This window comes from Patagioenas fasciata, chromosome 1 (genome assembly GCF_037038585.1).
Source record: "Patagioenas fasciata isolate bPatFas1 chromosome 1, bPatFas1.hap1, whole genome shotgun sequence".
In the NCBI taxonomy this organism is placed as follows: domain Eukaryota; kingdom Metazoa; phylum Chordata; class Aves; order Columbiformes; family Columbidae; genus Patagioenas; species Patagioenas fasciata.
This window is the reverse complement of record NC_092520.1, coordinates 92,028,768-92,584,679: the sequence shown is the minus strand read 5'-3', so window position 1 is coordinate 92,584,679 and position 555,912 is coordinate 92,028,768. Positions and strand designations below refer to the sequence as shown.

The window sequence follows — 555,912 nt, the reverse complement described above, 5'->3', positions numbered from 1 at the left end:
CAGTTTATGGCTTGAGTCTACCACACAGCCCTGTGGCGTCTGGCCCAGCCCATACAGACAAACACTACCTGCTGAGCTAAAACCCTCACAGCCCCTTCCATTAGCCCACAGCTGACAAGGAGGTCACCTGGCTGGTTGGATGTCTAGATCACATGGCTAGTTGAGCTCAGAAAAGCTTTTTTTTTCCTTTTTTTTTTTTTTTTTTTTTTAAAGAAAGCCTCAGCAAGTTTGTAGTCCTCCTCCATTCATTTCTACTCACTGTCTGCATTGACCAAGTCAGCCGCAGTCAGTTCCCAGCTAATATCCTAAATTCAGCTAGCTGAAAGCAATCCAAACTCAATTTGTCCCCTGTACCCTCACAGTTCCCACATGCAGTCTATTACAACAAGGAAACATCTTACAATTTCATGCCAGGGAGTGCAGTTTCTGGGAAAGATGCCACCACTTATTCTAATCAATTGTTTTAAGATGACATTACTTCACCATGGCTGAAAGTGCCACTCTTGGGGACATATGAAAATAATTCCTTCATTTTTAGGTCAAACATTGCCCTACAGCACCACACAGCCCACATTATAAGAGAAATTTAAGTGAGAAGGGGCCCATTCTGGCATTGCGACGCCCAGAACACAGCACAGAGCTCCTAGTGTGGTCTCATCTGGAATGTCCTTTAATATCCAAGTCAATGAGGTTTTGAGTCAAGAGGATTAGCTTAATCCAACTAGTCCCCCTCCTTGAGGGTAAGGGAGGGAAGCAGTAGGTTAGGTTTCAACTTGAAGTGATACCTCATTCATTTAGAAAAACCCCCAGCTAAGATAGGGGATGCAAGGCCTGAGATTTCTCACATTAAAAAGAAAAAAATAAATTAAAAAAAATCCAGTATTAGCAAGCCCTAATCTGCTTGCTGTGGTAGCTATTTATCAGGTCGTAAAGAAGCAATGAACAGACCAATTCAATTCTGCCTTAGTAAAGGCTCAGCTGTAAGGGAAACCTGAGCTTGTTATAGTTTCCCTACTGAACAACATGAAAAATTCAGACAAGATAGATGTTTCTGAATCCCTTGGGTCTGAGGAGCAGCTTGCAGTGCCTGAACCAGCACTGCTTCCCTTGGGTACACCCATTTGATTAAGCAGTAAACAAGGCACACCTTATCTGCACTAAATACCCCTGCCTGCCGAGCCTTAATTAGAAGCTGAGCATATTCAAGAAACTTGAGATTTATTATCTCAGACAGCATTCCCAGGAATTAGATCAAAGGACACACTGGCACTTATGAAGGGCCAAGGAAGAACAGCAGGAGCCAAAATTAACACCTTGCCCTGCAGCCCCCACTGTTTGATATACGAATATTCCTACAGCAGTAAGGCTTACCTCTGCCACAAAGCTAAAAAAGCCTTTACCCTGGCATCAGTGAAAAGACAAAGAGGTGGGAAAGCATCTGAGAAAGTTTCTCACCAGTATGAGAAATTGCCAGAGCACATTTGCTCCCAGCCTAAGGGTTTTTTCACTGCAGTACAAATTTACAGAGTCAGGCCAAACCCAGAATTTCATGAACTGTCTTTTTAGTGCCCTGCATCCATGAAAACCAGGCCACGTGCTCAAGAAAATGTTCTCATGCACACATTTAGTTAAACCACTCTAGTAGGCAGGTCCATAACTAAGCAAATTTGATTTGATGTTAAACATGGTTGAATTTGGGAGTAAAAATTTAGGCCTCTTTTAGACAGCTGACATGCTTCTTGGTTTCACAGGCTGCAAAGGCCAACAGGGAAAGTGCCAGAACTAAAAGAGTTTTTCAGTAAGGAATCTAGTTTTTATAATACCTGCCTGCAGTTTCCCAGCTGCTGAGCACAGGCAGTGTAATAATAACTCAGTAAGCTGTTCACATATAATCAGCCATCTAATTGTGCGTGCAACTGCCAGGCTGCAATATGCAAATCCACCTGCAAAGTGAATATGCACATTCTGAAAAGTGAACTTTAAAATCTCTATGATGACAAACAGCCAGCAAGGTCTAGTTCCAAACGTCTTCTACGACCTTATCATGAAAATAAACGACACTCTGTTAAGGAGTTCTCAGTCCATTTCTGACCATTTGACTTTGAGGTGACTTTTCTCAGCTACTAAACTGCCTTCTCTACAATCATCCTTCACAACACTGCGAGACCATATATAAACTTCAGTAAGGTTCTTCATCAAGGTAAAGTGCACCAGCTTTGTTCCATCTCCTGGAATAGTTCAGAAAGCTGGTCCCCTCATTTCAGTCGTAAAGCAGCTGACAGTAATTGCTTGTTCTGTCTTGCTTCCAAGCAAATGAGAACAAGAACCTAAGGAACAATAGAGTAGAAATGACACTTGTGAAACAAGCATGTTGTAACTCCTTGATAGTCAACTATGACAAATGCATTCATAAATATATAATTGTTACATGAATTGGGGGGGTGAGCTGGAGAGGTACTGTGTTCAGGCTCAGAAATCATTGAAATTAGAGAGGGAAAAGGAACAAGACACCTGGGGCCAACACAGAATTATCACCAACAGTAGTTCATTAATAAAAGGCCCCAAGGAAGTAACATAGGGCTAAAGGGGAAAATGCAAGAGGGTATTCAGGATGGACTAGCATGCAGTTGCATGTTTGGAAAACCAGTCATAATGAAGGCAATGATAAATGACTGTGAGCAAAAAAAAACAAGAGAGAAATTAGAAAAGCCAAAATTGAGCTTGAAAAATAAATAGCCCAAGGTATTAAAACAAATCAAATAGAGGTCCTTTCAGGATTTGTCTGCATTAGTGCTTCAGATCAGGAGCACGCTTTCGAAGCAAATCTCATCATCCTCACTGAATATGTTTTGTTCATGTCTCAGAGCAGACAAACTGGATTCGTCTCAGATGAAACTGAACCAGAAGATGCACTCTGGCAAGGCACTGAATGTGCTCCAGTTGCTAAGTGGTGGCCGCTTTATGTGACCAGGTCAGAACAAATTTGAAATAAAAGCCCCTTGAAATTTGTAAAGCATGTGGATCCTGCATCCTCACATGAAATCAACTGTTCTGCTTTGCAGGCCTTCTCCTACTGGCCATCACCATGTGCTTGCATATACACAGCCTCAGTGTCTTGTCTCTGAATCTTGAAATGAAGATCTGGAATTATATTTGAACCAGGAAATGTTTGAAATAACCTGAGCACTCACTAGACTGGTGAGGGAAACAACCAAGGCAGTCACAACATTTCTGAGAAGCTAAAAGATTCCTTTGCACCTACTTTTAGTACTAAAGATGTTGAGGAGATACCTATCCCAAACCTGTATCTTTTAGCTCTAAAACAGTCTGACTAGGAAGTGAATGTGTTGGCAATAGTGGCTTACGTTAGAGCACAGAAATGGGTTTAAAAAGCACTCACTTCCTGGATTTACCTTCATGAGTCTGTGATATACTTGTGTGCAAATAAAGTCAGGTTCTTACAGAAATAAGTAAACTCATTAAAAACAGTCCTTGCTTCGCAACATCTGGGAGGACATCACAGTTTTGTACCTTTTTTTTTTGGAAAGCTGAAGATCTGAGTTACACACCACTAGGTCTCACAGCTCAAAACAGTTTGAGAAGAACAAAACGTCCCCAGAAGATCACTTAGACATGATCTTTTCCAACAAAAATGTGCTTTCTGTCCTACAAAAATCATGTGTCGTCTGTTTTCTAGAGCAAGTTGGTAAAGGCACTGGAGAACCATCTGAAAAGCTGTGCAGACACTCAGAAGACTGCCAGAAAAAGCCCTACAGAAAGCATTACTGGTGTGGGGTGGATGTGACAGTCACTACTGTTCAATGAGGCTGTACTCATCACCTGATCTGCCAAGGCTCCCTATGTCATTGGAACACAATGACTTTCACTCAGGTATCCATGCTCTGAAGACACAAAATGATCCTATATTGTGAGACCAGGTACTCTCACACAGCAAAAATATCTAAAAACCACGAAGTAATGATGCGAAAAATCAATAGTCAATTTTCCTCATGGCCAAAGGCGGCAACAAGACCCTTCCAGTGCCATGCACAGAAGGCACACAGGCACTGATGACCTGAAAAGGGAATTATGCAGAGAGGCAGCAACTTTTCCAAATGATGCACAGTTATTTATGTTAGTCAGGCAATAACATTTTCCAGAGGGATGGACAGTAGCTATATGATGCCGAGCAAAATTTAATGCTCATAAATAATGCATAGGACAGGGAAAACTGTCTCTCATTGTTGCAGAATGCTGCCAGATCTGCATCAGCTCAGCAAAGCACTATGTGTGCCACTTCAGATGAGTCCGGAGTACCCTGACTCAGGGTTTGAGTGCAGTCAAAGAACTAAGATATTTTGGTTGTAGAAGAAATGGCTTGCAGAACAATGCAGAGAGATTATCATTCTTGCGTCCTACAGAAGCAGAGGTGCAGGTGCAGTTGGGAAAAGGCATCGGTCACCTCATTTCAAAGTCAGCATCCTCACAGAAGTCACTGCTGATTACTGACCTCCTGTTGTCCTCTTCCATCTGCCAACTCAGTCAAAATAAGCTAAGTTAATTTAAACAATTTATATAGTAGGGATTTGCTGCCATGGTAGCCTCACTTTGATTGCAACAGGTTAAGCTAATTATGCCATCAAATCAGGGCCAAAATCAGTTCTTTATGGAGTGAGGTGTAAGAAATAGCTTGGTACAAGCCTCAAGCCTGGAGGAGTGTGAAGGGGCAAAGAATCTGACATTTAACCGCAGCACCAGAAATACGATGGATTGACTGTACCCAGAAACTAAAAGGCAATTCTAATGAGGCTATTCAGTTATCTAACACGATTAACTGTAAGTGCATTTAATGTGTTTTAATGTGATGGTAGATAAAATATTTTGAGTACCAGTCTTATGAATCAATCTTTCCAGGCCTAGTGTGGTAAACATTAAGCTGAGAGGATCCAGAAGGGTAAACTGAGAGCATGTTCTCACTGAAATCTCTCCTTGGACATTCTGCAGGGCATTTGTGACTTGTCCCAGCTGTTAGCACCCAAAGATAAAATGCTTGCAGTCACTAGAAACTCCAAAATGCACGCCAGGCTGCTGAGGTAACACTGCAGTCCTCTCACCACTACACAGGCAGGGACAGGTAGTGGCCCCAACACTCAGAGGTGAAGACAAGCAAACTTTTTGGTCACCCTGGCAGCTGCAAGGCTTTATCTGCTTAGATCAGCAGTTCCTTTCCCATGTGTATGGAGGGCTTGAGCTCATCAGAGCTCTCAATTCACTGACACTGCACGGGGCTCTCTCTAATAAACATGAAGGGAGCAGTTTGTATTCATCAGGTGCTGCCAGAGGAGAAGGATGGGGAAAGGGTTAAAAGTAGATAGACTTTGCCTATCACATAGTACTCCCATTTTTGCATTTTCATTGCTCACATTTTTTGGCCACAAAAGGATACATACGTTGGAATTTTTTGTTTGGGGGTAGAAGAAATGGGTGTTACATTTATCTGTAGCCATCGCTCTCACGCGGCATTGTATGTACTTGTTCTGTTAGCCAGGAATCAGCATGCCCAAACAGTCCTATGCACAGAATTAAACAAAGCTTGATGTTACTTAGGCTGTACTTACATGGTTAGTCTAGTGCAACACGAGTCTGTGCTGCCACTGGCTCAGGCTGTTTGGCTCTTACCTTCACAAACCAGCCAGCTCCCGCTCTCTGCCCAGGGCTTTCATGCACCAAGAAATCAAGCAGCCAAACAGCCATCCAGATCCGGGAACCGATTCATCTGCAAACAGACCTTTTTTTTCTTGTTAGGTTGGTTTTCAGACAATCAACCTGGCACAGTGTGCAACTGCAGTGGCATCAATATCATGAGTAATTCAGTGGAAAGGAGACGTGGTGGCCTTTTCAGCACAATCAGCTGCTTGTCTGTAGGCTCATACTTAAGTTCTCTTGCTGCCAAAAGGAACTTAGGCCCAGGTTCCAGTATAGGCTGGGGAATGACCTATTAGAAAGCAGTGTAGGGGAAAGGGACCTGGGGGTCCTGGTGGACAACAGGATGACCATGAGCCAGCACTGTGTCCTTGTGGTCAGGAAGGTCAATGGCATCCTGGGGTGTATTAGAAGCGGGGTGGTTAGTAGGTCGAGAGAGGTTCTCCTTCCCCTCTACTCCGCCCTGGTGAGACCCCATCTGGAGTATTGTGTCCAGTTCTGGGCCCCTCAGTTCAAGAAGGACAGGGAACTGCTGGAGAGGGTCCAGCATAGGGCAACAAAGATGATTAAGGGAGTGGAGCATCTCCCTTATGGAGACAGGCTGAGGGAGCTGGGGCTCTTTAGTTTGGAGAAGACGAGGCTAAGGGGGGACCTTATAAGTATATAAAAGGTGAGTGCCATGAGGATGGAGCCAGGCTCTTCTCGGTGGCAAACAATGATAAGACAAGGGGTAATGGGATCAAGCTGGAACACAAGAGGTTCCACTTAAATTTGAGAAGAAACTTCTTCTCAGTGAGGGTGACAGAGCACTGGAACAGGCTGCCCAGGGGGGTTGTGGAGTCTCCTTCCCTGGAGACATTCAAAACCCACCTGGACATGTTCCTGTGCGACCTCACCTAGGCGTTCCTGCTCCAGCAGGGGGATTGGACTAGATGATCTTTTGAGGTCCCTTCCAATCCCAAACATACTGTGATACATACAACTGATCATGTCTCTCAGATGCTGTATAGAGCTTTTTAGTAGTTTTAAATTCTACAATAAATAGAACTCTATTCTACTCATAAAATCTCTACAAGCAAGTAATGTTCTCCATGTAGGATGATCATTGATATTATGCAATATTTGTATGGCAGCATGAAGTCACAAAATGCAGACAAGGAAAAGAAAATTACCTGAAATCATTTTATGACTGTAGCTCCAAAAGCGTACAGTCATTTCAGAGCTGATTGAAACTCAGGACTTCTTTTGTCACCAAAGTCTGACATTTTGAAATTTGGTTGTGATCCAAGGATAAAACCAAATATTTCAGCAATTTATCAATAAATGGACAATCTGGAGGAAAAACAACAATTAAGAGCTATCTGGTTTCCAGAGTCAATTTTAGGACTTCGAATTTTCATTTTAAAATATATGCTATTTTATGGAAGCTCTCTTACTTCATATTTTCCTGTTATTTCATGATTAATCAATAGAATTATGCACTGACTAATACCGATGTGTCATAATATGACATATCATAATTTAAATATCCTTCTACCAAAAAGTGTTATTTTAAAAACCATTAAGGGCAGTTGCTGCTTAGTACTGATCAAAACATCTTTTTTTCTCTCATAGGATAGTTTGATGCTTTGACACAGAAAAGAAAGGAAGATCAAATATTTCAGTCAGCACTGAGTAGAAGCTACTCTAAATTGTATCTAGAATAAAATATAAAATTTAAGTGATAGAATGTTGGAATTGCATGTCATATACATCAATGCTAACAGTGTATACATCTAGAAATAGTTTAAAACAATGAAAAATAAAAATAAAACAAAATAGAAAATATTTTTAAATAAAAATAACATTACAGTTACGTAAAATTATGTTATTTTCCAAAACAAAATGTGCAGCGGCAGGAATAGAGTAGCAATCCATAAACCATTCAATTCTGCTGCAATTTTTGAGCCCAAATCTGGTTCCATCTTACTGGTGAAAGCATTTTTCTTTGAGTCTGACCTGATCACTTTCGTGAGAATAGAAAAAAAAAAAAAAAAAGGAAGATTGGCTTGGAAAATGTCTTTCTCAAACAGACGCAAGTGATAAAAAATATATTTTACCAAATTCTGTTTCTTTAAACACTTCTGTCTTGCTACTAATTAATAGTCACGCCTGATCTCTGAGTTTTCTCTAATAACCTCCAGGTCACCTGGAATATACCGGGATAATAATTGAATAATTTGCACCAGCACATTTTAAATGCCGAGATAACCAAATTCAATGCACAGTGTCTTCGTGACTTTTTCCATTGTACGGAAACATATTTATCTTCAGCTCTGCCGATGCCTCTGCAACGAAAGGAAAATGTCCGAAACACTGTCTGTCTCTTCCAGCAACCTGACATGGACCCACTGAACTGCCAAGTAAAGATAAAACTGGAATTTGCAGCTGCAAAGTGCAGAAAAGAGGCAAAACACCCTGCAAGCTGCAGTCGCACGGAGACACGTTCCTTCTGGAAGATAAGGGCATGGGCAAGTCCTTAGAGCCAGCAGCAGGCCCATGCCAAAGTAACCTGCTGAAATACTGGCATTTTTCAGAGAGCGCTCAAGCATTTCTGTTGCTTGAACTGCAAGGTAGATTTTACTAAATTATGTTTCAAAAGGAAAAAACAAACAAACAAACAAAAAAGGCTCAGACCTCAACACACCATTTGCAATGTGTGAGGTGGCACATGGTGGCCATTACACGCCCAGGAACCACCAGGCTCCTAGGCCCTTCCAGGACTTACCTAACTGTTTTCCTAACAAACAAATAAACAAACAAACAAAGTAAATAAATAAATTAAAGGTTATTTTAGATTTCAGGTTCAAACAGGCAGACAGCAGCTCCTAAAGCCCGCTCCGTCACCAGGCCACAGGGCAGGCAACACTCACAAGCTGCCCCATGCCCCTGGCCTCCCCCCTGCTACCAGCTGCCACCTCTGCAGCAATGTGGACACGAGGTTTTTTGGGCATGATCCTGGCCATCATTTGCTGTTACACAAAGAATGAACATCCCTGGGCTTATCACTGGGAACAGCACAATGTGTTGGCAGGAGGCAAGTCAGAGTTGGTTGGGTGATTATTTTCTCTTTCCCCACCTCACAGAGTGCCTGAGATGCAAGGAAGCCCATTTACATAAACAGAAGAAATTGTCCTAATGAAGAGTGGAGAAGAGAAAACAGCTTCATCACCAGAAGCAGCCTCCCGCCGTGCTTGATATTGGATTCTGAGAACCTACTTCAGACAGACCCTGCAGTGGGCTGAGGTTGGAGGCAGTGTCTGGCCGTGACAACAAAACCCTGCATTTTCTCAGGGGAAATAAATGTTTGAAGCTGGAGGATGCAAGATCTGCATCTTAATATCATCCCTGATTGAACAGAAAACCATATCATTAAAATGTGGTGGTGTGATGGGGGAAGACCTTGTTCGTGTTGCAACATCTTACAAATCCTACCCTGAGCATGGTTGTCGATGAGGAGAAACAAAGGGGACTTTTCTCACAACCTGAGGATGACAGAGCATTATTTGAGGGGAAACTCTGACACCTGCTTTTAAAATAAGCAGTTGATTTCATTTCTGTGTGTCTATAAAGCTCATATGGGCTACAATGACATGCTCAGATGCAGCCTTTCATCACCAGTGTTTTTCAAAGAGTTTTACAAACTCAGCTGGTTCTGCAAAACTGTATGAGCACACATGCACACTACTGCCTGTTCCTGTGGTGCAGCTGCCCAGAAGAGGAAATAAAACCTCTTTTTAAAGCAGCAGTGCAAGGCAGGAGATAATTTAAGGGAAGTAACAGGATGCCCTCAAGCATCTTCATTGCCCTTGCTGGGACATAGCAGCTCTTGAATATTCATCTACAGAACTATGTGCTATCTAAACATCCATGGCCATACTGGAACTGCACTGACCCAGATTTCATACAGGGACTTACAGGGTGCTCAGGTCCTGGCCCTGTAAGATCTGTAGGTAGTAGTTCCAGCAAAAGCCAAGTACCTGCATGCCTGTGAGGCTCTAAATTCCAGATAACCCAGGCTGAACACCTTATGGACTCAGTTTGGGACAAAATTCCTGCAGCAAAAGCTATCAGGCAAAGAATTACCTGACCCGGGGTTACCATTGCTTGCCTTGCAGTGAGTTCTCTCCAGCCTTAAGACCTCCTCATGCCACACCGATGCCAGTCCCTTCCCAGGTAATTTTCCACACAAGTACAAAGCCAGGTGACCTTTCCAGAAGGACACTCCCTGTTGTAATTAGCTACAAGCCAGAGTGTGATCCTCTGGTCCACTATCTGCTGCAGATAGGGACAGCATCTTCTCCAGCTGGCTGCAGAGAACAGAGCAGAAATGGGGTCTCACAACACAATATGTGAAATGCTAGGCAGGTGTGTGTATGCTAGCAGGCAGAATTGGGCATACAAGCAGTGAATGGGCAGCAAGTATAAAAGGCAGAAAACACAGATCCAGGTTGCTATGGGAAGGCATTAGAAGATTATCAGAACCTGGCTTGTGGGTTTTGGTGCCCAGATTTTGGTTAACTTGTTACTGCTGGGCAAACAGCTGGAAACTCTTTGCTTTACAATGAAAGTGAAGCCACATTATCTATCCTCAGCCAAGTAAGCAAGCCTAAGCTTTCAGAAAAGTGCCAGGAGTTCAGCGTAAGGAAAGATTCACCCATATAAGTGGAAGTGATCTGAGGCAGAAGAGCTTCTTCTAGATTCAGATACCACGTTACTAGATATAAAACAAAGACCCTAGCCTTTTAAGACCATTCTCCTTCCTCTTTACTCCGCCCTGGTGAGACCACATCTGGAATACTGTGTCCAGTTCTGGGCCCCTCAGTTCAAGAAGGACAGGGAACTGCTGGAGAGAGTCCAGTGCAGGGCAACAAAGATGATTAACGGAGTGGAGCATCTCCCATGTGAGGAAAGGCTGAGGGAACTGGGTGTCTTTAGCTTGGAGGAGACTGAGGGGTGACCTCCTTAATGTTTATCAATATGTAAAGGGTGAGTGTCACGAGGATGGAGCCAGGCTCTTCTCTGTGACAACCAATGGTAAGACAAGGGGTAATGGGTTCAAACTGGAACACAAGAGGTTCCACTTAAATTTGAGAAAAAACTTCTTCTCAGTGAGGGTAACAGAGCACTGGAACAGGCTGCCCAGGGAGGTTGTGGAGTCTCCTACTCTGGAGACATTCAAAACCCACCTGGACACCTTCCTGTGTAACCTCATCTAGGTGTTCCTGCTCCGGCAGGGGGATTGGACTAGATGATTTGTTGAGGTCCCTTCCAATCCCTAACATTCTGTGATTCAGGTTCTTGCCATTAGGCCTTGCTCTGTGTTCTTACCTTCTCTAGTCCAGCCTGCAGCAGCCCCATCTGCAGAAGACAGGGGTTTTCTTGGCCACACCAGTCTAATACAGTCCCAAAGGCTGACAAAGTTCTTTGCCAGCAAACTGGAAGGGGTGGGCCACCCAAGGGCCACCTTAGTCTGGTAGATCTCTCAGCTGTAGTAATAAAAAGTCATCTCTGGTACCCTTGACTTCGTCCACACTGTCAAAGCGGCTGGCCTGAAGTCCAGACCTGAGCTTAGAGGTGTAAGTAGTGTGAACTGGTAGTATCGAAAGTGTTCCCTGGAGTAGAGCTTGAGTGTAAGCTGGTCCCCTCCTACATTTACCTGTTCCTGCCTAGAGAGCAAACTGCTGCACTCCAGGTAAGGGCCAGAGAAAACTAACACACAGGGAACGTGAACAGAGACTTCAGGCTGAAGCGTGAACATAGGCTCTAAAGTAACAGAACACTAGACATACATTTTCTGTATTTATACATTTGATCTCAAACAACTTATGGACAACTTAGGAAATCAAATGTAAGAGTGCTGAAGGTCACAATTTGGATCATTTATGTCTATAATCAATTTCTTCCCTCACTTTCTCTTGAAATTTCTTCTTCCTGATTAGACCACTTGGGTTTTTTAGTCAAGTGTTTTCTTGATCTACTTCATTATTTTCCTTTGCTTCAAGTCTCCTGCTTTTTTTTACTGAAAAATATCAAGGTTGCCGTTCCTCTTTCCCTTACTCCAGGTCTGGTACCTTTTATTTCCCTATATTCTATCCCTTTTTCTGTTGTTAAATGAGATATCCTGCCTCCTACTGATCCTCCAGGGAAAGACTCTCAGAACGAATAGGCTTACTTACTGGTAATATATACAAAGCTACAAATAAACATAAGAGCTATATAAATACAGATTATTTTTCCTGCAAAGTGTCTCGTAAGACTGTTCCTACTAATGGGAAGCTGTATATCAGAGAAATATAGTCATGAGCAGTATAAGATTTAGAAACAAGTCTTCTTACAAACCCAGCTTGACAGAAGCTTCTGAAGCTGACAGGCCAGCTGTGCCACCTTTGTTCTGAGCTTACACCTTCCACTTTGTGCTTCTTTCATTCTTCCAGCAGTGGAGGATGCAGAGAAGCTGGTCTACAAAAGCAACATCAGAGATGGTATGAACAGTGGCATAGACTGTGTGGACAGATCTGGAAAAGCCCTGCATCTAAAAAGCACTGCCTTAACAATATTTGACATTAAAAGAGATATGTTAGTTTTATCATGTCATTGTTGGGAGAGTGGAGAACCAGAGATCTCATCCTCCCTTTTAATTTTTTTTTTTTGAGACAAGGAAAAGATGCATTTCAAAAACTAAATCCATGGATTTATCAAACATGAAAGTGGGAACCTGCCTCTCTCAAACACATAGCAAGTTGTAGGACTCCAAGTAGAAACAACATTCGTATTTTACAGTGAGAGCAATTAGCCAGTGGAAGAGGCTCTCCAGAGGAGAGACTAAATGAACTTTCACTTGAAATCTCCATTTGAACTTTGTCTACTACTTAGAGAGAAAATCTATGCCAAACCAAACTTGTGCCCAACTCAAAACAGGTTGGAGTATGGCAATAAGTAGAGTCTGTGGCAGCCAGTAAATTAAACTAAATTATCTAAGGCACCTTCTGGCCCTTAAGGTGTGCATGACTCTATGAAGCCAGGAGAGTGCAGTTCTAAAAATATGCTTTGAAACTTGTAGTACACATCACCTGACCTCCATAATCTCTGCAGAGGACATGACAGAAAGTTCCTCATACAGCTCAGTGGCCATGGACAATCATAGAAGTGTTCAATTAGAAGAACTCAAAAGTGAATAAATGGATTCAGGAATGCATTGAAGAAGAGATGAGAGAAGTGTAGAAGAATATGTGAAAATCTAATTATAGAAAGACACATGAAACATCTTGAAAGTCAAGTAAGCGCAAGTACCTCTGAATTGTAGGGTTTCCTACAATAGAAAGAGGATTGATATATCCTGTTCGAAATGGTTTGTTTTCAGACAATGAGGCTTACATTAAAAAATAAAAATGAACTTCCTTATAGTAAAAAGTACTGCAGAAAACCTAGAAGGAACTGGACAAGGGAAAAAAGAGGATGCAGGCATTTCCATTGAAATTCTGTTCAACCTCCAACGAAAGGACAAAACTTTGAAAGATGTCAGAAACAAACGGCATGTTTATCTCAAGTCAGATAGTCTTTATCTTTCCCTAAAGATGCCACACAAGGCTGGAGAAGGCAGCAGGCTTTCCATAAACTCCAGGAGGCTCTCAGCTGAACGCAACAATGTCTCTTCAAATAAAGTATAGACAGAGCAAAGAGGAGAAAACCCATTGAAGTTAATTGGTCCACCTAGAGAGCCTTCTGTCGGCCAAGAGTTGCTTTTTCTTTTATTTTTTTTCTCTTTTTAATAACTCTGTTGTTAGCACTGATCAAAGCCAAACATTCGAATTCTTAGTAAATCTTCCAAAGTTGTTACTTTCACTCAGGGAAAAATGACATCCAAATGAGGAAATAACCAGTACCTGGGTAACCTGCTAGACTTAATTTTCAGGATTTAAAACAACAACAACAACACAAAATCAAACAAACAAAAAAACTACCCTATTATTTTCAAAGAATGTTTGTTAAAAATATTTTAGGAGAACTCTGCAGAAAGCTCTGGTTTTTGGACCTGGATAACATCAAGCAAGTTGTTGATACTGTAAATTTTCAGGTATGTGCTTAGCTTTGTGCAAGTAAGCAGCCAGATTGAAATCAACAGAGCAAGCTAAAGTAAATACACATTCTCAGGAGTATAACAAAGCTGGAGAGGGGTCTGGAGCACAAGTCTGATGAGGAGCAGCTGATGGAACTAGGGCTGTTCAGCCTGGAGAAAAGGAGGCTGAGGGGAAACCTTATCACCGTCTGCAACTACCTGAAAGAAGGCTGTAGCATGGAGGGTGTTGGTCTCTTCTCCCAAGCAGCAAGTGATAAGACAAGAGAAAATGGCCTCAAGTTGTGCCAGGGGAGGTTTAGATTGGATATTAGGAAACATTTCTTCATGGAAGGTGTTGTCAGGCACTGGAACAGGCTGCCCAGGGAAGTGGTGGAGTCACCATCCCTGAAGGTGTTTAGAAGATGTGTAGATGAGGTTCTTAGGGACATGGTTTAGTGCTAGCGTCAGATTATAGTTGGACTTGATGACCTTGAGGAGGTCTCTTCCAACAAAAAAGATTCTATGATTCTCCACCAGATCCAAGGAGAAATCAATGACATAGGAATAAGACGAAGTATGTGCATCTGTTTCCAGGAATGAGGTACCTTGCTGATCATCTGGACTTCTTAATTTTCATCCTCACAGAAATACCTTAGCAAATACTTTTGGTAAAACCATCTACCATGGACTCCAACTGGCTTCAGTGGGTTTACCACATTTACCATTAAAAGAACCCATAATATTTCTGTGGATTCTCACATGAGGAAGACCACTATTGTACTTTCTTAAATGCCAGCATTTAAGGACCATGTAATTCAAATCATAATAACACTCAGAGGGGGTTCTTGCTCTTCACAGTGCAATTAAGTGATGGTTTTAGACCACAGCTGTTTTTAGAGTTCCCATGGGTCAAGAGGAATGTCACGTGCAAGGAGCAATTATAATGCTGTGATTTACAATCCTCTTCACAGTCATCAGCCCCACTTGTCCCTGAGCGATTACTCAGTGTCAGCAGAGGCTATGGAGAAGCCGGCAGCACAGACCTACAGAAGAAGTGCTGTGCTTCTCAGTAGCGATTCACCCACCGAGCACAAAAAGCCTTCAGAGAAACCTGATGCAGCCTTCTTCAACTGGAAAGATGGGCTGCATCTACGCTGTCTTTTTGGCGTGCTGCCCGGCACCCCTTTCATGACCCTCCGTGCTGCCCTGGTCTCAGACTGCCTGCAGGGATGCTGCTGGAGCCCCTCGCTTGGTATGACGGGCTGGAAACCTCGTGAGTGGCTTTCCCAGAGTTGCCCAAACCCCTTACACACCTGCAGGATGACACAGTGCTGGCCAAACCACTGCACACCCAAACTGCTGCCTGCCCTGCCACACACACCATGTCTCCTCTGAGATCACACATCACTCGGTGCACCAGTGCAGGGAGACCACAGCAAGATCTGGCACCAGGGGCGAGTTCCACTTGCTACTCACCATGCCACCAGGCCCCCAGGCTTCCCTGACCCAGGCAGAGCCTGAGCAGCACCAGTCAGCACAGCAAACCTCTCAGGGCACAGCATGCATGCATGGGCTTGACACCATTTTGCCACATGCAAGGTTATCACTCCATATTCTCCCTGTCTCAGTCAAGTCCCCTCCATTCACCCCAGAACCTAAGCTGCAAAGCTAGGGTGCTGCAGAGGCACAAGCCCACCCTGTGCTGTTTCTAACTCAGGCAGGCACCTGTGATGGACTGCACCTTCTGGCACATAGTAAGAGCAGATGCTACAGGCAATGTAGCTCATCCCCTGAGGACAGAGAAGGAGGCACTTACAAGGATCCATGAAGTGCCTCTGGCTCTGGCCTACCCATTTACCAGCTGTGAAACCACTGATCTCTGTCACAGGCCACCTCCCCACACCTCATTCTGGCTTACCACCAGCATTTAAGCCCAGGTCTCCTGAGAAGTTCAGATGGCTGAGCTGGCAGTCTCTGGGCAGGGGTAGCAGAGGATGGTGTGGGAGTGCTTCTCAGCTGGTAACTAAGGCAGGAGAGGAGGAAGGAGAAAGGCAAGTGCAGGACCGGTACCTGCTGGCCATGTCTCTGTGCACTCCATAATGCCTATAGCATACCCAAGGACCACCAAATGGACATTATGGTCAGCTCTGTCAATCACAGATGACTCCCTGTGGACTGGTATCCAAAGCACAGCCCGAGACACAGTAAGATCTCAGGACAACCACAAGCACCTAAGTGTACATTGAACAAATACACACTCTCTTTTAGAGCAAATCTTGGGCCCATGAATTGACAATGCACAGCCCTTTTGCAGTCCTCTAAACAGAGAATAAAGTTTCCTTCAGATGAATTGCAAATACCTCCCAGCAGCTCTTCCAGTGTATCCAGCCCAGGGAGTGAAACCCTTGACAGCTCTGTCTCTTGATCCACTAAATCACTTTTCAGCAAAGATTAACAAGGATGTCAGTGAAAGCCAGTAGTGATTTCTCAATGCACACAGAGCGTGGAGAGCCACCACATCAAAGTAGGGGAAATCACTACTGACCTGAAGGTCAACGTAGGAACCCTAGGGTGAAAGTTCCCATGAATTAATAGCTGGCCATAACCCAACACACTAATCCCCCACCTTCAGCTCAACCTGCATCCTGACAAACAAAGCCTTGGGGTCTGGAGTTTCTTGAAAATGACTTTTGCAGCCCAAGATTATGCAGATTTTCCTTCCTGATGATAGTCCTCCTTTCTCTGGCGGGAATCCTAAGCTCTCCTAATGCGGCTCAGATGAATCTGACCAGCATCACGAGTGCACTGGTTGATTTTTTCTTTCGTTTATTTTTTCCCTTTGGCTGGGTGTAGCTGTTACGTAATTTTTTTCATCAATATGGGGAGGGCATTATTTATAGGGGATTACAGGGATTACTAAAGCAAACCATTTGCACTTTCCAGTGGTTGGTACAACTTGCAGTATCCTACCCTGCCTCGTAGTTAGCAAATTGAAGGATCAAACAATTTTGGTTTGATTCTCCTCCATCATGCTAACGCAGCACAAGTCTTGTGTCTACACTTCGAACATGCTGGGCACAGACCCATACCCATCAGCTGCTTCCAGTACTCCTCTGTGCAAAGATACACATTGCTTCAGGGCAAGAGGGAGGGATGTGCTTTGTTTTTTCCTCTCCAACATACTTACATGCCTCTACAGCCTGTACTTAGTGCGGGTCCCTTCAGCTTCTCCACACAGACGTTTTACTCCTTTGACACCCTTCTCCATCACACTTTTCACCCAGTGTGGTCCATTATAACCATGGTTGCAGCCACTTACTGTTGAACTAGCTGCTCAGCCTCAATTACCCCTCCACCACAGTGCTATACATCCCAGCACTTCTAAGGTGCCTACCTCATTGACATTTAAGGAGTGAGTGTATTTCTTCCATGACATTCCCACTCACTGAGCAAGAGAATGGGAATAATGCCCATGCATTATTAAGATAATAAACATCCTGCTCTTTACATTTTCCTCAGTCATATATCTCCCAGGTACCAATGCATACAGATGGAAGAGATTACATATGACATTTTCATTCTGCCTGTCACATTAAAAAAAAGGTGATGCACACAGCCTGCGAGAACACTGACTATGCAACAAGCATTCTCCACCCTGCCTCGCCCCACTGATGCTTTCAAGGTGAACTGTGAAGGGGAACTCAAAATTTAATCCTTTTTCACCCTGCATGCAACTTTCACATCAGCCCTCAGCAGAGAACTGAGCTGAACATACCTCATTACCACAATCAGAAGGTCCACGAGAGCCTGGCATGTGTTAGGCTTTCCTCAAGGTGCATCAACCAGCCTTTGTGTGGAAGCATCATGTGAATCTTCATCAACAAAAGTTCAGAGGTCTGCAAACCCTGCTAAGGTGGCTAAAGGATGCCCCTTGGGAGAAAGTGCATCCTAGTGCCAGGGTTCACGTGCTCCTACAGAACTCAGCCAGAAGCCTCTTACTGATTCAGCAGAGCTGCACTTTTCTCCCCAAACCATCCCCAACATAAAGCGTTGAAGATTTTAATAAGCCAGCTTTTCTTACGTGCCAGCATTCTCCAAACAGGGGTGACTTGGCAGCCTAAGCACAATGAAAAAATAACAGCGATGAAAACCCTCACAGGTTTACAGTGAGCATTACCTCCCATTAAAAATGCTTTTAGAAGGCAACCTTGAATACTCCAGAACTGGAATCTGTCAATGCATCACTCCCCCACTTAACCAGCATTCAATAAGCGGTAGTTCTCCCACTCCTCCACAGTACTGCACAAATAGCTGCGCAAAGAGGAGCAGTATTAGCCTAAGGTAGTCCACCAGCTGCAGCCTGTGTGTTTTTAAAGGTCTGTTGAAGCAGCACTAAGCAAGCAACACATTACATAGGTCACAAAGAATAACACATTTTTATCATGGGGAATAACACATTTTTAATCTTCCCTTTGTGCAGCAGTTGGGAAAATGTATGTGTTGGCTTCATATCAATTCTCACTTTCATCGCATCTGAACCTCAGAATTCTAGGAAAGGACACAATAATGATTCTCTTTTTAATTTATCCACTCCCAACAAATTCTCAAGCATCTCATTTGCTATAGCTCATGTTTTTCTGAGAGCTCCTCAGTCAGATGTTATGTGAAAATCATGGCAGCAACAAAGTTTGGAAAGTGAATCATAAAATGTAAAAGGCCAATAAAAAGAATCTCACATTTTAAACAAGACTCACGATTTTTAAGCCCGTGATTACGTGCCACAAGTTCAAAATATCTGGGGGGTTTGCCTTAATGATTCTTAAAGGTTTACACTGGAGACACTGGCAGTGCTGGACAGATCCTAAGAGCTTCTCTGAGCAGAAATACCATGTCACAGACTGGTCACGTCTTAAGCAAAATTTCTATGACTCTAACAGGACTGCTTTAAATTTCCAAGTCTTCCTTCATAACAGAGTGTAGCAGCTTACTGAACAGAAACTGATGTCATTAAGCAACAGGGGATGTGTTTCAGTGATCAAAGCCTAGATTCAACAGCAGGAGCCCATGAGTCACATTGACTGTTGCTGTTCTAACTGCTCCTTGGATGATTTCCAAAGCAACACATCCCTGTGCACTTGTTGTACCCAGCTCAGCCTGTAGCTCCAATAGTTTACTCCTGAGTAGAAATCCAGCTGAAAAATTATTTTCAGAATGCCACTAAAACATTTACTGACAGAAATATTCTGCTGACGCTGAGGATCCTGAAATTCTTTAAGCTCAGACTACAAACAAATAGGATTTTGATGGACTAGTGTGATGTATGAAGATGCACTCTTGCTCCGTGGGAGAAAAACCCTCCATGCACAGGCCTCCTGGGGTCAAGCCAGTGGCCACAGTGAGTGTTTTGCAAGTAGTGATGAGTATTTTGACAGTGCAGAGGCCTCGGTCTGCTGAAGAAACCTCCAGAGTGCAAGATTATGCTGAGAGAAAGAGAAAAATCAGGAAAAAGGAGTGATTGAAGACATACCTAAGATCTCCACCATAAAACCACTTGTGCTCATTTGTTTGCTGAAGGTTAAGATGGAGAAAACATTCCTGAGCCAGGAAAACTGCCAGATGTTATTTTAATACTTACCCAACTCAGTGTTTGTCCACAATCCACAAACAAGAAAACCAGAGTATCTAGGAGCATAAAACTACTTATTTCATACACTTTGGAACTTAATCTAAGGAAGGGTTGAAGAGCTACACTGTTGGATTCTTCAGTAAACAAAATGTAGAGTACTTGTATTCAAACTGTTCAGGCCTTTGGGAATGCCAATGGAGTTTGACATTTTAGGTATCTGGCCATGGTTTGGCTGCATAGACTCTTCTGGTTTTCCAGAGACACCACATAGCGTCCTGAAATTTTATTCTTGGAGATCACGAGTTGCTTACGGCCCAGTGGGACAAACCACCTATCGACAATCAAAAAGGCAACCGCATCGGAAAGATGTGCCAAAGTTTCCCTTCCTCTGTAGGAAGAATTTATGACCACTCACAGTAGAGTTACTCAGTTTCTTCCATGGCACAACTCAAGACTGTTTGCGCAAACCCAAACTGATCAAATCTTGTGATAAACTCCAGCGTCTGTTCCTGCATTTACAGCTACTGCGAGAGAAGGCACACGCTGTTATGCATTAGTTTCCCAAAATAGCTAACTACCAGTCTGGGTGGCTGACTGGGCTAAACAAATTGCAACCCAAGACTCCCTCCTTAGCTTCCCCCACCCCACCCTCTATTAAAAAGAAAAATAAAAAAATGTTCATATTAGAAACTAACAATTATCAAGAAAATAGTATATCCAGTTGAGAGCCAGCTATTCAGCAGACTTTTTATAAATAAATCCTGCTGCTGAGAAAGCACCAGTGCTTGTGTAACCACGCATCAGGTCCAGCAAGCACAGCTCTGTTTGCGGCCACTGGTTTCAGCGGTCAGTGTTTCGATCCCAAAGGCAAAGACAACTTTCAGTACTTTGGAAGACAGTAAAACAGACCTGGTAACATGTCCTTATGCCTGGTTTTATGGCCTCCCAGAGACCACTTTCCCTGAGAACCAGCACTGCTGCATTTCTTTGGGATCAGCTGTGGCCCTGAGAGACGCGCTACTGCTGATCAGCTCTTGGGATGAGCAGGGCTTGGGAGCCCAAGTCTTCTGCTCTTGACATCCATCAGTCTTCTGGTAAGATCAGAAACAGACCCTGCAGAAAACAAGGGCACGAATGCCTACTGAATGCAGGCATCGACGTAGAAATTGGAACAAACTGAATGCAAAATTTAATATCACACTAAAGGAAACTGAATAAAGACAAACTTACAACATTTATATGTGTACAGCCCCTGTTGACAACCTTCTTCATCTTGTGAAGTTGAAAGCTTATATATTCTCCTTTCTACTTAAACTAAATCTTGGGCCCAAAGCCCTAGCCAGAAGCAAAGTGACATTAAAGTATAGGCTTTCTGTTCACTTTCTATTTGAGAAAAGCTTCTGAGAAAGTTTTAAGACACAGTTTTTAAAGCATTCTGTATTTCCCTACTTGTAGTTCGCACTTTCTACACTACAAATCTGAAATTTCAGCAGCCCACCAGAAAGGGCAGCTCAGGGAGTCAAACCCATAGCATAGACTTCCAAAGCTACAGCTTCTCCTGGGTGAGCTCACACCTGCATGAAAGGAAGTTCTGCCCCATAAGCAAAAATTATTGGTAAGAAAAGCTCTGCTGGAAGTAAGCACCAGAGCAGACAGCAACCACACAACTGAAACTGTCAGTAACTACTAAAATAAAAGCCCATCTAATATAGATCCAGCTTCACTAAGTGTGCAGTGCATTCCTTCTATTTTTCCACCATTTTTTCCAGGAAAGAGACAAAATGTGGCAGCCCACTTTTAAAAGAAGGGCAGATTTAAAACCAGGAAAAAAAACCAACCAAACAACAAACACCAACACAACACAAAAAACACACCACACATTCATTTATGGCTCCTAAACCAAGAGACAGAAAGAAAATTTCCTCTTTCATTTCTCTAACGCACTTTTGCCTTTAAAAAAGAAGATACTCAGAAGAAACACTGGCTGTTTCTTGCCCCGAAGTTCTGCATCCAAGGAAAACCAAAAAACTAAAAAATCAGCATCTTCCCCCAAAAATGACCCAGCTACCTCTGTGAAAGAAAGAAAAAAAAAAAACCAAAACACCTCGTGATGAAATAACATGCTAGAAAGTAGTCACACCAATGAAAGCTGTCACAGGTCTCTCTGGGAATCTGACCTCGGCCTCCAGACTGGCCCTCCCTTTGGCAACGCACAACGCTGCAGCGTCAGAGGAGGCAGCTTCTGGACAAAGCTCATTCAGGTAAAGAATAACCTCTTTGCAAAATAACGTGTCACTGTCAATTTACTTTCTTCTACAGAAATATCTATACACACACACACAGTCCTTCAGAAGGAGAAACAGCCAGTGCATTCTCTCAGTAGCACAGGGAGATCCTCTGGGAACTACTGAATTTACATCAGACATGCAGGAGGTTATACACTACATTAATGTCACCTTTTGTGTGTATGGCTTTTTCTCCTGTTTTCACAAGGGCAAAAGAGAGACAAAATATACATTAAGACCTTTGTCCTGACGTTTTTCCCAGTTTCAAATGTCCACCTGGGTCTAGCTAGAGGTAAAACAAAGCATCTTTTATTCTTCTGTTCACAAATAAGCATGGTTATTCTCTAACCTGTCACCTGGAAGTTTCTGGCCTTTTCTATAGAGAATCATTTTTTACCTGTACTTTGAACAGAGTTGAGTTATTACCTTAAAGAAAGTATGACGTGTCTTTTAGCAAAGTTATTTTTTCCTTGTACCTTTTCGGCTTGTAAAAAATGAGTCAAGTTTTATTTTTAATCATACTTTTATTACCTTTTTCCAAAAACAAGGAAAAAAAACCCTCCAACAAATCACATCCTATACCGCTACATTTACACTGCAGACCTCTTAATCTCTCATGTAAATACACATATTCTGAAATAATCTATCTTTGGAAAAGAATGCTATTTTTACCATTCTGATGATGGATAAATCTTCATTATCAACGTAATGCTCTGAGAGAAGAGAAAAATCAATGTTCAGAGTTGTCAAATATCAAGATAAGCATACAGATTAAGTCTATTCAAATTATTTTAAACAAAAAGAAACCTCAAATGTTACAATAACTATACCACACACATAACATGGCCAAAACTGAGTATTTTTGATGGACATGAGTTACCACAATTGTTTTCGATAGCAGGAATAAAAAATTTTTTAGAAGGTTTCAAACGTTATTTGGAATATTCACTTCTTCTTGCCCATTAGTTTATCTTCATGGTTGACTGGGATTATGCCACTGCATTCTTCTGTCTTTGATAGAGGATGCTTTACAAAAGTACGTCTAATTACATCAATATCACGTCCTAAATGATCCATCATGGCTGATACAATCGAAGGTGGGCCCTCTAAGTCTATCAAAAAATACCTGCAATGAGAAACATACACACAATAAAAAAAATACCCATACTGCAACAAGATTAATTCAAGTTACTGTTCTGTGGGATTTCTTAAATGAAGCTTTCTAATTTTTTTTTTACGCCTTGGTACCAGAATTGTTTGAAGTAAAAGCTCAGTATTATCTTGATTTCAAATAAGAAAAGTTCAATTGAAGGAGGCTCAGCCTGAACTTTGTTGCACAGCACTGCCTACCCAAGGAGATTAAAGAGAGCTCACTCTTGTACCTGTTCTATTCATTTCCACACTTTGATTTGAAGAGCCTCAAAAAAGAAAAAAAAAAAGGTAGGGTGGCACATTCATTTCAGTTACAACATGCGTCCTCCTCCCTCAAATTCATGACATTGTTTCTTTGGGGAACAGATGCCGGTGTGAAACATTTCAAGCTTATATACATACAGGCACATTTCTTCCTTTGAAGTCCTATGTTGGAGTTGAACAGAAATTAAAAAAAAAAAAAAAAAAAAAGGCAAGCAAAAGAAACCCAAGGGGATGGACTTCTCCCGAATTAGGCACATCTCTGATGTGAACACAGCTTAAATTTTCAGTCCAAGGGTGGGAGCTGAAGCCACGTACACGCAATGCCCACTTGCGCAGTTGGTACTTGCGTATAATGTCGTGCTGACCTTGGCAGGACTGAAGTGTCTTATGTCCACGCGATCACAGCACGTCTAAAACACACTGCTCCAGGTAAGCACCTCGTGTCCACCACACAGCTATCTTTGACATCTACAAAGAAAAAGCCGACTGCCTACCTACAGAAAAGAGAACATTGCTCCCCAATAATATCTTGGGTCATCAAGGCTACTTCTTCAATAAACCTCTTTGCTGAAGAACTGCTCCTTCTTCAGGAGCTCAGTTATAATTTGGTAAGAGGCTTTTAAAACTTCAGTACATTCAAACAAACAAAGAAGTGTTCTGCACTTTATGAGACCCATTTCTGACAAGGAACACAACTACATGCTGTACACTAATTTAATATCAGGTATGCAAATTCAGATCCCATCTCTTAACATGAAATGTACCTTAATTCAGTAGGAACATTATGTCTGCTTTTCCTGCAAGTTATGAGCAATCTGGTGTTAAACATCATACTAGCGACAAAAAAAAAAAGTGAGCCATGTCACTGGCCACCCCGCCTCCATTTGAACGCTGTGAAGGAACCAGCCTTGTCAACAGAGCTGTAACCAGAACACTTTTTAATCATTTTGCCTGCATTTGGCATGGCACTATCTACAGTACAGTAAAAAGACACTGCAACTGTCTCAGAAATCCTTCTGAAGATAACTAACCACCCACCTCATTTCAAAGACTATCAGTAATGTAAAGGCTACATGTACAGCACAGCACTTCCCACCTAGCTATTTCATTTCAATCTTCACGCACCCTCTCACTAAACCTCCCCTGTCCACCTAGTCCACTCAAGCACACCTCCTCATGAAGCATCAGTATAACTTGAAAGTGATATCCCTGAGATGAAGTCATTTTACCCAAGAACGAATCAAGCATCCTGGTTCGATTTTTAAACTGTACCTAATAGAGAGGACTTTGTCCTGCAAGAGGTCTGGATTCTCACTAAGTCAACTATAGCACGAGCATCACATTTCACAGTCCAACTTCATAAAGGTAATCATGAACAGCAAGTCCACAAGACCAGAAGCTGAACTGGGGAGCCTGGCCAGGAAATACAGGAGATGGGGTCATGAACAACAGACAAATTTGTGTTCTTCACGCCACACAGAGTTAAGTTTCATCCAACTAAATGTGTTACGTCAAAAATACTATGCACAGAGGAGACCCGTTGGGCCAGAAATGACTCAAGCAGCGTGTGCTGGATTACAGCACAGGGGTGGAAACCACCCAGGGAAAACACAGCGAAGAAACTTCTCCTTAGCCAGACATCCTAATCCTGAAAACTTAATAGCCATAATGTGGCTCTGAAGTATTTTTCAGAAACACCAGACTGAGGCACCAAATTATCTTATGTGAGGGGTCTTATGACAAAAAAATATATCTCCCTGCAACCCGTATTGAAGTGAAGAGTCCTCCAGAAGAGGCGCCCAGCTGGTGTGGGCTGCAGCCGAACGTCACTGAAGCCAAGGGACCAGTGTCAGAACATGTCAGCGAAGGTGCTGCTCCTCTGACAGCAACAAGGTTGACTGAGAGCTACAGGAATAATGTGCCTCAAGAAGGATTTGGAGGAGCTCCGGTTGGCTTGGTGCTCCTCATAGGCTTCAACGGGGGAACAGGATTCAGCTTAATACATGTGGAAAACAGAACTGCCTAATGTTTTCCCATATCCAGAAGTAAGAGATGCCACCCAGCTAAAAGTTCAGGGAGAGAAACAATTTTTAAGCTTGTACAATCCATTAAAAATAATCCACAGCAACATCTGAAAGATGTACACCCCTTAAAAAGGGAAAGTCATATTTTCTGTTAAAGCCACTGGTAAATTTAACAGATGACTCTTCTCCCCTCCTCCAAATCCTCACAGTTGCACCTAACAGAAAGGAGGATGGGGGAAGAAATTCTAGCTGGTGATCCACCACCACTTTCAGGCCCCCTTTCCTTGGCAAGACCACTCATTCATATTTCAAATCGTGCTCTTTGCTGCACCATTTTAGTCCCACCATTTCTCAAGAATTTAATCTTGTTTCTGCTTGCAAGACGTATGCTGCTTTTCATTATGCTCCTAAAAAGGCAAGTGTGTGTTATATTTTTTTTTTCCTCCAAAGGCTGCTTTGCAACTTTGTGCTTTCTCTCACATTAGCAAAGGGTGGAAATTTCCAGTGACGCACTGTTGATAACTGAAGGAGAAGGGGGGGGATGGGAGGATGAGCTTTTACAGCATATCTTTATGACTCCTCGCAGAATAGGTATTTTATCTGAGGACACAAAACTGCAGTAACTGGGGACAATGTGAGTTTTTAAAAACAACCACCACTCTTCAATGTTAACAAGCAACAATTGCTTTCCTGTACAAGAAAGGACAGAAGGAAAAGAGGGCCAGTGTGAAAATATATATATTCCTTTATTAAGGAAACAGAAGAAACTAATGGTTGCAAAAGCAACAACCAAACAACTGACAATGCAATCCTTGAGGAGATCTGAAACCCCTTTCCCCCCCAGATATAAACATTTAAATCAGCCATCACAAGGCCATGGGTTTTTTTTAACTCACTCACTCACAATGCAGCAACCTTAATTTGAGGCAGTGATCTATGACCTAATACGCAGTGCTGTAGCTACTCTTTCTGTAGTAAACAAACACAAATCCCAGAGAGGCTTAAAGACAGGGAAAAATACAGGAATGCAAGAGGGAAACCACCTCATTCTTGCAAGCAAAAATGCAAAAGCATTTAGGCTCTCTAGTAGTCAGCCGAGCCACCAGGGGAGAAATGCAGGAAAATTCCACTGATTCACTATGAGAGCAGAGTTATTTTTGTCAGCCTGCTCAACTGTAAATAGAAGGATGATTTAAATACAGGAGAGCAGACTGAAACATACTAAAACAGCGCATGAACTGGAAAAAAAAAAGTCACACAGTCTCAAAGGAGAACATACCTTTGCATATGAAGGGGGAAAAAAGCAAACTTTCATTTATCTTTTTTAACATACTCAAGCCAGAAATTGTTTGAACCTTGAGCCCTAAGGATACTTAAGTATTTTGCTTTCAAATGAACAGTCTTGGACTTCGAAGAACCCTGAAAAGCGCCTGGATCAAAACTCACTTTTAAACCCTCCTAGAACAGGACTCTGTCAGCTTGGGGACCTGAGGACAAAGCACAGGTATGGAGGACTTGGAAGAGGCTGTGTGGTCCCATGGTTGTGCCAAAAAATGTCTGTACGCTTAAATTTCTCCTCTACACAGTGGCGCTTAGTTTATGTAAGCTTCCCCAGTGGAGAGGTAGAAGATAAAAAGAAAGGAAACCATTGTGACAAACAGGTAGAGGTGAAGCATCGGGCAGGGCAACAGCTTGCCTGGAGGAAAACGAGCTGAGCCACTCACATGAGAGCAGCTGGACACTCATTTTCAGAAAGGTAATCCTACATAAATGAAATTGGTTTGCTGCCTGAATGATCCCTTTATCTTCAGGACCACTGCCTTGCTCTGAAGAGAGGTAGTTCGCTTTTCTTCTCAACTCTGGTCATCGCTACCTTTCCTCAGCAGAGCAGGCAGGCAAGTTCCTGCTCAGAAGGACTCTAATTTTGTACCTGGAAGGACTAATACACATGTTACTTTTAGCTTTTTAAAAAAACACATATGGAATAGATGGACCTCCCTTGAAAATGACAAGAACAGCAATGGGGAAGTACAGTTCAAAACCAAAAGCTGGTACCTTAGTAACTAGACTGTGTCACAGCAACAATGCAAAGAACTCATAACAAGCAAGTACTTTGGGGGAAAATACATTTTACCATCCAGTCTTCAGCAACTTCATTTGCCAAATGCTATACATAGACACCTGTTATTAAGCTAACTAAATAATGGAAATACATCTTATAGCATATCAGAAAATTTTTAAAAAAATACCGTTACACTGCAAAAGAGAAACCAGGCTAACATATTTGGAGTATTTGAGAAGTTATGCTCACTGGGCAGCATTTGAAAATGTTATGAGTGGGCCTGAAGTTACACAGCGAATATTCATTCTGCTTGTGTCACTTCTCTGCTTTCTGTATAATTCACAGCTTAAAACCCACCAAAACTGTGACTGATTCCCATCCCACCAAGCCCAATTTTTAAGAGCAGTCATTGCATTTAACTAACACGCTTGCATAAGGTTGCTACAGAATTTAGTGCATCAGAAAATGATACCGGTGCCTCAACATCACCAAGTATTGTACTGTGCAATTTCTTCCAAAAAGCACCAACATTGCAAATTGCAATCCAAATAAGAGAAGGTGAAGGGATTTTTTTTTTAAAAAAAAAAACAAACCCACACACCAACATTTCAGCATTCTGACACCTGAGGCATATGCACACTTACATACATGTACATGTGGATTTTAAGGAAAAGTAATGGTTCAATTCATCAATGAAGAAAGCCCCATCTAGTGGAAGAAGACAATCAATTTAGCAGAAAATACTACAAATGTGTACAATACTCAAATATTCAAACTGGTTTTGATCTCATCCAAGTCCATTACAGACCCAGACCTCCTTTTTGCTGAAAAAGATCAAGATGTTCTAAAATCTGAACAGAAACAAACAGCACAGGCTGTGCATTAGCTATAATTTTAGGTCAGTGGTATTAAGAAAGGAAGTCTTGCAATCCCTTTCATCTGTTTTTCTTTTCTCCTCTTTGGTCTCCAACCACCATGAAGATCCACCTGCGTGAAGCTAAACAGGTCAGTACATTTAACTGCAGGATGCAGTCCTTTATGCAATAGTTTGTATTTTCCTAGGGGGTGCGGACAAGAAAAGGTTGTTAAAATTTGTAAACACTCCAGAGAACAATTCTGATGAATAACTATAATTTTACTCTTACAAATAAAACAAATAAAATTGTATCCAGACAGTGGTGGTTATTGGAAGGCACTTCAGCATCTCCTGTCCGCATGGAATACCATTCTGCAAGAAGCCACTTGTTTAAAAATAAGTTGTGTAAGTACAGTTCCTAAGCTCAGATACTTTATGGAAAAGGGAAAAGTTTGAACATGTAATGTAATTTACATGGACACGTTTCCAAAATATTCAAATCTCTTAACACGATGCACAATTACTGAAATACTCCTCTTAATAATTAACTATTTCTAGTGCGCTGGGCCACCAAGACAATGAAATGAGAGTCATGCCCCCTTGCCTGAGCACCTACTTTGGCAAAGCAATGTTACGTCATGCACCACATAATGAAGGCAAAACACAAGGTGATGCCAAAGGAGGACCAACTGCTTCAGCCCCTAAACCACCCAGAGCACGTGGGAGTGATTCGTGGGAAGGCCAGGGTGGCCTCCTAGCCTTTCCCACCGTAGCAGAGAGGAAGCCAGTACTGAAGTGCTTCTAGCTCCTGGGGAGCAATGGTAGCTCTGCAGGGCCTGGAAGCCAAGTTGAGTTCATCATGCTGCGTTCTTGCCTCCTTACCTTGTCATTTTCATAGAATCATTTAGGTTGGAAGAGACCTCCTCAAGGCCATTGAGTCCAACCATAACCCAACTCTAGCACTAAACTATGTCCCTAAGAACCTCATCTACACATCTTTTAAACACCTTCAGGGATGGTAACTCCACCACTTCCCTGGGCAGCCTGTTTCAATGCTTCAAAACCCTTTCAATGAAGAAATTTTTCCTATCCAATCCTGCCCTGGTGCAACTTGAGGCCATTTGCTCTCATCCTAACACTTGCTACCTGGGAGAAGAGACCAACACCCTCCATGCTACAATCTCCTTTCAGGTAGTTGTAGACAGCGATCAGGTCTCCCCTCAGCCTCCTTTTCTCCAGGCTGAACAGCCCCAGTTCCCTCAGCTGCTCCTCATCAGACTCATTTTCCCCCATCACACAAACAAGTCCACAGCACAACTAACGTTGCAACCTGGATTTTCTGACTCCTGAATGCATCAGATGCTATTGGTATACACCCTGTGCTCCTCAGTGGGTCCTGGCAATCACCAGGGTCCCTGCACACCTCCTACAGAAAATTCCCCCTGCATGTGTGAAGATAAGCTCCCAAAATACAATTCAGCACAAACAAAAGTAAGACCCGAGTTTGCTATTTCAGAGAACAAGTGGGCTGATGAGATATCTGGGAGTGAACAGCCAAACAAAGATTAAGAGACAAACAAGCAAATAACAAAAGAAAATTGCCATTTTTCTAAGTCAGATTTGCAAGGGAAAAAAAACAAGGCAATGAAAAACTCACAAATAGAACATGGAAATTGTTATGATAATCAGAATTGCACACAGTTTAGCTAGAGAACTCACAAATAAGCTAAGTGAAATTATAAAAACATGGGGAGAAAGGTCTAAAAACATTACTGTATTACAGGTAGATTTAATAGGGGAAAGCACATACATACACAAAATGAAGGGGAAGGCCACGGTGCTCTATCAGTTTACAAAACCATACTAAATCTAAGCACTGATCAGGCTGTTGTATATAATCTGGTTCTACAACGGAGATAACAACAATAAGAATGGAAGCAACATTGTGGGGCAGGGAGAAGGGAATAAAATCACTAGTGACAAATCTCTAGGGGATAGCAAGATACCCACTATCCAAAACCCACTTACACCCGGCCACTTTCTACTCCTGAAAGCCTCTGTGTCATCACTCCTTCCAGTTTAACCAGCTCCTGATCTGCAAAAAGTTTGAGCTAACACCTTCCCAAAGGAGTGTCTGGATCTTACTTTCTTAAAGATCTGGTTTGGAGCCATTCTTGTACCATCTCCCCTGAAGTAAAAATAACCTACATACCAACCGCATCCCCCAAACCACCTTCTTTATCTCATGCCCTGAAGCATGAAGTGTCACTAGCATATGATTAAGGGGTAGCCTGGCAAGGCCAAAGAAAACAGGTATGCCACAAAGTGCAAACCCACAGACTGTGCCACTGAGATCTATCATTTCACAAGCAGTTGCAGTATTCTCCAGTTTAGCGCTGACCAAATTCATACAATAGCTCTGCAATGGCATCACCCAGTCCCAGTCTGGACGCTTTATTTGAAAGCTTCTGAATCATCTTAAACAGCAAACAAATTCCATAGTTCAACATTCCTTGAATTCAAATATTAATACACACCTTATTTGAATTAGTTCACTTTTGCTTGTTCCAGAAACAAGCACTTCTGGACGCAAGTAATACAATATTTTTTAAAAATGCACCATGTTAAAAGCAATTTAAATACAACTAATTAAAAATTATAAACAAGTAGTGGCTAGTAAAAGAAATACTTGGCACAAATCTATTGCCCATTAGGAGATAAAAGTTGAGAATCTTTATTTACTTTCTTCCACTGTTTTTTCTGTGACATGGTGGCCATGGGCAAGTCACTCAGGCTCAACACCTCAACTAAACTTACATACCTAAACCATACTGGAACCAATGTGCCTTCGTCACATTTTATTCAGTGATAAGGTGAATAGCATTCGTTACAATTTTGTGAGATGTTACTTGAATCACACACTTAAATACTTTTTAAAAAGTTCTACTATGGCAATTAATAACCGTAAATGTCAATTACTAGCTAATTCAACTTCAGTTTAAAATATCAGTAAACTAGTGATGCGAAAGTTTGATTCTTCAGACATATCCACATAGTTCCCAAAACATACTATTTTCATAATTATTTAAATGCAAAAGCTGTCAATATTAGGTCTCTAAAAAAAGTAGGGTGTTTTCTGCCAAAAGAGATGCATTTTAAAAAAAGATCTAAATTTGTTTTAATATACCCTCCATGCACATACACCACCTGTTCAGTGCATATAATTTCCTGAGAAGAAACAAGTCAATTATATGTATGATTTGAAGTCTTCAAAGCTGGCTGGGAGAGTAAAACTGCTCATTCCAGTGACAGCTGTGGGCCACAATCCCCTACAGCAGGCTTTGAATAAAATCTGAGCTTTACAGATCAATTGCAGTAAAATTCTTTCTCTGTGAAGTCTCCTGGATATTCTTAAATTTATAATGTGCCTATATTGCAGTATATCCAGGACAGATGATGCTGTAGCACTACAGAACTCAGAGGGACAAAACGCTCTATTAAGTAGAGAACTATCCTCTCTACTGACCTATGAGTATGTATTTTCCAGTTTAATTCATTACTGTTCACTAAAGACACCACCAAAACCTACCGAAGTCCAGCAGTAGCTTTGCTGTGCACATCACATTCATGCGTCTTTGCACTGTCTATCACTCCGTTTCATCATACACTGTATACAAAGACTTGAATTGCAGTTTAAAATGGAATTAACTAAATGGGAGAAGGATGGTTACCAGGAGCACATCTTGGTTGGCCTGTGAATAGCCGGCACCACCCTACTGATGGCCCTCAAGGCAAGAGACACAGCCTGCATGACTCTGGGAGTTTTACACGGCAGCAAAACCAGGTCCCCGTGCTGGTCAGAAAGATTGTTTTATTTTTCAGGTAAACACACCACACAGGTGTGGGGATCCCATGCCATTCTGAGTGACAGGAAGATGGCTCATGCAGCAGTCACTAGGACAAGAGCTGTTGCTAAGAGATGCTATTAAGCTGTGACCCATGCTATGACTATTGCATTTCACTAATTTTCATATAATTTACCAGCCAGCAGGTCCAAGTCACTAATGCATTCAGCATACATCCTAAGTCTCCAACCATCTACATACTATTAGAAAATAAACTAGCTGAAGCTCTGCTAAGAATCACCATTTAAAGAAAAAAAAAAATCACCATTTTTTTTTTTAAAAAAAAAAGGAAAGAAAAAAAAAAGCAAACAAATCTCCCCCAAAATTCAAAGTTTTGAAAGATTCAACACTCTCCCCCCAACAGACATAGCATATCATTTGCAGTCTCATAGAAGCCCTTTCAGTACTTCAGAAAAAGCCCAGACTAAGAAAAAGGTGACACACTCTGTACTACTTCATACATCACTGTACATCAGCTTGCTAAGAAAGGGACCATAGAATTAAAAATTGGCTATGAAGGAGAAAAGACCTTAAAATTTCTTAGTAAGGAACAAGTTTAATTCAGCTTAATGAGGTATCTTGAAAAGCCTTTTTTTTTCTTTTTAACTTTGTCCTGTTAAAAAAATATAATGATTTCTTTTTACAGATGCTGAAAAGTAGAACTGACTGATTTTATAAGGTGGATCAAGAACTGACTTTTCACTTCCTATTCCTAGATTATGTTTAATATCCTGAGTAACTTATTCTCCAGCCCATATAAAATATTGGATGGTATACCAGGAATGCACCGTACCCTGAATCTCAATCTCCCCAGCAAATTCTACAGAAATACAATTCCCCCACATTACCAGACACTGAAACTGGCTGCTGCTTCCCCTTGTAATATCTTGTTTCTCCTGAATTTGAGTTCTCCAATTAAAAGCACACAAAAAACTATTTCCTGTAGTACTCTCTTTCAATCACTTCTCCCTTTCAAGCAGCCAAGCAGTTTAGGGGAAGGAACTGTCACGTTCAAATAGAGAGGAACCAAATCCAGTGCAAGCAGAACAACTGCTGAGCATTTAGAAACACTTGAACTGGGAGGTGAAGGAGGAACAGCGACAGTGACATAAATCTGATGGCTTCCTGCGCATGTTTCAAGACACAATCGCAATCATTTGCTACTGAAATCTTGCCTCATTCAGAACACAAAATAGATCTGCTCTGAGAACTAGACAGAGAAGAGAGTTATAGTCTACAGATCCCCTTGTCCTGCTTATTAAGTAGCTAATCTGCTACAGTAAATGAGCTAAGATAGTTTACATGTCTGAAAGACCCCTGGAGAAACGGTTTCTATTCATCTCTGCTACACAGTTCTTGTGATGCTGGTTACTGTCTTCTCCTGTCCTGGTTTCCCTGTTGAAGAACCCAAGACCTGATGTGCAGAAGCACTGCCACCCAATCCAAGAAAAAACTGTCATGTGAAGTGGTGAAGTCTTAGAATGTGCTATGTACTCTAGGGAAAAAAATCTAGAATCTAAAAGTCTCAACTTCAGCATCCAAAACTAGCGGAATTCTGTTCCTCTGCCTTAGCTACCCACCTGTGCAACAAGAGTAGCATCAGCTCCTTGTTCTGCTGAAGCAATTGGACAAGATTTTAAACTTCATAAAAATGCTTATACTCCAACAGAAGGACAAGGTAATTAGTAATTCTGTCTTGAGATAAGGCTTTGATTAGCTCCTGTGTGTAGGCAGCAGGACTTCATCATAAAATGCAAAACTGGCAGGATCAAGCCACAGTTTTGTGCTGATTTTGGCTGGGATAGAGTTAATTTTCTTCATAGTAGCTAGTATGGGGCCATGTTTTAGATCCATGCTGGAAACAGTGTTGATAGCACAGGGATGTTTTAGTTATCACTGAGCAGTGCTCACACAGAGTCAAGGCCTTTTCTGCTTCTCACACCACCCCACCAGCGAGTGGGCTGGGGGTGCACAAGAAGCTGGGAGGGGACACAACTAGGACAGCTGTCCCCAAGGGACCAAAGGGATATTCCACACCATAAGACGTCATGTTCAGCATATAAAGTTGGGGGAAGGAGGAACTTTCAGAGTGACGACATCTTTTTTCCCACGTAACTGTTTCCCATGGTGGAGCTTCACTTTCCTGGAGATGGCTGAACACCTGCTGGCCCACAGGAAGTGGTAAATTAATCCCTTGCTTTGCTTTGCTTTGCTTGTGTGTGCACAGAGGTTTTTTTTACCTATTAAGCTGTCTTTATCTCAACCCACAAGTTTTCTCACTTTTACTCTTCCAATTCTTTCCCCCATCTCACCAGGGGAGAGTGAGCAAGCAGCTGTTTAGGGCTTAGTTGCCGGTTGGGGTTTAACCACAACAGTTTTGAATGACACCATGGAGCAGGAGTGCAAGACAGTGATGGCCACAACACCATTGCTTTCAGTTAAGTAACAGGCACGTGGTGGAGACTTCCTCCCCTACCCTTCCTGTCAGCCTGCTGTAACTGGCAGCTGTCACCACTCCCACTTTGCAGGAGAATTAAGAGGTCCTCAAAAGAGGGAGTTAAAGCATGAGTCACCCCCAAGGAAATTATCCAAGAAGGGCTTCATAGAAGTTACACCTCTAGAATCACCTTTCTTTCCCCAGTGCCAAACGCCCTTCAAGGAAGACAGCAGGTAAGCAGGTTGGCCAACCATCGGATTACACACAGTTGCATTACAGGGATTAGGGGGAACGTGTTGCTAATTGTTACTTTGATTATCGCAGGCAGCCCCAGCACAGCGCAGGTTGCTTAGCAACACTTCTCAGCCCTTACAAGAGCCAGCATCAATTTCGGCGGTAGCCTCGAGGAGCAACACCACACCGGCGTCAGCGAGTGGGGGGCACGACCCACAGCACCTTCCTCCAGCACTGTGGGGGAAGCCTGACATCCAAGATGCCAATTCACAGCTTCATTTACATTTATCATACTTCCCATAAACCACACGGTCATCTTTAACATCCTTTGTTATCAGACACACAAGCAAGTCTTAGGGGGTATACATGGCAATTAACATTTAGTTCAGATGCATTAGAGAAAAAGAATCAATCTTGCCAATTAGCAACCAGCAGATTACGTACAACTGTTATCAGTAAACAGATTGACTGGCTTGAAAAACGGTTACGTAAAAATGACTGAACAAAATAACATTGTTTATGTTGGGGAAAGTAGTTCTGCAGGCCTAGACTAAGGCTACTCATAACACAACGACTAAACACAAACAAAAAGCCAACGCCACACAGAATAAAATACACAAAACACTTGAAGCAGAACACACGCGTGCACGCATAGCCACACACCACCTCTACTGGGATCACAGACATCACAAGCGGGCACAAGGAAGACCAAACAATGAGAGTTACATATGTACATTTATAAAGAAGCACCTAAAGGATTTTAAGTAAAAACATATCCTACATACCCTCCTCTTCTGTGGCGCTCCTTGTGCTTGGAGATTTTGTAAGGTAGAGACTTTTCTCCCAGGTTTTCTAAGTTCCTCACAAGAGCTCCTCTCTCCATAAGAGCCTCAACAGTGCGCTTCAGCACAGCTGCAGTCTCAGGCTTTAAAAGAAAACAAAAATAAAAAAAAAAAGAGAAAGCAGGCAATGTACACAAATCTGGTTATTCTTCTTATGTGATTAGAAGGGAGACCTTTGCTTGCACAGCTCAGCACTGGAAGAGATCGCTCTGTAAGCCAGGAGGGCAAAGAAGCAGCAGACCTCCTCCTAAGGAAGACAGTTTTTAAGAACGAACAGCCAGTTCCTCTGTGAATTATGGCAGCAGCAAAGATTTCAAAGTCAGCCCCCAATAACAGGAAAAAGGAAATACTCAATGGATTTAACTCACCTGGTATCACTTTGGCTGACCCTTGAACAGGTGTAAGTATATGTGGAAGAGGGCAATTATGAACTGCAACAGTTTTAAGGTTCCTGGACCATCAAGGCTCATTACTATTGTCCACTGTAATATTTAAAGTGAACAGTGTGGGGGGAACACTAATCCATGGCTTGCTACAGAGATGACAATTAGCACCACATTAATTTTATATGGTCATTTCAACTGCATGTGCCTAATAGATATTTGGACCCGTGGCTACATGATTGCACAGCCAACATCCAAGCCCTTTTAAGAGTTAAGGAACTGACACACAGTAATTAGTCTAACACGCAGAGATTTCACTGCTTAAAAAACAAGTTTGAGGGACAGGCAGCCAAAAAACAGCAGGTAAAACAGATGCAACTGTTCTTGCTCATTGCATATCAGAGTTCTTTAGAGTGCTGAATCATTTCTGTAATGACGCTCAACAATAACTATGAAAATGTTAATAAAGTACAAATCAGAATGTTTTGAAAACAACTGCAAACTTGTACACTCTCAGCAAGAAGTATTCTAAGAAACAGATCTCCTACAGAAAAAATAAACTAAATGGATGTCCAAGTGAATACAAACCAGACTGTATAGCTTTATCTCCCAACTCTTGTAACATTTCACAATACGGTATATTCCCAAGTCTACTTGCCCACTGAGACAGCAACAGCTGTAAACGGAAAAGTAATGAAAGAGCTGATTCAGTTTTATTCAGATTTTATTTTATTAAATCTGACAACCATAATATTTTCACTGTCTCTTCTCAGCCAGAAAAGAACTTGTGAAATCCATCAAGCACCTTATGTGTGGCTGAAAGTTAATTCCTTAATTCTAAGGTAGAGATGAACATCTTAGCTAAGAAACTGTCCAGATCCCTAAATGGAAATTGGCAAAAAAGGTGGTACCAGAACTTCACAACATGAAATGCAGTTTATACTCTGGCATGTGAAATTTCTCTTTCATTTTCCTGAGGATACAAGGTGATATGAAAGAGCCTCCAAATGCAGAGCAAATTCAACGTACATTTGGCAACGTTGGCTGTTCTTTCAAAGACCTGAAGTACAGATGGCGTGAAACGTTTTCTCGTTTCCACAGGGCAGTCGAGACTCAGTCACAGGTTCACACTCACCGCTCCTCACTATTAATCAGAAATTTTATCTCCCCCTCTTCAGCAGCATAAACTATTTGGGAAACTTATTTTCAACACAAAGAGCCTAAACAGTTATAAGGTCAGCAAAAATGCCTGGACTCTTTTTTATAAATATATATTTAGACTGTATTGTAAAATAATTATGGGGACCACTGTCAAGGTTTAAAGTTTGTTCACATGTAAAGAAATGTCACTACCTTGACAAAGTTCTTCAATGCATTAAAACTATTGTTCCTCACAACAGACAAATATTAAAGGTGTTCTCCTCTCACAATGTGAAAAGTTAGGATGAAAGGATTAAGAGATCTTATGGATTATACCATATTAATTTAAATAATATTTTAGCTCAAAATCAGGAATAGAAGTATTTTTCGGTTGACTTAGGATGGCTGCCTCCATTGTCACTAATTAGATTTTCAAGCAAGCACCTTTTGTGCTTAGGACTGCCTTCCTCAAAATGTTTGCAGAACTGATTTGGTCTCTTTACAAATCTTTTTCACCTCTTGCCACAAAGCACACCATTCCCACAAACATTACAAGAGTCTGGATTTCTGAGACTTCCAAAATTCCTTTACGCTTGCCTGAAACAAAACCAGTGTATTCAAAACTTACAAAGGAGAGACAGAAAGATGGTCAGGCACACCATAACTATATAGTGCTTTGCTAGAAAAACAGCATAAAACCAGTTCTGTAAAATCATGCAGGCACTCACATGTTGATGCTACAGCTGATGATACTGACTAACAGATGATCCTGACCATGTTAACACTTTCATTTCCCCCTTCAAATCTATCTCATCTCTCAAATACTTCTGCATACTATTATAGAATACTTGAATCAAATACTACAGAGCATTCCATCATCACAAGACTGGATTCTTAGTCTTTTATATATGCTTATATTCTCCATCACACCCATGTGTTGTTTTGCCACAGCAGAAAGCGTGCGTTCAAACTTATACTACTGGAGAAACACCAGCAAGAGCCAGAAAAAGGCAACAGATCTGCTTTCCTTGACCCAGACCTCCACACATGCCAAAATACAAAGGGTGAGAGAGGAACATAAGCTCTTCTCTCAAGAAAGACTTTTCCCATGAAGAATTTCTACCCAAGCTCCTTATGACTGTTTTGGCTCAACTTACATGGCACAAAGGTGTGAGAAGTTGGCCCAAACTCTAGACAGGTTTTGTGCTGCTTCCATCACCACACTCAAACCCATCTAAATCTGGAGCTACGGGTGAGACTCCCTCATTTGTTATGAAACAGCAGCTTCACACACATGGGCCAAAAAGCAGGGTAACAGAGCTGCTAGTGATATCCATAGTTTAATGCTGTAAGAAGCATACCAGAAATCTGGGTTCAATAAAGAAGAGAAAAAACAAGAACAAATGTATTTGTGAAGCAGGCACTGAGTTAAGTAATATTATCCGGAAGGTTTTGCCTTTGAAACAAGAATCTGACACTGATCATTAGGATTTTACCTACCCACATTAATAAGCGAGTTAAGCAGTTTTAGAAGAGAAAGGTCAGCTAACCTAACAGCTTAATATTTTCATGCACGGCAGCACACCTGTAGCGCTTCCAACCCCAGGCTGGAAAATACTTTCTTGGAAAGCAATAGGATCTGCCATTCAGGTCTTTTCCCACTGAGTCTGCTGTGTGTGGTTAAGTTGCAGAAGCCTCCACTGTACTCAGGCAATTATTGTGGGAGAAATCCGTCAGGTCAGTGAATAAAAATACTGTTACGTTTACTGTCACTACTTGTCTCCTGCTCACATAAAAAATGCTGACCCAGAAACAACATCTGTTCAAAAGAGATGTTAATTGCTTGTGACCTTTAGACAAACAGCTGCATGTCCACCAGTAGAGTTGTCTGACATACCATTCTTAACCATGCAGATTTAAGTTAAATGTTATTGCATAAGCTGACTCTTTTACATCCCTCATACCCTCAAATGACCCATAAGCTTTTTGTCTCCTTTGTGCATGCCAACAGATCAGCACATTCCCCGAGTGGCTACATGTCCAACATGATCTGCAGTTTCTAAGCACAATGAAGCCTAAGATCAAGTCCCATATATTTAAAAACAAACCAAAATAAAAAGAACAAGAAAAGAAAGCCACAAATTTCTACATTAAAGATTGTAAGATATTACACATTTTTGCAACCTCCCCACTTGTGGATGTACTTTGAAAACATAAACTAATTGTTGGTTTTGAAAGCTTGTCACTGTAATCCCTCTCATTCCTCCTCTCCAAAAAAGATCATGGTTTACCATAGCCTGCCTAAAGCCATCAACCAAACTATATATAGGCTAGCCTTTGCTAACCATAATATCCACAGACACAGGTTCCTTGGTTTGCCTCAGAGCCAGACCAGTTGAGGACGTAGGAAATGGTATCGCCTGGCTCCCAACCCAGGAGCCACAACATTTTTTCCTGAACAGCCAGCAGTAATTTCAGTACCGCAGATGTGGGAAAGCAAAGATGGGGGAGAGAAAAGGAGAAAATGGAAGGTGGTGCCAGGATATCCATGCTGGGGAGCAGGGAGCGCTAACAAGAGCATTTAAGCCCTGGTTTGTAATTCTAGCTCTGGTTCCTCACTCCTGTGTGTACAGTCAAGCCAGAGCCCTTTCAAACTGGCTTCACCCTTAGTGAACTTTGTGAACTTTGTTAGTGAACTTACTTCACTGTCATTCACCCACGAGCAGTTATCTTGTTCTCAGAAACATACAGCCCTTCAGAATCAACCAAGCCATGGAAGGATGAGGAAGGAGGTCACTGCAAATTCTCCAAGGCCTTTCCGTGGAAAACTGCTCCTGGAAGAAGTAATTGCTGTCTACAGATTAAAATTCCTCACTCCTCTACCCCCACACTTCTTAAACTTAATGCTGCCCAGAAGAAATGTGTTAACTAGTGTGCCAATGTTGCACCTGGCTGGCAAAACAATCACAAGGAAGGTAAGCTACAAAACATACTGTCTGCATATTGCTGGCTTTCTCCAGCAATGAGGATCACTGCAGCCACATGTATCAGGCAGCTGCACCACCAGGGAGACCCCACAGGAACTACAGACATCAAGATCGCCAGGCAGCTTTCCACAAAGAGTTCAGTTCACGTTATTTAAAACTCCACTATCCCTTTGAAGTTATACATTGCCACAGGTGTCACACAAACTACCTCTGGCTTCTCCCTGTCTCCTTACCAGTCTTTCAGCTTAGTGTAAAAGTCACCCGAGTGAACAGAAAGCTGTTTAATGCACAGACATCTTCAGCATCTCAGCAGACCGTGCAGATGGAAATGGACAGGGGTGCAAAATCCCTTACCACCCAGGATCAAAACCACAAATACACGGTAATAACCGGCAAGTGCTGCAGCACAGTGCCAACAACCTCTTTTTGAGGGGAATCTATTACATACCACCAGTGTGAGTAAAAACCATAGCACAGCTTGTATCAGTCACACAGAATCCACATGGCAACCAGCAAGTGTATTCAAAATAATGGAACAGGAAAAAAAAGGGGGGGGTGGGTGGGGAGGAGAATACTCTGACAGCAAATTGTCTTCTGTTCTCACAGAATCACAGAATGTTAGGGATTGGAAGGGACCTCGACAGATCATCTAGTCCAATCCCCCTGCTGGAGCAGGAACACCTAGATGAGGTTACACAGGAAGGCGTCCGGGCGGGTTTTGAATGTCTCCAGAGTAGGAGACTCCACAACTCCCCTGGTCAGCCTGTTCCAGTGCTCTGTTACCCTCACTGAGAAGAAGTTTCTTCTCAAATTTAAGTGGAACCTTTTGTGTTCCAGTTTGAACCCATTACCCCTTGTCCTATCATTGGTTGTCACCGAGAAGAGCCTGGCTCCATCCTCGTGACACTCACCCTTTATATATCTATAAACATTAAGGAGGTCACCCTTCAGTCTCCTCCAAGCTAAAGAGACCCAGCTCCCTCAGCCTTTCCTCATAAGGGAGGTGCTCCACTCCCTTAATCATCTTTGTGGCTCTGAGCTGGACTCTCTCCAGCAGTTCCCTGTCCTTCTGGAACTGAGGGGCCCAGAACTGGACACAATATTCCAGATGTGGTCTCACCAGGGCAGAATAGAGGGGAAGGAGAACCTCTCTCGATTTACTAACCACCCCCCTTTCTAATACACCTCAGGATGCCATTGGCCTTCCTGGCCACAAGAGCACAGTGCTGGCTCATGGTCATCCTGCTGTCCACCAGGACCCCCAGGTCCCTTTCCCCTGTGCTGCTCTCTAACAGGTCATTCCCCAACTTCTACCAGAGGCCAAACAATCATGAGCTTGTCAGCCATGAAGCTGCAAAGAGCAGCTTGAAGACAAACCAGAGACGTGGCAAGGGCTTGAAATAAAGCTATTGCAATGCTGATGTCTCTTAAAAAACAAGGAGCCACCCATCCAGTTCTAAAGGGAAGGACAATGCTGTGGCTGGAACTAGAGCCACGTGAAAAGAGTCTGCACCGCCGCTCAATTTTCCACCATGTTGGCTGGCCAGAGGGAGTTCCAGAGAGGACAGGAAGTCATAGGGACAGAAAAAACAAAACTGGCTAAAAAAGCAGCCTTCTCAAGCCACCAAAGCTCCTCCGAAAAGAGTCAGAGAAAGAAAAGGAAGCAGACACCAAATACTTAGTTTTAGGGATAACACTGTACTCTAGTTCTTCTGGTCACTCATTGATTTTAACAGGAAGCATTTAAAGTCAGTGGGCACATCTCCTTAAATTATAAATTGAAAGAGATCCATCATAATTAGCTTGATTATCCCTTCAATGTATCAATAGCAATTATGTCATCTTTTGGTTGTTAAACAGCTACAAAAGGTTGTTCTGCAATTATCTACTGAGGTAAAAATCAAAGCATGCAAAATCTTTAGAAGAAAGCTGCAATTCGAAAGCAGCAAAATGGGGGGAAAAAACAGCTCGTTACTGTCATTGACTACATAATAAACCACTAGAAACTTATTAGTGAAAATGATTTAAAAAACACACATACATTTGTGCACTAGCCAAGATCAACACTGGCATAAAAATGAAGATGAGCTTTGCAATGAGAAACAAGGGAAAGCTGGACAGAGTCATTTAATTGTCACACCCTGTTTTAGGACACAACAAGCCACAGCAAGCAGATGAAATAATAATCAGCAGATTAAGAATAGACTGTAAAGAAAAAAATCAGGGCTAATATTAGTAAAAAGCTAGTGGCAGGGCTGTTCTCTGTTTGCCCAGGGAATACACTTGAACACCTGGTGCAAGATGCAAAGCTGCAATTACTATAAAAGCATGAACAGCACAGAACAGCAGTTCCAAGGAGGGTACAACCACTGAAGGATACCCACTATTCAGAAAAGATAAAAATAAAGATAAAAGCAGTAGATCGAGCACACAGAAGATCTGGGAGCCTTGCTGCACCCCTGCTAACAATGGCCTGCACAGGACCAGTGGGCACAATCGGGATGCATGAAGATTGAGCACCAAAATTGTGAGGACCCTGGACACCTGCCTGGCAGTTCTGACCAGGATAGGGATAGGGAAGGATCAGTCCAAGGAAATCTGTTCACCTGGCAGCACTGTGTAGGGACGGAGGTTTCTGTAACTACAACGGTCAGTTTCTTCAGATGCAGAACAAGAAACAAATAGGAGAAACCCAAGTGCTTCTGAACATGGCAACTATTTCATATTTCCATCAAATGGTGACTGAACAAAAAGGTGTGATAGAAATAGATTCGGCAAATAGTGAGAAAGCTGTAGAAGGCAAGTCACCAAAAATAAGTTTAGGGGAGTGATCAAAATTGACTCAGTCTGAATTAAAAATAACACCCCATCCTCAAAACAGATCTTTAATTAGCATTTTGATGTGGGATAAGCCAAGGAAGTAGCAACTTCACCTGATATGAATATGAAGCCCAGGGACTTGGATGCAGAGGAAGCAGCAAGTCCACATAATGCAAGTATCTCTTCTGTTCTAAAATCCACCTTTCTTCAAAGAATCTAAATTCCACAACATTTTTTTTAACTCAACATTTAAGATCAAATGAAATTGTTAAAGAAACTGAACAAAAAAATCAAGCAACACAAGTACCCTAAAAATATCAAGTCACAGTTAAATTAACACAGCTCAACACCAAACACAGATGAATTTAATTCATCTAGAGAGCTGATACTCTTGATATTCCTTAAGCTTAAATAGGGAAAAGGGAATAGGATGGAGTTATTTTCAACATCTTTTCTCCCTGGCCTTTGAAATGCATGCACACACACTCTCATAAACAATTCCTTTTATTTCCACATTTGTTGCATTTAAGATTAAAACCAGAAGATATTCCAGTGAAGAAAACAAAAAGATAAAAGCAGGAACAGAGAAAGGAGAAGGTGAGAGAAGTCTTCTTCAATTCTTGTAACACAGAAGCTGGGCCCACAGTGAAGAAGCCAGTGCTTCTTCCACCATCTCCATATTTCTCACTGAGAAGCCCCTTCCTGAGCGCATTGCGAGGGAACACGTGGTTGAAGTTTGCCAATTCCTCTCCTCAAAGCAATGAGCTGCCATGTCTTAGGATACCCTGGAACAACCTCTGACTTCTCAAACTCCCTCTTTTATTCTTCAAGCATTTAGGCCGCAATTGCCCAGCCTTACAGATCCACCTTCAGAAGACCCCAAGTAAAGCAAAATGTAAAGGCAGACTTAACTGTGTAGCCTAATACAATCAAGGTCTGCATCAAGTCATCCTTAGACAAGTTTAAAAAAAGAAATCCTGCGCATGACATTATTTTTACAAGCATTCAGAGGATTTTAAGCACCACAGAGAAGAGAAGTTCTGCTCTTTCTTCCTCCCCATCTTCCAAGATTACAGCTGTTACAGTTTCCTACTTTCTTGAGAAAGCTGGTTATGCCTCCTCTGGGTAAGAGGGCTTGTGGTGCAATTTTACCTAGTAAGATGTTTGATATTACAGAATTCCTATGAAAATAGGCTGTGGATGAAAAATAATGCATACAACCCAGGAACAGAATTGTTGGAACTTAAAAGCTTGCAAGCTTAAAGAATGTCACCTACACCATCAAATTTCTCAAGACAAGACTAACTTTAAAGTAAGAAATTTAATTCTGGATAAAATCTCTATTCTCAAATAGGGTCTGTCTTTCAATGTCTCTCCCTTAACTCAGCCTTGTTTCCATCTCCACACACTGTGTGTATGGCTCCCCTACTATTTTATCTTAGGTTTGTCTACTCACCCACATACATAACACCAGCTTGGAAGACTTACAGGTGCTGACAGAATGAGTCCAAAAGCGATGGCTGCTATGCCAAGGTGAGCAGAAGCCCATCATCCCCTTGCCCCAAGCATTCAGAAGGAAAAAGCTGCCTGATCACAGAGCTAAGGGCTCTTTCAGCTGCCTGGCACCTTCATTCACCAGCTTCTGTGCAAGCTGGGGAAAGCACATGAATCAAACCAGTGTACTGTCTGCTCCCCTGTGGATGCTTCAGAGGCAAAAATCAGTGGTATTATCAAGAAGAATGGTTTTGGTGTGTTGGCAACAGCACAGAACATGACCAGACCTCACAACCCAAGCAACATCCCTGCCATATGATGCTCATCCTGGTACTTTTCCCCACAGGCAACAGCTCACTCATGGCACAGGCAGCTCCGAGCTCGCAGAGGTTCTTCCACTGTAATTCTCTAGGCACATTCAGCATCTTTCAAATCAACTTTGACACTTCTGTAACTGGGGGAAACCTGCACGGCAGCAAAGGAAATAGGCACTGCATGGCTTTCAGAAGACAAACACTAGTTTAAGAATCACAGCTGCAAAGGCCAAATACAGTTAATTTTTACATTCTCTGGCTCAAAGGCTGCCAGCCTCAGAGCACCAGCAACAGTCCAGCTTAGAAGAAAACCTACAACTGTCCAAAGTAGTCAAGTGCCAGGATATATTCCAACCAAGTCCCGAACACTCCAGACTTAGGGTGCACCACAAACACCATCCAGACTAGTCTAAGCCACTGAAGAGCTCCCTTCTGAGAGAGAAATCTTTTCAAGGACTAGGACTTGAGATTTGGTTTCTTACACGTAGCTGTTATGCCCATCACTCTCATCCTTAGTGCCACAGATGAACAAACAAACAACAACAGCAAAAAAGAAAGAGTCAGGACTACGAAAAACCTAATGTAGTTAGTTCCCAAAGAACACGTAGGGACTATAGCCATGATTTTAAAATCCTCATGCTTTTGCAGATAAGTAACTATCTTCGGCTCTGAACCAGAATTGCATTTAAGGTGGAAGTCACGTTGCTTTGACCAATTGGCGTGCACAAGGCAAAGTGAACCTTGGCAATTTCTTGGCCAAATTCTCCTGTACATTACAGCATTTACAGAGGAATACTCAAAGCAGATTTTTAAAACTAGTTTCATTTTTCAGGTAAGTATTAAAAGTAGCTGCTGGCAAGTTTAAGGGTTATCAGTATCACAACATAGTGACAAATTATCACCTTTTTCCTATCAGTCTATGAACACCTCAAAAAATACATTGAAAAAGCAAATCACTAAGTACAACTCAATTAAATGTGCTCGCTGAACAGGCAGGAAGAAATCACAGAGCTGAAACCTCCTGGCTTGTTCACTTTCCTGGCATGAGAACAAGCACAGGGCAAATGGGGACAGCCATATCCAAAGAGAAGGAGCTCACTTCAGAGCCAACAGGCAAAGAGTACTCATTACCACCGTCCCCTTGGGTTTTTCCAGTGAATCCTCAAAATAAATGCTGCTGCAGCATTTATTAAGCCTGCCCACAAATCGCCTGGGCCACGACTCCACACCCAAAGAAGTATTAAAGCCTCAGACATCAGTAAATTTGGGATTGACAGGGTCTTTGCCAACACAAATGGAACCAACTCATGACAAAAAGGCTTCCTAAGCCTCTTCTAAAAAATCAATGAAATGGAAAGCTGCTCAGTGAATCACCTAATAAACTAATCAGAAAACCAATTAACTAACAGCTAACTAATAAAAACACAGGAGTCCCATTCCCTCCTGGAAATCACAAGTCCAAACCAAGTCTGCAGGCTGGAAGGTCTGCTTATTTTTCATCCCCAATCCACGGCTTCTTCTCCAAGTTCCTTCAACCAACCAACAGCTTCCACTTTTCTTTTAAAACACAGCAAAAGAGAATACCAAGAACAATTCCGATGAACGCAGCATTTCCTCTGCAGCTGAAAATCTGGTTTTAGTGTCCTTCTCAGTCTTTGTCAACATCTCATCTCTAAAAGGACATCTTCATCTCCAGTCCACAGGTGATTAACCACCAGGCCTACCCCTCTCCTTGCTGAGCTGTCACCACTGGACAACAAAGAAGTCATGATTCACACCACACTTTCCAGAGCTACTGTTTGAAATACATCCTTGTGAGGGAGGGACAGGGTGGAGAAGGAAGTGGAAGACTCATATTTAGTCTCTTCTTCGAAAACTGTATTGGCGTTTTAATCTTTTTCAAATTAGAAAAAAAAATAAAATCATGGGAATGCATCCTTCCCTCCCTAAAGGCAGCTACCTAAGTGCTGACGATCACAAGCTCTTACTGCTTCCTACAATGGAAAACAGCATCGCACACATCATCCTCAGAGCACGATTGCTGGCATGGGCTCCTTGGAGGACCCTGGGCACCAGGACCAACTTCTAAACACAAGACTGACACAGAGGCAGCCAGGCTAGGGCAGTCCCAGAGGAATACTGAAGCACAACTGGAGGTATTTAAGGACAATCCAGAAACAAGTAAGAAGGGGCCTGTCCTGCGCAAGAACTGGTTAAGCAACAGCTGAACAGAGCATTTAAAGGAGGAGAAAAAAACACCATGAAATTTTGCACTATATCCACAGCTGCTCTTGCTAAATGAGGGTTCACCTACATTTTGGTTTACACTCAAGCCACTGCTCTACGGGATGCTTCAGAGGGCTCACCTTGCCCTGCCATCACCTGGAGCTGCAGGCAAGTTGTGGAAAGATCAGCCAAGTCCCAGTCTCACCTCCCACAACATACATCACCATTAAGTTGTGCAGCCAAACTCCACAACCAAGTTTTGGATCCTTAAGTTCTTCTTGAAGTCTTTATGGGTTTGCTCTGGAGGAAAAAAAACACCTACACCACACTAGTCTTTTTCTACTTCTCTAACCAAATGCCCATACTCCACTACAAGAGGTCTGCCTCTTAATAATGGGGACAAAACAAGAAGTGTCTTCACATATATATAGGGATGCAATGCTTACTACAAGTAGGGCTACGTATGACATAATTATAGACAAGTTCTCCAAAATAGCTTCACACATCTATTCTGTTTCAGGGTTTTTTTTCCTCTATTTTTATTGAAACTTTGTACAGAAGTTTTAAACATTTCCATACAATACTTTTAGACAGGACAAAATGCCATGGTAAAGGAATGTAAACTGCAAGAAACACAGTCTGAAGTATCCAAATACTCTCTAATAAGAGTTTTAGTTTGAAGACTAATGCAGTAGGCAAAATAATATGCATACAGTATACAAAGAACAGTATACACCGGGCCAGCAATGCTAACTATGAAAATTTTTCAGATTTACTTCAAAGATTTATAGCAATATGATAGTTCTATACACTAGACCAAAATTAATTTATCATACATCGTTTCTATGACAAAAAGCTTGTCATTATGGACAGTAGCAACTTACAATATAATTAAGCTGTATTAATCTCATTAACACTTCTAAATCTATATTCCTACTACAATATTTTTCAGTATATTGTCTTATAAGATCTTAACAGACCTTTAAATAACACTTTACCAAAAGAGACCTGGATCCATTATAGTGATCTTATCTACATGCCCATTTGGCTTATTTCAAAAAAAAAAAAAAAAAAAAAAAAAGGGACAAGGAAAAGGCAGGTTTCAAATGCTATATGATATCATTTGGTTTTGGTCTGAAATGTATTTAATAGTTAAAAAAACAAAAAGGCAGTCCATTAACTGGTATTTTATATAAAATCTGCAGAAAAATACAACAGCAACAAAAACCAAAAATACTTCACAGATACCTAAAAAAACATTATATCAGAGATACAAGGTAAAGCAGCATCACTTTTGACACTGTGCTTTAAAAATAAGACAAATGAAGAGACTGCTCTAGTGATATTAGAAAATTTGCTTTCTTCTTGAAGAAGACTACTAACATTTTGCACAGCAACTATTTTTATAACCACCTCATTTAAAAACGTGTATTCATAGACACAGAGAATTGTCATATCATTACCATTTTTGCTCAAAGTGTCTGACTTTACACAGTGAAACTGATAATGCTAAGTGTCACCAGATGTCACTATACCATGAATTCAATATTAGAACAGAAGTGAAGCAAATGCCTTTAAACCAACACCATAAAAGAAATCATAGAAAGTGTTTTGTAAACAAAACAAACCACTTCGCAAAACAAGAGAGTTCAGAGATCTCACAGTGAAATCAGAAATCCTAATTATATATGTTTACATTCTAGGACTACTCTTTACCTTAGGCCAGTTAAAGCACATTAAACCATTTAATTATATACAAACATTTTCATTAAAAAAAATAAAACATTGCACACAAGTCAGCTTTTTAACATCACATAACAAGGTTAGTTTTATTTTCAAAACAATTACATTTAAGGGCACAGAACATACAGAATACCAAATGAACAGATGAGTATTTTCGCTTCGCTATACATGCTAAATCCAAAGATTTCCTCAAGAAAGCTAGAGCTTAGCAACTCTAACTTCTCCCGCGTATCCTGTTCTCTGAAAGGGAGCATCTCCCAACACCTCCTTTATCTTAGGATTTAAAAAAATATATATATATAAAAAAAATAAAGCTGTACGTTTTAAAGTTGTAAGCATCTTCTGCTTTAAGCATTTGCGCAGAGATCCTTTGATGGTTCTGCCCACTTCACTGTAACCTCGGGGGAAATCCTTTTCACTCCTCAGTTACAGGACTCTCATGACTTGCATCAGAAGTCTCATGCTGGCCCTTCGGGGATTAGGGTGGGAAGGGGAACACAAAAGCGGAGAAGTAGAAAATACACAAGCGGTATATTGAAGGCCATTTTAATTTCTTACAATCTCTCACCATTTCCTTTCAGCTATTAGTAAAAGCTAACAGGAAAAATAACAAAAAACAACAAACAAAAAAAACTTTGTCAGAGAACAGCATCAAATAGTTCATTAAAAAAAAAATTAAATAAGAACAAACTCCCAGAATGTACTATTAAGCTCTCAAGAAGCCTGTTTGGTTTTGCTTTTTTTTTTTTTTTTTTTTTAAATAAAAGGCTTCTAACAAATTTCTGGGAGAAGATTCAAATACCCTAACAGAAAAATAAGTTAAGGGAAATAACAACAAAAAGGTGTCATTCCAAAATAAAAATAATTTTTCCAAGACTGTCATTCTAAGCTCAAGGCAATAAATAAACCAATCGCTGCGAGACAGAAGCACACGTCCTCCTTGATCTAGCCCTGCATGACTAGCCAGTCCCACCAAGGAGGAGGCCAGGAATCAAAATTTATGGAAGTGGTTGTCCATTATGGGAGACACTCTTGCAGTTTTTACTGCACCAAAAAGTTGGTCTTTAAGCCAAAACGTATTAACCTGGGGTAACACCTCCCATGTAGATCATGATCAGAAAATTAGCAAAGGCATGTTTACGCTATAAAAAAAAAAAAACAAACCTCAAGAAACTTCTTATACTTAGGTCCACAACACAGGGCAAGGTACTCGCTCACCAATAGACAGTTTACTTGAAGCCTTGTAACTCTCTTTTTTTCCTCCAAATAAAGGTCTTTTATTAAGTGGTTATACACCCACCAAAGAACATTAGCAAGTTCTATGACCTCTAAGACATGAAAACAGAATATGACTGAAGAGGCCGGCATTAGGCAGAGAGTAGCATAGAAACGGATTTTTAAACAACTTAAGACGAAAAGCACTGAATAAATAATTTGTTTAAAATCTCCTTCACAATAACAGGTCTACAGATGGGGGGATGCAAAGTATTACTTTATTAAGATCCCGACTGACTGTCAATTACCACAGTGATTTATGTGGCAACTTGTTAGTTTAGTGAAAGTGAAAATATTTTAACTGGGAGAAGGGATTATCTCATATTCAAAGGCTGCATGGTACATTTGCAAAGGATAATGACTTCCTACCACAACCAAAGGATAATTTCACCATGGACCTGACTGCAGTTATGCTGCACAGGACACAGACATCCTCGGTATTAACTCTTTACAGCATTCTCTTTAAATAGTAGATTATTTGGGGAGGAAGAGAGGAGGAATAACAAGGTGGAAAAAGCTATTCTAAGCTAATCACTCCTTAGGTGGCAATAAAAGCCATGCCTTCAGCTTCATAACCGCATGAGGCGCCCTGGGAAGCAAGCAAGCACATATGAAGCAATGGCAGCCAAGCAGAAGGGTCCCTGAGCTAACCCGGCTTCACAGGTCAAGTGGCAACACATTCGTTAATATTAAGAGTAAAGAGGACTGGTCTGGAAAATCCAAGTACCAGTCCCTGATAGAAAGAGACATGCCACGTTACTAAGGGACACTGCCTGGTACATCAGTCTCTCTTTCCCTGTGCCAAATCAGGCTTACTAGCCAGGTCCCAGCTTTTCCGAGAAGGTATTTGATGGACTGAGACTTGTCCTTACCCTCTACAAGTTGTTACTTTTCAGTCCACTAAGATGAAATTTTGCCCTAGATTACTTTATTCTGCATAGAAACAACAAAGTACAATTTACATCTATCTTATTATACTATCCTTCCTAAAGAATTAACTTGAGATGCTGTTAAGATACTTCACACACCATGATTTTACCATTAAAAAGGATTTCAAATATTTTTTTCTGATCAAAGCCAGTCACATAAACTGTAAGTGTGTCTTATCACGTTGGTATTAACATCAAGACTCCAGTACAACAACTCTCCTCTTCTACATATATTGCAAGACTGCTCCTACACTTATTACTCTATTTCCAGTTTGAGTAGTCTGCTTCCAGCAGCAACAACTAAACAAAGTGGAGAAAGGTGGGACACCTCAGCCTCTGTTTAAAAGTCTCAGAATTAACGGGATTCAATTTACTTCAAAAACAAAACACCAAACAAAAATCTAAGTTAATTTTATCTGAAAATATGCATTGTACATACTACTAAAAGCTATATGGATGGCATGCAGCTCACAGCACCACTGTACTGGGAAGCAAACTCCCAGCAGCAGTCAAAGGCAAGATTAACAGAACTATTTCACCCATAGGGATTGGTTCCTGTTTATGTGCCAAAGAAACACTTCTGGACCCTTGAATCGATGCTGTTGAACTGTCACAGCATGGTCCCTTGCACCGTTTTTGGCCTAGCAAGTTCAAGCTCTTTCAAACAAGTCCTGAGACAAGCTTGGGAGCAAAGACAACTGGAGGAATTATTTTCACAGGAAGCCTGGATCTGACCACTCTGTCCTGGACAGTAAGGGAGTTCAATACCACAAGGGCAGCCACATGCTGTTAGCTGGCCTCTGCACCCCAAAACAGGCCCTGACTTGGTTTAGCATAAGGGCAAGAGCACCCAGGATGGCAACACATTCTTCTCTTTTACCAAGGATGAAGCAGACCAAGCTCTGCAACCTTTTGGACTGCAGAGCTCCATCGACTTGCTGCACAGACATGTCCTCCACACCTGGCAACTGTTCATCACTACCTCAGGCATCTGTCCTTCCAGAGGAAGAAACCTCAGCATCTCAAGACAGTCTGTGGTTGCCTGGGAAAAGTTTCACTTTTTTTTTGGAGAATTGTAAGGACAGACCTCAATTGCCGACACAGATTAGGACAGCATGTGCTCCTTCTCTCCTAACACAGAATCCCTCAGGAGTCATTCCTTAAAAAAAAAAAAAAGTCTGACAGGGTGAAAGGCAAAGTGGGAGAAGGTATAAGGCAAAAGGACTCGAATATAAGGACCACTTCCACCTCTTTCCCCCAATTCCCCTTTCTCTTGCCTTCTCACTTCTTTTTCTTCCCTTACAGACTCAGTACACAGCACTGGCAGGGCTGCAAAGTATTTCCTTCAAGATGTACACAGCAGAGGTAAAAAGATGTTTTTTAGTGTGCTTACCAAACTGAAGGCATGCAAAATCTCACACTTCTCTTCTTCCCATGTGGTAGAACCTATGCACAGATTTTTCTCTAGAGAGAGGCTAACCCTAATGTCCTAAATGTTTGGGGACCAAAGCAGCTGAATACATACACTCTTCTATTTCAAAATGCTAGAAGACACAAAGAGCATGGGGGTTTTTTTTCCCTCTTCCCCTCTCCTCACTCGCCAGTTTGTCATCTCCAGGTTGGTTTTTATTATTTTCTCTTTTTTCTTTATAAATAGAGCAACTTTTCAGTAATGGAATTTACAGTGGGTACAATCAAAAAGACGAACATTTTCTTGGAGAAATAAGACAGAAAGCTGCTAATAGCTGTCATGTTTTAAGTGCTACAAGATGTGACAAAATATCATCCTGTTGTTGCCTTAAGAGAAATGAGAAACAAAAAAAGAGAGAAGCAGAGAGCAAAATTTAAAAGTGCTAAATTGGCTAAGGTAATACAGCTATGTTACAAAGAATGACTACACAATGATATGCATCATAGCCTTACACTTAAAAGAAAGGTCTTTTGACAGAGCTTTAATTGCTTAGATTTTACACATCGGTAAATGATTATGTGTTACCATCACCCTAACGCCGACTGAGTTCTGTAACTGCCTGACTTCAAATGCAGCCACCTGCCTGCCTTTGGTATATTTATACATGTATACATGGAAAAACAAAGGGTTAGTGCTGCAAATGGGAAAAAAAAAAGGCCAAAAAGGGAAGAAAAAGACGACACCACATGACACACTCTGCCTTCAGCAGAGACAGGACAACATGTCTCAAATGGTCTCCAAATAGGCTAAAGTTGAGTTGATCTTACAATTATAGCGTAAACAATGCCTGGTTGCAGTTATGTTATTTGAAAAGAATAAAAGAAAAACAATAAAACAACAAACAAAGTCTCCAGAGACCTGTATCAACTTCTGGATGTTTAGCCATACCCTTAAAAGTTCACTATTCACTTACAAAGAGAAATAGACAAACATGAATATTCCAAGTGAACAGACACAGACCAGTCCAGTATTTAGTAATAGTTTAACTTTTGGAGTCTCTTCCAGCATTTGTAAACAAACAGTCTCTTCCTCCATCTCCCGAACAGCTCTCTTGTTCATGGTTTTACTCTTAAAGCCACAGAACCAATCTATGAATTTCAAATGTCTCTCTCTATCATCCGTCTCTTCCTCATGCTTTTTCTCCCCCATCAAAGCCGCTTGTCCATTCGAATAACAATCAACTGGTGTCTCTACTTCAGAGTGACTCACAGAACTCACCGGGTTGCTGTCATCTCTGCAAGTAACCAGAAGATTAATATCCTCTGGTTTAATATTTTTAAGATTTTCTTCTGATTTGCCATTTGGAATGATATGGTTAGTGTTTTCATTGCACTTGAAGATGCTCTTTTCTTGTACTTTGTACAGCTCCCCCTTTGCAGCATTCTCTTTTACATTCCTGTTTTTCACGGCCCAGAAAGTGGTTGTCCGAACCTGCTCCTTGGTAGGTGGAGGTGTGAGGAGGCTCACCACAAAGGTCACAATGCCAGTGATCCAGAACAGAGCTGTTGCAACATACATGTAATGGATGTTTTTGATAAAGCTTGGCCTCGTATCCGGCTGGTTACACTCCGGAGCACGATAGATAAACGCCAGTATCAACCGTATCGCTCCAAGAACAAACCCGGCCATTCCACCATAGAAAGCACCCTGCTCGTTGCAACGCTTCCAAAAGATACCCAAAAGAAACAGAGCAGCCACCGGTGGGGTCAAATAGTCCGCTACCTCTTGAATATAAAGGTACATCTGACCACCTTGCATTTCTACAATTATCGGGACCCAGGCAATGCTTATAACTACCATGAACGCAACAAAGACTCTTCCTACAATCATCAGTTCTCTAGACGTCGCGCTCTTCCGGATGAGTTTGTAGACGTCAAGCGTGAAGATGGTGCTGGCACTGTTGAATATTGAGTCCAAGTCACTCATCAGTGCAGCGATCATCACAGCCATCATCAGTCCCCGCAGACCAACCGGCACCAGTTTCATCACCAAGCGTGGGTAGGCAATGTTAGAGCATCCAGCTCTGCTCCCGCAGACTTGGAAACAGTGCTCTGGATTAATGCAGGCGATATCATCTGCAAACAGTATTCGTGAAATCATGCCCGGGACAACTATAATAAACATCGGCAGCAACTTTAAGAAGCCTGCCATCAGAGTGGATCCTTTGGCATGAGCAATGTTTTTTGCAGCTAAAACTCTCTGAACTATGACTTGATCGGCACACCAGTACCAGACAGAAGCTGGGGTCTGTCCCAACAGAAATCCAGGCCAGGGAATATCTTCATCTGTTGGCTCACGCAACATTTTAAGAGCATCAGGCTTTGGGCTGACATTGCAGGAATTGGTATTGGAAATGTTGTAGGTTAACAAGATAGCCGTAATATTTGGTGACGCTAACATGTACTTTCTTTTAACTTCTTCAAACCCACCAATCTCCGTAATACTTATGATCATAAGTGTGAGGGCACCAATAATCATAAGCAGAGCTTGAAGGGTGTCTGTGTAGATGACAGCCACAAGACCTCCGGTCACAGTCAACAGGGCAGTCATTCCAATAAGGAGGATAACCGACAAATAGAGGTTCCAACCTAGCGATTCTTGAATAAAAAGTGCCCCTGAATACAAGTCAACTGAGAGTTTCGTGAAGATATAAAGAATTAGAGACAACGCTGCAAAATATATTTGAATTCTATGCCCTCCAAAACGCTTGGACAAGTATTCAGGCATGGTGTATACTCCCGACCGGATGTAGACTGGGACGAAGACCCATCCCAAAAGCTGCAAAAGCATTAAGGCGTTGAATTCCCATGCACCTACTGCAAATCCACTCGCCGCTCCAGATCCTGCGAGCCCAATGAAATGTTCACTTCCAATATTGCTCACAAATAAAGATGCACCAATAGCTACCCAGGTCATAGAACGCCCTGCCAAAAAGTAGCCGCTTACGGTGCTCCGATTGTACTTCCACATGGCAAAAAAACCTATGCACATTACAAGCACGAAGTACAGTGCCACAATGGCAATGTCTGCTGTTTCCAAAGAAGCCCTCATTTTTGTAAACAAAATGACTTCGCACAGCTGCCGTCCACTTCTCGCCCCCCAGCCAACGTCTTTTAAGCAACACGTGAACCAGTTAACATATATCAACACTGTGGATCAAATTCTTTGTCCCTTGGTTTGCTGTCCTGATGCTGGTGGTTGTGGTACATTTACTTTCTCCGCTTCTCAAATGGAAATTTGGAACTTAGCACGCACTTTTAATCCACATTCCACAAGAGCATCAGCCTTAACTCAGTTGATGTAGGAGAAATTCTTAGTTGCAGCTAAGTTTAGTGAGGCCTACTGTACCAACCCTGCAAGGCAGCAAAGACAAAAGACAAAGATTGAATTAGAGAGGAATTTCATGAAGTAATGAGAAAAAATTTGAAGTCTAGCAAAACAATGACTGTACACCACAGATTTTGCCCCCTTATATTTCCTGTTGTATTTATGCAATCCATAATACACACAATTAAGTATTTGTAGAACTAAGTAGTAATGCCTTTTTCAAGTCAACTTTAATGTTTACAAGTACCTTAAGGGACACAGCAATTCTGGAGTATTAAAATGATCGAAATTCCCCAGAACAAGGCAAGGAACAGAAATACATTTTATTTTTCTTTACTTCAGAGTCTACTTCTCAGAACACTAATCAGGTCTTCCTCTTTCAAGTAACCTTATGGAGAGAAAAAAAAATAAAATAAAAATAAATGATCCCTAAGGAGCATTAACCTGGCTAGTCAGTCCCTGCATTGCTCTAGCACTGCACCCCAACAATCTTGACAGGTCCTGGCATCACATACATGCACTTCAGACACCAGCTGGCTGCTAAAGCCAAAAATCAAAGTGAAATCACAATGCTGTCAAAAAACAACATAAATTTAAGATCAGCTGAAAAATCAAGGTTATTCCTTAGGTTCTAGGCAAATTTGCACCTGTCTGGGTGCAATCACAGGGTAACATTTCACTCCAAAAGCTCTTCATATATATCCCATGTAATCTAAGTGGAAAAAAAGCTTCCATTCAAGCAAGTGATAAAAGAAAAACTACATCTGCCATTCAACTTTAGGGTATTTCTGTCTACCATGTGCCTTTATATACCCACACCCATGTGGTTTCAGGATTTCGGGGCACAGGAGGGAGAAACGGGTGGATTTTGGCAACAGTCACAGTTGCTTGTATGCCAGGAAACACCGTTCCCTGCACTGCCTCTTTGCATCCAAGCATGGAGAGGACCACTAACATCAGAAGTAGAAGGTTTTGAGGCAGAGCACACCCTGCTGCTCTGTTCCCAAACCCCCAGTCACACCCAGTTCTACCAAAGTACGTCAGGAAACAGGCAGTCATCTAGGCAAGCAGGACTGAAGTGCTCAAAGTGGACAGAAGGGGATAATAAAAGACTTCCTGGCAGACAACCAGGCAGGTGGGAAAGGAAAGGGCACTGAAAAGCTGCACATCAGTTACTACCTCTGCCATGGAGACAGGATGCTCCTAGCTTGTATTTATGCCTTGGGAGGTACCATTTACCTGTACCTACCCAAAACCAGTTAAGGGGTTTAAAGAGTGCTGGACATAAGATTCTTCTGCTTCCTACAACAAATGGGCACAGCAAGAGAAGAGAAGACCACAGCTAAGATCCACTTTAGTTTAAAGATCGAAACAAATCTTGAGCACTGAAGATTATTGCAGAAGAGTAAGGAACAGGGTCTGATTCCATTCCTTTTTCCCACCCACCAGTAAAGGTAATGCAGGCACAAACAAACAAACAAAAAATCACTGCATTTTTTTCTGACCATAAGGTATGAGCCTTAGAAGTCTTAGAAGTATCAACTTCAGGCATTCCCTCTTTGACTTCATTTGCCAAAGTGCTTTGGCACAATGCTGAAGCTTGCATTTCCCTAGTTCCACCTAAGATTACTGTGAACACCCAGATAACATATTTTAATATTTGGGTGGTTTCTGTTTAGCATCCCTGTAGCATATTCATTTTGTTAAAAAAAAGTAAATAAAAACATTACAAATTCTCAGACCCTAATAAAAACTATAATTAAGGTTGAAAATTCACACACTCCCCCCTCTGCTCTAGTTTGTGCAGCACTAAAGGCAGCAATGGTACTGATAAAAGAATGTGCGCTTCTCATTAAGGCAGATGTATTTTAAAAATAGCTAACAGCATACCACAACTACAGCCTTACGGAGAAATTCACAATCATGTTATTTGTATGAGCTGGCTGTTTTTCAAGAGCAGTTCAGAATCAAAAAAAGATAAGGGTTCCCCACCACCACCACAAACCCGCATGAGAAAAGATATTCATTCTGCTGGAGTTATAGCCAATAATGAGACTATGGAGACATGGCACAAAACAGACTGATTACAGTAGTGTGCTAAATTTACCATGCTCATAAGCCTCAAACCACAGATGTATTTTAAATTCTTCCATAGAAGAATTCACATTTATCCCCACCAGCAGATGTGGCAGGAGTTAAATGACATATTAGTTTAACCCAATAGAAAACTATAAGCACTTCAGATTATATGATGCCACCAGATACAAGTATAATGTACCATTCTTAGTTTTAAGAACTTCTGTGTAACACTTCAACAGTGCTGTGTCTTATATGTCACTCAGCTAAATTTTTAAATGCAATTATTTCACAGTGTTTATACCAAAACTATAAGTATTTTCAGGGAAGAGGAAGAAGAGATTTTACCCAGACACACTGAATAGGAGAAAAATTACTACACAAAAAATTAGATGGGCGAGCTAAACAAATAGCAATAACCAATATCTTCCCTCTTCTATTGTCCTACTGTTACTGAAGACAGAGCTGAACTTCGGTTCAGTTCCTACCATCTTCCCTGTAGGTTGATCAATGACCTTACAAAACTATATATAGTAATTTGCATAAATCACAAAAATATTTGTTAAACCTGTGTCTATTTGATACAAGAGATACCCAGCTCCTAATACAACTATTACAAGCATGTTCAACCCTTCTGAGAAGTGTACAAGATGCAGCTGCCCTTGAATTATGACATTTCTCAATTAGGATACTTGCCAAACTATAATGGGCTCATTCTAACCAAAATAATACGTGAAGTTTCATGAGCATTTTCCACTGGAAGGTACAGCCAGACCATGTATTTGAAATAAACAGTCTACAGAGACCTCAATCAGCACCTTTGCCATCAACACCTGAACTTAGCATGGATCAGCTTGCTTGAGAAGGAAGGTGGAAAGTTTTCAGTAGCCGCTACAAATTTGCTGCACTGTCACTAAATTGCTGTACTAAAGTAGCTTCTTGTACCAGTTTCTTATTAGACCTAATTCTAAAATAACCCTGGAACTCTTTTTTTGTTACAAAAATGAGACTCGTCACTCTGAACTTCCAGCAAGTTATGACCTCAAGTCTTAAGAAGGACTTTTGAGATGCCTCATGCGAGTTTAATCTCAAGTTATCAGAGCAGCGTACGTTGTGGCACTGACAGAAGAAAAAGACAGAAAGACAGGGCTGCTGCCAAGGACTGTGAATTTTTTTCCCTAAGGCTGTTTTCTGGCTGGATCATATCAAAGACACAAAACAATGTGCTTCCCTCTTGTCTGAAGACAGAAGGCTACAGCTTTGGTGAAACAATGCATATGTCTCTCCAATGGGCTGCCTGTCCTTTAAGAAAAAAAAAGTGTCAAGCAATTCCCTGAAGAGATATTAGACAATGCAAAGCAGATTTAGGGTGGGACTTTTAAGAGAAATTTGTATGATTGTTTTAAAGGAAAAACTTTCTCCACAGTGCTTTTCTAATGAGACTGGTCTTTAAATACGCCAGAATCAAACCGCTCCAGCCCTAAAGCAACTATTTGTTTTCTGCTCAGTCTATTGCTCTTATTAGCAGAAGGGAAGTTTCTCAGTTGACTTCCTTCTTCTCTTGCAATTAAAGAGTCAGTCCCAACAGCCAATGCTTTAAGGGTTAATTTGAGGATGCAGATGCCTATGTATCACACAGGAGTATCCACTGCTATAATTTGTTAGCAAATTATATACATACATAGCTTTGCTGATAGACTTCAAAGTGGTTTGGAATTTCTTTCTTAGACGCAATGTTTTTCTCCTCTGCTCCCACCTTCTTCAAGCAGGTGTATGTTAATTCAAATCAGCAGCATTTTGCCTGCTGAACAACTCATTTGCATTAAAGAAATGTACCCAGATTGCCAGGCTCAACACCAATAGGGAGAATCATTACAATCTCTCTCCCTGACAAAAAAGAATAGTCTCATGCCCTAAGTAGCCCTGTACAACATCCAACCTCTCGAGTGTGTTGGCTGGCCTACTCACGCTGCTACGGACACGCAAGCGAGTTCCTACCTGTCCACTGCTCCACAGTAAGTCCATGGTTTTCTGAGGTAGCCTATCTCAGGAAAAAAAAAAAAAAAAAAAAAGGAAAAAGCTTTTTCCATTTATTGCAGAACTCTAGAACACAAAGAAAAAAGGAGCACAAATATTCTTTGTGGAATAACTGATACACATCAACTTATCCTTCTGGAGTACATGCCCTTGAGAAGGCAGGGGCTATCCTTGCCAGCTGTTCCACAGAGCCCTAAACATCCAGGTCTGCTGTTTCAGGACTTTGCCTTGAAAACCAGGAGATGGGGCAGAGAAGCCGGGCAGGAATCCCACCTGAGACAAATAGGGTATGTTGCAAGAAGCAGGAAAGCTCGGAGACAGAAGTTGACCTGTAGTATTCTAATAAATAACTTGAGTTAAGATCTGGACTGGCATTCTCAACAGCTCAACAGGCTGGAATAGAAGAGTACCACATTTACAAGTTACCTGAACCAGCAGCGACCTGACTAACCTGTTTGTCACACGTGCTCTGCTTCCCCAAAGTGGTACAGCATTGACACTTCTGCTGGCCTTGGAGAACACAGGTGCCGCAGAGGCAACTCTACAAATCACCACTGTCATAAAAAAAAAAAAAAAAAAAACAAACACACAACAACAATTTGAGGTGCAAGGTTCAAGTCAGTCACTCAAAGGAGTTGTTATGAACACATAATGCTTTTTTATTTTTGCCTGGTTTCATGAATCGCTCCAGTTCTGGTCTTCATTTTATTGCAGCATCAGAAAAAGAAGCTTGCTCCGCAATATATTCTTCTTGATTCTTTTCTACAAGACTTCTGAAGGAGACATGAGAAGAAATAAGTAACCTCACAGCATGCAGTTCAGCAGAAGAAACAGAACTATCCTGCATTTGCCAGTCAGAAAAGTAATGCTACTGTGATTATTACAGAAGTAGTAACTGGAGTACCCTAAGGTCAACAGAAGCTGAAGGGCACTGCGACTGACAGCATTAGAGTAGATCAATTTAGCTGGTTTTGGTTTTAACCATTCTTCCCCACATCCCAAGTGCATATACTTATGTAGGTCTCCCACCAAGTCACAAACCAAGGGGGAAGGGGTGCAAAAGAGGTTGCAGCTTTATTGTAGTGCTCATTCAGCACTGCGTAAACACAAGTACAGTACTATTGAATTGCAAAGCAAGAGGAAGGTGACTTGTTTTCTGAAACCTGCACCACTGTCAGTGCCTCAGCAAGTCAATTCGCACCACTGCCTGGCCTGTGGCATTCACATTCGGATGGTTTCTTTCCTCATGAGTCAGTCCCCAGCAGTCTGTCAGGAATAGTGAATTATTTGCTTCCTTTGAAAACTCCAAATACATAAGAGGAGGAAGTAGACAGAAGGAGGCAAAAAGTTCTTTTATTTGTTAAAACAAAGATACCAGAAAGAAGAACTGTCTTCTCTATGCCTGGCTAGACATACTGTATTGATCTTACTCAGGCCTTCAGAAAGACTAGTCCACCAGCTTAAGTTAAGCTGAGTATTAAAGAAAATGTGTAGGTAGTAATTTCTTTTCCCCTTATCAGTCCAAAGAATTGGCTTATGTTTACATGGATGACAGATGTTAACTGGGCTCTCCAAAGGGAGCAGAAAGCACAGCTGCTGCTCAGCACCCCTGAGGAACCAGGCCACTCTTGCCTTGCAAACAAAGAAAATCATTCATGGCCCTGCTGTAATTCAAGCAGATAACTACCAGAGGCTCAAATGACCAAAGGCAGGTTGTTACGATAGGCAGCTCCATCCCTCAGCAAGGAAACCGTGCTTTTCTTCGCAACTGCAGACAGGTGACATTCTTCCCTCTACAGAGGAACTGGAAGCAGAAGAGGAAGGAGGGTACTAAGGAGGCACGTGGCCAAGAAGGATAGCAAGCCATTTTAATGGAGGTAGGACAGGGTTTCTCCTCCAGGAGATGACAAAAAATAGAAGATTCTGGCATCAAGTAGAATTCTCCTTGCCAGGTAAGTGTGTCAACACATCAGCTGACACACTAAGTTTGAAGCTGCAAAGGGACACTGAGCCTCAAGACTCAAATTCCTTCTTGTCACAAACTAAAGTTCAGAAGCACAAACATTTTTACTGCCACTGGCAAGTACTATTTACCTAAATTAGTTTGATGAAATACTTGGTCACTAAGAACAGCAGCAAGAGAATGGGTTAAAAAAAAGCATCAACATGTACATAATTGCTTTCTGTAGAGGATTTGGGACCACACAACCAAGTTTTCTGGAACGCACCACCAGGTAAGTGTTGTAAAATCTCTACCACTACTGAAGATGACACTTTTCTTTAGCTGCAAGGTACAAAGCTGTGATCCAGTTGGTGGTTATCACCATTCATCAGTAACTGATGTAACTGGCACATTGCTAGCCTAGAAAAATGTGCTGGTTCACCCCATTTGAAGAGGATCTTGGCTAGGAGAGCACACATTTCAGAAGTTACTTGGGGAACGAGAAAGGAGTAGTGTGTCAGTCATCATGCAACAGGGCAAAATACTAGGAAGGAAAAAGAAAAAAGAAAAACACACTACAACAGACTCATTAAGCTTATTTAGGACTTCTGCAAGTCCTCATCACATTTATGGCTGCCTACAGTCTTTCCAGTAACATAAAGCATCACAAGTTTTACTGAAAGGGGAGACAGAAGTCTCCAGGGCACACAAACCTAGAGTTTAAGTTTGAGGACCTCCAAGCTTCCCAGTCTGCCGGGTGCTCTTGTGAGATTTCTGATCCTTCTTGGGGAAAGAAGTCTTAAAGGCATCATTGTTATAAAACAACTAGTTCTATTCTACATCAAGTTTTGTGTTTACCTGTATTAAAAAGCAACCAGACATCAACTTTTTCTTTTAATAGCCTCAAACACATCAGTTCCACTGAACACATTCCCTTCTTGTATCCATGCTCTGTACGCACCTTTGTTTTTAACTCCTATTCCTCGGATGTTTGCACAACTGAAGCACAAAGACTGGCTTGCAGGTGGACAAACCAGAATTTAAAAATACTTGAGAAGTAGCAGAAAAATAGTTCCTGTGTAGTTCTTCCCATTCATATTTATAAAGATCATGACTCTTCCTTTACACCATTTTCTTTCCCTCCCTTCGTCCCACCAGGAGCAATGCATTTCTGCAGTATCTCATTTCCAGCACCAGTGACCCCATAGTACAGGTCGTTCACTTGCCTTATTCTCCATATTTTTACTTCCCATCTTTCTGTCACTCCTCTACATAACTAGTTAAATTTTGCCCATCTGTCCTCCTTTTTACCTTCTTATCAACTCTTCTGCAAAACGCACACCAGAGATATTCCTGCTGGTCCACTGGGCAGGCAGCTTTGACAGGGAACAACCTGGTGCCTGGTGGTTCCTGCTGCCCCTCAGATAGAGCTGCATATACCAGCTTCCATGCTGTTTATCAAGCAACTGCTTCTGCATAAGCAACTCCTATAAAACCACAGGCTTGTAGCAGAGAGGGTCTGGGCAGCTGTGGCTCAAAGAATTAGCAGCCTGCTCTGGCTGGAGTCTTCCAAAAAACAAGTTAAGTTACTTGATCAATAATCAACAACCACCAAAATAATTTTTGGGGTGGAAATTGACAGTGTTACAGCTCTGGAACAAGTGAATTGAAAAAGTCAGCTTCAGAAAGAACATGCGAAGAAAACAAGAATTCCCATCATTACAAATTGTAGTTCGTATGTATTAGAAGAATATGTATGTATTAGAAGAATATGCAAAGAAAGCAAGAACTTCCATCATTATAAATTATGGTATGATGTATTAGAAAACAACAAATATATACACACATTCATACTTGAATTCATTTAACAGCTTATTCTAAGTGATATAACAGACATCTTTAGAAGAGTCAGTCACTTTTGAGGGTTTCTGCAACAACAGAGAACAAAAACACTTTTATCACAACAGGTCCTCCTTTCTTTTTCAACAGTTAAAGGACAATCTGCTCTCATGCTGATGTTTACAAGCATCTCTCTGTACATATACATGATGCATCCACATGTATATATACACACAGCAAACAAACAAGGAGAGATACACAGCAAGTACAGAGGAGCACATTACTAAGCAGGTAAAGGGTGCAAAGAGGAGAAGTATCTTAAAGGTTAAGTCACAACTCTTGCCTGCTGAAGAGGAGCTAGCCAAATCTCACTGGAGTCTGTCAGTTACAACATGGACACCAGAGCCTGCCCACAGTCCTGTGGCTCTACAGCCGAGGGAACCAGAGTAGCTGAGTTAACCAGTTCAACCCCACTACATACGCTCACTCAAGCACATCACGCAATACACTGCAGAAGCCTGTACAAATCAAGAGGCTTTTGAGTACCTTATTCTGGTCATCAGCTTAGTAGTCACTTTGGACAACTTTGCCAAATTCACCTAGCTAACTGCTATCAAAAGGCTTAAACTGTTTTGTAAAAAAGAATTCTCTACCTCCCACCTTACCCAAGCCAGACACATATCCCACACTTAGCGGAAACTTAGGACCACTCTCAAGTCTTAAGACTGAAAAGTGGCAAACATTACCCAAGAAGGTACCATTCTCAAATGCTATCTGTATCATACATTTCGAAATGCAGTTACTCTTACAGAAATGCTTAAGGTCGAAAACAAAAAGCAGACTCCTACAGGACAGTCAATGGCGGATCTTCTGGTTTTCCAATCTTGTCTTCTAGTTCTAATTCTTTGGTCTTCTTTCCAGCACTATCCTAATACAAAAGTCCTTACCCTGCTGGCATTATAGTGTGAAGTGGAGCCTGTTTCAGCCTAAGAAAGTCAAAGGAAACAGAGGGAAACTTTTGTGGAATTTTAACCTGCTAAGGTGAGAGGGGAGGACAGGGAAGATGTACAATTCAACTCTAAGAACAGCCAGAAAGAAAATAAGACCAGTATCTGCCTGCTTATTACCCGCTGCATTCTTCCCTCCTTCTTCCTAGCAACTAAAATACCAAAAGCCCAGTTGATGCAGCTGCCTACACAGCAATCAAGTGTAATAGTCAAAATGTCAAGCAACACTACTGCCCATTACTTTGGCTTTCCTAAAATAGCTCACAATCTCCACAGCAGGTGGGGAATTTTTGAAATGCAGCAACCCACTCCAAAGGCAACAAACAGATGCTGAAGATAAGTTATATTGTGTGAACATGCAAGTCAAACTGAGAGCCCAAATTCACTGTAGTATTAAGTGAGTGGATGAATCTCCTAGTCCAGGTATTTGCTGAAGCAAGGTAATTAGGTGTTAGAATATATCACATACTATGTATTTGTTCCTGTTACAGGTGAAGCAAGAAAAGAGCACACCACTAAAAATACTGACAAACTTCCTTATTTTTAGTGAAATACTGCAATATAAAATTTTTTCAGACTGTCCATTCACTCCAGTTCCAGTTACGAAGTTGTTTTGCTGAAGGCGGATGTCCCAGCTCACAAGAGTCGAGCAGCAGCAAGAACAGCATGGGAACACCAACCACCTCCTCTGTCTGTCTGTCCTAGGTCCCCTAGGCTGCCAGTTTTCCTTGGAGGGTGTCTCGCATTGCCGCCCTGTGGTCAGTCTGCAAAACAGCATCAGAGCAACAGGAAGCCATTTCCAGCTCTTCCTTCCCCTTCCCCCCCCTCCCCCCCCCCAAACTTCCTTCCCCGGGCTCTCAAGGGAGTTTTGGCAGGACCAGGAGGGTAGGAAGAGGAAGCCTCCCTGAAGAGCTCTCCTTTCTCCAGCAAGCAACAGCTCCTGCTAATTCACTAGCGGGTCACTACCCCTTCCTGCCGAAGGTCCTGCTCTGCCATAATCCCGCTGCTGAAAGCTGAAGATGAGTCCCCTGGGAGAAAGTTAGAAATTAGAAATTCATCTTTTGCTATAAATAGTAAGTTTAGAGCATGAACAGCTGTGTCTTCATTTTGCACCTCTACCTTCACCACAACTGTAGGCTTTGACTCAGGCTCTTGAGGGTTGGCAACGTATTGTTTATACACTTCTGTATGGTACTGATAACAGGTCTGCCATCAAATTCCCTGTGCTATTTGTCATTTGCACATTGGAGTGCAGAAAGCCACACACGGGGACAAAATTCATTATTTCCACCTGAAGTTCCAGTCACTTCACTGGCCTCACACCTTTCTTTCCCCAAAGCATCTTCTTCACATACTGACACACAGAGTAGCACAATCCAAGTCCCTCACTGCAGCTACTTTAGCTACTTTTCAAATACAGTGACACTGCAGAGAAGCAGGGGGGGGTATTATTTTGGGGGTGCTTTTATTGTTTTCCTGAGAGTCACTAACTGTGGTCTCTGCTGATCAAGGCATCTATCCACAAGCAATTTACAAATATAGTATTTCTAGTGAAAGTCAATTACCTGATCATACCCTACCTACAAAACAGGACAGAAAATGGCTGCTCAGCTTTGACTTCAGAATAAAGTCACAAGCTTTTGTGAAAAGTACATGCAAACAACTGGTGACAACGCTAGCGAATAAAAGTTTTCCCCTTTTTACACCCCTCTAAGCTCTTGGGTGTAGCACTTTTATACACAAAAGGAAAGCTGAAGAGGCTCTAAGTTAGGTCTGCCAAGAATCAAAGGGACATGGGAGCACCAGGTGGGACTGAGGGGTCATGCTCTCCCTACAACCACATCCAGGCCAGCGGGGTAGGGAAGGGACCAGCTGCACAACAGATTCCATGGTTCACAACAGAAGCCACATGCAAGAAATTAAAGAGGAGGAATCCCCAACTTGAGCGCAAGCAGTGCCAGGGAGCAACAGAGTTTAAGGCAACAAAAATGAATTTGAGGTATTTATTCAGCCCAGATCTACGAAAACGCCAAGGTAACTATTAAAAACAATTGTGAGTGAGGGAAACGCCACAGAATCAAAGTTTGCCTCTGAAGAGAGCTGTGAAAGTCTACTAGACCGTAGCTCCAAGGTTTGTGCTTAAGCTGCCAGGGAGCTCGCAGGAATTGACATCAGCCCTAAAGCACAAGGAAGCCAGGTAGCAGGGGCTTGCTTTTTTTTTTTTCTTCTTTTTTTTTGCAAGGCAGGGGAGCTGTCAGAGATGAGGAAGGATGCGACAGAAACCGAGAGAAGAGTCAGCACTTGTTCAAGCCTCGGTCTACAAGTAGGCACCGGAGCACACAGCCACCACACAGCGGAACTGACATGGCAAGACAGTGAACACCTGCCCAAGGTAGCTCCATTAGGATACGCTGATGTTAAGATGTAATTTATTCCAGACTATATATGATCTCTCCAGCTCCTACAGGAAGGAGTTTAGTCACTCCATAATTTCAGGCTGTTTTATTAGTCCCATATGCAGGTTTTCATGTTTTGAATAATTTAAATTAGCATTATGGTTGAGATTATGCAGTGCTATAGAGGTCATTAGAGCAACCCCTTTGCCAGGATTCATTAGCATCATGTGATCATATAACCACTACAATTTACTTTTTTTTTTTTTAAATTCATTACACAAGAAAGGCAGCAGTAGGAAGATACTGGAACACAAAAACACACCTACATCTGGTGTATTGTCAACAGAAACAAAAAAAAACCACCACACTAACAACACATCATCTAGAGATGAGACTCCCTAAATTTTAGAATTACAACAAGGTTAGAAACAGCAGTACATCTGAACCAAGACATAAGTGTTTTAACATAATCATAAAGCTGAAAACACCTTAAGATACATCTATCAGTAAAAAATATACTAAAGACTCAAACTTCAAAGAGGAAGAGGTTGCACTGATGCTCATTAGAAGCATCCTACAGCTAAAAGCTTATCCCTGTGTCTCTGTGCTCAAATCCTCTGAACCAAAGACCCTTTCCACCAGAACAGTGCTCCATGGCACCCTTTCAGAGTAGTCAGTGTACTTGTGTCTCAGTATTAAGTCAGATTTGCTATGTTTTCTGTCCTGCTCTGCATTTATAGTGCCTGCACAGCATAATGCATCTCCCACATTAACAGCACGTATACAAAAAGCACCTTACCATCACCTTACCTACAGCTTATACACAGGGCAGGGGGGAGGGAATTAAAAAAAAAAAAAAAACAACAAAACACAACCACACATGTTGACAACCCAAGTCCACCAGAAGCAGCTGTGTTTTGTCAGCATGAATGCTGCTCTGTGAGGTGGTGCAGCAGTCACCAAATTTTTTTCCCAGTTGCTCTATTTCTCCACTAGAGGACTCACCTGAGAAGTCTACTACAGCTTCTGCAGTTCAGCCAAGTTAAAAAAAAAAAAAAAAAAACAACCCTGACATGTGGATGCTACATGTAAAATGAATGGAAATGTACTAGTATATGTAGCACACGTAATACATGAAGACATGCTCCCATAACTACAAAAGAAACACAGCAATGCTACCTAGCTTCCAGCTATTCTATGACAAATATACATGTTCATTTAAATGAAGGTTAAAATACAACAGCAAGTGTGTCCACACTGGGTCAGATCATAAGGGTTACAGCCTAGCCGAAGTGCCGCTACATTCCAACACCAGCACTGCATATTAAGCTGGAAAGTAGCAGATAAACAAAGGCTATAGAAGGTAGTAGAGAAGAGCCAGTATCAGCTATTATTTTCCAAATAAAGGGTCCCATCTATGCAGAGATGTTTCTATTTTATTATTATTTTTAGGCATAAGTACACGCACACCCCTCGTCCCCCCACCCCGCACTGATTCAGCTCTTCTAAAACAGAAAGAGCATCATATAACTCACACTCTCGCATCACGGCTTATCATCATGCCACCAAAGACAGCGGCAACGGCTAGTAACCCTTCCTGTGGGCAATACTGCCAGCTGTATCAGCAAAGCTCAACTGGTGTTAGCAACGGCAAGGAAAAAAAAAAAAAATGACATTCTTAAGACTTGCCTGGTAGAGAAGTGGGCTGGAGAAGCAGGGAGCTTGCAGCCCACCAAGAAGAAGCTTGCCAGTGCAAGTCCTTGCTTTCCCCCACCAAGGCTCACTGCGAGGCCTCCCAGAGGCAAGGAGACCTGGTGTGGGGCTGCTCAGACCTTGCAAGGTGCCCAGCAGAGACATCACAGGTTCTGGGAAGGAGGGGGGTGGTGAGGGGTAAAGCAGACGGCAATAGAAAGCGCTGGTGCTGCAGAGGAAAGGGGTGGACGTGCTGGTACCAACGTATAGGGGCAAGGGAAGGGCTAAGTTCACTTGCACCAGGCAGGGCTGAGGGGGGAGGGTAAGAGAAGGAGAAATTGATCTATTTCGCTAACTGTGGCATCTGCTTACCTGCGGACCAAAGGAGAGGGGGGAGAGAAGGGGACTGCGGCTCTAGGGGATCAGCTAAGCAAACTCTCCAAAGGTGCAGGGGGAAAGAAAAAAAGAAAGAAAAAAAAAAAGAGGAAGGGGAGAGAAGAAAGACAGCCAGGAACATGAAGCACGCTGCGCAACTCCGCTTCAGAGCGCGGAGGGGAGGGCGGGAAGGGCAGAGCTCACCCCGGGGACAGGGGCCGGACGGGCCGCCCCCAGCCCCGCCAGGACGTGCAGCGGCGGTGAGAGGAGGCACAGAGGTGACGCTGGGGGTCTGTCAGGTCCCACCTGGCTCCCTCCCTCCCGTCTCCCCTCCCTCACTCACCCTCTGCATGGCTTTCAGGATCAAAGCCAGTTCATAGCGGGGCATCTTAGAGCTGACTGTGGCGGGAAGAGTGGGGATACGGCAGGGCAGAAGGTGGGGAGGAGGGGGGCGGCGGCGATGCCGGAGATAGGGGCGACCGGAGAAGGAAGGTGCGTCCCCGGCAGTCCTAGCGGTGGCTCCTGCCCGCGCGGCTCCCAGGCTGCACAGACACCCGGGCGGGCGGGCGGGCTGCGCGGCTTAAAGGGCGCCGGCAGCTGCGCAGGCTCCGCCGCGCCGCCCCCTGCCCGCGCCAAGCGCCGCCTCCGCCGCGCACACGCCCGCCCGCCGGGGGGCCGCGGGCGCCCGCGGGCTGCCCCGGTCCAGGGAAGGGGGGAAGACAGGGGGTGGGACGGGGACACCCGCCGCCGGGGAGCGGACCCGAGTCGGGCGGGCTGGGCCGCGGCGTGGGCACCGCCTCCCCCCGGGGCGGCTCGGGGCCTGTGCCCGCCTTCCTCTTTCCCGCCGCGGCGGCGGCTGCGGCTGCTGCAGGGAGTGGAAATTTCCACTGTGTCCGCCCCCTCGCTGCCCGCCTCCGTGCACACACACACTCGAGACCGCACATGGCGGGGTGGGGGGAGGGGGGACAGTGCTGGCCGCATGGGGGGCCTCTGCGTCTGGCTCCTGGCCGTCGTAGCCCACGGCCGCGGGGCCGTTGTCCCCACGCAGCGGGCGGCACGGTAGGGGCAGAAGCGCCCGTGTGCCGGACGGCGAGGCGGGAGTGCTGGATGTGGGGTGGGGCTGCACACGTGTGGGGCACCCCATGCTCTTCCAGAACCTTGGGGCACCTCAGAGCCCATCACCCACCGAGGCAAGTGCAGGTGGCTGTGACCCACCCAAGGCCACCGAGGGGTTGGCAGGATGGAGGTAAAACAGCCCAGCTGGAAGATGGCTGGCCTTGGTGTCTGGGTGCTCCTGGCCAGGGAGCTTCTGGGCAAACATTTCCCAGCTGGTGGTGCTTGGTGTGTGCCCTTGGCCTTGTACTCTCAGGCAGCCATCAAGGTCAGCGACACAGATACGTTCTGTCAGCAGCACATCCGACACTGGTGTCCAGCTGTGGCTCTGCTGGAAGCCTACAGCCACCTGCATCCGCCAAGGCAGGGCATTTGGAGAGCATGGGGGTACATCAGCCTTGTTTCAACAGTATTTCTTTCCTCTCCAGCACAGATGCACCCCTTCAGGCGTACACCCTTCCCTCACACGTGAACCCCAGAACACCCAACACATGGGCTTGCTTTAAGGAGAACACACGCTGAGTTTCTGGCCATGGTTTTGAAGCCCTTGTCAACTGGCCCTGTCTGCTTTTAAAAAAGAGGGAGGGAATGAGAGTGCAGAGCCACCATGCCATGGCTCAGGCGGAAGAGGTAACAGGGAAGAAGGCAGATCTCAAGATTAAAAAACTTTAATGAAACATCTATCTATGAAATACCTGCTCCAACCCGTCAAGAGGGGCCTCAGCATCTCACCTGGGAACCCCAGCCGTGCCTTTCCCCACCAACAAGCAGGGTCATGTGCTTTTGCTCTGCTTGCACAGGAGTGATACCATAGCTGGTGAAACAGACCCAAGGTGCAGGTATTTCTAACTGAAAACTTTTCCTGGCACTTCCATCATGATTGGCAGCACAGTCAGCACCAGTAGTGCTGTGGGCATTCCTTGTCTTAAGCAGATGCGAGTTCTAGGTAGTTCCCTACAGGTACTGTGCCTTACCCACGCATCAAAGCCTATGTGGGTGCTAGGAGCTGTTTTGCATCCTGCTACAAGTTACCAGCTGTTGGGGATGAATTGCTTATGCAGAAGTGTTTACACATATTCCCAATCTCCCATCCCCCCTTAGCACTTAGCCAGTAATAGCCATTCTGCCTGGCGGGTATCATTTACAGCCTGTTGGTGCTTAACACATACAAGCCCTCCCTGGGTTACTTTACTTGATTTGGTTTTTTAATACAGTGTTGGCTGGCCTGAGCTTCTCCCTTCTTCTGAACAAGTGCCTGGTCAGTTCCAGAGGAAGTCCAGATAGTTTGTACGTGATGGTTCCCAAGGAAGGCGAGAATGCCCAGGTATCCCTGCTGTACACACACGATGGGACAGCCATTCCAACCCTCACGGTACAGACTGCCCGTGGTAGCACAGTCACACAAGTCACACTGTTCTCTTCCCACAACACGAAACCCGTATGCCCTGCCACTCTACCAACTCTCTACCTGCTTTAAACACTCCTCTGCAAGAAAACAAGAGATGCGTTCAACCCTTGTTCCTGAAGTCTTTCTCACACAGAACTTTATGCAGATCCCCAGGTCTACATGCTGAAATATGTATTGCCATTTTCAAATGCCAATATCTGATTTTTAGTTGGATATACAGATATATTCGCCATTCATACTCACTTTAACTACATTCCACATGCAAGCCCTGCAAATACACATCTGCCTGTGGCTAGCAAACCTTCCTGCCCTTTTTTGTGAATCTCGCCCACACCCATACTTGAACACTGCATCTCAAGATCCGCAAACATGAGCCTGAATGTGCCTGGGATTTGTCCACACATGCAGAAACACTTGTGTGTGACATCTAATAAACACTTGCAGACGGGCATTCCTCTATATATATATATATATTTGCTGAATGAGATCTGTGTGCCTGAGGGTCTCTCATGCATATTAGCAACACAGATACAGTGATTGTCTGATTGTCACTGCATACTTCTGCCATGTCCCATATCTTTATGGGAGTTCCTAATGCTTTCTGACCTTCTCGCTACTCATGTAGTATGTCCACCAGGTATGAGCTATCTTGAATCTCACAAGTTTGTTTTTCCTTCAAAGCACTAACCACAAGTATCCAAAGACTGTAGGAAACTCTCATTTAATATTTGAAAGCACACTGTAATAGAGGAAGGTCTGAAAAGCATTTAGTGGCCGTGCCCTAAATACACTGTAAGGGAATATTAACCTCCCTAATACAGATATATATATTTTTAAAGTAACAAGAGTAACTTTTGACTTTTGAGAGGGTCAAGTCATGACTCTTTCATGCTGGAGGCTGGGCATGCTACAAAGGCAAGCCATCCTCTCTACATTGTAGTGTTTTTACATCCATCCCTATGCCAGAGAGCAGCGCTGAGCATGCTAATGAATAATGTCACTCTTTCTAATAAAGCACGAGATAAAAATATATACTCATGCATTCTATATGCATATGCAAATGCAGAACCTATTCCACAAAAATCCTTTTGGAAATGTTTTAGGGAATTAAAAAATGTCAAGCAATATCTCATAGACTCCTGACAAAACAGCTTGTCCAGCATGGCAGGATTAAGGGAGAAAATGCAAGAAAAAATACTGCCCTTTTAAAACATCAAAATTATCGTTAATAGCCTCTAAGCGCAACTGTATTGCACTTCTGTCTTATGATGGAATATATCTAGTCTTGAAACAAGTACTCTGCACCACAGAAAAGCCAATTCTCTCCTCTTAATCAAAGCTTCAATTTCTAGCTGTGATACATTTCACAATATCAAACAAAAATCAAAATTTATCAGAGGTTTAGGCCTAGGATGTTGGCTGTCTTGAACTTCAAATCAGGACAGATTTTTAGAGGTGTCAGTAGAAAACAGGAATAGCCTGTGGAAAGAGTAATTACACTGCCAAGTGTGTTTTTGTTTGCTTGTACTGGTGTTTGTCTATAGGCTATGGACACAGATACAGATACACGCCTGTTCTCCCTAGTATTTACTCACCACCTTGGTAAGCTTTGTAGCTGAGCTCTACACATTTGAGGTAACAGCAGGTGAAATAGCTAGTACAAATCCAGTGTGGAAGTACCTGCGTGGCAGTGATTGTGGTCCAGACATACTCCAAAGAGGTAACAGGTGGAGCCGGATCAGGACAGTGAAATACCAGAAGTCGTCTGGTCCTAAGGGAGCAGATGAGTGAGCAAAGCTGAAGTGAAGGAAATAATATGAATAGATGGGGCTGTTATAAGTTTGTACGTAGGGCTCCTGAAGTATCTGGCTGGGAATGTGGCTCTTAGACAAATGGGCAGGGTTGCCTGTAGAGGGAAAACTGAAAGGAAACAGCTGAGAAACGAAAAAGTGAGACTGTCAGGGCCAAAGAGACCACAGCAGGGACAAGTGTGAAGGAACGTGGAAGAGATTGTGATGGGGTGCTCTCAAATTGGGACTAGGATCTAATGAGAGGATGTAAAAGAGAGGGTGAGGGGAAAGAGAGGAGTAAGAGTGGATGGAAGACAACTAGGATGGAGACAGGGCAGTATTGAAGAAGGCTAGGACAGGGAAAGATGAGGTAGTAGGAAGCTGAATGAGCTGTCCTAGGAATAATCATGTGTTTCAGAGCTTCTAATAAAACCAAAGATCTCTGGATTACCTACACCCACTCACCCCTACCACCAGTCCTCTTCTGTCAGCAAATACCTGTGAATCCTCCAACAAGGTAAATTTGTCTAATATTCCTCCTGTCGACGCATGGATGAAAGCTCAGGGCTTTTATCAGTTTCCCTGTTAGCTCAGAGTGGCAGGGAGCTCTGCAGCAAAGCTAAAGGCTTCATCCCTAATGGCATTACAACAATTTGATGCTGCATGATGGAAGGAGTTTTGATTTTTTTTACTTTTTTTTTTTACTGTTTGCTTTTTTAAAAGCTAGATAATTGCACACATAAAATTCACTTTAATGAGGACTAGGTTGCAAAATCAATACTACATAACGAGGAGTGTTATTTTCTCCTTCATCTCCTTTGCATATGCATATGCAAAATGTATAATTGCATACTTCTCTTTCCATGGGACCTCTGCCACATTTATTTTTCAGGGTGGAGCTGCTCTGGAGCTGCGTCAGAACTTCATAGTGGAGGAGGCCACAGTCTACAGGAGTTTTGCCATATTTGTTTCAGCAAATGGAAGATATGCAGTAAACGACAGTACAGGATCATGTGAGAAAGGATGAGCTCTTGATTAAAACAGCTGAATTGTGCCATAGGAATGGATTCAGTCCCCCCTTTGCCACATAGTTCTTTTATGATGTTGGATAAGTCAGTTAAACCACACTTCTTGCAGGTGGCCATGAATTTCATGCTCCTAGTTTCTGGGTATCTGAATTGGCATTTTGTGGTCTAATTGCAGAAGTGCTGAATGATCCCAGATGAAACAGAATTCAATTGGTGCTAGACATATAAACTGTTCTGAATGAAGAACATAACAACTTCTTAAAGTGTTCATTTGAAATATTAACTGTCTCAAACTGAGTAACCAGAATCTACAAGCCTTGAACTACAGAGAATTCCAACCCAAGCCCATCCCAAAACCACTGAACCCAAGAGGTAACAAAGTGTATTTATGGCTGGTGATCCTTTTATATGGGAAGGGGTGGAAGAGGCATCCTTCTGACTTTCAGCCTGGTACCCAAGGAGGTATCCCGACCACCAAAACCCCAAATTGAAGATAGTGCAGTAAAGTTTCTGCCCCTCACCTGGCCCTCTCACAGATACCATCTGCTGATCCTTTTCATGTGTGTTCATGGTTCTGCCAGGCAGGACCATAAGCAAGTCAGATACAGTGGTCACGGGAGTGACAGTGGAGGGCTCAGGGGCTCTGCCAGTGCCCAGTTCTTCCAGGCAAAGGCACTGAGTCTCTGAAAATTGTTGTGTGGTTGGGAAGGTGCAGTCACCAGGAGGGCTTGGGTGAGTTTTCAAGATGTGGTGACTGCCAATGGGGCCTACAGAAAAAAAAAAAAAAAAAAGAAAGAAAAAAAAATTAAAAAGTGGGAAGAGAGGGCTAAACTGTGAAAGGAAGGCTTTGAACTAGGACGTAGGCAGGTCAGTGGCACGAGTCCAAAGGTAATTGAAACAAATGGTAGTTTATGGGGAATACAACATGACAAGGAAACATTTATAAATGCATGAGCATGTAGAGGAAGAGCCTGGAAAGAAAGCTGCAGAGCCGTAGCAGCCACACCATCAATTTCTGTGCCCCAGCTTACAGGCAGTAACTTCAAATCTCAGTAAGTGGCTAATTAGCCCTCCAATGTGACCATACACTACAGCAAACTAAGGGCAAGAATAAAAGCATAAAAGGAGCCTGTAAGAATAAAATCAGAAAGGCCAAGGCACAAGAAGTCAATATAATTATTAAAGGAAACAGAGGGTAACAAGAAAGCACTTCTATGCGTTAGAAGTTCAAGCAAGACAATAGCAAAAAAAAAATGACCTACCCTTCCATAAGGATGAAAAGCTAGAAAAAGGTGACACAGAAAAAGCCGAAGTGATTAATGTCTTTTTCCCCTCACCCCTCAGCAAAAAGAATAAACTGTGACCAGTTGACTACTGTTAATGTCTAAGGCTTAATGATAGAAAGAATAGACTACTTCAATTAGTCAGTTATTTTCCAGTCAGCCAGACCTGACAGAAACCGACTGAGAGTACATAGGCTGAAGCAATCCAAGAGCCACGAGTGATCCTTTCTCTCAGCACCTGGGGAATGGAAGACTGGAGACAGGTGATTGCAGTACCCAAGTGTTTGGGGTTTTTTTTGTTTTGCGGTTTTGTTTGGTTGGTTGTTTTTTTTTTTTTTTTTTAAAAAAAAAAAGCTTGAGGAATATAGGCAAACAGCCTAACTTGAATTGCTGGAAATATATTGAAACAAATAACTAAACAAAGTTTTCTTTTGTGTATGGGAAATAATAAAATGATAAGTAGAGGCCAAGAAATATTTGCCAGGAACAAATCATGCCGAACCAAGCTAATTTCCTTCTCTGACAAGTAGCAGGTCATATGGAAAATAGATATTACATATCTTGACTTGAACAAGGCTTTCAAAACAGTCTCTTGTGATTTCTTGTAAGCGAGCTAAAACGAAAGTGTTGTAAGGTAAACTCATAGCCGCTTGAAAAAAAAAATACCAGAAGAGGAATCATCGTCAATTCGTTGTTGAAGTGAAAGGATTTTGGAAAGCAGTTCCACAGATGCCCTTCCCGGGACTCAGACTGCTCACATTTTCATTGTGTTTTGGAAGATGGCATATCGAATATGGCTGCCAAATTTGCAGAGAAAGTTCTACAAGCACCTTGGCAGGATTAGCATCTTGATCAATTGAAGAAATGGTCTGAAAACAATAGGTTTCAGTGCACTAAGGACAGGTGTCAACTATTACATTTAGGTAGGAATAAACCCTCAAATGGAGAGCAGCCAGCAAGGCAAAAGACTTGCAGAAAAATCCCTTGGGGATTTTGAAAGAGTTCAAGCTAAGAATTAACAATGCCGTACTGGTGTGGAAAAACAAGTATTATGCTAAAGCGTATAAACTGACTAGATACATTAAACAGTTTCTCCATTCCTATTCAGCACAGATGAGGTCTCAAACTGGAAAATGAACTGATTCACTTTGGTCACTGAACTCAAGACAGGAATGGGCAATCAGGAAAAGTCCTGAGAGTATCAAGAAATACTAAAAGTCTTAAAAAACTGACCCTGGAGGGAAATCGCAAAGGGATAGATTTGTTTAGTCTAGAGAAAAGAGGACTGAGAAGAAACATGATAACAGTCTTCAAATATGTAAAAGTGGCTGCTCAGTGGAAGGCAGTGGGTAACTCAATGCTTAGAGAGGAGCAGGGAGCTTAAATAGTGTTTGGAGTTACAATTTGTGCTATATATAAGGGAAAATTTCGTAGCTGGGAGGCTAAGAAAGCCTTGGTGCCAGTGAAGGTCGTTGAGTCTTTAGTGCTGTTGGTTTTAAACACAGCTGGAAAAGGCATCATTTAGGTATTGTTGAGTGTGTTTGGGCAGGGGGGTACAAGACCCAAGGGCAACAGCTTGTGAGGCAAGTGCGCATAATAACTTGCAGACACATATTTGAAAGGCGTACGTAGCATCTGGAGCTGGGAGTCATGGCGTCATGAGATTGTCGTCATTGGATAAAATGTCTCTCAGCTCCCAGTAGGTTCTTTCCAGCGCATGTAACCTCAAAGCAGGGAAAAAGAAATCAGATCTAATGTGCAAACTTTGAAAGTTTTCTGACCCCTAGATAATTTCTTGAGGTCTCTTCCTACCTTCTACAGCTGTAAATAGACACAGGCTGTGCCAGAATGGCCAAATTGCTGCTGCAGTAGTTTCCTGTTTACAGGTGAAAAAAACAGACACTAAGCCTTCTTTGGTAACTTATGCAAAAAAAAAAAAAAAAAAAAAATCTAGCTACATCATGTGCATTTCTGGCAAAAGGAGCTTGAAATCCCATCACCTGGGAGACAACCAAGTACTAGCATTTTTCCTTTATGAGAGGACTGAAAGGTTTTGTCATGAACCTGGAAGACTGTTTTTGTTGCGTTGCTTTGCAAATATTTGGGAGGCAACAGTCCTTGTTCGTGTCCTGGCGCCTTGCTGTTCTGAATAGCCAAGCCAAGAAAATGGTGTGAGAAGCATCAAAGGTACAAAGAGGGGGAAATAACATGCATCAGGCGGCACAAAACATGTATGATATGAGTGGGAGTAAAACCCAGGTCTTTCTGGTGTTTACACTAGAACCATCCATCTTCTTGCACTGCTGTCATACTGTAACAGTACTGGTTTCAACAGTTAGGTTTCCTATACAGAGAACTAATGCAAAGGTTGCATTTTGTGTTGGCAATGCCCACAGACTGTGTATATTGCTGAGGCATCTTTCTAGTGCTATGAAAGTGATAATGTAATTCTATGCAATTAAAATGACGCCTCCTCCCTGCGTAATGCCTCTCTCCAGCTTTACAGCTGTTTGCCATGTTCTCTGTGAGGGCATTTGCCGGTAATAAATTGTGTTGTGGAAATATAATAATGTGAACAAGGAAATCTAAACTGATCCAATTGTTTAATCTAGTTTAAACCTACATTTGCTCAGAGGAATCCCTAACCCAGATTAATTTAGAGAAGTGATGAGGTTTGATTTCATCACTCTTACAAAGCACATATGCAAACCCCCTGCTGTCATGTTGTTGTTAATAGTGGTGCTCATAATATTGTAAAAATATGAGAAAAGCAAAAAAATAAATCAGTAAATACAATCCTCCCTTTTTTCAGTGGAGCCCACTTGTCTTCTGCTTCCCGAGAGAAGCCCTGCATCATGGCTTCAGATTATCCTGTTCCCAAATTCTAGTTTATTAAAGCAAAGAATGTTCAGCCAGCCTTTGTCTCTGCTTTTCTTAGGGAGACAGTAACTTCTGTGCTGTGTTACCATATATCCAGGTTTCCTCAGGCATTTATTGTTTCTCCATTAAGAAAATTGTGTCTGGGCAGAGAATGCAGATTTTGTAAATTTCTTCAGAATTTTCAGCTATCAGGCAGTCTGAATGGTGACTTTAAGCATGGTTGATAGATGTCTGACTATCATTGATGCACCTATTTCACACCTGCAGATGCTTCGTATACAGTGAGGGTGATTCTTCTAAGAAGTGTGAGAGCTATCATGCTTATATTGTAGAGCTGATTACCACCTGTGCAGGACTTCAGATGCAACAGGAATGTTTTGGTTTTACTATGCATTTGCAGACCAACGCTACCACCTTGCAGAGCAAGTCTAATGATTTCGAAAGCCTCAGATTTGGTGCATACATGTCATCCAGAACATGCACAAGTATTTTAGTCTGAGAAATCACCATGAAAAAAATAGCCTTTGAAGGTCTTTGTAGAGGTATTAGGAATACTCAATAAACAAGAAATAGTTAAGGCTAAAACCTAACTCACACTGTGCTTTTCCAAAGATGCAGGGGAAAGAGCAGGCGAGAATCTTTTGAGGAGAGGTGGGGGAATATTTGGGAGAAACGGTGAGCTTATGCCAAGCATGCTTAGCAGGTGAGGAGATAAATCTACCCCTCCCCAGGCTGCCTGCCTGGCAAGTAAGCCAGTTGTGACACGCTTTACTCCCACTTTGAAAAGTGTTAGATATCCCACATCATTCATTCCACAAGATTAAGGAATTCTCTCTTGGCATGATATAAAGAGGATTCATCAGCCACCTTCTCTGTTCCCCTCTCATGCTGCCAGCCAGAGAAAGATTGTTGTGGGGAAAAAAGGCCTTGCTAAAGGTCCTGGTTTCATTCATTATGGAGCAACAATTTATAATTGCCCATAACAAACAGGATCCCATGTTTTTCCTGGTATTAACTTCAGTGAACAGAGCTCACTGGAGTTATACTACAAAGGAATTTAGTCCTAGCAGCATTATATTAAGAAAGCCATTCAGTGCAATGTGAATTATTTCAATTAGAGAATTTTAAATCTTTTGGATAATACAGTTATCTGTGTACGTGCAACCTGCAGTAAATGCCTATACTGTTACAATCGGAAGCTTCAAATTCAGTTTTTACAGATGACTAATGCAGTTGTTACTCAATTTCTACAATTAATATTTGTGCAAATGTAATGTCTTTTACAAAGGTCAGACTGCTTACAGGTGTTTAATGTTACTGATATCATCTACCTGAGAAATGAGATCGCCTGGGGATCATGTATACTTTAAGAATTTAATAGGAATGGTTTGTGCTGGTTTGACTGAAAACTAGTTGATTTTCCTTCATGCAGTTAGAAACCTTTCTTATTCGTAGCCAACACGGTCATTGTTTGGACTTACTTTGAGAACAAGAAGATAAAACGCCAGCACAGAGGTAATGTCTTTAATTGCTCTGGTCTGGGAGCCAAGGACAGTTCTGAGCTCTTCCCACAGGTGTGAGGTAGTAAGGGGGACATAGATGGGGCAGAGCTTGACTGACATCCAGACTGATCAATAAGACTATTCCATGCCATTAGTGTCATGCTTCTTATTTAAGGAGAGTCAGCATCTTCCAGTTAGTTCTTTTCCTCATTCAGTTGGAGCCAGGACAGAGACCTGTTGGGGGGAGTTCTGGTAGGGAATTTCTGTAGTTTGGCCTTTTCCCATCCTGCCATTTTGCAGAGGCCTCTGGGCCTTTCTGCCTTTTTCTCTCTTCTCTCCCCAGGATTGGCTGTTGGGACCAGTTGCTGCTGCCTGGGATTGGCTGTTTGGTACAGATGGAGCTCATGAGGAATTGCATTGAGTATCTTTTGGTTTATATTCTATCTTATATATGTAATTACTAATAGTGTATTAGTATTTTGTTATTGTATTAAACTGTGTTTTTCTCAATCCAAATTTCTCCCTTCCCTTTTGATTCTCTTCCCTGTTTGGGGGTGGGAGAGGGTAGCGAGCAAGCGGCTGCGGTGGTTATATTGCTAGCTGGGGTTAAACTAAGACACAGCTTTTCTAAAACTATTACGAAATTTCTGGTAATTTGTATTTCTGTCTGGATGGGAATTCAGTAGCAAAATGTCTTTTTGATAGCGCTTCAAAACCCCACACAACGACAAGACTTCGAAACTGAATGTAAAAGGCAGAACATTTGTCTGAACTCCCACAAGATCTGGAAGATTTGGAGGTTTGGAATAAAATTATAGTTATAATGTCTGAGTCTACCTATTATTTTTCACAAGAGAAAAACCCAAGTCTTGGAAGAGTTATGAGACAGCCTGATATACACGGCACTTGAATTACTTCGAGAATCACTCAGATCTTCTCAACAAACACGGTCAATTTTGTTGCAGAAAAATGATAGATCACTTATAGAAGGTTAGCAGTGGGCTAAGGAAGCATTGGGCAGCTCAGTCTGGTATCAGGCAGTACCAATCAGTCATGGTGGGACAGGAAAACCGTTGTAAGAAGCTGGCAAGCACACCAGCTTCAGCCACTGTTTAGAGCACTGCCATTTAATTTAGCAAGGAAGTATGAAAGAATCACTCAAGATTCCACTAAGTGCAAGAAATGCTTTCCCCAAGCTCCAGCTCAAAAACCATTCCACTTCCTCCTAATGTAAATATGAACTTTTTGACTCACCCACTTACCTCTGCATCATTAGAGCAAACTCACCTAGCAGAATCAAGAGCAGAGAGTGGGGCTACATCCTTGTCTAACTTTGATGTTTCTATACTCCTCAAGTTGCACAAGAAAAAAGTATAACCTTGGCGAAAACACTTAGCTAAAGATCATCTCCAACACAAAGGTATTTCTGAGTATAAAACTAGTGTTTCATCCTAAGGTCTTGCAGTTGTAGGTGCCTAATAAAATGTGCAAACCACAGGGATGCTATCTGGTCATAGACCGGGATCATCCATGGCCTTTAAGAACTAAGACTCCCAGCAGTTTTCTAAACCACTTGCTCTTCCTTTCTCCTCCTTGCAGATTCAGCTCTGCCAAGACAACTCATCCAGATCTTACAAAAATAAAATTGTTCAGGTTTTTGTTTGCATCCGTCACATTAATCAAAAAGAGAAAACACTGTAAATGACCTAGGAAAAAATGTGCCAATGGAAAAAAATGATCACCAGAAATTAAAGTATTACAAGTGCTAAATCATCTCAGTGGATATTGGGGAAAACCACATTGGGGAAATCCACAGTACAGAATATCTTCACAATACAAAAGTACTGATACAATAAAGGAGAGTAAGCCAATGTTCTTTCTGCCGCTGTCATACATTGATTTGGAATGACCTGTCCTGCTCACATAGATCCATTTCTTTATTTAAAAAAAAAAAATTAAAAAAATAAATTTCATAGTAAGTCACCCCAATGAAACTTTCTAGCTAATCAATGAATATATAACACAATGATAGTACCTCTGGTTTTGTTAGCACTTTGTTTTTACCTGTCCAATTCAACTACAAGTTCTCTTAATATAAAATGCATGGTAAATATAATCAGCTATATATCTAATTCCCAGAAAATAAAACCAGTGTGTGGATCTAGTGTATTAACATGATGAGTATATTCAAATCAATCTACACTAAGAACTTAGTGGCTTTTGAAAAGCTAATGAAGCTTGTAACAAATCTTCAGCATAATATACTGCAAGTTCCTTAGTGAATGAAGTGGCAGAACAGTAAAAGTCTGTCTTAGTGACAATTACAGGCCAGTTCTGCATTCGTGAGCATGTAAATTTCAATTAGTCTGAACTTTAAAATGGGATTCTACCATAAAAGAAGGCCTGAAACAGGAATCAGGGCTCCCATATTTTGTCTCAATGATTTTTGCAGGGAAGGTGCTCCACCTAGAAATGAAAGTGTATGCTAACCTCCAGACCTGAAAAAAAGCATGGGCTCTGAGGAGCAGGAACCCAGGAGTATTTTTATAGCATAATATCCTTTCCAGTCCTAACGCTTGTTGGCTTTTTTATGACCTTAGTGGCATCTTAGCTATCCCATTGCCTTCAGTGAATTTGCAGAGTTAACTCTAGTGTAGTACAGTAAAAAGTTCTATTTCATCTCAAAGAGAGAAAAAGCTCCAGCTTGTTCAGTCTTTTTTTTATTATTATTATTATTCATGGTGAAGTAACAAAGCAAAAGCCTTGGAAGAAAATACTGAAAGCAAGAATATCTGAATGTGTAAAACAGGAGGATCAGCTCTTTCTTCTGTACTTTGAATAAAAATTCAGAAATATCTCTCAAGGTTGCTACCTCAAAAAAAAAAAAAAAAAGAGAGACAAAAATTATACAACTAACAGATGAAACCAGTTTGCAGCATCATTTGTTATAGATACCAATCTGTGTCCAAAATCTTGTAACTTCTTATCTTTCGAGAAAATCAGTAGGATATACTTTCTATTTACAACCCTGCTGGGTCTGTTCTGCAATTTAACACACAATTTAGCAACACAGCAAGCTCGATAGGAACAAGAGTATGTTGAACCTGAGTTGCTAAGCACAGCAAGTTCGGGCAAGCACAATGTCTGGCAGCAATGCACACAGCCCTCCCAAGAGCGTGTGTGTGTGTGTACACACATGTGAGTGCACACATTAGTGTCCAGCAAGTGAGAATGAAATGGGACTCTCTTTATGAGGTACCACAGTGATCCTCAACAATGCATCCCATTAAAACAGGCATTTTCAAGCTGGCTTCAGGAGCTACAAGTGTCTGGGAAAGAGTCTTTTTTTTTTTTCTAGTGGAAGGTGATCTAGCTGTGACATTTACTGAGACTTGCAATGTGTGCAGGGCATTTGTGATATTGACAATGCCACCAAAAATAAGGTGACTCGGACCAGAACTTTGATCTCAGAACCGTATATTATATCAGCAAAATAAGAGGATGTATGTACAGAAGTTAGGATTAGATAAGTCACAGAACAATTTCTACAGCAAACGTGTGAAAAACAATATGTGGAAGATACAGCAGAACCGATGACAGCTTCAGGAAAGTAAGAAGTCAAATAGCCCCCTTGCAGAGATGTTATGAATGCTAGGACACACAAAAAAATACTGTAGCAATTCCCATTTCCACTGGTGAAATTGGATACAAAAAATGGACACTATGAAACAATGAACTGTATCATTGCTTTATGGGATGTAGAATTGTTTGTATTGTGTAATAAGATGTTACAAGTTAGTGAGGCAGAACAACTTGTGCTATTCTCAGCAGAATCACTCAGGGCATAACAGCAACTCCTTTGCTTCATTTTTAGCAGTGGAGCCTGTGTAGTTCCCTCCCTGCACAAAATTGTGTGGAGGACATGATAAAATCAGTAATTCTCAAGATCACTTCCTTCAGCTGGCGCTGCTTTAATGTGTCATATTCCCAGTTCTCATGGAAAACCTAGATTATAAGATAGGAGGTACCAAACACCTACCTCATGCTAATAGGGCAGTAATACACATAATTATACCCAGTGCTTTACATCCTCTCCAATATTGGCAATGCAGAAGCTGACAATATTGGCATGTTTCCGTTGGCACCACCAGCTACTCGTGCTCAGTGCTGTGCCAACATCCCCTGATGTAAAATTAGAACAGTAAGACCACATCCTGCCTTCCTTTGTTTGCTCACCTATTTAGGCAGCGGTTTCAGCCGAGCCCGAGCCGTCCACTCCTCTGCACACAGAGGGAAAAGCGCACACAAAGGAGTCGTGCTGCCCAGCACTCCCACGCCGCGCTGCGATAACACAGATGGAGACCAGGGGAGAGAGCAACCTCTCCGCAGTGGTCACAGGCACTGCAGACACTGGTGGTGTTCCGGACAGCATGCAGGCTAGGGATTTTCTTCGCTGACAGAAAGCCCCCTGCGACACTGCCATCATTTCTCTGCTCATACAATATGTACTATAGAGGCTCAAGTCTTAGCTGTAGCCAATGACTAAGTGACAGGATGTTTTCACTTACCTAAAGTACCAATACAGTGATCTTCCAGTGGTTCCTTCGACTTCAGAAGATACAAATACTTGCAATCATCTTTGCTGGCTATGATCATTTCCATGGCAATGCTGTTATTGTCTAGTGCTTTGTGTGTGCCAGGCAGTCTGTGAAGAGGAAACAAGAAAAAAGCCCAAACTGTTTACAGTTTGATGACCTGTGTCTGCAGCCTGTGGTAGCACTTCTGCAGTAATTCTGAAGGCATGCGTGTGCACACACACATACATGTTCATGGAGGAGTGGTGAGGCTCACTTAATTTTCTATTTGCATTGGCAAGTAGAGATGGGAGGAATGAGCATGTGGAGAAGAAAGAGGCAAGGTGAGACCATATTTTTTGTGGCATCATTAGCAGAAACTGTGGAACTGCAATACCAGCATCACTGTAATCTTGTCGTTTTGGTGGCTTGAACTGCTGTGCAACAGTGTTACATCTGCTGCAAAGATGCGAGTAGGACACACATGCAAGCATTACTGCAGGTGAGTCAAGTTGCAGAACCAGGGGACAAAGACACAATACAATAACAATGAAGAAAGGAACACAAACACACACACACACACACACACACAAACAATAACAACAAAAAAAAACAAAAAAAAAAAAAAAACAAAAAACAAAAAAAAACCCAGACAAACAAAATAGAAAGAGAAGTTCACTTGCCTGTCAGAAACAGCAACTCTGCCCTGTGTAACTTCTGTGGTGGAGTTTTAGACAGTCATACTGGAAAGAGGAGTAAAAATTGCACTTAGAAATACATAGAAAGTGACAAATGTCCTTTAGCAGAGTGGTAAGACAAAATTTGCTTTTTTTAACCTTGACTTTCTGGGCTCTAAGCATTTCTAAGTCTTGAAGCTGAACAAGCCCATTATCAGTATGAAAATGCCAAAGAAACTGGAATGCTCTAAGTTTGCTTTCTTTCCTTTCTCAAAAAAAAAAAAAAAAAAAAAAAAAAGCTTTTACTACTTTGTAATTATAGCAAAGTGAATAATTGACAATAATTAAATTGTTCCATATCATATCAACAATGGTCCCACATCTTACTTTTATGCAGACAATTTTTCCTTTCATTTGGCAAAGACAGCAATAGGTCTAGCTGTATCTATACGTAAAAATATAAATCTAGTTATCACACAGCAAATGACTGTCGAAGTTTTGGGCTGAATCTGTTTAAGTTCAGATAGGCCCTATCCCGTATTTTTCCATAATGTCACCAACAACCACTGTTTATTATCCAGAGCAGGGTGTTCTAGTTTAAACAGATTCTCTTTGGTTTCTCAAATTTGGCAGGCTGTGTGCACAATGCCTGTACCCTGAAAGGATCCAAGTTAATAGCTAGACTTTTTCATGTTGTGTCACATCCAAAGATCACTCCTTAGATACCTGATCGCTGAATAACGAAAGTTGTATGCTTTCTAATACGAGGTCTTTGTCAACAGAGCAGCTCATTTGTTTTGCTATCTTGACTGCACGTGAGAGAATGATCCATTTTTTTCTTGCTTTTCAGCTGCCCTTACAGACGACAAACATGTTTCTGTACAGGACCCAGGAACAGAACAAGGAGGACTAATGTATAATATGTAACTTGGCATTGCATGCTTTGAGACTAGTGTTTGGAAACAAGGAGAAAGTGAAAAACAATGTGTTCAGTGGAATTTTCCTTCGTGTATATATTTTATCTGCAGCTGCAATGTATGGAGGCCAAGTTATTAGAGGTGAACTGGAAAAGAAGCAGTAAAATGTCATTAACTTCAGCACTTCAGAAGCGAGGGATGGAAATGACCCATAAAACTTGTACCAGAGAGGGATTGCTCCTTCCAGGACTGCGATAAGCACACCAAATGGGGAAGAGTAGGAAGCACAGGCACCATACTTTAACCCTGCCTGCCTTTCCTCCTGCTTGCCCACACTCTGGGCTTTGCCCCTCTCCCAGGTGGGATGCCGTTCCAGCAGGTGCTGCTCTGGTCGCCTCACTGCCCACCCACAAGCTGCACCAGGGCAGAGACCCATCTGTGTTGGAGGGAGAAAAGAGGGGTGGGAAAGGGGGAAGTGGACCTTCAGAAACACGTTGCTGAGGTTTCGTGGATGCTTTTCAACAAAAAAATGTTATGAGAATACAAGAGGCTCTTCCTCACTGAATGTGGATATGAAATTTAATAAAAAGAAAGCCTACTGTCAGTATATTGCCACAGTATTTTCATGAAGATTCGTCCTTCAGAGATGGATTATACAACTTTTCTTATTAGAGGAATGTGAAGATTAAAGATCCCAAATGCTCTATATTTTTGAGTTGTTGTAATAAATGTGCCAGGGAGAGATTTCCAAAATGCATTTTAATCCATAGTAGGCTGAAAGTTGTGCACTATAAGCAATTTTCATTGTTAGAGGGAAGTAAATATAAATTACTGAAGAATCAGAAAATCCTGTTCCAACTAGCAGCTCACACAGTATTTCAATCGTATGCCTACAGTATTTTGAAAGGAAGGAAGGCAAAAAAAACTGTAATAAACTGCCACTTAATGACATATTTTCAAAATCAAGATGTTGGCTTGCATATAGAAAAGCTTTTCTTACATCTCCTAAACTGCACAAATAGCTTTTCTACATGCAAACGAGCATCTGCAGTACATATGCACCTATATCCAGGATGGTACATACACAAAAATAGATATGAAAACTGAGACTTACAATTGTAGAGGCAAAGGTGGGGTCCCTTTTAAAGTTAGTTTTCAGGTACTAATTTAAATACCTAAAAGGGAAGAAATTGGGAGCTAATCTTTCTTCCCTCCCCACTCTACTTATTTCAGACTTTCCCAACTGTGTTAGATATGAAAGGGTCTAAGAAGAAAGTATTATCATAGCTAATGCAGTGCCCAGGGTATGAGTCATATGCCAGAATGCCCGCTCCTGCCTGTGGACAGAGGGACTTGGAACACAAAAGGCTCCGAGGAGGAGGAATAGCACTTTAGCAGCCCCCAGCTACTGGGAGGCTGGAGGTGGAGCTGGCTGGTGATAACTGGACAAATTGTTTCCATCACATGGTTAATGACTCAGCATCATTATCCCAAAGTATTTATTTTTTCATCTCTACCAGCTTGCCCAGCACACTTGTGTAGAAAAGAATGTGGGGGGACTCAGAGAGGGGAGATAGGCATTAAAGTTTGTAGCCTTTGCTGAGTCAGCATTATGCATATTTTCCGCTGCTGCTTTGCCATCTCTCAGGTTGTAACATTACAACTGTAGCACCATCAGAGAGATTCCCACTGGACTTCAGTGAAGCTTGGATCAGGGCTCAGGCACCTCTCAGTCAATAAATACACGCTGCTCATCCACAGCAGCAAGGAATTCTAACCCTGTGTGCCTGTGTGCATACGTATTTCTTCTGCGTGCACACACGCAGCTGGAAACCCCTCGTCTGGGTTGAGAACAGTGAGGGAGCAAACGCTGACTACTCTCCTCCCACATTCTCCAAAATATCAAGAGTCATATACTTCTTCACAACACTGGCAACTAGTGAGTAGAAATGGCCATGACAAGAGTGGGAGTAATCAGCGTATATGCAGTATATACTGATACGTAGCTGCTGCAGCCCTTGTTCCCTTCAGCTGGTTCCCAGAATAAGAAAGTGATAGTATGTGTAGGTTTATTTTAAGTAGGGCTAGAGCACACATATAGCTGGCTCGTACACAGTCCCCTGCAAACAGTGCTTACTCGATGCAATATGTTATGTCACCATGGCCCTAAATACCTCTGCTTTGCAGAACAAATTCAACACATAACTTTTGAAAAACAGTGACGCTTTCAATACCCTTTCTGTTGTCAGTGGAGTGGAGAAGTGTTAATATGGATTTTGGTACTTATCTGTATTTACTGCTACCCTGCTGGCTCTCTGTCACTAATATTCATAAAAACACCCACAACAATGAACAGTGGAGCCTTGCTAATGCCTCCCACCAGCCACATGGTATGCAGAGCTTAAGGTTGGAAGGTCACATATTCCTTCCCTTTGTTTTTATTCCCCATTTGGTGAAGACCGACCACGGAAGGGCACTCAGTTGCCCATGCTGTTTGGACTAGGCTCCTTTCAGTGGTGCCCAATGATAGGATGAGGGGCAATGGGCACAGACTGAAGCACAGGAGGTCCCATCTAAATATGAGGGAAAACTTCTTTACTTTGAGAGTACCAGAGCACAGGAACAGGCTGCCCAGAGAGGTTGTGGAGTCTCCTCTGGAGACACTCAAGACCCACCTGGACACATTCCTGTGTGATCTGCTCTGGGTGAACCTGCCTTAGCAGGTGGGTTGGACTAGATGATCTCCAGAGATCCCTTCCAATGGTTGGGACCATTCTGTGGTTCTGTGACTGAAAGGCCTTTTTCCAGTAGGAGGTACACTCGCTCCCCAGTCTTCAAAATGAAACCCAAACAGCAAAAAGAAGATGAGCCCAATCCTGCACAGAAGTCTTTAAAACAATTAATTGTTGTCATTAATGTATTAGGGACCATCCTGCCCCAGTTGACAAAGAGCAGAGATACTGGCAACTCCAATTCATAAAGAGCACAGTCACTGAAGGCCAGTTTGTACCAGACAGCCTGGTGCCGTGGGATGCTCTTTGCTCCTCTTTTCCAGCACCAACTGATTGCACATTGTATCAGCAGCTGCTTTTGCCACTGAGGACGATGCGTGCATACGCTAACACAAGAAATAGCCCACTAGCTATTTTCTAGCTACTAAGAGCTGCCTCAGTGTGCAGTCTGCTACATGAGCAATATCTTCTAGTGCAGAGAGCAGATTTGTTGGCTGGGCAGTCATACTGCTTCTAAGGTCGCTACTTTACTTTGAGCTTTTCTACCATCTGTGCTTCTCTGCTCTCTTACTTAGAGGGGGCACCCAAAGGCACAATTCAGCTCTTAATTTAGACCCCCAAATGTTACATAAAAGTTATTCATTCCAGATGGACTCAGAAGTCACTGTTACAAAAGACTTGTTAAACAGTCAATGTTACAAGTGAAGATGAATTAATACCTCCCCATGTTATCTATTTGTGTCTTCTGTTCCCTACTTCTAGGCATATAATCACTTCATAACTCATCCAAGGAATAGGAAGAGCCCCTTTGAATTTAACTAACAGGCTATGTTACCGAATAAGTAAATGCAGTTTGTGCTTAATTTAAATTTGCTTAAGTTTGACACTTTCTGTCACCTTGCGTGTCAGACAAAAACAGCCCAAAGAGACTACAAAGACTATCATCAAATAAAAAATTTAATGAAATATAACAGGGGCAAGTGTAGAGTCAGTCTTGCATCTGGGCAGGAACAACCCCAGGTTCCAGTATAAATTGGGGAATGACCTGTTAGAGAGCAACATAGGGGAAAGGGACCTGGGGGTCCTGGTGGACAGCAGGATGACCATGAGCCAGCACTGTGCCCTTGTGGCCAGGAAGGCCAATGGCATCCTGGGGTGTATTATAAGGGGGATGGTTATTAGGTCGAGAGAGGTTCTCCTTCCCCTCCACTCTGCCCTGGTGAGACCACATCTGGAATATTGTGTCCAGTTCTGGGCCCCTCAGTTCCAGAAGGACAGGGAACTGCTGAAGAGAGTCCAGCATAGGGCAACAAAGACGATTAAGGGAGTGGAGCATCTCCCTTATGAGGAAAGGCTGAGGTAGCTGGGGCTCTTTAGCTTGGAGGAGACTGAGGGGTGACCTCAGTATGTAAAGGGTGAGCGTCACGAGGATGGAGCCAGGCTCTTCTCGGTGACAACCAATGATAGGACAAGGGCTAATTGTTTCAAACTGGAATACAAGAGGTTCCACTTAAATATGAGAAGAAACTTCTTCTCAGTGAGGGTGACAGAACACTGGAACAGGCTGCCCAGGGGGGTTGTGAAGTCTCCTACTCTGGAGGCATTCAAAACCCACCTGGACATCTTCCTGTGTAACCTCATCTAGGTGTTCCTGCTCTGGCAGGGGGATTGGACTAGACGATCTTTTGAGGTCCCTTCCAGTCCCTAGCATTCTGTGATTCTGTGATATCCTCATGAGGGATATTAATATTTGCAGTCTTGTCCAAGAAGAAAAGCAAGATGCAAGCCAGCATTTTCAAAAGCAGCACCCATTCTGCATACCTTCAAACAGGGTTCACTTGAGCCTGAATCTCTGCTTGGCAACCACCAATAGCAGGTGGCACTCAGAGGACTCTTTTGTCCAAAAATAAAATCCCGGGTATCTGAACTCCATAGCTCAGACTTCAGGCATACTAAACCACAGTGCACTCTTGAAAAGATAACCCAAAGTCAGTGTGTAGTTGGGAAGTCTGAGAAACATTTGGAGCGGAAATTTCACCTCCAAGTCCTATCCTGAAGGACGGGACTTACATGCAGAGCTAATGGCATAACACACACTTGTGCTGCCTGGTCATGAGCAAGTTTACCAGCAGTTGTTGAAAACACGTGCATAATGGCCATATCCTCACTTTTATGGATAAAATCTTGGGAAGTGGAAGGATGAACATATCAATTACATGAGCAAGTACAGTATTTGTCCTCCCTTTAACCTAATGTTCTGAAGTGTGTGAAAGATTAGCATTAAGGATTTCCATGGGCCATTTGCTGTAACCCTATCTAGACAACTTCCTGAAATAAAAGAACAGATTTGAGCTCCTAGGTAGAAGCGTTCAGGTACATGAGAATATAACCAAATAATAATTTATCACAAATGTGGGCTGCATGTAGAAATGAGACAAATCAGTGGTTTATTTGATTCAAGAAGAGGTTCTGAAGTCAAAACCCCTCCTAAAGTGCCTACATTTGGTGAGCGTAATCTCACTGAGGCATATGAGATCTGATGATAGTTTCCTACTCTAAACATTAAAAACACTGACATTTTACTGATAACATTACCCAATAAGTGTGTCCAAAAGATCGTTTTTAAATACTAAACACCTTTCCTGGCAATACCCTCTCCTCTCTTTTCAGAAAATTAACCCTGTCCACAGGAAAGTAAAAAAGAAGAAAATCACACATTAAAATTGCTTGGAAAAGTAATCCCAGGGCTGAAGCATACATTAACAAACCTGATGTACCACAGTGAACTGGAAAGCTCACTAATAACCTTACAAAATATCAGACACAGCAGGTTGCTAATTTAACAAGCTTCACTAATACAGGATTTCTTGGCTGCTTCCACCTTAAGTAAGCATTTTTGCCAGTTTTAGTTCCTCACTAATTTGGATTCCTCACACTCATTTTTCTGAATTTTTCAACATGATAATTTCCTAGATATTTCTTTATTTGAGTGTAACAAATCCATTTTCACAGTATACATGATTCTTAATACACTCAGCATGGATTACTTCTCTGAAGACATTGGAACTAGAGGACTCTACCTGGGAAGTCACTGGCTACTATGTAAAATGACTTCAGGTGCCACCTTGATGCAAGGTGTGCCTTCTGTAGAGCCAAGATTTCACCCCATGTGTTTTCAGAGACTAATAAAAAAGTGACTTGGAAGAATCATCACTGCCCTGCAGGCCCATTCACATGATGGCGTGAAAATGTGAGCAGAAACAAGCCAGCTCCTCCACAGCAAGCAGTAAAACTTCCCCTGAACTCAATGAGTCCATTTTGCTTCCTCTGCATCTTGAATCGATGATGTCCCAGTAATCTTGCTGTATGCTACCAGTGGGATAGTGCTACCTTGTCCCAGCTTCTGCAATGGGAAAGTTGGGTGGCAGCAGGTCCTGCTCACACCTCCTGCCTCTGGTGCTGGTTAGCGGGACCCTCTGGCTGGAGAGGCAGGAACACAGACCCCACAGCAGAGAGACTGGCAGGGAGCAAGATCGGGACCCCACTGCAGGACACAGGGAACAGTCTGTGCAGAATCAGGGTGAGGTGTAAGGTGAAAGTGCGAAAGCAGGAGGTGGGAGGCTGGGACTTTCTGTTCCCTGGCACGGTAAAGGGTTGGTTGAAACAAAGAAGTCAGGAGGGATTTAGGCTGGCCAAGAGGGAGAGGAGGAGGAGAACAGCAGTGGGAGGTACAAGTCAACCTAATGGGAATAGAATCTAGGAGGAGATTGTTAATTTGTTCAGCAGGTGATGGTGGGTTAGCCTACATTCACTGCAGTGAAGTACACACAAACTTGCACACCACACACAACAGCACATGGTTTTTTCACTTGCACCAGTAGGCTCAGCTCATGAACAAGAAGTAGTGGGACATTTTTTCTTTCTGTAGTAAGTTCTGGGCCTTCCCTGCTTTGAAGGGGATTGGCGCCTATATTGGCTGTCCAAGCTGAAAGAGTGAGATTCATCTCCAGATAACCATGAGCCAGGTGTTTTGCAACAGGCAGACATCTGAGGGACAACCAGGGTATCACCCAGAATGAGGCAGCTGAGAAAGCCTTTGGCATCTGGGTCTGTCTGAGTATCACATATAGCAGAAGACCTTGTCTCAACTGACCAGGACAAACTCTGGAAAGGAGGGTGAGTGGCCTTCCTAATGGAAGAGAAGTGGGCAGCGTGAGGTCTGTCATCAACCCACCTAGGAAGAACGAGGCCAAACTGATCTGCCTCTGCTTCAACAGTGTCGTTAATGTTGTTGCTATGTCCTCTCCCAACCTCTGAGCTCCCCCATCATCTTGCAGGTCTCCTTTTGCTGGCTCCTGATTCTTGAAGACATGATGTGATGAAGCATATGGGAAGGACATGCCCTACCAATTGGATGCAGGATTTAAGTGACATTTAGCCTGAAAAGGTACAGGGACCTGCTCAGCTACCCCCCAGTGCACCCATGTTCTGCAGAGATGTCTACTGTTGGCAGAGAGTCAGCGAGGTGGGCTCATATCACCCTCCAGAGCTTCCCAAGAGCTGGAAGATCCCAGGGAGACCTCCCTGTGAAGAGGGCCATGTCTCTGTTGGTATTCCTAACCACCACCGCTCACTGCTATTGTGGCTGTGTTGGTAGCCATAGCAGAGTGGACTAAATGCAGACAGAGCATTTAAGGACCTTTTCTTTTCTTTTTAAAGCTGTGTCACAATAGAACCATTTGAGCTCTCATTGCTCCACCATTTCCAGTGTTCCAGTAATGGCTATGAAACGGCAGGCAGAGTTCCTCACTCCAGCTCCTCTCTCCCGTGGGAAAACAGCTACTTGATCCACCACAGAAAGTTGGCTTTGTTTGTGGGTAACCTAGGGAATAATGTATTAGAAGGTCCCCCTCCGGCACATACAGGAGGAGGGAACACAGCCCTTGGGGCAGGGTGTAGCTGCTTTATAGAGATATAATCCTTTCAGGGATTACTTTCTATTTAAATGGTTTATGCCTACATTTTTGTTTGTATGACACGCTTCTAAGCCAGGGGAGGAAGAGCTGGACTTGTAGTCTGAGACACTTCAGAGTCAAAAAAGCCTCAAAGATGCAAAGGTTACAGAGGAGGGTTTCATGAAAAGCGTCCTTTGAGATTTGCAGCTGCCTGGTGATACTGACCCTGAGCCTTCCTGATGGCCAGCAAGGGTGTTTAGGGTTTAGTCAATACTTCGCATTCACATCCAGGACAAGTGGAGTTCAAATTCTTCCCAACGGACTAATTAGGCAAAATATTTAGAAATGCTGTAATTCCATTCATGCTTTTGCCATAACATTTAGAGAAACAACAATGCTTTTCATATTCACTGATACCAAGAGCCTCTGACAGCGTGTCTACTCCAGAAAAACACACGGTCCCCCTAATGTACGTGCACTTATACCCAGGCCTTGGTAGCTTTTACAACAGAAATACCTGCTGCACCAATGCACATGAATCTCAGTATCCAGAATTTGTTCATATAGGCACACCTGAGAAGCCATTACTGGGATTCAGAAGCGCTTGTATCTGTTCAATTAAAGGGCAATATCATTTACAGCAGTAGCAGAAAGATAATCAGACAGGTTTATTTGCTGCCAAAATGGGCAATGTATATTCACAAAGCTTTTCTAGCTCCTTTGTTGTGCCCTTACAGAAAGATCTGTTAACAGCAGTGTCTGCTGCACAGTATTGTATTGCCTTTTTATTTTTCCAAATAATTAAAAAAAAAAAAAAAAAAGGAAATCCTGGAAATGTTAAACAAACTATTCTATTTTCATTAGGCTGTAACAACACCATTAAAAATGCTACTCGTCTCTAGAGTAGGGGAGGCAATACAAACATTCTCCTGCTTTTTTTTTGGATTAGAGTATGTCATGATGAAACAATCACTGCGTCATGATCAGCGTGCTTAAGAGTGCAGCCAGCCAGTTCCAAAAGGGTATAAAAGCCAATGCCCAAGAGTTTATAGAGTGACAGAGCCAATTCTACTACTGATTTATTGAAACTTAAATTGGAGCGCTTAGATTTAATTTCTGCCAAATGATGTCGTTGGAATGCCTAGTTATTTTCTCATGCGAATAACTGAAAAAAAAAAAAAAAAAAAAGAGAGAAGAAAAAAGAAAAAAAAAGTGCCCTGGAACTCTTAAAATTAAAGACCTTCTCTCTTTTTGTCAGGCTGCAACAAAACCAGCACATTTCCTGGTGCTTCCCTTTTGCCAGTGCTTTTAAAATGGTTAAGGTGTTGTTTGTTTGCTTTTTTTAACATGAATTCTGAATGGTTCTTCTGGGTCCAGGTACAAGACACAGCAATCCAGGGAGGCGAGGGCTCCTCCCTTGCCCTGCTCCACTCCTCTTTTCTGGTGCATGCCTAATCCTGTAAACACCTTAAACGAGAACTGGCTTCAAGTGCTACTATTTGTGCTATCAAGTTGGGAGGCATTTTATTTTTCTGAAATGAAAGAGCCAATTTATGCCCTTTTATGGACCATTTGAGAACTCGCTGCAGTGGAAACTTTTCTGCAATAAAGGTTCCCTTGTTTATGAGCCCTTTGTGTTACAAGTTGCAGTACCACTTGTTGCACTTAGAGAGCATCCTGCAGGCTCTGGTCAGGAAATCAGACCTCATTCCTTCTCCCCAGGATTCGGTATGGGTTTTCCAACACTGTCTTTAGCCTGCCATCAAGTTATTACAAAGCTGGTGAAAAATACTCTATCTAAAGGTAGTTTGTTCCACACATGGCATGAAACAGTCTTCCTTAATATGAATAAGTGTATGTTAATGAAGTAAACTATACCATGGGATCCAATACTCTAAACCACCTTTTATTTAAATATGAATACTGAAATGAAACTTGCTGTCACCCAAAGCTTGGTCATGTTCAGCTGAGAATCACTAACCCGAGTGCTGTCCTGTTTATATGGTCCCTGATTTGTTCCTCAAGACTCTGAGGTAAGCAAAAAAACGTATCATTAACAGGAGCAACTCTGCTCACTGCTAAAACCAGTTCCATCAGTATTGATGCTGCAGTAAAAAAATAACTCTTTATGCATAAATTGGTCCTGCCAGAGGTATACTGGTTGCCTTTTCAGTTTTGAAACAGTGCTTTTGTTTCCAATTTACAAAAAGCTTCCTTCACCGCTAAGTGAAAGACCAATCTGACAACCAGGGAAAGAAGAAATGTAACTAAAAGGCTCTATCAGGGTTACAATAAAACTACAGAACATGTTTGCATTGCCATGTAAAGAATGAATGAGAGGGACAAAAGAGACAAAATATCTAGCTATTTTTCTGTCTGTCTATCTATCTAATTCTAAAACCTCAAATACTACTCAATATGTGGTAGGTGTTATTTATTTAACCACAAATGACAGATAATAATCAACTGGAGGAGCTGAGGGTCTCTTAATACCATTAAACTATGAAGTTGTAGAAATGACAGCAAAATAATTACTGTTGTGCTTGTTGAGTTGTAGGATCTAAGCTCCATGTTTCCATGGATATAGAGTTTCTGGTTTTCGGTTTGGTCTTTTCCTATTTAAAGATCAATACCGTGCTAAGGAGAAAGCAGGATTCAATTCAATATTTCTTTTGCTGTCTAAACATCAATACTTCGAAGAGCTGGGCAGCCTGAGCATGTACATACAACCTGGGCTCACTTCAGACCCCCCCATTTGTGTGATGCAAAGTGACTGAAAAAACATCTTATCTACCTTGTGGAAGAGCCTTGCCATGTTTACAAATATCTTGTCCCCGATACCAAACCTTTGGGATGTCTTTACTCCACCTCTGAAACCCTGATATGGCAAGAAGTAGAGGTGACTGAGCCAGGGCCCCTTGGTTTTTATGACTTCCAAGAAGACGTATAGATTCATGCACCATCAGTTGTATGTTCAAATGTCTCTGTGATTGCCACTGAGTCAATCTTTTCCCTCTGGTGCACATTCAAGCCTCCTCCTCCTCTTTGCCCACATGTATATTCCCTGTTGATGTTCCCCTTCTCCTTGACATCCTTGTGGTCACTCTGGTGACCATACAGTGAGGATATCAAGGCAGAGGGGAATGTCGACAGGGAGTACGCATGGAGGATGGTGGTTGCATGGACTGAGATCAGCATAAAACTGTTCACACGGTGGTATCATGAGTGCTTTGACTTACCCAACCAGTCCTAAAGACGGAGTTAAAGAAAAGCCTGACGTTCATTTCTCCTCTGTGCCTACCCCAGACTAAGCCCAGAGAATGGAGAAACTCATATCAGACAAGCAAATACCAAGCTATTGCAGGTTTATGCATTCTAGGCTTACAAAATCATCTGGCATTTGATCAATTAGGTTATTATTTATTACCGTGTTTCACATACAGAGCAACACTCTGCTATTCAGTGTAGAGGTGGCCCCTCCACTAAGTCAACAGGGTGCTGAAGAACAATGTCTACAGAAAACAAATCTCATCTCAGAAATACATGTGCCCCAGATCGAGGAGCTTCCAGGTCTGCAACCATGACACCAGCAAAGACAAACAAGTCAGGCAAGAGCTAATGAGAAATCATTGTGAAAGATGAAAATGGTGAGAATTTGCGGAGCAGGTGGGCAAAACACACTTTCAGACCAGGCACTCAACTGGCAAAAAATGGTAACAAAAGCCGTTTGACGTTTAATGGTGCAATTAACTTGTGTGGGGGCAGAGAGTAGCTCTACCTCGCACGTTTTTAACTAAGACCTAACTCCAGACTCTCAGTAGTGCCATTGGTGTGGTACAGCAAGGCTGTCCAACGCCAGCATCTGTGAGCACAGAGAAGGATCGGGATGTTTCCCAACACTTCCTGGCACCCGCCTGCTGGCAGCCCAGGCTGTCTGTGTCCTTTCCCCGTGTGTGCCCTCCATGCAGCGCTGCCTTCCTTTCCCCACTACGCTCCCGGACAGAGGGAGTCGGGAAAAACAAAAGCTTTGAAGGCAGTAAGTCAGCCAGCTGGACTGGAAGTCCTTGCGAAGAGTGGCTATTTAGATGAAGGGGAGCTGGCAGAGGAGGATTAACATTATCAGTAGCCATCACTTAATCAAGGACATAAGGAAGAGAGAGAGACAGACAGAAATGGGTTTAGCAGTGCAGAAGGAGCTCAACTTGAGCTGTTTAATAGAGAAAGCTCAGAAATACCATGCTTGGAAACTCTGCAGGTGGGGTGACTAGACAGAGGTATTGCCAGCCTAGTTTGCCTTCCACTCTTGATTGGAATACACAAGCCTCTGGGGTAGCAATGGTTTCACTTCAAGCTGCAATGTTGTTTTTCTGAATCCCTTTATCACCCATCCCTACATTTCTGAGCAATTCTTTGCTCAGGCTGAAATTTCTCTGCTTTGTCTCTGCATCAGAAAAGTTGTCGTTGGATTCTTTCAGCCATGGATGAATTTTGCAAGAACCAAAAATACATCTGCAAGACATGCGGGACCTGACAGCCCTTCCCATCTCCTCATCACACCACAGCGGTCTTCAGCAAGGCTGAGTGTCTGCATCTTCCCCCTCCCCTCATCTCAGTAGGATGTGCGTGGTGCTCAGCCACTTCGGAAAAAATCAGGCTATTTCTACAGAAATTAAGTCATTTCTTGGCTAAATTCTATCATGTGCTGTTCAGCAGATGTAGGGGGCCTCTTTTTCCGGCCCATGTAGCTGATCAGGTTCTCCACACTCAAGAAAGCACTAGCACAGAGGACCAGCTCACCATGTGGGCAAGCTCACGCAAGAACTTACCGCGGCCTGTGGTTTTAGGGGGTGGCTAGTTTATTAGGCTTGCTAGCACAACAGCTGCCTTTGGAGAAAGGCCCGGGTGTGTTTCCGATTCTAGAACATACTGCCTCAACCATCCCAAGGAATCTTGGTTTGGCCAGGAGGAGCCCTGCAACTCAGGGCCTTTCAGCAGCATTTTCTCCTCCCTAATTTGGGCAGGATTTAGCTCTGCAAACACAGTGTGGATGAACCTTAAGACCATTCTTTTTATAATTTTTTTCCTTTTTAAAAAATCTTTAAATAAGGTACAATTACACACAGCACGCAGACTCATGAATCAACCTGATTCTGTTGTGACAAGTTTAGCTCTGGGTGTGTGAGATGTCCTAGGAGATCACACAATTTTTCCTTCTTATCCCTTTTAATAGTAAAGTACTCTTGCCTGCCCTCCCTTTCTTCTTATTTAATCATCAACTATTAAAATAACATGGAGAATAACACCTCCATTTGCCCAGACTGTTCAGCCTGTCATTTGACATCTTTATCTCACAATCACAAAACAGTTTCCCTGTTTACTCCCCACCCTGGCATGGACCTTCTGCTTCCTTTTTTGCTTCTTCCTTTCTCTGTGTGTCTAATACCAACTTGTCTACTGCTGTCCTGCTCTGGTGGAAAAAAAAATGAAGGAAAACAACTAAAGGCCATATCAAAAGAGATTTCTGTGGAAAAACAGGAGGCTGAACAACTGTTTATGTCTACAGATCATCTGACATGGGGTAGACAGACAGTACGCCGACATCTATAAACGTGGGGTTGATCGATGTCCTTTCGTATCCTTTGTCTCCTTCCTTTCTTATTGCTCTTTGACACCTGCTTTTTTGTCACATGAGAACATGGCCACCATAAGGTCTTTGTGAAGGGAACTCTTTTTATTATTTGTGGCTATGGTGGCCAGAGAAACAGGATTCTTAAAAGGTAAGCAATAAATCACACTAATTTGTATCACCCTGTGAGATGTTACATGCAGGTCAATTATCATTATACTCCAGATCTAAGATTTACCTTCACTAATAGGACTTGACCTCTCCAGTACCGATGTATACCGCACAATTCAGCATACCATAATTGTCTTACAACCTTGTAATTCTCTTTTCTAAAGATCAATACAGTTATTTTTAAAAGATTTTATGATAGCAGAAATAAACACTGCAAGCTACCAACTGTCTTCATTAGGCAAAATGAAAACCAGTCCCATCATCACAAATACTAAAAGATCAAATGGCAAAGGCTGGATTAGCATTGAAAAGAGAGTAATGGCATATGAACAGCCTTGTCAGTGACCTTCGCAGCTCCTTGGAGCAAAATGCCAATGTTTAAAATGCTGTCAAGACGTACCTTGAAGAAAAAAGGCCACACTCCCGAACTGAAGTGAAAGCAAGTGTCCTCCTTAAGCGCTTTCCACAGTGGAGCTGAAGTATGCCTTGCTATCGCTGCTGGGCTGCAGCCTGTGCTAGTCTGCTACCTAGGAGCTGCAAAGGGTGGAAAATCACCAGGTCCAGAAGCTGTCCCACCATTGATTTATTCTGAGGCATTCATTATTGAGCTAATCTCTGCTCTACAAAGGGACTGTCAATAATGCCCATGGAAACAGAACTCTGCCTGAAGAGCTGTGAAGCAGGATTGGGCCTGTATCACCTCTGGTCATCACAGACAGTCCCTCTGTTTCACTGCCACCAAAAGGAGCAGGGCTCTTTCTCCCTCTCTTCCTTCTCAGTTCCCAACCCCGCCTTAGCATTCACCTGAGCCCTCGACAAACTGGCATGGCCCACTACATCATCATGCTGGATTTGTCCTTTGCTACTGCCTCTTGGTAAGGATGGCTGAGCAACCCTGCCCTGCAGACTGGGTGGTGTGAGCAGGGCAGAGGGAAGGGGCAGGCACAACTGCCGTGCCTGCCCAGGGACAGCCAGCCAGATCAGCCCATCTTGCTGAAAACTACCCTCAAACTGTGGGTCAGGCCTGTCATGACAACCCCTTTGTACAACTGCAACTATCACACCTCCCCAGCCTCTTGCTCACCTTGCACCCCACCTTGCAATAGCCTTTTGCCCAGAGAGGTGGTAAATGCGCCATCCCTGGAGACACTCAAAGCCAGGCTGGACAGGGCTCTGAGCAACCCCATCTAGTTGAAGATGTCTCTGCTCATTGCAGTGGGTTGGACTAGATGACCTTAGAAGATCCCTTCCACCCAAACTGTTCTATGATTCTGCGATTCTATGACTCAGACCCTGACAATCCCACCAGCAGCTTCCACCTTGGCCTCACAGGCAGTGAGAAGCCCTTCCCATCATGCCAGGACACAACCAGGCCCATAGAACACGTGTGGCTGTGCCCTCAGGGGAGAGGGCATGAAAAGAGATTGGCATGCCACAGGTCAGCACTTGAAGCTGGGGGCCTCCTCCTCCACAAAGCTGGCAGCTGGCTCCTACTGCCTGGTCTGTGGCCTGTCTTTGTGCCTTGACATACTTTGTTCTGGCCACCAATATAAATGACAAATGGCTGCAGTAAATTTTCATCATTACCCTCCTATTGCCTGCAGGCTGTTAATTGTACATGACTGAAGTTATAAATCGCTGCAATAAACTGTCATCATCGAGTTATCACCTTTGAATTGTTTGTCAGTTAACAGCATCCAAAGGATAACCAGAGTGACAGGGAGCAGCTTTTACGAATCCTCTGTTAGTGGCTGTAGAGCAGGCAGCATCTCCTCCACCGCAAACACAGGTATATCTGCACACTGGGCCACTCAAGTGGCTCCACAGAGGAAAACCAGAGGCAACAGGGGCAGCAGTGCCGCACGGCAGAGGGAAACAACCATACTGCACCTTTCCTTGCACCCCCATTCACTCAGTGCCACCTACAGATTTCATGAGATCTGCTCTTGTTTCATGAGACCTGCTCTTGTTTGAGAATCGCATGGCCACCTGACTACTGAAAATGGCTAGGCCTCACCTCTCCATTCGTCACTGCCAGTGGTCCTCTGCTCCCCAGGCAAAGGAACTGTCTCCTGCCCAGGGAAGCACCGCTGGGTTTCCCCATTGCATGGAACAGAACAGCTGCCCTCTGGCCAGGGCTGAGCTTTAAAAATAATAGCTACACTACCACAAACTATCATGAGGCAAACAAAGAAGTCACTCAGACATCAAAAAACTGTCAAGGAGCTAGTCTCCTGCTGCTTCTCCAGCACTGAAATAAGGTCCTGCTACTCTGGATTTATACCAGTTATATTTGAGTTTTAGCCTCAGGTTTCCAAATCCTTTTATTGAATTAAGGGCAGAATTCCTGTTTCCAGAGTTTCACATCAACATGACAACACTGAAGCAAACAAGAATAGTCTATTTAAAAGCAGGCAAACATTTCACAGATGAAAGACAAACAGTGTAGGTATTTATTAAGGCCCTAATCCAACCAAATCTGTAATCCACTTAGCAAAAGAAAAAAGCTTCAAACAACCATTTTCAAGATTCTCAAGAACTCCAAGGCATCTGAAATGCTTTACTTTATCTCCTTCCTCAAAGGTATCCCCTCAAGGAAAACTTTGGGGGCTTTCTGGATAGTGCTGTGATGAAAGGCCATAGGACCTTTTTGAGTTTTCACAGCATCGCAGACTGAGACATCCTCTTTGCAGCCTGCTTACTGCATTGTTTTTTTCTTCCCCTCTCAAATCCAGGCTGCTCTTGAAAAGCTCCATAAGTGGCTGAATACAACACCGTATTTTGGAGTACTCCTGCCTCATTTTTTTTCCCCTCCATGGCTTTTTCATACAAAAGACCTGAAAGTTGGTGGCTGAGAACGCCTAGGTAACTTCTGTCCTAAAGGAGCAGTGTTTTTGAAGGCTTCAGACGTCACCACTGCAAAATATTTTCATGTGCAAGTGCTCCCTGTATACATATAACCTATCTGGAGATTCCCTTGAATTTCCCTTTCTTCCTTGGGGTCTTTTTGCTGTTACAGACATGTCACTTCTCTTCTGGGAAAAAATGGTGAATAATGTATACATGTTCCCATCTGACACCTTTTCATTCTTGGTCTAGCTTCCTCCAGGTGCCTTCAGTTTTGTCTTCTTCAGGGCAGGGCAGAGTGATTGTCATGAAATCCAAGTTCTCTTACTGTGACAAAACACCAAAAGTATAATCCTCTGGTGCCTATTCTGAGAGCCTGGAGAAGAATTCTCCACAACATAGCTGGTATGGTTAAGGTGCTTATATACAATTCAAATTTTCTTCATTCCAATGGCTTTCCTCCTAACAAACAACGACATTTAAGTTTTAGGAGAAAAGCTGTTTGAAGAGCTGCCTAAAATATGAAGTTTTCCGGAATTGCCTTGCTTCCAAGAAGAAAAAGAACATCTGCCTGTTTTTAGATTACCAGAGGAATAAATACAGATGATTAAATATATCATGGGTCTGAATTTATTTTTATTTTTCTGATGATCAAATGCTGTGCGACTGGCTTTGTTGTGCAAGGTTTTTCCCATTAGTTATTTTTAGGGGGTTAGGTTGTATTTTCCCCTAACTGGTGACATAATGTCTTGTTAAGACAATTGACCCAGATAAGACTATGCCAACTTCATCAGAATTGGTCTTATGCATCTGGATTTTTGATATTTTGGTGGGTCACAGACCAATAGTCTCTGTGGCATGGAAAATATTTAATTTTTTTTTAGACTGCCAGCTTCAGCAAGACTCCTCCAACTTGACACTAGTTAACAGTGACCTAATTCAAGCTTGATTGGACAAAGATGCCTGGCCCTGAGGGAAACAGTGCAAGGCAACCCACAAAATTCAAGGGTGAGGCAGAAAAGCCTTGTCTTATGGGTCAGCAAGCAACCTGAGGGAATATTGCTGCTTCAGAATATCAACAACTATCATTTGGGGAAAAGCAAGTCATTGCATCAACATTTTAAAAGCTCCTTCAGCAGCTGACTAATCAATCATCTTCCTTCTCCAGACTAAAAAAATCCCTCCTAGTGGAAAGCAGCATGCCAGCAAAACAGTGCCACATCTGCTCTGCACTTCCAGCCCCTGCTACAGAAGCCTTCAGAAGACTCTGAGAACTGAAGAGCTTGCACTGCCCTCATATTTTCAGTCTCTTCTTTCTCAGTTTTCCATTCCTTAGTCTGAGTTCCCAAGGACACAACGCTACAGCAATTACCTTGTTCACCCAGCTATTAGTTCCCACAATAACAGTGCAAACTAGCCATCTATTTTTGCTGAAACTGGCCGAGAAGGGGTGATTTGGTGAGAGGTGAAGTTTCCGTGCTTTCCTTTTAACCTGGCAAGGGAGAGGTGCAAAGGAAGGGAGCAGGTAGAAGCCAGCATCATGTGTATGCCGGGCAGTATACATGGGGCAACGCGCGGGCAGCACGCAGTGGGACGGCCAGTGCACCTATGGGCAGCTGCCTGATGGGACAAACAGAATTTAGGAAACCGAGGGCTGAGAGAGAGAGAGGGCACAAGCCCATAGGAAGCAAAGCTGCTTCCTCATGGGACAATTTCTCTTGTCTTTTTGTGCAGGCAACCTGATCTCTTTCTTAATTTTTAAGGTGCAAAAGTGAATATGTGGCAGTGTGCTTGTCCTGTGTACAACTATAATGTAGATTTTTAAAATATCATCTTCATCAAAACAAAGAAGCACCCAAAATAACACTTTGAACAGAATATGAAACATGCAACAGATTCAGAGCATTAATTTAAGTGTTCAATGCAATAATGTAGGTGAGATTCACAACAAAACTTTGTATTCCACCTTCTAGAGTTGAGCTTAGGATCACTTAGAGTTTGCATTAATTTGGTGACTTAATTCTTACTCAGTATTAAGATTGATTTGCTTTTTATTTGATAGAGTATTTTAATCCTGGATCAGTGTAGTTTTACTAATAATTGCTTCATACTGATCATGCGTCTCTTAGTTTTATTTTGCTTTTAAAAAGCATTTTAATAGCATTTCTAAAATCAAAGCTGGCACTGAGTCAGTTTTATTTCGGTATGTAACACAGGTCCAGAATATTACAGGGCCTGCTATGGAGACCAGGTTTCCGTCTGACTAGGTCTCTCTAGGGAACTAGTGGTTTTATACTGTTGTCACATTTTGCTCCTACATTTAGAGTTGGCAGTAAATTTCTGGGGGCACTGCTCCCCTCCTGCCTGCCACTGACTCACTGGATGACTTGCATTGCTACCCAACCTCAGCCTCCCCCTCCTCCCTGCCTTACTGCTCACCCCCCAAACCAGGTTAGTATCTATTCCTCAATTTGTTAATTGTATTACATGAAGATTCTTCAAGTGGTGACTGCAGTTAGAAGGAACGCAAAGCCACTTTGATACTGACAAGCAACTACCCTTTTAACTTCATTCAGTTTAGTCCCAAAGTAATAGAAGCTGTTGAATTCTTTGGCTTAAAATTCAGCTGCAGAGCAGCAGAGGAATCACTATGTCTTGAGCCTCTAGAATGCTGGCAAAGCCCCTTCCAAATTTTCCAAATCCCTCCCCAGACGAGTCTGCTTAGAGCTTGACTGGTGCAAGGCTATAACGCACTGTGCCCTTTTACAAATAATTGACAATGAGATATTTGATATCTGAACGGGTTTTGGACCTTGCCAATGCAGAATCTGACTGTAGCTACTGAAGGAAATCTGGGCAGGGCCATGGTGTCAATATAGGTAAGTTACGCGTGTCCAATTACTCTAGCAACCCTGATGTTTACTCTAACAGAAGCAGTGTCTCCAGGTATAGAATCCAACCTATTTCTTTTCTGCAGGCAGGAATAGCAATGAATGTAAACTAACTCCTTGGATATTGATGTTCCCAAGAGATAACACTGTTCCTGACTGACCACTAAAGCTAAGAACATGATGCAGAGTACAACTCAAATCCCTCTGAACAACGGATGAAACATTAAAAATGAGAAAAGGTAAAATGCATAAGCAACCTACACATAAGACCTTCAACTAGAACAAGTCAGCAGTACTCCACTAATATCTACAGCTCAGTTCCAGCATTGTGGCATGGGCAGGCTTTGCAACAAGCAGCTTTATTTATGCAACTTTTTTATGGTGATGAGTTTCCAGCTGATCATGAAATGATCACTGTCTGTGCACCTTCTTGTATAAGGATGACTGTGCCACAGTGGGCATCCATAGATCTAGCATGGCATGTGCTTAGGAGCCTTTAAGCATCCTTCGTCACAGTATGTCAGCCAAAATGCTGCTGCAGAGGATGACACGTCCACTGCCTGAAGCACTTTTCCTGCTCACATGTGCGTTGTCACTGCTCTAAAGGCCTCTGCCCTGAACAGATCCTTTGACTTTAGATCATATTGATGCAATTTCAGTAACCTTCAACTTGACAATCTTGTTCCAAGTGTTTTTTATGATGGCTTATGTTGACCACTGGAGCCCAAAATCACAGATTAAAAGCTAGCCCACTAAGGGAAAAGGTCTTACGAGTCAGATCTCATTTTTTGCTCAGGGGGAAGCAATAACCAGAAGACCTTACTGACATGTAACTCAACCATATAATGCTATCTTGAGCTGGTGGAGGAGTATCACAGGAAAGGGGAAAACTATATGTTTGCTTCAAATTCAACTCATTGCACTGTTGCAATGTGCAGCTGAAGAAAAGTACACAAAAACTTTCCTAAATGCCTTGTTGGTATGTCATGAAAATAACTGAAGTGCTCAGGAATGAGTCTAGATTAAATACGTGGAGTACTTACAAAATTTGTATCTTCTTGAAGAAGACAAAAGTTCTAGAGCAACAGAAAGATCCTTCAAACTCAAAGCCAAGAAAAAAGCACTCTGAAAACTCAGCAGCACCTTTGCAATATTGTTTTCCAAGTTTTTTTCCTATATTACAATTCTGTAGTGCATTATCATTCCAATACTGTTAAACTTCATGCTAATACATCCTTTACACAGCCATATTAAGAGCTGTTTATGGTAATGTGGCCATTCCCAGGCTCTAAGTGGGATACTTTCGCCACAAGTGATTTTTGCCCTGATATAACTGCACTCCAACTAAGGACTATACCTTTATCATAATAACAATACAAAACCATAAAAACACACACTTGTAACTGAAACAGTTATGGGGGGGAAGGAAAAAAAAGTAACTGTAGGCCAGTCCTTAGCATTGATAATGTTGAAACTCTGGCAACTTTATGAATGCTCCGTTGAAAAAAACGTGACTAAGAAGACTGAAGACTGAGAGTATGGCTCATTGGGATCTGGCTAGCACCCTGTAAAACAACATCACACTTCCCTTATAAAAATCCTGCCACTGAAATACCACCCAAACATTAGAGTGCTTGGGAATGAGCAATGAAGGAACCAAACTGCTTCCCTCCTGCTGAATATAATCCTTCATCACTCACTCCCACCTCATTATCTCAGTCACTCATGGCCATGCATGAACTGCTCTATCTTAGACCACAGCTAAGTCTTCCAGTACCTTCCGGTTCTTGGGAGGTGTGCTGTTCAACCTGCTGCTCCTCCACTTCCCATCATACCCATTACCTCCTCCTCAAGTCTCCACTGTTCTCTTACCGGTGCTCTTTTTGCCTGCATGTTCATCACTGATATCACCAGTATATGCATGCTCTCTCAGAAAACTCCTTCCTTTTTCACCCTCTGTCAAGGAACAACGCCTCAGCCCATGCTGCCTGCGGTTCAGAAGCTCTCAGGTGTTTCATCTCCTTCAGCTGGCCCAAAGCTGGCTCTCCCTGAGTCTCTATATTCCTCACACCATGTCATGTTCCCACCAGGGCATTCAAGCCCACACAAGACCATGGGCTCCTCCCAACCATTACTCTTGTCTGTGGTAGAGGATTCTGGGACACTCACACATGTAGCAAAAGCTTTGCTTTGGGAGATATGACATATTTGCTGAAACATTAATGAAATGCTTAGAACCATAAAAACATCTGCCAAACATAATTAAAAATTTAACGGAGCTGCTTATGAAAAACATAAATGCTTGTTTGAGGCAATGCTATATACTGTTGAGAAACATCACCATTTCATTGAATTAACTTACCAAGTCTTTTTGAAGCAATGAGCTGTGCTAAGTCACTACCTCTTGCTTTAAATTAGGAAAAGCTAATTCCTCTTTCATTCTAAAGCCTGTTTCTTATGTTTTTATATCCTTATGGTAGGGAGGATCTAATTAACCCTTTACATGAGCTCTGCTAGGCCCATTTCTGCATATCTGCTTATCTTAATGTGAGCAAATAAACTCCAAAGATGACACAGGAGCATTCACATAACTCAGGTTACTAACTCCAGAAAGCCACTGCTGTTTCCAGGATTGAAGCCACAGTGTGAAGATTACTGCATAGTAAAACCATTTGAATATATTTGTACTAGCCTTCTAGATAATATTTAGAAATTATTCAGAAATAGGCTACTCTTAGGATAAAAACTGACAGTAGAAGATTAGGATAATCTACAGTTTATGTAGACTTTGCAGCCCCCCATCAGCCTGTGCTCAGCCCAAGACAAAGCTAAGGATCCCATGATTTACACACACACATACGCAGAGTTCCTGCAGATCTGTTGAATTTAATCCAATCTTTCCAAAGCTCTCATCTGCTACTTTATACACTCCCCACTATGTTAAACAAAATCCTCTTCTCAGTATCATACCACATAAGCCATTAGTCTTTGCAGCTCCTTGTAAGGAGTATGCGATTAAAACAATGCAGAGCCAATCAAAATTATCACTGTCTAAAATGTCTCTCTCTTCCCCATGGGTTCTTGGCTGGTCGCTGCTTCCATCCCAGTTCCCTGACATCCTCCACAGCCGGTCACAGCAGAGGGGCTACAGGAGGAGGAACAAAGGTGGCTCCAAGCCACTTTCATGTCTCATACCCTGTGCCAGCCCTGCTTATGCTGTGCTGGCTTGCAGGCCGTCCCCCCAGGGACCCTGATGTCAGCCCAGAGCAACTGGTTGCAACACATTCGGGTTCCTTCCCGCCAGCTCCCCTTGGCTCCACTCCCATGCCAGGGGCTGCAGCAGGAGGTGGCAGCAAGTCCCTCTGCCAGCCCAGAAAATGTCCCTACTGGTGCTCTCACCCCAAAGGCTGAGAGCAGCCGAGTTCCCTGCTCCTCTGCTCACCTGCAGAAGGCAGAGGGGCCAGGTCCCAGCAAAGGCTGCAGGTGCTGTGTACCTGGGAAGAGGAAGGGACAGAACAAGGTAGTAAGCTTCATTTTCCAGAGAAATTTTCCTCTAAATACTTATCAGTGGCAGATAAAAGTCCTGTTTCCATTACATAAAACATCACCATCCCTTAACAGCACTTGTAAACAGGACACACAGTATTGCAAAATTATTTCCAGGGCTAATGAAGTGGAGGAATCACCAGGGTGAGATAAGAGAAGCACTGTCAGTCTCACTGGTCCCCATATGTAAGCCACTTGATTGCTCCAGCATCACCTCTAAGTGTAGCTTGGGTTAAACTAGAAGACTTCGAGAGATCTCTCGAAGAACTTGAAACATCAAAAAATGTTCAAATACATGGTTTCTTGTCCCTGCCCTTTTCTTACCTCTATTTGTTTGGTTGGTAATGATTACTTCAGGCATTTGTGTTGCAAAAAGTCACCAATTTTGCCTTAAAAAAAAAAAAAATAATAATTGTTTTGTGCAAAATCATGAGATCTACCCTCCCTGCTCTAGCCTGCTGCTTGGAGACACGTGTTCAATTCCCTGTTCTGCCACAGATTGTCAACATCGCCTTGTCCACATCATTTTCTCTACGTGTGGCAATATAAGGGAGGTGGTTGCATTTCCTCTGGGGAAAGAGAACATAAACTGAGAAAGTAAATCCAATAAAGAAAGCACGATATTCCAATACCTTAGACAGATAGAAATATGTGTAAATGTAATGCGATCATTAATTTTCCAGTCACTGGATTAGTACTCTGAATAGGCAGTGATAACATTTGCTACAGCACCCCATTACCTGTATAATCAGTACTGGCACAGGAGGATTACAAAGCCTGTGACTGTGATTACAAAGACTTGTGATTTCTGGAAGCTTTAAATGTCATTGATAATGCAAATCTTTGTTAAACCTTTCTGGTTTATGTGATGACGATGTCGGTGGGGAGAGGAGGAGGGAGATGAGAAGCCAGGGCAGGGAAAGCAGGGAGGGAGTAGAGAGGTGGCAAAGTGTAAGTCTCCTTTCTGTGTTGGTACACAGCCTGATCAGAGTTCATTGGTACAAATGGAAAGACTCCCACTGATTTCAGTGGACTTTGAACACAGCCCCAGAAACTTCAAAATGTAAACAGACAGATATGGGTATGCGCCTGCCAGTGTAATTTCCCCTAAATAAAACCAGTCCAGCATGAGAAGAGCCCCTTGAACACATGTTTGTGGGAGGAGAGATTGGGGAAAAAAAGCACGCCAGCCTGCTGCCACATGTTGGTAACAAAAAATGGCCGGAGAGCCTGGGTCCCCCAGCTCTGAACAGGGACATTGGTACTCAAGGGTGCCACAGCCTGGGCTCCCCTATGCTGCTGGAGCTGTCATGCACTCCCCAGAGGGGTCTGGCTCTCTGGCAGGCAGGTACTACCTGGCTGTGGCCAGCAGGAACACCTCTCCTGTGAGGACAGGCTGAGAGAGTTGGCGTTGTTCAGCCTGGAGAATAGAAGGCTCCAGGGAGACCTTATTGCTGTCTTTCAGTACTTAAAGGGGGTCTATAAGAAGGATGGGGACAGTCTTTTTAGAAGGGTATGTTATAACAGGACAAGGGGTAATGGTTTTAAACTGAAAGAGGGAAGATTCAGGGCAGACATGGGGAAGAAATTTTTTAAAATGAGGGCGGTGAAACACTGGCACAAGTTGCCCAGAGAGGTGATAGATGCCCCATCCCTGGAGACATTCCAGGCCACGCTGGACGGGGCTCTGAGCAACGTGACCTAGTTGAAAATGTCCCTGTTCATTGCAGGGGGTTGGACTAGGTGACCTTTGAAGGTCTCTTCCAACCCAAACTATTCTGTGATTCTCCTGTGTGGCCTTCCTCCTGGCTGCTACCACTGAGCAGCTCCCCTGCTGAACATCAGCACAACCTTGAGCCAAGCAGAGGGGAAGGTCAATAGATGACCTGGCTTGGCTCCAGATTATCACAAGGTACCCTGAAAGGATGAGGACTTTGTAACATCAGCTGTTTAATCAGAGGAGGCCGGTGCAGATGGATCACAGACAGGAAAAGGGTGGATGTTAGGGGAATACCAGGATCAGGCTGCAGCTTCCAGTTCCTTCCAAGCCATAAGAGTGGCCAAAAGCACAGCCCTGAAGTGCAGGCTGCTGCTGGAGAACATTGTAATATGTCCTGATGTTTCCTTTGAGCTAGGTCTAGCTTTCACAAGGCCAAGCAAGAGGCAAATCAGGGAACTGAAATGGCTGAAAATCAGCCCTGCAAAGCAGCCGAGACAGCCCCTGATCACACAAATATTGGTGCCAACACGGTGAAAGGCAGTACAAACCAGCCAGGGCCAGGGCCTAGAGCAGAAGGTATGGTCAAGGGTGGTGGTATTGCCTTTTCAAATGCAAGGAGAGGAGAAGTCAGGAGGCTGAGGATGGCATAGGTTTTCTACAGCTGGACTCAAAGTGCATCCCTCAGACGTGGAACAAAATCAGAGGGAAATTAGGAATTTGATCCTGCTCCTGGTGAGACTGGTTGTGACAGTAACTGCAAGAGCAATGGGATGGGCTTCAGAGAGAGGTTGTCCAAGGACATGTGCAGGACTGAAGAGCTCCAGGCAGAGAAGCCAGCAGTCCAGGCTCCTAGTCAGTGTGGCAACTAAACACTTGCTGGAAGACATGCCACTGCAGTCACCAGGGTTGCACCCATTCACCCAGAGTCCATATTGTCCTTCACAGAGCAAGTATGACTCTGAGAATTCAATTCCGCACCTTGTCCACAACAGATATTGTGAAATCAGTGTCAACACACCTTGTGTTTGTTGCTTCTCTGGCCATTTTGCACCTGTGTCTCATGAAAAGTAAGTAGCAATGGAGACTACCCAAACATTTTGAGAGATCTGAAGCTTTCTGTGCAAATCTAGCTTCAATTTAACAGTTTCTTTAGGAATTTTACACTTGTTCCAGTCAGTCTATTAACTCTAAATATTATAATAATGAGGAGAATATTCACAATAGGAAAATAGTTTTGACCTGGCATTAAAGACATAATGATTAATGTCCATATTTAGCTGTTCATAGTAAACATTTTTCTCCTACTTTCAGAACAGGAAAGTATTTCAACACATACCAGAATTCATTGTAACGTCATTAATCATGATGAATTACCCTAGTATTCATGTGGATGCAAAATATAATTCCTTGGGAATTTCACTATAGTTTAGCATTAATTTGTATTTACTCTATTACAGACTCTCGTTCCCTTTCAATTCTCCTTCTTTGCAGTCCCCTCAGGTTCTCTTGCATAGTTACGTACTGTAACATTTAATTTATTTAATATTGCTTGCTTTAAGTTTGTATTATTTGTTTGTTGTTCTTTGATGCTTTCACCCACTCAGCTATTCAGTCATTCCTGTTAGAAATTAACAGGCTATGGCAAAAGCAATTTGTCCTCAGTGAGAGTCATGAATTCACCACCGCCAATTCACTAAGGATACATGGCCACAATACAACACCAAAGTCTCCTCTCTCTTTCTCAGCTCCCCTGCTTTGATTTTTGATCCCCAGTCCTACAAGTCCATATCGTGCTTAAGCACCCAAAGCTCTCTGTCTCTGGCTGGTTCTTACAGTATCCCACGCTTCTTAAATTCAAGCCCTAAAAGTTACCAATCTTAACAAATTATAGATCTTAAGTGAGGGAATTCCACAGTCTGGGATCAAACAACATCTCATCTTCTCTGGGAACGGCCATAATGTGGAAGTCAATCTTTCCTTCTTCAGTTTTAATGGGGAAACCAGTATAAAAGCCCTTGGAATTTACAAAAAGCATGAGCTCTACATAAGTTTATGCTTAAACAAGCTGTCCTGAGGGCAGCTATTGAAGTAATCTGTCTGGAAAGACCAAAGAGCAGATTTGTTTGAATTAGTGCAAGGAAAAAAGAAAGAAAATTTCCACTGCCCCAGAAAAAGAAGACTGCAAATACACCCAAATACGTCCTCCAATGGTAGCTATTATGTTTAACATGAAAAAAAATATTTATTTGCAGCAGGCTTAGATAATATTTCTCAAAATATTTCCTTGGTGCGTAGATGTGCATTTTGAACATCAGATTAAGACATTCTTAGCCACAGGCACTGTGTATTTTTCTTCATACGTCATCTTTTTTACGCAGTTATGTTGCATGTTGTACATATTTGATGCATGGAATATTTATGTGAGAAGATGCTAGCAGAAACATAAGCTCTGCCATAACAGATGAGGGAGCTTGTCCATCAAGCCCCAACACACAGCCTGTAAGGAAAACATTCGCTATTGGTACAGTAGGAAAAAATTACCATCTGAGAGAGGTCAGAATCAGAACTCTGGATCTGAAAACACTCCAGTTTTGAGAAAGATAGAACCCATCACCAAAGCCCTCATTTGGAGCCCTTCTTAAAGGCTCCAAATGCTAGTCACAGGACCCTCTGCTGTACTGCCTTAAATATACAGAAAGATTGAATACAGATTCAGGAACATATCTTAAGATCATCTTCTTGAAGCCCTTACTTAAATCACTGCATTAAAAAAAATTAAACACAGAGAAGGAAAACATCACATGGGAAAATCCCACACATTACTGTATAACCAGTGGTATGAATAAAGCCAGGTTTTCTGCCATTCGTTGCCCTTTATCCCTTACACAAACCAATTCCCTGCCCTTTTCCCTATGAGATTCCTATCAAACAAGAAACACCATGCAATGCAACTAGTCCAGAGCTACGTATGGCCTGATCAGCCTGCAAAACACTCACTACCGAACAGAAAAACTAATGCCTGAATTCTGTCTGCCTGTCCCCCAGTCATGATGTTGACCTGACCTTCTCTCTCCAGATTCTAATTTTAATGAAACTGGTAGGAATTTAATATCTTTGAAAACCCAGCCCCTCTATCCCATGTAGCTGAAATTAGCCAAAAGCATTCAAGGTGGCAAGGAGGGAAGAGGAGATTGACTGTGACTACACAAACCTCAGTTCCTTAAGAAATCAAGTTACAGATATTAAGGACCAGTATTACTCCCAGCTCATAGAGGCTTCGGCTTTACCAGAGTGCGACAAGGGGTCTTCACCCTCACCTTTCCCTTCCTAGCACAGTCCTTTGTCTCCCTTGGCACGTGACATCACCATGTATCTGCACTCGCTGCTTTGTTAGGGAAGATCTTCCCCAGTGTATACAGACTGTATCATCTAATGGTATTGGATTGCTTTCTGCTATTAAACAATAGATCCTCTGTTATCCATAAATCTTTGGTTACCACTTTTATTACACAGTGAGTAATTACTTAAATTTACCTTATGACTTAGTTATGACTTATGGATTAGTTCATTAAGTGAGTAACCTCTCCTCATTCATTATGAGATAGAAATTCACTCACATACACTGTTTCATTGTATCTATACCCATCTTCTACTACATACATATTAATTTTTATATATGTGAGATAACCTGTGGCATTTATCCATATGAAACTTGCGAAATATCAAGTTGTAAGATATGGTTGTGTGGCTGTGGAATTTACCATTTGCTGACAAGGACTATAGCACTTACTGCAAGACATGGGAGCAAGGCTGGTAAATAAATCCTAAAGGGTTGAGGTTAGAAGGCACCTCTGGAGGGCATCTGATCCAACCCCCCCTGCTCAAGTGGGGCCACCTACAGCAAGTTGCCCATGACTCTGTCTATATGGCTTTTAAATATCTCCAATGATGGACAATCTGCAACCTCCCTGAGCAGCCTGTGCCAGTGCTTGGTCACCCTCACAGTGAGAAAGTGTTTCCTAATGTTCAGGTGGAGCCTTCTGTGTTCCAGGTGGTGCCCGTTGCCTCTAGTCCTGTCAGTGAACACCACTGAGAAGAGCCTGGCTCCATCCTCTTTGCATCCTCCCTTCAGGCATACATTGATGAGATCTCCCTGAGCCTTCTCCAGGCTGAACAGTCCCAGCTCTCCCAGCCTTTCCTCATAGGAGAGATGCTTCAGTCCTTCCATCATCTCCATGGCCCTTTTTGGACTCTCTCCAGTATGTCCATGTCTCTCTTGCACTGGGGAGCCCAGAACTGACACAGCACTCCTGCTGTGGCCTCACCAGTGCTGAGCAGAGGGGCAGGATCACCTCCCTTCACCTGCTGGCAATACTCCTCTGCCCAGGGCACCATTCACCTTCTTTGCTATAATACAAGGGCACATTGCTGACTCATGCTCAGCTTGTTGTCTACCAGGACCCTCAAGTCCTTTTCTGCCAAGCTGCTTTCCAGCCAGTCATTCGCCAGCACGTGCTGGTGCATGACGTTATTCCTTTCTGGGTGCAGGGCTTTGCACTTCCCCTTTTTGAACTGCAAGATGTTCCTGTCAGCCCATTTCTCCAGCCTGTCAAGGTCCGTCTGGATGGTAGCAGGACTCTCTGGCATATCAACCACTCCTCCCAGTTTTGTGTCTTCTGCAGACTTGCTGAGGATACACTCTTCCCCATAATCCAGATCATTAATGAAGATGTTCAAGAGGACTGGATATAGTATTGACCCTTGGGGTACACCGCTAGTCATTGGCCTCCAACTGGACTTTGTGCCCCTGATCACCACCCTCTAAGTCCAGCCCTTTAGCCAGCTTTCAAACTACCTGTCTTTGTTTCTCAGACAAGGGCTATGTAAAACGTTTTTTTCCCGTGTTCCAGATTGGCAAATATGCTAAGACATGGCAAAGGAAGCAAGATACTGACATTAGCCTTCAGACCTCCACACGAGGTAAATGGGGAGACTCTCAGGTCCACTGGAAGAATACACAAACAGATAGTCAATGCTCTCACTGTTGGGGTACAGGCTACTTCAGACCATCCAAAGTTAGAAAAAAGCTGACCAAGATGATCTGGACAGTGCTGAGAAGCAGCACAAAGCTGCACCAGAAGAACCACAGGCACACACAAGTAAAAAACTGAGGTAAGAAAAATATATAGCATTTTGTGCTTTATTGGGTGAGAGGAGGGTGAGTAGGTAAGTGTATTTCCTGTGCTATCAAGGTAAAAATTAGGCCCTTTTAGAGTCTCACTAAAGTCTGGTACCTCTAATACATGCTGCATCTAACACATGACCTTGGAAAACTATGCTGTAACCGTAACACAGGTACACTGCTGCTCTGGAGGAACGTGTGTGTGTGGTACCAGGTGAGGGAGTGCAAAAGAGGTACCAGGTGAGGGTGTGCAAAAGAGGAAGCCTCTGTGCTAAAAATGGGCTAGAGGACTTAAGCCAAGGTGTTAATGATGTCATGGGATATGGAGTGGAAACAAGTGCACAGTATTTTATTCCCTTGACAATTGTTCTTGACTCAGTCAATTGAGTAAGGATGATTTGTGAGATTAAAAATTGGTCCAGCCTTCAAAGTCCACTGAGGACCTAGTAAGAAACACATCTCAGATTGTAGGTTTCCTCTCTGGTCAAAACCAACGGGGCCAGGGCCCATCTCTACTGTCATCAGACAACCTAAAGCCAAGATAAAGGCACATGCCATGTAACTCTGCTAAATTTTGAGTTTCCACATCTCCAAATAAAGGGCATCACGAGACCCCCATCTGATACCACAGTATTGACACGGGGTGAACGTTCTCACAGCAACAGCTGCCAAGGGCAAAGTCTTCCTCCTTAAAGATAACATCACTCAAAACAGGCCTGCTTTTAAAAAAAAAAATAGATTAAAAAGCCACTGTATCTGGGTGGATCACACAGCTATTGTGTGAGTCAGACCTTGAGATTTATTCAGTTATTACTCCATTAAGACAAACTGTCAATGAAGTCAGTGGGAGTTTAATCTGAAAGGCGAAGTGGGGAGTGGAACAAGGGAAACATTTACCCCTGGCCATGTAGATCGTGTTTCAGTCTTATTTTATGGCTGAAAAGCACTTCAGGTGGTCTGTAAAGCTGAAATGTGCTCTTCTTAACAGCAGTCCACTTCTGCGAACTCAGACGATTCTGCCAAGTTCCTCACATGTTTTTATGCATGCTTAATTTTGCTCAGAAGTATCCCAAAACAGTCAGGATTGAGTTTAAAACACGTACGATGACCTGGCCAAATGACAGTGTTTTGTATTTGGACCTATTTTGGCACTGTTTGTTTGGTTCTAAAACATAGTTTAAATCCGCATCACCTTTAGTCTTTAATTTTTAAAGTAATCTTCTCTTGCAGTTGTAAACCAATTATAAACTTTTAAAAGGTCCAGTTCTGCTTGCACAACAGTGACTGGCTTTACTTCACTATGAGAGGAAGAACAGACCTTAATGCCCCACTTGATCAAAAGTGATTGTGTTTTAAAGTAAGTTTTAAAGGTCAGATGAAGTAAGGAGCTGCAAATGATTGCATGGGCAGCTGGCATAATAAACACTTAGCTCACTATATGCTTTCTCCCGCGCACTGTTAAACTGATCAAATTAGCAGAATGCTTAGAAGCTACACCTCTTCAATAACAGTGTCCAAGACAAGCAAACCCTGCATGGCTTGGTTTGTTCTATTCTTGTTTAATCTGGAGCAATCTTGTTTAAAAAATAATTGATCGGTGCCCAGCAAGATTCTGTGATTAAAACCAAAACAAAACAAGTTAGGTAAACTTTCCTCCCAATGTCATTTTACTCATTTCAATAAAACAGCACCAGGAATGCCTATGATCTGTGCTACATACTTGCCAATGAACTCTGATCAGTGTACTACTAAGACAATAAAAATAATAACAAAAAAGCAGAGAGTGAAACTGGCCTCTTTCCTGCTCCCAGTGAAGGCAGAGTAAAGACCTGACATTTGCTTGGAACAGCCAGTATGAATAATGGGAATATGAATGCTAATTAAATCAACCAATTGTTTCCTCTTTAATTTTTGTAGTTTGATGATACAAACGACCACTTTTATCTTTGGTGCTTCTCAACAAAACATTTCCTTATTTTCACTTGAAAAGCAGTGTGGGCTGGATTGTGCTGCTTCTTACCAATTTTATGGTGGTTGTAGTAAAAACTATCCTGTATTTACACTGGCAGAAATGTCAGAGAGCAGTAAATCCCTACCTAGAATCATAGAACCATAGAATCATTTTGGTTGGAAGAGACCAAACATAACCTAACTCTGGCACTAAACCACATCCCTAAGAGCCTCATCTACATGTCTTCTAAATACCTCCACGGGTGGTGACTCCACCACTTCCCCGGGCAGCCTGTTCCAATGCTTCAAAACCCTTTCCGTGAAGAAATATTTCCTAATGTCCAACCAACCTTCTCTAGTGCAACTTGAGGCCATGTAAAGATACACACTGATACTCATTCAATAGTGGATGTGCAAAAGCTAGTTACAACTCTTCTGAAGCATACATCAGTGTTAGAAGATACACTGTCAGCCTCCCCAACAACCCTTTTCTGCTCCTCTGCCATCCCACCCAGTGTGAAGCAGAGTGGAGCAGTGACTGGGACATCACAGTCCATTCCTCAGATCAAGCTCCTAGCTCTACTGAGGACTTAGGGCAAGACCTTTGTCTCAGTTCTGATCTTCTGTAAAACATCCCCTGACAAGTGCTTTGAGAGCTACAAGAGAAAGCCTTGATATGAGAACCGTCTTAGTCAACTAGTAATCTGAATAATTTCAACAGCTACATTCTCACACAGGTATAACTATTTTCAGGGAGGACACAAACCAGATACATTGAGCGAGCTGTGATTTGCTGACCTTGGCAAAGGAACTAAAAGCAATTATCCCATTTCTCTTGGCATTTATGAGAGTCATGTCACCTTCTATAAGAGGGAGACAGAATGAAAGAAAGTGAAGCACTCATGTCATGATTAAAGGTTGACTAGGTTAAAATTGGATAGTTGATTTCTGTGTGATTCAAAGTGGCTCATCCGTTTTGAAATACCAAAGGTCTGTCGCATCATCTTCCAGGAAACAAGGGAACAGTTGAGGTGCAAGACATTTGTGGGGATTACAGACCAGCTGGAAGGAGCTGATGAACTGAGAAACAGTGGAAAACCATTAACCCCAGTGAGCCATTACTTAACAGAAAATTTCTTAAACAGGGGCTGCTATTGTTATTGTAGTCTGAAAGTAAAGAGAATAAAGAAATAAATGAGTAAGAAAGATGGGCAGCAGATTTTGAGGTGATGCTGCTTCAGTCGGTGTCTCCTTAGCCATCTCTTGACAAGCAGTGACCTGCAACCATTTGAATCCCTTGAACCATTGCTCACTGTTCCATCCATGTTTCACAAAAAGAGTAAAATGGCAGGAAAGTAACAGAGGTGCATTTTGAGGTGTGTGTAAGTATGTAAATAAATAAACATACGTAAGTATAGGTATGGGTATATATGTGTGCATATATACATGTGTGTGTATATACAGACTTTGAAGTATATATATGTATATGTAGGTCTATGAAGTATCAATGGCATACATACATATATATGTAACTCTTTTTAGAGTAAACAGAAAACCACATCAAACAACAAATTGTGCCAAAATCCAAATTCTACAAACGGGCACTAAAAATTCTGCCACTTCGGTTCACTCCAGCATTTTACACTTAAACCCCATTCTACCTAACCCGTATTTTCAAGATTTTCCAGTTTCCATTCCTATAAAATTTCCAGTGGAGCTGCAGATCCCTCTGTAGTGACCTGTTTCCCATGCCAGTGGGCTCTCTTCCTTTAAACACCTTTCAATGACTGCATAGGAACAGTCCCAGACCAACAAGAACCTCACAAACTCCAGGCTGAGAGTTGCTGTGTGCATTGATACTGTGTACGTGGATATTCAGTGGTGGTTTTTTCACCTGTTTGCCACTCAGGCTCGTGAAAAGACCCATACAGCCTTTTTTCTACTTGCACATCCACATCAGGCTCCCGTTCTTCCATCTGGAAAATCTCACCACAAGGACATCAGGCAGTGCTGGCACAGCTCTACGCCTACCACGGACACACAGATCAACCCTGCAGCCTCAGAGAAGGGTGCTCAGCACAGCCCCAACACTCTGGACTGGTCACACGTCCTTTGCACAGTTATTCCACAGTAGCCACCTCTGTGGGATGTGGGACATCTGCCCAGCAGCTGGAAGTTCAAGGCAGATGCTTACCTTCTTCCTTTTGTGACAGCACCGAGTTTCCAGGTGAAAGAAGGTATATCTGGGTGTGTGACAGTCCTGCTTTTGGATGAGATGTTGCACACACAGAAACAGTGGCAGATTTTAGCTGCTATGCTTCTGTTGAAAATGAACATATTCTCTTAAATTCCTGTTTAAATCTTTAAAAATCTGACCTATATTTCCTTGTTTTGATCACATGTTAACAGCCATTTTTAAGACCTTTTTCTCTATATCACTTCACATCTAATTAGCACTCGAACTGTTCCAGTTGTTAATCATCATCGCTGTTCCAATATTTTCTACAATTCTGCAGCTCTAGAATTTGTCCATTCAAATTCTTTGAATGATTAAAGAAAAATAAGAAGGAAATTCAGGGAATATTTTTTCCCTCCTAATAGTTAATTATAACTACAAATCTGAAATTTGCAAGCTTTCTTCTGTCCAGGCCGTCAAACACCAGCACCACAAAATATTTAACAAGATTTGGATCCTGAAAAGATTTATTTCTAGACTTAACTTTAAGCAAATAATTACTTGCATTCTTAAATCCAGGGATAGTTTTCTGTGGAAAGAGGTGTCAGAATGCCAATACATATGGCCAGGGACATTTTAGCTGATTGAGAAATAAATGCCTCTTTTTTTGTTTTCTTTTCCTGGAAACAGATACACCCATTCTAGAACTTTCTGTTCCTAAATTAACCCCGTTTAAATTTAAATACTGGAAAAATTTCTCCCAGAAATGGAGTCTTTATCTTCCTTCTCTGCATCAGAAGTTATTCCAAACCTCTGGCCAGCAATTTTACGTGTTCTGTATTGATTTTCCTTCACTGGCACCTTCCAACAAGGCAGCAAAGCCCAGAGAAGACTTGCTGAGCACAAGGGCATTCACAACATTTATTGCAGTAGACATCCCCCTCAACAGGAACCCACATGGGAATGTTTAATCTGGCCAGTCAGAACAGGCCAGTTAAACATCAGCTGGAAAAAGCACTTGACAATATCCTGTGGAGAAGCAGCTAAGCACTGACAAGGGCTGATGAGCAAGTAGATTTTCCCAACCATTTCCTGTGACTTGCTCTTCAGAACTGCTTAGGGGATTACAATATGCAACTCATAAATGTTAAGTTTTACTTGGGATTTATAACGCTGCAGTGGTTTGAGAGATATTTTAAAGATAAATTAAATGAGATTCCTCTGAAGAGGTTGGTCACTGTCCATCAAATATGAACTGAAGCTACAGGAGAAGATGAAAACACCCAGAAGGAAGGACTGAATGGCTGTGTGACTGTCAGATGCAATGAATAGCTCTTCAAACCTGAATATGAGCAGGAGGCCCTCCAACCTGCAGGTAGAACTTAAGATGAATTTTAGTGAACTGTCAAGGCTAGAAACAGGACCACAAAAGTCATCAAGGACAAATTTAGAGAACAGGGAATTCAGTGGGACAAGAGTCAGCAACAAATTTTAGGCTGGCTGTGTGACAGGGAGCCTTAGCAAGGATCTGGAAACTTCGGCCCTCTTGTCTGTCCTCTTTCTGTCCTCCTCACACAAACAAAGTGAATGTAGTTGTAGAAGAACAACTGCTTTAGAAATTAAACCACAGGTTAATCCTTCAAGCCCTTCACCAATTTTAGAACAATGCAGTTCCAATGGTTATAACTAAATTACTTGGAATCTCCACGGGGCATCTCAGCCCCATGAGTCCCAGGAGATTAGAATCAAACTCTATTTTTCCAAACAACAAAGAAAAAAAAAAAACAACATTGTCTACATAACATATATTACAAGGATGTACAATTTGCTGGAGTAAGGAGCACAATGACATGATGACTAAAGCACAGGTTGGCATCACTTTCATTGACACGCTGTCAACGATGGGTTCACGTTACGCCTGAGCACAAACGTTACTAACGCAGAACAACAGTGTAATATCAAAAGCGAGATCACATTACTCACCCAGACTGAAAAACAGATTTATTGACAGAGAGTAAGCTGGCTATGGTAGTGCTGATATTACCCCTAATCAGTACAGCTGCGTTCATGAATCAGAAAGATTTCCGTAGCTGTTTTTCAGTAGCTGAGTTTTTCAGTGAATTCTTAGTTCGTAGCAACAGCATGGTTTTATACTGTGAGATGGCAGCAACATTAACACGATTTTAAGGAACAAACAAAATGGCCCCAGCATCTATAAACCAGCAATCAGCAGCCTCCTGTGTATTGGAAAAATATCCAGGAGGGTGTTACTGTCACTGATCCAGGACCATGGCAAAAAAATGCATGCTTAGATATTTCTGTAATGCACGTTCATCTTCCAAACCAGCTTTTAGGATTCTGGTATTAAAAAATGACTGAATAAAGGAAGCAGTGATACTATTTTTATTTTAATTTTCCCTTCATTTGAAAAAGGAAAAATGTCTTGAAATATCTACATCTACAAAAATTCTGATTTATATTTTCTTCTCTGCTTAGGAGGAATGTTTCTTAAAAAAAAAAAAACACACCATAATTTTGTGTTCGTTTTTCAATTCACTTCAATTTAAAATACAAACGTTAATGTTTAAATAAAATTAAAAGTAAATATGTTTTTAAAAGTGAAAATGTCATGAATGTGAGACAGCTTCTAGTGATATTTAAAATTTAACTTTGCATACAAAGCCTATGTGCCTGTTTCTGTAAGCAAACCTGGGCTGGCTACTCTGCAAGATGAAATCAAAAGTACAAGGCAAAGTGCTAGTAACACATTTAAAATTAACATCCAAAGACTATGACCACAGCAAAGTCGCATATATTATAGTTCTAACAGTGGTCAGAGGGTGAAGAGAGGAACTAGAGTTTGAGGATTGATGGCCTGAATTTTGCAGGAAGTTTGATGAGACAATCATGATGGTTCAAATAGGTCTAACTGGCCTTTTAGTGCATTCCTATTATTATATCTTTTCATTACAAAATCAGATATTCTTTTATCACAGAACACCTATCACATTCAGCGGTCAGGACCAACAGCACCGAGTTGAAAGAACAAGTTGACTTTTTCCTTTTTGCCTTCACCAGTTACCTTGTGACTGCTGCATTACCCTCTGCACGTAAGCTTCCAGTCCTGCACTGGGAGATGTCCCAAAGGCATTTCCATCACTCTGTCACCCGGACAGACAGGCATCTCAGACACACACTATTCACTGGTTGCCACCTGCTTCGAGTCAATGAGGTGGGCATTCTATGAACAAATAGCAGATGACTTTAATTAAAAGCTTGTCCTAAAACACATGTGGGGGAAAAATGATCAGGCTAGTCACCTTCTTTCATTTATCCATTCTCAGGGGTTTGGCTCGGAACTTTAATACTGTTATTTTAAGGATCAGAGAGAGACATGGAGACTGATACCCCTACAAACACATACACATCCTATCTGATTGAACTTAATTTTTATGAAGTGCTCTTTTTCACCATTTTTCCTCCCAATTAACTCTCTGACATGCCACATTTTTGTCCACATTTTTACAGAAGAGCTCTTCTACTTCTGAACATTGCTACGTGTTGTCCCTTACCCACGCAAACAAGACAGATATGATGGAAAGGAAAACATGCAAATAGTTTTTGGAGGAGAGCAGCACTGGATTTGTTTCTTGTATGTTTATCTGTAAAGAGTTTGTTCTGTTAGATTTGTTGACCCTGAGTCATTCAGAGAGAAAGAAAACTGTGACATCTCTTGTAGCATCAAACAAAGAAACAAATCTTATTTCTTGAAAATAAACGGAAAGGAAAAAGTGAAACTGTGATGATCAGTTTAAGGAAGCAGAAGATAAATGTTGTCTCTTCTTTAAAAAAAAAATGCAGTTTCACAGTAACTATAGGAGAGTTTGTAGCAGCCTCCTCCCTTACTTTCTCACAGAAGATGCCTACAAAATCGGATTAATGGATCCTCTCTTCAAGCCAGGTGCTAATGAAATGATGATACAATATTTCCAGCTCCAAGAACAACCTCCAACTTGTAAAATGCCGAGATGTGCCCATAAAATACAGACAAAAGTAGGTGGGGCTACTGCTTAATAGTAGTCATAATAAGTTGTTAATGATACTGAAAACTGAGTGGTATTTACCATGAAACTCAGAGAGAGAAAATGTCCTTTGGCTATTTTCATTTCCAATTTCATTAGCAATTAACTTGTTTCTTTTTTTACTCCTGCCCAACATAGCACTATTCTGCTTTCTGCACAGACTTAAACACTTGCATGTGCTGTACTTGGCACCACTTTGTGGGAAGGTGTAATTTATCTTTTAAATTTTGCTGTGATGACTTTCAGCCCTCGGGAAGGGCTGAGATAGATTGTCATTTGTATTACGACTCCACAGAGGTCTTGCAGCAGGTGTAAAAGACATTTATACTCATAGCAAAGTACCTTTCTGATACTGAAGTCCTCATGTTGGCAGGTACCAAGCACAGCGCCCTGGCTGTCCTAGATGTGCGCTGGGTCTGGCATTCCTTTACCACTCAAGGACGTCTTTCTGAAGCAATTCACATATTTTCTTGAACAACAAGGGGAAGCCTTGGGCCATTCCTTGAGACATCAGGGAATGCACACAGTTACCAGCCTTGCATTTTTTCACTTGGTCTTCATTCACCAAAAGTACAGCAGCTCTGTCCTTGGCAAATTATCAGTGCTGAGAAGTTTTGTGAAGTAACAAAAAGATTTACAAGTTTTTCATACATCTTAAATTTTACTGTGACTGCTGCCAATATTTGTTGAAGTATTTAATGGAAGAAGTATCTTGATAAAAATCAAGCAATAAAACTGGGCAATCATTCAAATCGAAGTCCTTCAGGTTAAAATAAAATAGATGATAAATATTCTTTTTTTATCTCACCAACAAAAATGGCTGCAAAACCAGGACAGGCTTGTAGATAACACTTGTGCCTGAAGCACAGGTACAGGAGGGATGATATTTTCCTTGTCTGTAGCAGTACTTTTCAGTCCAAGGTGTTAGGTACATACCACTCTCAGTGCAAATTTGGAACATCTTCTAGGATTAAATTCGCCTTATGTACAAACCAAGGTTGAGAAGCCTGACACAGGAGCTGAGCCTTGGGCACTGAATTTGCTTCAGTCTGCCATGATTTGGTGAAAAATGTGAAATGGAAGCTCTGTCGCTGTCTTTGTTCTGCTGTTGGACTAATGCCATTGAATGCCACAGGAACGGTTTCTGTATCAAACTGCAGTCCTGCTCCTCCAGGATCTGTAGTGCAAGGACACACTGCTCTATTGTAGAAAAGTGTGATCTATCTGGTTCCACCATACATCCTAAGATGCAGTAAGGTTTGCCTACAAGAAGATGGGTTAAGCTAGAAGTAAATTCCTACTGTCTTGAAATATAATTGTTGGACAAAATGCAGTTTTGCTGACTCCATCAGTGCTGCCATGTCTGCAAGTGAAAACGAAGGGTAATGCAGCTGTTCATCTCACAAACCGTTGTGTACTTTGACAGTGTGGTTTTCCCGTCTTGCTTCCCTCTTTGCTCGGCTCAAACAATGAGTCGGTCCACTGATGTGCAGAAGAAAAACACAGTTTTCAGACGTCTTTTTTCAGCTCTTTTGCATCCATCCCTTCTTGTGACATGCTAACAGTCTCAGTAACAGTATGTCCAAAAAATGAACATTTTAGGTGTGGAAATTTCACAACTATTCAAATTCAATCCTGTGTAGACTCTTTGCAGAGGCCTCTTTTGCCATCAGACAAGACAGCTCCTGGTTCTGGGTCCGCACACCTGAAGTGAGCTGCAGATCCCATCTTCTCTGTAGCTCTGGGTACCAGGTGCTCTTTTGTTTGCCTTCTGTAATAACACCTCAGCTTCTTACAGAGTAGGATTTGTTTTCTCTTTGTGTGTGCATGTGCATGCAACAGCTGGTTATACAATCATTTTGGGGAGGGGGCTTGGCAGGCAGACTTCATGAAATCACACACTCCTCGGTCTAAAAACCCACCACTGGCGTTTGTGATATGAGCTCTCATCCAACAACGCTGTGGTATAAAGGAGCCTCAAAAATATCTCAGAATGTTGAGTAAATGCCCCTCTCTTTGCGTACACAAACGTGCAGTCCACACAAGAGGATTTGCTTCTGTCAGTCAAAGAAAAAAGGGCAGGGGGGTATATGTTACATGTATTATTCTGTCTGTCACATCACCTTCACTGCTTCATTATTTATTTATGTCAAAGCCAACCTGTATTCCATCTCAGGCACGGCAAGTGTTTATATCTCAGGATTCACACCCACGTTTTACATACCAGGAGCTCAGCTCAGCCTGGGGCTCCTTGTGATTCCCATTACAGTCAACAGGAGCTGCACATGTCCACCCGGGAGGGAGCGTCCCTCAACCTCCTGGTGTCACATCTGCTAGCAAGCAGAAAATTAATATTTTATAGCAGGGGAAAAATAACTGGAAGCAGCCCTGCTACACCGTAGTAGCCAGTGCTGTGCATGATGTATAGCACGCTGCCTAGCAATGTTGCTAAGCAACACAGCACCATCCAAGAAAATCCTGCATTAGCTTGTAGTGGCTGGTGGGGTGGGTTAGACGTGACACTTTGCACATGGAGCTGTGTAGAGAGAGGTGTGCTTTGCTCAAGACTATTACAGCCATCCCTGATTGCTGATACGTCTCCCCTATTATTCTCCCTGCACTGATGAACTACAATACGATGAACCATGCGCCACAATAATTTTCCGCTAAAAAATACCTCCCCCCACCCCACCCCCCACGCTTCCTGTTTCTTAATGCTCTTCAAACCTGATTTAGAGAGTAGCAAGTAGTGGAATTTTACAGCTACATCCCATGATGCTCTCGCTCTCAATCCCATGGCCTTGCTCATACCTCAAACTAACCGTAAAGTCAGATCACAATGATGTGACTCACTATTATAACTAAAGATAGATCTTGTCAAAAGCAGTCATAAGCCCCGAGTGCTAGAGGTTGTTTATTCAGCGTTGTGTTTTGGGGTGGAGTTTTTTTTCCTCTCTCCCCTGACTCCCTAACTTTTGACATTCAGAGGTCTGTCCCATGATAGTGAGCATTTGGGTGAGCAGGAAGGTATGGGAAATACTTTTAGTGATCTGAAGGAAACCATAGATGGGCTGCAGAGACATCGAGCTGCAGGTGCAAGTTCAGCCTCACACAGGTCCCAGGTCAGGGCTTCATGGTGGCATGGGCTGAGATCTCCCTAACACCATATGGGCACAAGGCAGGACTGCCACAGAAAGGAGAGAAAAACATTTTTGAGAGAGGTTTCTTCTAAGGCTAACACCCTTTTTTTTTTTTTTTTATATATTTACACACCAGTTGTTTTCAAGTGTGAGCATTCATGTGGAGCATTTAATACCCACACAGAACAAAGCAGCACTGGTGCAGGAGACAAAGAGACGCCAACTGAGACAAGAGGGGCTCTCTCCTCAAGACCAGCAGCTCTTGTTTAGGCCACAGAATGGTTCAGCATTGGAGAGGGGCAGGTAAATAGCAGGACAGGCTACTGCTCTGTTGTCAGCCACCTGCTCTGTTGTCAGCCACCCCAGCTACCCCATGTGGCAGTGACCAGGCAACGGGGACAAGCTCTGGCAAAGCTCCCTGGGCATAACAGCTCTGCAGGGCAAACAGCCGTGACCTGAGGAGATACTGTCCTGAAGTAGAGTAGCTCCTGCTGGTGTAAAGCCATCTGAACTCCCCCCAAACCTCAGCCACCCAAGCACAGGGAACGGAGGATTGACTTTGATTGTGCCATGAACAGAGATACAGAATCTGGCAGGTGAGGGAGCAGGAGATAGTTCTTTGTTTGGACATACTGGATCCATTTCAACCCTGTATAATTCCACTAGTGTCAAAGGCATTACATCAGGGATAAAACCAACCCATTATTTTTAACCTTGCCATTTCCTTTTATGCCCTTCGTTCAGGAAATCCCTATGCATGTGCATGATTTTAGTCATGTGAATATTCTCACTGGAGGCAGTGTGACTGCTCTTGTATTTAGAGTCAAACACATGCATAGACACATGTGGGACTGGGGCCTAAAATAGCATTGGAGGGAAAGAAGAAAGAAAAGCAGTATGGGAACACCTGGACAACAAGGTACCACGAGGGTCTGTGAAAGGTGTCTGCCCACTTCAGAAATAGTAATATTTCCAGCTACGTTTCCCCTTCTAAGCTTGACAATTTCTCTGAGACAAGCAGCATCTTTAGGAAAGCATTTTAAGGTATGACTGCTGTAAATGGGAGGTGGTGCTGTGGAGAACAAAATACTGAAAATGCTCCTAAAGTACTTTTTTAAAAAATAACAAAGAAGCTAGTTATGCAAATGTCCTTTGGGGACTGCAATCTATGTCTGTGACTGTCACAACCTTGCCCTGATTCCTTCCCCTGCACTTGCAGGGAACACCCTAGGGGTCTTCATAGGAAGCCTCAACACGTGTTTTTCTGCATTGCTTCTGGCTTCACATTTCTGCTGTTCCTCAAAAATCATTGCTTCCAAACACCAAGAATTATGACCTCTAACCAGTGTCATATGTCAGCAATGCTCTAAAGAAATCTTCTGAACAGTGACTCTCATATATTTTTATATATATATGTACATCTTGCAGCAATCCAGAAGACAGAACAGGAAAACATCAACTAAAGAAATTTGGTTGATGAATCCCCATTTAGTTTCTGTCTTACAGCCAGACTGTTTAAAAAAAAAAACCCATTTGCAAAAACATTGCTTTCACTACTTTACAAAGACCTTTTTCAAAAAGCCACACGCATAATGGTGCAAAATGAAAAGTAATGACAAATCTTGACCTACCAGGTTTAAGCCTTCAGCATGTGATCCGAACAAGGGTGACTTTCACAGATACCATACCTCAAGATAAGTGATTCAATGAAGTTTCTGAAATCAGCTGAGTTACTCTGGTTTGCAGCAGAGTAAATGAGATCAGGTTTGCCATAATGAGCCCATAGAGAAGGTGCTCACATGCATTGCAAAACAGGTTAACAAGAGTCAGAAGACCTGCTGAATTAATTTGTCACTACTATGGGGTAAGAACTACTGGAAATAATTATGAGTATCACTCCTAGAATAGGCTTTTATTTCTCTTGCTCATCCAAATGAGGGAAAACACCTTCTTTATATTTTCTCAAGTGCCATGCCCACCAAACTTCCCCTTAGTTGCATGTGGACTGTTTAAGTTTGCTAAGAAAACAACCAGCTTATTTTTGCCCCAACCTTCTTTTTTGGGTTTATTTATTTGCCATTCAAACAAGACAGGCAACTCCATGAAATTCATTTCACAGGACATTGAGCAAATGGAATGTGGAATAATGTTCTTTATTTTCTGACATATGATCAAATGCAAGTTTGCTACAAGTAAAGAGAAGCAGACATGCAACAGCCTTGAAATGGATTTCAATGTTTCTTACCTTGCCACAATTAACCCTAGTTAATATACGAATAAATTTCTATTATTAGTATTGGCTTCCCTCTTGTGGTAATGAGTAAACTGTAGCCCTAATATGTAACCAGAATCTGCTGAGGCATCTGTCTAACACAAAATGCTGCAATATGCTCATTGGGCAAGACCCTTGCATCTTTGCACAAGACAGCTAATTTCATTTCAAGGCAGATATGAAGACCCACCTGGGGTGAGTGGGTGGTAGGCTGGGGTCTCAGCTCTGCAGAAATACCTCAGACTTGAGTATATCAGGGATCTACCCAACTGTGACTCAGGCCAGCGTCTGGTCCAAGTTAAAATTGAAGAGAAGTCTTCTGCTTCAAGGTGCACTTTCAGTCCTGGCTGAGAGGGTGGTTCATGTTCTAGACCTGTTCAGTCAATGATCTCTGCTGATTCTGCCTGTTTAGTGGGCATTTCTGGGACAGACCTCAAGAATATAGACCAACACCTCTAATTCACTGTGTTTGTTAGCATTCAGCCTTCAGAGGTGAGTCTAGGTTAATGTTTCATTTTCCAAGGCACTGATGGAGCAGGAGTAATGGTTCTCTTATTTGTTTTCTCCATATCCACTTGTACTTTACCATAATTTAACTGACATTCGTGAATTTACAGATTTTTTTCTAACAGCAGCGTGTGTGAGAGGGTATCATTGCTATTAATAAAGTGTGTTTCATCAACAGAATTTAAAGCTGTTTCTAAAGGATTTTGGTCTCATTCTTGGTTTTTTTACAGATGGGGGAACTGGGGCGCAGAATAATTAGAAGCAAATCAGTAGGCCTAACACGGAGCTGAAAATAGATCCCTGATCTCCTGAGTCTCAGTGCAATGTTCTGCTAATGTGTGAAATGGTAAATCTCAGCTATTTGTACTACCTACACCAAAGCATGTCTATTATTCATGTATTTTCCCAACTCAGTTCTTCTTAACGTTGTTATTTCATAGACAGTCTCTAAAACAGTCACATGTCCAAGTGAACCTACATCACTTTTTCTAGTATAAAGCCTTGCAGATTAGTGCTTATTTCACCAACCTATAAAAAATTGTACCATAGTTCACCCTTAAATTAATTTTTAAGGCTTCTTAGGATATCTTAAAAGTGTGCAGATTTTTATAAGTCTGCTCTTAAAAAGTGTAGGTATTTTGCCAAAAAACTACAAGCACTTTAGTTGTGGTTTTATTCCCCTTTTACAACAGATTACTGTGATAGCATGGAAAACAAACTAGAACACATGAGCACTCCAGAAGTATCATATGCACAATAAAATCATAATGATTAATCTTTTTATCATATAACAATGCTAGAGTGAAACCTCCCTTGGAGGGCAGGAAAACGTAGGCATAGGTGCTTGGTTTTGCAAATATCTCTATGAAGAGCTTTTAGCAGAGCAGCATTCTGATGCTAAGGTCAGTGAGTTCAGTCAACTAACTATTGTTCCTGCTCCTATTCTGAATTCCCCTAATCATTTTTGTGGTTTTACAATCATTCTTTGCAGTTTAGAGAAAAAAAAAAAAAAGTTTCCTGTCACTGAGTGAAAAACCCTTTTCTTAAGGGGAAAATGTGCCAGGTCTTCCCCCAGCAGCAAGATTTCAGTGGGTGGGTCACTCTGCCTTAAAGGCTTAGTCCCCAGGGAGTCAGTGTGACAGAGCACTTGAACTTACCTGCCCGAGCGGAACTGCTCATGGAGCAGAAGTATGGAAAACAACCAGGCGGATTAGATTCAGTGAGAGTACCAACTGTTCCTGTGAAAGATAAAGGGCAGCCCCTGGGAGAGAAGGAAAAAAACTAAACCAAACACAAAAACCACCACCAACAAACCAAAACCTTTCTTCAGCAGCTGCAGGAACAAAAACACTGTAGCAAGGGGGAGGTGAGTTGGGTCATGGCTTCTCTGTGCCACATTCTCTGAGCTTAACTCAAGCACCACAAGAGGAAAACTCCTCCACCTCTTGTAAATAACATAAACTTTTTACAGCAGTCATGAACTTGTTTGCAGCCATGCCCTGGCTCCTCTGGGAGTCTCCCATGCTGAGTCTGGGAATCCCAGCCTCAGCCAAAGGGAAACAGTGGGTTGCAATTACTGACTAGCAGGTGCAGAACAGCATTCAAAACAGGCCGAAAGCTCATGTTTCAGGTGAGTTGCAAGGAGAGGGAAAAGAAGTACTCAGTGTTTTCAGCCTTGCTTAAAAATTTGAGGTCACTAGTATAATTACTTGAGTTTTTTATGAGTGGTAGAGGTTTTTTGTTTGGTTGGGTTTTTTTTAAAGGAGCTGGTCATAGTCTGACGGAGGGTAAGTTTGACACGTTCTGTGGCACTGACCTGATATGCTCTCATCATTGTGAGGACCCCAGATGTGTTGCTGCAAACCTCATCCCCTTGTTACTTCTACATGCTTCAGGTTCTTCATGGGATGGTCTAAGTTTTGCTACAAGTTTTATGACACCTCATGCAGATAAGCCATGATTGAAACACATCCCCACCACTACCACAGTTGACAAATCATCACATTCTTTCTAGAGACATAAAAGTTCTGATTATAGTGTACTGTATGACTGTCACACCTGTGTGAAGCCTGTGTGTCTCCAATATAAGCACAAGGGTGCATCTAAATGTATCTAAACTAAGACCAACTGTTTTCAAGGTTTCTCAAATAAAAGGAAGATAAAATATATTTTGCATTATTTCCGTTCTAGTCTGTCTCAACATGATGAAAAAAAAGTGATGTTTAAAAATCACCGTATTTACTAAGAATGAGTACTTTAGGGTTACAACCCTACAAGCATTAAAGCGGCAGACCCACAAGTGAATGTTCTTCCAGGTGTTTCTCATGGAAGAGTTTGTAAATGTTGAGTGCTCGCTAAGTGATCAAATTGAAGTTGGGGATAGAGGTAAATGTCAAATGTTGAGGGACTGGCAGTATGGGGAGTTTAATTGCTTTGTAGGAGAAAAAAAACTCCTAAGAACTCCCACATAATGATGATGAAGGAATCTATTATGATAACAGATATCCAAATACAAGAACAGGCTTTGTCAGGATTTAAGTATTCCTTCCAGTATAAGGCACAAAGGTACAAACTGTTTATCACCTGTGGGACTTTACTTGTCTAAATTAACCTGTGAGAGGTACTCTGATTTTAATTCTTGAAAGTACTGTCAGGATTTGACCCAGTCCCTTGTTCATTAAAGTGCCTTTAGCTCTCAGTGATTTGACTGGCCTCAATAAGCCAGACTGTCTGTATATTAAAATGCTACAGGATCATAGAGTGTTTCAGAATTACAGTAATAAAATTGGGGATACAGGAGCCCACTTCAATTAAATCCGTTCCCTACACCATTCCAAAATTTCAGTGCATGCGTAGTATTACAGAAAAATAGGCAAAATACTATTGTTTCTAAAGAAAAACAAAGATTTTTGTATATTTTAGGTATGCCTTTCTTACTACTGTAGTTATTAAAATTATCAAGAAGCACATTCTGTCAGGCTTAAACCTGTTGCAGACTGTACTTGTGCCTTTGAGTGTCACCACAGCAAATACAGCCGGGGTAGAAGAGGAAACTAAATTCTGACATCCAGAATAAAGCCTGTTGGTGATACTGTCTTATTTCTGGTGGGACAGGAGACCAGCTCTTTTTTTCAGACTGTATTTCTCCATTCCTGAAGTGTTCGTGGCCAGGCTGGATGGGGCTGTGAGCAACCTGGTCTAGTGGAAGGCATCCCTGCCCATGGCAGAGGGGTTGGAACTAAATGATCTTTAAGGTCCCTCCCAACCCAAACCATCCTGTGATCCTGTGAAAGACCATTATTCCAATTCTCTGGTTTTGACGTAGCTTAAGCGGCCACTTCGCTTTTAAATTTGTAGCAACAGCAACATCTAGTGTTTAAAGTCTGCCCTGCAGACTTCATGCAGCATGCTTTCCGTTAACGCCATGCTTGCTGTGTCAACAGCACCGCCCATCACAGCTACTCACACCACCGAAAATCATTACTCAAACGTGGTTACAGCTCTGCGAAGCAGGCAAGCGTTTTACCTTCTCTTACGGAAAAAATGGAAGAATTAGGAAAAGAGTTTAACTATTCAAGGCACTTCAGTAGTAGGCAGGACCTGAGGGAGTTAGTTGCTCAAGGTCATACTGAGAGACTGGCAAAGTCAGAGCTGCCTATGCTATTCTTTACCTGGAAGACTGTGTGTTTGCCCCAGGAGACGTTTGGATCTAGTTTATCCAAGGGCGGGAAAATGGCTCATTGCGTTTCAGAGGTAGTTTCACTGTGTTAGAGGGCAGCAGAAATGTCCGTGAGGAGAGCACAGCTGGCGTTTTCCCTGCTGAAGAGCTTGTGCAACGCTTGCCCTCCTGGTGCATCTGAACAGAGGGACGCGTGTGGGTGTGTGAGTTACAGGACTCTTACAGGAACATGGGAAAGGGTGGTGGGTCACTGCACCCTGTTACAATTGCAAAGTCCCCAAGCAGCCCCTGTGGCCCAGGCCACTCTTTTCATCCCATGGCCTCTCCATCTGCAAAGCCAAAACCAGCTGCACGGCCAGCTGAGGAGCTGGGTGTAACTCTGCATGTGCAGGACACCCAAAGGCTGGGGTGAGGCCTGCAAGGGAGCCATTGCCCTGGTCACTCTGCTCCTCTTCAGAGCCCCGCGCTGCCAGGCTCTCTCTGCCTGAGGAAGGCCACCGTCAGCACCAGGGTATGGGAAGGGGCAGCGAGGGGGTCATTTCACCCAGAGTTCCAGCCCCTGAAGGGGAGGTATGCCACAGGCACCCCACTCCTGTTTCTTTCACCTGTGGCAGAGCAGCCCACGACAAACACCAGCTTGCTGCAGGAGGAGCACAGGTATGCAGCAGCCCTTGTGGAGCTCAGCCTCACCCCGCGGGCTTGCTGGGCAATAGGAGTGCCTTAGAATTCTAGGAAACAATTATTTTGCAAATATAGTAGGCTTAGGCAGGATCTCTCAGCAAAGCAATTTTTTTTAACAACGATATTGCAAGACCAGGTGTTCTGCCTAGAGGTAGGCACACAGAATAGGGCAAAAAGCCCCTGCTTATATCCCTCCAAAATCCCGGCCACAATTTCCCTCCCCTGTTCCCCACTGATTGGGTACTTCAGGGTTTACAGACTACCCTGATGCATACAATACCCTTCCCCTTATCAATCTATTTAAGATATGGATTCCTGGTATTTTGGCTACCCTTCCCCCTGAAGGATGAGTGTCATGAAGATGGAGCCAGGCTCTTCTCGGTGACAAACAATGACAGGACAAGGGGTAATGGGTTCAAACTGGAACACAAAAGGTTCCACTTAAATTTGAGAAGAAACTTCTCAGTGAGGGTGACAGAACACTGGAACAGGCTGCCCAGGGGGGTTGTGGAGTCTCCTTCTCTGGAGACATTCAAAACCCGCCTGGACACCTTCCTGTGTAACCTCATCTAGGTGTTCCTGCTCTGGCAGGGGGATTGGACTAGATGATCTGTCGAGGTCCTTTCCAATCCCTAACATTCTGTGATTCTGTGAATTAACTTGTAAATGCAAGTATCAGTATGTATACAGATATCAGTATATATTCCTTGGAAGAGATCATGTTTTACATTAAGGATTCATAGTCCGATGTCTCTCGGTCCTTCCCCATTGCTGGGGTCAGGCGCCAGGTCCCCAGTTTGTAAAAACAATAGTTCTTCTTTAAACGTTCCTTGCAGAATCATGGAATGTCCTGAGTGGGAAGGGACCCACAAGGATCATAAGAGTCAAGCTCCTGTCTCTGCATAGAACAAGCCCAAAATTCACACCGTGTGTCTGAGGACATTTTCCAATCACTTCTTGAACGCTGCCAGGTGTGGGGCCATGACTGCCTCCCTGGGCAGCCTGTTCCAGTGCGCTTGGCTTTCGCCCCAGCTGCCAGCAGGGCCTGGCGAGGCTGCTCGGAGGACGCTGGGGTGAGGCACCCCGGGCGGTGCGGCAGGGGGCGGGTATGAGGGGAGGCGGGGGCCGCGTATCCTGCCGGCATTCAGGAACTACAGCCCCCAGCAGGCAGCGCTGCAGGGAAGGGGCGGCCCCGAAGAACTACCTTTCCCACCGCGCCCCGCGGCACAGAAGGGCGGTGGGTGGTGCGGAGCTGGGGCCGGGATCTGCTCCGCGCTTGCGCGCTGCCCCGTCTGGGGGCCGGGCTCAGCTGTGACCTCGAGCGGCGGCCGGGGAAGATGGCGGCGGTGGCGGGGCTGTCCCTCAAGGTGAAGTTGGGGTGGGGGAGAAATGTTGTCTCCTGCGAGGTACTGGGTGGGAGGAGGGAGAGAGCAACGGGTAATGCTGTGTCCCGCGTGCGCCCTCGCCCACCTCTCACGCCCGCGCGGGGTCTCGAACCTTTGACCCAAGCCCCCTAATCGCGACTCCCTGGCGCGCGCCCCCCGTACGTGAGGCGGTTGGGGCGCGGCGGTTGGTGGCGCGAGGCGCTTGCCGATCGGCGACCGTTTTTCGTCCCGCAGGTGCGGCAGCTGAGCACGTCGGCGGCCAGGCCGGTGTCCAAGCTGGTCAAGGTGAGGGGGGCAGGAGGAGAATCACCAGGGTTGGGGGGGGGGGGCGGTCACGGGCGAAGGCCGCCGGTCTGGCCAGCAGCCGCTGGCTCCAGGCCGCTCTCAGCGCCCGCCCGTTCTCTCGCCCCCAGCCCCCCATCCAGGTGTACGGGCTGGAAGGACGCTATGCCACGGCTCTGTACTCTGCCGCCAGCAAGCAGAAGAAGCTGGACCAGATCGAGAAGGAGCTGAGCCGAGTAGCGGTAAAGTGTTCTCTAAGCTCGCGCAGGGTGGTGGGGGCAGTGGGGTTCGCCTACTGTCTGTTGTTAGGAGGGAGGTAGGCAAAGCTTTTGCGTGCTGTGGGGCTCCCACTGACAGCTGGCCTGGAATGCTTGTCATCTGCACTGCGCTCCCGGTGTTAAGCTGCTTGGAAGTGATACAGGAGGAGCATCAGCTCTAAAAGAAACATATTGTAAACGAGCTGTACCTGGATTTGCCATTTCACTTCCCATCTCCTTCTGACCCCTTTATTCTCGCTCAGTGAATGACCATGTTGCCTGCTTTGGGTAGGCCACTTAGGCCTTGTGATGCCTGGAAAACTCCTGGTGTTTGTCATGTTGTTTGTGTATGTTCTTAGACTCTTTTGAAGGACCCCAAGCTATCCAGTGTTGTTATGAACCCTCATACCAAGGGCACAGTTAAACAAAAAGCTGTGAATGATGCCTTAGCAAAAGAGAAGATGTCCCCTATTACTGTCAACTTGATGAGTGAGTAATCATTTGAATTCTGAAAAACATCTGAGGCTACTTGTTTTTACTGGTAGATAAACAAATCTGTGTCTAGTAGGTCCTTTAAACTCTTTCAATATATCTCCCTCCTCTAGATTTGCTTGCTGAAAATGGTCGCTTGCATCACACTCCAGACATTGTTTCTGCCTTTGGGAAGATCATGAGTGCATACCGCGGAGAAGTGCTGTGCTCAGTCACCACCGCACAGGTGAGTTAGGAACCTCTAAATCAAGCTTAACAGGTAGCAATATAAAAACCAAACTTCTTTAGCTTAATTTTGCTCTCTGTAGTTTAAGTATTTGCTATACGAGTAGTAAGGAAATATCTCACGTCTACCAAAACGAAAGTCTTTCTGCAAATAGGTTTTTTATATCCTACAATTATTGGTCAAAAATTAAACCAATTCTTCCCATCTCAGCTTAACAGGGAACATCTTTCCTGTGTGTGAACCCAGTGACTGATAAAAGTCAGCCTGGTCTGCAGATAAAACTGCCCCTGTTTTTATTTCTGTTGTCAGGATCATACAGATGAAGTCAGAGCTAACAAATGAGCTATTAGCTAGAGCAAGGCAGACACCTGACAGGACTGGGAATGCCTGTGGTGCATGGTGCTGTGCTTCACAGGGAGCAGTTGCTTGATTCATCACCTGCAGTAGTGGGGACAATGGCTAAGTACAAAACTCTAAGGAGACTTTTTCAAAAGCAGCAGGTGGCCAGGTCTGGCTGGTGCTCAGGAAGGTAAGAGGGAAGATGTTGTCTCCACGAGCTGTAAACATCAGGCTGGAGGCACGTTGACTCTGGCTCTTCAGTAACTTATTCGTTAATGAATCTATGCCTGGGTCTGTTAGAGCAGGAGGCTGGTCAGATAGGTATGTGATGTAAATCTGTAGTCCTTGGGCAGAGCTACAGTGAACTGCCTACCTGGAATGAATAAAGAGACTGAACCACTTCAGATTCACTGGTTCCCTGTAGGCCATGGGCACAGATTGTCAGTGTGGTTGATAACCTTCAGGGTCATATGGACTCGCCAGAAATTTTCCTAAATATTTCATACATAAAGTTACTTTCCTGCTGCTTTTCTGTTGTTGTTATTAGTTTCTTTTGACTGTCAAAGTGTTAGCTATTAAATAGAAATTATTTAAATTGCCAGTAGCACAAAGGTGCTACTTCTTGATAAAGTGCCTCTTGTTGCTATCTCAGTGGTGTCTGAGCAACTTGTAAGGGAAGCAAGGACACATTCCCAGGGTTTCTCCCACAGGAATGCAGGGTTCTTCATGGTGACAGAGCGAGGTGTACATGGCCAGGAGCAGTTCTGCAACCTGGCAGCAGGGCTGGGAGCTCACTGCCAGTGGCTTCAGTCCCTGCCTAGGGCCTTACATGAAACCATGTTCCTTCTCAACCTGATCTTAATTGTTAAAAGCAGCAAAATTAACCTTTCATTGTACAGCCTGAACACTGCTGTGAAGTTGATCTCAAGGTTTTCCATCAAGTGCTTCCTTTGGCAAGTATGGGTTCCTGATGCTTTGCATCTGAAGGTGTCAGCATCAAACTTTTGCTGGGAGTATGTGCACAAATAACAAAGTCTTATGAAATCAGGAGGGTACAAAGTGACTGCTGTTTCTCTACTGTCCTTTGGTTATTCCTCTTCAATAAGGCTTCTTAATCTGCCTTCCTGGTGAAAGTATCTGTCTTTAGAAGAATCTGGATGGAAAATTTAGGTTCTTGTTATATTGCTTGAATATTTTTAAGTCCTTTGTTTTCCTTGTCTTCTCTTGGTATTTTTCAGCCCTTGGATGATGCCAGCCTCACTGAGCTAAAAAGTGCTCTGAACGGATTCTTGGCTAAGGGAGAGGTCTTGAAGTTGGAGACCAAGGTCTGAATTTTTGATTTGTAAATAAATTTCATCAAGTTATTGTTAAGCTGGGCATCTGTCTCTCTGATCTTTAAAAAAAAACCTACTGAATCCAGTTGCCATATTACATAGTTCTGTGTTTTCTTGTAGACCTGATGATGCTTTAGTTATTAAAATCTTAACTTGGGAATACAGTGACTGCAAAGCTATCTTAAAAAAAAGTTTCTCTTAAAAGCTAGTTTAAAAACTATAGTAGGTGAACAAATTTTTCTAATAGAATTTCTGCTCCATATTTCTTCTTTAGACTGATCCGTCAATCCTCGGTGGCATGATTGTCAATATTGGAGAGAAGTACGTGGACATGTCAACAAGGTCAAAGATCCAGAAACTCACCAAAATCATGAGAGAGACTGTCTAGCAAGCTGTCCTCATCATTCGCAGTGAAACCTGTCAGATGGAAACAATAAAATTACTTATTGAATAGATGATGTGAAGTATTTTTATTGGGAAACAGCACTGAGGCAGGAAGGTGATGATGTTACCATGAGTTTCACTTACTCCTCACTGAACAGTTCCTGATGCAGCTTGAAAATCTAGCTTGTCCCAAATGCAGGTGAACTCTGAAGAAAGTGGAGAATCATCCTCTAGGAGCAGATAAATGGGGTCACTGCTGCTGAGGTTCTGTCAGTCTCCAGAGAAAGCTTTTGCTCAGGATGTGAGCAGGACAGTGAAGCAACACTCCTGCTGCCACATGTGCTGTCCCTGTGTGTGGGAGGTGTGAACGCTGGAACAGTGACTGGTAGATGCTTTCAGAAACGTAACAGTGACTGTTAAAACTGTGTCATTGGTACATTCAGCAGTGAATGCTTTAGCAGGCCCAGTTTACTTCCACATCTCTATCATGAGAGAGAATTTTGCTTATGCGTTCAACTAGAGTCACCCTCTAAAAGCTTACTAGTGAGGGGCTGAGATGCTTGTGACATTAAAGAACATACAAAAATGTTTGGAATGGGACAGGGGCTCACAACTAGCAAGTATTATGGGGGTGTTGTGAGTGGCTGTGCGTGCTTCGTGGTTAGCATTAGGGCATGGGTTTATAAGTGTCTGTTTTCTGTCTTGAAGTGTTACGTCTCTGTTTTCTACTTAGATGATCTTTGATGGGCCTATGAATGTGTGTGAAGTGCCTGTCTCTCCCTGTTGGTCCTTGATCAAGAACTGACATTATTTGACTTAATTTTGATGAATACCATTCTTGCAGGGGTGAGGTGTTCAACCAGTAGCAAGAGCTCATTTCAGTTTTATTATTGAAACCTGTTAAACAGCCACATTTTAATTTCTGTTAGGGTAGAAGTAGTCCCTGCAGGGGAGAGACCATTTATCTTGTGCTTTCCTTGGTACTGGAGGTACACTTGCCCCCAGAGATGCTACCCCTGCATCCTGCCTGGAGGGGACATAGAGAAGCCGCCACTGTGCTCAGCTTCTTGCCAGCCCTCCTGGGGCAGGGGGTGGTGGATGGAAATGGCCCAGGAACCCCTGAGGCAGAGTAAAGTTCTGCTTGTTCTGGTGGCAATAGGAGGGATGGAGTGGGATTGTGCTGGGAAAGGAAAGGGAGTGCTGAAGTTTGAGGGGTCAGTGATGAGGGTGGTTGACACTTGGGACCCACAGGAGGCTCAGAGGCAGGGCACAGGGGCAAGCTGTGTGGGCCATAGAGAAGCAGGTGGCCCAGAGGGGCCTCCTGCACCCCACTTTCCACTCCTGGTGCTGCTATCTAAGAGCAGTGGGGTGCATTGAGCTGTAACTGAGGCAATGTGGTTTTCCAGAGCTCAGCACTGTGCAGTGGGAATGCTGGCCCCTGTATAGCTGGATTAATGTGGACAAAGCAGCCCCAAACATCTGGTGAGCTTCCTGATGCCTCCTGTCTCACCACTGCAGCAGCTCTGGTCCATGAACTGGTGCTCGCCCCTTGTGCCAACCCAGCCCCAAACCAGCTGTGAAAAAAATGTGTGAGCAGATGCTGAGCTAGGCAAAGGGACCCACTGCTTACCAGGATACCGGGATTACGGGAGAGGTGTCTGAGGGCTGGAGGAAAGCTAACATCACCCCAGTCTTCAAAAAGGGCAAGAAGGAAGATGCGGGTAATTATAGACCAGTCAGCCTCACCTCCATCCCTGGGAAAGTAATGGAATGACTTATCCTTGGTGCCATCTCAGGCATATCAAGGATAAGAGGGTCATTAGGGGCAGTCAACGTGGCTTCACCAAGGGGAAGTCATGCTTGACCAACCTCATAGCCTTTTATGAAGATATAACGGGGTGGATAGATGATGGCAGAGCAGTGGATGTGGTCTACCTTGACTTCAGCAAAGCATTTGACACAGTCTCCCACAGCATCCTCACAGCTAAACTGAGGAAGTGTGATCTGGACGATCGGGTAGTGAGGTGGACTGCGAACTGGCTGAAGGAAAGAAGCCAGAGAGTCGTTGTTGATGGGGCAGAGTCCGGTTGGAGGCCTGTATCTAGTGGAGTGCCTCAAGGGCCAGTGCTGGGGCTTGTACTGTTCAACATGTTCATCAATGACTTGGATGAGGGACTAGAGTGCACTATCAGCAAGTTTGCTCATGACACGAAGCTGGGAGGAGTGGCTGACACACCCGAAGGCTGTGCTGCCATCCATCGAGACCTGGACAGGCTGGAGAGCTGGGTGGGGAAAAAATTTAATGAAATATAACAAGGGCAAGTGTAGAGTCGGTCTTGCATCTGGGCAGGAACAACCCCAGGTTCCAGTATAAATTGGGGAATGATCCATTAGAGAACAGTGTAGGGGAAAGGGACCTGGGGATCCTGGTGGACAGCAGGATGACCATGAGCCAGCACTGTGCCCTTGTGGCCAGGAAGGCTGATGGCATCCTGGGGTGTATTAGAAGAGGGGTGGTTGGTAGGTCGAGAGAGGTTCTCCTTCCCCTCTACTCTGCCCTGGTGAGACCACACCTGGAATATTGTGTCCAGTTCTGGGCCCCTCAGTTCAAGAAGGACAGGGAACTGCTGGAGAGAGTCCAGCATAGGGCAACAAAGATGATTAAGGGAGTGGAGCACCTCCCTTATGAGGAAAGGCTGAGGGAGCTGGGTCTCTTTATTTTGGAGGAGACTGAGGAGTGACCTTATTAATGTTTACAGATATACAAAGGGTGAGTGTCACGAGGGTGGAGCCAGGCTCTTCTCAGTGACAACCAATGGTAGGACAAGGGGTAATGGGTTTAAGCTGGAACATAAGAGGTTCCACTTAAGTTTGAAGAGAAACTTCTTCTCAGTGAGGGTGACAGAACACTGGAACAGGCTGCCCAGGGAGGTTGTGGAGTCTCCTACTCTGGAGACATCCAAAACCCACCTGGACACCTTCCTGTGTAACCTCATCTAGGTGTTCCTGCTCCGGCAGGGGGATTGGACTAGATGATCTTCCAAGGTCCCTTCCAATCCCTAACATTCTGTGATTCTGTGATTCTATGATACCGAGGGTATTGCCCTCGGGGCAACTGGGCAAAGAGTTGGTGATTATTAACAAAAATTAGGGGAGAGATGAGCATTGGACTGCTTACATTCTCAGGCAGCAGAGCCACAGGCGGTTGCTGACAAGCTGCGTAAACATTGCTGCGAGCCACAGAGCAGGGCCTGTGTGACATTACAACATGCATGAAGTAATGTCACCCGGCCTGTTCAGCAAGGGTCTTCGGTTGGGTTTTTTTGGGGTGGTGGGTTTTTTTTGGTTGGTTGGTTGGTTTTGGTTGGTTGGTTTCATTTGGGTTTTTTTATAATTTGCTGTCTTACTACACATTGGGTCAACTCTTGATTTTCAAATCTGAAAAAAACGCATACAACACGTTGCAGAGATGAAAAGTGGCATGTGTTAGGCATGAAATGCTGGGAAGTTCTCCCCCTGCTTCTGGGACTATCACTTTGCTTATACCTATGTAGTCCCCATGTCAAAAATACTCTTCTGAAGACTTACAGCAGGTATCTGATGCCGTACCACTCTTCTTGAGGACTTCTCAAGAATGCAACAGTACACAGGTAAACTTTTTTAAAAAATGAATTTATTCTTGCATAATTTCACTTGCACAACCACAGTCTTGTCTGTGTCAAACAAATCGCACAGTCTAAAACCTTATGGGCAGTTTCCACCTCGGTGACTGGAGTCTGGGAAGCGGCACAATTCCTCAAACAGGGGAACATGTTTTAAGGACTTTTGCTTAATTGGACCATGTCTGTAGATGGAATTACTTAACAAAGAGTGGCTGAGGAAACAACACACTGAGGGCAACTGAAGTGCAGTTGAAATTGTCTTATGAGAAACAGTGGTGTCTGAGTCATAATTATCCATTATACCTATTACAAATGCTGTGAAAAAAGAACCAACTTCACGGTATGAACATTTTACTGTAGAATAGTTAAATGCGATGTAAATGAACAATACAAATTAATTCCATTTTATCTGAAAAAAAAAGTCTCCTTTTCTCCTATTCAGCCAGGTCTTAAGACATACGCATAACATTTTATAATGCCTTTGTAATTTTTAGGATCTCATAAGTACTACAGACCGCACAATACTTCCTTTTTTAAGGAGAAAAGAAGGAAACTAATTGATACAATTTTTTTGGCACCAAAAAGTGCACTACAAAGTAACACCACCACCACCAGCAGAGGATTCCACAATTCTAAGTATTACCAATAGAAAAAAAATCCTACAGCTGTCTTTTTTTTCGGACAACTTACCAACATGAAGTATAAAGTACCCATTAGACAGCCTGCAAAGGCGGCTGGAATCTGAATTTGTTTTTGGCAGCTCAAGAACTGAAATAGGGTAATTCTGCACAAGCAGTTAACAAACCCAAAGCCTTCCAGGAAAACCTGCCCCACGAGGGATGGCTTTGCCTTTTCCCCCTGTGTTAAGGGTTGTCTCACCATGGGGGGCATCAAGTACCTGCAGTGGGGGCTTGCGATGCACCTCACCTGGGTGGGATGGGTACACACAGTGCAAGGGGGGGGTCGGTGCTGGTCCCTGCACACTGGTGTGACCTTTCAGGTGACACTATCTGGTCACTCCAAAAGTAGCTCATTGTGGGGTGAGTGTGGTGGTGCAACCTTGGAGACTCTGAAAAATGTGGAAAGAAGAGGCAAGAGGGAGCGAGAGCGGAGGCAGTGAGTTGGTCAAGCACCTGGACCGGTGCTACAGTCCCGCAACCAACCTTCCCTCTTCCTCCTGGCAAGTACGGGTCACACCAATGAGGTTCTTCCCATGACCAGTGAGATTCTTCCCATGGAGCAGCCACCACAGCTGGGAGGGATTTCCCTTCCAATCCATCACCTGACGGTGACCCACCCACATTTTTTGGGGGGAGCAGAGATCTTCCTGCTCACAAAGCTCTTACCTTTTAGCTCTGCCCCTACTTCTTCCTTTTTTCCCCTCCTCCGCTGCAGGCCAGCCCTCCCATTTCACCTGCGCTCACCGCAGTGGGCAGGAGCTGCTGCCTGGGTGTCTGACAGGGGTCTCAGGGGAAGCACCAGCTCCCTTTGCTTGCAGAATACGTTAAGATCCCAGAATCGACTGCTAAATCCAGGGTTAGTGATGCTCCTGCAGCTTTACAAGCAGCACAGGGAATTCACCTACCGCTGCTGCAGAGCCTTTGACAACTTTAGTAAGCAACTAGGCTAGTTTAACACACTGTTACTGCAGTTCTTTGTTCTTTTACATTAGGTCCTAAATATATCCTCCTATGTACAGAAAAATAATTTTCCAAGGACAGTCCTTATTTTAAAATTTAAGTGAACAAACAAAACTGGGTGTCTATAAACACTCTTCTGTTAGATTTACCTAGTATTTGACAACAATAACATAGCCGCATTTGTATATTATATGTACAAATAATCACATATATATAGATATATGCATGTATTTAACTACAGATACATTGATATGTATGTAGGACAATAGTATTAGGGCTAAACAAATGCCAGAATACATATGGAATGTACATACAGAGCAAACCCTTTGAAGCTAAGGTGATTCAACCTAATTCCCAGCTTTTCTGTGTTTCAAGGGTTCTGATTGCTAGATTTGAATAAACTGAAATATCACAGTAGCAGAATCAAACGAGATAGATACCACTGTTGCAGTAAAAGGCTGGATTTGTCACATCTTAGTTTTGAAAATGTATTTAATAATATTACAAAACCTGCATTATCCACAATGTTCCCCCAACCCTACTCACATGTAACAAAAAGTGATTTATTTATTTTTAAAGGGTAAAAAAATTGTAAAATGAACGTTTAAAAAGTTCCCTCATAAAACCTCATGTTGAGAAAAATATATAATAATTAAGTGCATGTAGAAAAAAGTTCTGTAATTTGTCAGTTATTTGGCTTGGTGTCAGCTCAGCAATATACTCTGTCTTTCAAGATGCCCAAGTCAACTCACCAGCTTTGTGCAACCTCTCAGGGTTTTGCAGACTGGCTTTCTACCAGCACTACGCTCGGCAAGGTACTGGGTATTACGGAGGCCAAGGCCAGCCTGGTCTTTTTTTATCTTACAGGGTTTCCAAGTGTGTTACAATCTGTAGGTGTGAGAATTCTGATTTGCCCTGTAAATATAATTCTGGTGAGTTTAGTGGCTAAAACCACTTTCAAAAGATGAGGAAGAAAAGAGACCCAGCTGCAAAGACTACAAGATACTTCTGTATTTCACCTTAATCATGACTTTTTGTTTGCTGCTCTATTGCAATCTTCCAATCCTTACAGAGCTTGGACCAACTTCATCATGTCGGCCTTATATTATCCAAGCCTTTTGAATTTCTCCCTGCGTCCTCAGCAAAGCACACAGGCACCCAGTTGGCTTTACATATGCCTTTGCACTGAACTGGGGCACGAATTAGAGTCAAGGATCTGCTGAAGCGCTTGGTTATGCCAGGGGCTGAGGCAGAGGTGGCAGCTGCCAGATGAGTTGTGAGGGAGAAACCTGGAAAGGAGTCCCTAAAACAGCACTATTCCACACAGCTGAGCTTTGGGAGTTGGGGTTCAAAGGGAAGGAAAGAGTGATGCTTTCCAAAGGATTTAATTAATAACAGAACAGAAGCACCAGTTTACGCCCAAGGTATACACAGGAGAAAGAAAAGCCTAGTGGGACCACAGCAGAGCAAGGCAGTGAGATGTGTTTTCCAGTCACCCGCAGCATTCGTCCACGCAATGCAGCTGGTGTTTGGCTCGGAGGAAACCAAGAGGCCCAGCCGGTGGGGAAAATCATGGCTGGGAGGGGACCTGGGTGATCTCAAACATGAGCCTCAACCCAAATGGCCATGAACCGGAGGCTGCAGTGTGGGCAGCGGGAGCTCACAGTCCGGCACTGCTGGGAAGGGCATCATGGCTGTGACCTCAGGTGCCAGGGGAGCTGAACCTGCCCTGGACATAATGACATAATTCCAGCTACATCTGACCAAGCGCAGAGGAAAGTGAGCTGAGGTGATTTCCCCGAGAGGCACCTCTGAAAGGCTAACTCCTCCTGTGGGGAGAAAAACGCTGGCAGAGGCAGATCAGCAAGACTGGGCTGATTGTTACTGCAATCAGAGAGATAATGGAGTAGTCCTAAATGGGGATACGGGTGAAAGGACAGATATCCATTCTGCCGAGGTATAACGGCATTGCTGGCAAACCGCTCATACAACTATAGGCTGGGAAAACAAGTCTTTTGAGAGACAGAAAACCGGCACGTGGATGCTCGCACAGCCGATTGCCTGTATGGAAAGGGTCTGTACCCATCTGCCTCCTGGGTGGTGGTGAGCACTGCCTGGCTGGCACTAGGGAAGTGAAGAGCCTGATAGCAATGTTTACAAGCCTATGGAGTCCTTGTGAAAGCATCTTAAAACAACACAGTGGCCAAGCACCTCAGAGGTATATCTATCTCAGAAGCTAACTCCTGGAAAGAGGAGTGTAAGGGCTGTTACAAACACTGAAAAAGCTCCACTTCTATAAAGAAGTCCACGCAAACTACATACAGAACTGCATTAAATTCAGTGTGGCTCTCCCAGGGTGAGGACAAACACATGGTTTGTTATTAATCACTGTTGTTATAATATGGGTGCTTGGGGTCCTGGATGATAGAAGTTCTGCTGTGAGACTGTGGCTCTGATTGTAAACTACCTACCTCACCCCACTCCTCTCTCAAAAAAAAAAAAAAAACATTAAAAAAGAAAAAAAGCTTCCTTTAGTATCCTTTCCTGTCTGCAGCCGTAACGATATTGACATTCTGCCTATTCCCAGCTACCAGCATCTGGCAAAAGTCATTTTAATAATTTCGAAAAGAGGTGGTGTTCCTTTCCAGTTTCTGACCCAGTAACTCAGTTCTACTACAAGACGTAAACCCAAGGAAGCATGAGGGAGAAACCCTATTCTCCTCGCTAAAGTTAATGTACCTAACAGAAAAATGCAATTCCCACAATTACAGCTTGGAAACCAAATCACCAGGGCAACTTTTTCCATTGCAAGTTTCCTCATAGCTGCACATTTTGATCTTTCTTCTCTTGGTGTTTTTTCTCCCAGTTTATCCAAAGCAAGAGCACTGATTCAATGAAGGCAGTGAACGCACTAAAAAGTAAATGTAAAGCAAATGCACAGTAAATGCACAGCATTATTTTTAGAAATGCTTCATTGCCAGCCAAGGAGCTTGATGCTGAAGAATAACTTCTAAGCAAAATGTCTTCTCCAAAACAGATCCTGCAAGAAGATGAAAATGAAACCCCTTCTTAAGGGCCAGTCCCAGTGGCCCACGCACCAGTTCAATCTCACCAGTGCCTCATTTTAAGGATGAGTGATGGAAAGACCTTGTACTCAGCTTCTCTTCCAAGGATGAATTTTACCAAAGTAAATGCAGACAGCAAATCCAAGAACTCCACAACACACACGTGTACAACCTCTGCATTTTAGTGGGGATGCTTTTCCACATGAATCTGCTCTCTCAGTCCAAAATGTGACCAAGTGTTATCACCTGGGCTTCAATTTTGTTCTTGTGGTTGTTTTGCATAACAATAGGAAAAAAAATTTACACACATCTTGATGGGGCTGGAAAGGAACGTGTGAGCTAAGGTGTGCTATTCTATGCAGATACTCAGAGATCAATAAGCAGTGTCTGAAAACGAGGGTCTACATAAACATAGGTATTCAATACCAGTAGTACAGACTAGCAGAGTTTGGCCTGACAGCCAGCACATGGCCCTTGTAGGAGGATGGCTCAACCTTCACAAGTCGTGGTAATGCCAGCTGACTTTCTAAATACACTAAGAGATCCCTAACTTCCTAGGTGTTGCTGCGTGCCTCTCCCTTCCCCAAACTCTTCAGAACACAGGTGGCATTTAAACAAGCCTGTGAGAGCTCACAGTTATCTCTATGAAAGTTCTGGTAGGAATGCAGCTGATTAGTCTCTTTTTTTCAGTAAAAGGTCTGAACTTGTACAGTACAAAGTCCTGCATGAGTGGGAGGTCTATGCAGCTATGGTGGGTAAAAAAGCAGAAACACGCAGCCTGCACAATGGCAGAGTTAATGCAAAGCGATGTGCAAAACTGCAGCATTCCTGAAGACAGAGAACCAGGCAGGAGGCAGTGGAATTTCAAAGCAGCTTTGGCTAACCCCGGTGACAAGCAGTTCCATCTGGGAAGCCAACGGTGCCAATCTGCTACAGAGCACTGAGGGCAAGCAAGTGAGAAAACAGCGACATCCCAATGCCCAGTCAGGTGGCTCTAAGGGTATATACGCATTCTGTCCTCGATGCACAGGGATTAGGAAAAGCTTCCCTTTTAGGATTAGACTAATTATGAGAGATGCATTAGCTGTTACTGAGCCAAACCCCAGCCCTTCATCATCGTCATGTTTGCGTAACTCCTATTGACCTTAACAGGAGTTAAACCTTGCTATGCGTGGAGGATAAGTGGGAAATCAGAGGTGATGGTGGTTGAGAAGATCCTCAGTTCTGCTACAGTTCCCCAAACGGTGCAGTCGAACATGCCCTTGATGAGGGCCGCAGTCTGATAGGAGCCCCTGCGGTTACGGGTTCCCTGCTTCCAACACCAGCTGAGTCTCAGAGGAATGCGCAGCTCCTTGAGGCTCCCTTCAAAAACCTGGTCAGGACTTCTGCACTGCACCCACCATCTTTTTGGTCCCGTTTGTCTATTCAGTTGTTATTGTAATTCATGCTGGTGAAATGATACCGTTAAAAAAGTGATGCTACTTTTTAAACGCTGAAATGAACGTTCATCGTAGTTACAGCTACCGAGTAAAATTAGGACAGCGGTAAAAGGTTAGACAATGACATTTAATGTTACTCCATTAATAGATTTTATCACTTTTTTTTTATCCTACCACAACAATGTGTATTTTCATATACGTTATATTTAATAAAATGTATTGATATGGAATTAGGAAAGCATGGGTTTAGTACTATTTACATGTTTTAATTGAAACAATTTTCTTAACAACATTGAAAAATAGAAACTTAAAGTTCTCTTAATTGTGTTTTCAGCCAGTTAGTGGTAAACAAACGCATGCCTAGGAAGTTACACTCCCTCTAAAATGTGGTCAGTTGAAAGTTTCTAACTAAAGTGTGTATCTCTGTTTTGTTTCAAAAAATACATAAGTATGTCTGTCATTTCTGATACAAAATTCTACACTATCTTCAATAAATAAATAATAAAGCGATTCTGAAAAGTATGAAATGTAAACTTTGTTGTCCCTCCAACATACATTTTTTTTCCCCATTGCTTGAAACATTACAGTGGTCTCATAGGAAATTATAATACACAGACACTTCCCAGCACAGTTTACACTTATTACCATACTGTATCTACCTATCCGTTATGAATATATCCTAATTTCCTAATGGAAATCAATAAGACTTGTAGTGCTAGAGAACACCGCCTATACAGGAAAGGTGGAAACCAGTACCGAATGGACATGCAAGGAACACCAAAACCTAACAACAGGCTCCACAAGAACGTTCACATGCTAATGAAACAGGCTGACACCTTCCATTCAGAAATAAAGTCCTTACAAAAATACCAGTGTATGCATGACAGGTCATGAACAAAATGAATCCAAGCAGAACAAAGAGGAATTTTACTCTTAGGGGTCTATTCTTGCTCGAGTCCAGACTCAGCAAAGCACTTATGCATTGTGCTTAGGGGAGACAAGACATAAGTGCACGCTTACAGCTGGGCGCTTTGCCAAACAGGGAAAGTTTGCTGGATGTGGGCCTATACGTGTGTGTTCGTAGAGTTAAATGGATACACAAGCCCTGGCACTCCCCCAGATGACAAGGCTTTTCCTTTGGGGTTACCCACTCTGCACCATCATGAGCGCTCTGTTTCTGGTCACATGCGGTATCGCTGCCACCAAACCTGCCACCACCCCGGCTGAGCCACCAACACCTTCCTGAGCTGCACTGCGCTGCTGCCCTGAATTCAGCAACACGATGGCAAACACAGGCATGGTGCAATGTAATAACAGATCACCACTGATTGCTTTGCAAACTAGGCTCTGCAGGGTGGAAATGAGCTTCCTGAGCTAGAGCTGTGATTTTTTTTTCTTCCCCGCTGCAAGCGACAAATCATCCATCTGTGGTCACGCAATCAGGCAGCAGTAGTAAAGTAGTATTGATGTGGTAGTAGCACAACATTCAGCAGGGCTCTATGTTTAATCCTTCACTTACTGTCCGAGCATTTACAGTCCTATACAAAACAGCAGCTTCCAAAGGTACCGAGTGGGTGAACTCTTCTGGAGTGCAATTCATTTCTGTGCAGAAGGCTTGTACATTTTTTATTTTCAGGGGCAACATGAGTCATGAAGTGGTATGTTAATAGAATCTTCTCTGTTTATAGATATAGACTATTTATTTTCTAAGTCTTTTCAGTACCACCATGAAGATCTTCAAAGATCTTCTTACCGCGTAACTGCTCCTTCCATTCACATTACATTTAGACACCACTTTGCTGAGCAATAGGCACAGAATTCCTTAAGGGGGAAAACCCTGCAGAAAGCCTCCAAAACATACCAACATTGCCTTCTTCATGTAAATTAAAGAGTAGGGTAACTGGAGCAAGTACAGCAACCTATGTGGTTTGCCAGGCTTTCAGACTGGAGCACAACGAACAACCAGGTTATTTTACAAACCCAGGAAACTAACCTCAAGTTCCACATAGAGAAATTGAAGGACATCTCCTCACTAAACTGGGATTAATTTTTCAGTGAGAATTATCAAGGCACAAAGATGCTCCTGTTTGCTTTGATAACCCTCTTACGTGTGAAGGGCAAGCAGTAGTTTCATACCACACCAATAAGGATTTTGTGACAGCTTCTGCAGACACCTATTGCAGCGAACTCAGACAAATAAAACATTGGTCCCTTTCCTTCTAAGGCTCATCGAACAATTGCAGGTCTAGTCGGACGACTATCTCTCCTGTTGGGACTTCATGTAGGAGGAGACACTTTGTAACTGGTCCCTTTGAACCCTGATCCTTCTTAATGTCTGCCACACGGATCTCTGTTCTGCCCAAAAAGTCTGAAATGCAAAAAGACAGCACACTCAGAAATGACAGAACTGTTTTACATTGCAACAAAACGTTAATTTGCAGAAGGAACTATGCTTCCATCTACACACAACAAAAGGAGAAAACAAGTCTTCAGTTCAACTATGTTTTTGCAGTCAGAGAAGGGCAAAGACTGCCAGTCTGCATAGAAGAAGATTTTAGCTGGACTATATTAGTCAGCAGAGGCATTAACAAGTGGTCCCATAAGCAGAAAAATCTACAATGTAATTTACAGCTGCCTTGCTTAAGTAGCTTATTTATTTTATGAGATGTTAGGAAAAAAGGCCAAAGGCCACTGCACAGTTCAAATCGAGCGTGAAGCTCTCTGGAGATGATAGCGCCAAGAAGTGCGACACACTAGTGACAAGGTCAATGGGCCAACTGGTGCTGGCCAGATGAACAACATAATACACTCTTCAATGCTCCATATGTCTATCCCATGTTATTAAATAAGAATGGGCTATGAATCTTGGGTTCATTTTTGCCACTGTTGTCACATATTACAGGAACATGAAGACATTTCCTCCTGGATTAATCTATCCATATGCAAACAGCATCCAGAGTTTTTTTACAGACTTCCCAGAACTGCAAACCACACTTCAGTTGTTGTCAAGTTGCACAAGAAAGGAAACCCCAAAACACCCCAGAGACAGCTTGATATATTTATTTTTTTGCACTGATACTAGCATGACTCCACTGCGGAGCAATGAGAGTACGTTCTCAGTATGCAAAGGGTTTCAATATTGGGGTTGGAACTGGATGATCTTTAAAGGCCCCTTCCAATCCCAACCATTCCCTGATTCTACGATTTACCTTCAAAACGTGAGATTTGAAAATACCCTTGGAAGGGCAGCAGCCCCCTACATACCATCTGGGGAGAACTGGTCCCTCTCAAACACCGTGATGCAGAGCACGTCCTGCTCGAGGTCTTTGATGAAGAACTGGCAGTTGGAGTTCCACTTTGGGTTGAGGGTGTCCTGTATTGTCTTGGTAATGTGGCACTGGGAGCCCATCGTCACCTCACAGTATGGGTTACTCTTTCCTGGGAAAACGGAAACAAATAGAAAGGAGTTAATTGCATTTTTAGGTATGTGACCTTCCTCCTAAATGTCCTTTTAACTCCTAAAGCCAATGGACTGGGGAAAGACTGTGGCCTCACTGCCATTATAATGAACAGGGACACAATTCTGCAAGGCAGGGTGCACCTTCCACTCTATTTCAGGACTTCGTTGCTTAATGATATGGCTTAAGTGGTGGAAACTAAGCTGGTCTGAAACAAATGCTTACATGCAGGACAACTGCATGAGTGCTACTGAACTGCACAAAATCACTTTCATATATTTTAAGTCCATCAAAATGTCCTTGTTAAATAAAATGAGGTTTTGGACAGAATTTCCTCTAAAGTTAGTCTGACAAACAGGAATGACTTCTTCACATAGCATATTATGACAAATCCAAGGCACTTACCATGGGATCTGCAAGGTTTTAGTTCAATGCCTTCAACAATATTCACCATCAACCTCCCAATGCCTGTTGCCCTTTGTGAGCGAACTGTGGTGAAACCAAAGGGGAGAGAGAAAAGCCATTAACGTCTTTTCTTGCCTATGGACTCTTCCACAAAAGATAAGACCGCCCCATATCCCATGCTGTACCTAAGTAGGCTTTTTCCCTCTTCTTCTTTTCGGTCTCTATGTAAAGTTCCGAAGCAGCTTTGATCTTCTGAACCCAGGCAGTCCTACAGAGTGAAAGGAAAAAAAGTTGCAAAATACCATTTTCATTTTTCCTTCCTGGAGCACAGCGGACAGAAGTAAAGCTGTTCCTCCTTCCCAATCACTTGCAGTCTAGGGCTCTGGCTCATCACAGGCTCTGCTACACCGAAGCTGTCTGCCTGGAAGAGACTTTACTGGAAATCACAGCACCTGTAGAATAATTTAACTGTCCCAGGCTAGCAGATCCCACTAGACAAAAAAAGTTTGAAAGAATCATGATCAGGAGGGACCTGGTGAGAAACCAAAAGGTGTAGATGACAGCCTGTCGCTTCACTGTAATACACTAACTTCTTGTAACTAGTAGATACAACCATCCTGCAGAGGTGGTCACTTTTCTTGTTCCCTGAAGTTGCATACCAAAATCCTTCTGAGCCTCGGAACACAGAGAGTACTCCGGGAGTACACAGGTGATGAATGACTGTGGTTCCCTATGGGGTCTTCTGGGAATTCATGTCATACTTAAGAGACTGAGTGGAAAGATCGATAGGAAAAAAGCATGGAAGAAGGGGTACCAAGGGACCTCAAAGTGTTAGAAGAATTGCTGTGACACACGAGGGAGCCTGAGACCTGAGTCAAGGCAAAATGAGAGAATCTGAAAGTTGTGGATCCACTTCTGAAGAGCTGCTGCTCTAGAGGGCACTGCAGCTGCTTACACTGGCCTGGATTTGGGTCTGAACACTCACCTGTATTCTGCACAGAGAGCTGTTCAGGAAAATAAAACACTTAAGAACCATTCTGTCTTCCAGCTCAGCCCTAAGTGGTAAATGGCAGCTTCAGAAGTATACCAAACCTTTGATCATAAAGGTCTTTTAGGATTGAATGGGTAAATTAATCACTCATCGATACTGATGTTTTATTTCTGTTGCTCTTAATTAAAAGCAAGTGAATGATGAAAACCTGAAGGTACATCACCTAAAATGCTGCATTTATTTAGTAAGCAGTTCTAGCATAAAAAAAAGTCAACGCCTCTATCCAATATAAGTAAAGGCAGTTGACTGCAGCACCCAAATTTGGGTTCCAGCTCCTGTGGGTTTTCTGCAGTGAACGGAGAGAGGGCGTTCAGCATGTGAAGATCTGGTTCCTTCCCCTGATGGTTCAGCAGAGTGTGCCTAATCATTTCACTGAAGTTTCTTGACCTAGGTAGGATGAATGTGGTGCAGAGTTTATAGATGGTTCTGACCAACATGGTGAGTGCTCTGATGCAGAACAGATGATTATTGCTGCAGTCTGACTTATGCAACAGATCCTAAGTTGAAAAGGCTGTGCCAGTTTTCATCACCAAGGGTCTAACCACAATGCTCATTCCTTCTGTGGCATACAGGTACAGACAGCAAGCCAAAGGACAAATGGGATCTATAAAAGTATCATCTTCTATAAGAAAAACTATGTGTATAAATAATGATGAATAACACTGTCAGGCAGCCAAGGAGCAAAGATGTTTTATACATTTTTATGCATCAGAATGTTTACGGGCCATATATTTGCAAGTGGGCATAATGCCATGTCTATACTATGGGGGCTTTTTTGCTAGACTTTCAGCTTTCTCTTTTTGACAACAGTTAAGTTTGCCAGAGACGAAAATCCCCAGCTGAGGTTTTGATGTTGCCATTCTTTTGACTGCTTCAGTCTGAACTGAACTAGGTTATAACTAACTGGGTTTTGTTTGGTAGGTCTTTGCTACAAGTTCTGACCTCTTCCTGAACTTCATTCAACATACAGCCATACAAATGTTTGCACTGGCACAAACAAATGGATGTTAATAGAAGACGACAGGATTGCATCTTTTGGCTTCCTTCTGCTAACATGACATGCTGTGAAATATGGCCTATATATCCTTGCATTTCACTGTTGGTCTTACTGTAATTCAGGAAACATTATTTCTCCCTCCTTTTCACATATTGAGTAACACCATATTCTCAAGCAGAGCGAATTCTCCAGTCTTGTAACAAAAAATGCTTGGAAACTGCTATGGGTGTGTAAATCATACACATTTGCACTAGACTTTTCAAGTTCAGTATGAACATGGCCTGTGCAGGTACTTACCTTTCATTAATACTTTCAGCCCGGAGTGTATAGACTCTGTCAATGTGGGAGATATGGAAGATGGGCTCGTCTCCAGAAGGGTCTGTGGGTAATTTTACTAGTACTTCATTTAGAAAAATTGGCTGTAAAACATTAGGCAAAGCTAGAGTTCTACTGTACGATATCTGAACAGATGCATTAAACACAGAGCAATTTATAACAGGTTTATCTTGTGCCTGCAGTATCTTTCCCCTTCTGCCTGCCTCCCATCTTTCTTCAGATATGTCATTTTTGGTATTTTCTAATTATCAAAGATACAGGTGTCTCCAGAGTCTGGGAACACGTCTGAAGAAGGAAAGCAGGCTCATGAAGCATAGCAACCCCTCCTTTCCCACAAAGAGTAGCAAACACTCCATCACTCTCTGATAAACATGACTTTTGTTGTGTTTTGGCAAAACTCCAAAAGCATCTTTTCTTATCTCGCTAAAGCAAACAGCCAGCTTTCTCACCACCAGTCCCTGGAATCCCCAGCATAGGCCAAAGCTTTCAAACCTACAAAGCATATTGCCTGTACATCCAGTACAGGAGCTGCTCCCTGCTATACACACTGTTAACATATAGCCATCTTAGTCATCGTTTAAGAGTGGTACTTACAGTTTTGTACATTTTGTATTGCAGATTAGACTTGGGGCTGAAGACCTTGTCTGTGCCAGAAGAGCCAAGAGGTTTTATGATCTGAGTCAGGAGGAGGAAATCGTTGAACAAAAAGCCATACAGTTCCTTGTTACTCTTGGCTTTATAGAGTTTCCCACTGTGCAGAAACTTGCGTGGTCCCAAGCAGTTTGTAACAGAATTAAATACGAGTTGCTGCGAAAAGTAGAAGAAGAACAACAACGCACTGTATAAAGTAAAACAATCGAGGTTCCCCTGAAAGAGATCAAATATAGTTTTGAGTCCTGACATTGCTTTTAATTTGTGTCACGGGGATGAAGAGCAATGCCTCTGCCTTGCGCATGATGAAAAGCAGTGCAAGTCATACAGAGGCTACGTGAAAATTAACTTTAAGGCAGCCCATCGGCCCATCAGTTGCACAGGGCACGGCCTTGGACAGTCAGAGAAAAGCCAAAAGCATTTGTGCCTCCTTTGGAGTTGCTCTGCCACACACATGCATCTCTGTGAGCAGAACTGAGCTGATGATGACTTGTCCTGGATCAGCAGTAACTATGCAAATGGCCTCTCCAAACGCTGAGCTTTCTAAACAAGGCCTGGGCTTCTGAACTGTGTTTGAATTTCACCCATTGAAACATATCAAAAGAATTCCAGACAGCCTGACTTCATGCACGCATGATTCCTGGAGTAAGAGGACAGCTGCTGCCCAGTGGCTGGAACCGGCAGAATTTAAGACTCATCTGGAGGTTGTTACCAGAGGAGCAGAGGATTCGCCTTTCCTAGAGTTTTCTGGTTTATTTTCACTAGGTGATGATATGGTTCTTGTCATCCTAGCTGCCCAGACAGCTACATCTGGAGTGGTTCCTTTTACAGATTAGAAACTTCTCAGTCAGAAAACTGGGGGAAGGCCAGACCACTCTGTGCCACAGATTCAAGGCTGCTCCTGGCCTGACTGTGTCAGCAAGCATCCAGTTGGTCTTTCAGGTAATATTTTTTGTGTTCTAGGGCTAGACATTATGTACAGAAGATAAAAGCAGCCATCTTCCTTCAGGCAGTAGTTATAAGACAGCTGAACATGACTTTGACTTTTCCAAAATTGTCATACCTGTTTTTCTGAAACAAATTTCATAAGATGAAATGCAATGGTTTCTGGTTTATAAACCAGTGTTCCGTTCCTTTCCTTTCCTTTCCTTTCCTTTCCTTTCCTTTCCTTTCCTTTCCTTTCCTTTCCTTTCCTTTCCTTTCCTTTCCTTTCCTTTCCTTTCCTTTCCTTTCCTTTCCTTTCCTTTCCTTTCCTTTCCTTTCCTTTCCTTTCCTTTCCTTTCCTTTCCTTTCCTTTCCTTTCCTTTCCTTTCCTTTCCTTTCCTTTCGAATTGAAACTCAACGCACACTTTGAAAATCATGTTGTGATCTGTCTGCCCCTAGTATCTTCACCAGTAACAGGGAAGCTACCAAAACATCCTCCACCCTTTTGTAGGACATACTGACACAGTATTTTCTTTACAGTTTCAGTAAAGTGTACCATGTTACCTTAAAAAGTAATATGCAATGGTAGGCAGTGATTTTTTCTGGAAAGTCTTGACAGAGACTTGATCAATATTCTTGAATTTCCCAAACGCATACAAGGTTTTATCTCAAAAAAGATTTTCTGTGATAAAGGACTCCAGGATGGTCAGACATAGCTTCAGGGTGAGATACAGCAGTACAATAACCACTGTATTATAAAGAGCTATGAAACCGGAAAGTTGCGGTTGCAAAATGCAGCACTGAACCTGGCACTAGTCCAGAGGCAGGCAACAAACGCAGCATTTATCATAAAGAAGGCGATAACACAAGCAGCAAAAGGATTACGTGCAGGGGTGAAAGGGAGCCAAAGAAAGAAGAAAACAAAGGACTGAAGATTATATGATTTGATTCATTACACTGTTCGGCCCCTGATGCAGTGCCATAAGTGAGCCATGGTTTCTTCCCGACCGGTGAAGAAGCGCACCCACATTTGCATTACTCTAGATAGGACATTTTTTTTACCTCCGACAGGCCTTCACACTGAACATGAGCCTGGATCCACTCCAGCCTATCTGAATTTTCCTTCTCCCGCACTCCTTCATTTACTTGAGAACATAATTCTTCTGCTTTCTCAAGAGCATGCTTCAAGTGACTGTGGTCTGGGTGGTTTTCAGGAGTGTTTTCTATTATCTACAGATAAATAACATACATTAGCCTTTTCTGTTATCTGCAGTTAAAATGTATTTATATTATCAGCCCTACACTTCTGTTTTATTTTTTTATTTTCATCAGAGCTGGACAGTAGGTTTCAAATTTTTTTTTCCTCCTTGACAAACATGAAAAATAAGAGACAAACTCACAGTCTGCTTGTGAACACCTGAAACGAAATGCCTGTCTGGAGAGCCTTTACATCAGTACACTGCTCACTCTTCTGACATAAGTATGCAAATTCCAGCCACATAAAGAAATATAACCATGACTGTTTAAGCAATCTCTTAAATGCCAACATCCAATTTATCATTTTTTCCGGTGAAAGCCTTGGGCCAAGTTCAATAGCATTATTCAGGATGGTAAGCATTAGGTAACAAATGAAAGTTAGGAAGGGGTTGTAAATCATTCAGCATCATAAGCTGCGCAGGAAGGTAACTTGCAAAAATTTGGCACTCGGGCTTGCACACCGAATGTCATTTACAAGACTATGGGGGGGAATGATGTTGTGGAAAAAGGCAAAGATGAGCATAAATTGACCTGTTACTCCTGCCATCTGAATTTTAAAGTCTTCATTCTGCATTTGCTGCCTTCTGGTTCTTTGTGTGCAAGCTTCACCTCTGTTTCTCAGGGAAATATCAAGTCATTCTGATGAAGCCAAATGAGTTACCGCATTTGCTCTAGTGTGATCAAATATAAAAGGATACCCCACATTCCCTAGTACACGAGATACCTAACAGTGACAGAGCTTGACAAAATAGGAAAACTACCCTGTAATTAAGCTATAAGCAAAGCAGCATCAAAAACAACACCTTTGCAAAAGAACGTACATTTTTAATTATTAGTGGGTATCTTGTTACCCGTTGCATAGGCTTTAGTAGAAAACTTGATAGTGGCATTCCTTTACAGCGAGGATCCATTGCTAACCTCTGAAACATTAGAGAAGTAAAATGGTGTTAGTCAGTTTGTTTAATACCCTGCAAAATGAGCTCCTTCACGAAACAAAGAGGTAAGGTAACATATCAACACCATACCTCAACTAAATCTCTTCTTGGATCACAAACACTGTCAGTGCAGTAGAATTTCTTGTATTTTTACAACATGTTTTTACCTGACTTGCCTGTACAAGAGAAGGGCCTCTTACTTATCCAGTACTCATTGTTTGTTACTGTCCCAGCATTTTACAGCAAAACCATCATTAAACAAAGTATTTAATGGCTCTATAGTTGTTTGAAAAAATGTATTCCTTCAGTGAAAACGTGTACTCCTTCAATGAATGCTTGACTCTGAAGATTCCTCATCCTAGCCCAACACAGAGCACTATTTGAGACTGTTTTGCAAAGCAGCAAAACAATGCACTAAATTTACTGTGTACAAAATTTACGGTGATTGTTTCTTTCCTTACTTTAACAAACTCCTTGAACTCGGGGACTTCATCTGTCTTCTGCTGGATGAGTGCTGCCCCGTTGAGCTGGCAGCTACAGAACCGAATGTAAGGCTGCATGTGTGGCAGCTGAGCTGTCAGTATGTCACCAATCATTTTCACCGGCATCTTCTCTCCAGACATCTTCTTACGCACACGCAGAGCCCTAAACATGAAAAGGTCACGTGTGTTTTATAAGCAGACCACTAAGGAATGACTCCTCATTCATGAAATGAATGGTTTGATTATTATTCATTATTGACACAAAGGGACCCCTGAATAATAAAAAGGTCAGCCTTAAGATTTATTGCATACTGTAAGAATACAATAACCAAGATTGCGCCCTCAGCCAACAATGTTTTTCCCTGTTGTGGCCATCAAACTGTGATCAGGCTTTAACTTAATGCAATCCTGGATTAGACACAACATAAAAAGGAATGTTATTTCCTTTTTTATTAGTTTAGAAAGAGAGTAACAGATATGCTTTTGAATGAGGGATAAAACCCTTACCACCACTTGAAGCCCAGAGCTACTTCTAGTTTTTAGCCTGGTTTCCTAAGGAAAAGAAGCTTATCAGCATCGAGCTGTCTGCCTTTGTCCTATCGCTGTCATAACTTATCAACTTGGGGGCCACTTTCAAACACATTTCACAAAAGAGGAGATCTAAAATCCCCGTAAGTTCAACAAAAATTAGCAGCTCAGTAAGGAGAAAAAGAACTTTTTATTTTTATTTATTAATCTTCTTGCTGATGAAGATGCAGGTTTAATTCAATGCTTGCTCTTTTTTTCTGGCAACAGCCAGATGAGCAATTTGCTTCCAAACCAGCCGCAGCATTTACTGTGTCTTGCTGAAGCAGCAGGGGTGGGTGAGAAGGATACAAGTAGGAAAGATTGGATCCATCAGAGGCCACAGAGAATGAAGAGATAAATATGGGTATTTGCACTGTGTGGAGTTTCATGGTAGAGAGTTGGGCTTGCAGTAGTTGGAGACTTTGGAAGGAAGGGTGCAAGGTACACTGGACACAAATCCATAGGAAGCCAGGCTTTGTCGGGGTCGCTTCTCACAGAACAGCTCATTCAGGTGCTGTAAGCCGACAATAACTAAAAGAATACGGTACCTAATTAAGCGCGAGGGAAGCAGAGCCTGCTGTGCCTTGTTTTGCATTCATGGACAACAAGACTGGAACTGGGTATGGGCTGTGACCAAGGAAGTTAAAGTCTGCGAAAGGACCTTGGGCAGCCCTGGTGGGCACCGCTCTTCAGGAGAGGTTGATCTTTCCTTCTGGAGTGCGTGCACAGCCAGAGCAAAGCAAGTGCAAATACTTACTCAGCAAAGAACTGCTGGATTTTTCTCAACAACAAGTCACAGCAAATGTTAATATTTTGCTTTGGTTACTACTTGCATAAGTGGTAAATATTTTCATGCAGCTAAAAGGAGAGGTGGGGGAGAGGCCCATGATTTTGTTATTGCCAAGTACGGGGAAAAAAACTTACTTCAGTAGTTTTATATTGCACATAATCAGCTCCTTCCAATTAACAAAAATCATAGCAACTTCTTTTTCTGTTAGCAGCTCAGATTCCATTAGTGGTTTCTGGAAGATCTATGGATTCAGAAAATTAAGCAATTCAGAAAGTATATGTAAATATAATTGAAGTGACTAAGACTGATGATGCTCATTTCTTTAGTCTGAAGGTGAGAAAACTACACACCAGAGTAGCACTTGACACTCAGTAGAACAGCCTTCAAACATGTGCTGTGCCCTAGAGAGCCATAGGGTTCTCTGATAATATGTTTGTAAGCAGCAAATGGCTTTAAAAGAGAATACTCTCAATTTGTGTTGGTGGTGTTAACTACCATCTGGATAATCTGTTTGAAACTTGGGATTTCTGGCCAGAGGTCTCCTGCAAAATATCCCAGGATTTACTTTGAAAATACAGCTGAGAATATATTTTACTTTGGATTCAATTATCAAAGTTCTAATTTGTCTCATAGTGTCTCAGGTTTGGATATCTCGACCTCTTTTCCAAAAGAGGGCTTTCCCTCTCTGTCAAAAGAATTGCCAAAGTCAGTTGCCTGTACTCATTCCCTTTTTTTCCCCCACATAATACATTTACCTTGCAACATATAAAGAAAATCAAAGTAAGTGATAACTGAGTGCCACTGTGTGAATGTGGAAAATGTGCTTCAAGCTTTAAGAACTTATACATGAGAAATAACATTCAAAATCAGGAGCAAAAAGGGTTTACCAGAATGAAAGTTTAAACATCAGTGTTTTGGGAATAGTAACACAAGGGTTTAATGTTAGTTGCACCCACACCCATATAAACATGCATATATATCTATATACCTATATAGATACGAAAATTTAATACAGATTATTCCTAGGAAGGCAAACATGGCAGTGATAAAAAATCAGTTTGCAAGGTGAAATTAATGATTCACTTTGAAAAGATGAGTGACTAAAACCTGCCCCTAAAACTGCTGTGTTGTCTTACCTCTGTGACCAACTGCAGGTCATTGACATAGTTCTCTTCTGTGACAATGAGCTCATGGATGTATCCCTGCCTTTTTCTTTCAGTAGGTGTCAACATATCCAGAAGATGCAAGTCTGCACACCCTGGAAAACACAAAAGGATCCTAGATTTTACTTACAGTCATTTGCAAATTGATTCAGATCTGTAGTTCAGGTAACTGAACAGTAACTACTGCCTGTTCAGTTCACTTAATCATTATTCATGCCATGGCACACACCAACAATGCCTAATCTCTAAGTGACTCAAAACATTGTATTTAACACCTTTGATTTTCTAAAAACTCAAGACCATTTCTAAGTGCTAACTTTTCTCCGGTGGCAAAGCTTAAAAGTCCCCCTCACCATCACCTGCCCATTTCCAACCTCACCATGAAGTTCACTGTCACCTTTAGTTGTGTTATTCAACTGCAGCCACACAGAAAACCAAATCCCTAGATGGATTGCTGTCAATAAAAAGGGGGATAAGACTTCATCTGGTATTACTGCAGAAGAAAATTTAGAGATATCCTAAAAGGGAACAGAATTAGGAAACAGTGCTATAGTGACCTTAATCCTCTGATGGGCAGTTAGGAATTCTCTATAAGCTCTCAGCTTATTTATACTCTCAATTCAAGGTTGGCCTTTATCCTCCTAGTCAAAGTAGACATCCTAATCAATAAGGTACTGCAAAGCCTAATTACTTCTTCACACTTCAATTAAAAAGTCCTTCTAAATATTGAAGGGCTTGAGCCAGAACACATGAAGCTCAGCAGAGATTGCTCTGCAGATTTCGCTAACTTATAGGCCAAGCCAAAGTGGTTGATTATTGTTATCCTTTATTTTAAAGGCATAGGGAAAGTTTGTAACTAAGAACTCATCTTCTATCAGTTTTGTTCTCGAGTTTTTGCAACTCACCTCCCTTGTGTTTATCCTCTGTAGATGCAAGAAATTTTGTATAAATTCTAGAATCTCAAATTTTATTTTCTATTCTGAATTAGAACTGAATATTTAATTACAATTTTTTCTGTAAGCCAGTATTTTTGAGTTTAGCTTAAGTAAATTCTTCTGAGACTGTCAAGCAGAATGTTTTATTCCAGTTTCACTTTTAAAATTACTTTTTTTACTTTTCTGCATAAACTAAAATGCATTTCAAAAAGCAAAGGTGATTTCAAACAGGTTGAAAACATTTTGCTTTAAAAACGTACTATTTACAACTATTTCTAAACAATCAAAATTCTTCAGTTTAATTCTTTCCGTCACCCTTCAGGGAAGTACGGACAAATTCACTATATTGCCCATTGAAACAAACTTTTCTTACGGAAAAAGTTCTGCCTGAAAAATATTCGAGCGGACCTTCACTTCATGGTGTTTAAAATGGTCAAGGCTTTGTTTTACGTTGTTCATCAGCATTAACAATAACACCAACCTACTGAGATCTGAGAGGAATGTTTTTAGATCAGATATTCTCATACACTTTCACAAAGGGAACCGCTGCTGCTCCTAATCAAAGCACACCCCGGACAACTCTTTCAGCTCTTTGCATAACAAGTTAATACTTAGTATTTACTGCATTTTCAGCTTCCCGAATGTAACTCAGAAGCTGATTCTGCACTCTGTCATTAGCAGGGTCCACATGTATCACCATTAAGTTTTTAATGGACTGCCTTCAACTGCTGCTTCAAGTAATCTGTGCTCCAGAAAAGGTAATTAGAGAGAAAGAGAGGGAGAGCAAAAGAGGGGCGGGGGGGGAAGGGAGGGAGGAATATAGATACAGACAGTCAAGGTAGTTTCCTCTACAATTAAGAAGCTAAGAACAGATCAGACTGGAAGCATAAACATACTGACAACACTCGTTTGAGACACAGTACATTGGAGTCCTTCAGAAGATGTAGTTGAAACTTTGCTTGAAATAAGAAATAGGTTTTGAGAATTATCAGTGTTATGCCAAAATAATCAAAGCACTAGGCATATTTCAAAAGTCAGCAGTTTAACTTCTCTTTAATAACTGGCTGCTTTCAGGACTTTTTCTTAGTTGCCATATAAATCAGAGGTCTAATAAGCAGAACTAGTTCTCCCCATGCACTGTCAGCTTCATTAAAAGCAAAAAAAGTGTTTAATTACTTTTCTCCAAGGACTGGGGGAAGTTTACTTTTCAAAGATGCTGATGACCTTGGTTTGAAGTGAGGTTTCCAACCACCAACCTTTTAGAGGAAGCATTTAACATTTTGAATCAATGTATTTTAGTGGTCAGCTGGCCAGCCAGCTTGGATGTAAATGGACTACTCTGAACTTCAACAAATGGTCTACTTTTGAACGCTCAATATTTGGGAAAATGGCCTGCTTCAATCCGAGCAGAACACGCATGGGGCACTTTTCTGATACGGGATTTTCTTCATGAGTTGCACAAGTACAAAGATGTTTCTTGTCTTTGTATTAAAAACACCAAAAAAGAACTGGGTTCCTTTCCAAGTGGAAATGTCAGGCCATGGGGCTCTAGCTAGTTTTTCATGGACATCAAAGTACTGTGCAAAGTACTTTTATGAACACCTACATTCCACTTGCAGCTGTAATAACATCATTCATTCATTCATTTCACTAAGGGACTCCTGCTAGGGGCTAGAAACCGCCTTTGATATCAGACATTTCCACCAATAGATAGAAAATCTCTGCTGTGGGTAAAGCATGGGATCTTACCTTGGCGTAGAATTGGTTAATGTTTCTAACTTAAAGCACACGGATAGTCCCTTGTGCATACAGGGATCTGGGCACTTAAAGCACTGGCGCTGGTCTTTTCAGTTACTGAGTGCCCCATCCTTTCATGTTTTCTCTCCTGCTCTGAGAAATTAGAGTGTTTGATTCCATCTGGAAGGTGTCAAATTTGAATCTCAAGCTACGAACAACCCAGTAAACTCAGAAAATAATGGGGAAATTGCAACAGCAAACTTTATACTTTATATTACTGTACATATGTTTATATGTTGTGTATATATATATATAGTATGCATATATGTTTATATTACCGTGAATATGCTAATTTCTGTCCTTTAATTGAATAACCAGTATGATCCCAAGCAGCAGCATTTGCACACGCTCACCAGATTGGTTACTCTGTCTGGACTTACAGAACCAACATACCATAGCTGTAACTAGAAATCCATGCTTTGACCTCCTGCCACCACAGGACCTGTAGGGCTAAGGGATTGTAGAAATGTAAAAAAAAAAAAACCCAAACCAAATATCATTCTAAGGCGAAAACTTGGTGTTCCTTTTCCTTCCAAAGTCAGCCCTGAAAATATGGGTCTTACAAGCTAACCTCTAAGCTTGAAAGCAATATGCGAGAAATGCTGCTTTTTCAGAAGGAAGATTTTGCTGTGGAACTCATTGTTCTATGTACATCAGTGCAACTTCTGATTTCTTCTAATTCAGGGAGATTTTCTTAACAATGTAACTGCCAGATTTCACTGTAAACCTCATGCTGGCCTAGTCCATAATGACATGATCAGAGTAGACAGAAGTCCGTTCTTTAATATGGAACCAAAACCAATAAATATTTATGTCAACTTTTCCTCCAGAACCTTAAGTGGGGAGAAATAGCACTCCTGGCACTATGATAGCATTCCTTCACTCAAACTACAGCATTTCATCATTCACTCTCCTTATCAACGAGCTTCAAACGCAACCACCAATTTCCCATTAATATCTTGTGGGCCGGACCCTCCACTGAGAGACCACTTCAGGCTTTTGCTGAGGACAGCACAGAGTCTGATCAAACACATCTCTCCATCTCAAGCTCCTGTGATGCAAAATTCCGTTTCACAGCCATTTTCAACGATTTCAGCATGCTTAGAATTTCTCAGCTGGACTAGTATGTCCAATTTTGTTAGAGCAGAGCATTTCCCTCTGGGACAGATGGAAGTAGGATCTAGAAACAGGTCTGGAAAGTCCCACTTGTAAAATATCAAGCATTATTTTGTTTTTGCCAAGACCAGTCACCACCAATATATGTGCCTCCTCCCCCTGTTCACACCAGTCAGCTATCATCAGATGGAGGGATTGCCATTGCTGGTCCACACAGCACAAGCAAGAGACTTAAGGACCTTGGGTAACAATTTTAATTTTCCATTTTTTCTTTTTAATTCTAGAATATGCCTGATTACTAAAGGCAGGCTTTGCAGTCCTCAACAACATACACTTGTGATACACTACCTGCATCTTCATTTTGCACTAGCAAAATATTTCTTCAATGTTTTAGGTTAATACCTTCTTTTCTATGAAAAGAAAATGTTTTAGTATTCAACCAAGGGAAGAAGGGGAAGACAACAGGTGAGAGAGTTGAGAAAGAAATCTGATAAATCCTTTCAGAAAAAACCAGAACATATCTATGACTCCCTTTCCAGAACCTGCTTGGGGAGAGGAAAATTCTACACGTGAGGGCATAGCTGCATCTAAATATATAAATTCTCAGAGTTAACCATTTCCTGGTCTGGTTTATCTCACATCAGGTAACTTTAAATCTCACCTCTGAATTATGATCCAGGACCTATCTTGAGCCCCTGACCACTCACTGTACAGTAACAGCAAATCAGTCAAGAGCATCAGCCACAGATGCAAGCAGAAGCAACTGCACAGTCCAATTTTACATTGTCTTCCGCAAAACTAAAGATGCTACAGAGGTACTTCACTTGGAGTCAGAAATGTGGTAACTAAATGTAGTATTCTAAAAGTTAAAATACAATATTTTATTATTTTTTTTACTCTCTTGACCAGACCTCCAGCTATCATCTTTCCCGACTTCAGGTTTTCCTCCAAAAAAGAAAAGAACTAAATCGAAGAAATCAAACCAGATTGATTTTGACACTCATCTGGATCCAGAATTACTCCAACATATGAAACAATTCAGCAAAGAAAACTTCACTTGGCAGAGACGAGCGTGATGGAAAAAACACTAATCGGGTTTCAGCTATCTAGGCCTGGACACAGAAAACCATTATCACAGAACCATAGAACAGTCTGGGTTGGAAGGGACTTTCATAGCCCATCTAGTCCAATCCCCCTGCAACGAGCAGGGACATCTTCAACCAGATCAGATTGCTTAGAGCCCCATCCAGCCTGGTCTTGAATGTCTCCAGGCATGGGGCATCCACCACCTCTCTGGGCAACCTGGGCCAGTGTTTCACCTCCCTCATTGGAAAAAATTTCTTCCCTCATGTCTGGCCTTAATCTCCCCTCTTTTAGTTTAAAAGCATTACTCCTTGTCCTATAACAGGCCCTGCTGAAAGGTCCCTCTCCAGCTTTCCAGTAGGCAACCTTTTAAGTACTGGAAAGCAGCTCTAAGGTCTCCCTGGAGCCTTCTATTCTCCAGGCTGAACAACCCCAACTCTCTCAGCCTGTCCTCACAGGAGAGGTGCTTCAGCCCTCTGATCATCTGTGGCCCTGATCTGAGTCCAGTTCAGCCCAGCACTTTGCTGGCACTGGAATTGCTTCCCAGCTCTGGCGAGTACCAGCTGGGCTGGCAGCACCAGGTCATCACTCTGTGGGTACAAGCCTGTGCCATGACAGACCAAACACACAAGCGAGGAACTGAAAGGCACACACAGGCCCGGAGCTCCCCTCCTGCGGCCAGGGCCAGCTGCAGCTGAGGGGTCAGCCTCAAAAAAGTAGGTAAGGCATGAAGAAACAAATGAGGAGCTCATGTTAGAAAGTGCAGCCAAATCCCGTGATCAAGGAGCACCATAAGGCCACAAGGAATCCAACACGTTCTAAAAGCTCAATGCCCACTTGCTGTAGGACAACTACCTTGAGTATAAACATATTTCCACCTATAGGCACTAACAGCTACCTTTTCCATTAAATGCTTAATTATAAGTATCCTATAGGATTAAACTTGTTCTAAAATCTGACTTCTTACTCTGTGTTGCTCCACAGGATTAATAAAAGTTACAGAAGAGTTATAGGTTTAATCCAAATTAGTTTCTGGCTCTACACAGACATTGTACTCTGAATTTTTTTGCTGAGGGCTACAGGGTTAGTTCTTGGGCTTCATTTTTAAAAAAAAAAGTTTCCAAAGTAAGATGTGTGGAAAGGGAAGAGAAATCAAACAGCTACAAAACTTGCTGTAACAAGCAATAGAAATTCGTTTTACATACCAGAATTAATGTTTACGGATACTATTAATGTTACTAGGTTACACCGGACAGTTAAGATAACTCTCGCAATTTCTCCTCACATGGACAATAATTCAAATTTAATCCTTATTGATGGCAAAGTACTCCTTTGCAAGCTATCAAACAACAAATACAAAAGCCCATAAGGTCTACATGCAGGAAATTAAGTTTTTGTGAAAATAATTTACATTTTTAACTGTATCCAGGGCAATCTTCTGTAAACATTCTCTCAGGGTTTGGAATCAAAAGGTCACCTTAGCCCTGTGGTTTAGGTAACTACCAGCTTGTTATTCAGTTGTCTGTGTGTATGCACTTAGCTTACAATTCAACTGATCAAATAATATTTGAGATTGGTTGTTCCTGGACTTACCAAAGTTGCCTAAAAAAAAAAAAAGAGTTAAAATAAGCCATTTATTGTAAACCGAAGAGGATTCCATATAAGGAGCTATTTAATAAGAAGATAAATAGCTGGAATCAATAATCACAAAGAACTAAAAAGAACTGCTTTAAAAACAGAGAACAAAACCAGAACATGCAGTTCTGTTGCCATGCGCGAAGGTTATGGTAATAGGTAATTTTAAAATGTGTTCAGTGAGCTCACAGGGACTGAAAGAGATGCTACCAAAGCTCCAGAAGAATTGAGATTTAAATAAAATTCATTCTGAATAAAAAGCCAAGTGTTTTCTATAAACCTGCATTTCAGACTCCGAGTTGTCTTGGACACAGTTAAGGTATTGGAATTGATATTAACAAATTCCTGGAAAGAACACCCATGGGAATTCTTTCTGAGCAGCTGAATACAGAGGAAATTCCTCTCAAGGTAAACAGAAAAACTGTGAAGAAAAAAAACCCATCACCACCCGGAGTGGTCTTTAAATCCTGTCTCTTCTATATCCCTCAAGTGACAGTTCCTTTTCCTGAGCTCCTGTGCAAAGGGAAAAAATACCTCACAAATGAAAATTAAGAATGCATTTGATTGACTAGGCAGCAGTCAGACTGCTCTTTTTCTTAGTGTTGACTTATAAGACAAAACGGAAAATAATCTGAACAGCTTCTCAGTTTTGTCTGTGAAAATCTTGTTTCAGCCTTGACAGTGGCTACTGCTTGCTGGCTTTGCAGCCACAAATACAGGGACTGAAGGAGCAAGAGCGTGGGCACATTTCCATCACAAGGTACATTATTTTTTTAAATACGTTCGCCTGTTGCAGTCCAGATCTGCAGCTTTGAGAGGGGACCATGTGCATTAGGAGGTTAAACATCTTTTCAGATGAACAAGGAAGGAGGAGAGAGGGTCAAAACTGGATTGAGACACCACCTTGAAAAACTACTGTTTTGATGGAAATAATCAATTTTCTTTATTAAAGAATCGCTTTCATACTCCTCTTTATCTCATATATATATGTGTATGTATATATATGTATATATAACAAAAATCCAGACAGGTAAGAAAGAATAAGTGCAATATCTTGTTCCCTGCTATTCAAGGGAAATAACTGATTATGAGGAAAACTAAACGCTACCATGCCAAGCTATAGTAATACACTTAAGAACTTAATAATTGAGTAAATAAACATTATAGGTATTTCAACAATTCAAGTCTATATAAGCCCAAATGCTTCAAGTATCTCTGCCTAGGACATTTTAAACATGTTTTGAGGTTTTTGTGAGTTAACTCTTCTCAACAACAGAATGAAAGATAAAGCTGTTGCTCTGTTGAGTAACACACAGTACTCGTCTGTCTGGGGAGTCCTGGCACAACAGACACCACTGTGCATGTGTGTCTGTCTGTCTGTCTGTACATGTGTATCTACAGAGGGACAACTTCAGGCTGTTCTTTTCCTTTCAGTGGAAAACACCCCAAGAACTTTTAGAACACTGTCACTTCGAAAACCTTTTGTGAGACACCACCCTCAGCATTTTTAAAAAGCATGTTAGGAAACATGTAGCCTGCAGATTATAATAATAGCTTTATTTTTCTTCTCATTTGAAGTAATGAAAAAAAAAATCAGCATCTGAATCCCCTATATCCAAAGTATTGCCAGTATTTCAATATGTAGAGAAAGTATGCTTCTGGCCTGAAGTCATAAAAACCAAAATGTCCCTTAGGACAAACACTTCTGGTTAAGTTAGAAATCTTTCAACACAACAGTTCATTATGGGAAATTAGAGATACCCTTTCATTAAAATGACATTTTGATGCATGAAATAGTGGAGAAAAATCTAGCTACATCATTCTCAGTAAGCAAAACAATGGGCACTGAAAATTACAAGTATTACGTTCTGTTCAATTTCTGTCATACTAGGCAGCATTTTTTTTCAGCAACTGGATATGGTGGAGAAGCTTGAGTTTTCTTAAATGGCACAGAGGTAAATGAAAAATTTGTGTGTGTGTGTGTGTGTGTTCAATACTATACTAAAAAGAAAGAAAATCTGTACAACTGTGCACGTTTTAAGACTAGAGCTTCTGGCATAAAACACAGAGTCTAAGCCAAGGTAAACCCATAGTAAATTCTTAATTCATGTACCAGTATAGTGTCAAAAAATATCAACTGATATCTAACACGCAGAAAACACTGAATAAAGAAAGGTGCAAAAGGTTGCAGATAATCATGATCAAGCTGAGTAATTATATTGAAATAATATCCAAAGAAACAAGACAAGTGTCATTCTGAAATAAAACAGGTGGCGTCAGGCTGTTCTGGTGGCAAATTCATTACATGCACTAATGCCACTTGGTGAATTCTGTGTGTACACAGCAACAAGACACACACACACATTTTAGTCTATCTTTTATATGAAGAATTTAATTATCTATACATGTAACTAATTTTAAAGGCTGTATTACAGTTGTTAAAGCTGCAGGTTTTTATATATTTATATAATTTACATTCATATTGATGAAATACTGAAGTGCAATTGAATAAGGAGCTTCACTTGTTCTTTGCACTGCATGACGGGTCAGAAGGAAGGAGATGGGGTAGGATTAGAAACGCTACAACACTGCCAGCATGAAATTTAGAAATATATGAAATACATAAACCAGAACATAACTAAATGTAAAGTAATTAGTAGAACAGCTACATTGTGCTTGAGGCATTGGGAAGGGAGGGTTTCTGCACTAACAGCACCAGGCATTTCATCAAGAGCTTGTAACTAATGCTGGAAAGACAAACATGGCTTAGCTACAGCACACCTACTACATAAACTTCACTGTAAGCTCCATTTAATATTAATTTGTATAAATTCCACAGTCTAGTTTAAAAAATGTAAACATTGGAAATTAATTGCAGGGAGATATTTCTATACATTCTTTCTTGTCAGGAAAATTACTTGTTCAAAATGTGTTGTTCCATAGTCATAAGAAAGTAAAAATGAGAAATCAAACTTCATGTAACCAAGATGAAAATAAAGAAGTTAATGCTCAAATCCCACATGAATGTAGCATTCTATTGATTTCTGATACGAAAACGCAAAAAAAGAAACATCCAAGGCAAACACAAACCAGAGTGTTTTCTAACTGTATGCAGCTACAAGAAATGTGCAAAATAAAATGAACATAACGGGGACAACATTATGCAAGGTAAATATCTCTTGCATTGGAAAGAAGTTAATTTCTTCTCTCCACAATGTGTTACACACTCGATGAGGAACACCTGATACATACAGTACAATAACTACAACAAAATACCTTATCTGTAATTGGGCACATTTAAAGTTCCTTACACTGATTCAACTCCTTCTGTTCTTTTGTAATTAAAAAAAAAAAAAAAAAAAAAAAGACATATTGACAACACTGGACAAGTGAACAATAAAAAAGAAAGATACATAAAGTCTCAAATTTATGGACATTTGGAACAATTTTAATAGCACATGCAGCATTCCTTGATAGTGGGTCTTTTTGCACAAACAAAATTGCAATGAAGAAATTTAACTTCTACTTTTCCTTTAAAAGGCTAAAATACATATTTTAAAATAATTTTTAAACTACTGAAAGCACCTGTGCAAAGGTGAAAAAATTAGTTTGGTAACTATGAAAGCCACAAAAGGACCCACTATCCTCTGATTTTTTTGTGGTTTTTTTGTTTGTTTCATTGTAATTTTGCGTCTATATCTGTAGGTAATTAACTCAAACATTGCGATTACATGCAACTAATGTAAAATGAGGTAAACTGCTCTGCAGTGTGTTCTTCTACTCAGAAGGCAGTAGATGATCATGCTGGAAGCCACATGATCAAGGCTGCATCTCCCATCATCCCTCTGGGCAGTGATATGGGATAGTGGGTCTCTTTGAGGACTTTCAAGCCTGAGTGGGGGATGGACAACATATGATTCCTAGAAAAAGGAGGAAAACAACACATAAGCAAAACAAAACAATGAGCAAATTCAAGCTAGGAAAATGAGTCAGGCATGTAAACAGCATGGTGCAAAAATGATAAAAGGGTAACATGCTACAAAGGGGATGGGAACTAAAAATAAAACAAACATAAAATCAGGTTTGCATTACAGAAGGTCTTCAAAGAGACTTTGACAAGTGCAGCAGTGGCAAGGCTTTGAGTTCTGCAAACCGCAGCAGAATCACAGCAATGCTGCATGTTGCATCTTAAAGTACTACACACAGAGTCACAGCACGGCAGCAGAGAGGGTCACTTACATTGCTGGCTTGGGTCCATGTCTGTTGTCAGCTTCACATAGTTGGACGGAAAGAGACCCACTTGTCCATTCACCTCCCCTTTCCACCAGTCTGGGTCTTCCTTGTTAAGGACGTTTATAATCTGGCCTTTATTGAAGGCCAGCTCATCGTCATTCTGTGCAGTGTAGTCATACATGCCAATGACCTGGCACACTGTAAGATAAAGGGAGAGGTCTGTCGCGCTGGGTACGTTTCAGCAAAACAGAAGCTGCGCATAAACCAACTACGAACCCTACAGATGGCACAGCACAGTTCCGAGACACTGCCCCTTCCTCTGGTGTCCCTTGCCGGTACTTAGCTCAGCCCTCAACAAATGGGCTCAAGGTGATTTAAAAAAAAAAAAAACAAACAACACATTAAAAAAAACCAAAACAAAACAACACCAAGTTTTCCTAGCAGCAGTGCTTTCTCAGTCAGCTTAGCGAGGGGTCAAAATCACCCTCGGGAGGACAGAGTACAGTGGTGCGAACTGAGAACTGTGTAACCTGCCTGGAATTGTACTCCAAGTATTTTTGTTTGGAAGTGCTCAAGAGTAGGAAAAGACTGGAACAATCTGAAATTCTAGCAAGAAGTCAAACACATCAAGGATGTCAGCCTTCTAATGATGCTTTTCTTTCACTTTATTTTTTTTTTTTCCAGAAAAGCACTGAATTTGTTGTACATTTATAAAAATAGGATTTTGCATCCTCACCAACCTGTTCTGAATAGCATCCTTTCCAACAGAAACAGGCAATGGACAGAAAAGTCTGGGAAACTTTAAGTTCCACTACCTGAAGCTTGAAAAAGGCACTTCCAGCACCAGACAGGCTCTACATACCTTTATAATTCAAGAAAAAGGCAACAGTGATATCCTTGTGCTGCCACTGAGACAGTAAGAACACAAAGATCTTGGAAAGTATGAGAAAAACTAAAAAGCATCCTAGGCAACTTAGGCTGTCCCTTTTGCACCACAGGACTGCTTCCAGCAGCCTATTTTCTATTTTCTTAATGTGAAACTCATCAAATCTGACTGGTTCTCAGAATACAGCCATTTCTGTTCAACTATAATAGGGCAGTTACCTTAATTCTCTACAGCAGCAGGACTGTTTATTAAAATACATAATTTATGCTATTTTTTGATGTTTTGTCTATGCCAAGCCACGGGGCTTCTGGTATTATGCCTTTAGACACAAGATTTCTACCTAATTAGCCTTGCTGTCAGGTTCTCTCCATTATATTAATCGTAAAATTTATTTTCATGCTTGTACTCAGCCAGCAACTTATTTAAATTTGTCAAATAGCTCCTATTTTGTTTTTTGTATTTCAGAAATTATTCAACTCCTTTTAGTTAATACATCACGCCTGTTCATAACGATCATAATCAAACTCCACATTTAATGCCACTCTGCCTATGTCTCAATATTTAGCTTTGTTACTTGAAAAAGGGTGAAAGAAAAAAATAAAAAAGGAATTTTAAAAAGGGGCATTCACTGTCATTTGTCACACCTAACACATTATCTAACCAAAGTGTATTTTTCCTTGGCATACCGGAGATACACCAGTATTTCTAATGGGATGTGTATTATGGTGTACTCCTGCTTTAGGTAGTTTTGTGCTAACATAAGTTCAAATGTGTGAACACTACTGATGCTTCACATTTCACTTTAAAGACCTGTGAATCTGTTTTGCAGCATTCTTTTTACAGGTTATTACTAACATTAAGAATGATAAAAAGTTTAAGCTAGACCATACCTGAATAGGTACATTAACAGATTTGTAACCCATTCAAATTTCTTTCAAGAATTTTTCATTTGGATCTTCCTCTTCTACTTCAAAGACTTTTATGGAATTTGGTGCTGTCCAGTAGTATCATCAGAATATTTAAATAGTCCTATTGGATCTCAAGAATCATCTTGAACTTAGGGAGGTAATTTAAAAGATTTCTGGAAGAAACAGGACTCTTCAACTGAATCCAAACCAATGACCTAATCTTTATCTTATTTACAGTTGGCCACAAAGCTTAGAATACACCTTAGTCTTATATAAGCAGCTCTTATAAAATAGTCCCAGCAACAAAGTCATTAATTTATTTTAATTTCCAAAAGCCATTGTTCACTACAGTAGTAAGCTATACCCTACCTTCCCTGAGCTCCAGTGCTTTTCAGCTATTTGTTTCCTTTTAGAAAGATTGTCTATTGATATATACTGGTCTTACTGCAACAGCAGAGGGAATCCAGCGTCTCATGCAACACCCATGATCAGTACAATCTATAACGTCATCTTTCTTTAAACAAGCAGAACGGTTGAAACATGTTTCCCACTATTCCTATATTGTGAAGTTCCTTATGCCTGACTAGCTCCAAGCAGCAGCAATAGTTCTTTTCATTTCTCAACATCAGTAAGGACACATTCGTGACACAAGTTTAGAAGGGAACACACACAAAGCAGTCAGAAATTAAGAAAACCTCGAAGTATAAAGCAAAAGTGTCCATGCAACAGAACTTAAAAGTTGCTGAAGTCATGCAGTTTGCATTACTGTATAGCAGATGGAGAGCATATGCATCAAAACAACATGACAAAAGAAACAGAGGTGCTGACGATCCCAGTTTCTGATGGATCCCCTACCTTCAAAACACAAACAGTAATGGCTCACTCTCAGAACCTTTGTAATGCACCACCCTGGGCATTACTCAACTCTTGTAGATGGTTTCCTTCAGGCTTTCCAGGTTTTTTGATATAGTAAGCCCCCCCCCCAACATACTTGTGTCATGAAGACGTTTCTCAAGCATTAATCTCTTAACCTCTTAGGTTAAACACGTGGTTAGTGAGGCCATCTATCATAATGGAAAGACAAGACTTCTTCTCACCCTCCAAAATGAAAGGTCTACAACAAAGTCTAATTCGATAAAAACGAATGCTGTTAAAATTTTTATGTTCTCTAGGCAATGAAAAAAAGTGCTCAAAAGTTTGTGCTGTAACAGTTTTATTAGCATGTGCAAAAAGTCTCAGACTGTCAAACCTGAAGTAATTAAAAAAAAAAAATCCTATCATATTGCCTTGTAAAAGTATGTCTCAATGCTGAGATACTGTTGTAACTGCAGGGCCCAAACTCATGAGTCTTTATAGAAGTCTGATTTTCTGCATCTTTATGACTAGCAAAGGAGCCAGTTAGCACGATTTTTAACATTTGTGTTCTCCGATTCAGTACTTTTATTATATTTATACCAATGACACATGAAACTAATACCTCAGTATTTTATTCTAGTTCCATAAACTGCATGATAATGCTTCATACACATTTAAAGGAGAAAACTATGCTCATTGACACTTTTTCAGTTTGAAACATTTATTTCATTTTCATGATAGACAGTCAAAAAAATAGCCCAGGGAAGCATCAAGCTTTTGTTCCCTGTCACCCCCAATTAAATGCAAACAGATGACAGACAACCACATCAAGTCTTTGGGTGGCTTATGGAATAAAATACATCCATTCTACATGTTTTTGATTGACAAGAATCCCCTCTAATTAGTACTACATCAACTCACAAGCCCCAAATGGTTTAAGACTGAAACAGTCGCAAGGAACGAACTTTTTGTTCTCAGTCTTCTGTCTGGTTTTATGCCTTGACAGGACTGTTCGATATTGCCTGTGGTGGAGCTGTAACAAATAGCTTTAAAAATATATTGGTCTATTGCTCTTGTATTCTTTCATAAACCTTAAAATAAGCAGCTATTCAGGAGAAAAAGCTACCTCTTCATTTGAGTGGTTTTCTCACACTTCACCTTAGGAAAAATAAAAGGTTGTCTGAGTGAGAGGTGCCTCAACTGCTAAGCCCATGGACCATCCTCAACCTTTACAAATTCCTTTATTGCAGTTAGCGGAAACGAACAAGACTGCTAATTTGAATGTTTTACTCTGCAAGATATAATGTGACAGATGGTTTTTTAACATTAAATAGTTCATACCTGAGGGACCACCAACATAAATATATAGATCAATTGTATGCTTTTTCTTCTTAAACTGGCCCCGCCCACAAACAAAGAGTTTAACTAAAGTGACTAGTATAACAGATACTAAATGTTCTACTGAATATCCATTGTCCTATTGTAAATGACACACATTACAAAAGCAGCTTCGTTAATGCATCCACATCACTTACCTGAAGGTAATGCTGTGGATTTAGGTAGGTCGGTTGGTGTAGTTTTACTGGTACCGGGACTCAAAAGCTTTACGTAATTAGCAGGAAACCATCCTATCTGCCGCTTTTTCCCTCGTGCCTAGTAAAAGAAACAATTCTTTTAAGGGGATTAAGCACATCAATAGATCCTAGGACAAGGTAAATCTGCGAATATTTTAACTACTTGCAGTCACACTATTTTAGAATAAGAAAAATGCATTTCATACGGAAAAAGTCAGTTTTTTTCTGGCAACAGGTTATTATTATAATTCTGTTACGTGAAGTAAGCTTTCATAATAGCTCAACACATCTAAACAGTAGTTATTCTACTACTAGTTTGAGTGATTTTTCACATAATATTGTTCCTACTTCATGTGCTTTATCATTAATACTACAACGCTGATCCTTCTGAAAGATTTCTCCTGATTCTATTTAAAACCTAATTCTAGAATATTAAGCTAGCTATTGCATTGAGTGGCAGGATTTACATGCATTTTCATTATGCAAAGAATTACATTTAAATAGGTACCTTGATTGTGATAGTTTAAATAGAAATTAACAGTTCAAATGACATATTTTATTTTAAAGGAACAGAAATCTAATTTTTTTTATAGTCTCTCCTGCTCAAACAGTATAAACATATGTCACATTAACCAAGTGCTAGAAGAACAGCAAAACATTATGGCAAGAAAAAAAAAGTTGGCAAAGTTTGGATTCGAATACAAAGTACCAAAGCCAGATTCCAATAAAAAAATAAGCTTTGGCAACTACAAATCCATGTGGATAGACACCGTCCAAATGATCCTACTTAACAGATGTTAAAGTTTTGGAAAATACACTAGATGTTCTCATGCCTATCTAACTGGAGAACATAGTACGATAAGGTGGTGCACACATGTCTCAGTGTGCGTGTGGTCCATGTGGATGTGCTGGGAGAGCAGGTGGTCACTGTACACCTGAGAGCCCTGCAGTTTGTAACACAGCTGCAATTAGTCACAGTCAGAGGCAGGATTTTGGAAATGCAGGTCCCATCCAGTGTGACAAAGCTTCTGTCATCCAAGCAGGGCAGGAATTCAACAGAAGTTGCATCCTGTTATTTTGCCAACTGCATTGATCATTGCAAATAGAAGCAGAAGAAAAATCTGTACTTAAGAAAAGTTATTCTAAAACTTTGAATCAAATTTAAGCTTCTACATCTATTAAATCTATGTTAAAATTACTTTTTCTCTTTTTGTGTTGCTAGGATAAGGTTGGAACTTTGGGTATGTAGAATTTTGCCTTTAAAAACAAAATAGATGTTCATTTTAGTGAAAAAAAGGACATCTAACATATATACTATTCTTTAACTACTCTTTCTTCCTCTTTTTCTTTGCTGAAAATGAAAGTACTTGAAAATGAAAATGTATCTAGATAATCCATTTTAAGATATTTTGGAAGACTGCATTAAACATTATAAATGTGTAACGCTTAACACATCCGTCTTCACTCTGATCCGTAAGACAAGTATAATCAAAACTGACTTAAGGTTGAAACTGAACTGTACATATACTTTAAAAAAATCTATCACTTTGAAATTAAATGTATAAAGAGAAGTTAATATTAGTGGCCTTCTCCCAAATCTTGTCATAATTTCACTACTTTGTTCTCTTTTTCTGTTTGTTTGTTTTGGGTTTTTTTGTTTGTTTGTTTGTTTTTGTTTTTTTTTTTTTGTTTGTTTGTTTGTTTGGGGTTTTTTTGGGGGGGTGGGGAGGGGAAAGGGTGGGGTTGGACATTGCAGCTTTTATTTTTAATCAATTCCTTGATCCATTTCACCATACTGCTGCATTAGCCTTTGAGCTCCCACAACAAAGGAACAAGAACTAGTATTAACGGAAGAACTAAAAGAATAAGTAGGGAACTGCTAATGAAGAAAAAAACTACTTGAAAAATCATACACAAGATAATAAGATATTCAAAGCTACAATGAGTATTTACACAACCAAAAATTAATTTTTGAAAAACCTCACATTAGCTGCTAAGTGGTAATAGTGACAGCTCTTGCCCAGTGAAGCTCATTTTCTATTTTGAAATACATTTAATGTGAGACTCTTTTAAAGCTACAAGTTAACATCATCATAAAGGTTAGTGAGAGTGAAAAACCAAAGCAATCCTGGAAGATGATTTCTCAACAAAAGACACGAAAAGTCATCACCAGGAAAGGCAAAAAGGGTAGGTAGTAATGTGGGAAAAACATCTGAGTTAGTTCAAGCACCTGCATAGCAAAACCAAATCAAACATTCTTCATGTAATGTTCCCTGTTTAAAAACAAAAACAAAAACCCAACCCTCATTCAATGGCAGAGAGCATGACTAGAAAAGCCAAAAAAAAAAAAACAAAACAAAACAGAAAAAAGCTTTGCCACTGAAACTCATTGAGAATCAAAACTTCTGAATTGTTAAGTTCTACTCTTAAAAAAAAAAAAAAAAAGGTTAAAATATTTTATTATCTATCATCTTCCAAAACAACATTAAAGCTCTCTCCTATTCAATGCCTGCAACAGACACCCGTCTTTTCACTCTTCTACATTAAACTCAGCTACTGCAGAGATGGAGCCATCAGACTGGTATTCTACACTGTCACATTCAGTAAGCAACCTGAAAAAAAGCAGCCACCACCTTACAAAAACACCGCTGTAAAAGACTTCTTTCAACAAAATGGATAGCCAAACCTTTGGCTGAAGCAATTCAGAAAGCTTCTTAGGAAGATATTCAGGACTGCACACCCCAGTATTTCTTCCACTATGACAATGCGCACCTGTATCAGATGATCTAAATGTGCGTGATACACACGGTCGCTGTTGGAACGGGACACAGGAGCAGACACTGCTGCTCAACCCAGAAGCCCTGTGTGCTCCTGTTGCAGGGCTGCCCTTCCCACCACCTACCAACTGCTTTGTTGTTCACATGAGGATGACTACTGGACACAAGGCTGGGAGGATTCAAAAGCAGCAAAAACAATACACCCTAAAATCCACTCCTTTCTTATATGTGAAGGGCCTCTCCAGGAGAGGGTACAAGGGAGTGGACAGCAGGCTGAGTCTGATCTGTGAGACGGGTGTCCCTTACTTACAATGAGGCAAAATCGCTTCCTCCTGCTGTTCTCCAAAGTTATTTCAGTTTCAGACAACTGGAATGTATGTGTATTTTTGTAAAGGTATTTCATTCATAAATGCTTAAATGCAGAACATTTCCAAAATTATTTATTATTGATGCATTCATAATTTTGAACTATTAAAAAACTACTTTTTAAAATGTGAAATTTTATTTCAAAAAACAGTAACTAACTTGGAGCTCTCCTTCCCACCAGCCACCTGGATTCTTCTTTCTGATAAGAATCAACTGACCAGGAGCAAGAGTAAGCTGTTCTGGACCCGTTGCTGTGTAAGAGGCAATAACTTGGGCAATTTCTGTTGAAGAAGGAGAAGGAAAAAAAAAAAAAAAAAAAAGGTTAATTTGGAAACACCTGAACACATTCTATACAACAGTCTCTGCTATTATTACTGCCATAACATAATCATTTTGAATTTCTTTCTAGAAAATTTTTATCTATTTATGGAGTTCCATGAAAACATGCTGATTATAAAACAAATCAGAAGTTCCCAGTACTACAGGAATCAAACAGATGTGCAGCAGGTCTAAGGCTAGTATATAAAAATATTTGGAATAGAGAAGAAGAATAATGACCATCATTAGAGTTATACAGCTCTTAAAACAAAGTGTTGTTAATACTATTTTCCAAAAAATACATTTTCATAGCCTCAGTTTAGACTAAGCTCCCTAAAAAGAGATACATGTCGCTGACAATATAATGAAGTATAATGAAGTCATTACAGTAATAGAGGTGCAAACTAATGAAAGCCTGCAGAAAAATTCTCACCACTAGACTAGACAAAACAAAACAAAAAAATTTAAAAACATAACAAACAGGATTTCTTTTGAAATCTTATTACATGGTCATTAATACAAAACCAGTGCCTTATTCAATCACCTACAAGGCATGAATCTGATGCGGAGTAACCGTGAGCTCCCTCCATTAAATAAGCCGAAGCAGACAATGCACTTCACTCCATTTTACAGTTGTGGAAAGACAGATGACAACTTAGTCACCCCAAAGTCTGGCAGGGCTAACCCATTTTTGAATCAGTTTGAACTGACCAGAGTTTCTAAGCTGCTGTAGGTATTTTTATGTCCTCCTTATAGATTTTAAGTCAGGTTTAACACGTCATCAAACCACATTTAGAGTGATGGAGAATATATTTAATACTATTATTATTGGGAACTTTTTGTAAACAAAAGTCTGTAGATTTGGGAATTTTTTAGCTTTTGGTAAGCTAAACTTTTCTGGCTGCTACATTTACATAGTCTCTTTTTAGTCAAGAGTTAGGGGGAATCTAGGGGCAATTTTTTTTTAGTCGTAAAGGGTCTCAGACATCCAAAGCAGCACAAAAGTAGTGTTGTTACTGCTGAAAACTCCACTTTAGTATACCAGTACACAGTCATTCATTACTTCAGTATTCTTCTTACACAGAATGATCTAGGGATTGTTTTTTGAAGAGGGATAGGGAATTATTTTTTTAAATTATTTTTTATTATTTTATGAAAAAATCTTTCCTGGAATAGTAAAGTCTGATCCTGTGTTTAAGACAAATGAAGTTTTTATTTGGCAATGCATCAAATAAAATCTGGGACCATCAAAGAGCTGATGTGGGCACTAACTTTGACTAGTTACGGTTGTGGTCTAAGACCACATCCTAGAAAAAGCCCACAGCAGAGCCAGCAGCACGAGGTCACAGAAATGTGTCTCAACTGCTTCAGGGCAAGGACAGCCAGCTTAATTTAACACCTCAGCAATTACCAGATCACAGATCGATATACTGCTTGAGATTTCAACCTTCACTTGAAAATCTTGATTAAAAAGTTATGTGTATCAGTTATTTTCACTCATTATTTTCAATCTAGTCTATCCTACAAACTTCGCAGTGGAAGACTAAGCAGAAAAAGGTCACTCCTGCCATCAGTTTGTCCCTTGACAAAGCATCAGAAAGCAATGCAACAGGGAGTGTGGGGTAAACTAGCAGCCAACACAGCAACAGTCAAAGGGACTGAAGGAGGCTGAAGGGAGCAAGTACACATAAATGGTCTCCAGCTTTCTCAGAGGCAGCTGTACTGAGTGAGTGACACAGTGCTGGGCACAGCTCTACTTGCCCCGCTGTGTCAACAAGCACCAAATATCGTCCCTCAGGGGTCTGTACTGGGACCAGTAGTCAGTACTGTTTAACATCTCAACAATGATATAGACAGTGGGATTGAGTGCACCCTCAGCAAGTTCACCAATGACACCAAGCTGAGTGGTGCAGCTGACATGCCTGAGGGACAGGATGCCATCCAGAGGGACCTGGTAAGCTCAAGAAGCAGGCCCATGCAAATCTCATGAGGTTCAACAATGCCAAGTGCAAGGTCCTGCAACTGGGCTGGGGCAACACCCAGTTTCAATACAGGCTGGGGGATGAATGGACTGAGAGCAGCCCTGCAGAGAAGGATTTGGGGGTACTGGTGGATGAAAGACTGGACATAAGTTGGCAATGCGCACTTATAGCCCAGAGGACAGTTGTATCTTGGGCTGCATCTGAAGGAGCGTGGCCAGCAGGTCAAGGGAGGTGATTCTGCCCCTCTTCTCCACTCTGGTGAGACCCCACCTGGAGTCCTGTGTCCAGCTCTGGAGCCCTCAGTACAGGAAAGACATGGAGCTGCTGGAGAGGGGCCAGAGGAGGCCACCAAGATAATGAGATGACTAGACCACCTCTCCTATGAGAACAGACAGAGAGTTGGGGTTGTTCAGCATGGAGAAGAGAAGGCTCCAGAGAGACCTTATCGTGGCCTTTCAGTTCTTAAAAAGGGCCTATAAGGATGGGGACAGACTTTTTAGAAGGGTATGTTATGACAGGACAAGGGGTTTTAAACTAAAGGAGGGGAGATTCAGGCCAAACATGAGGAAGAAATATTTTACAATGAGGGTGGCACAGGCTGCCCTAAGAAGTGATGGATGCCCCATTCCTGGAGACATTCCAGGTCAGGCTGGATGGGGCTCTGAGCAACCTGATCTAGTTGAAAATGTCCCTCATGGCAGGGGGGTTGGACTAGATGGGCTTTGTAAGTCCCTTCCAACCCAAACTATTCTATGATTCTATGGTTCCTCTGGCCAAAAGAAACAGCAAAGGCGCTCAGTGACAACACATCACTCACGGGCTGGGAAAGGAGGGGGGATCTGCTGGTAAGGAAGAGAAAGGGAGCAATCATTGCAAAGGCAGTGGTAGGCAGAGGAAACCACAAAGCCAACTCCCTTGAAACAGAGGGAGGTTTTGTTGCAGGGAAGAAACAACAAAGTGATGTGAAGACTGCCAGGAAAACCATCAGATGGTTTACTTAAAATTTAGAAGAAAAGGATGATTAGGAAAATTAAAAATGGTCAGAGAAACATTCAAGATATAAATCAACAACATAAAGATGATGAAGAAGCAGTGAGATGCCAAGCAATCTGAAATCAGTGCAAATGATGACACATGCAGGATTAATGACAGCAGAACCTCTCTCAAGATAACTCAGAGAGGGAAGAGGCACACAGAGATGCACAGGCAGGAAAGGGTAGAATCAAACAGGTGATAAAAAAGCCAGTAGCTGAGTGTGAGAGAGATGCTTCAAACCTGGATCTGGAACTCAGCACAAAAAGTGTGAAAGCAGAAGACAGAAGAAAGAATTTCTAAGTAAAATATGCTAAGTGACAAGAGGAGAGCAGCAAGGTTCACGAAGACAAAAGCCAGCAGCAGCACAGGCTGTCCCATGCAAAGGCAAAGCAATGAAACTATTTGGCAGGAAGCACAGTTATACTGCTAGAAAGTCTGCAAGCTCTCTTCATTTGCAGGTTTTTCCACAGAATTACATTAATTCCTCCATCCTGGAGCCGCTCAGGAGGCAAAATGGACACAAGCAAACAAACTAACAGTGTGGGTTTGTAGATTTTTTTTTTTTAAATCAAGCATAAACCTCTCTCACTACCATGGTAATTACAATATTCAGTATACTATTCCAAGAGTGCCAAAATCTTACACTTTGCATCTCTTTCAGAACAAGAAATTTCTCATTTTTCTCTCCAAAAAGGTGATTTACAAGGCTCCAAGCACCAGATATCCTCTTTTACCAACCAGCAGCCTAAAGAATTTTTACTGTGGACTGTGTGTTAAATAAGTTACGGTACGAATTACAAGTTTAAAATTCAGCTCTTGCTTGTCACAGAGAAGCAAGAAGTTAGAGAAAACAACTCAGCAAAAATGTTAGAAAAACTGTAATAGCTTTCCTTCCAGGAAAAACTTTTTGATTTTGATTTACGTATTGAATTACCGAGAAGAGATCCAATTCAATTATAGTCCAGGCCAAAAAATGTGGCCTCTACTAAAACAGGTACATTTAGAGAAAGAAATAAATGCCTTCTCACAGATATAATTGTTATCATATAGCTGCTTAAATTTGTAGAGAGCAGTTTCTTTTCCCTTGCCCTTCAACACACAGTTACCAACTCGTCCTGCTGCTTTTAGAATAAACAGGAATATTTCACGTCATTCATTAGTACATATATTGGCTGAGCACTTGCAGCTCATTTATAGAACAAACGTCGATGAATCTCCTTGCTGAAAACCAGGCAAGATTGTTCCCAAACTGCTCTTAAACTCCCAAAGATTCTGAACACACCTTTCGTCAACACCCCCCCAGTGTCCACTGAAAGTTCAAATACAGGAGAGGGGTGATTATAAGGTTGGTACTGCAGGCTGAAGTCTCACCATCCGCTGTTGTCCCACACATGGAAAAAGCAGCCAGACCTACCAGTACCTTCACACTATTCCTATCAGCTACCACTTCCAGATCTCTATTCTTGTCTGCCTCTCTCTCAAGCTTTGTATCTATTAACACAACTATTTTTAATCATGCAAATGAAAGTTAGAAAAGGCATGAGTAGTTTACTTCTAAGCCCTTCTCTCCATATATGGATCAGTAAGATTTGACAAGAGGAGCCCGTTACTCGTGTGTCAAAGTAAAATAAGACAAATTAAATTGGGGGGTGCTGCAATCTACTCTCTCCCTCTTCTTTTACACACACAGTGAAGCAGTTTAAGGAGACAAAGCAAAACCTCCCCACAAAACAAAATATGCACATGCATATGTATGTGTATAGAAATAAGGCAAGATTTGGTAAATCAGATCCCTGAACCACCTCACTGTGCACTGAACAAGCCTCAGAGAAAGGGACAGAATAGAAGCATGGAGCATCCCCTATTCAGTTTGGTTCAGCTCAATGCAAAGTCATCTCTGTCACAAAAACAAATAAATACACTGAAGGAAAATAGAAGTGTCTTCTGTGAAGTTCACAAATGCCTGATAGTAGCAGAAAATACACTTTTCTAATGATCTTTGGAAATAAAATGGTTGTTTGGAAATACAACCCCATCCACCTCAAGAGCCAGGGGACTTCTCTCTAGGCAAAAAGTAATCTGCACCATGGCCAGGCTTGACATGCCATAATCTACTAATACATCAGATGGATACAAGGTATGTGCTCTTGAAAATGAGAAGTAGGCACAGGAGCTCGCGGAGTCCGTGTACACCATACTGTGTAGCATTCTGGGCAAAATGCTGTAAAACCACAGGGTAAGAATGCGCACTTCCATTTTCAGATGCAATGGCAAACTTGGGCTTTTTGTAGGCTTTCACTGTTCTGTTCAGTAAGCTATCATGAAGTTTACGTACATTTTTGAGCAAGCATATTTTTATTTTCTAGCTCCATGCTATTTAGTGATTGATACATGCTAGATAGAATGATTGACATATTATGCATTGTTTTATTATAGACAACAGTTTTCATCAGTGCAAATTACTACAAAATGACCAATTTATTTTCATGGAGATGTTGCTGCTACTGAACTTAAGTACTTAAGAGCTGATATAAGGTACTGCCATAATATATGACTCACCAGGTTTCTTCCCTAAGCTTCCTGTTTTTCCAGCTGCTCCGGGAGCCTTGAAACAGAAAGTAAGATGAAGTTTAGCATTCATATTTATTTCTCCAATACATGAAAATTATTTACAATGCTTCAGCTTAACACACTGAAAAGGGTGCAAGTAAAAAACTTTCACAGACAGATTCTATTCTTGTAGAAACGCTTAATATTTTAGATTACAATTAATATATAGGAATAAATACCAATCAGCGTATGGAAGTGGATGACTAGCTATATACATGTGCAGACTTCTTTCCTGAACTTTTCTTCTTTTCACAGACAGCAAACACCAATGTAATTCCAAATTACATAACTTTTGAATTGTAAATATGCACATCTACAGAATGTGAATTCTGTCAAGTTAAAACAACAGTAGTAGTTTTCAACTCTACAAAAAGTTGGATTGCAAACATGCCTAAAAACTAACTGGATATAATTATTTCAATACTGTCCATATTAGGGTTCTAAAATTTCTCATATGACAGATTAGCATAATGAGTGTAGTCACTGCAGATGAGTCATCTGAACTTTGTAGGTGGTGTGTGTTGCAGTATTAAAAGTCCCAACACCATTTTTGTGTCCAAGTGAGAGCATACGATACTGGTTAGCAAGGCGATATCTATCTGTAGCTATTTCCTCTGAACCTAGATGGGTTGAGATAAGGGATGAACATCATCATCATCCAGGCCAAGAGATTTGCAAGAAAAGCCTTTGAACAGACACAGGAAATCCAGCAAGCAGTGAAATTAGTTCAGTCACATACAGGAAAACAGCGATACTGAAAGATGAAATTTAACATAAAAAGCCTTCATAATTTACAAATTCAAAGTTGTCTTCCTAGGGGGGAAAAAACCCCTATTTTCCCTTGAGGCCATTGGTAATTTGGGAAGAGTTATCTTTATTTATTTTAATGCACTCACAAGTCTACTAATATATATTCAAAACAGTGTGTGGTCTCAACTCTGCTTCTTACATGCCCCACTTCCTCAGTCATCTTCCAACCCTTTAATTTACCATCCCTGTCTACGACAGCTTCCCCCTGTCCACTAAATAATTATTTTGTTGCTTCCGGTATGTTGCCAGTCTTGTCTTCTGCAATAAAAAGGTTTGATATGGATAAGAACAACGTAACAAACCTAAACTGTACTTTGGTCAGAAATGTTAAATGACCATAAATAGCCTCTTGCCTTCAAGCAAGGGTCACACCACTTCCTCTCAAGTCCCCTCAACTTCTCCTTTAGGATCCTCCTTACAAACCTGAAGCCTACATCAAATGACCTGAAGGTTTCCACAGAATCCTAATTCCTCTATGTTTCATTCTCAATATTCTCCATTTAACTTGATGCTTTGAAAACCTGGAGGTTCTGGCAGAAACTAAGGAGTAACTAAACAAATAGTTAAATAACTGAGAGAAAAGGGTCATTTAAAAACTTGTATTGGTTTTGAATGCTTCTATAAAATAGATTATTAGCTAGATCTTCAATCTGTCTTGAAGATGACATAGCTGCTCTAAGACATCCACGTTCTGAACATCTTTCAGAAAAGCTACTAAAGAAGCCTGATCTTTCAGACTGAACTGCAGCACCCCACAATGCTGTATTAGTCAAGCCAACCCCATCTAATAACAGCAGAAAACCCAGCAGAGTTGACATTGCCCACCTCACCCGCTCTAACTGGTATCCGAACATAAGAATGGGGATGGGAAGAATTTGTTTTGTTTTTTAATTTGGCACTACAGCACCTTACACACACCTGGTATAACATGCTTCTCCTTTACATTCTGCAACTTAAAATTGTGGGAAGGACTGTTGAAAGTGAATGCTTTAAGCTAAATATTTGGATACCGCTGCCTCAGTCCTACTTTCTTGTCGTTGTAAAAGACTGATTATAGTTATTATCTACAAGGCCAAGAAATCTTCTTCCCTATGTTCCTTTCTTTCTCTGCAGTTCTGCACCTTTCTCTACAACCACTATGACCTATATTAACAAAAAAAGTGAACCAGGAAAGCATCACGCTGAGATCAGATACAAAGACGAAGCTCAAGTCTGGGAACAAGAAGAAGATGGTCCAGACAAAGTGACTGCAAGTTCATGAACAGTCCAAAGTAGGGAGGATTAAAAAGTGTGGAACCAAAGGTGACAACTTACATTGATATGTTAATATCAGGAATTAATTCTGCTTTGGAAATCATTTCTGAAACAGAAACACTCTCTCCCCTCTCTATAAAGAACAAGTGCTTGGACCTTCAGAGAACACATTCCTTCAAAATATCACTTGGTCAACATTCATGTTGCCAGATTAGAAGCATAGCAACAGATAAAACAGGGTGTGCCACTGTATCTTTGCCCCCTTCTGTAACCCTTTTGTACACCTTACACACAAACAACGTTTGAGGACATTCTGTGACAAGTCATAAAGTGTCTTGAAACGGGAGAGCAGAACTTGCTTTGTTAATTTACTAAGACACAACAGTAGACTTGCCAATTGTGTTGTACAGTAAGATCCTTAGAATCCAGATTAAATACATTCAGACTGTTGTTATTTTCAGAACATTTATGCAAGGTTTCGTAACTAGAAGCATCTAAATTTTTGTTTTAAAGTCCACAATATGACCTCTATACCTTATGCAGAGGTAATTATCACCAGTCTCAAGAAAGCCAGAGTAGAATAAAAACCTGCTACAGATCTGTATCCATCTACCTCAATCTAATGAAAACTCTGAGAATGGACCATGAACCTGTGTCACTGTTTATTTGAAGAACGAAGACTTTCACCCTGTTAATAGGCTGAAACTTTAAGGAATAGGAAATAGTTTGATTTAGCAACTCTAGATCAATGGGTATACTGAGACTAGGTAAAGAAGGACAGATTAAAAAAAAAATTTCTTCTGATACATAAACCATTGATATTCTGAGGCTTTCAACCACTTCTTAAAACTCTGTGCCTGTTGTTGAAAGATCAGCACTGCCTTATTTTTTCTTTGGGCCTATGTCAATAGTGCAGAACGCATTAAATTAATTCACTCTTTTAGTAATGTTTTCCACAATAAGCCAGCTGTCCAAGCACAGCAGCACATTTGAAAGTCAACAGCCAGCCGCTATTGTGAAATCCTTTGTAAAAATTGGCTCTGTGAACAAGCTGAATAGCAACACACTGTACGTGTAATGGCAATTATCCACTTGGAACAAGAAATATGTCCTGCGGGGTTTATAAATCACTTTATGAAAATAAGTATCCCGGATATCAAGATCTCCACGAACTGTGCTCTTTTCTCCCTCTCTCATCAAGATTTTATCTGAAGATGTGATTTTCACGAGCAAAAAGGGCAGTTGGAGCACTTTTTTTTTTGAGCACTTAGTTTTTTCAATCCCAGAAAGTTGAGATCAGAGAAACATCAAATTGACCTATCTATTGATAAAAAAAAGTAGTTTTCAGTTTTAAATGTCTATTTCTGAGTTCCCTACAAAGAACAACTACCAATATGTGTGCCTATATCTCATTAGGCACGATAACCATCCTGTCCTTAAAGGCACACAAAAGGCAGCACTGTACATCCAAATACAAATTCCCATGTTTTGAGACTAAATTCTGTTACGAATATCTTAAGAGAAAACAAAACCAGTTCCTTCACAAAAGTTCAAAGGAAACTTAACATTAACAATAATGTAGCTAAGATTAACTAATGAGCAACTATTACTATCTGCCTATGAAACAGACCTCACATGGTTTTAGGAGGCTGACAGGGCAAGTTCCCTCTCATCAACTACAATACGAACTTACAGGTAATATACAAATATTTAGGGTACAGTTTCATGATCACAAGATATTCCACAGGTTAGGCAATTATCCATACACTTGCTCCTATACCTGCATGGGGCAAGTAGCCATTTTTTTAATTTATGTGAAGAATTACTGGCAGGGTCAAATGATAATCCGCATCCAGGACAGCAAAAAGGAGCACGCTTTTCTCAACCAGGTAAATTCCCTGATACAAACCTACAAACGCCTCCACTGCCACAACCGAAGGGATGTTGTACCACTCAGCCAAGAATCAAACTGCTGGACTTGAGGACATACAGTTTAGAATTTCATGTCGGGACTTTCATTGAGCTCTGTTGTCAGGGTAAACCTATGCCTTGCCCAACACCACAACTTACTACTGTACAAAATTTACTCTAATTGCCAAAAAGACAAGCTAGCCAGCTGTGATGGGTTCTATAGAGCTACAGCTACAATGCTTTTACCAATTAAGCTATTGAGTACTTCTCTTCTAGTCTGGGACCTGATCTAGCTGTATCTGCTGCTCCACAGTCACTAGATTTGACACAACGGAAAGGTAGGAATGAGGATAGACATATCTAAAACGATATACTAAGCATAAGGTATGCTTTGAATCTAAAATTAAGCATTTAACACAAAAGCCAGCTAAGAATGCAGTTCAAAACCAGCTCAAGCTAATCTAAGCCCATGCTGAGGCAATCTTGCCTCCTTCACTATATTCCTCCCATACTAATTCTGGTGCTACCACTTTTCTAACCCTTGGTGAGCTGATTTAGAGTAGCTTCTTAGAAGTATGTATTTACTTCTGCTAGACTAGATTTCTGCTCTCCTTGGTGTCCTGAAATGGCTTATTAACAGGGTAGATGAAAGACAGCGTAGCAAAAGTGTGGCAGGTAGGACCATATTTGTGCTCCCTTTGAGTTACATATGATCATTTTGTACCATGAATAGTATGGTCAGCAGGACTAGAGAAGTGATCATCCCCGTGTACTGAGCACTGATGAGGCCCCACCTTGAATACTGTGTTCAGTTTTTGGCCCCTCACTACAAGACAGACATTGAGGTGCTGGAGAGAGTTCAGAGAGGGGCAAGGAAGCTGGTGAGGGGTCTGGAGCACAAGTCTGATGAGGAGCAGCTGAGGGAACTGGGGCAAACAGCCTGGAGAAAAGGAGGCTGAGGGGAAACCTTATCACTGTCTGCAACTACCTGAAAGGAGGTTGTAGCATGGAGGGTGTTGGTCTCTTCTGCCAAGCAGCAAGTGTTAGGATGAGAGGAAATGGCCTCAAGTTGTGCCTGGATAGATTAGTGTAGACTGGATATGAGGAAAAATTTCTTCATGGAAAAGGTTGTCAGGCACTAGAACAGGCTGCCCAGGGAAGTGGTGGAGTCACCATCACTGGAGGTACTTCAGACATGTAGATGTGGTTCTTAGGGACATGGTTTAGTGGTGGACGTGGCAGTGTCAGGTTTGCGGTTGGACTTGATGATATGAAGGGTCTTTTCCAATTTAAACAATTCTACTATTCTGTTCTATGAAACTACATTCTTAATGTGCACAGAAAAGTGTACCTCACAACAGAACAGCTAATCAAAACTGGGACAGGACTTCTCCAATATAAAGCTGATAAGTTTTCAAACTAGTAGTGCTAGGAAAATGGTTACATGATGCAAGATACAGATGAGAGAAGTTTCTAAAATATTTCTGAAAGCAATATTACAGAACTATTTCTTCCAAGGACTGCAATACTAAATATCAATTACTTTTTTTTTTTAATTCTGTCTCAAATGATATTATTTAAATTTCTCTACTGTCCAGAAAATTATTATAATAAAGGCTTTTGACAGCTACATAATTCACTGCAGGTTTTATTCTTCGGCTCAAGCTCTGCATTGTAGACACACTCTTTTATCGAGTGGTGTCACACACAGAATTCAAGATTTTTGGAGAAAGCCTTATCACCTGGATTTCTAAAAAATACAGTAATTGTTACTTATTTACTTACTTTTAAAACACCTATTACTGTTAGAGACAAAAACAAGAACTCCTTCTCATCAAAAGCTTAGTATTGTATTCCCCTATGACTGTAAGCTAATTCCTACTAGTAGCTGAATTAACCTCTCAAACAGATGAGGAATGTAAATGAGAAAACACGTTTCTTTAGAATGCCTAAAATGAAAGAAAAAAAAATGTAATGCAGACACGTTATAACAGATCATTCCAGGATAAAAATCAGATGAAACAGAACCTCTATTATTCAGTCAAGAACTTTCAAATAAATACAGTAGTCAGCTGTTTTGTTGCAAAACTTGTTCTCCCTAGTTGTAAGAAAATGATAATGCGGAAAAACAGATAATAGATTGAAATATTACTCTCTATATCTTTGTTTAAAATAATGGCAGTAAGATAAAAGTCAGTCATTAAAAACTTACCTGGGGGACACAGTAGTCATAGTTACTCTGATTTGTTTCTACAAAACTGCTAAGTTAACTATTAACATATGCAAGATTCATTTTAATATATGTTCCACTAAGTTACTCATGACATTATGTTGTAAAATGCAACTATTGTTTTCCCCTTCCAATCTCACATTCAGCAGAATTGCAAAACGTTGTTTTTGTTTGTTTGTTTGTTTTTAATTCCCTTATGAACCACTGACTTACAACGATCACTACAACAGCAAATAAAACATACCCCCCCAGCTCAATTTTACATTTCAATACATCTCTACCTCAGAATCTTTGAGTCTCACATAATTAGATGGGAAAACTCCTGATTTATCACCCAGTGTTCCTGTCCACCAGTCGCCGTCTTTTTTTGTCACAAGAATCATATCACCTTGTTGAAAAGTTAGGTCTCCTTGTTCAGAACTCTCATAAGTATACATAGCAATATACTCTGTAAGAGGGAAATAAATACAGAACATGGGAAAACACTTGAAAAACTGTTCAATTATCTTGTGCAAAACCTAAGAAATGTAATGTAGTCTATCCATGGGTTAGATAAAAGACAATTTTTTAATTGCTATTAATAGAAAACTCAATATTTAATGCATAAAATTATACCTATCAGAACTAAATACAACCTATTAAAATGTTGCTTCTGGGGATTTTCTTTTGGTAAAATAATTTGCTAGTAGAATTAAGATTACTAATTTATATCAGAAAATACTCTGAAAACATGTTTCCCAATGGTTTCTGTTTTGTGCTGTTGACTAGAATTTTCAGTCTTGGGGATGGAAAGTCTTAGTATCCAAATATCTGTAGATACAGTCTTTATTTTACATATGCTGTATGGTTCTCCTTTACAATGAATTCTTTCATTACTTGAAGCTTTGCATGAAGGGCGCACATCTCATTGCATCTTACGCAACAGATGGCTGGGAAATGTTAAGACAAAGCCTGAATGTGTTCTGTTTTGTTAAAACACAGCCAACTACTTAGTATTCAAGTGCAAAAACACTAAAGTAGACTGATATTGAGAAATGTAATGCATAATTCAATCACAGAACTACAGAAAAAGATTCCACATAACTGATTACAAAGAAGAATTTCAGACAATTCAGTAACGTTGTCTAAACAACTTGATACATTCTTATTTAACTGAGCATTTTCACACTTTATATGGGCACAAACCAGATTTCTGAAGATTATATCCTCTGCTTCTAGGACCAGCTTTGGACCTAAGAGCAGTTGACAATATTTCAGGAAAAATTTCATGCATACGTAACAAAAATGTTCAAGTAGTCTACTGCATCTGGCAATTGTTCTCTTTGCTTGAACACCAAATCTGACCAAAAAGCTTAGCTCAGGGAAGTTTAGTAAGCATCCAAACCACAATTACTATCCTTAATGAAAGCCAGAACATGGTTTGTCTGACAACTGCAGATGAAGAACATAAAACACCTATTTGCATGTATGTACACACAAACGCACAAATTAAATTCCATAATGCACGCTCTACACATGGAATTTTTCTTTAATCCTTTAAATGTAACATAAGATGCTAAATCCATGCTTTATTATTTCTTAAAGATAGAGCTTTTTTGAAGTGCTTTATTAAAAAGTTGTGTTCCTTTACAATACAACCATATAACCTGAGGTATCTCATACTTTACAAAAAAACCCCTTAGCATTCATACACTTGCTTTTCCTCAAACATATAGTGAGCAAGACTAGCTGGTATTTTGAAATAACTGATTATCTCACTTCCCTTGTTACATAGATCTTTACCATTCCCTCCTTTTATTATCTGTAGTGCTCATGTCATTGGCAAATTAAATACATCCGTAACCGAAGAGACTCTTTCACTTAAAATTGTATGTAGAACCATAGTTAAAAAACTTAAGGTGTGCTGTGGAGATCGTATACAAATGATCATTTGTAACCTATATTTAGATTCATTGATTTACTTTGACTGGGATTTAAATTAACCCAGCTTATGCTGCACTGAAGTGGATTAAGAGCACCCATACAATCGGTGAACCTCCAGCTGAAGGGTGGTAGCAGCCAGGAACACAAGTGTTTTAAAATCCCTCAGAGGCCTGACAACTACCTGTCTGTGCCCCAGGCTCCATCTTTAAAAATGAGGGGTAGCCTTGACCATAACGATCACAACATTCTATAACTGACTGTAATTTCTTTAACTAGAGCTTTTATGAAACATTGGAAATCAACTTTGGGTGACATTAGGACATTTATTAATAATTCCTGACATCACGAAGTACATGTACAGATGTGCTTATTTGGCCCTCTGCAAAAACCCATGCCAGTTCAGGAACTGTTACCAAAATATTACACAAGAAACAGCACAAACTACAGAAGATGTTTTAATGGCATGCGAAATTATTTCTTCTATATACGCAATGTATATAAATTCTTACTATAGTAATTATAAATCATTCTAGCGATAAATTGATTTGCGCTTCAATTTTAATAGGGCCTATCTTAAAATACTAAGATCTGATCCTAAGCTTGTTTCTGGCAATAAGCAAACTTATTCTATTTAATTACATAGTTAAATACTATTAATGCCATTCAGTTTTAAATGCTTACCTTCACCTGACATAGTTGCTTTTGTTGCTGGTGATGCTACTCTTTTCAGACTAGCAGGACTTTCTGAGGAACCAGAATCCATGCTTTAGAAGAAAATAACGGTTATTTAAGAAATTAAATCTGTTCAGAAAAAATATTGTTATTTTGAAAAACAAAAACAATGCATATGTATCCATAAACAATTCCCTGCATTTTAAAAGAAGTTACAGTAAATGTGCAAATTAAAGCTTTTAAGTACAATGGTCAGTCATGGCTACATTTAGTTAACTATCTTAAATACAAAAGTTTCTGCACTTCCTCTTCTACATCACTAAAAAAAGCAAACCTAAAATAATTCCCATTTGTATTACTAATGTTAATGTTACCTTTACATTACACAGAACCAGATTTTGACTGTTTCATTCTCCAAGTGATTAAGTTTTGAGGTAGACCATTTCATTTTGCAGAAAAATAAGCTATGACTTACATAGCTGTTATTCATAAAACTCAATACACTCATTTTTTAGACGCAAATCACATAAAATTAGAACTGTTCATTAAGCATTAGGTCTTTTTTTGGTGATGCATGACCCAAGTCGAACTGAGGTCACTTTTCTTATTCCTCACACAAATTACAAGGATTGCAAGTCAACCCCCCCACAAGAGAGTAATAAAAAAAGGGGCATTTTTATAGAGTAGATCCTAAACTTGACAATTTAAGTGTGTAACTCTTCATATTTAACTATTACAGTACAGAAGTAAAGTACAGTAAAAGCAAATAAAATACCTCGTTGACTTCCTAATGGGGCCTGAAATAAGCTTCACATATGATTTAGGAAACCACCCCTTTTGTCCTTGAACCTCTCCAAACCACCACATATCTTGCTGCTCCAAAACTGTGATGATATCATTTTTGTTGAAATTCAGGTGGTTGTCTTTTTTTGCTCTCCAAGGATACAAAGCCTGTGCTTGAAGCCCCTCCACTTTTTCACCCTAACGCAATTTGAAAAAAAGAGAGAGAAGTCAGTCATGCACCACCTTCATAAAGAAAGCTGCTTAAGGAATAGCACCAAAACACATAAGACTCTCCCTCAACTGTATAAAGCAAAATAAGTCAATTAACTTACAAAGGAATACCAGAAACATCTACAGTCCTCCTAAATGTCTCTCTGTTAACACATAATCAATACAATGCCAGATTATCAGGGGTTTTGCTTAACAAGTTTAAGTTTTACAATTAAGACATACATATAATAAACCTTCATGAAGCTATTTTGGCAGGACTTAAACTTTAGGGAAGATGATGCTTTGCTGCAAATTATTCCTTGTACGTTCCTTTTTTTTTCTGGAAGATATTTAGCATTTTTCAGAACACATTAGTTTACAAGAACAGTATGTTGTTCAGTTGAGGAAAAGCAAATGCTTTGACAGATGGACGGAATTCATCTGATGTGAAGCTTTGACGTTGCTATTCCACTTAACTACATAATCCACTTTGGAACGAAGGTTACCACCATATGATTCAGGAAAGCCCCACGGAAGTGACCCCAAACTGGCATCCTGCCAAAACATTAAGACTGGACCACTAAAGTCTAAAAAAAACAGCACAGGATAGCAGAACAGAAACTGCTTCATGTTAAATTCTGCTACACATTTTGCAAATGGATGTTCACTCTGAACTGAAATAGTTCACCTCTCTCAGGGGACTGTTTTAATGGATGGCCAATGTTCATACTTTGCTTTCCAAACATTCGTGCTGAGTTAGAACACTTTTAACAAATATAGGTGCTCACCTGACCCAACACAGGAGATGGAGATGACCCTGTAACGGCGGCAGGAGTGAAGGCTGATCGCTGCCGCAGCTGCCCTGCGCTAGGAACAGTCAAAGACGGCTGAGCTGCCCAGGCATCCCAGTTATCAGTCTCCGGTTTCTCACTACTGTTTGCTGGCCATCTGTTAAAAAAAAAAAAAAAAAAATAAAAATAAAAAAAGAGAAAAACATAATTCCTACTGTTTTCAACTGAATAAAAAGATCAATGCAGGAAGACCATGAAGAAAAAAATTTCTACATTCTAGGTTAACTGCTTTTAATTGACTATTCCATGAGCATCATAACTTTCAGGTGGAAGTACTACAATCAAATACAGGCTAACAATAAATTTATCTTTAAAATTCCATCTCTAAATACAGTTGATTGGCCTTATCACTTAAGGCCAGCTGTTCCTGTAATTTAGTTTCATCTTCTTAGCTGTGCCCTAATACAACAGAAGTTCAAGTAGTGCAGTCTATATTATACACAGTGGAAAGAGGTAACTTTAAAAAAAAAAAAAAACAACCCAAAACAAAACAAAAAAAAACACAACAAAAAACAATCATTCTCTTCAAAACTGGTTTGAAATCTTCACACTTGTATGTCACTGACCTTTCACATCCCTTTCCCTTATACATAATGTTGCTGCTACTCACTCAAACCTTTACCTTTCTCCCTTCACTTAAAATTATTTCTGACTTTCCTACTGATTTCTTTCAGCTCTTTAGAGTTTTGGGGAACATCATTTTATGTTCTCTCTTGTCCTTTAAAATGCCTCCTAAATCTCATAATCCATATCTCCGCCTCCAAACACCCACTTAAATGAACAAAATCCCCTTAATTCTAGGAGCGTAAACAAAGCACATCTCTTAAACCTAAGTTTCCTTTGCCTGTTGCTTGTGCTATTAGTTGGAGTAATCAATTGTTGTCCACTTATTATAGATTGTAATAGTGTCCAAAGGCCACAACCATCCCTAAGCCCTACATCATGGCAAGGACAGTGTTATAGTATAAATGCTCTAGGACTCACTTTGTATTGAAACCAAATATTAAATTTTATGAAAAGCATGAAAGCATGCATTATCCAGCTAGAGTATAATAGAAGCAGCCTTGTCAAAAGTATGACTTATTCAAAACAGTAAAATCCACTATGTGCCAGACATCTCCAGGAACCTCAAGATTTAGTCTTACCCTCTTCTCTCAGAAAAATGACTGTAATAAAACAGAAAGAGTTTAAATAACTGGAAAAGCTACTGTGACCTATTTGATGAAAATTTTGAAGTAGAACATCTTATGCACTGTAATATTGTACTAAGATATTTAGATTTTAATTTATAGAAACATGTTACATGAGCAAAAGATAAGACAATTACCCAATCCCATTTACATACGGTTGATAATACTGCACAGAGCATTGAGTTGATCTAACAAGATATCTAAGGAAGGGCACATGTTCTACTTTTATCAGCCTTATTAATGTTGTGGTAAGGAAATAAAAAAATCTTTTCCTGTTAACTCTGTCATATTACCATATTTTGCATAATCCAAGTTGGAAACCTTCAGTGAAGTTTGGTTTTAACTAATTTAAGAGAAGGAAGGTGAACACCTTGGGATTTCCACCATGCCACTATCCTCACTTGGGAATGTCTCCTGTTCATGATGCATCTTTCTACATTGCTTAGGCAGATACGACAGGAACATGGTTAAAGTTCCACAGTGCTGCAATTTTAACTGTTTACTATGGAAAAGATATTTTACTTCAAACAAGCTATTTTTATTTTGCAGTCCTGATATTCTGTGTTAACTGCCACCACAGTGAAATCGATTGAAAAGGACTCCACCACATTTAAGGTGATAATCACTACCCAAACATACGTTGAACTGAAGTCTGCCCAGTTATTGGCGGTTGTAGTGCACTCTGTAGAAGCAGAAGTTCCTAGCGATGTAGTGGTTTCATGCACAGAAACTTTAGGTGCAGCAGCTGCCTCAACTGTTGGCTTTACAGAAGCTGGAACTTCATTTTCAGGTATTTTCTCCGCATAGTTTGCAGGGAACCATCCAGTTTTCCCCTTCAGTTCTCCACCAAGCCACCCTGGTTCTCCAGTCTGGCTTTCATCCACCTGTAGATGGATTAAGTTTGAAAGTTAAGAAACATAGCATACAAATGGAATTTTTACTTAAAACAATCCATCTCATCCATTGTAATATACTTTCTTGAGTTAGAGAGACATGACAACTTCATTACAAAGACAATTTCCACCTATGTAGAATTTTGTTGCTGTTAGTTAATTTACCTTTGGAGGATTGCGTTCACAGCTATTCCTTCTGTGGTGTATTAATAGATAAGGGAACACTTTGCAAGGCAATACTGCTTTGCAATCCTTGGTGCTTTTTTTTTTTTTTTCCCCTCCCCAAACCAAAACCAAAAGGATTTCTTGGTGATGAGGTAAAAAAGTTTTGTTTCAGTCCTAGTGCATAAGCCAAGCATGGGGTTTTAAGCAGTCGCTTGAAAGTCTCTCATAATACGGCACACTTAGAAGTCAGTCGTAGGGAAATCCCTTAAATATTGATATTTCTGGTTTAACTAATACCAAATGCAGTTTTCAACAAGTTTTCCTAGATTTTCTCTTGCAGAAAATACAACAACAACAAAAATCACATCATATTGAAAACAACATCACCCAAACAATTCAAAACAAATCCACAGATTTGTTAATGTATTTATACAAAACAATTTCATGGTAAAGTTTCATACATAAATTTGCAGGCCTGCGTTGTTTCCCCTCACTCTGGTATCTTTGCCAAGCCATAAATGACTGGACGAAACAGGCCTATTTGCAGCTGTATTTTAATTCTTACTTACTGATTATTATAATCACATTAAACTATGATTCTGCAAATTTCACACTTTTCTGTTAACTTTTCTTAAACATTTCACACATTTCCTCTCCAGGCTCTACTGACAGACTACTGTTTTGGTCTGCTGTTTCAACAAAAGTGCTCAGTTCAAATTCTGTGAGCTGCAACTACTGACATTCAGCAAGAATTGCACAAAAAAAGCAACTCACTGTTGCTACCCCTGGTGAATTGCTATGGTGGCTAAATACCTCCAAGGCAATGTCACTTGCAAAAACTTTTTAGAAGAAAAAAAGACAATAATTGCATTTGGTAATAATCTTGTTAAATTGGGTGTTCTAGCTATTTAATCTGTTTGATAGGTCAACAGAACCTCAGTCTTCAAGCAAACTTTTACATATGAATAGGGCTTGCATCTTTGACATGTAAATAAACACCTACTTTGTAAAAGGATCTGCTGTGCACAGCTACAGATTCCCCAGCAATGGTCAAGTCAGCAGTAAAGCCAGGCCAGTAATCAAAAGTCAGATGGCCAACCCTACACATTGGCTGGTTTTTGGCAAGATTTTCTCTCATATATTTAAGCCAGTAGCAATCAGTTTTTCAAAATACATAGGAGTTTCAAACAACAGTGTAACTCGAGGGTTGACTGTGGCAGGTAACATCACAGTAGTCAGAGATGCTTACACTTGTAATTCTAAATCACGTGACATGGTTTCCTAAAAAATTCATTATCCGTGTGAGGTATTTGTTGATAACAGAATGCTTAATGAGCAAAGGAATAATAAATAGCATCCTGTTCAGTCAAAGGACTTTTCAGTATATGACTTTATTCAAAAATAGCATGTATCAGTGTCTTCAGCTAGATGCTTCTACAGTTGGAAACACACCTAGGAATTCACCTTATCAATTTTAACAAAACATAACCCAATCAGCTGCTTGTTTGGAGGAAAAAAAAAAAATACACACACACACAAAAATAAACCCCCCCAAAAAAACAAAAAAAACCAACCCCAAAATAACACCCCACACCACCACCAAAACACCACAACCATTACAGGCCAAAGAAATGTGTTTGTGGCAATGGTGCAAACTAGTTGCTCTGGACTAGAGGTGCGACCATTCTTTTGCATAGAAGTGACAAACCCAAGCAAAACTTCTGCCTCTGATCGTCCCTGGACTACTCATTTGAGCTGCTGATAGATCACATTGTCTTCAGCCAGTTATCGACTCTGTGACTGCCTCCTATTGTAATTTGTATCCCACGTCCCTCGTTTGGTGCAAAACAATCCATTATTTATGCTTTTTGTCGGGTCCATCTTCTGTCTCAGTTCCTATTAACTCAAAGCAAACCCAGAAATAAATGGACTACATGCTTGACCGGTTCAATGTGGTTTTACTGCAGTGCAGAGCAAAATTTCCACTGCAGCACTGAAAAGGATTGTTAAAGCAGCAGTATGAGTGATGGAAGGTCACAGCAGAGGGTACATCTTGGAGAGAGACGGAGAAATGGATTATCAGCACCTGATGCCAAGCTGAATAATCTAAACAATAATAATAGTCACATAGTTTCTGCTCTCATTCAGTCGGTCAGGTATGAACCAGAATCACTACCATACAAAAGAACTGGGACTGAAAAGCCAAAAATCTTTCACAGTAATGTTCTAAAAATAGGCATCTTTGAAATGAATCACAGTCATGCAGAAACCACTGTGATTTTTCAGACAGAAATGCTTTATGCAAGTAAAGAAAAAAAAATAAACTACCAAAGGGTTTAAAAAACAATAGATTTAATGTCTCTTTAGAAAACAGTTTTAGCTAAAATAATTCATAAAGCAGTCTATTAGAATAGTCAAATTTATGCTTATTCAATCCAATTAAGTTTTCTATGTATACTCATGAAAAGGCACTTCGAAGCATGATTTTAACTCTATAATTCATGAAAAATCTGGTTTCTCAGTTATTCATATAAAACATAATTTGCATCTGGTTTTGTAGTACAGTAATGGAACTTAAAATAAATTCATCTGAACCATTTCTAAAGTTCATTTGTTCTTAGCTTCCACACATTTTTACACCTACCATCCACAAGTCCCTACAACACCCTATCCCAGATTATCTTCTTCCAAAATACACCTAGATTTCAAATGTACACCTGAACAGTGAATTACAGTGTGTGTGGTTTTATTTTTTATTTATTCAAATGTACTTTAAAGCCATGGCTTACAACTACTTCTTTCCAGCAACTGAACACAAGTGACAGGAGTAACAGCAACACAACTCTTAGCAGTGAAAGCAACAGGTCCAGTTAGTGCCTCTGTCAACAGAAGGGCTGGCTCTGCAGTGCCCTGCTCCACTTTGGGCTGGCTTGTGTATCACCAGCAGTACACACAGACACCTCACTACAGGAAAGACACTGAGGTGCTGGAGAGAGCTCAGAGAGGGCAATGAAGCTGGTGAGGGGCCTAAAACTCAAGTCTGATGAGGAGCAGCTGAGGGAGAGGAGGCTGTTCAGCCTGGAGAAGAGGAGGCTGAGGGGAGACCTTGTCGCTCTCTACAACTACCTGAAAGCAGGCTGTAGCATGGAGGGTGTTGGTCTCACCTCCCAAGTAACAAGTGATAGGATGAGAGAAAATGGCCTCAAGTTGTGTCGGGGAGGTTTAGATTGGATATTAGGGAAAAATTCTTCACAGAAAGGGTTGTCAGGCCTTGGAACAGGCTGCCCAGGGAAGTGGTGGAGTCATCATCCCTGGAGGTGTTTAAAAGACATATAGATGAGGCTATTAGGGACATGGTTTAGTGACAGAGTTAGGTTACGGTTGTAATTTATGATCTTGAGGGTTTTTTCCAACAAAAATGGTTCTATGATTCTATGAAGAAACACCCTGTTTTACAGTAGACATTCACTCTACATACAAAGCAAAATGCTAATAGTCCCACAAAAAGTATTTCATCAAAGCTAAACAGAGTACCATCGTTTGTTTTGTTCAACCATCTCTCCAATAAAAGAGCATTTTAATTCTATTCAGCTTCTAGGCCTTTGATCTAGATATTTTGAGACTACTGGAATTCCTCTTATAATGTTGACCACAAGTTCTGCAGGCCAGAGGTCATACGCTTATTACGCCTACACAGGATCTAACACAAGGAGGCTGTCTATGTGTCTACTACAAAGAACATTCATTCTAACTCTCACAATCAATTACTAACAAAACTGACGACAAACTATCATTATGAAATTGGTTTAGACTTTCATGGAAGCTTCTTTATGAACTTCCCATTTAACTTTTTTTTTCCTCCTATCAGAGCTAATACAGTTCAGCAATTCAATAATTCACCTGTGTTTCCTTGAATTATGCTTGTTTATTTAAATAAACTGTATTATGTCATGTATTATCAGCAACAACAGAATCCATTCATTTACTTCAAGCTGGAGCCCAACAGCAGCAAATGCCAGTGGGACTTGGTTTTTATGAGAGCTATCCAAAATAAAACACTTCCATACATTGTGTACATATATTCACAGACATAATAGAAACTTCACTTCTTGAACTGACAGAGCCCTGAAAGAGGCATGGCTTTCTTGGCTCAGAATATTTGTTCCCAGACAAAAGCTTAGTTAAATTATAGTTAGGATTATAAATCAATATAGTTTACAGTGAAAAAAATTGCAAGTACATGGAAAGGTAAGAAGCAGAGAAAGCAGAAATCCGAGTTAAGAGAAAATACAAAAATCCTGTAACTAAAAAGTGGAAAAGTTAAAAAAAAAAAAAAAGCAGCTCACACCCTACACATTCTCTAAACCATTACACAAGACACATCAGTGCTACAGGTAACTAACGCGTAGTACTAGAAAGTCAGGCAGAAGCGAGCAAATTTTCAAATACATTTCTTTTCAGAATAAACCCTCATCCTTCGCCCTCACGTCCACCAAGACAGGTCTCAAGATTCATGCCCAGTGTAAAAGTGCATTACACTGTTGTAAAAACTATTTACAAGCCATACATCTATTAAAGCCACAAGTCATTCTGACATAATGAATTCTGCAGTCCTATTCGCAGTCACGATTTAGGCCTGGTTCCCATGTGCGCAGTCTATGGATTTGGGCTTCAGCTGGATTCTTTGCTCGCGGCAGTTACAGTTTGGGTGGGATCTTCCGTACAGCCAGATGAATACAGGACATGATTGCACAAGCCCGCACACACAAAACCATTTACAGTGTTAAAATGGTGAAGCGCTAAATTTGCCTATGCTACAACACAGTTATTCTAAGCAATACTTATTTTGTTGCACAGAGTAAACACCTAACTGTATAGGTCAGCTTAACTACAGAGTTTCATTTATGTCACCAATTAGACACACTTTAACATGTAAGCTTGTAAATTATTACTTTCCAAAAAAACGTACTGACTTGAATCTTTTAGAACCACAGGACAGGACAAACACTTAAGGACAGAGAAGAATCTACAAGTCCCAATGCCCATTATCAAAAGTAAGTTCTGGTCCATTGCACTTAATTACTTTTGACAATGTGAGCAAGTTTGTTAACTTTACCCAAGGTGAATTCAAAAACAAGTAAACTACACAGTAACAAAATCTGTATTTAAAAAAAAAAAAAAATCAACAGACTGCATAGACTTCCTAACACTCACATAGCACACTTACCCATTCCCTTTTAACCTCCATCAGGAAAGCAATGATTTAAAGCAAGGCAGAATTATAACATATTTCACAAAAGTGTCTTACATTAACTTTTCTGAGAGTAGCCCATTTAAGCAATTACTACAGAGCAGGAGATAAATACCACAAGAATCAGTCATCAAGTTTAATTATTGTCAAAAGTAAGTTAAATAAAGAAAATTGAGAGTAGCTACTCCACTTCCATACAGTAACGTAAGTTCAAAAGTAACATAAAGAAAAGACTCCGATTATCTCAATGTCTCCATTTAAAACACGTGAAGTTCTCCTTTAAATCACATATTTTTGGCAAAAATGTTGTTTGCCTGCAAGTCTACCTAATAGTGATCACTCTCCCTTAGGGAAAAAAAACAGTGTACTTACATGCCCAGGCTTCGATCTATTTCCCACAAACGCAAGACAGCATTTTTCAATAGCCTAAGGAGACCCATGTATCTGTATCCTCTCTCATTTAACAGCTGACTGACTAGTACTATTTCTTGCTCCAGAATAACACCACATTGCACTGTTATTCAGAATGGCATTGGGCCTCTTTTGAGTCATTCAGTTGTGCTACTAATCCAGGATTCACCTTTTATTTTCCAAAAGCAGATTCTACTGTCAAAGACTTTAGTGTGACACAGCTGAATCAATTAAAAAAATGCTGAGAGGTGAAGGCTCATCTCCCCAGAACACTTTTTTTAAAAAATAGTTACCATTACAACTTATGAGTCTACTAAGTGTATTTTTTCCAAAAATCCAATCTTACTAAACTGTGCCAAAATGCAACAGCTCTTAAAAGCCTATCTTTTTTGGTAGAATACTATAATTAATATATTTCCCTACAGTGAACAAGGTATGATTTAATAGTTATACTGGGCATTTTCATTATGAGTAGACATACGCATGTTAAGATCATACTTGCAATTTATTAATATTAATATACACATTTAGTCACTGCAGTTATTAACAAAACTATAATTTTAGAGACAGAGACAAAAGCAGAATATCACTTTAGAGTTTAACACAACAGTTATAGGCTGACCATATTTCTATATCTCATCATCTGCTCAAAAAAAAAAAAAAAAGGAAATTATGTTCTGTATCAACACACCTGCAATCAAATTTTTAGGTTTTGAAGTTTCCATTTTTTAGAAATGACATTTTATGTACTGTATATCCTTTTAAAAGTATCCCACAAAAGAGTTAAGTAGATTAAGAACAAAGAACAAAATAAATCATCACACAAATTTTTCCAATTTATAATTGTATTAGATCATGACATCAAAAACTGTCACCAAAAGAGTTGTATAAAAAATTTCCAGTATTACTAAAGAAGTATCACCGCCATATAAAGATTATATTAATGTTTATGTGATCATGACAGAAGTGTAGCCATCTTGTAGCTTAGTGTAATTGTTTCACACAGTATTACACTGGGCATCATGTTCTCTTAATAAAGGCAATTTTCCAAATTAAAAATTTACACTGCTCTTGTACTATTCCTGTAAAAAGGTAAATTTCTTATTAGAAACATACTTCATTTATCAAACCCAGTTTTTCATTCCACACACAACAGCCACTCTCACAGCAGAAAATAACAGTAACTCTGTTCCCCAGGTCCCTTGGAGGACAATAAACCTCTCACTGAAATAACTTCTGTATAGGAACCTTTTCAAACACATTGACAGACACATACGGCTCAGCATACTAAAACTGATACAATCTACTAATAGATTATATGTTTAAACTTTTCACTTACAATGAGCTGTAACAAGCTATCCATTATTATAATAGGGTTAGTATGTCTTATCACATCATAATGCTATTCACTGAAATATTTTTCTAAAGTCTATAAAAAAATCTTGCCATAAATAATTTCAATCACACAAGTGCAAAAGTTTAAGTAAGTTTTTCAAGTAATATCACAATTCCTTCTTACCATGACTATGTCGCCAGGCTGAATAGTGATTTCATCATGGCTTCTTGATTCAAAAGGATACAGTGCTCTATAATAAACTATTTTTACATCCTCTTGAGCAGAAATGGTTAGAGGAGCTTTTTCTGAGCAAAGGAAAGAAACACACAAATACAAATTAAAAAAAAAAATGAAACACTATTTTTAAATATTCGAAAACTGAGGTGACAGTGGAGACAAAAATTAACAAACCTTACATTATCTGTAGGAAGTATATTATCTTTCTTTCACACAACGGGAAATAAGAAAATGAATTCTTACTATTTTCTAAATATCAGGTAAAATATTACTATATTTTAACTTTTATGATATATATACAACTATTTTCATAGAAAGAACTATGTATTTCTGAAGCAACATATTCAACTTCTCAAATACTTGAATGATTTTATAGGTTAAATCTCATTAGCCATAGGTTCAATTCAAACAGGGATGTTTTTGCATATATCATTGGTATCCTAAATACTTTTAGAGCCTGTTGTATAGCAGACTCATTTGCAGCCTGACGGTACTTCCAAAAAACATTTCAAAATGTCCTAGTATGTACAGATTGGTTGAAAAGAGGTCACTTATGGATCTTGTTTTTTTTAAAATCACACACTAAAGATGTATTATTAGAAAAAGAAGAAAAGCCCCAAAGATAGAAGCTAAATTGCTTTTGTATAATGCACCTGGTTTTTTGCCTATTTGGTCATAAAAGTGCCCTCTGCTACCCTGCACAAGTAAAACATAGCAAGAGGACATATTAGACTAAGTCAGTTCTAGATTTGGGCTAAAAAATACAAGGTGATTTATCATTTTTGTAATCCTTTCATCAAATATTTAAACAAATATTATATTACCAATCAGTTGTCTTATGTATGTATCAAAGCCACTTAAGGCGGAACCGTGATTGCCAGTATGAGTAAACACCAGGTTATAATATAGAGAAAAAGCTCTCAACTGAAAGTAATTGTGTGTGTAGCAGAAAAAAAGGGGATTAAATCTTAGACTTTAGGTCATTTGCTCAGTAAACAACAAGCACAGGAAAGGAGGAAGAGGAAAAATGATAACTAAATGCCACATTGCTACAACTCTAGAAAATCCCAAGGCATATATTCCACACTGAAGTAAGAACTGTAAAGAAAAGTACAGGAATAATTTTTGACATCTTGCATCAAGATCTTCCAACAACTTACAGCTAACATGCTCCCTGCAGTTGGCACTGTGAGTCTCATCAACTGTGCTTTACACTCTGCTAAATACGATACTTCTAGGAAGAATAGTGACACCTAAAATAACAACTTTCTGAAGTCTAGAGCTCCATCCACATGACTTACTTTAATAAGACTAGCAATCCAATCTTGAAACGTATTATTCTTCTGTATTAAATGGAAAGACAAAACAGAAAATAATTGTTCAAGAGGCATGTGCAACAGCATTTCTCCATTTTTTTCCTCTACCTGCATTTGACCAAGGAGCCTGGACAGCTGGCTTGATTGGCTCTTGATGTGGTTGGAAAAGCTTGCTCAGTTTCTCTTGCATTTCCTGTTTCCCCTTCTCCTCACTTTCGTTCTTCTTGGTTATTTCTTCCCTTTTTTGCTTTTCATCTTCCTGAATATTTTTTGGCCACTGAAGTTGTTCTTCTGGTTGCACTCGATCAAGCCGCTGTTTATCCCGTTCTTGGATTCGCCTGTTGGACCAATTAAGATGTTTTCTTATGCCAGTCAAACAAAAGACCATAAAAGTGAGTTGTCCCTGTGCATGATCTATCATATAAAGTGTACTCCTTATGGCTTTTATGTACCCTGTAAGAGCTGATAATTTTATTTTAGTGAGTTATCAACCACTCCACAGCATCGTTTTACAGAATGTCTCCTAGAGAAAGGAGAAATATTGAGAAATATTTGCTATGAATCCGTATGTATTCACAGCCGAAGAGCTGTGACTCTTACACAAGTGAGAGAACATTATTTCATGTAACCCACTACTCACTGCAGGCCTCCATTACCTTGAGTTGCTTTGTCTTAGCATTTAAAAAACTACCTCTAACATAATTTTTTAATGTATCAATACTGTTTCTCTAAAATATGATTCCAGAGCGCTGTAAGGGGCATACAGAGCAACCTGAGCATACAGAAATTATAAACTACTTATGTTTCCAAGCTGAATGCAAGATAGGAAAAACATTTAACACTATTTTTTCTTCACAGAGTTCTTCAGAGATTTGTAGATGCTAAACTTTATCTTTTTTATTGAGGTTGTGATTTCTTCTCCTCTACAATGACATGAAAATAAACATATTTACCTGTGGTTTTCTAATTATTGGATTAAACTTTACATGAGTATCTTAAAACAGTCTTCAGATTGCAATGCTCTGAAAATTATAATCTTCCAGTATCTTACACTTTCAGTCTCACCACTTCAACTCAACAACATCTGAGTCTTAACTTGGGAATTCAACAATATCTGTGTATTCTCTTTTCATAGTTTTCCATGGGATCCATAAATCCTACACAGATATTTTAAGTGATGAACCACACGGAAAAAGGAGGAAGAAAATGAAAAACAATCTCTCGTGGCTGAAGAAACAAAACTTCTTGGCATCCAAGAACCCAGACATAAGCCCTTCAGTTCCATGTAACTGTATGGCTGCTTTTCAAAATCTCTTCCCAAGCAGCCTAATTCAAGCAATCTGAGCATCCCATTATATCAGCATTGCAAGTTTCCATTTTCATTTGCCCCACAATTCCTTTTATTTAATCTAGGCCTGTAGATATCAGCTACAGCTATCAGACATTTTCAATAATGAATTATTACCACAAAGTTTTCCCTGAAGCCCAATAAGCAGCAAATTATACACTTCAGTTTTTATCTGCTCAGCACTGAGTTCAGCTCTAAAATGCAGGAAGCAGTCAGGAATACCGATCAAACAAATTGGTTCTGCTTATTATCTCAAAGCCAAACATATCTAGGTGAGACTCAAAATAACCAAATCAGAGGAAAAAAAAAAGGCAGTAGTCAGAAGATATGGTAGTCCTGATGATGATCCTGTTGAGGGGCAAGGAATAAAAACATATGCAAACTTCACACAGCATTCTTGGAGAATTATTCAGAAAATTTCACATTCCCCACTTCTAAAGCCAACAAATCCTCTCCCCGCAACAGAGGACAAGACAACAGAATAATAAATATTCTCTGCTAGAAACAATTTACACGAGTAAAGATAACTTTAAAGGGCTATAACAGATGCACAGTGCACTTTATTTTGTTCCATGATCTATCCCGCTTCTATAGTTTTTTCACGCTTACAAAAATAGTGACAAACACATGACAACAAGCTGGTCATCAAAAATTTGGTCTACTACATAGAACAGATTTTGTCCAAGAGTAACATGAATTCCTTGCCAAAAACTGTGTGTGAAAAAAAATCCTTAAGGGGAAAAATCCGCTTTCCAGACAGCAGGTTGGCACCAGAGGGCAAAAATCTCATCTCTGTCAATGTGAGTTTCAAGTTGACAAGAACATTTTCTGAGAGATGTCAAGGTACCCAGTATCTATTTAAGATGGCAGCTACTAACCTACAAGCTCAAAATAATCTTCAGTGTTAAGTGATCTAACAAGTTAATGAATTCACTGTTGTGATAACCTCCTGTTTTCATCACTGAATTTGTCCTTCGGATGTTCTTTTGCAAAGTATTCAGAGCCAATTACGCAGTAGTTTTGTTGTAACACTGAAGCTGCACCACACAAACACAAAGAGCTCAATTTTCTTTTGACTGGAGTGATGTCTTACCTGGTGAGTTTAGTCAGATGGGCTTAGGTGGGAAATAGAGTTTTTCATTATGTTTCTAGTAGAGTAATTGTCTGCTCATACTTACAAACCAAGTTTGCTCTAACTGCTGGAGCAAGAAGAGCAGACGAAAATATATCTTGGGGGAGTATGGGGTATGTGTTATTTCTTTTCTCCTTCCATAGAAGCTGCAGAATTTTCTTCTTGGATTGTTTCTGAAGCTAATATCACGTGTTGAAGACAAGGAACGGAGTAAGAAGCTGAAGAAATACAAGCCCAGGTGTGAGCTCCACAGCTTGGAGTTAGGAACAAAAAACTTGAAATTCTGCTTTTCTCCTTACTTCACATCTCCTAATGTGCTAATTATTGTGGAATATGACCTGTAATCTGGGGTTTACCTATACTCTTTTAAAAAAATTTCCTTTTTTCTCTTATCAACTGCATTATACCACTCAGGCAGTTCTTATCCCGAACACCAAAAGTAAGCTCTATTCTTTTTACTCAAATGTGGGATTTTTTCCCTCTCTCAACTATATATTACCCCTATAATCATGCAAGTCTGCATGGAATTAGCCTTAAGATAATTAAGACTAATCAGCCTTAAGAGGTCTTCAAAAAGACCTCTATAGTCCCCAAATATGTATGTCTGTATCTCTGTCTGCTCAATTACATAAGTTATGTGCACAATTCAGTGCACAATTACCAACAAAAATTGTTCAGATGGTTCTCAGTATAAAGTAATTGTGGTTATCTATTAGGCCAAAGGCTGAAATGCACATAATTACCTTAGAGTATTGTTTCTTGCTTTGCATTTACAGAGGGATTAAAAGGCCATTATAGGGCAGTATCCAGATTATAAGTATTAATCACTCATCTTTTTCATTTTAGTGTCTGTTGGAAATCAGTAAGACTGCCAGATTGTTGATTATCAAGTGTACCAATTATGACTATATAGAAGCTGGAATATTTGGGCAGCACGAAGTCTTGAATTACGAACAACGTCCCAATGCTCAACTAGCACGAAAAGTCAGAACAAAGTTTTCCATGGCAGAATGTTTCCCTTTTTAAATCTGTTTTTTAAATTTCCATTTTTCTGGTAGGAAATGAAGTATTTTCTTTAATATTCTGAAACAGTATATTTTTAGTGGTACTATACTCCCACTACCTCAGCCTTATTTTCAAGGAAAGTTCCAACATACTTACCATTATCGTAGTAGTTATTTCTTCATGAGAGAAAGCTCTTTTCTCAGAAAGTTTGCTGTTTCTGAAGTTGATCTTTAAGATTTTTAAAGGCATAGGTTTTATGCAAATTATTTAAGAATTAGCTAAACTTAACTGTTTCTATGTACAAGATTTCTGTTTGAAGATACAGTTTTCACTGAGAACTTGGGGTTGTGGTGTTTTTGTGTTTTTTTTTTTTCCTGTTGTTTGGTTTTTTTCCCTGAAATGTAAAAATTAACTCAGCAAGTAATAACACACGTTATCAATTTGCTTTAGGTCATAGTCCACATAACATTATAACTAATAATTTAAAACTCCTTGTTGCCAGGACTTTGTTTTCATCTCTTGACCACCATCTTTCTACATTAAGAGTATTAAAACCCCACGACTGCTAAAAATTAACTCAAGGAGCCACTGATAAATGATGTCAGAATTGGTTGCTAGCCTATATGCCATTCATTTTACATAAATATAGTATAAACACAGGTAGAAAAACAACTTTGCGAGCATGTAGCAAAAATAACATTCACTGTGTATTGCAAGTCAGTACAAAAGACAGAGCAGGTTGGTTATACTGTTCAAGAATCACTCTAGGTGTAGAAGAACACTACGCATTTAAGTAACACTGCTGAAATCTGTGTATGTATCACTGAGTCACAGACATACGTAGAACAGAATAAACCAGAAAAGAATGGAATATTTCAGTTGGAAGTGACTCACAAAGATCACCAAGTCCAACTGCCTGACCAATTCAGGGCTGACCAAAAGATAAAGCATGTTGTTAAGGGCACTGTCCAAATGGCTCTTAAACACTGACAGGCTTGGGGCATCGACCAGCTCTCACTCCACAACCCACTTCTCATTCAAGAATAAATCAAGAGATTCTCCTAACTTTAAAAGGGATCATCTGCACTGAAATTCAATTTGTCTAGGTTTTGGGTATTCTCACCATTTAGTGATATATTATTTGAGATCACATTATGCTCCTGAAAATGCAAAGTTTATTATACTTATTTGCAAAATGTTTTGCACTGTAACACCTCTACAGGAAGGGCTTCATTTAGAGCAGTGTTTTACCTTTGAGCTTCTTTCTGCTTTTCCAGTTCTACTGTCTTCCTTTCTTGTTCCTTCTGCTTCAGCCTGTCAGCTTCCAAGTTCTTCTGCTTCTGTAGTTGCTGTTTGTTATGTATTTCTCTCAGCTCCTAGAGAAAAGGGTCCAATGTGTGTAAATATATACTACGTGAATAATAACTAATGGTCCCATTGATTTCATTGTGAACTAACAAAACTTGCAAATGGTTGGATCTCTCTGTTCAGACTTACAGTACCGCCAAATGCATTGGCAGATATATAAGGCAGATTTTAAAGGTATAGAAACCACTTACTGTTTTCCTATTTTTATCCATATTACCTGAGATGTCAAAGGGTTAGGAAACTAGAAAGCCTTTTTTAAATGGGACTCTAAAAAGCTGACAAAAGTTTGACAAAGCTTAATCTAAAGAGTCACTTATGTTTTCTTTGCTGGTTTGCTGAATTCATTTCTTAAATTCCATTCAAAAAGCTACTCAGAATAGCAACTGTTTCAGACAGTTGATTTTATTTTTAAATTAGTGGTGATTTACTAAAGAATCTTCAGGATTGTTTTTACACCCAGATCAAATTCCTTAAGCAATGACTTTGGGATGAACTGTGGCACAGAGAGCATTCATCCATATACAAGTCAGTTTTCCTCTAATTAACTGGAAAGACATTGCATGACACATTTAGAATATAAATAATAATTAAAATATCATATTTTCCCTCAATATTTGTTTTCTGCATTAACATCTATTAACACAAATATAAATTTTATCGTGAATCTCTTTGCATAACCTGGAATTTTGCATCTGAATCCTCAGAATTAGAAGGAAAAATTGACAACTGAAAAATATGACAACTGAAATGTCATCAAAAATAATTAACTTTAAAAAAAAAAAGGTGTTTTAATGAACATATAGCACAGACAAAAATATGCAGAAAAGGTCTGTAGCACAAAATTGTTTCTAATTCGGTATATTAATAATGTCTTCTTTTATTAAAATATGACTTACATCATGCAGGTTTGTTTAGTTCTTACATCCTTAAAAGGATTATCTTAATTCACTAATCTTGAAAGTATTTGGATAATTTTTCAGAAATTCACAATCTACAAATCAGTCAGATGAAGACTTCGTATAACTATCCTCATGCATTGACCAAAATGTAGAAAATTGCGTAAGAGGAAAAAAAAAAAATTTAAAAAATCAAGTGATTTTAAAAGGGCCAAAATGAGAAAAGCTTCAGTAAGTGAATTTCGCCACATTATTAGTAACTTCTTGGCTACAGTTTCATAGAAGTTGAAAATTAATACTTGTTTATTTACAGACTATGCTTGCACCGTGTCTAAAAATTTCAGTTAGTGAAAGTAATACATGCATTAGTGCTGCACAACTGCACACTGTGCAACATTACATTTTAAGATGTCAGGATTACATTACGAAGAGGAGTAGCACATGACCTTTGCAAGGTATTGAGTACAGCTCTGATATATGGATGGAAATTCAAATAAAAAGGTAAGATGAACCTCATGTCCCACCTCTCCACCTCATTTCATAAATGGATCCTTAGTTTCAAATTCAATGGAAACAGAATTCAGCATCATTAAAGGGATAATAAGTTCTTACACAAGTTTTAATTAAAACTCTGCTAAGGCCATGAAACTCACTGAAATACAGAGATGATAATTTGGGCGATACTATATTTTATTATCATCATTATTTCACATTCAAGCTTAGTAGATAGTTAGGATCTAGAATAGACATTACAGTATGTAAAACTAAACTCCTCTTGCAAAATCGCCAGAATTATTGAGGTAGGATATTGCCTTTAGGAAAACTTTTGAACTCTGAATGCCCATGGTTATAAACATTCATGCATAGCTTTATTTTAGACTAAGGAAAAGGGCTACTAAAAAGGAAATACATTAGCAATATTGAACATAACAATTTTTTTAATAGTTAGCCCATAAAGAACAATGAGAAAATAAAAGGATCAGGAGATTGCAGGGAACACATGCTTGGTCAACTGCACCTGGAACTAGAGGCGGACTCTGACCAGACTATACATTTCTGAAGTGCTAACTAGAGTGAACAGTCATTTCCAATCACTGTATTTTATTAATTCAGCTTCTTTAATGTTGCTACACTTGTAATACATTGAGGTACAAATTATTTGACCCTTGCTTCAAAATTAACTTCTCTGGGGGAAACATAGTCTCTGTCTTCCCAACATGATGACCTGAACCCTTATTTGTATTAAAAAATATGTACAAGTGCAAAGGACAAATATGCAACCATAAGAACACTAGCGAGAGTGATTTATAATCATTAATCTGAAAGGACATAGATCAGAAAATGGCACAGTTGAAAGCAGTTTTCCACCTGGCCAACAGTATTACGAATTTTTGTAGATTGCAGAAATCCATAAAATTAAATATCTACAAAGCACTTGTAGCGTAAAATGTTGCTGTGAAGCAGCAAGTATCTTGATTAGTACTCATGACTTTTAACACGCTGTTTCTCTTCTCTGGGTAAGAGAAAACAAGCTGTTTTTCTTTTCTATCCAAAGCACAAGTTTCTGAGTCTTATGTTTAGTTAGGCTGTAGCCCAGGTTTCCATTTAGAAATCCTTTGCTGCTCTGCTTGCTCTGGCTTTCCTTCACATTCATGTCCCTTCCTGTCACTTAACTTTGTATGTGAAGAAGCTCAAGATTCTGAGTCCTTGCTGATGAGAACTCCTCTTGCTATTCAACAGAGAGCATCATCAGAGCCACACATTTCTAATAAGGCAACACTGAAGACAACCTGTTGTTACTTGCAAAATTTTAAGCCATTTATACAACAGTGCTTTCTAAGGTTTGGTATCCCCCTCTTCTTTTTGTCTTTATCCCAAAACCTGGTGTTTGAGAGGTAAAATAGATATAATTGCTAGGCAAAGAAAGAGGAACTAAAAGTCTTGATGAGTATGAAGGCTAACCTAGTTAAACAAAACCCCCCCCAATAATCTCAAAATCTTTAAGTGAGACAACCCAGATGCAAGGATCTGAGTTCAGTTCGCTTCTTTTAACAAGAAATTTGCAAACTAGAAAGAATGATTCAGTTCATCTATATCTGCAGAATCAGGAGGGATCTCTCTCTCATTCAGAATATTGGTATTTTTCCCCTTCAGAAAAAATTCCCGAATTCACAAATACACAAAAACTGGTCACAACTTGCAAGAAATCTGTGCACCAAACATTATTTACTTCCACTAGATGTTCAACTCTAAGGCTAGCCAAACTTTACATGTCTAAGCTATAATTAAAATATAAGCTTACCTTACCACTAACCTTAGTATACCACTTTTACTGCCAAATAGAAAACTGGGAACTTGGAGCTATGAACCGTGCCTCCACGTCTGTCCAAAGCAAGCAGTTCCACACACTGAGTACATATAGTAGGGTCATTAACTGCTGCATTACAGCAGTTAAATGCTGCTGCCAACTCTGGTCCAAATAATTAAATTATTTTGTTTGCTCATTTTGTCATTTTACCTATATGCTCAGCTACATTAGGATCTCAAGGGACATTTTTATAATTATGTAAGTTTTCCACAGACATTTTAACACATTATTGCTGCCCAGCTAAGCCAATGTGTTCGTTCAGTATTTTGTGAAGAGATCTTTCTGTGACATACCTGTAGCAGTTAAGATAAGCTAACCTAGTTTATACTCCTAACAATGGATGGAATATTTTTGGAGATTAAAAAAATGCAATATATCTCCTTCTTTGCACCAGCTAGGAGGAAAGAAAGATTTGATTGGTATGTCATGCAACAGATAAATGCTCTGTTGCTTTGCCAAGTACCAGTGGGAGGATAAGGGAGAAAGAATCAACATCTCCCATAGTGCTACAGGACACCAGTTGAACAAAATTATAGTAACACTTCAACAGTCAACAGAATGAAACATTTGCCAACTGAATGTTCAACACAGTCCTTCACTCATCTTTTACAGACAAAAGCAACTTAAAAGCTGCACATTTACAAACTGTATATTGTAACTCCAAAGACATAACGATGCTCTGCTTGTTACTGGTGTGCAGGACAAAGCATGTCTTACCTCATATCCAGAAATAAATTGTTACCTTCGCACTTAATTCACAAACAGACTAACAAGTATAATTTTGAGATGTTACAATAGCCACATTTAGGTACCCACATAATATAAAATATGAATTAAAATATGAGTTTCATACAGCAGAGTAGTATTCACTATATACAGACAAGTCATATTGCTATGAAAACTTTAACGTTAGAAATGTAGTTGTATAAACCCAAATTTTGCCTTTTGACAGAAAGACAACAGAACTTAGGATACTTCAGGGACTACAATACAAGGTTTCCACCAAATCTTCTCCCCTTGAGACACACCAGAGCATTTGATCCCAGAGGAAAGAACCCTGCAGTTCTGTGCTCACTGAGCCTTTCCCACAGCAATACTCTTCCACCCCATTCCCCAGCTCCCAAAGCAGCTGATTTGTCCTTGACAGAGACAGTTCCTCCTTCGACCCCATATTATAGCTATGGGTGTTTGAATAAAGGGAACGTATTGCCATCTCTCTCATACCTGGAATCACAAATTACAGTGTTGCATAGGAATACTTTACATAAAAGTGTTTTCTTTTTAGAAATTCTGAACATCATGACCAAAATCAGCAATTAACTTAAAATAATGAAATTTCAGATAAGCAAAAGACAAAATAAACTAACTAGTACCTTGCCCAGGTCGCAATTCAAGGCACACTCCTCATCTAGGCAGTAAGGATTAGATAAAGAATCAAATTATAAATTCTTCTCTTTGGTTAAGTTTTAGTGCTAGCACCTCTTATTAAATCCTAACTTAGTTAAACACTGCACACTCATCTGTTTATGGTAAAGTGAAGCACATAACTGGAGGAGGTTCATCCCTCAGATTGAGATAGTTGTGTACTGCCTGAGTATGGCATGGAGACCTTTAGAAAGGAGTCTAAGTAGTTGACGCAGCCCAGGAGAACTGCCAGGCACTGCAGCATTGCGTCTTCCATTGCCACTGACTGGAAGAAAGAAATGCTCAAATGTAAACAGGCATTCATAGGCACGACTTGTCCAGTGCACACCAACTAGACAGGGACTGACAACAACTGGAACATGACACAAAATGTAAAACATTTTTAAGAACTCGGTTCTACCTATTCACCACTTTCTCCAGGCACTGAGAACAGTTCCTCAGCAAGACTAATGTATTTCAGAAGCACTAATTTAGTTGTCTTCTCCTGTGCAGTAACTCAGATAAGTTCTAAATACTTGATTCCTCTACGCTATATGAAATGTTTATTTAGCCTTTGAAGACAAGAACTGTATTAAGAACCATTTTAATTGCTTCGATTGACAGTGCATAATGACGGACCTTTGTAAAATTTAAATGTAATTTCATGATGAAGGTAGAAAGAATTTATAAAGGTAAATTATAGTAGAACTATACATATACAAACGGGAAATCTAATATAAAGCCTTCTACTCTACAGAGTTATTTTATAAAGGAGAAGAAATAAACAAGTGCCTAGTTACAGCTTATTAATGTGTGTATCAATTTTGATTATTGCATTTCTACGCTAAGATTTTTAAACAAGTAACAGAAGTTAGACTCCTTGAACCACAATTAAGTATATAAATAAGTGACCTGACTTTCAACCTTGCTACAAACTCAGCCACTCTCTAAGCCAAATACAGCACAATCCACAGGACTATTATTATTATCTTGTCTGCTAAAATGCCCCAAATTTGATTTAAAAGGATACCTGACCAGCTACAGGCTTAGGTATCTCTTCCTTTGTCATACAAGTACACTTTTTAAACATTGTGGCTTCAGGCTAAAATGATGTCCTAGAAGTCAAGTAATTCTAAGCACCAACAGTTTTCTGAAACCATACAGTTCTACCTAAATAAGATACTTGAAACTACCTGTTTTAGAATATTAATAATATTTTGCCATCCAGTAAGTTTCTGAAAAAGAAACAAATTCTGTGAACATTTCCAACTGCTGAGACGTTAACTTGAGACAACTCAGAAGAAATTGACATCTGTTGTTTTGGAGGGATGAAAAAAGATCTAAGCAAAAAAAAATTTAATTAATTTTTGTCCCTATGTCATAAATGATATTAAGACACAAAGATAAGGTAATTTAAGATCAGTTTTTAGTATTCACCGCAGAACATAAAAACTACAATGCAGCGGCAAATGCAGTGCAATCAACTGTATACTACTATGATGTTAACAAGTTTACCTTTAACCTAAAATACATTGGAACACCAAATGAATCTTATGGTCTCATGAATGAAAAGGCACACTAGATGCTAGTTAAATTGTTCATTTTATCTTGTATTATCACAGGTATTATCACGAGAATGAATTAGAAATGGAGTTCTGTGAAATTAAAGAATATATTCATGAAGGAGACAATGTAATTGATATTCATAGCCAATGACATAAGGAATAAGTCTCTACAATTATGAAAAGAGGTTATAATTTAATGTTGCTGCCAACTTCACTGTATCTTAGGCATTTCATCAAAACTAGTTTGGCATATACCTTTTATATTAAATTAAGCATTTTGACTAAGTAAAGACATAAGCAAAGATAAGACCATTTAGGAACAACCTCGACTAAAAAATGCCTTTATTAAAAATGGAGTTTAAGGGTTCTTAATGAAAATACATTTTTAAAATAAATATTTCTGTATTTCACATCTTTACATATTTTCCCTGAATTTACAAGATAAGCCGCCTTTATTACATTTAGAGCTCAGTTGTGGTAGAGTTTTTGATACATTATTTGAAAAGGTTTATATTTAAATATAAGTATTATCTATTTGACTGAAAATTATACAAACTGCTAGGTATTTTAGCAGCAAATTAGCCTGCTGTATTTTTACACCCAGTTACTAATATAATAAGTAAACAAAAAGTTCTCTTATAATTGAGGAAAATCTTAATTTGGTGAGTATTTCAAAGCAATTTTCTACCAAATCCAAATTTAACAGTCATCTTTCCAATGGCAGTTCCTAAAAGTTGCCATGGATTTTTGATTGATTAGGTAGAAGTACCTGAGAATTATGCAAGTTCCTAGACTACTTCGTTTTGAGCAATACTATTAACCAAGAGATAGTCATCTTCTGCCTTGGTTTAAGAGCAGAATTCCCACTTCACACAAACCCTAATAAAACCAAGAAAGCTTGAACTTGCTTTGTGCATGAAGTCTCACAGGTGAGGCATTTTGAGTGCTCTTTCCACAAGAGCAACAGCCATTAAATCACTGCTCCACACAGTGCATCTTCTAAGCCAGGTGTGTCAAACTCATTTTCATCAGGGGGCCACATCAGCCTTGCAGTTGCCTTCAAAGGGCCGAATGCAATTTTAAGACCATATCAATGTAACTACTCCTACATTTATCCAGTCCTGATGTGGTCCCCAGTGAAAATGAGTTTGACACCCCTGCTCTAAGTAGTTTCTCTGGCAATGGGAATACTACAACCATTCAATGCCAAGTCCAGGAAAAGGTACATATGCCTTTGTAAATATTTACATCTAGTATAACCATAAAATCACCAAGACTCCCCAAAATACATCTTACACATCTAGTGAAACTACAGAAGGGAGAAGACAACAAGCCTCTCTGAATTAAGCTCCTGCCTCTCAGTTTCAATAGTACAACTGCCCCACTGCCTTGTTTTTGCCTCAAACTCATCTCTTCCAAGAAAGCAAAGAAAGCTGTCAGAAGGCAAAAATACCAACATACAGCATCAAAAAATAGTCTTTCTAATAAACACTGCTTCTACACATTACGAAATGAAGAACAAAATAGCCTCAAGCCAGAGGAAGCTTGCTGAAATCTTCCAAATAACTGTCTACCTAATTAATTTTCAGCATTTAAAGTGATAACTCTAAGACCTGAACACAGAAATCAATTTTCCTATTAAACTACAAAGCAGTTTACAATTAGACATAAGGCAGACATTCTGAAAAAATCAGTGTCTTTATTTAATGTGCATTTTCAATTTCTAGTTACTATAAGCTTGTTACTTGTTGAGCCCTTCATGATTTAAAATATTGAAGTTTGTTTGTTTGTTTTGGAGGGTTTTTTCTACTGTCACAGTACTAATATTATTCACCCCTCTGTCCATTTATAAGCTGTTTACGTCATTTATCATCAAAATGAATGCTGAGACTAATTTTAGAATTAATATTCTTTAACCATATTTATCTGTAAAACACTTCAAAAGGACCCCGTTTAAAAAGAAAAAAAAATCACCCAAAAAGCACAATATGTTATGATATGTCCCAAAAGCATAAGTATACATATAAAAGGTGAGCAAACCATTCTGCTTTCTTTTAAAATGAACTGTGAATATTTTGCTTGTCCTGTGTGTCTTACGACTGCAGAGATTGTCCCCTTTCTACTTCCTTGCCTAAGACTACGAGAGTTGTCTTTGAATTGATATTGAAATAGGTAGCAGTGTGGTCTACTGCTTTTAATTTTTCCTATAACAATGAATAACTCTACTGACTTTTGCCATTTCTGTAGTTTTCTTGTGCAGAAATAAACAATAATCACACAGTTTTAACAAAAGACTGATCAATAAAGCATGAAACCACAAACAACATACAACTACATTCAGGAACGAGTATGAGCTTACGAATAGCAGATAAAAATTCTGCACGTCAGTAGAAAACCAGGTCTCTTTATTACAGATTTCAATTTGAAGTACTGATTCCAGCAGATTTGCTGACCTGCTACAGTCTGGCACTTCTTTTACGCAAAAGGACAGAAACGGGCAATTTCCTATTTACAATCACAGATCTGGAATCAGAGCTCAAATTTAGTCTTAAATAGATCCTGCAGATTAAGTTGATTCAAACTCTCAGTCTGGATGCCAAGCAGTATTTTCTTAAAAAAACAAAAAAAACCAACAAAACAAAAAAAGGATAGATTTGAGAATGTTCCCAAAACTGACACTCTAAATCAGTCATTCTAGTTTCATATTTTTTCCATAATCAAGTTAAAAATAATTAACTGAACATTTAGAAGAAAAGGTTAAAAAGTTTTAGATTACCTTCAGTTGATTATTGAAAATATCGATTTCCTGAAGTTTAGATCTAGTTTCTTTTTCTACTTCATCTAGTTGGTCTCGAAGCTGTTGACGTGCTAGTTCCTTGGCTTCTAAGGCTCTTTTGATAGTAAGAAGAGAATCTCCTGTTTTTAAACATATTGTCAAAATAAGTATTTTCTTACATGGAGAAATTTAGGTCATAGAAAGCAACGTTTTTCAACATGTATCTTGCAACAACAACAACAAAGTAATTACAGAGTACACTGTGCAATGCAGCATCACATCCTGTATGAACTTGGACACAAACAAATATTAATAGATACCTACTATGCAAACTATTCTGTTGAACTTGCTTTAGCTGGTCATTTAGCAATTGCTTTTCTGGAATCAACCTTCCAAGCATCTGCTGAGATTCCTAGATAGAAGACAACAAAGAGAAAGAAAACAAGAAGAGAAACAGACAAAAAGGTGAGTGAAGGATGACCTTAGCCCTAAGACCTCTCATTTCCATTTCTTCTGAAATGACTCTTTACTTTTTCTTTCATTAAATTACATATTATTGCTATTATCCAAGCATGATCTCTGTGGTACTACCACTCAGACACAGTTGTTGGTCAATACCAAAAAGCGAACATATTAAATTGAAGTATATTACTTGAAAATTTGTTCTCATTGAATACATAACTTGGCTTGGAATTACTTGAATTTCAGGGAAAAAAGACAGGAAATGTTAAAACAAGGACTTACATTTAATTTTTCATTTTAATAAATTAATATTAACATTGATCAGGAATAGAAAGACAAATATTTACCATCTATTTAAAGAAGAGAAAATAAAGGCTTTCACCAAAAGCTATACAACACAAGCTCTGTCAGATGAGAATATTTGAGTCCTAGATCTCTCGATTTAGCACTCTTGAAAGAGGATTATGATCTCTCTCAATTTCAACACATGGTTAGAAGATTGTACACCAATATATTACAAGAGACCCTGCAGATGAGAAATTCCTTCTTTGGTGGATCATAGATATCTCCTATATAATCCTTGGTCTTTCTGAAGGATTAAGTCCTGCTTCATACACCTTTCAGAAGCCTTGACCTCCAGCTTCAAGTTGTCAAAACATATTATAGAAGCATGGTGTGAAACAGCTTATTTTATAAAAGCTGCCTGAGTATCAACATGCCATCTTTCAGACAAGCTAAGTAATTTATTTCAGCAGTTGCCTTGAATTGTAGGCTTTTGAGGAATCAGCCATCTGACAATTCCAATTTGTCAAGAAGGACTGCAAATGACATAACACAATCCTAAGAATAAATGTCACCAGATCGCTCAATACAAGGACGAGTGCCATGAAAAGTTTTAGGTTTTGTTACCAGAACACAAGGTTGACTGTACTGCCATGACTTTGTAGTTGTCCCACTTTACTCATGGCAGTCTTTGATGAGGCCCCTGCAGTGTACAGCTCCGATGCTATGATTAGCTGATGACCACAGGCTAATGCAATCTCTTTCTGTTCCAGAAAATATACTTAGACAGCACAGCACAATCAAAGACTTCATCAATTCAGAAAGTATAAAAATTAAGATAAACTATGCATTTGACTATTAGGGGTTAACAGACATCACTCTCTGTTCAGCTGCATTCCCTATAGCATCAGCAGATCTTTTTCAGTCCCTAAAGGATACCATGAAGGCCAGATACTCCTATAACGGGACTATTATTCCCTACCTAAAACCAAATGAGAAACAGCAATATATAATGCAGTATTTTCCAAACCATCTGCCTGAGGGGGCCTGCCTCTTTCCAATCAACAACCATTACCATGTTCTTAAAATACATACAAAACACTGTCCTTTGTGTTCAAACTTTCCCTTCAACCAAGCCCTCCCATACAAATACCTGCATGTCCCATGTCATAGTTTGGGATGAAAAATTTGAACAATATTATTAAATTAGTATAGCACACAGGCATCGCAGAAATGAAACTTTCAAGCAGTAAAATCCTAGAAAGGTGACATCTAGTACACTAAATATATTGACAGATAAACCTCATTCCAATTCAAGAACCATTTAGATAAGCCAAATAGAATGGATGTCTAAATGAAACAGGATTTAAAAATTATCATTCTTCAAGTACAAAAAGTAACATAGGACAACACTTAAGGATGGAATGTATTTCTACCCTAAACTGTTTATTTTTAAAGGGCAGATTACTTCTAAACTCCAGACTACTGAACCTTAATACACAGAATAGTTTGAGAGTACTTAAGAACAAAGAATGCCAAGGGACCATGAGGGTCAAGTTCAGTTTCCTGAAATCACAGGCAATCATGTAATAAGCATCTATTCCAAAAGCATCCCCAACAAGCTTTTCCACAACCTTCAGTTCACTTGTACTGAAGAAAGAGATGAAAGAAATCCAGGCATCACTAACACTGAAGTTTCATGCAACAAGAAATCTCCAAGAATTGCATAATGTCCCACATAGCAGCAGAAGGCAAACAAAACAATGAACAGTTCCTGTCAACCTAATTAAAGTTCTCTTCTGATCCTACACCCTGAGTAAGAGGGCATATAAGAAACTGAGACACCACTATACATCTTAAATCTCTACCACATACTCTGCTTCTGGTGCTTCAGAGGAAAGCCATATTACTTAGGAGCCAAAGTGTTCATCAACGAGGTTATAGAGTCTCCTTCTCTGGAGACATTCAAGACCCAGCTGGACACATTCCTGTGTGATTTGCTCTGGGTGAACCTGCTTTAGCAGGTGGGTTGGACTAGATGATCTACGGAGGTCCCTTCCAACCCCAACCATTCTCTGTGATTCTGAGGCAAATAATCCCTGCAGATAATTAGCAGAAGCCCTGCAGATAGCATAGAAATTATTCAAACACACAGTTAGGTGTTTGGAAGTTGGGATCCTTCTGAACACCCCTGGAAATAACACTCTACCAAATGCCACATTCATCTAACTAGCACAAATTTTCATCACCCAGGATTGTTATACAATTTCTTTCACAGGTTTAATCACACTTCATCTTGAAACTAATTAATAGGCTGATGAATAATTACTCCTTTGAATTAACTCATCTTTCCACAGCAATTGTCAGATGTGTTATCAACTAAAATATTTCCAGATGAAGACAATATCCTACAAAGATATCCAACAATATTGACTTTTTAACCTATTTGAAAGTTTAGAGGATCAAAAATCTCCCTTTAAAATGTTGCTTACTGCTTTAGTCTTCTCTCTACAAATTAGATAGTAAAATGCATAGGATATTTGAGAAACTCATCTTTTTTAAGGAAAAAGCTATCTACTCTTTCAGGTTCTCCCTAGATAAAATTTGTCCTTTTCTGCTAACTAGTGACACTTCTTTCTGGGATCACAATTAGGAAAAACCCCTCAAGTGACTCTAACTGAAATTTTAGTGGTAAAGATCGATGATCACCTGAGAGACAAGAATACAAAGCCAAAGCTATTGCCATCAAATGAAAAACAAAACAAAGCAAACAAAACACTACCACCTCAAAACCAAAAATCAAACAGAACAACCACAAAGAAAGAAAAATGTGATTTTCATTACAGGAGTGCTCTTACAGTCTTTGTGAACAAAGCAATTTAGAAGCAAACAGGCATTAACTAAGCTGCTGGGTACCAACTAGTACCAATTACACTGAACATAGTAGTGATTTAAAAAAAAGGAAAATGTAAACAGATGTGCAAAATTCATTTTGTTTCACCAGGATGTTTCAATAAAAAATTTCAAAGTGGTGTCAAAATGCTGAAGACAAAAAAGAAAAACAATCTGCTTTTTGACCATTGCAATTGGATAATAAGTAGCACAAACTAAATGTCAGGCAGTTGAAGAACTGCTCTGCCCTCCTTAACCTCTCATGGTGACATAGCTAAAACCGACACACAAAAGCTGGAGGTAAGGGAAGCGCATCTGTGATCAGCCAAGACTATGATTAATAATTCAAAATATTTTTAATGAGTCTACAGAGAAAAATGCTCCTTTTTTATCTAGTACTTTTAATAAGCTACTTGACTACATGTAGTTGTAAATAGGTTATCCTTCTCATTGCTTGTTTCCCAACAGTGTCGGTTTCACTGGTTTTTTTTCTTCCCTCTGAACTTTCCTTTTATTATACCCAGCTGTGGAAGCTCGTTCCAAGTTCTTGACAATAATGATATTTTCCTCATATTTTTTTACTGTGTCTGTTATAATGGGACCCTGTCCCAATTGGTCTCTACTATAAAATAAATAACTTAACAGTTTTTTATTGTAACATATCATTTTTTTCTTCTTAATTTTTATATTATGACAAAAGGAAAGAGATACTATATCTTTTCTGACTACAGAGGCTAACTGAACAAAAATTACCAAGTTAAGAGAAATGACATCTGGAAATAGGATATGAATTCCATTCAATTTGTTGAAATAGCATTTCTCTATCAATGGCTATGCAGCTGCCCAGCTTCTTCTGCAAGTACTTAGATAATTTCTGTGGAAAGCTTTTGGACTAGAAGGTTTAGAGGGAAATTCAGGTGGTCGTTGCTTTCACATGAACATTGGCTGTGCACATTAGATCAGTGGTCTTTAACTTATTCAGGTAAATGGGAGCTTTTGCATGCATTTTATCAAGCATAGTTGGCTTTTTGTCTTTTTTGAGCCAGTACTGCTAAGTGTAACAATTTACCACACTTGATTCAACACTGTTTGACACAATTTTCAGTTGCCAATATAGGAGCATTTCATTAAAGAGAAAAGAGCATTTTCAAGTCAAACTATGGCAGTTGTTTACATCACAAGCTTCTCTTAGTAGCGTTTCTTGTTTGTATCAAGTGGACACAAACACTGTGCAAGAATGTGGCTCCTAAATTATATTCTTTACAGCAAGCTGCTGCTAAAAGGAAGATGTCTTGTGAGAGGTGTAATGGTATACATAAAACTTCAACAGAAACGTAAGATATCTTAAGAAAAGAGGAAAAAAAGTCAAAGAAATACCAAGGCATAAAACAGAAAGACTAAACTTTCAAGTTCTGGTTTTCTTCAAATGAATGTACTATCCTAATTATGCTTACAAAGTTTAAATGGAAAAGTAGGAATAGGTTTCAGGATAGGTTTTACATCTAAGCTCTCATAATATAAATGAGAGATCCACTTTGTAGTAGTAGAAAAGCACTGAGAGCCCCCATTACTGGCCAAGAATAATTTCAAGCAATATAAAACATTTAATAAAGAAAAAAAATCCCCAAATCAAATACTACAACTCATCTAGAAACCTTAATAAATTGCAAAGAATGTTCTTTCACACAAAGCAGACACTTCAATCCCATCTTTAGTTTGACAGAGAATTTTAGACAGATAACTTTCAAAAGTGAAATTATTGGTTAAACTGGCTAGTTCTTGGTTTAATCCTGCCATTTGTCTTTCCTAGTTATTTCATAATTTCAAAAAAAGCATAAACAGCAAGTCATTTCACTGAAGTCAATTCCTTCTTTCAGCACACAAACAACAATCACTGCCAACGAAAATACATGCTGTGAAACTTCATTCTCTTCACTCCCTCAAAACCTTTAACGCCTTCAACCAAGCAATTTATTTACTATTCCCCACAACAGGATTCCATGAGAAAGAGGTGATCATCATATAACACATCTTCAACTATAGAAAGCAATTCCTGAAGAACATTTATTGAAATGAATGACAAATTATCTACAGTAATTCCTCACGTAGAACAACCAACACATATTGAGGTAAGTTTCCTTGAGATATTGATACAGCTGAGCATGTCAAAATGCAGGGCTAAGAACAAAATTAGAGAATGTTTTCTCACCTGTAGCTGCTGTTGCAAATGGGTAATTTCTGCAATTCTCAGTTCTCTAGATTTATTTGTACTTTCAATATCTTGTCTTTGGGTAGACAGACGACTTCTGATATCCTGAAGCTTTCCCTCCAACTGATTTTTTTTATCATTCTTTAGCAAAGAAAGAAAAATATGTCTATTTTAGAATGGTTTGTTATGCAAGTCAAAATTTAAAGTGTACTTTTAATCCATATTGAAAAGTCAAAACTTCACAAAACAAGCACAACCATATCACAATCACTACTGTGCTTATGTGTTTTACCTGCATTGCGACCACTTACTAGAGCTTCCAGCTCAAATTCTAAGGTCTTCTTCTTTGCCTTCAGAACAACTATGTCCTCTTGCTCTTTGTTTCTTTGATTTAGTAGCTCCTGACGACGATTACGCTCCCATTCAAGTTGCCGTTGCCTCTCAAGTTCCCGTTTGGCAGCCTGTAGTATTAACATAAATAAATAAATAATACATGAAATAACTATTTTGAGAAATTATTCTAATTGCTGATATTCCTATGCTGAAGTACATTTAAAACATTAATATAAATACACCGCTAAACTGTGGACTAAATATGTGCCTCTGTTTAAGCACAAAAATCACTTAGCTGTTTAAATGCTCACTTGAAAGCACTGGTGCAATGGGGTTTCATTGTATAGCAGACAGGTGCTTAAACAATACCTCTCCATTTTAATCAGCTTCCCAAGATCCAATCAGAAATCATTTAACAAGTTGTTTCACATTAAGACTTCAAGAACTCTCCAGGATAGCATTAAATCTCCCTCCAACCTCCAACATTAGACATTCTGCAGCTTTGCAAAGAATAATCAAATGCTGCAGCACTGAATACATCATTAATTGGTAATGTGAAAAAACAATAGTTTTTTCAAGTTAACCAGTATGTGTTTTCTTTAACAAATTAACCAATCAGAGGAAAACCACAAATGCCACCAATACCCCCAAGTTTTTATTTGTTCATTCTAGCATCTATTTATATCAAAGAAAATAATAATTATTTTTTAGAGAAGTCACAGGTTAGGAGTACTTCATCCTACACCTAAATGTTTCATCCATTTATTTCACATGAAAAATAAACAGATAGCCAACTCTTGCCTCACCTTCGAAAACCTAGAAATTTAAGTTAATTCTTTAAATGTTTGCTTATTAAGAATGATGGCAAAATACCTAGTGTACACATCACATTTTGTTCTAATCAAACGCAGCTGCCAGTGACATAATCACCATACTTTCATCCAGTTGGTTACCTCTCTTCTTTCTATTTCTTTCCTCCTTTCCTCTTCTCTCTGCCGTTCCAATTCCCGTTGTTTTTCCAACTGTTTCTCTAGCTCCAGCTGTCTTTTACGTTCTTGCTCCTGCCGCTCACGTTCTTTCCTTTCCTGCTCCGCCCGTTCCAGTTGTGCCAGACGCTCTTGTTCCTTGCGTTGCTGTTCCAGGAGAGCCTGCCTCCGTTTTTCAAGTTCTAAATTGCCACGTTCAAAGTTCTCACGTTTTTTATCTTCAAATGTAACTTTAATGCGTGGAAACATGGGAAAAAATGAGAAATAAACTTCGCTACTGACTTAAAGAGAAAAAAAGCACACACAAACATACAAAACAATGTATGCTGAATCAAAGTGAAACAACCTCCAATGGTTCTAGATGCAGCTCTCAACTACTAATAATATAACTCTACAGGTAACTCTAAGTTTATCACTACCACCAATGTCGTAGATGTCCTTTGAACCCATACCCTTAGGAAATCAAAGTGTGAATTTCAGTTCCCATTCCCCAGGCTTCTGTATTTCTCCAGAAAGTATGTGTAATTTAGACAACCCCTACGCCATCTAATCTTTTGTGTGAACACAGGATCTGGAGCTCCTCTATATATTTGATAATAGAAGCAGCACAAGAACCAACACCTCAATTACTACAAGTAAGGCAAAGAATCCAGCTGATGATATTACCAAAAAAGCCATTATGCAAATGACTAGAATGCATTTAAACTTTATATTCTCATAAGATTAGTCATTACTGTTAGGAAAAGAAACATCTTGCCTAAGTCCTTGAGCAGCTGAACTCAGGAATACTGGAATTCCTGCAGATTCACATCCTCATCACTCAGTGTCTTAAAAGAATGACCTCAGTTCCAGCACAGGTTCCCTGACATTCTTCCACAATACCAGAGATTGTCCTTCCCCTCTTCCACGTTCCTAGTCCCCTCCCTCATAGTTCCTCCAAGTAATTCCTTCCACTTCACCTTCTGTTTCTTTTCATACCCTGTGTGTCCCAATCCCATAACCCGTATTCTATATTTCTCTCCCCACATCCCCAACATGTACATTTTAGCATGCAAGTCAAGAAATAGCACATATTTACTTCAGAGTGTGCATGCACCAACTGTTTGACACATTGGTCCAATACCTGCTGAACCACTTGAATTTTTGTCTTTTTTTTCTAATTTTCTAAGTTTGGCCCCCTTTTCTATTGCCAATCACCAATCTTCTAAAACCTGAAAAAAATTACCACTTTGATGTCTTTGACTCTGTCAAGTTGGTTCAAAATTAGCAACTGGGTTCAAAGAATATTTATGATACAGACTGATAGAGAATGTGATTTAGGAAGCCAAGCAAAAAGAAAAAAAAATATGTCAAGAAAGTCAGTTAAAAGCAGCAGGTAGAAGGGGAAAATGCTTGCAAGCAGCATGGCCATTAAGAAACCATGTTCAAGGCTCAGAAAACACATAACACCAAGAAGAAACACCAGGTTCTAAGATGTAATATGCTAGTATGGTTATTCAGCAAAACCAAGGTAGCTACCAGAGATAACAAAACAAAGCATATCGAAAGTATGAAAATAGAAGAGAGCAACTTCTAGTGAATTAAATACATAGCTATCTTCTGTTACCTTGCTTAAGAGAAAGTTTCTAAAAGGTTATAAAAGCGAACACGAAAACCTCTTCCGAATGTCTCAAAAGAAAAATCACCACCTAGCCAGATTTAGCAAGGCCAGTGAAGAAATAAGATGACATTCACTATTGTAAGTGATCTTTAAAATGGAAAATCCACACATCAAATACAGTAGAAGGCTTATATTCTAGTTCCTCTTGAACTGAAATGTAGAACAAAAATAAAACCAGAAAATGAAGAGTAACAGGTTGCCAAACCCAGACAATGCTAATCCATAGTTCAAATACAAAATTCATGAACTACTAGCTGTGGTGTGCAATCCGTCCTTTAATCAACATTAGTGCTGTAAGACTAGAAGATGACAAGTGAAACAGTCTTTAAGAAGAGACAGTATAATGATCCTGGAAGCTACAAACAAGGCAGTCTGCTCCCATGACTGGCAAAGCAGCACGGGCTACAACAGAAAGCAAATTAATTACTATACACAACTAAACACGATACCGTGGAAGAAAAGAATGCAGGAGAAAGCTGCCTGTCACATTGAATAGACCCAATTGCATGAATAAGCAAGTCGAAAAAGAAGATCAAGTCAACAGAAGAATACTGTGTGATTTTGAAGTCTAATAAAGAAACTAATCCAAGGTAGTGGTTGACCTTCCTGACTGTACAAACCAAATACTAAAGTCCTCTGATTCCAGAAACACAAGACTTAGGCCTCAAAGAGCCAATACGGGAGAGTAAAATCTCACCTGCGACCAAGTGTTTCATTGTGAGGCCTCAGTGAGGTCTGCTGCAGCAGCCCCTGCTAACTCCCTTCATCCTTCTACAGCCAGGAATCACCCAGCAGACTGCCAGCAGCAATTTGGATTTTATAATACAAAGCAAAGACAAGAGTTTTATCTGAACTGCTGACATGCAGATCTCTGAACTAACCTGGTATGGAAAGAGGCAGAAGGACCTTGGGAATTAACAAACAGTTACAAGATTAGAATTCAGGGGTGAAATAAACTACCAACTACCATGACAGAAAGATTCTCAGTAGCCTCCTTCAAAGATCTCTACCAGCAATTGTGCTGTTCAGTGTGCAACAGTGACCTGGAAGAGACTGAAAAGTAACAAGAGCTTCTGGAGATGCCAGACAGTCACAGAATTAAAATAAAAACCTGATGGTAAAGAGCTTTAGAAGAATCTCACAAAACTGAGTGATCTGGCAATGAAGAAACACAGAAAATTCAAATGTTAATGAATACGGAGTAGTGCACATAGGAAATAAAAATAATCCTAACTAAGCACACACAGTCATGAGCTCTAAAATGGTTAATAAATTTGCAGGAAGATGTTGGCATTACTGTGCAAAGTCTTCTAAAACATCAACTCAGAGCTAAGCTATGATCAAAGATGCAATACAGTGCCAGGAATCAATTTAAATAATTGAAAAATAATTTAGAACAAACCAGAAAAGCTTTATTGTGGCACTGTATCAACATGTCATGTTGATACATCTGCAACTGTGTGATATTCTGGCCATCTTAGAATAAAACAGAGCAAAAGTAAAGGACATACAAAGAAGAGTGAGGGGATGATCTGAAGTGTTAAACTGTTTCCTAACATTCAGCCTCTAGGATGCTTTCTACCCTTTTTTAAAAAAATAGGTGATTTACTTTCCCAAAGGCAGAGATGCTAAAGCTTGTATAAAAAAAAGCATATTGTTACACTGACTGCAATGATCTATTGTGATCTTTTAAAGGGTATGTAAGCCAAACTACACTCCACCTAAGTTAGAAGATGGAGACAATGAAAAGTTCTCATTGTAGTCCTATAACAGGGCTGCAAAGTGTTGCCTCTATTGAGAATACATAAGATAAGCAGCCTGAATGTTGATCATATCCACATTGTCAGTAACACAAAGGATCATGCAACAGTCAGGAATTAGCTGGACCAAGTAATGTCTTGGTTATGCCTCTGGCATGTCTCAACTTGATCTGGAAAGAAAACATTTCTTAGTAAATCTTTTTAATTCCGCAGCATGTAATCTGATGATAACACTTCTCTGATAACAGCACACAATAAATCTCTATTTTTGCTTCCTCACCTGGTAATTTCTTTTCCAGTTGCTGCTGTTCTTCTTCTAATGCTGGTTCTTCTGGTAACCTTTGGTCTACAGATACTGAACTTACAGCAGATATGCCACTACCAGAGCGTACTCTTCTGTCAATAAAACGATAATTCCAAGTTGTTTAAAAGAACCTATGCATAACAAATTTATTTATGATTTCATCAATAAATCATGAATTAAATGCAGTGATGTGATGTTTAATGACATTTAACGTTTCCTCAGTGTTGCCCAGAGGATTTTACTTACTCATTCCCATTAAGATAACAGTATCCTCCCGAGTCCCAACATCACACTCCTGAGAAACCTAGTTCAAAGTTCACAGCACCATGGAACTTACATTCAACCCTGTCCCCAAGATCTCTCACTTGTGATCAGTCCCAAGTTGGGGAAATGTTGACTCAGACTACAGTAAAAGTTACAAAGACAGAGGAAGAGCTCACTAGAGTCAAGCCGAAAACAAGACCCCACACAGAATAAATCAAAACAATTGTAATCTTCAGGAAGGTCCTTAAAAAACACGAAGCTATGACTGCATGCAAACATTTCTTTCCATTACTGTTACTCTCTTCCCACCCATTTCTGCACAAAGACTGAAACAGAGAAACAGAAGTAATGACTCAACTACTATTCACAGATACAACTGTATCAAAACAGGTCTGAATTTGCTACAGTGTCAATTCACGGCATATTTTGAATTCCAGTATCACCTATTTGCTCTACAAAAGTATAAGTTTGAACTAAAGCACTTTAAATTCATATGGTCAGATGGAGTAAGTTTTGAAAGATATGCTAGCATAAAACATTGACAAAACTGTATTCTTACAAGGAATTCTTGCTACTTCCAGCATCCAGTACTTGTAATAAAACCAAAAAGCTAGACAAGCATTTCCCATTGAGAAGGCACTCTGAGCCACAGATGTAGCACAAAAAGGTGGGGGAGTACTTTCCAATCTCTTGTCCTTTACACTCACAGGACAGCTTTCCTAAATGATATAAAAATTTAGGACTGAGACTCAAAAATTATAATCAGTTACCTAAATGAAGGTGGAATAAACTCTGGAGGCAGTACAGGTGGCAGCGGCTGACCAGACATAGCTACATCAATTAAGTGCATTGCCAGAATAAACTCTTCAGCTGTAAGTTTTCCATCTTGATCGATATCTGAAAGATTCCTTTTTAAAGGGAAGGCACAAAGTAAGCAATTTCTTAAAGATAAAATAATCGCTCTTAAGAAAACGTAGTTTTAACATATTTAGTTCCAAATTAATTCAATTTTTCACTGTTTTGTTTTCACTCTACTTTGTTTCTTTAAAACAAATAAAAAGCAAAAACCAAAAGTGTCATTATTTCCCACATTTCTCACACGTGTCTGCCTTGAAACTATCCTTAACAGCCATGGCTTCTACTTCACTTGCTCTTTGAGTGATGCCTGTACCATACACTATATAAGCAACATTAACTGAGTTCTCTTGAACATCTTGTGAACATCCATTACACAAAATCGTTTGGAAAGGAATCCTCTCAGATGTTCAGTAGAACTTTTTGGTTTGGTCTCCTTCTTCCCTGGAAGTTCCTATCTCACATTCCAGAGCACACATTTGCATTAAAATCAAAGCTATTAACATTCTAGTCCTGACAAGCACAAAAACACTTTAGCATTATGTACATATTAAAAATTATGGAGCAACATCTCTGGATGGCTTAAAAACAGTGTTCCAACAGATGCACAAGTACTTACTCATAGTAAGATGGTAGTGGGTAAAATTTAAGAGCCTAAACATCAGCTTTGTTTCTCTAGCATGCTGCACTCTAAACACGCGAGAAAATATCCCGTGATATTGTAAAAATCAAAGGTAAATGACATATACAGGACTTCGCTTATAGGACTTAAATTTGGAAGACAATTATAGCCCCATTTGATCTATGCTTGTTCTACTGAACTCAGGCTGGGGCATAAGAACAAGCCAGTGGAAGGAAAAACTAGCATCCAAGGATACAATCCATCAGCTAATCCTAAAAGTCTGGGTCTGCATCTTTATTATGGAAATACCAAACCAGCTGCTACAGAATAGCTGACAGGCTGCACATGAATGTGTGTGAGACAGTGAATCCACCCCCCATACAGACTGACAAATCTTGCCCCAGAGAACAGTGACAGCACTTCCACTGCCAGAAAGCAAGTTTCAGGAAAGGGAGCAATACTTAGGACAACAAAAGCTGTAAAATCCATTCCTTACCTCAATAGACTTGGCAGTTTTAAATGTCAAAAATTAAAAGAGTTATGTTTAGAATTCCTGGTGTAGGCTGACGTCATTCCCCTGCCCACACAACCTACATAAGTGCTGGCAACAAGCAGAGTATTTTTTGACTAATCATCTGCTGGATGATTTGGTTGATATTTTTTCCTTATAGTAGCTTTGTTAGGAAACAGAGAGAGTGCTCTTTAAAATATAACAAAAACATCAGTGCGTGGCAGAGAAAGCAGGCACAATTGAACCACTAGGTTAGAGTGACACCACAGTGCACCTCATGCAGAAGTTGGATGGGTTAGTGAGCTGACAACGGTTTTCAAGTAAAGATTTCTAAAGTTTAGAAGTTAATTAGAAATAACTTGTAGAGGAAAACTGGAAATTAAAATACACAGAAGCAGAATGAAGGCCATTTGAGAAGGCACCAAAGATAATAATAAATCAACAATAACCAAGTACTACTCAAGTAATAGAGCAGAAGCATTACACAGTATGTAGGAAAGCACTATCTTCCAAAGTACAAGGGATGAGAGAGGCTAATCCATAGGGCAAGGAGAACATAATAAACTTCAGCAAACAAGATGTTGAAAGGAAAATGAGAAGCCAAGACAAATCCTTTTAAAATCTATTGTTTAAAAATTATGTAACTCCAGTCCCTTGGAAATAAGTCTTTAGAAACTCACATTAAAAGCAGACTAGCCCCAAAGAAAGTATGGTCCTGGATTAAGCTTCCTTTTGTAGTACCTGTGTGCAAGGTATGTGTGCAAATGTATAAATTTCACTGATGAACTGTCATGTATGGCTGGGGATGAGGAAGACCTACAAGGCTGAAAATCTGGTCTCCCTAAAAAACCCATTAATTGAAACATCTATATGTGCAGCATAAAAGACACTCTTTTTACTTTTGCAAAGTAATATTAATATAAGCATAGCAGTGCAGGTTTTAGTTTATAAAGTTATACATTATAAAGAGCAACTTATAATGATCTATCAGTGGAGGAAGATTGAAAAGAGAGAAAAAACCCACATCGGGTATAGAGGTTTAAGTAGTTGACAGTTTCGTAGAAATGGATAGATTTTTACCATATTGTAGCCAGCTGTGCCTGGGGTAAACTTGACTGCATAAGAATAGTTCTTGCTTGCGGACCTAACAAAGTGAAACAAGGATTAAAAAACAAGCAACTTTCTCATTTTCTTGCATTACCAAGTACCTACTGCACAAGCAGAGCTTAATTCTGAAATGGTGACACTGAAGAGGTGTTATCAGCACAAACAGGCTACACATAAAATATCCCTAGGCACCCCCAAATGTTTCCCAAAGGAAAATATTACAAAATACATAACCCTTCCCTTCTCTACAACATTCAAAGAAAAATAAAAAAAAGAAAAAAGTGATGAGAGATTAAGATATGCTTCAAGAAATAGTAAAACTATGCCAGTGTACTATTCTACTTTCTTTCTGAAACTGGACAGGCACCATCAGCAGTAGATGAACTGAACACTGTACACAGGTACAGAATTTTTTACATTCCCATTATACCCTTTCCAATAACCATTTCCCAGAGCCAACTTACGTTGCAGAAAATAAAGGAAAGAAGGTGATAAAATTATCCCAGCTACAATGAATATTAGCTCCTAAATAAGATTATTAAGCAGTTGGGAGATTTGAACAGAAAAAATATTGACAGTGACAGAGAGAAATGAGAGTCTCTTACTATCTGAAGAGCATACTAAATGCTACTATAATTGGCCTTTTACAGTTCAAAAAAAGGAGACAACAAAAACTGCTTGAATACCTGTTAAGTGTCCACTCATTGTTTTATCATGGCTATTGAACAGCTGTCTGTACTTCAGTCTTGATGACTGAGGTACAGCCCACTCTGCCACTGGAGGCACACTAGAATTAGAAAAAGGATAATGAGGGAGGGAAATATAATTTTAAACTTAATCACAGGAAGCTAACATGTACAACAGGATGAAGTATCACACAGAAATCCAGTTTTATGCCTCAAATGGTTCTTTTCACAAATACTCCCTTCTGTTCCTGAAACCACAACAGCTTTGACTTCTTGTTTGAAAATATTTAGCATAATTCAGTGTCTTAGATGTTTTCTGGCATGAAAGGGCTAAGACTTTTGCTTTTTTCTTTACTAGCGGAGAATTCAGCAAACTGAGCGTTTTAGAAGAGCTAAAAGCTTTTAACGAAACATATAATAAATAGGAAAGGTCTTACCACAGTCAGTAGACCTGTCTTTACTGGTTGTCTTAGCCAAATAATTCATAAGTTGATTAAGGAAAACAAACATAAAATGTGCTCAAAACATGGAAAGGAGTGTGAAAAAGCTACACCTGAAAGCAATCAAAGTTTCTTGTAATTGAACTCAACTAATAAATATAATATTCCAAGTTCTAATTCATTCACCTAATAGGTTGAGTGCTGTTACTTGTAGCTATAATTTCCTATGCTTGAAGGCTGACAAGTCTTCATACTGAAAAACAATGAGCACAGTTTTTCTGTCCTTAGGCACATTCAAACATTGTCCTTTTTTGTCTAGGTTGAAAAAAAATAAAAGGCAACCAGATTAAATAAGCATTTATTAGATACCAAATCATGGTACGAAAAAATTAACCAAAACCACCAAATATCTTTTCTCTGGTCCACTGAGCAGATAGCGGGTTAAGATCATTCAAAGTTGAGCAGAAAAGGATCCTATGAGTACTCTACTAATTGACCTCATATTCTATTCTTACATAACAAAACCCAAACCAGCTAATATCTCTATTTCTATTTTCTATTTCCAAACTATTGTGCTTTAATACTACTCCTTCAAGGGAGCAAAGCAAAAACAAGCTGCATCTTAAATAATGAAAATAAGAACTGAAATTTTAAGTAAAAAAAAGCTGACAATTTTAGCTTTATTGATGTGCATTCCTCCCTCACTAGTTTTGCTATATTTGGTGTTTCCACACATTAAGTCTACTTTTGTCTTACATATACAGGTACCTTGATCTGTGAAGTAAGGTTGCTGTACTATTACGTAATGAAACTCTCCTTCATGGATACTGAAATGGTGGTTTTGGAAGAAAAAAATGCTGGAGGACATAACAGTTGACTCATGTATGTCAAACACCACGTATGCCAAGAATTCACTGCTGGTGACTTGGCAGAGAGAGCAATAATAGCACCACAAGTGGAATTTTGAATTTCACCCTTCCCAAGATAATTATCAGCTAGGAAGAAAGAAAATCTTCAACTTTACATTCCGATTTAATGAACTTTGCTCTTCTTCCTCCCTTGCCATAAGCTCTGCAAATCAATTACTTTGCTATCTGTTTTCTCCAAAAGAAAACTTGAAGACACACTATAGTTCATCACTCAGCATTAGCAGCAGTCTTTGAAAGAAGACCACCCCTTTAGTCCTGGCAGATGTTTCAGAGTTAATGAAGTAACTGTGATGGAGCTAAGGAAGCTCCAGCAATCAAACAGATTCAGACAACCTTGCAATCTCACCTCAGAAAAGAAGTAATCTCACCTGAGTTTCAGGCCTCTGTTGGCAACAAAAGTGACCAGCAAGATCCAGATACAATTAACCTCAAAACTATGAAAGTCCTCTTACTGAACATCTAGAAGCAATTTCGGCTAAAGTTTCTTGAACTTCGTTCATTATAAATATTAAGTGGTTTCACACAAAGCAGATAACTCCTTGTACCTCTGGAAATTTTATCAGAGAATAGCCACTGTGTTCCAGACAGTACTGGACTTCAAAGAGAAAAAGAACTGGTTTGGAAGATTTTTAATCCTATTTGCCAATAATCAGTAGTGTCACTGATCTAATACCAGGGTACAAGAAAAACCTGCAGAAGAAAAATTAAAATAAAAATAGAAAATTAAATCACACCCAACCCATTTTCTTCTTGCAAAAAAAAAAATTGTAGTATAGGCCTCTGAGAAAGTTTTGATTTATAAACGTGAAATGACTATCTTACCTCCTCTCAGGAAGTTTTATTTTGTTAGATACATGACTTTAGACCATAGTAAAATACATTCTGCCTAACCATACGTCTTCCCGCGTCTTGAAATAATCTAAAAGCCTTTCAGGTGATTTTCTTTTTTGTGCTGAACTTGTAGAATATATAAGAAATAGTTCTATGGAATGCATTAAAAATATGAAAAATATTAAATATTTTGCTTTTAAAAATAATGCTAGAGTTTCTAATTTTTTAAAAAAATATTACTTGCTATGTTTTCACATTAACAGAAGGACTGCCTCTGCAGGATTACACAATGCAGATTATGTTTACAGAAGCAAGAGCTTTTCTAAAAATTAAGTTTCCAAGAGTTTGAAAATAGTCTCAACACATACTGTAATAGTTAATTACTATACTTCAATGATTCATTTCTCATGGAGCATTCCTTGTAAAACCACAGCATCCTGTGAAATCCTGAAGTAGTATCTCAGCAGGAACTGATTTCTGCAAGTAAATATTATTTCTGAGAACAACTTTGTGAAAAAGACATAGTTTTTGTAACTCCGGGGAACCAGATACACACTTACACTCATTCCATACCAACTTACCTAGCCACATCAAACGATTGTGCCTTTTGCAGTTTTGCATTTAGCTGCGATCCTGGACCAGATCTACTAAAGGAAGAACTCTTTGGCAATGTGGCTGTAAATAAGAGAATACATGTATTTATTAGTGTTAATATTTTAAAATCTAGAAATTCAATTACTTTAATCTAGTTCCTAACACAAAACACAAGCATTATGGTATTTTTGATGGCATCCCTTTAAAAAGGTTAAGATAAGTTAACAGGGTATAAAAAATAGATGAAAACAAAGGCATTTTTCTCATGTCTTCTTTAATTTTGCAGTTTTATGCAAACACTGTTGATTTAAAATTATATTGTGATTAATGTTAGAAATCATATTTATTCCAGCATTTTCAAGTAAATCTAACAAATAACAGCACTTCAGTAGTTATAAATATATAGGAGAGGACCAACTCTGAGGCAACAGCTTATTGCCAAGCTAAATTTATCATACTGCTGTTATAACAGGGTTAATATTTTGCTCAATATGACTGACTGTTATGACTATGGTATGTCCATGTTTCTTCTTTTCAATTGTATACGAATATGCTTACCAATTACATTGGGCTAAACCAAAGCACAGTCCTTATCCAAAGTAAGTTAGAATGACTAATTCCATGTCTACTGTTCTTTGGATCCAAAGAAAATGGCAAAACATATTATTAATAGCAAGAGAATAAAGCGACTCAATATGTAGCATACCAGGATGAGCAAAAGCAGGCAGAGGCTGTATAACAGCAGGAGCTCCATTGGCCAGGGGAGGTACTGCTGCTGCAGGAACAGAGGATACTAATGGTGGAGACATTCCTACTACTGGCATAGGTGCCATCGGCACTGGGGCAACAGTTGTAAGAGATGGCATGCTGGCAATGCCCCCAATACCTATGGGCAAGAAAAGGAGATATTTTTTCTAATTTAGAGACTCCTAATATGACATAATTTAACTGCAGCCTGCAACTCAGCAGTAAATGCAGAATTAAAGAGCAAACTGAAATGGAAACTTCCACACACCCCACTGCATCATTAGCATGGCAGGGAAACATAAAACAATGCAGAGGGGAACAACATACCACTTTATTATCTGTGTATGTAAGATCACACTGGATGCAACGCTGACCAAAAAAGCCTATTAGCATTTGCTGAAGAAAAGAATTGGTTGCCTTGAACTAAATGAAGAGCAGCACTGTCAACTTTCAGTGAGTAATGAATCCAAAGCCTACATTTAGCCACAGCTGAAAAGAGCAAGCTTCAGGATAACTGCTTGCAGCCTATTGTCAAGATTAAACAGTGCAAAGCTAATAGGGCGAAGCACAGTAATGAGGTATTTTAGGTGTGAGCACAGTTGCATGGATAACAGGGAGGTTAAGGAGGTCCGGTCATGCCAATGGAAAGAATGAGGCTGTGTGCAAACAGCTGAGATCAAGTCTATAGTGAATGAGGAAAAAAAAGAATCTGCTAGTTTTCTTGGGGGTTTGACTTTATTACGACTTTTCTCACTTAAACCAGTATTTGTTCTTTTCAGTTTCACTGATTCCTTACAGTCAAAAATAAAACTGTTTGTAAAATTTGTAGAAGCAACAACTGATCAAACTCAATTGCACTGTTCCTTTTTCTTAGGACAGCCATGATTCTAAAGCACCAACCAACTTGAGTCACAGCAAGGACTAAACCAGAAAGGTATAGGATCTCTTACTACAGAATACAGCAGAACATCAAGGTGTCAAATATGAGGGGTTCAGTTTCATTTCTTATTTTCCTCTTGCTATTCCATTTTCCCTACCATCTTCTTTGAAATGATGGCAACCTTGGCAGTACTAACCATGAGAACTGAATCAGCAGTTATTCTAGCTAATCCCAGTGCAGCACTGTTCATAAAGTGAAAGCAAAGGGGCATATTACTACCACGACTTGTAAAAAATAAAGAAAAACATAGCTAATCTTGCCACAGCTAGAGATGCCATAATGAAAAATAGTGATAAATAACAACAGCTTAAATAAAAACTCCATCAGTTTGGAATGCACTAGCCCTGCCATCTGATTCACCTTTTTTTCCCTGCAAACACTTTTGTTTTCACTCATGGGAAGCAGTATAAGACCTGAAGCAAATGGGACCTTAAATTACATTACTGAGTATGGTTGGGTGCTAAAAGGTCGTTGAGATTTTTTTCCGGAGCATGTTCATGCATGCGGAAGCGTTTGGTTTTAGCCACGTACTTTTAGAAGTAGTTTTTCCTAAAAGTGTCTTTTGAAAGCTGCAAAACAACTATCAAATTCAACTGAGGTTGCAACAATACAAGCTAACTAGGAGGAAAACCAAGAGCTTACCAAATCCTGGTGCACTAGGCAGAGGAAGAGGTGGCTGCTTCATGACGGGAGGCAGTGCAGATGGGAGTTGATAGCCTTGTAGTTTTAATTTGATAAGTTTCATAGCTATTGAAAACTCCAACTGATCCATCCTCCCATCATTGTTCATGTCAGCTAGAGCCCTACAAAATACATGATTTTCACAGTTAGATGCTTAAATTAGGAACTTCAAGAACTGACCTAGGAGTGTTCATAGGCATGTATATTCAAGCCTAATGTCCACTCAATAACATCAGGCTAAATACAGCCACAAAATAAGCCACTGTTTACGGAGAGCTTCTCGATTTCTTTCTTGGAGTGATTAATAAATATTTTTAAGTCACTTTTCAACTCTTAGAGGAATTACAGTGAAATGTCTACAGAAGAATTAATGTAATTCTACAAAAACTTTTCAAAAATTACACAAATGAAACTACATGGTACTACAACCAGCACCACAGGGAACAAAGTGACTTAGTCTCCAAATTCGTACTTTAGCTACAATTTAAATAAAATGTTATTTAAATCTGTGCACCTCACTAAACACCATTACACCTCCTGTGTACAAATGTGTTTTCAGTTAAACAATAGTATTCAAGATAAAATATCGAGCCTAGACCTGAACAGGCTTTCATGTAAAGTAGTCTGACTTAAACAGTCTTCTTTTTGTTTCTTCATTTGATGGCTAAGAAAACCATGCCCAGCAGGGAATAGGGTTGGGAGGTTGGGGGGAGAGCAGCAGGAAGAAGAATGTTAATTCCTGCAATTGCAAACCATAAAACAGAGCAAACATGTATTAATAATGTAATCAGTTGTAAACTTAGTTTAAAACATTAGGCTTATTTCTTTGCATTCATTTGAAGAATTAAGTACACATTTCAGTATTGGAATAATATATAGTTCTAAGTTCATGCGTACATTTACATTTCACAGTCATGACAACACAAAGGATCCAGGCAGTCTAGTTAAACTAGAGCTTTATTTCTGATCAAATCCCTGTCAAGGAAAGATTTCATGCAAGTACGTGAATAGTTATCAAAAAAGTACTGAAATAAATTGACAGTTATTTATAATTGAAACTTCAGTAAGAAGACAGCCAAGTAAATAAAGTGGAAAAGCATTCACAAAATGAAAACCCTTCCACTCTGAAAAAAAAAAACCTCTAGAAAAACTAAATGAAGAGGTAGATCTCAGTAAGGGCTACCACAGGTCAATCATACCTCATAACAGTTTCCCCTGGTTTGGATCACCAGTAGTATTACTTCAAAAAATGGAGACAACTCCAGCCCTTCCCAATACTTATAAGACCGCATTTTCAGCAGTGTTATCTGTCTCAAACCATTAATTTTGATGTGATGAGGCTAAATAATACTACTGAAAATATGGCAGCAGTATTGAAAGAAGAAAGTCTAGTGAGGAAACTGTAGACTTTGAGGCTTACAGTTGAAAAGTATGCATTGCACCACTCCCTGAAAGATGTTGAATTACTACATATATTTCCCTGAAGAACAAGTTTTGGCTGTGAGAACTTCTATGTGTTGCTTCTTGAAGCTTTGTATCCCAGGGAAGTTTAATTTACAGATAAAACCTGCCTACTTTTCAGTAACTTTAAATCTTCCTCTAATCCCACTACCAGCCTTTGGAAGCCTAAATCTACTGTAGCAGTTGGACTGTATATCTGGCAGTCCCAGCAGCAGAAGGGAGAAAGAAGGTCAGCATGGCAAACCTAGACCAAGAGACACACCAATTTGGCATGGGAATCTCCTCTTCTTTGCAAAACATCACTGCTTTAAAGTCTCAGCTTGTGATCACTCTTCCAAGAACAGCAAGTAACACACTGGTACCTCCTGATATTGTATCAGGCTAAGCTGAAGTGGAAGATGTTATGTTTTTATCTTCACACAACTTGAAGAGATGAGTGGGAAAACCCCAATGAAGGCAAAAAAGCCTCTCTCCTATGAGTGTTAAGCAACAAAGACAGACTGCAATGGCTGTTAATGAAAAATGTATATTTCAAATGAGAGGTATAGTTACTTCTAGAAAATGGTTTAAAACACAGAGTAGGCTTCTCACATTCTTTTATTGAGGTTATCCAGGTTCTGTTTATTCTGACGTGCAATAGCTTTCTCTGGACATAAAAATACTAAGAGTTTGTTAGGTTCCATCATGGCTTTCTGTCCAGTGGCATGTACATGCCACAAGCCACTATATGCAAACCTGCAAACAGACTGCACATATGCAGTATGTAGTGCTTTTCCTCCTATACAAAGAAACAGGTATAAAACTCCAAAGGACATGCCTGCATCTCTCTAAAATTTTCTCTAAATCAGAAATGTTTGTATAAACTTAAAATTCCTGTAAAAAGCCCAAATTCATTTTGAAGGAATTCATCATTTAACTGTGACAACTAAGAAGATCCATTCTGTTTTTCAACAATAGCATGGAAGTGTTCCACAACCTGCTGTAGAATTTTTGCTACCCAAAACCATCACTCAGGCCTACAAGGAACAGCACCAGTCAGTATATTTTCATCTTCTTCCTACACCTTTACTTTGTAAAACCAAAATAGTCCATACAACATCACTAGTCACCACCTACAAACAGTGATGTTAGATTTCTAAAAGTTTCACTTCAGAGAAATACATGCTGCAAGTCTTACTGACCCAAAGCATTTAAGAGAGAAAAGGTATTTGGAGTGTTAGAATGTCAGAAACTTAATGGCTAAATGTATTTCCTGAAGTGCTCCCTTGGGTGGGTTTTGTGCTAGAAAGTAAACTAACATACAGTGAATGAATACCAAGGGTAAGAATACAGAGTATTAAGAACAACGAAAACCAGGAGAGATAATTAGCTTCATTTAATTGGTGCTTACGAGCAGACACCACAGCTTTCTGAAGGCAACTTAAAAAAAAATTCAAAAACAGTCAAGAAGGAAAATGTCTGGGGTTTTAAATGAAAGTTTAGTTCAACACATGTTTAGGCATTCTTCTGTCACATGCACAATGGAAAAAAGCAGTAAAAAACAGGCTTATATAGCTAGGAAGCTGAGGATGTGCAGAGGAACAAAGCAAGAGAAATTGGTGCAGACTAACCTATTCTAACAGATCTTTGACTGCACTCCAAGCAGTCAGTGATCCTCCCAAAGATGACTCCTTCTCCAAGGTACATAGTGACCAACTGGCACCAGCAACTCAAATAAACAGTCACAATGTTCCTTACATCTCTGTATTTAAGCAAAGTAATTACACAAACTGTGTTTATAGTAGTCTTACTTGTTCAACCTAAGTGGCTTCTACCCCTGCAAATACTTTCGATTTAGAAAACGCAAGCCTTTCCAGTACTAAAACACAGGCAGAGTCCCTCATCCTGTCATTTGTATGGCCATGAAAATGCAATAAGAGTAAATATCACACTGTAGACAACCTTGATTCTCCAGGCACTATATACAGAGTGTACTGCTAGAACATGCTAAGTCTTTGCATTCTACACGAGAAAAATACTAATTGTCCAGTAAGAAGAAACTTTGATGTTCAGTCTCACTGTTTTATAATCGAACTCCTAGTCACATAATCAGCAGTAGCATTTAATTTAACGTCTGACCTTCTGTTCAACTCATTTACTCTACATCAACGGCTTTGTTATTTAAATTTACAGCACAAATTTCAGTGAGAAAAATTATGTAGACACTAAAGAATTTATACACATTTTTAAAGCAAGTCAACAAAAATCAGCTTTTGTCTGACAAAATCATCAGTGCAAAACCAGAGTAAATCTCCATTTCTAATTACTGTGTCATGCTGTTAGAGTGCAACTTTTGAATAACCATCAGCTTAAATGCAGCGAGTGGCTGACAGTAAACACTACCTAATTTCACTGTTCTGCTTCTAATGAAATTTGGAAGAATGCAGTGTCCTTGAATTTGTTTCATTTAAGGTCTGACCGGAACCAGTGCAGAGCACTAAATGGATTAAACATTGACAAAATATTTATTATATTTTATAGAACAGGTCTGTGTTTATAACAGGGAGAGAATGCAGTGGACTTCATCACAATGCTAGGTTTCAGGTGCTGACAAAATTCTTTCCCTACAGATCTCTTCATCTTTTCTCTGCTCTTTTCTGCAGAATGCAAACACCATGTGATTATTTCTGCACTTATAAAGTACAGAAACTAAGCATGTACAGGTTTTTTTTCTGTCAAATATGCTTGTGATTATCCTACAAAACATCTATTCCCATGAAAATAGCACCAAGTGTTAAAACAAGGAAACCTCCTCGCAGTTCGAAAATCTGTATTTATTTAGCTTTACATTCCCATATTAGATTATACAATCCCATACTGTGTTATAAAACCCAGCCATAATTGCAGAAATTGGGTCTTTAGCATCAGTCATTTAATTAATGCACGTATAGTAACAGTTACAGCTGACGGAATTGCCGCCCATGAATGTGTCCAAGTGTGGGAGTGAAAGATTGAGAAGGTCGTGAGGGAAGTATATGTCAGAACTAGGTAAGTCAACCAATGGTTTTTGTCCTGAAAAAATAAATAACTCTAAGTGCACAAGAAACAGATGGCATAGATTATTTTAGTTCTCATTTAATTCCAGAGAGACTGGCTACACAGAAGATGCTTTTTGAGGCCACCATTTATGACGGCTTTAGAAGAAAGCCAGATTATTGCCTACTTAAAAGTAGTTATCTTCCAAGCCACTGCACTCTCAATTCAAGCCCTACTTATAGAGGCTTCTTAATAGATAACCAGTTTGGCAGATTCCAAAGCTTTTAAAGGGCAGAACAGTAAAGAAGTTGTCATGACAGACCACAATAATTCTACTAATTTGCTCTACTGAGGTTCCAGAGACTTCTTTTTTCTTAAAGGAATGACAAGTAGAAGGGACACAGGAATTCTCAAAGCTAAAGACCATGGAGCTACTATTTTTAAGGAAAATGAATTCTAGGGAAGTTTTGATTAATAGCAGAAATTAAAATAAGACATACTCCTTAGAGTTTCATCTTAAAAAGCAATTACACTAACTGCAAAATATTCTCAAAGCAGCTCTTGAGGCAGAAGACATTTAACTGGTACTTCAGCTAGCTAGCATTTCTTTAGGTTCTAGTGAAAACCAATACAGTTTTAATTAAACTTAAAATATAAGACAGCGAAAATACTTACACTGCTCACTTCTGCAATCAAAATTCTCTCACTCGTAATATGTTTGGAAACTAACAGAGCTCTTGTTTTTTCTGCACAGAAGTCTGAAAACAGTCTGGCCAGTTACTCATTAGGCCAATCCCCCCTGCAGTTCCTTTCCCAGTTCTTTTTTTCTATACAGAACAGGTGAAACTTTGTATTAGCATGAGATTGTCTACATACAGCTGTAGGTAACCCTTTATGAAACAAACGTTAGGCTCCTATCTTGCAGAAAGATTAACGTAATGAATTGTATTCAAAATAAGCAGAACATTGAGAATAGGAAAACACTACAAAACCACAATATATATACACTTCCATACTTCTAGGATCAGAAAATTAATTTGAAGAGTTTCGCAAGTTGCTCTAACTCAGAATAACAACTTTCCTTCCTTAAAGACTGCTGTACCTTCTTTTCGTTACTTCTAATAATAAAATGCTATCTAAAAGGAAAAATCCACCTATTCAGGAAATAAAGAACACTGATAAAAAAAAGAGGTTTTATGCAGCTTGTATTTCCCACAAAGATTTGAGGTTTATTACTGCAGAACTCCACCCTCTATTTAAGTACTCATGGATCTATATCAATGTTAATAGAAATTTAGACAGACAACATTAGAATACTGCTATTAATCCACAAAGCAAGTATGCCACTTTGAGATCTTACCCCTGGGAGCTAAGGCAAACAATGATTCACATTTTTCAGTATAGTCTTGCAATACTGTGAGGGTCCTTGGAGGCTGCAAAGGACTTCTTGCCACTAAACAGTCTAACCTCTATTGTTTCTGTGGGACAGCAGTAATCTATGGTAGGTTACAAATAAACATTCACTGACAGATCAAGAGTTAGATCATTCAAGTTGTGGGAAAATAGGGGGGGGGGGCATTTTTTCCCCTCTTTTTTATTTTCTTTTCTTCTATTTAAGGAGTTTTACTACCACTATGCAACTGTTTTCCCACTTTATTATTCTAATTCAAACTGGGACTGTATACAAGTGATCTAGATTTTCACTTAAATATTTACTTTGCTTAATTCACAGATGATTGAAAAAAAGCAGGGAGACAGCAAGAAAGGGATGTCTGTATGCTTTTTTATGATTTATAAAGGCAGCATGAATAAATTTTTTGTTCAGCTTTATTTAAAAAAATGCACAAGTTCAGGTCTTGTCTCTATGACAAATACAGAACTAGTGGAATGATTCTCCCCCTCTCAAGAGGCTGAAAAACTGAATAATTTGGAGAGGAAGAGACTTTTAGTCAGACTATTTACAACTGTTTAGTTTTGTTAACACCTATTTAAAGTTAATACCTACAGAACATTTTTGGAGAAAGGATGTCTTGTTTAAGACAAAACTGTCTTTGTTTAATTAAGAGGCAAGGGAAGTTCCAAATGGACATTTAAGCTTCCACTGAATCTTCAACAAATAAGTAGAGACCAGATTTGATGTTTGTAAGATGAAGATAATTTGAAAAGAACATAACCTATTTATTTAAAAGTCACATAAATTTGGGCCCTCTTTTAGGCATGCATATTTCCAAAGCAATTGGTTTTTTTGCAAGAAAATAATTATCTTCTTTCTCCAGTCAGAGCAAGATTCTGCCTTTAAAAGTCCTTAATACAACAAAAAGGTTTTATAACTGCAATAAACTACCCTCTCTTTCAAACAGTTAACAGAGGAAAAGCTAACATATTTTTTGAAAATTACCCATCCCCCTGCTGCTTTTTCCAGTCTACAATGAAAAACCATACTACTTCACTCTGTCTAGTACAAAAAAAAATAGTTTTAGTAGTAATATATTGCATGTAAATTATGAATAATCTATGCAAGTTAGCATGTCTGGGCGTGGTGTGGTCATATAATTTTAAGCAGAAACAATTGCAATTCTGCACGTAAAAACTGGGAGACTGTAGAAAAGTTTGTCATGTGTAACACACAGCAATGGAGATCTGTCTAAACTCACCAAGGAATGGTAAAAATTTCAAGCTTTCAAACTGTATCTCCAACTACACTGGAAACAGTCTATGCCAGTCTTAATTTTTGTAGCAAAGTCTTTCTGTGACAAGTCTTGCACAGGATACCCCATTAGAAGATTTTTAATACTAATTATTGTGCTTAGTGACTGTGTAAGTAGTTTTAATAAAATTTAAAGCATTTAGTAATTTGAAATGAGGTTTGCAAAGTGCCAACTTTGTAAGTGTCATTTGTAGAAGGATGGCTACTTCTGATCACTAAATTAGTAACTTAAAAACTCAGCTAAAACATACTACAAAAGCACATTTGCCTTATAGACTTTTGGAAAGCACACTGAACTAAACAGGTGATTTTAAACTCCATATTGTGAAAGATAGTCACTGTCCAAGTCTGTACAACTAAACTTAGCTCTATGATATAACTGCGATTCTCCCATCCCCTCCCTTGTACTCACCATATCTGTGCTAACACCGGTTGAGGTAACCCAGATTGAAAAAAAAAGTTTCTAGCTTGATCACCTATAAAATGAATAGGACATCATTTCAGAAAATGCTAAAAATATCTGTAAGAGGAAAGAGGAAATTGTGAGTCAAAAATATCTAAACCACAAGCAACAGTAAATCCATAAATACTTAATATTACACCTAAATAACAGGGTATGAGATTTAAACTTACTTTGTCACTTGTACACCTACCAGCTATTTCCAACAAGCACATACTGTTTAAATCTGCAGCAATCAGCACTCCACTAAGTCAACTGGGCATAAACATTCAGGGCAATGGGAAACTCATGGTTCACAGTCCCTTATCTGTGTTAATGGCTCTCTTTGCAGGAATCATATGCCTTATGAGGAGAAGAAAATTTCTTCTTTCACAGAGACTATGTATCAATACAAATCTCGAGATTTTTTTGGAAGTATAATGCTAGTCAGCTTGCACAAACTAGTGGTCTTCACCCTGATGTGAATCTGATAAGCCACACACTATTAAAGAAAGCAACAGCATATTTCAAAGTCATTTTCCTGCTGTCCATTAAAAGCAAAGATAGAAAAGCAATTACAAAAGGATTAGGCACTTGGAAATGTTGTGGTTTGTAGAGGAAAGTTGCAAACAGTAGCACTAAATATCAAAGAAGGTCAATAAAAACAGTAGTATTTTGTATCATATCTGTCATGTAACAGTAGTAGAAAAGTTTTATACTTCGAGGCATGTATGCCTGTGATGAGACTGCTAAGAATCTGATTCCGATTTCACACTCTGGAAATCCTCTTGATGGATCAGACACAGCAAGAAAGGTAAAAGACTTCTATACCTTTCATTTCAATTGAGCATCAGAATGTAGACAGCACCGAAGAAAATTAAATACAACAAAACAAACTATTAATGGCATCCTACTGCCTGTAAAATTAAAGCAAATTAGTGGTGTTCAATGAAAATTTCATAGTGCAACTTCTTTACTTGCAGCTTTGCTTCCCACAACTTCAATAAATTTTGCCATTTATATTTCTAAAAGTAGTCATCCACGCCAATTTTAATAGTTTAAAGAATGCATTCCAGAAACAGATTTCAGTTAAATCGATACATCTTTATTTAAATAAACTTCTTAATCTATTAGTATGTTAGCATGGTGGTTGACCCCAGGCAGAAACTAAGCACTCTGCCAGTTCCTCACTTCCCTCCACTCCCAACAGGATGGGGAAGAGAAAAGCAAAAGTTAGAACACTCAGAAAGCTCATTGGTGACACTGAAGACAGTTTAATAAGTGAAAGAGTAGGAAAAAAACAAAAAACCCAAGTGATGCAAAGCTCATCACTCACCACTGTTTTCAAGCTCAGTCTCTGAGTAATGGCTACCTTGAAAGACAACAGCTTCCACCCGCCCAGTTTTTGCTGAGCGTGGTGGTGTGGGAGATAGGCTTTGCAAATCGTGTTCATCCATAGACAAAAGCTGATGTGTTATCAACATCACTTTAGTCACAAATCTAGTCACAGTGTCATACAGGCTGCTGTGAAGAAAGTTAACTCCATCTCAGCCAGACTCAGCACAGCGAGCTAATTTACTGAGCACATTAAAAGCATTATAAATATTACCAGGTATTAGAGTGATTCCACATCCTGAATTCTAACTCTACAGTTTCTAAGTATCAGCTGGCTCTACACAATAGAACTGTTTTGTTTTATTTTATTTTAGCACAGTTATTTTATTCCTACTTACAGAAAAATCAAGTGGTATAAACCAGATGTATAGCTGGTAAATATCAGAAAAATATCAGAAAATAACAGAAAAGATGGGTTGATGTGGTAAAGCATATGAAAAATGGAACATAAAATGAGTAATATCTGTTCCATTTTTAAAATTCTTATGCCCAAATGTTTCACAGGGAACTCTATACATATTTAGGCTCACTAGTTAAGATTTAATTAAATGAAATTAGAAGTCAAAACTATTTCATTACCAGTGATAAATCCAGATATTGGCTTCAGACTATGGAACTGTTGATCATGTTTAGCTCTCTCCTCCACAGTAATAGCCCAGACATCCAGGTTGCCTAGTTCAAAAAAAAATTGAGAAATAAAATTAAGAAACATTATGTAAAAACTGCACTATTTTTATTTCTGAGTGTAATTTTACCACATCATACTGGATGTCTAAAAACAACATATACACAGAAGCCATTCATCCAAAGCCTATAGTTGAAAGCTCCATTAATCCTTAAATAGTCATTTAGGATGTATGAACTTACCAGGACTGTGTTATCTAATTAAGATGACTGCTGAGCACAGATTCAATTATCTGGCTCATACAAATCTTCAGTTACAATCAGGCTACTCAAAGTGCAATCAAACTTACAAATGCTCTATTAAAAGACAACATCAGCATATTAGAGGATAGAGTGCAGTAGGTTCATAGCACTAGATATTTAGGGGGTAGGAAGTCATTTGCCTCTCAGAGCACATATAGCTGAAATGCAATTCAAGTTCTTTTAACTGAAAAGGTACCTCAAATACTATGTAGTTTTGTACTATTATAAGAGAACTCTTCTCCTTACATGTCTAGGAAAAGTGTGACTCAAACAGATAGTAAACATTTCTCACAGGCAACAATAGCACAGCAAAGTGTGCTCCTCATTCTTCCGAAAATGAGAAATCCGAGTAAGAATGTGTTATACAGACCAGATTCTTCACACCATACTCATGAATTGGAGGCAAATATATAGTTTATATTGAGATTTACCACCCTTCTACAGTGCTGTCCTTCCACAATGCTTTTTCCAGTTTTACCTCCATTTTTGCAGCACTTCTCTTGCAGACATTTCACTTGCATCCACCAAATAATTTATATTCAGAGCAAACATGTATCAGCTTCCACTCAAGACCTCAAATAAACACCCTAACACTGTGTTTCAGGTTTGTCTCAATAATTTCTAACCAGTAAAACATAATTATTTCAACATCCATAGTAGTACATTACACTGGTGCAACTTACAGTAACTCCTATTTGTACAGGAGCATAATGACATGAAGGTATCCAAGTTAATACAGTCACTATTTTATCAAAGTAATATTAGAAGATAAAATGTAGGCTTGTAGAAAAATTAAGAGAAGATCTAGCATTCACTCTGTCTCAGTACTAATGTCTTAGAGATTAAACTTCAAGTAATACAGTACAGAAATATTTACAGCATGTCTTTCAAGCTGCTTGCAGGCTGAGGCAGAATCAGACTCAGCACTTATAAAGAACATGAGAATTTCCTGTCTCCTGAACTTCTTCTATTTAAAAATCTGCTTTCATGTGGCAAGATATACTTTGGAGAGAAAAGGAAACGGACAAGAGAAAAAAAACATTCCTTTAAATGGCAGATTTCATCACTGAAAGAAAAGATACATTCTTGGTAAAAAATTATCATCTCAGTTTTAGGTAGCCTGTGTATTTCTAAAAGCAGACACGCTAATAATATCTAATTCAAAGACAGGACTTTTTAAAATTAGTCCAAAAATCCCAGAATTTTAGTGATTAAGCTCACAGAGGCACCATAAACAGATTTCATAGCTGTGCTCCCTGTGGGGATGAAAAAGAACTCCTCTTTGGGCACGAACATCCCAAAACACAATAGTTCACATATCCAATAATCCCTCCCGTCTTCTCAAGAACTCTTGACAGGATGAAATGAACAGTGTTAAGACTTTATGACCAATATGCAGACTAGACCAACTAGTCTTGGTCAACTAGGGGCAGATGAACATATCCCTGTATTGGAAACGACTACTCCAGCCTAAGATCCTATGGCTATATGTGGTGGCTTACACAAAGAGGGAGAATTTCTTTAACATAATGTGGGGAGAGAAAAACAAACAAACCAAACATTAAATTTGCAATGATTTGCTGGCTTGCTCTCTCTGAATTTGAGGTATGCATGACTATAGTACCAAACAGAAAAAAAAAAAAAAAAAAAAAAAACCACAAACACCAAAAACAAAATGAAACAAAAAAGAAAACCAAACAAAACCCCCTCCCACACACAACAAAACACACCCAAGCCCCAAAAACATAACACACCCCCAGTTCTTCCTAACCTTCCACAAAGAAGGCAATAAAAACCCAGAACTAAAAACTCTTATGGCATAAGGTAACTAAAAAAGTATTCTATTAACTATTTTGAAACAAAATTTGTTGATTTCTTCTCTGGAGTCCCTGTAACTGGTACAAGTGATTGTCAACATTTACTCTTCCAGATGGAGATCTGGTTGATCTGGTTGAAACAGTAGATCTCCTTTGTGGGTTATGAACATCAAAAGAGCCAATGCTAAACCAAGCAAGCTTAGCAGTCTCTTCAGTCAGAAAAGTATGAATGGCATTGACTTGTTTCCATACTTTTTTATTTGAGAAAACTAGAAGATATAAGTGAGGGCATGAAGCAGGATCTTACCCAACACCAAGACATCATTCATGTCTTCAGATCCTGGATGTTAATACAGAAGTTGTGGGGCTTTTCGATATATTTGGATACATATCACCAAACCACAAAATTGACTCATAAACAAACTATTATTGAATGAAGCAGCAAACCCTCTGACCACCTTTTCTTTTACATGGCTTAGCAATCACCTCATCATTAAAAGCAAAGCAGTGGGCTCTCATATATGAAATGGGCATTTCTTCTCCTGGACAAATCAGCAGAAGGTCGAGCATACCGCATTCTTCCTAACAAATACAAAAATCCTGCCATGCTTATTTTTATTTTCATTAATCATCCTTAAAGTAAGCTGCATTCTGAAATATCAATGAGTCACCCCAATTTAAATAGCAGGTGCGGTCCTCTTTCCATACCCATTTCCCAAACTGACTTGAAAGATTCTTTAAAAATAAAGGAAGTGAAATAACATAAACATCATTATTGGTATCCACAAGCAGAGGGATACTAGATACTGCACATTTGGAGTGAGGGCTCTCCAAAGATGGAGACTGCATAAATTTTCTCTTCTGCATTTGGTTGGTGACTACAGGTAACAAAATGCTGCATTCTCAAAAGGATCACAAATTTCCTCATAAAAATTGAGATTTTTCTCTCCACCATTGGTTTCCTCTTACAACAATCTTAGACTTTTGTTGTCATTCTTCTAAGAGGAGATATGATGTTACTTGGTAGACCTGGTTCCAGTGTTAATGTAATAACAAACTTCCCTCACACCACACTACAAATTAAAGACAGTCCAGAAACTACATCAGCCACATGCTTATTTAAACTTCCTCTTTGAAGAGCAGTCAGATGAGAAAAGTTGTTTGAGAAGAAATAGTGAATTCCTTCCTTCCTTCCTAAAGCCATCTACTAGAATTAACAGGATTCTGGACAACAGATGCAAGAACAAATGGTAATGTATAAAGCTGAAAAAAGAAAGCTGCTATCCATCTGTAATGCAATGAAAACTCTCTGAAGACAGCAGAGGAGAATGCTTTGAAGACAAGATTTCCATTAAGAATGCATGTACATGTTTAAATGTGGGTGCATGCAAAGCACAGCCCAAACTCTAAAGAAAAGGAAATACCTCGGTCTGAACAAGCAGATTTCATTCACATTGTGACTTCTCTTAGACTGGAAAAATCATAGTGAAATGAAACTATTCACAACTTTTTACATTATCTGAAAGTGTATCCTACATTAAACTGTCCCGTGAGTTCATTTGATCAAGGTTTTTGGTAGCCAGCTTTACTCCTGAAGTCTGGCACCAAACAAGATTTAATTCCAGGGGCTGGAGCTAAAGATAAACGAGACAATGAATGGCAGCTTCCCATGATACATTTGTTCTAGCTACCACATGCAAAGAGTTGCTCTTTCTGTTGTGCTTCACAGACTTTTTCAGACTGGCAAAGACTGGGTGCAATCAGTTGTATTTAACAAGAACTGGTGTTCCTCTAACAACATACTCTGAACAACACGTGTTGATTGAAGTCTCCCACTGAAACACCAAGTACAAATTTAGTTCCTAGCTATATTCTATTCCAAAGATTTCCATATATATTTATATACAGACACACTTTTTTTTGGTGTGTCTATGCATATTTATATGTGTATATATATATACACACACACACAAACATACACACAAGAATCATATCTGCATCTCCAGAGAAAAACCCTTAACAGATGCAACATTTAAGTGGAACCAAACTAGTTACTACGTGTCAGGAGCAAAATTTATCTTTGTAATCTTACTTCAGATTGGTTGCAAAACTGGGCTCAAAAACATGTCTGATGGGAACAGCAAAAAGTAATGTCTCTGTTGCATTATCACAGCCCTTCCTGGATCTTTCAAAAAGACTGAAGTTCAAGTTGCTATACCTTCCCTTGTCATAAATGGAGAGCTAAAAAAATACAGCACCTTTGTTCTAATCTAAACATGGGTTATGGGACAATAAGGAACATATATTTAAAATGATAGCATCTAAAGGCATCTGCTGTACTTTTTAGCAATTAAAAAGTCCAAGAATCCTCAAAGAAAAAGCATATCCATTTCTCAGCCACAAGTAGTACTTATAAAGTTAGAATTTATAACATTTAAATAGCATTTTAGACTTTCCTCTGAAAAAAGTATATAAAAGTGTATTAAAAAAAAACGCAGGCAGGACTGAATGGGGAAGCTTAAGACAGGCAAACAAAACTGGCTAACTGCAGAATGAGGCTATGCCCTACTGTCAGTGGCTGAGTGGCCTGGATCTGCCCTACGGTTACGAACTATAGGACTGTAATGGATCAATGCACAAAAAGGGATCCAGCACAGCTTTTCTGTTTGACTCTCTTGAGATGTCTCTGCAAAATTTCATGTTCTCTAACAGGTCTGCAAAAGCATCACAAATCAGATAAACTATAATCTCAGAAAGACACGCTATCCACAAACTCTATCCATGCAGAACATATCTTGAAAGCAACACATTTATGCAAAATTTTTGCGTATAAGAATACTTCAGAATACACTATAAACCACCTACCCCCAAAAGGTGTTGGAAACTGAGCCATGGTTCTGTCACTTTTAGCTTGTTAATAGATGCCTGAAAAAGAAAAAAAAATAACACAACAGATAATCAAACAGTTACAGCATCTTCCTTTTTCAACATATTTTCTTACCATCATATAATCAATTAGTACAGCAAAATAAAGGCAATGAAGAAGTATGATCATATAAATACTACCTGCAAGAACTGTTACTTACAAGAGAACTAAATGTCTCATTTTTGCACTATCCTATGCATCCATGAGTGCATTTTCATACTAGCAAACAGCTACATTTCAGTTCTGTTTCAAGACTGTCCACAAAAACTATCTTCATTTATAAATAATCAGTGATGTAGTAAAGAACAGGGTTAAGTAAGCCACAACAAACAAGATCTCAGTGACACTTCTTAAGGCTGTACTACTTTATTGGGTGTTAGGGCTCTGCTCCTGCTTAAGAGCAATATTGGCTCTATTTCCAACTGTTGAAATCATACAACATTGTCAGTGATCTGTTTTTTATACCTGACAGAAAAATTCTTTAAATGAGCTGTCTTGCTTAGAGTTCCTTAATTTCAAACAAAGTATATCAAAAAGCAAAACTAGATTTCAAGACTGCTTTACCCCAAAACTAGCCCACAAATTTAATAAGCATATCTGAATGAAAAAAGTGCTAAAGGCGACATCACAAGCAAAAATACGTTAGCTGATAGTTGATACTCCTAAGTTAGCACTGCTTTCTTTTCAAATAAAAGCTATCTACACAGTTTAGAACTTAATCTTCAAAGAAAAAAGGAAAAACATTTTTCTTACTCCACACAAAGACTGACATGAACTGCCTGAGCCAAGAGGACAATAGCTAGCAACAGAGCCACAAAACAATGAAAAAGTAGCCTCTTGTCCAACTAGATTCCACTCATGTTTTCCAGGCAACAGGAGAAAAGAAAAAGGAAACAGAATCAGAAGGAGAATAATTTAGACTGCTTGAACAGCAGCAGAAATTTATCAATATCACTAAGAAAAGGCATTAACTTGCATCAACAATTTCCTTTTGTCTGAATTTCTTGTTTGCTCCCCTCCCATCCCCCTTTTCACACTTCCCACATACTCTTCTGGCTTCCAACTTGGGAACCTACTATATATACACTCCACAGATGTCACTGCAGAAAAACCCACAGCACTTTTGTAAGCCAGTCTCCCCATCAGTTGTAATTTAGAGAACTATGAAAAAAACTGATTTTTTTTTTTTTTTCTCGTAATTTGGCAGAGCAACCAAGTGTGGTACATGAGTCAGAAACCTTCTTCCAAATGCCAGGTAACACAGCCAATAATAATTTCATGCACAGTAAGGACTACCTCAAAAGTTTTAAATCACATGATACTGATACAGTGTTTTCGGAATAGGCAATCTTAGTAGTACAGCTCTTTCAAAAGCATTTCTTAAGTGCTAGAAGATCAGCACTTCAATCTTTACTTATTTTTTTTTATTGTACTCTGTTGCATGCAATTCCTCTATTATTATGCTTCTATTTTTTACAAATGCAAGCAAATCCTGGAGCGGGGTGGGGGGAAAGAGTTCTCTGAAGTTCCACATATGTACTATTGAATCTTACAGCACAGGTAGCTTTTAAATTCAAGTGTTATAAAGATAATACAAGGGAGATCAGCAGAGCACAGACTATCTTCCTACTTCAGTTTCCTAGAGTATGTAGAAGGACAGGAAAAGCGCTTGGGGCAGCCACTGGAGGACAAGAGACTTGAAAGGGAGAACGAGAGGGTGGGTTGAGGAGGAGTGGTGGTGGTCTTTGTTCTGTATTAGGGTTTTTTTGCAAGTTAAGAAAACTTAAATATTGTAAATACTGGGACAGACAAGTACCTAAAAGGATGGACAGTGTTTAGCCACTTAAGAGACGATATTCCTCCACTAGTACTCCAAAGGAATTGGCAGTTTATTCCTCATTTACCTTGAACACATCAGAAAGAGAGGAGGGGGTGTGAAAAGTCTCAAGTCTAGCCCTGTGTCAAAGAAAGCATAAAAATATTCCCAAATTCCACAACCAGAGGTTCCATTTTACATGCTCAAGGTAATGCCAGGGGCCCCTACTCCACAGGAATTAGACTCTGCAAGTGTGGACAGCTGATTCCAACAGCTCATGAGTTTGTTCAATATGAAAATTAAGGTTAAAAGAGATCAGGAATTCCACAACGTGCCAAGACTCAGGGACTTCACAGGGTTTTTTGTGTATGTAAGGGCTGGAGAACCTGCCCTGTGAGGAACGACTGAAGGAGTTTGGTCTTTTCTCCACAGAGAAGTCTCAGAGGGGCCTCATCACAGTAGTCCAGTACTTAAAGTGAGGCTACAAAAAGGACAAGACTTTCTCTTTACAAGGAGCCACATGTGGGCAATGGGTACAAGTAGCACCATGAGAGGTTTCATCTTGACAGAAGAAACTTTACACAGTGGGAACAATCGGTCACTAGTACAATCTCCCCAAGGATGTGGTAGAGTCCTCATCACTAGAGGTTTTCAGTATGAGATTGGACAAGATGCCAGATAATCTCATCTAAGCTCCCCTTCACACGAAAGGTTGGACCAGATAGTCTTTCAAGGTCTGTTCCAACCCAGGCAGTTCTATAATTCTGGTTTTTGGGTTGAAGACCAGCTAACATTTATCGGAAAAGTATCTGCCATAGTCATTATATTATAAATTTATCATATATTTGTAAATTATTGGAATGGAAATACAAGCACTGACATTTCAATTTGCAACATTATTTAGAAATAGTAACAAGTCGGTTGGATCTGCATTTCTTGTACCCTAATCTCTACCGGTTCCCCAACAGTGTTAACCCCTTTGCCTTCTGTTTTCCTCCCAGTACCCCCTTAACAAGGAAAAAATGTATAGTGGGACAAACAAAAATTATGTAGGAACCAACCGATCAGAAAGCTGACAGAAAAACAGAATGAGTAAACTGAACTCTGTGTCATTCCCTTCAGGAAAGCAGCAGTTTCTCTCTAACTACTGATATTTGTAGGAACTTATTTATCTCAGCAATTTTTTGAACTCTAAAAAATTCAACTGACATTAAACAATGAGTTCAGAAGTTATTCACGCAAGAAGGAGAAACAATAAGAGGAACTACAATTGCACTGTCAGTCAATTGTATGCACTGTTTCCTTAGAATGCCAGCCCAAAACTCTCACAAGCAAAATCATTACAGTAACAAATTGTTAAATAACAGTTCATCAAGTAGTTTTATTTTCCTCAAGAATCTGCAACAGATACTTTATACTGCTTTTAGAAAGAATAAAGAACATTTTGCTACTCACCTTCACTTGCTCACTAAAGAGCTTACGCCATCATTGCACTGAGACTTCACAAAGAGATCCAACATTAAACACTTCTTTGTAACACACATCACTTACGCTATAAACAACATATAAACCACTAAACACTACAATCAACACCCAAGATCTGTACTTTCCCACTCTCCAGGAAAAGCATACACATCAGCTTCTAAGTTCACAGCCTGATACCCACATCAACCATACTGCACACCCTCTCCCCACAGAGGTCTGTGCAGCACCAGAACATGTCTGTGTTCTCAGGTCAGTGAAAGTAGCGTAATGAACAAATGATGTTCCAGGAGATCAATAATTTGCACATGCACACCAGACCCATTACACACCTCTGCTCTCTGCAATTCTTTTCTGTTCATGTTATTGCACTGTGTTGTTATGAGCAGGCAGAAAGGATGCTGGTTGTGAGCACTGTTCCAGTTTCATTCAACATCTATTGTGTTCAAGGGTCTGTCACTTGGGAGGTGGAAAGCTCATAAATTCTGGGAGTGAACTCCTCCAGCCAGGAAAGCGAGGAGAGTATTATCTCTCAGTAATAATGGGGCTGATAAGACCAGATGAGTCTACATTTTTCAGCCTGAGGACCGATGTTATTTCTTAGAGGTAAGGAGATGGACAATACTTGGAGGTAGGTTCTCAGCCCTGATTGTCTTCCACTGTGGCAATCCTACTGGGATAAATGCAGCCTTCCCATCCATGGTGTCCCGTAGCCTTCAGAGCACAATGAGGCTTTCCTCATGCCTGAGCAAGGGGGGGTGATGAAATGTCGTACTGGCACACAGACATGAAATGTAGAACAAACCTGAGGACCAAGGCATTCAGACAGGTATAACTTTTATATTCTGTACAATTAGAACTTTCAAAATCTACACAATTATTTTTATATAGACAGAGAGTGTTAAAACATACATTTAACACACAGAGGTTAGTTTATGATAAGTTTGCTTATCCCAGCTCTGAGCTGCCCAGCCATCTCAGCTGTTTGTGTTCCCTCTTCCATCTTACACTACTGTAGATGAGCCCAGAACTATTTTCTTTCCCATCTGCCACTCCAAATAATTAACTCTCTCCTCATAAACAAATAATCTATATACAAAGTAGTACTCTCTTTATGAAGTCCTCTTTTAACATTCCATTCTTCCAAAGGGCTTTCTAGACTAAAAGTTATTAATATAAAGGTAAAATTTAAACATATACACATACTAACTTCATATGTACATAAGCCCAGATCATACCTAAATTTAAGCACTGATGTCTTATCTGAGTGTTTACCTTGAAAAAAATCAGGTTGAAAACAACTACATTAACAGCACTTACGCATAGAAGTCAGACACGCATGAAAATTCTTTCAACTGCATATTACATATGGTCTTTAACAATGTGGCTCAAAATGTTATTATAGTTTCTGTTTATCTGTGCTCTTCCAAGGATGTGTTTACATATAAAACTGCAATAAAGCCATGGGAGGTAAAAATTAAGAGCAATTTAGCTGTTTCAGTGCTATGTGTCTTTATATGGACAAGTTTAACACTAAATAACATCATATTTTTGTTTTCCTTAAAATGCAGCACAGCATTTGTATTCCTAAACAATCATTCAAAAGATAGTTTGGGCATACAATTCAAGAAGTAATTCCTGAGACAACTTATCAGTCACCTTCCTCCTCCTACAGGAAAAAAAAAAACCAAACCAAACCAACCAACCAAACCAACCAACCCAACCAACCCAACCCAACCAACCCAACCCAACCACAACCAGATTAAAACCCCACATCCTTCTCAAGTGTTCCAAATTATGACAAAATACGCCCAAGCAGGATGTCATATGAGAGCATCACAGACTAACAGCAGGTTTTGTTGTTTTCCCATGTTACATGGGAAAGCATTTAGAACAGTATTAATAAAAAGACTCTGATAATTTTCAGCAAAGCCTGGTAATTTTATGTAGGTGTTGGAAAACCAAAACTGAGAAATTAATGTGAGTTTGATTCTTGCTTTTTGGCGATCTGGTCATTAATATAGTTACCACTTTCAGCCAAACTTTTCAGAGTTTCTGCTTTTTACATGAATGACTTTTAACTATAAAAACCTTCACAAATGTTAAGTTCTACTGTTTATTATATTTTTTTTGCCAAACACTCAAATAAGATTAACAAAGCTAGTCACCACTGAAAATGCTTTTCAATACCTGTGCCAATGAACAAACTGCTGAGAAGGTCACTTCTGTATTCCTGGTACTTATCTTCTACTCTGGGGAAAGGATAACCTGACCACAAAAGAATTAAAATCACAACCCACCAAGCAGGCAACGGGTGTAGCAGCAAGACACACTGCTCTTTTCTCACAAGTAAACAACTCCTCACTTTCTGAAAGCAGGAAAAATTGAGACACTTATCAATGTAATGTTGACATTTATCAACAACTGTGGTGGACACCCCAGGCTAACAACAAAAATGGTATTTCTGTGTACAAGAAACTTGCAGTTACAGACATGGTTTATTTTCTTGCCATGGCCATGTCACTTTATCTTCTTCAGTCACATAAGCTTTAAGTGTTGTTGCAGGAAAGCCCTCCACAACTACTTCCACAGGAACTACCAGGTTTTTGTCTGTTCTTGCCAAAATACTACCTAAAGGACACACTGTCCAAAACACATTTTAATTCCTCGAGACCTTCGAGTCAAAGCTCAAGAGGATGGCTATGATGAACATTCTTGGTGAAATCAGATCTATATCGCTCAAAATTCTCAGACTAGTTTAAGATCCAGACAACAGACTTCTTTTTTTTTTTTTTTTTGCCATACAGGTTAAAGCTGGCTTGCTGCTTTTCACAACTTGTCTTTCATTAAAACAATACTAGTTTTCTTGCTATATTAACTCATACCCTTTTGGGTGAAGGTGTTTATAATTTCTTTAACTGACAACTAAACATTAATATCAATAATTATAAATTTAACATGAGCAAGGTGATCAGAATTTGTCTTTAACAAACGTACAGATTATTTCTTCAGAGAGAGTTAAGAGATTAATTCCTTGACTATTTGGTCCTTTTCTTCTTCCAATACATGAGAAGCAATTAGATACTGGTTATTGGCATTAATATCATCCCTTCCAAAGCAAATTACAATGATAAATCCAGTTTCAAAGCTGGGAAAACTATGGCAGGAAAGTGTTCTAATTCATAGTAAAAGTTAATAGTGTAACTTGGAGCAGAAACATAATTCAGTCTGATCATAAACCACAATAACATATTTTGCACATCGGTATTATAAGCAGCAGAGAAACTAAATGATAAGGTTGGAAATGAGAAGTTGAAGAACCAGACATCTTCTAGTGTCATTACATTCTGCATCTTCATCCACACAAGAAATGTTGCCGATGACTATGTATTTATTATCAGCAGTACTCAAACAGCTCCCAAGCACTACAGTTAAAATACTTCAGGATAGTATGGGCTATATAACCAAAGCAAAAGTCCTTCCCTTAAGGAGTTCCCAGTTTAATCAAATGGAATTAACATTAGGAGGAAAGCAAGCAAAGGCTGCAGTGATAAGATCATTTCTTGTATAGTCTAGCTAGCACAATTTGAATGGCTGTTTCTAATCTGGTACATACATGGGTTGGTTTTAATCTTGACAGCATTTCACCCAGTAATTCCACTACTGAATGAACTGTTACTGAATTACAGTCTCTTTTTAAAGAGATGACTGGCATTCATTAAAGATTTAACATGATGGAAAATTCACTACATCACTCATCTGTTTCTAAAACTCTTACTAAGAAATACAATAAATATCTTGTTTTATTTTTACTTTAATATTTGTTGACTTCATTCTGAACCACCAGAGCTTGTAAAGTATAAATTATTTTCTTTTTTTTTTTTTAGAATGAGATTTCAGTTGTTTCTTAGTACTCACAACTTCCGTTTTTTCTTTTTAGTTGTCTTTACTTATAGAGGTGAAGTAATAAGCTGCTTTTTTTTGTTTGTTTTTGGGTTGGTGTTTTGTTTGTTTGTTTTTTTTTTTTTTTTTTTTGGTTAGAAAACTTCATTAACACACTTGCAGTTGGCAAGTTCTGACACCTACACTTACAAAACAAGTTCTAAAACTTAAAATCTGAAACACAATAATTATGGAGTTAGGAACACATGCTGCAGCTACAAGATGGCCTTACATTCGCCTAGCATTAAGTTCAAGAATGATTCAGTAAGGAGGACAAGGAAATGCATAATATCACTGCTAGATATGAAAGCATTGTGTTCTCTTAGACCCTCAAAGTCTATTTTGTTTAGCAAACATAAACTTGAGCAGTGATCTCAACTGCCAGTAAATAATGGTTTATAGTTATACTGAATGCTAATAGAATTGGATAAAGCAGATTGGTTCTACTATTTACATTACATAAAATGAAGACAGTCATGCTTTATTTCAGAACTGTTAACCTGGCTGTTTCCACTGATACACGGATCTCTAAGCAGTAGCACTTAGAAGATACACTGAGTACAAAAGAGAAAAGTGGCCAAAGCCTGGAGTCCAGCCTCAACCAAATGAAAGCAAAGCCTGAGAGCTCTGTAATACCTAAGTGTTAGTTTCATGTTACTTGTACATTGGTGTATTATTCTAAGATGAGGCTGTCATGTCACACCTTCAACTTAATCACCCTTAACTTTTTAACTCTAGTTTTTCAAGTATAACACAGTTGTTTTGAAAGCCCCGTGTAGCACTGGATCACTTCTGTTTCACTCGGCACTTTTCCCTTCTCTGATTTCTAATCTCTCCCACCAATATAACAATTAACCTTATTACTGACTCATCAAGAAACAGTCTAACTACAGAATAATATGATTACACTTTTTTTTTTCAGATTAACTCTTTCCTCAATCTTCCATCAACTATCGCAGCACAACTGCTTCTGCGACCTCCTATACTGAGGTGGACACTGTGATATTACTTGTAAGCCAAGAAGGTCGTGTAAATATACCAGAGGGTAGCTGACAAATTTCTTCCCCCACTTTCCTATAGATTCCCACTATACAGCTCTGCATGAACTCTCCTGTTTCACCATATTGGTCCAGCATTACTCCAGTGTTCCTGCCCTCTCAGTGCATCATTTTAATCAATCATTGCTGCTTACCTCTACTGCAGCTAAAGCTACCCTAACCGCGAGGATTCTTTTTTCATATCCCTGAATGAGCTCAGAAGTGATAGAGGAGTGGAGATGGTGGACGTATGAGCTGTGTTTTCAGTGACAGGACTGAAAAGCAAAGAAATTATGGACACAGTTTAGATTTGTGCTCCCTCTTTCTGAGTAGGCCAACTAACTGCCTCTAACATTAAACAGATTGGAATCAAAGGACAGCTTGATGTTCTTAGAGGAATGAGGACAGCCAAAGGAATAGGTCAGAACCATCAAGTCTTTCTTGGACAGCAGTGGTGGCCTTCAGTCCCAAGATTTCACTAGTTATAGGCCTAACCTAATACCATGTGGCTCTGCTGTGCAAATCTCCATTCTTGTCTGAACTTGATAGTTGATCATTTAATATGAGGTTAATGAAAAAAGGAAAAGAAATAAAACATCAGATGTTCCAAGTTTTCATTTCACACAATAGTTATGCTGAAGGAAGGGTAAGGAGGAAGAAAAAATCTAGAGTCAGCAAAAGCATAAGTTGAGAGAGTTCAGGATCTGTGTCTCCAGTCCCCTTCCCCTCTCCTAGGCAAAGCTGTAACATAAAAAGGTCTAATAGTGCAGAGGCAGGATAAAGATAGCGATATAGGAGAAGGTGCAGATGGCTCTGTCCTTTGAACTACTCCAGTGTAGGTCAGTTTGTCCTCCATAAACATCTGCTCTTCTGAGTTCTTAGAGAAAATGGGATCACCAGTTAAATAAATGCAGTGGTATGGCAAAAGCACTTTGCTATAGCAGATTTGTCAAGCAGATTTTCAAAACAGTGTTTTAACAGGAGGAATTATTTAGTGTCTACCAAGCCTTATCAGCATTTCAGAAGTTGTGTCAGACCACATCACTATTAACTGAAGTAGTCAACATCTTCCACCCATGTATCTTCTGCTCTGAATCTCTTCAAAGCTTTGTCTTCCAAACTCTTCTGCATGACAGGAAGAGCTCTTTCAGATCCAAGAACAGTTATATTATGTCATTTAGAAAAGTGTTCCTGTTATTTGCCTTCCTTCTGGTCACACTTTACCCTGTTGTTCAGACACAGGCTGATAGCAGTCATTCTCTGCAGCTTTTTTTTTTCTTCTAATTTTGATCTTGGGGCAAAACTCTCTGAAGGACAACTCAGAAAATACATAAGCATTCCATGAACCTGCCCTGAATATGAGTACCATCCCTAACGAATGGCTAACCTCCCTGCACTTCACCAAAAGAAGACCCCAAAGCAATGAAGGTGAATGGCAAAGACTTGCTCATTGCTTTTGTTTTCAAAAAGAAAAAAAATTTCAAAAAGAGATTACTTATCAGTGAATTGCTTAACACCACTGAGCAGCATGTTGTAATTTCTTCTTTACAGCAAGAACAAAACAGGCTTTAAAAAAAAATCCTGAAAATATGGACACTTCCCTAATTTTTTTGGGAATTATTTTTTTCTTCCACAACAGAGCTTCCCAGAGAAAGCAGTCACACAAATGCTCTGTAAAAATTAATAGTTCCAGTTGTCAGATTTATACAGATTTAGCAAGCATTTAACAAAATTCTCAAGATTTAATCATAAGGATTCTCATATTGAGCTAAAAATGTCTTCTCGATCTATAAAGTTTCTGATGCAGCACTCACCAGGAAATTCTCCGCTCTGTGGTACTAACACACAGAGTTCTGGCCCCAGTGCTGTAAGCGACTGAATATATTTGTGTACAACGCAGTGACCTAAGTACTGCACTCAATCCAGTTATCTGACCCTTTTGATTTCATCACAAGCAACACATACAACTTATATGTAATAAAAAGTACACAGCTATAAAATATATACATAGCACAAGCTCCATGTGTGTGGGTATCTACACAGAGTGCCATGTCACTTCGCATCAAACAGTAAGGTTAAATACAAAAACGAGTTTAAAGAGTTATGTGGAGCACAGCTGTCCAGGTGCCGGCAGCGGGGGGACTGCAAGGGCAGCCTCTCTGAGGCTCCAGCAGACCCACCACAGGGCACAGCTGAGCCTCTCAGGCGGGACTGCAGTGCCTCAGGGAAAGCACATGTAAGGAAGGACAAAACACAGCCTGGCAGCGAGGGGGAGAGTGTGAGAAACAGCCTGCAAGCACCAAGGTGAGAGAAGGAGCTCCAGGCATGAACAGACAAAATTGTTCTGACTTCTGAAATTATTTTGGTACTATATAAGTATATACAAGCAATGAAAGTATGCGTAGACTGACTCACACAAAGATTTAAAAGTTTTGGCTTCTACTCATTTGGCCCACAACAGGCTTTAAGAAGACTTCCCCAAAGTTCTCTGAAAACAGTAACACAGTGAATAAATTACCAATGCTATATTTTAGTCAAGGAAATTGCAACAAATTGTGTTTAAAACAGATTAAAGAAGAGGACACAGTCTCTTTTCTACTTCATATATTATACAATAAGCAGTACCTGCCATACAGGATACAATTCAACAATCCTCCTCAGTCTCTATGTAACTGAAAATCACTTAGAGGCAGGGCAGCTTTAGAAGAATATTTAGAAAACTTTAGTAATAAAAGCATACAAATACTAGTTCCCAGGTGAATACAGAGAACATACATGAGTCTAAAGCAGCTGACATATTGCAACGAGACAATTTTATTTAGTTAAAGATTTACTTGTGCTAAGATGCGGAATGCTTTTCCATGAGTAGGATCACCAGTTCTCAGCTTTACAGAAAATGAAATACTTCTTTTAAAACCAACCGAATTAAAGCAATGGCATGCAGTTTGATAAAGGAAAAGACACTTTAGGAAAAAAAATATTCCAAAGATGTACCTGATGTTACCTAAGGATATTAGTATACCATTTAACACAAATATGCTTCCAGCAAACAATGATAAGACAAAACAGCACCTTAAATAGCAGCTTTTTGGGGAAGAAATGCAAATGTTGGATAACAGATTCCAAAACTTCCTGTGCTATTTTTCACATAGTGCTAAGGACAGACCCTTGGGCACTTGTAAAATTAAGGTATTTCCTTACACCAGAAAGGTTGCTTATCAGACAACACTGCACTTGGAGGATAAAGGAAGTTTTATAAAGTTTAAACAACGAATTAAGTATGTTAAAGCTCAATCCATACAGGTAATGTCTCCTATTTAAAATAATGTTTAAGAACACTCTAATGAACTGAAGTAAAAGGGCTGCACTACGCAGGGCAGGGTATATCCCAAAGTAAGGTTTTTCTGGTTCCTTTCTCCATCAGGATACCAATTCCCCTCCAAAATGCCTAGAAGCAATTTTCACAAAAGAGCAAAATCATTTCAGGTGTGTCCACAAGGGTAGGCAACCAATATATTTAATGGGATAAGGGAAAGAAAAATGTTTTGAAAGATGAATGGTAAATGGTAGACACATATACAAAAAAAAATTTAAAAGCATATTCCAACTTATAAATCCTCTTTCTAAATAGGACTGACTGCAAGTGAAGTTGAATGATACAAAAAAAAAAAAAAAAGTATGAGGGCACACGACAAGTTTTTTTTTTTCAGATGACAGATGCACCACATAGGTCAGTCTCCTACAACTCAACAACAATCAGAAAAGTTTCAATCCTTGGTTGGGGTAAAAAGAATCTTCAAAAGCTCAGATACAAGGACAGGAATAATCCCGCTGAATATACTACCAGTGGTAATAACAAGTTCAGAGACAGCAAATAAATGACAAAAACAGGCACACAAAAGGGGAAGGCTTTCCGTATATTTCACTAGGGTCGAACTGCGAGTATTTTTGGAACACTGCCTCCTTCAAACCACAGATACAGTGAAGTTAAGGTTTCCCCCACTACACGAAGAGATAGGTAGAAGCAGGGGTTTATTGGAAGAAATGATAGATTTCCACTTTAGTCATAACAAGCTGGATGTTGCAAACACTATTCCACAGCAGCATTTACTAACTGCTGAGTAGCTGAGGGAGCAACAGGATCACTCAAACACAGTGCCACCAAGTTCCAGGCTACAAACACCGCATTTCTGCCACGGGTTGGGATTTATTTTGAGCCAAGACAGAACCAGGACATACATACAAACAAACCAACTCTAAGAAAAAAAAAACTAGCTATGGAAGATCTGATTATTTTTTTTTAAGAGACACATATCAAGCAGTTAGAAAAGAGGTGCTCATTGTCAGCATACCAATAATTATAGTTGATAAGATGGTTTCTCTTAAGAATGCAGGTTACAAGGGGATGGCACCATGTGCACTGGCATTTTTTCATACTTGATCTGGAAAACAAGTTACATTGTTATGGTCCTTCTGTAAATGACCAAATACGTTTGTATGGCTAATAAAAAGAGTCACTTCCCTGTACTGAAATGTTTTAATACCTCTTTACAGGATAAAAATTCCTTTCCTTAAAGAGGATAAGAACATTAACATTATTGTTAGTGCTAATGGTTTATTTACTGTGAGTTACAAATCTGCAGTATGGTGAGGTTTATTTACTGTAACTTACACATTTCTCCCTATGGGTACTTCAAAAGTCAGCTGTTTTTCAGTATCTAGTAATCAGAAAAATTTCTTACAAGTCACATTATGGTTGTGTGGCTGTCTTCAACTAGGAAAAAATCAAATTGCAAAATTGTAATACAATTCTCTGATTTCCCAATACAATAGATCTAAAAAAACATTACAAATTTGATTCAAGCAGAAAGACAGCTATGAAAACAAGCCTACTGAACTCCTCAAAAACCCTCACATTTGCAAGTTTTTAACATCTTAACTATTAATCAGTGCCCAATTACACACATAAATACAGTTCTGCTGGTATGTAACAATATGATCCTTATTCACTGAAGCTGTGTGGTGGCAGAAGGTTGATTACTATGAAGAGACACCCTGAACTCTGCGTCCTCAAGCGACTTGTTTCCTCAGCAAAGGCAGGGACAGAAAAAAGGGGGAGATGAAACATTTATATGGGGAGTAGTAAAGAAAGATCATAGAGAGGAGGGTAAACAAAGAATGAAGCAAGACAAGCCTGATAAAAGAACAGAAAGGGCATGATGCTACAGTGGACTTTGCAGTTCATCCACCTCATAGTTCAAATACAACTCATCCCCTTTCTCCATCAAATTCCCACAGCTCTTACAGCACTCAGGTAAAATCTCACAAAGATTAAGCTTTCCACGTTTCACATTTCTGAGAAGACATTAAATACAGTCATCACTCAGTAATGACAAAAATCAATGAAGACAGAACTTCATTTTAGGATCTGACTTGCTTAGAAAATTGTGTATTTCTTTTTTAAATTAGTCAATAGGATTCTAAGACCTCTTCTTTTTCATCTTCCCTTGCAATACAAGCCCTGAACAAGGTTCCGATGGGACATAGATGTTAAAGTAGTGAAAGACTCCAGCCATTTTGCTAAATCAGCAAACTGTAAATTCCTACAGAATCATCAGCACTACATCTCACCCAGGAAGTTTTCTCTGGGTATGTTTGTTGCCATGAGCTTTACTTTGTTTGCTGAAATTCAGTGTTTGCCGAAATTTAGTGTCTGTCAAGACAAAGCCACAATTTGCAGGGAACCAGAGATGCCATATCTAGTACAAGCTTAACCAGTTACCAAGTAAAATCCTGAGACCGAATCAAGACATTTACATCATCTTCACTAAAATGATACTTCCATGCCTAAAAATCACATTCTGTAAAATGAGTAAATAATCACATTAACACAAGGAATCTGTAGTGTTTAGGTTACACCATTACAAAGGCCATGAAGCTGCCTAACTTCTCACCATTTTCAGTCTTGCCATCACTAGCAAGGTAAGAGAAATTACAGAATCTTATTTCCCATGCTTTGTTAACAATTACAGCTCAAGCTCTTGAAAAGCTGCTTAAACTTGCACATATTTAGCATATTATTTTCTCTTACGGTTTCAAGAGTGATAGGATGAAATACATACATTGATAGTGACCAACATACTGGTATGCCTCCCAAAATAGAAAAATAAAAGTCTGGTGTCCAAGCTTATCCTGAAGACAGCTCCTTCCTTTCTACGCTGATATCAAGTTCAAGATAAAGCACACAGCCAAAGCTCAGAATGACTGAAATAAACAGCTCACATAAAATATATGTGTACATATATGTAATGAGATTGAAAAAACATTTGACTACATGTAACAGAAGGGATGTTATATGTACGCTACCATAGTGGAGATATTTTAGTGACTATAGTTCTTCTGGTGCAAAGGACATTTCTCAAATCTCAAATTTTAAAAAGTGAATTTAATAAATTCTTCTGCCTCTTTGTGATGTAGTTTTTTGCTGCTTGACCACTTCTGATCTCATCTTAAAACAGACTTTACATAAAGGATTCTCTTTTTTTTTTTTTCTAGCTGTTTCGATGACTGTAATCTACCAATCTGATTTGACTAAGTAGTTCTCATAAAATTACTCAGTTTCCAGCCCGGAGAGCACAGTATCCATGGCAGGCACACAACATACCAAATTCAATTATCACTTCTCACAAATTGAAAACAGTACTCTAGTAAAATTTCTGCTAAAAAATGTGTTAAGAAAGTAACATTAGCTTTTCAAGATTCTCCATTCTTTGGTCATTCAAACAGGCACTTAGTATCAATATAGCAATAAAATAACATTGCTAGGAACCAAAAATTGCTCAGGTTAAGGGGAACCTCTTTTTATTGGAAGAATAGGAAACTAACTCACTTCACTAACTGCATCACATCTGTAGGTCATGAATCAGGTTTATGCATATATATTTATAGACAAGTAGAAGAAAGAACAGAGATTCATACTTCAAGATTCCAAATTACATTTGCTTTCCATTACAAGCATGTTAACATATCTTCATGAGAGAATGATAGATATGAAAACTTTGTACTATTTATAGCACATGAGGAATACATGTTTGCACCATTTATAGCTCACATTTGCAGTAGTGAATTAAAACCCAATAGATAAAATTATTATGGTTCCTATTCAGTCAATCTACTCGAGAAGCTATCACAACTTTTAAGGTGCTTTCACTCTTGAATCAGAATCAGGATTACTTTATTTCTCAATCTGGCTTGTCAAAAATAGGGGCAAGTTTACCTTGAAAACTGAGTCTTATGACTCCAACAGAAGATAGCTTGAGGGCCATTTTCCACAGCACAGACATCATCAGAAGAGGTTTAGGGACAGCTGTGAAGGAAGCTTGAAAGAGCAGAGGCTAGCATAATTGGCAGTACATTCAGCACTGATTTTTCAACTCACAGTGGCTGGCTTCAGTACAGCAGAGCATACTCTAAGAGCTGGCAACTGACAAGATTTTAAAAATAAACTTTGGATTATAAAAATACATTTCTGATTATTTACCTTCTGAGTTAAGACCTCAAAATGAAAACTGGCATTATAATGAAGCAGCCACTCCTTCACTGATATTACAGCTAATGAGTTATCTTCTAAAATAGCAAGATTTTCTTGTAGTCACTTGTCTGTAGAAGTGTAGGCTAAAGGTATTTCACGTTAAAAATTAAGTTGTCAATATTTCAGCTATTCAAAATTCCCTTATACATACATGTTACAATCAAACATTCAGACAGAAAAGCCTTTCCCAAAAATTCAACAGCCTAGTTTTCAACTCTCCTGAAAAATACACATGGCATTTACTGGGGTTTGAAATGCAAGGCAAAAGCCAAAAATGAACTTATTGAAAATTTGGCTACTTGCAGGAGAAAGAATCTGAACTTTTGCTTCAAAATTAACTTGTCGCCATTTGGGGAGAAAAATGTAGTAATACTCAACCACCACTTGACAACAGAATAATGACTATGTGTCTAATCAAGAACCACTAGAGGCACTAAATATACCAAGTACAATACACAGTATTTTCTATTAGATATATTCAGTTTCAAAGCTGTAAACAGCCATAACAGGTCCCATGAAGCAGTAAATTATAATGTGTGAGACACAGTGAGATAGTTAAATTAATTTCCTCTAAAAACCTAGTGACAGTAACTAATTTTCCTAAAGCTACTGTACTACTTTCTATCACTTGTTAAGGTTTCCAGAGCAATGCTAATATAAATCTCATTCATAAGTCAAATCAACTTTCTCACATAAATGAGTAATAAGGTACCCACAGAGATAAAATTACACTAACATGCCTCCATTCTCATCTGCTTAAATACTGCTGCAGTTTCAGAACCCAAGTACTGAAAGTAGTTCTTCAAGCGTACATCTGTTTTAGTGCAACTTTCAAGCAGGAAACCCCAAATTATGCAAGAAAAATTCCAGTAAAAAAATGCCAGTTGATATGCTTAGTGGAGAAAAAAGCAGCAGCAAGTAATTCTCAACAGAGCCTGTCAGCAAGCACAGCCAAGAGATGCACTGACATTCTACACTGACTGGCCATTTACTCACACACTTCTTTTCTTACTCCTTTTTATTTTTAATTCTTCAACAAACAATATCCATGACAACTGTTTCAAGCTACAGTAATTCTACTATATGGCAACAGTTCATGTTCTTAAAACCTGCCGAACAAATCTCACTAATTATTTTTACTACCAGTTCTTAGAGGTTAAATACATTATGACAATTGAGATAATAACACAAGTATCCCTGATATACATTTGTCTATGGCTCATTTAGTCACTGCTTGTATAGCTGAGAATTGGAATGCTTGAGGAGAATGAAAAAATAAACAGCACCTCCAGTTCCTTTGAGTTACTAACAGAAGAGAAAGAATTTTGAATTAGGCCCAGAAGAAAATCAACATCTTCCAATCCCGCAACTATTACTTTAGCCTTTTGAAAAGTTCCTGTTTGTTTAACAGCCCAAAAATGAAGTCTTAATGGAAGCCTCAAGAAATCTAACTGCCAACAGCCAGTATGTTGTCAAAGCATGCAGTGTTAAAGTCCTCAGAGAACTGAAGATACCAAATGGAAGATCCAGGTTGAAAGAGAATCAAAGTATCTGGGTAACAGTCCAGACATTGAAGACCAACAAGAAAACGTAATACGTCAGGAAAACAGGGATCTCTATGTCAGGTGTAAAGCTACAAATTACAGCTGGTAGACAACATCAGGCTACACAAACATAGTAAGTTTTCTGTTTTACTCACCTGTTCCTCTATATTAACCTACTTTGAATTTGGGTAGTCTTCCATAGGTGTTTCTGGGAAATCAGTCTCATTACTGACAATTAAGAAAACTATCAGACTGCTTCTGAACTAAAGCATTTAGAATATTAAGACAGAAGTAAACAGAGACCTGCCTGAACATGCAAGCAATGTACAGGCATTAGAACAATACAAATGGCTTGAGAGGAGGCCATTCTCAAAAAATCTGAAGGGATACAAGATGAAGTGCATGGGCCATCCTGACCAGAGCCTATGTTGATTTATTTCTGAGTAATAAAAAAGCTTTGATTACGTAGACAAATCCTTGAGATCTGACCTCCTAGAGGGCTGCATATGCCAGTATAATTGAATCCTGGAAAATATCCTATCTGTGACAGCAAAATTGGTCTGCTTTGGAAAACAGGAATTTCAGAGTATCAATCCCTAACAATATACCTAAATCATCTGCGAATTATGCACTACAAAAAAAAAAAAAAAAAAAAGGTAAAGTCTGGAGGAGGGGATCATAGTAGTTTCAAGTGGTATCTAACAGTTGCAAGAGAGATCTAATTCTGTGATTGGTTTTAGTGCAAAGTCAGCATTGCAGACCTGTAAGAGATATTCAGTTAAACTTAATTTTTTCAATGCTTATCTCTAGATTGGCATACCAACTGAACAGATAAACAAAGATGCAAAAGAAAAAATGAGCCATAACATTAAAAAGCTATAGCCTGGCCAAAAATATGAGTAACCAGATAAACAGTGCCAGAGGTCACAGCGTCCACCAACAGTACTGCTCATGCAAGCCACTGAAAAACAGTAATAAAGAAGTCTCACAACGAGGCACCAAGCCAGCATCACCCCAAGAGAGAAAGACCTTGACACATTTTTTCCGTTACCTTGCCAATAACCTCCCCACTGTATCCAATCCACTAAACATTAAAATCTGGAAGAGATATAATGATTCTATAGCAACCAGCTGCTGAGATATTTTTCAAACAGAATGAACTCAATACAACTGCCAAATACTTTCCCAACAAATTTAGCCTATTCCTAGTGGGAGGAGGAGAGTATGTTCACTGCTGTGATGCAAGATACAGTGCAAATCTGAGGTCATCACAAAACTAGAGCAATTTAAAACAAATCAGATGATCATGGATAGGTAAATAAACCGACACACAAATTGTAGGTATGTAAGTTGCTATTACTCTGCAAGGACAGACATATCACTCAAGAAGCCTCTCCACTGAAGTAGCACTTCCATGAGACTTTTTTCCATACTCGTTACTTCCACCACCACATCACCAATGGGTCAATTTTAATAATACTTCCACGTCACCTCTAATAGTCAATTAGGGAATCTTCCAGAAATTTAAAACCAACACTCACATGAACATGTCAGCTCCACAGTGGTAGTTCCACATATGTATAATTTGGTTTCTCAAAACAAAGCAGTCGTTTGCTTGTCTCTGTGTTTAGATGCAACCACTTCTGCTATAAGTCTCCTGAAGTGCGTATCTGTAAAAACGTCCAAACTCCCTACTATATGCCTACAAATATATCAGCTAAAGCATTTTTCTCAGTAAAACAAGAATAAGAGACCACGAGAATTCAAAAGCATAGTTCTCCTTAGCTGATATGCATGACAAAGGAAACCTCTAGGTAACTTGCAAAACCAACTAAGAAGAATCAAGCCTAAAGCAGGTTTCCATACCTTGCCCCAAATAAGTGTTCTCAGAAGATATATTTTAGAAGTCTACAAATCAAAAGAAAGGTGGAAGCCACCTAACTAGGTAACCTCTGTCTGTTTCCTTTTATCACAATAACACTTTGTTTCTATTTAAATCTTCACAGAATAAAGTCTTTAATCTTTAATGAAAGACAAAGCTAAGCTAATACAAGATGAAATTATTGGTTGACTCTATTCATTCGGTTCCATAATATAGTACAGGCATAGCAACTGAACTCAATAGGTAGATGTTTAAAATACCTCAGTTGAAACAGGCTCCTGTTTTTCCTTTTTGGCTAGTTTTGTTAAACTGGTGTTTTTCCATCTCTCTTGCACAGCTGTAGAATATGGTTCATTCTAAGTATCTAAGCTACTTCAGAAAAGTACCTGAGGATTGCCAGAAAAGTCAAGAGCTTCCTCTTAAACATGGCCTGGTACAGAACCAGAAACTGCTGCTACCACCTTAAAAACAATAGTCAGAGCAAACTAAGTTTGCAAATCTGCAAACTGCTTTATCTGTGCTATTTCTAGCCTTCTGCCCTTTTCTTGCCCTTTACGGTTACTGTCTTTTTAAACCTCTCTTAGCTACAAAGTATCTCAAGTGGGGAGTAACTGCATGCATTGTTCTCTCTGGAGGAATCTTTTTTTTTTTTTTTTTTTTTTTAATTTATTTCTCCCATCCACCCTTTTTCCTTTTTGAATCTGCGTAAGGATAATAAAGCACAATAAACCTCCACACAAAAGGAAATGAACTTTCACAAGAATTTCAATATGCAAGCTTCCTAGGTTTCATTTCAGTGCACAAAGTTTAGCTGAGTCAGCATTCTTGATTCACAATGCTTGCAACTTTGAGAGTTTGCCTGTTTTGTTTTAAATAAGAGGACTAAATTTCTGTTGCTGTTTTAAACTTTCCAAGCAGAATGCCTAATTTTGATTTTGATGATCGTTTAAGAGATTCAGCATGATTATATTCCCTACATACATTCAGGAAAGGTTTTTTAATGTAGTTGTTGCCCTGCGCCAAGTAGCCTTTACTTTCCTTTTCCTAACAAACCCCAGGTGGTTTAATTTATGATTGCATCAAGGTAATCCAGGAAAAGCAGGAACTTAGCATTGCCATAACAAATTTCAGAAACTCTAGGAATTTAGCAACTCCAGCAGGGAATCCCATTTTCCTTGCAGCTACGGTTAACATTTTCCTACTAGAAGCACATACAACAGGAAAAAAATACAAAATTATTTCTGAAGCTTCATGCATTTTCTAATTACAGAAACTGTATCATCTATCAAAACCAGAGAAAGAATCCTCCTCCTTACTTATACAAAAGTCCTTAAAACTCCACAAAAAAGCCCACAACACACAATAGGCAGAAGGTTTATTATTCAGCTATTAATGGAGCCTAGCAAGTATCTAGAAACAACTAGGAGCTGAAAAGACTCCAGTCTTTCAGTCTGCTGAAGTTTCAGCTAACATGTCATCCCTGGAATACGTTCAATTCCTCAAGCCAACAACTAATAAGAGCCAAGATGCCAAAAGGTCAAGGCTCCATTTCTCTTATCCCTGCCTCCAAGCAAGTGGTGAGACCAGGAAGGAAAAAAGAAAAACAGTTCTACATATTCCTACTCTATTTAGTCCTACAGTTCTCCTTTGTCAGTAAAAACTTCAAAGTCTGTATCAAGACAGGAGCAGAGTGAAACTAGCTCAGACCCTACCACTTTGTCACCTACCCATGAAATTCTGAATTCTAATATTAAAGCCTAAAGATTTCTGCTGCAGTTTGACAAAGGACAAGCAACAGCATAAACAAATGGTGATGCCTAAATACTCAGAGATACCACATGGCGTCAAATGTAGCCTTTGCTGTACAAACACTGTATTTGAATTGAGTTAGACTCCATAGGATCAGACGATGTTCACACTGAAAAGGTTTGCCTTCAGCTTTGTTTGTTTTAGTCTTATTTGATAAAGCCTTTCTTTAAAATAAATATTTTCAAACTTTTCTATTTTTCTCCCACAACACCAGTAGTTCTAATCTGGGGGCACTAAGATGATCTGACACTAAAATGTCTAGTCTCAGACACACACACACAAACCACTATGCTGCTTTTGTTACTTGAATATTCCTTTCTTTCTTATTCACACAGCATGCTAAACAATACCACTTGGTTCTAGACAACAGGCTTTCAATGCAAATTTAGCTTTTAAATTCCATTTAACAACCCATACAAATGCTATCACTAAATAGTCCACAGTCTTCGCCAGGGTATTTCCCATAACATTATCTGAAAAGTCTTAGGTAACACAGAGATAGAGGAAGAACAGGAACAGGTACAAAGCATCAAGGTCTTATATAAGTTTGTAGAACACATCAGCTAAGTTCATGCAGGGTTTGGTGGTTTAGGGGAGTCTGTTTGTTGATTGGTTTCGGTATTTTTGGTTTTGTGTGTGTGTTTGTTTTGCTGGTTTTTGTTTTGTTCGAGGTTTTTTGTTGTTGTTTTTTTTTTTTTTTTTTTTTTTTACTTAGATGACAGCTTTACTTAGGGATGCTTCTAGGTTATTAGATAAGTAGTCATGGTTTTGTTTTTAAGTTCTAAAATAATAGCAGATGAAATACTTCAGCTTAAATTCACCCAACTACTTAATAAAAATAAGCTGATCTTTTAATGTCATACAAGAAAATTTCTCAGCAGTTCAGAATAACATTAAAAGTATGTGACTCAAAAGGATGCATCTTTTTCCCTCCTCCCATCCCCCGCCCCGAAAAAAAACACAAAGCAAAATTGGTTTGCTTGCATCATTGACAGACAGCACAAGTTTTAAGCAACCCTCTCATATTTAGATGTTGAGTTTAAATAGCAGCATCAAATGTACATTTGCGACACATTTAAGGAATCAATCCATTGCTGCATTTGACACATTAAAGTCAGCACTGCATCTGGAGTATTTCGTACTTCTGTTTCACAAGAGTGGATTCAATTTACTGTGCAGAACTATGTGACTTATGGTTCATCCGTAACTTCTGATTGTGCAAAAAGGATGACTAAATAATCAAAAAGCATAAAACCGTTAAAGTAAAAATGCTGCACAAGCTTCAACTCCATTAATATTATTCTGTTCTTAGAAGTGTGGTAATGGAGCATGTTCTGAGCACAGAAAACACCCTTAGCAGCTTTCTACCAGCAAGCCTGGCTCAGCGATCATAAAAGCCTAATAACGGGAGGAACCTACTATCGAAGTGGCACAATCCAACTATTTTAGTTCCATGTCAACTAAAGATCTACTCTTTGTATCACTAATGTCATCTGAAGGGCTCTTGGCAAACAGGAATTTTCAACACTAAGACAGAGTTATTGATACCAACTAAGCCACTGACTCCTGACCACAATCAGTCGTTAAACATCTCCAAAATTCACAATGTCCTGCCATGAATTTAAGCATGTGACCCTAGCATATGCAAACATATTTTAACACTTTTATGTTCCTAACTTTTCCACTGAATTTAAGTTTTACGAACCAAAGTTTAAAAAGAAACAACTATAAGGAATAGCTGTAAAAGAAGAGGAAAACTTTGTAACATGTCTGGGTTTTAAATTCAGTATTTGCCCTAATACCTTCAGCAACTTAATTCCACATTATTCCAAGCAAAAATTCTTCCTTCTTCTCTTTGTTATTATGCTGGTTTGCAATTTCAGCACACACTGAAGAACAGAGGTAGTAATATTGAATGCTTCTTTGCGAGAAAATTTTTAAAGTATTTCATGTAGCTCTACAAACTACTTATAGTAACATAATTCACAGTCTTTCCTTGTTGGGATTAGCTCTTACAAACATCAACAGAACAAAATCAATGAACATGGAAATACAAAGTTTAAGTGCCAGCCTTCAGGTAACACTGAAATATACATGACCATTAAAATAAAGAAACACAGATACAAGAAAAAAAAAAATAAAAACAGAACAGATAAGAATGATAACTGGTGAAGGTAAGGAGCTAGGACAGTAAACATTGCAGCAGCACAGGCAATGGATACACCTTAGGACCAGCTCAGAAAGTTGCTGTCTAAAAAAGCCAATTACACTGGATGCCCACGCAAAAACAAACAAATCAACAACAAATCTGAATATCACAAGAGTCTGTCTGCCTGAGAAAAACAGAGAACCAAGTTTATTCAACAGGGACTCACATGATTCAAAGAGAAAAAAAAAATAACAAACAGTTTAATTTCTTGAAAAAAAAATACTATTGCACCATCCTTTTTGGTACATTATCAGATTACTGGCATTTTATTACAAAACAGAACTCTGAAGCTGTCAGCTTTTGTTTATGATTCTCTGCAAGAAAGAATCTTACTTCCTCAACATATCCTGAAGATTTTTGGAAGCTATTAAAACCTTACACTGGGTAATTGAGCTTCTGTCTAGCAGACACAGGTATCCATACAGACTCTCCATACAACTAAAGGCCACCCACATACCTGCAGGCAACTCTTCATAGGTGTATCTATACATTGTAAAAGATTCTCTTCAGCTGTCGGCTTTGTGTGTGTACAAACACGTGTTAATACAAAACAGCCTGCAGGATGAGGGTTTAACAATGTGAGGCTAATGTCTAAACATAGTGTAATATAACTGGAACTAGGATCTGTTCAGTTTTTATCTTCTTTGGTTATAAGACTGGCAGAAAAGATAACACTGAAATTGTGATGAATCCTGCAATGATCTATTAAAAACCTTACTTAAAAAGCACTAAATATTGCACCTCACAGTTTCCAGGGTAGTCCATATTCCTGTGCTTGTGAATTTGAAATTGTAATATAAAGCTAGAGTACATGAAAAACGTTACCAATATGAGGCTTTTTTTAAAATAAAGAGGTGGTGACCTCAAAACACAAAATTAGCTCAATAGTATCTTCAGTTTACAGATCGGTCATATGAACACTTCATAAACAAGTACCAAGTTTCTAAAACACAACTATAGGTATTAAACTGTAACATAATATGAAGATAGCCACAATTGATAAGCATCCCAGTGTCCTTACATAAACTCACCTTGACCTTTGAAAGTTAGATGTGCAGCTGACTTCACACCACTTCTTCAGCTAAATGGGCACCCAAGACTGTTCTATTCTATGGAGACACACAGCTGAATTACCTTCCTAGCAGTCAATATTGGATTTCTCCTTTACAGTTCAACTGGTAGGGCAACTAACAAAAAGCTGATGTATACTTTGCAGGATAGGCATTATTCAGAAAACAAGAGATAACTTTTTTCTTTCCCCCCCCAAACCAGTGGTTGCTCTTTCTTAAACACACAACTAAGACATCATTTTTGTAATTTTCTCATATACTGTTTCTAGGCACTCACACTGACAGATTAAAAGTACCATCAGAAATGAATAAAAGTTCTTGTTTCTCCAGTGCAACACTGACATGGGTACCTTTGGATCTTAGCAGGCCTGCAGAATCACAGGAAGAATACAACAATTTGATTTGCATATCTGTTAAATTTATTGACAAACCAATCACTTTGTAACATGTTGCAAAACCGTAACTGATGGCTTAAAACAATTACTGTCTCATTTAAGAGTTCGTGGTTTACCTCAAAATCCTAATACAGTTCTACAGATGTCTCTGATCACAAAGCAAGGACAAAGTCAAGGAAAGCTGCCTGCTGGTAAGCTATTATAGCGGTGGTCTTCAAACCCTAATAAAGTTATCACTGCAGAAACTCTGGCTGTCAGATTTTAGAAACCATAAATCTACGTTTTGCATTACTTGCCACTCAGTATCTTCAGTAAGTGCTCAAACATATAGCTTTGATTTTCATGAGTTTTTTATTTTAGTCTGTTAAGTCTCAAAAATTCTGTTGAAGATATCTGTGGGCAGTTAATGAAGGTGATTTAGTTATGCCTAACACACTGTTCAGTAAAATCACATGCAAACCATAACACCAGTCACATAAATTAATATAAACTAGTATATGGATACAAAACATGATGTTATACGACATGATAAAAACTGACATTAACTGTCAAGGATGTTGGAAACTCAGACTACCTGCACACAGCATATGTGATTCTAGCTGGAATTTCTACTATGAAGTATATATTTCATTAAAAACTTCACTTTCCATTGTTTTATTCTCAGTTGTAAAGTTTGGGAATTACTTTTGGAAAACATCTTTAGAAAGTATGGCCAAAAGACAAGTAGAGCAGGTAACTAGTAAACTGGTCCAAAGATTCTACTTTGTGTGGTTTGAGTTAGAAATTTTCTGAATGTTGTACATAATTTCTCATATATAGCTCACAAATTATTCAGGGGTATATTTAATTGTTGTAAATATTTACAATTATATATGAAAGTAAAAAAAACCAATGTGCTACAAAGGAGTTCCATGAGTCCTCCAGAGAAGTCCCAACCATTTCAGGTGGCTCTGCATGAACCCTGTTTCAGAAACCAAAGATTTGAACACAGGTGTTCTGTGTATTTTGGAAGTATATTAATAACTAATATCTACAAATCCTGCATTTATATGAAGCAAGTAAAACTATATCTTGAAACGATGCAAAGATAAACCACTGTCCAGTCATTTATAGTAGATTAGTCACCCTCATGTCCAGATCCTTAAAAGACATTTAGGTAGAGAATCCCTATGGAAATCAGGAGGAGCTACCCATCAAAACATAAGGGAAAACCTCAACTCTAGAGACAACAAGTCTTCAGTGAAATTATTTTAATAGTATTACCAGGGCTTGCTAATATTTATCTATAGCACTAGAACATACCATCAAGCCTATGATTTTCAAGGACTGCCATCACACAAAAACTTATTATTATAAATCCACAGTATTTAAATTTCAGTTGTCAAAACTCTGTTCACCACAAATATCCTGTGGGCACACGCAACTACAAGAGACAGAGCAGGGAAGGGAGATTGAGAACTATGGTGAAACAGAAACATACAGCAGAGATTTAGGTTTCAGGCAATTAATAACATCATTATTTCAAAATCCCAGACACAGATTTTACGCACACAATACTTATGAAAAGTTGACTTTATAGCTACTGAAATGAAAGTAGCACTAATCAATTCAATTACCTCAGAAACAACACAGGAAAAAGGAAAATATAATATCCAACATATGTAACTTCAATACATTCATAATAACAGAAAACCAAACCAAGTATGTACTGTGTCATTTAATGTTTATGCATTTTGACTGATTGCAATGAAGGGAATGTTGTATAAATGTATCTTTCACATCAGAAATAGAAAGAAAAAAAGGCCATTTCTTCCTGGGGAACATAGAAGCTACCTCTGCACTACTCCCCACACCAAATTATTTGATTTCCATTTGTTTTCTATTCTGGTCAAGAAGTTAATCCTCTGACACTCTGAAGTAGACAGACAATTTCCAGTTTCAGTTGTAGAATGCATTTAAGATCAGCAATTAGAAACTAATCTCTCCTATACGAGTGACGTATGGTCTGTCAAGAACTTGACCCCCTCTACCCCTTACACACACACACACACACACAGCGCTATGTAGATTCATTCTAGACACGTAGATTAACTAGACATCTACAGGCACATTCTAAAACTATACAACTTTTGTTTTGTTGTGTGAAAGATTGGCAAATACAGTTACAAATACTGCAATCAAAATATCAAGACATATAACAACAATGCCACCCCAAAATAATCAGTGGAATCTGTTTGGGTTTTTGTTTGTTGTTTTTTTTTGTTTGTTTTGTTTTGTTTTGTTTTTATTTTAGAAAGTGTACTCTAAAAAGAAGTTAACTACTTTTGCTACATATCATACAGAAATTTTAGCATCTCACAGTAAGGTTTTACGTGCACAAGTAAATTATCATCAGATCTCAGACGGGACCAGATTTCTAATACTCTACGACACCACCCAATTTCACACTATGCAAGTAAAAACAAAACCAAGTTACTGTGTACCGGGCATTTCAAGTTCAGCAGCTGTATTAAATACTACAGCAATGAGCCTTCAAAGTTTCTAGCAGACAACAGGAGCAGAAGCAACCCTTGGTTTACCTTCTTCGAAAAAAAAAACCACAACACAAAAATCTGATTTCTTTGGTTCCATGCAGGTTAACTACAGTCACCCCCACCCGAAATATGTATTACAAATAAATATTTCTGCTTGTCATTTATTATAATCCACTACTAAGGACAGCATAAAGAAATGTTCGTAGTTGATCATTACTCTCCATAATTATGTTCTCCACATTCCTCAAGCCATGGCTTACATTTTCCTTAACTTGTTTTTCTTTTTATTCTATACAAAGAGAACTCTCATATTCCTACCTTTCCTAGTGTTATCCTACTAAAAAGTAATATTACAATCCACAATTACAGTACCAAGATCAACCAGAAAAGGCTATTCAACATCATAATTTCAAATTATTTAATCCTAGATTCCCATTCTTTCCTGAATCCAAATCTATCCTAATTACATGATTAGAGGTATTAAGGAAAGGGCATGTAGACTTTCCAGCAAACAGCAGCACAAGACAGAACAGGCACTGCAGGTCATTGATCTATTTTGAGATATCAATTCGTATTTTACTATATTTAAGTAGTTATTCCACTGAACCAGGACATGAAGGAAAATTATCAGGAAAACACAGCTACTCTGAAAAGGATCTTATCTGGAACAAAAGACAGTGGGATATTATAAAGGGAACACTAGAACTGAAAGAATTAAGCGCTGTTTGTAAAGCAGCAAGCGCAAAGAGCAGCTCACTCAGCTGAAATGAAGTTTGAGCCTAATACACTGGAGAAACTGTTCAGAAACAGTTCATCTGTACGAAACATGACCCCTGTAAAGCTGCCAAAATCAGTGAGAGCATACAAGTGCTAATCACGCAAGCTAAAATGGCTCAAGCTGCTTTTACTTATATGCACGCCTGAACATAAATGACTGCATATCCTAAATTATAAGTTACCAAAGAGAATGCAACTGTTTTATTTACCTGTACTTCTGTATGCAATCAGTACACCCCCCCACTCCTGTACTTGGAAATCTGAATACAACTGACATGCAAGACTCCTTCTATACCTCACCCTCTCAAGCAGGGTTTGGAGATGCAGTGTAAACATTTTAAAACAGGAAGAATTTTGTAATCAATTCACTGTTACTTCAAAAAGTATACTGTATAAAAACATCACCTGGTTATACTCATCACAGGAAGTTACTGATGGATAGAACAAAAAGGCAAAAGAAAGAGAGGTTGTCTAAGTGTGGAATAACACTGCACACAGTCTAACACTCTCCAGAGTCATCAGTACCTAAACACAGTGTTTGTCTTTTTGATTTAGGAAAAAATGCACACATTGGAGGTTGACTTCAAATATTTTGTTGAAGTACATAGCTATTACCTTAAATATATATTACCATACAAGTTCTAAACAAAACACATACCTTAGAACTAGGGGGTGGGAAGAGGTAAAGGAAAACAGTGTTTCTTGCTTTAATGAGTATCATATCTGGAATGCTAGTCATTTACCAGCAAGAACTATTTACTAAACAATGCTCTCTTTAATGAAGTGTTCTCCCTATCATGACATCCACACCCCACAGAAAGGTAGAGTTCATAGAAAATATTGTCTTCTAAAAGCAAAAACCACAATTCTTTCAAAATAAAGAAGTAGCTGAATCAGAACAAAAGACGTCCACAGGAAATATTATCCACAAAGTTGTCTGCTAATCCGAGGCAAACAGCAACGAAGGGACAAAAAGCCGACCGTATTCCCGTTTCCATTTCCCTGACACTCTGACAACATTCCCTCGTTCAATTGGTCGTGTGCCCTTTTCAAACCGTAAGGGATGGCATTCTTCCTTCCCTTCGCACCGGGGCGGACCGTACGTGTCGAAGGGGCAGGGAGTAACGAAGACGGAGGCAGCAAGAATAATCGTTATCTAACGCGGCAAAGGGAAACCCGCACACAGCCCACGCTTTGCATTCCACGTCCGAGATGCCCCCCGGGGGACACGGGTGGCCGGGACTCGGCTCCCTCCGGGAGCGATGGCTGTCTTGTGACGGGTGGGGGGGAGCTGCGCTCTCCCCTAGCCAGCGCGCACGAAGCGGGGCGCTCCCCCCGCCGCATTGCCCCGCTTCGCCCTCTACCCACAAAACCGCAGCTGCGAAAACGGCACCCGTGAAACCCGCCCCAGTGAGGTACCGATAAAAATTAAAATCATAATAGTGAAAAAAAAAAAAAAAAAAAAGCCGAGGAAGGCAAGCGGTGGCGTTCGCTCCAGCGCGCAGCGCGCATCCCGCGGGCGCCCACCTCACCGCTCCGTGCCCCCCCTCCGGCCGCCCACACCGGCGACGACCACGGCACTGAGACGAGGAGGAGCGGGGCGCTTCGCTCCGTACCGGGCACCCGGCGCCTGTCAGCGGGTCCGGGCACCGGGACACGCCCGGCCGCCGGTACTGTGCGGAGGTGGGGGACAGCAGAGGCAACGCGGGGCAAAGGCGCCGCTGCCCCCCCGCGGGTGCCCGCCGGGCGCCGTTGGCCTGGGGTGAACCGTCGCCCCTCCCAGTCAGGGTACCCTCCCCACCCCTCTCCTTCCCGTCCCCTTTCGCCGCCGCTGGCCAGTACCTCATATCTGCGCGGGCCGGGGGGCCCCACTCACACCCATGGCGACGGCGGGGGGGATGGAGGAGCCGGAGCGGCGTCCGCCACCGCCTCCGCCAGACGCACCATCCCCTGCCGCTGCCTCCTCAGCCACCGTCTGGCGGGCGGCGGGGGGGGGAGGAGCCCTGGCTCGCGCTCGGCCTCACAGCCGTACTGACGCGCGCCGCGGCCTTCCTCCCGCCCCCACCACGCGACGGGCAGGCGGGAGTCGCCAATCAGAAACCCGGAGCGCCGCAGGGACCCGGCCTCCCCGGCCAATCCGGGGTCTGCCAGGCCTGCTCTCGCGCCAAGAGGGTCAGCGCGCAGTGAGCAGAGCTGGGGGGAGGGGGCGGCCCGGCTCCCTCCTCACCTCCAGCGGGACGCGCCTGTGGGGGTGGGTGGCCCCTTTATTTTACATAAGGGTAATTCAAGCCGGTTTCTCGTCCTTCCCTCCTTCCACGCAGGCTGCCAGCCCTGCTCTCGGGAGGTCACACAGGGCAGTCGCCGGCCACTGCGCTGCGCCCCGGACGCTGTAATGCGACGGGCGGCGCCGCGCAGCCTACTGGGCCGCGTAGTCCTCGAGTCCCGCTGGGTGAGGTGGGGGGAGGGGAGGGGCGCTTGCTCCCTCCTCCTCGCTTGTAGAGAGCGACAGCCGCCCTAGCCAATCTCACCTCCGCTTCTATGCAGAGCGGCAGCCGCCGTGGCCAATCACGAGCTCACATGGGACCTCCCTTGACGTCGGGGCTGGGAGTGCGGCGTGGGGGCGGTGCCTGCGCTTGCCGGCGGGCGTCGAGGTGGGAGAGCGGCGGAAGTAACGGTTTGTCATGGCAACCGCCGGTCGCAGGGTGACGGTACTTACCGGGGGCCGCCGGTGCGCTATGTCGGCTCCTGGGGGCCTCTTCCCGCTGGGGGCCCCGGGAGTGAAGACGCCTGGGTGCTGAGCTGCTTCCCGGTGCGACAGAGTACCGGAGTAAAAGCAACGGCGTGGCCGGTGTTACTAATGGCTAAAGGAGTGGGGTACCGCTTGACAGCTGCCCTCATGGAACATGAGGGTGCTGGGGCCGCGGCGCGCCCAGGGCTGGGGGAAGCGACTGGGCGGCGCCGAGTTCGGGGCTCCCTGCTGAGCCGGTCGGGGGTGTGCCGGGTCCCGGGCGCCGCGCTGCTCTGCGTTTCTGAAGGGAGAGATGCTTCAGGGCGGTCCCTTCAGCCTCGGGCGTCCCTTGGGGTGTCAGCGCTGGCTGACGGAAGCAATCTAATGGCCGCATGGTTTTCTGCCCCTCTGCTCCGTGCTTTTCTTTTTCCTGTAACATAAAGAGATCTCAATTTATTTTTCTTTCTAAAAGGCCCTTGGTTGTTGAGGCCAACATATGCCAAGTTGGGAGAGGAGACCAAAAAACCAAGTTGTGATTTTTAGTGAAGTTATATAAGGTTCCTTATATTCCTGCACTGCTTTTTTATGGCCCTTTGTGCTGACTGAGCTAGTCAAATTGTGTGCCTTCTAGCCTGGGTGGCAAAAACCCCATCTACTGCGTTGGACCAGCAATTGGTAAATCCTGTGTATCGTTCATTTCCTTTTGCTGTACATCTTCAGTCCGTAGTATTTGCTATATGGTGGTCAATGAAACTGTTACCCGTTGCAGGTAACACCATATCTTGCCTTATTTGTTGATCTGTTTCAGAACTTATGTGTTGGAAGGACTCATAGGCTGTATGTTGCTTGCAAACAATTGTTATTCTGCTTATAAAGCTTTAGTTACTTGTTTGCTCTATAGATACTATACATATTACAGTTTGGTTTCTTTGTTTTCTTTTTCAGATCACTATGAAGGCCTTGTATTGCCAGCAGAATTCTCCTGGAGAGGAAATTACATTTGTCTTCCAGGAAAGAGTGAGTTACAGTTATAACAGCATTATTAATCATTCACTGGAAGAAGAGGGTGTGGCTGAATGCCACAAGGGAATTGAAACAGCTAACTCTTCTGTAGACTGAGAGAAGAGCTGGTGTAATCCTTGTAAACAGAGCCAGGTAAAGGAAAGTAGGGGAGGTGTATTTTACCATCATCAAGCAGCACTTGGCAAAAACAGTGCTAGACTTCTCTGTGCAGTTTTGGGGTCCATACTGAAAAACAGGTTTTGCAGGCATAACAAATGAACCCTAGCTTCATGTAGATTCATATCTCTGGTTGGATTTGCTGGTCACTGAAAAAGTAGAAAAATGTCTTGAAAAATTTATTCTGTTTGAAGTGTTCTACTGTTATTTTCTTTCCTTTTGTGAGCTCATTGCTCTCAGTGAGGATTGAGATCATAGTGCAGCCTTTTTATAAGAGGCATTGCTAAGTCTCTTTTGTCTAGCTACCTATTTTCCTACAACATGAAGGAACAACAAGAAGACAGCAGTTTTTTTCTGTCAAATTTAGTTGAAACTGTTGTGCTGAAGAATCTTTGTCAGTTTGATACAAACATTAATTGAATAAGTGTGTACGTATGAGCACATGGCATAAGACTAAAATAGGATGTCAATGAGTATATATCAATGCAGTATGAATGTCTGAACAGTAGAAAATGCTTATGTAATTTTGAGGATGTGAACCTGTGTTCTTAAACCTCTTATTGGTGCAAAATAAATTACTATAGATACCTATGTATACTGGTGTAATATAGATACCTAAATATACCTACGAGTCATAAACCAAAATGAAACAATGTAGTACTGGTAAGAATCTTGCTTGAGCAGCTGCCAAGTCCGAGTAGTGAAGCACATCTAATTAACTGCCTGAAGAGAAGGATTCAATGAGGTGGGTGATTTTGATAAAGCCAAGATGCATATTCATGGAGCAGTCTTAGATCTACTTAAACTAATTGTGAAGTCGTGCTTTTGCTGAAAAGGTTTGCTCACCTTTCAGTAGCACATTTTTGTTCTCTTTTTTGTCATGGTCATGCAGCTATAAGGTAAGATGGATCAGCTTATTTATCAGGTGAAAACTAGTAAATTGTTGCAAGTTAGTTTACATCATTGTGATGGCTCTATGATTACTAAGTCTAACACAAAGGAGGGGATAGGAATATGTAGGTGGCAGCAACAAGTGAGCTAGACAGCTCTGGTACAGATCTTGAAACTGTACTCCTGTGCAAGGACTTTGTCTGCCTGCTTGCTGATTTACATCTCTTTAGACAGGAACTGATTCTGCAGGTGTCTGCGTAATGACCAGCACTATGGGATCCTTATCTTAAATAGAAATAAATATTGAAAAACGTCAGGAAAAGAAAAGCTAATTGGCTGAGGACACCTTACTGGAACAGAAGGTGGATAATGAAAAGTCGGTAGATTTGATGAAGAATTTCCATAGCAAACCTTCCTTATATGGTGCTTGTTCAGTTCCTAATAATGACATATTTAAATTATGAAGGCAGGAGCTAGTTAACAGCACAAACTTTTCATTGTCTATTTTTTGTTCTTAAGACTTGTATTTTTGTATAAAGAAAACCAATTTTATGACATGCATTGCAGCAATACTTAGGTTCATTGAGCTATGCATACCAAAAGGGTAGTTCCAAAAGACAGTACAATCGTAAACTTACATAAATTACACAACTCTCTTAGATTCAAACTTCTGAAAAAAAAAAAAAAAAAGAAAAAAAAGGAAAAAAACCTAGAGATGCAGTATTCATATAGTTAAACAGTTTAATGGCTTTTCTGTTTTGTGGAACAAAGAGTGAGACCCCACTTTGGTTTGTTTGCAGAGCAGGAGGTCAGTCTGACTGGCAACACACCTTGCAATTTTAAAGGAACAGTATGTGTTTAACTCAGCTGGGGTGAGAAAAAGTTCAGCTCAGTATTCTTTGGACAGAGGTTACTCTTCATGTTGATTAGCCTAGGTGAAAAGCAACAGCTTTTTCTTGGGAGGAGTCTAAAAAAACCTCAAAGAAAGCTTAAACACTTAAGAATAAATCTTAATTTCAGAAGTAGAAGCAAAGCTTTTATGACTTTCTGGTGTTTCAATTCTAACAGACATCTCCACTGCAGACTACAATATAACATGGAAATACATGATTTTGCCTTCAGCCTTTGAGGCAGCTCTTCAACAGCTGGGTGGAAATCAGCAGTCCAGAGCTCAACCTGGCTAATTAAATACTTTAAACTAGCAATACTCAACTACTTAAAATCATTTCAGATATCAGTCCCAATCTCAAAAGTTGAAATGATAAGGGGAAGCTTCATTAGTAGAACACTTTTTTATGTGGAATAGCCATCATTCCTGGGCCTTAACACCAATTCTTATCAGTGCTGTTTCTTTGGCGTCATCTGGACTACATGAATATTTACTTCAACAGGTTTGTCAGTAGAGTATGTCAGACATTAATGTAAAAGTCTCCATCACTCTTGCAATATAGTTTTAATAGTAAAAGATCTGCTTCCTTCTGTTTGTTAGAAAGACACTAGGTGGGTGATCACATACTAAAATTATTGCAGATAACGATGTGATATTTACCTTGCAGAGGAAAAAAAAAGTCAGTGTGTGTTGAGGTTTACTAAGGTCTAGTGGTCAGTTTGTAATAGTAATATACATGTACTCAAAATGGTGTTGTAAATCCATTGTGATATCGGTTCCCTTTTCATTGCAAAAAAAAAAAAAAAAAGCTTGTTCTGACTACAAAAGAATATAAAACAAAGACTCTGGAAAAGTGCTTTCAAGAGCTTGAGAAGATCCTACTGGCACATTCATGTTGCATTGTATAATGTAACGTCTGCAAATTTGTCCTAGGAAAACCTTCCTCCTACAAGAGACAATGATGTAAAAGTACAAGTTAGAGCCTGTGCACTGAGCTGGATAGATACAAAGGTATTTGCTTATTTTTCTTATAAAAGCTAGAGTTGTTTACAGTTTCCATTGAAGATCTAAGCCTGGGCCTTAGCTGGCAATTGGCACAATTCCATTTATGGCATCTGAGGATATGGCTTTACTGCTGAGAAAGAGGACATGGGATTGATGTGGTATTCTTGCATATCTCTTTAAATAAAAAAACACCTGTAATTTAGTTCCTAATTTAGGGAGAAAGATCAGTTGTCTTTTGTGAGTTCTTGTACAGTAAATCCCTTTTATCATCCTCTGCATACTGACTTTAAGTCACAGTTTGGCTTGCCTGTTAATAACTCAGTTATTTGGTGTTTGGGGTTTTTTTTAATATCCTTCTAAATTTAAATACAGAAAACCAGTGCAAAGTTTTTAGTATTAGATGAGGAATGTATGTACTTTTTTCCCCTAGATAATATTTTGGTAATGTTGAACTTTCTTACTGTGAATATCAAACACTGTACCATGATAATAAATATGGAAATTTTTAGCCCTAGTAAGAATGTTGTAACCATTATTTTCATTTAGCTTCTGTCAGAAATTAAACTGGAGAAGGAGCTTCTACCTGTTGGTCGAGAAATTTCTGGAGTTGTATTGGAAGGTAAGTTAGTGTAATTGTCTTGTGAGTGTGTGAAGCAAGAATTAAGGTCTGCTAGTCCAGAACAAATAAATACTGTTTGCATGGTACGCCTCTAATAGTAGGATCTATTTGCTTTCTTAATGAGGCTTCCCCTAAGTCAGTAATGATACCAAGATGAAGGTAAAAAAGGATCCAAACTGTAATTCCTGCATATCTGTTCAGACTTAAGAAAAAAAATGCAAAGGAATAAATAAAATACATTGAGATCTTAAGACATTACCTGCACATGCTTATAACAATATTTACTTTATTTGTAAAAATCATTTGTTGGAATAGTAAGACAAAATAACACTCTGGAATTTCAGCAGTGTTTCACTGACATATCCACCTTTGATACGTAGTTTAAAGCCTAGATCTTTCAAATGCATACACATGTGTGTACTTGCATGTAACTGTGGATGGGGTGCCAAAGTTTAGTGAATTAAACCTTTGGGTTTGGTCTGTGCATATTTAATGGGATTTTTTTTTCCCACTACTAGGGTGTATTTTTAGTTTTGTGAACTAAACAGTGCTTTCAAATGCATGTTCAATTCCAGCTATAAACATTAATCCTCATACCTTCTTTCCTCCTTTTTGTATGCTCTTCATGAGTTGGAAGAAAGGTAACCTTTTTTCAGCCAGATGATGAAGTGGTGGGTAAGTTAATGCTTGTTTGTCTGATCAACTAACACAATTAGTAATCTTTTATAGTGAGTGGCTGATTCTATAATAATTGCTAAAGCTACAATTAAACACATATTTTCAAAGATTCAACTAATGTCTTGTGAATAAACTCTTATTTATGAGAATTCTATTCTGAATGTTTTCTCTTAAGGAAGTTTTTTGCTAATAAGTATGGAAGTTCAGGTCCCCATCTGATGTAATCTGCCATAGTCCTACTGCATTCACTGAATCTTTAAAAATATACACCTGGGTCAAATTAGGCATGTGGAGTGAGTGTTCTGAAGGCAACCATCTGAATACATAGTCAGTTATTTGTATTTATAACATTATCTAGATGAAACTAATACATCTTGATTTCTGTGGATGATATAAAGTCTAGGCTTATATTTCGTGCCTTCTTGAGGATGATATAAAATATACCTTTAGCTGATATTGATGAATTTCTTCTTCTAGCATACTGAAGACTATTCAGTTTCTTCTAAGTCATGTGAATTTCTGTTAAAATAAAGAAATCAAGAGTGGTCTTAACTTAAACATGCAAATAGGTTCACCAGTTCTCCTGGATTTCTGAGTTGCCAAAAGCAGCGCACATACTTGGACATTTTGCTGAATACAAGGCCACATTTCAAAAGAAACACTGATTTAAGCTGCTTGTTTTCTAGAATCTTCATTTTTACTGCATATTCTTGAAAGTGGACTTGTTTGCCCCCTTACTTAGCCACAGGGAGTCCATGCCTTCTGATCTTGCTATGACATTATTGTCAGAGAAGCCCATCGGAAAGGCAAGCAGGAATCACTTTACTTTTTTTTGTTTATCATTTAAAACAGAATTCCAGGTCAAAAATCACTTGGAAAGTGTTTGGGGCTTTTCTTTTCCTGGTAAAGCTTTGGCAGACCTTTGTATCATTAGCTTAAATCTAACGGAATAAGATGTGTGATTATTTATTCACCATAGAAGGTGTAATCCTTACAGATGGGAAATAATATTCCATTTTGTAGGGTACAGAAGTGGCTTTGCTTTGTTTGAGAAAGTAGAACTGTTATGACCAAGCATTTTCTGGTCTTACATATGAAATAACTTTGAACTATGCATAATATCATTATTGTGAACAGTATTGTTCATTTGGTTAAATATATCACTGATACATGCTACCACTGTTGAATATTCTAAAATACTATTTTTGTTTCAATCACCCTCTGTTGTAGTTAAAGGAGTACAGATTCAGTAAGTAGCTCAGAAAAAAAAAAAAACCTCTGAAATAATCTCAGTGGACCTGAGTGGTCTAAGTGGTGTTCTAAGTGGCTGTAGGAGGTTGGAGTTTTGTGAATTTGGACTTTGTTCCATTCTTGTTAATCCAAATGTAGAATGGGTAGTTTGAATCAGCTGAGCTACTTCAGAGTAAATCTGACATTAAGGGAATAGAATCTGCGCTTGGGTCATGGAAGAAGCAGGTTTGTTTTGTCAGAGACTTCTGTTGTCTGTGTTTTTATTCTTGAATACTGAATGTTTGTGAATGCAGGTACAGAAAAGTCAGAATTACACATATGGAAAGAGGAAGATGAAGAAAACAGCATTAAATATTTTTAGCCCTAGAAGAAAGAAGACTCACTTCTTTAAATGCTGAAACCTTACAGCATTCTCTTTCGAACAGCTGTTTAACCTTATCCATCCAATATTGATGCTATAAAGACAAAATATAGAAGTGAAATATTTCTCTTACGGTAAATCTTTCCGAACAAGCACACTTCCCAGTTACTTTCTATTGCTGTGACTTTATACATAGTTAGGCATGATTTAAAAGAAAATGGGCTATTGCCAAATGATTTGGTTACCTGTGTGTTTAATAATATCAAACTGTCCCAGAACGTACAATTGCCAGAAAACTATTTCCACTTGAATTTTACAAAAGAGCCTGTCCTTCTGTTGAAGAGTATAGTCTTGGGATATACTCCTTACTGGGTTTAACAGTAATAATACAGTAATACAGTCCTTATTTATGAATCTATTATTTTTAACTGTAAGAATAGTACTGTGCTCACTGGAAGTACTTGGTATGTTAAATCATTAATCTATTTCTAAAATCATATCAAGAATTATTTCTCACTTTTAAAGTTTTTCTGATCCTTCTTTAATCTTCCAGAGGAAATTTATTTGTCTGTATAATGTATTCTCTTAAACATCATCATTTGTTTGGTTAAGAAAAATATAGTAGTAAAGCCTCAGACCAGCCAAAAATCTTTTATTTTGACATACGTTCTTGATTTCCTTTCAAAATTTAACTCCATTTTATTTGTTGCTCTCAGAATCTTTTAGCAATCAGTTATGCCATGTTCCTCATTAAAATAAGTGCAGGGAAATTTATTCTGAGAGTTAAATTGGCCACAAATACTCAGAGACATGAACCTAAATATAAACGTACCTGCAGTTAGCCAGTTTCCGTGTCAGTTCTTACGTATGTCCTGTTACTGAATGTATAAATAATCAATGCACGAAAGCCCTGCGCTATGTGGAGTATTTCTGACAAGTAACGTGAAAAATGTCATTTTGTACTCGTGTCAAATACTTTATGTGTATTGCATACATAAAATAAAGGTCTGTATTTCATGTTGGAGTTTCTGTAAGCATCATGAGGTATACTAGGGGGCACAGTTCTTTAAGATGCCATATGTCTTTCCTTCAGTATAAAGGTCATGGTTTTGTGAATGGTTTTAGAGACTCTGAAATCAATGTGAGTTGATGGCAATGTGTAATGACTCCTTGCAGGCTGTCTTGAGTGTCAGGAGATAATGTGACTCGTTCCTGAACTTTTGCGTCTGTCAAGAAAAGGAATCTATTTATGTATTATTCGTTCTGTGCTTTGCTTTTTCTATAGTAAGATGTTAGAGTGCAAATGGGTTTAAGGCCCAAGGCTACTTCAGCTTACTATAAGAAAGTTTTTCTTAACATTTGAAATATGATAATGTATCAATCATCAAAATCTGAATGATGCTTTAAGATAGAAGTGATATTTCTTCGGGACATTCTTTCATATGTGTTATATTTTGTATGCTAAATGAAAGGATTAGAGGATGACTGAAGTTATGAAAGTAAGACAGAACTTACAGTGATGTTGTAAGACAGTATGTTCTGTTCTGAGATTCCTGCCTTTCTTGCACCATTTCATAATTGCACAATAGCTGCTGTAGATAGCTACTTTAGACTTATTATTCCATAGATAAACCCTTCAGAGATCCACAGATGTATACAAGCATTGTAGGGTAACCAGTTTTTAATGGGAATTGTAAAAGACTGGAAATAGCAGCCAAATTTGCTGAGGATTTTAAACCAAAGCCCTTGCTTTGGTCTAAATGGAGAATAAGTTTAGATGGGAGAGGGGAGAAAATATTGTTTTACCAATCATAGAGGATACATGTATTCAGAAGCCTGATCGGATGTCAGAACCTACTGTTCATCAACTTCCTTCTTTGGCCAGTGGAAGAAAAAAGCACTGTTACAACCAGCGTGGATTTTTTTTTTTCCTCTTCTGCCTGTTCTGTGTTTGCTTTCTCTGTCTTCAATGGGTGGAGTTTTTTTTTTTCCTTCTTTTTTTTTTTTCTCCCTTCCAAGTCTTTAAAACTTACACTCGTGCATTCTTCCTTGTTCTTCCTAGGCTTCTTTCTGTCCCTTTTTTGCTGCCTTTCCTAACAACACATGTACAGGTGTCAGGGTGGAAGAGTAGAGGTATCCATAGTATGGCTTGGTCTGTACCTGTCTGCAATATGAGAGCTCGATTTTCTTCTTTGTTAACCATGGCCCAGACAGAGTAGAAACAGGAGCACTCTGAGAGCAGTGTGAAATGAGTTGAGACATGACCTGACAAAAATTAAGCGTGCCAGTAGCAAAAAGCACTCACTAATGCCCCCATTCTTCCTCTCCCCCGACCCAAGACAGCTCCAAAGGTGCTCCAAACATTGTCTTGTGCACTGTGCCCACAGAAATTACAGACTGTTACCTTGCCAAGTTTTCTTAAGGTGTCATAAACCTGACAAGAGGGCAACAGAACCACAGACCAAGTGGGACTAACAATTTCGTTAGGAACTTGTTTGGTTATAGCGCTTGCTTGTTTGAAATTAAAAAGTCTATGTTCAATTTTTTTCAGGAATTTTGCCTCTTGATTCTGAAGAGTCTGGTCTTTGTGAAGTTATTCTAGTTCATGAGCATTATTTGGGTACGTAGTACATATATTTTGCCAATATTTACATTTACTGTATGTTTAGACTTCAGTTTAGCTTTTCTGGTAGGAAGCTAATTAACTTGGACCTCTGGGCAAACTTGTTCTGTATAGGAACATTCAGACATTCTGTCTACTCCACCTGTTCATGGAAGCTTTGAATAGTACGTACTCTCAAGGGCTTTTTTTTTTTATGCTATTATCATTTAATGAGTTAATGTTTTGCCTAAACCACACAAACTGACTCAGTTTTTTTCTTTTTTTTTTTTTCGCTTCTGACTTCCCGTTTTGTCACTTTGTTGTCTTTCTACTTTTTCCTCACCGCATCTGCCACAAAATTAAATAAGGATAAATTTGCCTTTTTCCTCACTTTGACTTAATCCAGGAATATAACTTGTGACCAGACTAAGCGATGGGACAGCAAACTAGAAGCTGGAGAAAGGAATGTTCAGGGAATGAGGATTAGGGGAAACCTAGTATTGAAACGTTCTTTTCAATGATTGTGAGTTTCCAGTTTCCCCTTTCTGGGCCTAGAGTGCTTTAATGTGTAGAATACCGAATTTCCTAACAGTTTGTTGTGTAACTTTGAGCAAGCTACTGTTTTGCTCAGATTAGTTTATATTGTGTTTCTGTGACTGTCCAACCTGTGTACTTATGAGGTGATTCCTTTAAATTTGTTTATACCAAAACTAAGTCCCTAGTTTTATTGCATAAGATATGGTAAAATATCCCCTCTGTGTTTTTTAAAATATGTGAGAGGTAAACAAGTATTATTTATGGTGATTTGTTTGAAGATGAAATCTTCCTGACTAGCTATGACAGTTTTTGCAAAATAAGTCATGGACTCATGGAGATGAAAAAATAAGGTTTATTCTTTCTAACACTTCAAAGTACAAATCAACAGAAATGAAATCTAGTGGTCTGCCATTGCCTTATCACTATTTACATTAACTACAGGCAGAAGATATTTCTGACTTTATATTACCTCTTGTAGCTTATTTTGTGGTAAGTAATATCGACTGGCAAACAAAGTGATGATGCTGTTGATGATCCCTAGAATTCTTTTCCAGCACACTTGTAAATGCTTCCAGGTGATCACATTGCTTATGTTGTTTTACAGCTTCCCCGATTCAGGCTAAACTATCGATTCTTATGCTTAAAGGGGCAGACTAAACTTTTGCAGTCTTTTTTTCTTTGTAGTTTGCTTCAAGAGGATTGTACTTAGTTCTATGCTAGACTCTCAGCTGGGTTATGATGATTTTCTAGCTTAGTATCAAGGTCTTCCTTAAATCATGTAAATGGCTTACATTAAAAATTGTGTTTGAACTTGTGATTTCTAGTTAACAGAGTCTCCCCAGGCTTTTAAGCATGTAGATAGAATGGGAAAAATCTTAAGCGTCTTGTAGGTAGAAACAACGGAAAACACAGATGACAAATAATGTTACATTGATCTTTATCTCTCTTAGAATGTGTTATAACCTCCAGAAACTGTTTATATCAATAGATTACGAAGTAAAAGATTTTAATCTATATGGAAAAAAAATTGCGAACTCATGAATTGGAGCTTGCATTGTGTATTTTTTGTGTCAGAATTATCTTTGTGAAATGGAGAAGAGACTGCCTCAGATCATTTCTGTCCGGAAGTGGGTCTCTCTCTTTTTTCCCGTTTAAGTACTGTATTTGTCTTTGAACTTGCTCACAAGAGTGCTGCAGAAGCAAACTGATTATTCTTGGAATAACAATTACCTTTTCCATGTAGCTGACCTAACCCTGCCATGAGTCACAGTATAGGAGTATTGCCTTTGTGAAATAGTTCATAATTATACCTGTAGATGATTTGACTTGTATAATTTTCATTAGTGTTACAGAAAAATAATTCTGAATAAAATGTTAGGGACTTGCTGCTTTTTTTTCCCATCTGGTTTTGTTTGTTTGTTTATTTTCTCCAAAATCAGTTCATAAACCAGAAAAAGTTTGTTGGGCTGAAGCAGCTGGGACTGTTCGTGATGGTCTCCGAGCATACACAGCTTTACATTACCTTTCCCAAGCCTCTCCTGGAAAAACTGTTCTCGTAATGGATGGAGCGAGTGTAGGTAACAACTGTCAAATAGTAACAATTTCAGAACAGAAGGATTACCTCTGCTATAAATAACTGTCTAATCACAAGAACAGTTGGATTTCTTACAACATACTGACTTTATCAAGCCTTGTATTTTACTCCTGGCAGTACCCTTAACTGAATGGATTAATAGAAAAGTCCCTCCCACATAAGATACTGAGCCAAGAATACAGTCCTTTACGGGTTGTGTGGGTAGTGAAGAGAGGTAGTTCTTTTGTGGTCTTTTACATTGACATAGTTTTACCTTAAGCCCTCAGGTATAACTGGAGGAAAGTGCCTTAATTTTTTATTCCTTTCCCACCACTGCTTTTTAACTTCTCTTAGATATAAATAATTTCATTTGCATTACTGCAATCTTTACTGCTAATGAAGATGTGGAGCTTGCCTTGGCCAACATTCATTAATGTAAATGTGGCTGGTTCTTTTTCTTTGGTAGTACTTCTTCCTTCAACAAGCAAGCAACCCCAAAGGTAGGAACTGCAAGTGCAGTTATGGTACTTCTCTTACTTATAGTAGAATCTGAGCTGTTTTATTGAAGAGGGAAACTAGTTAACTCCTGAAAGTCTGTTCCAAGCTCCCCAGTCAACTAAAATACTTTTTTGGCCTCACTTGGAACAGAAACAGATCTGTGAATATTCAAATTCTTGGTTCAAATGTGTTTTATTGAAGGAGTAAGTTCATTTCTGGATCCTTAATACATTCTCCTGAATGTCCTTTGCAAGATAATCTTCCTTAAACTGCATCGGATTATTGCTGGAAATAAATAAATCTACCTTATTTCTTCTGCAGCCATTTGGTACAATAGCTATTCAGTTAGCACAACACAGAGGAGCTAAAGTAATCTCTACTGCATACAGTCTTGAAGATAAGCAGTACCTGGAGAGGCTTAGACCTCCTGTGGGTAAGTTATATTCTTCAGTGCTAAAGTTTATGCTAAAGAATGTCTCGATTTTTTTTTTTTTTTATGTTTGTTTTTTGGTTTTGTGTGGGTTGGCTTTGGTTTGGTTTTTTGTTGTGTTTTTTTTGTTTTTTTTTAATATAGGGACTTATTTCAGTAGCTGAAAACTGAATTACAAATTTATAAATAGTCTTAATTAAATACTTTGAAAATTTATTCTGTACTCCATAGGTATTTAATTTATATTTTCGGTGTATTTAATGGCATTTTTAATTCTTCATCTAAGTTGTGATGACTGTCAGTATTTTCCATCTTGCACAATAGCGCTCGAGTGCTGGCTTTTGGCCTAACTACTCAAGAAGTCTTTTCATTTTATAAAATTGTTGCTTGTGAACAAGAAGGCGGCATTACTAAATCACCAGTATCACAGTATGTAATCTAGGTACCTGAGCTAGAGTTCAGATGTAATCATATACTTGAGATACAGTATTCATCAGATTCAAATTACTTCTAATACTATTTTATCAGGCTGTGTGGCAGCTCTCTTTCAAGTACTGTCTTAACTGTAGCTGGACTCTCAAAGACTCTGCGTTTTCCTATATTCCAAATAAGCTTTGCATTAGACATAACACTTGCATTCATCTATGACTTCTTCCATTTCTTCTGATACTTCAGTTTTTGGGAGTTTCCCTCTCAAAATAACAGTGCTATTTGGACCATGGGAAAAAGAATCTAGATAAAAGCTACTAGCATCTTTCCTGATCAAACTTTTTCTTATTTCAATGCTGCAGAATGGAAGAAAGCAGAATATTTCCTTATTCAGACAGTTTGAAAATGGCAGTGCAAAGTCCAATGTGATTGCAATCTGTGAACTTTGCTGTACAGTGACCAAAAGGTTTAAAAAACTAGTGTCTAATAGTTCTTCCTCAAAATGCAAAGATTTGCCCGAGTATAATCACCAAGTTTATTTTTCACTGTACAACTGTTGTTGTCATTCAAAGAAGTAAGAGTAACTGTGTCTCTTGGAAGATTATCTTTGTGGGGAAAGCATTGTGTGGTCAGTTATCATGTCTACAAACATTAGTCGCATCGATCAAAATGTATATGGGTTAAGATGAGATCTGATTAAAAGATAACATCAAGGCTAACTGTCCCTGACTCAGACTCCTTTCTCCTTTGTTGTTTTGCATAGTAATATCGTTAGCAATCTTGGCTTTCCAAATGGAAAATTAGAGCAGTTTTCAAATCTACTTTCTTGTTCCTAGGGACTTACTAAAAACAGTCATTGCTGATTTGCAGGTGCACATAGTATTGTCCTTGTGTTCTCCCTGTTGGCTCAAGAATAGTAAGCTAGTAGAGGGATGAAATAAGCCAGAGAGATGCTCTTTAGACACAGAGAGAACGGAGTTCTTGTCAATTTTAATTCCTTTCTGGCTCCCAAGAACAGAACTGCCAGTGGAAACACAGAGACAACACAGTGTGCATGTGCATTCTGGGGCTGCACATTCACACACATCTGCAGTCTTGGGGAGTGATTCACTTCCAGCCTACCAAGTGAGTCTTCAGCTCTGCCTGGAGTGGCTTTGGAGCACTGAGCATGCAGCAGGAAGCGGCCAGCTGTGCAGAGGCTATTGCACAAGAGCAGGCAGAAAGACATTTTTGCTGTCTGACCTTAATGATCTTCAACAGGAAACAACATTTTGTGTTGGGAATGTAGTAATTTCATCTGAGACCTCACAGACTTATGTCTCTAGATGTATACGTTGCCTCTGTTTTTTTGCAACTTCACAAAAAAAACAAAAAATCTTTTTTTTGCTTTTCTTATTTCAGAAGTCTTTTTAATGTAACAATGGACATTACAGACGTCAGAACGTAAAGCATTTTTGTGAATGCTGTTGATATGCAGAGATTTGTTATGCCACCTGTTACAAGGCAAAAGAGTAAATGCAAGAGACCTGAAGCTTCACTTTGTAATATTTTATGGGTATATTTTACTAATGATATGAGAACTTTGTCAGCTTAGAAGATACTTGGTAATTAATTTTATTATCATAGCCCTGTCAGCACATATGAATATGACTTCAGGTTGCTTGGCATATTTACTTTTCACTGGTATATTTAAGTTATATGAATGTTAATATAAAATAAATGCCTTAAGTAACCCAAACATAGCTACCTATATCTAACCTGACCTTGAATGTCTGTGGGTGGAGGCTTTTTCAGATTTGTGCTTGTGTAGGGCTTTTTTTGTTTAGATTTTAGCAAGAGTCTATCAGTTATCAATGAGCAGCGGTTTATGTTACCAGTGTGTAGCATAACTAGCTGCTTCATCAAAGGGCTGAAATAACCATTTTGTGCAGTGAAAAGGCCATCACTTATATTGTGCATGTATGTGCTTGTTTTGCAACAAAAGGATTTCAACAATAGGAGTTCAGTTTAGCAGGTTTGCAAATAAATGTTTGTGGAATGTAAACATTGTGGGGGGGGAAGGCGGATTTTAATTGCAAGTTTTCTTCAAATAGAGAGAACCTGGCTAAAGCATTAAAAAGAGAAATTATTTTGAGCGTGAAAGCAAAAATCCTCTGTTCTGGTGGGTTTGGTTTTATTCCAGTACCTGTAGTAGAAGTTCCTGTTAATGTTTAAGGATTCATATTTAGACTAACAGGACGGGGTCTTTGCATGTCTTCAGTAATCTTTGAAGTAAATACAGTAATATGATGAAGGAGGAGACTGTAATGAATTTTGATGTTTCAATGCCCGTGTTTCAGACTAGAGACAGAATGACTTTGTCTTGGAGAATGGAAGAAAAAAATATACGCATGTTTTTCTGTTCTATAGGTCACCCCATTTTTGTGTGTGTGATGTAGTGGTGGTGTGTTTTGGTTTTTGGCTTGCTTTGGTTTGGGTTTTTTCCTTAAAACCGATTTTGAGATTTCAGAGGGTACATTTCTGGTAAGAACTCACCAGTGATTTCATGGCTCTCTTGAGCGTGTTCAGTAAACCAGGTAGCAGATCTTTTGTGTGATTCTGTAGCTCAGCTTACTGGCTGAGAGTAAACTCTGGTAGCAGGTTGTGGAAGTATTGGCGTTTCTACTTCTCACCAACAGTGAAAGAGAAACTGAAGCCTTATTGCCAGAGTAATGTTACTTTAGAAGTTGGGCAAGTCACAGAAGAAGAAACTGAACTGATTTACAAATGTTTTGTGAGGAAATTTTGTGGAAATGACAAAGGATTATAGAAAATGATACTGTAATTTGTTGCTCAGCCTTTTCCACACTGGAGAGAAATTGTTATAGCATTTTGCTAGGAAGGAAATTGAACAAGATTTTGATGAGTACTGTTTGAACTATTGTATTTTAAGTAGCAAAACTGGAAATTTTTGCTAAATGGAAATCAGAAAATAGTCACACTAACTAAACTATTGCATTTCTTTTTGATAGTCAGGCTTTGGGTCTATTGAATCAGAACTATTCTCAAAAAGTGAAACGATTTGTAGAAGCTTCATACCATGTGAAATTGCTGTGTTAAGAAAAAGCTTCTTGACTGAAGAAACTTGGAAGAAAAGGATATTATGGGGTGTTATTTGCATATGGGGAATATGACTATCATGATTAAATTAATGTGACACTTTTATTAAATTATGACCATGTGTGTTCTCTGTAACCATATAATTTGACTTCAGTAAAAAATTGAATGATTGACCTAAGAATTTGAATGCATTTTAAGATTTGATTGGAAGGAGTGGGAAAAGGCATTTAACTGAGTATTTGTCTTCTTAGTAACCAGTTTCTTGCAACTTCTCTCTTTCCTTCTCACCCCCGTAATTAAATTGAAGAAGGTATGCGGCAGCTTTTGGTAGGTAAGTACACATTGCAAATTTGAGTTTAGTCAGTTATACTTTGGAAATGTGCCTCCAAGTTTATTTGCTATTATATCAATTGTCATTTCACTGAGAAGTCTTTGGCCTGTTTAGTTTCTAAATGTTAGTTTACCTCATAATTGTGAAACAAAACTAAAAACCTTAGCTGCTACTTCTCTGTCTTCATTATTCATGATGCTGTGGCTTATCTTTATAACCATCTATTCATATGGTATCACAGATATATGAGAAGAAAAAGTATTAGTGACTTTCATTTCAGAAATATTTCAAGAGAAGATGTAAACACTCCCATGACCTAGAAAGCCATTTAGAGGTTAACAACATCGTGCAGAAAGTAAGGTATTAATAAGTTTATCCATCCTGTGAGATAAGGAATGATATTACTAAGCATTATTGTTAGTAAGCATTATTTTAAAGAAGAGATGGATATAATAAGATTAAAAGACTTGCTGGAATCATAAGAAATGTCAAGTCAGTGCCTTGTAAGTGACTGAATTTATTGCATTTTTACATGTTTACTTCTGACTTGCACTGGGCAACAGGGCTCCATGCCAGGGAGGAGAGGGCTTTGTTTCCCACTATGATGTGAAAGCAAGAGAAGGGCCCTGCAAGGGACTGGCAGGAGGTGGTGGGTTTTATGTAGAGTAAGGGAAGAGAGCAAGGCTTGGAAAACTCTCCCAAAGCATTACTGCTGTAGTTATTTGATAGGTAATTTGAAAATTGGGAGATGTGAAATAATATGCCTCCTTGTCTTTGACCACTCTGTTTTGCTTCAATAACATGACTGGTCACTCCAGATCTCAGTATTTTTGAAGGTGCTTTTGGAAAAGAAAAATAGCAAAGAATTAATATACAGAAGGATTTTGAATTCTTCTAGTAGTGTACTTTATACTTTCTGGCCTAAAGATACTTGTGAGTTTTCATTCTGCATTAGGCTAATGCATATTTTTGGTGTTGATCTTGCACTGTATTGTAAATGAAAAAAATATTGGCTATTTTTTTTTTTAACTTAGCTGCAAACTTGCTTGTAACACTTGCAGAAACTAGAAATGTTTTATTCTGTTCTCAGTCTAAACTCTACATTTTTATTGTAATTGACCAAATGTCTTGCTCTTCTAGCTCGAGTGATAGATGTGTCAAATGGAAAGATAGATGTGTCAGAAAGCTGCTTGGAAGAAACGGGTGGCCTGGGAGTGGATATTGTTCTAGATGCTGGAGGTATGTAACTAACGAAAATCTGGTCTTCAGAGCAGCATTAGTGGGGTTTTTTTATTATTATTACTAAGTAGCATAGGTGGAGGCTGCATTACCTCGAACAATTGCATTTAGTTGCTAGTTGCCATGCGATTTTATGTATCTACTCGATAGAGTGCCTTAAGCAAGAGCTCTTTAAGATTTGCTCCTATCGCCCTCTAGTGGAAGCATCTAGTACTGTTAGTCATCTGCTAAATTAGTCTGAAATTTTCCTCTTACTTAAAAGTGAAAAAAAAAATGTTCAAATAGTAGAGCTGTGGCATCATTGTCATCATTTTTATGCTACCTTGTTCTAATACAAAAATTACGCCATTATCGCCAGTACTATCAACTTATATTTTAAAACAATCGTAATAGTTGAAAACTCTGAAATTACTGTTTTAACTGAAATAATTTAAGAACTTCTTAGAGTTCCACTAAAATGTATTTTCAAAAATGTTGTGTTTCCTAAATCATCTACTTTCTCAGATATTCTCATGTGACTAACAGCATAATGTAATTGTAGTGCTGTTCCAGACAGCCATCTTCCATTGTGTATTTTCGTATGCTTATATTGCAACTCATTTGTATCTGAAGACATAGGACTGTAAAGAATCCCAAGATGTATGGTTTTCAGTACAGGAGGAGATGGGCATTTCATTCTGAACAGAATTTTCTGCTGAGCTTGAATGAATTTGTTCTTCCCCCCAGTGAAACAATTTAAAGCTGAAGATGAATCAACATTAAAATCACAGTTGCTGCCTCATAAGCATGATATCATTACCCTTCTTGGTGTTGGGGGACACTGGATAACAACAGAGAAAAATCTTCAGGTAAAGCTACTGTGTCAGTAAGTTAGTTTGTACTAGAGTTTATATATGGATGTATCTGTGAGTTTCTGTCATGGCCAAATGGTTCCCCGCTGTTAAATAACATCAGTTTTCACTTAAGAAGACTTTTACATCCAGAAAATGGGAAGCATACAGTGTTAGTAAATATCTTTATTTTCCTTTGGGACAATTTTGGGGCTGTCTTTTCTGAGACGATAGTAGGTTATATTAATAGTTTGGGTATACTGACAAATTTTAAAGGGCCTATTTTGTTTGGCTCAGGGTGTGAAACTGTTTGACAAGACAGAAAAGTATAATTTAATGCTGTAAATATTACAAGTGTGCTAAGTCTTAAGAATGGGCAAGGAGTGTTTTTTTTTGTTTGGTTTGGTTCTTTTAACCATCAATATAAAATAACCATTTAACCTTATTTTTTTTCTAATGAAAAATAAACTAAATAACATTTCTCTTCATTTTGTTTAAGCTGGATCCTCCAGACAGCCATTCCTTGTTTCTTAAAGGAGCCACAGTCTCCTTTCTGAATGATGAGATATGGAACTTGTCCAATATACAGCAAGGGAAGTATCTCTATATCCTTTCAATGGTCATTTTGAATACTGCCTGGTAATATGAGTGGATGGAAATATAACCAAGAAACCAACTAATAGATTTTCTTCTACTCAGTCACGGAACCATAGGCTTAAAGGTCAGCACAGTTAAGCGTACAGGGTAACTGAAATATAACATACACTCATGTTTTAAACTAGGTTCTGTGTTCCTTCTAAATATGTATTTCTATATGCTTCATTAAAAGCAGTGCTGAAATAGAAAGCAGACCTGGAGAAAATGCAACCTTTTGGTTCAAGATTGAACCTATTAATTGCGGATTTTTTTCTCTAAGTTTTTATATTATGCCTGTGACATTTTGGATTTTTTTTTTGTTGTTCTTCTGGGCAGTAGATCCATGATATATAAATCTTAACGCAATTTTAGATGTAGAAGTTTAAATATTTTTGCTTCATAAACTTTTCTTTATTTGCAACGTTGCATACATAAAATTTATCAAGCAAAGATGTGGGTGTGGGAAGAGGAGTGCCTCCTTCATTTGCATTACCTACATTTGGTCTTCAGCAGCCGGACCCTGAGCTTTCTATGAGCACGGCAGTTGTCAGTTGGACGGCTTGGAAGGTTTGTAATGAAAGGTTTGTCTGTTTATGGCTTTAAGGACCCTCCCTGTTCCGTACTGCACTGCAGATTATGAGATATGCTGAATCACTTTTGCAGTTCAGCAGAACGGCAGAGGTGGGTGAGGATTAAGTCATTATATTTGTGAAAGAACTAACTACACTGCAAGGAAGTCCTCCCCTCCCCCACTGAACTGCAAAGTAGATTAGGCAAGGTCAGGCACACTAAGGAAATATTTATAGGATGGATATCTTGAATTGTTTTATAGTCTGGTATTCTTCTTGAATGCTTACTGAGTAGTTATCACATATAAAAAGTAAGGTGACTAAACAGCAAGATTTCTTCTCTTGTCTCCTGAGGTATCTTTAATAACAACAGCATGTTTTATCACAACAGGCTTAAGAAGTTGAAAGGAAAAATGTGCGCTTTTTTTTTATCTGTAGATCTTGCACAATTCTTGACCATATGGAATTAATATCATCTGAAGAAACTGCCTAGTGATTGCTTTTTAAAGTGTCTTGAGCTTCAAATATTAACCAGATTGCTCTTAAAATGAACGAAGGAAAAATATTTTTTTTTTAGTTTCCTATGAAGACTAAATGCAGCCTTATCTGTTGCATTGTCATGAATGTTAGTCATCAACTCAAAGATCCTTTATGGATGTGCAGTGGTGCTTTAAGAATTTACAGGCTCTGCTATGTCCCAAACTTTATTTTTACCTGAGATGTCTGGCCAGACTCAAAGAATTGTGGAGAATGGAGTCAAATCCAATTGGCAGCCAGTCACAAATGGTGTTCCCCAGAGCTCAGTATTGGGGCCAGTTCTGTTTAATCTCTTCATCAATGATCTGGATGACGGGATTGAGTGTGCCCTTAGTAAGTTTGCAGAAAACACTACATTTGGTGGGAGTGTTGATCTCCTGGAGGGTAGGATGGCCATACAGAGGTATCTGGACCGGCTGGATCATTGGACTGAGGCCAATTGTAGGAGGTTTAACAAGGCCAAGTGCTGGGTCCTGCACTTGGGTCACAACAACCCCAGGCAGTGCTACAGGCTCGGGGAAGAGTGGCTGGAAAAGGACCTTGGGGTGCCAGCAGTATGCCCAGGTGGCCAAAAAGGCCAACAGCATCCTGGCTTGTATCAGGAATAGTGTGGCCAGCAGGACGTGAGCAGTGATCGTCTGCCTGTACTTGGTGCTGGTGAGGCCTCAGCTTGAATACTGTGTTCATTTTTGGGGCCCTCATCATAAGGAAGACATTGAGGTGCTGGAGAGAGTGCAGAGGAGGGTGGTGAAGCTGGTGAGGGGTCTGGAGCACAAGTCTGATGAGGAGTGGGTGAGGGAACTGGGGCTGTTTAGTCTGGAGAAAAGGAGGCTGAGGGGAGACCTTATTGCTGTCTACAGCTACCTGGAAGGAGGTTGTAGCATGGAGGGTGTTGGTCTCTTCTCCCAAGTAGCAAGTGATAGGACAAGAGGAAATGGCCTCAAGTTGTGCCAGGGAAGGTTTAGATTGGATATTAGGAAAAAATTCTTCATGGAAAGGGTTGTCAAGCACTGGAACAGGCTGCCCAGGGAAGTGGTGGAGTCACCATCCCTGGAGGTGTTTAAAAGACATATAGATGAGGTTCTTAGGGACATGGTTTAGTGACAGAGTTAGGTTATGTTTGGACCTGACGATCTTGAAGGTCTCTTCCAGCTGTGATTTTCTGTGACAGCTAACTGGTACCAAAGTCTGTCGTTGTCATTCTGCACAAAAAAAATGCAATTGCCATTCTAATTGATTCATGTTGTACTAGTGCGGGCTGCATTTGTCAGTAGTAACCCTTTTGCTTTATTTTTCAGAATTCTGCTTTCCATATTTCGTTTCTGCATACTATTTCAGGAAAGGAGGTTTCTGATATATAAACAAGTGCATAGATCTTACCTAAAATTGAAATTAAGGTTAATTTTCATTTTGCCTTGATCCTGCTGGTTTTGTATCAATAGAGAGCTCTTGCCAGCAAACGTGATTATGGAAACATTTATCTGTAGGTATGCTGTTACCTTGACAGTCCTCTTAGATACCGATCTTAGAAGATATAATGGAGAAATTATCAAGGAACATTTTCAGGTGAGACAGATGTGATTTATTTTTTAAATTATTTTAATTTTTAAATTCAGCATTTGAACTAGAAAACTTTTGCCAGCACTGTACTGCAAATTTATATTGGGATGCTCAGGAAAAGATGCCTCACATCGTTTACATGGAACAGTTTATGGTCTATTTCTGTTTGTACTCTAGCAGGCTAAACACAAGAACTTGGTAAATCCCTTGATTTTGCTGTGGCATGTACTATGCCAAAATTTAACACAAGCAGTATGTGCTTTTCTTGGTCTAGAAGGAGCATGTGTTGGCTTTAAAAGATAGTAGGTCTGTCTAATACTCTTCTGAGAAGAGTGACAGCTTCACTAGACAAAGAATCCCATAATGAGGTGGGAATGGAAGGTTCTTTCTCTTAATGCAGGGTAACAATATTGCTGTTGAGCAAAAGCCTCACCACCCCCACCAGCACTTCCCCACCACATAAGATAAATATATTTTAATTAACTTCTCTTTCCTGTTTGCTTTAGGGTTCTTCCCTTCTTCTGTGAATCCCAGCAAAGCTATAAACTTTAATTTTGTGTAAGGAGCAAAGTTTACATAGTGAAAGTAAAGTCTATAGCAGTAGTCCTGCAATATTTCTGTTGATCTGAGCATGCTCACCAGACATTTCTGACAGATTCTTTCATTTTAGGCCTCAGCTGGATGAACCAATCCCATTGTATGAAGCCAAAGTTACTATGGAAATAGTTCAGAAGAATCAAGCAAGAAAAAGACAAGTCATCCAGTTCTGACACACAATTTCCTGATTTCAAAGTCTGTGGAAGATAGAGAAATGTAATGTATTTGAGAAGTAAATTAGTGGACACTTTCAAATAATTCTGTAACCAGAATTTAAACATCTTTTGTACGTCAGCAGAAATGGTCTGTGAATCTCCTGTGACTTCAGGGATTTTTTTATTCAGTTGAGAGCAGAATGTTCCCATCAGCAGCTTCTAAAGAGCCCGCCTTGACACACATATCTTGTCTGCTCTACCACAGTTACAATTGTCAATAACATCTACAGGCAAACTCAGTTGCCATGGTTTTTCAACCATAAGAAATTAAAGGGAGAAGAAAAAAAAAAAAAGGTGTTTTTTATTAGTCCTCCATTCTACAGTCCCTACCAATAGTCACCTCTATATTTATCGTTTGTTTTTGACAGCAACTGAGACTGAGCACTCTTTGAGGTACACTTAAAGCCTTTAATCCACATTTTAAATTGTTATTTAATTGAAAGGCAAACCCGTCAGTATTGGCAAGGATGCTAGAGAAGAAGGGTGTTAAACTGACAGTAAGAGTTCCCCCCACAGCTGATATTTTTGTTTGGTTTTGGTGGTGGTGGTGGTGGTGGTGTTGTTAATTCTGGCAATTGGGCAGTAAACCTAGTAAATCTAGAGTCCACAAGCTGATACAATCATGTCATTCAGATGTTTGAGGCACTTTATATATCTCATTACTGTAATGGTTATCTTTGATATCTTTCCAGTAAGGCCTTCCTATGCTGTGAACTTTCACTTCCTCTCATTTAACCTCAGTCCTACGCCTGGCACAGCTCAAATGTGTTTATCCAACATCCTCCATTACCATGCACCCTCTGCAAATCAGCAGCAAGGACAGAGCTGCTGTTTTTCTTTCTTGAAATTGTATGGCTTCCTGCTTGCTCTTATTTCAGCACAAAACTATTTTTCAGCTGTGCTATTCATTTTCACTGTGTGGATTGTTCAAACAGTGGACACTAGCTCTTTGAAGCCGTATAAGAAGTTGAAACATTTAAGTAGATAAAAAAGATTAGCTGGAGCCGTGATGAATCTGTCTTCTAGCATTCACCAGACCTGTAGTGGGCTCTTAATAAGCGATGTAAGGGGAGCATATAAAAGCATGAGTAAATCTTATTTTCTTACTAATGTGATGCAATGCAGCCTTGAAAACAAGTAATGCTTTTACACACGTGTGTGTACACACATCTAAAGCATGTAAATCATCTGTTAGACATTTATTCTGAAGCTTTGTACCCAGCTGCTTTTTTTTCCTGATATTGTTCATTTTAGCTTAAATGTTTGCAAAATAAAGTAGACCAGAGGAAACAAAATAAGAGTTTTAAAATAGGGTTTAATAAAACAGGAACAACCACTGACAAAACTGCAGAAGACAGATTTTAATATTATAGTTTTAATTTTAGTAGATCTTTTGTCAATAGATGTGTTGCTTCTAACTACATATGTAAATGCCTTTTGAACCCCTTGCACAATACACTAAGTCCAGCTGTTGCCAAACATGTCTTAGTGTTTCAGCTGGATCAGGTTATGAAGCAAATAGCATTTTGTACACTGGGTGTGAAGCTGCCTATTGGCACATTTAGTTGATAGAGGTGTGTCTGCAACTTCAAATGCTCTTTAATAATACTTTACAGTCTCGTGAAGAATTGCCTCCTCTTTTGCACATCCCCTGACAGAAGAAAGCAGAAAGTTTTGAGTGCAGGAGCGAGGCTCAGGCTCCCCACCTCCACAGGGAAAGGCTGCCAGGTGCTTGTCTGTTCCTTTGTAGCTTTAACAGGAAAGTATAATGTGCTTCGCTGTTCCCCATACACTGACCTGGCAGCCCCACAAAGGCTGCCAGGGTCTCCTGTCACCAGCTCCAACTCTTGCCAGGTTGTGTGAGGATGCTCTTGCTCTGGGGAGCTCCAGCCCTGTGCAGCCAGGGACATATGGATAATGTGTAGATTGTGGTTAAGGGCAGCTATGTGTCTTCAAAGCTAGTTTTGTGTCTATATTAGTTTTATAGTCCACCATTGTTTTATTTAATGGCCTTCAGAGCTGTATGCTGGAAAGGATCATCTGTCTACGCATCTGCCCCTTTTTGGTGGCAAGGGGATGGGTGTCTTTCTGCAATACAGTCCTTAGTAAAACACCACAGTGTGGGCCACAGCCAGTGCCACAGATCACAGTCAAAACTAGTTTTTTAACCTGAATACACACAGTGTGTGTTTAGACCTACCTCTCACACAACTGCAACCCTGTTCTAGTATCGTCGCAGGTGATTTTTGTCCTGGTGCAGCCATGTGGCAATTTCCTTGACACGTGACTGGAGAAAGGCTGGTTTCAGAATGGATTCAGAAATCAGTAATTTTTTTTAGCGGTAACGCCTTTTTTTTGTTTACCAGCTCAAGCCGCACCGAGGCGGTGTCACCTGGCTCCCCGCAGGCTCCTGCGCGCCCCCGCGAGGCTCGGGGGAAATGGCGGCCGCGGTTCCTCAGCACCGCCTAGGGGCGGAGCTCGCCCGTTTGCGCGCCAAGCGGGGACAGCGGCTCCCGCCAGGCAGCCATGGCAGACCGCGCCGTCCCCGGCTACTCGCCCGGCTTCAAGAAGCCGCCAGCGATGCTGCGGCTGAAGCGAAAAAGGCTGCGGAGAAGCGAGCCCCCCGCCGCCGCTCCGCCGCCCTGCTGCGCGGCCCCGCGGGCCCCCTCCGCGTCCACCCGCCGCAACCCCTTCTCCAGCCTGGACAACGCGCGGCGGGCCGCCGGCAACCCCCAGCCGCAGGAGCGGGAGCGGCCGCCCCCACCGCCCCACGGGTTCCCCTCGGCAGCGCCCTTCTGGCAGGTAGGGATGAGTCCCGGCCCCCCGCGACGAAGTGTGGCCGGAGAGGCGAGGGGAGAAGCGGGGCAGAGAAGCGGTCCCGGCGCTGGCGGCGGCGGCCATCGGTCTCAGCCCCGGACCGGAGCTCGCTGCCCCGGGACAACCGGCCCCCGGGCCTGGGGCTGGCCCTGACATCCTGCTGACACCGAAACCAAGCCGTCGCGCTTCCCTGCCTCCAGTGTGCGGTGCTTGGTACCGCTGCTGAAAATGCACTGCGAGGTTGTGTTGGTTTGGTTTTTTAATTATCAACCTGGTTCTTATTTTGTGCTGCATCTTATGCTCCCTTTCTCTTCAGCTTTTAGAGCCTGTTTGTGAAGATAAGCCCACCAGGAGAGCAGAGCCCTCTGAAAGAACCGACCTCCTCGCCTTAACCAATGTACGAAACTGCACATAGTGCTTCTGAAACATTTTTAGCTGTTCTCAGGTCACAAAAAAAAGCTGAAACTTTAATATTTGGTGGCCCATTTCTGTATAAAATGATGTACAGCGTTCAAGAAAATTTCTTAAATTGCCTTGACGTTTACTGTTACGGTCAATCTTTTAAATGCCTTCTGCCTGACTTCGCTACTGTTGTAGTTCTAGTTGACAGAGGTTTTTGTCTTTTTCCAGTTTTATTATCATGTTAACTGTAATTCTTCTTTTTCTTAGTTTTGTATTTTGTTGAGATGTTTCTCAAAGTGATGTATCTCCTGCAGTCATTTATTCAGCTACAGAAAGGGAAAAAACAACTTGACCAGGCACTGGTCAATAGAGACAATATCTGAAAACCAGTCCTTGAAAGAGCATTTCAAGCAGAGAATGTCTAACGTTGTTATGGTTTCAGAAACTTAAGCTCAAACTAACTTAGCAGAGGAGAAAAATGACGTCTGGGAAGCTTCTGACATTACAATCACCGAGAGAGGATAAAAGGAAATAACTGTTTTAGCATGGAAATTCTTGTCTTCATAAACTTCAGGCTAAGTTTTCTGTTTCATTTTTTTAATTATTCATTCTTTTATCTATTCCTAGTTTATGACTTTTGGAAAGACCCCTGAGAATGAAAACCCTCTTATGCATTTTTATAGGCAATATAATGCCGTATTTTTATTAGAATATGTTAGTGACTAAAATAATCAGTTAAGTGTAAACTTTGACTTTGGTTAGCAATGAACAGTCAAACTCTGTGTAACTTGGAATGCAGAAAATCCGTCTGCAAAAGATTTAAGTATGTCCCTTAATGCGAGTACTTCCTTAGGATCAAAATGAGCTCGGCATTTTTGCTGTTGCACTCACTGAATTGCACAAAAACATGCAGGAGATGACAGGTTCATCTTGTCTTTTCATAGGCTACTAAACTCAAGACGTTTGATGTACTAGCCATAGTCCTGTCTAGTCCTGTGTTCGGTCTGCCTTTTAGGAAGGGTGTATTACATCAACATGAGAGGATACCTAACCATGCTAAAATACGAATGGGTAGCTACATAGTTGTGGGTTTGTTGTTTTTTCTTTTACCATGGGTTAACTGATGCTATTTCTGTTTTCTTAAGGACCTTCATTTACCTGTTGCTGTACCCAAAGTTCCCTCCTCACCAAGACATGAATTTCCTGCAGACTGGAGTATTAAAACACGGCTTCTATTTATGTCTTCCCAACCATTTACCTGGGCAGAGCATTTAAAAGCACAAGAGGAAGCTCAAGGATTTGCTCAGCATTGTAGAGCTACAGAAACAAACTTGCCACAGAGCATCCAGGTAACGCTTCAGAGGGCAGCTCAAAGCTCCAGCTTCCAAAAGGAGAATGTACCTTTGCAGTTTTCCTTAAACATAGCAGTGAAAGTTTGATTGTGTCTTGTTTTGATCTTATTTGCCCTAAGAATAAGGCTAATTTAGACTACTAATCTAATTCCATCTGTGGCTTGTACCCACAGTGGCAAACAGTGATGAGTGGTCATTTAACTTCGACCACAGAGCAGCTGCCAGTTGCTGGCCATCTTTCTTCAGTCTGGCTTATTCACAAGCCCAGGATTCTTTTTAGTATCTAGTGTAATATTTTTTTAATCTATCACTTGCAGAGCTGCCTGAAGTTAAGTCTTACTGTCCTCATAAAATACTTTTTGACATCTAGGAACCAAAACTGTCCACAGAACTGCGTTGTGCCTTTCAGCAAAGCCTCGTTTACTGGCTTCACCCTTCCGTGCCGTGGCTGCAGCTCTTCCCTCGGATTGGTGCAGACAGAAGAATAGCTGGGAAAGCCAGTCCTTGGTCACAGGACGAAGCCTTGCAACAAGTGCTAATGAGTGACTGGTAAGTGGAACCAAATAACTGATGTATTTATTATGATTAAGACAATGGGATTTTAATTAATGCACAAGTTATTTTCATTTGTATGAGAAAGCTTTTTATTTTTTTTTTTTCCAGCTAGAATGTTTGTTATTTTGAGGACCAGGCTAAGGAAATAAGTTTAAGGCTAAGGCTACATTCTCATGTTAAATGCCTCTCTCCATCCCTAGTTATTGGTTTGGGTAGAACTCCATAAATCGTGTTAGCTAGCTACCTTTGATGCTTCGTGTAAAATCACATACTGGAAAGCAAGGATGCTGGCAGAGCACAGCACCTACAGACAGGCTGCGTTTCAGAGGAATGCGGCTTCCTAGACGTGGAGCATGTCTGAAAACTGGAGTAATCATGTGGTGTGCTCTCAAACCTCTGCAGTGTACATGCCACTACCACCCAGCCAAATCCAGTGTGATGTGTCAAAAGCAAAGAATTAGCTTCAGTTAATTACAGAATTGTTTTATTCTGTTTTGCAGGTCTGTCAGCTTTACTTCTCTCTACAATCTGCTCAAAGCCAAACGTTGTCCCTACTTCTATGTATGTACCTACCAGTTTACTGTCCTGTTCCGCGCGGCTGGGCTTGCGGGAAGTGACGTTATCACAGCAGTAATTTCTCCCACTACTAGAGGTTTAAGGGAAGCCATGAGAAATGAAGGTAAGGTGAAACCAGTCCTGCTAGGATTTGAATAAGTGATGCAGTGCATTAGCCATGTTATAAAACCATTCATTGCTTTCTTTCCCCCTCTGTTCAAGGCATAGAGTTTTCTTTACCTTTGGTAGAAGAAGGTAGAACCAGAAAACAGAAAAACTCTGAAGTGAATTTGGAAACTGAGGTTGCTAACAGCCTTGAAGTGGACAACAGCTGGGAAGATGGAGAGTATGTAATGAGTCTTCCACAATGCTAGAATTCAAGAGCACCTACGGACTCCTGCACATTCAATTTAGAATACCTTCTTAGGAACTGTTGCCTTCCTAACACTGATTCTGTTTCCCAGGGAACTGGATCCAAGTGATGATGAGCATGAAAGTTTCTCTTGGCTTGAGGAGATGGGAGTCCAAGACAAGGTTAAGAAACCAGATACTATTTCTATTAAACTGTATCCTGTCCTTGTACATCATGACGCTGGAAAACCCTGCAGATGTTATCTTCTTGTGGTATAGATTGAAGTTTTATAAAAGCTTTTGAGAACTTATTTCCAAATATTAATCCTCACATTACTGCATATTAAGAGACTGTGCATGTCTTTTTGAGTTGCTTTTTTTTAAGTATTTCTCAGTGCTTCTCTTGAAGGAAAAGCTATTGTGAATTGCTAATGTAACTTTGTAAGATGAATCCATTTGGTCACAAACTGATCGTGTCACCTCACATATAGGTTCACTGGAAAGACATTACATTTTTAATGTTTTTTTAAGAAAAGGGGGTGTGTTCATGTAGGCTCAGTTTACACTTGGAAGTAGTGTGGCATAGTAGGGACACAGGTGTAGACCAGAACAGCTGTTCCTGTGGACCTGTACGTGTTTCAGAGGGACCAAATAACTCAGGTCTTCCTCTGGTTCCATTTGCATTTGCACTGTCCAGCACAGCTCCCGTTGGCTTTCACCGCAGAGGAATCTCATTTCAGCTTCCTGAGGCTGCCCTGCAGCAACACACCGAAAGTGGGGACAGTCAGGGGATGCAACTCCTAGTCTGAACTCTGAATGCTTATGGTTTTATGTTTGCTTTGAAGCAAAATTCATAGTAAAACCAGGAGTTGTGAAATTCATAGATATTCAGTAAGCGTGACTTGGACCTGGAAAATGCTTTTCATCTCGCAACTTTAATGAATGAAATCAGAAGTCAGGTTTAAGATGCTGCTTAATAGTTGAAGACCAAATCTGAATCAGTGGTGGGTTTTTTTTGTTTTGCTTGTTCAGAGGCGGCGGGGGGGAACATTTCTTCTGGAGTTGCACTGCTCTTATTCTTCCTTTGGTGCATCGATGCTTTTTGCTTCCTCATGGTTTTCCTTTGACTCCAGTCAATACAGTCGTAAGGAGAAGCAAGAAGTGCAGGTGGATCACAGACCCGAATCCCTTGCATTAGTGAAAGGAACAAACACGTTCACTTTGCTGAACTTCTTGATAAACTGTAAGAGCCTGGTGGCTGCTGCAGGTCCACAAGCAGGGCTTCCACCAACTTTGCTGTCCCCTGTTGCTTTCCGAGGTGGAACAATGCAAACGCTCAAAGTAAGTAACGCAACCATCTCTGTTTTCCAACGAAGAAAGGAATGTTGTTTCTGCATTCAGTAAAATGACTTTGTTTAGTTTTCCTCAGATACAGCAGAGTAATTTTTGTTGCTGCAGCCCGAGTTAGCACTGTGACTAGAATACAGACCATGTCCTAAATCATCTCTATCCGCAGCCATCTGTGCTGCTACACTGACACCCCAGCATTTCCATTCTTCACATCCTGATACAGAAGAGCTTAAGCAGACTTCCCAGATGGTACTAAAATGGTTCTTAAAAGATTCTCCTGTGATCTTGTGGGCTCTCAAAGTATCACAGCTGCTTGTAAGGAGGGCACCTCTGAACCATGGCTCACCATCTGCTAACTGTAAGGAGGTGGTGAATACAAAAGGATGTGCTACTCACAGCCCTCTTCCATCCCAGTTGCTCACACTGTTCTTCTGCAGTTAACTTTCCTAACACTGTGTAGCATTCCTGCATTACCATAGTTAGTACACTTTAGTTGTTGTTACAAAGACAGTAAGACCATCACAATTGAACAGTAAGTTGACAACATTTTAAAGTATTTTGAACTTTCAATAGGACTGTGGCACTGCAGTTTTAAAGTAAATGAAAATTAGGGCTTGATTTGGTGTGTCATTAATTCTGTCTGCTCTTGTCTTCAGGCTCGAAGTATAAATGCCAAAGCCCGGGTTCACTTGGCATACAAGGAGATATTCAGTCTGGAGATTGTAGGCCCTGTCATGCCTCATGCTCTGCATTCGCTGACCATGCTGCTCAAATCTGCACAGAGGGGAGCATTCTCCGCTGTATTATACACCCATGAGCCAACTGCTGTGTTTAACACTCACCTTGATGACACAAGCCCTGCCTTAAATAAGGTAAGGAAACTAGCAGAGACAGTCTTTCCTGTTAGGAATAATATCTTTATTACAAACTATAGGACACTGAGTGACACAAAACTTTCCCTTAATACGATCCAATGACTTGTGATCACCACTGGGCAGTCCTTGTGGCTTGTCATTCCCTCAGAAATGGAATAATCGAGAAAACTAGTTTTGCCAGGGTTCCCCGGAGGTACACAAGCAGACACTGAAAACTACAGGTATTTCAAACAGAATTACCTATTCCACGTCTCTCTTCTTCATGTGAATTTCCACAGGAAGCGGTATGCAAAGATCTTTCTGCGTGTGGACTGCATCCAAAGACTTTGGATCAACTGACTCAGTGTCCAACACTGGGAAAATCTTCCATCCGATTTCTGGAACTGAAGAATTATGGTTACACCTGGAAGTCCTAGGTATGCTGGTTCCATCGGGTGGAAAAGGATGCTCTCTAGTGTGCCGTCACTGTATGTCATTCTGGTCTGCACAGGCAACACCTACGTGGTACCAGGAGGGATACAATCTAGATGAACATCACAGACAATAACTATTGAATGTCACCCATCATAAAACACTTCAAAGGACTTCTGAATGTAATTAAGGAAAAGGCCTTTGACATCTCTGTTTCTATTTTGGAAAGCTTTTTTTTTTAAATAAAACTTTATAAAACAGTATTATGCATTTTATTTGTCTGAATCATTTCTGGAAGGTCTGTATTCTTTATGCACATGCAAATTCTATGCTGAAGTACAGAGTTTCTGTTTTTCTGTGCAGCAACTCAACCATTTTGGACAGGTGGAATTCTTGGCAAAACCCCTTCCAAGACTGCTTGCAGCACCTTGCCAGAAGCTTGATAGAGCTTTAGAGTCAGCTATGAACTCCACAAAGATGCAAGTCAGATGGACAGAAGCACAAGAGTTCTGGCTGCAGCTCAGATTTTAATCTGAGGCTAAACTTTCTCAGAACTGCTCAGCCCACCTGTCTTGTATTCCCATACCCACTTATGTTAAAATGAGATAGACTTTTAAAAAGCAATTTGTACAAATTATAACCTGAACCAGAACAAGTTGCACCCCCTGATCGAGAACAGAAAAATCAGAGGCAGCAGGGGGTGCTGATCCAACTCTGAATGTTCATAGCAATAGCAGGCTCTATTAACAGATTTAACACAGGCTGTTTGACTGCAGGTAGTAAAAGCTGTTGTTTTGGAGGCGTATGTATGTCACTTTTTTTTACACATCCCTCGGGTGATCAGACTCCTGGAGCAGAGAATACTGAAGCAATACGTAGACTACTGTCATGCTTGTGCACTCCAGGAAGATTTCTATTGCAACTGCACACAGAAAATGAAGCGGTGCTCACACCCCAAGGTCAGCTAACCTCACCCTTACTACAGCATGGTCCTGCTCCCCACCTCAGGATCTGTGACCCTGAAACAGTAGACTGCAGCCAGGTTGTACTTCAGGAAACAGCCTGTCGACTTAAAAATGTGGGCACCTAAAGAAGTTTCTGCAGATTGAGGCACAGTAAAGGCTTCCTATGCCTTCCAGTTACTTTACACTGATACTACAAGAAACCTACCCCAGTAATAGAGCATGTGTAGAATTACACAGGAATACTTTGTTTACATTTGTTTCTTTACAGTAACTACCATGACACTGTCATCACAGCAGTACACTGCACAAGACAACCTCTAGAAAACCCAAATAAAGTCCTTCTTGTGATGGAAAAAGGCACCTTAGAATATTAAATACTTTGATAATATCCAATACTCAATTTCTGGTGGAGTTCAGGGCAGTACAATCCAACCTTAATACATCTTTACACGTTTCCATGACAACTCTAGAAGGAGATTACGAAAGTTTTCCCCTTCACTTAGTATCAGATACCAAGAGTGAAAATGCAGTAACAGCGTCATGGGGAATAGAAAACTGGGTTTCTAAAGCGGCTGATGTGTTCACTACACTTCCATCACTTTTAAGAGTCACAGTTATCTCAATGCCCTTTTTTCTGGCCTGTGTGCCTCCATCAGCCACAGCCTCTGCCCCAGGGCTTTTTGCAGTCTGCTGTAAACCAACCTTTATGTCCTTACCAGCGGTTTTCGCAGTGACTGCACACTGACGCACGGAACAGGGTGCAGCTTCCCCTCCTGTCACACGGGTGAGCCCTTCCCAAAGCTACTCCTGAGCTCAGGGCCCACAGCTCCAGGGTGGAAACAGGCTGCATCACCTGAGTGTGCGCTCCAGGAACAGTCCTGCTTACAGAGCACGTGAGCACATGGAACAAGGTGCTGAAAGTAACAGGAAAAAGCAATTCTGTACATGCCTCTACGGTAACGAAATTTTAATCAGGCCAATAACCATTCTGGTAGGTAGACTTGAGCCTGTTTCTAGGAAATACAATAATTACTAATACTTTCAGTTCCACGTGGTGTTTTCACGTCCAGCATGTGAGAGTTATAGAGAGACACCAACACCAATTCATAGCTTGCAGTCATTTAAAAAATTTGAATTGCAATTACATTTCTTGTAGTCTACAACTGTGTAATTTCAAATATTTACCACCACATTCTTTATAGCATGCTTTGCACCATTACCCAAGCTGTCACTCCTCCTATGCACTGCAAACTGTGGGGTTTAAATCACAGCATTGCCTATAATTTCAGCAGCATATTCCAGTTCCTTGCAGCCCTGGGATTCAGTGCTGTTCTTAGCACACACTTGGCTCCAATGAACTTTCCCTATAAAAGTCACAGCATTACACAACATGCTCTGCTGCTCCTTCCACCTAAAGGCATTTCAGTAAATGCTGCTGCCATTCCAGACACCTGTAGAGCAGTAAGACTGATTTATTCAACCTGCCCAAATGTGGGAATTTTCACAACTATGATTTGTTCAGGAGAGTTAGAGACCACAGCAGTTAATACTTCATATTTTTAAGAGGCAATTTCAATTTTTCCAAGGAATAAGATCTTCACTTTCCCACTCCTCCAGCCTTAAGTATTTACAATCTACAAATCAGAAGACTGCCAAGAAATTGGTGGAAGCTGGCTGCAAGTTTTTAGGCACCCGTTTCAAAATGCTTCTCGCCACAGGGAAGTCAAAAGAGCTTTCAGCAAGGTTACTTCTAGGAAAGCAATTCTGCAGCAAGAGGAAACCCAACAGCCAAACAGATCATGTCTTCCATCAGCAGGAGTCACAAACTCTTCACCTTTAAGACAGGTGAAGTGCTGCATAAATAACCAGGTTCCAAGAGAGTGTTTACTAGTTGTTCTTTTTAATATAACACTAATCTATTCCTGCATGCAAAAGACACTCAAACCAATTCAAATGTACAAATTTAACAGAAGCACATCGCTGCACTAGCTTTAGATTCATGTATCATCCTAAACAACAAAGAATGAAACTAAAACAGAAACCTCCAAATCAAGAAGTGTCATAATTAGGGCATTACAGACCTTAACTGTTTTTTCTTTAAGTCTTCATTAAGACCAAAGGTTAAATCCACATACAGTACCACATCTTTAAGGCATGAAATCCAGAATTTGCCTAAGTAGTTATTTTTTAAATTGAGTCTTCAACAGGACTGAACTCCTCTGCTCGTTGCTGCTGCAAGATAACATGTATCTTTACATTACACATGGGTAATATAGACCCAAAAAAGAACAAAATGACAAGTACAAGAGATGGTATGTTCCCAGGTTTGATACTATACAGCTGTGAAACCAGCAGACACCACAGACTAAACAGAACGATCAACATCTGATGTTTCAGCTCAGTTGAACCGGACATTTAAACAGAAGTCAGATTAGGAGCCACTCCCACATCCCAAGTCATAGATCAAAAAAACAGACTTCAGCTAAGAAGGATACAACATCCAGTTCTCCCACAGTACATCTGTCCATTGCTGTACCATCATATTTACTTTTTTTTTCTTTTACACACACCTTCCAACTAATTCAGCAAATGAGGCAAGATCTTCAAATATTTAGTCAGAGACTGAAGGCGAGAAGCCAAAGGGAAAAAAGTTTAATTAAACACAACTACGTCCATGAAAATTAAGATTAACTTGTGCATTTTCAGAGCGCTTTGACAGACTAATAAGGGGCTTTATTTCTTGAAAGCACGTGGCGCAGAACCAAATACCATTTCTCTGCTGTACACAAGACATTGATCCATGTCCCTTTAGGGCAAAGAAAGACACCTTGTTCCATAACAGTTGACAGAATACACACAAATCACCTGACTTGGTGGAAGAAGAGGTACTAGTAATTCTTCAGCTCCATGTCTCTACCACCATTGCAAAGTCATTCACTTTAGGTCTGAGCACAGTCTTACTGCATACAAACTGTATTTTGTTCCTGTCTCAGACAAAGCTCTGGTCAGCAGATGCAATACGAGAAGACCTCAAAAAGACTTTTCCAAAAATAAACATCTGAACTACTGGAGTCTGTAAATCCTGGCAATCTCCTCATAACTCAGATCTGGCAAAAGATGTACAATGCCCTTTCCAATTCAAAGTGCACATAGCTAAAGCACTAATACTTCTTAAATTTAAAAAAAAAAAAAAAGGAAAAGCTTTCCACATCCTCTCCCTTGTCAAACTGCCAAGACTCTGGATCAGGTTGTCTCCTTGAGGGCAGAGTACTATTACGGAAAATTTAAGCCCAAGGAGTTAATTTGGTAATAGTCCAAAGCAATCAAAAACGACTACAACTGATTCTGCAACCTTAACAGCTGTTGATAATCTTCATAAAGCGTACTTCTATACTGTGCGTTTCTTCAAGAAGTTGTTTTGGCATACACTTTAATTACTGTTTACTGACCAATGATTAAGATTATGAACTTGTGCTGCTTTATTGACCAAGTTGGGTACAACAATTTAAGCATTATTCTATCCCCTCCCCGCCCACCAAATCCAGTTGTAGATTTGTTAGAGTTTAAAATTCACATTAACCACGAATTCATACAATCAACATCAGGCAGTGTGTTAATTTGGTTGGAACAGACAACTCCACTGTCTCCCTTCTCAGAACATGCAGGGAGAATCACCTTTACGTGGCAAGTCTCATGGGTTCCATTGCTGGACTTTCTGCCACCCCTTTTAACGTCAAGTCTTTTGCCTAATCACGTCTGTCCCAGAGCACGGGCTGTATGGCCAGGCACGGTGCATCACCGAGTTAAACCCCCCAACAAAACGCAAAGAGAAGCGGCAGCGCTAGCGCTGTACAACAGGGCTACCGCTGTGCGTCTCCTCCCGGGGGTCCCAGTACTGGCCCAGTATCTGTCCAGCAGTACACGCCAGCCTCGACCGGACTCAGGTAATAAGCCGCGTGACCTTTCGCCAGCTGCCGGCAAAAGCGCACGAGTAGCTTTACCGAGACCAGGGAAAACTGCAGCATAGTACAAAACAGTATGAAAGTGTTAACATTCCATATTGAAGAGAAATTGCATGAGTTTTAAAACAAGGGTTTAAGATTACTGATGCCTCCAGAGTCTGTCGTCTGATTTAGTCATTTAAGAAATAATTACATCACTAATGTAAACAATATAAACATACCAAAAACTAAGTATGATTTAAATACATTTTGATGGTACAAAAGAAAAACCTGAAGGTGTCTGTACAGTTTTTACAACGTGGGAATCGCCAATGTATTTACAACATGAAAGGGCAAATACCATTTTTGTGCAGAGTAAAATTATCTGAAATAATGTCAATATAAAAAACAATATCTAGCGGTGTGAGGCACTCCTAAACATGGTGGTATTAACCATGCTTTCCTTTGGTACAAGTCCCATCGCTTGGAGAGCCGCAGTTGCTGCTGTGGCTTTAGCATGCTTCTTATTAAGGCTGGCAAAAGTAGGCCTGTATTCATTTCCATTCACTCTCACCTGTTCGTGAAAGAGGGGGAGGGGGAAAAAAAAAAAAAAGAAGTGTTAGAAAGTGCCTCTTCCCTTCTGTCTTAAGCCAGGACTGTATTGCTCCTTTGAGCACATTCTCTGCGTAATTCTGCTGTACGGGTAGAGAAAATCTGCTTCTGGTCTATAAACACAACCATTTACAAGTAGTAACGGTGCTAATACAAATTACTACATGAAAAAGCAAGCCCATATAAATAACAAATAACAAAAATAACTAAATCTTGCTCACTACCTTTACAACAGTAAGACTTAACATCACACCTGCAAGTAAACAGCAAGAATATGATACCACATAGGCTAGTAATTTTAGTAATAAGTGGAATAGTGTGTTTCTTGACAGACTGACAGGTTAATGTGCTTCAGAGATCTGGTCTGGCATTTACAGAAACAGGACTCTGAAATCTCAGCATCAAGGCACTGCTTAGTAGTACTCAGCCACCTCTGGAATACATAAACATAGACAAGTAATTAAATCACCTTTTAACAGAGAAACCAACAGCAAACAAGGAAACTCAAACGCACCTTAAAGATAAAATGTTTGCGATGATCAGGCCCACTATCATCCACCAACACAAATTCAGGCGGTGTCCATCTTCTTTTGTTACAGATCTCCATCAACGCAGAAACTGGGTGTTTACCTTAAAATGTATTTGAAATTACAATGATGCTATCAAAGCAATCATTTAAAATGAGCTTTTTTATAGACAAGTAAGAATCTTACCTGAAAGATCCTTCATCACAACATAATGTCCAGATCTCTTTTGTGCCTTCTCTCCCACAGCAACAAGCCCTAAACAAAACACGATGAAGTTTACATTTATGATTCCCACACGATTTCTGTATTCTCACCAGTAAAGCAGTAACATGTATCAGAGCTGATGAAACGCAGTGACAACGTACAACTGTCTTTTCAGAATTCTTTCAAACCTCCCTTTCATCCAGCATTTTTTTTTCCCTCCAGACTACACAGAATATTTTTCTCAACTGCTCTAGTAAGACTCTTAACACACCAGCTAGTAGAAAACTGAGTAGTGTTATGCAAATCAAGGAACACCTGGGTTTTCCATGCTCTCTTTAGAAAAACACAGAACAAGAGGTAAACTTAAAAACATACTCCCATTCGGGATCTGTTTTGTGTAAACCAGAAGACATCCACTATCTTGACAGTTTGCCTCTAACACACTAAGCATTTGAAATATTTCCATTAAACAGTAGGCAGTGTACATCGTATGTCCTTTTATGATACGAATAACGCACTGGTGTTCTTACAACATGTGCTCTCTTTATTTAAAGGTATTCAAATATTTACCCTTTATGTGAAAGTTCACAGCCCAATTCCTGTGATTTCAATCACACCTGAATATAAAGTAGCAGAAAAGCAGGCATTTGAGCCCCAAGGCAATACAAAGAGCACAAATTCCAGTGGAAGTCACTGTGAAACAGGGAAGCCAAACATTTTTCTTTTTAAACTCTTACAAGAGTAAGGAATAAAATGTAACAATTGCCAAAAACCTATCAAATGCCAGTAACCATGCCATCCATACTTATGAAGTGACTCAAGTTTCTTTCCATTCATTTTGCCCTTAAATGCATGTAAACAGATTACCTGATCTTTTTTTCAGAATTTCTCTTGACTTCAATCCCTCAATATAACTTCATTTCTTACCTCAATTTGTTCCTGTTCCTGGCTTTGGTGAATAAATACAGGGGGACACTGCAACTGTCTCCAGTTTCTTCCTGCTCCTTCAGCTTTTTTTTGGCTGGCATTTTTTGTTTTGCTTTAGAAGAAAATCCTTCCCTTCTTATCAGATTTTTGTCCTAATATTCATGCAGCTCCTAAGTAGGGACTTTTCAAGTGGCATGAAACCCTCACAGATGACAACCATTGAAACAACATTTCTTCTGTACAGCTGTTTATATCCAAACTAACAAAATATTTCCACCAAAGAAACAACCTCTTTTGGCATTCTCCTCATTACTACTGTGTCTCCCTCACTTTAAGCCACTGACACCTGTCTTCAACATCTTGTCCCTGGTACCTCAAGAGGTATTTTCAAAAAAGCTGCAAGAGATTCCAACAAGCTCTGCTGATGGGCCAAGCTTCTCTGAACACCGACAACCAACAATTTACTGGCTGACAGTAAAGTTTAAGAAGGCTTTGGTTTCAATACTGTCTGTGAGAGAACTACAGATCTCACTCAAGGCCTGGAAAACATAGGGTCTAAGGAAAGCTACGGCAAAAGCAGGCAACCTTCTGGTTCATGTCTTAACGCAGCCTCCTGAGTAACTCCTTAGCAAACTGCTTGTTCCTGTATCTAGAAATAATGTCTTATTTGGGGGATATATTCTAAAATGTGCTAAAAACACCTTATAAAACAAAAATGGGTTACTTAATAACAGAAAGACTACTTTTAAAAATTTCAGACTTTTCTTTAGACATCTACACAAACCTTTAAAAAAAAAAAAAAAAGAGACTTCTTATAAATTTAAACATCAAAGACCACTAATGTCTGAAGATTTTCAGCTACTCATCATAAATGTATAACCACTGTTCAGTTGCTTCTCTGCAAAGCATGACATATGCTGTCTCTTCACAATGCAAGGTGTCATCCCATATTATAGACTTGGTTGGCTCAACATTAGACAGTATTCTTTATCAACACAGAACACCTTTAAATGTTTTTGTGGAAATAATCACATATGATTGCAGACATTATAATAATGAAATATTTTAAAACCACAAAATAAAAGCAAGGCCCAACCATCACTAAGGTTATCAGTATTTTCAGATGAAGCTATCACATGCCAGGAAGAGGCACCCCTAACTTCATCCAGCATTTTAAAATGTTACTGAAGACTGAGCGTTTGGAAGCAGAGAGAGCAAACTATCTGTTACAGAACACCCAGCACCGTGAGGACCTGATCCTGCCTCAGGTCTTAATGCTTGCAACTTCGGTATCAAATTCTGCAGGCATTAAGGAAATTTATATTAGAAATCACCTGAGGATCCTGTGGCATACTTACAGAACTGGAAACTTGAGCTGCACCACAGCTGTGTATCATCAAAATGTTTTTCATGTTCAAAATGTTCACAGGCTGTGCAGCAATACTGCCTCTTTCCTACTGCATAACAAGAAGGAAGCAACGTAACAAACAGAGCTAACTCTTGCCTCCTCACCACAAAAATCCACCACTGTGTTAATGAGGCTGCCTGAGAAAATACCACTGAAACTGACTGTTTGCAATTTCTTCCTTCTGACTGATATTAATCAACCTAAATGGAAGGAACTCTTATCAGCAGTGAGAACTTCACAAGACTACATCTACACAGATCACAGGAACTAAGTAACATTAACAAAATACTTTTCAAATATTTTCTTGGCAATCCCTCTGTCACCACGTATCTTTTTTTTCTCTCCTTTATTTAAAAAGTAAGGATGCGCAGAAGAAAAACAGCTGAAAAGAAAGCTCAGTCATTGTTTGTAGAAAATGAAGATGTCTGGATTATAGTGTTCTGTACTTTTGAGACTGTTGCACTTCTCTATTTATAAAATTGTATTATGCTGCTAGAAGGTCTTTACAATTTAGAAAACAATGGATATTTTCATAATGCAGGCTTGCTTTCTCATTTTCTACCTCTTTGCACTTTTAATTACTAATGTTTAAATTATGTTTTCACAGCAAGCTTGGTCACTTGAGCAGTACTGTACTATCTCTGTATTGAGAACTAGCGATTTTGACACTTCAAGGTTCCTCCAACTCTAACAGCATCTCTGTGAATAAACCTCAAAAGATTTGCATTTATATGCTATTTTTCCTTCGGAACTCAATTATGAGCAATGACAAAAGCTAACACAAACCCATAACTCAAATTATTTCCATGCTTTAGTATTAGATGTGATCTATGTAATATATTAAAGGTTCTCAGTTAAAAAAATACTTAGGAGAACAACAGTAAAGAATTGTTTTCCTGCAGTCAGTGTTACATTGCTTATTTTGGTAACATGCATCATGGAACAACTAAATCATAAATCTTGACTGCTGAAGTTCTGCATCTTACATTTTAAATGGTTACAACTTGTATAGGTATTTCAGACGAAAAATGTTCATAAACATTCACTTCAAAAACAGAACTCTTGCTGAGTATGCTGGGGAGATGGCAAATCACACAAACCACACTACTAGCCAGCTTAAGCAGCCGCACATACTGCCTATAAGTAAAAGGATAGTTCTTTTGAATCCAATGAGGCAAGTTCTCCACCTGTGGCCACGGACTACATAAAGAAGAGAATGAAAGACTGCTAAAGCCATCTTTGAAAACAAGCAGGGAAACATCACTGTAACTAAGCAGAGATGGCTGCAGGAGGATCAGACTAGGGGATGGAACAGGAGATAAATCAGACAGATGAAAATGGAAGCAAAATCCATTTGGACAACCTAAAAACATCAGTATGGACAGTCTACTCATGTCAGGCCTTCAGCTGGAAGGCAGCAGTAACTCAACTCTGTAGCTCTCACCTCTGTCCTTCACCCTCATTTGAAAGTGACCAAACTATACAATCTTCTATCCTGCCCCATTCCTGTGACAGTTGTTTTCTCTGGACCAACCACAATGGTCTTTCTCTGAACAATCACAAGGGCACAATTAATTTTCCTGTCCAAGACTTCTCCATATATCCAACTGAAGCACATCACTAATTTAAGAACACCAGAAAGGCACTTTTTTAAATGGAAGGTCAAGGTTAGGGCAAGTTAAAGAACACCTGGAAGAGTTCACTGGCAGGAGGACACAGCCTATAGATGTAATCTGAGGCCTGAAAAACCAGTACCAAAATCATCCACATAATTCTGTTATTTTACAGTGATGCTGCAGCCAGGAAAAGCTGCCTATTTCAAAGTTAATTTGCCTGTCTCCAAAAGAGAGATGGGAAGTTTACACTGCCGTTTCAGGAAGGGCTTACCTTTTCGATCTGTCTTAAAATCGACCATAATAGGCTCAACGCTGCCTTCTTTGTTTTTTCCAAGCCCTTCTCCTTCTCTCCAGCCCATTTTTCTCATCAGCTGAGCTCCCATTCCTCCAGTTACAGGGGCTGCTCTTAAGAACTGATCCTATCCAGAAAAAGAAAAGTAAAACAAGTCCTGAAGTTAGCACTGGGATTTTAAAAAATAAGTGGAAGCTTCCAAAAAAATGTTTCTAACAACTTTCCACAGACTCAATTCAAAATAATACACCTCAGCTTTATCTTCATTAACATTTCATATAAACCAGAATTCACGCAGACACAAGACACAAATCAGGATTTTCAAAAAGAACAACTTAAGAAAATTCTAACGCAATCCAAAAGTGGCAAGTGACCCGTTTCAGACATATGTATTTAATAAAATGATAACCGTCCAGTTTTAAACACGCTACTTTGGTTCCAATGCATCTCTTCTCATCTTGTGAAAGGAGGCAGTGTTAACTGTTTAACTGGCAACATGTGTGCCAAGTGTACCTAGTTATCGAACAAAATACAAGGACATTTAGTAATGACATTCACATAGTGTTTAGGCATATTTTAAATTAAAAAAAAAAAAGTTTCCCCACTTTATTACACAGCAGTTGCACATTCTACTCTGAAAATCCACATGAAACATTTTTATTTAAAGGAAAAAAAGGCGCTTAGCCACACAGTTTAGCAGCAGTAGTCTTCGCATTCTTTCAAATCATCATTAACATAATAGTTGTTAAATGGTGAAAGCTTACAAACAGAAATTTTTTAAATCTGTTTTGATGTAAAGAACTTTAAAAACTCCTTAAATGTTTACGTACCTAGGCCTCGATGGCCGCAGTGTTGTGAATAGTAGGGCTGGCATTGACCGTGGCAAGAAGGCAGCTACAAGGATTTGACCCTGAAACAAGTTTCCATATAGAGGGGTGAAAGTTCACAGGTTATTCTGTGAACTATCATCTCTCTTCTGCCCCCCCGCTGACCCAAGTAAGTAAGTCAATCATTTCCATCACAGCAAAGAATTGCTTGCCTTTAAAATATACAAGTTTACACACTGGCACTGATAAGTCCATCAGTTATTTCGCATAGTAGGTTAGCTGACACATTGCCTAGTATTTTTGTGAAAATTTTACTCACTATCAGAGCAAACAGAACTTTCTTTTGAGTTGTGTTTGCAAAAGTGTTTCCCAGATTTGGACAAAGGATAGGTCCTTGGTTTTCATTTGTATGTAAACAAAATCAGAAGTCTTACTTTTACAGTGACTAAGGATAATGTATTTTTATGGGGATTTCAAATTGGCAACTGACACACACTAATGATGTGTGCTTGTAAGTCCCACTATATGTGGCGTCAAAAAAAATTTTTAAGAATTGCTGAAGATTGTGGCAGGACTTTTCCAAATATTTATCTACGAAACAGTAAATACCTATCAATCATGCAACTGGATACTGCATTTAATCACAAAGTGCTCTGATGGAAGAGTAGAGAGGCTAAGTGCATCTCTCCTGTTCAAATTTTTTTGACTGGTGCAGACCATGCAGTGTGTGTGTACACAGAGACAATCAGTTTCCTCGATACGAGCTGCCTCCATCTATACACCTAGAATGGCTTTTACTTACTTCCATTTTCATCCTCCCTTCTCTTTCCCAGGAACCTCTCATAAGAAAAGGGCAACCATGCCAAGAATGATACAAACCCCAGTCAATGTCACCCTGGGTTCCGATTCCTCTTTTGTACCTAGTTTGCAATGACAGAATTTCCAATATAAACATCTGTTTCACTATCACCAGTGTATAATCAGTTCACAAATGAGAGAGTGCAATTTCTTGATGAGGTCATTTTAATATCACACAGCTTTCTCATCACACCTGTAAATGTACTAATTTGGGGTTCAGGAATGGTGTAGAAAGAACAGAATCAAAATATTGCTATTCATAGTTAAAAATTAAAGCCTCAAGTTCCTGTATAGAAATTATCAGATCCTGAACAAATTCCAAATACTGGAAATAAAAGAGTTCTCAATTCCAAAGTGCAGCTTATTAGAAACATCTCTTCTAAAGTGTGAATTCAGAATTCTATCTACAGCAGGAATTTTTTGCACTATGCTGACTCTTCAATATTTACAACAGAACCAAGGCAACAAGGGATTAGAAAAAGAAGTTTTGTTTCATTATAGAATAGTTGTACTTGTGCATCACATTAAAGGGTAAATAAAGTAATTTAGGTACCAATATGAAAGTAGTCAGGACACGCTTGTTTTTGATTCAGTTCACTGAAGAAGCAAAGGCCCATAGCAGGAGAAAAAGCTCTTTCAGTTTTTGGGGTTTTGTGTTTGTTTGTTTTTAAATAGTAACCCAAATATAAATCTCTAATGTCACCTCTACAATTATATTCTCTTTAACTATTTTTTTATAATTTAAGGATAGACAACTTCACTCAGCCCATGATTTAGTAGAGTACGGGTAAAAACTAGTGCTGTGTTTTAATTACATTTGAAATGTAAAAATACTATAAACTTTAATGAGAGCAGGCAAGCCATATATGCATTTCTTCTCAATTTTAAAAATCATAAAAGGCCAAGTCATACAAAACTATTTAGCAGCTGTGTACCCTTGCAGATCTGGCTCATAAGGAGGATATCAAATTGAAAAGTATGCAATACAATAAACACCCAGCTTTCTAAGTATTTGGTTACTGTTGGTGAAATTAACTAATTATTTAGAAAACAATTGTTCTTTTTCATTCACTAATCCGAATTTGAATAAGTCTGCATAAAAGTTCAGTATCATTTTTCTCGTCTTTTGATCTCTGAATTCCATGAAAGGTCAGCCAAGTAAAGCACACTTGCATTCTGCCAGCAGATGGAGGCAACTAATAAGCCACATTCCCATGTCAACACTTCTTTGAAAAGATAACTATAGAGTAAAACCTGATCACTTAAGCAGGGTTTTATTTCGTAATTTTAATTAAAAATATTCCTCTTTTAAACCTATGTTGGGACAAAAAATTTTGGGGGACATGAATGCCTGAATTAGCACTTAAGGGCTTAAACAAGCAAACAAAAAAAAAAAAAATCACTTCTGAAATATGGTAGTACACATTGGTGTGGTGTTTTTTCTGAAACACAGGTCAGAGCGTCATTGTCGCTTAACTGAAACAACTGTCTTGGGGAAAAGGACAGCATGCAAGACTGAGCTGAACAATCTATAAAACAATACTTGTAACATCCAAAATACAAAAGCCATAATTGAGAGATCTTAAAATACATCATCAATTTCTGCTCTCTGAAAATACTCATTCCTTCTCACAATGCTTACATGGCACTAAAAACCAAATTCTGTCAGAAGGAAGGTTTATTTCTTTTGAGCAATAACTTATTAAGCAAAGGACAACAAAGCCTTAAAGGTACTCAGTAGACGGTTTCAACTATAGGACAATGGGCTGTCTTAAAGAGCACTTCTAGACTAACTCCAAAGAAAATGTCTCTGTATCAAGTACTAGGAACAAGCATCTGCCTTTGGCAAAACTTTTGCAAGGTAGCTGAGTTTTCCATTAAATAAACTGGCACTTTTAGCAGCAGGCAAATTCCTTCCCCAGCACAAAATGAAGAATATCTTTCTAAAGAATCCCATCAAATGCCTTACAAAAACTACACTCATAATCAGCATCAGGATTTCTATTCTCAGCTTTTGCATAAAATCAGTAGAAAGTAAGCCAAGGATGGCTTGGAAAAACAAACACACACCCACACCATATCTTGAGGACTGAACAAGGAGCCAGTCCAATATAACTAACATGTAGTTGCTTTGCCTTGCTATGTGACATTTCCAAGTAAAGCTTATTGTGTCACATAATGCAATAAGAATACGATAATGGTGGTAAGCAGTCCTGTTAGAAGGTCAGCAGTCCTTGTGCAAGTAATATCACAAAATTTAGTTCCACCTCCATCACTAGTCTGAGTTTGATTCATCTGCTGTGACTGTGGAAGAACAAAAAGAAATGCTTTAACTTTTCAGAACTTCCTACACAAAACAGAGCATTCTAATGGCCACAGTAAAACTGCATCTCATGCTTTAGCAGATCCCAAGCATTAACCTATATGTGTAAAACACTGCAGGAACCTTGCTTTGGAGAGCAAGCTCAGGCTCTAGAATTACACTGATAAACAAGTGGTAAGTCTGGGAAAGTCTGAGTAAGTAGACCTCATTAGAATTTGCTTGGAAAAAAAATATTTGACCACTTCTTCCAATTTAACACTTATTCAGCAACATAATATATTTGTAAGAAAAAGGAAAAAAGAGCAGCAACCTCCAGAACAAGCAAGTCATATTTGTGAACTGATTACACCTATGATGATAAACTGAAACAGAAGCCACTTTTCAAATTAAAAAGATAATATTGCTCATAAAGCTGTTTTAAAGATACAAGAAACCTAACAACATATTATTTGTTTATGAATACTGCTCAGAACCTTATGCATGAACATAATGAATTAGAACATTACTTAGAAAAACAAATGATCCTTCTACTTGGTATGTCAATCATTCAAGTATGCCGTATTAACCACTTCGGTAGCTAATTTCCTCAAAACTTTATTGCGATAAAATTGAAGTTGCAGGCACATTTTGGTTTGAGTACATATTACCTCTCCAGAGTCATTTTTACAGTACAAAAAAAAAAGCTCAAATCCAAGAAATGCAAAGTGAAGACACCATTTATCAAACAAATACCCCAAGTATTTTTTTTCTCCCCTCCTAACACGGCTCTTCTGTTTTGTTACAATCTATCTAGTTTTGAGATTATCTCCCACAAGCACAAACTCTGCAGATGTTGTAAATTCCTTGTTTAATGATACACAAATAACTATCTGACGTAGGCTCTGTTTCTGCTGAAGGGTGCATGTCCACAAGTCCTCTTACAGCAATCACTTACAGCAATCTACCAACCAAAATGCCTCCAGTAAACCACATCTTCAGTCAGAAACGTGCATTAATTTCCACACACGACACACCCCCAGAAATTCCACAGCCCTAGTAGCAGATGAAAAATTTACAAATACTAGGGTTTTTTAATATTAAAATGCATTTTCCTTAGGCCAAAAAAGAGGAGTAGAAGTCTGACTTCCCAGTGCTACACTGCATAATTAACAGGAACTAAGTTACATAATTTCAAGAGCTTAAGTAAAATACGACCCGTACTTTGCATTTCATGGTTGGTTTGCATTCATGTCACTGAGAAAGATAACATGCATTCATAACCTGTTATCCCTACTTCACTTTTTTTCTGTGAAATCATTCTCTAACCACAGATGTAACTCCACATTAAGTTCTTCAAATCTAAGTTTCATGAAGGCTTTCACAGGACCCACCATTCCTAAAACAAAAACCAAGGTGAGTCTTGTGCAGCCCCTAATATATTTTGTACAGGGCGCATGTCTATAACTACTTGTCATCTCATGAGTTGATGGCAACGTGCTTGCAAATATGGAACCTGGAAAGAGCAAAAGAAGTCAAGCTGAGGAATGCCAGAGCAGTAAAGAGGACTGTATCCTCACCTTCTTCACCCAAAAACTCTTCTTGTTTCCAGTAGCAGCCTCCTTTCCAACAAACCACAGGATGCTTGCAAGGGAGGACACCCACTACTGCAAACCACTACATTTTTGCAGCTATGGGAAGGACAGAAGTGCTGCTGCTGACTCGCTCTTTCTAGGTTCAACAAAAGGGTCAAACATGCTTCTACTTCTCACAGCAGTCATGTCCACAAACCAGAGACCAGACTCTCATTTTCTCTCTATAAAGCATTTTGTCGGGTTTTTGTTTTGGTTTTTGAAGTAGGTCACAGAGTGAAAACCAAGGGAAGAAGGCACTTGTCTTCTCCACTTGATTTTTGTTAGCAGACAGCCCTGCTACTGGAAGGCACAGAAGAGCACCACAGAACCTTGAGGAATGACAATGGGATGAGGAGACTTGGGAAAGAGATGATCAGAGATGTTCCCTTTTCCCTTGCCCTGGGAATCCACCCAAGGTGTGCAGACACTTAGAGCCATCCTAGGCTTGCTGATCTCTTTCACAAGCCTTGTGGTGGAGTTCTTTATATTCCTAAATTCCTCTGCCGGGTACAAGTGTAATCAAAGCTGACATTTTGTTACAATCTCAAAAGTTACTAATTGTTGAAGTAAGACTTTATTATCTATGCTCTGTATTAATACTGAGAAGAGCCAAAAGATTCCCATCTAGCAAGTAACCTGTACCTCTTTGTTGTCTGGCTCTTGGTATTGCTTGGCCATATAAAGCAGAAAAACAAATCAGTGAATCTTGGCAAAAATTTCTGGGTTTAGGATGTTGTAATTCCAGATTTCTGTGTTCAGTTTACACCAAGTTTTATGGAAAATTCTACCTAAGCTTCAAATCTAACCTACCAGTTGAAGGTTGTCTTAACACTGCGTTCTCAAAGGATAAGCAGATACAGCATATACTCAACTAAGTGACTTCCAAGACTGATCACCATAATGAGTTATTCTTTCTGCCTGAAAGGTGGATATTACTTGAATTCCTCAGTTCTACTTCTTGAAAGAGAACCAGTTCAGTATTTATTTTCAAAAATGAAGCATGAATTATTAAACTTATAAAACGCATGTATCTATGACGCATTGCACCCCCCAAAAAAGCCAGTGTAACTCTGCAGTAAGAGGTAACTATCACTGCAGGATGACATTAAACTTACTAAACTTCGGGTTTAATGCTCCAAATCTTTGGCTCCCAGAAAGTGCTGGTGACACAAAAAGGAGAGGCAAAGTAGCAGTCAGATAGAACCAAGTCAAACAAAAGAGCAGTTTGGGACTTGGTTCACTGAAGTTGATGCTAAAACATCATTGACTTCAATAACATCAGGATCAAACCTTGCCAGATCTGTCCCAATCCCATAAAAGTAGTGATGGACCTACCAATGCAGCCACACCAATATCATGAAAGTCATTACAGTGTAAGGTAGCAGTATATATGAACCAATCTGACTCAAATACCAGACGCAGACCTTATTGAAGTACTCTATGTCATGAGCAACACCTTAATGCACAACAAAACGGACACAGCAGCAAGTATCTAAACTGACCAAAGACAACGATTTAACTCAACCTGTTGTATTTGACACATGCATTACCATAGGTTTTTAAGGCACATTTTCTGCATTTTTTGATACTTCCACTGCTGTTTAAAATGTGATAGTTAGATAAGTATGTCTGCATAACTTCTACCTTTCTAATCCACGCTTGGGGACCACTGTTGGTCAGCTCATCCGAGGACAGAATCTGTGCTCCAGTACTTCCTGTGAATTGGCCAGGTATGGAGTTTGATTGAGCCCAGGCGTCAATCTACAAAATAAAAATCAACTGTAACACCAAAATAAAAATGTGTTCATTTTTCCTTTGCAATTCTCTAATTTTCCTCTATTTTCATCATGATTCCTCACTTACGTTTAGTGCTGTGTTCATGAACACTCATTTGTAAGAACATGCAAAAAACTAAGCATCTTTAGATGTCTGAGCTCAAAGTCTAGCAGGTTCGTGGTTTGCTTATCCTCAAAATCAGTGTTACAAAATGCAAAATCAAGGCAGAATTTCTAAACGTGTGCCAATAAACTGGGCTTCTAAAAGCCTGTACTTAAATATGTAAGAAATATCAGCTGGTGTGAAGGGTAAACATTTAAGTTCATCAAAATGCTGATAAAACACTGCAACGTACCTGTTCCTGTGCACGATTCAACATGCACATTGCGTCTAAATCAAACGCATTTTCATTAAGTCTTTTCTGAGCCAGCGCTCGATCATTCATAGCTGCAGTTATGTCCACACCCTAGGAAGAAAAGGATTATTTTTAAAAATACATCAGACCACAATAACGTCCACTTGATTTGGAAAAAGCTGTTGTAGAATAAATGCTACAAAAACTACAGCAGCGTTTTACACAATGAACAGTTGGCTTGACATATAAATAGGCAACGTGAAAAAAATCTCAGACTACTTGTTAAGTATATACAATATCAGCTTTCCTAAACAAATATTCCACTTAAGATTTTGTCAACACCATGTACATACAAAATATGACAATAATTATTTTCAGAGACTATGTTGGTGACAAAAAGTCCTGGTGTATGCTACTTAAAGAGAGAAGCACATTATTGTTCAGTGGATTCTTACTAACCAACAGAATTAAATGTAATGTAAATAAGAATTTGAAAAAAGGCATCAAACAGAGCTGTTCACATGAGCACCCTACTATTAAGTCACATTCAAACTTCAAGTTTCATGTATTAAAAAATTAAAGCAACAATCACATGTATTCCATGAACTTGAGGTTTAGTGTTCTAAATCTTAATCTTCAGTGTAAAACAGACTTGCAAAAAAGTAAAACCAGGCTGGTAGCTCATAAAATTGACAGTTTTAGAAAGTATTATTTAGGTCTGTGCTGCTGAACTAAAATAAAATTTTAAGAAAAATGAATCTGAAACTATCTCACACATGGTAATCAGAATTATTTGGCTAAAAATTATGGAGCAAATGAAGAAGTTCAATGCAAACCTCTATGTGCAAAGAAATCAAGAGAAACCCAAAATATTTGGGGATACAAAAATATAACAAAGTATGGTTAGAATACACCTCTTTTGTAAAATTACTTGTGCCTTGTTCTTCAGATGATGGGCATTTTATGGATCATTCTATTTTGAAAGGTGAAAAAGAAGAGTGCTCATAGACAAGTGAAACTTCTTTGGAGCTGAGCACATGAAAGAGACTGAAAGGGTTGGAACTGTTTGAAGTGCAGAGGAAATCCAATAATCGGAACAGCAGGTAACATATAGACATAAATCAGGTTGAGGTTTGGCACTTTTTCCCCTGTGTGATTTTTTTTTTTTTTGGTTTGATTTTTTTTTAGTTTTGGTTTGGGTTTTTGTTTGGATGGTTTGGTTTTAGGCTGTTTTGTTCAGAGTTGTTTTTCTTGTTTTGGTGCATGTTTTTTAATTTGTACTACAGAAGATTTGCACCTTTTGTTAGTCATTATCTCATAATCTTAGCCTCTCATACATTACACTACAATAAAGGGCCAGCAGAAGAAACTGAAACTAATTTAAAATTGACCCTGCTGAAGAGAAAAATACACAAAATCCCTGACACATGGCCCAGGTCGAAAATTTAGTAAATATTAAAAAGCAGGAAGAGCCAGGCACAAATGTCTACAATTGCATAAAACAGCATAATTATTTTTGTCCTCTGGCTATTAAAACTTATTTTAAGATGGGGGATTGTTAAAAATCATTTAGGACAAGAAGAACTTCTGTTGGGAAGATCATTACCGAAACATCTGTCACTGACCAAGACAGACCTAAAATCCGAGAAGTCGTATGTGTCTAATGAAACTGACTTCAATATTTATTTCCCCAGCTGACAAAAACACAGATCATGAACCAGGCACAAGAAGAATTAAAAGATTTTCTAACAATCACCTAGCATGACAGTCATGTATGTAAAAGAATACTTTGTTATGTTAATAAGTTCCCTTTATACAATTAAAATAATTCTTCAATGTTTTGTTTGTGAAACTTGTTCAGGAGAGAAATAAAAGTTATTCTACTCACCAAAAGCTTCAATCCAGCAATACACATAGGCATGCAAGCAGTCCACTGAAACCACATTGGGACCACTCACATACTTAAACATATATGTGTACTTTAGTGCTTTACCGGACTGGGGCCTATTAGTAGATACCCTGGTTAGTTAGAATTCCCACACACTTTCCCCACATGGCCAGTCACCATTTTGGAGACCATCATGGCTTTGTTTTATGTCAACACATTCGATGGCAGCTTTGGATCTTGAAAAAAAAAAAATCTCTGCTTGAAGTATGAAAAGTTATTATTATTTAGGCAAGTAAAACAGTTTCAAGTTCAGCATGCTATTTTCCACAAGAGCTCTGCCTTTCCAATCCTGACTTTTAATCTTAATAACATTTTCCCCATGGACACAAATAACAAATATTGAAGCAAGAAAGAAGAGAGTGACAGTAGAAAGCAAGCATTTTTGACATACTTCATAGGTCCACTGATACAACAAATGCATTTACTACATATTTAGATCACAATGGTTTCTATGCGTAACAGTCACCTGTGTATATTTTCCAAACTAAAATACAACACCTCAGCTCTATTCTTTCAGACTTTCAAATATAGATTCTTTCTCATAGGTTTCTCTGGCTTCTAGATATGCTGATATTTCAGAATACTCAAGACTTTTTCTCCATCTCCATCTCCTGCTACCACAAACAGCTATATTAAAAAAATGATGTTTTATTAAAACAATTTGTAATATATTAGCAGGGACATTTCAAGACTGCTTCTTCCCATAACTAAATCTGTTACTTGAATAAAAACATAACAATAAAACCAATTACATATTTTTTAATGTAAATATAGACTTGCATCAGAATCGTCACAATCAGATTTCAAAATCAGCAACAATGAAGGGAGCTAGATGATATGTCAAACTTCCTGAGGATCCAAGTACACTCCCCCACTACCGTACTCCAACAAGGGAGTTTATCTGGCTTATTGGCTCCAAGGAAGCCATTTCGTCCACAAAGAATCCTTCCAAGTATTTTTCAAAATTAGCAGAAAAACATTCTGTTACCTTTCAGACACCCTGGAGAAACATGCAGGAATTCTGTTACTACAAGAGTATTCCTGTATTTCAAAATTAAGGATTGCCAAACCCAAGGGAATTTTAAGTTCTGCTGTCAGCTAATGACCCCTGAAATCACCCTTAACACAAACCAAGTTAAGGTAAGTGCAAATAAAAATATTTATTTACAAAATATAAAAACAGACAATATTGTTACAAGCATTTATAAAAGATACACATGACAGAAAGGAAATAAAGTTACGTTTAATATATTTACTCCAATGTCAATTTTTACGGTCTTTTCTACACAATCAATACACAAACCATCAGTGCTTAGCTAACGCAATTTGTCAAAGACACAAGCCGAGCATCATTGGCAACCTGATGCAGCTATCGACAAAGCTCGTCTGAAGTATGAGCATATCATTAACCATTTGAAGGACAAGACTTTTTTACCACCTGGTAAAAATACAGCCAAATGTTGGAATAAAATGGTTCTATGCTCTGGACTTTTGATGTATACACTAGTAACTGGGAATGACATTCTGCACAAACATTTCAGAATGTTTGTCTTATTAGTTGTTCATGACAAAGACCAAACAGCAGTTATCGTCTGCACTGAGGGAACAATGAACTGGGTGCGTGACCTTCAAACTCTGAGGTACACCCATGAAAATGTCTGTTGAATTAAGTTATATTCACTGTGCTTCTAGTTCTGTAGAACACACAGAATAAAATACCTTCTGTGCTTCAGGAATTGAATTGTACAACGTTATAAAGTTTTTGAAAAACAAAGTGCACCAAATGGAAAGATTGTTTAATCAGAAACGGATGCCAAGGCTTTTTCGTTTATCTGCTTTAAAAAGTGTGAGGACAAGTCTTCAGATGGAATGAGGTTAACATCGACTTGAAAGAATTTACATCTGTTTTAAATATTTAATTTACTTAATTACAAAGACCCCACGAAATATCATTTTGGAGACATTTCAAGGGGAAAAACATGTCTTTTTTTTTTATTACACATACAATTAGATTTTTTTTGGAAGGCCACGTGGAAGACAACTATGCAAGAAAATGTGACTGTAAAGCTAAAAAATTATTAGATACATTCAGATGAAATGGCAGTTTTAGAAACTACTTTCAAATGTATTTTAATGGATTGCCTGTCAATGTAATGTTATTGCTCTAAGATTGACAGGACAATTTTTTGTTGAATTTATAATTACGGAAGTCTCAACTTAGGGTTATTAACCTCTGCAAGAAACTGGACAAGAAACTTGCTTTTCATCTTCAAGCAAAAGTTTAAATTCTATCGAGACAACTAATTCACTACTTGACAAAAGAGCACAGTATTGGTACAGGTTGCTTTCATCGTTGCACACGTAAGTGACTAAATTTGAAGACCGCAGCTGTTCAGATATTAGCTTATTGAAGTGTTAGATACTACCTAGTTAAGTGGTTTTTGTTTGGTTTTTTGTTTGTTTGGTTTTTTGGTTTTTTTCACAGACTGCGATTTAGCACCAGACTGACCAGGTAATGGCTTTGGTTTTCTTATATGATACGCTTTCCTTCCCTTCCTTACCTCAATGGATGGTTTGGGGAAAACATCATCCTTGCTGTCTTCTTTGCCTTTCTCAACTGGAACCCATTCTCCATAGACACTATCTGCTTCTTTTTTCCTATGTTGAGACCCAGATGACACAGGAAATTCCTTTGACAGGCTGACCTGATTTTTTGGTTGTGGTGGTGGTGCTGGTTTTATGCTGGGAGTCTTAAAGAAATAAAATTAGAAAGAGTTATAACTTGAAAACACACAATACTCACAAAATGTCTTTAAGAAACAATTTAATGCATACACTTGATATAAAGTTTTCATAAAACAGTCATCCTTCTTACCAACATCAAACTGAAAGCTTTTATAACAAATCATATTAGTACAGCCCTAAAAACACAAAAGTGAGCAACAAATTGGAATATAAGACAAAACAGCTAGAAGCTAATTTTGCTTAAATCATCAGCAGCAGCCAAAAATACAGAAAACCTCACTCTTGCAATTAAGCTCCCTGCTTTCCCCACACGCTATCATAAAGAGAACAATCATAATCTGCCACATACACATTTTGTAATAGAAAGCTCCAAAATAAAAATCCTGGGCAGCAAAAAACATTGGCTGTGATATCCACGTGATGATAAAAGCGCTACATTATTATACATAGAGAAAGCAGTTTTCAACATTTTCTACTTTTTAAAAAATTTTTAATAGCTGTAAGAATCCTGAAGTAAACTAAGTCTATAAGCTTGTTTTCCTCAGAAAGTACTGCTAATACATCAAGAATCTACAGAAACCTCTGACAGGTTCCTTTTCCAAGAGGCAAGCAGAGTCCAGACAACACTGAGTAAACTCCTGCTATCAAATGAACACAGATGGGACCAGTAGTAAGACTAGAATCCAGGAAGAATGAAAAGAACGATACTAAAAGTGTCAAAATTGTGGAAAAGAGGCAGAGCAGCCCATAACCACTAAAGAACATTCCTCTTTGGAGCCTGTACACAATCCCAAGCTTTCTTGAGTTCTGTCATAACAATTTCTAGCAGTACAATATAAACTGTAAACCTGTTTCTACCTTACATCTTATGTAAACATGTATTACTGCTTATTTTGTGTCTGCCACAAGCTATATATATTGGTACATAGAAATATCAATGCTATTTATATTTTCACTTGGCATATTGATACTTTTATAGTACTTCATACCCTGCAAGATCAGAGCATACTTTCAAGGGCATAAAAAAACCCCAAAGATACAACTGCTAAAAAAAAAAATCTAGACTAATTCTAATCCACTCTTTAAAGTATATGAATCCCAGATGCATTTGAAGAAATGCTCCCTCATTTTATTCCTTCCAACCTGTTCATACCCAGGAAGTGCCTCTGACAGAGTCAAAAGCAGACCACAAGGAGGGGGCTTAATGGGACATTCAGGCCCTCTTGGTAACAAGCACCATCAGCGACCTTCATTCTTAATACACCATTTACTTCTCTATTGACTAATCTCAAAAGTAACAGAAATTCTTTCTCCTTTAGGGAACACCTGAGATCTACCAAAGAAGTAGACATACAAGATTTGCAGTCTGCACAAAGCTGATGGCATAATCTTATTTAAAACACCTCAAAATGCTTTGAGAATTTTGCTAGGCTTTTTTTTGTTTATCTTTCAAAGAAAAACAACGCTGTTCCAAAAGCACTTCCCAATTCCAATGCTGTTTGTAAATACATATCCATATTTTTGCAATGAAAATGTGAAATAACACTGATCTTCCTTATGTTATTTAAGCTTTAAAAACTATAAAGACCTTAAGGAAAAAAAAAGCCATTTCAATCCTATTATGGGAACTACCACGATTTCATAACTACAGGTAAGATTCTTATTGTAGCAAGAGTACTTTAAACATCCCCATGCAATTTCACCAAGATTATCAATCCCTGTTTTATTTCTGCAAAATTACTGGCATTATTTAAAAATAAACCACAACTTAAATATTGAAAATTAAAGGAATACTCACACTTAAATTGAAAAAAATAGGTTTGGGTTCACTAAGCTTAAAAGGATGATTATAGAAAGGACGTTCTTCCTCCTCTTCATCAGAAACATGGGGTTTGTTCACTATCACATCATCTGTGCTTTGAGCAATCTTCTTGCATTTCTTGAAAAGAGAAAGGGACAGGGGGGAAGATACAAGAGCTCTGAATAAACCCAGACCTTCCAACCAAAACATACAAAAATAACATTTTTACAAAACCGTGTTTTTCTTTTCCAAAGCAGGAGGTAGAATATAAGTAAACCTTTTCGCAATGTCATCAATATCTGTACTTCTGACATTTTACACACATTACCAAACACCTGCCTAGGTGTGCTAGACACTCATGCAGCAAATAATTTCACAGATGTAACATTTCAGCAGCACACTGTAAAACTTGCTACAAAGTGCTAGTTGCAAAATGTGTGTCTAAGGCTGCAACATTCCAGAGTAGCTACTCACTGGTTGGTTGACATCCCACATGACTAGCATATTGCACTCTGATAGGAATTTCAGTAGAACTCAGAAAACTATTACACAGGAAAATCTAAGAATAATTGCTAATTCCAAATTCCACTGGTAGTGCTGGGACCTAGTCAGAAGCAATGGCATCTCAGATTTCTTCTGCAATATTTTGACACTGGCCAGACACGCAAGATATCCCCACTTCATATTCAACAGAAGTTGAATATAAAACATCCAGGTGTAATGGGGATACTGCAGTTAAACCTCTGGGGAGAGAGGGGGAAATGACATTCTAGAGAGGCTAAAATTTTATTATGAAAAACTCTACACAGATTCTGGTTATCTACACTGAGTGTTTACCAGTAGCAACTAACTTATTCAGCACAACATGCGTTTGAGAACATTAGTATCATGCTTCTACTACATCCCCATTCATGAAAAGTATAGTCACAAAACTTACAAGACATTTGAAGACATCATATTTGAGGAAATAATACCAGCAAAATGAAGCCATCATCTGATTTGATTCTAGTTCAAGTTCATGTCATTTTAAATTAGATCTGTTCATGACCTGATTGCTGGCATATAAGAAGCAAATAGGTAGCTCCATCTCTAAAAAGCAGGATGCATTGATGGTTCTGTTCTCATTAGTCTTTATAAGATTCCTGAACTCTTCTGCACTAAGATGCCTCCCAACAACGACTGAAGCACATTCTTTAGGCAACAGGAAAGGCCTGCACTACTTGGAAAGCTAATCAACCAAAAATATTATCTACAGTTATTAACTGGCTCCTAACTAATTAGAAACAGTGTGTACGGTTTGCAGATTACATTGCAGAGAGGGAAGACAAGGCAGCTAGCTTGGCAAGAAGCTGAGCAGGCTTCGGAAGGGTTCTCCACTTGGACACACTACCATGTCATGCAGGCCTGGACTGCTTCTGCGGCCAACTCTGATTCAACAGAACAGGAACGTAGTTCACCAGACTACCACAGTTGGAAAGGGGAAGGAAGGGGCAGGTTTTAGACTTCCAGATTAGCACCAGCTACACTGGATCTTGGTCAGGTTACATGAACAACCACTTAATGTGTCTGCACAGTGTATCTGTACAATCTCAACTTCTTTACTAACAAGTACTTCTGCTTCCATCAACTCACACACAACTAAGAGATTACTTTTCAGCAATTTGACCTTGCCTAATTTCAGATGCTACTTCCATAAACAGATATTTCAGAACCGTCACACTGAATATACAATTAAAAAAAAAAAAAAAGGCAGTACTTTTTTTTTTTCCCAAATTTTCTCTAGTTTCTGGGGAAAAAAAAAAAAAAACATAGATGGAAATTAGCAAATTTAACTAGGTGGCATTACTATAGTAAAAGGACAAGTATCAAGTTTTTCCCCACAATCAGAACAAAACGATCCCATTTGTAGACTTGGAGTGCAACAGGATAGAACTGCAACAATAACTCTCTAAAACTATATTAAAGTGCATATTAAAATATACAGAACTACGTGAAGTGGGCAACAGATTTTTAATCCAGCAATAACATTTGACAATGTGAACTTCACTAAGAAATAACATAAATAACTAACAACACAGAAGCAAAAACTAGAAGTGAAAGCTTTTTTTTAACAGGACTGAAAGGTGAACTACCAATTTGTAGAAAATTATAACAGCATCAAAACCAGAAAAAAAAAGCACAAGAACTAGATTTCATCCATTTCCATGGAATTAAATAGCCTGTTTTCAAGACTTAAACACTTTTGTAGAGAATAAGGCTTCAAACCACAAGACAGCTTACACACAAACCAAGCACAGCTCTCCTTGAAGTCCTAAAATCCCCATTTGCTCATTTTCAGGTTTGATACCATTGATCTCTCTTACCTCAGTGAGCTCTTTTAGTGTATCTCTTGATGACTTCTGATTAGCTTTGTCATCTTTCTTTTGAGATAATAGAGGCATCAGGCTTGGTGGTAAGGGAACACCAGACTTAGCACACATGGCAGCTGCATTAGCTTTGGCTATTTCAAGTAGCTGAGCCTTGTCTAAAAAAAAAAAACATTTTAGAGAAAAATTATTATTTTTACAATTTACTGTTTTAGTAATAAATAAGCATTTCTGGCAGACTAAACAAATTACAAAGAGAAAACACGGGATTTTTACCCACACTGTGCATTTTTATATCCTGTGAAAATAGCTAAAATTGTACTTAGTTGCTCTGGACTTCTTCAAATTTGCTCTACGCAACAGTCAAGTGAAATTGCAACTTCAACACAAAGCACAGGAGTCCAACTTATAGCGCTCAAAATCTTCCAAAGCCCAGAAGTTCTGACGCTTATTTTACTTCACTGATTCATTCTTGTTTTGGAAATACTGGGTTACTTCTAGACACCCTAAATTCCATACCCTACTTCTTCGCTATCTCTGAAAAGCTTTCAAAGATCTTGAGGAAGTCCCCTCAAGTCCTCCAGTACATAGCCTGAAAGCTACTTACAACCAACAGGAAAACATGAGCAAAATGCGCACTTTCGTAAAATACAATTGCACACAAAACTGTTAATGAAACAGTATTTCGCTTTAAGGACAAAAACACATGTGGCCCTATCATAGAAAAAATGAATGAAAATAAGATACATCTTACTTGATCTGCCAGTTTGCAAATAAATGAGTTACCACCACCCTAAGCAAGCATACAGCTTTACAAAAATCCTAAAAGGACAATGTTCCTTTACTACTTAAGCAATTAAGCAACAAAAGTACACAGACACAGACTTGCTGCATAATCAAAGCATGAAGGCAAATTCAGGGATGCTCATTAATTCTTATGTTCTGTACAAAAATACTACTCTGGTAGAGGGGCTTCCATAATGTTATGAGACAGGACTAAAAGGATCAGAACCTGAGGTCCACAACAAGAGGCTTCCTCACACACTGTGCAAGACTTTGTCTCTCAAAAATCTTTTTTCTTCTTTTGTAACTTACTACCTAAGGAAACTTCAAGGCCTCTCTTTCTCCAGTCACAGACAAAAGATATGATTCAGTAGCATTTTTTATTTTCTAAGCAGCCAGGTCTGTGAACATGTTCAGAAACAAGTCTCCCTTTCCATTAAGTTCTTATCATGGCTAAGAGGCAAAACAGAGTAATGGCAACAGATAAACAAGCATTACAGCTAACAACACAGCTAAGAACTCTCCAACTGGCGCTTACTTTCACATGTCCTTTCATGTCCAATTTGTTCTCAGGAAAACTAGAAATTGTTAAGTTTACAGCACTTGGTCTCTACTAACCATTAGAATGAACAGAATTCTTCAAAACTGCAACAGAGTAGCTTTGTATAAAAGCTCTATAACCAAAACGCAACCTGCTGTAAATAGGCTCTCTTCCAAATGGCAAGCATGGATTCATTTCCACCATAGATGTTCCTATTGGAAGTCACTGCTTAAAAGTAACACACAGAACGACTTCCAAGAAATTCCTTATGAACACTAAAGATGTGTTAAAATAATATAACCTAGCCATAGAACTACTGAAAATAAAACCATCACTTACCCAAGTCTGTGAGACGTTTAGGTGACCTGACTGAAAACTCTGATGACCTCGACCTACGACGATCAGGTGATCTGCTGTATCTTCTTCTTCCTGAAGATCTGGATCGCCGTAGTCGAACTGGTGACCTACTAGAGCTCCGTCGTCTTCCTCTTGACCTTGATCGCCTTTGACGAATAGGTGTTCGACTCCTGCTCCGTAATCTGAGTGATATTCTACGATCTCTTGAATCTGATCTCCTCCTTCTTCTGTCAGTAGATCTTGATCTATTTCTCTGTGATCTCTTACGTCTGTCCCTTGATAAAGAACGCCGCCTTCTTGATGCTGACCTTGACCTACTCCTCCTTCTATGCCTTGAACGTGACAAAGAGCTAGAACGAGAGCGACGATTAGATTTTGATCTTGATGCTCTTCTCCGTGTTGCTGATCTGGAGCGATTCCGTCTAGAACGAGATTCTGTATCATATCTCTGTGATCTGCGTTGAGAAGACCTGGAGCGTCTGCTTCTGGACCTCCGTGAAGATTCTTTGTCTGCTGCTTTTTCAATAGATTTTGATCGACTCCTTTGGCGAGCAGTGGACCTCGAGCGTCTACGTCTAGACCTCCGCGAAGACTCTTTGTCCGTCGCTTTTTCAACAGATGTCGATCGACTCCTTTGGTGAGCAGTGGACCTCGAGCGTCTGTGTCTTGACCTCCGCGAACACTCTTTGTCTGCTGTTTTTTCAACAGATATGGATCTACTGGAACGTCTATGTCTAGATCTTCGTGAAGACTCCTTGTCTGCTGCTTTTTCAACAGATGTGGATCGACTTTTTTGGTGAGTAGGAGATTTTGAGTGTCTGCTTATAGACCTTCGTGGAGACTCCTTGTCAGATGCTTTATCAACAGACTTGGATCTAGATTTTTCACGTTCAGAAGACTCAGAACGCCTACTTTCAGCTATAAAGGAAGAATCCTGTTCCTCCGACCTCTCAAGAGGCATAGAATCCTGTTTATCTTCATCTTCCAAAGAGGGCTCTGCATCCTCACCCTCTTCACCACTGGAAGACCCTGACTCATGCTCATCTGATGATGAAGAATCTCTTTGTTCAGCTGTCAAGGAGGGTTCTGCATCATCTGCTTCTTCACCAGTGGTAGACCTTGATTCATGCCCATCAGGGGATGTGGAACCTCTGTGTTCAGTTGTCAAAGACTGCTCCATATCCTCTGCTTCTTCACCAGTGGTAGACCTTGACTCACGCTCATCTGACGATGTGGAATCTCTTCGTTCAGCTGTCAATGGTTCCACATCCTCTGCATCTTCACCAGCGGTAGACCTCGACTCATGTTCATCTGAGGATGTGGAGTGTCTACGTTCAGCTGTCAAAGACAGTTCCTGGTCCTCTGCTTCTTCACCAGTAGTTGACCTTGACTCACGTCCATCAGGAGACACAGACCGTCTATGTTCAGCTGCCAAAGAGTCGTCTAAATCCTCTGCTTCTTCACCAGTTGTAGACCTTGACTCACGGTCATCAGAAGACGTGGAGTGTCTACGTTCAGCTGTGAAAGAGGTCTCCCCATCTTCTACATCTTCACCAGCAGTAGACCTTGACTCATGCTCATCAGAGGACACAGAGTCTCTTCGTTCAGCTGTCAAGGAGGGTTCTGCATCCTCTACCTCTTCCCCAGCAGAAGACCTTGACTCACGCTCATCAGAAGACACAGAGCATCTACGTTCCGTTGTCAAAGGCTGCTCCAGATACTCTCCTTCTTCACCAATGCTAGATCTTGACTCATGTTCATCAGGGGACATGGAGCGCCTGCGTTCAGATGTCAAAGAGGGCTCCACATCATCCATTTCTTCATCTATGGTAGATCTCTGGTCATGGTCCTCAGGGGACACAGATCGTCTGTGTTCAGAAGTCAAAGAGGACTCTAGACCCTCTTCCTCCATGGGAGATTGCAGCTCAGGACCTTCCTGATACGAGGATGTGGAATGTCTACGTTCAGATACCAAAGGGGTCTCTGGATCTCCGGTTTCTTCACCAGGGCCAGATTTCATTCTGTAGCCATCAGGGGACACGAAGCACCCACTTTCAGGAATTAAAGAAGGCATTGCATCATTCATTTTTTCAACAGGAGTCGATTTCAAGTCACTGTCATCTGGGGACATGGAAGCTGTATCATTTAGTGCCAAGGGTTCAAGACTGCCAACTTTTCTCAACTCCTGGTCATCAGGGGATGCTGCATGTTCGTTTTCAGGTGTTGGAGAAAGCTCTTGCTCATCTGCTTTTTGGACAGCGGTGAATCTTACCTCCTGGCTCTCAAAAGACATAACGTGGTCATTTTCAGGTATCAAAGAAGAATCCATATCCTCTGTTTTCTCTGCATGAGGCAATCTTGATTCATACTCTTCAGGAGACAGAGCACGTTCATTTTCAGATGTCAGAGAAGGCTCCCTAGCCTCTACCTTTTCAGCAGGGCTAGACTGCAGCTCCTGACTTTCAGGGGACATGGTACATTCACCTTCAGACAAAGACAGCTCCTGCACCTCTGTTTTTCCAACAACAGTAGACTGCAACTCCTGGCTATCAGTGGACGTTGAACTTTCACTTTCAGACGTTTCAGAAGGTTCCTCCATTTCTTCTTTTTCAAGAGGACTGGATCTCAAATCACGGTCCTCTGGGGATACAGCATATTCATTTTCAGACAGCAAAGAACGCTCCTGCACCTCTGTTTTCTCAGTAACAGCAGAGAGCAACTCCTGACCTTCAGGATATGCAGCATATTGACTGTCCGATATTAGTGAAGGCTCCTGCATGATTGTTTTTTCAGCAATGGTAGACTGTAATCCTTGGCCTTCAGGGAAGATGGTATATTCACTGTCAGATATAAGAGAAGGCTCCTGCACCCCTTTTTCAGCTGGGCTGGCCGTCATCTCCTGGCCCTCAGGAGATACAGCATACTCATTTTCAGACAGCAGAGAATACTCCTGTACCTCTGTTTTTTCAGCACAGGAAGGTGGCAATTCATGACTTTCAGAAGACACAGCATATTCATTGCCAGGCACTACAGAAGCCTCCTGTACCTCTACCTTTTCAGGAGAGCTAGATCTCAACTCATATTCATTTTTGGACATCAGAACAAGCTCTTGCATTTCTACCTTTTCAACAGGGAGTGACCGCAACTCCTGGTTCTCAATAGACAACGAACACGTTCCTTCAGACATCTGATAAAGTTGCCGCATCTCTGTTTTATCAGCAGGCGTTGATGTCAACTCCGGGCCGTCAAGCGCTATTGTGTGTTCGCTTTCAGATATTTGAGAAGTCTCCTCTACCTCAGCTTTTTGAAGAGGAGTGGATGTCAGCTCATGATCATCAGAAGAAACAGAACATCTGCTTTCCAGTATCAGAGGTGGCTCCTGCACCTGTATTTCTTCCTCATAGGCAGATTTCAACTTGTGGCCATCAGGGGATGCAATGCATTTCAGTTCAGAGGGCAAAGATGACTTTCGCACCTCTACTTCTTCAGCAGGGATAGGTCTCAATTCATTACTATCAGACAAGAGGAGAAGTCCACCTTCAGATGTCAGAGAAGTCACTGGGGCCTGTGGCTTTTCAGTAGGTGCACCTACTGGTTCACAAATATCAGCAGACTTGGAGAACTCATTTTGCAGTGGGAGAGGTTTCTGTATTTCAATTTTTTCAACTGCAGTGGATGTCAATTCATAACCTTCAGGAAAGACAGAACACCTAAGCTCAGATGCCAACGACAGTTCTGCACCTTCTGTCTTCTCCAAGTAACCGTGTTCTGATTTATGGTCATCATGGCACACAGAAATTCCACTTTTGGACATCAAGAAAGACCCCGCACCTTCTATTTTTCCAGCAGGCAGGTATCTCAATTCATGCACTTCAGAAGATTCAGAGCCATCAATTTCTTGTGAGTGTGCTGGACCACCTACATCTTTTTCAACAGACAATCTGGACTCAGGAACTTCAGAAGACTTGTGGCTCTGTCCTGCAGTTGTCAATACAACTCCCTGCGTTTTTTCAAAAGCTGACAGTGAATTCAGGTCATCTGAGATCTCAACAGAAACACACACGGATGTCAGGGAAACATCTGGAGCTTTTGCCGTTTCAATAGATAAAGATCTGTGTTCATTTTCATCAGGTGACTTAAAGGAGCCACCTTCAGACATCAACAGAGGCTCCTCTATTTGTCCTGCAAAGCTGGATCCTGATTCATGTCCAACAGGAGACTTGAAGCATTCACTGTCAGAAATCAGAGAAGGCTCCTGCACCTGGCCCTCTTCAACAGGCAAAGAGGCTGACTCACACACATTAGGGAATGCAGAGCATGTAACTTCAGGCACTGGAGATGATTTTTTAGTCTCTACTGTTTCAAAAGACCTTGTCTCAAGGCTGTCAGTCAACTCAGAAGGTTCACTTTCACGTCCTTGCAAAAACTCCTGAAGCTCTGTTTTTTCAGCGGGCATATATCTCAATTCATGACCCTCGGACAAGCCAGAAAGTACACTTTCAGGTACCAGCAAAGATCTCTGAACCTCTGTTTTTCCAGAAGACAAGGAGGTTGTCTTGTAATCATCAGAAGATACAGAGCATCCCCTTTCAAGTGTCAGAAGAGGATCTGGGCCCTCTATTTCTTTGAGAGATCTCAACTCATTTTCATGGGAAGCAGAGAGTTGAAATTCTGTTACCAAAGAAGTTTCTGGATCTCCTCCTTTTTCAACAGACGAGGACCTTGACTTGGGCGTGGAATACGCAAGTTCAGGCAATGATGAAGACTCCAGAGCCGCTGCTTGTGCAGTCGATCCATTTTCAGATGTCAGAGAGAGCTCTGAGACCTGTGTTTTTTCCACAGGCATGGATCTCAATTCCTGGTCATCTGACGTCTTGGAGCTATCAAGTTCAGACATCACAGAAGGCTGCAGACCCATTGTTTCTTCAGATGAGGAGCTTTTCTCAAGACCATCAAAAGTTTTGTAAAATCCACTTTCAGATGCTGGCGGAAGCTCTGGACCATTTACTGTTTCAACAGGCAAAGCTACTGACATGGGACCATTAGAGGATTTGGAGCACCTGCCTTCACTTGCAGAAGATGGTTCAGGAACATTTTTTTCAAGACATATGGTTGACTCCTGAGGTTCAGAAGACTCCACATGCTTGCTACTGCACTTTACTGAAGATAACTTACTCTCTTTTTTTTCTATAGATTTGGACCTGGACTTAACACTATCAGAGGACTTCGAACGTTTCCTTTTGGATTTTTTTGAAGATTCCTTGCGCTTTTTTTCAACAGACCTAGATCTAGACTTGTAACGTTCAGAAGATTTCGAGCGGCGACGCTTAGATTTTCGTGAGGACTCCTTCTTTTTTTCCACCGATTTGGATCTAGACTTGTAACGGTCAGACGACTTTGAGCGCTGACGTTTAGACTTCCGTGATGATTGCTTTCGATCTCTTTTTTCTATTGATCTGGATCTAGACTTGTAACGGTCAGAGGACTTCGAGCGCTGACGTTTAGACCTCCGCAGAGACGTCTTCCGACCTCTCTTCTCAAGAGATCTTGACCTAGATTTTGAACGATCAGAGGAACCAGACCCTCTGTGCCTGAACCTCCACGAGTATTCTTTGCCCCCTCTCTTTTCTGAAGACCTGGATCTAGATTTAGAATGGTCAGAGGACCTGGAACGTCTGCGGCGGGATCTCCAGGGAGACAACCTGCTCCCCCTCTTTTCCACTGACCGTGATTTAGACCTGTAGCAGTCAGATGACCTGGAACGTCTGCGACCAGATCTTCGAGAGGACAGTCGCTTTTCCACTGACCTGGACTTAGACCTGTAGCGGTCAGAGGATCTGGAATGTCTGCGCCCAGATCTTCGAGAGGACAGTCGCTTCTCCACTGACCTGGACTTAGACCTGTAGCGGTCAGAAGACCTGGAACGTCTGCGCCCACACCTTCTAGAGGACAGTCGCTTTTCCACTGACCTGGACTTAGACCTGTAACGGTCAGAAGACCTGGAATGTCTGCGTCCGGATCTTCTAGAGGACAGTCGAATTTCCACCGACCTTGACTTAGATCTGTAGCGGTCAGAAGACCTGGAACGTCTACGTCTGGACCTTCGGGAAGACAGTCGCTTTTCCACTGATCTGGATTTAGACCTGTAGCGGTCAGATGACCTGGAACGTCTGCGTCTGGATCTCCCAGAGGACAATCGGCTCCCTCTCTTTTCTGCTGATCTGGATTTAGACCTGTAGTGATCAGATGACCTGGAACGTCTGCGTCTGGACCTCCGTGAAGACACTCTTCTCTCTCTCTTCTCCACAGATGGGGATCTAGATTTGGAATGCTTTTTTCTGGAATCTGAATAGTTTCTGCTCCTAGAACGTGCTCTTTTAGAGGTCAAACGCCTGGAAGTAGAACGCGACCGTGATTTTTTCTTCCGCTTCCTAGACCTGGACTGAGACTTGGAGCGACTCCTTTTTTGTTTCTTTGCATCATGTTTTTTATCACTGCTTCTATGGCTGCTTTTTTCAATAACCTTCTCAAGTCTCATCAGAGTCTCCTTCATTCGTGCCGCCACATCAGGCTGCACATCAGATGTTTCTGAATCTCTTTTCTCTGACTCCTCTTCTGGAGTTGCTTCTTTGACAGCCTCAGCCTCTGGAATGACTTCAGACTGGCTTGTCTCTGCTGCAAGCACAGGAACTCCTGTAACAGTCTCAGGTGCTAAAGCTGCTTCCAAATCTTTTGTCTCTGCCTCCAAACCCACAGCTGCTTCTGCACCTTTCAGCTCTACAGTCTCAGGAAGAGGTGCTGTTTCCAAATCTTTCATTTCTGCCACATGAGTTGGAACTGCTTCCAATTGTTCAGTCCCTGTTGAATCTTTTTCATCTGCTGCATGTGAAGAACTAAAAACTGTTTCTGTTATTAAAGACTCAGATGCTGAAATTTGCTCTGCATCTTTCTCAACCACTATCTTGCATTCCTGAGCTTGACCAAGAAATCTCATGTCCTCCATTTGTTGACTCTGCACTCCTTCTGCATACTGTACTTCTGCCGCTGCTTCACATTCCAGCATTGTTTCTGCATCTTTCACATCCCCTGGTTTGGGAACTGCATCAGAAGTTTCAATTTCAGCAGTATTCAAGATTTCTGGAGCTGCTTCTGTACTCTTCCATTCCGCAGTAGGTTTTGCTTCTAGAACTGCTTGCAAATGTTCTTGCTTTTCAGTGTGCAAAGCTTCTGGAACAGCTTCTGAAGCATAACCTAAAACATTCATCACTCCCACATCTCCAGACTCTTCAGAAGTTTCCAAACCTTGGATATCCATGTGTACCTCAGTCTCTTCAACTCTTTCAGAACCTTTCATCTCTGTTGCAGACAAATCTTTTAAGTTGGTGAGTGAGAGCTCATTTTTTTGTGTGCTTTCCCTCCTTGTTGCAATTGCATATTCTGCAGTAGATCCCTGAGTTCTCACATCTGTCAAAATATTGGATTCCAGAGTTCCTTTCAAGTTTCTCCCTTCTGTCGTCACTTCTGATGTTATCGTTTTTAATTCCACTCCAGGGAAAGACTCTAATACTGTTTCTGAATGACCTATTATTTGTTCCTGTGCAGATTTTGAACTTGTTTCTGAAGTTTGTACCATCACTGTTTGCACAGGTTCTAGCACTGCTTCTTGGCTCCTCAACTCTGCTTTGTTTGGATATTCTGGAGCAACTTGAGAGTGCCTGATCTCTCTAACCACCTCAGACGCCAATGTTCTTTCCAACCCTTGCATTAGCGTCCTTGTTTCAGCCATTTCCAAATTTTTCATGTGTAAGGGTGAAGTTTTCAATTGTGCTTCCACATCTTTTACCTCTGAAACTGCCTCAACTTCCAATGAGTTGTCTAAACCTTTCACTTCTACACTGGCAGAACTGGTAGCTAGTTCAGAATCCCTTATGTCCCCTACAACCTCAGTTTGTGAAGTTCTTGTATGTGTCATGACCTGAGACTGTGGAACAATGGATTTCTTTGTTGTGCTTGCACCAGGAGGTTCTGCACCTGTTTCAGAATGTTTTGACTCTCTCTCTGGTGTAGTTTTCAAATGCATCATTCCTGCTAATGCCTCAAACTCTCTAACTGGTGCTATGCTTGCATGTGCAACCACAGATTCAGGAGTCCTTTCTGACCTTTCTTCTAAGGTAAAAACTCCTGGACTTGCTTCCAAGACTTTGTCACCTGTTCTGGCTTCAGAAAGCACATTTTCTCCAAAGCCCTTTGCAACTGTCAGGGTTCCAGGCTGCAAGACTGCTTCCAAAGCTTGTATATTTGCCATACCTACAGACGCTGGATCTCCTAAACCTCTCACACCTTTCATGTGCAGGTGTGATGACGCAGTCTTCATCTCTGCCCTAGCTCTACCAAGGTCTGCTTCTGAAGCTTTCCTTTCTGTCTCTGCTACGGGTCTTACAGTTGTTTCTAAATTCTTCACCAGTCTTACATATCTGGCTTGCATAGCTAGGAGACGAGCACCTGAGCCTGCTTCTATTCCTGCCATGCTATCTAGATTTATTTCTGAACTTTTTGACACCACAGATGAATCTGGACCTTTCCTATCTGTCTGCCAGGACAGCGGAGTCACTTCCAAACCTCTCACATTTGATTCACGCTCCTCTGGTTGTCTCAGTAATGAAGTACCTTCTGAATCTTTTGCCTCTATTACAGCTACAGGTTTGACAGTAGATTCTGAAATTTTGGAAGCATTAGTATTTTCCAGTTGCAGAGTAGCCTGACTTGTTTCTCGATCTTTCACTGCTGTTAGTGCTGCAGCTTCCACAGTTGCTCGTGGACCTTTAAAACTCTCCACCATCTGAATGCCTGGAGTTGTTTGAGGAAAGGTCTGCCCAACTGCAACGGGCTGTAAAGTTGCTCTTAAATCTTTTGCCTCTGCAACCACATTCACATCTTTCAATTCTGCTGAAACTGCAGACTGCTGTGTTCTATGCACATTTCCTGTTTCAGTCAAGATTAATGCATTCAGCACTGTTGCAGGATCAGTGGTGCCTTCCACACCTTTAACTACTTCAACTTGCAGACATTCTTGAGCTGCTTTGATATCTGTTGCTTTAACACCCAGAGGTTCAATGATTGTTTCAGAAGTTTTCACCTTCACTACAGCAACCGGCTGAAGAGCTTCTTCCATGTGCACAGAGCTTCTAGCTGGTTCAATATCCTTCACTTTTGTAACAGCTCCTGGTTCCAGAGGTATTTTGGCACTTTTTGTTTCCACTTGGGTCACAGCAGTTGCTGCAGGTATTTCTACAGGATGTTGCAGAGATACATCTGCCTTCAAGACACTCGAACTCTCCACAGGGCTGCATTGCATTACTCTCAACTTATCAGATGTAACTGAGGGCTTCAGGGTTGTCTCCAAAGTTCTGCTCACACCCCCTAATTCCAATGATCTTTCCAGATTTCCCATATGCAGACATTTTTCAGTTGCTTCTGGAATTTTCACTTCTACGGCCACAGCCGTGTGAGCTACCTTCACAGTATTCAGATCTGTCTGATTTGCAGATTCAGGAATTGTTGTCACACCACTTGCCAAAGCCACAGATTCTGAAATCGCTTCTAACACTTTTGCTCCTCCCTGTGCCACAGATTGTAGAGATGTGTCTGAATATTTCAACACCTCCATGGTCTCAGACTCAAGAGCTGTATCCAAAGCTTGTACTTCCCCAGTGCCTTTAGATTTCAGAATAACTTCTGAACCTTTTAGTGCTTCTATTACCTCTGAAGGTAGAGTTGCTGCTGAATCTTTCTGAATTTCAGATTTATTGGTTACTCCCAACGGGATGCTAGATGAAGTATCATTTCCAGTATCAACAAGAACACCCTTTTCACTCACATTAACAGCTCTAAAATAAATAGTTCCATGAGACTGTTTAATTTGTTCTTCTCTAGTGCAAATTTCAGTTATACTAGCATTCTCTTGGATACCAGATTGGCTGCCTTCTAAATTAAGTGGAGGATTTGTTGCACACAAAGTCCCCTTCTCACTTCCAAGATTTTCTGTAGATTGCTGAGAATCAGTTCTTAAATCAGAAACAAGTCCTGCAGCTTGTCTATCAAACTCCTCATTTGCTTTTAAGGACAGTTCTTCTGGCTGCACGTGGACAGTCGGATCCGTATCTCCAAATCCTCCATGCTGTACACTCAATTTGGAGCTTGATTTCTCTGGCATCAAGTGAGAAACAGGCTGCAAATCTCCATGATCTCCATGATGTGTACTCAACTTTGACTCCTTTGGCTGCTTTTTATGCTTTTTCTCTTTCTTCCTTTTCTTCTTCTTTTTCTTCTTCTTCTTGCTTTTGTGTTTCTTGTTCTTCTTTGATTTTTTCTTAGGAATTTCATCTTCACCAGTAGAGCTTCTTTTTGTAGACTTAGTACTACTTTTCACAGTATTTTTGTCTACATCTAGAAAAAATGATATTTTCATTGTCAACATTATTAAAAGTGCATTTTAAAAATTCTATCAGACTAGTGACCAAGTACATGGACAGAGGTATAAAAAATTCGATCTTGAAACCCATGCCTTCTTTACTAAACTACCATACACAAATAGCACACACTCCCTTTTCCAGCCATCTTACCCTCCCTCTCAGGAGTCACTTTAAGTAAAAATAAGTAATTTCTTCTTTCAAAAAGTTAACAGAATCTTCTTGGTCAGCAACACAGTTCCAGTAGGAACATGACTCTTTGCAAGAACTAGTTGTATATACTTATACCTATTTTCAACTGGGCAGTCCACTCTTCCAGGAAGCTGGAGATGTGCTTTTAAAGTACATCAAGCTGTACGTGGAAATAAAACAACTCCTCCTGATTTCCAGGCCAATTATCTACAGAGTGGCAGGTTGATTGTACAAAATGTGGCTGTGCCATTATTGCCTACAATGCTTTAGATTGTGAGTAAGCTTAATATTACAAATGTGTTAGAAATTATCTAAGTGTATGAAGTTCCTCACTAAGTTCTTCAAACAAATTTGAGCAAACAGCATCTACTTCACCAATTCTAAACAACCTTCAAGGCACTGCAGGCCACCAGCTGCTCAGACTGGACTGCAGTTGCCACAAGCAACTGCAAATCTTCAGCTGTCTGATAGAGCTTTTGCTTCAAACAAGAAAGTAACTAATACATTCAAGTGACTGCAGGCACAATCACTGAGAAGGGAAGGAAAGAGGAAGACTGAGGTTTCAATCACCTGTGATGCATCCATATGTCCTGAGGGAACTGGCAGCTGAAGCTGCAAAGCCACTATCCATCATAGTTGAGAAGTTGTGGCAGTTCAGTTAAGCTCTCACTGACTGGAAAAGGGGCAACATAACCCCCATTTTTATAAAGGGAAAAGAGCAATACCTGGGGGACTACAGGCCAGTTAGTCTCACCTCTGTGCCCAACAAGATCATGGAGCAGGATCCCTCTGGAAACTACACTAAGGCACATGAAAAATAAGGAGATTCCTTGATTGGTGACGGGCAGTGTGGCTTCACCAAGGGCAAATCACGTCTGAAAAATATTGGTGGTCTTCTACAATGGGGTTACAGCATTGCTGGATATGGGAAGAACAACTGACATAATCTACCTCAACTTGTGCAAAGTATCTGATGCTGTCCCACACAACATCCTAGTCTCTAAACGGAAAAGTCATGGATTCAACAGATGGACCACTCAGTGGAGAAGGAACTGGCTGGATGGCTGCCCTCAAAGAGTTGTGACAAGCAGTGTTCCTCACAGGTCAGTACTGGGACCAGTGCTATTTAATCTCTTTGTCAGTGACATGGACGGCAGGACCAAGTGCACCCTCAGCAAGCTTGCCAATGACACCAAGCTGTGTAGTGCAGCCAATGGGAGGGAAGGGATGACATTCAGAGGGACCTGGACAAGCTTGAGAAGTGGGCCCATGTGAACTTCATGAAGTTCCACAAGGCAAAGTGCCGGGTCCTGCATATGGATTGAGGCAATCCCAACCACAAACACAGGCCGGGTGGACTGAGAGCAGCCCTGACAAAAAGGACTTGGGTATGTTGCTTGATGAGAAGTTCAACATGACAGGACAATGTGCACTTCCAGTCCAGAAAGCCAACTGTATCCTGGGCTGCATCAAAACAAGCATGACCAGCAGGTCAAGGGAGGTGATTGTCCCCCTCTACTTTTGAGAGACTCCACCTGCAGTACTGTGTTCACCTCTGGGGCCCACAACACAAGAAAGACATGGACCTGTTGGAGAGGGTCCAGAGGAATCCACAAAGATGATCAGAGGGCTGGAGCACTTCTCCTCTGAAGACAGGCTGAGAGAGTTCGGGTTGTTCTGCCTGGAGAAGAGGAGGCTCCAGGGAGACCTTACAGCAGCCTTCCAGTACCTAAAGGGGGGCTACTGGAAAGATGGGGAGGGTCTTCTTACAAGGGCATGTAGTAACAGGACAAGGCATAATGGCTTTAAACTGAAACAAAGTAGATTTGGATTAGATGTAAGGAAGAAATTCTTCACCATGAAGATGGTTAAACACTTGAATAGGTTGCTCATAGAAGCTGTGGATGCTCCATCCCTGGAAGCATTCAAGGCCAGACTGGACAGGGATTTGAGCAACCTGGTCTAGTGGAAGGTGTCCCTGCCCACAGGAGGGGGGGTTAGAACTAAAGAACTAAAGTCCCTTCCAAACCAAACCATTCTGTGATTCTTTTAATTCTATACCTCACTTCCCTCTGAATTTCTTACCCTTCTTTGGATCTAGTGCCACGTTTTCATGAGAAAGGCACTTGTATTAAAGGTAGCTTCTAATAACTTGTTAAATATGAGCTATATTATCAAGTCCACTTCTATGTTATCTTCAATTATTATATTTATTCTGGTCAGTGCAGCAAGAAGCATTCTCCAATTAAAATCTTGGCTATGACTACAAAACATCCTCTTTCAAGTAAACAATGCAAAATAATTCAAAAGTTGTTGGTAACTGCAATACTAGTAAACTAACATGACTTATGATTCCATAGATAAGTATCTCAGCCAGCTTTAAGCACACACTTTTTTATGGAATAAACAGCTTAACAAAAGAACAGCATTTCCATCAACATTGTCGTGAACGCAATGAAAGAGGACAATGAAGCAGAGTCAAATGACCTTTTCTACACAACATTTTCACATAATCTCCGTCGTTCAACAGCAACGTTAACTCCTTTCCAGATATGAGTAGTGGGAACATTTACCTCACATTAAGTTTATTAACTTCCATGTTTATAGGTCTCGCTTATTACCCTGTTGGCTCATCTCATTCATTCATAACAGAAGAACAAAAATTTAAAAAAATTAAATAATAAAAATAAGCAAAAACCACAAAAAACAACACAGGAGCTAGTCTAAACTGTAAAGTGCTGCCTGTACTGCCTAAGCGAAACACTGCTGAAAACGCTCGAGGGAAATAAGCCACTGTATATAAAAGAAGGAAAAAGCAATTCCAAACCCTTGTAAACAGAATTTCTGAAATAAACAAATTTCTACGCTGCCCCTTAAAAAAAATTACTCTGTAACTATACTTACCAAGCACATACTAGTGACCCATGTTTCAACTCCAAAAAATTAGAAATGCAGTAATGAAAGTCTTTATATCACTAACTCTCATGATTGAGAAATTTTACAAAAAGGACTAGTCCCATAAGAAGTGATATTTGTATGCAACTTTTTGGCACAATAAATCCAGTATTTTATTGAAGTTATTTATTGAAGTTATGAGATTGCTACATAAAATATCTTAACCTTGGGAAGATTACAATCTGTGTATCTACACTTTAAAGATAAGTGCATTATTCATTTTAAAACAACAAAGCATCTTACTCTGACAGATTAACCATGTAGTTCTGAATTCTAATAAACGATTTTTAGAAATAATCTTGCAAACCAATCCAAAACAACACAACAAACAATGCTTCTATCCATCAGTATCAGCTCTGTTAGTAAGAACTGCTCATTGAGACCCTGAAGCAGGTATATCTAAAATAAAGCACAATTATATATATGGATATTATTTATACATTTTAACATCACTGTAACTGAAATAAAAATATTTTTTCATACACTAGGTAATGCTTTTATATCAGAACCAGATTCAATTTTTAAATTATGTATTTCTCTTTCCATCTTATGGTTGTGAATCACACTAAAAAAAGAATACTCAACGAACATTACAATAAACATACAATTTGTCAGATGAAGGTCAGTGAGAGGAGCAGTACTGAAAAGTACTTTTTCATCTCTATAAAACTGATTCAATTTTAAGCACTATGACAACCTTCTTAAACAAGAACATATTTGCCAAATGTGTTTTCATTTACCTGATTTGCACTGCAGCTCTGTATCAATGGCTCCAGAGAGCACTTCCTCTATTTTCTGCACTATCTGATCATTCTGACGACTCCCAGCACCAGCAACAGTGTCATCTGAAGGGTTGGCTTGCTCAGCTGGGATTGTGTCACCATTGGGTTGGCCTTCTACCTTTCCACTAACCAAGAAAAATATCAACTTAATACAAGCAATTTCGAGCCTTTTTTGATTTTTTAAATTCATAAACATTTATTACACTCAACCCTTCAAAACATTATTTTAGCCTCCTGAAGAAGCCATGCTTTTAGCCAAACATCTAGCTTTTAATTAATTTTCACTTATTCACAACAGAACATGTGAGGAAAACACAAGTGAGGAAAACACAATCTCGAATATAACACTGTCCCCACGCTTTCTGTAAAAACTTGCACAGGCTCCCCTCATAAAATAAGCACCCAGCACTCACTTTTCTCCACCAGATTTTGCTTACTTTGTGAGATAAGGCTGTGGAAAACCTAGGCAAGCTTAAACGTAATAAAACAAATCACACAGACGCTCGCCCCTTCCCCTCTTGCAGCAACGCAACAGAACAAGAGGGAAAACCCGTGAGTGGAAAGGGGTGCGCGGCCGCCAGGAGACAACGCGCGCGTGCGTGCATCCGACTGCCCCTCCCCCCCCCCCCGGCATGTTTTCGCTCAAGGCGCTCACAAGGGCGCGAGCCCCCTGTCCCCGCCACGCTGACGCCGAAACGACCCGCAAAGAGCCCCGGGCCCCGTCCCGTCCCCCTCCGTCCCGAGGCGGGGCCCGCGCATTTCCCCCCGCCAGCGCACCCCTCCTCTCCCCGCGCACTAGGCCCCGGCTCCAGCGCGGCTGCGTCGCCCTCCCCCGCCACCCCGGCCAGGCTCGTTACCCGCTGTGTTGCTGCTGCTGCTCTTCCTGGATCTCCCGGAATTTGCTAACCACGAAGGACCGAAAGATCTGCTCGATATTAGTCGCCATGACAGCTATACCGCACCGGGGAACCCCCCTCCCCCACACCACCACTCTCCGCTTTCCTTCTTGCCGAGACGCGAGGCCTCCAGTATCCCACAAACCACCGCCGCAACTAGAGACCGAGGGCCCTTGCTGACGTCCTCGCTATATGCCCTCTCGCCATTGGTTGCCCTCTAACGGATGACGTCGCCGAGGAGGGTGGAGCAACTCAGGCCTCCGGGCGGCCGTTCTAGCGCTGAGTAAAAGCCATAGAGCGCCAGTCCCCGTCTGGCTTCCGGGAGGGGGAAGGGGGGAGAAGTCTCGTGTCTCGAGGAAGCTCGCTGCTCCCCCCTCCCCCCGCAGGAGCGCGCGGCGCCGCCATGTTGTTGCACTCGCCCCCGCCCTCCCCACCCCACCGGCAGCGCGCGCCTCCCGGCGGCTTCCCCCCCCCCCGCTCCGCGACAGGCAAAGCCCCGGCGGGCCGTCCTGCCCCCCCTCGCCGCCGGGTGAAACCGTTAACTGCCGTTCTGCCCCCACACCGACACCACACACACATACCGTTCTCGGCCCCTCTCGCGCCCCGTACACCCAAAAGCTGCGCCTGAGCCACGGGGAGAGACAGAAGGGGGAGGGGGTGCAGGGTACCATCGTGCCCAGTGACCGCCGGTCCCTTCGGCCTTGTCCGCCTCCCGTTCCCCTCCACCACGCACACCGCCTCTACCTCTTTTTCCCCCGTCGCGATCGCGGCCGCCTCCGGCAGCCACCGGGGCCCCGAAAGCGTCTGGGCCTCCCCGAGAGGAGCCCAGCGGCCGGCACTCACCTCGCCGCGGGCCCGAGCGGCTGTGGCGGCGGCGGTGGGGCCATGGTGGGCTGAAGCGTGTGGCTGTGCGTGCCGGCGGGCTCGGGGCCGCTGGGGGTGGGTGGGAGCGATGCCATTGGTCTCCATGGAGCGGGGGCCAAGCCCCGTGTGCCGAGCGCAGGCAGCGCCTAGCGGGGGGGCCTGCCGGCGCGCGAGTGCCGCATCACAGGGCCCGGCGCGGCGCTGCCCTCCTCCCTCACTTACCGAGCGGTTCCATGCGAAACACGCCCTGCCCCCTCCGCCGTGCGAGCGGGCGAGCCCGGCTGCGACACGCACGTGTGCTCCGGGGGCTGCCGGCGGGGCGCGGGCGGGCGCCCCGCGAAAGGGGGTGGGGGGTGTGTGGAGAAATTAAAAGGAACAAAGGGAAGACGAGGAAGACGCCGCCGCCGTGAATAAATAAATGACAGCTGAGTGAAAGCCGGCCTCAGCCCACCTGCAAAGCTGTGTCTTCTGCGAGGTGTTTCGCTGGAACCAAAGTCAATTTAAGGGGGAGGGTGGGGGGTGTCCCTTCCTGCTGCCCCCAAACCAATTCTCAACTCTGTGTAAAGATAAGGCTTTACCATCTTCAGTCCTGTAAAGCCAGGTAACCTTACAATTCCTGCCACGTAGAGTTTCTTCTGGTGTCATGAAGTAGTAACTTAGGGGGGTCTAGCAAACCTGAAATAAATTTAAAATACCTCAAAACCTAGATATAACCATTTCATTGCTGCTGGGGTCTTTATGTGCAACATCAGCCTCAACTTCAATGTGGTTGCAAGACCCTTTAAAAGCAGCGTTGTTCTTTACTGTGCATTGCTGGGATGTGTGGTGCCTTAATATCAACGTTGGGAAAATAATGCATTTGATACGTGGATCGATTTGCTTACAATGTCACAGTCAATTTATTACATTTATAATACAAAGCAGCTACATTTTAAGAGGGGCTTTCACAAATAACCTGTACCTTCTGTGCCATCCCAACATCGATAAGTTTTAGATCTTACCAATAGTGTATCTATTTTCTGGTATTCAATGAGCTAAAGACTGAGAATGTTTCACTTGAACAATTTCAGACATATTTAGGTTCCCCTGATGGCAATGGCCTTGCCTAGACCAGGCACGTTTGTACCCAGAAACAAGTTGTGATATTCTACATAGGCATAAGGTTGCTAGCAGGGGCCTAACAACAAAGCTGCGAAGGCTGAAGCATAACTTACACCTTCCAAAAATCCTCCAGCCCTCCTCAAGAGAACAGCGGGTTTGACTGGTGTAATTTAGCCCATGTTAGGAGCTTCAGGCAGAAAAGATGTTCCAGGCAGGGATCACACCTCCAATGGAGGCTGGAGGCAGCTACACCACCAATCTGCCCACCTGCAGGAGAGGGACCTTCTCCAACCACAGTTAATTGATTCCAAGGAGCTTAGCTACATTGATATTCCTACCAGCGTAGGCCTCCACCTATACAAGGAATACCATGAACAAAGGCGTAAAAAGAGACAGGGGAGGATTTTTGTGCATGCCGCATATTTCACTCTGGGTTCACTAAAAATCAATGTGGGCAAAGTAATAACTACAAAAATTACTATTCATAGATACCTGGATCCACAGCCGCACAGGAAAATAACTATTCCTGCTCACCCCATCTCTATTTGCTGAAAAAAAAAAAAAAAAAACCAAGCCACCACCTTTTAGTTAAACACCTTCATTCAGTAAGGAAGTTTTCAAATTAATTAAATACTTTCATCTTGTCAAGACCAGTGGTTGTTGCTGATATATTCAGTGTTCAATTTGTAAACATAGTATTATGGGACTTTGCTAATAGCAGTTCTGCTGCAATTGACAGTACTACCTAGAGCATTTATTCATGTGACTGTTCCCTTTTAAAGCAAGAGTCAAAGGTGTGCTTAAATACGCAAACAGTATTTAACGAGCCTATATTTCATAAGCTAATTTACAAAGAACAGTGAGGTTTTCACATTTTAGCTCTTGGCAGGGGGGAGAAGCAAAACTATGGATCAAATCTGCTTTCATTAACAATGTTGTTGCACACTTTTAATGCTGAATTGGACTCAATGTTGCCCAATACTCTTCGGTTTCATAGAGTGTAAAGTTCAACGTGGTACAAACTAAGGAGTTGTGCCTACACAGTACTTAAAGATACATAGGACCATTCGCCCTGAGAGGACACAGAAGCAAAATCAATCTTTGCACAACCAACTTAATTATCACCTTTAGCCTCTGTGGATAAAGTAAAAGCAATAACCTACACACAGGCAATGTTTTTCGGCCGGCTCCAGCACCTTCCCGACCCGGCTCAGCAGGCTCCGCAGGTAACAGCCGCGCTCCGCAGAAGGTAACTTATAGACTTCAAGAATCTACGTGCAAAAGCCAATTAATGGGTCCCGAAGCTGACACATTGATTACCCCGGGCTTCCCGGCTCCCGCCCCCGGGCCGACCCGCCGCCATGTCGCGGTGCCTCCTGGGTACTGTAGTTTTCGGCGGCGTGGCGGAGGATGCCTTCCCGTTCTTTAAAATCCCCTGAAGAAAAGTAAGTTTTTTGTTTTGTTTTCTTTTCTTTTTCGCCCTGGAGAAGGGCACCCGCTGGCGGGCCGCTCCGTCCCGGTGTGGCTGCCCGCAGCCAGCCCCCCGCGGCCGGGCTGTTGGGCGGCGGTGCGGGAGGGACGCGGCGGAGCCATGTGCTCCCCGCTGCCAGGGCGATAAAATGGCGGGGCGGCCCGAACCGGCGCCTTCCCGCCGGCTCCTGCTGCACTCAGGCCCGCCGTGGAGAGCCGGCCTGGCCTAAAAAAAAGCCCTGGCGGCTTTGTTTTAACCCGGGTCCTGCTCTGCCCGCGCCTCCGGCCATGGAGAGGCGTGTGGAGATTTGATGGCTAGCGGCTTATTCATTTATATATTTGTTTTAACTGCGCGTCTTCTACCCAGATTTACTTCTGGGGGAGCTTGGTGTGTAGCATTTTTAAAGGTACTGCACTTTAAAGTATTTTAAAACGCGCATGGCTCTTGTTGCTACTTATTTAAAAAAAAAAAAAATCCGCACTGCTTGGCTTTGAAAAAATGGCGAAATATTTGCTTTAAAGTAAATATTAAACTTATAACCTCTCTAGTCTTGGACTTTGACTCACTTTGATTCTTTCCCTGCTGTTTGTGAAGTTGGGGACTTACCAACTTTATCATTGGCATCCCGCCCCCCCTCCAGTCTATCCAGTAGGTACTTGAAACTAATGAGCAGAGTTAATACCCTGTTTCCCCGAAAATAAGAGAATATTTTTGCTCCAGAAGTTGCTTATTTTTTTACATGTATACCTGCCTAGACACTATTTAAATTGACTTTCGTGATGAACTGTAAGTAGGGCTTATTTTTGGAGTAGCGCTTGTATTTTGAGCATCCTCAAAAATCCTGAAAAAATAGTTTTTCGGGGAACGAGGGTACTTATTTCAGTATGTTGTGTGCATAACTGAAATAGTAACACAGGAAGGGCATTTCTCCCCCACCTCATTCATTGTGGTTCTCACCTCATAGCTGCTTCTGAGGCTATGGTGAAAGGCACAAAGCACTTCCAGTTTCCCACAAAGAGTTTGATGGGTCAAAATTTGATACTTTTGGGAGGGTGATAAAACTTTTAAGGTACATTTATTTTTAGTAGTGAAACTTGCAGTAACGTTTTGCCTAGGAAACACACAATCCAGCCATTCCAAGGATCACACCGGGAGGCAAGACGCCTGCTGTGCAGATCCTTAAATCGGGCCGTGAAAGTTTTATTCTCAGCTCTGAGTCAGGCCTTCAGTATGATGCTCTGGTTTCTGCAGGGCTGAAAAACAGATAATTATTACCTTTCTTGTTTGTGGGGTTTTTTGTTGTTGTTGTTTGTTCATTTGGTTTTGTTTTGTTTATTTTTTTGTTTGTTTTATAAAACTGTCTAATATACCACACTTATGGCTGGGTAAGAGCCAGGAATTAGTCCCAAATAAAATGTATGAACCAAAGATTATTTAAACCCAAAGCCATACATAAAACTGATTCTGGAAGCCTCTCAACTCCTTAAGCAACTCTTCACTGTATTGAAAGCCAAGGAGATGAAAAGTTCTCTGAGGCTGTGCTGTTTTCCTTCAGGATGAGTGTAATACTTGCCACAGCCTAAACTTGAAGTTCCGTCATTGTATTTTGGCCATTTTTACCAGTTCAGGTGCCACAGCTGTTTCTACACCTCGCATTGCACCAGCAGAGCTGCCTGTGCACTTGGTAGGGTGAATTCCCTCAGGAAACTGATCCACAGAGGAAAAATTTGTGGAGAGACATGGATCTCTTCCCCTCCCCAGCCATCATTTGATTCTCTGATTCGACTTGCCCCATGACCATAAACACGCTGGGGCAGGAGGTGGGAATGAGCAGTTGAGTGGAAAGGTAGATTGTGAAGCAGCATTTGCCACCGATTGCGTTATCACCTCTCAGTCAATCAAGGTGATCTGAGGGTGCAGTGTACAGGACAGCTGGGTTGATGAGCAGTTTGCGGCAGCAAAAAGCAAGCTCTTTTCAGCTTCTCTGGCAGCTTTCTGCTGCTGCTTCCCTTGTACTGGCTGTGGTGATCACTTCAGCCCTCAGTGAGTTAGTTTAGCTCACTAAACTGGCAGAGAAGTATTTATTTTATATGTGCGTGTATATATATATTTACCTTTCTGTGTTGATTGCTGTTGTGGTGCTAGTATTCCAGCATTATTGGCTGCCTGATCCGAGTGACTGCACGCCCTCTGCACACGCAGGTGGGAGAGGGAAGGAGAGGCTGGAGGTGGAGAAGTTGGTGGGGCCAATGGGCGGCTGCACCAGCAAAGGGCAGGAAAGCCAGTTGTGAAACACTTGTCAGTGAACCTGCAGCTTGCGCAGTTCAGTCTCCGGTTGGTCTACGAGCTTGAACGGGATCCAGCAGCTGGCACAGATTCACTGGGAAGGCCAGCTCGGAGGTCACCTCCCGTGTATTGAGATCTGTGTGCACTCATAATGCGACTCTAGGAAATGACTCGAATTGCTGATTAGAGCATAATTCAGAAAGCAGAAGAGCAGGGTTCAGCCCAAGGGGGTTTGAGACAGTGTGATCTGGCTGCTGCCAGGTTCAGAAGCCAGGTAAAGGACGTCAGGTTCCCGGGAGGGAGTATGGCAGCAGCCTAGCTATTGAAGATGGGAGGACAAAGTCCTGCTTCTTATCCAAGTGGTTCTTTCAATATTTTATCCCATTATAGGTCTATGAAAAAAAAAAAAAAGCACGAACAGTCCTGACTGCTAGGGCTAGAAGCTAATAAATACTCTACTCGCTGGGGAGGCAGCAGAATTACACAGCCTTCCCAGTTTTGTGTTCTTGCTGTGTCCTGTGAGTTTTCGTTTCTTCTCCTGCCTAGCTTCAAGACAAAGAATGAACCTTCTCCTTTAGTCCAAAGCCAAGTGATAAGAGCTCTTCTCCAGGGACTGGGGGGTGTGGATTTGAACCTGCTTGCTGATGCTGGGCTTGGGTTCTTTGTGTTTGGGGTAAGTGCTGGGCCATTTTGTAGCCTAAGCTCTAGGAAAGGTAGGAGTCAAGACACTTTGGGTGAGGACTGCATCTTTTGTATGCGGAAACTTGAATGCCTTGCATCAGGTTTCCTTAATCCCAGTGTTGGAAGCTGAGGTATTGCAGCTTTTAAATAGGCTGCAGCTAAAGCTAAATGTTACACGTGCAGTGATGAATAGATTGCTGCTGCCTGAAAGGCAAGTCTTGCCCTTGAGCTCCTCTGTTCAGGTCTGTTGTCCCATCCATTCACTGTTAATGTCTCTAGATCTTGGCTGATTGCACTTTAAGCCAGATCAGTTCACAGAAATCCATTTCGCGTTGTTTGTGGTTTTTCCTTTTTTTCTTTCTCAAGTTAGTTTTATGAAATCTCAGTGTATTGACTGTATTCAGGTGAGCACTGGAGCCAGCACACGGAAGGGGAAAGCGTGTCTGGCTTCACAACATCCCCTTTCAATGATGACAGGTTCTATGAATGAGTCCAACATTGATGCATGTGTAAATTTTTGCAGCACAGAGTAAACCTGCTTGAGCAGCACATACTTTTTAATGAAGGGCTGAAGCACTTTGGATGCTGCACAGTGCAATATTTTAAATATACCTAAGTGTTATCAGTGCCACTCCACCCTCAGCTCAGATTTTGTTGAAACTAAGAGACTAAAAAGTATCTTTTTTTTTTTTAAAGCCTTTGTTTTGTGTCACCTTTTCCACACAGATTTTCAAGATTTGATGTTATTTGGCTCACCAAAGCAAAAACCGCTCCACCCAGGCCTCTCAATTGAGCACAGAGAAAGTCATCAGCATCGGAGCTTAACTGAAGGAAAAAAAAAAAAAAGGCACTGAAGCAGGGAGCCACCAGTCATACCCTAGATGTTTGTGCTATATTGTGCAGATCTTAATTGCACCTTTTTACTGCTTTAGTTAGGGGTGATAATAAGGCAATGGCTTATCACCAGACTCCACCTAGTTGAGAGAAAATATTTAGGTAACTTGCACCACACGCTTACAATATGAAACTGAAACTGGGGAAGAAATTGCTTAAGGAGTTTACATTTACAGTTCTTAGGTACAATCAAGGAGCTCAGTTTAATTTTCAAGCCTGTGCACAGGCTCAGCTCAAGGAAGAGTTGATGGCTCCTGTCCGTTCTCTGTTGGTAGGGAAGGGGCTGCAGCTGAGTTAGTAACGTCATCGCCATTTGAAATCTCACCGTGCCTTGAGGAGGAGTCAGGATGGAGAAAGCTATCAGATACAGTTGATTTTGCCTCCCTCACTTTATTTTCTCTGTTTCACAGGCCCTGACCTAGTGGAAGAGTTGCCGATCTTCTTGGTGAGCCCTGCCTTTTGTGGAGGATAGAGGTCTCTAGGCTGATGCTCGTCCCTGCTGACTTACTTCTGGCAACCTCAGGGACAGGCTCTGGAAATGGACTTGTCTTTGCTCTGTCCTCGTGTCCGCTCCTCTTGGATACATGGAATGATTAGCTTGCTTCTGCTTTCCTGTTCTCGTTTCCTATAAGTACCTAGTAACAGACCCTTGCCTGAAATGCTGCCTGTCTTTATTTTAAAACGTCTTTTAAATAAACATGTCTTCCTTCTTTACAAGAGCAGACGATGGTTGCTTAAGATAATTACATACCGTGTTCTGGAATATTTTTTGGAGTTTAAGGATTTTACATATTGCTTCCAAAAAAACCCAGAGGGCATGATAATCCTCACAGAAGAAATATCTACCTTGTGAATGGCTCTTGGTCTTTTGAGAACAAATTTTTGACTCCTGAATTACTGACAAAATAAAAAGAAATGTCACCTCTTGGAATTTTCGTTTTTAATGCAAGATACTGCTGGGCAGCATAGGGCCTACACGGCATCTTTTTGTGTTAGCGTGAAAAAGAAAGGCTGCAACTGCTAAATTTGAATCTCCTAAACAGTGATTGCCACCAGAAGTTCTTCTCAAGATACATCCCTAAATAAAAGTTATTAAGATACCTCTCATGGGATGCACAAATAATAATTAGTTTTGAAAAAGTGGCTGAAACTTATTTTTTACTCACATTTAGTTATAAAATTGTTACGTTTTTATTTCACCATATGATATATGGCTTGTTCTGTTTACCTACTCTTGTGTAAAACTTTATGCTGTATATGACTTTTTTTTTTCTTTGAGCTGGCAGTAGTAGTAGAATATGTTACTTTGGGGGGGAAAAGGAAGTGATTATTTGACCTACTTGCCAGCATGGTCAGTTACTTTAGCTGGCAACAGTGTCACTGGGTCTTCAAACCTGTGCTTCTGCTATTTTTAAGCAGTAGACTTTATGGAGTCTGCATGTGCATCATACGCCTTATTCTTTCATACTGTTGATATGCATAGGACTATCCATAGCCTCATTTTTATGCATACCAAAAATTAATAGTCTCATTTTTAGATAAAAGGAGAAGGTTTACAATCTGATTAGTAAGCAGTTTTTAACTGCAAAAGATACCTGGGATGGGACAGAATTTATTTTGCATGTTTAGAAACAACAGGATGGGCGTCTGGTCTGCAGAGTTTTTTCTCCTCACTCCTAGACCATTCGTATGTGAGATTCTGTCCCCTCATCCCAACTGGAATGGCTGAACTTTCCCATTCATTGGGTGGCGGCACGATGTCGTCAGCGGGGCGGTAATATTGGGACAGGGGTACTACATTTTAACCAGAGGCTGCTTATCGCCTTTCTCTTTGCACATCTGAGCTCTCGAGTACTGCTTTCCTCAGACTGGCAGCACGTAGGATAGAGTAAGTGTGTTTCTCTGTTCAGGTTTGAATCTCTGCACTCAGTTCTGAGGTACTTGTAAGAAAATGCTGTCATGTGTATAGTTCAACTAATTATTGATAAAATTTGCCTTAAAAAAACTGTTTAGTGATGGCTATCCGTGGAAAGCACTGGAAATGTGCTTGTTTGGTTTAACTTTAGTGTAGGAGATAGCTGCCTGCTACATGATATGTGTTTATTCTTTTGCACTGCATTTATTTGTCTTAGGTAACTGTCTTTATCTAATTCATCCCTTTGTTGTAGCCAGCCCCTTTTATCTTTTATTTTTGTTTGAGTTGCAATATAGAAGAGGTTTAGTGTAACTTGATATCCCAGATATGTATACTATAGTGGACAGTTTTTACCCCAAAATACTTTTTTGTTGTTGTAAGTAATTCTGGAGTTTTGTAATTAAAATATCTCTGCAACTTTGCAGCATGTGTATTTTGTCAAACACTGCTGATTAGAAAGCAATTGGTCTCCATCTACCTGAAACTATGGTTAAATTTTAACTGTAGTGTTTTTAGTTGATAGTGAACAACTCAGTGTTAATTTTCGGTATTTTACCGTTCTATTTGTATTTGGTTTGTCTTTATTCTGACTGTATGTTTTGCCTAAAAGTATCACTCCCTGACCAAATAATTCCTTCATTAACAGATTAAAATAGGTTAGCAAATGACATAGGAATACCTTCTAAAAATCTGTGTGGGCTCTTCCTGTCTGAAGCTTATTGCAGATGACTTGGATTTAAAAATCAGGCTCACTGTATGCATTGCGTAGTGCCCTCAGAGCAGAAGCCATTCCCTCCATAGTCCAGGTCCTTGGCAACTACAGGTTTCTCCAGGGCCAGGGCTGTCTGAGCAGCTTTATTCCAGTCAGGCTCTAGCAGCTGATGGGAGGAGAAGCACACACCCCTACCTTATCAGTTGGCTGAAGGTCTGCTTTCTGTCGTGTCTTTTTGCTCCTCCCATAGAAATCTGTTGTTTTTCTCTCGTTTGCTTAAGATGTGCTTTGTGCTAGTCATCCCCCTCTTGTCCTCCTGCGAAGGAGGGTACCGCAGAGGAGTTCTGACTTCTCACTGCTCTGGGAAATGGAGCTGTCACCTCTGTGTTCAGCTGCATTGTGCGTGTACATGGGGTTTTTTTTTCTCTGAGCTCGCCTTGGGAGGCCCTGCGCAAATTGGCAAGCGCAGGTCAAGGACCAGCCACCTAACGAAAAGCGGCCAAGGGTTGCGTGTCACCTGTGCCAGGATTACAGCAGGGAGACTGGTTGTTCCTTTTGAGGAAAACTCTTCTCTGGGCAGCGTTCCTCACACCCAGTGAATGGGGGATTGCTTGTACCGCAGAGGGACACATCAGGCCTCTTCACTGGCCGTGCATAGTTCTTTAAGTAAATCTTACCATTTTCTACATTAAATGATTGTTTGCTTATTCTCATTACTTTGAATGCTTTGAGCCATTTTTCGTAGCTTTAGGTCATCGTTTTGCATATGTTATGATTTAAAGCTTTTAGGTGATTTTCTGCAAGCAGTGCGTGCTGCACTTGGGCTTAGGACCTACTGCAAATTTGTAGCTGCTTCCTTTCTGCATCGCTGAATAGATCCTTCAGGGACCATTTGACTTCTGTGAATAAAACTCTCATGTTAACCACTGCGGTGGCATTATTTGTGTATGTAATTCACATATAGCTGGACTAATGTGGCTCTAACAGCTTATTCTTTGAATAGTTTGGGAGGCTAGCCTTTGCTTTTCATGTAGCTCTAAGTAAAACTTATGTACTTGTTTATAAATCATGTGCTTACTTTATTTCTTTATTTACTATTTTCTGAACTCCAGTGGGTTTTGTCAGTGTAAGCTTTGCTAGTTGTATGGTATCATTGTCAGGATAGCAATTCTTAGGTGACCAACATCAGTTAATATGTAGAGAATACACATAGAAGTAAGCATGTCTTAAAAAGCAAAGGCTACCTCTCAAAGCTGATCGAAATAAGAATTGTAATATTGACATGAATCCAATGTGTCTAAGTTATGTGTACAGGCACAGAGAAGAACACAGAGGGTTCCTTTCATTTTTGTGACCATTTTGTTTCCAAACTGCTGAAAAGGTTTTGGACAGTTTCTAACAAAATTGCAACCTTCAGTTATACGGCCACTTTCTGCAGGCCAAGAAAGCACTGATGTGTTTTTCTACAACACAGCAGCATGGGAGGGAGGAGTGGCTGTCCTGCGGTACCTTCTCAGAGTGAGGTCCTTTATTAATGACTCCTGGTCTTCCCTGGTGTTTGCCTTGTGGTTGTCCTCTGCTAAGAAAAGCCAGAGATGGAACTTGATTTCCCTGTCTCATACAGGCTGCCCAGAGAGGCTGTGGAGTCTCCTCTGGAGACATTCAAGACCCAGCTGGACACATTCCTGTGCGATCTGCTCTGGGTGAACCTGCTTTAGCAGGTGGGTTGGACTAGATGGTCTACAGAGGTCCCTTCCAACCCCAACCATTCTGTGATTGCTCCTAGCCTTTCCTTTTCCTGAAACTCCTTCAGATATTACCTCTAAAAAGTCTGAAGTGATCCTGTTCAGCTCCCCAACATTGTAATACTGTGTTCACACAGTTAGTTCATCAGAAGGGCTTTGCCCTTTGCAGGCTTGGATTCTCCTGGAGTTACTATAGGTTGCGAATCACAGCCTGGTAATTCGTAAGGGTTTTCCCTGTATCACAGACTTCTGTATAACTTGGAGCAGTTGCCAATACAACTAAAGGAAAGCAAGGATGGTTTGCCCTGCAGGTTACTTCTGTGTTCTGGAGCAGTTCAGTCTTTGACATTTAGTTTATATCACATCTGATAAACTTAGTTATCCATTTTCATGTACATGTCTCTCTCTCTTTTTTATTTTTAGAAAACAACAACAACAAAACCCTTAGAGAAATATCATTGCTTGAAACAAAGTGACATCATTCACCTCTGTTAGGAGTTGCATTGCACCTGGCACTTAAAACTGCAGTCTGTGAAGCTCTTGCTTTCCTAACCTCACACACTTAATTCTGGCTGTTTTGCTTGTGTTCTGGTTTTATGCAGACTAATGGCTGACCAAGTGCTTGTGATTGGCAGTGGAGGGAGAGAGCATGCGCTGGCCTGGAAGTTGGCCCAGTCCCCACACGTAAAACATGTGTTTGTTGCTCCAGGGAATGCAGGAACAGCTGACAATGGAAAAATTTCCAATTCAGGTAAAGAGAAAAAGTGCTGGTTTTAAATTTGATAACAGATAAGTTGTTCCATTCATGGATTTGTTAATGTGATTAAGATTATTATTATTGCTACTTTTTAAGGTTCTGGACATTTGAAATAGACTTTGTGCAACTATGACTGATTTTACATGATCTCAGTTTTGATTCTAGTTCTTTGAGTTCAAGGGTGAAGGATGCAGCCAAAACTCCATCTGCCTGATCCACATCCCTCTGGGAATACATCTTGGGATGGCTGCAGTGGTTCCTGCCGCCTAGCTGGGAAGGGGTGATGGTTTCTCTTGCCTGAAGCAAGTGCCAGCACCTAAAATATTAAATTCACTACTATATTCTCAGAAGTGCATTGAAGCCCTGTGATCTCTACAGCCTTTGATGAGAATACTTTCTCACCTAAAATGTTCAACCATAGAAAAACATTCATTCCTTTGTCATAGTGACCTTGAGAAGTTAAGGTTATTTTCAAACGTTTGTCTCTTTGTACTGACTGCCTGTTTTTAGCTCATAGCTTAATATGTTAAGCTCTGACTAGCTGTAATTGAAACTATTAATAGTTATTAGTTTTGAGAAATCAGGCTTAAGGTATTTCAAGTTGAGCATCCAAAATTACATACTGCATCTTAAAAAAATACTGTTCTAAGGTGCTTGCCTGGAGGTACATAGTGAATCAGTATAAAACCCAGGATAATTACTCAAGAGATTCCTGTCTTGTATCTTTTGTATAACAGATTCTGAATTAGGTACCTTAAACAATCAATTTAAGTTTCCACTTTAAGACGTGATAACATATGGAATTAAGGTTAACACAGTATGCATGTGAACATGAATTATATACATCAATTTTCTGCATTCATATTTGCATGTGAAACCTTTTTTTGCTTCCGTGTCATGTGGAAACATGAATCCTATCAGATTCCTGTATAGCAGGTAATTATCATACTTAATTCCATTGGAATGCTTAATTACAGGCTGTTTAAAGAACTTTGTCCTTAATTTCTTTAACTAGTCACAGTATAGTAAGTAGTTTTTTGTTCTATTTAGTCTCTGAGGAGAGGGCCCAAGGAAGAGTCTGACAGGGAAGTCTACGTTTCCTTTTCATCCCAGAAAGTCAAACAAAAGTCTTTACCTTTGTGCTAGATGGAGTCAATGCCAGCCTGTATGGCCTGCAAAATGTTAATTTCAGTATTTTTTTGCAAGCAGTGTCTTTTAAAAACTGCCATGCTTTTCTCTCACCTTGTTATTCCATAAAAAATCCTCCACTCTCAACAGTGGAAAATATTTGAGCATGTGCATAATAATGCTTGAGCCAGGTCCATGAAATTTATAGTATGTGCTAAAATATTTTTTTTCTAGACTATGGGCTCACATGGACTTTGGGAAAGAAATCCTCAGTCAACCAGGAGATAGAAAGAATCTAGAATTTGTGAAGAGTTCTTTGTTTTTTAAGGAAACTATTTGTCTTATCTGCTCAGGCATTTTGGTCCTACCATTGTGGTCTGGATTTTAACTCAGGAGAAAACAAGAAACAGCTTTACAGAAGCATGTGAGCCCTGTTATATTCTGTGAGCCTGGGCAACACTGTCTGTGAAACTGCTACTGTTGTTTCTGCTTTTTTTGTTCTAATCAAGATTTGGCATCCTTCCCTCATGGTTCGTGAAATTTCCTTTAATTAGAATTGTAACTTTGGTTCATACATGATTTATGGAACATATGAAGACAATCTTAAAATTATAAATATCCTTAAATCCTTCAAACCTTGCCTATATCTAAGTTTAAAAAAAAAAAAAAAATTCATGGTTCATTCAAGCCAGTAATCACTTCTGACAATAAAGACAGATTTAGGTTAAGTGGCTAAATTTAGGTTTTATATTCCATTTATATTTAATTAGCAGGGCAATTTTGGTGCCAGAACCATACAGAATGGCTTGCTGAAATCAGAAGTAGACATATGTATGTCTGTGAATGGACTTGAGCATCCTGACACCTCCTTCCATCCCATTTTAGCTCAGTGTAACTTATACTCTTAACTTGAGCTCTGGCTTTGAAAACCTTGATCCAAGGTCCTTCCATCTGGTTCAAAAGGAATGTTTAGCTGTTGTTTTGAGAAATGAAACACACTTACAAAAACAACACCTTTCAGTTTACATCCTGAGGAAAACTATGTTTTGGGGGAAAAGTTAAAATTACGGATTAACAGTGTGATTTATTCTTTTCCATTTTTTACTAGGACATTTCTGCATAATTTAAACCTTGTGCCATATTCACTGTTTATATCGCTAGTAGGTCACACTTACAGCAAGACAATTTGGAATGAAAAATGCAATCACCTTACAGGCCCTTTCTTTCCCTGCTCCCCTTTGTGTGGTTTAATCTCACGGGGAATAGGGATTGTCCCTCTTCACTTGCCCACCAGAGCTCCCACTCTCTTTGGTCGGGATCTGCTGTTCTCCAACTGCTTTCACAACAGCTCCACAGGACTGAAAGACAATATTGACCTTTATGTTAATCAGTACTTTAAAACCGAGTGTGTTATGCTTTCGGTTTTGCTCTCTAGTGAGCTAGAAGACAACTGGCATAACTTGCACATGGAAGCCAAAGGCCTTTAGCTTGTCCTTAAAAATGTTGGTGGAACAAAATAATTGAACTGTTAGGTGATTTTTATTAGTGTTTGGTCTGTTTTTTTCCCCCACTCCACCCAAATGGGGCAAATCTATAACCAAAATGCAGGTTTCAGATAGCTGCTTTTATGCCATCGCTGGGGCAGAAATGACCAGTTCTGTGCAAGCAGGCGATTTGTTCAACACGGGACAGAAGGAGCGCCATGGACACCGACACAAAGTCGTGTCTGTGCGTCCAGCAGCTGTATCACTGTCTCTCCTTTCTCTCTCATTGCTTCCCCAGAACTAGCTGGAAGAGACCATCAACTCCTGGCACTCTTGCCAGTACCGTCACCTGCAGGAGGTGACAGGCAAAACTGGAAGCAGAGCATTCCAGCTGTGAGGAGGGGCTGTGCTCTGCTGTACCCTGCTCCCTTTGCCGGTTTCGAGCCCTGATGTATGAATCTCCTCCCTGCAGGGGCAGCCAAGCCACCACTTTTTTGGCTCTCTCCGGGTTCGTGTTCCCATCCTCTGTAGACCTTGGCTTTATTTATTCGTGATAAAAGCAGTGGGATTGCATTGCTTTTGCGTAAATTTTTGATCGTAAGACTTGACGTTATTGTATTTCGTGCAAGCTTTTTTTCTGTTTACACAGATTTTTTTTTTTGGCCTTCCAAGTATTATTGTATTAAATGTTTGTTTATGGAAATATAACAATCCAAAAAATCTAAGACCAAATATCATTACCCATAAGTATAGCACATGCCCTTTTTAAGTTCAGCCTATTGTAAGAAAACATGTTCAGATTCTCCTTTGTTTTAGTGGGATCACCGTTTAGTGTGGCAATTTTTAGCTGGCAGTACCTAAAGAAAGAAAAAAAGAAAATAAAATGGTTGCAATCCTGCCACCACCCACTTGTTCCTACCCCCTACACCATGCTGGCACAAATATGTAAAGCTTCATGGTGACCCTACTCAGGGAGGAGACTGGCTGAAAATAAAAAAATCTGGTTTTTGCTTGCGAGTTATTTTTCATTTGGATCCTTTGTGGTGTTTCTTTTGCTGGCAAACAGGATGTTCCTGGAGATGAGAACCATTTACTTACCACGGTGTGGGGGAACCTGTAACTTTCTTTTCTTACCTTCAAGAGCAAGGTCAGTTGACAGCACATGTCAACCTGCAGCCTTTCCTTGGGGGTTTGGTGGTGTGTTTTGGTTCAAGCCTCGTGTGTGAGTCTTCATATTAGTGCATGCCTCACTCTTCCAGATTCACAGTGACCTGCCATTCAAGAGTGTGAGACTGGTGAAAATATTGCTTCAGCATTACGTGATAAATAAGTGCTATGTAGAGTAATGAATGCAGTCTGACCTCCCTTCTTTTTATCTTTGACAGCTGTTTCAGTCAGCCATCATGCTGCACTTGCCCAGTTCTGCAGAGATCAGGAGATCAGGCTGGTTGTGGTTGGTCCAGAGGTTCCTCTTGCTGCTGGTAAGAGAAAGCAAGACGAGATCATAGCCTTCATATTTTAGGAAGAAAAGTAAATTTTAGTCCCCGTCTTCTGTGCACCATTCAACAGTGTCTGAGTGTCTTCAATAGAGATAGATTCTCTGTGGGAGTTTCCCTGAAATTCAGGATTGTACTGCGATGAAAATGAATTTCTGAAGGATATTCTGTGTGCAATATCACAGTTAAAATGTCCCTAAATGGTCAATTTCCTTTTAAGTGGTATTAGTAAAAGAGGTATCAAGGTGTTTCCGTATAGGTACCTTAACTAGAGTTTTGATTTACCTATGGGGTTTTCATTTTTCAAAGTAATAATAACTTGGGACTTGGTAAAAAAAAAATCTATAAACCTTGACAATTTTATGATAAACAATTGTTATCTTCACAAAAGACTAATGTTGACTTTTTAGCTAAAAGCTATAATAAAACAAGGTGGGATGGTCATCTCTTACCAAATACAGCAGATCTTAATCCCAGATATGCTCCTGATTACAGTGAAGAATGCATCTTTTTTACCATCCGTCTGGTAAAATAGGCACTGGATAGAAATACAAGGCTTATCATTCCAGACATACTTCTTCCAACAAATCAGTGCATCTGTAGACTTGGACTAAATGACTCCTGTAAATCATCTGTTGATTTATAACATTTTTTTGTGTTGTCATTTTCAGGAATTGTTGATGACTTGACAGCAGCTGGAATAAGGTGTTTTGGTCCAACAGCAAAGGCAGCTCAGCTGGAGTCCAGTAAGAGCTTTACCAAAGCCTTTTTGGATCGTCACGAGATCCCAACTGCGAGATGGAAATCTTTTACTGATCCTAAAGCAGCATGTAGCTTTATTAACAGGTAAAATTTCATCATAATAGAAATCTTTTTTTTTTAACAGCAATGTACAGTGTGCTAGGTAGGCAAAACAATCAAATGATTACTAATGTATCAGTACTCTTGGCTGTAATAGAACACCTGTAAAGGTTTTAAAGAATAATCTAACATGGCACTATTGTGCTGCAACAAGTCTGATAATTAAGCAGTTCGTTATTTATTGCTCTTCAATGAAAGCAAAGTTTGGTGTTCAGTTTACAGGAGAATATAGGACAAGTTTATATTTTTTTTCAAATTGCCTACTGTGGAAGCCCAGTTTACAGTCTGATAGTCAAACTTTCTGCCTTCTTTGTACCTTTTTGCCACAAATATCCATTTTGCACTGGAGACTTAACTCAGCAAATTATGATCTACTCATCAGAATACAATCCAGGTGATCCAAAAATGATGCAACAGTAAATTATTAAAAGGAAAACAACCTTTCAGAACAGTAATGAAATTCAGTGGTGGGGAAAAAACAGGAAGCAAAAATCCTTTACAGGCATAGTACAACAACAGAAGCCTGTTTTTTATTTGCATGTTATTTAATGAGTAAAGTGGTAGCTGGGAAAACTGCTAACTATTTTGATCTTTCAACTGTTGAAATGTTCAAAATGCCTATGAAATAGATTTGCAATACCAATTGTTTACTGTTGAATCCCTCTCCTCTGTCTTTGAAGTGCAAACTTCCCTGCTTTAGTTGTGAAAGCCAGTGGCCTCGCAGCTGGCAAAGGAGTAATTGTGGCTTCAAACAAGGAAGAAGCCTGCAAAGCTGTTAACGAAATCATGCAGGTGAGTAGAAATGTCACACACTAACTGGACGAGTTCTCGTGAAAAAAAAAGGTGTTAACCACCTCGGAGTCTCAAAGATATTATTTATTTCTGTGGAATAGGAATTTGGATAAAAGACGTCAAATCTTTTACCCATTAGTAGGACAGCTATGAAGCTCTGTCATGTTTATTGCTTGAGGCAGGGTACTGTTTCTAGGCATAATTCCTGTTGGCTAAAATAAAATCATTCTTAATAAAACCCACAGTTATTTCCATATGAATTTGCTTTTTGGTTTGTTTTTAGCATGAAAGACTGCTGCAATCAAACAGGTACTACAGTGTTGTAATATTAACACTGTGATCGAGCTGAATCTTGCCAAGCAACATCAGCTTTAGGAATACAGTCACACAGCACTTAAATGTGCAGCAAAATTCCAGTGGAATTATTTCAAGTTAAGTATGTATTTAGGTAGAATATTCAACAAGGGTGTTAAGTACCATTAAAATCTGAAGAGAAGCAAAATGAAGCAATTTCATCTGAACAGTCAGGAGCACAGAGCTGGAAAATAAAATACATACAGTTCGGTTCCTCAGCTGCGGTCAGCAGCACAGCATCTTACAATTCAGTGGAGCTGTGCTGATTCATACATGTTATCTGACACACTTGTATTTCAAGAGTCAGAATATAGGCTCTGCACTCACATTTTTGATGTGTGTGTGTAGTTATTGTACAAATATATGGCTTAACATATGGCTCAGTGTCTTGAACAAAAACCATTTATGTTAGAGAGTCTTATAGACCCACAAAATTATCTTGTCAGTGTGGACTGGTTGCTCTTAATTGCTTAAAAATGCAGCCAGTCTTAAAACATTGCATTGGAATATGAAAATATTGCCCCTTCCAATGTGTTCTATAGAATTGTACTTTCTTATGAAGTAGGAGTTTGGATTATAGACTTGGCAGTTGCTGCTATTCGTCTCAATATGATGGCTTCAAACTTCAGAACGTAAAGCATGAGAAATTGCTCGGTAGTTCATAAATATCATCTACAATTTAAAAATAATCAAGCATAAAATATGCATTTATTTAAGAATAAACAGAAAAGAGGAGCAAAGATTTTGCCATTGCTGACACACCCAGGGTGGAGAATGGATTAATAGTTTCAGAATTGTGCTGCATTTTTTCTTTCTGTATTAAAATTATTCTTTCTTTTTGCATTTTGAATAGTTTAAAATAACTGAAACAGAACTAAAGAGTTTTGGTTTTACTGTAGGATAAGACTTTTGGCACAGCTGGGGAAACTGTTGTTGTTGAAGAACTTCTGGAAGGAGAAGAAGTTTCTGTAAGTGTGCATCTCACTCTTAACACTTTGATTATACCTGTCCTAAACTATTTAGGAAACACTATTTAAATACCTACAGCAGGGATGTGTAAGATTTCATTACTTAAATTAAACACAGTCTGTTAAATTAAACACACATCTGTTTCTAAATAAAATTATATTATTAAAGACAGTTGTGTTAAGAACTAAACTTCCTGAAGTCTGTTAAAATAATGCAAACTAGAGAAAAATTACTCAAACAGTAATCAGATGTTGCCACATGGAAAAAAAAATCAAACCGTAAAGATGTTGAGTATCATTGAGGGTGCAATTCTGTGTTATGATTTCTCTGACAGCAAAGACAGTGTAAGATGTCCCTTCCCTTCCATACTGCTACCTCTGCACTGCTGTTTGACATTGATTCAGTTACACTAGTTACCTGTTTGTGGAGCTACAACCTAAAGACCTTTTTTCAAAGAAATAACACCACCACCTTGCACGCTTTCTGTGTTCTGGCTGTAGAGCCCAGCGCTGCTTGAATCAAAGCAAGGAGTGGTTGTGAGTCAGGGAGGATGGAGACTCTTTAATCAGTTTTGCTGAGGAATGGAATATGCTGAACTGCATCATAAGGGAGCAGTAAACTCTTTTGGAGCAAAGGAGTGATCAGCTCAGACAGGCACAGGCAGGATTCAGTTTAACCAGTTTCATCACCAGAGATATTGCCATGTGGGAGTGCACCTGGGGACAAATGACCTGGAGACAAAGGCTGTTGAATGTTTTGAGGGTGTTCATTTATTCTGCAGATGAAGAGGGAACATTTCCTACATTTTAAGCTGATCCAGGTCCTTTGTTTAAAAAAGTGTATCTGATTTAATTAGCAGAGTGTGAAGGAGAAAAGGAGAATTAAAGGTTTTGAGGTGGCAGGGGAATTTGACACTTGTATCACATGAAATAGAACAGCCAAGTACCAGCTCAGGTTCCCGAGTCCTGGAGCTGGAATTGACTTAGGCTGGATGTTGTGAACATTCATCTTGAAGGTGACGGTATTTATAAAGTAAGCGATCATCTCCAACTCTTTCCAATCTTTGCATAGTCTGGTTTGCTGCCCAATATGAAGAAATGAGACGTGCACTTGTTGGTCATCCTTATTCCTTCCTGGTTGGCTTGACCTTCCCAGAAACTAAGGGGTTATCCAGATCTTCATTCTCTGGTGGAAAATATGTATTGCTCTTCATTAATACTTAGAATTCTGGCAGACTTACTGTGATATAACACAATAATATAAACCTGCAGTTTAAAGGGTTTTCTCATATGATGACTGACACCAATGAAGAAAACATACTGCTTGCTTTGCGTGTCAAAATAATTCACCTTCTGCATGTGACTGTGGTTTTTAGTATCTTAATATTTTGACTTTGTGGGGTGTCATAGGGGAATCTTTGCTTGTTTTTTAATTAGCATTGTAAAACGTTTTTATGAGTACTGCCAGTGGTAGTCCAGACAGTGAACATCCTCATCCAGTTACAGAAGATGCCAGCAGTCTTGTTATTATGAAGATATTGAAGATAAAAGCATCTGGTATATAAGTAATTTATAAATAATTCAAAAGTAAATAGTTTTATCAACAACAAAAAGGAAATCTTAAAAGGAATGTGATGCCTTCCTTCCGGAGTAGGGGGAAGGAAGAGGGAGGGGAGATGTAGCTTCCATCGTGGAGTATTTTAAATGTTTTTTTAACCTTATGAGTATTTCATTTCAGTACAACTACTAATGTTATAATTTTTTGTATGTTATATTCAAGATAATTTCTGTAGGAAGGTTGTGTAAACTGAGGCGCTAGTCCCTGAGAGAAAAAGGAAATGTTTAGAATCCTGTAGTTTGTTTTATGAGGCAGACAGAATTTATATTCTTAAATATCGATTTGCAACACTGGTAATCAAATATATTTGCACTTTTTGTGCTGTTAATCACACAGTTGGGTTTTAGTTATTCTACTTGTTTTCTAGTGCTTATGTTTCACTGATGGCATCACAGTTGCTCCCATGCCTCCAGCCCAGGACCACAAGAGATTAATGGATGGAGATGAAGGCCCTAACACTGGAGGGATGGGAGCTTATTCCCCAACACCTCAGGTAAAAATGTATTGGCAAGGAGATGTTTCACTAAAGATGTACTACAGCTCTGGTACTGAAAGCGTGTGTGAATGTTTAGTTCCACCTTGAGAAACAGGAGAGTGAAGAGAGTGGGCTCTTATAGATGGAGTTTCCTAACACACACATTGTCAAGTAAAGTACATAGCTTAAATTTGTTTCTCCAAAGAGGAGGATATTTCTACTGATTTACCTTTCATTATAAAGGTGAAAATGTTATTTCTGCAACCTTGTGTTTTGATTTGGGTTTTAAGTGTTGTTTTAGAACTAAGTGCTTAAAACCACGTTTTTGTCTTGTGCCAAACTAAGCTAACAATGAGCTTAGTTCACTTGCTGTACCTCAAGGTAGTTTGGTTTCTGTTTGCCAAGGAGCTGTTTGCAAGAGGGACTCACTTTGCTTTCTATTCACCTGTGTCATGGCCAGAGATTTTTCTTCTTTAAGTTCAAAAAAAGTATGGGTTTTGTTCCTATAGAAGGCTCTTTATTTGTTTATTGAATAAAATGTTATCATTGCTCACTGTACTTTCCAACTGTGATTTGTCTTTGAAAGGTCAGTATGTCTGTGCAAGTGGGTTTTTTCCAGTGAAGCCAGTGGGATTGCTTGCACATGTAGATCTAAGCATGGAAAAGTGTATAAAGAAATGCAGATGGTTGTTTTAACGCTGTGATATGTTGTCTGAGGAGAGAGAAAAAAATATTAGCTTTCTGTTGTATGAAATGTTTTGGAGTGAGGAAGAGAGCATCCAAATGTTCTGCTCATCTCTTAAAAATGCTAGACATCACAGCAGGAAAAGTAATTCACTCTCTTTTTACAAGCCCTGTTTTCTGATTCTGTTTTATTAGATTTCTGAAGATTTACTGCAGAAAATAAGAGATACTATTCTTCAGAAAACTGTTGATGGCATGAGGAAAGAAGGTGTCCCCTATTTTGGTATGTACAGAAGTTTGGGTTTTTTAAGCATAAGGAGAAAGAAATATTTTTTACTTTGTCCTCTCTATAGGCCTAACTCATACTGCAAGTTAAGGAAGATAACTTTGATCTATTTGGAATCTGAGTTTGGTATCAGTGGCTTGATTTAGAGTCCATTGAAGTCAATGGATATTGTTTCATTAATTGTGGATAATCATCAAGGAAGGAAGAACTCTTCTTGGTGACAACCAATGGTAGGATAAGGGGTAATGGGTTCAAACTGGAACACAAGAGGTTCCACTTAAATTTGAGAAGAAACTTCTCGGTGAGGGTGACAGAACAGTGGAACAGGCTGCCCAGGGGGGTTGTAGAGTCTCCTACTCTGGAGACATTCAAAACCTGCCTGGACACCGTCCTGCGTAGCCTCATCTAGGTGTTCCTGCTCTGGCAGGGGGATTGGACTAGATGATCTGTCGAGGTCCCTTCCAGTCCCTAACATTCTGTCATTCTGTAACAGAAAGGTCAACATTTGAAAATAAGATGCAAAATTGTACCCACAACTATTTCTGTCTGATATACTTTTAACTCTTCTAAAGTGTTAACATCCTACCTTCAAATTAACACAGGTGGCATCCTTTTTTAACACTGTTGTGAATAGATTCAAAACAAATGACCTATGCTATTGCCTAGATAGCTTTTCATATACTTTTATTCTAGGTGTGCTTTATGCTGGATTAATGCTTACCAAAGATGGACCTAAAGTGCTAGAATTTAACTGCAGATTTGGTGACCCAGAATGTCAGGTGAGTTATTTTGTAGATAGGTACAGTTTGTCATTATTAGAGGAGAAAAGTCTGTTACCATATACCATTATTCTTAGCTAACTTTTGGATGAATAGTTAGCTAATTGCACTGAGATTTAAAATATTGTGTTTGTTTATTCAAGACAGAAGGTCTGGTATTAAATTGTTCAACTCCAGAGACAATTTCAGGAGGTTATACTCAGATATGAGCCTTACGAGGGTAAGCTTGAGTGAAACTAACCACTTTCTTATCTTTTCTGGAGTTGGATTTTTTTTTTTTTTTACTTTAACAAAGAATTGAACACTTCTTTTCCCCACTCCCTGTTGACAAGTGGAACAAAACCCTTCATTTCCATTCTACGAAACAGAATAGAATTATGTGGTCTCTGCCTTTTCCCCCTCCCTCTGTAGCAGTTCTTTTATCCATAGAAATTATCTTCAAGGAAGAGTATTTTTAAAAGTACATAGATTATGAACAGTATGTTTGTACGTGTGAGAATACAGTATATAAAAGTACTTTATGTTGTTTTTAAACTTGCAATAGTGTTTTTCAAAGTTCATGAAAAAAAATGTAAATACGTATGCTGCTTTCTTTAATTTGCTACTGTGTATTTTTGCAGGTAATTCTTCCACTGTTGAAAAGTGATTTGTATGAAGTTATGCAAGCAGTTGTCAATAAAAAGTTGTCTAGTTCCATGCCAGTTTGGTTTGAAGACAGTGCAGCTGTGACTGTGGTCATGGCTAGCGAAGGGTATCCAGGAACATATCCCAAGGGTTTGGAAATAACAGGTAAATATAGCAGGAGAAACTGCAGAAGCCTTGATTCCTCTCCTGCTCTCTCTCAATTCTCTCTTTTGCCATAAAAAGGTGAATCAGTGTACCTCAGATTCATAGAAACTGTAGATCTTGTGATTAAGGGTCAGGACGAAACTGAATTTTCACACATCAAAGTTTATTGGTAATGCACCTGTAGCATTTTCACATCTCTGCACCATATTGTTAAGTTCTGTAGCATTTATTTAATATGTTTTAGAATAAAGTAGTTCTGAGTTGATCACTGATTCTTACAAAATGTTGATGCAGATAGGTTGTGCGGTCTCTATATCAGTGATGTACAAGATCCCACTGGAATTAGATGTTATATGCCGATATTTAAGCTAAATACCTCTTTCTGTGTCTCTGAGCATACAAGTAGAGACCTGTCTTCTCCTCAAACTTTAGTTTTTACAAATTTATTCCTGTTTCCCAGAATGATAACAGAGAATTCACTTGTGGTTTCTAGACACAGTCAATAAATGCTGAATATCTATTAATTTGTAATTTAATAGAGAATGTTCTAATAAATTGATTTTTTTCTGTATTTATTTAACAACAATCACAGGACTTCCTAAGGCTAAGCAACTAGGATTGGAGGTGTTCCATGCAGGCACAGCCCTGAAGGATGGCAAAGTGGTGACTAGTGGAGGAAGAGTCCTTACGGTAACGGCTGTTAAAGAGGATCTAATGACAGCGCTGCAGGAAGCCAACAATGGAGTGGCAGCCATACACTTCAAGGGTGCCATTTATAGGAAGGACATTGGTTATCGGGCTATAGCTTTCCTGAGACAATCCAGGTAGATATTTGAAATACTTGAAACAGTAATAACTGGCATACAAGGGATTTAAGACACTACTAGTTTACATTAATAAACTGATGGTGATACTATGCATAACTCTAGACAAGTTTTAACTCTGATACTTGTGAGCAATATAACCAAGACCAGCTGAGGAAGGAACAGGCTTTTCGATGGCTCTTTCATCCATGTTCTTATTCTTTCAAGTCTGAGCTAAACCACAGTGACCAGCAAATAGGAGTAACTTGTACCATTGCTGTCTTTGTTATGTCTGTTTTACGGAAGGTGAACTTCTGGTTCTTAGGCTCTAAACCACAGCTTTTACTATAGATTTGTGTTCTCCATAAGTCTAATGAAGTGTGGGTATGAACAAAATTTTATTGGCTTGTTTTAGAGTCTTTAGAAATTGTTAAAATGGTCTTGAAACACCTACCCTGTTGCGATATGCATTTTAATGAAATAGATGGCTAACAGTGTGCATAGAATTTATCTCACCTTTTTATTATTCTTTTTGTTTTTTGAGAGTATTCGGTTTAACAGTCTTGAGGCTATGTGGGTGCAGGTGTTTCTTTTTAAAGCGGTGTGTTCTACTGTCTCTCTCTGTTATTGAGAGGTTCTTCCAGGTTTTTAGACTCATTTTTACCTAATATGAAGCATATCTGCCTGCCTATTCTCCAGTTCACTCAAAACAAAACTTTTGATAATGGGTTATTTTGTAGCATATTAGTGTTTCATTTTTGCTGACAGTGCATACCAATTAGTATACTGTAAAATTATGATCAATAAACTTATTAAATGAAGAAAGGTGTTTGTATCTAGTCTTCTTTCTCTCTGAACTACTGTGCATCTTTTGAAAAATTTCTGTGAAAACTTGTAATTGCTATTTATATTGTAGTAGGAAAAAATGAAGTAATTGTGTGAGGCAAGAAAAGGTGGTTCTTTAACGAACAATTCTCTAAATAGCTGAGGGACGGGCAGCAAGTTTCTTGATTAGAGTGCCCATATGCTGGGAGGATCCTTGGCTTGTGAAGGAGACTCCTGAGAGCTGTTTACAGTCAGAGCCTGTTTCACTGTCCTCGAGTCTGCACCAGCTTCTGCTCAGGCATCCTAAAATTGGAAGAACACAGAGTCAGGCACATTTCACTCTGGACTCTGTGTTCCACACAGTTAAGGAAGGCTAATGGTTTGCTCTGTAAAGTTGGGGATGCACCTTCTCTTGACACCTTTGTGGGGTTAAGTCCTGTACCTTTCACTTTGTGAAAATATCCAAAATATTTATTTAACAAAAAATATTTTTAGACTGTTTTCCTTTTAAAGAGCCAAATCAGATACCATGCTTTTAAAAATAATGTGAAAACATTAAATATTGATTGCCTTCAGACTGAAAGGGCCTGTTTGGTCTCACGTTATTGCAGGCTAATATTTCCTTGACTCATATTCACAGGCTGAACAGCTGCTTCTTATAATTATTTTATTCTTGCAAACTTTTGAGCAGTGATATAATGTGAGTGCAGATATCTCTGTCATTTACTGGTACCACGGCTCTTCAGCCAGTTGTTTTATTGTACATGTCCTTATTATTCAATAGTGTGTTTCACCCTTAGAATTTAGATGTCATACTGAATAACAACAATAACAGAGCAAAAATAGGTATGAACCTAAAATAGGAGAGCACTGGGTACCCTGTTTCATGGCACTGACAATGTAGAAATAACAATTGCTTAAGTGGAGTAGGATACATTTGGTACAACTAGTAGTAAAGTCATTAAACTCACTGTCTCCAAAATGAAAAGGTCCCTCTGTAAATATGATACTTAATGTCACCAGTCAGTCATATGGACAGACAAGTTACATACACCAGTTTGTAGTAAGGATATTTTCTGAATTGTTCGGATATCTATATATATGAAAGGAACTAATGGACGTTTATTTCTAGGTTGCTAAAACGGACCTGAGGAACTTAGTTATTTTAAAATAAACTTAAAAAATTATAATTGAAAGTCCACTTAAGTAAAAAAGAGGTGCAGTTGGTTTTGTGGTGGTATCATTCCAGGCAACAAGGAGAAGCAACATTTAAGTTAGAGTTGTAGAACCCTCAAAGTGTCATAGAGAACCATTGACTTATGTGCTGCTTCTGTTTGGAAAAGCTAACTTGAGCTTGATCCCGCACGGTGCTGAGGTGTTCTGATTTAGCAGTGCATTTTTCTATACATTTTGTTTTGAACATAAGAACTATACTACTGATGCCTCAGTATCCAGAGTGGGCATTGAAAACTTGCAAAATCAGAGCCATTGTTCCACTTGTTTTACCTAGTTGGATTTTCCTTTCTGGTTGGTTTTTGTCTTGGTATTTGACTGGGTAGTGTATGATGATGCTGATGCTCTGATGCTGTTTTCAAGATATTTGGAACTATTTGAATACTGCTTATGGCAAACTCTTTGTGGTGCAAATCCATGAAATTCTGTTTCTTTGCTATAATACTCCCTATCTCCAGGTATATGTGTGATGTTAAGTTTCAGACAGCAAAACGATTAACTTTTGAGCCACTGAACCTGCCTGAAATGAATACTGCCATACTTAGAAATCATTTTATATGAGCAAAGTTACTGTACAGGCAGGAAAAAGATGGGACTTGACAGCAGAATAGGATTCTGCATGGTTAATCCTTTCAGTGATGCAATGATGTAAAGCAGTAAATATTGTTTTAAAATACGTGTTTGTGCGTTTAGTAATCAAGTGCCATAACATTTTTTTAATAATCTTTCAGAGGCCTGACTTACAAGAACAGTGGGGTAGACATCGCAGCAGGGAATACTTTGGTTGAGAAAATTAAACCCCTAGCTGCAGCCACGTCAAGGTCAGGTAAGACTTGTACCTTCTGTTCTGTTTCAGTCAGTTCATGGCCATGAGGCTTATCATTTGATCGTGATCTAAAAGCTCATATTTATGTGTTCTGCGTGTTCCTAGGTTACACAAAAAAAAAAAATCTGTGGTAAGCAAATGCCTGTGATTTCTTATAAATGTGCTTTGTTGAATTTACAGACTTTCTTCTCAAAATGATTCTAAACTGTATCCCCTGAATGTCATGTGTGTTAAGCATGATAGGGAATACAGTTCCAGGCTCTGAAAGGTTAAATGCAAGCAAAAGTCCTACCATTTAATGCTAATTTTCATTACATGGATTATTAATTACATGGATTATTAATTCTTGCACAGTGAACTATGCAATTTTTGTAGATAAATGTTTAGAAAGGTGTACAAGATTTAGAATTCCTCAGAGATACTATCTATTTCTTGAGATGTATATGGAAGACACATCTTTAGCTTGTTTAAAACAGAATCAATTTGTCCTCTTTTTGCTGTGGTCTCATGCACAACTTGCTCTAGCAAGTCCTTCTGATAAATTTTATAGATTTTAAATATTAGCCATGTATATAATAGCCCTTTAACTTCAAATTAACTGAGAACTTTCAGACAACAACAGATATACATAGCGAGAAAATCATGTATACATACACACACTGGTAGTACTAGTCACTTCTTAGCATTCATAGTATTTTGTACTCATGTTTGTTTCCCTCTTATGATTTAACCAATTTTAATTTTAAGGTTACCATACTTAGCTATCGTAACCAGTCTTAGAAGCAAGGAGTCTTAATATACTCTAAGTAGCAGTATTAATAAAGACATAAGAAATTTAAGTTGGAACATGTTTTCCTAGAAAGCAGTGGGTCTCAACCAGTTACCACAATTCCTTTTCTATATTTCAGAAAAATACTAAGTGCAAAGGGGAAATATATCAGTCACAGTAAATATTGAAAGTTCAATCACAAAGTTTTAGATTTTTTTTAGCCTTAGGTAATAATGAAGAAATAAGACTAAGCAAACTTAAGAAGGTTAGGAGCTCCCATGCCTCTGTGAACAGGCCCTAAATGTCAGAGAAGTTTCCTGGTGACAAAGCAAAGTCATGTTGACAGATATCAGAGATAACTTGTGTTGGAGGTCCTGGAGAAACCCATGAAAGTAAAAGTTTACTATTTTTTCCTGTTTTCTGGCTGGCAGGCTGCAGTGCAGAACTTGGAGGCTTTGCTGGCCTCTTTGATTTGAAAGCAGCTGGTTACAAAGATCCTGTCTTGGTATCTGGAACTGATGGTGTTGGCACAAAACTCAAGGTAATGTGAAAATCCATGTAAAGGAAGGAAAACAGCACAGCAGGGAAAATGCTTAATCACATCATTAATGTTTTAACAGCAAACATCAGTTGTCTTGAAAATACCTATTTGTCTTTCTAAAAAGGGAAAGAAAAATAAACTGCCTTCCTTCGGGAAAAGGAATTAAATCTACTTTTGAATTCTGGCATGTAAATAGCCATACGTGAAACAATGCTTAGAATAACTGATTTTTAATCATAAGTACATAATCAGGGACTCGATTTCATTAAGGTAGAATCTCCACCTTCAAAAAGATTATTCATGCAGAAAAACATTTCCTTGTACAGTTGCTATTGTGTTTACACAAGCTGCAATGAAACCCTTTCCAGTTCTGTCTCCTTCCCTAAAGTGCCTTTTGTACTTGCCAATTACGAAAGTCACAGTTGCTAAAATAAAAAGTTAGGAGAGGCTCACAGAGATGATTATAAATGAAGCTGTTCCTCAACAAGCATCTAGAGGAGCAGTGTGATTTCAGTCCCCTCCACTGGCAGACTCTCTGCTTGGGCTGCAGTTTCTCAGAGCTAACCAAGGGCTTCTCTCGCTGTGTCTTTTGCAGGTTGCACAAGTGTGTAAGAGACACGACACCATAGGTCAGGACCTGGTTGCCATGTGTGTCAATGACATCTTGGCCCAAGGAGCGGAGCCTCTCTTCTTCCTGGACTATTTTGCCTGTGGCAAACTCGATGTTGAAGTGGCTCAGGGTGTCATTGCGGGAATAGCTGAAGCTTGCAAAAAAGCAGGATGCGCTCTTTTGGGTATGGACACTTTCCTTTGAAGGACATGAAAAATCTTATGCAATCTCTTTATAATTGGTTTTAATGTGTTTGTTTTCCTACTCGATTGAAGAATCTTAGAGGAGTGAAAAAAACACAAAGCATTGCATGTCTTTGCTTTCAGAGAGCATCATCTCTGCCCACTGGAAGGAGACGGTACTCTACAAATGTTGCCATTAGCTCAGGAAGTTGCATATAAATTTTCTTATTCGTATCTTTTCATTTAAATTTGTAACTGTAACAGCTACCTAGAAAACTAACAATTCATTTATTTTAATTCTTGTCACTTTTCAAGTAAATTTTAAAACACCCCAAATAGATTTTTAAATTTGTATCCTTTATCCTAAAGGAAATCCTCAAGGAAACAAGACTGATATGTGTTACTGTGCGTGCATATGTCCCTGCGTGTGTACATATTATCCTTTGAACCTCTTGGCCGATTTTAAGCAAATTTGACAGGAAAGGTAGAGATCTCACAGCTGTTGTGTTCCCAAAAGCTTCACAAAACTAGAAAGTCACAGAATGTCCTCATGTGTGCAGCAAAAGCTTCAGCTGGAGCTCACTACTTAAGACACAGAAGTTAATCACAAGACAGAAACATAGAAGAAACCAAGTTTTGTTAGTTACAAAACTAATAGCAAAATTATGTGTCTGCAGAAGACTTGTCGAAGATTCATTTCACCAAGATCAGCGCATGTCAAGATATTGAGACTCAAATGTAAACACTTTCCTTTTGAACCCTAGAATACAAGTACATAATAGATTTTACTCACAAATTGTGCGTATGTTCTGGTATTCAGTAATCTAGTTATCCATGAAAACAACATAATATTTCACTTCTTTAATTTTGAAAAATACAGCATTAAAACTGTTTAACTCAATAAAAATATTTCTAGGTCAGTGAAACATACATTCTTTTGTGTAAGTCTTTAGTATATAAAATGAGTACAACACCGGGTTACATTTTAAAGCAATTAATCTCCAAAAGTTCAGCTTCTTCACATAGTTTTTGTTTTTCTTCTCTTTCATAAAAACAGTAGTGGAGAATCACCATATATTTTTTTAAAATACCTTTTATTTTAAGCTAAAAATGACAGTTGGAATGTCTTACTTTAGGTACCGCTTTGTAATTGGTAATACTGTAGCTCTTTCCTTTTTTCCAATTCTTAAAGTTAGTAAGAGAAGTCTTTTCTAAGTGGGGGTGCGTCATTTTGAGGTAGTTTGCAAGCTTTGAACAAGAGGCTGTTTATGTTCTGGTCTAATTTTTTCTGCATGAACTGTTAGTCACCTTTATATTTGTCTTAATGTGTTCTCTCCATTTATCAAATATAATCAAACCATTCATACTTCAACATAAGTACATGTTATGGGAAATCTTGCTAGGAAACTACTTACTGAGATTTCAAGATTTTATTTCCAACTGGAAGATTTTAAAACTACGAATTGCTTTGGATGCTGTAAATTAATTACCAGAGAATAATTTCTCAAAATTGTAAACTGGTTAGTAAATAGATTTTTGTGCTAATATAAAAATAAGTCCAAACTCATAAATAAAACCACCATGATTTCTTCCTCAAACTTCTGACATTCTCAGAAAAGAAGGGACAGAGATGATGCAGTAACTCTGAACCTAAGAAGGAAATGCTTTTCTGTAGCCTGGATCATCCAAATAATTTCAGTTTGGGCTGCATTGTGCATGCACATAGCATGTAGATCTGCCCTTGTATAGTATCATCTCATAAAAGTCTAATTTGAAGCATGTTCCTAAATTCCTACCTTGCATTTCTGCAATAACTGAATATTCAGCTCAACTGCCTTAAGCTCATCACACCATTTGACAGTGAGGAACTGAAAGGCTTATCTACGGGCTTAGTTTAGCACAAACGTTATTAAATACAGATTTAAATTAATATATCTAAGCAAATGAACTTCAATTTTAAAGTTGATTATAGCAATGTAATGTAGAAACCTGGAAAAGCTTCCAGAGAATCTCATACTGTGCAGTGCCAAGCACTGAGCACAAGAGCAGCTTCCACCATCATTCAGGTAAATTTGGAGCCCCTTCAGTGACACTTTTGGGAAACAGAAGAGTTTTGTATTGGATGAAACCTTGTGAGTGCAAAGCAAAAACATGTTGGGCAGAGGTCATAATATAATGGAAACTTAATCATTGTCCAGTTGTTTTCTTATAGACATTGTGATGAGTGGAGAGGTTTGAAGGAGACTAATGAGATGGATGTGGGGATGTCTGGGGAAAGTTTCTCCCTGGTATGTGATGGGACAGTGTGAAGAGGTCTGGAAAACTTTGGAGTGATTAGTAAATGCTCGTTTCATGTGCCAAACATAGCAAGTTCTCTTCTCTACACTGAATGAGGCAGGCAGGACACAGGTCTTCAACAGTGCAGACCATCAGCTTATCTTTGAAGAGAAGTGGGGGAGCCAGTATAGAATCACAGAATGTCCTGAATTGGAAGGGATACACAAGGATCATCGAGTCCAACTCCTGTCCCTGCATATGACAACCTCACAGTTCACACCATCTGTCTGAGGGCGTTGTCCAGTCTCTTCTTGAACACTGTCAGGCTTGGGGCCGTGACACCTCCCTGGGGAGCCTGTTCCAGTGCTCCACCACCCTCTGGGGGAAGAACCTTTTCCTCATGTCCAACCTAAACCTCCCCTGGCACATCTTCCTGACATTCCCTTGGGTTCTATGTATGGTGTATATATACATCTAGAGAGAATAACATCTGGGCAGTGCTGTGCATTTCTGTGCATGCTGGGAAAATTATCTTTTCAGACAGGATGTATCAGCCAGATAAAGCATGGTTTAGGGGACAAAACAAGAGGATAATAGATAATAGCCTAAACAACAGTTCATCTGCATACATGGGTAGGCCTACTGGTCCCAGAGGTTTTCCATCACCCCCTTTCTCTTTTTGTGGTTCCCACAGGAGGAGAAACTGCTGAAATGCCAGGCATGTATCCACCTGGAGAGTACGACCTGGCTGGCTTTGCTGTTGGTGCCGTGGAGCGAGGGCAGATGCTGCCACAGCTAGACAGAATTGTTGATGGAGATGTGGTTATTGGAGTAGTGTCTTCTGGTGTTCACAGCAATGGGTACAGCCTCGTGAGGAAGATTGTTGAGAAGTCATCATTCGATTTCTCTTCTCCAGTTGGTGCCTCCGGTGATCAGACATTAGGTATCATTTATCATGAAGTTTCTTGCACTGTAACTTGAATTTCTGAACAGGCAGATGCCACACACTTGTTTTATCTGTGCTTCTGCTTTGCTAACTTTTCTAAGGCACTAAAAAGTTATTCAGTTCTTTGACATGTTCTTGTGTTCTTTTGTCTTGTGAATCACGTATGTGGGAAAGAAATTAAGAGAGGGGAATAAATAACTAATTATATGCAAAAAAAGGTAGAACACTGTGTTTTTCTCTGTAGCATGATGCTCATTAGTATCCAGCAAATGAATGTCTTGAGATCTCCTCAATTTTATATTGATTAACATTTCTTTCTGTGCTGTAGCTGGTCTTCTTTCATCCTCTTACATCTACAGGAGATCTCTTGTTAACCCCAACTAAGATCTACAGCAAGACTTTGCTGCCCATCCTTCGCTCAGGCCACGTGAAAGCCTATGCCCACATCACTGGAGGGGGCTTGCTGGAAAACATCCCCAGAGTTCTCCCAGAGTCCTTTGGTGTCGTTTTAGGTGAGATAAAAGCTGTAGAAATATCTGCATGTTAATGTGGATTGACGCAGAAGCCTGTGTGCATGGGGCTGTGTCAACTGACTTGCACTGTAAGAGCTGGACTTGCTTGTCTAGCTCTCAGTTTGCTTTTTGTTCGTTGTTGCTGAATTTCTCCTTGTGCCTGAAACTGAGCCAGTCAAAGCACACTGTAGTCTTAAGGCTGCTGCCCATTGAATTAACTTCCCATGATGGTATTTTGAATTGGATTTGTTAGGAAACTCTATCCATTCTTGCAAAACCAGAACAACTTCAAAAACAACCCAAAGTGAGCTGTCACCATTTGCAATAATCTGCAAAATTATTGCTAATTAAATTACATTTGTTAAGTCCTTGCTTGGCATTCAAATACAGTTTACAGCTTAGGCACATCTCATGATCTTCAGCATACCTTGATTAATCCTCACCACAATCTCATCAGGTGTGCTAGAAATAGTATTTCACTTAAGGAGAAAGTGTAGTATGGAAAGGTGGATTACTTACTATAGGTTACGCAGTGTTCATTGAATAGAAGAAAATAAGGTAACTAATACTGAGTTTTGCACTCCAGAACTGCATATAAATCATTCTTCCACTTGTCACTTAAACAGTGATCCACAGTAGACACTGGTATATATAAATAGGGATAATACCATTTTAAGTATAACATGACAAGAAAGAAACTTACTGTATTTGAAGTTCCTTTACAGTGGCTTGTCTAGAAGCATTTCTCATGCTGCTGTAAATCATCTTTACCTCCTGGGAACTGGGGACAGTGTGAGACTTTTGTGACAGTTTTTAAGGCTATTGTTCTGGTACAATAGTTTCTCTAGAAGCAGAGTTGTCACCTTCAAAAAGGATTTTCTGAAGACTGCCTCAGAGCCTGTTTTGAATTACTGATTAACGGATTGCAGTGAAGCAATATGATTAATTTCCTCCCAGAGTGATACTTTTTTTTACTTCCAAGCCTAGTTCAGAATGGAAGGAAAAAACATCCTGTTTCCGTGCATGGAAGCCAATTTCACTCAAGCTAATGCTACTGTGGGACTTAGTCTGTGCTTTCCATCCAGATCTTGCCTCCTAATGCTCTAACGATTTTAGTATTTGTCCCTTGGTAGTGATTTTCACTCTTCACTCGTATTTTCAATTCTCTTCAGATGCTCTTACGTGGAAGATTCCTGAAATCTTTTGCTGGCTCCATAAAGAAGGGAACCTCTCTGAGGAGGAAATGACTCGGACATTTAATTGTGGGATCGGTGCAGTCTTGGTAGTTCAGAAGGAGCTGGCTCAGCAGGTCCTCAAGGACATACAGAGACACGAGGCAGCCTGGCTGATCGGGAAGGTTGTCGCCCTTCAAAAAGGTTATTAGATTTTTGTTTTCCTTTTTAAAAAAATGCAGATCTAAATTCCTTAGCTGGTGAGTCTCCATGAAGGTTAGCTGAAAATCTCTTAATTGGCACTTCCATGTTTTTTTTGCACAGTGTATTAAAAAGACAGTCCTCAGGACTTCAGTCTTAATTCAGAGAACACGTGCTTAGCAATGTCAGATGCCGGTAGAACTATAAATAAATAATGAGACGTGAAGTGCCACTAATCTGTTTTCATGGGTACTGTTCTCCTCTTTCTCTTTCTCCCGTTATTTACATGTTGTTTTTTTGTGGTTTGGTTGTTGTTTTTTTTTTTCCTCTTTTTTTTCTTGGACGTGTTTAGGCTCTGCCCATGTTAAAGTCCATAATCTGCTTCGAGCCTTGCAAGCAAATAGGTCACTGTCTGTGCACAGCCATATCCAAGGCAAAATCCAGACAAACAAAGTGAAGGTTGCTGTCCTTATCTCTGGAACAGGTGAGAGTTATATTCTTTACTACAGTGTAAAACAGACTGTTGAAAAAGGAACTTCAGCTCGGACTTAAAAATCTCTTAAGTCCTGGCAGTTCTCCACGAGGACTCTGATAGGCTTCTAACAGGCTTTCAATAACAGGCAGAATAGCTTTTGCCCTTGGATTAATTTCAGTCACAAACAGAATGATCTTTAACCTCTGCTGCAAACTGACTGTGAATTGCATCTGTGTTCATTTTATCTAAATTTTCTGCTTGTCTACAGATTCAAGCAACAACTGCATTTCACTGTCAGGACAGCAGTATTTCACAAACAGATGAGAATTTCTTCTTGCCATATAGGCACTCCCCAGGTTTCCAGCATTCTCACTTGCTAAGAAACAGACCAACATTCCCATTCCATAAATTACAGCTTACAAATTTAATTGCTAGTAAAAGCCCTCCAGCTGTCAAAATCAGTTCCCAGTAAGATCAATTTAAAAAAGGATTACTGTTAACATCAGTGTTTTCTGGATTGGGTCTCACCCACATTGCTGCTTATTTAAAACATCTTCTAGCTGTTAACTGTATTTATTCTCCAGGAACAACTTGATATTCATGCATTATTTTTTCACTCACAGGCACAAACCTGGAAGCCCTCATAAATAGCACAAAGAAGCCCACCAGTTTTGCACAAATAGTTCTTGTTGTTTCTAACAAAGCTGGTGTGGAGGGGTTAAGGAAAGCAGAAAGAGCTGGTATTCCTACAAGGGTATGTATTTCTCATCTTTTAAAAATTAGCCATCTTTAGCTCTGGCTACAGCAGAGAGGTACTGTGAGATAATGAGTTTTACTAGGGCAAGAGGTGATTTTATATGATGGCTTAGTGGTTTGATTTTTTTTGGTCTGTGATGAATTTGTGCCCTTGGGCAAACTATCTAACATCTGAAACAAATATAATTCCTTTTCTCCTCAGAGCTGCTGCCAGCAATCTTGATGGTTTTGAGAACAGTCATTATATTAAACCAGTGTAAAACTTTCACAGTTACGGTTTAAACTTTGCTGTTTATTTAACTGTAGTGCATTTGCGCTAAAGTAACACGCTATTTCGTCTGAATTTGATTTTAAAATTACATGCTAAACAGACACGGTAGTTCATTTGAATGAATTAGGGAGGGCAGACTCGATGGGACCTTCCACCGATTCCCTGGGCATTGCTTCAGGCTCTCCAGGATTCATTCAAAGCAAACATCATTTCCCTTAGTATCATGGGATCTGGTGACAACTGGTTGCTTTGCCCTTTGTGTAGCCATTTGCATTACACGTGTGAAATGCTATTGTTCTGACATCAGAGCATTTCACAGTCACTTTTCACTGATAACTAGAGACATAGGGAAGATTTGGGCCCCTGTAGGAGGATCTGATTGTTAGCGCTGCTGGTTTTTTATTTGGGAGTGCACGAAGATCACAAGTAAAATATATCCATGGTATGCAGGGGAAGAACAAACATCTAATGAGGAAAAAAATATAGTTTTGGAGAGATGATGGTCTCAGTGGTTAAGATGGAGAGTGAGTGGTGAAACAGAGGCACCGAGGAGTGCGTGCTGTGCCAGTCAGTACCTGGTAGTTCCTGGCAGAGTTCAGCCCAGTGTTGAGCCGAGCTCTATTTCTAGGGACCTCTGCCACCTTTTCAGCTAACCAGTTCTGGTTTTTCAAAACTATTTTGTGATATTTAAATGTGCCACCATGGTAAATCTGGCAGGGATTAACAGGTACTTTTATTTGAAAGGCTATGGATGCACTGCTATATTCTTCTTTAAATTGGGGGATGTATCCTGGATGGAAAGTGCATTACTCAGTTATATTGACCTGTTGGAGTAAGGGCTGGTTTATCAGTTTGTGATTAGCCTTTCTTTCGAAGTTTTACAACATAATTTTCACCAAGCTTCAACTGCTTAAAACTGTCAGGGGTCTTAAATTGAGTGAAGTAATTCTAAGACTCTAAGTTGTCTTCAGGATCTACCGATGTAGGTTGTTAAATTGTGTCCAAATGCTGGGACCTCATCGAATAAAACTCATATTTACTTTCGTGATCACTGTGTGAATAGGACTAAAGACTGCATGTTTGTCTGTTAGCTGCATGTATTTATGAACTGCTCTTCTTGCGGTGTATGTGCACCCAACCAGAGCCACACATTGAGATTTACTTGTTTTTTGTTTATTATTTCAGAGTAGCATTTCATTGTGCTCTTAAGGCATTTATATTAAATTAACACCGTGTCCATATTTCTTCGTTTTTTGGATTACCACAGGTTATTGATCATAAATTGTATGAAAGTCGCGCTGAATTTGACAGTGCAGTTGACAAAGTCCTTGAAGAATTCTCAGTTCAACTGATCTGTCTGGCTGGATTTATGCGAATACTGTCAGGTCCTTTTGTCAAAAAATGGGAAGGTAAGTACAACATAGTAGTGTATGCATTAAAAGAAATAATAAAAAAAAAAAAGAAGTAATTATATAACTTATCGTCAGGAAAAAGAAAATGAGAAAAATATAGAAAAGGGACTGTATCAATTCTGTGTTTGCAGGAAACTAGATTCTTCCTGTCTTGTAAGGAAAAGGATGAGAAAGAGAAAGGCAGTATTTTTCCTCTTAGCTCTGTCATTTCCACAGAGGTCTAAGGAAGCCAAGGGCAAACGCGGATCTTGTGGTCTTTGATGTACTAGAAAATATTTTAAAATAAGGTTCTGAAAACTTTAGACCTCTGCAAATATGAGGTGCAGGGCAAATTGTTGCCTAAGAAGTAAGTGTTGGTTGGGCAAAGGTGAGCATCTAGCCACTGAGAATTCCTTCCTCTAGCAGATGAGCTGCTTTGGCTGGGTATAAAACTGCAAAACTAGGCAGCGATACAGTTCCTGTTAACCTGATCTTGCCAATCTTCTGGTGAGACGTCCCAGTAGCCCTCTGAATCCAAGTGTGGCCTGTTCACAGGCAGGTTTGGCCCCTCTGCCCAAAGTGTTCACAGTGTCTGCATTCTGGTTGTGTTTTACTGTTTTCGCAGGTCTTTGTTAGAGGCTGATAACACCTCTCCCTACTTCAGTGGTTGCTCTCCCTCCCCCAGTTGTTACATTCCTTTTTTTGTCTCTTTTTGTTGTGAATCACACAGCGACAGATGCTCTTCTCTCTGTTTGCTCTGCTTTGGGTTTTGTCATTTGGGTTCAGTTATTCAAACTAGTTCTTGCTCATACCAGTCATAGGCTGGTCAGCCTATGTATAATATAAGTTGCAGCTCTCCAGGTGGCTGCTGTTGTTCACAGGGTGACTTTTGTGTTACTGTGGGTGTGTCAGTGACATGGGCTTTTTACACCTGAACTACTTTTCAAACATCTCTCTAAAATCAGTGGAACAAAAGAGGCATTCCTAGGAGGCAATTCATTTTATGCTAAAGCTGTCGGCTAAAGTAGATCAGAGGCATTGTTTTTGCTTCTCTCTATTCATTACCTAGTCCAGAAGATGAAAATGTAAATGTGCTGTAGATAGATGTACTTAGGAGAGAGGAATCCCTCACTACAAGAGATGTGTTTTGAGTAGAGTATTTGTGCAGAGGATGGAAAAGAACTTTCTCTAATGCAGAAATCTTAGGTGAATAAAGGTTTAGTTCCCTCTCATTTAGGAACAGAGCACTTCCAGCGCTGATAGTGGCCCTGCACAGGACAGGGTTTGCATTACACGTGTGACTGGCCTGAGAGCAAAAGACTTTCTTTGGTGCAGGATGGTTAACTCGTTTTTTAAATGTCCAGCACTGAGTTGAGCTTGAACACAGATACCTACCTGAGCTCTGACCAAGAGTATCCTTCAGTTAGGTCTTCAATGTGAGCTTGGTCAGTTCAGCTCAGGGATCCGTGCCAGCCAAGACGAGCCTACCATAAAACTCTGCCCCGCCATACCTAGGCACCGACTACCTGAAAGTACCCAGGAGTAATCAATTCTTACTGCTGCTCTCTTGAAAGCTGTTACTTTTCTTTCTCTCCCAGTCACAGAGTGTGAAGTTAGTTGTGATACTCCTTCTTGCTTAACAGCCCTGAAGTGTTAATTTTGAATGGTAACATAAAGGACAGATTAAAAACCAAACCAAAACAAGCAAACAGGAAACCACTTTCCTTAGAGCAGTTTCTGATAGTGCCGTAATTAGAAACTGGGGAAACTCAGAAGTGCAGAGTGTTGTTTTCAGCTCACTGTCCCAAATATTTCTTCGCTCAAGCAGCAGGCAGGGAGATGCTGATGCTTAAGAAGTAGTGTTTTTTGAGATACAAGACACATTTGAGACATTGCTGAAGATCAGTTGATACATTTGCCTCTTGAGGTTGCACAGGGCAATCAATATCTGCGTGTGTTGCTGCAGCGAGGGGGCAGGTTTCATGTCATGCGGCCAGAAATGGCCTTCACTCACATTACAAAATCACAAGCCTCTATTTCGGGACACCGCTGCCTCTGCTAGCGCATGTCAGCTCCGTCTCGCTGCTTGGCATTTAGGTGGTGTTCAATAAATCCTGATGACATACAGTCTTCCTAAACGGGAGGCATGCAGAGACGGCGTGGGCGTAGCGTACTCTGATATAAATAGTATTGATGGCCGATTTTTTTTTTCCTGTAAGGGTTTGTACCAAATCTAAGAGAAGATCTAGGGCTGTCAAGCACCTCTTGACTTCACTCTGGTCCAGAATGGGCAGGAGGAGTTGTCACAGACGTATTAGAGGCAGACAGGGGAAGTCTGCCAGAAGGTTTTCTCATGGTTTAAACCATCACATTGCTGTAGTGGTGAGACCCTGAGGTCACCGGCAGTCACTCTCTCCTGCTTGACAGCTAGGTGGGAACTCAGGCATATGCTTTCTCTTTAAGGGAAACATAAGGTACAAGCTTCCCAGGGTTATACCCACGGTCACACCTAGTTGAGGGTTAAAGGTTACCTTATCAATTTTGGGATTCCCCAGCCAACTGTCTTTGTGAAAAGTAGTGGTGGTAGACAGGTGCTTTTTGGAAGGGCAGAGAGAAGGGCTCCGATCTGAGCAGCTGTTGTCTTTGATTAAGCCAAAACAGGTGTGGGGGGAAAGTCCAGGCTAAGGAATTTTTGCCGTGTCACGAGGAGTCTGTTACATCATTTGAAACCGCACTGAGTTTCTTCCACGTGCTGAGTTTGTAAGGAAGAGGGTTGTGCTTGTGATCAAAGAAGAGAAGGACAAGATGCTGAGGAAAAGGACAGCTACATCAAAAAACTGATCGTTATTAGTCACTGGAGAAATCTGCTTTAGCCATGCGATTAATTGTAACTGATTGCTGCCTTTGATTTTTCTGAAATACTGAGACATTCTGAAATGCTTTGGGCGGGTTATCTGTCAGTATCCTCACAAAACAGGTGTATGCAAAAGTCATGAAAAACTTCTTCCCCAATGTATTTTGTTCCTCTGTTGATTACGGTACTTCGAACATTCTGGTAAGGCTGAATACTAAGAAACAATGACCTCATTTATAATTTTCCAGGAAAAATACTGAACATCCACCCATCCCTACTACCTTCTTTTAAGGGAGCAAATGCCCACAAATTGGTGCTACAAGCTGGAGTCCGAGTCACAGGCTGTACCGTCCACTTTGTAGCTGTAAGTACTTCCTTTCCCCCACATTAACTCTGTAACTGGCCAGATTTCACCTTAGAGCTTGCGTGGAACACCCTTATACCACCACGTTTCATTGTCTTTTCTCCTTTGTTCATTCATAACATTGTTAGAAAATATATTGCTTTATTTTGCTGTCCCTGGAGAAGGAACTGGAAATGAACAGTCCATACAGGAGTTTAAACTTTACCTAAGCTAACTTCTTCCCTAAGCATCCCGCTGCTGTCTTTCACGAGGTGCAGTGGGGGTACTAGTTCATATAAGGTCTTGGCTAACCCAAAATCTTTATTACTGCACAGCACCAGCTTCTTAGATTTTATCATAACCTTCCTTATTTGTTGTTTTCAAGAAAAAGAAGAAACAAAACCACAGCACTGGAAATGGCACAAGCAGCTTAGATTTGTTAAGAAGTAATTCAATGTTTGTGGGAACAGCGGAAAAAATAACAAATCACGTTAGTCAAAAACTAAGAAAACGAAAAACAGAGAGATCTCAATTTGGAAGATGCACATTTTTATATAAAAATTTAGAGAGCATTTTTTCCATCTTGTTCAGTTCTCAGGGTTGAGAGTAACTAGTCTTCCCTCCTCTGCTGCATTCTTCAGATTATCTTCCCCCTTTCCACTGCTCCTGAAATCTGTTCCCATTATTTTTGCTTTCTCTTGGAAAAAGGTACAAAAACTATTTTTCCAGATAGAAGGAAAAAAATGCATTCCTTTCTCCACGCTATGACTTAGGGTTTCTTCTCCGTGTGGCCATGTACTTGAGAAACAATAACTAAACAGCAGGGATCTGCCTCATTAACATGCCAAAGAAAGATCTGCTGGGTCTTCTAGTCCAGCTCTGTGCCAAGGCTTGGCTAATTTCTTCTTCTAAATTGAAATGTCAGCATTTTGTCCAATTGAGCCTATCATGTCCACAATTAGCGTGGCTTTTGTTGTTTCCTGTGGCAGAAATGTTACTCACTGGTGTTCTGCCTACCTCCTCTTTTCCTTTGAACTTTTGTTTAGCTCCTCACAGGCCAGCCTGAGTGCCAGCATCTTTTCTGCATTCCTCGCGTTAGCCCAAAATTCACGTTTCCTGTAATAATGTAATGATAAACAGATCCCTGGAGCAGTTGGATTACATTCCTGGTCTTATAGCTGGGCCCCCCTCTCTCTTGCAGCCATACAGACTTTCTGGCTGTTGCTTTTTCAGGAGGAGGTTGACGCTGGAGCCATCATTTTCCAGGAGGCAGTTCCAGTTAAGATCGGCGACACGGTGGAGACCCTGTCCGAGAGGGTGAAGGAGGCTGAGCACCGAGCCTTCCCCGCTGCCCTGCAGCTCGTTGCCAGCGGGGCCGTACAGGTGGGGGAAGCCGGCAGGATCTGCTGGAAGTAGGAGCAGCGTGTCCGCAAAGGTCCTCGGATGGGACAGCTGAGTGCCTTAATTGCTCAAAACAGAGGTCACAGCCTAATAACACGCACACTACATTCTCTTCACAAAGTGTTTTCAACATAGAGTTTACCATGTCATGTTCTCACTCAAACAGTTAAAGATTTGATGTAAAATCTGGAGAAAGCCACAAATAGGAATATTAAGGCAGGGGGCTGTTCTCAGCGGTTTCAGCTATGGCTCTGTTACACCCTTCCTCATTATAATCACTTCCTTGGCCAACATTTTGGTTCTCAGTCACTTTCTAAGCAGTTGGCTACAGAGGGATCTGAGCATCTCTTGAGATTGACTGAGGAACATCAGTATCACTCTCTGACAGACCGTACAGGCTGTAACAAGGGATTCTCTTGGCATGTGCTGTCAAGTGTTTGCGAGGAAATGTAATGGAACTAGTACAATGGAAGAGACAGCTAAAGGCAAAAAACTTTACTCATATAATAAAAATCTCTGGCCAGAACAAGAAAAACTGGCCTCCAAAACACCAACCCTGCAGATAAGGAAGTAGAATTTTTTTCCATACAGTTTCTGTTTTAATGTTGGCAGATCTTGTCCGACCCATATTCTGGATGTATCCCGTAATTTCAAATGTTGGACCTGCTATCAATCAGGTGCTAAATAGAATTAAACAGCTGCTGACCATTTGGCTTAAAGCATCCCCCTATGAATCCACATCTGAACTCCTTTCAAAGATTTGTTCAGAGCCAAAAGAGTTAGGATTTTGGGGAAATAAGCAGAATGGACTAGATACGAAACGTATTCTTGGCTTGTGAGACATTCTTCAGAAATTCTGCTGAAGTGCCTTTATTCTTGGAACAGTATTTTTACCTGGAATAATAGTGGTGGAAACCCAGTAAATGTTAGCATTCTGGAAACAATAAGGTTTTTTGCACAGCTGAACTCTTGTGAAAAAGCACCTGTTTGTTTTTTTTTTTTTTTCTATGTTTTAGCATAGCTGTGAAAACATTTTGATGTCTTTAGTAAAATAATCAATTTTGCCCCATATAAACCAGAAGCATTTCACTGAAGCTAATAATGTATGTTGTAGAACTCCCCTTTAATACAGAGAAAGGCAATTCCTATTCTGTGCACTGATGTCCTTATGGTACTTCCATGTTGACATAATCTTAATTTGGATTTGAAATAAAGTCTAATAAAGCTGAAAAATGAAACATCACAATCTCTCCTTGGAATCCCTTTATCAGGGCTATAAGCTGTAGGACAAGTTTGTGAAACAGAATCCAACTTCGTCTACAGTACAGCGACTGTAAATCAGTTGGTGAGGTGACAGATGTGCAATCCTGCATAGGTTAGTAATGATTTGCGGAGTGTGGTGACCTTATCGTTTCAGTGGCCAGATGGTCTGTGAAGAAGAAACTTGCTGACAAAATATTCCTCTCGTCATTTGCCACCAAGGATAAGGCTCAGGAAAATACAGAGTCAAATGGTTGAATTTAACTTGCTTGTGAAGGGCACAGATTAACAGCTAAGTCTTCAGCCCAGTGTTTTTCTTTACAAACCTGCCTGCCCAGAGAAGGGCCTCCTGCCGGCAGGCAAGCTTCCCGCCAAGGCTTGAAAGCCAGCCTGTCTGGGTGAGAATGCAAACCATGCAGGGAGCATCCAGCCCTGGCAGGGCTTCAGTCTGCACAAGTTCAGTGCCTCCGCCCTGACGCAGCAAACCTCGTACAGGTCAGGAGAAATTAGACGCAAATTAACTCACTATGTCTACAGTTAATGTAACATTAGGGATAAAGGCAGTTTGATCACTGCAGAAGACCTGGGAGCCCTGAATCCCTTACCCTGCTCCATCACAGGCAATTTGAGAAAGATTCAGGTATTTTGCCCTCTGAGACTGATGACAAATGGGGTTTAAGCACCTCTCTGTATTTCTACAAATGCATAAAAAGGAATTTCATTGTGAATGGGATCTTAGCTTTGCTTCAATTACCGGTCTATAAAAAAAGAATAAACAGATTAATAACCTATCACCACACCCAGTCTCAGGGGGATGCCAGTAGCACAACTAGAGAGAGTCGTTCGCTACCATGGTGATAATTCGGCCACCTGTCAGAGCACAATAACGAGCACCCTATTCTCTTTTAACATTTTATTTGTTAGCTTTGAAACATTCAGTCACGCATGCTATGCAATTCAAATAATAAAAACCATGAAGTTACAACAGACCAAAAGCCAACTAAGCAATGTGTTTATCATAAATTTTATCTGCATATACCAAACATTCATTAATCTTGCCTTGTTACAGTTCTTCCTCCTTCTCCCAGAGCATGAAAAATATATGTTCCTTGCTCCAGTTGTTAGAATGCAAGAGATAAATAAGGTTTTCTGTAAACAAATGGCAGCCATTACGGAAGGAAACTGAATTTTTCTTCCCTCCTGAACTACTGAAACACCCCAAGCTACACATTAAAAAAAGACAAAGAAAAAAAAATAAAGGAAAAATGTATACTTTTAAACTGATGTAGCCAAGAGTGTGATGTATAGTATGTCCCTTACTAGTATGGTACGTCTAACAGCAAAACAAAAGTACCTTTTTTTTCACTGCATCTAGTGGCTATTAGTGATCTTTCCTCTGGAAAATTCAGCTCTGGCTACTTCTTTTCTGGTTTGTTCAAGTAGCTTCTTAACTAGCTTTCTTCCTCTGATTTGTTACTTGCATGCACATCATTAGTCTGGCAGATATAAAATAAGCTTCCCACAGAAAAAGGTTTTATTTAACAGCAGCAAGTCTCTGGATCAAGCCAATCATTCAGTCAGCAAAGAAAATTGAGATTTTCCTGCCATGGCAAGTTAAGCTGAGAGTGTCTTGTGCTGATTTCAAAGATGAAGGCAGAAAAATGCCTGAAGTCTGGTGTTTCTGGTCCCTCAATCAAAATTTTCACCCCACAAGATCCAAAAGTTTTAATATGAAATTCCAGGAATGTCTATGTGCTGCCCCCTTTCAAGGAGCCAGGGAAAAGTGCCTAGATGTATGTTCAGCATACACTATCCCATCGTATCAACAAATAATCTGTGACGAGGAGCTTGATTCATTTTGTTTTGCCTTTTAAAAGCTTCCTGCCTTGCTGGCCTTTGGATCTCCTGCTTGGCGGCTCACTGGACTCTGGCTCCCACACTGGTGCATGTTTACACATCCTCTTCTTCTCTGTACCTGAGGTGCTCCACATGGTGGGGATCACAAGGACAAGGTACTTGTAGACTCCTACCTCCTCACACAGAACTTTGCATTCATCCCTTAATGCCAAATCCACACTGTGCCAGACTGGGCCTCACTTCCCATCTGCCCCATCATCTCTGGCCTCTGCCATCCAAGTTGGTTACCTCCTTGCAGCAGCACAGTTCATGACTGTGGTTGCTTCATGAAGCTCTTGGTGCTCTGCAGTGTGACACAGCCAACAAAAACGGATCCCTCAGAAGAAAGAATTTCATTCTGAAGCACTATATCATTTCTGCAGCTTAAGCCCCCTCTTTGGTCTGTAACACAGTGTTTGCTTTACAGATGAAAAAAAACCAAAACAACTAAATTCAAAATCTGAAATGATCGCTTGGCTTCCACTGCCATTTTTGCAAAAGGAGGGTAACTAAAGCTGCAAGCTAAGGGAAAAGGATCAAGGCTCAGAATGGAAACCTGTGACACCGATATGCTGGCAGTCCAAGAGAATCAGATGGAGGGCAGCAGGAAGGAGGGGAAAAACAGCAGGGAGCAAGCTGCTCATTAACCTGGCTACACCACATCGTTTTCTGGAGGTTCCAGAGCCATGAGTCAGGACGTGCCCATCTCCTCTTGAAGACAAAGACTTTGGCTTTCCTGTTTCCAGCAGGTTTTACCATCAGCTCCTAACCGTACCGCCCCACTGGCCACCAGCTGCAGGGCGATGGGAAAAGCCCGGCACTCAGCTTCTTTCACCCTTTCTGACAGTGCCTCCTCGGTGTCGTCTGCCTTTACAGATACTGGCTCCTGGTGGATCACTGCTTTTGGACTGGACTCCTCCTAAAATGGGGATATTGGGAGTCTTTTAGAAGAGGCTGGTGAACAGTCTCAGGATTGTCATGGATGATGCGGATGAGACAGGGAAAATCTCATGAGGAAAAAAATCTCATGATAGATCTCAGCAAGCACATATGGTTGTGTGCAGGAGGCCGAAAGTACATCTGGAGAGGCTTACAACCTCTATTAGGGGTATCCATGTTACGTTAGGGGGTACACCAGGAAGAGAGACATGGGCTAGGAGATTCAGAGGACGGTTTGCTGAGAGTAGGAGAAACTGAAAAAAAAAAACCCTCATAATATGAAAAAGACAGGTTCTCAAGAAACCATAAATGCAATGTAACCCCCACATCTTCCTGTTTTTACTGGTAACAGTCCCAAGACTTCCACACATTCCTGTTACCTCTTCGTGTTTCTGCATTCAAAAAGAAAAGAAAAAAGGTAAATTCCGTTTCATAACCTAATGTTAGGCAAGAGGACACTTACCAGGACAAAATGCACGGTGCAGCCTGTGCCTTTGAATCCACTTTGCAGGGCTTGCTGATGGGCATTTCCATCTTTGATTGGTGGGAAAAGTGATGGGGAAACATTCAAAATTTTCCCTGGGCATCAGTGTGAGAGGAGAAAAAAGGAAAATAAAACAAAAGAATTTGAACTGAATTTTCTTTAAAAAGAAAAGCGAGATGTGATCATCAGTTCAAAACAACAGCATTGAGCACCACTCAGTTTAAATGGTCTCAGCAGCAGTCAGAATGTAACAGGGCATCTTCAGGTTCAAGTTAAAAAGCAAAAAATATACATGGTGTAATGAAGGGGAGATTTATTGTGGCCTTCCAGTACTTAAAAGGGGCCTATAAGAAAGATGGGGACAGACATTGTAGCAGGACCTGTTGTGACAGTACAAGGGGTGATGGTTTTAAACTAAAGGAGGGGAGGGTGGGCCAGACATGAGGAAGAAATTTTTTCCAATGAGGGTGGTGAAACACTGGCACAAGTTGCCCAGAGAGGTGGTGGATGCCCCATCCCTGGAGACATTCCAGGCCAGCCTGGACGGGGCTCTGAGCAACCTGATCTGGTTGAAGATGTCCCTGCTCACTGCAGGGGGGTTGGACTAGATGGGCTTTGAAGGTCCCTTCCAACCCAAACTATTCTATGATTCTGTGAAATCTGAGGAAGTGCTACCCTGGACTGTCCCACTGGCTGGAATGAATTAAGGCGTAGGGCAGCCCCACTGATTTACATGCAATCCTCAGTGTCAGCAAAGCTGTGAGAGATTTAACAAAAAGATGAAGAACTAGGACTGTGTAATTCTGGTGAGACCAAGCATCCACATTTTAATTTCTCTTTTAGAGTTAGAATTTCTTACCTTTCCATTTTCTGAGAAAAGGACTGGACAAAATTCTCATAAATCCTGAAAGACATATTAATTCAACAGCAAATTCTTCAAGAACTCGGTCAATCGTGCTGTCAAATTCAGAGCGACTCCCATACAACTTATGATCAATCACCTAAAACATTAAAACAGATCAAAAGCCCTATTAAGGAAATAACTTTGCATGAATGAGAGCAGCTACTTAGGCAACAAAGAGAAAGCAAAATGGATTCATTCCAGGACATGAAAGGATTTAAAAGTTATAAGTTTGTGTATTATTCAGGATACTTGTGATTTTTCACATTCATACAACCATTCCTGGGAACACCCCAATCACTTGCTAAGTTAACACTGGCTGTTTCACATGGGATGCCTTCTAGGATGTGTAAAAAGTCTGCACAAAGAGAAGCCAACTGCAAAAAGAGAAACATGTGGGTAATGTGGTGTAGAGGGAAATAAGGGGGAACACATCAGAAGATTCTGACCTCTTATTCCAGAATGTCTAGCCAAAGACTAAAGTACAATTAGTTATGGCTCATCGACAACACCACCACCAGTTACTCCATAGTTGCTTATTGAAAATCATGACCTTACCTAAAAAAAGAGAACAAACTGGCCAGACATTCTGTGTAAGGGAAGGAGTCATGTCTTGTTCTATTTCTACTTCACCTCTCAGTTCCAGTTCCCAAGGTAAGTGTTGATTCCTGACTCTGTTCATGAAGACATTCATCAAATAAGGGGCTAACAAAACTGTCATGCTCTTGCCTATGAAAATGTCCATTAATTTTAACTTTTTTTCCACAAAGATGAGTCTCTAAATTTCCAGAAAAAAAAAAATAACATGAATCCAACTCAGCTGTTGAGGAAGTTTGCTGAAAACATTTTGATGCACAGAGAGCCTCTAACAGCATTTATTCTCACCTGTGTGTAGCTGTACAAATAACTGCTCAAAATCATTAAATGTTAGAAGGAAGGGTTCTTGGTGGGCTGCATTTGAAATATCAAGTTGCTGAATGTTTTCAAAAGCCATGTTCTGTGTTTTGACAAATACGATGTCATTATGTCACTCTCTATATTTTTTTTTCTTTTATGAAACAAACCAATTAAAGTTTCCACAACACAGTGCTCCTTTACTGACCACAGGTAGAAGAAGAGACTTGTATGGTGATGTTGAAAGTGACTAAGACAAAGCTCTTTCTAAGATGGGATGAGCCAAGGAGACAACATGCTTGTGTTGGTGCTGGAGTGTGTTCAAAAAAGAGCAATGAAGCTGGTGTGGGGTCTGGAGCTCAAGTCTGATGAGGAGCAGCTGAGGGAACTGGGGCTGTTCAACCTGGAGAAAAGGAGGCTGAGGGGAGACCTTATCACTGTCTACAACTACCTGAAAGGGGGTTGTAGCATGGAGGGTGTTGGTCTCTTCTCCCAAGCAACAAGTGATAGGATGAGAGGGAATGGCCTCAAGTTGTGCCAGGGGAGGTTTAGATCGGATATTAGGAAAAATTTCTTCCCGGAAAGGATTGTCAGGCACTGGAACAGGCTGCCCAGGGAAGTGGTGGAGTCACCATCCCTGGAGGTGTTTAAAGATGTGTAGATGTGGCACTTTGGGACATGGTTTAGTGGTGGACTTAGTGTATTAGGTTAACAGTTGGACTCAATGATCTTAAGGGTCTTTTCCAACCTAAATGATCCTATGTGTTTCAAAGAGACTGAAGTCTTACTGATTTCAGTTAAAGCTTGAAGCTGCATGGGCTACACTCTCAGACTCAAATCATCAAAGCACTTGCAATTTTAAGTCTCTTCCTAACTCTGGACTGTAGCACTCACTGAAGAGACGACAAAGACACTCACAGCCTCCAGTGAGCACTGTCCATACAGCTTTCAGCTCCACCTCTACTGATAGTTCTGACAGCTTTGGGCTACTTCCACTTACCAACATAAAAATTTTAAAGAAAAGCAAAACATGAATGCTTACCAAGCACTTCATAAAGACATACAGATTCAGTAGCTGTGAGTTGGTGATAAAAAGAAAAGGAAATGGGTGTCTTTACCCTGGTGGGAATTCCAGCCCGAGCTGCATTTCGTAGTTCTTCCACACCAGACTTGTTGGAGATGACAAGCACAACTTGAGCACAACTGCCTGGCTCTTTTGCATAACTGATGAGTGCAGCAAGGTTTGTGCCTTGAATGAAGAGAGAGGAAACATTCATGAAACAGATGAGCACCTGTGCCACTGAAAATTTGCTCTCAGTCCTGTTTATCTAACAAAAAAAATCTTGTTTTCAACAACCGCACAAACAGAAGAGGACTAAGGAATTTGTGCACTAATTGTTTAGCAGTACAACACAACTTCCTGACTTCAGTCAAAATGCAACCTTGGTTTTAGAAGGGTCCATAGACTCTACTGAAAAACAGGCAAGGTGGATGCACCTGTACCAGGGCTGAATTCACCCTCTCCTCTGCAAGGACATGTCTCTGTGTGATGATAAATGAAAGCTCACCTGTTCCAGAGATGAGAACAGCTACTTTAACTTTGTTCTTTCTGGGGTGGTGTTGACTCTCGACAGCAGCGCTATTCAGAAGATGCTGGGGGCTGCTCAGCTGCAGAGCTTCAAGAAGATTCTCAACTTTGATGTGAGAACCTCCTCCAAATATGCGAGGAAAAAAATTAAAATAGCTTAGAATTTACTTTCCCTTCTAAAATCACTTTGTATAGGTCACTAATCATAAGATTCAATAAAGAGAAAAACCTATCAGCAATTAATTTATGCTAGCGCTACCTGAAGTACAAAAACATACATTACTTGAACAAACCAACTCAGGCTAGTTGTGCTGATTTCTTTCGTGTTACCCACTTGCAGAATTGTCTCCAAAGGCCTAGCTATGGCATAGTCTTTTCGAGGATTTTCCCCACCTTTTACACCTGTCTTCCTCTTGTGTTGCAAAATTACACTAAAAATGATGTTGACAGAGCTGAGGTTGCATTTTGACCACCAAAACTTCTCCCCAAGCTGTCTGGTTTCCAGAGGGATTCTGTCTCATGTCTTGCTACATGTCAGGCAATGGACATCCCAGAATAAAGACCTACAATCATATACAGCTGTACGCAGCTGTGGCCTACACTTGATCTTTACAAAGGATCCATGTGAATAGGGAAGGCGTCGGAAAGGATGTGGGTTGATTACCTTGATTGTGGTAAAACATAAACAACTGAATAATGTTTCAGTCTTTGGAGACTGTCATCAGAGGGATTTACTCAAGTCAGTACCTAGATAAGACACTATTCAAGTATTGTCACTCTGAAAAAAAAGACATTCACTTCTCACTGAATAGAGGGTGTCAAGTAGCCTCCAGCCTAGTAAAACAACAGGAAAACATGTGACCTACACAACCTTTGCAACAGGGAGTCTCCTCGGAGCCTACACAACTGAGGACGACTGTTACCTCCCAGGAGATGCTCACACTTCACAACATCACACTCCAAAACAACCTGTACCAACTTCAAAATTAGATAGCTCATCCTTAAGTGGAAACCCCTCTGAAGTGAGACAGATGAATCTGTTACACTTGGAGTCAAACTATACTCTCTTTAATTTTTGTGTCTTCATTTCCCATTAGGACACCTGCTAACCTGTGTGACAAGAGGCAGCAACTTTCCCAATCAGCCAAGCTTCCTCATGTTTCTCTATGTCCTTGAGAACATGTTGAGCCAGGTCCTTCTGCACAACCAAGACTGCACCGATCCCACAATTAAAAGTCTGAACCATCTCCTCCTCAGAGAGGTTTCCCTCTTTGTAAAACCAGCAAAAGATTTCAGGAATCTTCCAACTGAGAGCATCTGAAAAGGATTGGAATTTGTATATGGTCAGCACAAATGTTTGCTCCCCATCTTTTATCATATATACAATGACAGTGGTATATTACATGAGCTGATAGAGATTAATTATTGATATTTTAAAAATACTACCCAAGGAGGACACTGACCCAGCTTCCAGTCAGCTTTATATGTGCTGCTTAGCCAGAGGTTTCTAGCTGTAATTTGTGTGAGCCAAGTTGTCTCTGGGCTTTCTAATGGGAACATGTAGGAAATGATGGCGAATTAAGATTTACTCATCCCTCAACAGCCAGAAGGACAAAGCTACAGATGACCTGCATCTCTTCTGTAAGAGATAAAGGAGCTGTGGGACACATAGTCCTCTGGCTTTTTTGGACTACTTAAGCAGATCCTGGTTTTCTGTTTCAAATAACCAATAATCAGTACAAGAGCGTACAACTATGTGTATTGACGGGCAGATTGAAACAGAGCCGAGAGTTCTACACACAGATGGGAAGGATGAATGGCATTTCACAGTGACTCTGCTCACACAGGCATGGCCTTATGTTGTTTGTGGAAAGCTTGATGGTATAGACTTGCCATCTGGACTTTACTTTAGAAAACTAACAATCCCTTGGGCTTGTTACCTTGTCTGTGCTTCCAGGCACTGGCGAGCAAGCTAGGCACCACCTTAGTAAGCTGAGTTCATAGAATCATAGAATTATAGAATGTCCTGTGTTGGAAGAGACCCACAAGGATCGACTTTCTTTCTTCTCCTTCTAAGTTAATTCTATAGAAATACAGACACCTTCCTTCCTCCCTCCCCACCCCCACAATGTTTTTGAAATTGCATGAATAGGTTTTTCTTTAATATTTTGAACTTTTGAATACTTTGCTCAATTTCAGCTTCAATAAAAAAAGTTCTGTAATACCATACTTACAGATGTCAAATGCTAATCTGTCATAGGAAAGCTACCATCCACCATAAAACTGCATTAAATATCTGTGTGTGCACGTGTCTGTGTGTACATGTATTGTGGAGCAATTAGTGCAAATTAATTCTCTCAAGAAGTGTCCTTGCTCAAAATGTTTAGTATGGAGACATGTCTTGCAGAACACACAATCTTCTCAAACACCTTTTGTCCTAGACATGAGCTGCCTTCAAACTCTCCTTAAATTTCCCTTCTCCAATGAGAGAGTGGTGCTCATCAGCTGATACTTACTTGAAATGTGAATGCTTTTGGTCGGCTCTTTGGAAAAGTAATGACTTCAGGTCATTCAGTCTTCAATTATGTAAACACATACATTTCTGAGTATCTCTATAGCTGAAGCTGAAAAATCAAGTCTATGCTGCATATTAATTTTGTCAAAGAGAAACAGTCATCTTTGATACTTACCTAGGACAGCACTGACATGTTCTGGCAGGATTCTGGAGATTCCTTCCACCAACCCCTCCTCAGCAATGAAGGCAAAAGCCTTCACATGCCCTGAGCGAAGGACAGGCAGCAAAGATGGACTGTACATTTTTGATGGAGTCAGCAATATATCTCCTGCAAACAAAAGTGTCAATCTGTTTAAAAGGTCATTAGGTGTTTAGTGGCAATGCTTCTCTGAACAGGTTCCCTTCTGATCTTTGTGGCAGACAGCCTTGGGAAGCAGCAAAAAAGTGCTGGCCAGCTCTTCCAGAACTGTGGAAGCAAGCCCACATACCTTCCCCAAAGATGGACTATACCTAATCCATCCTGAAGTAAACACCCCTTGGCAGCAGCTAGTAATGAAAATGTCTGAACACGATTCATTTGTGGCTTTGGTTATGAAAAGAAAGATATTGTACCTAGAGTCTTGTCACCACAACTGCCAGGTGCTGGTGAGGAGTAGTGTAAGGAGGACATTAAGAGAATCTTCCTTATGATGCTGAAGCCATGGCCATGAATCCCAGAAGAGGCCAGTCCAATAAGCACATCCTCCTCCTCAGCTCTCTGCAGCCCCAGGAGCATCTGCCCTCGCTCCACAGCGCCAACCACAAAGCCAGCCAGGTCATACTCTCCAAAAGAATACATGCCAGTCACCTCAGCCATCTCCCTGCCTAAGTGCAGGGAGAAAGTAACCAGCACGAGTTGTAAACATTTTTTTATCATTAACTTTAAATCTACAGCATCTCCTAAAACAAGCATTGTATCCAGGACAGCTGCAGAGACATGCAACCTAAGCAGTGCATTCAGATGTATTTTAAAAATCCTTCTCGGTTTCTTGCTTCACCTCAAGACTTCAACAAAACAAAGCTTCATCTAGTCAGTGAAAGAATAAACTCTTTTTTTTTAATGCTACTTATCTGGCACCTCCCTGCTATGACTGAATATCAGAGAGGGAATGAAAACATCTCAACACTTCAAGAATGTGATGCATCCAGTTTCGCTCTCTTTTGTGCAAGGATAAATAAGCAAGAATCAGGATCCAAATGCATGATAGTAAAAATCATCCTTCTGTGCTGACCCATTTTAGAGATAAAGGAGAATTTAAGCCCAAATACTTGACTGTTTTTCTCACCAAACAAAAAACAACTCTTCTAATGCCACATACTGCCTCTGCCTACAAAGTCTATCTTGCTAGTAATTGTTTCAACATCAGAACTCAAAAGAGAGGAATGTTCATACCCAGGAAAACGCATCCTGCATTTCTGCAGGCTTCAGCTATTCCTTCTTTGATTGTTTCAGTCACTTCGACATCAAGTTTGCCACAGGCAAAATAAGTGAGGAAGAAGAGAGGCTCCGCTCCTTGGGCCAGGATAGCATTGACACACATGGCAACCAGGTCCTGACCTATGGTGTCGTGTCTCTTACACACTTGTGCAATCTGCAAGAAATATGGTGGGAACCAGCAGTGGTGAAAAGAAATATACAAAACTCAGATATTAATCCATCAAATAAGCAGAAATCTTCTTTTCCCTGAAAAGAATCACAATAGAACATACATGCAGAAGCTAATCTCCTGCATCGTCTGTTTTAAATCAAGAGAAAACAGCTCATCTTCCAGCACAGAAAAAAAAAAAAAAAACACAACTATTTTTTTTTTTAAGCATTAATTCAAATTCTAGCTCCAGCTACCCAAAAATTGTCATTTTGGGCTGCTTGTTTGGTTGGGGTTTTTGTTCGGAATATTATGTTCAATCCAGAATAAGAGGTGTCTAAAAGCAATTATTAATTCTCAGGATATTCAACCTACAGAACATCCTAGCAATTTCCATAATAAGACTGGGTTGCTCAAATATCACTCTGCGTTCTGCTTTACTTTTGTCTGCTAATTTCACTGGGCTATGTGGCAAAACTGATACAATTTATTAAGTAGTTTTCTTCTTCTTCTCCAAGTCCACAGGGAATGAAATTCTTCACTCCCACCCTCCCCAAGAAGATTTTTGATCTCGGCTATCTCATGTCACAGACAAAAATGTGGGCCTGGTCTGTAGGCTCCCTTGAAAGACAGGTCTCTCACAAAGCAATAGTATTCCCTCAGGAAGGCTGCCTTTTTTTTTTTTTTTTTAAGTTATTAAGGTGTTTTCACCCTACAAGTAATGCAACCTGATTCAGACATCCTGGCTTCTCTAAAGTAATGACATTTACACTACTTTATTACAAGCAGAGGTTTCTACACTGTCAGGGATACACCAGAGCAGTTCCTTGTGTGCCAACACTGATGTAGATGCACAGCGCCAGCTCATACAGTGCAGTTAGTCTGTCAGTTACCACTTGGTCTGAAATAGGATGAAGATTCCATATATATCAATACATTTTCAAGGTAACTACCTTTTACTGACACAGCTCTATCAGTGTAGTTATACCAGTGCAGAAAAGCTCAGTCCAGAAAACTGGGTGAGGGAAAAATGCAAATAAATACTATCACTGACTTCAAAACAGTAAGAGATCAGCACCTAAACAAATTCTGAATTTGGATTACAAGCCTGACTTTTTCACTGGCTGGCGGATTTAGAAGTGCTATGGAATCCAGTCATCCCGTGTCCTTTGTTGCATTATAACATCTCCTTCCCACCAATCTAGTAACAATTCATGTAGGCATAGGCCAAATTTTTTGGCCAAGGAGAAGTCTTGGGAGCAGTCTGTGTAAACACAGTTGGGAATGTCTCTCTGCCAAACAGTTGGAACAAAGACTCACAAGAGCCAGCATCAACCACTTCTTCACACTCAGAGGTGTCCAAGGACATAAAGCTGCAAAAGACCTTCTGAATTATTACATTTGGTCTCAAGCTGTTGCAGGAAGCCACACTACGCTATCCCATCACTAAAGGTATAAACAACTTGAAACAAGTGAAGTTGCTGTGCTTGACCAGGGAAAGGCAGCTTCAGACCACCAAATCCTCTGGTAGCTGTAAGTTTTCTTCTATCTATCTATCTATCTATCTATCTATCTATCTATCTATCTATCTAATCTATCTATCTTTTTTTTTTTTTTAAATGTATATTCCTGGCTGAATTTATCCTGCGTGTCCTTGTGTAATTAGCTTTCTTTATCTATTTGCTTCTCTTCCCCTTAAATGTTTATCTCCTCCACTCTTCTTTTCCCCAGTGCCCTGACAAAGGTAATCATACTACCTCTCTGTACACAATTTATTAAGGTAAGTCTGACAGTTCCTGTCTCAACACTCCCTCTGTACTTCTCAAAGACAATGAACCCTCTATTTTACAACAGAAATTCTGGTTCTTAGTTCCTAAGTGCTCATCTAAATGTTCTGGTTTACTATCATTTCATCACGAAACACAGAGAGCCTCCATATTCTCAATAACATAGAGGCCTTGCTCAATTATCATCTACAAAGTTCAAATGACCATTGCAGTAGACTAGAGACGTATTTATAATGTGCAGAAAGGAAGCAGATGGTGTAATTGGCTTTGGCATTTGAAACAGTTTCGGGAGATAACATGAGCTTTGCTACATCAAGTTCCAAGTTACCTGGAGTTTAGGTCCAAGGCCTTTAGTTTGAGATACCAAGATAGGATCATTATAACCAGATGCTTTCAAGTCAAAGAAACCAGCAAAGTCTCCTACTTTTGAATGACTGCCTGCCAAGTAAAAATATGTCAAGGGTCATTTTTATGGGAAATAAAAAGACTCACCAAGACAAGTACTGCAAATTCTGGTTTCCTGGAGAAGACAACATTGTGTCCACTGACAGAAACATGCACAGATTTATGAAGCGTGGACCTCAAAGTCACGTATTTCAGGGTGTTGTAAATAGATCTTTATTATTCTGTATTTGTGACCTATGGACTGTGTATAGCAAAGGTTAAACACTTCACCAAACTGTTAACAGCTTGCCATTTTAATTTGTGTAGCTACTTTTTTCTAAGGGGAAAAAAATCAAGAAGAAATTTTCCTCAGCAGATCATTGCTAAGTGTAAAGAATATAGTCTGAAGAGCAAATAACAAGTTCAGTGATTGTTAGCCACAGTCTAATAACTGTTTGGATGCTGTACTCATATGCAGAGCTGGTAGGATGACTTTTGTCCAGAGACATACAAAACCATTCCATTAATCCAGGGGTTATTCTGTTCACTAGATTAACCTTGAAAAAGTGCAATCATCTCCATGTTAAGCCAACCAATTTTTTGATTAAGAAAAAGAGAAGTGATAAGAAAGAGAGTTTTCTTTCTTAGTGGAGACCCCAGCCCAGCCTCTCAAGCTCAGTTTCCATGTCAAGAATGCATTGCTTACCTCCTGGGGGAAAAAAAAATAACAAAAAAAATTGTTGCATTCAATATACGGAGGAAATTCAAAGATTCTTCCCACTCTTACCTGATCTGTTGCCACTCACAATTGATGTTTCCAGCTGCTGAAACAAAACATCACTAGTTACAGCTTCCACATGTCTCTCTTTGTACATTAGACCGCTGTGGAGAGGAAAGGACATGCTAGCAGCAGTAGTGACATTTTCTACATAGACCATCATTAATCACACAAATGGGAACAACAGATACAAAATTTTGGACTAGCATCAATTTCTGCCCGTGCCTTTGCTTACATACAGAGACTGTTTGAGAAGCTGAATACCCCGATGGCCAATGTCCTTCCGGTAAGTGGCACCCTTGAAACGTATGGCTGCTACACCCCTGTTGGCATCTCCTAGTGCTTTCATCAGGTCCTCCTTAACAGCAGTAATGGAGAGGACTCTGCCACCACTCGTCACCACTCTGCCATCCTTCAGCGTTGTGCCAGCATGGAACACCTGCAGGCCTAACTCTTTGGCTTGCAGCAGCCCTACAAAAGCAAAAGGAACTCTCAGAGTATTTTAAATCACGTGCTATGTTGGCAAAGCAGTGAAGATTGAAGTCCTTTCTTCAGACAAGACAGAAAAATAAAGCTTCCCACCTTACCTTTCTTCTGAGAAACAGCATGACCTGTGAAGGGTATCCCACCCCGCTGGCCCTTAGTCTCCCTTCTGAGACATCCAGTAAGGACACAGATGACACAGGAACAGAAATAAGGGATCCAGGAACCACAACAGGACATATAACTACCCTGTGCCAGGGCAAATCTGTGCTGTATGTTGTGATTGTGAATTATTTGTGCTGGGATTTCCTGTATGAGATCACAATTCATAGCAGCTTACTGTCTAGATTCTCCCCTCTCCTTGATATTAAACCATTAATGCTAATGTTACCTCAGCATTCCCCTAGAAATTCTGCTGTGCCAACTCTACACAGCTCCCTACCACACCAGGAATTAGTGCTCTGCAAACACTTGCAGGTGACTGTGCTAAAACAAATGATTGATTTGATTATTTTCATTTGGCTCCGTGTATTTTCATTTTAGAGGAAAGCAAAATTGTTCACAGGTTTTTTAGATTTGTATTTTGAGGAGAGGATAAGGGAAGAGGAGGAACTGCTGCCATCGCCTGGAAGAAGCAAAACACAGCACAGTTTTCCCTTGCTATCAGCCAGATAGATTCTACAGATGAGTAAAAAGGACCTTTATACTTGCTGAAGGTACGACGTGTTACATTGCCACAACACTGCCCGGACAAGGTCAAAGCTGAGCCGCAGCTGGCCTTGCTGCAAGGGAAACCTAACTCCTTACCATCATGTTTTAAGGAACACTCCAGAATAAAATACTTGTTAAGCCATTAAAATGTGGGAATCAGTGTGAAAATATGAAAAAAATACCTAATAAACCACACACAACTCCAAAGGCTGGAGTATAACAATGAAAGCATGGACTGAATTTCATAGTTTTGATTGTCTGTTTTGTGATTAACAAGCAAAGGAGTCATACCATCTCACTCTTAAAGGTATCAATACCAACTTGAAAAGAGTTAAGTTCCTGAGATTGACTAGTGAAAGGCAGCTCACTAGCAGAAGTATTCCTTCAGTTAGGTAGTTTGGATTTTTACAGTTACAGAAATGCAGAGTTTCACAGAATATCACTGACAAAACAAAATAAATACAGTGAGTGAACTGGAGGAGGGTGGGTGAGGAAAACATGACAGCAGAAACCTTGACAAGGGAAAAGGCAGAATAACGTGACCTTTTCCCTGAGTGATGTAGGGTAACTTGAGTTCTGACAAAAATAAGGTGGCCTTGATACAGGATCGGTTGTCTGGGTTGCTTTCCACAAGGCATAGCGTTGGACTGGCAAGGCAGTAACTGAGGGGGAAGGAAATAGTTCCGCAACAGTTCCCTCCATTTTAAAACTTTTTAAACAATGAGATATTAAACCACAATAATTTTAACACAGAAAATCAACATTGATCCAAAGTGCACCTTCCCCAAAACCCTTCAAGCTCTATGAAGAAGACGTCTTTTTTAGTATAACAGTGCAATGACTCTGACTGGGTGGCAGGCACAAGGGAAGGAACCAAGCTGATGGTGGAGGCATGCACTGTTGCAGGTCCTGAAGTCTCACCCTGATCACCTGGCCAGGCATTAGTTAAGATAACACAACCTCCCAACAAGAGAGCAAAGCTAGGAAAAAGCAGTCATGTGCTGCAACACTGTGGTCCATGTTTCCAGCACAGTGATGGAAATACTCCACATGGACGTACCAGAGCTGTTCCAGGAGGACATCATTCCCCATCACTTTCTTATCTGAGCACCCAGCTGCAGACATAGCTTTATGCACTGATGTAATTTTAAACATTTGGTCCCTCTGCTACTTTGGGCAGGCATACACTCCAGTTAAAAGTTCATACCGAACAGCTAACCTTTCCACAAGGACAAGGAATGACGGATGCAGGCAGACTCCGATAGAGTGTGAGAGGTGCGATGGAAGAAAACAGTACAAATCTCTGGGAAAAGGGGTAAATGCAAACCTACTGAAGTACTACACTGAAATTAAATAGTAAACAACCTATGGCAATTACCTGTTACCTCCATGCCTTTGTCATAGTCTCCTGGGTATCCTGGGCTTGCCATGACCACACACACAGCTGTACTATTTTCTGACCAGGCTGGCATGAAGCTGCAGAGTTTGCCATCAATTGTTGCTTGAATCACTTCATAAAAATCATTTTTAAGAAGTGGAAGAATTACCTGCAGAAAATTTTCATAGTGATAGAAGTTAATTTTTATTTTGCTGACCTGATATTCAACTTAGGTAAAATTCAGCTAATAGAGTAAAATTTATACCTGCCAAACTGAAACTACTCTATTTCCCTATACCAGTAGATTTGGAAACTATAGGTGAGCATTAATTTGCAGCATCTTTTTGCAACAGTCATAAATTTACAAACATGAGATATGACATTATGTAGAAGGAACATGCATCTAGGCTGCTCTCATTCTGCTTCTATACAGAAAAAATAAAATGTGAGGAATAGCTCTTTAACTTAAATTAATTAATAACTCACAGAAGCTGACAAGCTAAAACTTTAAGTTACCTCATACATTATCTAAGACATTCTCATTCAGATCTGCATGTTCAGGGGAAAGAAGACATAAATCCAAATATATCACATACACTTCCCTAAAGGTAACAGTCAGAAGTAGCAGAATGGAGCACATTGAAGTTTCCAGTCTCTTTCACTCACCTGGCACTGAGGGTCACCAAACTGACATTTAAAGTTCAAAATTTTCACACCATCTTTGGTAAGCATTAAACCTGTTTGCAGCACACCTGAATAGGAAGAACATAGCCAAGCAAATGAATGCAAATGCTTATTTTTCAAGAACTAGTCTAAACACAACACAGTACTATGGAATGTGGGATGCAATTCTGTAAGGAATTAGGAGCAGGGATTCTGCAAGCAGTTATACACAAGTCATAAAAATTCCACAGTAACCAACAAAGTGGCTAGCCACAAACTGAGGAACATTGCATCACATTTTAGACCAAATCCAATGGAGGGCAACCTCTCTGCCTTCTGATACAGCCTTATAATTGCAGGTACTCAGAGATCAGAAGGAGCTGACAGTATGAAAAAAACAGTTCCCATAAAACCCCATTCATCACACAGACATGGTGATTTTCTTACCATTAAGCGCACTACTGTTATGCATAAATATAGAAGCATAAGTATTCTAGGCAAAAAAAAAAATCAAAATTCATAACTGCTACTAACAAACAAAAACTTACTGAAGGTGGTCTTGGGTAATTTCTACTGTAATGGACATATACGCCTATCACGATCTAAAGAAAGCCTTTCATTGGATAATCAGAAAACCAATCCGCAGAGAATAACAAGTATTAAACTTTAAACCAAACCACACAAAGCATCAGGTCCTCCAGCATCATAATAAAAATGCTCAACATCCGTTACATTCTTACTGCAGATTTGGGTGTCGTAAAAAAGTTACCAAATATTAATAGCAGGGAATACACTGCAGACTGGAAGCCAACTCTTTACATGTAGGTGATCTTTACAGTCTTTAGTACCAAAAGCAGCCATTGGCATTAAGTGACAGCTGTGAGCATCACCTTCCTTTTTCAAAACAGCCTTGAGACGAAGATCTTAAGAGAACTTACATTGCTGTACATAGGAGTAAACAGTACAACTGAACTTAAGTATAAATTATACCCAAACTACAAAGACTCTGGTTGTAACTGTTTTAATAAAAAACATTTAAAAAAATACAGTATGTTTTATGGATAAAAGACTGAAGTTCTTCTCTTCAAAGGAAGAGCTATAAACCAAACCAGTGAGGCTTAATACTGCATTAAAAATGAACTACTTAAAAAAAAAAAAAAAGAATTCGAAAACAATCTCTAACAATGAAACTAACCTTGATAGGACTTTTTACCTTGGTTTTCAGTTGAATGCTTACTTACCTACATATGCTGTTCCTTCTTGTCTCATACTATCAACGACATGTTGAAGGATAGCATCATTGATTTTCTCTAGCAGAACTTCTGGAACCTGACGACCAACATGAAACAGACTGAGAGTGATGACATTTGCTGGACTAGCTCGTAGGACCTGGAAGAACTGGGGTAAGTAAATTCCTCAGCTGTGTTTTCCACTTTCCCACCCACAACCAGGGCACTCCTTCCATTAGGGTGCTGCTGCCCAAAGGCCAGATGCACTGATCCTCTGTCTTCCAAGATTCTGTTTGGTTCTTTCTTTAGAAAGCCGATTTTAAGGAGGTTTGAAACACTGTCAACCTGGGCTGTACACAGTAAGCTTGCTTCTGTGCTTACAGAAAAACACACTAATAGTGTACTTGAGTAGAGCAGCATATTTAGAACAATGCAGTCAGTTTTAAGAATCAACAACAAGAAACCCAAGGTTATGTCCAAGTCACAAAGACTCCAGGCATGTGTGGAATTTTGCAGAGACATTTCAAGTGATTCTAATAGGAGCAGAGAAACACCAAGTTTAGGAACAATGGAAAAGGTAAAAGAGACCATTCCTGAGAACATTGGTTCATTAAATCCTAAAGAATGACTGCTAAAGTTTGTGCCCTGTATTGCAATTACACAAGCAAAGAGTCAATCAATTCCAGAAGACATCTGGCCTGTGTGATAGAAACAAGATTGAGCCTTAAAGGAGATATATTAACCACAGATGTGATCAGTCTTATTGCAGGCCAAGGATCTGGACAGCAGTACCTGAGGAACTGGGCAATAGGCTCCCATCCCTCCAGTGTTTGGACCCTGGTCACCATCCAATAATCGTTTATGGGCCTGGGCTGGGGGCATTGAGGCAATAGTGACACCATCCGTGAAGCACAAGCACTGTTAAGAGACACATACAACAAAGAAACAGTGACAATGGCCTGTCCTAAGGGAAGTTAACAATGCTGGTCACAGGCTGAGGCTCAGTTCTTTGAGGACAATTTAGGAATCAAAGATAGAAAACAATAGGTTTAATTTATTCTGCTGCAAGCCCACAGACCTGAGGGATTTCATTCAGGTCTTTCTCATTTTCGAATTGCCAAGAGAAATGGTGGTTCTCATAACAATTCCTTCGTGATGAATTAGATCTCGACCTATCAGTCACATGGACATATGCTCACCTGTGAACAGTCTTCTTTGACTTGGCAGAATTATTCATGTGTTTCAAGATAAACATGTGTTTGCAGATCTGAGGCCTGAATGAGTGTGAGGCATTTTCAGTGCAGCACGAAACTTGCACAAAGAACTCTCTCAGTTTTCATGTGGCATATAATATGCATGCTTAAGTTTCATTCTGCCACCGAGTAGTAATCAATAGTAAGGATGGTGCTAAAATAGGCACTAAATATTAGCACAAAGCTATTAATGTCACAAGAATTACCAAGACGAAGACCACAAAAACATGTTTTAGGACACCTTTGAAAAAATATCACGTTCCACCTAAAAAAACTCGCCATAATTGCAATTTTATGGCTAATGTAGAAGAAAATTTTACTGACAATGTCCATTAATTAGTATGGCATCAAATTGCTTTGATTGCATATTTATGTAAGTGCAACTAGAACAAAAAAACCCCCACTATTTGAAACAATAAACTTGTGTGCTTATACATAGAGCATAGCAATAATGCAACAAATAAAAGTACATAACCACACCATTGATCACATACAGAAAGTTCTTCCCCTTGAAGAAGTTCTTCAATAACAACCATTTCTCCAAACATTCTGTCCTGTACAAAAAAAAAAGTTCTTCAGTTAGCAAACATGACATTTACTGGTTAAATCCTCTCTTTATTTTCTTTTAACACAAAAACAAGGTACATGAAAAAGTATCAGCTTGCTTGAATTCTGGAATGTTGTGCAAAGCTAACAATCTCATTTGGAGATACGGAAGAGACATTGAAATGCACCTTATCAGACCCCAGGAGGCAATGAAAAATGAAAATGTTGGAGGGGCAGGGCAGCAGGACTCAGTGCCAGAACAAGAGTTCAGTTACAAACTCCACAAATCCCTTCACACTTGCCCACTGTCTGGGGCAAACATGAGGAATTTGAGGATGGTACCCAGAGAAATTCCTTAGTCAAACAGGAGTTTCTCCTGAAAATACTTGGTTTCTGTGGCCAAAATTACAAACTCACAGGCTACAGAACATCAAGAATCGGATTCTCACTGATTAATTAAAGCTTTATCCACCTGCATAATCTCTTGGACAGCTCTGCAGGCTTCTTCTTTGCTGGCTGCAATAGTCACTTCTTTTCTAGCAGCAGGGCCCCTTGCCCGTACAACTCGTGCAGGAAAGTCTGTGCTTTAAATGAAAGCAAAAGTGAGATTCAGGCATCCCTACTGCATCCAGTGAAATTATAATTTTTAAGCTGAATGCCTCCCATACTCCTCCTTTTTCTACGAACAGTTGAAGAATAACACATCAGAAAAATACATTCCCTGTTAGTCCATCCTGTCATGGAAGCGAATTGGCTCTTGCAGTCCTCAGCACAGGACTGAACCAGAAATCCATGAATTGTGTTGCTGGTTCTGACAACAACTCAACGCATATCCTTGGACAAGTCACTGAATTTTAACGCCTTGCAGTTTCTTCTGCTTTCCCCTGAGTTGGGTTACTATTTTATTCCTGTCATAGGTTTGGAAAGATGAACTCATTAATGATCTATAGTTTTATAACATCAGATTACAGTACATAATCCTATAGACCACTATGGAAGCTCTGTTTAGGGTTATATGGTTAAGGCCGAGTTAGGTCTTGCACATAAAGGATACGTTACAACTAGTGTATCAGCACTGTATCCCCAGAATTGCTTCACTTACTCAAACACAAACTAAATCTAGGAGAAAAAAAAATAGCATAATGTTAATGTATTTTAACTACACTTTACCCATTCACCTCTCTCCAGCTTGTCAACAGCCAAATAAAATGTCCCTTTTGAAGGGGACAGGACTACTAGCCTGTTTTCTCAAAGAACACCTCATTCCTCCTTTCCACATTATGATTTATATTAGGATAAATCTCAACACTAGATTTATACAAGCAGCTAAAGCAGGCTCACACAAAGCTCCTTTTCTCCACATCTCAGTGTGCTGACCTGAGATACAGTTTTCCTTTTTGAGCTTTATGTGTGCTTACAGACATACGAGTTGCTGGCCTGTTTCTCTACGCGGCAGTAATACAGGCTAAATACTGTCACAGAGAAAAGTCAGTGAAAAGTTTGTTTTTATTTTTTTTAGAAAAGAAGTTCCACTAGACTATACCATATGCAGCAGATGACAGCAAAAACAAGAAGTCCATGAAACCGACACAGCCACAGACCAGTGTAGCTGAACACAGCAGCTGCTGTGAGGCTGGACCAAAATAGCCACAGCGGAAAGTTACTCTCCCAAAGGATCCTCAATGACTTCAGAGGCATTACTGCTCAAAGCAATTGCAGAGATATGCAGCTATATTTCTCTCTCTCCACATAAGATATATGCTGTCTAGCCTTGAAGAAACAGAAGTATCCTCCTTGAGTTATGAGTATTTGACCAGTATCTTCCAAATGACTCAACTGACAGCGTTTTGTTGGTATCTGTCTGTGTAAAAATTATTCTTACTCTTAGAGAAATATTGAAATATTTTTCTCTGCCACATTTTTTTGTCTTTTAAAAGACTACCTAGCATCTCGAAGAAGGTCAAAGGGAAAAAGAGCTGTGATCCCCGAACAGAAAAATGAACCTGTTCCCTGCACCTTCACCATCTGTCTCTAATTACAAAACTAATTCATTCAGTAGCTATTTGAGAAGAATAACAGTTGAAAAGTTACCTAGTTCTAGGTAACTATCATGGGTGAAGGCCCAGTGCACAGATGATTCAACAGAGGAGTTTCCAGTATGAAAATATTTACCTGATAATAAACCTACAAGCTTCCTGGGGATTGGTGAAGGCTTTCCATCTTGCTGTTGGGATCCCATGTCGATCCAGAAAGGCTTTGGCAAAACTGGTGTTAGATGCCAGCTGGGCTGCTTTTGCAGACGGTCCAAAACACCTCACTCCTGCTGCTCTCAAATCATCAACAATCCCTAATTGTCAAAAATAGCAAAATAACCAAGTCATCTCTTTGGAAACATCAAGTCAGTTTCACAAAAGGAAAGCCACATAACCATTCCAGCAGTCTGCTACACTTTTCCTAGTCTCAAACAGCTCATTCATCCTTGAAATAAGGTTTTGCAAATCCAGTGACCTGTTTCATCATGTAGTTTTAAGAGGTCTCCAGCTCTTTACATTAGTAAGCACTGTCACAGTTACCACCCCATGACTACTGTTAGGTCTGTCTGGTACTTCGGTTCACTATTTAAGATGTGGAGATCTTACTGTATTACTTTACAATAAATGCATGTGATGGTCTGGGTACTGTTGCAATAATGTTAGGACTATTGCAAGACAATTCCTCATATAAAGGAAAGCAGAGCAAAAAACACAAGAGAACTGTTACTGATTCTTGATCCTGCATGACTTCCTCTGCTGATTTCTAACATAGAAAAAGCAGCATACTGATGTGAAGCCAAGTGTTTTCAGCGACTACAATTTACAAGATAATCTAAATTTCCTTGCTCTATAGTCTAAGTCAGTGTGTTTCCTAAGATCAAGGAGGCCATTTTAAAGCAGAGTTCAAGGTGCTGATTTTTACTGTCAAGCCTTACCAGCTGCCAAAAGAGCTTCTTGTCCAACTAACACAAGTCCAATGTTATGATCTTTGCAGAACTGGGTAACAATAGTGTGATTGCTCACTAATACAGCTGAAAAGGAAACATAATTAAGTTACCACTGTAAAGCCTAAATGAGAGATGGGAGATAAGAATGTCATTGTTTCATCTCCCCAAGAAGTATGATTAAAATAATGAAACAGTCCATGAAGGGCACAGTAAAAAAAACATTTAATAACAGAGTTCACAAGGAACAGTGAACATTTCCAATTTGCACTACTGTTTTTAATACACATCTGCTAACTTATTAAATTTATTTTATTTGCTATATGTAACCAATATAAACTTTTAAAAGCTGCTTATCATAACAGAATAAAACCTTAAAAAGATAAAACTGTAAGTTCATAAGGCAACTCAATTCCAACATCTGAGCAAAGATTTACTCAATGCCAGTGCATGATGCAGCTAAATTTAGCTGAGCAGCCTGGGCAGACACCAGAGAAGTTTCTAGCCAAAAGTCAATCGCTTTGAGCCTTCTATTCCTCTGTTATATTTCACTGAAATTGGTAAGAGAATTAAAGCATAACAATGCGAGGAAAGAGATGAGGTGCAGAAATACACAGTCTCACAAAAGCTCCACTATCTTAAGAAGCTAGACTAAAAATAAATATAGTATGGCATTTTACCAGGCAGTTCTAAAATCCAGAAACAAAACATGGCGGGGGGAGGGGGGAAAGTGCCTTAAATAATTTGTGGTACCAGTAAAAAAAAATAATTATCTCCTACCAACTCAATACAAATGCGGTCAGTTTTGTTTCAGTTCCAACAACCGTATTAATCATTACTTGGCACAATATTTTGTTTTTTCTCTTTACCTGAATTGGAAATTTTTCCATTGTCAGCTGTTCCTGCATTCCCTGGAGCAACAAACACATGTTTTACGTGTGGGGACTGGGCCAACTTCCAGGCCAGCGCATGCTCTCTCCCTCCACTGCCAATCACAAGCACCCGATCAGCCATTAACCTGTGCAAACCCGGAACCATCATATATAGCACTATCCATTTATTTCACAAAACCATGTGCAAATAAGCAAAAATATAAAAATTATATCTCTCACTTGTAATTGGTAAGTAATATCAATCCAGTTTGTATTAGAAAGGTATCTATAAGACATCTGAACAAAGTGACTGTACCAGTAGTGTCACTGAATGGATTCATCATCCACATTTGGTTTAAATACTGACAGCAATGAAATCACTGAGACTTTTTTCCCACTTGTTTCAGCATAGTCAAGATTTCGTCTCTTCAGTATCCAGGCTGAAATAACTTTGTCGTGACTAGGTCCAGTCAAGTCCTTTGCACAACTACACAGGTCAGGACAGAAAGTTTCATACAAATGCTCTAGGTAACTTACCAGATACATATATTTCCAACTGAACACTGTGGTTAATCTAGGAACTTTTATGAATGTAAATATCCTCAGTAATAAGTGGCAAAGACAGCCTTCAGAACAGATTTTATACTTTGACGATTGCTAAGAGTGTAACTTCAGCAGAACAGCATGCTCAATAAAAGAACAACTGTTAATTTCACTAGCACACTGACATTTAAAACAGTTCCTCAATAATATTTCTAGGCAAATTAGTTTTGATTTATTTCAGAAATATTATCATACTCAATGTAGGTCACATCTGCAAACTTAATTTTTCCATATGTGCTGAATGTGGACAAATGTCAGAAAGAAAAAACACCCCAGAACATGACCTTTAAGAAATATGCTAATGGCATAAGCCAGTCCTTACTCAGGAAATAGATAATAAATTAAAGATACCATAAAACACCAGCTTTGCAAGCAACATGTCAGTAGTCTTCTCCCAAGAAATCATAACCATTGGTTTGAGGTCATTACTTAGCTTCCAAAGGCAAACAGAAGCTAAATGAAGACACAAGTATAATATTTCAGAAAAGATGTTCATGAAACTGTGATAAATCAATTACCATATTTCGAGTTCCTGAGACAGTATTAAGATGTCTTAAACTAATTTCAACAAAATAAAATGTAACTATATGTATTTTAATAATTATTAAATTGTCCGAGTACAGTGCAAGTACTTCAAGTAACCTGCCCCTGGGGATTACAGACCATTGTGGATTATCTAAGAGACTAATTTTAAGTTTTAGTTATTGCACTCTAGGTGTGTAAACACAGAGCACATGCTTAATGCTCTATCAATTGCCAGATTGATTTCCTTGCAAAAGACTTTTCTAAGTCTTTATACATCCAATATGTCAGACTTTGCCTTTCCTTTTGTCACTGCTTGACAAATAATTCTGGAATCACTAGGAAGTTGTTGTGGACTTAAAAGTAAAGGGTTACAACTGCTCTGTGTCTAACAAAGACATCAACATGCTCTCTACAAAGATTCATTAGGCATTATGGTCCAACCATTTTTTAATAAAAAGTAAAGTGGTTTTAAAAGCAAAATTATTTTTTCCCTTGAATATATTTTTACAAGTCACTGAAGTTTTTCTAAGGCAGAATAAAGTTCCTGACTGGGAACACAGTGAAACCAAGCAGTGCCTCCTACCTTGTGGAAAAAAATGCACATTTCCATTCCACATCATAGTAAGGACACTAAAGACATTTTTTTACAATGCAATTCAAAAGCGTGCTGGCAGAAAAGAAAGCTGGTAAGACAGTTGGTCCTAGAGGAAAGGCTGTAGATAGGGATGTCTCACTTGAATCATCTTCCCTTACCGTGTCAGACCCTGCTGTTCGTCCACGCAAAAGGCTGAGGAGTCCTCTGGATGGATTTGAGCTCTTCCTTCAGCTCCTGCTTCAGCTCCAAATGATTTCTGATCTTCTAAAGCCAAAGATAAGGCTGAGAGGGTGAAAGAAGCAGACAGACCTGCATGCTGCCCTGTCCCCTTTTATCCTCCTATCTAACAGGAGCATCCCCAGCAGGATCCCCTTAATGCCACCCGTCCTTCAAAACAGACCTCCCCACAGGCTTCAGCATCATGGACCACCCTCCTCTCTTGCCATTTTTCCTTAGCTAACAACAAAAACAACTCCTCCCCACCAATCAGTCCTGCAATGCTAACAGTATTCAACCCTAGGAAAAAAAAGGAAGCTACAATGTGGTATTAAAAAGCTGAGATCATTGCTCAGTTCCCATGTTAAGAGTAATTTTATATCCTCTGACACGTAAAGAATCTCAAAGACAACTTGTAAAAATAAAACATAGCTTTCATTGTCTACAGCTAAACAGAAACACTCCAGTTAAAACCTGTACGCCTAACTCCCACAGACCTATTATTTGTAATGGAACATATTCTTAGATGTATATATAAAGGTTATTTTAATATCTATCACACACTTGAACTGTGCCCTCCTAAATTACTACCCTTTTTACCTTTTGAAGAAATTTAACACAAGCAGTGACAGAGATACAATGTATATAATAAGTGTTATTTTATTCTCCACTGATTCCTGCATCATCCTCTTCAATAGCCTAATTCTTTCACGGACGTATCTGAAGTTATTTGGTTAACATTTGGCAAGCTTACAATGCTATCACTCTTTACTGAAAATAAAATTAATGTATCCCAACATAGCACTGACCAGTACCCATGTGTCTTAAAGTCAGGCAATGAGAAATAGAAAAGTACGTTAATAGCAACACAAGCCATTCCTTTCACACAGCCACAACAAATTTTAAACTAAATCTGCAAAGTCTGTTTAAAACTTCTACAGAATTAATGGTTTGGGTACTGGTGGATAGATGCTGTATTTGAACCTCCCAGTTTAAGGAGACATGATTCCCACAACAGTCTTAAGCACCACTTACTGAGTACCTGTAGACTGCCTTAGATTTGCAAACTCACAGTTCCACATTTTCTGCTGGTGACTGAAGAGCAAACCAACAAAAGGAAAGAAGAGTCCTATTTCATATAAGACAAAACAAGGATAAAATTTCTCTCGCTTTAGTAAGGGTTTATGGAATTTTTTCTTATAGTCATGAGGCTGTGACAATTTAGGTCAGAAACAGAATATGTGCAGCCCTGAAACATCCCTCTGCTGCATGACTGGCCAGAAGAAGATAATTTAAACTTGCATTCATTCTAGCAGTTGAATTTGTGTTACAATTATCTGACCAAATTGTTTTCTTAGGTGATGAAGTCAATATGCAGCAGAGAAAGACAATTATACACAGAAACTTCCAATATAAAAATTTGACTCTTATAGAAAGAAAACTTTAAATAGAAATATTGTAGAAAACCATTACCTAATGAACAAAAAATATATCTGAAACAATGTATTTTAGTGTTGTTTATTTACCAAGATGGCATACTGGCAAAGCTGTAACAGGATGAGTATAATCCTGGAAGCTGTAAAATGAGGCAGATTGCTTTGCGTGGTTATTGCTTCCTTTCAGACATCAATAGTGCCATTTCACAGGCTGGATATGCAGCATGCTAAACGATACTCCATCAAGTACTATTAATAAAAGACACAAAGGTTTTTGTTTGTTAGTTTTCTAATAATACATGCTGGTGTTCAGGGAGGAACCAAATTGTTGTGTTCCATCCACTGGGCCTTTAGCTTGTGCATCTGGGTTCTCTTTTCCAGGCTGAGGATAAGAACTGTTTCCTGGTTTGGGGCTTCTTTAGCTGAAGCTGCCATTCCCCTATAGGCAGGAGATGCCACACACAGAGGTCATGGGAAAACCCACCAGGCGTTACCTGCCCAGCAGTAACACAGCAGAGATTGGGAGCTCTGCGTTACAATGGATCTGCACTGCCTTTTTGGGTGTGCACAACGAATGTCAACGTACTCTGCTGCTAGCACAGCTGCTCAGAGGCATTCACAGCATTTTGAAAACCATATTACGGGCAAGGACGAGAAGGCTGTGAAAGACCAAGGTTTTGTCAGGGTAACTCTGCAGGGGAAGCTGGAGGGGGGTCTGGGGCACAAGTCTGATGAGGAGCAGCTGAGGGAACTGGGGCTGTTCAGCCTGGAGAAAAGGAGGCTGAGGGGAGACCTTATTGCTCTCTACAACTACCTGAAAGGAGGTTGTAGCATGGAGGGTGTTGGTCTCTTCTTCCAGCTAGCAAACTGACAGGAGAAAATGGCCTCAAATTGTGCCAGGGGAGGTTCAGATTGGGTATTAGGAAAAAATTCTTCATGGAAAGGGTTGTCAGGCACTGGAACAGACTGCCCAGGGAAGTGGTGGAGTCACCATCCCTGGAGGTGTTTAAACGGCACACAGACAAGGTTCTTAGGGACGTGGTGTAGTGCTAGATTTAGATTACGGTTGGACTCAATGATCTTGAGGGTCGCTTCCAACCCAAATGATTTTGTGATTCTAAGATTCACAAGCCGGTGAAGAGGCAAGGGAGCTTGTCACGTACTACGGTGGAATTAATTCAGGAGCATGAAGGCTAAAAAGCGGTTACACTCTACGTGCGTAAGCATATACGAGAACACTGCCTCAGCCACACTGCGCATGCGCCAGCCGGCTGCTCCCGACGTAACCCCCGCGCCTCCCGCGGCCCATTCACGCGCCGCTTAGTCACGTGCCCCCGCGCCTGCGTCAGGCGGCAGCGCGCGGCTGCGGCAGGTCTCGGGCTCCCTCCGCTGGCTGGCTGGCTGGCTGGCGGGCGGGCGGGCGGGCGGGGAGGGGGTGTGGCCGGCGTGTGGCCGGCCTTTCGGGAGTCCTTCCTGCCTTTAGGTAGACGTCCTTGAGCGAAGGGTAAAAGAAGCCGCCCCTCCTCTTCCTTCACCTCCTCTATTGCTCGCGCTCGCCGCGCCCCCCTCGGGCTGTGCGTTGCTGTGCAGGAGGGGGAAGGGTGGGCGGCGGCGGGGACCAGGTGAGGCGGGGAATGACGGGCAGCGGGGAATGACGGGCAGCGGGGGCGCTGCGGGTAGCCTCCCCCGCCCCACATAACAGCCTGGGGAAGGAAGGGGTGCCCATTGCCCGGCTCCTCGCCTGCCCGTCGCTGCTTTCTTCAGCCCCCTTGTGCTGCGTCTCCCTAGGGCGCTGGCCCCTTTCCGGAGCCCGAGCGCGTCCTTGTTCCCACAGCTCACGCGAGGCGGAGGTTGGGGGGCGGCCGTTCTGGTGCGGCGGTTGGGGCGCCGGTTGTGGGGAAGGCTGTCTCGTGCGCCAGGCTCGGTGGCGGAGGGGGGCGGGACTCTGCCGCCGGCAGCGGCCTTACGCGGGGGGGCTCGGTCCTGTCACCCTTTCCCTCGCCCCAGAGGGGAGAGTCCAGTTCGGGCGGCGGGGGAATAATAATCCCCCCAGCCGGCACCCTGTCTAAGTGCTATCGCAATCAAGGCCACAGAGTTAGGAGAAAGCCTGGTTCTGATCAGCATGTTGAATTTCAAGATTGCGTTAATTGATATTTCCATTAAAGTAGTAATTACGCGTATTTTTATGGCCATATGGAACTAAATTGTTATCTTTGCCAACCACCTAGAGGAAATAAATCACTAATCTGTATCATAAATGAAAACAAACAAGCAAAACCCCCAACATATTAATGAGGTCCGTTATATTAACCACAAGCTGATGACTTAGTACATTACCTGCATCAAAATCAACTGAAAACATTCAGGATTGCTCCAGTCTCAAGTGCATCACCTTTCTCATCTCTTTTCAGGTAGCTTAGTGCAGGAGGGCAGTTTGCTATATGCAGAACATATAAACAATGTTTATTCCTTAAACTTGATTTAACCTAGTTTGGAGAGGAAGTCAGCAAAAGATATGTTGGATCATATCTTGGATCACTGATGGATCTGTGGAAGGAGCATCATGTGTGCAGCAGGTCTCCTCAGATTTTCATTAATAAATAGAAGTTAGCCAGTGTGCAAATTATGTGTGCAGTTTATATGATACTTTTCTACTTTTGATTTTGTGTGAAGATTACTGATGTTGTCTTTTGCTAAACATGTTCCTTTTGCTCTTTCCCAAAATAATTCAGAAGCACTGTTTTTCCTGACAGAGTGAGATTTTGTCTGCTATTGATCCATTCTGAGTTCCAGATTTATAACATTACCTGGCACAAATGAAGGAGATTGGCCACTAGGATGTGAGAGCCCCACTGGGTTACAAGAGTTAATCTAATTGAATCTATAATCTGAATGCTGTTTCAATTGTTGCTCTGAAATACCGAAAGGGTACTATAATCCTTGAAGAATGTATCAGGCAGTAGATCTTGAGGCACTGGTGTATGTAAATAGAAAATTCAGTTGATCGCTGAATATAGAGGAATATAGAGGAAAAGGGAAAAATTGTTTCAGCAGGGTTGCCGTTCAACATAAAGCATATTTCCAGTTTATGTTGCATTGAGTTTGCAGAAATGTGATAAAGCTGTGGCCTTTTGGGAATTCCACAGTGCTAAACAAACCTGTGCTACTGTTGGTATACCAGGAGAAAACTAGCGTGTAAATTAACTTTCGTTTCCATTGTAATACTACTACCTCAATAGTAATTTATAAGAAATACAGATTTCAATATTATTCTGTGAAAGGAAAGAACATTGTATACGGTTCTGAATCATTCTGTGATTGTGTGAAATTTTGTAGGGATTTCTTTAAATAATATAACAAGTTAAAGACTTAAATCATACAAGTTGTTTAAAAACAATATTTAACACAATTTTTGTAAAAATGTGTTTATAGGTCATTGTTTATAATGTAGCTGCATCTGGAGAAATACAAAGTGGCTTTGTGTCATGCTGACTAACAACACAGCACGTCATTTAATGGTACGTCAAGCAATGATTCCAAGAAAGCTTAATGTGTTTCCCTATGTTTGTGGCAACAGAATGTTGTCAGGTTACAAACCTAAAAGCAACATCAAGGACTCTTACAAAATTCTTGAGCTTGAGGAAGGGTGTTCTCTTGATGATGTCAGAAACTCGTATCGAAGTCTTGCCAAAAAATACCATCCAGACAGCAGCTCTGCCACAGCTGATTCAGAAGCATTTATGAAAGTAGAAGAAGCATACAGAGTTGTGCTCAGTGATGTGGCAACCAAAAAGAAATCAAAAGAGAATAATGAAGAGGAGGAAGACCAGTTCAAACCAAAAGCACCGCAGCATAGACACTACTTGAGCTTTGAAGGTGTTGGTTTTGGAACACCCAGCCAAAGAGAAAAGCAATACATGCAGTTTCGAGTAGACCGTGCTACTGAACAAGTGTTGGAATACCGGAAGCAGAGACTTGAAAGCCAGTATGCTGCCACTGACCTAATGAAAGCCATAGATGTGAAGCAGAGCAAAAAGGTGAAAATAACTCAGGCAGTTGAACGGTTGGTTGAGGACCTCATCCAGGAGTCTATGGCAAAAGGAGACTTTGACAACCTCAGTGGCAAAGGGAAACCTTTGCAGAAGTTTTCTGACTGTCCACATATCGACCCCATGACTCACAACTTGAACAGGATTCTGATAGACAATGGATACCAGCCAGAGTGGATCCTGATGCAGAAAGAAATACGGGAAACTATTGAGCGGTTAAGGAAGAGTATTGTGGCATCTAGAAGTAAACTTGGAGGGCCGATGACACCATATACGCAAAAGCAATGGAATCGTATTTGTGAGCAATTTATAGAAGATATCAGGAAATTAAACAAAAGAATTGACAACTTCAATTTAGTTGTCCCTATTCTGAGCAGACAAATGGTGCACTTCAGTGCAGACAAAGAAATTGTTCGAGCACAAGAGACTTACGAAGCGTTGATGGAAAACAGAGAGGCTTCTAATTCAGACACAAAGGAAAATGAAGAGGAAAATGTTAAAAGGTTTGGATGGAAGTCTTCTCTATTTAAGTGGTTAAACCTTCCCTTGAAATAAGATAATGCTAATTCATCTGTCTTGTCAAGTTTTGAATGCACTTTATTGATGAAACTTGTAGCACTAGAGGAATTTCAGGTACACTGAAAATGTAAAATCCAGCTGTCCACCGTTACACCAGTTAAAAGGAATTGGTTTGTCTTTTGCCTTTGCAAGTTCTCGATTTGTGAATATTGTTAAGGAACAAATAAATTCAGTTATACTCTTGCAGCTCATTTTCCTTCTGTTTAAATTAACATTAATGCTTCACTTTAGCATAGAGTATAATCACTTTCACCTTTTGAAAAGAGAACAGACTAAACCTGAGGCCTAATGAAACACCTTAAGGAAGAAGTGAAGTTAGAGATCTTGCTGTGCCATGTTAGTTTGACCTTTATCCTTTCTTATTTAAATGCTTACAGCTCATAAATTGTTGACAGCTTTCATGCATTTTTTCAAGAGTATACTCATCTCTTCAAATTTAATTTAAATGGGAATGAAGGGAGAATTCTGGATGTCTGGACTCAGACTGTACATTCTGCAAAAGTCTGGTTTTGTATCTGCCTTTTAACACAGAAGAAGGTCTTGGAAAGCATCCAAGCAAATAAGGAAGACTGGCCAAAACCATACCCTAGTCGCACCTTTTTTGGGGGGCAAGAGTAAAAGGGAATCTTAATTTTCAAAAGTTATTGCACTGTTTGAATATTTTTTTAATATTGGCATGGAAGAGCTTCCTGTGAAATATTGCAGTACTATTAAAGTTTCTGGGCAATGGCTTGCAGGGTGGGAAAGTCTCCATGATGCCAAAGATTTATTTGCCTTCGGTAACTTGTTGACTCCTCAGGCAATCTGTTTCTCCTGGAGATCTTAGCCTTTGAAAAGATGTCGCTAGGTATATCAGTATCTGTGTGGGCCCCTTACCTCACTCATGCCCTTTTTACTCAGACTGATATTGTCTCCACTTGTGCAGGAGTTGTGCTGTCCCCTGCCAGTCTGTGGAAAGGTGTCACTTAGGCTGTGGCATGCCAGGGAGTGGGAATTTCCACTCCCAAAGTTTCAGAAATGAAAGCAGGATGATGATCACAACCATCCTTTTGTAGATGCTCCAGCACAAGCAGAGTCTGAGTTAATGTGTTTACTTTTGGGCAGATAACACTGCACACATTCCTTTTGGTCTTCTTGCTCGTAAAGATGACGTCTTAACATGCAGGTTGAACATTATTTCTATTTGTTGGTAGAATGGATTAATTGAAGTATTGTTTGTCAGAGATTATTATATAATCTAGTAATCTAATTGAATATAATGTAATGGTAAATGTCATAGGTCTTTCAAGCCTTTGTGTTAAAACACTGAAGTAATAATGACAAGATGTTTGTCGTGTCTTAGAAAACAGGGCTAATCTCAGCTTCGTTTGACATACCTTTCTGTAGGAATTAAGGTGGCAGAAGTAAAAAGAATGGCATTGTGTGCAGACTGATCTGTTGCCCCTAGGTCATGCTCTTCACTCATTTTAGCAGCTGTATGAATGCTTATTCAATAATTTATCTGTGCATTCTTGATTTAATGAGAACTGTAAATTAGAACATACTTTTATGGAAGTCCTTTGACATAGTACTCTTAAAATAGATCAGTTTTTGATTCTTACGGTCTACAGGAATTGGATATGAATTGCTGTTCAAACAAATCCAGTGACAGATTTAAAAAGAGCTAATTGCAAATTGAATTCATTGCACAAGAGTAAATAGAAACCAGATTGCAATAAATCCAGCTTTGATGGAATCCACTTTGGCTCACAACAAAGATAAATATCAGCAGTTTAAATATTTAAGCTGCCATAATGGATGAGTCAGCATAGCGAGTGATTTTTATGTTCCTTTTAAAACTACTTGGTTTAAAATGGAGTAGATGTGACCTGACTCTCAGCACTTTAAATCAGCCTTACACTGTTGTAATGAAAAATTGCCAGGCACAAAAATCCACTTCTTCAACATTTACAGCAATGATGATGAAAAAAGTAATTTAAATGTTTGTTTTCCCCAGGTGTGTGGAGGAGGATATTTTTGCAGGACTGGTGTATTTTTTGTTGCTCTGAGCTCACAAAATCTTAAAAGCAGTATTTAGTACTTCTGGAACAAGTAGTACCAAGTACTGCATAGGAATTAGAAAAACCCAGGAAAGGATGGCCTTCAGAAGTAATTTTTCTATCTGAGAGCAGATTGTTAATTTGAATTTGGTAGCTCTTGTCTTATTACTGACCTCAAAAGAATGAAATAATGGCTGCTTCCAGGTACAAATACATGTTGGTTATTCCCAGAACTCCCTATGTGTTGGTCTAATTACCATAACAGTGTGTGGCTTCAAAGGCTTATCTAGCTGACATCTTAATACAAAGACAATGTGTTATTTATATTTATTATTAGGATATATCAATTGAGGTATCAGTTTTTCTCAGGGTGAGGAATCTGTTTCTTTCCTGACAATCTGATGGCTCTTTCAAGCACCATTAGGAAGCTGTGCACTTACACATGTTGGTGCTTTCCAGTAAAAGGAAAAGACGCACAGCTGTAGACTCTCTGAAATAAAGTTCTCAGGCTGTCCTGTAAACTGAATAGTTTCTATACACACTGTAAATGTTGAGGCCTGCTGAATATCTTTCTGTTCCAGATAAATAACGGCTCTTAGGATGCACATGGAGTTACAGAGAAGGCTTTGAAGAAAGGGAGTTAAAGTCGTGAGAAGCAGAAGCAGGGCATGCTGTAAGAGACAGATGAGTGGCAAATCTTTATTGTGAGAGGAAGAAAATGCCACTATGGGGGAGAAGGGGATGTGTGTTGTCTTCCTTGATGTTGTTTCCATACCAGCTGTGTTTCCCTGAATGTGGCAACCACGCAGTTTACCTGCCCACAGCTGAGATTGGCTGTTAAGAAAACAGAAGCGTGCGTGTGCATGCGTGGGGGTGGGAGGGGTCATAGGAAGGGTCTGGAAAGGAGAGAGAAGATTAGGGGCAAAGCAGACAGCATGCGATGCTTCTGGATGAGGGTGAGGAGGTGGTGGCACATGTATTAACTGGAATAAAGGTTGGAGAGTAGGCATGTGTGAATTAAAAAGAAAATGGCTATGATCTAAGGAAGAGCAAAGCAAGAGTTTTGTTAAAAAGTTTTTATTCATGGGACTGTGCTGAGCATCATGAGTAGGAGACAACTGTTGATACTAACAATCTCTGCAGTGGGTAGCGTCTTCTCTGGGCCAGGAAAAGAGGGAACTTCTTCAAAAGAAGACTGTGGCTTTGCTCCAGACCTGTGGAACACAGCGAGTGCATGCAACTGAAGGAAAAAAAAGAAGGGAGATGAGCAGTAGAGGGCTCCGAGTACAAGTTTTAACTTTGAGTGGGATTTCATGGGTCCACAGCTTAGCTGTCGTTTGACAAGTAACTGAATATTCTGTTGCCATTTGTTTGTGTATTCATAGGCCTTTCTCACAGCACTCCTCTCCCTACTTATTGCCCCGTGCTGCTCTTGATTGTTCTTGAGCAATATCCTTGAAATGCCTTCCTCTTTTTTTTGGTCTAAATTTCTACTTCTCACTTTTTGGGTTGATTCTGCACTTTTTTATCTTTACAGAGCATGGCTTTTCAAGACCAATCCCTTTCCTAACTTAAACGCTTAATTCAATTGAACATTTTTCCTTTAGTATCTCTCAAATTTTTACATCAAATCTTTTGTAGTGGGCAACAGTCTGTATTTTATGAGAAGATGGTTCTTTCTTAAGGTGCTGGTATGGCTTCCTTTCCAATACTTTGGCAAGGAATAGGCCAGAAAATGAGAACTGAATCCTGTGCATGGGAAGCATGAAGGAAATTCACTGAGAGTCAAAAATTTGGGTCGGTTGGTGTGATTTGGGCACATTTAAAGCCAAGTTGCAAGCAGATGTCTATTCATGTCTATTGTGCAACTCAAATGTGTAGGAACACTCTCAGCTCTCCCTGGCCAAGGCAGGTATGGAGGGATTCTGGGGTGAGTACTCATAGAATGTCCTGAGTTGGAAGGGACCCACAAGGGTCATCGAGTCCAGCTCCTGTCCCTGCATGTGACAACCCCACAGTTCACACCATGTGTTTGAGGGCTTGTCCAGTCTCTTCTTGAACACTGTCAGGCTTGGGGCTGTGACACCTCCCTGGGGAGCCTGTTCCAGTGCTCCACCACCCTCTGGGGGGAGAACCTGTTCCTCATGTCCAACCTGAACCCTTAATGCTGGGCAGGGCTCCCTGCTGGCCCTGGCCCAGCCCCAGCCCCTGTTCCCTTACAGCTTTCAGAAAATGGGATTGTGACATCACCTGGCTGCTAATGAGGGTGGTGTACAGGTGGGTCAGTTACCACTTAAGACTCTGTTGAAGCCAGCTGGGGCATGTGGTGAAGCCAGAAATAAGTAATTCAGTAATGCTTATTCCTGGACAGTGAAGAACATGGAATTGTTAATTCTGTTTATTAAATCAGGCACAGGGCTAAGGTGTAGCTGCATTTTGTCGTGGAGTGTGCATATTCTGATAGGAGAACTACTTGAAAAGCGTAAAGGTTAATGCATTGCACTACACTCGTGGGACAGCGTGCGGCGATATGGGTCATACACGGTTTGCGAGGTGGCTGGTGCGGCACCCAGGTCCGCAGGCATTGGTAGGGGTAAGGGGGGCGGGGCGAGCAGGCCCCGCCTCGCCCGACAGCCCCCACCCAGCAAAAAAAGGGGGTGGGGATTGCGCCGACCTCTCCTGCCGTCTGTAGCTCCACTCGCTGGCGTGGGCTGCAGCGTCGCCCAATCGTGGCGCCCCGTCCTCACCCAGCCTCCGGTGACGCGCAGCGCTAGCTTGCCATTGGCGGGCGGCCGCGTCGCTCGCGGGTCTCTGCCCCCTCACCTCTGCAGGCGGAAGAGTCTCGCCCAGGACAAGGGGGTACGTGCGGGTGTTGTTTTCCTGCCGCTCCGCTGGCGGCGGGGTAGGGGGTGGGGGCGGGAGGAGGCGGGGCGGGGGGCGCGTTGGCGGGAGGCGAGCACGGGGCACCCGTGTCCGGCGGCAGCGCGCGCCCCCTTGCCTCCTCCGGCCAACGGCCGTCGCGCGCCCCGGTGCCCAGAGCCGCCTCACCGGGCCGCGACGGAACCCCCGCTGCCGCCTCCGCCGCGGACAGCAGCAGCTCCTTCCCCCCACCTGCACTCGGAGCCCCGGGCGGCTCCGTCGGTCCCGGACCCGTTGCTCAGGGCTCCCTCCCGCGCACCCCTCGGTGCTGGCCGGGGGCAGCGCGAAGGGGCTCTGCGCGCCTCGGGCTTGGGGCGGGGGGTGTCCGGCCGCGCTTCCCTGTCCCCCTCACGCCGAGGCCGTGACCTTCTGCCGTAGCGCGGCCTCAGGCGTGGGAAGCCCCAGACCGGGTTCTGGGTGCTGGAGGGGCCGGGGGGCAGCGGGGTCCGGCCGTCCCCGCCGCAAGGCCACAGTCAGGTCTTGCTCACATGGTCATTGTCTGCATCTGGGAAAGGAGGCGGTGGTACTGAGCAGAAAGTTTGAGAACCATAGATGGAATTTTTTAAAAAATCACTTCATTTTTATAAGTAGCACTGCCTTCAGCATAACAATTACTGTCTGGACTTTGATTGCAGCTTGCGATTCTGCCTTATATTGCCCTGTCATGGCTTGAGCTCATTAAGTAAATATTGATGCACATGGTATACTCCTATGAGCTAAAATAGGCCTGTGGATAATTGCAGAATCGATCCTTTTTTCTGCCTCTCTGAAGTCTTCAAACTTTAGTAGCGCTGTTAAAGAATACTTGCCATAGACAACAGTCAAATTATTCTGGGGTTGATCATCATGCAGATTTGTTTAAGGTGATTACATGTTTAATAATTTTGCCACACAGCCTTATTTTTGTATGGTTCATTTAGAAGTTCCTTTCTTTTCTCCTGTCTTTCTGTAATACTTAAAAACTGGACACTATAGCATTGTGCTATGGTGTACGGGAAACTGAAAGTGAAACTGCATGTAATTAGTGCAATGAGTGGTCGAAAGACCCCCCTTTAAAAAATTGTGGTGGACTTCATAGAAATGTTCACAGAAGCTCCTTACAGTGACTCTGCCAAATACCTTTTCATAGTATTTGCACATGGGGAAAGTATGTGGCTTAAAGCATATTCTTATTGGTTGCTTGTGGAAGGTGCTGTCATCTTCGAGGAAAACAAGGTTTTCTTTTTGGCTTGAAATTTCTTATCTTCCTCCTATCTTTTGCTTTCTTCTTCGGAGACAGAAAGGTCCATTCTTTTTAACTTGACTGTGTACTACTAGGGCCCTTGTGCAGCTTTTATTTTGTGCACGATTTTTGTATTTTTGAGCATCTACTTTAATATTTTGTTCAAATGAAGTTTATTCATTTTGGGAGACACAGATGTTCAGATGAAGATTTTGAACTCGGATTCTTTCTTGTGTTTTCGTTTCACGTCATTTGTCTGAGTAATATACTGGTTGTTTTAACTGACATGCTAGCATCTACCAAATATTTTTACAGTGAGTGTAAGTGCCCTTGTTAGTTCTTCAGTCACCAGTTTGTTTTTGTAAGTGTTCTTGTGTTTCTGTTTACTGGACATGAGTGAGAAATGTTTCCTGAGAGCAGTGGGAGACTGTCTGCCCTTGGAAAAGGGGAGGAGACAGATTGTAGGAAGGGCAATGAAGGACAGCTAGTGCAAGGGGTTTTACCTGTTGTGTTGCTGTGAAGTATGTGACTGTAAAAATTTAAACCAAGAGAGTGAGTTTTGTACCTTTATTTAGCTAAGAAAGTCAGCTGAAAGCATCTGCCTTCATCAGAGTTTTCCATCTGTGTAGTAGGATACATTTGGGCTGAAACTTCTGTGTGCATACTTAACACTTATGAGGAAAAAACTTAGCCTAGCTCTTGTGGTCCTGTTGAAGACTCAGCTTCACAATGTCAGTGGTCTTTCACAGTTGAAATATAGCTTATTATTTTCTTCCTTCTTTGCTAGGGGTTTAAGCTATGGAGCTTTAAGATAGAAGCACGGAATGGTTTGGGTCAGAAGGGACCTTAAAGATCATCCAGTCCAACCCCTCTGCCATGGGCAGGAGCACCTTCCACTAGACCAGGTTGCTCAAAGCCCCATCCAGCCTGTCCTTAAACACTTCCAGGGATGGGACATCCACAGCTTCTCTGGGCAGCCTGTTCCAGTGTCTCTCCACCCTTATAGTGAAGAATTTCTTCCTAATATCTAGTCTAAATCTCCCCTTTTCAGTTACAAACAGTTGCCTCTTGTCCTGTCACAACAGGCTTTGGTAAAAAGTCTATCTGCCATCTTTCTTATAATCCCCTTATATATATTGAAAGACTGCAATGAGGTCTCCCCCGAGCCTTCTTTTGTCCAGACTTAACAACCCCAACTCTCTCAGCCTGTCTTGTAGGAGAGGTGTTGCAGCCTTCCCAAATGGGACACCTCTGTTTTTGTGGCTCTCCCCCCTGGACCCACTCTAACAGCTCCATGTCTGTCTTGTACTGGGGACCCCAGAGCTGGACACAGTATTGCAGGTGGGCAGAGCAGCAGAATCACCTCCCTCAACCTGCTTGTTATGCAGCTCAGGATATGATTTGCTTTCTGGGCTCATGCCGGCTCATGTCCTTTTTTCCACAGGACTGTTCCCAATCCATTCATCCTCCACTCTGTATTCATACTGAGGGTTGCCCCAGCCCAGGTGCAGGACCTTGCACTTGGCTGCATTGAACTTCAAGAGGTTTGTGTGGGCGTGCTCCTCAAGCCTGTCAAGGTCCCTTTGGATGATGTCCCTTCCCTCTAGGGTGTCAGTGCACCCTTTCCCTCTAGCATATTTAAACCAGTATTGTATAATAGCTAAGTGTGCATTTAACAGCATGTGAGAGGGTGGCCAGCCTGTTGCTTTGGGGTTGGCTCTGTACTGTCAGTCCTTCCAGCAAGTCCGATAGGCACTATGCTTCCCTTTTAAATGAGAGCACAGGAAAGCAGTTAATGGGACTTCAGGCTGGATTAATTGTTCTGGCATTCTGCAGTCTGTTTCCTGCTGTCCTTTTTTTGTGAAAACTCACACCCCTTATTTGTTTTGCTCTCTACATATGGTTGTGCTCAACTGGGTGTGCATTTGATCAGAGATGGTATTGTCTTCGCAAAGACAGGAATACCCACAGGTTGGTCATAGAGTGTAGATGCATTCAGTAATGGTGGAAGAAATGGTGTACCACTGCTTTTTAGTCATGTGTCTGTGAAGGCTGTACACATATGAAGCTACATAATTTGTGAGAGAAATGTTTAATTATTTTTACTATCAAGTGGGGGTCTCTTGAAATACCTCTGAAAGACTCCTTTGCAGAATTCTGTTTAGATAATCTTAAAAAAAAGGGCAGCAGTATTAGTACCTCTGTTTCCTTTTACTGCATGCCTGCTCTAGCACTAAACTTTCTTTGTGAATCAAAGCAACTTTCTGGCACTAGACACATGTAGAAATAATGCTGCACTTCTTGTGTCTGTGTTCTGTTGCAAATTCCCTGCACCTTGTTTCTCCTTGTTTGTCATTTCAGTGAAATGGGGGAATTGTGTTGTCAGAGTCTCTGTTGCAGAAAGACTGCCAGCAGATAGTGTTTATCTTACCTATTCACGTTATATAGGATGTTTCTCTCCTGAGCACAAAGATAAGGTTAAAGCAAAGTTCAGGTTTGTGAACCAGTATCAACCACCAAAAATACAGTTTTTGTTGAAATAATATGCTTTAGCAGAAGTTTGCCCTGTATCTTGGAAGGTATTAAAAAAAACTTTTTCTGGTCTCCCTAGCTTTACTTCTTTGTCACTAATGCGGTTGTGAAAACTCCATTTGATATCCAATAAAATTAAGTAGTCAGAGATATTTTTGTCTCAGATTTTTTAAATAAGCAAAATGCCTCTGTTTTGTCATCTAATGTTTAAAAAAATGCTTCATAATTATGACCGGGTTTTGTGTAATGTATGGTATCCGTAATGTTTATCATTACTGACTTTGCAAAGTTGAAAGGGTTTTACTAGGATAAATGCTAGGTTTTGGATTGGAAGTGTGCTTAATTATATTAGCTGGAAAAACAAACTATATCCCCTTAAAATCATAGAAGGCAATGCTTTTTTTTCGTTTTAGCCTTTTAAACTAGAGCATTTTTGTAGCAGTAAGAACATTTCTTTCATTAAGTCATCCAAGAATTTAACAGGCTGTTTCTTAAGAACCACAGAAGTGTTGAGGTTGGAAGGTACCTCTGGAGGGCATCTGGTCCAGCCCCGCTGCTCAAACAGAGCCACCCAAAGCCAGTTGCCCAGATGGCTTTTGAATATCTCCAAGGATGGAGACTCTACAACCTCTCTGAGCAACTTGTGCCAGTGCTTGGTTATCCTCACCATGAGAAAATGTTTCCTGATGTTCAGGTGGAGCCTCCTGTGTTCCTATTGGTGCCTGTTGCCTCTGGTCCTGTCACTGGGCACCACTGAGAAGAGCCTCGCTCTGTCCTCTCTGTTCCCTCTCTTCAGGTATCTGTATATTTTGATGAGATCTCCCTGAGCCTTCTTGAGGCTGAACAGTCCCAGCTCTCCCAGACTTTCCTCATAGGAGATAAGCTCCAGTCCCTTCATCATCTTCACAGCCCTTTGTTGGCTCTCTCTAGTGTGTCCATGTCTCTTTTGTACTGGGGAGCCCAGAACTGACACAACACTTCTGCTGTGGCCTCACCAGTGCTGAACAGAGGGGCAGGATCACCCCCCTTCACCTGCTGGCAATGCTTTGCCTAATGCAGCCCAGAGCACCAGTAGCCTTCTTTGCTACAAGGGTGCATCACTGGCTCATGTTCAGCATGCTGTCCACCAGGAGCACCAGGTCCTTTTCTGTCAAGCTGCTTTCCAGCTGGACAGCCCCCAGCACAGGGTTGTCCCTCCCCAGGTGCAAGACTGGGCAATTCCCCTTGTTGTACTTCATGAGGTTTCAGTCAGTGCATTTCTCCATCCTGTCAAGGTACCTCTGGATGGCATCCAAGTAGAAGGTGAAAAATAATTTCTGTTGTTGTTGACATATCTGAAATTGTTTTATTCAGTGGCTTCTCTTGACTTGGTTTCTGAATGGTAATAGAACTTTACATTATATTTGAAGGAGGTGATTTTATTTAGATATGTTTATTCTATTTAAATGGCCCATTGTGGAAAAAATTCCAAAGGAAAGTTTAGCTTTGAAGGAGTACAGCTTCAGTCATTCTGAAAATGACTGAGAGTGTATTTACAGGCAAGGTAATAAATTTGGTAGATTTGACATAACCACTGTTGTGTCCAGTGGAGAGAAGAAATAGCACGTTTGTCTATTTGCTTTTCAGGGTGAGAACCGTGTAGTCTGTAGTAACGAGAGCAGTCGGAACTGTAAGCTGTGTTCCAGTGTGTGTGGGCGAGGAGCTGGGAGGGGAAAGGAAGGGTTGCTGCTGGATGAGGAAGAGGCACATTCAGGACTTGAAGAGGAACAAATGAAGTACAGATGGAGACATTTTAAGAGTGGAAAAGAAGGAAGGGCTATAGGAGCAGTCATAAATCTGTAATAGCACAGTGTGTGTGGCAGTCTTGTGTAAAAGTTGTAGAAGCAATAGGGATCTGAAAATTGCTAAGCAAAAGTGTGCTCTAGGAAAATAACTCTGAGCCCAAATACTGTACAAAAGAAAAATATTTTTGGAATTGAGTGATTAATTTTAGTCCTTTAAGGCAGTGTCATAAGTATGGATTTCTGAAACTAGATTTGGGATGACAAACTTTTTTCTCTTACTGATAGGAGGTGGCCTGTTTTTGTAGTGTGGGTAAACTCTGTTTACTTATTTATTTTTATTTCACTTAATGTAGACTTCTAATTAACATTATTAACCAGGAAAATATTCTACATCAGTCTGTTCTGTAACATAACTGTAAAGAACATTTGTCTGTCGTTAGCCTTTAAGAACTGTCTGGAATTTATGTCAGGTTGGGAAAATACAGAAGTTGACAATATTGAAAGAAAATAGAATGGTATTAAAAGTGGCTGTGAGTCACTGCTAAATAGAAAAACTGTGAATCTTCTAACTTCTGATGTTCAAACTGTAGATGCTAATCGTCTTACAGTATGAGAATAGATACTTGTCCAGAATCTTCTATAGCTACTGTCTTACCAAATTGTTTGAGAACTGTGTTGTTTTAGTAGTCACTTTGTAACACTAATTAACTTTGCTTTCTTCTTCCTATATTTAAAGTTTTGTGTGATCCTCTCTCTGTGGATTAGGACATTCTTTACTCTTGGTATTAGTTGATTCACTTTCTTGATTTCTTTTCTTCCTATGCTAGAAAGGCATTACATTATCTCATTTGGAGACTGGAAATATGTGTATCTTAAGCAAGGTTCCTTGGCCTGGCTCAAAGACCAAGTTCTGGTATGTGTGTGGAGCCCTGTTGTATGTATCTTACTATTTTGAACTGCTAATTCCAGAGAGAGGGTTATGTTTTGAAGATGAAACTGAAATTGAAAGATTTCCTTATTCGCTCCTGCTTTTTTTCTTTTATTTTTGTGTTTCGTACCTTTGAATAAGCAATACATTCTATTTAATTTATTTTCTGTTTCAGATACAATAATTTATATGTAGTACATAAGTTTTGGGTTCATGTGATGATTTTATTTTGTAATTCTGTTTGGAAGGTAGGTTGTTTGAATATAGCTTAATATAGAATCCACAGAGTATATGGGATACTTAATTCTGTTCAAAAACAAAGCAAAAAACAAACCACAACAGCCAAACCAAAACACCACAGGTTGGAAAGATTGTTTGTGATGGTTGTCAAACATCTGAAGTTTTCACTACTTTGTATTAAATGAATCTTTGGCTGTGTTTCAGGTATTCAGGACACAGTTGTTAATGGAAGAATTCATGTATAAGTACAAAATAAGAAGGGCAATCTAATCTTTGAGGAAATGGCAGGATTCCTAGACAACTTCCGGTGGCCAGAATGTGAGTGTATTGACTGGAGTGAACGAAGAAATGCCATCGCTTCAATAGTTGCAGGCGTATTGGTAAGTTTTGAATGGATGTGAGTCGTAAGTATGTTGAAAAATTTGGAAGTACAACTAAGTTATAGTTTTGTTTCGTATGTTGTGAAGGTTCACTCCTTAGGTGCACCTTAATCCCGTATATTTCTTTATACTTTTAAAAAATATAATTGTTAGGCAGCTTTTTTACAGGTCGCGTAGCATTGCATTTCATTTAGTAATGATGTATCAGTTCTGCTATCTCCTCTTTAAAAAAGATTGAAATTCCTAGTGGATTTTTAGCATGATTAGTTCCATTACAACACCTATGTTATCCTACAGTTCATGTCTTGAATGCGTTTAGAATCTAGATTCTTGTTCTTAAAGCTGTACAGGGAATTTACCCATACACTGGTATCTAATTTGAATAGAAAATGTGACTGATTCCCAAATGCTCTTCTGAAAACATCAACGTTAAGGTTTATGCGGAACTTGCATATCAAACAGATATGCAACTTAAAGCTGACTTAAAGATAATACCTTTCTGGAGTAGTTTGTACTTGTTAAAGGACAAACCAATGGTATGCATGAACATCTGCCATGTTTTGTCTGCCTGTCTCTATACCCTTCCAGCCTCATAATACTGGTCTGTTTTATTTGTAGTTTTTCACAGGTTGGTGGATAATGATAGATGCTGCAGTAGTTTACCCCAAGCCAGAACAAATGAACCACGCGTTCCATACCTGTGGGGTGTTTTCAACACTAGCTTTTTTCATGTAAGTGTATATAAAGGCATTTATAAAATAAACATGAGCTGTTAAACATGGTTATTACTAGACAATGTGGTATATGATAAAACTTTGAATCACTTCGTTATAAATAACTTGCAAATAATCTTGTACTTCTCTGCATGGTAATGTAAAGGTCTTTTTTCTTCTAGCTGTGAACTTTGTTTCTGATCTTAGTCTGTTCATTCATTGTTCTGTCTGTTCCCCCCATCTGTTTAGGGTAAATTGCGTTTCCTATAAATTTTTACTGAATATAAGAAAGTAGATCTTCCTTTATGCAAGAGGCTTTCTGTAATAAGTGTTTTGATTCTTAGATCAAAATTCATGTAATGCTGCCCAGTTGCTTATCTCAGTATAAAACACTTAATTGCATCTTCCTCCATTTTAAAATAAAGTAGTAGTATTATAGCTATTGTTATAAAGATGTAAACGTGGCAAGCTTGAAGGAGAAGTAATAGCTTTTATTGAACCATACAATATCAGCGAGGAGAAAAAGATGCATTTGATTATGCAAGACTTTCTTAACACTTAGTATCTGAAAGTTTCTGGGTTCTTTTCCTCAGCAGTGTAGCTCCTTGCAGGGTGTCTCTCACTTGAATATTTGTGTGTTTTGTTGTGAAGGAAAACAACTTTTATCATAACCATGAGAGCACTGTGTTACTGGCTATTGTTACTCCTGTGAAGTGCCTTTACATATTTTAAAAACTTAAACAGCCAGAAAGTGACCAGGAATATTTCAGTTGCTGAAAAGGGAAATTCTTTCATCTTACAGGTCTGCTAATGTGAAAATTTAAGTAAAACTTATGAACAAATATGGGGTTTGCTTGAAACCCAGCTAGAATCATTCCATTAAGGGACATATAATAGTATGTGACTGTGCAGAATGCCAAATAGTTTTCCCAGAATTTTTTGCATCTTAAAAAAGCTAGCTTTTTACTTATAACTTCAAACTGATTTTTCTAATAATCTGAAGTGTATACACTCTTTTGTTCCTAGGATAAATGCTGTATCAAATGCACAGGTGAGAGGAGACAGCTACAGTGATGGATGCTTAGGAAGAACAGGTAAATTAATTCTAAAAATCATGTTGAGTTGAAAGACTGATTATTTAGGTGGTGTTAAGTTTTTTCAAACTGGTGGTTAAATTGTAATCAGTAGTTAAGGAGTAGAAGAGAAATTCTGTGAAGTTAATTTATTTACAAAAATAACAGTTGGAGGTAAGTAATATCTTTGTTTAAAAAAGTGAACTTGAAAAAATTGACTTCTGTGTATCTTGAATACTTAAACTTTCCCCTGCAAATCCTGTACAGCTGATGAGAGAAATAAACTTTGGCCTTGTGGTAGGCCATGGAACAGACATTCCTTAGCAATGTCTTATTTTAGAACATGTCACAAACGCCCTGTTTCCTTTGTATGTCACCTACTGTGCGATGTCTGTGGCCCTGCTGTCCTCTCTCTGCTTTCATTCGTAATTCCCTTACTGTTTCCCATGTGGATCCCAGCATCTGTTTTCATGTGATTTGTAGAACACCTCACTAGAAATCTGGTAGGATCTACTGTTTTTTTTTTTTTCTGAACTAGTGTATGATGGGGGTTTTGTGTGTGTGTCATAAATCAGCTCAAGATAATCTTTGCACAGAAATATTTTTTCTTTGCCATGAGCAAGGTTGATTGTTTTCAATGGCATCATCTTCCGTTTTCAGTAGGTAATGTCTAGTTATAGTAAATGTTGTCCATCTGAAAATATCTTTCTGAAATAAACATGGGAAGCATCTATTATACGTACCCTAATAGAATGGCATCTTTACCTCAGCAACACTGTAGCTTGGGCAAAGTACCTCATCACTGGTGCAAGTTTTGTTGAGTAGTGTTACAGGCATTCCCCACAGGTGAGGGGAAATTGCGTCTGCTTACTAAAATTTGACGAATCCAGCTATTCTGTGTTTTACTAGAGAATACAAATTTTGGTTTATCTTACCTTTGCCTCAGAGTTTTAATCCTTTGCCTTTGTGCCTTCAGCAAAATAGCATATTGTATCATAATAGAGCAGTAGCTCGGATCATTTGTCTCTATGGATAATAGTCTACATTGTTCTCAGAGGTCTTAATATTTCCTGCAGGTGCTCGTGTCTGGCTCTTCATTGGCTTTATGTTGATGTTTGGTTCACTTATTGCTTCAATGTGGATTCTTTTTGGAGCGTATGTTACACAGAGTAAGTTAATTTATTTTCACATCTAGAAAGTACTATTGCTGTCAGCCAAAAGGCAGAAAATCCAGAAGAATGAAAGTGTGTGGTCTGTTCTTGTCAGAGCCACACCGTCTAGTTTGGTAGCGAGGGAATAATACTATAAATTGTGTTTTAAATTTACCTTCCAATACAAAAGAACTTAATATTTCCTTTGTTACTTACTTTGCAGACACTAACGTTTACCCTGGATTAGCAGTGTTTTTCCAAAATGCATTGATATTTTTCAGGTAAGTTATCTGGGCAAATTTCCCTCCTTCCAAAAGAGTGTCTGACTTACCTGCTTCCATGCACATCGATGCTCCTGGAAAATAATTTCTGAAAGCTGGAGGCTGACTCCAGGCTTGGATCTTCCACAAAGTGGAATTCACTGATCTCAGTGCAGAACCCTCCATATTTCAGTTTATTACCCACCCTGACCTTTACTTGAGGAGGGTGGCATGTAAGCCAAAGGGACCTCTTGGGCTGCTGAGTAAAGTGACATTCTCCAGATAAATGATGTATTAGTATTCAATGCATAAACTGATCACACTTTTGCTAAACAACTACATTTTTTTTTTCACTCTGCTACTTTTTCTACTCCCTTTGCTCCAGTGCTTAGGAACTGTGCTTTATTTGCCCGTTCTCAGCCTGTGAGAGGCTCTTTATTCCCCTCATGCTCCTGTTAGTCTAGCCCTTTCTAGTCTCACTGAATTTACAGCTCTGGAATGTGGATGACCAAGGATATGGACAGTATTCTGGATGAGATATTGTCATTGTCTTTCGAAAATGGCAAGAATGCCTTCATTTCTGTACTACACGTACCTTGGCATGTATCATTACAGTGGTTGGTGGGAGATCCTGTTGTCCTTTTCCTGACTATTTCACACCAATGGCTCGATTATCTGATAATTGATACACCTGGATTTGTTTTGACTGGATGAGCTCTCAGTTATCAAGAGTGATTTCCGCCCCCCCCCCCCCCCCCCAAAGAGCCTGATGGTATGTTTTGTAATGTTACACTTCATTTATTTTATTTTGCTGAATATCATTAAGTGTATCATATGACATTTAGAAACTATCCGTATCTGTAACAAGTCTTTTTATATCTACAATGCATACTGCAATCCATGAATTTTATGAATTAATAAAAGACAATGGACGTATTAAATAGTGTAAGTAAGCTCCAAGATCTGTCACTGAAAAGTTCACATAACCTTCTATTTAGCAAGTTCTTACCCACTTAAATTACTGTGCTAACAATTTGCCTTCTAATACCATATCAAGTACTTTGCAGCCAGCTAGATTGGCAGGCTTTCCTGTGCTTCCTTGATTGGAAAATCAGCCGTGTTCTTGCAGAAAATAGCAGTTCCTAAATCTCTTCTGTAGCCTTGCGCATGATTGAAATGGGATACTGATGCAGGCAGACATCTGAGAATAGTTTCACCATGCCTGAAATTTTTAGTCTTATTTCAGCAGTTTGATGAACTTATTTCTGAAGCTACTTTTTGTTTCTGAAAGTGCCATTCCTTAGTTTCTATTGTATTCTGTTTGTAGATATATTTTAGGTTTATTTGTTTTCTTTTGTCTTCTAAAATTTGTTTTATAGATATGAACTATGAGATAAATTATAGCTTTGTTATTTAAAAAAAAAAAAAAAAAAAAAATCTCTTTGTGTTTTAGCCCACTGCACACTTTAGGCAGAAACATTTGAGAAGTCCATCTATCGCCGTAGACTCTTTTCCTTAGCACTCCTCAGTGTCCTTATAGAAAACTTTTGTTCTGTTTGAATCAGATTGTCTTCCATCTGTGTTGTTCTGTAATGTCTCTATTCCCTGAACCTTGTGTCTCCTTCAGAACTTGTGACTGGTTGTGACTCCATCACTTTTTTTACTTGGTTTAACGTGCTGTATTCGTGGTTCTCTTCTCTAGTTAATCACCCAGGTGTCTAGCTTGTTATTGTTGTTATCAGTGTCAATATTTCTCATTTCCCTCCCTCTTCATTCTCTTATGATTTATTGTGACTGTGCCCTTCTTACCACCTATACAAAAAATACTTATCCACCATAGGATCTTCTTTCTGATTAGCTCATAAGAATGTAATTGCTAAGATTGCTAGGATGATGCGTTATGTTCAGCTGATTGCCAGGTGCCCAGGTGAGACTTACTGCTCTGTAACTTTGTGGATTGGTCCTAGAATGTCCTAAATACCAGTTGTTTTTTTTTTTCTTTCAGAAGGGCAGCTGCTTGTACTATGAGACTGGCAATTTTTTTATTTGAGCAGTTGCTTCAGCTGTATATTGTAGTTTTAGCAATGCACAGTAAATTAAATATAAGTACAAAAAGTAGATACTGACTTGAGTAAAAATTACAGTTACTGGGGGGATGTTGATTGGCAGTACAGATTGTATTAAATTATAAGGATATAATTAAAATCACCTTTTCTACCTTACGTATTGTCTGATTTATTTTTTTTCCCCTTTAGTACTCTGATCTACAAGTTTGGAAGAACAGAAGAGTTATGGGGATGAGACATCACATACAGCATTGTCTATTCCATGGTTGCTATGTCATACTATGTATCTAGATATATTTACATTTACTTGTTTTTGCTTTCTAAATTGTATGAACAGAGATAAATTACAGTTTCTGTAATAAGCTCCCTCTTTTCACAGAACAGATTTGTGAATATGTACATAGGACTGTATATATCTTAAAAAGGGAATGTCAGCCTGTCTTTCTGAAATCTTCAGGTTTATTTCTCCAAATACATGGGTTTCCATCAACTCCTAAGACTTGATCTTCCAAACCTTCACATGTGTCAGAGACCTCACTGGAACTGTTGGTGAACAAGCAGGATAAAGCCCCCGTACCCTGTCAAAGGGGTTGCTGCTTTTATGCTTAGCTGAGCTAGAGCCAGTTTTGCCAGGGCTGACAGCAAGGGCTGCCCATATACCTGAGAGCTGTCAGTGCATGGATGTGACCCAGCTAAGCCTGTATTTAATGAGGGTAAATTCTATTGTATGCTTAGGTAAGAGCTGATTTTAAGATTTTTGTATAACTCTTCAGAAGAATTTAAAGTAGCTATTTTTTTGTAAAAAGGTTATGAGTTTTTAAACAAGGCCCTATATTAAGCAGGTTCTGCATGGCAAAATTGTTCTTGAATTCTGATTGCTATAGCACAAATGACATTTGGTAGCACCACAGTCCATAGAATTAGTTTCATGTCATTCAGTGTGATGGATACCGATTAGTTCTCAAAGCATTTACTGATGTTAGAATTAAAAAAACAAAACAATTGAACCCAGTCAGACTCAGTTTTCTTCAGGGGAAGCTTTTTGCTGATCAACAGTTATCCTGCTGCCTATTACCTTTTCTGTCTAAAAGGCAAGCATTTCAGGTGGGGATATAGCAGATATATTTATTGCTAACAATCTTTCTTTGAAATAATCGCCAGTTTTGGGACTGCTGTTTGCCCCAGTTAAAATGTATTTATTTCCTAAATTTCACAGGCACTTTATGGGAATGCTTCCATTACTGAAATCCAGTTTCTTCTAGCTGGGGTATACAGAAAGGGAGAATAATGATGTTTTACAGCTTTAGGCTGATCTTGTGTATTGATCTTACTGTTGGTGACTTCCTTCTCCTAGGAGTTCTATGCGGTTTTTAAAGCTTTTGAATCTACCTTGTGTCTAAAAGCTTTTATAACTTTCCATGTATTGAAATTGCTGGCCAAATGGTATTAAACTTCAGAATGTAAGTGCTGTGCGTGGTCACTGCATACTGTTAGTCATTTAATTGCTCCCTTGTGGGAATCTCTCCAGTGGGCAGAATATGAAGCGAATACTGCAGCTGAAATTGTGCTACTGGCTAGACTAACTTTGTCCTGATTTCACCATCCTGCAGTGAGTTACACTATATTCACTGGTGTTAATCAGAGCTTTGTACAGAGGTTGTCCGTTGGGTTGTAATTTCAGAAAACTGCAATAAACTTTATCTTATTCTCAAAATAGTGAACTTCACAAGGTAATTGTACAGTAGTACTCCTTAGCTCACATAGTAGTGACCTTTAAGCAAGTCTTATACCAGCTATTAAGTAAAATCAAGGTTTTGTTTTCGGGTCTGTCAGTTTCTTGCTTGGGACTGGTTTTTTTTACTAAGTGAGAAAACTAAGTGTAGCTTTTAACTACTCTTGCATTTGTGTCTTGCGTGTGACATTTGAGCAGCATGAGCTGTGTTTGACTCTGGAAGACCTCTTCCCACCTGCTTTAATGCAAGTGCCTGGTTAAAAACCAGTTTTCTTAAGACCAGGGCAAGCGTTACCTGCATTTTCTACCAGAACTTTGCTTTCTTCCAAGTATTTTTTGCCCATCCCTTGGGTTTGAGAGCAGTGGAGTGATCATGCTCTCTATACAGCTGCTAAGAGAAGAGACAGCTTGGAGGATGTGTCTTTTCTAGAGTATCCTACACTGACAACAGGTGTAGTGTAAGAACCATGTACACATCATTTAAAATATCCTGAGGTCCACTTTTACACCACAGGTAGCTGAAGCACAGGCCAAGGTGGATTTTAGGTGATGCCTTGGTTTACTACAGTTGGCAGTTGTGAAGATAATCCTTGAGTTACTTGTAATAAAAGGTTGGTAACTTTGGCCTATTTGTGTACGTGTAAGAAATACATGGTAACTACTGTCTCCCCGCACCCCCCCCCCCCCCCCCCCCCCCCCCCCCCGATTGTGATGTGAGGCTTAACTTATAGCCTTCTGCTTTCAGGGACACAGAACACAAGTCTTGGTCAACTTTTTATTTGCAGGACTAATCTGACAGCAAAAGATTTTTAGTGTCTGATCATGTTATATAAATTCTCAGCAAAATTATTTTAAAGTTTGTTTTGCTGGGAAGAACAATTGTCTCACTGCAGGAGCAGATTAATGCTTCTCATGACTCTGGTAGGAGGCAAGATATTAGGAGGCCTTTCTTGGAGCAGTTCTTTGCACAGGTTCACATGGGGGACAATGAAGAACTATAAAAGTTATTTTTAGACTGCTTTTTTTATCTGATGGGGCACATACTTAAAATTATTCAGAAAAGCATACTGGGGTGGAGATAATGCACATAGAGTACTAACACAGACTTCACAAATAAGGCAACAAACTGAAAGCCACCATAAAAGTAATAACTCATAATGCAATTATTCAGTCACTGAAAAATTACAGGTTGTACTACATTGTACCGTAAAGTGCCGTTATTTCTCAAAGCTTTATTTCAATTCTGGGTGGGAAATAAAATGACGTTAATATAACCATCTGTCTTTCTTTAGGCAATTTAGTGTTCATTTCCTTTTCATGTTCCACCTTTTAAGTCTCTTCAGCAGAACACAGTCACTGTTGTAGCAGAGCAAAGACTCAGGGTCCACGCTATTCTCAAGAAGCACCCTCTCATTCAGGATTTGCCAGGGACCACTTTTTGTCCAGAGCTCTTTGTCTGTCCTGCCAGTAGTCACCCAGAACTGCTCACTTTGCTCTGCAAACACTTGGTACAGGCACTCACACTAGGGTGCTGCTTAAGTTACTTCACTGTTGCTGGAGATGCTGTGTGAACGAGCTTGACCATCCAAACTGCTGCCAGAGGCTTGGCTTCCGTCTCCGTGAGATATAACCGATAAGGAATCGTGGGGATCATCCTCAGGATGATTGTCCAACTCTTCTAAAGCAGGCACGCTCGGGTCCTTCAAATACTGGAGAAAGCCAGAAACAACAGTTTAGATATCCACAAAACAAATGTATTAGAAATGACAGAGACAGAGCAGGTACCACCATCTATAGGCAAGTTGATTTAGACCAGAATTCATAGTGAGAGCTGCTAAATATATTAACATATTCTATTCTAAATTTCTTTGAAACTACATTGAACAAGGAAGAAGTGAAAACCATTTTATTTCTGTGGGAAAAAAAAAAAATCAGTCATGTAAACCATCCATTTAAGTAAGTTAAAACAACATGTATCTCCTATTTTTTAAAAAATTCTGGCTACTATTCTTTTCATGTAAGTTCAAGCAAATTCCTACAAGTTAAGAAAAAACCACAGCAGAAAACATTTCTTTATTACACTGCTGTGGATACATCCTCCAACTGCAGGAATCCAGCAACTGACAGCTTGTCTAAAGCGCTGGTGGAGCAAAGGAGATACAAGATTGTGCTTTGTTCAGTGTCAGCCAAGTCAGATCTGCATCTTGTTGCCATTAGAGTTTCTGGCATTCTTCTCTTGTAGTTACCTTTTGCTTTGACTTCCCCTATGCCCCGCTTTGATCCAAAATTAAGTCATCAGCATTACAATGAATGCATAATCGAAGAAAGGAACACTAGAAAAAAAAACGTAGGCCAGAGAAAATGCTTTCTGTTCCACCTGCCACCCCTGTGTAGTCTCCTTATCACTAAGACGATCTTGTGTTTCACAGGGAACTGGAGCCACCTACCATTTAATGTACTGAACCAAACCAAAAATTCTGCATATTTACTGGTCTTCCTTTGTTTCTTATCAGTGTTTTGCCTAAAACTGGCTCACTATTGTTCAATTACTCCTGAACACATGCGAGAATAGAGTCTCTCATCAAGTCCTTTGCATGAAATGCTGGACTATTTTAGTATGCTGTACAAGGATTTTTTTCCTGCATGACAGATGCTTTGCTGGATATGTGATACAGCTGTCTCCACTGAGCCTCCATGAAATGACAGCTGAGGTACAATGAAGAGAAAAGTTCATTCACTCATACTTCTATAAAAACTTGGAAAACCAGCTCCACAATCACAGAACTGCCGTAGTACAACAGACTGACATGTAGATACATACAAGAAGATATTCTTTTGCTTAGGAGACTACTTCCTGTTTAAATACGAAAAAGAGGAAGATGAACAGGACTGAAACAATGTCATTTAGTACAAAAATGTGTGAGCTGCAAGGAGAGAGAAGTCCCAGGATGACTTTTTCGTCTAAGTATTGCTAAATCTACAGGAATAAACAGAAAAAGCCCAAGAACATTCCCCTAGGTAGTCCTTAGTCTTCAAGTCAGTCCTTGCTCTTAGAATGATCAGTGTCGTCTCTTCCATGTTCCATATATTGCATATATTTCTAATCAGAGACTTAGGTCCCAAGTAGATGTTCTGCAGCACACAAAAGCTTTTTGCTTCAAGTGAGCAACTGCTTCAGGCCTGATGACTTAGAGAAGCAAAGAAAGCGGTGGGCAAGGGGTAATCAAGGAACAGAGAACATTACTTCAGTTTCCCAGCAGGATTATAGCACCATTTGTATCTTAATGCAGAGGAAAAAATACTTCAGTTGAGTAAAAGGGTAATGAAGCAGGAGATCATATATGAGAAAAGTAAGTTTACACGAAGTCCACAATTATTTTTATCTGTTATGCAACTACTAGCTTCTTTCATATTCACTCCAACATCACCACTGTCTTTTAGGGGAGAAGAGGGGGGGAAAACCAAAAATGTCTACACATACCTCTTCAAAATGTGATGGGATTTCTAAAGGTGGCTGAAACCAATATTTAATTGCTTTGCGGTGTCTCCACAGATGAAACAAACCAACTGTTGCCAGAGTTACAAAAAGTAACACTGAAATTAATATTGGTGAAAGATATCCAGCTTTGGTTGCCTCTGAAAAATAAATAAATAAAAAACTAACCCACTATATACATACAGGAGGTTCGTATTTAAACATCAAACATAAACCAATATACAGCAAGCTGAAATGTACTATACTTGGTAATCAAAGGATAATTTCCAAGGCTATGATCACAGCTCTACTATGGAGGAACCCTAAACACCTGCGTTCAGAACACCACCTGCGTTTTCCAATTCCACATGAAAGCCACCAGCTCACAGAAGCATTTTCCCCTCCCTGCGCAGCCTAAGCAAGCTCCTACTGGACACGCCAGCAGAGAAAACGTGAAACTGAAGGAATCCCTGCCGGTGGTCAGAAGGCAGGCGGGAAATGGAATCTGTCTGTCCTTTCACCCTCAAGTTGTCAGCAGGGGCCATTAATGCAGCGGCTTCTCTTTCAGAACAGGCACCTCCTTTCAGCAAAGGGAGCAGCACAGACTCTGACATCACAGCTCAGGGGCCTGCGATCAAGTGCTTTAACTACAGGTCAATGCTACCCCAGGGTTCAGCTCCTGCGGGGTCTCAGAAGCTGCACAAGCACGTGTCCTCTACACGTCTTGCAGTGTGCTCAAAGCGTGCCTGTGTGTCAGTGATCGCACCGAGAGACTCAAGAGAGGGACAAAATCTTATCTTGCACATGGCCTCTCCTCCCCTCACTCCCTCTTATCTCATACAAAAAACACGGAGCTCAAAACGTCAGAGACGGAAGCAGGTCGAAGACGAGCTGTGGGAGCTGAGGGAGAGGATTTGCAAGAGTAACACCATCTCCTTCATCGATGACTTCCTCTGAAGATCAAGTATTCGCATTTTTTTTCTCTACATGTTTCTAGAAAGTAATACCCATGGCAGTATTTATGAAGGAAAAAGACGAGAGGAACAGTACAACAGAGACCCTCAATTACTGACTGAAAAAATCCTTATTATTTTGCCATTAATGACAATTGTGAAGTACTAGCAGTGGTGCTCTCTTAGCACTCTTGACAAATACAGGTACATAAGTGACCACTTACACAACGCTCCAAGACATGTTCTACACTCATTCTACTATATACAAAAAATAAGAAAATTCAATTTATACCACTGACTGTAGTTCTGTAACACTCTGGGACACTTGGCAGTCCAAGTAACTGGAGATCCGGATATACCTTCAATACTACTTGAATACTAAAACAATAAAGTGTCAATTCCTTCAGATTTTCAATTTTGAATAGTGTATTGCTCAGCTTTATCTCCTGTTTAAAAAACAAAAAAATATAAGTGTTAGTGAAAAAAAACAGACCTGTCTCCAACACAAATCCCCTCCCCATGTTTAAGTTTTTCATTTAAAAAGCACAGATTTTATTTTTCATAATTCAGCTTTCCCAAACAAGAGAAGCAGCAAAACATATTCCACCTTTCCTACTTGAATACATTTGAAATGTCATTATTTTTAAAAGAAACAAAGCCTGAGTGTTTAAAACCACCTATAAGGGCACAAACAGCAGAGGCATGAAAACTGATGCAAGGTCTCATTTTGTCCACAATACGCTGCTGGATGCTTTGAGTCAGCGTCTGTACCAGCTCAGGCAGTGAGCACTATATAGGAAGGGGGAGGGAAAACCAGCCATAAGCAGTGTCCCCACCATCGGGGGAAACTGAGGGAAGTGTCGTTCAGTAAAGAGCTTCCACCATCTCAGCTCCTTCTACTGAAGAGCAAAACAGCTGACGGGCAGTGCAAAACCTCCACATGGCCACCACAGTCTGCTGGGAATTCTTGACCTGTAAAGGGGGCTCTAGGATAAGGGCCTCAGTGAGGCCAACGGAAGCACACAAGAGTGACTTCTTGGTTGAATCTCAAGCATGAACATGTTCTACATGTGTCAGAAAAATACACTTTAGTGCAACAGAGGAAGGAAATGGAGACGTTTCAGATTTAGGAAGGTCTTTGAAACACACTTTTTTTTTTATATATTTTTTTTTCTGCTTCTGTTTTTTAAGCATTTGACTTTAGAACGACGTTCTTTTGAATCTTCTTCCTGTTTGTTTTTAATGTAACTTAATCCCTCCCCTACAATGCTGGTCAGTCAAGAGCATAATTACCAGGGCCCCAGAGAGCAGCATAAACACACAATCAAGATGGACACCTCTAAGTCTCAATTTGAACAGGGCCAGCTCATCCCAGCTGCGCCTGGCATGTTTGTAATAACTCTGCCTTTCTCTGCTGTAGGAACAGGCGACATCCGCCCAGCGCAGCCTGTTACTGAAGCTGCCAGCACAGGAAAGGAGGAAAGATATTTCCAGAATTTTCAAACTGCCTAGGCAAACTTCAGAATCTAAAGGCCATTTTAAAGCTACTTTCGACACTTTGTAGATTCTTTCCCTTGATGTGCAATGTGATTTAACCATTTCATACGGAGCAATAAAAGATGTTTTTGAAAGTTTCGTAATACATGCAATACTTCTGCCAAGACCAAATTAACTTTTTTTCAAAGACAACAAATGGTGACCTTCGCTGCTAGAGAAAAAGTTACATTCGTTTTCTTCCTCCATTTCTGCTCTTTTGCCAAGAGACACTGACTCATACCTCTCAGTCACAAAGGCATTACAAACGAAATAATTAGAGAAAATCTTACTCTTTTAATAGTACTTGTTGCGTTCTCCCAGTAAGACACATAATACTCAGGAAAGTAACCTGCTTCAGATCCAAAAGGAGGTGTCACTCTAATCAGAAGCGAGTCAGAGCTTTCAGTCACACTGTTCACTTTAGGGGGACCTATAGTAGCTGAAAATAAACACAGAAAGAGCAGTGAACCTCCAGGATGCAGAGCAGCTCATCACACTGTCTCCAGCTTTACTTAGATACTCTCAGCAAACATGCTAAATGTCAACAGCTTTTTCCCAAGAAAGGGAACACAACATTTTCTCACCTACTTAACACATTTAAGATGTCTACTTTATTACAAATCTAAGGAAGAAGACTTGAAAGCATAAGAGAAATTTGCTAATTAAAAAATTTTAAAAAAGGCTTCATGTTAACTTCCCCTGGAAATTCGGTAAATATTCGCTGGAATGTATCTGAATTTATCTGCAGTTTATGGTGGATTGGATGGATACAATTTTTTTTTCTTCAAACAGCCTGCTACATATTCCATGCTCTTTAAAAAACACGATGTTTGAGTCAACAGATTAGAAGAGGAATAACTAGTTTCCCCCTCCTTGCTTTGATGTCTCCATCTGTCTTGCTGGGTAAAAATGATGACTTCCTTTTGTGAAATTCTATGAGGTCTAAATAATGAAAAATATTATAGAAAGTACTGTCAGTCCTAATACGAAAGACTTGTGTGATGACAGGTCATTCGTCCTTTATTCATTGCATCTCTAATTCTTTCACCAGTTCAGCTTACCAGCATTTGTAAAGCACTCCAGGATCTAAAAAAACCCACTCATGCAAATATTAGAGTGGTTAACAGATGCTTGCATACTAAAGAGGGGTAACTATTAACAGTCAAAATAAATCATTGCATGCTTCTTGTACCTCAAGAAAAAAAAACAGCAGAACCTGCTCTATCCACTGTTACTTTAGAGAAAATTGATCCCTATGATCTTTACATTGGCAGAGAAATCTCAGTTTCTTTCTATTTCCTGCTGCTGTACAACTGCAAATGCCTTGTTGTTCGTCCTGGCAAATTCCTGTACGTGCGCACATTTGGCAGTACTAAGGGGGAAACAAGAAAATGGAAAACTCTCTAACAAAATATATGTTGTATTTCTTAATAAGGTTTAGCCACCCAAGGAAACTCATCTGTTTCTCTTTTGATACCTGTTGAAAGAGCACACACTACAGAGGAACTAAGCAGTATCAAATTCCTAGTGACACACCAAGGCCCTGCAGTCTGTCTTAATGAAACATCTACAAGTCTCTCACTTGGTTTTTGTACACAATAGAGTAAAAAAAGCCTATAACAGACAACAAACATTCTTGTCAAAGAAATCTCCATCGAGAGAGAGACGCTGACATCATAAATAGCACTTACTGTTTCTCTCTGCCACAAACGGATCTGTTTCCACCCAGTCAGAAGTCGCTTGCCCCAACTCAGCCCTCACGCGCAAAAAAACAGTCCATCTGCGCTTCCTCAGTGACCAGGAGACGTTGCATTCAGTCTGGGTGATACGCGTGCAGTTCATCTCATCCCACTCATTTAAGAACCCTCTGCAATGCAAACCACAGGGCAAATAAAACATCAGCATGACAGTGCAACCACCTAAAACAATCCCTCCCACTTTCACAATTTTTGTAATAAAGAAATGTGCTGCAAAACTACTACTTTGATGGGGGTTTATTCCAAAGCCCTTTCAGCACTTGCATCTTCTCAACATCTGGGAAAAATTAAAATTAGCGAGAGAGGTTGCTAAAAATAAAATTATACAGGAAACAATGCAATATTTCTGGTTGCTCTTCAGATATTTGATCTTCTCTCAGTTTGGTGGATATACCACAGGCTACAAGATTGTCAGTCTTCAGAAGCTGCTTTTAGATGTACATCTGTAAGAGACAACTCATTCTTTCCTCTCTATGTTTATTTATATTTTTTTTAACTGGATTAGAACAAAATAAGTTTGGTTGTTTTTAGAACTATGAACTTACGTTTTAAAATGGACTGTATATAACACCAAGCCTCTATTCACTTCAACAGGAGACCACCTCAGCAAACTACGAAAGTTATAGGAATAAACCGTCACATTCTTCGGTGCTGGTAAACGAAGAAAAGATTCTAAAATAATAAGAAGAATAAAGATAATCATATTGAAACATTCAGGTACACAGTAACTAAATTTTCGTCTCTAAATTCCATCACCATTTATTACATTTTCACTGCTTTGCAGGTAAAACCTCCTCATTCCGTTTCTAAGTGCATTACTAGTGGTACCTTTAAGTCCCTGCTAACCACAAAGCACTGAACTGCAACTTACTGCTTTTATTTATTCCATACAGAACATAACACTGAGAGCAGAGAATCCAGCACAAATCAACAAACCCCACCCAGCTCCCCCATGAAGCCATAAATTAAGGTCCACAGCCACTTGTCAATACAAAGCTCATCTATTTCCAACTGTCTGCATCTCATACATCTCATATTTTACCGCATTTTACTCAGCACACATTTTCCCATATCGCCTGCCTCCTGCTAACTTGTTTGAAAATGCCGAGGTCACTTCACCGAAATTTTCCAGACAACAGTTTAAAAAAAAGCACCTTCTCAAACATTAACAAACACATACTAGCGCACCCTTCCACTTGTTGCAAGCCAGAAGTTTTGTCAGTTTGGAAACCAATTTCACAATGTGAAAAAGAGCAGAAACCTCTGTTGGAGGTGTGCCTTCTGCTAGTAGGAATGTCCATCCAAATTTGGTGACGTTACAAACTCCTGGAGGTGAACAAAGACTGCAAGCGGTTTTGAGCAGCTTGACAGGAGGCAAGCAACATGGAAGAGGGGAGCAAGGGGTTTTGCCTCTATAACAGTACGGAAGAACCGCTTCCCTGCTCGCCCCCGCAGCGGGGAGGAGGAAGCCGTCTATCAGGACTGGAGCACTACCAAAGGTCAGATAGCGAGCTGGGGACAGAGAGGGAGAAAAACCAAGTAGAGGGAGGAAGGGAGGGAGGGACAGCAGCCGAGCAAAAGGCATAGAACCAAGGGCTGAGTGAAGTAAAGAAAATCAGATGAGAAGTGGGGGAGCAGCTGGTGGGAGATGTCAGCTGGCAAACAAAACAGCAGGCTGGAGAACCAAAAACCTCTGAAAGACTAGGAGACCAGTGGCGAGGAATTGGGATTGCCAAAAGAATGAGACTAAGACTACCACAAGTAGGCTGAAGCAAGAAAAACAGGAAAACGCCGTTACCGAATGCCTTTAAAACCAGAAAGGCCTCCCACTTTTAACCGCAGCACTGCAGTCGCTCAGGCGGGAAGGGCCCTCAGGAGCCCTCCGGTCCAACCCCTCACCCCAGGCAGGCCCAGCTCTGGCATCAGACCAGGCTGGTCAGGGCTTTCTCCAGGCAGGCCCAGAACCTCCACGGATGGAGCCTGCACAACCTTGCTGGGCAATGGCTGTGCTGTCTGCCAGTCCTGATTTTGTTACACAGCACACTGATGTTGACAGTGCTCTTTCAGGACAGGCTCTTAACATCCTTCACATACAGGAAAGAGACAACACATCTTCATGAAGTTCCATTAAACCCTACGTCCAAAATACAAAATAACTAGTTAAGCTCTCAAAGTAGTTACATTACTAGTTTGTTAGCCTCCACTTCTGAGTAGTGCTCATAAGTAAACACACATTTCCTTAGGCTACAGTTGGATCACTCCGCATTGCAAACCTGTTTGAGATTCCTTACAGTTACAAATGATGCCTAAACTATTAATCTCTCCAATATTTTAAAGACCGCCAAGTAACCTTTTATTCATTCAAGAAGAGTTTTCACTTTCCAGTCACACGTATTCTGTCATGCACTCTCACTATTGGTCTGGTACGCGGCAACATATCTCACACCATCAGTAATCTGTGTACTCAGATGTTGGATACAAACTATTTTACAAAACAAAGATGTCGGAATGAAACACAAGCACCACCATTTTTTTTCTCCTCTCCCTCTTAAAAAAATAAAAAAGAAAAGGAAAAAGCAATGAAGGATGAAAGCAGCTCGTTCATCTCCTCAATCAAGACTGCACACGGATTATTTTGGTTTATATTAGCATTCAGAAACAGATCATTTCCCCTACCAGTTCAAAAATACTGAAAAAAAAAAAAAAATCTATGGCTCTACAGTTGAGCATCAAGGTGCTGTGCATCACCAGGCACTTACTACTGTTCTGAGGAACTGTTCCCATTGCACACCAAAAGAACACCTTTGTATTTCGGTAAGATACCTCAGCTTGACAAGGGAGGTTACTTAAATTTCTGAAATCACACACTGAACTCTGTAACAATTGTTAGTTTGTATGACCCAAAATAACAAAATGCACACTTGAGAAAAAAGCACCTACATAAACAACTATCCTAGAAAAATCCAAACTGCCTCAGACAGGGAAAGGCAGAAACACCCTGTAGTTTCTCTCTCTCTGGAAGGTGGTCTCGCTGAACCGGTTCTTCTAAAGCATCTGTCAAACAGACACTCAGATTGTTTTTTCCTGGTGCAGAGACTTCCTGAGTCTTCAAGCCACAAGTCAAAGCATTCACACAGCAGAGTGTGAAGCCGCAAGTTACAGCGAGTGAAAGCAGCTCAGCCTGGCCCAGCCATTGGGTACACAACCTCTGTTCCTGTGTGATTTCTGATCCCCTCCCCTGCATCAGCCTGAGAACACATCATTTTGTCAAATGGCAAAAAAGAGGTTGGGGGGGGTGCTGGCATTAGATGGACTTTTGTGTTCTAGTGTACCAAACGGCTGCTGCTGATGGGACGGAACTGCGTAACACGGAACTGCAGCAGCTCCCCTGGCTCACCTCAACCCACCCATGGGCATTTGCACTCCTGATTCCAGTCATAGACTGCAGGCCTGGAATGGCAGCTGCCCCCAAACAGCCAGAGAGCCCCATAGGGCTCACCAGTCACAGGCTGGCCTTGGTGAACATGAGGAAATGTGACGGTGGATGTGCTGAACTCATGGAGGTACCGTGTGCCTGAGTAAGGGCCATGCAGACTGCACCGGAGACATCACAGCAGCTCTTCCACACCTGCTGGGATTCATACTGAAGCCAGCATTATACTCATGTGCTAGAGCTCAGAGGCAATCTGAAGAGCCAACCTCTCCCATTATGGCAAGGCATTTAGATTGAAGTCTAAACCCAATCCTACCTAAATCTAAAATTAAACAGAGAAGGCTCAAGGACATTTGATGAATGGGTGCCACATCACAAAGTACAGACATATCAGAAACTTATACTGTCTCAATCCCCCTCAAGGCAGAACCCATGAAAGTTTTATATGCTGCCTGACAGGCACAACTGGTTTGGGCCACACTGCCCGGTGCCTGGCAGCTGGCTGCAGAACCAGCCTTGGCCCGGGACACAGCTGGTGGCAGCCCAGACGACGGCAGATGTTTCGGGAGCAGCCACCCCAGGACCTGCATGAGAATCACAGAATGTCAGGGATTGGAAGGGACCTCGACAGATCATCTAGTCCAATCCCCCTGTCGGAGCAGGAACACCTAGATCGGGTTACACAGGAAGGTGTCCAGGCGGGTTTTGGATGTCTCCAGAGGAGGAGATTCCACAACCCCCCTGGGCAGCCTATTCCAGTGCTCTGTTACCCCTACTGAGAAGAAGTTTCTTCTCAAACTTAAGTGGAACCTCTTGTATTCCAGTTTGTATCTATTGCCCCTTGTCCTATCATTGGCTGCCACAGAGAAGAGCCTGGCTCCATCTTCTTGGCACTCACCCTGTATATATTTATAAACATTATATTGATACATATTAACAAACATCTATGAGAAACCAGTGTAATAGACTTAACGATATATTTGTTAATCAAACCGGTCTAAATGGATATGTTATCAGTGGCTGTGAAACCTGAGCATATAATATTAGTACATGCTGCCATTAAACAATGCAACCTGTATGTAGTCTTTGTAAAAAAAACTTTTTCCACAGATACGTGTAAAAGCCTAATTTAGTGTACCCTGCAGAACATTCAGGAAGAGACTGACATAGATAAGGGCCCAGTTGCATCCTTGTGTGAACGGGATAACAGGGGTCTTCAGCACAAAGTGGAAGGAAAACCAGCTCAAGCCGTCGGAGCCTTGGCCAAACCCCGCGTGCTAGGCCAAAGATAAGAAATGCACGACAAAATAGACTGCAGTCTTCATTCAAAAGACCCCTGCCCGTGACCACCCAGAGACACTGCACAGGCACAACAGGAAAAAAGCCAAAGCTGAAGACTAGAGATATAATTCCTTGGAACTCATTTTAAGAACGGCCTTTTCGAGAAATAGGTTATGAATATGTATGTATAGGCGTTCCTGGAATAACCACGAATATGTAATCCTTTAGCACATTTAACCAAGCTTGCTGCTACTGGAAAGGCGCGCCGTGGTGGAGCGCAGACTCCCCGGTCGCCCAGCGCTGTTTTGCCCGCTTGCCACAATAAATTCTAAGCAATTTATTCTGACGAGCGCGTGCTATTTATCGTGATCGTCTGTAACAACCAGGACTTGTCCTCCGGGTGAAATCCGCCCCAGCCCCGCTTTCCCCACTGCCACCTACGGCTCCCGCACCCGCCGCGGCTGCTCCCGGGAACGGGCCGAGCGGCGCGGCCACGCTGTCTCCCGCCAGCTCCCTCCCAGCCCGCGCCCCACAGGCTTCCGCTGCCTCCCGGGCCGGAAGCCGCCGTGGAAGCGGCGCGCAGGGAGGCGCAGGCCGGGAACAAGCCGCCGGGCACAAGCCTCCAGCCCCGCGCCGCCGGGCACGACTGCACCTACCTGTGCCCGAGGCCCGAACTGAGCCGACGAGGAGGAAGAAGAGAAGGGAGAGAAGGACGAGGGAGAGGAGCGGCGCCCGACACGGCATGGCCCGGCTGTCAGCGCCCCGCCGCCCAGCCCCGCTCGCCGCACAGGCTGCTCCCCGGCCCCTGAGGAGCGGGGCCGCCCCCCACCGCAGCCCTACCCCCGCTGTGCCTGCCGACGGAGAGCGGGACGGCTGCTGCGTCCCCGCCCCGCCCCCGCTCCCACCCTCGCCTACAGGGAGGCAGAGCCCGCCCGCGGCCCCGCCTGCAGCGCTGCCGCTGGTAACAGCATTCTGCTGGGCGCCCCGGGAGGCCCCGGGCCCGCCAGGCGCCGCCACTACGGTGCGGCCGTGCTGACAGGCGCGCAGGGCGGCGTGTGCGTTCATGGCGTGCGGTCGTGGTGGGAAAAATCCTGCCGCTGAGTGGTTAAAGCTCCCCGGCTTTCTCTAGCTGCATCTCAGCCCGACGCCAACCCGTGGTTACGCCTGACCGCATACCTTCAGCTGGTGCTATTGATGGCACAGTATTGCGATTAGAAAATCTGGAGGCGATGCTGGGGAGGTGGGGTGGGCAGCATTCCTCCCAAATTATTACTGTTCTAATAGACCAATGGTTTTTAGATAATTCACTAGGCAAGGGCCAGTTGTTTTTAAGAGCTTCAATGCTGCTTTAGTTAAAAGCACTGTAGGAAACTATCATCTTGCCAATAGACTCAGTCAGGATCTCTCAGCAAAGCATATTTTATTAACGGATTTGTAAAACCGGGTGTCCTACCTAATGGTAAGCACACAGAATAGGGCAAAAAGCCCCTGTTCATATCTCACCCTGAATCGCGGCCACAAATTCCCTCCCCTGTTCCCCACTGGTTGATATTGCAGGGTTTACAGATGACCAGATACCTGTCTCAGTTTGCATATCTCATTCATCTAATTCTAACAATGCCCTTCCCCTTATCGATGTAAAGTATGGATTCCTTGCTTTCTGGCTACCCTTTCCCCTAGCTTAGCTTTTTAAATACAGGAATCAGTTTGCATTCCGGGATTGATTTGAAGAGACTTTGTTTTACATTAAGGATTCATAGTCTGATGTCTCTCAGTCCTTCCCCACCTCCTGGGGTCAGGCACCAGGTCTCCAGTTTGTAAAAACAACATCCCTCCTTCAATGGCTCCTTACAGCACCATAAAGCAGAGGAGTATTTCATATGTCTCCTGAACAAAGTAAAAATTCTCTCTCTTAATCACTCCAGAGAAAAAACGTGTTTTATTAGTGGAAGACTGGGCAGCCAGCAGAACTATGACTTAAAACATGCTTAATCAATATTAGTAAAGATGATATTTGGCTGCCTGAAGGCTTGCTGAGCAAAGTTCACACACTGCTATCAGATGTCAGCCAAAAGGAAAGCAGGCAAGTACAGCAAGAGTATCTTGCATTCAGAGCACTATGTAAGGGCCGGGCAACTTTGGTTTCCAAGTAAGCTTGGATGAATCACTTGATTTTGCTGTAGTTCATCTCTTCCTCAATCAAAGGAGAGATTCCTCCCTTTCTCCTGGATGGCCTGCTCTTATCACTCACAAGCTTTCAGGGCAAAGATGTTCCTTTTGCAGGGAGATACAGTAATAAAACAGGCCAGAATCCCAGTCAAAGTCTTAATGCTGACACAAATGATAATAGCTGGAAAGGGGTATAAACGAAGGAGGAAAAAAAAAATGCTGAAAAGCCAGCTGGTTGATTGGTTAGTTGACTGTTAAACTAAGATGGGCTAGAAGGGGATTGCAGAGATTAAAGTCAATCAACTATAGATTGAGCCCATTTTCTCTGCATTTAGCATGTCTGGCCTCTTTTTGAACACTTCTGGGAAGAGTGACTCAACTCACTCAGTCAGGCAGGGCTGTTCTACTGAACCTCTCTGCTCCACGAGCTTTGCTTTGGGATTTCCCCAGTGCTAGGCCGGTGCTGGGACAGAGATCCTTTAATAATGATGTCTGAAGCCAGTGGAGGAATTCTGGGCAGACACTGTTAGCATGACTAGTTGAGCATTTCAGGTGGCAGGTAGCCAAGCTGGTAGCAGGGAAAGCCATTGGTGATTTCTAACTTAGAAACTTAAATAACAAAGCAGCATGTTCAGAAGGCAAATTAATTTTGGTGACGGCTCTAATTAATTCATTAATGAGATTTTGATTGGTAGAGAGGAAACTTAGGTATATTAAAGAACAACTCAAAGCATGAATTCTGAAGCGGGGTTTCACTCTACCCTTGCACTGAAAGACATGTATTTACTGTAATTGTTAGAGAAATCCCATAACGGATCTTCTTCCATGTCTTCCCTTTGCCAAATCAGACAGAGAACTTTGCAGGCTTTTGGTTTTGCTCCAGCTGATCAGTCTCTTATGTTGAGCTTCTTGCTAAGTCAAACCTCAAGAAATCACTCAAAGTCTAACAGGTTGTTAGGAGGAAAGTAAAAATTAGTGGTAGTGCCTCCATGAAGAAAAAAAGTTAATGAAATATGTGGTTTTCACAATCAGTGGATGAGAGGCGACTTCTTAAAAGTGGCAGCTTAAGGAGACCCAAAGAGACAAATGAGAAAACTGAGAATAAATAGTGCTTTAATGAAGATGGAGAGAAGAGAGAACTGGAGTCAGTGCAATGTCTGATCCTATCAATCAGCTCCAAAAGAAAAAAATATTAACCCAAGAAATCTATAAAATCTGCAGGAGTTGAGAGATAATTAGGTATATTGTTTTTTTTTTTCTTTGAGCTTAGGGAGAAAAAAGCAAAGTTAATGTCAAATCAGAAAGTAAGGGATAAGTTAATTTTTCTTGCTGGTGCCCTTCCCTCACTAAAAGCTGTCAACATGAGGAAGTGAAAGGTAGCAAGTGAAGGTAGAGGGAAATACATTTCAGATGAGAAATAGCTCCATCTATCCCTGCAAAGTTACAGGCTCTTAAAGGAAAAATCACTTAGAAGTCTTATGTGTAGAAAAAAAAGGATATTCTTACAGCACAAAACAGCAGTAAGTTGACATAGTAAGTAGTTTTAGGTGTATTTCACGAATGCAAACAATTTACTACTCTCAAATCCCAGCCTTACCAGTTATTGTATGTGGATGTTTGTATTCACCCTTGTAAAACTGAAACCAGCTCACCAATAAGAAGATAGCTAATGAATATCAAGGCAATCGTTTTCCTGCAGCAAATTTTCCAGCACAGCATCTTGGGGAAAAAAAAAATCCACAAGAGAGAAGGAATTTCTCCAAAAATAACACTTAGACAGAGGTGAAATGCATCCATTGTAAGACTCGGGGATACCTCACGCAACAGGTGGTGATCGGTAGGTGAACAATTTCAAGACCACAGTGGTCCAAGAAGGAAGTCAACCACCTTCTCTGTGTTCTTCCATTACTCTTCTAGGCATCTTGTGTAAACCATGGCTAACTCAGTTAAGAAACCGAAAAAAAGGAAGAAGATAAAAAAGAAGAATCTCCCTTCCCCCCCCAGTTTGTAAATGACCAAAAATTTTTAACAGGCACTGGAATTTATTTATGGTATTTACTCTGTCAAAATTTGGAGTAGTATGAACTTTTCAGACACGTCCAAGATATGTCATTAATGTGCAAGAAACAACACAAATGTACTGAGAACAGGAAGAAAAACCTAAACACACACAAGAAAGCCCACTCCTATGTGAACTGTACTTCAGCAAGCCTTAAATTAATTACAGATTTACTTTGGTGAAAGTTAGCTCTTCAAACTCTTACGTCTTTACTTCCAACTCATGGTGGCTGCTGCTATGATTTTTAATCTTCTTCCTGGAAGAGAAATTTATTATAATAGAGTTGTTTGATATTGGCTTAACACACACAAAATTTTATAGGGAAACTGTACTGGCCTGTTCAACCACAAAGCACACCCCTCCCCGCCCTGCAAAATTTGCTGTGGTAGCTCTACTAACTGTGGGAGAAAGCTGGAAACATCTGGACCCTCGTCTGCAAACTTGGTCCTTTTGGAGGTAGATGGAAGGGTGTTTAGGCACATAGAGGTGCATCTCCAGTTCAGCAAGACATCTTGGTTCTTTTAAAAGTTCCACTCTCACTGGGACCTTCAGTAACTAAAAGGTTCTGATCCGCAGCAGCTGATGGACTAAGCAGCTCCCTTCTATCCACAATGTGTTTGGAAACATCATTGCATAACAAACATCAAGATCTTTATCTTCCCACACTCTTACTCCCAACATGCAAAGGCAGGGATGCAACCATCAAATAGTTCTGGAAATAATTATGTTAAATGCACTAACTAAGTAGTAGAAACAAATTAATATGCAATAGGTGTATGTAATAAATACCAAGAAGTACAAATCACGAACACGCTTGATTAGAGGAGCAATGCGCCAAGCGGCCAGTATGCTGTAATAAAAGTGCCTGCTTTTTAACACTTTCAAAACAGTGTTAAAGAGTCTTTTTGTCGACTTTGCGGTTCAAAAGCTAGAAACACGTCGAAAGATTGAAAAAATGCTCCTAATATTTTCATATTGCCTCTGCTACTGACTGAAGGGGATTCCCACGGCACGACACAACCAGAAAATGCCTGAGTCATGAGAAATGAAGTTTTAAAGATCAGCCCTCTCCTCAAGGGAAAAAACATTTACTTTATTTCTCTGAGCTGTTCTGAGGTAAGTTTATAAAGTGAAAAAGAGAGATTTGCTTTGTGCTTCAGGTAGTTTTTAATTGGAAAGTCAGTGCTGTCATGCTTTGCATTTCAATCTTGTAGCACAGGGAAGTTATTTTTAATTGCAGGACATAGTTAGCAGTTAATATCAAGGCAAAAGGTAGGAAATATTTTTATTTTGTGTTTAATACAAAAGTATTACAGTAGTAGGTTGGCCCTGATAAACTCTCCACAGGTTGTCTTCTCACATTCATGGGCACAGGAGCAAGCTGTAGTCATATGAGGCTCAGGTGCTACTGCTTGTGACTGTCAAAAGAAGAGAACATGAAGAGATCACGAAGAAAAAATGAAACATCTTCCTCCCTTGATCACATTTGCATATTCTGAATTAGAACATTATTTAGGATGTTTACTGGTGAACTGAGCGATTAGAGTAGGCTTTCCTAGAAGCCGATGGATTTGAGCCCATGGTGCGTGCATTTCAGCACACTGTAGTGCTTATATTAAAAAAAAAAAAGAAAAGAAAAACAAACAAAGAAAAAAGTTTTAGTGATTCACTTACAGTAAGTGTCTGATGAAATAAAGTCTCCTAGAAACAGAGAGGAAGTATGATCAGTTCGTCACGGCATGCCTACTTAGAGCAGTTTACATAACCAGCAGAACCAGAGATGTGCTTATGTGGATAGATAAACACCCCATATCTGCTGTAGATGAACTTGTCTTCCAGATCATTATTTCTAAGACGAGGCATGTCTTGATGTCTGCAATTGATCCTTAATTTAAGGTACCTGTGAATGTTGTCGATGATAGTTGTAAATGGCTGCATTAACAAAAAGACCACAATGACAGTAAAAACCCAAGTTCCTCAAATGTTGACATTTAGCTACAGAATTGTTGGGAAGATGCAACCTTTGGTGTGGGAATTTTGAAGGGGGCAGGGTGGGAGGTTGAAACAGATTAATTCCGTAAGTCATTCTTCTTTGAAAAGCACACCCTGAGGCACATTACCTGACCAAATATTATTTCTGGTAATGGAAGGCTTGCAGCATGGGGAGATGACTTAGGGAAGCACCTCCAGAAAACATAAGTGGCCATAAACAGTTCCAAAAAAGGTTTTTCTTCTTTGAGTTCTATCTAACATATACATTTACATTGTGGGCAAATACAGGCAGTGACCACATTAAAATGCCTGAAGAGAAACTTGTAGCTGAACAAAAGCCAAGTCTATCGCACAGTCAGCTGCATGGTGAAGGGGTGGCTGCGTCCTCTCTCTGGCTGGTGGTGTTGATTTCGTCTGCCGGCCTGATTTGTCACAACTCTTCTTGGAATTAGTTGGACCACTGCATCCCGGCATTGTGTAGTTACTAAATCCAACACGAGGGAGTGAAGAAGGAGTTGGGAGACAAAGGCTTGAAGCTGGGGTAGAAGAGAAGCAACGCTCATCCAATCTGACAACTGTAAAATCAGCTCATCTGTAAGGTCAAATCTCAACCCGCAGGACTGCCTCACCCTTGGCAACATCCCGCTTTGATGCCTGCACTAGATCATAATGCTTACTCAGAAGAACAAGTAGAGATGTGACACAACCTTCTGAATCTCGCCTATTACTGGAATTTCAAATGGACATTGCCAACACCACTAATCCTCTTGACAAACAAAAGCCTCATCAGACTCTGATGCCTTGTCTTGGCTTCCTCAAAAGTTTTCAAAAGCAGCTTTCTACTGAGACATCCTCCTCTGGGCACAGACTAGGATGATTCAATCACCTTGTCTTCAGGCTATGAAAAAGCATGACTGAAGTATGAGAAGACTCAAAAGGAGAGCTTTGAATTTCATAAGAGTTAAGAAGAGAACATACAGATTCACTCCAACCAGATGATTAAATTCTGGCACCACCTTAGGTTCTGTGTGAAATTCAATCTCAGATAATTAATCCTAAAAAAAAAAAAATTAAAAAATAAAAAATACAAGGTTTGTCTTTAGGGCCTGAATCTGTCCCACCTATCTAACAGAAATTAACTGCTAACAAAAAGTCAGGCACCATAAATAAACGAAGGTGGAAACAAGCTGCTCAAAGTGTTTCTTCTTGGAGTGAGACTAAGGCCATGTAGCTGCTGGCTGTTATTCCATTGCTTCTCTTTCCTTAAGTATTTTGATTGGTTTTAGCTTTGTATTAAGTATCAGGAAACTATTTGCTTTAGTCAAGTTTGGGGGTTTTGTTTGTTTGGATTTCTTTTTCCTACCCTGCCAGCTTACTAAGGTCTGGTGAAACTAGTTCTGGCAGAAGACAAAGGGTGAAACTGTGATCCAGGAAATGTGAAGGCAGCAGATAAGTTACCTCAAGTTGGTGCCGTGAAATGACAGTCTGTGTTTAAATCCTGTTAAGAAACTGGATCCTTCATAGGAAGGGTCTAGATATGCCTTGCAAAAACTACCTTGTAGTTGAATAGAGCTAAATAGAATGGGGAATGAAAGGTCAAAGAAGCTGCCAAAGGACTTCTTTTTACTTTATACAGAAAAAGTAGTGTTTTCCAGATTCCAGCCCAAAGGGAAGAGACACAAGCATTGCAGCTAGGGACATAATTGGACCCCAGTCTGTGAATGTCAGCTATTTTGCTTCAGAAGCTTTTCTGGGGGACAGTTGCTTGCTGTAAAGCAAATGGGTTTTTTTGAGGAAGAGGAGGAGAACTGCATTATTATATTTGTCTAAGCCTTCCAAGTGATGATGTACAACCTAAAATTCAGGCATATAATTTGGTCTGGCAAATTGACAGAAGATCTAGAAATAAAGACAGAGACACAGTTTTTCACTTGGGAAGCCTTATGAGACCCTGACACCAAAACTCTGTGGGCCCTATGGGCATCCACAGAACTCACTCCTGTCCTGACTTAACCTCAAGTGCTGACAAAGACCTGGGGAGAGTTCACATCTCAGCTTTTCCCAATCAGAACGGCTGAACACAGGAAGAGACCAGTTTGCAATTTTTATCGCAAAGATCTTGGTCTTTAGTTGCCCATAGCTGTGATACGTGCTTTAAAACCGACAAATGTTTTCTGACTGTTCAGTTTGCCAGGGAAAAACTCTGACAAAGTCCATCAGTGAAACTCAGTGTCTGGGTGCTAAATAGATCCAAGAGGTGACTACTGCTGTGCTGCTTTGCATGGTTAAGGGTATCACGCTCGACTTTGCTGTCTGTGTAACGTGATATTATGTGCCATTCCCTGAATAGGCTGTCCTGTGATATGGGGAAGAAATATTTGGCATGCTCTAACTGCAGGAATGCTGGTTGCAGCATAAATGTCTTCCAAAGCATAGAGAGTGGAAGCACTCAGTCTCTCAAGGCACATTCCCAAGGAAACAAGGCATCTCTGCAGGGGGCAAACTGAGGAGTGGGAGGGGAGTGAAACAGAAATTCCGGACTTTCAAGATAACATGGAGTTTATAATTGCCTCAGGTGAGGAATCTCTGTGAATCAGGCATCCCATTCAGCTGTTCCCCTTTTGACTGAACTGAGCACTTAATGTTCAGTTCTCCCAAAGTCTCTGCATTCCTCAGAAGATAAAGAGAGGGCTGTGACTCTAAATTAGGAAATGTTTGGGACCACTATGAAGCAAAGATACTTCTGATACAAGCCTGACATATGGTGTCAAAATACACAGCTTGCAGACTGAGAAATGTGAAGTAATCCCTTTACTGAAAGGGATTACAGATGCTACAATAACAGTGCCTAATTTTAAAATATGTAGATAAAAGCACTTAGGTTCCTGAGATCTAAAAGAAGCCTTGAAATACCTCTCTTTCAGGAAGTAACCAGCAAATGTTAATTATTACACCTCTTTCTCTGAAGGTGAATAGGAACTGGATCCGTCACTTTCAGACTGAGCAATATTACTTAAGAGAAAATCCTCCAACAGAAGTGAGTGAGATCCTCAAAAAAATAACTAGGCAAGCTGAGTTTGGAAATGATAATGCTGTAAGTTAGACACAAAAAACAAGTACCATCTATTTGTCCAACATCATAGTCTGCCAAGTGTGATTAGACTTTTACTGCAACATCCTTTGGGGATGATAATTTTGGGGACTCTGAAGAGGAACTGATGACAAAAGCTGGGAAAACTGTATTGACTTGTGTCCTTTAGGTTACTTGCGATAGTTCTCTAAAGCCAAGGGCTACAGTGCAAATATGACTGAACTAATTTTGGGCATTTATGGAAACTCTGCTTATGTGTCAGAGGCTTCTGTATAAGAAAGTTTTTGTAAAGAGCAGATACACAGTATGGGCAGAAAGTGGTTTTCCTTCTAGAGGTAGGATTCAAGATCTTAAAAGTTTTCAGGAAAACCCTTGGTTGAACAAAACACCTAATTGCAATTGCTAGTTATTTTTTTTCTGCAAATAGTATATCCTCAGGACTTAAACCCAAAAATTTGTGGCTGAGAATCTCTCTGAAGGACAACTGATATGGCAAGTGATGTAGCAGGAAAGCTAAAGGCACTGGGAGAACCCAGCTTTCTGCCAAAGATGCATCCAGACCTCTAATGTCCGGTTTAAACTTCATAGAGTTCCTCTGCAATATGAACACATTGGTTCTACAAGTAGAGAAAGGACATTGCGTGATGTATAGGCAATGGCATTCCCTCCTGGCTTCTGACACAAGGACAAGGAACATCACTTGAGCCATTTACCTTTGATCATGCACGAGCAGATAGGAAATCTGTAGATATAACAAAAATCTGTAGATATAACAAAAGGATCCGGAGCTCTGGTGACCCTCTCTTGTAGTCACTGTAGGCAGAGAGATAATGGAGCAAAAGAGAGATGACTATCAGAGATCTCATGCTGCTTCTGGGGTAGGTGAGATCTGATGAAGAATACTCCGGGGCAACTCCAGAGAATGAAGACATTCTCCTGGCTCTTTTCTGGAGAGATCACCACAGAAACCTTAGTCTTGACTGTAAATCGCTACCATCATCACTTGCACGTCTAGCCAGGCTGGTAATACCAACATGTGCTCTATGTACTTAGTCAAAGCAGTAAAAGTAGTGGCTCTGCAGGAGAGGAGACTCTTCCGGTACAAGAAACATGTGTATGGGCAACCATGCAGAAAAATCAGTATGAAGAGAAAGTGGGGAATGATAGAAAACTGGTTACACCAGAGAAATGAATAAGCTTTTAGGAGGTCAACAAGGGCCTTACAAAAAAATAAGGCTGTTTTCTAGGAAGGCGTGAAAGCAAATTTGCTATGACTCAGTCAAGAAATTCAAAAGAGCTGAGAGAAGGTGCATGCTGCTCCCTATACAAACATATAGGCCATGTACGGACAGGAATGACTGATGCAGACAGGCTAAAGCATAGTCTAGCCAGTACAACATGTACATATAGGCTGCTTCTGGTGGCTGCAAATCTAGGTTTGTGTTTGAAGGAGAATTTAGATTGCATCCTGTTCATACTTTTACAACCTTAATGCCAGCACAAGTTAAAAAAAAAAGACAAGCTGGGCCCCAGTCCTGCAGACTGAGCTACGGTGAAAAACACACATTTTCTGGAGCTTCATTTGCAGGAATAGGGCCTTTGAACTCAAAGGAAGAAATAAACACTTAAAAGTTTCAGCGGAAAATGTAACCAAGAGGAAGGCAGATGCACCAGTGTATGTATGCATGTACATATGCCACAAACATTTATTGAGAAATGGTGATTTGAGAAAAATGTTTCTGAGCCTCTCATGGAAAGATTTAAAAGTTTTGAGGCACCATCATTCCCATAGGGGAAAGATGCAAACCTGCTATAATCTTTTAAGATTTTTTTCAGCTTTCCAACTTGAACTTTCCTGTGTGTGTTTTACTTCAACACAAAGAGTAAGGAACTGTGTGCTCACTATGATCTTTATCAGACACAGGAAGGAGATATGCTATCATACAAAGTTATGAAATCCCACCCCTCCTTTTCTCTTTTTTTTTTGCCTTCTGGACTTTCAAAAAACTCTCAAGTTGCATAAGAACACAGGGCCAGGGACACACAGGTTTGACAGTAGAGGTGACTGAAGGGTAACACCTTAGATCCTACCAGGACACAAACAAAAGTAGTTCACCTAGCAGGAACTTTTCTGGCAAGTTCATGCATACATTTTACAGGCAACGTACAAGACTTTCTGGCTCAAAATGCAAACAGGCACCTTTCTCGGGATGGCAAGCACAGTCTCATGGCTAGACCTTTTCCAGGATTGCTGATATGACAACCACCCTCAAATATCTAGATGTTCGTGAGCTCAGTATGTGTTTGTTTTGTATATTAAGAAATGAATAATCTTCTCAGTGTAAGGTTATGTGAAAAGAAAGCATCTGCTTCTTTAAGGGTATCTGGTCCAGGAGCTATTCCAGCCAGGTTATCTGATCAAGGACCTTATCAACTAAGAAACTAAGGGAAAAAGAAGAAAAGCAGAAATAAAGTACACAGAGACACAGCCATGACAAAACAAACCTTGCCACTCACAATAGCAGGTGGGGTCTCCAGAAACTACAAGGACCACTGCAAGGACTGGAAAGTCCTGACCTGGAATTCGCAGCTGATTAAGATTGTGAACCAGGGGGATGCCCTGCACCCAGCTGAGAGGTGTTCAGGAATCAACAGAGCTGTATAAACCCATGAGAGGATGTGCAAAGGGAAGAGGAAGCAGGAAGGAACAAAGATGGGAGTAGACAGAAAACGATACAAAAGGGGCTGGTTGTATGTGATGCAGGGCCAGTCTGTACACTTGTCTGTCTGAGGCCTATGCCTAATCACTTTTCTTAACTATTTATTTCTCTGTGTAATCTCATTCTCTATCCCACGTGTATGCGTACAGCAAGGACTAAGTGCCAGCTACTGGTGAGAGCTCTGTGTGCGAGTAGATTTGGTGCCAACTCCTAGAGTCACTCTGGGGGTGTTGTGTCAGCTGCTGAAATAGGGGTTTTCAGCCTCCAGCCACAGGGGTGGGAATGGTGTGTGTCCCAAACACCAGCTCCCTGGGGCCTCTCATGAGATTGAGAAGCTCAGCACTGGCAGCTGGAGCAGGACTGCAGGTCACAGCCTGCGTGCCTGGTGCTGGGGAAATGATTCAGTGATTCTGTGTGATTCTGTGACATGTGCCTGCACCTCCTCTCATCCTGGTGTGCGTGGACTGTACGTGTGGATTTGCCAGCAAACTCCAAGCCGGACTAGCCAGCAAGGGGGTGGGCAAGGGTTCATGTTGGTATCCAGGGGAACTTGCAAACATGGAGTGCCAGTGGGAGAAGTGTGTGAGTGCAGGCATTTGTTGGTGAACATGAGGCTGGATGAGCCAGGGAGCAGGAGACCATGAAGCAGATAAGAGGGTCTGGGACCAGGGCAGGGGTTACCAAGAAGGTAGAGGGGCTGTGCTGGTACCTGGGGGATCAATGAATGTGTGTGTGCTTTTGCTAGGGAGCTTCTATCTCTACCAGCTGAAGAGGAGGAAGGGGACTTAGCTGTTTACATTTTGTGTCCTATGTGTAGATGCACCTTGTTCCTGGCAGCCTGTGTAACCAGCCATGTCGGTGTCCTCAGGGTGTGTGCCCCTGCAACACGTGCTCAGCTTCACTACTGGTTGACCCTGCAAATAGGAAGATAGTAGCCACATCCCTCAGCCTGGGTAGAGACCCCAGGTCCCTAGTCTGGGCTCCAGTGGCCAGGCAGGAGGGAGTCCTGGGACAAAACTGCTGGAAAAGGGTCAAAAAAAAGAGACAGAAATTGCAAAGCTAACAGTTACCTACACACATGAAACACAGTATTAATTAATATAGAAATTTCGTTTCTGTTGTCATATAACTTGGAGCACACTGCAAATCATTTAACAAACAATACAGAATACCTGGAAGCTTTTTTGGAAAAGGACCTCTTTCTCAAGTTTTACTGTGTTACTAGAACACGCTACCCTGTAGAAACATGCTACCTTTTCTGTAGAAAAGCCAATCAGCCCCTCCCAAGAAAATAACAACGCTGGAACAAAAGGGTTGAGAAGAGTTTATAAGTATCAGCTAATATGGATATACATATACATCAGTCTAACCGAGTTTAAATGTGCAAGGTTCAAAGATTCTGTGCTCGTGGGAATGGATTTTGGACATTTATTTCAAGAAGAGTTGATATCAGACTCCTCAGTGGATATCCTCAAAGAAACAATGCTGGAGAGTCTATTAATGAGCCAAAAGTCTTATGAGTCAGTATTCAAACTGACAATGCACACCTAAGGAGTCACATGATGTTCAAGTAATTGACTAACAGCTGTGGCCTTCTTCCCATTTGATGTTACAGAATAATAACAACCTCTTTGTTGTTGATAGTTACGTGCAGAGCACAGAGCCAACTGCCATACATGGAATGCAGGTTTCTTTCAGAAGTCATCAGCCAAAAAGAAGTAGTTTTAAACAAAATTATACATTTATATACTCACCTTTCATCTCATTTGAAAATAGAGAGACAAAAAAAAAAATCAGTATTCTGATATACTTTAAATCAACAGCTTTGCAGTACTACATAGTCAGTTACAAATACGTATGTGGATTATGGGCAAGGATCAAAGAATATGGTCATTGTGGCAGAAAATTACTGGCTAAATAGTTTGGATATTTTAATTTGAAATCAGTGTCATTTTATGAGACTGTTTAATGAATCTGGGAAAAAAAAAAAAAAAGAAAAAGTATTTTTACAAGGCTGTTTCAATATTGCCCCTGTCCTTGTCCCATCTTAACTCTTGGGCAAGGATTTTTAATTCGCTGCTAGAACACCAGTAGAGGGAGCTCAAAACATTAAGTACCAACACTGCTTCTAGAAAGGTATGTCAGGGGGAAAAAACCTCACTTTTCATGTGACTGGATAACAACACCTGGCAGGTTTAGTAAATAAATGACACTCAATGAAGGAAAGGGAGTGTAGTTACTGGAAGCCAAGCAAAGCTGCCACTGACACATTTTTCTTTTTGAATACGCTTTGTCTTTGCTGCCTTAGGAAAAAAAAAAGCATTAGCAAGGCAACAGAATTTGATTTGGTACTAATTACAATATTATTTCCGGCATGACAGAAAATGCACAAAAACCGAAAACTAGTTAAAACTATAGGATTTTTCAAACTGGGTGTCTCTATGACAAAGTGTTGGTACGTGGTCAAGCAGAAGTTTCTTTGATTCTATGCCATTCCCTGCCAGATTAACTAGATCATGTATTGCTGATATGGTGGCAGCTTCCATAAATTACAATAATTTTGCACTTAATAACAGGTGCTGAGATGGTAACTTTGGCACCATAAATTCAACATCAGTGAATAAATTCCAATAGTCTGTACCTATCTATATTAAAAAAAGGATAGCCTGGTATTACAGTTGTTTCCTGTGCAAAGAAAACAAGACAATAGCTGCTGTTCGGCAACTTCAAGATCTTTTGGATTCTGTTGTGAAATGAAGATACTTTGACCATACAAATTTTTGTAGTGTAAAGTTTTCCAAAATATTTTCCAAGTACCTAAATAAAATCTTTTGTCCTGGCTGTCTACAATGTCATGTTGGATTTTTAAAATGGGATATTAGAGGACAGTGACAGTTTTAAGGGTTGAGGGGTGAATTTTTTTCCCCTCAGTTGGAAAGAAAATACTTAGGAAATATCATCCATCAGGAAAACAAGAATTTACTAAGGCCACCATCACTCTAATAAAATTAGAAAGCCTTTCTCATCAAGATGTGTGTGACATTCACTTGCCAGCTAGCTGCAGTATCAGACACGTGGGTAACATCAAGAAGGTAAGAGTTGATGGTCTAAGAAAAGATCTCTTGCTAGAATACTTACAGGCAATCTTGCTTGCATTTATAGAAATTTATTTAATATACTCAGCACATGATCAATCACTTAAGCAAGTCTTCAAAAGTTTGGATTATCTGTCACAGACAGCAATGGCAAATAATCAATTTGTCAAAAAGTGGCACTTCTTCTGATGCCTTGAAATTCTTACAGTGTAACACTGCACTTCTTAGTTGGGTGCTATGGATAGGGAAATTTGGGGGAAGGATAAGTGGACAGTTAAGAAATGCAGGTTAAGTGTCACAGAATGTTCATTTTTTTTCCTGATGACTATCAACCTGCAACAAGAGTATATTTTTCATTAAAAATTTACCAAATGGTAGCTCTCATTGCGACACAAGCGTGTCTGTCGGAAATTTTCCAGGCTTACCTGCAACCCTTATAAACTGTAATTTTCAGGAGGATTATGCCAAGCCTTGTACTTCTCTAACTTAACTGCTCAGCAGCACTGAGACTGATTATTTTCATGTGGCTGTTTGCCATCTAGCTGATGGTCTGAAGTTCTCTGCAATTATACTTTTAATGGGGCCTTGACAATGCATCTGAAAACAAAACAAAACAAAAACAAAAAACCAGAATAAAAAGTGGTTTAGTCCCTACCTTAAATGTTTTGCAATACTGTTCAAAAAAAGCGAATCACAGAAATGTTGAGGTTGGAAGGCACCTCTGGATGGCATCTGGTCCAACCCCCCTGCTCAAGCAGGGCCGCCCAGAGCTGGTTGCACAGGACTGTGTCCAGAGTATCTCCAAGGATGGAGACCCCACAACCTCCCTGGGCAGCCTCTGCCAGTGCTCAGCTATCCTCACACTGAGAAAGTGTTTTCTGATGTTCAGAGGGAACCTCCTGTGTTTCAGTTGTTGCCTGTTGCCTCTGGTCCTGTCACTGGGCATGTCTCTCTTGTACTGGGGAGCCCAGAACGGACACAACACTGTGTGTGTGGCCTCACCAGTGCTGAATAAAGATAGATGATTAAAGTAATCAGTCCCTAAGAAAGGCATATATGCCCCCAGACTTACCTACAGTTCTTCATTTACATCAAATTATCCATTAACAGGTACTACTGTACCTATGAATTGCACCTTAAGTGAAAATCATCACTGGCATGCATTCAGAAAAGCCTTGTAGTGATAGGAAGAAGAGAACATAGCTATCTACCACAATTCCTCCTTCTGCAGATCTCCTCTGCTTCCCCCTACCTGAAAGACATTGAAATTCCCAGTACAGTGAGAAATAATTCTACTATCACCCATATTCAGATTTTTCTTCTTTGAAATAAAGCCCCAATGTCAAACAGCAGCGAATAACACCTATAAATATGCCAACTAGCACAGTCAAGTGCTAACAGCGTTGCATGAATATCACTCAGTAAAGCATCACTACAAGAATGATCTAATATCCCACATTTACCACCAAAGGGGTTCTCTACTGACTATATTTTTATCTGTATGTTCTTACCCAGGTTGCGACATCAAGCACATGCTTATATAAAACCAATTCTAATAACAAAACCCATTCCAAAAGCAGAAGTCATGGGAAAGTCACAGAGCCAAAATGCAAAATCATTACCAGATGTTGCTTCCCTTTCAAGCAATAGTCCCATGACAGGAAACTTCTGCTTCGTCAGCCCTCCCCACACCGAGTCTTAAAGCTGATTATATTACACATATTCCACAATATCAACATTGGTTAAGTGCTTCTAGTTTCAAAAACATGGTGTTTGATTAACTTGGTTGTGATTTTTATCCTCAATACCGACAAGTCAAACTCTATATGGTCCAGTTGAAAGTATGCAATTATTAATGGGGCTGTATCTGATCCCAATGAATAATTTCAGTGAAGAGAGTCAAATATAGTTCTTCCTCAGACTTCCTGCATACCACATAATAAAGATTAGCTTTCTACTGTTAGAAATATTTTGAACAAAAAAAAAAAAAAGGAAAAACACGTCAAGGGTCTTATTCTTTAGAAACTGACAAAATAACCCCTCATTTAAACAAAGTTCCTTTAGGCACTGTAATAAACTGCTCTTAGAATGTGCACTGTGAAAGTTCTGTCAAATTATTTTTTCTAGTATTTCTGGATACACCTGAAATGTATCAGAATGAGACTGCCTTAGGTATTTACAAACTTATTTTCCCAGTTTAAATATTAGATATTGAATAAACAGAATTAATATTTCCATCTTAAAGCTCTGGTTTTGCTCTTTCTGGCAACATTGAAAAGAACCAATACAAGATTTTCTGTAGCCCTTCTTATAAGCAAGCTTCAAGCAACATATATGTTAATTAATGCTCATTTGGTTCTACATTCTGAAGAAAACTGTGGATTGCCTACAAATTATGAATTTTACCTATTTTGGAGACATTCACTATTCCAGAGTGCTGAAACTCCAGGAGGGAAATAAAATCTTGTGTCACAGAAAACAGCTATCAAAATAATAGCCCACAGTTAGCTGTTGAAATATCAGATGAAACATTTTCCCTAGATAAGCATGGAAAAAGACAAAACAAAACCCCCAAACCACCACACCTTACTTCAGTAAACATGTCTAGAATAGCTTCACTTTTAAAAATCCCCAAAATGAAAATACGTCCCCACAAACTCTACTGTAGGTCACAAATAAGTAAAACAGACTGCAATTGAACTTGTCTGGGAGAAAAAACATCCAGGAAGGCCAGCTACAGCACGAATCACAAAGACGAATAGTTGCATCAACTAATTGCACCCTCATAGTAAGCTTAGATTCTACCGCAGAGACCATACAAAACCAACTTCACACTGTCTTTAAGTATCTCACAAGAATTTAGAGACGGAAGCCATTTACCAAGGACCACGAGTGGAAGGTTCATGTTCAGTGCTCTCATTTTAAGTCCCGATTCAGAAAACGATTTAGCACCTTCTTTCTGATTTGTCTAAATCATGCAACACTCCCAACGTAAATCTCAATTAAATTTATATATGATATTCTTCACATTGGGTTTTTTTAGGAAGGTCAATAACTGAGAACTCATGGGAACTTCCTCAGTATCCATGTTGTAGCTTCAATGTCACTACGTCAAAAATCCATGGAACTGAGAAAGGGATAAAAGAGCACATGTGCAAAATTTATTATGTTCTTCAATGAACAAAGATATAAAATTTATAAAATTAGATCACATCTTCAAAATCAAAGAAAAAAAAATATAAACACCAACAGTTGCTTGTTACAATAAACAACAGCTCACAGGAAGCTCAAAATCAGTTTACTCTAAATCAATTTCTTAATAAAAAAATAAGGTACTTTAAAAAACTACTCCAGAAGTGGCATGCAAATTGAAACATTATTGCAGCATATCTGTATAATTTCTACACAGAAAAGTCTGTCAGCAAAATGGGCCTAAGCTGAAAAAGCTTTGAATGACAAGCCTCCTCACCAATTGTTAAATGGTATTTTCTATATTCAACCTGAGTCCTCCTAATTACAGAAGTGGATTTCTTCCTTGTTAAGAGATTCATACTTCTAAATACAACTCAATTCTAATTAAGTATTCTACACTTCCGGTTATGTAGTCATAGGGGAAAAAAAATAATCAAGAATATACCCCTTAACATTCTTTGTCATGAAATATTAGGTTCATGCAAAAGGAATTGCAGTTTTTGCATTGTTGAAATTTGTTGTTTGATATTGGAATACATTCTTAAATAAATGCAGTTATGTTATACATAATTTTAATGCGCTTTTCTCGCTTTACAGGGTTTTTTTGCTACTGACTTATTACTTGCTGTGTATTTTATATTTATTTTAGACTACGGAAAGGATGTTAGACAAAAAGCAAATTCCAGTGATTTTCTTATTCAAGTTCAAGATGGGTTGTAAAGCAGCGGCAACAACTTGCAACATCAATAACACATTTGGCCCAGGAACTGCTAATGAACGTACATGGCAACAGTGGTTCAAGGAGTTTTCCAAAAGAGACAAAGGCCTTGAAGATGAGGAGCATAGCAGTTGGCCATTGGAAGTGGACAATGATCAGTTGAGACCAATCATGGAAGCTGATACTCTTACAAACACATGAGAAGTTGCCAAAGAACTCAATGTCAACCACTCTACGGCCATTTGGCATTTGAAGCAAATTGGAAAGGTGAAAAAGCTTAATAAATGGGTGCCTTGTGAGCTGACTGAAAAAAAAAATTAAAAATAGTAGTTTCGAAGTGTTGTCTTATACAGTGCAATAACAATGAACAATTTTTCCTGATTGGACTGTGATGTGTGACAAAAAGTGGATTTGATATGACAACCAGCTCAGTGGTTGGACAGAGAGAACCTCTAAAGCACTTCCCAAAGCCAAACTTGCACCTAAAAAAGGTCATGGTTTGGTGGCCTGCTGCTGGTCTGATCCACTACAGCTTTCTGAATCCTGGAAGAACCATTACATCTGAAAAGGATGCTCAGCAAATCAATGAGATGCACCGAAAAGTGCAACACCTGCAGCCGGTATTGGTCAACAGAAAGGGCCCAATTCTTCTCCACAACGCCTGACGGCGTGTCACACAACCAACACTTCAAAAATTGAACGAATTGGGCTACGACGTTTTGTCTCATCTGCCATATTCACTTGACCTCTTGCCAACCACTTCTTCAAACATCTTGACAGCTTTTTGCAAGGAAGATGCTTCCACAACCAGCAGGATGCAGAAAATACTTTCCAAGAGTTTGTCAAATCCCAAAGCATGGATTTTTACGCTACAAGAATAAACAAACTTATTTCTTCTTGGTCAAAATGTGTTGATTGTAACAGCTCCTAATTTGATTAATAAAGATGTGTTTGAGGCTAGTTTTGATGATTTAAAATTCACAGTCCAAAACTGCAATTCCTGTTGCACCAACCTAATAACAGTATTATTTAGCTTTCTCTTGCAGAGTACATCAAGTTGGATGTTTGTTGCTTTTTATCCTAAATACAGTGCAAAACAATTTGAGCCAATGTCTAATTTACAAAGAGCTTCCACTATGAAATTTTTCCTTATAGGAAAGTGAAGTGAACCTCCTTCCCGCCTTTTCCCCTTGCCGCACTTGCCCAGATTACCATGTGCTGAGGGAGAAGAGCACCCTGATACAGGGACGCAGATACATGAATAGGCAAGTGGGGCTGGGATCATCCCACAGTCATGGCCACAAGGAATTCTACAAAGAAGCTCAGAGAAGCCACCTCACTGAGGCTACTGTTGGTGTCTTTGCATCTTTTGCTCTGGACCTGCTGAGCCAAAGAGCACTGCCCCTGAGGGGGCTGGAAGAGAATGTCAGAAAAGTTCTTAAAATTATATCCGGCATCAATTTCCTTCTGCATGTGTAAACACTGTAAGATTCAATACTGGAATTTAAGGTTTCTGTCACAGTACACACTGGCATTCAAAACAAACATCTAAGATAGCGAGAAACTCTTCTGGTGGAACAGAGTAGGCTTTTGTTGAGATTATCAGGTTCAAGTATATAAAGCTTAAAGATCTCCTCTTGACACAGATGGTATTCTTTTTATCGTATGATGAAAAGTCAGTCTAAATGGTGTAAAGTACGAGGCGTCAATTGTGTTTTAACTTCAGTCAGTTTGCAGCAGAGAGGGTCTGTAACTTTCCACTAAGAAAGTGCAGATTTGGAAACCTGAAGACCAAGATCCCAAAGTCATACCGTCTTCCTTAGGTTGCAACTTTCACAGTGAAAAAGTTAAGTGTTTATTATGCTGCCAATCCCATATACGAATTTGATTTTCTTAAAAGTTATACTATTTCCTTTTCTAGTGTTTCTTCTGATGCTTTACTCCCTGAAGTATCGCTGTCGTTTGAATAAGTTCCTGAATCTCGACTGCTCTGTTTAGAATGGTTGTAGTCTTTAAAAACAATTTGATTTACTTCTTCTGTGATAGCCTCAATTATAGAACAATTTTCTATTGGTTCATCTGTAGTTGACAGATAAAGACTGCTAAAAACCTGTCCTCCAAAACCCTGCAAAAAGAGAAGCAGAACAGAGAGATTAACATTCATGCATAATAGCTAAATAGTAATTCCACTTAACACCACAGCTGTATGAATCTGGTTTACCATATTCAGAAGCTGAATGCGGTTTTCTACCTCTAATATGCCATCATTAATCTTAACTCTTTTGCTACGCTCACAGTTGTCAATCGTCCATATAATTGCAATATTTCATTGGTTACAGCCTTATGAGGCCACACAAGAACTAAAGGAAAATCTTAATTTAGAACACTTTCAAAGATCATGTGGTAGCACGGAAATGACAGGTGTGTGTTTCCAAAGTAAACAAATCATTATCATTTATAAAACAAAGTTTGAAAGAAGAGAAAGTGTGATGCTGCAGCAGAACACCAAGTCTTACACAGCTCTCAACAGTGCACTGCTGTTTATCCTACGTTTTAAATTCATTCTCTGAAGTCAACATTTATACCAAATCCATCACAAAAGGTTCTAAATATGCATTGCATTAATTATGTTACCAGCATTCTACCGAACAAAGCAGCTAAAATGCTGCCTTACAAATACTACTAATTAAATTCAGATTAGCCCTTGTAAACTATAACACTGGCTTTAAATGACAGCTTTATTCAGAAAGCTTCATATACTACATATCCTAGGGACCTTCAGTGAGAAGAGGACATATGTTAGGAAGGCCATACACTGTGCAGTGTTCTGAGAAACACAGAAGAAAGCACAGTGAACAGCACTTCTCGTTACATTTCAAAATACACCTACACTTAGTGTTGCCCTGTTCATTCCAGAAAAGGATCCCTCTTAAGTATTACCAAGCTGAGCTGGAAATTGGGCAACATCTGCCTTTGTAGAGACCATCCAGGCTGCTACGTCAAGAGATGGTAGAAGCATTTGCTGCTTGTTACACTGTAATTTCCTCTAAAGACTGGGCTTCCATTTTTGCTTTCTCTTTACATCCTTTAAAGGATGCCAAAAAGGCTAGAGCATGTTCTTCCAGATAACGCAATGCGAAAACATTTCTGGTTTCATGTAGCAGGGACGAAGTACATTATCACATTGGGCAGACATGCACACTCTCTGGAATGAAGGATAATTAACAAGACTTTTGCACAAATAGAAGAAGAAAAAACATAAAACTTTAAATATTTGCTAATTGCAGAAATCTAGAAATTACTACTACCCATTTTTTCCATAGGAATTCCTGCACTTTGTTAAATCCCATACAATTAATCTTGGTAAACCCATAATACTACAGGACAACCGATAAACATTTTTTCATAATAATTTCTGTTAATTTTTCTAAAAAAACATCTGCTTACTGAATAAGAAAAATAATTCTCATCTTACCTCTATGTTCAAAGGAGGCTGGCATGATGGAAAGAAAACATATTTGATTTTATTGTAGATGTGATACAGGCCAAAAACAAGCGGTGTAGCCACAAGCAAGACAGCAATCAGGGCAGTTACAAATGTTGCTAGAATGATCAGAGGTAAAGTTTTATCTAAAAAAGTAAATAAAAACCATTCAGCTTAAGTATTCATAAACTACAAAGATTAAGGAACAGATTATCTTCAAATCTGCTACAGTATTTATCATAAAATTTCATATTTCTACAGTACTATAGCCAGTTACGATGATCATTATAAAAATGATGCCATTCGAGTATCTTAGATCTATTGAAAGTAGAGCACAGAATATTTATACAATGTAAGAACACAGACATTTGCAGACAGGATCAGAACCAAGATCCAGTTATTCCCAGTTATATTCCAATTATATGTCACTATTTGACAGTAAGACAAAAAGGCTGCACATAAACAGCTACCATGAAGCACCTGATGCATGTAAATCTATGTACACAAGCTATGGCTTGTGTACAGGGTCTATCCCCAAAGAACACTATATGTAATTGATTGAGTTCCTTCAAAAAGGCAGAGATACAGGAGTAAGAATTCCCATGGGCTATGGAGTAAGAATAGGCAATTACTTCAGTGAGGTTTGCCCATGGTTCTTTAGCCAGGAAATGATTCAAGTGCCTAGACTTGCAGGGTCTTCAGGGGCCCAAAAGCATTCAAAGTGCTTTCTTGGACAGGGGAAGAACTCCTATGAACCTTATGAAGTTGAACAAGGCCAAGTACAAGGTCCTGGACCTGGCTCAGTGCAATTCTCAGTATCAATACAGAGTGGGGAAGCAGCCCTGAGGAGAGGGATTTAGGGCTGTTGGTAAATGCAAAATTTGACGTGAGCTGGCAATGTGATTGCAATTGCAGCCCAGAAGGGCAACAGTATCCTGAGTTGCATCAAAAGTGTGTCCAGTAGGTCACGGGAGGTGACTCGGCCCCTCTGCTCTGGTGAGACCCCACCTGCAGTATTGTGCTCAGCTCTGAGGCCTCCAGCACAAGACAGACATGGACCTGCTACAGAAGGTCCAGAGGAAGCCACAAAAATAGAGGGTTTGCACATCTCTCCCACAAAGAAAGGCTGAGAGAGCTGGGGTTGTTCAGCTTGGAGAAAAGAAGGCTCTGGGGAGACCATACTGCATCCTTTCAATATTTAAAAGGAGCCTATAAGAAAGACGGACACTTTTTACCAAAGCCTGTGGTGACAGGACAAGGGGCCACAGTTTCAAACTTTGGATATAGATTGGATATAAGGAAGAAATTAGATTGGATATAAAGAAGAAATTTTTAGATTGGATATAAAGAAGAAATTTTTTTACAATGAGGGTGGTAAGACACTGGAACAGGTTGCTCTGAGAAGTTTTGGATGCTCCATCCCTGGAAGTGTTCAAGGTCAGGTTGGACAGGGCTCTGAGTAACCTGATCTAGTTGAAGATGTCCCTGCTCATGATAGAAGGCTTGGACTAGATGAGCTTTAAAGGTCACTTCCAATTCAAACCATTCTATGGGTTTATGGTCCTGCATTCCTGTATTCCTGTAGTAACCCAGGAACTGTGGAAAACCTAACAGGCTAGGCTCAATTCCAGGACTTAAGGCTGGGACCTTTTGGTAGAAGGAGTATACATGGCAGAATTTGATTTTAAATTATTATAGTCAAAGAAAGCTTTTATCTGTATAGTCTTAAACTATTCAGTGCTTAAGTTCAAGAGTCTTGCAAGGTTCCTTCTCCACTCCACTCTTCTCTTTGGCAACATGTTCTCTGGCACTATCTCAAACAAACAAACTGAAGGGAGTTTGAACTTCATAAAATAAGTACATACTAGGAGACCTTTTACAAATATGAGACACTTCACAAGATGAGACAATCAGGTCTTTTTATTTCTATTTCCAGTTAGAAATAATCAAAGAATGAAAGATTTCCACACTGGGATATAAGAATGTACGTAAAGTACAGGGCATGATCTGTATGACTCTGTCTCTCCATATATAGTCTGAAATGTACTGCTTGGTCTTAAATAGGCTCATTATAATAAAAGGGTATGGGGAAGACTAATAACTACCTAGTAAAATAGATTAAAGAATTTATCTTATGAGGGTAAAAAAAGTAACATTTGGGGTTTTTTTATGCTTGATAAAAACAAAACAGCAAGGACTACAATATAAATGAATCCTAACACTTAGGATGTGAGAATGTAGCATTACTATTATTACACTTTCTTAGATTTAAGTCAGTTGGGGTATTTAGTTACTTTTCTAGTGTTACAGTCTGTTAAGAGAAAATAATTGGCCAAATTAAATTCAACAGATAACTTGCTCTTGTGTTCTGAGTGGAATCCATCTACAAATGCATTCTCACTTTGCACAAAGGTGAGTTTTCAGTTATAATGAGTCTGATGATTTGTCTCCTCATACTTCAGCACAGGATTTAAAAAAATTTAATTTATTCACAGAAGAATTAAGGCAATTTCAAGAATAAAATATTATTGAAAACATAATATCTAGTGATTCCTTAAGCCCTCCTAAAAATATCTTAAAATACTAGAAATTAAAGCTTGCCTATTAGCAAGTCATTGCACAGAACTAAATTTAATTCACAATCACTACAGTTATTAATCTGAGATAATTTCTGAACTGAGTTGTGTTGTGGAATAACCAGAATGTAATTTTGATCCAGTCAGAACAGAAGCAGTTTCTTAGTTTAGCAGCAGGAGAGAACACAGAGCAGCCAAGTGACTGACTGCTGATGCAGATCTCTGCCCAACTAGGTGCTAACTCTGAGAGGCCATTAAGTCATGCTGTAAATATATTTTAACTAGCAAGACCTGCAAAGGCCTATCAAGGGCTAGCAATTTTACTTCCAGAGATGTAACAATTCCCAAGCTCTTCCTACCTCCAGGTGTTTTGATGCATTCCTCTTTGCTGTAATCACTGCTTTTGTTGTAGGCTTCTGAGAATGCTTGTACTTTTACACAGTACGAAGTCGAGGGTGTCAGATCAGAGACTGTTGCTATTGTTTGTTTTACCTCTTTCATTTTGACTTCCTCCTGAAAATGAAAAATTGGAAGAATAAGATGCACATGCATAACATGAGAATCACTCAGATAGATTAGAATTTTGGTGTCTGCTGAAGAAGTAATTCTGTAACAAGTTAGACACTGTTCTGCACTTGATTAAATAAAATAAAATAAGCCACATAACTCCCTCCTAAGCAAACACATTCAGGAAACAGCAGCAGGAACAAACTGCTTTCATCATACTGAAATTTTAGAGTTGAAAGCTGTGTGCAAAGTGAAATATCTTCGTGTTGCACCTTGTTCTCTCCTTCCATGCATCTACACATACAATTTTACTAATTACTGTAAAATATTTTACCATAAGAAGCATTTAAAGAATATAGAAAGATTCATTAAAACATGAGCAAAAAGCATGCAAGACTTCATTGTTTTATGATATATATAGCTATACAACTGCAAATACAGAAAGAAAAACATTTGAGGTGCTGGAAGTTGCATTATTAAGACAGTGCACAGAGTCGTGCCGTAAGAAAGACTGCATCACAAGAATCCTACAACTTCTATACAAAAGCGAGGCCTCTAGCAGCTTGCACAAAACTTAGTCCAATTCTACAAGTCATTACATATAGCCATATCAATGGAAAAAGATTAAAATCTCAATTACTTTGTGATAAAAGTTATCATGACCAGATTGTTAAAAGAATCTTTCAGAAAAAAACTAAATTGATTGCATGACTGAAACACCATATATGTGCCTCTTTTGAAAATAAGCTTCTTGAGGAGAACTCAAATTCAGTATCTAAGTCATAACAAATTTTATATACTGTTTTAAGTATTCAACTAGTTCATACCTCATTATTTGATGAATTCTTCCAATACAGAATCCGGTAAGACAAATCATAATGGTCCCTCATGATTTCACACTCAGATCCTCCTGGAGGAGAAATCTGGATATGGAGCGAAACATCGCTGATGTCCACCTTTACATCAGGAGGGCCAATTTCATCTTCAGATAATTTTTAAAAAAGTTAAAAATAAGAATGAAAGAATAAAAATAAAAACATTGTATAACATACTGTAATTTAAATATATGACAAGTTTTAAGAAACGTATACTTAAAAGTCAAACTTGACTAACAAATTTATTCAGAATCTCGAGTCCTCACAAATATGTCAATTATTTTCTCCTCCATACTCACGTGTTGCTTCTGCAAGTTTCAGTGACATGAAATACAGAGACTGTGGAATTAAGTCTGTGCAAGTCAATGTGAAACAACTGAACAGTTCTTCAGCTCATCAGGACATGGGCTCTCTTTTTCACATATACCCTCTTCCACAGTTATAGTATAGTTGAAAAGTGAGAAGCATCACAGTTTTTGTTTTCTTTTGTTGAATTATATATCTAGGTCACTGTTATCTCATTAAAGAATTATCTAACTACCAAGAGATTGGACAAAGGAAAGCTGACATATAGAATAGCTATTGATTTCATCTTCAATACAGAAGGCAATGGAATATTATCCTACATATTAGATAAACATTTACTGATATTTATGGTAACATTTTTGAAGTCAAACATTTTAGCAAGGTCACATTTCTCACAAAAATCAAAGAAATGCACCAAAGATAAAAGTTACCGTAATTTCACTCTGGAGAGTTTTACATGGTTTTGACTTAGATGGCACTATCATTTAAGGCTGCTTTTTCATGGAGCTCTTTAGGTTCATATATCAATGTAAAACTGCTTCAGCACAAAATTCAGGGGTGCATTGCGCAGAGGTAGAGAGAAGGAGGACATGAGAGTAAATGCACAAGAAAACAGAGGCGGTGGATTCCAAAATTCTTTGATTTTGGCATTTTTCTCCCAAGATACCAAGAAATGCTCCCCACCGATGGCAAAAGCCTGTACTAGAAATATCCCTAGTGCATCTCACACAGTGATTAATGTAATATACAGTGAGATTATAAAACGGCATATAATGGTTTAGGTTTAATTTTGTAAAGCAAATGATATGATTCTAAATAGAGTGAAATACTGGCTGTGCTGAAGAATATGGAAAAACTTCTGTTTACCTTGACGAAGCCAGGATTCCCAACACAGTTTCCGTAGGTGAACTACATATTCAGCTTCGTTTAACTGGTAAGTTTCTTTTTGCAAATAATAGCATTAGGTACAAGTTTGTTGAGAAATGAACACTTAAGAAAATACGATTGCTTACTTGTTATCAGAGGATCTACTTTCACTTCATTAGATAAACACGATTTATTATATTCACTCATGGCCTGCACACGGAGATAATAAAATCCAGGAGTAGTACTGATGATAGATGAGAAATCGCATTGTGTATCAGTGATGTTTTCACATCCAGGTACACTGAGCCACTTCGTGGAGTAATCACCAGGAACTTCCTTTAGATACCCACTGCAAGAGATATTAAAATAGGTTTTGATGCAAAATCATTAAACTCAAAAACCCCACAAATTTAAAAAAAAAGCATGTTTGTTCATGCTATACAGCTTTTTTATATTTTTGGAAGAATTGGCCTCAGAAATTTCTCATATTTAGATTTTTTAAAAATTTATAACTGAAACAATGAAGTTAACTGGATCAGGAAATCCAAACTAGTGCTTTAATCAAGCCTCAATAGAAAAGTTTTATGTGGGTTTTAGAAATTTTTAAAATCCAGATGAAGACTTTTTTGTAAAGTTCTAATTAAGTCGATTATTTTCCTGTCGTGCCAAAGGGATTCCAAAAGAACACTAGAGGTATCTCTCCTCTTCATTTAGATGCTGGCCACAATGTTTGTGTGACAACTGGATATTAAAATACAGGTTTACAGACTTGGGTTTTTTTTTTTGCCATGTTGGGATCTGACCAGAAATAATCAAATAGGTTGACAATTGAAACCTTGAACACCTGCATTTTTATTCACTTCTACTCATCTAATTTGTTCATATTCAAAAGGATACAAAGCAACGAAAACTTCACATCATCTAAAAATGTCGCTTAGTCCATTCCATCAGGTATTTAACATACTCAAAAGAAGGTTAGTACCTGAAATTCTAGGATGTGATGCTATACACAATCCTTTTAAAAGCCACAGTATCCAGATGAGGTACACAATGTTTCAATGAATACGTTAAGACACTTTTGCTAAATATTTCGCTTTAACTTCTAATAATTATTTGCAAAATACAATGGATAGCGTTTAGAATGACATGACCTGTTTAAACAGAGATACGGAAATTGTTTAACTCACATGAGATACTGTACATTGTAGCTCACACGTTGTTTATACTGATTATTCCAATGCAGATGAAATTTCATATTCAAAGCAAGAATTCTCACATTTGTTGCACAGAGTAGGTCATTTACTGCTCAAAACAAAAAGAAAAGGAAGCCTGCAGTTATTGAAAAGATTTATATTATGTACAATAACTTGATGAAACAAATGTGTAAAATACACACACAAAGTAATTTTTATGTACCATCCATTCAATCTAATGTTTGACTTTCTACATTCCCACACTGTTTCTTTTTCTGAAATAAACATTTAAAAGTACTCAAACTGACAGTTGAACAGCACACAAAAGAATATAAATTTAGACATGCAAAACAAGCAACTGGTGGCAAATTGCCACTAAGCCATTCTTCAGAGTCTGTAATATTAAATTTGCCAAGGCCTGCATAAAAAAAAAAAGTTTTTAAGCTTCATTCACCTTTATATGCACTCATTTGGTGCCAAACATATAAGAGGTTTTTGTTTTTCCTACATATACATCCCTATCCTCCTGATTTAAAGTCAAAAATTCAAAAATATCCATTTTTCCAAAATACAGAAAGTAGTTAATTTGCCATTGAAATTAACAGACAGAATTTGCCTCCGAGCAAAAACCTTTTTATACTATTAAAACTCTACTACTGATAGGTGACATATTTTATACAGATTTTAAAAAGAAAAAGTACATAACTCTCAAGATTGCTGTTATACCAAAATGAGTAGGAACTTGGTATTTCTACATATCTCCATTGCTTTAGAACAATTTACTTTCCAACCATTTAAATTCGAGTAATCATTTTAAGATAAAACAATTTTACTCTGTACCTTTATGGGTAGTTTTTACACAATGAATGGGACTGAATAAGCCTTCTTGGTACTCTGAAGGAAGAGTTGCTTGAACTTTCAAGCAATAGGTAGTGTCTGGTGCAAGATCATCAATTGTGTCAGTAGGAAAAATACTTTGGCTTCTGACCTGTAAGAAGCAATTGCAAACAGCATATGAAGATAACTTTTCTTTCCAGTGAGCTGATTTTTTTAAAGTGTCTTTTCCACGCCTTCCCACCCCGAGGTTTCAGTCCATTTATACAATGTGCCATGCAAAATGCTAGAATAAGGAACGAAGGACAATATACAAGCTGAATAAATGTAAAAGGGAAGTTTCTAACTTAGCCACATGATTGAGAGGAAGGAACATGTTGTGCTCCTTTAACACATGAAAGCTGGGAGGGATTCCAGCACTGCTCTACATGACACATAACTCACCACACAAATATTCAGGCACATACACAGAAGAGAAACAGTAAATTTCCATCCCTTAATTCATTGAACAAACACTCCCCCGCTGCTACCTCCTGGTTTACCAGGTATTTCAGTGACTGACCTTTGTACACAGCTTGTACTTCACTTAAAGCTTTTTTTTTCCCCTTTTGGTTTGTAATGCTTATGACTAGGTCTTCCAAATGACCACAGATATCTCTTCAATTCCTATCCTAATCTAGCTGGCACTCATTCCCCCTGAAGGATAAAAAAACACCCAAACTGTTTCTACCTTGGTCTTTACCAAATAGCTATATCTGCTGTGCAAGACACACGTTATGGCTTGGATACTAGTTCACAATTACAAGACCCCGAAAGAATCCCTAAAAAAACCCCAAACTACAGTATAAAGAACTTAGTTAATGATACAGCCTACTGACAGCTGTAGTCAAGCTATATGGTCTGAGAAAGACTGTGTTAGCCTCTTACCTCTCCCCTCCCCTATATCTATGCCTTACTGTAAATGCTTTTTCCCACTGCCTTGAACTCTTTCTTCTCCCTGTTCCTGCTGGCTGAGGGTGGCTCCTGCTCCAACACATCTGAGATGGTTTCACTTTCTTCCTCACGCTTTGGAAAGTGGCTCCAGCATTTAACAGAAATAAACTCTTATCACAAAATACCTAATACAATCCTCTAGTGAAAACAAAACCAAAAAACTCCAAGGAAACACCCCCTCTCAACTTTTAAACAGCATAGCAACAGTTATGCAGTTACATAATTAAATAATTCCACTTGAGAGTATGAAGCAGTTACAGTACATCTCTGACAGTTATGTTAAGCTTAAAAAGTAAAACAAAACAAAAAACCAAAACGATACCTCTGGATTTGATGAATTTTCCCAGATAACTAGAATATATTTAAAACTTAGATCAGCTATCCACATTTTTCGGACCTGATTTGCTTCTGGAGGAGAAACCTTAATTTTTATGACTCCATTTGTGGACTGCAACTCTACTCCTGGGGGACCGATCTGAGCTGCAAATATTAAAAGAGAAAAAAAAGTCAAGCATGCTCATTTAAAGACAAACACACCAAAAAAGTCATCTACATTAATAAAACCATGGTAACTGCCTATAGCATCTTATTTTTAATTCTTTTGAGACAGTAACAAGATCACAGTAATTGCCTATAAGATCTTAGTTTTCATGAATCTTGGGCAGTATCTAATAGAAATCCAACCTGACGAACCCCGTTACCTGGTTCTAAAAGCATGAGAGTTAAAATGCAATATTACTAGCGCATGTTTTTCAGAATCTGCAGTGAAAACCAGTATAACTTATTCTGAAACACGCAAGGCAAGAAACCTAGTTCAAACAAATCAATCCAACATCGAGGGAAGGCTTCAGTACCATACTATACTGTAACTACTGAAAAATAGTCAGAAGGTCAGAAGAAAACTTCCAGAAAAATCCACTGTCAAAAAGGATTTTTCCAAAATGTAGAAAAATAGAGTGGCAGAAAATGCTGTCAGAAAAACAGTATCACTTAGAATACTTCCCTCTTTCCAGAAAAAGAGAGAACCATAACATTCTATGACCTGCCAATACCCTGTATTACATTACAGTTGAGAAAAACACCATCTCTTGTTGTTCTCAGCAATGGAAACCACACACATTTTTCCACAATTATGTGCTGAAGGCAATTTAACTAAAAATGTTGCAGCATATACAGAGATCATACCTATAGCATATGGAGTCATTTCAAAAATGCTAGACCATGGAGACAATTCTTCCCCTCTTTCAGCTCTTATACGCACATCATGTTCATCATAGTATTTGGTTATTGCTGAGGAAAAGTCACATTCTGTGAGAGTAATATTTTGACAACCAGGCAACTCCTTCCATTCTGTTTTCCATTCTTTTTCATTTGTATCAACAGATTCACACCTGTAAGAAAGCAAAAACCCCCAAAATAGAGCCAAGACACAATTTAAGTCTTGAGATTCTTCTTCCTTTTCTTTTTAATGCTAATAAATGCCACAGCATTTAATGCTGTTTTATCACCAGCACCACTCTAATCAGTGCTATCTACTTAGTTACCCTGGAATTCATATCACCATTTAATTCATTAATTTACTCCATTAATTTATTAATTTAGCCTTATTACCAAAGGTTAACTATCAGTCGGCGAAGTCTGATACCAAAGTCTGAAACCATCCAGTTTGCTTTATTCACCATGTAAACAAACAGTGTCAGAAAAAAGCATCAAAGAACTGTCAAAATCCAGACATATATTTAATACACAATCTTAGTCGGGCAATGATTTTATGATTCTTTGGAAGAAAGTTAAAAGTCTTGATGACAAGAAGTGCTTCAAAGAGCATAAAAGCAGCAAGAAAAAACCCAACCCAATTCTAACATTAGCAAGGAACATAGATTAGGGAAAAAGAAAAACACAACGGACAAAAGTGGAGTTCAGAAATAAGTGTTGGAATAATCAGCTTTACAGAAGCTATTTTGCTTGTGAGTTAACAGACATCCATACCTTATTTGAGGAAGAGACACTTCATATAGAGATTAAAAATGTCCTCACCAAAAAAAGGCATGGACTTGAAGTAATAATTGTTTATCCTCAATTCCTATCTTATCCTTTAGACCAGTTTTATGCTTTTAAAGTAAAGCAGTTGTTTCTCATTTATACATTTAAGAACGCAATTTTTTTTTAATCCAAATTTATACACTAGAAAAATCCTAAAAATAAAGACCTTCTTATATGATTTTATAGTAGAAGTGGTTTTTAGTATTTATTTGTCAGGAAAGTGCCACAAAGTACCAAATACATATATGCATGCATATATGCATACATATATGCATGCCTAACTATTGGTATATGAAATAATTGAAGAAAACTATGGAAAAGTTTAAGAAAAAAAAATTAAATAGTCTCATCTGGTAATTATATTTTGCAGAAATCTGGATCCATAAACACTGACAAATTATTCAAAAGCTACACTGAAAATTCTCTCAAATTCTGTGTGTGTGGCCACAATGTAGCTAAAAAACCCAAAAAAACCAAACCCAACCAAACAAAAAACCACAACAGAGAATGAACAAATCTAAATGAAACATTTCTAAGTGTACCAGTTAATCTTCTCAAAGAACCACTCTAGTATTAAGCAATACTACCAAGTGTGTTCTGCATTTTTAACACGTTGCTACTGGTGAACAAGCTAATTTTACATATGAATTAGACAAACGAAGGAGGATACTAGGATTCCGCTTCATTTCAAGACTCAGTCTTCCTGGCCTCTACTTTGTGGATTTCAGAAACTCTCTAGAAGTTTTATGTGGCAGTATCAAGAACCATAGTAATTAATTAATATGCTCCTCTACACAAATAAGCATCAGTCATTTCTAGCTCAGAATAAAATTACTACTTACCACCGGTATTCTGCTGAAAATGTCACGTTGGTATCATTCCCAGTGTAGTTCCACCTTAGTGTGAAATTTGTATTTACAACATAGACCTGAATATCCTGTGGACTCTTCAGATCAGTTCGGCCTAAAAGAAAGTAGCATAAAGGTATATAAAGATTGGGATAAATAATCAGGTCATAACTTAAGAATAACTTGATTTTGTTCAAAAAGAAGCAGAGAGTTATAGTGAAATGAAATACCAATAAACGTAAGAGTTAAGAAAACTCCATGCTACTCAAAAGGCACTTCAGTATCTCTCTCAGGAGCCATACATCAGGGAGGCCCTTCACCTATCTGACCACACAACTCTTTCCTCTGCGCTTAAGGTCCTTCTCCCCACACCCTTTTAAAAAAAGTCTACACAGCTGTAACATTCAAGGCCTGTGTTCACTGTCATGGGTTGGTTATAAACAGTCTGAATGCATTTAAATGAGTATTGTATTGGTCGGATCCAACATCTGGATCTCTGCTGCAAAGTGCTAGGGATTCATCTAATGGTGTCATTTCACAGTTGCAGACAGACAGAGCATAGCATACTTGTTTTATGCCATGTGTTACAGTCATAAATTTAACATATTGAACATAAATCCCTTTCAGTGAGGCTTCATCACATAGCAGATCTTGTGTCTTGGTCATGGCAATCCTGTGTTTTCTTTTACACAAGGAACAGCACATAAAATGACTCATAGAGGGCAACGGCTAAGTCTCAGGACACGTATAAGAACATCCATAACATCAAGTAAAGGACCAGACCACAAGAAGAGAAGGCTTAACAGGCAGATTGCAAACAGGAGGGAGGCATGCATGCTGGAATCATCTGCAGGATAGCTCTCTCTCCTCTTTATTTTCCACTGTGCAAAGAGAATTATTGAAAATACAAACAAACAAAAAACAAAGACCAAAACAACAACAAAGCAACTGCCTGATAATTACATTATATCCCACTTCCTAAGAAAGACTTCTTTACCATTAACTTTGAGATACGCTGAATCCTAGGTGCCCCATTTGTATATAGTTCGTGTATCAGAGGACAGATGAAAGTAACAATGCTGTGGGAGAAGGAATTATTCTGATACTTAGGAAAACTGAAATTTATCTAGTTATTTACAAAGCACGTTTTGCTTGAGTTATTTCACACCAGTCTATGGCACTGCTTCAAAGCAGTGAGGTGAAGCAGTTACAATCAAGGCTGAAAGTTTGAACTGAAAGATTTCTAGTACTAGAAACTAAGACTGTGGCATCCAGGGCAAAAGGCAACAGTGTGAAGGCCCAGGCAATACACATGAATTGAGGAAACCACAGGTCGAAGTGACTAAAATGATACCAAACCTACCAATTAAGCAGCCATATCCAGATTTATAGAGCTGAAACTCCATCTAAGTCCTTCTGCCTGGTATCCTGTAGTAGGCATCTCTGACAACCCACACCATGTACAATTTAGGCAGCATGTACCTCTGTCCTCTGACTAAGAATGCCCTTTCAACTTCTAACACGTCAGGGAAAAAAAATGAAACCATAGACTAATAATAATAATAAAGAAAAATCACCACACACCTCTCTGACTTGACTTTCTATTTTAACCAGTTGTGTGTTACACTATTAATCACTTGCCAATGGCCACAACTTCTAAAAACATGTTAGTGACCATCACTCTGAAATTGCTTTTTGATGTCAGTCTAATATTTCATTGTATTAGGAAGAAATCAGAACAAATATGTCCTATTTCACCTGGGCAATCCATATGTGTTTGCGTATCTAAAGGTTTATCCTGAATTTGATTTCAGGAGTGGCTCTTCATTTCCAAAACTGTTTCACATTTTACATGATGACCAAGTCCTTTTTATAAGAAGGAAATGTGTGTGGAAAAGCAATCTATAAACTGAAGTCTGCAAAATCCTTTGGAGAATGAAGTTAAAGTGGTAACCACAGACTAATGACTTTTGGAAATAACTCCTGAAAGCACAAAACCTCAAAGGAAAATAATTCAATAAAACCTCAGAAATTATTTCCACAATGCATGAATTTGTTAGGCTTCTAAGATGACAGACTAAGAAAACCCAGAGAATGCCAAACTACACTTGATCATCAGAAAACAGAAAGCAAAAGAAATAACTTTTTTTTTTTCCAGATAGTTATCCAACAGATAGCTACAGTTCAGCCCAACAGCTTATGATAACAAAAACAGCTATTTCAGATTTTGGCAAATAATAGCAATTTTGAATACTTATATCCCTTCAGAAAGAAAATACTCTTGTCATGGGAAAACATTATTTTCACTTTATTTGAGAATGTCTGTGTTAAATTTTAGAACCAAAAAGCCTGGAACAAAAAAGTTCCACTTGCTTTTAATAATAGTTAGGGAAAAAAAAAAAAAAAAAAGTACAACTCTGCTATTACCACGGAAGTGTGAGCCTGACAGAATCACCTGAAAAAGAACATAATAATTTGTTTGAAGAATACCACCAAAGGTAATTGATAACTGAATGTTCTAATCTTGCTTAGTAAGGTTGATTGCATTGTGATCAAATGGAAGATGATTTAAGTGCTGTGATACAGCATAACACTTTCAATTTCAGTTCTAAAGAAATATCAACAGATTGAGATCTGTCACATCTAAAATGCAGGGCAGTGCTTTTCCTTGTAAATACACGTATTCGAGTATTCACAGAGACTTGAAAAAAACATTCATATACTCAATCTCTGTTTAAATATTTATCTGTAAAAGATCTTAATAAACAGTCTGATAGAAAATGTGTTTCAAACCACCTTTGGGGGATGTAACTCCACTGCTGACATTTGAACAGCCTCCTGAATTAGACAGGACATGAGCTATGGTCTCCTCAGTTCTCTAGCAGCACACATACCAGGTTCAAAAACCTGCCATGGCAGTACTAAACAGAAGTCTTTACAACAGGAGATTCCCAAGGTAGATTCTTTACTAGAACAACACAGAACCTTGGAGTAAAGCATAAAATGGCAGGATTAGATAACACAGTACTAGCTTAGAACCACACTGTACCGACAGAGCTCCAACGCTGATAAAAAAAACGCTACCGTGTGTTAAGACTATTATTTTTGTTTGCCTTGGGTAGAAAATCAAATATTCACCGCACTTACAGAGGATTTTTCCCACATTGTCAAATCCTTATCTTATACATAGCATGAAGCTTTACGATAATTCTTATTAGACCTTTTCAGTGTGAGGTCAGATAGAAAAAAAGGAAGTCTGGAAGCAGAAACAAAATAGTTTCAAGATTCACGTGCTAATAACATATACCTTCTCCCCAAGTTACAAAAAACCACACTGAGGTAAGACATCCAACTAATGTTTCAAGCTAGGCCGGCTTTTTCTAAAGCTGGTAAACACCACAGCAAACAATCATGTCCTCTCTCTGGATACAAACCATATTATAAAAACACAGTTCTGGATTCTGACCTTCAGAAGAAGATACAGTATTCCAGTTCTGAAGTAAGAGCACACAAAGTGAATGAGAAGGGATTTATTCCAGAACAGCTTTGGATAAAGGTCCAAAAGATGACCTTTACAAATCTCAGGTTTGACTGCCTCTTTTTTTCAAGCACTTCCTCATAAAAGTTTGAATAAGGCTGGACTCCATCTTGACATTTACTCTCTTTAATTCTTCTTACAAGCTGCTGAAATCAGGGATCAAGAGCATTTTTCAGCAGCACACAATAGCCTTTACCGAACTTTAATAAACAGAAACATGCTATTCAGAGACATCACCTATAAAATTAACTTAAAATCCACTACAGGGTTAAAAGTAAATTGTACCAATCACTCAGGGAAGACCCTATAGTTTTCATGCAATTTTCAGAAAGTTGTTTGTTCAATGTTACATTCAACAAAAATGTAAAAGTGTGAAAACTTGCAGTCGGTGCTCAGCAAGAGTCAAAAAGGGAAAAAAAAAAAGTTAGAAATTGATACAGAATTAAGGAGTAAAATTGAAAACTTAATGAGATTATATAAACTCGTTATAGACTTCAACACTATGTGCACCTTCAGAGTGCCCACTGTCATAAGCTGAGAGCAAGATCAGAATAAGGCAGAGAAGGGTGACAAGGACAATCCAAGGTATGGAACAGCTTCCATCCTGGTAGAATTCAGACTATGATTCTTGATCCTACAAAGGAGACTGAGGGGAGGATATGACAGATTGACAGACACCTAATGAGTGGCATGGGGAATGCAAGTGACAAAAGATTGTTTGCTGTCTTAACACAAAGTCAGAAGCATCAAAGCAAGCACTGTTCTGCTCTAAGCCAACAAATTCAACTGCTGTTTCCTTTAACACTTAGCCTGTGGAATTCCTTTCCCTAGGACTATCTGAATGCTCAGCTCTGACCTGCCTTATGAACTCGGAGTCAAATACAAAGTCCTAACACTATAGATTGCTGTAACACTACGCTGTGAAATGTCACCATATACTTGCTTTTTCATCCTTTCCAACTCCACTATCAATTGCTGCTGTAGATGAATGCTGGACTAGACATCCTTTTTGTTTCATCTGGTATAAAACATAACAGCAAAAAAACCCACCAAACCTGAGAAAACACAACACTCTTTGTAGATCTATCTCAAGCTTCATCAGGTACTTTCTTCCTTGCCCTGGTCAGAAAACGAGATTACTGCTTCAGAAGGATCTCCCAGTCCTGACAGACAACCCTGATAACTCGAACTATCTTCACCAGGAAATCAAATTTCTTATCCAGATTCAAATACCAGTTTATTGAGGGTTCCAAGTTGCAATTATGCTCTTCCATCTGTTTATTCCATCTCCCGTTGCAGGTAAGAAGGATATAATATCAGAGAGCCAACTATACTTTTATACTCTGAGGAATGTCTTGGGTTGAAATGTGTTAAAAGTTATGATCACCAATTTGCATTTTAACACTTCCTAATCACTCATTCATATTTTGGAAGCACAGAAACTTTGCAAGATCACCTGTATTTCACACTGCAGAAAACAGGTGGGCAATTCTACATAAATCATCACATGCTTGCATTGAGAAATCCTATGGTTTCTATCACTGCATAATTATTTTTACAGGCCTCCAGTCTCCTGAAATATTTCACCAGCCTTTCCACTGGAGACTATGGAAAGTCTTCTGTAAATTAAAAGCAAAAACTCCCAGAGCAGATTTCCTAGCAGATTCTGTCAGAGGTCTGGATCTTTGAAGAACAGATCTAAGTTTCCTTACAGCAAGGATACTTGCTTAGTTGCTGTTCATAGTCCGTGGGCAACAAAGAGTTTACAGACTGCAAAACCCAGAATGTGACCTACATCTTCTCTAAGCACATTTAGCCCATGTACTTTTTGCTTACAGATACTTCAGTACATTATTCTTTACATCAGACATATCTGAAAACTATGTTAAACATCACTAATGCTGAAGAGAAAACTGAATGGCAACAACAATTGTTTTAGTTTTTCTTTTAAGCCAAGTTTTCTATTTCTTAGAATTACTTTTACTGTCCTATTTTGTATTCTTTCCACATAGCTGAACTTGCTTGAAACAAGAAAATCACAATACTCCAGTTGAGATTAATAAATGGAAGTCTAACTTGTAAGACACAAACTAACATTTTCATTCCTATTAGCACTGCTGTGCCCCAATACTTTCGGAGTTTTCTACAGCATAGCACTTAAAATTGTACATATAAATTACAAGGCATTGTAATGTTGCACGTTTGTTTGTTTGTTTTCAGAACCGATATTTAGACCATCCTTTGTTACCCTTTATTTGCCTCAGTACATGGTCCTGCACACATCCTTTTTCAATACCACTGTGCTTTTTTCTGGATAATTTCTCCAGTTTGTCAGGATACTTTTCAATCCTATGCCTGCTTTTCAAAACAATTGTGATCTCCCACCTAGTTATATGTGGATTTCATAAGCTTACACTGTTCTATCACACAGATTATTAGCAGGTCCCCACTTGACACATCCTTCCTCTTGACAGTGAACTGGAAAAAAAATTCTGATGAGTTGGAAAAGTCATACTGAAGCAGTTTAACATAAAATATTTTTCCAGTATGCTTAAGGGATTAGTATGCAATACAGATTCAAAAGCAATACTAAGCCAAAATACGTGCAATTTCAGCTCTTCTATTTGCATAGCCTTTTACTTTAGAATAGCAGAAATTCAGCGTGATTTAACACGACAGTTGTTCTCAATACTACAGACAGGTGATCCACCCATCCATCCTTTCACATGATTCTCCATATTTCCAATGAGTGTTTCGTGTTTGCTTCCCTAAATTAATTTCTTAAATCCCCATGAACAGCAATCAAGGAATAAAGGAGTAAACTCATCAGTGTCTAATTACCAGAGAAATTCCATGATCTAGCAAGAAACTAGATATGCAAAGTAATAACAAAAAATCGAGACTTTTAATCATTAGTAAAATAAACCAGAAAAAAAGCCAGACATTTAAAATGACTTAATGTTTCTTCACTTAAAGCATGATGCCACTTTGGTGCTGAGAACATTATAAGAGATTAGACTTTTGCTTTTAGAATTTTATTAGAATTTTGCTTTTAGCACAATTGCCTATCTTCCTTCCTCTAACTAGAATAAATACAAAATAGTTCTAATAAATAAACATCATCACTTAACTTATAATATCTTAATTGATATGTTCAATAAATGATGGTTGAAAATTAATAATGATTGTATAATATTATGGAATAACAAAAGCCATTCAACAACAGAAGAAAGTAGTCTCAGCAAGACAGAAATATTCTCCCTCGGGAGACAGTGAAGGGGAAATCCGTAAGAGTGCATAATGGCTCGCTGTTTATCACATTAACCATGTGGTAGAAACAATGGAAACTTGAACTCAACCTTTCAGCGCAGGAAGAAAAGGAAGGCCTGTTATGTGCGATATTAAAAACAACAACAACAAAAAAGCCAAAACCAAACACACATCAAAAATGACCCAACTGTTATTAGTTCCATGGGCAGAAAGGTGCTCTAGAGAACCAGGAAGAACTCCTACTGTCAGAACTTTTGTACGGGAGCAGCAAAGAAGAACTGCTGGTTTTGACCAGGCAGAAGGTGAGAGGTCACTGTAGCAGAGCAATTACTTCTAACTCTAGAAGTAGTGTTGGCACATTAGTCATTTGCTGTAATATATGTGGGTTAACCAAAGTAGCTACACGGATCACAATGCTTTCAGTTTTGGGACAGAATTTGGGGCTGATGCACAAATAATTCATGTACAAATCAAATGGCTGAATGAAAACAAAGAAAGAGAAAAGGTCCCAGAGCTGCTTCTCTGCCTGAATCCTACAATGAATGCAAAGCATGGACCCCTGAAAACAGCCTCTCCCTAGTCTCCTTTCATGTGTGCCCAACTAGAACAACACAATCTTATAAAGAATTCAAGAGTTTAGGTGGCATCGGAAACAGCACGCACACACTAAGCCATGCCCATAATATTTCCATTATCCAAACTATCTTAGCTCATATACTCTCTGTTGCACATCACAACACCCTGTAAACACGCACAAAGTTAGTTTACAGCTTATCTGGGCTGCACAATACTTCCCCTTGCAAAAGGGTTTGTGCAATAGCTGTTTCTTGCCGCTAAGGACGTAAGAAGAGGCAATTTTACTTCTCTCATTACCTTATTTATACTTTAGGTTCTGTCGGGCCAGACTGAGATGTCTTTCAAGCAAATCAATAGGATTCTAAACCTGTTTGCCCCACACTTACGCTACAGCTGCTACAATTCACAGATAGCGGGTAAGCCTGAAGCAGCTGAAAGGAGGTTGTAGCATGGAGGGTGTTGGTCTCTTCTCCCAAGCAGCAAGTGATAGGACAAGAGAAAATGGCCTCAAGTTGCGCCAGAGAATGTTCAGATTGGATATTAGGAAAAATTTCTTCCCAGAAAGGGTTGTCAGGCACTGGAACAGGCTGCCCAGGAAAGTGGTGGAGTCACCATCCCTGGAGGTGTTTAAAAGACGTGTAGATGAGTTTCTTAGGGACATGGTTCAGTGTCACGGTCAGGTTATGTTTGGACTAGACGATCCTGAAGGTTCCGTTTCAATCAAAATGATTCTATGATGACAGCTACTTAGCGGTGGGGTAAAACCCAAGGCACTCAGCGGACACCGAGCCTCGCGTACCCCTGTAGACACACCTGTCCAGCCCCACGGTCTAAATGTCTTTGCATCCCGGCAGCGGCGCCTACGCAGCGGGCTCCGGGGCCACGCTCCCCTCTCACTGCAGACCGAGGCACCGGGCAGCCGCTGCAGGGCCAAAGCGGGGGTGCCGGCAGCCGCACGCCTCGGCCGCGGGGCTCCCGGGGCCACCCGCACTCAGGTGGCAGAGGCGCAAGCCACTGCCCACCCTGCCCCTTGAGAATGAGCACCACACCAGCCCCTAGCCACCGCCCGGGTGCCGTGCCGTGTCCTGCCCGCTCCCCGAGACCTACCTGCGCAGCGTAAAGGCAGCACGACCAGAAAGCAGGACAGCAACGCCGCCACAGCTGCGCACCCCACACCAACCACCATCGCAGCCGCTCCGTCTTCCACCCGCCTCTCAGCAGAACCGGTGCCCGCACCGTTACCGGAAGCCCCGGACGACTGCGCATGCGCAGGCAGCGCCCGCACGGTGCCGTGGTGCTGGCGGTGGGGGCGGGGCCAGCGTGGGCTGCGGAGGGACAGAAGATGTCGGCGTGCTGGTCGCATGGGGTTAATGTGCGCCTGTCCTCGAAGCGCACGGGGAGCGACTTACTGTGGGAGGCTGGTGCCCCTTCAGGCGTTTATTCTCTGGTGGCGGCCATGGGAGGTGTCGCTTAAGGAGAAGGAAAGGAGGGAGGTTGGGCGCTTCGCGGCCGCGGAAAGCCCCGGTAACTCCGCGTGTTCACAGGTTCCGGCGCCAGCCCCCGCGGCTGTGACAGGGCGGGGGGGGCGCGCGCCGCTAAAGGCGCTTGTCGCGGCAGCCGTTAGTCGTTGGGCCGGTGCCGTTAACGGCGGACGGCTGCTTGCCCAGTGTACGGACCTGCCCCGCACACCCGGCTGAAGCGGCGGCGCGGAGTCCGAGCCCCGGGGTGTGGCTGTGCTAACCCGCCCGCGCCTCCCAGATGGGTGTAGGGAATCTCCCTCAGAGGGTCTCTCTACCTGCTGTAGACGTAACTGTATTGCACAGGTGTCGAACACAAGGAGAATTCTCCTCATGGGCGGTGATAAAAGGAGGATTACCAGGAGGCGTGTCCACCCCAAAGGTACATTTTCCTTTTTCCACCATGGAAGAATGAGGAGAATGTTCATGCTGGGGAATGGCATTAAGGATAATGTTGCTGTCCAAGCAATTGGCAATGGAAGAATAAGGAGAATGTTACTGGGATAGATGAAGAGGGAGAATTGATGGAGAAAGAGTACCGTTTATGGAGAAGGGATTTTGAAGGAAAGGTGAGCCTGTATGAGAGGGCATGACTATTATTTGACCTGGTCCTAAAGAATGTCTTGGTCTTTTACTTAGGTGGCACACTATACCGTCTTTGGTGGAACAATTTCAATCCCAAAATGTCCAGTAAGAGACAGATTGATGCAGAAGGAATGCAATTTAATGACAGATGGGAAAGCAAGTACACTTTTTTGTTTCAAGGAGAAAAAACAGTATGTCTTTTTTGTTATGAGACAGTGCACGTGATAAAGGAGTACAAAACACATAACCGAGTGGCAAAGGCCTGCAGGCCAAATCCAATAATTACATTCAGCCCTATGAGTGAAAATGAGTTTCACACCCCTGTTGAATTATGAGCTGCATACAGCAGCTGCTATGTTGCTGGATGTACACTGAGTAATGCAAACTAATGTTGTTGCTGGTGTGGGCTGGCAGGATGGTGCTGGCAGGGCAGGTGCTTGGTGTTCTGGTTCTTGCAGCCAAACAGGACTGCTGCCCTCCAGGGCAGGGGTTAGTGGTTGTGCAACTCTCACACGCTAACTTTGCAGCACTCACATTTACTCCCTTTGTTCTGCCCTTACTGTCTGGTCGCTGTTATTCCATCCCAACCTATAAATGTCAATAGAGCCAATTTGCACAGCTCACACAAAAATCACCCTATTCAGTTTAATCAAAAATAAAATTTAAAATCAGAAAATGACAAGACTCATCGAGTCAAAGAGAGAGAACATAATTCCTCTCATTCAGTAGTTAGGGCATTTGTCATAGGAGAGGGACATCTTTTTCTTGGTGCAGTCTGCCCTGTTTCTTCAATATTTGAATGAATGCTACAAAGGGTAGTGAGTGCAGCATGCATCTTACAGTCCTTGAAGTGGGGCTTCGACCCGGCTCACTTTTTGCAGGCAGAAGTTGTGGGTTTATGACTAAAGAGCTCATCTTCTCTTTTTCTGTTTCATATTTTTCATGAGATTGCCCAAATGCAATGGTTAGGAAGGTAGAAGTCAGGGTTAACCTTTCACTTCCTACCCCCTCAAAGCAACAGATTCCTAAGTGGTCATACCAGTGTATTCAGAGAGGAGGATTTGAAACTCTGGTAGTCAAAGTTTTGTGCCCTCTACCTTCTAGATGTTGTAAACATTACATTTTGTGTTGCTTAAGGAGATAACCATCCTTCCAACCATACTTCTGTCTAAAAGTGTTCCTAGCTGCTACTGATGCCTTTTCTGCTATGAGATGTTACACCTGTAGGTGTTAAGAAATGTTTGAGGATTGCTAAGGGCCAAGATACAAAAATCAGCAAAATTATCTTGGGTTATAAGTGCACGGGTCCTTCTCAAATCCTCGAGGCAGTCAAATCAGTAGTACCACTTAAGATAGCAAAATTTGATCCAGACAGAATATTTCTGTGGTTTGCATAATCTTCTTTTATGTGATAACCTTTCAATGATTTTCTTTCATGAGGTCATCATTGATAGGTAACCACAATGTCAATTTTACTTGTTAAAAGCCAGTACCAATATCGTTAGTATCTAACTGTGCTTATAAAATGCAGATGCTATCGGTTCCTGTAAACGAGCCAGCTCAGGAATGTGAAAGCTGCAAACCTGTCCTATCAAAAAGACTGTTGATTGAGAAGAAGCTGATACCATCATGATGAAGGTTGTGGACAACCATGTCCTTGAAACACATGGTGTCTGATGTTACATAGCATGCTACAGGTGCCTGTACCTAGCACAGTTTCTTTAAAGAAAAAATACTTTATGGTATTTAAACAAGCTATATGATTTTAGTTTCTGGTTTCTATTGTTAATTTATTTAGATCAATAAATATGCAATGCAGTAAATATATAATGCAGAAGTGTATTTATTGTGAAACAGAAATGAATGAATAATAGGATATTAAGTGCCATTCTGTGTGGGCTGTCCTTTCTATCATGATCATCATATGACGTAGTCAATAGACAATCAGTGAGGAGAAAGCATGTTGTGATGAAAGTAAAAAGTAGAACATAATCCTTGAAACATTGTCAGCTTCACCACAACTTCCTGAGTGATTTTATGTAAACTGATTGCTCTTTAAGACAAAGACTGTTATTTATCCTTTTTGTGAAGCTGCCAAAAAAAATTTCAGTATATTAGTATTACCGAAGTACCTTTGAAATCTTTCCAAGAGGATTTCAAAGCAACATTCAGTATGGCTATTGTACTGTCAGTGCTCTTTGATAAACAGAGTGAAATAAAAACCTTTTATTAGCTTGCAAATACTAGAAATACCATTTTCAGGAGACAAGTCTTTGCAGTGGCAGGTCATGTTCCTGTTATTCCCTTGTGAACAATTCTTTGGTAATTTTTTCTAATATGGTTCTTGACCAGCCACACTCTTAACAGCAACTTGGGCTTCCCATTTTGTTTCCTTGAGAAGGAACCCAAATGACATCTTATGTCCACAGTGTTAATGGTTGACACCAAACAGGCCTTCACTGTGTGCATCACTGATGCTGTGCTTCTGCAGCTGAGGAGGACATCCACCATCTTGTGGGGTCAAAAGGAGCCTGTACTAGACAGCTCTTTCCCATCATAAGATGGGCATTATTGTGTATAAGCAGCACACTTGTCCCACAAGGGTTGCTCCACCCTTTCCCAGGAGTGCTGGATTTGCTGTACCTGTGCAGACCATGTATACAATATATGCATACAAGGTTCATTGTTTCCTGGAAATGTCATATTTTCTGACGCACATGCACTTACAGGAATGCTCACACAGACACCTGTAAGAAGCACAGTGCTTTTGTGCCTCTTGCTGCAGAGGCTGGAACAACACCTCAAAGAAGGGTGGGTAGGAGCAGGCTGCTGCTATCACAGTGATTCTTATGGCCTTTCTCCGCTTCCCACACACTCTTGAAAACAAGGTAGGGAGCTGAAGTCTATGGGCTGTGGTAACTGCACTTGCCACATGATGAGAGGAAGGCTTTGGACAACTGAAAATTTTGGTGGCTGAGAGTATGTGACTGCCAGCTCTTGGCTAGCACAGTTGTAAAGTGCTAAAAGGTGAGACAGGTACTTAGTACCTCTTTTTCAATTTTAGTAGGAGGAAAACTATGCCCTTTAAAGTTAGAAGCTGGCTGCAGGAATTATGCAGACTATGTTCTTGCAAGATACTGAAATGATGAGTTTGGTTAAAAACATCTATGAAGCAGAACTGATCATGATCAAGTCCTCTCAGCTATAAAAGCCTTGCCAGAAAACAAGCAAACAAACAAACAAAACCCACAAACAAAACCAAACCCCCCACATTCTGCATGTCAAGAGTGAGCTATTGCTGAAATAAGTGATGTGTTACAGTTGAGCTTGTAGAAGATAAATGGAAGGATATAACATTCTGCTTAGGGGGATACAGTGTTGCAGGGCATTTCTGACCTTAGGCCAGATTTATTCTGTGTTAATTTGTTATTTTGTGCTCAGTTTATAGGGAAACATTTTTATGGCAAGTATTTTTTTATGTAAAACACGCTTCATTGTAACAGTTTTGTGGACTAGATCAGTAACTGCAACTAGCTTACTAGTAGAAATGTTTAGTAACTATATGTACAATAATATTTACAGCTGGTAAGTTTTAATGCAACTTCTCACTGATATTATAGAAGAAAGAAACAGAAACTCATGTTGATACAATCTGTACCAAGAGAAGCTCTATCTCCAGTACACAGGCAACCAAACAGAAGACAATGAGTGCACCTGTGGTCATCAATATCAGTGTCAAAACATAATGTGCGATGGAGGTAACTGAGACGTGCAGGCTTCACTGAATTTATTTTATTTGGCTGACAGACAAAGAAGAAATCATTTTCTTGTTTCTTCTCATGTCAACTGAGGATAAAAGAAGCAATCAGAGCATTTAATCTTGTTTCAAAAGTGTAGAAACATAGGTTCAGGAAGGAAGGACCTTAGGGAGTCCAGTGGTTCATTGTACAACCCTGAGGCAGGATCAGTTTTATCTACCTCCTTCCTAATGGACATTTGGTTTTAGCTGGTGGTTTTGGTGGTGGTGGTGGTGGTTCATTGTTTTTAATATGCCACTTCTCAGGTCATATCTCCTATACTTTCTGTGTTTTCATAATCAGGAAAGTTTTCCTCATCTCTGTCATGTTGCAGTCTTGCAAATGCTTTGATGTCTGTCATGGACATGTAGCTTAGATTATTCATTTCCTGTTTTCAGAAGCCTTTCACATTTTTGACGATGGTCATGTTGCCATCAGACTTCTTTTTGCCAGGTCACGTACTACTGTCTTCTTTCACAAACCATGTTCTTTGTCCTCCTCCTGACTTTTCCGAGCACTGGATATAGCTCTCCACATGGGCTGACTAGTGCTAAATAGCAGGAAGGATTATTTTATGTGTTTCATGGACTGTAGTGCAGTTTGTGCATTCTATATGGCATTTGGCTCTTTTGCAAAAGAGAGACATTGACTCATTTGTAGTTTATGACACACTATAAGCCCCACCTTTAGCTTCTTTTGCCTAGACCAGTTTTCCTTAACTTGTCTGTGATGGTATCTTTTCAAATATTATGAAAAATCTTACTCAAGTGAAAATAGAACCTACTGCTTTTGCCTTGTGCACAAAGTTGATTGATGTTCAGTGAAAGGAATTACATCAAATTTTGTTAATACATTGATATTCTGCACCTGAGTGATAGTTTTTCTACATAGTTTTGGAAGCTAAAAGCATTACAAGTGAAGTATATATTTTAAACAAAACAAAACAAAACACACCTGCTTCTTTCCCAGAACTGTGTTTGGATATTTGGGCTCTATTTCTACACTTCTTGGACAAAGTAGTGTTGGACGGCTGTGTTCACATGAAACCCCACTTAATAAAAGTAGATGGGCTCCCTGCTTCCAAATAGCATGGCATGAACTATAGCAAGGCTACAGTTGAGGAATTTTTCACAAGTAAATTCTTTTGTCAATGTAAACAGTTATGTATCTATGCAATGCAAGTTCTTCCTTCATGTGTTACAAGCAATTTGCTTTTGAGACTTTAATGTCCATGGGACCAGGATATTTCACACGGGAAAAGCCCCTGGTTTCTAATACTGGTTTCTGCATCTTTACAGGTTTCTACCAAAGTGGGAATTTCTCCCTGATCTTTGCTGGTATTGTCCAGGACACGATTATAATTTGAGATGAGAACCGATCAGCTAACTTAAGCCTTCCAGGTAGTTCTTCTCCTCTTACCTTGCAATCCCCACCTCCTTTTCTTCTGCAGTTTCTTAAGGAGTAAAGTATTCCTTCATATGGGCAAGGTGTCCTGCTAAAGGCATCAGCCACCAGCAGAGAAGTGAGACCCCTAGAGTAAGGAGGACAATGTCTTACACCAGTCTTAATCACAGAATCATAGAATAGTTTTGTCTAGAAGGGACCTTCAAAGGTCATCTAGTCCAGCCACCCCTGCAGTGAGCAGGGACATCTTCAACTAGATCAGGTTGCTCAGAGCCCTGTCCAGCCTGGTCTGGAATGTCTCCAGGGATGGGGCATCCACCACCTCTCTGAGTAACCTGTGCCAGTGTTTCACCACCCTCATTGGAAAAAAATATCTTCCTCATGTCTAGTCTGAAATCTTTTTGTTAGTTGCTCTAGCAAAGTACCTTTTCTCTTTATGAAAAATGTAAGCAAGGTCTTGGTTCCAGCAGAGGCTTCCAGAGTTGTGGGAGTAATTCTTACTGTATCAGTGTCAGAAGGCACCAGATCATTCTTCTGCAGAGGCAAAAACAAGATCTGAAGTTATTTGGTTCTCACAGCTGCTCCCATACTGGTGCTGAGATGATGCACCCTTTTCCTGCTCTGTGAACCCTTCTGATCTCACCTTTACTGTCTGTCATGCTTTAACCCCAGCCAGCAACTAAGTTCCTCCCCCTCCCCCGCCCCGCCCCCCGGCAGCTGCTTGCTCTCTCCGCCTGTGGTGGGATGAGGGAGAGAATCAGAAGAGTAAAAGTGAGAAAACTCGTGGGTTGAGATAAAGACAGTTTAATAAGTAAAGAAAAAGCCGCACACGCAAGCAAAGCAAAATAAAGGATTCATTCACCACTTTGTATGAGCAGGCATGTGTTCAGCCATCTCCAAGACAACTGGGCTCCATCACATGTAACAGTGACTTGGGAAGACAGCGCCATCACTCTTAACATTCACCCATTCCCTCTTCCCTCAGCTTTATATGCTGAGCATGATGTCATGTGATATGGGTTATCCCTTTAGTCAGTTGGGGTCACCTGTCCCAGCTGTGTTCCCTCCCAGCTTCTTCAGCATCCTGCTCACTGGTGGGGTGATGTGAGAAGCAGAAAAGGCCTTGACTCTGTGTGAGAGCTACTCGGCGGTAATAACGAAATACCCCTGTATTGTCAACACTGTTTTAATCAAAAATCCAAAACAAGGCCCCATACTAGCTACTAGGAAGAAAATTAGCTCTACTCCAGCCAAAACCAGCACATTCTATTCTGGACATACTGCACCACAGGCACCACTTTATCATTTTTTGGAAAGAAGTAGGATAAAATGAACAAGGGCAGGCTCAGAGCTGGAATGAGAAAGGTGGTAGCGTTACACTGCTGGATTTGGTTTTTAAGTGTATTTCAAAGCATAGTTCATGCATTAGTGTTTTATTTTCATGCTCATGAAGTTATAGAAAGACCCTTAGCTTCAGCTTTTGCCCTTTTGTTTTGTCCCTCACCCTAAGATCTACAAGGACAAAGTTGGGTTTGGGACAGGTATAATTCTGTATATCAGAAATGTTTTTAGCCATGAGACAGCTGAATATTTTCAGCACATGACAAAACTCAGGTAAATAAACCATGTTTTTTTGAAGGACAGAGGGGTCTTAATTTGCATCAACCAGGCTGGAAGAATGTGGAAAGCTTGCTGTCAACCTGTCCTTTCACAGCCTGTGAAGACCTATCTAGTATCTTCAAAATGCCTAACTATAATACATCTACAACTTTAATCTTCTTAGATGAAATTTCATCATGATCAGCAAGTTGTGCTTGTTTCAGAGACTCGTATGGTTACGTCAGTGTGTCTGAAGATGTGCAAAACTCCAGTTGTGATTTATATCTTCTTTGTAACTATGTTACTCACAGAAGCTGGAAAAGAAAGTCCCTGCTCTGAGGACCTTGCAATCTACTTTTGAAAAGTGAAATGTAAACAACAGGATCTGAGACAAGGGAGTAGAAATGAGAGACAATATTTGAGTGACTTGATGTCTGAGTTGATGGAAAAATGGAAGAGCTGAAAGCTGTTAAACAGATTCTTTGGTCTGGTGCTTTCTCCAGGTGAAACCCCCACATCAGTGCTGCTGGAGCCAGGATTCCTCTGTAAGATTTCCCCAGGAGTTTCTCATTTATGTTTTTGATACCATTTTATGCCTTCAGTTTTTTTACAGTAATTGCCTGAAAGCATGCAAAATCAACTTAAGGAAATCCAATTTGTAAGAAAGGACTCTGTTTTATGAAGTGCAAATGAGCAATTTCCAGTACTTCACATGCAGACAGTCATCTTTCTGTAAAATAGTTTTCAACATCTTTTTTTCTCACAACAGTGCAATATCAAGGGAAAGAGCCTCGATTTGCACAGATGCTTCATATCAGTTGTTCAATAACTGATGATTACTAGAAAATTACATTTTGCAAAGTAACAATGGTAATTTCCCAACTGCCTCAGAAAAAAAATGGGTAACTCAATATCACAAATTCTTACACTGTATTTCTGGCTAAGAATCTATTTAAAAGCTTTTTCTATAGCTTGTCATGGATGTGGAGCCTTTCTTGCTATGCTATTGAGCAGGACTCTTTCTGGCCAGACAGCAGATGCAGCTCTGTGCTCTGCAGCCACCCAGCCTTCCCTGGTGCCTCCAGGAGGGGTTGGGGAAGGAAGACACCAGAGCTACCAATATGGAGAGAGAAAAGAAAAATGTGGAGCTGGTGGGTGATCACATCCCTAGTTCCTTCGTTGGCCATGGGCTCCAGTGTTTCCAGTCTCTATGAAATACTTAGTCCACTCCCTTGACCGGAACCTACTAAACTGCTATTCCTTCCCTTGCTGTCTTTTCTTGTTGTCCTCTTCTATAGCATGTTTTATTCACCACAAGGTCAGACTTCTCTCCCTCACTTTTCCTCACTTCTCCATTCCTTAATCATCCTCCTCCATTTTGCATTTCATGTCTAAAATATTTTTCCAATAACTCCCAGGTCTTCCAAGTAGTCTGTTTTACTCATCACTTTGCCAAAACTGCTGTCACAGTGTGCCAGAGCTAGTAACATGCTTTGCAGTTTAAATCATAACACAGTTCACCTATTTTATGATTCATTTTCATAATACTATCCACAAGCTTACCTCAAGATCAGCTCTCTAAATTATTGCTTCTCTGCAGAAGCACTTGGTGCCATATACTGCCTGGGATGCCTGTGGGGCCATGCAGCCCATTTGGGTACAGCCAGAGGCTGCACCTTGTCTCCAGGCCTATTGGCTCATTTTAGGTATCCCAGTGAAGCTGTGGCTTCTGTGGCTGAAGAAGAGGGCTCTCACCTACCAATGCTTTCCTCTGAGGACTCAGTTTGGAACAGGAAGACTTCTGAAGCAAACCAAACTGCAGGTCAACCTGAAAAAAAAAAAACAACAAACTGAACTGGTTTTAGAAGCTCTTAGGAAATGCTGACCTTGCAAAGCAAAAGTTTAATTCCCCTGAAGTGGCATTGCAATATCTGACCTTAGCCATGCCTGGCCTCAATGTTAGTCACAACTAGATTCTCGACTTCTCTGCAGAGCAGAAAGAAGAAATCCAAGATGCCTGAGAGGTATTTGTATGAACTAACCTTGCCTAAGAGGAAAAAGTAGCCTAGGCTTTTTATGTAGTTGTCAAGGAAATAGATGTTGTTCCAGAGAAGGAACCTAGACAGTTGCCTTCTGAAGGAGCTACTGTCTAGGGAAAGCCTGGGGATTGTCCTTATGGGGCTAGAATTAGAGTTTCTAAATACATCACCCCTTGTCACTTAGTCCTTTATCTAACTGTAACTGATTTACTGGGTCTTAGTCCATTAAATCACAAAACACTGGAAAGACCCCAAATCCCCAGGAATAGCTGCTTAGCAATGTGTGAGTAAAAGCTGTAGACATTAGTGGCTTAGCTGGATTTTGTCCAGGTTAATACGAAATGAGGTGAACAAAATACATCAGAGGTGAAAAGTCGGAAGTGAAAAATGAGACGGGCTTTCCCTTTTCGTAGTGCTGTGAATTCTTCCTATTCTTGTTGCATTGCTCTGTATTTGAGCTTCGTATCATGTGCCTGAAATGTTGCCTAAAGTTCCTTCTATGTGTAGAGGAGGAACCTCGTTTGTCTGTGGCAGGTTCCTTCAGCTACTGTGGATCATGCATGGAGGCGAACATGCTCCATGTTTACCGCAAGTTAGGTCTCAATGAGCACCATGAGTAGGAGCTCTGAAGTACTGCTTATCACTGTCTTTTTAGTCATAAATCTTCTTCTGGGGTCAGAAGAGTGAAATTCAGCAAAGAAAATAGGAATAATTCAAGAAAAGCCTTGCTTGGTTCAGCAAGCTAAATCTGTCTTCTAACACTCACTAAACGTACAGCTTCCCGTGTTATCCTCATGGTACGTTCACAGATTTCCCAGTGCTGTACACATTAGCTACAGGCCTTATCCCTCTCCTGCTTGCTCTGTCATTATGCGCATGCTGTCTGTCTGCTTGCTTAGTGGGCTTCTGTCCCTCCCATCACTGCAGTATCTGCATACCATAATCCTCCAGTAAGTGCTGAGGAAATGATAAGGACAATGCAGCTAAGCGATGTAACCTGAAGTGAGATGTCAGCAATGAAGCATCAATCTAAATCCTCCAAGAGGTCAAATCATTATTTAATATTACTTTTGAATTCCTTTATAAACAGGAGTACAAATGATGCCTTGCTGCGCTGCACAAATTCACATGTTGGATGCTTGTATGATTGAAGTGAGAGTAGACAAGCAAGCAGACATCAGTGTCAGAGGATGTCCTGGCTACAAGGTTAGCTCTACATAAAATAAGACTTCTGGCACCAGATAATTAAATCAGAATTTTATAGAATGTTACTCTGCCCATTCAGGATGATCTTCATTAAATACATTCTGCATTGGAGGCTTCATTTCTCTTCTGTGTGACATACAACATCCTAACTTTATTTACCAAGTTATCTGCATTAGAATAACACTAGCAAAGGTGTAGTCTGACTGCTCTGAACCAGCTGATTGATTTCAGCTACATTTGATAAGACAGTAACTTCCAAGACTAACTGCCAGATAGATGATAGCACCTCTACTATACCAGTGAGGAAAAGGCAGGGAAATCCCAACCCTCTTCTCTTCTAACAGGACCTGGCCAGCCAACTAGCACATGCATTGGTCATATGAGCTATACTATGTGGTTTTACCTTTCTGAAAGCCACATTAAACAAAAACAAAAGCAAAAACAAAACAAAAAAAAAAAAAAGAAAAAAGAGAACGTACAGAAGAAGCAGCTGCTACTGTGGAAGGGAGGGATGAGAAACACACAGGGAGCTGAATTTTTACAGTGGAGATGCGTATCAGACGCAGGACATTCGCCTTCAAAAGGATCAGCATTCACAGAACAGGTTTGGTGAGAGGTGAAGAAAGGCACCAGTGAAACAAAATGCCTTGGAAAAAAATGAAAACGCCTTCTCATTTTTTCCATATTCCACATTAAACCAAAACATAGAATTGTTTAGGTTGGAAAAGGCCTTTAAGATCATCAAGTACAACCGTTACCTAGGACTGCCAAGTCTACCACTAAACCATGTCCCTAAGCACTGTATCTACAGCCCATTAGCAATCACAGAACGCAATATGCAACACAGAACCACAGAAGAAACATTCTTCTCTCACTTAATGACCACTGTAAAATTGACTAATTTTTCGCCTTGTGGTATTCTCACACAAAGCACAAAAACGCATCAACGTATTCTTGTCATTTTGTCACTGTTATATAAAATAAGACCCCAGAGTGAAGTGATTAGAAAGTATCTCATACTTCCAGAAGTAAATATTACATTGTATGATATTTTTAGATTGGTTTGTATCTTTGTCACTATTTTTGATTGCAGACATGATCCTTAAAATTTTATCAGAGAGAATTTGAAGAATCTATAAAATCATCAGTTCAAAAACAATAATGAAAAACTAAAAAAGAAACAGTTTTCAAGTCAAGAAGAAATCAAAACCCCACAACAAAGTGCTACGTTATTTTACATTCCACAAGAAGTGAGAGCTACAGCAGCTGTAGAAGTATGGTGTTTCCCAGCCTGCTCAGATAAACTTACATAATAGCATTCCTGACTTTGCAATAAACTACACTTAGTTTAATTTCATTTTAGGCATATGAACTACAATAAATCTGAATAGCAAAGAAAACATGATGAAAATTAAAAAGTGCAGAAAAAATGTGTGCAGCTTACACATAGCTGGGAATCAATGTCTGTTCTCCTTATGTTTTCTGCCTCTAACAGTTCCCAAGAAGTGAAAATTTACAAGTTAATTAACAAACATCAAAACCACAGCCAAAAATTTTGCAATTTCCACATCAACATATGATTTACACACTCCTGGCAAGTTATGTTTTCTGGCAGAGTTTAATTTTTCATTCTTATTTTGATGTAATAATACACACAAAAAATTGTGTCACTCACAAAATTAGCGCAAAGATCACACTTTATGCCCAATGTTGATGTGGACATAACCTTCATATGCATGAAGAGGCCTATGCCGATGAGATTGTATTATGTAGCATGAGAGTCACAGCAACTCGGATTTACTTTTTTTGAATTAAGGATATGTATCAGTAGATAAAATGAACCTCCCTTTTAACTCCCACTTGACATTGACATTTTCCACAGACTTCAGTGGACTCTGGATGAGGTAGGCAAAATTTAACTAGTGATAAAAACTGCAGGGCAGAGGCTGAGGGGACTGAGCAATACCTGAATGTAGAGGGCTATCTGGCAGTGTACCGATATGTTCTCATTATTCTTAGTGATGAGGTATAAGTAACACCATGCAATGCAAAGCACACTGGATTTGATTTGTTTGGTTTATTCATACCAAATAATCCCATCAAAATAACTTTGCAATTTTGTATCAGGTAGAAAAACCCCATTCAATAGAAAGATTATGCCACTAGGGATATATCCTTCAAAAATACAATTTCTCATTTAAAAAAAAAAAAGGTCAAATTATGTCTTTTTTTACAAAATATGATTTTCTTTTACAAACCTTATACAATATGCCATTTTGATTAGATTTTGCAATAAATAGTTCACCAAAGTTAAATTAATTAGTATTATATATATGATATTTGCTTTTTAAATTTATGTCATAATACAGTCCTAGGTATTGCTACAACAGTGAGCCACTACAAAAAGTGGCAAAAATTACGCATAATTTAATTCCTCCTTTACAGTCAAGTTTCTTGTACTTTAAAAAAAATAATATGATTCTGTCAAAAGTCTGTGTATACATGTTCGATACGAATTTTTACTGTCTTAAGAAAGCAGCCATAAGAAGATAAACTCAAGAGCCTATTTGCTTTTCTTTTGTGCCAAGTGAAGTATGAGGAGTGCATTTAGGCTTTTTATGAAGCTGGTGCTATGCTTGAATCAGAATGTTCTTGTTCAGCGTCCCGGAGGTGCTCTGTTGTCTTTCTGGCCTCATCCCCTGTCTCATTGCTTTGATTTTTGGATTCTTCTGAAATGACAGTTAGCTTATCATAAGAAAGATGCTCTTCTTGTGGGAGTGGAGGAAAAAACTGTGAGCCACTGGGAGGCTTGCTCAAAAACTGTGAAGGAAAGAGGAAATGAGAATTAGGCTGTACCAGCCATACCATCCTGTTTGCTTAGAAATATGTTTTATACTGTGTTCCACACGTCAGTTAGCTTTCTTAATGCCTAGAAGTCACAGAGTGCTGACAATGTAACAACCTCTCTGCTCGTTTTAACATCCTGTGCAAGGCTTGGAAGCAAATCAGAGGTGCCCTTATTTGCAAGAAGATACCCCAGGGGTTAGTGACTTGTTTGAAATATAAACTTTCTTTAAAAATATAAAACACCTAGGTTTTGTTTGGAAGGAAAAACTAAAATGGTGACTTGACTGCAGGTAAAGGAACTCGCAGAGAGATTTGTCAAATAGCTGCAAAAGGTGTGAATTCTTCCTGCCATCTCAGAGAGCCATCTGCTCAGACATCAGATAGCAATGCTTTAAATGTCAACATAAACCATAACTATTTAGTCAAGTGGAGGGAGGGAGGGAGATTTGTGAGGCTATGCACTTGAGTGAAAAAGATGACTTAATTTTAGTGCTGAAATATCACAACTTCCTCCCACTCTCTGTTCTATTGATAAGATGGAACAAGCCTCAAGAATCAACACAGACTTTGCAGGATGTCATGACTGTGTTTTGAATGTCAACACAAGAACAGCACACCTACTCAACACAGTAATAACATGTCAGCCACTTATTTTGGCAGCTGAAGTGGCAGTTCATTTTACTGGTAGTGGCTGGAGAAGTACGATTACATTTTTTTCTTGTGACTTGATCATTGTCTATTAGTTTAGTGTATTTTACGTAAGACACAAACTCCTCCATCAGGAGTCCTGTTCACTGTAATTACAAAAATAAAAACTAACATTACTACTATTAGACATTTTTTTCTAGCAAAGTGTCAGTAATGTGCAGTTTCAAATGTTCATGTAGTGAAACCACTGTCTTTTATAAATGCAATTTTAGGGAAGCACAACTGACCTTTGATTCCTGTGATTAACCACTATAACCCACTAGCACAAAATGAAAATTCTCCCCTATTCTTGTGAGAAACCTGTGGACAAAATGAAATTTCACCATACCCTGTATTGATCAGAGCAATGTTGCCTTCCCAAGAGCTCAGCTCCAGGTTCAGCAAACTACTGTGCTGAGCATGTGCAAAACTTAAAGCACAGGATGACGGCCAGGTCAGCTTCAAAGTCCGCTGAACTCTAAATGAGTCAACATGAAAGACCCAGAGAAACTTCAGGAAACTCAGAAGAGTAGAAGCTGCTAACATCAGTGTACATAATGCTCTGCATAGCCTTTTTCTTGGAGGAGATTCTGATACAGCCTTTTTATATTGCTGTATGGGTAACCGAGTCAGTGGTATTCCCCAACAGGAATGGCTAATGTTCATTGCTCTCATTTTATCTGGAATTTTCAGACTTCACTACATTCTTTTCTTAAGTTAAAACTCATTATTCTATTTGCAAAAGAACTTTGTTTCAGGAGAACAAATGTGCAATTTTAAGTCAAAAATGAGACAGGGGAAACATATCTCAGTTTTTTGCTATCTGAAAAGAGGAACTGAAGGTTAACACCTGTTATTCTCTTATTTTAAAATGAAAAAAAACATCCTGTTTCTAAGCCATAAAAAGCTTCATATTACAAATTATGCAGTTGCTTTAGCAATAGAAGTCTGTGCCAAGTTTGTAAATTTTTCAGCTTTTAAATATTTTGGACCATTCTGTGCAGAATAGTTCAAAATGACAGTATTTTAGAGTTAATTATACCTTAGTATTCTACAAAAGGAAGTCTAATTTCACTGCTTCTTACTTATGTCTATGCAGAACCACAGAACTTGATAAAAAACTGAGGTAACATTCATGCAAAATTTATGACTTTGTGATGCCAGAAATTAAATAGTAAATTAACTAACTTCCTCTACCTTTCTCACGCTGAAAAGTACCTTCTTTTGTCAGCTTTTTCCAAAGTTCGTGACTTCACCATTTACGCTTATTTGAATGGCTTTTTATGTCTGGTAGAAGAGGAAGTTTTACCATACACAACAACTATATAACAACAGATAATCAGCATTGCTCCTTGTAGTCTAAAACCCCCTCAGAATCGTCTGCACTTTACAGATGGCTAACAGTCAGGTGCTAATGAAATAAGGCAAAATAAAAGAAGCTCTAAAGGTTTTGGCACAGAGAGGCTTTGAAAGGCAAGCGGTTCTGCTGAAGAGCCTGATTTTAATTGTGTTAGGTAGAAAACAAACCTCTTTCAAGTGTTGAGGGAAGGTATATGAAGGGCAGAAAACATGTTTGATGAGTCGATATAGATACAAAAAGGAAAAGAAACAAACAGGAACAGATATTGCAACGACCAACATTGATCCTATAAGAACAGTCACAATTATCCACACAGGAGTTACACCTGCAAGAGACAAGAAAAAGAATAAATTAAAGCTGTTATTATTGATTTCTGAAAATATTATTTTCAAATTATCACTTTCTCTATGGAATTAAGAAATCCAACAAACTATTTTAACTGCAAACATAAGTAGTTGTTCCCAGATGCAAAATACCTCTTACCTCTCAAATTTTTAGTCTGAATAAGCTGAGGAAGTTCTCAATACAGTAAGCTTACAAACCATCACATTTAGACACTGGCAGTTACACATACTGGTGATTCTACATACAATACCAGGCAAATGATTAAAGGAAAAAAGACCAACAGAACTATCCACAAGGTGATATCATGTAAAAAGCTGTTGTACACTCTTCGGTGTTTCAAAAGTGTAGCAGTTGACGCATAACATTACCAGAGTATAGGCTTCAATTTTTTTCTTAAAGAAATCTGTAAAAATGGCAGCAAAATAAAAACAGTAGGGTAAAGAAGTAAATTTATAATTCTAGAATTCTAAACTACTCAGCCTTTAAAAAAATATGTCATGCACAGGGATTTCACAACAGGCAATGGGAATTAAGATGTATCCATACATCACTGTATAAATGTTTTAAACCCACCTGAACTTGCTAAGCACTATTCTAGCCATGAACTAACGAGCAACATTGCCACCAAAACCCATCTGCAATTCAGCTGCAGTGCATGCAGATAATATATGTGGGAAACATGAGGAAATATTTAAAAACAAGAGGTTAGCCCACTAGCTTCCTCAGGCTTCCTCCAGATATAATAGCTTCCTCATCTGCTTGTGTCTCTGGTTTTCCACAAGATATCCGAGAGTGTAAGTGTCTCAAAATAGATGTTATGTCTGTGAAACAGACAGTATGTAGGACTCCATCCTTTCTTTTAACTAGGGACATAAAGCTCGCTGCTAAGATGACTGGGTCAGGTGATGTGGTGGTCATTGCTGGACTCCACAGACAGCAGCTAGGGTGGCATGGGTGGAAAGTGCTTTTGGTACTTAACTGCCTTCAAAATGAAAAGGAAAGCACTGAGACAAAATAATTGTTTCTATTATTGATTACTAACTGCTGTGTGTCACAGAGAAAGAGTATTACGGCCTTGCCTCATGACAGACCCTGGCAATATCACGACAGATGAAGCAGACTGCAACACAGGCTCCAATTCTCCTCCCTGAGATTTACAGAACACAGGCTTTCACAGAATACTGAATACAGTTAATGGTAAAAGACATTCAGGCACACAGTGTGATCACTGAAGAGCCTATGCTCCATTTGACTCCAATTTTCAGGCCTCTGCAGCAAAGTAAAGCATCATGCCATTGGTGATCTACTGCTGGTAGTTTTCACTTTGTTTCCATCTCCTCTGCTCCAAAGTTGCACATGTATTAACCACCAAACAATACTTAAGTAACAAACACATCCATTTTTGGAAGGTTTACACATTACACCAATTTTCATTTTGAATGGCTTCGCACACTTCCTAGATCACTACAGCACGTGTCCCATTGTGATGCACCAGGTATTACCATTGTGGGTTGTCTGCTCGCAAAGCTCTCCGCTCAGTTCTCCTGTTTTGTTCCACTCAGGGATAACTGCTTGCACTTGAATACAATATATTGTCCACGGCTCCAACTGAGATAATATTTCAGAGTTATGTTTAGTATCTACGTGAGCAACCTAATAACAGAAAAGAATATAAAAAATTTGAAAAGCACAAGTCCAGTGAATGGAGCAGCAAAGTAAGTAAAATTACTTTTAGTAGGACAAATCTGAGCAGTTGTAGCTGCAATATGAATAAGGCTTTTAAATGCAGAATGAAATGCTGTGCCTACATCACATAACTAATAACTCTACATTGATTTCACCTGTGGTTAGTGTGATACCACTCACACTACTGACTTTCTGGATGCTTCTAGCAGCATTAATGAACTTTTAGCCTAAAGAGGCCTACAAAGATGTGATAAGTGAGATCTGCTTGCAGAGAGAAATGATTGCCTAACCAAATGAGATCAATTAGGAGTGCTGTCACAAACAAACATAATTTAATTTGAGATCGAGCAAGCAGAGTGGATGATCTAGGTAAAAGAAAGAAGAAGACAGAAAGAAAAAGGCTGGTGGAAGCTATTAGGTGATTGACAGCAGATGCAACTTGCTGTTTAGAGGCATATATTGGTTATGTTCCTGTAACTATACAGTCTCTGCAGAGTACAGGAATCCCTACAACATGCCCCATTATGTAGTAACAGATTCCTCCTGTAGCTAGGTTTCAACATTTTGAGCAAACATTCACTTCAAAAAAAACAACCTATGAAGTTACACAGTCTATGCCTTTTGCAGAATCATAGAATTGTTTTGATTGGAAAAGGCCTTTAAGACCATCAAGTCAAGCCTTTAACCTAACACTGCCAAGTCCACCACTATGCCATGTTCCTAAGAACCTCATCTACACATCTTTCAAACACCTCCAAAGATGATGACTCCACCACATCCCTGGGCAGCCTGTTCCAGTGCCTGACAGCCCTTTCTGTGAAGAAATTTTTCCTAATATCCAATCTGAACATTCCCTGGTGTAACTTGAGGCCATTTCCTCTCATCACTTGTCACCAGGGAGAAGAGACCAACACCCTCCATGCTACAACCTCCTTTCAGATAGTTGCAGACAGCAATAAGGTCTCCCCTCAGCCTTCTTTTCTCCAGGCTGAACAGCCCCAGTTCCCTCAGCTGCTCCTCATCAGACTTGTGCTCCAGATCCCTCACCAGCACTAATTATACCGTGACTAATATCTTCCAGTAAAGGGCTTCCTTTTTTCCTGTAATAGAACTCATGACCCTATAATTAATATATTATTTACAATCTTTCTTCATGCATTTTGTATGGAGAAGTCTTTTGAGCTGAGTAACAGTCTGTGGAAGAGGCTGTCCATAAGAAGAAGAAAGCTAATTACAACTGATAGAAATTGAAGAGATGAAGGTGACCACAGTTAATATAAGGCTCCAGCCATGATGCTATTCAAAGCCCAGAGTCCCATGAAGAGCACAAATACTTGAATGACATGAGATTTGAATCTAAGTCAACTTATTGCCATGATCACAGATACTGCTGATGTTACAGCTTGTAAGTTTACCCTTACTTCTATGTGTGAAATACAGAGATTTGGTGGGGCAGACTGCATCGCAAATGAATCTCCACTAAACTGAGGGCACAAACTCTCATAATGTAGCAGTTATTTCTAATTATGGAAAGAGCAAACTATATCCATGCTACTGTTTAACTACACAGCTCTCTGCCATTTGCTTTGAATACCAGCTGTAGCGACGAGAGTTTACTACACTGTAATTAGTAGAGAAACATTTTTACTTCAGTACTATTAGCTTTCAGAAATCAGTCTGGTAATTTACAAAGAAAAGCATACATCAAAATCACGGAGTCACAACATGCAGGAAGCAGAAGTTACCTCTGTATTGCTGCCTTTCTTCCAGTACAGTATTCTGTAATTCCATGAGCCGTAATATTGCTTTATAGGCCACTTGTCATGTTCATATTCAGCAAAAGGGCCTATGAAATCCACATGCAGGGACCCAGACTCAGACTTCACTTTTACATCAGGTGGCCCAATCACTGCTACATATTGAAATAGTGGAAAAGAAGAAAGAATGAAATTCAGTTTCACATTGTTTTCAATTTGACTTTTTTCCACAACCTATGACAATTCATGCTTTAAATAATTTTATCTGTTAGAAGAAAGTAATTTCCTTTCATGAGTCAGGCATAAATAAATCCTTTCCTTATAGACCTGGTCTTGAAAGGGATTTATTTTTGCAGTTACATAACAGATATTTTTGTAGATGACTTTTCCCATACACTAAATGAACTCAGTTCTCTTTTGCCAGCTGTGGTGACTCCTGGGAGAGGAAGGACCATTTCTATAGCTTATTACTCACTTCTCTTTCTGGGCCAAGCCGTTACAACATCTGCCTTTTCTGAGGAGACCCTCTAGTGAAGGGGTTTAATGTTTCTTTCATTGTGATTGTTTTGAAAAACTGAAACATTTGAATTATTTCTGCATGTCTTAAACATTGAGCTCCTTAGACTGAATATTATATTCTTATGGTTGGAAATCTAATATTTTGAAATATTATATTCTTATATTTTGAAAAAGGCTTGTCCTTTTTATGTTTTTCTGCCACCACCTAAATTAATTCATAAGTAGCTCAGTTATTATCTGCAATGAGTTCTCCATTAAAGTCTCCTGTAATTCCAACAAACAACTCTGCCTTGGCTGCCTCTAGTAAAGTTCTGCCTGGCTACAGACACACTATCAAGTGTCTAGAAAGGAGGAGCTCAATATACAGAAAATTTGGCATTCCTCTAGAAATGGGCATTTCTTTAACTAAAAAACCAAAACCAAACCAAACCAAAACCCCAAACAAACAAAAACCCCTTGCTGGACCATTCATTCATGTAATGCTATGAATATGTTGTTGAACTTGTGAAAAATTAACGTTTCTTTAGGAAAGTCTTTTTTCTTTAGGAAGGTCTCGGTTACTCAGTTTTCTTAGACTATTCCTACAATACAGTGTGGAATTTCTTACAAAAGCACTAGCAGAAATAACACAGAAAGGAATATCAGATACTCTTATTATGATGCCCTGCTCAGATCAGCTATGACATTAAAAGTCTTCATGTCCTTCTCAGAGATTTGGACAGTTTTCTCAGGTCTTTCTTTCCAGGTAGTTTTACATCCAGATTTTCCTGGTTCAGGAATAAGCTGCCTTTTCATGGCCAACCCTGCTCTGAAGGCCACACGCTTTTTCAAGTACATGTCAAACTACAACTGTGTTAATGATTTACATGTTTGCTCTCTGCTCTGAAAATCCATCCATACTTTTTGTATTACACCTCCTTTAGGCTGTAATTCATACCTGCAGTGTTGGTTTGGTGTTTTGTTTCTGTGCTATGTTTCAGCACTTCTGTTCTAGGTGGATTAAATTATTATCAACATTATGCTTTTGGAGAGAAACAATCAATAAAAGCATTTTGAAGAACAAGGCTGTGAGGAGAAAAATGCCTTAGGTAACATTAACTACGTAATCTAAAACAATTTCATTTTTGCTTATGAGAAGCATACGAATGTAGAAAACAAAGGATGCTCATTGGCAAAACCCACGCTCTCATGGCAGCTCAAGCTGCCAGCAATGTGATTAACATCATTGCTGTGCATTATAATGCAAGGCAATGTCTAAACTGTGTCTCTCAAAAGACTATAAAGCTTCACTAAGAGAATGGAAATACTGTGCAATGAAGATTTCTTGACTAAAAATTAATCCTTCACTGTGATTTTTTTTTAATTAAAAAGCCCAAACAAAAAAGAAAGCTTTTTGCCTGACACAGCAATGAACAAGAAAGTAATTGAATTTATTTAGATATACAGGAAGGCTGAAGCCTTGAAGAAAAGCTCTCTCTAGTAAAAAATATAATTGAAGGCTTATTTTAAAGGAAAAATATACATTTAAAAAAAAAAATCCTCAAAAGATGTTTCAAGTACCAATACTAACATCTACTGTAATAGTAAACCTACTATGCTTTCTGACAGCAACTTCTGCCTTTGAAAAATAAAAGTGTTACAGCTAAGATTTTATAGTTCAATATAATTAAATTTTAAAATTATCTGCATGCTATAGCTCTTTTCATGGGGCCGAATTGTAAATGTGCATGAATAACAGATAAGATTTTTTGTTGAAGAGTAGAAAAAGGCTTACTGTCATCCATTGGCTTAAATCGGATGGTCACCCAGTCTGAATATTTATTTTCTGACTCCGCTCTGACCTGTAAAATGTAGTCTCCATATGCAGACAGAGAAGAGATATCACATTCCGTGAGTCTCAAGTTCGTGCTCACATTTTCATATGTGTTTCCAGGGTAATTGATGCTGTATGGAAGATAAACAAAATGTATATGATGGGTGAATTATAACTGACTGAATGTCTCTCCTCTCAGCTAACCGGAAAAGTGGCACTTCTCTTTGTTAATATAACCAATTATGACTCATGAACAAGAAAAATTAAATCCAGTGCATAAGATACTTCATTACAAGTATGTACACACACATTAAGCATTTTATATGCCTCCATAATTCTGTGATAAAGTCAGAGGTTAAAATTATGATTCACTGTCTAACTTGGACTTTGTTCAGAACTGTCTTTAAGATATGCATATATGGATAGATGCATATACCCAGAGAAAATCAAGCCTGAGAACTGACGGGAAACTGTATAATAAATTATATTATTCCTGTTTTGCACCAGAAGCCCACCTAGGAACATTGTGATCAACAGCTAATTGCTACCAGAACCCGGAAAAATAATTTTGTAGATGGCCTGTACCCTCAGTTTAGGGATTTCTCTTCAGCAGGCCCGTCTGTGGGTGTCATCATTTCCGCTTCACATCCTGTCCTGCCTTGCACAAATAGTTCATCCTTCAGCAGGAACACAAGACCTCTAGTCCAACACGTGGTTTCATTGCCCAGCACAGAGGAGCAGGCAGGGAGCCCATCACTGGGCTGGGGATGCGGCTGCATTCGTCCATACAGCCACACAGACCATTTTCCAGATGGGAAAGACCAGCTTGGAAGGACACAGTGACAAAACCAAACGAGAGCTGAATCAACCCACAAAAATGACCACAGGAAACCTCAGAAAATGTGTCCTAAGTTTGAGGCACTGGACGGATGAGCCACCAGCCTGCTGTTCATCGAGCATTTCCACTAAGGGTGCAGGGCAGCTGGCTGCATTGGTGGTAGAGCACAGAATGCTGCTGGAGTTTGAAAGATAAGGTCCTAATTCTCAACAGGACTAAGCCTCTGGAATCACAGGTAGCAGCCACATGACAGAGAAAAAACACACATGCAGCTAATAACAGCGAACATAAAAATGTGTTTCTGGTTCCTAAATAAGTACGTACAAAGCTGCCTTGAGTGTGAAATGTGTAGAAAATGCCTCTGCCCTGTTATTGAGCTCAAAAGATAAGCCTCTCACAAACTAAAAGAAAGGGACAGCTACTGATCTTCCTATAAAAAAGGAAACAAATCACAAACACACTGTAAAACATAAATTAAAGAAAGGACAACTCCCCCAGACTTACCTCTTAGATCGGACAGTGTAACTTAGATTCCCTTTGTGAAATTTAGGTGCATCCCACTGCAAAATGCTATGAAGATTAACCGAAATAATTCTTGCGTTTTTGGGTTTTGGCACTATTCCAGATACTGTGGAAGCAATCAAAACCAAACATTTTAGTATGTGTTCCTCCAGCAACTTCTCAGTCATCCAAAACTTAAATACAGCCTTCTTTCTCTTCCTTGCCTTGGGCACTTCTTAAAAAACCAGACTTTAATGTAATTAATTTAAATCATGTTGTCTATCATTCCTTCTGAGCTTATGCAACAAAAACAAATTAGCCAGCATCAATAATTTCCAGTAAGTACAGTCTTTCTGATAACATAATTTATTATGCATGACTGATTTGTTACTGCCTAAGACTTCAGGCCCATCAAGCCACATGCATGAACTTTCACTGAGATTGTCAAAATCAATTTTTTGAAGTAGTGCTCTGGTAGCACTATGGAAATAACATGGCTGTGTGGATTAATTTGTGGTGTGTGGTTTCGGTGTTTTTCGTGTTTGTTTTTTTTTTTTTTTTTTTTTTCTGAAGAGGAACATGAATAGTCTTTCTGCATAGACCTCAGTATAAGACTGAAATAATTAAAAAAAAAATCCACCATAAGCATGGTTATATCATCACTGCATGGATTAGCATTGCCATTTAAAATGCTTTATGCATTATGTTACTAAGCCATCATCTCAAAAACAGAGATACCTTCAAAGGCAAGGGACCTATTAAATATACCATAAACGTATCAGTAACTGGCACTCTTCACAAGTGACAAAACCACAATTCTTTCGCTTTATTGAAACTAAATAAAGGAAACCTTAAAGTAGTATCGATGAATAGACCATAACTATTATGATTTAATTATTTTAAAACAATTGTTGGCACTGAAAGTAAAATAGAAAAGATTTTGGCCCATTATTACAACACAAATGCTCAACACAAACAAAACCTGTCAGATCAGATTGGTGCTTAAATGTCACGGGATAAAACCTAATTAGTAAGTTCTAAGGTAAGCAACCTATTTTTTATGTCTAGAATTGATGTATAAATACATTAAATGAATGTGTCAGTTATCTACCTTTAGCAGAAAATAGTTTAAAATCTAAACCCTGCTTAAATAAAAACTATTTCACTGACTCAATTCCTACAATGTTGCCCTCACACCCAACAAATTCACTCAAATGCACTTCGTGAAAGCAGAAGTTGGGTGCTCCCTGGCACCCAGGCGTCCTTGAGGGACGCTGTCCCTGTGCACACGTGTCCTCACTGGTACCCACCTCGGGCACTTGCCTTCAGAGACCTCTGCCTGTGCACATGCTGTGCCCCTTCAGAAGCACCTCTGACCTCCTGCTCTCACACCTTCTCCTACCTGCAAAATCCCAGGTATGCAGAACGCTAAGGAAGATGGGTGCATGTAACGGACTTCAAAGACTCAACCTGAACAATACAGCTGGAAACAAATCTGGCTAGTACAGGGCATCTGGTTTCTCCTCTCCCGCACAACACTGTCCTCACTACAAAGGACCCTCTCTAGGGCGCTGCCTGTGATTTGCAGAAACTCCCTCCAAAGGTTTGAGGTAGACTTGTAAATTCCCAGTAAAAAGCACGATGAAGGCTCACTTCCCTTACAGTGCTTTCTACTTGATAAAATCCTCCAGGTAAAGTTTTTTATTCAGCACTGTGGACCTAAAGAGATGAGAAAATACTTCCGTGGTTTTGTACTTTGTCAATGAACGGTTTTTACACAGTTCACATCACTGTCCTGGATACAGTCTGTTCTGGGAAAGGCATGGCCCGGGCCAGTTTAGGCAGCCGTGGTGGCTGCTCTCCCGGCGCCCCTGCCGTGCCTGAAGCAGCAGGAGCTCTGTCAGAGAAGGGCAGTCAGTGCCGGGCTTTGCGGGTACAGCTGCACCCGCACTCCCACAGCTCACAGTCACGATGCCTGGAAAAGTGTGGTTTTGCTCCCACTCACACGTTTCATCAGCGCGACTTACACAAGTGTCCAAAACCAAAACGGAAAGTTCGTTTCTCAGCACAGATGCAGCCTAAGGGGAAAGAAAAGCCCGCGGGCAGCGGGAGCTGGGCCCCGCCAGCGGAGCATCTTGCCGGCGCCCGGGCACCCCTCCGCGCCCCCAGCCAAGCTCCCCTGCGACGGGCGGGCGGCCGTCGGCCTTTGCCCGCTCTCCTCGGGGCGCGGCGGATGACACCCAGCCGGCTGCCCGCTGGCTGTCGGTGCCACTCGGCTCGTCACGGCAGCGGCGCCCCCCGCGGGGCCGCCGCCGGCTCCTTGCGACCCCGCCAGCTGCGCCCACGGGGCAGCGCGGCCCTAGAGAACAAAGCCGGCCGGCTCTAGCGACCCTTGCTCCCAACGCCCACCCCACACCCGCGACGAGGTCGGGAGGACGATCCCTCGCCCAGACGGGCCGGGCTCCCCCGCCAGCCCCGGGGTCGACTCACCGCACAGCAGGAGGCAGCTGCAGAGGGCGCAGCGGAGGGCGGCGGCCATGGTGGCTCGGGTGCGGGCCTCCCTCAGCAGCGCAGGTGCCGGCGCCGCCGCGCCATGGCACCGGGCGCTGACCTCGCAGGCGGCGGAGCGGGGCCGCCCCGAAATTCTTCCGCATTGCCGCGGCGGGGTGGGGCGGAGCGGGGCGGGACGCGGCGGCGTGCGGACACTGTGGTCGCCCCCGCCTGCAGGACTTCACCCTCCGCCGAGGGGGCTGACCGCAGGCTGGGACATCAACCGTGCTGCGGTCGGCTCACCCTGACTTCTCCACAGCCTCCCCTGGTTGCCGCGGCTGTGTTCCCCTTTCCAGAAAGAGGGTAGCCAGCACCCGAACCCTCCCGCAGGCTTGGAAAGCTGATCATCGGTGCCGTGTTTTGAAATATCTTAGTGATGCCTTCCTGCTTGGATACCCATAATCTCTAAAATGTGGTTTCAGCATACAGCCTGCCAGCTGGGAAGGCAGGAGACAGGAGTTCAGCATAAAGAGCGAGAATAAATAATGCATAAACATCACATAATGCATAGTGTCAAACGCGATCTTGAGTTCAAGTCCCACTGCAGACAATGTTACCTCAGGAAAAGTTCATCTTCAGACTTCAGGATCTGCCCTGCACCAAAGATGCCAATGCTACTATGAGAAGACTGAGCACCCCTGATCAAAACCAATAGAAATTTTAGGGGGAGGAAGGGGAAGCAGTTTTATTATTCACAGAGTAAAAGGGTTCTCTCTCAAGCAATTACTTTTGCCACTCTTTGTGGAAGTTCAATACCTTTGTTTGTATCACATCCTGTTATTAAATGAGGCTACAAGGCAGGTTTGGCCTTCCCTGGGATGAGCAAAGTCCCACAGCCTTCACTTACATGTGAGCAATTCCCCTGGCTCCTGCCACAGTGGAACAGCAGAGTGTTACTGGGTCAGCATCAGCAGAAGCTTCATCACTTAACTCTACAGCTGCATAGATCTGCCAATAATTAACTTGTCAAGATCCAAGCTCTCAGGTACTTACGCCTACTTAGTTCCTAATAGTAGTACAGCAACAATATTCCAGCACCCTAGAAATTCCTCTCAGCTATACTGACCAAAAGAATGTCTGGCAGCCATGGCAGCCAGAAGCTGCTTGTGGGCACAAAAGTAACACCTAAGCAGATGAACACAAGGTGAGAAATATTTGTTTCAGCTATGTGGTACCCAAAAGCCTACCCTTAAAGATTAAATCCTTAGCAGGCTAACTCATGTAGCTTTTCCAAGTCATGTAGGAACCACCGTAAAAATTCAGACAGGGATATAAAAATCTTTTTTTTCATGAAGCACAAAAGTTAAACCATATACTGCAGTAACATTTAAATGTCAAAAATATTTTTTAAGTGTAGTATTCAGTAATGGTACAAAATTATATAAAAAAAATATTAAAAGGTATATTTAATGCCTTCACAGTAAGGAGAACTCCTTCACAAGTTGAGTATTCTCATCTTTGCCCCCATTATTTCACTTTATCAGCTTTCTCTGCACAAAGGTAGAAGTCGGTTCTCAGATGAATATAGCAATCATCCAGCAAAACAGTTTTCAGAGTAAGCCATGAACAGAGCTAAAGAATAATAAAGAAGCATCCTTTCAAATTTAAAAAGTGGTCTGGTTGAGAGACTCACGACTCCCTGTACTACAAACTAACTTCTCACTTGAGTTACAAAAAGTATTTACTTCAGAACAGCTGGAAGGTATTAATTATATGAAACTGCAAAATGAAATAACTACTCTTACTGCTGCATCTGAACAGTCATCTCTGTTTCTCTGTGGATAATCCAACCTGAACCATACCTGGAATGATCACAGAAATATTTAAGAATGAATGTTGCATATTTTCAGTGTTCATATATATACTCACAGAATGTTAAAAAAGAAAAAGACAAGATCTGTATGTGGAATCCAGAAAAAAAGTTGGACAATACCAATTTGTATGCTATAAAAGAGTGGTTCTCACTTATTCATCTTCTTAAATATTCTGGTTTTTGGCTCATATCTGAATCTGACGAGTCACTTTCATCAGAAGAATGAGAGGAATTTTGCCATTCATGAGAGCTGTTATGACAGCATGGTTTCTGCACACTCTCTGTATCATCCAAGAGTTTTGCTTCCAAAGCTCGAGTACATTGCCAGTCAGCTGCATCTTCTTGGGCAGCAAGAAGAGCTGCAGAACTATCCCCATTCTCTTCAGAGGCTCCCAACAGCACAGTTTTTAAGTTAATGGTAAAGCAAGCACTGTTCCTTTGCCTGGAAAAATAGCCACTATTTACCTCAGAGAAAGGATTAAGTAACTCCCTACTTGTGTCTTTGTCTTCTTCAATGTCTGTCTCATGTTCTTCAAATTCTTCCGGCTCAGCATCTGGATTTTCACTTGCCTGGCTGCTGCTGTCATCAGATGTACTGTTTGTGGAGGACTGCATGAACCCATTTGGCACATCAGAGGAATGAGGTACTCTACTTAAGATATCACGCCTTGTATAGTCATGATTACTTATGGCATCGCTGTCACTGTCGTCACTGTCATCTTCATCACTAACACCACCACCACTGGATTCAGTTGCCTTTTTTTTAACCTCTCTGTAAATGATCTCTACAGAGGCTGTTTCTTCAGACTTGGGTGTCCAAGGTGAATAGGCTAATGTCCTGATGAACACCTAAAAGAGTAAAATGAATTAAAAAACAAAAAAAATCAGCCAAATTTGCACACACACACAGAAAAATTAATTTTAAAAATATCCCCAGTCATGAGGTTGTTAAACAAATTCTTTCTGTGCCACATTTTTGGCTTTCTCTGCAGAGTTCAGCCCATCTAGGATCATTCCTTCTTCTCCATTCCTGTAAATATGACAGCCTTCACCGCAAATCAAGGCACACAGCATTGAACAGCCTCAAAGAAACAACACCAGGGTCAAGCAGTGTCTCAAGTATGAAACATTTTCATTCCAATTTTTGAGATATCTTTCTAAGACTAAAAGCTCATTTTACAAGTACATCTTAAACCTGAGGTGAGTCTTGCAACTCCCTATTAGCTCTTGCAATTACCACACAAAAGAGAAGCCTGGCATGGATGATCAATTTTGATGTCCTTTAGAAATGTACCATTTGAAGCAATGACATATGTATAACATTCTAAGTCACATTTTTGCAGTTTTACTCTGCACTTTGAAGGACTAGCATTGGAAGAAAAATGTGGATGACAACAACAAAAAATTAACCTTAACTCAGCAAAGTCATGTTCAGCAATCTTAAGGAGATGAAGGTAGGACAGAAACAGGAGGAAAAAAGTCCTAGAAAAAAATGATACCAATCTGCTCAGCATATTTTTGTAGAAAATAAAAAATATTTATGCTGAAAAAACCATAAATAAATGTAAAAGAAGTCGGAGACTATAAAATAAAAGGAAGCAAGCAAAACTGGATAGAAACAAGTCCCAGAAATGTTATTTTTGTTTGAAATTTAGTGGCAGTTCAGTCTCTTCTCTTTCTCTTAAAATATAAAAATAGCCAACTTGAGACCAGCCTCCTCAAGCACTAAAACATGACACTTGATCACAGAAAAAGTCAAAGAAAGATTATTTTATTCAAAATAGAGGAACACTTTGAGTGATATATTACCATTACCTTTCTTCCTTCCTTAAGCACTTCCTCCTTAAACATGGAGTTTTTTGTCAAACGCTATATGTGACTACTGAGAATGGTTTAGCATTTGCAGGTGAGGAAGGTAGTGTTTGCCTTGTGTACATGCCCATCCATGCCCCTACCCCACAGAATCACAGAATGGTTGGGTTAGAAGGGACCTCTGTAGACCATTTAGTCCAACTCACTTGCTAAAGCAGGTTCAACCAGAGCAGATCGCACAGGAATGTGTTCAAGTGGGTCTTGAATGTCTCCAGAGGAGACTCCACAACCTCTCTGGGCAGCCTGTTCCAGTGCTCTGGCACCCTCACAGTAAAGAAGTTGCTCCTCATGTTTAGGTGGAATCTCCTGTGCTTCAGTCTGTGCCCATTGCCCCTCATCCTATTGTTGGGCACCACTGACAGGAGTCTTGACACCAGCCCCTGAGATATTTAGAAGTATAAATAAGATTTCCTCCACCTCAGCCAACACTGAGAAAGTTTTCTTCCAGAGCTATATTGTTTCTTTTCCTTTGGTTTTTGTTTTCATCCAACTCCAGTGTTTGTGTAGATAATGACAGCCTGGTCCAGGACTTCGTTTCTAAGATACTATGCCAGTTCTGGCAGAGATAACTTGCATATAAATATCCTCTCTTCCTAGTAAGTATTCCACTATCAGACATCCTTTTCACTAATGCCTGTTGATAATGCAATGCAGTAATAAATCGTTACTGGGACTGGAGAAGGAAGGCAGACATCAGGTTACCCACAGGAGTGATCCTGAACTTGCTAGTAACAGTTCTGCAACTGACAACTAGGATTCTTTTCTGGCAGAGACATATCGGCACACAACTGCATCCCACTCCGCAGTAGGAGATACATTTGAAACTGGAAGGTTGGGGACCTGGAAGGTATATGTGACTTCAATAAGAGGATTTTTCCTTTGACTGAGAAGGTACTGTTGATGTTACAAAGCAGACATGCTTTAAAGACTGCTTCCTCAAAGCAGCATCTCATCTCTACAAAGGCCTTTGATGGCCTCTATTTTGTCTCCTTGTTGAGGAGAATGGAGAGTAAGTTCTTATTTGTTGTGTGTGAGATCATTTCCAACAACCATCCAGATCTTGCTTTACCAGGATGCCGAACTTTTACTTTTAAGCACTTCTCACATGCTGTTTGTGGACAGCAATGATAAAGCATAGCTTTAGGAAAAAAGGAGTCTTAGAGCATTAACAGTGACTTTGTTTTTCTCGAGATGTGCCAAAATAACTGGGCCATCTTTGGAGGATAATGAGACCAAAACTCCTAACTCTAGGGCATTTTTATGCATCACTACATGAACAATTTGTCCATACCAAACTGGGTCTCAAATCTATCTTTTGTCTTTTAACTTTGCTTCCCTAAGAAAACATCATAAAGACTTTGAAATTTAAAATATTTGCTTTCAGTTTTAGAATCTCTCAAAATTGGTAATTGGTTTTATTCTTAGAGAGAAGTACAATGCTGCGGGGTGAAATAATGGAGACGAATTGTGCCAGAGGAGACATTAGTACACATTACTACCAAATGTTTTCAGAGCATCCTTGGTGGAGAACAGGCCTTCTCCCTATGCACTTAAGAACTGCAGGTTTTTTGTGTTGCAGTTATTGCCCTGGCTCAGACAGCAGAATAAATTAATCTGCTGCAAGAAGAATTCACATGTAAAATAATTTTCAAAGGGCAAGCGGTTAATTGTCCTATGCTGGGTGCTCTTCTGTAGGACCTAAACTCTTTATGGTATACAGAAGCAGGCTATTTAAAGTTACTTTTTTGGGGGGGTGGGAGGAGGGACTCTCCCCTTTACTACTGCTTGCCCCTTCTAACTTCATGCAATCATAGAACAGGCCAGGCTGGAAAAGACCATCTTGTCCAATGTTTCATGGCAGAGGGAGCCTGCCTATATGAGTTTATCTAGCACCCTGTTCAATCACATCTTGAAAACCTCCAGTGATAGGGACTCTACCACATCCTTGAGGAGATTGTTCCAGTGATTAATTGTTCTCACTGTAAAAAAAAATTCTCCTATATCAAGATGAAACCTCTCATGGTACAACTTCTACCCATTGCTCTTTGTAGCTGCCCTTGAAGTACTAGATGAGTACTGTAATAAGGTATGTCCTGAGCCTTCTATTCTCTGGGAGAAAAGACCTAACTTCTTCAGTCTTTCCTCACAGGGCAGGTTCTCCAGGCCTTTACTCATCTTCATGGCCCTCCTCTGGACCTTCTCTAGTCTGTCCGCATCTTTCTTGTGCTGTGGGGATCAGAACTGGGGACAATACTCCAGGGGCAGCCCGATAAGCACTGAGTAGGGTGGAATGATCACATCTCTATCTCTGTTAGTAATTTGTCACAGAAATAGCAAGAAATGGTTTTGAAAAAGACTGAATACTTGTCCCATAGAATGGACAAGATTCAGCAGTCTGTAGACTGTCTTTCACATAGGTAAACTGCAAATTAAAACGTTATATGTACTTATATAACTTGTACCTAATGCACAGGATTAGAAATTTCAGATGGCAAACTACTTCCTCCCAACCAGGAAAGTTAAATATGCGAATTATTACGTACCAAGGTACGTGGAAGTGATGTTTTTAGAAGAATATAACCTCCTGCATGCATATACTTCAGAGCAGCAGCTACCATCAGTGAAAAACACACAGCACCTGCAATTGTAAGTATACTATAACCTGCAAGTGAAAAAAAAAAAAAAAGCAAATAAAACATATATGAATGAAGTTTTCAATGACCACATTTCTTATTTCACATTCAGAACAGCTATTTACAATCACAGAATAATTTTGGTTAGACTTCTCTGCAGGTAATCTAGTCACAGTCAAAACAAGACCAAATCTCAAATTAGATTCAGGAACTATAAAAGAAGTTACACCATCTTTGATAACTAGTTTTGCAGTTAGTGGAGGTTTGCATAGCTCACAGGATTAACAATAGATTTGTAGCCCCAAAGTGGATGGGTTTTTATATTTAACTTATAACTCCCCACAGTCTATCACTCAGAAGGTACTTTCTCTCTTACTATTCTTAGGATTAATTGATTTGTTAATCTTCCTAGGTAAAAAGAAAACACTTGCACATAATCAAGCCAGACAATCCATTCCTGCATCACAGCACAGTTACCTTGTTGAGCTACAGAGTCTGCAGTTACACATTTCCAGTCTGATGTGATGAAATTTTTGTTTAAAGATGCAGTGACTGTAACAGACACACAGTAATTTCTACTTGGATACAATTCTCCAATGACAGTATTAAAAATTTCTTTAGTGGTATTCTCATGTGGCCTCTGTCATGAAAGACAATGTTTTAAAGTTAGCTATTGGCCTAAAAAAAGATCCCCAGCAAATGATAAATCATTATGGCTATTTCCAAGAAATGCAGTAGCATGTGAAACTGCAAAAACTGACACAGTAACTCAGCAGTTTAGCTAAACAACTGCTTCATGTCTAGTTCTAGCTGCTATCAAGATGCCTACCTGATGCTGGTTTGTGAAATATTGTATTATCAAAGAGAAATTGCTTTCTGTCTTCAACTCTTGGTTACTGTATGTCCCCTCAAAATAGCTTTACATAGATTCTACAGATTTGAAACTGCAAGTAATATTCTGATTTGGAAATCAGGGGGAAAATATCCATGGCAGGCAAGTTGTGGTCCTTCTTCTGTGACTCATGACAGAATGAGTTAGATTAAATTCCCAACAGGTACCTCTCTGGCCTGCTGTTCAAAACTTCTAGTACAGGTAGCCCATGCTCCAGTTAGGCAACTTATTCCAGTGCTTTGCCAGCCCACGTATCAATGTCTCTCTCGATGTTTAACCTCAAGTCTGCACAACTGCCAATTTCCCTTCACTGTCTTGGTCACAGTGAATAGTTTATTTCCTCCTTTTCTGTAGCAAATGTTTACATACTCAGAGCCCCCGGTCTCTAACTGTGCTTTGCTTGCTTACACTAAGTGGTCTCCTATTATTCCAGCATTTCCTCACAGGTCACATGTCAGTCCTCAGTGTTCCTTTTTGAATCCAGCTGTGGTCTGTGCATTTTCTGAACTCCAGACTGGTGTGGGGTAGGTAGGCTTTACAAGTATGCAAATATATGATTTTTTTCATTTCTCAGCAATATGTAAGTCGTGTTTAGCTTATAATACTATAGAATGGTGTCATCCTTCCTGACAAAACTGCTGCCTATGTAGCTGTTATCATTACTTACTACACAGACAATTATTCTTCAGTGTTATGTCTTGCAGTGGTCCTTATTGGATTATCTCCTATTATTTTAAGATTGTTTCTCAATTTTGTGAGGATCATTTTAAGTTTTAATCACTCTTATCTACCTATTTCAGCATACCAAAAAAAAAATTTAAATAGCACCAGACCCAGCATAGGTTGTCTCAGAAACTAACTGGATACATTTTTCCAGTTTGACAGAAAACCACTGAACTGCTTTCTGAACATGTTTTGCTATTAGCGGTGCATACACTTGCCAGTAGTTTTTGCTGAACTGTCATTCTCTTGTTTTCCCAGAGAATAGTCACTCAAGCCAGTACCCTGCGCTTCAGTATTCCTCTTCTAGGTCTGCTACTCTGCAGTAAAAGGAAGCTAAGATTACGCTGGCCATTCTCTTTGTTTTCTTTGAAGTATCTTCTATTCACATATTTGCTTCCATGAATCTGCTAACCCAAGCCTTTTAATGCTTTCTGAATTTCTTCCCTAAAGCACAAATAAAACAAAAAGTTCTCTACCTTATGCTCTCCATCAAGACTTTTCAGTGTTATATTATAATAAAGCACTTTATATATATGAATTAAAGACAACAGCTTTCCATTTTTTGTCAAGTGAGAGGCTGGCAGCTTTATGGTGACATTTATACAGTTTAGACAGGAACTGATATTTACTTCTGGTGGTCCCAGGTGTGCTATTGAAAAAAAAAAAAAAAAAAGAGAAAAAGAAAATGATGAAAAATAAAAATTACAGTATGTATTACTATTCAGTAACACTTCTATTTTGGTAAAAGATACATAGCTGACTACTCAGATTCCAGAGTATGTCACTCTTGTAAACCCACAAGGTCTTGCAACATTTAAGTTCCACAGTCAAACGATCTTTTCCCACATGACTAGATTTAAAAAACAGAAAGCAGTGGAGGAGAGGGAAGAAGCAGAAAGGTGACAGAGGCTTGGCTTCAGCTCCATCAAGATGTAACCTTTTTATCTCTTCGAGAGGAAAGCTGAGGTTAATGGATAGGAAAAGCCAATTACTTTCTTGCCCGTTATTATCTTCAAGTCACTCTCCAGAAGGAATCTTTGTAGAAGATTGTGAAGACTGTGGTGTGTAGCCCTGCACACATTCATACTGTTTGCAAGGAAGGCTGTAGGTCTAAACTTGACAGCTGAGCTCCCAAGACCAAAAACTGTACTTACAGTAGACAGAGGACCTAAAGAAACATAGTTACACTTCTGTGAGACTTCCACTGAGTATAAAGCAATCTCTCAAGTTCAGGTCCTTGGAACACTGATGTGTTTGAAGAGCCACGCACACTAAATGTGTCCTCTCTCCAAAACTGCACATCCATCAAGATCAGAGGAACTTCAGTACTGAATCAAGGCCAAGATCTTCCTTCCTCCAACATAGGAAAGAAGTAGGAATGTTGGAAAATTGTGTGTGATAATACCTCCAGGCTCAACAGCGCCAGTTCCCTCAGCTGCTTCTCATCAGACTTGTTCTCTAGACCCCTCACCAGCTTCCTTGCCCTCCCCTCTGAACTCTCTCCAGCACCTCAATGTCTTCCTTGCAGTGAGGGGCCCAAAACTGAACACAGGATTCGAGATGCAGCCTCACCAGTGCCAAGTACAGGGTGATGATCACTTCACTAGTCCTGCCAGACACAACAGTTCAGATACAAGTAACTAGTCTGTGGGTCAGTTTTGGATTTGGGTTGGAAACAGTGTTGATAACACAGAGATGTTTTAGTTATCACTGAGCAGTGCTCACACAGAGTCAAGGCCTGTTCTGCTTCTCACACCACCCCACCAGCCAGTGGGCTGGGGGTGCACAAGAAGTTGAGAGAGGACATAGCTGGGACAGCTGACCCTAACTGACCAAAATGATATTCCACATCATATGACATCAAGTTAAGCATATGAAGTTGGGGAAGAAGAAAGAAGGGGGGATGTTCAGAGTGATGGTGTTTGCCTGAGTCACCATGACGTGTGATGGAGCCCTGCTGTCCTGGAGGTTGCTGAACACCTGCCTGCCAATGGTTAGTGGTGAATGAATCCCTTGTTTTGCTTTGCTTGTGTGTGCAGCTTTTTCTTTACCTTTTAAACAGTGTTCATCTCAACCCATGAGGTTTTTGACTTTTACTCTTCTGTTTCTCTTCCCCATCCCACTAGGGGGGAGCAAGTGAGCAGCTGTGGGGGGCTTAGTTGATAGCTGGGGTTAAATCATAACATGGTCAATACACCTTATGTTCCTTCTCTTTATTAAACTAACTGCTGAAAGACTGCCAGCCTCCACCACAGAAGATGTTCTCAAATCTTTGTGGCTATTCTCTCCATCCCGCCCAATTTTTCATCATTTATGAGCCTCTAAGTGGACACAGCAGCAGTTACCTCTGTGCTGAATTCAGGGGTAACAACCTATTTTTCCTCTATGGTCCTCCAATTGTTCCTCTGTCTGTTACTTCAAAACTGAATACTAAGCACAACTAAGGGTGAAGCCACGTCTGGTGTTAGAATATGTCACAGCTAGCAAGCATCTTCTTTCAGCAAGGAAAGGGAAAAGAGCAGGCTGATGAACAAACACATAAATCTCTTCCTCTACATCTAGTGCAGACATGGTATTTCTTAAACTTCTAACACTGGCTACTTGAAGATAAAAAACAATATTGATTTTTTTAAGTTACATATCCCATGCACTTAGAGACTTGTACTTTGGGCTTGTCAATCCTTCACACGATGCTATTCCCTCTATATTTATATATATAAATATATATGGCATTTCAAAACCAGAGCCTTGTCCATTCAGCAGAACTACTGTAGCCACTAATTTTAGAAAGCTCTCTCTATATTGTGTGTCTTGTAACTGATATGTGATAGATTATATACAAATTCATATTATCTCAGATAAAGGAATAAGCTATCAACCAAGCTAGTCTGAAGTGTCTTACTGTAAAGCTAGCAGAATATCATTTATACATCATCTATGAATAAAAACTACTAAATGAACAAATGCAGGCACAGAACTTACTGTCAGTAAAAGGCATAAAACTAAGTACGGAAGAATTGAATACTTCAGTTCCTATGAAGCTCTGAACAAATGCAGCATACTCAGTGCGAATGTCTTCAAAATCTTCTGTTAGATTACAGGAGAGCTGTGTAATATTTGAACATTGTTTAGCAGTCTTCCAGCTCCTGTAAATCAAAACAAGTTAAAGATAGATCCAAATAATCTGTCTGGATTCTCTGATACAAGAAAGTATTGGAGGCAGCATTTTTGAGTGGAAGAACAGGTAAATAAACTCCAGTCTTAGTATTTTGAGTTGACAAATGTTAAAAGCAAAATTTGTGTCTTATAAAATAAGACTTGCCTGCTGTCACGATACAGGACACGATAGTACGTTGGCACAGTTGAACTACTTTTTGCCTGCCAGGACAAAATGTGCTGGAAATTGCGAGATTCCATTTGTGGGTTGCGAGGTGGACCACTTTCTAGAAAGGGAAAGAAAACAAACAAACAGACACAACCCACCAATATGAATGGCAAAAAAATGTGAGATTGCAACAGTTCTAACCAATAAGCCCAATTAGAGCAGCCCAATACTTGCCCCAAAATAAAGCAACCACAGAACAGAATCCAGCAAAATAGAAAGGACAATGCAAAGGACTGTCCTCCTGTATTATACTTATATTAAGTTATTTCTCTGAAAAGCATAAAGTTTTAAATTGATGCTTGGAGAGAATATGCGATTTTTTTTTGGAACTGTATTAGGAAAAGCATTTGAAAGACAAAAACTCTTACCAGGCAAGCTCCAACAAGCCGTAGACAGAACGCTGATATACACTGGAAAATGAAACTATGCATTAATGTATTTGTATGTCTACAATATCTGATTATTAGCTCACTATTGGCAATATTGATTTGTAACAATTAGAGACAATACTCAGCATTCCCTCAGTGGAACTGTTTCTTTCCTTCACACCTTCTTCCTACTACTTTCCTCCGCCATCCCCTCTTTCCCCAAAGTATATTCCTTCCCCAGATGTCCCCTTCCAACATCTGTTACTTATTCAAGGCTCCTAGGAGCTAGTTCTTTGATAACTACACTGTGGTTCAGGCTTATGCCGATCCCCGCTAGATGAGGTTCAAACTTCCTGTTGTCATTTTAAAGGCATTTTGTGACATATCCTCTTATTGATGAGACACCAGCTCCCATACACTAGTAACTTCTTTGGCCAGCTGAGTAAGTTCAAACGTGCATGCTTTCGCTCATGTTTTAGATGAACTCCATGGAAATACCTGCAAATTGCTTCATTATTTTCCCCAAAACTCTTCTCCATGAACCTCTTTTGCCTTGACACCTAAACCTTCTACCTAAAAATACGTCAATACCCAAACCACTACTGGCCTGATACCTCTGTTGAACTGTTAATACTTCCTTAACATGTTATTTTATTCTTCTCATCTCACTTAGAACAGTAACTTCTGTAGCATGAGGAATATCTTTGAGCTTACATTTGAACAGCAACTAACACAGTAGTACTCTGGTCCACAACTGAGGTTGTCAAGTGACATACTATGAAAATAATATTGCAGAACTACTTGATGTGTCAACAAGATGTGCCACAGTAAGAATGACTGTGAAAAAAGAAATCTGGGACACACCTTATAAAAAATTAAAACAATATTTATGGAGATCTACAAATAATGGATAGGAAGGACTATCAGAGAGTGGCTGAGGTTGGAAGGGACATCTGGAGGTCAACTGGTCTAACTCCCAGCTATATGAAACATGGTAACAGAATACATGTTCCTGGTAAATTAGAGGGGATTCACAACAGTAGTGGGTCAGTGGGAACTTCCACATCCCCAACACAGTGGGACAATTTCCTAATGCAGTTATGATCCTTGTCTACTGTTGCAGAAAGCACTGGAAAAGGAAAGGAGAAAATTTCCTACTCCAATTACTTAAATAAAGAAATACCTGCACAAAATCTTTATGGCTGCAGAGAAGTGCCTTAAAAAGTTGCCCTTTCATTAGCAGTGGGCACACACAAATACACCTAGGCACATAAGTTTGTCAAAATAATCTGAGCTGGATACTTCACCACGTACCTCTTACAGAACTGTCTCTTTGGACATCTGTCTTACAAATGCTAAACTATGCACCTAGCATCCCTTCTGAAATTAGATGCAAAGAGATTATGTGGCTCACTTGAGCTGCATATGCAGCCAACGCAATTTCCACAAGACAAAAAACTCATTTCTCTCAAGCTTCATTTTGCAATTCAAACCACAGACATCCTCTCTCTTGCATGTCTTCCTTTTGCAGTTGTTCTTCTGTGTTACTGCTAAATAATAAACGTCCCCTTAGGGAAGTGCAGTTAAATGTAGAAAAACTGATTTCCTGCCATATAGTAACAGACCACCTACCTGGAAAAAAACATCCAGTGGCATTAATAACAAAGCAGTACTTCAGCAGTTATTATTCCTTATCTGAACACAAGCTCGGATTTGTAATCAATTGCGGCAGAAATTCTCCCATCTCCCAACAGGCACACGGTCTTTAGCACATTAAGATATTCCCATTATAGAAACAGATAGTGCACAGATTCCAGTAATGATACACTTTCCTTGGAGTCCCTTTGGATTCAGAGATGCAAACAGTCTGTCATTCTCTCTTATGCCAGCCACTTCACGTGTGCCAGCTGTCTTGCTGATGTGTTTCCTTTTGATATAAATGTTTTTTCTACTCTGTCCATATTTGTGATTTTTAAATGCCTCTCCCCTATCAAAATCAAAGTCTGTTCATCTGCCTCAGAACTTTCTTTCAACAAACATGTTTAGCAAAGATAGTTGGGAGAATTGCAAAACTTCATAGGTTACACTTTAATGTAAGAGATAAAGACAAGAAAAAAATCTTAGAGCAAATAACTGGGAAACCTAAGACTGGTGAAATAAAGGTGGTCTGGAAACTGAGCAGGTCATCTTCTTTACCATCTTATCCTTTTTACAGAATGAAATGATCCTATCAAAACAGCTTCCCACTACAACTACAGCTCGGCCAACAAACTGTGTTTGTTGTGCCTGCTAATCCAGAAACTAAGGAGTCCTGAAAAATAGTACAAGAAGAAATGAAAAACAACACATCCAACTAAGAGTTAACTGGACATTTCAAGAGGGACAATGCAGTATGTTCTTTCTTTCCTATAGAAAAATCATAGTTTACGTATAGAATGGAGTATGTAAAATAGAACACATTAGGTTCTTGATTCTGCAAATTATTCCAGGGAGAGCTCTATAATAAGATGATAGTATGTTACTTCAGTAACTCAGAAGTAGTGTTACAGAAAATTAGCAGTACTACTCCTCTTACAATATAAAGGTACAGGCAACTCACCAATTTTATAAAAATACATTGGTCCATCCATCAGTGTTTCCATAGTAATTAAGAAATATAACCTACTGATTGCAAAATAAACATTTTGCTTCTGCACCTGCAAATACAATTAGAACAATCCCATTCAGCAAATCACCTTTGTAAATTACTTGCAAGTAAAATGAGGTTATGTACAAAGCATTATTTTAATCTCTTCAGCGTTCTGGGGGAGGCAGAGGTACTGAAACACTTACTGCTGGGGGTGATGAGGGGCAAGGATCCTCAGATTAGACAGGCAATTTTATGACTACAGCACTTTCCTTTTTTCACATGGGAAGGGCTCTTATCATTTCAAATAAATACAGGAAGCATTGTATGACTAATTGTATTAATTTTGCATGAAGACAACATCTGAAAATTCTATGCCACTCACTCCAACTTATTAAATACAATGAAAATAGACATTTTTGGCTTTATATGAAATACTGCAAGAACTCATCACTGTCGTAAAAAATGTTTCCAGAAAGCAGGTAGTTAAGAGGGAGCTCAGGAAAAAAAAATACTAATTATAAGGAAGTTATGAAGTTTATGTTACGATTTTTTAATACATCAAATCTATTAAAATATTCTCTCTCCTTGAAGTTATTATTGTACTCTATTTTCCACACAGCATTAATATTCACACAGGCTCTGGTTTTAAATTACAGGCAAAGGATAAAACAACAACTGTGAATCTAGAGATGGCTGAGCAAGGGTATAACTGTTTCCAAATAATCTTCTCCTTGGGTTTAACACAAATAAATCGGGTTTTAAATTAATTTAAAAGACAACTTAAATTGCTTTCTCTGCAAAACAAAACAGCTTTAAATTTAAAATCATGACAAAGCATACAATGGTCAAACAACACAGTATGTTAAAATCATATGAATTAAAAAAAACAAACCCTTAACTGAGATGTCAACCTTCCTCTGCTCAAAGTTTAAGCATGACTATAGGAAGTCACTGGATAAATGTTGAGAACCTTCACCTGTGCAACAGATAATCATAATTCCACAGACAAAGAAAATGTTATTTTCATTTCTGTTTGGTTCATTTTATTAATTCATTCAAGCCTGAGAATATTTAGGAGACAGAATATAACAGGCTTCCTCTTTTCAATCAAAACTATAGATTACAGATAAGATTTTCCAGTTACAAAATCTTTATCACTGATATCAGCAAACTGGAAAGCTATTAAGTCACATGTATCTATCAATTCCATTTAGTTTTTGCACTAGTGAATGTGACAGAAGCTTCCAGATTACACCAGTAGGAAAAAAATAATAATCTATTTGTTACCACTTTTGTTTGGAAGTCACACAGAAACCTAAAGCCAAACAATGTTACTTTCACGTGTTACACCTGCAAGATCTGATTTCTCAGACTGTTCAAAATTTTCTCTCAAGGGGAAAACTTTGAGGATCCTGCATTCGCTTAGCAAAATATTTCCTTTATGTCTTAATCCTGGCAATTTATCACAAGACATGTTCAAAGCACACCATATATAGTATTATGCAATAGATGTATTTGCGTACCTTCGATGCTTGCTGTATGTGCTGTCATGAATAACAACTATCCCGCTCTTCGAATCTGAAGTGACCCATGTATTGCTCTGTGTACCAAACAATACACGTATCTCACATGATGCATATTCAAAGCCAAGTTATGTGTTTAGCACCTTAGAATATGTAAGAAAAATGTGACGAAACAGGTTTATCTCCAACTTTGCACAGCTGTCTAAATCTGGATGTCCTCTGCAGGTCTATCAATGCCCGTGAAATTCCAGGGGAAAAGCATTTCTGTCAAAACTCTGATTAACTTTTGATAGTCTTCCTCTTCAGAGCGTCAGCAATCCCTGGAGAGAAGCCATGGAAACACTAGTGAGTTCAGCCCCCCCTCAACTCATAAGCCTCGGTTCACAACTTCCCTGGGACCCGCCTGAAGCCCCCAGCACTTTAAAAATCTAGCTTCACGCTTCCAAGTCATCTTCCCTGGCAGCTCATTTTTAACCAAAGTTCAGGCTGAGTCATTTTGTATTTGCTTCCAATGAGAAAAAAAGCAGGCTTTGAAGTTCTGAAAGTCACTGGCTTGTATTTCACAGAAGTGCCACATCAGTACACAAGACACACTATTCTTCGAAACAAACAGGTGGCATAATTATTTATAAAAATCTATTTATCTGAATATTGAAAGACACCACAGGAAACGTTTCAGGCAGAGATGTCAGCAGAAGTATGTTCAAGAACTACACAGGTAATACAATGCACAGACTGATGTTCGTACAGAATCCACGTGCATTAGGGAATCGCGTTGTGCGTTGTAATATTATGCCTGCACTCTATTCCTGGCTTTGCTGGGCGACTTTGGATAAGTCGCTTCTAAGAACATCAAAATCACTTAACCTTAAAAATTCATAACTAGGAATCGGTTTTCCATCCGCTGCCAGCTGTGCTCCCAGTGAGCTGGACATGCCTCTGGAGGAACCACTGCAGGACATGCAACACTTAAACCTATGGGCTCCTTGGCTGCCCTGTGCTCTCCAGCACGGTGCGGTGTGGGGACAACGGCACAGCATTTGCGACAAGCAGCTCCGTCAGAGTCTACGGTTGTATATTTTTAGTTTACAGATTTCTGGTCTTGAGCTACAAGATTACCTGCATCCAAACCAGCTACAATGCACCTCACAGACTACCGCTATGGATGATTTCGCACTCAGTAACAGTGCCGAACAAACCACTCGAATAACCGGCAGTTTTTTACGCGCGGTTCAACAGGTATTAACGCCAAAACGTGCCGCGGGGGCACGGGTTTCAGCCAAGAGCGGCCTCCACAACTCGCCCACCAAAGCGCGGACACAGACCCGCCGCCTTTCCAGGAAACCCCGGCGCCGCCGACCGCGGCTCGGGAAGCCGGGCCTGCCGCCCGCAGACACCTCCTCTCGCCGAGGGAGCACAGCAGGGAACACAGCGCGGCCCGGCCGGGCCCTGCGGCAGTCGGGGGCCGCCCCAGCCCTCGCTCCGGCTGCTCTCATGGAGCAGCCCCGACACCCGCACCACAGACGGATCTACCCCCCCCCATCCCCCAACACGGGCGACGATCCACTAAGGGAAAGCGGGGGGACGCCGCCGCCATCCCAGCCGTACCTCCCAGCAAACGCCATCCCTGCAGCTCCGCTCGGCGCCGGCTCCCCATGGCTCCCCGGCAAGGCCGAGGGAGAGATGCCGGGTGGGGGCGCCGAAAGGGAAATGGCGGAGGAGGGAGCGACTCGCCCCGCCCTCGTCGCCCGGCCTGGGAAGGGGTAATTTCCGTCCGTCGAGGGGCGGTGTCCGGTGGGTCCCGGCGTCAGGGCACCGTTTCACCCAGAGTCGGGTGTGCGTCCGGCCCAGGGCCACAGGCTGCCCTGCCGGAGCACAACCTCCCTCCCCACACTGACGGGACGCGCTTTCTGCCCTTCTTTCACTTTCCGTGAACTGCCTCGCCACGCCCCCGCCCCACCCCCTGTTGAGTTTTTGATCACAGAGTCACAAAGTTATTTGGGTCGGAAGTGACCTCTGGAGATCATCTAGTCCAGCGCAATGATGCTTGTTATGAAGGGAAGTCTCGGCAGAAAGAGGCGAAAGCGCTTGCTGATCCCCTGCCTCCTTTGTGGAGCGTGGTGCTGCTCCACGTGTTTCATAAAAATATTTGCATTAACGGGCACCCAAATTGATGAGGTGGTGTCGTGGTTTAACCCCAGCTGGCAACTAGGCCACTACACAGCCACTCGCTGACTCCACCGGTGGGATGGCAGAGAGAATTGGAAGAGTGAAAGTGAGAAAACACGTGGGTTGAGATAAAGACAGTTTCATAGGTAAAGAAAAAGCCACGTACATGCAAGCAAAACAAGGAATTAATTCACATTGGCAGGCAGGTGTTCAGCCATCTCCAGGACAACAGGACTTCATCACATGTAAGAGTGACTTGGGAAGACAAATGTCATAACTCTGAATGTCAAACTCTTTCTTCTTTCCCCAACTTCATATGCTGAGCATGATGTCATATGACATGGAATATCCCTTTGGTCAGTTGGGGTCAGCTGTCCCAGCTGTGTCCCCTCCCAACTTCTTGTGCACCTCCAGCCCACTTGCTGGTGGGGTGGTGTAGGAAGCAGAAAAGGCCTTGGCTCTGTGTGACCACTGCTCAGTAATAACTAAATATTCCTGTGTCATCAACACTGTTTCCAGCACAAACCCAAAACGGAGCCCTATACTAGCTGCTAGCAAGAAAATTAACTCTATTCCAGCCAAACCCAGCACATTCTCCACCCCTTGTTCCATATCGTT

General features: G+C 40.2%; 15 protein-coding genes and 1 long non-coding RNA gene across 53 annotated transcripts; 7 read left to right on the top strand and 9 right to left on the bottom strand.

Moving 5' to 3' along the window:
- Positions 1-22,216: 22,216 nt before the first annotated feature.
- MRPS6 (mitochondrial ribosomal protein S6) lies at positions 22,217-69,438 on the bottom strand. The gene is made up of 3 exons (XM_065862512.2): positions 69,305-69,438; positions 35,432-35,571; positions 22,217-22,838 (listed from the first exon to the last, which is right to left on the bottom strand). The coding sequence occupies exons 1-3, from the start codon at positions 69,347-69,349 to the stop codon at positions 22,658-22,660; spliced, it is 366 nt and encodes a 121-aa protein (XP_065718584.1). The 5' UTR covers positions 69,350-69,438; the 3' UTR covers positions 22,217-22,657.
- On the bottom strand, positions 47,362-69,443 carry SLC5A3 (solute carrier family 5 member 3). 3 transcript variants are annotated; one of them, XM_065862509.2, is made up of 2 exons: positions 69,305-69,443; positions 47,362-55,623 (listed from the first exon to the last, which is right to left on the bottom strand). In XM_065862509.2, exon 2 carries the CDS (start codon positions 55,319-55,321, stop codon positions 53,180-53,182), a length of 2,142 nt encoding a protein of 713 aa, XP_065718581.1. In that variant the 5' UTR covers positions 55,322-55,623; positions 69,305-69,443; the 3' UTR covers positions 47,362-53,179. The 3 variants fall into 3 exon arrangements, with proteins under 3 accessions (XP_065718581.1, XP_071666873.1, XP_065718583.1); XM_071810772.1 differs by lacking the exon at positions 69,305-69,443 and adding an exon at positions 60,162-61,726; XM_065862511.2 differs by lacking the exon at positions 69,305-69,443 and adding an exon at positions 55,845-57,562.
- A 66,067-nt stretch (positions 69,444-135,510) lies between these two features.
- ATP5PO (ATP synthase peripheral stalk subunit OSCP) lies at positions 135,511-139,058 on the top strand. The gene is made up of 7 exons (XM_065844336.2): positions 135,511-135,657; positions 135,910-135,960; positions 136,089-136,199; positions 136,574-136,703; positions 136,820-136,932; positions 138,510-138,596; positions 138,880-139,058. Exons 1-7 carry the CDS (start codon positions 135,628-135,630, stop codon positions 138,991-138,993), a joined length of 636 nt encoding a protein of 211 aa, XP_065700408.1. The 5' UTR covers positions 135,511-135,627; the 3' UTR covers positions 138,994-139,058.
- Positions 139,059-142,640: 3,582 nt separating this feature from the next.
- ITSN1 (intersectin 1) lies at positions 142,641-286,837 on the bottom strand. Of its 9 annotated transcripts, none has more exons than XM_071810686.1 (40): positions 286,813-286,837; positions 255,948-256,007; positions 250,918-251,010; positions 248,917-248,980; positions 241,283-241,443; positions 239,660-239,839; positions 238,941-239,034; positions 236,160-236,260; positions 235,447-235,510; positions 233,149-233,286; positions 232,091-232,206; positions 228,358-228,620; positions 227,383-227,532; positions 227,072-227,212; positions 221,551-221,638; positions 221,227-221,366; positions 212,101-212,225; positions 207,473-207,702; positions 205,995-206,116; positions 204,041-204,055; positions 198,395-198,639; positions 196,503-196,662; positions 195,497-195,702; positions 194,731-194,813; positions 192,408-192,574; positions 185,871-185,916; positions 180,136-180,257; positions 176,795-176,912; positions 172,617-172,808; positions 161,785-161,906; positions 160,783-160,889; positions 159,271-159,454; positions 158,696-158,794; positions 157,680-157,847; positions 155,637-155,849; positions 155,004-155,125; positions 152,844-152,926; positions 152,659-152,742; positions 152,060-152,233; positions 142,641-151,163 (listed from the first exon to the last, which is right to left on the bottom strand). In XM_071810686.1, the coding sequence occupies exons 2-40, from the start codon at positions 255,973-255,975 to the stop codon at positions 151,015-151,017; spliced, it is 5,157 nt and encodes a 1,718-aa protein (XP_071666787.1). In that variant the 5' UTR covers positions 255,976-256,007; positions 286,813-286,837; the 3' UTR covers positions 142,641-151,014. The 9 variants fall into 9 exon arrangements, with proteins under 9 accessions (XP_071666787.1, XP_071666779.1, XP_071666777.1 ...); XM_071810678.1 differs by lacking the exon at positions 286,813-286,837 and adding an exon at positions 286,324-286,458; XM_071810676.1 differs by lacking the exon at positions 286,813-286,837 and adding an exon at positions 285,939-286,162.
- CRYZL1 (crystallin zeta like 1) lies at positions 286,278-309,901 on the top strand. Of its 8 annotated transcripts, XM_065862524.2 has the most exons (15): positions 286,777-286,905; positions 287,297-287,499; positions 287,770-287,841; positions 290,717-290,794; positions 291,335-291,407; positions 292,038-292,082; positions 296,249-296,317; positions 298,276-298,409; positions 299,229-299,340; positions 303,173-303,196; positions 304,337-304,435; positions 305,162-305,283; positions 305,765-305,870; positions 308,528-308,573; positions 309,238-309,897. In XM_065862524.2, exons 3-15 carry the CDS (start codon positions 287,776-287,778, stop codon positions 309,335-309,337), a joined length of 1,074 nt encoding a protein of 357 aa, XP_065718596.1. In that variant the 5' UTR covers positions 286,777-286,905; positions 287,297-287,499; positions 287,770-287,775; the 3' UTR covers positions 309,338-309,897. The 8 variants fall into 8 exon arrangements, with proteins under 8 accessions (XP_065718598.1, XP_065718594.1, XP_065718592.1 ...); XM_065862526.2 differs by lacking the exons at positions 286,777-286,905; positions 287,297-287,499 and adding an exon at positions 286,278-286,347; XM_065862522.2 differs by lacking the exons at positions 286,777-286,905; positions 287,297-287,499 and adding an exon at positions 286,697-286,770.
- A 1,134-nt stretch (positions 309,902-311,035) lies between these two features.
- Positions 311,036-318,310, top strand: DONSON (DNA replication fork stabilization factor DONSON). The gene is made up of 11 exons (XM_065862532.2): positions 311,036-311,107; positions 311,746-312,181; positions 312,513-312,593; positions 313,744-313,947; positions 314,321-314,499; positions 315,006-315,184; positions 315,283-315,406; positions 315,525-315,626; positions 316,554-316,752; positions 317,418-317,633; positions 317,915-318,310. The coding sequence occupies exons 2-11, from the start codon at positions 311,906-311,908 to the stop codon at positions 318,050-318,052; spliced, it is 1,698 nt and encodes a 565-aa protein (XP_065718604.1). The 5' UTR covers positions 311,036-311,107; positions 311,746-311,905; the 3' UTR covers positions 318,053-318,310.
- Positions 318,311-320,895: 2,585 nt separating this feature from the next.
- SON (SON DNA and RNA binding protein) lies at positions 320,896-363,254 on the bottom strand. 4 transcript variants are annotated; one of them, XM_065862528.2, is made up of 12 exons: positions 362,967-363,252; positions 361,186-361,352; positions 346,812-357,275; positions 345,146-345,306; positions 342,780-342,920; positions 340,798-340,986; positions 336,289-336,399; positions 335,802-335,918; positions 328,519-328,666; positions 324,279-324,347; positions 324,080-324,195; positions 320,896-323,527 (listed from the first exon to the last, which is right to left on the bottom strand). In XM_065862528.2, exons 1-12 carry the CDS (start codon positions 363,080-363,082, stop codon positions 323,369-323,371), a joined length of 11,958 nt encoding a protein of 3,985 aa, XP_065718600.1. In that variant the 5' UTR covers positions 363,083-363,252; the 3' UTR covers positions 320,896-323,368. The 4 variants fall into 4 exon arrangements, with proteins under 4 accessions (XP_065718600.1, XP_065718602.1, XP_071666773.1 ...); XM_065862530.2 differs by lacking the exon at positions 362,967-363,252 and adding an exon at positions 362,085-362,346; XM_071810672.1 differs by lacking the exon at positions 361,186-361,352 and having other exon boundaries at positions 362,967-363,048.
- A 2,065-nt stretch (positions 363,255-365,319) lies between these two features.
- GART (phosphoribosylglycinamide formyltransferase, phosphoribosylglycinamide synthetase, phosphoribosylaminoimidazole synthetase) lies at positions 365,320-405,897 on the top strand. Of its 7 annotated transcripts, none has more exons than XM_071810646.1 (24): positions 365,323-365,337; positions 369,831-369,865; positions 373,672-373,768; positions 374,395-374,543; positions 378,547-378,642; positions 379,329-379,503; positions 380,199-380,310; positions 381,564-381,632; positions 383,618-383,743; positions 384,605-384,692; positions 385,389-385,474; positions 386,095-386,263; positions 386,856-387,087; positions 389,856-389,950; positions 391,151-391,260; positions 391,856-392,054; positions 395,024-395,272; positions 395,635-395,787; positions 396,960-397,163; positions 397,513-397,644; positions 398,259-398,389; positions 399,930-400,071; positions 403,156-403,271; positions 404,484-405,897. In XM_071810646.1, the coding sequence occupies exons 4-24, from the start codon at positions 374,399-374,401 to the stop codon at positions 404,664-404,666; spliced, it is 3,012 nt and encodes a 1,003-aa protein (XP_071666747.1). In that variant the 5' UTR covers positions 365,323-365,337; positions 369,831-369,865; positions 373,672-373,768; positions 374,395-374,398; the 3' UTR covers positions 404,667-405,897. The 7 variants fall into 7 exon arrangements, with proteins under 7 accessions (XP_071666762.1, XP_071666747.1, XP_065718609.1 ...); XM_065862537.2 differs by lacking the exon at positions 365,323-365,337 and adding an exon at positions 365,407-365,533; XM_071810661.1 differs by lacking the exon at positions 373,672-373,768 and having other exon boundaries at positions 365,320-365,337.
- Positions 405,898-406,841: 944 nt separating this feature from the next.
- On the bottom strand, positions 406,842-432,877 carry LOC136116320 (trifunctional purine biosynthetic protein adenosine-3-like). 2 transcript variants are annotated; one of them, XM_071810625.1, is made up of 23 exons: positions 432,789-432,877; positions 431,696-431,801; positions 429,812-429,960; positions 428,934-429,029; positions 428,138-428,312; positions 426,438-426,549; positions 425,914-425,973; positions 424,959-425,084; positions 424,179-424,266; positions 422,941-423,026; positions 422,275-422,443; positions 419,942-420,173; positions 419,712-419,806; positions 418,869-418,978; positions 416,561-416,759; positions 415,741-415,992; positions 415,304-415,456; positions 413,724-413,930; positions 412,594-412,737; positions 412,144-412,274; positions 410,090-410,231; positions 409,210-409,325; positions 406,842-408,726 (listed from the first exon to the last, which is right to left on the bottom strand). In XM_071810625.1, exons 3-23 carry the CDS (start codon positions 429,954-429,956, stop codon positions 408,499-408,501), a joined length of 3,066 nt encoding a protein of 1,021 aa, XP_071666726.1. In that variant the 5' UTR covers positions 429,957-429,960; positions 431,696-431,801; positions 432,789-432,877; the 3' UTR covers positions 406,842-408,498. The 2 variants fall into 2 exon arrangements, with proteins under 2 accessions (XP_071666726.1, XP_065718613.1); XM_065862541.2 differs by lacking the exon at positions 432,789-432,877 and having other exon boundaries at positions 431,696-431,867.
- A 1,763-nt stretch (positions 432,878-434,640) lies between these two features.
- Positions 434,641-438,003, top strand: DNAJC28 (DnaJ heat shock protein family (Hsp40) member C28). 3 transcript variants are annotated; one of them, XM_065862683.2, is made up of 2 exons: positions 434,641-434,693; positions 436,622-438,003. In XM_065862683.2, the coding sequence occupies exon 2, from the start codon at positions 436,675-436,677 to the stop codon at positions 437,791-437,793; it is 1,119 nt and encodes a 372-aa protein (XP_065718755.1). In that variant the 5' UTR covers positions 434,641-434,693; positions 436,622-436,674; the 3' UTR covers positions 437,794-438,003. The 3 variants fall into 3 exon arrangements, with proteins under 3 accessions (XP_065718755.1, XP_065718753.1, XP_071666715.1); XM_065862681.2 differs by having other exon boundaries at positions 434,651-434,811; XM_071810614.1 differs by lacking the exon at positions 434,641-434,693 and adding an exon at positions 435,126-435,765.
- Positions 438,004-442,600: 4,597 nt separating this feature from the next.
- TMEM50B (transmembrane protein 50B) lies at positions 442,601-456,838 on the top strand. Of its 4 annotated transcripts, none has more exons than XM_065862544.2 (7): positions 442,601-442,715; positions 449,686-449,861; positions 450,480-450,592; positions 451,601-451,668; positions 452,724-452,816; positions 453,022-453,079; positions 455,314-456,838. In XM_065862544.2, the coding sequence occupies exons 2-7, from the start codon at positions 449,763-449,765 to the stop codon at positions 455,357-455,359; spliced, it is 477 nt and encodes a 158-aa protein (XP_065718616.1). In that variant the 5' UTR covers positions 442,601-442,715; positions 449,686-449,762; the 3' UTR covers positions 455,360-456,838. The 4 variants fall into 4 exon arrangements, with proteins under 4 accessions (XP_065718616.1, XP_071666725.1, XP_071666723.1 ...); XM_071810624.1 differs by lacking the exon at positions 455,314-456,838 and adding an exon at positions 453,674-454,380; XM_071810622.1 differs by lacking the exon at positions 442,601-442,715 and adding an exon at positions 443,293-443,638.
- A 779-nt stretch (positions 456,839-457,617) lies between these two features.
- Positions 457,618-470,138, bottom strand: IFNGR2 (interferon gamma receptor 2). Its single transcript, XM_065862543.2, has 7 exons — positions 469,948-470,138; positions 465,123-465,249; positions 464,512-464,687; positions 463,111-463,259; positions 461,577-461,730; positions 460,338-460,492; positions 457,618-458,565 (listed from the first exon to the last, which is right to left on the bottom strand). Exons 1-7 carry the CDS (start codon positions 470,033-470,035, stop codon positions 458,392-458,394), a joined length of 1,023 nt encoding a protein of 340 aa, XP_065718615.1. The 5' UTR covers positions 470,036-470,138; the 3' UTR covers positions 457,618-458,391.
- Positions 470,139-487,409: 17,271 nt separating this feature from the next.
- IFNAR1 (interferon alpha and beta receptor subunit 1) lies at positions 487,410-511,600 on the bottom strand. Its single transcript, XM_065862548.2, has 11 exons — positions 511,345-511,600; positions 502,848-502,968; positions 501,148-501,353; positions 500,285-500,442; positions 498,976-499,123; positions 498,130-498,244; positions 497,089-497,291; positions 495,722-495,876; positions 494,747-494,900; positions 491,803-491,957; positions 487,410-490,452 (listed from the first exon to the last, which is right to left on the bottom strand). The coding sequence occupies exons 1-11, from the start codon at positions 511,598-511,600 to the stop codon at positions 490,228-490,230; spliced, it is 1,896 nt and encodes a 631-aa protein (XP_065718620.1). The 3' UTR covers positions 487,410-490,227.
- Positions 511,601-511,792: 192 nt separating this feature from the next.
- Positions 511,793-514,169, top strand: LOC136116325 (uncharacterized). The gene is made up of 2 exons (XR_011739864.1): positions 511,793-512,136; positions 513,871-514,169. It is a non-coding gene; the product is annotated as an uncharacterized lncRNA (long non-coding RNA).
- Positions 514,170-524,442: 10,273 nt separating this feature from the next.
- IL10RB (interleukin 10 receptor subunit beta) lies at positions 524,443-537,818 on the bottom strand. 2 transcript variants are annotated; one of them, XM_065862557.2, is made up of 7 exons: positions 537,228-537,818; positions 534,741-534,864; positions 533,360-533,529; positions 531,055-531,221; positions 529,126-529,276; positions 527,446-527,603; positions 524,443-525,204 (listed from the first exon to the last, which is right to left on the bottom strand). In XM_065862557.2, the coding sequence occupies exons 1-7, from the start codon at positions 537,274-537,276 to the stop codon at positions 525,001-525,003; spliced, it is 1,023 nt and encodes a 340-aa protein (XP_065718629.1). In that variant the 5' UTR covers positions 537,277-537,818; the 3' UTR covers positions 524,443-525,000. The 2 variants fall into 2 exon arrangements, with proteins under 2 accessions (XP_065718629.1, XP_065718628.1); XM_065862556.2 differs by lacking the exon at positions 537,228-537,818 and having other exon boundaries at positions 534,741-535,270.
- A 727-nt stretch (positions 537,819-538,545) lies between these two features.
- Positions 538,546-555,052, bottom strand: IFNAR2 (interferon alpha and beta receptor subunit 2). Of its 5 annotated transcripts, XM_071810606.1 has the most exons (12): positions 554,734-555,051; positions 553,126-553,445; positions 552,495-552,578; positions 551,573-551,669; positions 550,606-550,815; positions 548,974-549,015; positions 548,543-548,663; positions 548,203-548,366; positions 545,697-545,869; positions 544,083-544,245; positions 543,516-543,634; positions 538,546-539,949 (listed from the first exon to the last, which is right to left on the bottom strand). In XM_071810606.1, the coding sequence occupies exons 7-12, from the start codon at positions 548,635-548,637 to the stop codon at positions 539,257-539,259; spliced, it is 1,407 nt and encodes a 468-aa protein (XP_071666707.1). In that variant the 5' UTR covers positions 548,638-548,663; positions 548,974-549,015; positions 550,606-550,815; positions 551,573-551,669; positions 552,495-552,578; positions 553,126-553,445; positions 554,734-555,051; the 3' UTR covers positions 538,546-539,256. The 5 variants fall into 5 exon arrangements, with proteins under 5 accessions (XP_071666707.1, XP_065718625.1, XP_071666706.1 ...); XM_065862553.2 differs by lacking the exon at positions 550,606-550,815 and having other exon boundaries at positions 554,734-555,052; XM_071810605.1 differs by lacking the exons at positions 548,974-549,015; positions 550,606-550,815 and having other exon boundaries at positions 554,734-555,052.
- Positions 555,053-555,912: the final 860 nt, after the last annotated feature.

Coding starts and splice junctions, on each gene's coding strand:
- ITSN1 (XM_071810686.1), bottom strand. CDS start 255,975: ATGGCTCAGTTTCCAACACCTTTTGGGG. Junction 251,011..255,947: donor GTTTCCAACACCTTTTGGGG/GTAGGTGGTTTA, acceptor TTTTTGAACTAG/GCAACCTGGATGTCTGGGCT. Junction 155,850..157,679: donor AGTGTGAAGGCCTGTCGGAG/GTAAAAAAAATG, acceptor TACTTTTCGCAG/CAACTCGTATTTAATTCTGT.
- SLC5A3 (XM_065862509.2), bottom strand. CDS start 55,321: ATGAGGGCTTCTTTGGAAACAGCAGACATTGCCATTGTGGCACTGTAC.
- CRYZL1 (XM_065862520.2), top strand. CDS start 286,778: ATGGCAACCGCCGGTCGCAGGGTGACG. Junction 290,795..291,334: donor TGAGCTGGATAGATACAAAG/GTATTTGCTTAT, acceptor ATTTTCATTTAG/CTTCTGTCAGAAATTAAACT. Junction 299,341..303,172: donor GAGGCTTAGACCTCCTGTGG/GTAAGTTATATT, acceptor ATTAAATTGAAG/AAGGTATGCGGCAGCTTTTG.
- MRPS6 (XM_065862512.2), bottom strand. CDS start 69,349: ATGCCCCGCTATGAACTGGCTTTGATCCTGAAAGCCATGCAGAGG. Junction 35,572..69,304: donor TCCTGAAAGCCATGCAGAGG/GTGAGTGAGGGA, acceptor TTTCTTTTAAAG/CCTGAGACTGCAGCTGTGCT. Junction 22,839..35,431: donor GAGCGCCACAGAAGAGGAGG/GTATGTAGGATA, acceptor TTCTCATTGCAG/GTATTTTTTGATAGACTTAG.
- GART (XM_065862536.2), top strand. CDS start 365,499: ATGCCTTCCCGTTCTTTAAAATCCCCTGAAGAAAA. Junction 374,544..378,546: donor TGGAAAAATTTCCAATTCAG/GTAAAGAGAAAA, acceptor TATCTTTGACAG/CTGTTTCAGTCAGCCATCAT. Junction 385,475..386,094: donor TTGGTGACCCAGAATGTCAG/GTGAGTTATTTT, acceptor GTATTTTTGCAG/GTAATTCTTCCACTGTTGAA.
- DONSON (XM_065862532.2), top strand. CDS start 311,906: ATGGCAGACCGCGCCGTCCCCGGCTACTCGCCCGGCTTCAAGAAGCCG. Junction 315,185..315,282: donor GGAAGCCATGAGAAATGAAG/GTAAGGTGAAAC, acceptor CCTCTGTTCAAG/GCATAGAGTTTTCTTTACCT. Junction 316,753..317,417: donor GAACAATGCAAACGCTCAAA/GTAAGTAACGCA, acceptor TCTTGTCTTCAG/GCTCGAAGTATAAATGCCAA.
- LOC136116320 (XM_071810625.1), bottom strand. CDS start 429,956: ATGGCTGATCGGGTGCTTGTGATTGGCAGTGGAGGGAGAGAGCATGCG. Junction 423,027..424,178: donor AGAAGGAACAGCATATGTAG/GTAAGTAAGCAT, acceptor CTTCCTATTCAG/GTGTGCTGCAAACAGGTTTA. Junction 422,444..422,940: donor TTGGTGACCCTCAGTGCCAG/GTGAGTGAAAGA, acceptor AATTTTCTGCAG/GTAATTCTTCCACTTCTTAA.
- IFNAR2 (XM_065862553.2), bottom strand. CDS start 551,615: ATGGAAACACTGATGGATGGACCAATGTATTTTTATAAAATTG. Junction 543,635..544,082: donor AGACTCTGTAGCTCAACAAG/GTAACTGTGCTG, acceptor TTTCACTTGCAG/GTTATAGTATACTTACAATT. Junction 539,950..543,515: donor CATCACTTCCACGTACCTTG/GTACGTAATAAT, acceptor TTACTCTTTTAG/GTGTTCATCAGGACATTAGC.
- IL10RB (XM_065862556.2), bottom strand. CDS start 534,925: ATGACTGAGAAGTTGCTGGAGGAACACATACTAAAATGTTTGGTTTTG. Junction 533,530..534,740: donor TACACTGTCCGATCTAAGAG/GTAAGTCTGGGG, acceptor TCTTCCATACAG/CATCAATTACCCTGGAAACA. Junction 527,604..529,125: donor CGAGCAGACAACCCACAATG/GTAATACCTGGT, acceptor TGTCTCTTGCAG/GTGTAACTCCTGTGTGGATA.
- IFNGR2 (XM_065862543.2), bottom strand. CDS start 470,035: ATGCCGTGTCGGGCGCCGCTCCTCTCCCTCGTCCTTCTCTCCCTTCTC. Junction 461,731..463,110: donor CAACAAGTACTATTAAAAGA/GTAAGATTTTCT, acceptor TTTTTTAAACAG/GAGATAAAGCTGAGCAATAC. Junction 460,493..461,576: donor TTACAGAACTACAGTCAGTG/GTATAAATTGAA, acceptor TTTATTTTTCAG/AGGCAACCAAAGCTGGATAT.
- ATP5PO (XM_065844336.2), top strand. CDS start 135,628: ATGGCGGCGGTGGCGGGGCTGTCCCTCAAG. Junction 136,704..136,819: donor TATTACTGTCAACTTGATGA/GTGAGTAATCAT, acceptor TCCCTCCTCTAG/ATTTGCTTGCTGAAAATGGT. Junction 136,933..138,509: donor GCTCAGTCACCACCGCACAG/GTGAGTTAGGAA, acceptor GGTATTTTTCAG/CCCTTGGATGATGCCAGCCT.
- SON (XM_065862528.2), bottom strand. CDS start 363,082: ATGGCATCGCTCCCACCCACCCCCAGCGGCCCCGAGCCCGCCGGCACG. Junction 357,276..361,185: donor AGAGCTGCAGTGCAAATCAG/GTAAATGAAAAC, acceptor CATTTTTTCTAG/ATGTAGACAAAAATACTGTG. Junction 345,307..346,811: donor TAAACGTCTCACAGACTTGG/GTAAGTGATGGT, acceptor TTTTTTTTTTAG/ACAAGGCTCAGCTACTTGAA.
- DNAJC28 (XM_065862683.2), top strand. CDS start 436,675: ATGCTGACTAACAACACAGCACGTCATTTAATGGTACGTCAAGCAATG.
- TMEM50B (XM_065862544.2), top strand. CDS start 449,763: ATGGCAGGATTCCTAGACAACTTCCGGTGGCCAGAATGTGAGTGTATT. Junction 449,862..450,479: donor CAATAGTTGCAGGCGTATTG/GTAAGTTTTGAA, acceptor TTTTATTTGTAG/TTTTTCACAGGTTGGTGGAT. Junction 452,817..453,021: donor TGGAGCGTATGTTACACAGA/GTAAGTTAATTT, acceptor CTTACTTTGCAG/ACACTAACGTTTACCCTGGA.
- IFNAR1 (XM_065862548.2), bottom strand. CDS start 511,600: ATGCGACCAGCACGCCGACATCTTCTGTCCCTCCGCAGCCCACGCTGG. Junction 494,901..495,721: donor AGAATTCATCAAATAATGAG/GTATGAACTAGT, acceptor TTTCATTTTCAG/GAGGAAGTCAAAATGAAAGA. Junction 491,958..494,746: donor ATGCATCAAAACACCTGGAG/GTAGGAAGAGCT, acceptor TTACTTTTTTAG/ATAAAACTTTACCTCTGATC.